General features: G+C 42.4%; 3 protein-coding genes and 1 long non-coding RNA gene across 17 annotated transcripts; 2 read left to right on the forward strand and 2 right to left on the reverse strand.

Annotated features, from left to right (window-relative positions):
* The first annotated feature begins 25476 nt into the window (after window positions 1–25476).
* Window positions 25477–436667, forward strand: ARID1B (AT-rich interaction domain 1B). Of its 12 annotated transcripts, none has more exons than XM_059035978.2 (22): window positions 25477–27438; window positions 75316–75510; window positions 154021–154149; window positions 178300–178410; window positions 268740–268781; window positions 314428–314671; window positions 343631–343720; window positions 363672–363851; window positions 377769–378096; window positions 379917–380045; window positions 396180–396325; window positions 402840–402949; window positions 403668–403826; window positions 409614–409823; window positions 412987–413191; window positions 418694–418832; window positions 419088–419260; window positions 425430–425580; window positions 427985–428081; window positions 429509–430292; window positions 432129–432259; window positions 434764–436667. In XM_059035978.2, exons 1-22 carry the CDS (start codon window positions 25636–25638, stop codon window positions 436486–436488), a joined length of 7281 nt encoding a protein of 2426 aa, XP_058891961.1. In that variant the 5' UTR covers window positions 25477–25635; the 3' UTR covers window positions 436489–436667. The 12 variants fall into 12 exon arrangements, with proteins under 12 accessions (XP_058891961.1, XP_066867175.1, XP_058891964.1 ...); XM_067011074.1 differs by having other exon boundaries at window positions 25621–27438; window positions 402858–402949; XM_059035981.2 differs by lacking the exon at window positions 403668–403826 and having other exon boundaries at window positions 25621–27438.
* An 80089-nt stretch (window positions 436668–516756) lies between these two features.
* On the reverse strand, window positions 516757–563327 carry TMEM242 (transmembrane protein 242). The gene is made up of 4 exons (XM_059035988.2): window positions 563017–563327; window positions 562396–562496; window positions 547937–548074; window positions 516757–517322 (listed from the first exon to the last, which is right to left on the reverse strand). Exons 1-4 carry the CDS (start codon window positions 563102–563104, stop codon window positions 517224–517226), a joined length of 426 nt encoding a protein of 141 aa, XP_058891971.1. The 5' UTR covers window positions 563105–563327; the 3' UTR covers window positions 516757–517223.
* Window positions 517089–546304, forward strand: LOC136792390 (uncharacterized). Of its 3 annotated transcripts, XR_010836103.1 has the most exons (4): window positions 517089–517458; window positions 518019–518162; window positions 533735–533912; window positions 544342–546304. It is a non-coding gene; the product is annotated as an uncharacterized lncRNA (long non-coding RNA). The 3 variants fall into 3 exon arrangements; XR_010836104.1 differs by lacking the exon at window positions 544342–546304 and having other exon boundaries at window positions 533735–538125; XR_010836105.1 differs by lacking the exons at window positions 533735–533912; window positions 544342–546304 and adding an exon at window positions 519567–521013.
* LOC131740261 (L-lactate dehydrogenase A-like 6B) lies at window positions 531317–532521 on the reverse strand. Its single transcript, XM_059035985.2, has one exon. It carries the CDS (start codon window positions 532460–532462, stop codon window positions 531317–531319), a length of 1146 nt encoding a protein of 381 aa, XP_058891968.1. The 5' UTR covers window positions 532463–532521.
* Window positions 563328–576716: the final 13389 nt, after the last annotated feature.

Genomic DNA, 576716 nt, shown 5'->3' on the forward strand with positions numbered 1-576716 from the left:
GTGTATTTACAATAATAAAGTTATAGAGCATTTTATTTCTGATTTATATGGCTTCATGTCAACTCAATGCAGTCTTATTTATCTTTAGTGGAATATGAGCACATTGGAGGCAAAGTCCGCTTTCATGACTTTCTTACTCTTATCAAAATGTCTAACATATACGAGAGGCTTTATAGCCTAATGTCAAGGATCTGATAGCATCTCAGAAAAAGGTCATAGTGACTTCATTTGAAAATAAAAAGAAATATCATATTGATGAGTCAGTAGTAAAAAAAAAGTGTCAAATATTTGCAAATCAATCTAAAACTATAATGAAATTCCAAATAAAGTCCCAGCTGTGGTAGATCTATGGGTTTTTTGTTTTGGTTTTTTGGAATAGATTTTTTAAAGCATTCTAAAATTCATCGTGAGAAATTTTTAAAAATTTATTAGGGAGAATATACCACATCAGTTATTTGCAAATATTTAAAAGCTAGAATGATTAAAGCTATGGCACTGGTAGAGAAATAGATATATAGATCAATAGAACATAACTAAGGGATCAAAATGATCCATGTACATAAGGGGAATTTAGTTTTCCCTGGAGATAATATTTTGTATCAGGGGAAAAAGAATGACTTATTCAACAACTGTTGAAATATTTGGTTATGCTCTTGGAAAAGTAAAAACTTAGATCTCTATCATATAGCAAAATAAGTACCAGATGGATTAACAGTTTCAAAGTAAATTTAAGAAAAACAAAATAACACATAAAAGTATTAGTGGATATTGTAGGCAAATATTTCTATAATATGTAAGAAGAGAGAACTTTCTGAAAAATGATACAAAGAGAAAATAAAAAGAGAAATCCTGATAAAGTTTTAAAATCCAGCATAAAAATACCATAAACAATGTTTAACAGCAGTGAACTGTCTGAAATAAAATGAATGCTATGTAAGACAAAGGGTTAAATACTCAATATATAAAGAGTCTTTTAAAATCAATGTGAAAAAGAATGCCTTAATAGAAAAATGATCAAGGAACTTCAAAAAGCAACATATAAAAGAATAAACACTTCCTACTGTATAGCACAGGAAACTATACTCAATATCCTGAGATAAACCATAATGGAAAAGAATATAAAAAAGAACGTGTGTGTGTATATATATATATATATATATATATATATATATTCAGTTATATATACAGTATATATATATATATATACAACTGAATCATTATGCTGTACAGCAGAAATTAACACATTTTAAATCAACTATACTTCAATTTAAAAAAAGGACACAAATAGCAAACAAATTTTTTTAAATGTTTAACCATCCTAGTAATCAAAAAATGCAATAATATTCTTAGCCTATATGATTGGCAAAGATTGGCAAGAATGATACCTGCTGTTGGAATGGGTATGGAATAATGGAGCACTTTTATTCACTGCTGGTGGAAGAGTAAAGTTGTACAATCTTACAGAGTGAAATCTGGCAATACATCTCAAAAGCCTTTAAAAGGATATATCACATGACTTATATATTCCATTAGAAGTGGGGAAATATATGCATAAAGGAATGCTTACTGCAGCCTATCATTGCAGCAAAATACTTAGGAAAACATGCATTATTCAGGAAAATCCCAAATAATAATAGTTTAAAGAAGGTGGAAATTTGTTTTCCTGCCATGTAAATAAAGTCCTAAGATAAGCAATCTGCAAACAACAGTGACCCAGGTTCCTTCCATCTTGTGTCTACAATCTTTTCTCTATGAGGGTTCTACCTTGTGGTCCAAGATAGTTATTTGATCTCCAAGCATCTCATCCATACACATCAGAAGTCATATATGAAGATACACGAGGAAGAAATGAGGGCAGAAAAGACACCGTTCTTCTCTTTAAGGATACTTCGTGGAAGTTGAACATGACACTTCCATTTGGTCACATGGCCACAACAAACTGAAAAGGAAACTGGGAAATGAGTTTTATTCCAAACAACACCTTCCAGCTAAAAACTAGGAGTCTTGTTACTAAGGAAGAAGGGAAGAAGGGATATTAGGAGATAACCTGCAGTCTCTAACACATAACCAAAATGTTGACTCATAAATGGTTCAACAGCAAATAAAGTATGGTACATTGAGACAAAGAATTATTTATCTACTTATCTCTTATTGATCTATCTGGTTGCCCTTTCATATATGTTTTCTATCTATGTTGAAGTGCTTTTTAGTTTCTAAAATAATAGAATCTTTAAATTATCTTGTTTGTTTTTTAACTTCTGTTTTGCATTGTGATATGTAATGTGCTCTGTATGAAATGAATACTTTGGTATTTGTGTGACTGGATTGTGGTCACTCTGGTAATTATCTGTTTAATTATTGGGAGCAGGATTCTGTATATGTCCATTATAACAAGCTTATTGTGTTGTTCAAGACATTTTATACTTCCTAATTATTTGTGGGCTTTCTCTATCAGTTTCTGAGAGATGTGTGTTAAAAATACCCACCATGACTGGGGAATTTAACAATTATTTTAGTATATATCACTATTTGTCTTTACATATTTTGAGGCTAGGGTTTTGGGTGCATGCAAGTTCAGGATTATTATATTTTCTTGGTAATTGTTTTTTTATCATTAAATAATGGTCCTTTTTAAGCTAATATTATTGCCTTAAATTCTGTTTCATATAATTAATATTGCTTTTCTACTTTTATTTTAGTATTTACATGGACTATTTTTCCCATAATTTTACTTCAGATTTTGAGGTTCATTGTCTTTTATGCTTGCAAAGGGCATACATATAGTATTTGTATTTCAATTCAGATGATTTCTGCTTTTTAACAGGTGAATTTAATATTTACATTTATTAGGATTGCTAATAGTTGGATTTATTTATACATCTCATTTTGTGTTTTCTATTTACCATATCTTTCTTAACTATTTTGGGGTTTTTTCTTCCTATTGGACTGATTAAGTCTGCTCCCTTTTTCCGCCTCTAGTGTTTTGGAAGATATATATTCTATTTCTTTCAGAGGTTATTACCCTTGAATTTTGAATATGTTGCACTTGACTTAAGAAAGACTGAAGTTCATCAATAGCTCTGATCTCTTTTCTCTGTTATTGTTGTCTAGTTTATTAGTTTCACCTGTTTTTAAAAATCTCTGCAAATTAGCATTTATTATTAGGGCCATAGGGTATCCCATACATAGCACTTCTCTTCTCTGGAATTCAGAACCAATATGGAGAAAGAAGGAAGGAGAGAGGCAGGAAGGAGAGAGGCAGGAATAAGAGATGGAAAATCAAAATACAATATTAGCTTTTATTTCTGATAAAGCTGATTGGAGAAAGTTATTTAAGATCTGTGGCCAGATGGGCTTGCTGATACTGTACTTTATTCCTGAATTAGATGGACTGAGGCCCTGATGGCACAGTGAAACACCAGCAGGTTTCCCTAATAAGGCTGGTCATTCACCACCTGGACACAGGCAGCTTTCCTTCAGTGGGGCAGGCAGTTCTGAAGGAGAGAGAACAGCAGGGGCTGAGCCAAGAATCTTGCTTGGGTCTTCCTCCTAAACTCTCCAAACCTCCTGCTTTTGAGGAGGAATGGTTAAGGGAGCAGAGAGAAGTTGAGAGTGTTCTTATATTACTCCTTATGGAGATTGGAGCAGAATTTCTTTTCTATGGATGTATGAGTGGGAAGTAATTGTTCTTGTCAATAGTGTTTTCTATAATCCCTGCTTAAGGCTGATTTCCCATGAAGCTAATGGTTCTGCTTCAGGGCCCTTAACTTGGTAGATGCTCCCGAGGCCCTGATCCCAGGAGGAAGCAGCAGTTCCAAGAAAGTTGAAGAAATGAAGTCCTGCTACCCTGGAGGTCATTCTACTTGCCCTGGTGGTGGTGTTGGAGCTGCAGGAGAGGGGGTGGGCATTGGGCACCATTCCCAGTGACAACCTACACTCTATGGACCCCATGGAGCATCAGCATCTTCCCCAAGGAGAAAAATCTGACTGAGACACTGTTCCACTCTCAGCCTGAGGGCCATGTGACTTGGCTTTGTGGTCACCTTGGCACACGCCACTGCTGAGAACTGCCCTGGCATGGTAGGGGGTGAGAGGGTTGCTGGGCGTGGTGAAACCCAGCCGACCTTGATCAGCATGCTATGACAGTGGGATCAAAGGACAGGACTTATCTGACGACTCTCCGACCACTACTAATGAATGTGAAGCTAAAATAAACTTTTCTAAACTATGACTGATTTTTTTTTTAAAGAACAAGTTTTGACCAACTGTGTTAGCAGACTGGTTTATCTTTCTACTTCTTTGTACAGGTGATATTTAAAGGTAATTATCACATTAAGAGGTGAGCAAGGAGTATGCAGCCAAAAAACAGAAACCAAATTTTACTTCCATAGTGGAAATGAAATTATAATAAAAATAATTAAAGATTATATTACATTCCTGGATTTTTTGAGGTTTTGTAACATTTAGCTACAATTTAAATTTTTATTTTTTGTGATTTATATTTTTATTCCAAGGAAATTTAAACTTCTGTACCTAATTTTCTATTAATACTTTGGTATTCTTTTCTTAAAAAAGTGTTCCTTGAATTATGAAAGCTTTGGTCCCAGGAAACATGGATCCACCCCTGTTTTTTTCAATTTTACAAAAATGTTTGCCAATTTTTTTTCTCCTTGTTTCCCACATCTTTTTTTCTGGTAATTTCCCTTCTTAATCAAGTACATCTTTTAGTAGTTCTTCCAGTGAAGGTCTGTTATGGCCAAACTTTTTGATAAAGTCATTATTTAGCCCTCAGTCTTGAATTAAACTTAGCTGGGTAAAGAATTCTATTCAAGATTTTTTTCCCCTTTCAGTACTTGGAGTTGTTATTTCATTTCTGGAGTTTGTCCTTGTTGCAGAGAAATGTACTTTCTCCTTTGAGAAAAGGCAAGCTGTCTTTTCTCCTCGTGTTTCCTTTCTGTCTTTTGTGCTCTTCAGTGTCACTGTCGTCCATCTAGGTTTGAATTTGTTTTTATTTAACTTGCAAGGGCTGGGGAGTACTGATGTCCTTTTTCAATCCTGGAAAAGTATGACTTTTTAGCATTCTATCTTTTAAATTGTTTTTAACAAATACTGAGCAGATCCAAAACAATATCTTAAGATATGTGTAAAGTATAAAGAATATGGAAAAAAATTTAAAAGAATAATAGTACAACACTTAGGTGCACACCATCCAATGTGTGAAAAGAACAAAAAGAGCATCACCATTATTCTTCAGCTCCCCTGTGCTCCCTCCCCCTGCCACACCACCTTTCCCCTCTCCCTTCAGAGACTGCTATTATCCTAAACTTAATATTTATCATTTCTTTCTTTTCTTTGTAATTCCACAATGAAAATATATTGTGATGCATGTTTTTAAACATTACATCAAGGGACTGATGCTATATGTTTTTCAATTTGTTTTTTCCACTCAAAATTGTGTTCCTGAGATTCTACTATGTCGTTGAATATAACTGTAGTTTATTCCTAATCATTACTGTATATCTCCCATGTTCTATCCATGCTACTGTTAATGGATATTGGCTTGTTTCTAGTTTTTTACTAGTAGGCATAATGCTACTGTAAGCATTTCATAAATGCCTCCTGGAAAAGGATAGTTTCTCTAGAGTTTACACCTAGGAGAGGAATTGCTAGGTCATAAAGTATGGGCATCTTCATAAAGCAAAATTCCTTTCCAAAGTGATTGTATTAATTTACACTCCCATCAGTGCTATATAAGAGATTGCCTTGTTCCACATCCCTGCCAATGCATGATAGTTTCAGACTTTCATATTTGCCAATTTTGTGAATATGTAATGGTACTTCATGGTAGAATTAACTTGTATTTTCCTGACTGGTGATGAGACTGAGTGACACTTCATATGTTTATTCACCATTTATGTTTTCTTTTCCTAAAAAGGCTTGTGTAATTCTTTAGACCCTTTAAAAGTTGGTTTGCCTTTTTCTTATTGATTTGTAATAACTCTTTACATATTCAGGATACTAATACCTTGACAATTATATATTTAGCAACTATTTCCTCCCAGTCTGTGGCTGGTCACTTCATTCTCATTATGGTATCTTTTGATAAACTGATATTATTTTTAATGTAGCTAATTTGTCAATTTTTCCTTTGTGGTTTTCATTTTGATTACTTGCTTAAGAAAATTAGATCATAAAAGTATTCTCCTATATTGAATTCTGAAATTTTTATAGTTTTATATTTCACATGTAGCTCTTTAATTCACCTGGAGCTGATTTTTTTATATGATGTGATAAAGGGATGTAAATTCTAATTATCTTATGTATCTTATCAGTGTTTGTTTGTTTGCGGTACGTGGGACTGTCACTGCCGTGGCCTCTCCCATTGTGGAGCACAGGCTCCGGATGCGCAGGCCCAGCGCCATGGCTCACGGGCCCAGCTGCTTCACAGCATGTGGGATCCTCCCGGGCCGGGGAACGAACCCGTGTCCCCTGCATTGGCAGGTGGACTCTCAACCACTGCGCCACCAGGGAAGCCCCAGTGTTTGTTTTTATATGTATATGTTATTATCTCTCATCTCATTTGTTATGCAGAAGATACATTGTGGGATGCAGGAAAATCTTATTCTGAGAGAAATTCATAGCCTTAATACTTAAAGTTTAAAAATTAGGTATCTGGGGCTTCCCTGGTGGCACAGTGGTTGAGAATCCGCCTGCTGATGCAGGAGACACGGGTTCGTGCCCTGGTCCGGGAAGATCCCACATGCCGCGGAGCAGCTAAGCCCGTGAGCCATGGCCGCTGGGCCTGCGCGTCCGGAGCCTGTGCTCTGCAACGGGAGAGGCCACAACAGTGAGAGGCCCACATAGAGCAAAAAAAAAAAAAAAAAAAAAAATTAGGTATCTGTGTTTCCAAATTTGAATGTCAAGGAAAATATAACAGAAAAAAACACACAGGCAGTGGAATAAAAAACACTATAAAGAGCAGAAACAAATTAAATAACTGTCAAATAAACAATATCAATTAAACAGAAATCATATTAAGTAACAGAGAGGCGCAACAAAGCCAAAATACTGTTTTTTGAAAAGACTAACAAAATAAACTCTGGTGTGACTGCTCAAGAAAAAAAGAAAACGCACAGATAAATGTCATTAGATTCTACAATGAGATATCACCTCACCTTATGCCTGTCAGAATGGTTATCATCAAAAAGATCACAAATAACAAACAAATATCGGTGAGGTTGTGGAGAAAAGGGAATCCTAATGCACTGTTGGTGGGAATGTAAATGTGTGCAGCCACTATGGAAAACAGTATGGAGGTTCCTCAAAAAAACTAAAAATAGAACTACCGTATGATCCAGCAATTCCACTCCTGGGTACATATCCAAAGAAAAAGAAAATACTAATTTGAAAAGATACATGCACCCCAGTATTCATAGCAACATTATTTACAATAGTAAAGAGCTATGGAAGCAACCGAAGTGTCCATCAATAGATGAATGGATAAAGAAGACACAATATATATATACAATGGACTACTCAGTCATAAAAGAGAATAAAATTCTTCCATTTGCAACAATATGGATGGATCTAGAGAGTATTATGCTTAGTGAAATAAGTCAGAGAAAGACAAATACTGCATGTTATCACTTACATGTGAAATCTAAAAAATAAAATGAATGTATATAACAAAACAGAAACAGACTCATAGATATAGAGAACAAGCTAGTGGTTACCAGTGAGGAGAGGGATGGGAGGAGAGGCAAGTTAGGGGTATGACATCAAGAAGTACAAACTATTATGCAGAAAATAGATAAGCAACAAGGATATATCATACAGCACAGAGAAATATAGCTGTTATTTTAAATGGAGTATAATCTATAAAAATATTGAATCTCTATGTTGTACACCTGAAAATAATATAATATTATAAATCAGCTGTACTTCATTAAAAATCATTAAATTGATAACATCATAAATTCAGATGTAACATAAGTTTAAAAGATAAGGAAATGCTTTTAATTAACTTTATGCTAATAAAATTGAAAATTAGAAGAAATCATGCAAATTTCCAGGAAAAAATGTATATTAATTTTGCATCTATATTGCTAAACTCTCTTAGTAATTTTAATAATTTCTGTGTGGATAATTCTGGGTTTTTTACATAAAACAATCATACAACATGTAAATTGTAACAGTATTTTTCTTCTCCCACTATCTCTTTGAATGTCTCTGCAACTTTTTCTCTGGAATGCCTCTTAGAAGTATATTGATACTTCTCATTCTATCTTCCATGTCTCATAACTTCTCTTTATATTTCCATCTTGTTATCTCTGTATTGCATTATGGGTGATTTATTCAGATCTATTTTTCAGTTGACTATTTTACATGATGATTCATTGAGTTTTTAATTTGAATGAATTAATCTTTTATTTCCAGGAGTCCAATTTTGTTCTGTTTCAAATCTGCTTATTCTCTGCTCATATCGTTCTTTTGTTTCATTATTTCAATTCCTTCTTTTACTTGTTTAATCATTTTAAACATAGCAATGTTTATAGTTCCTTTCAGAGTGTTCAATTTTCTGTGGTTCTTTGGGGTACTAATTTTGTTAATTATTGAGAATTTTGATTGATCTTCATTTCCTCATATGGTTTATAATTTTATATTGTGAGCTCATCTTAAGCAGTGATGGTTCTTTTGTGTGAGTCCTACATACCCCAAATTATGGATTTGCCCCCTGTAATGAGGATTTACATTTGGTTCCTGAAGTTTTCATGGACCAAATTTGTGGGGTTTTTCCCAACTTTTTCATTAATCAGCTGAGAATTCTCATGTTGTAAGACCAGAATAAAATTAGATCCGACACTCAGGCTTGGGGTTTTAATTTCTTAGATGTTTCTTTTTCATTCTTACTCACACTTGAATAGTACAAGATTCCTTGCTCTTTTTCATTGCTGGAGTTCTTTTTAGTGCCATTTTTATGGACTAAGCAACTTTGCAAGAGCCTGTCCTTAATTCAGCCTTTTAATTCCAGATATTCATCTTAAGTGGACCCAAGGCCATGTATCTTGTCTCCATGTGAAGTTTATACTCCAACTCCATTCTCTAGGTGCTGGTTCTATCAGTCCAACCTTACAGCTTGAGCTACTAGAGGATTTTCCTTTCTTCCTTCCCAGCCCAATTATCTACTTTTAGAAACGCAATTTATTTATCAGTAATTTATTGTATTGATTATATTTTACCCCAAATATCTATGTGTTTATTACAGGAGTGTGTCTGCATCAGTTCCTCAGGTTGCTGAACCAGAAGTAGAAAAAAAGGCTTGATTTACACCCAAATTTACATCATATTTAAATAAATAGTCTCTGCTGAATGGGATTACAGGTGATTTTGATCTTCTATTAAAGTCTTACTTTTATTGTCTAGACTTCATACAATGACTATGCAATAGTTTTTTGTTTGTTTGTTTTTGCGGTACGCGGGCCTCTCACTGCTGTGGCCTCTCCCGTTGCAGAGCACAGGCTCCGGACGCGCAGGCTCAGCGGCCACGGCTCACGGGCCCAGTCGCTCCGCAGCATGTGGGATCCTCCTGGACCGGGGCACGAACCCGCGTCCCCTGCATCGGCAGGCGGACTCTCAACCACTGCGCCACCAGGGAAGCCCTGCAATAGTTTTATTAGTTGAAAATATTATTAAATGATTTCAATTTGGAAAAGAAAGTTTAATGAAAGCTAGATTAAGGTATCATATTACTGTATAGTTCAGAAATTACTTGCTCTTTATCTATGTGAAGCAGGGAGAGAAGTCACAAAATTCTAAAATTATGTTTGACTTCAGAATACATTACTAATGAAACATCACTATTTCAGGCTAAATGAGGAAAATGAATCTAAGTTAGTCTAAAGCCTAAATATTTTTAATGCTTTTTAAATTTCTTCAAGTAAATGCAATAAATGGAACAAGAAATGGTGTTATTAGGAAAGGTTCTATGTTTTATAACAAACAAATATTAGTAGTTTTATGCTTTTAAGTAGAAAAATATTTCCCACTCCCATCTCTACTCCTCAATCCTTGTATTTACTAGTTACCATTAAAGTCATGTATCCTTGACGTTGTTGGACTGATAATTTTTAACTGCCTATAGTTTCAATTTCCTAATGATATTTTTGTATGTTTGTTTCTGGGTATATCTGGGGATGTGGGATGTGTCCCAGGGTGTGAGGGCATGTACGTATGTTTGAGGGAGACTGTTGGGGGTGTCTGTGCCTGATGATTTTTTGTTTGTTTGTTTTTTGTGGTACGCGGGCCTCTCACGGCTGTGGCCTCTCCCGTTGCGGAGCACAGGCTCCGGACACGCAGGCTCAGCGGCCATGGCTCACGGGCCCAGCCGCTCCGCGGCACGTGGGATCCTCCCGGACCGGGGCACGAACCCGCGTCCCCTGCATCGGCAGGCGGACTCCCAACCACTGCGCCACCAGGGAAGCCCTGCCTGATGATTTTTAATTTCCCCTACTCTTTCAATGAATACACTTGCTTTTAACCTTGTCCCTATTCAAATGATCTCTAATTCTAAATTATTGAGGCTCAAATAATGTTTTTCTCTAAATTATTTTCCAATGTGTATGTACAGAAATTGTCTTAATTCAAGGGTTTTAAAAAAATCTACATCCTAAAGGAGTGGAAAATATAAAATATCCTCCACAAATGGCATATCAAAACATCACACAATACAATATCTGAACATTTTGTTCACGGCCCCTGCTTCCTTCAGAAAGCCTTTACAATGAATTTTATTAAAACAAATTCTGTATAGAACAAAAGATTGCCAGTATAACAAAATGTGTTAGACATTTTCTCACAACAGACTTTCAATGGAATATAAACCTCTAGATGTTATAGCTTTCCTAAGACCTTAGAAAATTTTTAAAGGTTTTCTTAGAGAAGGAAAGAAAAAAGAAAGAAGAGAATGATAAAAACCTAATAAAGCTTTACCAAATATAAATATATTTGTTTATAAATGTAGCATTCCCCATTCCAAATTATTGGTGGTCCTGAGCTAGAAGAAGTGAGGAAAATGGTTCCTATGTTGCGGGTTAGGTGTGCATGGAAGGGCTAACTACGGGAGACTAGAACAGCTAGGCAGTGTCTATTGTGACCCGTCTGTCAAGTTGAATAGAAACTACAGAACCAAATTCAGCCCAGGAAACTGGGAGAGGTGCAGCAGTTCAGGCTTCCCCTAGGTCCGGAGAGCATGGCCACTGGCCACAGGACTTCCCTAATTAGCTAAACTAGCTGAAGACTCCTCCAGTTTAGAGTCAGACATACCTGTGTCCAATCCCAGATTCTCCCTTTACTGGTTTCATGAGTTTAAGCAAGTTATTTTACTTCACCTTTTTTTTCAGGATCCTTATCCACGTACCTACTTCCGAGGATCTTCATGAAGGTCAAACGAGATGATGCCTGTGGAGCCCTTTGCACCACGCCCTGTCACACAGCAAGCACTCAGTGTCAGTGTTTGTACAGTTACTCTAGTACTTCTGGTAAGCAGTAGGTGTCAGGGGAGTGTTCAGTAAGGAGGAAGCTGATATTTGGCAATCCAGGCAGTCAGACAGCATCAGATACAGTTGTTGATGGATACCAAGCCCACAGCCATGAGCCAAGAGTGAAGGGATCAGACTTCAGTGCCAAGGGAGGATGGAAGGATAAAACTGCCACAGTGGTGGGAGCAGAGCAGAGCTCCCAGCTCAGGATAGAATAACGGGCAGGATTCAATGGCTGGGACTCAATCCCAGGAAACAAGACAAGGATGTGGTTAGCAAAACTGATGGACAAAATGAAGACTGATCTCAGCTACAAAGCACAGCATAGCCCTGGAGGACCAGGAGCAAAGGGGAATGGATGTCCAGTCTAAAACTTCTGGCCATAGCTTTTGAAACCTGCCATACCCCTCACCCCGCCCCAGTTAGCTAATGACTGGCCCTTGAGCCAGAGGGGGCTATACCTGCTGGAGAAGATGAATGGAATTTTTTCAGCTTTATTAATTAATTTATTTTTTATCGGCTTGCTTTTGTTTATTTGTTTTTATTGGAGTATAGTTGCTTTACAATGTTGTGTTTCTACTGTACAGCAAAGTGAATCAGCTATACATATACATATAATCCCCTCTGTTTTGGATTTCTTTCCCATTTAGGTCACCACATAGCATTTTTTCAGCTTTAGTTTTACTTATTTGTGAACGTATATTTATGATTTGGAAGCCAAAACTGTATAGAAAGGTACACACAGGAAGTCTCACTTCCACTGTCTTCTCCATTCCATTCTCTTCCACCCCCTACAGATAACCAACCCCTACAGATAGTTATCCTTTCAGTGTTTCTTTTTATAAATATAAACAAATATGTGTACATATTCTTACTCTCCTTGCCTGTTATACAAAAGGTAGCACACTGTATAACCTTGGGTTCTTTTACTTAACAAAATACCTTGTAGACTTCTCCACACTGGAAGATGGAAAACTTCGCTCTATTTTATGGGTGCATATAGTACTCCACTGTGTGGATGCGCCATAGTTATTTTGAACAAATTTCCTATCATTGCTGAGTACTTGGGTTGTTTCTAATCTTTTGCTGTTAGAAACAATGTCACAAGGCATGATCCTGGCTATATGTTATTTTGTACTTTTACAGAGTATCAATAGGATAGATGCTTAGAAGTGCAGTGGCTGCTCAAAGGTAAGTTCATTGATATTTTTGCTCATTCTTACCAAATCGTTCCAAAAGAACCATTTCAGTTTTCACTAATACTAGCAATATATGAGAATTCCTGTTCCTCCACAGCCTCATCAACACATTATGTTGTCAAACTTTTAGACTGTTGCCAAGCTGGTGGGAAGATTGTAATTTTGGAGTCTAATGAAAGGTGAATTGTACTTTCATAAAAGCCACACTAAGTAATGTTTTATTATTTGGAGTGGTCCTTCTTCCTTCCTTCTTTTCCTTTTTCCTTTAAATGCCGTAGACCCAAATATTTTGTGTTTAGTTATGTGGGCTTAGTTATGTATTCCAAAACCTGAAGTGTTCTGTCCATGATGAATTAGACTGGCTGGCATAGGTGAGAAAGATGAAGAATTTAAAACCCTGACTGGGGAATTCCGTGGCGGTCCAGTGGTTGGGACTCTGTGCTTTCACTGCTGAGGGCGTGGGTTCAATCCCTGGTCAGGGAACTAAGGTCCCGAAAGCTGCACAGCACAGAAGAACAAAACAAAACAAAACTCCTGACTGACGTCTGGGTCCTGAACAGCACATGAACTTCTCCCTCCCCTTGGGTCATTCCTGGCTCCTGGCCACCTTCCCGGCCCTGCACACCAGTACAAGCTAGGTCCCCTCAACACTGGGCTGACCTCCCAGCCTTGGCTGGGCGGCATGTCTGCGTGCATTCTCTCACAGCCTGCAGCCCTCTGGCTACTGCCTCACACGTACTAGTACCTGTGGCACGTAGGAGGCAGTGGGAAGGATTCTGGAAGCCTTGCATGCAGAGCAATTAGCAGACTAAGAACAAGAATAACCTTGAGGGTTGTGACACAGAGGCCTCAGCCAGGGTGACAGGTTTGTGGAGGAGCACATTATTTCCAATACGTTTTATTTTCAGTGAGTGTGGGTCTGGAAAGATACATCTTTTTCTACCTTGTATTTTTCTAAGTTGGACTTTAGGCATTAAGAATGGCTTCGAGTAAACTTCTGGAGCAGGGCTAAGGGTCTTTATGGACAAAGGGGACACTCTTGGTGCCCAGGGCTGGAAGAACAGATGCCAGCAGAGAGTCCTGGGTGTGCTGGCACGCCTGCCTTTCCGTCCTGGAGGAGACACCCCGACTTCTGCAAGACCCCTGCCGCCAGATGCGGGGCCACCTTCACTGGGGAATGTTCCTACGGAGGCTGCCAGAAGCCAGATTAACACTCTTCTGAGATTGTGAAATAGATAAATATATTTCCCCCCAAACTCTGGAATGTAAAGCTAGTCAAAACAAAGAAATAAAATCAGATTCTGCCAGAATAATACAAGGGCCAAGACTGCACATCATATCATAGCTAGCATCTTACACTGGGACGAAAAAAAATTAGAAGTTAAACCGAAGTATCTGGAAAAAGTATATCCACTCAGCTGTGATTAGCCTAGTTTTAGATCAGTCATGCTAATAATTTTATTTTTTTGTAGTACAAAGAAATATCTAGTATCCATATCTAATAATTGTAATAATCTTGAGCTCTTTGGAATTATACTGACAGAGATTTTGCAACAGTATATTTTAGTCATAGCACCTTAAAAAAAAATGCTAAGTCTACAGGTGGCCAAAAAGTCTTTTTTCGTGCTACTTAGAAGTCATATGTATGGTCCTCTCCACGAAAATCTTTTTTCCCCGTGTTCTTCCAGATGCTGCCGACTGAAAATTACTGAGACAACCATGATAGCTGTCCCTCAGTCTTTGGCTCTTGTCACAGGGAGTGGGGAATTTTTCTGTCATATTGTCCCAAGGCAAAACTCCCCCTTTGTGAAGTAGGGACCCTGAGGAGGTCATGCTGTGGGAAGTTCTCCAGCTCCAGGAGAGAATGCTGATGCTCTGTCTCGTTGCAGAAGGGAGGTGGTCTCACTTTCTCTTTCCTGCACCAACCACCATCAAGTGCCTCTGGATGAGCAGAGCGGCTGGCTCTTGCTTTGCAATAACATGGTTCTACTGGGTGACCTTCTGAAACTGCCGCCCATATCCTGACACGGGGAGGATTCTGCTTAATTTCCTTAGAATAATGAATTGATTACTAAGGATACATTCTCATGCGTAGGGACTTTGTGACTGTTCAGGAAGTGTCAGAGGAGCTCAGGTATATCAGTCACATTGGTACCATGCTGGGGAGGAGGGGATGTTGCCCGCTTATCACACTGACAGGTTGCAGAGGTCAGTCATTCATTCAACAAACACTAATGGAAGACCAGGTCCTACATTAGGCCCTGGATATTAAAAAAAAATGTGGGGTGCCTTCCTGGAGCACTCAGTCTAGGGGTGGAGATGTAAAAATTCACGAAAACTTACAGTATAATATAATAAGGGCTAAAACAGTGATGTCCACAGTTGGTTTCGTAGCTCCCAGGTGACTGTTCCACTAGGTGTGTGGGAACTGTGATCAGGAAAACTTCACGAGGGGAGTGACATTTGGGCTGAACTTTGGAAGACAAAGCTCTTGAGCAAGCAGCGGGAAAGAGAATAGAAAGTAGCAAATGTAAAGGCAGAGAGGTGTGAGAGAGTCTGGTGGGGCAAGTGATTAGAAATGTAATCCATCAGGGAACAACATCTCAGAGCAGGTGAGCAGTGAGCCAGACTGGAGGAAGTGGCTGGACATTCAGAGGAATTAAGTGCACAGAGAGAGGAATCAGCAAAAGTGCATCAGGGCAGAGAGGGTGCCATCTTGGCCAGGGCAGGGCTGTCCCCAGGTCACCGTTCTCTGAGCTTCTCCCTTCCCTCTGGCTTTGACACCAGTGTTCTTCTGTAGTGGAGCCGGTTCACTGTGCTTCACTATCTCCTCCCCAGTAACAGTGTTCCACATCATCCACTGTCCTCTCTAGCCACAGAAGCATGGAATGCTCTTTGGCCTGGAAACACAGCCCCATCCTGCCTCCCCCTCCTTCTCCCTCTCCCCATCAGTGCCTACGTTGAGCTGCCAGAGGTCAACCGGAACACAGCAATGACAAATCCTGGGATCCCAGCCTTAGGAAATGCTCGAGGATCCGCAAGCCTGAGCTCTTAGGATGGAAAGCAAAACTTCGATTTTTAGATAGGCTTTCCTTTTCATACTTTCAGCCCACTAATAGGTTACACTGTTTCTGAGGGTAACAGAATTCTCCAGTAAACAGAATTTGTCCCTGCCATTGGCCGCAGTCACTCCTCTTCCTCTCACCTTCTCTCTTGTACCCACATCCTGCCTCTCATCCCCTCTTCCGCATCCAAGCAGGCCTTCAGGCATAGATCCGGAGTATATTCACCGTGAGGTGTAAATGACTGATAGAAGCTTAAGGTATTCCTTGTTATAAGCATACTTGTATTTTGACAGGGCTCAAAGCCTTTTAGAGAAAGGATCAAATCCATAAAGATTTAATGGAGAAATTTCAATTAGGCAACAGGAGGAATGTTTGGGGTTGAGTGGACTATACCTGGTTTTCCTGAAATCACATGCCAGACATCCATTCTATTTAGAAATTAAAATACATACACACACACACACATACCCTACTTACCTGTTTAATTCCAGGTAATATGTTAAATGCTTTACAAATACTCTCTCATTTAATTCTTACACCCCAAATCCTGCAAAGCAGACATTTAGCGTTTCACATACATTCTGCTGCACAACAAGGTTGAGTAAACTACCAAACACGCACAGCCCGTAAATGAGGAACTGGGATGTGAATCCAGCTTCTTTCTGCAGATCAGGAAGCCCCTCGAGGTAACACTCTCTTCATGTGGTGGGAAGTAGTCTTCCTGCTTGCCTCCGGGGGGTTGCTGAGTTAACGAACATATAGAGCTTTAAAAATCTTTTCCCATAAGTCATCTTAAAAAGCGCCCTTAATCATCTTTGTGTTTCTCTGAACTCCCCAGACTTTGTGTATGTCATCCTCATAATGATGTGCCCCGAATAAAACACAGTGGCCTGTTCTATTTTCATTTTTCAGCCTGTGCAGGATATAAAAAATAAACAGCATATGGTGAAAAGTTAACGTGATTAAAAAAAATAACTTCACTTAAAATAATCCACGGGCTTTTCTACATGGGTTCTTGGTCTGGTTTCAAAAGCCACAGGAGTTTTACTATGCTTTAGAAAAGGGTGAATATTTGCATTGTTTCTATTGGGGTCAGTGGAAAACCAATCTCATAGAATCGGCACTAATAATCATGTTGTTTATAAACAAGTGCCACGCTAAACTAGTCAGACCAAGACTACTGTGATGTAGTAGCATTAAACACACTCAAAGCAACACTGTAACTCTCTCTCCAGTTATAAATCCCATGCCAACACAATGCTTCTTTAGCCAACAAGAATAATGCAGTCTTACCTAGAGAATAAGATGGGACATCAGACAAATAGGTAGACCTGACCTTTTAAGAAAAACTTCCTATACCTTGAGGCAAATAAAAAATGAATTTAGGCATCTTGTCTTTATTTTAAGAGTGTAACTACATAAAAAGTCATTGTTGCTTAAGCCGCATCAGTTCTCAGCACTGAAAAAAACAAGTAATTTGAAAATGCACATAAATACGTTTATTGGCACATTTGTGTTCAGCCACAAAGTTCTCTCAACAATTAAGTTCAGAGCCCACTGTGGGTCCGGGATTGTTCTGAGCATTGTGGAAGATGGACGAGAAACTGAAGATAGGGACTTTATCCTTCAGGAATCGATGATCCCGCTACAGAGATGTTAGCTCCTTAATAAGATAAAGAATAGTATCAAACACTTCCCTTGCGCCAGGCACTGTGCTCAGGGATCTGCAGGGATTATTTCATCTAATCCTCAGAAGCCCAGAGAAGTAGGTACTGTTATTTTACACAGGAGGAAATCAAGGCTTAAGAGGTTAACTGAACTCTCAAAGAGTTGTGAGAATTATATGAGAAACCATAATGCACTATATCAGTTCGGTGTAGATTTTGTTTCCTACTGAAAAAAAAGAAAAAAGAAAAGAAAAAAACAACCCAAACAAAACAAAGCAAAAAAAAAAAAAAATCAGTAGCTTAAACAGTTAGAGGTTTATTTTTCTCTCTCGTAAACCAAGTCTGGACGTAGATAGTAGCTAAGCCAGCACCACAGCTCTCCTTCAACACAGGGACACACCTACCTCCAAGGCATCTGGGAAATGTGCAGACATTTTTCTCTTACAAGTGGTCATGTGCCCTGTTAAAAATTGGGGCTTCTCTTACTACAGGTGAGGAGAACAGATATTAGGTTAGGCAACTTGCATCTCTGCCACATGTTTGCAGCATGCTGGGCACAGGACAGACACAACAAAGTTTAAGTGATAATAATTATAAAACTCAAAGCAGCCCGGAAGTGGCTTGGTTTATTGATTAAGCACAACTATGTCTGCCCGAGGTTTTCCCTTTTCCAGACTCCTGCCCTGTTCCTGAACAGGCCTGTGGGTGAGAGGAAGGGAGTGTATGCTGCATGCTCCAAACGCTGCCTCCTGGGAGCACCGACTCGCAGGCCCGGCCTCTCCATTTCCTCCTCCAGACGCTAGAGGTGGTTTGCCCCAATGTTTGCACCTGTGGAAAGGTGGCAGAAAGCCAAGTCATGACACAAAATGAGGACAATGCCCAGGCCTGGGCATTTCCCGACCTGGGCTCCTGCTTTCTTCCCATGCCCACTTTCAGGGACTGCAAATGACAGCTCTGGCCTCTCGCAAATGCCGAAGGAGCAGGGCAGTCACACTGCGTTAACTCCAGGGGATAAGAAGCCACACTGGAGAGAGATGTCCTTTGGATCAGTAACAAGCATGGCGCTCCATGGTGCTGTGCAAAACAGGAGGCTCTGGGAAGGGGGCAAATTGTAACTTATGGGTTGAGCGTCAACTCATTTGGTTTATTTGTTTCAAAGAGTTTTCCTTGGATCATCTCAACCTCACAAATTCCTAGGTAAGAGAGAAGGCTCTCACATCGCAGAATATTTGCACCGTGTGGATCTGAGGAGTTTCCCTCAGCTTCTTAAAACTTCTAAGTTGTTTTTAGGTTTAAGATTCTATGACGGACTGAGTTGGCTCATCATAACGGTTGGGGTGTGGTACAAAGAAAACTGGGTAGGATAGGTGGATAGGGTGAAGCGGACAGGATGGTAGGGATAAAAGCTGGAGTTTCCAGCTGTTTCATCATTGGTTTGGACCAGGAAGGGGGGGGGATGGAAAAAGAAGTGAGAGCTAGGAACTTGATCCTTCCATTTGCTCACCCCCATAGCTAATCTATTACCAAGTTCTATGTTATTTCCTTGCCCTCCTTTCCATGGAGGGCCACTGCAAGCATTCACGATGCTTTGTGCAAATTAGAAAAAGACACCCCATCCTCCGGCAGACTCAGTCCTATGCCAGGACTCAATGGACAGCAAGTAAGGCTCTGGCTGAACTGCAACCCCCATTCACATCCTTTGTTGGAAGCCCTTGCTCAGTGAAGAATCTGCAGATTCTTAAGTGGTGGACTCCAGTGGTGGACTCTTCAGTGGTGGAATCAGTTCACTTACCTCCATCCCCATGGCCCCTCCTGCCTCCTCCCGGCTCCATCATCTCTCATCTCTCACGTGGACGATGCTCCGTCATGACAGGTAACTGGGAGAGGGTGTACAAAGGGTCTCAAATTCAGGCTTGGTGTGGTTGCCAAGTAAGGTGATTCATACAAGGACTAGACGAAAAGGTGTTCATCCTATTACTTGTTTTTAGACTTGTGATCGATTTAACAGGCCACCGAGCCTGTGGGGCACGGCACTGTGCATTACTCAAACATAAATGAGTCTTAGAGTTATTCTGTGAAAAAACACACTTGTATCACCTTCTATTTTTGAGGCCGAGTATGTTTTAAAGAAACCCGTGAACATGAAAATAGACTCATCTTACGATGCTCTTTTATTATCCCTCAGTATCGCAGAGTACCGGGAGGCGCCCCGCAGGAGCGCGGCCGGCCGGGGCCGGGCGGCGGGAGCCTGGACTCCCGGGACCGGCCCCACGCTCACGCCCACCCGCCCTGGCCCCGCCTCTCTTCCCAGCAGGCCGTGGGGCCCGTGACCACCCAGGGCCCCGGCTCGGCCCCCGGGCTCGGAGGCTGCAGCTACCTCGCGCGGCTCGCGGAGCGCGAGCGCAGCGCGGGGGCCCCTCCTCAGCGGCCGCGGCGGCGCTCCTGCCCCTCTCCTCCCCCAGCCCTGCTGGCCTCCTGCTGTCTGCGACGCTCTTTCCCTTCCTTCCCGGGTTCATTTCTCCTCACTTCTCGGTTGTCAGTCCCAGCCACGTTTCCTCCGGGAAGCCTTCCCTCGGGCCCCGGTCTACGTCAGCTTCTTCGTTTATTTCCCGCATAGAACTCTGGCATCTTTCCTTCCTGAGCATGTTATCTCTGTGCAATTTGACACTTATTAGTGGGATCACTTGATTAATGTCGAGCTGGTAGACGGTGCAGGAAGTTCCTTCCCCCCTCCCCGCCCCCCTCAGTGTAGTGGCCGCAGAGCCTAGCACAGGGCCGGTGCAGAGTTAGGCAGGGCTCGGCAATGATTGGCTGGCTGGCTGGCCGAATGAATGAATGAATGAATGCGGTTGAGCCAAGAAGCTACCTTCTCAGCAGCTCCTTGTGGGTTATGCTTTGGGAGGGAAACCTATATCCCACATGGTCCCTGAGAAAGCAGGTCACAGCACCACAGAGAGATGTACAGCTTGAGAGGAGACGTCTGAGGGTCAGAGAAGGGGCCAGGTATAGGCCCCTGAATTTTAAGTCCTACAGTAACATACTACAATGTGGAAATTTCCTTTAAGTAAGGGAGAGAGAAAAATATTTATGCTTAACCACTTGGGCATTTCTAGAGGAATGCATTGATAAGCAAATTCCCCAATGAAATTATATCTTTGGTATAACAGCAACATATCACCAAGCCCTTTGGCCCTTAGAACAATCGGATGACTGTCAGTAATTTGCCCTTAAAGATGCCTACTGATTCCCTTAATGAATTAGGGACAAAGCAATCAAAGATAAGGAGGGTGAAATAAATATCACGAATGCACTACGTTGATGCACATGAGGTATTGTTTGGAATTTATTGTGCTTGATAAGTAGTTTTATTTTAGAAGGTTATATGTACTATGAGGCAATTAATCACATAGGACAAAGACTCAGAAGGCCTTCAGATAGGTCGCTAAAATCTTTCCATAAAATTGAGGTATTAACTCTCCAAATGATTTCCCTTATATTCTTATTACAAAATGACCTCAAATATGTTTACTTCCCAAGTATTTATTTATGAGGAACTAGAGTGGTGTTATCAATAAAGTGCCTTTATCCAAGCAGCAGGTTCTCAGTGACAGAAGCCATATAGATGAGTATATGTCACGATGTAATCATAGGTGCTCAATAAGTGATTCTGACGATGGCAAAATGAGGACAATCTTGTGAATCAAGTGAAAGAAATGCCATTGAACACACATTTGTCTAAAAGTTATAGAACATTTCTAAGCTAGGCTGTAATAAAAAAGTTTTATTACACATCATTCAAAATGTGGACAGTCCAGTATAAGATACATAGTACAGTGTTCCAAAATGTATTAAGGAAATAAATGTAGTTTATTTCACTGCTGTTACTATGTTTCTAGGGACTTTGGAGACAAATTGTAGTAGCCTAATGGTAAACCTGACTTAGGGTTCTGGAAGTCTAGCCCCAGCACTGGTGGGTTCCCAGCATCATGTCAAAGCCGTGCCAGACTGAGTATTAGGGTGAGGTGCCTGGCTGATGGCAGCCAACAGGGCAGACCTGCAGGGAATGTTATTAGGTGGGGAAGCCTGAACTTACTTCTTTCCTGGCCAGATCCTCCATGACGTTTCAGGGCAGCCCTAAGTATGTTTCAGGTAATAGTTTATCTCCCCTGTTGAGGACAGGACGAAGGTAATATTTATCTTTTTATTCTCAGGGGATGTCACAAAGTAGATTCTAGATAAGTCTGTTGGGAAAAAAAGGTGTAGTTTATCCCTATCTCCATCGAGGTTTATTATCCCCACTATAATATTCTTAGTAAATATAGTAGCGCTATTGTTAGTCAAAGTCCCCAGATTTATTTAAATTTTTTCTTGCCTAGATTTTTTTTGAAATCCTAATTGTTTTGCATCCTAAACTTATGGGCCACTATTAAATTTGCATAGTTGTTTCAAGCCAAATGCTACATCCCGTATCTTGCATTTACTTAGTTATTCACTGCCAACGTCTAAATCAGAGACGTGAAAAGGACAATTGTTTAGTGCTCTTTAAAGTCGCTGACCAAGATTAGTAGGGAAATCCCATTAGCTCCATTCATTGCATTTCTCATAAATCTAAAAGGAAAGCAAGTATCCAAAGCCTTATTCTTTAATAGTTCTTACTTGTAAAAACCTTGACAGGGCTTTATTCTAAATTGCTTCCAAATGATGTAAAGAATACTGAGAAATATGATGGGTAGTGAATCGTGATAGTTTCAGTTATCGAATAAATAACCAGAACAGTAAAAGGGGACTAATCTTAAAGCAAACAGGATGATGGGCTACAATGAGGCAAAAAGAACAGAACCGTAGCATTCTTAAACTACCATCTGGCTCAATCCTCTTTAAGTGGGCAAGTTTGAAGAGCCTTTCATTCACTGCCCTAAAACTTATTCAAAGGGAACTGTATTTGAATATTAATTTTTCATACAGTTAAAAAAAACCTCACCAAACCCAACCCCATTTTTGTAGCCCAAAAGTAATGTTTAACAAAGTAATGGGTGATCCCCTGGCTAAACATGAAGGCACGGGGCAACCTTGGCTGCAGGCGTGGAGAGGCCACTCTGCAGCTTTTGGGCCTTCACTTTCTGGGCTCTTTCGTGGCTAGAGTAACTTATTAAAGTTGTCACCATGGTTTGAAATTTAGGCAAGAGGTGTAAAAATAAAACAATTCGCTAGGAAGAGTACGCGGTGATTTCTAGTATTTTATTTAACATTAAAAAAAAATACAGTAGAATTGCCATATAGGATAATTGAGGCAACTGACACAGTAAAAACCATAATTTATAGTTCAAGTCGTGCTTTTGTGAAATTGTGAACCTATTTCATCACTTTCTAACAGACCCCTGACAATTGTGATTTCATTTAAAGTCCTGGATTTTTAAATGAAACTGTTAAGAGGCTTTTATTTTGTTTTCCCGAGAAGGTGTGTTTGAGAAGCCTACGTTGAATAAATAGGAGCCCACAACTTATCTTCAGCAAGACGCTTTTAAAAAGGTATTTTAGCATTCTCTGTGGTTTAAGAGACAAAACCAAGTGCTGCTGGCTTTGTGTGTTGTGCTTCTCTTACAGACTGCAGTGCCTTCTGTCTGCTTCAGGGTGTGGCATCTGCCATCGGGGAGGAGAAACTGGCATGTGTCGCCTTTTATAGCAGACTGATTTCATTGTGCTGGGGGCCTCTATTTCATAGCATCTTGGCTCCAATCTTCTAGTTGACTTGCTGAAGCAAAAGTAATTAAAAGAGATTTCGACCTACATACCTATTTTTTTTTTAAGTTTCATGATTTTTCTATATGAAAAAAAAAAATTTTTTTTAAAGGGCCAGAGGTGAACTTGGTGACTCATTTTCCCTTTTTAGGATTAGTTGTGAAAATAAGCCACAAAATACGGCTACCCTTGTACAAACTGACTTTGATGTATTTTATCAGTTTGAAAAAATGCATTTTTATGATTATATGTATATATTTAGTTTGACTATAAATGTTTAAAAGCTTACATATGTAATGGATTTTAGAATATATGTATAAACACGTATACACAAAACAGACATATTTATATTTGCATATGAAAAACTTTAAAAATTCAACTTATGTGGTATAATCATATAATTAGTATGTATTTGAATATATAAAGGAAGAAAATCCAGGACAAAGTGTCAAAGAGGCACACTAACAAAGATGTAGTATTCTCTTGGCAAAGACTGATGAATGATTTGGCATGAATTTACCTTACGGTTCTGTTATTCTCTCTTACATATGATGATCTAACTCTTGTTTTCCAGTTGTTTGCAATTTGTTGAATGCAAATTTGTGGTTTCTACACTCTATAATGACCCTTGGGTGTGCACCTGATTCCCTTTCCCCCAGTCACCAGTTTTTCACATCTATCATTTTCTATTTAGTCATGTAACATATTTACACTCGTTCAAGCAAACAAAAATAACCACTGCAGTTGAAATAAACTAAAATAGCCTTTATGGAAAGCTTAAGAATGAGATGATTTTAGAAAGTTACATTCTACCAAAATCATATATATCATTTCAGCTAGCAGGACTTCTTGAAAGCTCTGGTTTCAAGTGCTTTCTCTCCATGAAAACTGAGTCCACACTAGTACACTAGTACAAATGAGCTATTGTTCAGGTTAAGAAGTCCTGCTTTTGAAGATATTCAAGATGTTACCAGGTGACAAATCCACAATAATAAAAACATTTAAAGCATCAAAAAGTGATAGAATAATGGATAGTATTTTTTTAAAAAAACAAAGTGTGAAACGTTTTTGCTTTAGGATTAGATTTGACGGATTTATATCATTATTGATCTTATGTTTATTAAATATAACATGTATTTCTTTTAGTTTTGTTTCACATCACTTAGAAACGAACCCATATCAAGAGGGTTAATCGTGCACATAACCTCTGAAATAGGGGGAAAGGCATCATACAGATTTATGAAGACAAGAGATAAACCTTAGCTATTATGCCGCCAATAGTTAAATTTCCACGTGCAAGTTGTTGGGAGCGTAAGGCACCACGCTACATATTTGAGGACGTTCCCTTCAGAGAGAAGACAGACAAGTGCATTGCAGGAAAAATGCTCCTTTGGGACTACTTCGTGTTTTCATTGATAAGCCTACGTACACACATAAGATGCCTTAAAAAAAAAGTTATATCAACGTTATCTTTGGGCAGGTGCAGTCAATAATAAGCATATATTGAGTACCTGCTGTGTACAGGGCACAGCGCTCCTGGAATGTGCTAACCTTCACGTAAACTCTCCTAATTCTGCAGTTTGAAGTAGTTGTGGGAAATACGCTGATGGCCCGAAATCAAGGGAGAGAGGCTAACATTCTGAAAAATTACATAACTCTTGGGAGAGGCAGTACTTTTGCACAGATTGCCCAAATATTTTCTTTCTCCGCCGGCTCCTCGTAACCTTTGAGGCCAGCGGACAACTTTGTTCCTCAGCCCTTCTCCCTCTTTTGTCTGCTCGTCAGACTCGTTTTCCACCTTTGTATCGGGCCTTTTAGACGTGAAAACAAACACGCGAACGCCCGGTTGGCAAGGAGACGGAGGCACGAGGGGAAAGTGCAGGCTCCAGTTGCCCCACGCCGCCGCCGCCGCGCTCCGAGCGCCTGCGGCGCCGCCCGAGCCCCCGGCCTGGGGCCGCCGGTGCCCGCGAGGGTGCGCCCGGGCGGGCGCAGGGCCCGGCGGGCGGGCGGCGGCGGCGGCGGCGGCGGCCCGGGCCGAGTCCAGTCCGCGTTTTGCGAGTGCGCACGAGTGATCAGAGAGAAGTGGATAATAGTTGCTCAGGCTCGCTCGGCTCCCTCTCATGCCATGCTGGGCCCGATAGGCTCAGTCAGTCGTGTATTTACCCATATCCGGGTTAGAGAGGAAAAGAGAAAAGTTTCATTTAAACCTGAACTAAAAACTTTCACCATGAAATTACACAGCGAGAACAGGCCCAGACCGTAAGGCGTGACTCCCGGTTCGGCTCCGGCGGGGCCTGTGGAGGGGGAGGGAGCTCGCTCGATTCCCGTCGGGGCGTGTGGATGCGCACAGGAGGGGCTGCTGACTAAAAAGTGGGTTTTATTGTCTCCCCCCCCGCCCCCCGCCCGGCCTCGCCACGCCGCGGCGATCATGGCCGCGCGGGCAGCAGCGGCAGCGGCGGCGGCGGCGCGGGCGCGGGCTGGCAGCGGCGAGCAGCGGGCGCCCCCCGGGCCGCGGCCGGCGCCCGGGGCCCGGGACCTGGAGGCGGGGGCGCGCGGCGCGGCGGCGGCGGCACCGGGACCCATGCCGGGGGGCGGCGGCGACGGCAGCGGCCTGAATAACGTGCACCACCACCCCCCGCACCCCCGTCACGAACTGAACATGGCCCATAACGCGAGCGCGGCGGCCACCGCCGCCGCCGCCGCCGCCGCCGCCGCCAGCGCTAACAGCGCCAAGAGCGGCGGCTCCGAGGCGGCTCTCAAGGAGGGTGGAAGCGCCGCCGCGCTGTCCTCCTCCTCCTCCTCCTCCGCGGCGGCGTCCTCCTCTTCCTCCTCGGCGGGCCTGGGCTCGGCCATGGAGACGGGGCTGCTCCCCAACCACAAACTGAAAACCGTTGGCGAAGCCCCCGCCGCACCGCCCCACCAGCAGCACCACCACCACCACCATGCCCACCACCTGCACCACCATGCCCACCACCTCCACCGCCACCACCACGCACTACAACAGCAGCTAAGCCAGTTCCAGCAGCAGCAGCAGCAGCAGCGGCAGCAGCATCCCATTTCCAACAACAGTCTCAGCGGCGCGGGCAGTGGCACGGCTCAGCCCGGTCCCGACATGGAGCAGCCGCAACATGGAGGGGCCAAGGACAGTGCCGGGGGCAGCCAGGCCGACCCCCCGGGCCAGCCTCTGCTGAGCAAGCCGGGCGACGAGGACGACGCGCCGCCCAAGATGGGGGAGCCGGCGGGCGGCCGCTACGAGCAGCCGGGCCTGGGCGCCCTGGGCGCGCAGCAGCAGCCGGTCGCCGTGCCCGGGGGCGGCGGCGGCGTCGGCGGCGGCGGCGGCGGCGGCGGTGGCGGCTGCGGCCCGGCGGCCGTCTCGGAGTTTAATAATTACTATGGCAGTGCTGCCCCAGCTAGCGGCGGCCCCGGCGGCCGCGCTGGGCCTTGCTTTGATCAACATGGCGGACAACAAAGCCCCGGGATGGGGATGATGCACTCCGCCTCAGCTGCCGCCGGAGCCCCCAACAGCATGGACCCCCTGCAGAACTCCCACGAAGGGTACCCCAACAGCCAGTACAACCATTATCCGGGCTACAGCCGGCCCAGCGCGGGCGGCGGCGGCGGTGGAGGAGGAGGAGGAGGAGGAGGAGGCAGCGGAGGAGGAGGAGGAGGAGGAGGAGGAGCAGGAGCGGGAGCTGTGGCGGCGGCGGCCGCGGCGGCGGCGGCAGCAGCAGCAGGAGGCGGCGGCGGCGGCGGCGGCTATGGGGGCTCGTCCTCGGGGTACGGGGTGCTGAGCTCCCCCCGGCAGCAGGGCGGCGGCATGATGATGGGCCCCGGGGGCGGCGGGGCCGCGAGCCTCAGCAAGGCGGCCGCCGGCGCGGCGGCGGGGGGCTTCCAGCGCTTCGCCGGGCAGAACCAGCACCCGTCGGGGGCCACCCCGACCCTCAACCAGCTGCTCACCTCGCCCAGCCCCATGATGAGGAGCTACGGCGGCAGCTACCCGGACTACAGCAGCCCCAGCGCGCCGCCGCCGCCGCCGTCGCAGCCCCAGTCCCAGGCGGCGGCGGCGGCGGGGGCGGCGGCGGGCGGCCAGCAGGCGGCCGCGGGCATGGGCTTGGGCAAGGACATGGGCGCCCAGTACGCCGCTGCCAGCCCGGCCTGGGCGGCCGCGCAACAAAGGAGCCACCCGGCGATGAGCCCCGGCACCCCCGGCCCGACCATGGGCAGATCCCAGGTAACCCCCGCGCCGGCCGGGCCTGCTTCCGCCGCGGCGGCCTCGCCGCGCGCCGCGAGCCCTAGTTTCTTTCTTTCCGCGTACTTTTTCTGCGTCTTCTGCCGCGGGAGGCGGGGGCGAGGCGCCCAAAGCCATTTTAACTCGCGGCTGCCTCCCTCCGAGGCCGGGCGGCGCACAGGGTCGGACTGCGCGGCGCGGGGGCCGGGGCCTGGGGAGGGGGTCTCTCCGAGGCCCGGGACGCGCGCCGCGATTGCCGGTCGCCGGGCACCCGCCTCGCCACCCCGCCCCGGGCGCCAAGCCGCGCGTGCGGGAGTCGGGGCCCGCGCCGCGGGGAAGCCGTGTGGGCGCTGGGGACCGTTCGGGCAGCTCTTTCAACAAAACAGGCGCTCCCGGCCAGTAGGGTCTGGGGAGGAATATTGACCCCCTCGTCTCGGTTAGCGCCAACAATGAGCGAGAACTGGGAAAAGAATGAGGAACTTTGTCCTCCCTCCGGCCACACTGCGTTGCCTTTTAGCTCACAAGGTAAAGGCAGGAAAAATAGGTTAGCTTTGTGGCAGCCTGGTGTGTGTTTCGTAGTTGTGCCTAGCCATTCGGGGATATTCGATGCGGGCTTGGAGTTTGAGCGTTTAGTAGCAGCAGTAGTACCCACGTTTACAACGATGTGGAGCTTAAAAAATCCAAAAATATATCGATCCATTTCTAAGAATAGTCGGGAAATCCATTATTTGGCTTGCAGGCTCCTTGAAAGGAGTCACCTTCAACAGATAGGCTGTGTTAAAGGAACACTTTCCGGTTGAATTGAACTTATTTTGATCGTGGATTAGGCGTACATTTTATTCAGCGAACCCAGCGAAGTAGCAGACCAGTGCAAATTGATCTTTTTGGATCGGATTTATTTGGATTTTTAATTTCCTGTCACCCAAGTCTTGCAGCGTTGTTAGGAAGTGTCCTGCACTCTTGCTGTTTCTTGCTGGTAGGCTGAGCCTAAAGACTTGACTTGATCTCCTTTGCAAGGTTTGGAATTTGAATTGTGGAGGTAAACTGGCTGTAATAGTCTCCAGACAGCTGCCTCTGAGTTGACATCTAATCTGCCATCTGATTGGCTCCCCTCTCACCATTGGGCATTTAGCACTGCTGATGTAAATAGAAGTGCTGAGCAGTACAGTCACAAAAATTCTTGCCACAAATAATAACTGAGCTCTATTACAAGCAGATGTAAGGTTGAATATTATTTAAAGCTTAAATTATTATACATCATAGTTATTAATAAGAGGATTAAATACATAAAAACATTATGCTGGTGTCCAGGATTGGGCATTTACAAAATTCAGCTCTTTGACAGTCTCAGCATGGCCATTCACTTCAATTGTAGGGTGAGGATATGGCAATTGAAAAATAATTAAACCAAGAATTTTACTATTTTTTGGATTTGTTAGAGCTTTTATAAAAGTACCCTTTATGGATTAAACCTTGGAAAAAAATTTGAATTATGTCATCACATGTGGTTTAATGTAAAATTAAAATTTATAGCATTAAAAATGTCAAGATTCTGATATCCAGCAATATCTTTTAGTAGTATTTAATTAGCTTTATGAGAAGATTAAGTCTGTTTCTAGTAAGTTGTGTTTTAACAATTCTGATCGTTTTAAGCTTTTGGTGGATGAGGAGTTTTAGTTAGAATTGACATTATGTTTAAGAAAACATGAAGTGAGGAAACTATATAATAATTTTTGCAGACAGCAGTTAGTTAAAAGGGAAGAAATGGATGCTCTTGCGAAATTTAAAAAGTCATTTTACATTTGCTTCCGCTTGGGAAGCAAATGCCCCAGGAATCTTTTTTTTCCCCCTTGATTATTTTGCTAGGTTAGGTAATGTGAACCTTATTTGAACTGCTCACACAATGTTTTAGGGAAACTATATTACATGCAAGTTGTGCTGGGTATGTTTCTTCCAAATAAGTTTTCTTTCATAGACATTACAATTTTTTAAACTTTCATAGCATTAAAATATGTTAGAAAGGAATAATGGCGGTTGTAATATATATTTTTACTCAGCTCATTTATTTTAGGAAGGTGTATTTTAATAATAACCGTATCTTAGATGAGAGACTTGTCAGAGTGAATGCAGTACTGAATTTAACAGATAATCATGTGAGTCCCAGGCTGAGGACGTTTGTGTCCACTCCTTTCTAATCTTTAGTTAGTGGAATTTTACTTTTAATAATAATGTTTTCCTACTCTTCATAGAAAACTTGGGATTTCAATTTTTATTTTTTGATTTGTACAGGTACAAACATAGAAAAACCTTGTGTAAATAAACCCATGTAATTTTAAAAAGATTTGCTTTGTCAATTTCCTTTTAAAGGGACAGTTTAGAATTCATATCTCTGTAAACTAGAAACCAGGATGATAGAGGCAGATGTAGGTCGGTGTTGCTTTACGGTATTTTTTCGTAATGGAACCGATCATTTTAAGTATTTTGTTTTCTTGGAATGAGAGTGAATCCATTATGTCCTCAGTATGACCCTTGGGAATAGCTTTTTTATTTTTGAGGGGGAAGAAAAATGATGGGCATGTGACCTAGATTCACAGATTTCTTTTAGGTACCTTCCCGTTTAACATGTGGAATGTGTCTCTGTTTTATATTTTTTCTTCTTGGAAGGCTGGTATTATTGAATATTTGTTGTGACAATTATCCTAAGGAACAGTCGTTTGTCCAGAATATTAAATTACTACATAACTATAGGTTATGAAATACTATTAAATTTTCTTGTGGCTTTTAACACATTTAGTTTCATTTTTGATTTTAGGAATGGTTTACATTGGGTGGCAAATGTTTTTGTAATTGAGAACAAAACATATGCGTATACTGTAACGGGAGGGTCTTTTTAAAAAGTGAAATAAGGCATTTTACGATACAGTTTGTTAGTGGGTTTCTGTGAGGTAAAGTATTCAGATAAAGCAATCTCAAAAGAAATACTGAGGTCTGCTCATGTAACTAAGATTTTATGATGTCCACATTTGTGCTGAATTTCATTAATGCTATTTTAACTTTAGTTTTATATAATACAATACAATGTAATTTTAAAAAAGCTTTGTTTACCATTAAAAGAAAAGTGATTAGCTGGCTTACAAAGCAGGAAGTTACAGGCTGGTTCCTGATTACCTTAGAATTTGTATAAGATACATTATAGCACTCCCCACTTTCCCCGCTCAGTGCAATCTTACCCTATGTGATGTTACATCTTGTAAACAAATATTTGTGGCCTAAATTGATACATTTGCCAAGGTATGGTTGGCCAGCTGCTCCATCGTCAGAAGAGGTGGAATTGACAACTGTGTTTCATAGAAAAGGCCAAAACAAAAGACCATAACAAAAATGTCTATAGTTGTCTGATTTTCTGTATTATTTGGAATGAAATTATGCATAGGTTAAAATTGTTTTCATTGGTGGTCTTGATTTCTGTGTACTTACGTTTGGCAATTTGTTGTTTTTTAATGGCAACTACTCTGTAAGACAGCTATCACTTAAATTTACGTTTATATTAACACAAAATCGATGAGTGTATTCCAGGGAGCAGCATATTCTTACCTTGCATCTATGATGAGAAACCCTATTCCCTCGTTTTCCTTTGGTTTTGTTTTTTATCTATATTTAGGAATGAATTTTTGGCAAAGCTTTTCATACTTGTTCCATTTTTCCTATGCCATGTTGTATCAGAAGTATTAGAATTGTGTTGTGGATATGGAAATATTCCAAATCACACTTAAACAATTGTAGTAATGAACAAGCCTCTAAATATCGTTTTCTTGCATTAGAACTAAGAGAGTAACATCTTCACTCTGGTATAAAAATAGTATTAATTCTGGCTTGAGAACTGGTATAAAAAATGTAAGACAATGTAGAGGAAGTCTCTTAATATAAAACTCACTTTTATTAGACATAGACACATTTTAAAGAAAACAGGTGTAATAGAATGTGGTTGAATTTTCGGTTCTATTTCTTATTAACGGACTTTATTACTTTATAATTTGGAGCAGGGTGTATCTAAAACAATGATTTCTGATGTAATAGTAACTTACTTATTTCCCTAGGATAAATACCAGTGTGACAGGCAAACCAAAAAGATGATCATTTCATTTATTTAACCCCATCCTCTCCTAGGAAGAAAGTAGTTTCGTTTAAAGTTTTTGGGGGTTCTATGAAATTTTGCTACTTATGTTGAAAACTGACTTGGAAATGTAAATTTTGGATGTATTGGCATAGGAAAATATATTAGCTTTTTGCCTAGTGTCCTAAATTGAGAGGTTTTTCTTCCTACTCTACAGGAGACTCTACTGCTCAGTTAATGGCTCTGTGTGCTTTGATCCATATTTGAGGAAAAGGAACTAGAATTTCACTTGTGTCCCTTTCATTTTGGGCTGTGTGTAGGTGTATAAATTTGAGTCTTATATTTGTGTTTGAAAGAACTCTTGTGTGTTACTTAAAACAACAGATTTATGGAGGCTCAAAACGAGTATTAATAAAACTCAAATTCCATTAATATTTTTGCAATATTTAGATTTTCAAAATGGATATTACAAAAATTTATGACATTTTACAATCTTCTTTATACTTAAGGACCATATCCATGTCCTAGGCCTTGTTGGAATTGGGTAGATTTTGACCACATGCCTTTTCAGAGGTGTCCTTTCTTTATCAGGAGATTGGTGCAGGTTCTCTGCGGCTATGTAAAGGAGAGTTGCACAGTTGCTGTGTATGCATGCTTGAGGCTGAGGAATCCCAAGTCCTAGTTCCCTGTGGTGTTGGGGGAAACTACCAGGCGAAACTGCTCATCCACCAAGGGTATATTTATGTAGATGTAGAACTGTTACACAGTATTGCTTTTTCCAGTTTGGAGGCTGTTTATGTAAGAGTTAAGTGGCCCTTTTTGGTTTAATTGAGTGGTTGAGTGAACTAATTTTGATCTAAAATCTTGGTATATGTTAGTGACCTTTTCTCTTAGAAATCTGATGAAAAGAAAATGATTTAGGTATAATTACCTAAGTATCATTTATTGTCCACTTATTTTGCCTTATGCCATTGGAATGAATGGAATTGTTGATACATGTATACAATAGTTTTAACAGTTCATGTTAATTGAGTGACTGAGTGAATTTATCAAAGTAAAATATGTGTTTCCACAGTAAATTTTCAACAAATATGTTCTATTTTCAAAGTCTTTAATTTGGAGTAATTCTAAGAAAACTGTTTCCTTAGATTTACTTAATTGAATAGGAAGGATCCAGTAGCCGGTTTTTTTAAAACCACTTCTGAATGGGTCAATGCCAAGGATATTAGAAGGCTACTGAGTTTGACAGGTGAACTAATGATGAAATTGATTTGTCTCTTGAATGATATGTATTGCTAGGAAAGAGACGAAAACCTTAAAATCTTAAGCATGTCTGATTTACCCATAGACTCTCTTATTTTTGGTAGATGGCAGCAGAACCTGGAGTACATCTATCACAGCAAGGCAGTCCTTTTGAATTGAACTAGATTTGGCCTCTTTAACTCCATTCTGTAGGATGCACTTCTCAGTGTCTCCTTGAGCCTTGATGAAAGATGAAACTTGAGACTCGGACCAGAAGTCATTCCTTATTAGGTGACTGGAAGGGAAGCCATATTTGATGAAATCCAGGAGAAAATTCTAGGCCGTGTTTTTTTTTTTTTCTTCTGTATGGGATGCTAAAAAAGTTATATATATATATGTGTGTGTTTTTTTGATTGTGGCAAAATATACATAACATAAAATTTACCAGTTTAGGTGTAAAGCTCAGTGGCGTTAAGTACCTTCACATTGTGTGCAGCCCCTCCATTTCCAGGACATTTTCATCCTCCCAAATTGAAATTTAAAAAAAAAATGTTTTTCTTCCCTTTCTTCATGTCAGAATTTAAAATAGTTATTAACATGTAAGTAAAATAAGCTTATTTTTATAACCATTAATCTTGCCACTTCATAGTTTATGAGTAAATCCTTAGAGGAACACTAATGGTGTTTTTGGTTTGTTTTTAGTTCATTGCTTCCATTTCTAACTTTGGGGTCATCTTCCCAGGTTTTGTCAATTTGGAAATGTGCATTGTGTAGGTTAGTTGCTTCATTGTCAGTTATGTCATTAACAGCTGAAAAGCAGCTTTTTGAAGGCTTTCTGTTTAAAGGTTTGAGGTACTTTGTTGAGAGAAGTCTGAGACTTTGTTAAATAGTAGGAAATGGAAATGAACTGTTAGCATGATCATTTTCCCCTTATTTCTCATCTTTTGCATTTTTAGCCTCTTTAAAAAATTATTGGTTTTATCTTTCTACTATTAGTGGAAATCAATTGTAATGATAATTTTTTAAAAAAGTGTATTTTAAGTTTTGGGGCATCTCACCCTGCCAACCCAGAGCAAACAACCAATCCGCGTGATGCTGTGTCCTTTTTCATAGTGTTCTGTGCCCCAAATTTATGCTTCCCCCCTCATGTTTTTAATTTGTAGCCCTCTGCAAAAATTCTTTGCAGGTGGAAAAATTCCTAAATTAAGATGATTGGTCTCTTAATTAAATTTTCAAGGCAGCTGCAGAGGGATACTTCTTGGAATCTGGTTAGTCTTTCTTGTGAACAGGCTTTTTGTGTGTAAAATATTGGCATCCTATTTTAGTTACTATTGATGCTGATAGGCAGTCACATCTTTATATGACCAGTTATGTCCTTTAATACCAGATTCCATAGAGGGCACAGAGAAAATGAACTGTGATTTAAGAGCTTGTGCCGGGAAGCAACAATTACTTCTTAAGGTGTAAACCTTTAGCATTTGTGTATGCTGTGAGGTGTATGTTAGGCAAATATCTACTCCAGACTATCAGTTGGCAAATATTTATTGAGCACCCATTTTCTTAATCAGCCGTGTGCCAGACCCAGATGATAGCCAGGGCGTGGGGATCGTTGCTGCTCCCGTGTGCAGTTCAGGCCAGAGACATCCTGCCAAAGGCTACTCTCCCGGTACCTGGGCTTGGTATTTTTGGCATGGTCGTTGACTCAGAGCTGGCTCATTTCAACAAAGTGCAAACAGCAACCATGTGGGTCAGCAGTCTTCTTGGGTAGGGGAGTAGATTTTGGCAAAACAAATAATTGTGGATTGTTGTGATATAGTTGAGGTGAGCTAGTGACTCTCCCGTTGCTACCAATCAATTGCTGGCTTGGTGCCAGAGCAAAATAGAGATCTACTACAGAAAATGATAACTAAAAGAAGGAAAATATGATCTCTCCGAAATTTATGTAGAGTGGTTCTTTTTCTTTTTCTCAGTTTTCTACATTATACAGGCTCTTGGGAAAAAAGTTAAAACAGTCTGCTCAGATTTAGGAAGATACTTAGATTGCTAGAGTATTTTTGGTAACTGTTTAAATAATGTATGCTGGCTGAGGAGTAAATTCAGCTACTGCTTCTGGGTCCTGAAATAAACCTTTCAGAAAGCAAGGCATTGGTGATTAGTGGAGGATGTTCCAGAATTCTTAGTATCTCCTGTTTCTTTTTGTGATGAGTATCTGAGAAATGAAACCACTCACCATACTTCATAGTCTAATTTTGAAATGCTTGGTAATTCTAGAATTTGTCTAGAATTTGGCATATAATTTCTGAAATTTTAAGAAGCAAATTTTAAGATTCAGTGACCACGTATTTATATATACAAGCTGTAAACCCATTTTACTATCCTTCAGCATATCTGCTTCCTGTTTGCATTTTTAATAATAAGTTTACTTTACCGAATGAATTATAACTGACCTTGGGAATAGAAATGTAAAACATTGCTACTGCTGAGTAGGTATCTTTCTGAAGAAGCAGACGAATCCCTAAGGGAGCTGACATGCTCGTTGTATATTAGTTTATTTCTGTGGCTGTGAGGATTTATGAGAGAATATGAGTATATATTGCCAGGTACCCTGATGTAAGGGAAAGACTGGGGGCCTGGAGTCGGGCAGACCTTTTGATTGATTTGTCGGCTTCAGTGCTCTTTTCTCTGAGATCTGGCAGGGGCTCAGCTTTCTTATCTGTACTGTGGCCTGCTGGGCGGGGTTGTCACTGAGGTCGTCTCTGTAAATCCTGTAGCATCCTTACGTGGCACCTCTTTCCCCACCTGTCTATCCACTGGTGCAGTGAAGCGGGCCTGGGTTCTCGTCCTCTGCCTGGCCCTGCTGCGCTCCAGGGTGTGGTTGAGGACCAGTCCCTGCCTCCATCAGAGAGTGACCCCTGCTCCCTCCCAGCTGCAGAATTCTGTGCAGATTTGAACTTAAAAGAAAATATACTGCCTAATCAGTTATGCACCACTGAGTATCTTATTAAACTACACTAGATCCCAGACATGTTCAGAGAATATCAACTGAGACCTGTGCAGATGTATAGATTTTTGTGAATTCCTCTGTAATTTCCCTCAGAAATGTAGTTGTGTACTGATTGGGACTCTTGTAAACAGTTACATGCATTGGTTCTGGTTTACCAATAGAGCCTATGGGGGACTGAGGCCATAGGAGCTAAGCCACGGACCCATTCAATATTCCGTCCTATATATTAGTAAGTTCTGTTCTCGGGCCAAGAGTCATTCCTTTCTTCGGCCTCTTAAACCTTTCCACTTTCATGATCTGCAAAAACTACTGGCCTTTTAGGGGAAGTACTTTTTGCAAAGGAACAAAGTTTCAAAACTTTAAAAATAGGTTCTCTGAGCTTCTGGGTGGTAGACTTTGGTCTCTCATTAGTTAAGTAACTTGCTTCTGTATCTGCTTCAACTTCACTGAATATATGGTTCAGATCTGGTCCTTAGCAAGAGTATAATTTGCATATCATGGAAGTTTAGGCCTGCTCTCAAACCGGCAAAACAGGGAATGTAAAACCTGAGAATGCCAAGGGCTTGTCTCAAATATGTAGAGAAGAACAGTTTTTCTTTTTTATGCTAAGATTTTTAAAAGTATCACGGACAAAATTTAATTCTGTTATGAACAAATACTTACTGAGCACCACTTGGTGCTAAGATACAAAGAGTAAATATAACATATGATCCATAATTTTCCCTGTTGAATTATCATAGACTCCTGGTGTTTTTACAAAGTGGAAATTAAAATGAATGGCTACATTATTCTTCTGCAGTTCTATGCAGAAAAACTGTATCCATCAAAGTGCATCATCTGACAATTTGAAGAGTAGATGATAAATGTATCCAAACTGAAAATTTCCCGATGAGTGTTATTATACATTTCACTGGTTTATGTGGAGGGTCAGGGTACTTGAAGGTTGTTCTTAGGTGCATGTGACATTGATGAGAAAGTGATCTTAATCTGGATTTTATTTTGGGTATCATGCAGTGATTTTTCTCCTAAGGAAATGACTTTGTAATATCAGTATCATGAAGGATTTAAAATTCAGTTCATTTACCTTCACTGTATTGAACAGCCTTCGAAATGTCAGGGCTTTGGGACTATAGATTTATGTCAGTGTCGCGAGACCTGGAGTATCAGGCAGACGTTTGTGGATGGAGAGCCTACTGTGTGCTTGGCCATTTGTTGGATGCTGGATCCCTCGATGAGAAGTCCTGCCCTTTGACTAACTGACGGTGCAGAGACTAAGGACAGGTAGGCATGCTGCACAATACAGTGTAAACAGTTTAGGTGGGACACGTTTAGATGTTAGGGGGACACCTCCCAGAGACTGGCGTGGGGTAGGAGTAGGAAGACTGTGCAGTACAGCAGGTCGAATAAGCTAAGACCGGGCTGAAGAGGCAGAAGTTGACCACGTGAAGAGGCTTGGGGATGAAAGCAAAGGCAAAGGCAAGAGCTGAAGGTGTGCAGGTTAGAGAACCTGAAGGCTGGGCATTTACTGCCTGCGTGACCCTGGGCAAGTCGCTTCCCCTCTCCGAGGTCTGTAGCTTCCTCATTTCAAAGGGATGGGAAAGAATACTTAACTCATGGAATTCTTAGGAGATGCAGATTTGATGAAGTGGTGGTGTACTGCCTGGCAAGGCAAGGGATGTGTGATAAGGAGTTGAAATGAGTTCGGTGTGATCCTGTATTAGTTCATTTAACAAGTGAATTTAACAGCCTGTTCGTCTTTCCTCTCAGAACAAATAGGTTCATAGTCAAAGCTTATTTCGAATCCAGGCAGTGTCAGTTTTTATTGCCTGGTATGTCTTTATCTTGCCAGGTGTTTAGGAAAAGTTAGGGAGCAATTTATCACATTTCTAAAATGTCTCCTGTGTTTTCCAGTCTTTTAAAAGTCATGTTTTTTAACTGGTAAGGAAAAATAAATTCAGAAGATCAATAATTAGAACATTTAATTTCACCACCATCAACGAACATTTAGTGACCTTGGTGTGTAGTGACCTTGGTGTAGTGACCTACAGGGACACTGTATTAGACAAAAAGATATCCAGAGAATATTGGAAAATTGTTAAATAAACATCGTGGTGTTCATTGTTTAGCGTAGAGGAATATTCTTAGATTGCTAAGTGAACATTGGCAATTAAAATAAATATAGACAGTTTGTGGAATATTTTTATTTTACTTACTGTTCCATTTAATTAGAAATATGGATTGAATAACTCTGACCTCATAAGCAATCTAAACTTCGAGCTGAAGGAAATTGGTGGTAGGTAGACAGTTTGCAAGTTGATGAAATGGATCTTTTGCTTCCAGTTAATTTTTGCTGTATACTAAACAAGTAGTTTATGATTGTTAACTGCTGAAAGTTTTTAAAATTGTAGTAATGTTTGTTACGACGTTGCTGGGTCTGAAACCCTTCCTTTTCCCCACTCTTGGTGCCAACTCCCTTTCACTTCATTTGTCTGGATAGAGACAACTCAGGAAATGCCATGCCACCAGCAGGCAGAGAGAGGCGTGCCTCGTGAACGGCTTGGTTTCTCCCCTGGTACCCATTATGTGTGGCAAGGCTGTCCTTTCTCCTCCGTTGAGGTGTTTGTCAGAAGTATGAGCACTTTAAAGCAGGGGTGTTTTACTTTTATTCAACCATTCGTTGGTGAAAATAGGATGTGAAAAGCAATTTTGTGTTTTGTCTTTTACCGTGCATTAAGTTCCTGTAATTTTCCATATTGCTGTATTATTGGTGAAGAGAGAGAGGAGAATGGAGGGAGAAGATGAATTTTATTTAAGACAGTTATACTCAGATAACTTGAAGGAGTGTGCTTTTTTAGGGTAAATACCTTTTCTTGGTGTTCCACGGTTCTTTGAAAAACTAATGCAAAGAAGTCGTAATCAGCTATTAAGATATTTGAGCCAACTGGTTGTCAGTATGTTGAAGTTTTGTTCTCGGTGCATCTGGAAATTTCATATAAACGCATTTTGTGAAGAGGGAGATGTGCTGGCCTGGCTACACGGGTGAAGCTGAAATCTGAATTTGATTTGCATATGTGGTACTTTTTAGGGACTCTCAAAGTTTCGCACATGAAATAAACTAGGTAGTGTGTATGGCATCACATGATCAAAATATTTTTCCCCTTGCTGCTGCCAGAAGCTATCTATTGCTTTGCAACAATCTTACTTGTTGGGCAGCATGCCAAGATGTTTAAGACAACCCCTCACGTGAGCTGTTCCATTCTTAACTTCTTTGACTGAAGTGCCGTGACCTTCACATATGTAGATTAGCCATGTGCTCTGTGAATTGAAACTTGCTGCCTCAGGAAGAAAGGGTTTTTCTTTTTATTCCACTGGGAATTTGACAGCCATTCATCACTGACCTGGGCAGAGGTAATGCAAGGAAATTGGATTCAAATGGAACGTGGACAGATAACACAGAGAGGCAGGCAAGCTTACCTCCTTGTCGAGGATGGAACTATCTGTGGTGTGGAGAATGTGTTGATGTGAGAGATCTGAGAAGCCATAGGTACACGGGGCGGGGGCGACGGGGGTAGGGAGAGAGAAATCAGTGTAGGAGTTCCGGAACAATGTCTTTTTAAAGAAGGAAAGCGTCATCATGGGCATTTCTAATTAGTTTTGACTCCGCTCTTTCTCTCCTAACCTAAATTTTTGAAATCTTTTTTGAATTTTTGTTTATTCCTTAATACTACTCGAGAATTAAATAATTTTAATATTGTGGGCAAGCATGGGCTTAAGTGCATTGAATTTAGACGAGCCTTTCAAAAGTAGAAGTCACTAAAAGGTTGGGGAGATGAATGTATCACCCGTGTCTGGAGGAATCAGCGTGTTTGTCTTTGCCTTACAGAATCTTGAAATGCACTGATAGGCTGTACTCACGTGAGAGTCCTTACTCAGTTTTGTAATGATTAATAAAAGTGATGAACGGTGAATTTGGGGATTTTTATGAGACAAAACTAGATTTAAAGAATGTTTACCTTTGCTCTGTTAGTAAAGATACTTGAAATTAAAGTAAAATTCAGTCTAAATAATAGTTGTGACACTTGATTAGGTTGCTGTGATAGTGATGAGATGGAAAGTTCTTACAAGAATCCTGCAACTGAAGTGGCACTCCAGCCAGTTTCTTAGAAGGAGGGGATGATGAGGGCAGTCTGAAATTTATGAGCGCTTTTGTGTGGCTTTCAGAGCCCAGCCTTTCCTGTGTACATTAGGGCTTGTGAAATATTATGGGTCAGAGCATCTGTTACGGGCTCTGTGGGAGGCCTTGTTGATGCCCAGCTCTCTCTGTGGGGTGCAGAAGAGGACGTCTGTGTGGGGAACATGCTTAATGGGATACAGTAGACTAAGAGGGAAGGAAAATCATCCTTAACTTGAGGAAGACTTGTCTCTTTACCATATGAGGATTAACAAAAAAATTGGAAAACGTACCTGGTCACGATCATGCAGAACAGGGGGCCTCTCCTGGATTTCTGTTAACGTAGCGTACGTTAGGAGGGATGGTCCGTAGGTGGCAGGACTCGCGTCTGACTGACATCTGTACGTGCAGTTGGAAAGATGGAGCAGCGGCTGCACCCGCAGGATCACATTAACGCCAGGGTGGAGGTGAGGAGGAATGGCCCGCCCCCTGAAGACAGGGTAATTCTGCCATTGGCGGAGGAGCAGGGCAGGCACGTGACTGAGGTCCGAGCCGACAGGCGCGAGTGGCCTTCCTGGGGAGCGGCCAGCTGGGTGCAGACGAGGCAGGAAAAATGGCTTGGTGGTGGCGAGTCAGCAACCAAACCTTGAGTGATTTTTCCTTTTTTTAAAGGGTGACCCGTGTTAAAAGACTGTAGTGTGGCCACACGTGAAGCTCTTACAAATAAACTGCTTTCCATCCTCCGCCTCCCAAGTAGAGAAATGCAGATTCAGGGAAAAATTTTTAGAAGAGTCCTACATAATCGTGAGCTACCAAGACCACTGCTCTGACTGAACACCGACTGTGTGTGCCAGGCACACTGCACCGAGTAATTGCAGTCCTCTCAGCAGTCTTGCCAGACAGGTGTCCCCATTTCCTAGACAAGTACACTGGCAGAATTAAGAAAGTTCTCCGGTACCCAGGTCCGTCTGATGCTCAGGCCGACGCCCTCTCCGCTCCGGGAGCGGCTCTCAAACCTGCTTCCCGGTCAGGTTCACCCAGGGAGGTGGGCAGGGTCCCCAGGCCCCTCCCCCGGGGTTCAGATGCTCAGGCTGTGGAATGGCCTGTGTGCCTACCTTTCTGCCACCCGCAGAGGTCGTTGACAAGCCAGAGGTGAAGTTTAAATGAATAGACTCTGTGTAACCTTTAAGACATGCAGAAGTACGGTCTTGTAATTGAGCGTTTGGTGTGTTTCAGCCCCATAGCCATACCAGACAAAGGAGAGGAAAGAATCTGCTCCAAGGGCATGCAGGTGGCTACTGGATTTTTCTGATAGTGTCACTGAACATTAATTTACAGCCGCCTGTTGGGGGAAACTGTCCCATGATCTGGGTCACTGCTTTAAGTTGAGTTGTCAGGGGAGGCTGTGAAACAGTCTGTTGATGTCTCAAGAGGAGCACAGGTTCTCTTCTGTTTGGGGTTATTATTTGCGTGTGGCTGTAACTGAAGTTTCTGGGATGGGGAGGCGAGGGACCAGCGTCTACTAATATGTGCTTAATATTTTTGGATGAGAAAATAGATGTGAACGTACCGGACAACATCTCAAGGTCACTTGGTGTTAGGAGTCCAGAAATCTGTAAGTCCAAGAATGTAGAGGAGAGGACAAGTGACAATCAGGGACCAGAAGATTGGAGAGAAGGGAGGCTACGGGCAACTGGAAGAGAGAATTTCAGAGTGAAAAATCAGCAAAAATGAAAGCGAATGTCATTATATGCCCAGAGTGAACTCCTGTGATGGTAAAAGTTGTAAGACAAACCCCCACACTAGCATGTATCTTAATCAGGGTGTTAAGGTACAGTTAAAGGAACAAATGGAAGGCAGAAAAATCCTCTGATTCTTTGGTGAGGTCATTTCATGACATTATAGTCATGATTATTTCCTCTTTTGCTGTTGCCACGTGGCGCTTCTGGAGTTGAGTCAGTGGCGCTGGGAAGATACGAAGAGCAGCGCTCCGTCTCTGGAACCAGTCACATTCCTCATTTTAATTTGCTGCCCACCTACTCAGCTGAGGAACTTCTAGGCTGGCCAGGCCAAAGGATGTTGGGATAGGTCCTGAGACCCTTTTAGTCTTTTCTCTTGCTAATGATGTCTAGTGGTGAGGTACAGTACTGGGAAATATCCCTTTTATGTCCCCACCTATTTTTCTCTTTTAAAATTTGTCAATCAAACCAAATCTCACAGCTTTGAAAAAAAAATCAATTTGGCTCATAACCTTGTTTTAGACAAGTGATGCAAGTTAAATTCCACTTAACCAATGCTGCAGAAGTGTTTGAGCATTAGGAAAGTTCGCAGTACTGGCTCTGTTCATGTCTATTTCCTGGGTTCTGAGCTTGTGTTTTCCTCACCTTCTGCTTGATCCTAAATTTGAGGCTGAGAATATTTACAAATGACCTGCCTCCACAGTGCTGTTTTTAGCTTAGAATTAAATGAAGGCTTTCCTGTCTCGTTTCCTATTTTCTAATGATATTTGATTCTGTTTTATTCTTTATAATAATATATCACTACTAGAGTAATCATGGACTTACAGTTCTTGAAGTTAATGCTGACTGTACCTAATCCATCTCCAGCAAGAATTAACAGCCTATCTGCAGGAACCCACAGAAGGACAAAAACAAAGCAAAACTGGTCGCCTGTTGTTTAGGCCCGTTGCCATGTGTTACAGGTACGTCCTTTTCTCTAAGACCCGACCTTTAATTTTGTTTGGTTCTTCAGACTTCTGAAGGGATGGGTGCAGCCACATTTTAATCTTGTTTGTTATGATATAAGGTATGTCTTGCCTAGAAAGCTGACACCTGTCTACCTGTGCTAGTCCTTTCAGAGAATTTCTGCAGGAATGTATCATTCACCTAGCGCTGTGGTTTTCAACAGTGCAGCCTTAACATTCTGAAACAGCTGAGAAAGCCCTGAGAAAATACCTGTCAGAATGCTCATGAACTTAACTCTGTCAGAGAAGAATAAAGCCGTTGCCTCCTTTTTCAGGCTTAGATGATAGTTACTTTGTTCCCCGTGGTAACTTTCCTTTTGGCCATATTATAAGTACAAAGTGGAGAAGTTAGTCGAGCAGCTGTGGGGAGCAGGTTCGAAGTGAGGTGCCCGTGGCAGCAGACAGGTGAGATGCCACAAGTTCTGCCAAAACACAGGGGGGAAACAAGCTGTGCCGGCTGGGCCCTTGTGACCTTCTGAGGGAATCGGGGGAGAGGCAGGTCAAGCCTTTACATGCCTTGCATCTTTGAGAGCCTCGGACACCAGTCTGCAGGAGAGACAGTGAGTCGGTGATATGGGGACGTTTTGAGGGGTACTTTCCGTACCCCAAAAGACCCTGCGAAAGAAGAGTGGGAAGCCAGCGTTGGAGCAGGTGGAAGACCTAAGTTGATCGCCAGCTACTGTGCTATGTGCATACTTGACTCATTTGGCAAAGAGCTATTGCTGTCTTATCTAGATACTGATACCCATTTAGCACCTACTGTGGGACAGTAGTGTTGGGTGCTAGGGATAAAACAATGAATAAAACCCAGGCCCTGCTTTCATAGGGTCTACCTTCCAGTGAAATTTAAATTTATCCTAGAGATAGCAGAACCACGTGTCTACAGGGCGGTGGTAGCTTTTATGGTAGGATGCCCAGCAGCACAGGGGAGTGCAGAAGAATCGAACATTTTCATAGGAATGAGGCTATATAAGAGTATATATAAAAATCAGTTTGTAAAGGAGCCATGGTGGTTCCTTCTGTAGTCTCTTACAAACGCTTGGCACGCACCCCTTGTATCACAGGGCAGTGATCAAACGTAGCATTTTCACTGTCAGTGGTTGAAAATGGCCCAGGGCAGCCCCCGTGCTGTCTTCATTCCCTCCAAGCTGGGAGGAAGAGGTGGTGCAAACCCAGAGTTCTGGATCTGACTCCACAGGGAGAAATCACATGGGATGGTCACTTTTTGAAGGTGTTCAGTTGCTTTTGAATCATCCTGTATATTTAGTAACAGGCTGTGGTTTTGGACATGTTGGGTTTGAGATGTGTTCCAAACAGCTAAATGGAGATGCTTGTAGGCAGATAGAAAATAGGGATCTGGAGTAGAGGAGGGTGATCTGGGCCCGGAAAATAAATGTGGGTTCTCAGCGTGGGGTGTCAGTTGGGAGTGGGGTTCATGAGATTGCCCTTGGGAGCACGTGTGTGAAGAGAGGGGTGCTAAGGACTTTTAGGGGGCATTAGCATCGAAGGAATGAAAAGGAGCCAGCCAGAGAGTGTAAAAGGAGGTGGAAGGTGTGGGGCAAGCTCCACAGAAGCCACGGAGGACAGAGGTTTCTGGAAGAAAGACCTGCACAGCTGTGGTAAGCACTGAGGAATGGTTAGCTAAGAGTGGGAGTTGGCATCTGGGTCATTTGGTCATTGGTGACCTTTGGAAGAGCAGTGAGGAAGGGTGGGGGCAAGCAGGAGGCTGAGAGGTGAATAGGAAATGAGAAAGAGGCTTCGAGATGGTTGGGAGACGGGTGGGGTTGTTTTGTTGGTTTAAAAATTGGGAAAAAAATTAACTGGAAGCGAGGTAGAGAAGTCGCGTTTGCTGTGCTGCCTTCTCTGTGCCCAGGAGCTGTGCTGGGTGCTCCCGAAATGTCAGTTGACCTTTTTCCTCTCCCAGTGGACCGGGCGCTGCTCTGCTGGGGACAGGAGGGCCGTCCTCCTCCTCCTTGTACCCCCAGTGCCCGATGCATCCCCACTGGCGGGACTCAATGTTTGCTGATTGAGGGCCACACATGTTGCACAAGGCCTCGGATTTAATCCTTGCAACATGACTACATGACAGGTTTTGCCATCCTCATTTTATAGATTCTAAGGAAACGTAGGATCAGAGGGGCACGTGCACTTTGACCAGGGGCATCAAGTGTTGGCCCAGGAGTTGAACCTGAGTCAAGTTCACGCGAAGCCCATGCTGCTCTGGTCTTTGTTAAGGGTGGAGGGTATTTCATTAAGAGTTGTAGGCTGAGGGGAAGGAGCCACATTTCTATAAAGATTATTTACAGACATTTTCAGAAAATAAGTTCTGTGATGTGTTGAGCTGCCAGTGTATTTTGGGTGTTTCTGCTACCTTTGGTAAGCCGGACTGTGCACATGAAGTAGTGAGTCAGCTGGTGTGATGGAGACGTCTTTGATGTGTGGAGAGACCTCTTAAAACAGAGGTGATTGCCTTTGGGAAATGAGCTGTGGCTTGGGCAGTCATCTTAGGCTAAGGCAGTGGTCAGAAGGAGTGTAAGTTGTTCAACGTTTTCTCGTTATTCCGTGTGAAATCCTGTGTTTGAGGGCTGGCGTTCAGGATTGGCCGCTAAAAATTCTGAAGCAGTTTGCGCTGTGTGTGTAAGTTGTTCTCTGATGTTAAAATTGTTACTGTAAGACAGGTATATGTTTTCTACCACATACTTGTGACGCCGTTCTTTAAATTACAGCTCACATACACATCGCCTTTTGAGTATTACAGACTATAGGTCAGAATCCCGCCTGGTGCCTAAAACCTCAAAGGGAGCCTCATTAGTTTTTCCATTGTACTGAAATATTAAGTATTGAATAATTAGTAATATATGCTTTGTTGAACAGTTACTAGATGTCAAGCACTGTGCTAAGAACCATATATGCCTTATCTGTGGATTTGGTAGTATTGTATACATTTTACAAATGCGTAAACGAAGGCACAATCTAGATACGCTTAAGGCACACATCTAGGAAGTGGCAGAGGCTTAGCGCGAACCCGTACATCTGTCTTCATTGCCTTCTCAGATACTGTGCTCTCTGTATTTGCGCTCAGCAGTTACTGGCATGCGTAGATTTAGGTGAGTGGCCAGAATTTATATTTTGGAAGCTGTCATTATAGTAGCAGTTTTTTTCTTTTTGCATTCACATCGTTTGATATTCTATGAGGATATTGAAAAAGTTGATGAAGAAAGATACCTCCTTTCCATAGATCAGATATTATTTGGTTAGAGAGATAGAGAAAATAGAATCTTCCAGAAAGCCGCACAGTTAGTGGTAGGAGTCCCAGCCACCGGGTGAGACTGGAAGAGTTGTGTCCTTGGTGTCCGAGACTGGGACTCCCTCCTTTCCCTGTGGCAGACGTTTTTCTTATCCGTGTCCCTTCTGCCGCACCAGTACGGAAGCAGATTTGAACTCAAGTGTATTTCTTGTTTGATGAGAATGTGAAGGGGATCTTTATACTTGGTTTAGCTTTCATTACCATTCCCCCTTCCAAAAGAGAAAACTCAGCATCAGGATACATAATACGACTGAAGGATCTGTTTTTCCAGCAGACAGCCTTTTTAGCATTAAAAGTATTCTATAGAACTGCTCTGTCCAGTTTGGTAGCCAGTAGCCACATGTGGCTATTAAAATTAGTTAAAATTAAATAAAATTAAAAATTTAGTTCTGCAGTTGGACTAGTCACAATTTAAGTGCTTAAAAGCAAATACAGCACAGAATAGAACATTCCCATCATTGCAGAAAGCTTTATTGGCCACTGCTGCTCTAGAGACTGGTTGCATCTTGTAATTTTTAAAACAATTTAAACATATGATCACTGTGCAGTGCTCTTAGGAAGTACAAAGCATGAGCTATTTGAATTTTGGATGGCTATAAATAGGGAAGGGTCTGTATAATCATTTTCGAAACTATCTTTGTCATGAACAGTACAGATGTATCGTGATGATCCAAAATTAAAAGGAATAATGAAAAATCCGATGAAACAATATTAGAAGAGATTTCTTTGTTTTGGAGTGTTTCTGCCCAGGCTTCTACCAAGTTTTCTGAGGACCATAGGTACAGGGAGGACATCTGTGTCATCCACTGTTTTTTTTGTGTTTTTTTTTTTTTTTTTTTTTTGCGGTACGCGGGCCTCTCACTGTTGTGGCCTCTCCCGTTGCGGAGCACAGGCTCCGGACGCTCAGGTTCAGCGGCCATGGCTCACGGGCCCAGCCGCTCCGCGGCACGTGGGATCTTCCCGGACCGGGGCACGAACCCACGTCCCCCACATCGGCAGGTGGACTCTCAACCACTGCGCCACCAGGGAAGCCGCCATCCGCTGTTTTTAATAGGAGAGAAGATGTTGCTGCTGTTTGTACCCAAGCATGTGGGAGGCTTTTTAACTTGATTTTGTTTTATATCCACTGCAAATAAATGTAAGACTAGTTAGTGTTTTTTTCTTCTGCAACATTTGAAGGGAAGTACTTGATTTCTGTCTGTGTCGCAGTTTGAACTTTAACCAGTGGCCTGGTAGTTGGAATAGGTTATGCATTTTGCTGTGGAAAAAAATCAAATTGCTTTCTTAAGGTTGACTGAAATGTTTTAACTCTTCATAGCAAATGAGGCGTGAAACAAATTGTCAAAAGGATGGAGACAAAATTCTCAGTACTGAGTGTTTTAACTGGCTGGTGATGCTCCACTGAAGGTGTGAGCTGGGCAGATAAATGTGTAAACGGCAACTTTCTCTTTTTCTCCTACCCGATTTCTTGCAGCTTGTCTTCACTAAAGGACCTAAATCTGTGTCAGAAAAATCACAGCCCTTCTGGGAGTGTTAGATTAGTGTTGCTAGAAGATATAATTAAGAAGTACTATAGGCTATGGATTAGAAGAAATACACTTCCTGTTTGCAAACATTTTACTTCATCATTAGATGAAGCAAAAATAAATTTTTAGTGTCTCTGAAAGCTTGATTATGTGTAAAGTATGTCAGTGGTTCTCTATGCTCATATACTTTGCTGTTCATTTGTAGTGCATTGCTGTACTCAGAATAACACCCTTTTTAGGATTTAGAATTTTAGGATTTAGTTGTTTGAATAATGATGCTTGAACAGAAAGATAATGAAGTGTTTAAATCATGGGCTTTTTAACTTTTAGAATATCAAATGTTAATTTAAGGAATGGCTAGAGGTTTAGTTTACTAGGGGGCACTTTGTATTTTTGGCTACTCCTCCTTCACTTTTCATTTTGAAGCTCCTCTTCAGGTTCTGAGAATTTATTAAGAGATAGCAAATAGAAGGATACAGCTCTCCTAGCCTACTGGGGCTTTTAATTTTGAACACAGATCATAGAATGGCTACAATAGATGTTTCATACAAAGTGTGAGGGGAGAAAGATCATGCATTGGCCTTGGTTTTCTGTGGCTAAGTGTAAGTTATTTTTATATTTTTAAGTATTGTTAGCATCTTATAAGCAAAGGGGTATATGAATATGTGTGTTCATATATGTACTCATGTACATATATGTTCATGTTCATGGGTATGTTATGTATATGTATGTATGTGTGTATTTGATATTGGGTTGGCCAAAAAGTTCGTTCGGTTAAGGAATACGTTGTTCAATAAAGTTCTTGGTGAAAATGAAAAAGTCTCTTATTTTTACTTGAAACCGAATGAACTTTTTGGCCAACCCAGTGTAACTACAAATATGGACAAGAGTGAAAAGTATAATCCTATCGCACTGGCACAGCTGATAGTACTTTGGCATCTTTCCCTCTGCTTGTTACTTCTGATGGATATATATTTGAGTACGACCACTATTTTCATCCTCTTTTTTACTCACTGCTGTAGTAGTACATGTATGTAAGGGGTATTATCAGTTGATTATGCAGCTTCCAAGCAACCGTGTTTCCTTTTTATCAGGCTAACTCCAATATGCAGAGATGATTGAGTTTTTTTTGCGTGTGATTTTGTCCATTTATTAAAAGTCTTTCAGTGAAGATGTAAGAGCCAGCATTTTATTTATGGAATGTAGTCCACCTTTATAAATTTATGTAATAGAAATGCATGTATATTTCCTGTGGGTTTTCACGTATAGAGGAGTAGTAGGTCTTCAAAGATTGTAGTGGATGCAACTTACCTTTTTAAGAGGGAACCAAAATATTTTCCTTTCCCTTCCCTTTGATTGACTTTCATCTTTGAGCTATAACTAGCCATCTGTCCGTCTGTCTATCTGCCTATTTATCTAAATCTACTGTCATCTGGCACCTTCATCCCTCTGTGTCATATCTGTCTCGTATTTACCCAGACTTACCTTTGCTTTTGTTTTTGCATTTCTTTATGACCTGTCCACCTCCCACATCAAGTGAATTCTCCGATTGCTTTCACAGCGTGCTGTTTCTTGCTTTCATTTTGTCTTTTTCTTTTTTTTTCCTTTTCCTTTTCTTGATCCAGTTCTTCCTGTCCCTCCTCAGCTCCTCAGCTTCAAATTCCATATCCTGCCCTGAGTGGGCATTCATGTAAAATTTTTCCTGTGTCTGTTGTTACTTTTTGCCAACATGTATTAAAGATCTGGCCCTTTTTATTTCTTAATGTCCCTGTTTTTTTTTCCTCCTAAAACTGTAAATTTAAGATTAGGCAATATTACTAATTGCCAGTATTTATAAAGAGGCATGCAATTAGAACAAGAGTTTAACAAATGCAAACATCTTGCTAAAGTTCTCTACTCGCTGACCTTTTGACTGTTTAACCAGTAATTGCATGTTATAACAGTATTTGTTTGCTTATGGAGCCAAGATCCCTCAACTTACCCTGAGTCTGGCTACGTCTTAGATGCTTTTTCTGGGGTGTGGTGTTGGCTCCTTGGATTTGAATCTGAAGGCAGATTTAGCATAAACGCTTGACTCTCTCCTGTCTGTTGCTGGGCAGTATGCTTAGTGAGGAAGGGAGTGGATAGAATAGTCGAGCAAGTAAGGGATTCGGTTTGAGCTCTGCCGCTTATTAGGTGATAAAGTACCTAGGTGCTGGGTGGTTAAATGAGGTAGTATACATAAAGCATATAGAAAGTGTCTTTAAGTGTTGGCTGTTCTTATCACCGTTGCCATTATGGAGGAAGCGGGTCTACACTTAATCGAAGATCGGGCGTTGATTTGCCTGTAGGAATACTCTCTGATCTTAGAGCTCTTACCAGAAAACTTTTTATCTATCCAGTGGACACCTTTGCATAGAAAAAGGTTTTTTCTATCCACAGGCCACCTTTGATTTTATTTTCTTTCTTTTCCACAACTGGATGGAAGAATAAAGTAGGAAAAAGAGTTATATACATTTTGCGACTTTGAAACCTTGTGATGCGATTGTTTTCCAGTTGGAAAGCTCGTTCCTAATTTACATAATGGCTACTTTGCCTCTATCACATTCACTAAATTAGGTTTGATGCTGCACCCCAAAATCTTAACCATAAACCTTCTGTGTCCTTATCAGTAAAATGGGGATTATGTGACCCGCCGTGAGGTCCTCGGTAAATGATAAACGCATGTACAGTGTATCTAAATAAACCTTTAAAGCGTTTTTTTTTTGTTGTTTTTGGGTTTTTTTTTTAAAGATTATGGTCTGCAAAAAGTGCTTTTAGTTTCTGAAGTTGAGACACTGTGCCTTAGTATGCCGCTTCGCTGATCAACGGGTCCCGTCTGTGGCTTTCATAATTTCACCAGAGCTGGCTTAGAGGTGTTCCTGCTCTCTATTTGTCCTTTGTTCTAAAAACACATTTCCCATAAAAATATATTTCACAAGTTTTTCTGCATCACGTTTTCAACCAAAGTTTAAATGTGGATTGCTTGATTTTACTTAGTAATAACTTTGCGGGTCACATAATTTCCAAAGTGCTTGTCTTAACCTAGTTCTCACGGTAATCTTGTGAGGTTTGGTTAATATCCCTGTTTTATATTTGCAGAAGCTGAGGCACAGTGACTTGTTTAAGGACACACTTCCATCTCAGCTAGATTTTGTGCCCCAAATGTAGCTTTGGCACTGCACACCATCTCTGTGGCGTGTATGGTATCTGTTCGACTTACGGACACACTAAGCGTTTAGAGCAGGGGTGGGCAGACTTTTCCTATAAAGCTCCAGGTAGTAACTATTTTTGGCTTTATGGGCATGGTCTTTGACTTTCTGCTGAGGTCCCTCTAAAGTAGGCACAGACAGTCTGTGAATGAAGGGGGAGTTTGTGTGTCCACAACAGTATGGACACAGACATTTGAATTTCACGTAATTTTACATGTTGTAAAATGTACTTCTTTTGATTTTTTTCCAACTGTTTAAAAATGTGAAAAGCATTCTTAGCGTACTGGTCCTACAGAAACAGGTGGTGGACCAGATTTGGCCCATGGGCTGTAGTTTGCCAACCTCCGGTTTAGATCATGATAAGGACAGGATACACTTTTCCATTTCAGATTCCATCCAGATCTGTCACCTTCCCCCCAGTTAGCCGTCTTTATTTACACAACTCTCTATTCCCTGGGATTTTGGCTTAAGCAGCAGCGCTTTAGCTGGCATGGAGCTGGGAAGATTTTATGTCTTTCAGATGAGACTGAGGTCCAGAGGGAGTAAAGGGATCACCCAGGGTTGGAAATCCCATTTGCAATAGAGCCTGAGCATATTAAACCAGGGTCCTTGATTCTCCATACAGTGGTTTATTTTGTTTTATTTTTTACTGGCTGTGATTTAATTGTGTTTCTTCATGTTCTAGGCAGTCTGTCAATTCCTTAATTTCCCCCCCAACATTTTGAGTTTTAGTCTGAAGTTGTTTTTTTTTTTAATTACTGAAGTGTAGTGCATGAATACATTCTTATGTAGAAGATTCAGACACTGGCAACATGTACATTGAATATTTAAATTTCCTTTTACTGCTTCTACTTCCCAAAAGTATACGCTCGTGATAAGTTCAATGTATTTTTTCTAATCTATTTTTTCTTTAAAAATACTGCATATGTGAACATATACAATTATATAAACATCCATGTATAAATCGTACTATACATATTCTTGCACTGGCCTTTTGCCCCATTGAAGCCTCTTTCAGACACATCACAGCATGTCTGGGTAATATTTGTGTGTGTGTGTGTGTGTGTGTGTGTGTGTGTGTGTGTGTAGAGGTTCTCTTTTTATTGTCTAAGCAGTCACTGAAAAAAACACAAGATCGTTTCTACTGTGGGCCACTGAGCCGTTTTGGAATGTCACTGTCTGCTGAGGGAGTTGGCCGGGAGAATTTGCCTGGAAGGACCACGAAGGGTCTTTAGGCAGCAGCCCTGCGTCACTTTCTCTTCTGACACCCTCAGATGCTGTCCTAAGCCTCCTGTGTCACTGTGTGCTGTCCATAACAAAAGTTTCGTACAAAGAGTGTGTTATAAAAATGCAACCTCTTCATCTCTGTGTTAACCCTTGATGCTTTAACTCTATTCTATTCTAAAGCTGAGGCAGAGGGAGACAGTTCAAAGTAATAGAATTCAGTAATTGAAATTTCAAAGTAATTGAGAGAAGGGCTTCCCTGCTGGCGCAGTGGTTGAGAGTCCGCCTGCCGAGGCAGGGGACGCGGGTTCGTGCCCCGGTCCGGGAAGATCCCACGTGCCGCGGAGCGGCTGGGCCCGTGAGCCGTGGCCGCTGGGCCTGCGCGTCCGGAGCCTGTGCTCCGCAACGGGAGAGGCCACAGCAGTGAGAGGCCCGCGTACCGCAAAAAAAAAAAAAAAAGTAATTGAGAGAAGATGAGAGCATTATCCTATTTGGAAGGCATCAGCTGGATTTTTTTCCTTGAGTTATTTTCATTGTATCTAGTTAGCTTCAGAAATAAGAGTGGGGAGCACGGGAAGCGGAACGTGGAGTGGTGTGCACTGTGGATTTGGGAACACCTCGAAGTTCTCATTCCTTTTCAGGTACAATACTAAATAGATATCCTACTCAGATGTAGGTCATAACTTTGTAATTAAAATCTCTAGAAAAAAAAAGGGAGCCTTCATTGTGTTCTTGGCAGGCTATCACGTGGTGTTCTGGTGAGTGTGGGCTCTGGCCAGAATCGACTGTGACCCAGAGCATTCCCGGTGCTGAAGTAAATACTTGTAATTCTCTGGAGTCCCTGCACCACAGATTGCTGTGGAGTCATACCTTTTCCCCTTTCATTCTCTTTCATCCTTGATTTGTTTTCAGTTTAGCTGAAATTAAAAAATACACTGAAGTATGCCGAATCTCCGTAGTTAATGAAAATTGAAAATAAAAACATCTGTGTTGTTTATTAATAAAGATTTATTCGTTAGTTGTGCCAATTCTTTATTTGTTGATCTGGTTTTAAGATATAAATGAATATCCCTCTTGTTTTTGCGTGATAAAAGAAACTTGAAAAAATTTAGAGCTACTAAAATCTCTGATTAAAAAAATGTGAATGATTTTAATTTCCTTGGACTTTGGGGAGACTATTTTAAAGTTTGTACACAGAAGTTTGTTTTATCCGTGTGACTCTAATTAAAGTTAATTAAAGTCACATGGCTGAGCGGATCTCTGAACTATTACTTTTTGGAGATTTTTATTCATTGTATCTGATTTACTCAGTTGATTTGCTATCACTCTGTTAAAAGTAAAACACCAGTAACCTAGTGTAAGAAAGCATTGGCCATCTTATTTTGGGGCCCCTTTACGTTGTTTATTCTGTGCACCAAGCTGGTGCATAAAGGCTCAGTGTGTTTTGGCTCTGGACTGCTGAATAGCGTCATGTCATGACTGACCTCCTGACTGTAGAGAAATCAGCACGAGACCCACAGTGAGTCTTTTGGTCTTTGCTTCATATGCTTTGTGAAAGATGTGGTCGTTTTGTACGCAGGATGTTGTAATGGGGTATTGACATTTTATTGACCCAGAAACCTGTGTATAAATTCAGCTGCCTTTCTTTTTAGAAAGAAATTTTACAGTTGTAAAATTTTAGCCCTATTTTAATTTTGAAATCTAGATGACACATAATCCCTGGAGTGCTCTTTCACTGTTGCAGTATAATCTTTTCATATGATACCTGATTTAGTTGGAAACAAATTAGTAACTATGCATGCTTAAAGGAAGCAATTTAATAAACAGGATTTCAGAGAAACCTAATCAGAATTGTACAATGATACTAGCGAATCAGTTGCCTTATACAGAGTTACTAGGTTAGATGCAGCTTTTAGATATAAGTGTGGGCAAATCTGAGGCTTCTGTACCACCGCTGTCAAGAGCATTTAAAAATTTGCCTCTCACTTAAAAAAAGAGGGAGGAGGAGAACTCCCCTTTCCCCTAAATTTATTGGTTCATTCAAAAATGGTTTACAAATCACCATCTCAGATCACTTGGGCTGAGGCCAAGCAGACAATACATCTGGCTACAGCTGTGACACAGTCTCTCAAATTCAGCATGCTGGGCAAGGCTTGCCGTTTGCAGTTGGGCAGGCTGTGTTATGTGGTAAAGGTAACATGAAAAAGATAAAAGAGATACAATCCTAAACCTGAAGATTTAAGCAATCAACTGGGAAACCTGTATGGCTCAAAGCCAAGGAATCGGATTTAGGAGTGAGGTGAAGACTGGCAGGTGCCACAGGCTCTAACCCAGAGACATTTGGCTACCCTTACATATGAGCTAGAGGCAGTGAGGAGTAAACAACTCCCATTTAAAATCATTTACATCCCTTGTCAGCATATAGGTAATACTAGTAATAGTTGCCATTAGTTTTAACCACTTTTTTTTTCTTTTTTTACAAGGCTCTGCTGATGGGTTTTATTAATTAATTTATTTATTTTTGCTGTGCTGGGCCTTCGTTTCTGTGCCAGGGTTTTCTCTAGTTGCGGCGAGCGGGGGCCACTCTTCATCGCGGTGCGCGGGCCTCTCACCATCGCGGCCTCTCTTGTTGCGGAGCACAGGCTCCAGACGCGCAGGCTCAGCGGCCATGGCTCACGGGCCCAGCCGCTCCGCGGCACGTGGGATCTTCCCGGACCGGGGCACGAACCCGTGTCCCCTGCATCGGCAGGCGGATTCTCAACCACTCCGCCACCAGGGAAGCCCCTCACCACTTATTTTTAATTCACAATTTTGTACACATTTTCTTACATTGGTATCACTGCTAGTACTTGCTTTTTGAGTTAGACTTTACGTTGACCTTTCAATCATATTTTATTTGTCTTATTCAGTCTACAGGCATGTATTGTGCTGGGCTCTGGGCATAAATGTTTAGTACCTACTTGCAAACTATTCTGTTTTATAGATGAGGAAATTGAGGCCTAGAGAAATTGAGTGACTTGCCTCATTTTAGGTCCTCTCGCTGGTGAACAAGAATTGGATTCCTGTTCCAGTTCTGTCTAGATTACAATGTGAGGGGTGTTTTCTTTTATCCTTGTAAACTCAAAGTTCTCTTAGACTACAGAAGAGACTAGGGCTCCCCTGGTGGCGCGGTGGTTGAGAGTCTGCCTGACGGTGTAGGGGACGCAGGTTCGAGCCCTGGTCTGGGAAGATCACACATGCCGCGGAGCAGCTGGGCCCGTGAGTCACAACTGCTGAGCCTCCGCATCTGGAGCTAGTGCAACAAGAGAGGCCGCGACAGTGAGAGGCCCGTGCACCGCGATGAAGAGTGGCCCCCGCTGGCCGCAACTAGAGAAAGTCCTCGCACAGAAACGAAGACCCAACACAGCCAGTCAATCAATCAGTCAATCAATAGAAATGCTGTAGAATTATAAAAAAAAAAAGAGAGAGAGAGCTTTTTATTCTTTCTGATGATTTCAAAACAAACTTGATGGGGAAGTTGATCCTTGAATCCAGGTTTGAAGGATGAGTAAGAGTTTGCCCAGAAATCGGGAAAGTGAAGAGCCCCCAATAACTTCTGGGACTGTATGTGTTAGGGCTTCCTGTCAGTGAAAGCATAGAGCACCAACACAGATATTTTGAGCATTAGCAGGTCCTGCCTGGGAGTAGCTTAGGAGCAGCAGTCTGCTTGAACATGGAAGTGAGGAGGAGCTGTGTGGAAAACATTCTTTTCACTAAGCTGTGGGTTAGTTTTCTTTTGCTGCGTAACAAGTTGAATGGCTTAAAACAACACATTTATTATCTCAGAGTTTCTGTGGGTAAGGAGTCCAGGCATGACTTAGCTGTGTCCTCCATTCGGGGTCTCAGGTAGTCAGCTGGGCTGCATTCTCATCTGGAGGCTTGGCTGGGGAAGGCTCCTTCAGACTGTTGGCAGAGTTCATTTCCTCGTGGCTGTGGAATTCAGAGCAGCTGGCTTCCTAGTGCCACCACAGAGAGAGTCTCTGCTCCTGGGAGTCTCTCACTTCTGGGGAGGACTGGACCTTCTTTTAAAGGACCCATATGATCATCATGTCAGGCCCATGGGGATATTCTCAATTCTGATTAACTCAAAGTCAACTGATTAGGGATTTTAATTACCTCTGCAAAATCCCTTCACCTTTGCTATAATCTCTGGCCTAGATGCAGGTCACAGGTCTTGCCCATGCTACAGAGGAGGGGATTTCACAGGAGTATGGATACTGGGCGGGGTGTGGGGGGGGCAGGAATCCCAGGGAACCCTCTCAGAAGTCAGGTTGTATACTAAAAATCAATAAAAGTAGCAGTGGTGTGTCTTAGTCTGCGGTACTAAACTACTGTAGAGTGAGTGGCTTAAACAACAGGAATTTATTTCTCACGGTTCTGGAGTTCTGATGTCTAAGATCAAGGTGCCAGCGAGATAGGTTCCGTTCTGGGGTGTCTTCTCTTTGCTTGTACACCTTGCTGTGTGCTCTCACGACCTCTTTGTGTGTGCCTGGGGACAGAGACAGAATGCCCTGGGCTTTCATCTTGTTAGGAGGACACCAATTCTGTGAGATTGGGACCTACCCTTATGACCTCATTTAACCTTTGTTACCTGCTTATAGGCCCCATCTCCAGATAGTTACACCAGGGGGTTAGAGCTTCAACATAATTTAGGGGGACACAATTCAGGTTAAAAGAGTTTTCTAGTCACAGTTTTATCATATCAAGAAATATTAATCAGAGTAGCTTGGAGGGGCATTTAATGGCTGTTCTACTCTTCTTCCCCAGAGAGCGCCAGTCGGACCTGGGGAAATCCTGACTCCATCATTATTGTAGGGCGATCTTGGGCAAATCACCGAATCTAGGAGTTGGTTTCCTTCAACTAAAATTGGTTTGTAGTATTAACTACTTCGCAGGATGTTCGTTAGGATTGGTCATGTCGTTCGTAAAGCACCTAGCACAGTGCTCAGCTCATAGTAGGCAGTCATTAAATGGTGGCTGTTATTATCATATTTGTGCCTTGATATTTCTGTATTTCTTCTTCATCTTTAATTATCTACCTTAAATGATAAATTTCCCATGAATCCTTCCATTTCTTGCAACTGGAGGTTACTACCCTCAGCTGAACTCTCATAGGACTTTCTTTTTCTGTGTCCTGTGGCATTTACACGTGTATTTATACCTTGCATTATTTATATATGTCTCTTATCTCCTCTGTTATGATGTATGTTTCTTGAAGTCAAGGACTATCTTACACACCTACTTATCTTTTATGGTGCCTTACACATTAAAGTTTGTTCAGTTTAAATAATGTTAAATGAATGAGTGGATATGGTCTCTGACTAACTTCTTGCCTCTTTTATCTAAATCTTTGTTTCTTAACTGCTTCTAACTCATGCCTCCTTTTGATAAGCATAAATTTCCTGACACCTCTTCCAGCATTCAGATATATCCTCTCAAAAGACCAAGTCCCTACTCCCTACCTCCCTTGGAAAGACAGCTAGATTTTTCCTGCAAATCTTCAACGATTAAATTTTTTAATTAATTAATTTATTTATTTTTGGCTGTGTTGGGTCTTCATTTCTGTGCGGGGGCTTTCTCGAGTTGCGGCGAGCGGGGGCCACTCTTCATCGCGGTACGCGGGCCTCTCACTGTCGTGGCTTCTCTTGTTGCGGAGCACGGGCTCCAGACGTGCAGGCTCAGTAGTTGTGGCTCACGGGCCCAGTTGCTGCACGGCATGTGGGATCTTCCCAGACCAGGGCTTGAACCCGTGTCCCCTGCATTGGCAGGCAGATTCTCAACCACTGTGCCACCAGGGAAGCCCCAACGATTAATATTATTTTTATCAAACTTTACTTTTACATAGTATGTTATATAGATAATACTTCCCTCCCTTTCCAAATGGAACATTATAATCCTGAATATACATTTTCAACTGCACCTTCCCGTCAGCTTCATTCTTGTTTATATAGCATTCATCCATTTTCACTTCTGTGAGTTGCTGCTCTAAACCATTTCTGACATACTGTAGAATCCTGTCATAGGTAGTAGTGACGCTAGCATTAAATGTTTAGGTGAAGTCTCCACCCTCTTTGCACAGGCTTAAGAGATTCTCTGTGTCGTCCCCCACCTCCCACCCCATTTCAGTTCTTTTGTAATGAAGGGTGTTAAACTGATGTATTTGAATTTGTGAATCGTATTTTCCAAAACAGTTACATTGTGTGCAGCTTAAGGAGTGATCCTAGGCATCCATTATGCTTTTGCAATGCCTTTCTTTCCAGAATTAAAGCACATTGTAGACATGACCTTGGCAACACTTAGGGCATCCCTAAGAGCTAAGTAAAAATTAGAGACCATTGCTCTTATTCTGCCGGGGAGTAAAATGTAGCCAAGAGGTCAAGGAGGGGCCTGCCCTTCTAAGGCCCCCTGCCCCTCCCCTGGTGTGTGTGCTGGAAAGACTTTGCCTTTACGTTCTCCAGCCGTGAATTTGTTCTTTCAGCCGGCAATGGGGGAGTGGGTACAGTGTGCCAATTTGCTCTCTTTACCGAGCCAGCAAATAAAACACGTCGGTCACAAGATAATAGAGCAAATTTATGAGGTGATCTTCCTTTTGAAAGGAAATCTGTGGCTGTACATAGGAACCAAAATTCACTGTACTGAAAGGAAAAGTAAATTACCTCTGGTCTCCTGAGGAGGCCTCTTTTAAATTCAAGTGACCCTTTTCAAGAGGCCTTATTTGGAATTGGATTGCATTGAATGGGGATTGTTTTAAATGAGTCCCCATCTATACTATGGAAATTATTTTATGCCTTTGGAAACAACTTGGTGCCACGTGGTCCACTTGCTTTTATGGAATGTTGAGGATGTGAGAGATGTACCTGTGAGCTTGGAGGGTGCACAGATTTAGGGTGCTTTTGCAGAGTTGGGCATGCTTTCTGAAAAGAAACGTTAATGGTAAAGAAAAATAGAATCTTTGGCAGATTTCATGCTCACATGGGTCCATTTGAAAATATGACAAAGGTAACGTGGTCTCACTTTTAATGATACTCAATAACTTAAAAATTCCCTCTTTCCTCCCTTGTTCTGTACTTGTCTTTTCCTTTTCTTTTACAGGGAAAGTATTTTTTAGCCTAATTTTTATTAATTAATTGTGATGACAGGTTTTTAGGTGAAGACCCATCAATTACCAATAGACTACTAAATATTAAATCGTGAGCAATAAATTAAATATAAAAAGTGTGTCACAATACTAGATACTGTTTTTGAAAGACCGATGAATGTATGCTTTTGTTTGTTTTGCATATGCTTAAAATATATCTTGGTATTAGTCATAAACTCCTAAAATTTCTGGTCATGCCTTTTTTATTAGAAAGTGTGAGAAAGGCAGAGTGTGGGAAATTGAAATGGTTAGCAGTAGACGAGTGGTCTGCCAGGCTACTTTAGTGCTGCTCTTTATCTGTCTGTCTATATCAAGATACATATTTTATAACATAGGTTAAAATTTAACTCTAGTGGTGAATCTGTGCTTTTACATTCTAGTTATTATTTTAAGATAGTGAAAATCCTTCATGCCCTGAACCCTAGATTTGTATGTTAATTAATTTAGCAGAAGGGTATTGATATAGTGTAATTAGCATGAAACACTTTCAACTTTCTTTCAGGCTGAAGGGGGTAATGTAACTTCTTTGGTTTTCCTCTTTTATCCCTTTCTCCCCTCACCCATTTCTAAAATAGCAGTGCTTTTCACACTGTCAGAATTTCATGTTGTGACACCCTACTCAGAAGTTATGACAGCAGGGTAATGACAGCAACTGCCTCCTGAGAATCAATCAGGCAATTAATTTTGTAAATGAAATGCTGATTATACAAAGCTTCACATGAGAGGCCCAGTGATTAAAATCAATTTAACAAATTGTTTCAGGTGGGGCTTGATTAATCATTTGCCGTAAATGCTAAGGATATATGACCAGCATACCTTGTTGTTACTCTTACTATGCAGCTATATAGAAAAATATCTTGTAGTTGCTCTGACTACCCGACTGTGTATAAATATCTACAGGTAAGCGAAGCACTGTGCTGTCCTCTCACACGTCCCGCGATGGAAGGCTTGCATGCATACACACACTCTCACGCACGATCTTTGGTTGTCTACTTACATAGACCCAGCTAACAACGAAAATGGAATATGCATTATTACATTTTTTATACCATGCTAGTTTATGTTTTCCTGTGTTCTACTTAACAAAACGAAACAAAACAAAACAGAAAACTTGCCCAGACAGCTTTGGGTATGACCAAGTTAAATAGGTTTTTTTTTTTTTTTTTCTGTGTAGGATGTTTTAGACTTTTCTTAATGCTGACGTATATTATGTATCTTAAAGAGTGGTATGTACTTTATAGACATCCTTCACTCTTAATTACAGTAACAGCTATAAACATAGTTTGGGAAATGATGTTCTAAGGATGGTGACAGTGTAGCCTGCCAATAGAAATGCCTGTTTGGAGCATTATAATCTGAATCCAGGGGAAGTTGCACTTGGAATAGGAGATACAGTTGGATGTCTTTCTCACATTCATATACCAAACATTTATTAAGTGCCTGTTACAAGCCAGACTCGGGATCGGGTTTCATAGTTTTTATTACTTGTCATTGACACATCTAGGAAGGCAGTAGTACAGTATTATTTAGGAGAGGATAGCTCAGAGAGGTAAGGGTTAAGGTGCACTTGAATTCTTGTATTTTGGTTTTTTATTAATAAAATAACAGTAACAGTAATTGTTCACCGTGTATAAGTTGGGTCTATGAGGAGAATTAGGATGAGGAAGACACCATTTCTGCCCTTAAGGAGTTTGTTGAGGAGGGAGACTGACATAAGCAAAGAGTTGCAGTTGTTTGTAATAAATGTTGAACATCTATTAAATACGAGAGTCTCAATGGATGGTGGGAGCCCTGAGAAGGCAGAATACTTTATCTGATGGTACTTTGTGGAGTAGGAAGTGTTTCTCCAGTTTACAGGTGGCCAAGATATGTGCGGTGCAAGGGCTTTCTAGATGGGGATGTTCCTTAGTGCATGGGCCTGGAGGTGTGCAAGAGGGCTGACCAGGTTTAGTGTGGGTGAAGACTTGACAGGTGGCACGTGTGTCACCTTAAGGCGAGTGTTGATTGTTTGGATGTTGCACTTCTCGGGTTTGAATTCTTTACACCCCTTTATAGCCCTCTCTCTACCCTTTGACCTTCAGGGCAGTTTATTGATAAGATTTCTGGTCAAAGAATGAGACAGAAAGAAAGGAGAAATATCCCTAACGGTTCACATTCCTTTTGACATTTTACCATGACATTGGAAGTTCTGGTGGATGATTCTAGAACTATAGAATGCGAGTAACGGGAAGAGACTTACTGTAAGAGTTCATTTCTCAATCCCTCACTTTACATGTGAGGAGTCATGAGGCTCAGAGGAGTGAAATTATCCAGTAGTAATCAGCTCTGACCTTATAATTGAGCACTTACTATGTGCCAGCCACTGTTCTGTGTGTTTTGTATCTACTGTGTTATTTAAGACTTAACAATCATGCTCTGAGGTGGGTACTGTTATTATCCTAACTTTTCAGAGGACGAAGCTAAAGTGCAGAGGATTTATGAGATCTGCCTAAGATCACAGAGTAAGTGGTGAGCCAGGGTGTAGGCCAGGCGGCCTTAACTCCAGAATCTCTGTGTACTTGACCTTGCTCCTCGGTACCAAAGCTTCTTAAGGTCCTAAGGCTGGATTGTTGGAGAGTTAGGTCCCTCTGCAGAGCGAGCACTTAAACTGTTAATTAGTTGGCAGAGTCTCTGAACCCTGTTTCCTGCAACTGAAGCCTTTGTCAACCACAGTTTTGGGATATTTCTCTTTTTTATTTATACTAAGATTTAAAAATCCCAGGTATGTTTTCCTTTGGGTCGTTGCTTTCCTTATTTTAAACCTGAGAACTTGATGGAGGCACTGCTAGGGGAGCTGGTCTGCTTATACCCTTTGTAGAGAAGGGGCAGGAGCAGGGTGACATGTGAAAAGTGGTGGTTATAAAAGCACTTTTTGAAACTTATAAAAACAAACAAGGAAGGGTTCTGGGTTAAAAGATGGCACATCTCGCATCTTTCAGGGTTGGGTTGAGATCTTTTAAAAAGTCTTGTAAGAAACCTGAGGGGGCAGAAGCCTCATTACATCTTGAGGATTGAGGCTGATACCCTGCAAAGGTGATTTGTGAGAGAGGGTCTCTACCAGAGCAGGGTTTTAACCTGGGGGATCCTTTTTTTTTTTCTTTAGATTAAGGGTTTTTTTTTGTGTGTGGTATGCGGGCCTCTCACTGCCGTGGCCTCTCCCGTTGCGGAGCACAGTCTCCAGACACGCAGGCTCAGCGGCCACGGCTCACGGGCCCAGCCGCTCTGCGGCACGTGGGATCTTCCCGGACCGGGGCACGAACCCGTGTCCCCTGCACCGGCAGGCGGACTCTCAACCACTGCGCCACCAGGGAAGCCCTCCTAGATTAAGTTTTTTTGTGGAATGGAAGCTTCCTAAGAATTTTTAGAAAAAAGTATTTAAAAGTTTGCATTCATTATGTGTTTTGCCAACTTGAGTACTTTTAGGAATAGTGCAGCAACCTCTGCCCCTTCCCAGCTCCTCCTTATCACGCCCACCCCTTTCTTCCATCCGTCGTGCTCGCTCTCCTAGTTTTTTGACGTTTCCTTTGCCCTGTAGTCCTCCCCACACCGCCCGCCCCTCAGCCTGCCAGAGGCCCCTGACGTCGTGCGGTCATTGGTGCCTCCTGGTTCTGAGCAGCTGCAGACCTCCTTGCCAGACCCCTTGTGAGGGGGAGTGATTATTTTGTTTGGTTTTCAGTTATCCTTGTCTTTCCTTTTTGCCCCCTCTCCTGTTTTAGCTTTTATTTTGAAGCAATTTCAAATTTGTAGGAAAGTTACAAGAATAGTACAGAGAAATCCCATATACCTTTTACTCTTACACATCCCATTTCAACATTTTGCTATTTATCTGTTAATCTGCCCACCTCCCTGTCTGTCTGCAGTGTATTTTCCCAGAATCATTGGAGAGTAGGTTGCGTTACTCCTTAGTGTCTCTGAGCCCTTGTGTAAAATTTCCTAGGAACAAGGGTTTTCTCTTACGTACCCCAGTGCAGCCATCACTGTCCAGATGCTTAACTTTGAAGCAGTGCTTTAACCTACAGTCCCTATTGTAATTTTGTCTACTCTCCTGATAGCATCTGTATAGTAATCTTCTTTCCTTCGTCATAGTACCCTGTCTAGGCCTTATATGTTGTGTTTAGCTGCCTTGTCTTTTTCAGTGTATAATGTTTGACTATATACGAGTCATGTTAACTTTTTTTCTTTGAATAATCACATTAAGAGTCAGTAAGAGTCAGTATATGCTTTCACTTCATTATGGCTCTGATGAAGTAGATTTTAAATGGGGCCACGTCTCTGAAACGCACATTTACACCAAGGGGCTGTAGCCTGTGCATCTGCACAGCAGGCATTCTTTGTCCAGCGGTAGGCAAGTCAGTTGCTAACATTCATCATATTTTAATGCATTTTCTTTAATGCCAGTTTAAAGTTGTTACTTTACAAACATTAATAAAATACTTCGAAAGAGGCACGATGGCAACCATGGAGATATCTGGAGAAATCAGTACCTTGTCTGTCTGTCTTTAGGTTCGCCTCTGACATGTCTGTGGAATTGTTTACCCATGCAAACCACACATCAGATATCTTTAGAATGATTGTCTTGTTGAGGGCAGTATTATCTTCACTTGAAAGATGGGAAAACGAAGGCTTGGGGCACTGGCTAGTTCACCCAGCGTATTTCATGGTCAGTCAGACGCAGGAGAGGGATATGAACTCAGGTCTACCCAATGTCAAACTTGATGTATTTCCATTGTACTACAGAGAGCAAATTGGATTGTTTGCAAAATCTGATAGTTCCTAGTGGCTGCAGGCCACTCCACAGGGTGAAAGATTCTGAGGCTTACTGGACTTTGGGAAAATGAGTGCTGGATTGATAATCAATGCCTGTCTTATGCACATTAGTGGAGCAGTAGAGGGTATCCATGCCTCATAGTGATTATTCTGGAGTTATACCTCCATATAATAATGATGATGATAAAATCTGTCCCTATTAAAAGGCTGTCGTGTCGAAACTTGACTGTATTATCTCTAATTCTCTAACAACTCTATAGTGATAGTGGTAGTATTCTTGGTATGTAGCTGAGTTAACTGAGATGCAGAGAAGTTAAGAGGTGAATTTTTTTAGCATCACACACCTTTAAAGGTGGTGGGGTTGAAATTTGACTTATTCTCACAAAAGCTTCCTTTGTTGATTTAAATCTGTATTTATGTGGGAAATATACCATATTATTTCCATTTCTTAAATAAGAGCCTGCTACTAGGTTGTCAGTAGTGATACATGGATATGAACAATATTGCGTACTTAGAGATGTAAATTTTAGAAATTGTCAACACCATGATAATAGTTTTACAGTTGTTTTGGATGGTGAGAATAACAAATCTGAGGAAAATAAATATATTCAATTACTATTTTGATATTCCTTTTAGATCTGATTTACTCTTGAAACAAAAAAATACATATACACTTTGATTTGTTCATAAAGTTACTATGTTTGCTAAATTACATTTAAAAGTATAGTTTAGTGCTTCCCTGGTGGCGCAGTGGTTGGGAGCTGCCTGCCAATGCAGGGGACGCAGGTTCGAGCCCTGGTCCGGGAAGATTCTACATGCCGTGGAGCAACTAAGTCTGTGTGCCACAACTACTGAGCCTGCACTCTAGAGCCCGCGAGCCACAACTACTGAGCCTGTGAGCCACAGCTACTGAAGCCCATGCACCTAGAGCCCATGCTCCGCGACAAGAGAAGCCACCGCAATGAGAAGCCCGCGGCACCTCAACGAAGAGTAGCCCCCGCTTGCCGCAACTAGAGAAAGCCTGTGCGCAGCAAGGAAGACCCAACAAGGCCCCCCCCCCCCCAAAAAAAGTGTAGTTTAGTCAGGCAGTAATTTACTCATTGAATTGACTTACAAGTTGCTGAGCTTGGGGGATTAGGCAAATAATAGGTTTTGCCAATTTATAAAAATCAGGTAAAAACCAGGAAACCCAAACAGCCTTAGATTCTGTTGTACCTAGACGATAGCTACAAATGGGTTTAATATTTGTCTTCTTCACTTCCTGTTCCTTTTCCTGTGGGACAGTCTAGTTGGGGATATTATTCCAGTAGTCACAAATATTCTTACAGACTTTGATGAGTGCTATGAAGGAAAAGCACAGTGGTTTTGGAGAGGATCCTGCCTTAGTCTGGAGCTCAGGGAGGGTTTCTCTGAAGACAGGGCTGTGGCGCTGAGTTCTGCAGGAGAGCGGAGCTCCTTCTTTGTGGAGGGAACAGTATAGTTGGAGGCCCAGTGGTGGGGAAGTATGTGGATTTTTCTAGAGGCCCACAGAGGCCAATATGGTTGGAGGGGGAGATTTCCTGTGGGCCTCAATGACATGTCCAGCCGACCAGCCTTGGTGAGTGGTTGGCTGTGGTGGAGAGGAGAGAGGGGAGTCAGGAGCAACCCTGGACCCTGTTTTGTACATCTGGATGGGGGTGTCTCTCACTGAGATCGCAAACAGAAGGGAGGATCCTAGGTATCCAGGCAGGAATGTTGGGTGGCAGTTGGAAATAGAATTCTGAAGCTGAGAGAAACCAGCCAAGGGTGACACCTTTGGGGGGCACAGACATGAGGAGGAGGTAATGGAAGCTGTGGCTTATGTGAACTTGGGAAAAGCGAAGCTTTTTCTGCAGTGATGTAGGATTCTTTGCCTCTTGTACCTCTTGGCCATCAGAGGCCTACGGTCTGGTAGAGCCCTGCTGTTTGACCAGCAGTGTGGTGTTGAGGACGTCATTGCTCTTTCTGTTCAGCACACGTTAATCATGCCAGGGCTTCTACTGGGTGCCAGGTATGCAAAGATGAATAAGGCAAAATTTCCACCTTTATTTATTTATTTATTTATTTATTTTATTTTTTTGTGGTATGCGGGCCTCTCACTGCTGTGGCCTCTCCCGTTGCGGAGCGCAGGCTCCGGACGCGCAGGCTCAGCGGCCACGGCTCACGGGCTTAGCTGCTCCGTGGCATGTGGGATCCTCCCGGACCAGGGCACGAACCCGTGACCCCTGCATCGGCAGGCGGATTCTCAACCACTGCGCCACCAGGGAAGCCCCTCCACCTTTAATTAACAGTATGCTGGGGAGACAAGAAAATAAGTGGATTAAATTATTGAGTGATTGTTTGCTCTGACTTCAATTTGCTAATTTGTTGAGAGGAAAAGAAAAAAGATTTAGGAACCTCCCACTGTGTGGTAAATCCTGTGGCACCTCATTTAATCAGTCCCCCAGCAACACGAGAGGTGAACACAGCTGTGCTGTATTAAACGTGAGCTGTATTAACTTTACGTAGCTAATAAGTAGTATAGGCAGGATTCCCACCCAGGTTTGTCCGAGGCTAAGCCGCCTCCCTTTCTGTTGTACCCTTTTGTCTCAGATTCTAAGTGTTTTTCTAAACTTTGGACTGTCTGTTTTATATATTAGGAGAGATGGAGGAATTTGAAGGGGCAGGAGGTGGTCATCCAAAGGCAGATACGGACCCGGGCGTGCAACGTGAGCGTCACGAGTGAGTCGGAAGAGTGCTGTGGATGAGTGGCGTGGAAAGGGTTTTCCGAAGGTTTCTAACGAAGACCTTCTTCCAAGAACTCGGATGCCTGGCTTTATGTCAGGCCTTCTGAATGGCACTAGTAGTTAGCCAAGGCTCCGTCCTCTCCCTTGACCTCTTCAGTGTTGTTATCAGTGCCGTGGAGGGAGGCATGAATGAAATGGCATGCTGATCTAATTGCTGGTTGACGTCAAGATAGGAAATGCAGTTAATATGTTAGATGTCAGGCCAGAATAGTGACCAGAAACAAGCAAAATGAAAATAAGCAGAGATAACCATTTCTGCCGCTTGAGTCAGCTAACCAACTGGATCATAGGAGATGGGGGAGGTGGGGTTCCGTCACAGCTGATGGGGCGGATCAAGGGCATGATGGGTCTGTCAGATAATACAGGTCTGAGGCCAGATTTGTGCTAATGTAGGATTTGTACTAATGTAGGAGAAGAAGCAAAGTCCTCCCCGTGATATGTTTTGTGTTAAGAGGACTAAGAACTGGCATATTTCACTCAGCAAAGGGAAATAGATATAGCGATCTTCAGATATTCTATGAAAGGATCAAAGTAACAAAACCAATGGGTGTAAATTACAAGGAACAGGTTTTTGTTATATAGAAGGAAGAAATTCATAACATTCATGGTTGCAGACACTTTTAGAGGATTCATACATACATCATGTATGGACCAATGAGGGAGGTTCTTTTCAATTCTCAGATTCTGTGTTTCATTGATAAACCCTTTATCAGGGTGCCTTAAGAATTGTGTGGTCAGGCTTCCCTGGTGACGCAGTGGTTGAGAATCCGCCTGCCGATGCAGGGGACACAGGTTCGTGCCCCGGTCCGGGAGGATCCCACATGCTGCAGAGTGTCTGGGCCCGTGAGCCATGGCTGTTGAGCCTGCGCGTCCGGAGCCTGTGCTCCTCAACGGGAGAGACCATGACAGTGAGAGGCCCGTGTACTGCAAAAAAAAAAAAAAAAAACAAAACTGTGTGATCAAATGATAATGTATTAAAGTGCTTTGGAAATGCGTGGTAGATGTTGGTCATTATATGATTATGCAGGAGGGTCTTTGGATGGGTTTCTAGAGGATATTACATGAACCTCTGACGCTATATGCTAAATTTGAGATGTATATACATCCTGCAATTTTTTTTTTTTTTTTTTTTTAAAGAGTGTCCCTAAGAGTTAAGAATCACAGCTTCTGATTGTTACTTTTTATGGGTACTTTATGGAAGTTAGTTTATATACATAGGTAACAACCTATTAACATTTTATTTCTAATTTTAATAATTCTGAAAAGTAAAAATCCAGTGATATTTTAGATTTTTAGATGAGGGATAAAATTTTAAATGTGGTTAGGAAAAAATATTGTGCCTTCTACTCCTGTTTTGTTTCATGATGTATACGTGAAAAACAAACTTCTTTATTTAAAACTGTAAATCAAAACATGTTTATTTCAGATAAAAACTGCTCAAATAAAAGTCGTCTATAATCCCGCCTTTACAAAAAAAATTTTATCATCCCCTTGCCCCCTTCCTTCAGATTTCATTTTGTGGCTCCACAAATATGTATGTTCCCTGTAACTTGCCTTAAGGAAACCAAACGAAAAACAAAAATATTGACCATGGTCCTCTTTGCAAGTCAGTACGTGCGTATTTCGGTTCCTCCGTGCCCCCCTCCTGTCACGTTGTGAAGGGCATCAGAGTTAGAGGGCATCAGTAATTTGCTGGTTCTTAGAGCCAAGAACAAAACAGCCTTTCCTGCCTTGTCTGATGTCTTAGAATTCCAGCTCTCGATCCTTCCTGTACCGTTGTAGAATGTGGCAAATATTCCTGACTGACCAGAGGAGAACCTACAGTGTGTTGATAACCAAAGTTGAAGTTTCAGTGTTTTAGTTCGAGTGTTAATAAACAGGCACTATTTTGCCATTAACAGAAGTTAAAAAAAAAAAAAAGGTGGTTTTAGATGCTGGGTTGCATTTTTTTCCTACCTGGTTCTCATGATCGTACACAGAGGCGTGACACAGCAGAAGGAGATGTGGACCTGAGTCAGGAGACCTGCACTAGCGCTGCAGCCCTGGGCCAGCCCCCGCAGCTCCAAGCCTCCATTACGTCATCTTCGGTAATTGGATTCTGTGGTAGTAGTGACAGTGGTAACTGAGAATCTTGGTATTTTCTGGCTTGAAGGGAATATGAATGAAGTGAGGGGAGAATATTTAGCGCCCCGCGCCTGTTTTTGACTTAAACTGATTTTAATGCCATTAGGAGAAGAACTTGACTACTGTTGTTGCATTATATATTATCATTGACTTTACATGCATCTTCTGCACGTGTGTACAGAAATTGGCTAGTGAGTTTTACTTTTTATTTTCGAGAACACTTTATGTGACCAGTCCTCATTCCCAGGCAGTTATGAGGCACTGTGATTATCCTAAGTCATTTGTGCTGTATGCTGCGGGAGACATGACAAAGTGCAAAGCATGGACACTGCCATTTCAGTCTCCTTGGGAGTTAAGAAGTAACACATAAAAATGAAAAAAACGGTACACGAGTTAAATATCAATATAAGGCAAGCCAGAAGTCGGTTACAGCCTGCATAGGAGAGATTCTAGCAGGTCCCACAGATAGTGTTACTGGGGTGTGGTGAAGGGGAATGCTCTCTGGTCCTTGATCCCGGGCTTGAGTGAGCTTGGGCTTAGACGGGCACAGAGAAGAGCAGGAGTGTGCCATAAGCGAGAGTGTAGGCGCGGGGATGGAGGAGGCCAAGTGTGGGACAGCTGTGTCCTGTCCACCCCCGTCCCCCAGCAAGCCAGCCGTGGTAGTGCTTGCAGGATGCCTGGGGAAAAACAGGCATTTTATAGTTATATTTAGACATCATCACAGAAAAGTCAACATAGATTGCTTCCCGATATGACAGCCGCTACTTACAGGTCACTCTGGCTGGCCCTGATCGTTATCAGCTGAGTTTTCACACAGCTGTAATTCATGCACATCACTCTTAAACATTTGACATTGGTCTATATGTGCTTTTCCATGTCCCTGTCCATTCCACTATGCTGATGTATTATGGCTCCTTCTCATATTCTATAATCGTTGAATAATTGGGTTGTTTCAGGTTTCTTCTTTGAACAACTAGTCGCTCTGAGATCCTTTTAGTTCTCACCAATTCAATTTTCATTATAATTGTGAGGCAGGTATTCTTTCTCACATTTAGTGAGTGAGAAAACTAAGAAATAAGCACCAATGTTCAGAGTCACACAGTGGTATTAAGTGTTGGGATAAGGGTGTGGACCCTCTCTGAGTCCAGAGTCCATGCTTTCCCCACAGGACAGACCGTGCTTTCTCCCTTCAGTATTAGAAATCATGTAGCTGCAGACAAATTTGGATAAATAGCACCCCTGCCCCATTCGAGAGGGTATTATAAATTGGAACAAGATAATAATTTTTGAAGCTTTTGTTTAAAGCTTTTTGTCATAATGGGCTTCCCTGGCGGCACAGTGGTTAAGAATCCGCCTGCCAGTGCAGGGCACACGGGTTCAATCCCTAATCTGGGAAGATCCCACATGCCACGGAGCAACTAAGCCCGTGCGCCACAACTACTGAGCCTGTGCTCTAGAGCCTGTGAGCCACAGCTACTGAGCCTATGTGCCACAACTACTGAGCCTGCGTGCCACAACTGCTGAAGCCCACGCGCCTAGAGCCCGTGCTCCACAACGAGAAGCCACCGCAATGAGAAACCTGCGCACCGCAACGAAGAGTAGCCCCTGCTCGCCACAACTAGAGAAAGCCCACATGCAGCAATGAAGACCCAACAGAGCCAAAAAATAAATTAAAAAAAAAAAAAAAGCTTCTTGTCATATTATCCTTCAGAAAGAGTTTACCACTGCTTTATACATACTAGTTCAAATACTCATTTACTCACATTGGGTTTTATTATTTTTGTCATTTCATATGTAATGGAATATTACTTCAAAAGTTTTCTTTAGTTGCTGGTAAGACAGAACATTTTCCCAAATAACGATTCAAAAGGGGGAGAGTTTTTCTTTCCTTGAGCTCTTGTTTAATCCAGATATATAGATATGATTATAGATCAAGAAGATGTGATAGTTCTTTCTGTGGGTTTTTCAATGCCTTTCTTCAATTTGTGGTTTAAGGAATTTGGCTGAAAAAATTGTGAAATATTATATTCATAAAGAAACTACTAATAAGATATCCCCTTAACTTGATATTTAGGAGTGAATACAGTTACATAGATATCTTTATTATAAATACTTGTGTACGCATACTCTGAAAGAGTGATAATGAGGGAATATCTAAGTATAAAAAGCATCAAGTATATCTAAAGGAAGCTAAAAATGTATAGGGACTTGTTCTGTAACTTGGATAATCTTTAAAGGGTAGGTGGATTTCCAGGCCAGCCTTTGAAAACCTGTTTAACCTATAATACAGCCTAACTGTGCTACCTAATATGTCTAGAATCTATATTCAAATATATATTTTAAAAATATACTTTGTACTCCTTCTTATTTAGTAGTCCCAGGAATGGGAAACCTCCTGAGACTTTGGAGGATGTAGGCAGCAGTGGCAGCTTGCCAGAAGGAGATCCAGGAAAGGGTGTGTGGGGGCGGGGGGAGAGGGGAAGGGAGAGGGGGAGGGAGAGAGTTATAACTCATACATACATAACTACATATCTAAATACATACATATCTAAAAACTTATTTGAATAAGGAAGAGTTACAAGAAAGTCTTATCAAGTAATAAAATTCATTAGAAGCTGAGTTAACTAAACATAGAGTAGTTATGTTAAGACCTCTTTGAAAATGGACTGGACGCATTGTGACTCTAAAAGCACTTGTCTTATTTTATGGAATTGAAGTCCAAATTGCAGCAGTTGTGGAATGGTAACTAGAAAGGAAAAATGTGCTTGGAATAACATATTTAGAGAAATATTTGAGGACTATTCTTAATGTGGTTGTCTCTGATATAGCATAAATTATATGTGAGAATTGAAAATGGTGATACTGTAGAATCAATAGAAGGGTGGATGATAAAAATGCAACGTTGTTTCGGGTTAGATGTGACTATGAGAAGTGAATTGCTTTTTGGAAGTCTTAGATTTGATCTGGGTTTTGTTTTCTTTAAGGAGAGAGTAGTAAAAAGCAGGGGTTGAGATCCTGCAGTGGTACATATCGAGTGTTAAAAATAGCAAGAGTACACAGTGGGATGAATTTGGATTGTGGTTGAATATTGAATAATAGGCCATAAGGAGAGAAGGTTAAAATTAAATAATTTGTACTGTGTAAGTATCTTGTTTTCATATCTGAATCTCGCTGAAAGGCATTTGATGCATTTTGAGAGGTAGAGATAATCTGTGTATTTCCTGCTTTCAATTTTCAGAAATCTCAGGGTTAAGCTAGCATTTTGACATGGGTGCAAATTAACTGCATTCTAAGTAGGGCTGTGAGAGTTTATGGCAGTGAGATGAGAAAGATATTACAAAACAGTCTCAGTCGCTGATAAGATGAATTTTCTGCACTGTTATCTATAGTATTAAAATACAGACGTTCCAATCATTTTCCCATTTTAAATTTCTGCTTTAATTAAGCCAGTTTGGGTCGTGCACTATTTAAAGTCAAGTAAGCAGACCTTTCCTATGCCCTGGCTAATTCAGATTGAATGTGAAGATAGGGCTGCCTCGGGCCCCATATTGGAAATTTAGCCTGAAATCTGATTTACTCTCTGTGGGCCGTTCATTCACTGCGGATTCTAGCATCACCAGCTCAGCCTTGATTTTCACACTTTCATAGAAAGTTTTATTTTATCTTTTGAAAGAAAGTATGGAAAATCATTACATTTTGCTTTTCTTAGGCATCAATTCTAATTTAAATCATTCTGAGAAAACTTAATTCTTAGTTTTCAATTTTAGTTTCCTTACATGAGGTCACCGTGTATGTTTGTATGTTGAATTGTGAAGTCAGCACAGTTTGTGTAACATTAGTATATTGTTTGGGCAATTTCTGACATAGTAAGTAAACTTTTTTCTTGACTGGTGAAAGTAGCACAGTTAAAATTCCATGAGATTGTGAATTTTGAGCAGAACTGTTTGGCCTACACAGATCTTCATTCAGGTGAAATCCGTTCCTGGCAAATCCCTACAGACCCCTCAGGACTAAGCTCAGGTACCTCTGTAGGTCGGCTTTGTTAAAACTCAGACCCCCTGGCACGCTCTCTCCTCACAGTCCCTTCCGATGTCGACTGGGCTGCACTGTCATCTTCGTTCAGCCCGTCCACCTCTCCAGGACGGCCACCGACACTTGTCCACTGTTTGCTTCCAGTGCCCTGCGTAGTGCACGCGGTAGATGCTTAGTAAATGTGTGATGAGTGGATTCCTCAAGTCATTGAAATGAGCGCCAGGCTACCCCTAAGAAGGAGGGAGGGCAGCGGCTGCGGGCGGCCTTGGGGGATGTGTAGGAGGAGGGGGGACTGGGGGTTCTTGCAGCTTTCCCACCTTGGGTTTGGGGTCTACACTCCTGGCTGCCCCCTCACCTCCTGTTCATGCTCAGCTCCCGGTCTTCCAGGAGCTGCCCTCACCTCTGCAACAAGACAGCCCTCGCCCAGCTCAGCAGTTACCGCCCAGTCATGAGGCGTAGCCAGAGCTTTAGCCCTCACCTGTTGGACTCCTGGGCTGCAGTTGGCATGTTGCTACACCTGCTCCCTTCTCCATAGCACCGTGCTCTCTACAACCTCTAACTACATTTTCTGACCATTCTTTTGGCCTCTTTGTGGCCTCCTTTTCCCTTCTTCCTTCTACCCATGGTTCTCTTTTCATATATTCTTCCTGGGTAGAGTCCTTGAGTTTTATGTGCTTCATATTGATTAATTCATCCAGTATTTACTGAGGATTTACTGTGTGCCAGGTGCACTGTTTGACTTGTGTCCTGGAGATATAATGTGAGTGAGTAAAACAGAAATCGCTGCCCTCCAGGAGCATATATTCTCTGTATGCTGACTTTCCTATTTATGATTCTGGGTCAGACCTTACTCCCCAAGCTGGAAACTCATGGTGGCTCTTCCTTCTGGATATTTTCGCCTGGATTCCCTTATAGGAACCTCAGTTTTAACATGCAGAACAGTGAAGGCTCCCGCCCCCTGGGGAGGATTGATCTGCTTCTGCTGCTGCATGATGTCTCACCTGGTGTCTTATCATCTGTTAAGCCACCCGTGACACCTGTCTTCCATCACTCACAAGGTGTGCCGTGTTTCCATTCTCTTACTTGAATCTGGGCTTGCTTTTGCCCAGCACTGCTACCAGCCCAGGACCTCAGCTCACCTGCCTCTGTGGCAGCCCACCCTGGCTCCAGGCAGCTGCCAAGAGAGTGGTCCTTCCGGAAGGCGGATCTGACTCTATAGTTCTCTGTTGAAAGCACCCGGTTGGTTTATCCCCAAGGTGCAATCTGAAGCCTTTACAGTGGCATGTAAGGCTCACCCATCTACTTGGCTTCTGCCTGCTCCAGCTGCAGCTTTGCCCCGTCCGGGTCTAAACTGCCTGTGTCTCCTCTCACGTGCCAGGCAGCTCAGCTCCCTTGAGCCTGTGCTTTACGCAGTTTCTTCCGCTCTCTGGTGCTCTGTGCCCTGGCCCTCGCCACCTTGAATCTGGCTTCTTCCATTTGCCCTGCTGGTCTTCAAGCCTTCCTGAGAGTGCCCGTGTACTCGGTGTGAACATCGAGTCTGGCATGCTGTAGGCATCGGTATATGGCTTTGGAAGGAAGGAAGGAGGGATCTGTGGGCCTTTGTAGCACCGCGGTGAGGGACTTCCGCCACCACCGCTTTGCTCCTTTGAAGCACCCAGGGCATGAAAGCACAGACTGAGGCTCCAGTTCGGCTCTCCTGAATGGCCTTGGCCCTGAGGCCCATGGGCTGACTCACCAAGCCAAAAATAAAACTCAAAGTCTAGCTTTGAACTGGTTATGTTTGGTAAGATGCTTACTTGCATAGAGAAGGTGGCTTGTGACTCATACTCTGGGTGCTTATTCATGTGCACTAGTGATCTTTGAAAATTTTTACCCTAGACATTCTGTGTTATCTAAAATCTATCCTTTCACTTTCTAATGAGCACTCAGATGCATTAATGTTTGATCAGGACTTGCAGACTCAGGTCTAAAATAAAGTAATTGTTCTAAGAATACTTTGAAGTCAGAGAGGGTTCCTAACCACTCGCTGTGCTTTTTGCCTTTGTTACTAGTAAGCTAAAAGGAGCTGGGTGAGGTTAACTCATGCCAGTTTCCTGTATGCATAGTAGAATTTTAGATGAATGCAAAATCTTTCCTTAAATTGTTTGCTCCAGATCCCTCTTAATTATTAAAGCCTTGCTAAAAGTAAAAAAATTAAGTGTCTTGTATCCACCTAGGTCTTTTTCTTAATGTTTCTCTGGGTTTTATTTGTCAGGTCATTGTTCTTAATATTTTCAAAAGAAAGGATAGTTGCGTTTTTAATGTATCTGTTAGCATAGCAAACTTTCTGCCTTTGTAATAATGACTTAATAAGCCTACTTCTCTGTTTCTTTACAGGGCAGCCCAATGGATCCCATGGTGATGAAGAGACCTCAGCTGTACGGGATGGGCAGTAACCCTCATTCTCAGCCACAGCAGAGCAGCCCTTACCCGGCAGGTTCCTACGGCCCCCCAGGCCCACAGCGGTATCCAATCGGCATTCAGGGTCGGACCCCGGGGGCCATGGGAGGAATGCAGTACCCACAGCAGCAGGTTTGTGCTAGTTTTTACTCCACTTCCCCTCACAATTGGTCCTAGTTTTGTCTTTGTCTTTTACTGTCTACCAAAGATTAGTTTTGAGAGTAATCTCAAAACTGAGACTTTGTGGGCATTTCACTGATTTTTCTCTACTTTTTAAAATTTTTCATAGTTTTTTGAAATAATCACAGGTACAATTCTCCCCCCTCTCTTTTAAAGAAAGAAAAGTGACCTTCTTAGAGCAAAATGGACAGAATTCCTGGTTGGTAGAAAGCCTGTATTACCAGCTATATTGGAAAGATTGACTGTGTCGTCATTTTGCAGCAAATTATATAGATCTAAGCCCCAAAGTGAACTTGGCTTTCTAATATTTCTGATGTCAGACAGTGTCAGATTTTGAGCTGTGAATGAACGTCTTAGGGTGAAGTTTTAAGTTATTTAAAGGTCTTTCTTATAAAGATGGCATCAGCTTAAAATTTTTTTAGTCTCTCCAAAAGTTATTTTGCTTTTATTTCTTGACATATTTCTTCTGTATCTTTTAAAAAAAGGTTTCTGTATTTCTTATAAGAGAATTTGATGTGTATCAGTTTTCTTAGGTTTGATGGGTTTTGTGGGTTTTTTGTTGTTGTTGTTGTTGTTTTTTTGCGGTACGCGGGCCTCTCAGTGTTGTGGCCTCTCCCGTTGCGGAGCACAGGCTCCGGACGCTCAGGCTCAGCGGCCACGGCTCACGGGCCCAGCTGCTCCGCGGCACGTGGGATCCTCCCGGACCGGGGCACGAACCCGTGTCCCCTGCATCGGCAGGCGGACTCTTAACCACTGCGCCACCAGGGAAGCCCCAGGTTTTGTGTTTTTACATAAACAAAAAAGAGTTTTTCTGCTTTAAAAAAAAATATTCTTCTCCTCTTTCTCTAGAATCAAATAGTCGGAGTTACCTTAAATGACCATCTACCTTCTGGCAGTAGTAAGACGACAGTCTCTTGGATACTGGAGAGTATATCCTTGTAATGTTGCCATGAGGAGATTCAGACTTGTTTTAGGGTATTTAGTTTCCAGGAGCACCAGAAAGGCTGATTTGTCAATTCCCACACCATGCCTTTAACCTGGTGGTGCATCAGGCTGATGCCCTGCTTGTTTTCCTGCCTCCAGATAGGTTATTCCACAGTGTTGCCAAGCAACCCGTTCCAGAGTTTCACAGTACTTCCTCTCAGGAAATTCTTCCCGATGTTTGACCAAAAATCACTGTGGAAAAAAGATTGGATAGGACTTTTGTTGTCTCTAAAGTGAATGTGGAGAATGATATATCGTACTTTGTATGCTCCATAGCTGTGTCCTAAAAGTTCACAGATAAATGGCACTTGAGCCCTGTCTTTTTAGAGACTGAAAGTTGTCTTTCCTCTTTATCTTAGTTTGTCCTTTGGCGATATTTTTATGTTAAGGCAGTTGTAAGGAAAGAAAGAAGCAGCTCAGCCTTTGAATCCCAGCTGTTGGTTCTTTAAATGGCCTTCGTTATTGTCAGAAGTTCTCACCCCTTGTTTATTAAAGATTGGCCACTCAGAATTTTAGCAGTCAGTTGCATACTTAATTGTATTTAATTTTATTCAACATTACTCCTTTCTTCCAGTAGTACTTTGCTGCCAAGAGTAAAATTCTTTAGTTGAGGCTGCTAATTATGAGAGGGACATAATTTGTAAATGATGGAAAAGTAAGATGAGAGTTGTGATTTTTTTTTTTTTCCCTCTCTCTTTCCCTTTTATTTTATTTTATTTATTTTTAGGTTTTAAAGCTAATTTTCCCTTAGTTGAGGAGAAGAAGGCAGCCAGCTGAATAAAGTCCTGATGCTACTCTACAGCTGATTTCTTTTGGGGGCTGACAGTTCTGTATGATACTCTGGCCACAGGAAGAGAGTAGAGACAGAAGGGCAGTGAGAAATAGCAGGACGAGTGGAGGGAAGTAGACGCCACCACTCCCTGTTCCTGCACCTTCCTTTCCACCATGTTTTCCTGAAGGGAAATTTGAGAGTCATTTCAAAAGGAGCTGTTCATGGCAAGCTACTGGATGAACCTTTACCTTTTTCTCTGAATGAGTTAAAGTCTTCTTCGAAGTTTAAGACGTTGGTTTATTTTGCAATCCCAAAGTGAGAATCTAACAAATGGAGATGTGTGAAGAATGATTACCTAGGAATATTTTTTTCATTATTTTCTTCCCACGTATGTAAGGCTAAAAGTAGAGGACACACACAGTTACAGAGAATAACCTTAGTTTTCTTAGCTTTTTTGTCTTGTTTAATCCTGGTGGATTTCACATACTTTCAAAATCCAGGAACTCTCAGATTTATTTGAAGGGACAAATTGATAAAGGTTACCCACCAAGTATTTTAGCAAATTTTTAATTAAGATTTTAGATTAGGTATTTTACTGCTAACCCCAAAAAATGCCTAATTCTGATTAAGCACAGATCTTTCTGATAATGAAAGAAAAATAAGATATCTGGTAAGAAATTGAATTCCCTGGCTGTCAAACTTCCATATTGAGTTAATCATATTCAGACGTTCTAAGTAATCTTTATTGCTTTTTTACTTTTTCATTTAGTTATAATACGACCTTGAAGTATTGCTTTTTTGTTTTGAAACGTAAAAGGCTAAAAAAAACTGCTAATGCATTTTTGAATGTGTGTAACATTTTAAAGGGGACACGCAGCATAGTACCAAGTTCATGTGATCAGTTAGGTGTAGGCTAATTAATAGCTTTGGAAAGGAAAAAAAATAATGCGGGTTTTGGTAAAGGTTGTTAGAACACATTTATTTTGTTAGCTTTAGTCTGTGTCCTTTGGTGAGGAATTTTCGGTGAGTTGCTTTATTTGCGAATTTTGGATAATTGTAAATTTGGTCCACAAACAAGGTCCTGGGCACAGTGATTGGCTGCCAGTCCTATCCGTCTTCTCTTAGTGATGATGTAATTGGCTAAGCATTGTTGTGGTCATGGCTGCTAATGTTCTTCAGGGAAAAAATTGGAAGATAATGATGACATTGAGTTTTTATTGAGTGGACGTCACCACCTAGGCGTGACTTTACTTTGGACGGCCTCCAAAGCTTTCTGTGCTTGGTTTGTGAACCTCTAATGAGCTGAATCCAGTTCATTTAATATTGCTCATATATTCCTGCAAAGGATTAAAATGTAGGAATTCAAGTTTGTATATTGAGTTGCCCACTTACTAGCTGAGTGTTAAGTTGTCTTTGGCTCAGGGGTCACAGTTTGATTCCTGGCTGGCGTTCTACTCCTGTGACAGGAATTTTAAATGAGTATTCTATTAGAAAGAACCACAGTGCTTATATGAAATTTAACATGCATAGTATCACTGCTTACTTTTTGTCTCGGAGAGTTAGGGGGGAACTGGCCACTGAGTGTTGGGTTTTAGTATTAACCTGGGGATTCTTGATTTGTATGGTGATAATTTTATTTTTGAAATATACTCATGACTGGGTCTTTGAAGCATGATGTGATAATAGTACATCATTTTGGTATTTATTAACTGGAACTAGACTTGTGGTCTTTCACTTGCTGATTCTCTCACATCATCAGGCAAATACATGGTAAACAGATTAGTTTTGCACGGTGTCCTAAAAACTAGTCTACTTGGGTTTTTATTGAGCTGAGAGGGGAAATGAATTTTCTGTGCCTCTGTGGAGAATGTTCTGCCTCTAGGCTCCTGGAATTCAAACCTGGGGATGGTTAACAGAAGTACACTGGTTGATTTCATCTAATACGGAGCTACACAGAGTATGTATAATCTTTAAGGTTACTAGAATCTGACTTTGAGTTTTTTCGATTTTGTTTTTTTAAACTCAGACACCAGTGTATCCTTTGCTTGATCAGGGATGTGGGTGAGCAAATGTTTTATTTCATTTTTCTTATCCTTTGTGATCATAAATGTATACATAGGCCTATGCTGACTTGCTTTAAAAAAGATTTGTCATATAAAAGAAATAACACCGAGAAGAAATAGGTTACAGAAGTGAAGTTATATTTATTTGTGTCAAGCTGATTTCAATTATGTGGTCTGAGATTCTTCTCGAGTTATCAAGGGTTATTGGACTGATATTTTAACTCTCCATATCTGTTGCAGATGTTTGTATAACCTGATACTTGTTGGAATTATAAAACCAGGAAAGGAGAAAAAGGGCAAAGTGAGAGATGTATAAGTTCATGAGTGCTTTTGCAATGGGAAAACGCGACTTTTTAGTTTTTAAAAACATCTGTATTGCGAAGACCTTTACAACAACAAGAATATGGAATATAATTATTGCTTTGAAAGATATCATGGCAAAATTAAATAGAACTTGTTTTTTTTGTTAAGGTGACCCATCTGAACTTATCACTTTCAATCTAAATAACAACAGAATTAAACACTGAGGTTGTTTTGAAAAAGACTTTAAAAATGAATAGGTGTTTTAATTTGTGCCTTTATCTTCTACACCCTTTGGATGTGTCTATTTTGCTGTGTGCTTTTCGAGTAAACTATTTATTTCAGAACATAAGCATTTTATTTGGTACCATCTTAACAGCCAAAACACTTCTTCCAATGCACATATTTATTTTGGCAGCAGATGTTTCTAAAAGGAGACAAACATTACAATTGTTTGGCTAAAATAAATGTTTTCTTTGGGGTTATTAAGGAGCCAAGTGAATTCTAGGATTCCCACCTGTGTTACTTTATGTTGTTAGTCTATTCTGGAAAAGAAAATTGCTTTTTAAAATACAGTTAAAATTATGTTTCGATATAGTTTTAACAGTGTTTCTGAAAAGTAAAGAAGAATGGAGCGAGAAGGACTGATTAAAAGAGTTTTTGACATGAAATGTTCGTTTAGACTTACTCTCTGAATCCTAAGTGTGAACTCAATATCAGGGCTTAATTTTAATTTTCTCTGAAACAGAGCTGAGACTTCCTATTTAAGGAGCATAATAGGGTGTGATAGGATGAGAAAGGAAGGCTGGACTTAGTGAAATAAAGGAAGGCTTAACATAATGGAGAGGAATGGGTGCCTAGTGTCTGTTTTACTTTCAGAGTCTTAATTTTTTATAGTTTATATTCACTCAGAGACACCTACCAGTACTAAATAATATATTAAACATGTACTTTACATGTATATAGATATATATACATATAAACATACAAATCAATAAGATGAAGGTAAACTTTTTGGCCAGTAAAATAGTGAATGCTTTGAGACTTTTTTTTTGCTGTGTTATTCACAGCATTTTTTTTTTTTTTTTTTTTTGCGGTACGCGGGCCTCTCACTGCCGTGGCCTCTCCCGTTGCGGAGCGCAGGCTCAGCGGCCATGGCTCACGGGCCCAGCCGCTCCGCGGCACGTGGGATCTTCCTGGACCGGGGCACGAACCCGCGTCCCCTGCATCGGCAGGCGGACTCTCAACCACTGCGCCACCAGGGAAGCCCTCACAGCATTTTTATATACGCATGTTCTGTTCTAAGAGAGTTGGAGCCAAGCTGCTTTGCTTGTATACCTGAAACGTTTGGAGTATTTTTTAGCGGGTTGCCGATTTGTATAAATAATGGCCTTTTGTTGGACACATTTTGTCTTGATTTCCTTACTTGTTCTTCATCAGTGAATATGAAGGTATATAAGCTTTACACCTCACATTTCTGCTTCCAAATAGATAGCAGATGCTACTGTCTTTGATGCCAGAGTTCCCTGTAGATGGAGTTTTGTACCAAGAAAATATTTTTGAAAAGATCTGTAGATATGGTAATTTTTAGTTGTGCTTTAAATTTTAAATTTCTGGACTATTTAACTGGTTTTATTTGCTTCTTATATTGTAGTTGAATTTCAACATATTTTGAAGCATTCAGTGTGACATTCTTAACAGAGGTGTGTTAAAAGAGATCACATTTTAGGTTAAATATAAAGTTTTGAATCTTTAGCCTTTTTTCTTAAAAATGAGGTAAGACCAGGTTTTATACTTGAAAGTTGAATGAGAAAACGTGAAATGATTTCTCTTGTAGTTTGGAAAGCTACTTTTTAAAAATTTTATTTATTTATTTTATTTTTGGCTGCGTTGGGTCTTCGTTGCTGCGTACGGGCCTTCTCCAGTTGTGGTGAGCGGGGGCTGCTCTTCGTTGTGGTGCGCGGGCTTCTCATTGCAGTGGCTTCTGTTGTTGCGGAGCATGGGCTCTAGGCATGCGGGCTTCAGTAGTTGTGGCACATGGGCTCTAGAGCGCAGGCTCAGTAGTTGTGGCACAGGGACTTAGCTGCTCCACGGCACGTGGGATCTTCCCAGACCAGGGCTTGAACCCGCGTCCCCTACATTGGCAGGCGGATTCTTAACCACTGCGCCACCAGGGAAGTCCTGGAAAGCTACTTTTATATTAGGAAATTTATACTGATGTCTGTGTGTGTGTGTGTGTGTGTGTGTGTGTATTTATTATTATTATTATTATTTAACCTGGACATTTACATTGACCTAGAAATTCTAAAGGTTACATACAGGGTACGGTGCCTATTTGCTGGTAGCTTATTCTATTTTGGCATTTACATATGAGTTCTATGTATTTTACATATTATAGACATTCAACCTAAAATATCTGTTAAGCTTTTCTATTATATTTTAATTTTTGAAATGTAAAACTCCAAGTATATGTTTTATTTTATTTTTAAAATTTTTTTTAAAAAATTATTTTTATTTATTTATTTTTGGCTGTGTTGGGTCTTCGTTTCTGCGTGAGGGCTTTCTCTAGTTGCGGCGAGCAGGGGACACTCTTCATCGCTGTGCGCAGGCCTCACTGTCGCGGCCTTTCTTGTTGCGGAGCACAGGCTCCAGACGCGCAGGCTCAGTAGTTGTGGCTCACGGGCCTAGTCGCTCCGCGGTATGTGGGATCTTCCCAGACCAGGGCTCGAACCCATGTCCCCTGCATTGGCAGGCAGATTCTCAACCACTGCGCCACCAGGGAAGCCCAAGTATATGTTTTAGATAGCATTATAATCACTTGGATATATTTTAAATAAATTTGGTTTATTTGCTTTCATCAAAGAAACATTTAGTGTGATATTTATGTTAAAATTTAAACAGTTCAGTTAAAGCTAACAGTTGATAACAGTAAAATCAACCAACCACATTCCTTCACAGGTCCCTGAAAAACAAACAGTAAAAACAAAAATACCAGGAGATAAATTGAAAGTTAAACTAAGTGGCGTAGGTTAGGCCAGTGGTTCTCAAACTTTGCCGAAGGTTAGACTCTCTGACAGTGCTTTGATACCTCCCATCCGAGTGTAAAAGCCTCCCTCTTTCTGAGCTCCACAGATGACCCTCCTGTGCAGCTGGGGTTAACAGCCAGGTGTCAGAGGTCGGCACAGAAGCAGCTTCCTGACCTGCAGCCGTACGCTCTGGGTGCTGGCTCTCCAGCCCTCCTCCAGTGAGTCAGAAACTCACCACTGCTTAAAGGGAAGAAATGTGGCCAGAACCAGGAGTTCGTACAGTTCAGTCCTTGTCGGTTGATGCTTAATCTATGTGCAGTACTGGAAAAATCTGTACCTCACTCTCCTCATCTGCTAAATGAGTTTGACTGTAAGATCTCCCCGCTTGGATTTTCCCTTTAAGATAATAGTAAGTTAATGTCTTTTTATTTTAGTTTTAGAGTTTAGAGTCTTGTCATTTCAAGTACAGTCTGGTGAAATTTAAGGGTTAACGCTTGACAGGTTGTATTAGTACAGCTACTAACCCAAATTCTTTCTAAAAGGGAAAGAGATTAGCTCAAATATTAGCAAATTGTTGTAATCAGTACAATAAATTATCTTCTAACGTTTTTTTTTCAATAAATTTATTTATTTATTTTTAGCTGCATTGGGTCTTCGTTGCTGAGCGCGGGTTTTCTCTAGTTGCGGCGAGCGGGGGCTGCTCTTCATGGTGGTGTGCGGGCTTCTCATTGCGGTGGCTTCTCTTGTTGTGGAGCACAGGCTCTAGGTGTGCAGGCTCAGTAGTTGTGGCACGTGGGCTCAGTAGTTGTGGTGCATGGGCTTAGTTGATCTGCGGCATGTGGGATCTTCCTGGCCCAGGGCTCGAACGTGTGTCCCCTGCATTGGCAGGTGGATTCTTAGCCATTGGGCCACCAGGGAAGTCCCCTAACTTATTATTTTTAAAGTGAAAATTTTCTCAGAAAACCTCTTTCTCCTGAATACCTGGTGTGTGTTAGATATGTAGAATGTTATTTTATTTTTTTTAATATGTAGAAAATCTTAAGTTTGAGGTACTAACTTTACTTGGAGTCACAAAAAGGATCAAAGAGAGCCAGTAATTACTTACACATTTTACACATTATTACTTTCTAAGTAGTTCTGAAAATAGTATATACTGTACAACATTGGGATAAACTGTGTACAGTGAATTCTTAATGGAAATAATAAGTTTTAAAAGATTTGTCCTGTGCCGTTACTTCAACTCCTCTTTCACCTCCACAAAGAAGAGTTGGATGGCTTTGTTTTTGTATTTTAAAACAGGTTTTTTCCTAAGGGTATAGGAAGTCTCTTCTTTTATGTTAGTGGAAGAAAGTTAAATTCTTTCTGGTAAAAAGTTGTTTATGGCAATTTGATTATTTTTATATGCAACAAACTATTAAGACCATATGCCCTGATAGTTTTGAAAATAGCTATAGAAGTTAAAACTGTAGTTGTGAATGGAATTAGAAAAACACTTTAGTAGAGAGGGAGAAGAGAAAGAAGGGGTGGGTGGGTGCATGAAGGGAAGAGGGGATTACAGGGAGAGAAAGCAGGAAGCCGCAGCAGCCTTGCTTTTCTCAGTGGGGCTGTGTGCCCGCCTCACTGGCACTGGGGACCTAGCTCAGTCCAGGTTCCTCTGACCTCAGGAGGAACTCCCTACAGGGAGCCAGGTATTAGAAAGTTCCTGGAAATTCTGGAGCTGAGACTTACGTGTGGTTAGTGTGTGTGTATAACATGAACATCCCTTGCCTACTAACAAAGTCCGAAACCCAAGGTTAGTAACTGTCTACAGCAGCAGGCATTACGCAGCTTCCCATTTCCTACAAAAAAGTGTGTTTAATCTAGAAAACAGATTGTTCCAAAGATGTAAGCAAACTGGTCTCCCTTTATTGGTATTAAATCATTAAGAGTATACTTTTTTTTTTTTTTTTTTAATAACTACCAAACAGACCAGTGGAATTGGCTCTTCAGGGTTAGTCGAAGGTACTGCCTTTCTTCTAGACACAACATCAAACGTTCAGAAACAAAAAGTAAGATGAGTATCAATAGCAAAGAAAACAAACCCCCAAATACAAACAAACAAACCCAGCAAGTACTGGAATAAAAATGCAAAAAAGTCTATCATTGCTGAGGTAATTAAGTTTTACTTAATGGTCCTGAGACTGAAAAAATCTAGTTCTACCTGGATGGTTGTAGGAGCTGGTCCCAAGGAGGGCTGGGGAGATGTCTGCTGGGAAGGGAACACCAATTTGAGATGTTTCCACAGGAAAGACAGCCAAGCAGGGACGGTTTCCCAACACTAAAAGTAAAAAGTTCCTTTTTAATCAATATCATCACCATCATTGCTGCCAGAGAGAACTGCGGAAGAGGTAAGGGGCAGAATAATTGTAGGTCTGTGGGCTTCAGAATATTTCCTTAAAACAGTCGGCCAGAAAGGAGACTTCCCTTTCCTTTAATTACTATGTTACCTTGAAATTTCCAATAAGATTTGGAGATAGCCCAGTAATCTAGGTATCTAGATTATCTAGATATCTAGGTATCTACGCCTAGGTATCTAGGCGTTTTACATCTTTGGAGGGCCTCCTCAGTGCATTGGGCTTCATACAGAAATACGACTTTCCGTCTCTACTTCCTACCTGTATGTCCCTTGCCACTTGTCAGGGCCTCAGAGATGAGAGGATCTTATTCCCCGGTAGTTGGCCAAATTCTGAGAGTTGGAGAGAAGAGGAGAGACCAGAATTCTCTTCCAAGTGCACTGGGCTGCTGGAGGGAGGGCTCTCTTCCTTGCCCGCCGTTGTCTGCGGCTGAGTTCTCCCCCATCCTTCTTCCTCGTTGGCTTAAAAAATAAAGGGTAGAAGGAGTGATGACGTATGACGTCACTGGCCCTGTGTTCACGACGTCAGGTGTATCACAGCACATGTAGAGAACGTCCCAGAGTGACAGTTAAAGGACATTCTACTACACACATGCAGCAGGTCACAAGAGTGATAAAGTGCAGAGTGAACACCGAAGCAGCGGGATCCGGGGGGATTCCAGTTCTGACCAGTGCTGCTAAAAGCTGCAGAAATGGGGCAACGAGCAACACGCGTCTGTGGTTCCAAGTCAGACTCGGCTATGGTCAGTGTAACTGGAAGAATTGAAGTCACCTGAATGCATCCTAGCTGCAAGGGAGGCTATGAATCTGAGTTCTGAATTCATAACTGGCGGGGGGGGCGGGGCGGGGCGGGGCGCTTTTGGTTGCTAAATCTTTGTAGAGAACACTTGACGGCTCCCAAGTTTCTCCTGTGTAAAAAACACCGGCTCCGTGTCCTCCTACAGTTTTCCTCACTCCGTAGATGGTAGCTTCGTGCTTCTTCTTTGCTCGGGCCCAAACCTCACGGTCATCCTCTCTTTCTCAGCCTTTCAGTCTGTTAAATAATCCCATTTGCCCCTTTTTTCCACAGTAGATCCCGAAACTGAGTACTTCTCACCACCTTGACAGCTACCGCCCTGTGGCCAAGCCCCCATCTCCCACGTGGCTTATCACGGTGGACGCCAGAACGGGCCCTTGCGAGGGCGCACGTCAGGCCCTGGCCTTGCCTCTGGGAGTCCCCCCTTCACTGAGGGTCCCCGGGGCTCCACCACTAACCCTCACCCCTCAGAATACCGTCTTTCTTCCTCCGTGCCTTCGTGTTTGTCCCTCCTGTGCCTCTGAGGCTTTGGCCCGGTCTCCGTGAGTCTTGCTCTCTCACTACCTCTAGCTTTCTGTTCTCAGGAATGTTAACTTGAGGCGCCGTCCCGACTTGCCCGAGCAGCAGCACACGCCCCTCCCGCCGGGCACGCTTCCTTCCTCCGCTGCGCTCACCGCCTGCGTGTGCTGGCTCCTGTTCGGGCAGCAGCTCCGGGCAGCAGGCACTCGGTTTTGCCCCGCTGTAGCCCATCATGTGGAGCAGTACGTGACACTTCACAAACATTTTCAAACAAGCGAAGGAAAGAATTTGCAGAATTGTAGCCTCTGGCCAGTGAGATCCGGGGACCCCCGTGCAGAGGCCCGAGTGTGGTAGCGGCGCGTCTGGCACCTGTGCTCGGCTGCGGGCAGGCTCTTTCCCCGTTGCCTCCTTAGATTCCAGTTGAACTCGGTGCCCAGCGCCTTTGCTGACCTGTAGGAAGCCTGCTGACGTCTCTGAGCTGTACTTTTAACCCTGTTTTTAGACCCCTGAGGAGTTTCTGGTGCCTGACGTGGTTACAGCAGCTGGTTTTCTGTTGTTGCTTATTTCAGTGTGTGCAGTGCAGGGCCCTGTATTCCTTCTGGCTGGGACTAACCCCATTGACTGGGCTGGAGACAGCTCTTCCGTGACTGCCTGGCCAGTGATGTTCCTCTGAGTTTGCAGCGCTCTCAGGAGGGAGAGGAGCTAAGATTCTAGCTCAGAGCTGACTCAGATTTGGTGCCAGGGTGCTGCGAGCTCAGCTCTTTGTCCTAACACGGACCGTCTGACGTTGCTTGCTGTGGACCACCCCTGCCCTCCACCCCCAAATAGTTAGGAGGCCGTTTATAGAAAGACGGTTTTCCGGCAGGGATTTACTGCCGGAGGGAAGAGAATTCCTTCCCCAGTGGAGGCAGAGCTCTGCTGTGTGTGGTGGAAGTTTGGGGGCTGTGAAATGGTGGGGGAACATTTTACATCCACGCTCATACTGGAGTTGTGTGAAAGTCAGTGTTTATTTATGGAGAAAACCGTGAAGTGTGACATTTTAGTTCTCTGTCAGTGGAACTGGTAAGTTGAGCTCACTATTCTGAGTAGACACGCTTTACGGGGCCAGAGCACTTCGCAGAAGCTTAGCTTTTGGAAAGGGTATATTGCGGACAGAGATTTGGAGCTGTAGCCTTTTCACCGCACTGCACTGTAGCTTGTTTCCGGAAGTGGAGGCCGTGGCTACACCTAGGAGTAGAGAAAGGTGATTTAGCTTGAATCTTAAAAAATTACTGCCGTGTGGTTTATTCCCATTGAGGATGTATGGTAGGTAAGTCATTCTCACTCTGCAGGAAGGACAGGAATTACCGGCCCCCTCCTCCCCCTCCAGTGCCCTTGTCTTCTTCCTGGGCCCGTTTTCCCAGTACTCTTATGAGAGGCGGCCACTAGATGACAGAGTACAGTCGTGGTGCCAGGGATTATACGAAGTTACTTTTACAGTACACGCATTTAATTCTTGCCACGCTATTTATCTCCATTTTAAATTATTATTATTATTAATAATAGCTAGTGTTTGTTAGGGCTTATTCTCTGTCAGGCACTGTCTTCCTTGCTTTACGTGGATTAACTCGGTTCTCACGATGGCCTTCTGAGGTAGGTGTTAGGATCCTCAGTTTATAGATGAGGAAAGTGAGGCGAGAGAGGTTAATCAAATTGTTCAGACTTACGTGCTTACCAAGTGGCAGAGCAAGGACTTCAGCTCTTGGCACTTTAACTCTGGGCCCGTGCTAGCACTACATTTTATGATTCTGGTAAAACTGGAACGCTTCTCATCACTGAGACTAGGATTCCTTTGAGTTCTTAAATAATAAGACGGATTATAATTAAGGTAGCCTCATTTTGACATTGCATATTAGTTTCATGGAAAGTCCTCTGTGACTTTTACCAAGTTGAAAACCGAATGTTACCATGTCTATCACATGTAGAGTTTTTTTTTTTTTAATTGAGGTGAAATTCACCTAACATAAAATTAACCGCTTTAAAGTGTACAATTCAGCGACATTTAGTACATTCACAGTACTGCGTAACTATCACCTCTGTCTAGTTCCAAAATTTTTTTGTCACCACCAGATGAGACCCCTGTACCCATTAAGCACTCTCTTCCTAGTTCCTCCTCCCCCTAGGTCCCCTCCCCCTGGCAACCACTAATCTGCTTTCTGTCTCTATAGATTTACCTATTCTGGATATTTCATATCAATGGAATCATATAATACGGGACCTTCTGTGTCTGGCTGCTTTCAGGGTTCATCCCTGGGGTAGCATATATCAGCGCTTCATTCCTGTTTTGGTTTGAACATTATTCCATTATGTGGATAATACCACATTGTACCTATGCGTTCACCTGTTGATGGGCGTTGGGTCATTTCTGCTTTTTAGCTATTGTGATATGGAAATATAGAAAGAAGCGAAGCTTTGAGTAAAAATGTGAACATTGTTCATTTGCCCCTTAAATGAGTTTACTAGTTGACTTTTATGGTTGTCTCTGACCTCTGCTTTTTTTATTTTTATTTTTTGTTTGCGGTACGCGGGCCTCTCACTGTCGTGGCCTCTCCCGTTGCGGAGCACAGGCTCTGGACGCGCAGGCCCAGCGGCCACGGCTCACGGGCCCAGCCGCTCCGCGGCACGTGGGATCCTCCCGGACCGGGGCACGAACCCGCGTCCCCTGAATCGGCAGGCCGACTCTCAACCACTGTGCCACCAGGGAAGCCCTGACCTCTGCTTTTATAAATAGGAATGGTAAAAAACTGCACCTCTCATCAGTTTTTCTGATTCTTGCCAGTTTTATCTGTTACTCTTGCCCCTGATAACATATTTTAGGGCATCTTTTCTTGTTTTTCTTTTTATTAGTATTCATTACATTATTTTTAATATTAATGACAAGATGTAAGCCTGGCATTATATGGTTATTAAAAATTAGTTACGTGGAAATCCAGAGCCACACACGAATTAAGTCAAATGATTTCTTTTCAAGGTAAAGATGTAAGGGATGACTTACCTTGTTTTAAGTTGATTACCTTATTCTTATAATTCTAATATGAGTAAGGAAGGTCACAAATCCTTTGTCACTAGTGGCTCACCTGCCATTTGGAAACCTGAATTTGAACTTATGTTTTGATTGCTTTGCTGAATATGCACACTTTAATCATTCCTACAGATAACATATGGTTGCAGTATCCAGCGAGTTAATTATGAAGATTAGATGAAAAAGGACACCAGTGTCAGTGTCAGTATTCACAAGTTTTCCCTTGTTGCCATTACTGTTACACTTTGCTTAGCTCGGTTCTGGTGCACGGACCACGGGGTCAGTCCGATTGGCTGGGCAATGCAGCTGAGCCCCAACAGTCTCCTCTTAATGAATTACCATATTCATTCTGAGGGATCTTTCCTCTTTGTATTTAAAAAAGAGAGCGTACCTTAAAAAATATCACAGATATTTAATGTTGGTTGGACATCTGGCTACAGATGACCAGTATTAAAGAGGGTCTGCGGTATGCTCCTCACTCAGTATAAAGGACTTGCCATTGAGAGGCTCACAATCTAGTGGAGGAGACATGTAAATTGAAAAGTTAAAAAAGAGTTTCCTCAGCATGTGTATGCAGTTTAAAAAATAGTATTACAAGGCTTCTTGAGAAAAATACCAATTCCTACTCCATCTTTCCTTGCCCATGAGTTCCATTTCCTGGAGGCATCCATTTTCAACATATAATAATTTATTCTGGTACTTAAATCCATTTCTAAATGACATGATTATGTTGCTTTTTTTTTTTTCAAATTTAGACTTTATTAATTCTACTCTGTAAAAGTTAACTCTATTTACACTGTCCTGCCTTACAGTTCCTTTTCCCTTTCTCATCCCATTAAGGCTAAATCAACATTCAGTGTTTACATTAATAGGGCTGTATAAAGTAACTGTCTTTAGTTGAGACATGAGCCATGAATATATTTCTTTAATGTACAACTTTTTGTGATCTTGGTGTTGATGATTACCTCACTGTTTTACTTTTGAAAAATGTAAATATCACCAATTTATCTTCATCCTCTGATAGAACTGTACAGCTCCTCTCAGTAAGGTGGAACGCATCCATTAATCAGCTCTATTCAATGTTTTTCATGTTCTTGGATGCCCACCCTCTGTTGAATAGCTGTTTTATGTCTGGAGAAATGCCCACATTTAAGAGCTCTGCCTCCACAGTTCAGAACTCAAATTCATAGGCTCCCTTGCAGCTAGGATGCATGACTTAAATTCTTCCACTTAGACTGACCACGGCAGATTTTGATCTGGAATGAAGCCTGTTGCATGTTTCCAGATTCCTGTGGCTTTCGGCAAATGCAGTGGTTGGGTCCTCAGAGTCAGAGCTGGGGTCCCTCTTCTCTCTTTCTGCATTCTGAGCTCCGTCACTCTCATGTCTTGCTGCAGATGTGTCGTAGAACTTCCCTGAAGCAGCATTCTTAGAATTACTTCGGCTTCAAACTCAATTTTCTGAATCCATGTCTTCATGTATTCCCTCATTTCAGTGAGGTGTATTCTCCAGTAGCTCTTTAAGAAGGGTGCAGGAGAGGAAAGTTTCCCTGCATGTCAGAAAGATGTCATTTCTACCATTACACTTGATTAGTTGTTTGGTTGAGTATAGAATTCTAGATTGGAAATAATTTTCCTTCGGAAGTGACTGTTCAATTGTTCTCTAAGCTTCTGTTGAGAAATCCAGTGCCTCATCTTTTTTAATGCCACCTATTTTTTCCTCTCTGGTGACTTTAGAGGCTTTTTATTTCTCTCATTCTAAAATATTGATGAACTTTGCAGGTGGTATTTTTCTGTTCATTTTGCTGGGCCAATCCAGTGTGAAACTCAATTCAGGGAATTTTTTGGAAGGGAGGGCTGTCATTTCTTTGATAATTTCCTCATCTTGATTTTTCCCTCTCTTACTACCTGGAACTATTATTAGTCGGATGTTAGAAATTCTGGACTTGTTTGTTTATTATTTAATTCTTTATTTTTTAAACCTTTTGTTCTATCCCTTTTTCATCCCTTTGTCTTTTTTATTCTAATTGCTGGTAGATAGTCTTAGTTTGTTTTCCAGCTCTTCTGGTGAATTTTTTGTTTCTGCTTTCATAGTTTCACTTTCCATGAACTTGCTTTTGTCTAAATCGCCTTTTAAAGAACACTGCCTCATTCTTTCTCTGATGGGTGCGGTAGTCTATCTCGCTGAGGATCATTTTAGGGTCTTTGTTTCTGAAGGTGTGCTCCTCTGTGTTCTCCTTCTGCTTCCTTTGAGTCCTTACTGTCCTCACCCTTTACTGTCTCATGTTGGAGACTTTCTTGAAATGTCTGTTGTAACAGTTTGTTGCACATGGACAGAAAGCTAAGAACTGATAGAAAGCTCTGTGTACGCCGACAGGCATGTCCACTGCTGGGCCTGGTTGATGCGGGGGGATCAGTCCATTTTGGTTGAGACCCCTCACATATTATCTGTGTTCTCCCTTCCCCACAGTTACTCATCCCGAGAGGAAGTCAGGGCATCTGGAAGCTGAATATGTGTGTGTACGTGTATGTGCATATGTGCGCGCGCGCGCACGTGTGTGTGTGTGTGTGCGTGTGCGTGTGTGTTTCCATTTAATGCTCTCTTTTCCAGCCCCTCTCGACTGCCAGCCCCTCCAGATGGTAATCCTCTTGACTTCTGACAGGATTGGGGTGAGGATTAGGAAGGGGGGCTCTGAATGACTACTAACGTATTTCACCCAGCCCCCTGCCACCCTCTGATTCCTGAGTCTTTGGGGTTCTGAGCTTTAATTAGTTTGCTTCTTATCCTCTCACCTAGAACAAATTAAAACTTTAATTATCACTTGTCTATCTGCTTTACTCCTTCCAAAAATTTTTGACGTCTCTTATCTGCTATCATCTCATCTTTGGTTTTCTTTGTCCTTGTGGGTTTATAGCTTAAAACAGTTCCTTTACTTTTATTTTAATGGAGTTCTATGAGGGAGTAGAGATAGACATGATTATTTAATCTGACATGTTTACTGGAAATCTCTACAAAGACATCTTTAATAAAGCAGTTTTTTTTTTCTTACCAATCTGTTGGGAACTTAAGAGGTTTTCACGGTGTGCTACCTGGTAATACCCTAGACTTTCCAGTGGCTCAAGGAATTTGAAGACCAAGAGTCAGCCTGTGAATAAAGGAACTGAACAGCACAACTGGAGTGTCCTCTGGTTGGCAGGGCTCCTGGCCTGAGGAGGCTGTGTGAGGCGGGGGTGGCCTTTGTTTAGAGTAGCCAGGAAAAGCCTCCTGGAATTCAGGAAGTGCTGCTCAGGGGAAAATGACCTCCCCAGCTGTGTTTAGGATGGAGCCAAGGGGAGGTCGGAAGTAGGAAGGCCAGTAAGTCTCTCTCACCAGCCAGAGGAGAGATCAGTGCCCCGTCAGGATAAAAGCTCCCCACTGAAGGGGAACCGGGAGGGAGAGTCTAGTTGAGAGAGCTGATACAACGGGGGAAAAAAAAAAGTTGGAGGTTAATGGCATATGATGAGAGCAGACATTTTAATGACATTTAGGTCGAAGATGATCCTAGTGTTTTCAGTTTTAAGGATGCACTGAATGTGGCTACATTCTGTGATAAAATTATTTAATGCAAATCTACAAGTAGAGAATATTTTTCTGTTTGCCTTTTGCTTTTAAGTGGGGAAAAAAAGGGCAAGTTACATAAAATTTTGTAAGCTTACATTTAAATAGAAAGGAGTTCCTGACTGTAGCTCTGGGCCTGCTGTCCCCCACCTGCACGCACCCTGGGAGCCTCCGGAGGACCCAGTCCATCCAGCAGTCAGAGAGCAGCGGCTGTGCTTCCGGCCGCACTTAGCTGCCTCCGCCTCGTCCTGTCACCGCACACCTCTGCTTTCAAGGGTGACAGTAAGAATCATGACAGAGACGTCCGAGAACCTTCAGTTCTCCAAGAGAGATGAAATGATAGTCATTTACGGCAGAAAATCGTACTAATGCCGACGTTTACATGGAATTTTTAACAGTAAAGGCTGAAACTAAAAGAAAGTTCTGATTAATACTTATTTGTCCAGAAAACTACGATAACCATAGTAGCGTAATCCTTGAGCACTTCAGCACTCAGCTGTGTGTGATCTCGCTGCATTGGAGTTCTGTCTGAGGGAGCAGCTTCACGGTATCTGTATGTGTGGCCCGGTGCCAAGACCAGTGGGAAACGAAGAACAACAACAGCAAACTGTTAGAGTAATTACAACAAAAGTCAAGATTGTAGCCTTACGTGTCAGGAATAAAAAATAAGAGTCCAATTCATTTGGCCAGTGTTCGATGTTCACATTGCCGTGTATGTAACTGTACATATGGTTTTTCAAAGTGATTGTGCTTTTTCACAATGGAGTGTCTGCCCACTTCTATCTGCTTTCACAAATGTTATCTTTTTTATGTCTCCGTCACAATTAAAACACTGCTTGGTAATCAGAACACTTCAGGGAAAAGATGTGATGTATCGACCACCATCCTGGCTGCAGGTGGCTGTTACTCTCCCCTGAACACTTCGCTGCACTGGTGTTGGCCTCATCCTCAGGCCCCCTTAAGTTAAAAATACCTGGTGTGTGGTCTTGCCTGCTGGCCAGCGGCCAGGCTTTTTATAGCCTTGTCTGGCCTGGGACTGGAACTTAGCACTAAGGGGAGGTGCAGGGGTGGCCCGGTGGGTAGGGTCTTCTCTGGCTTGGGGGGCCCTGCTGCCACCCTCTCCTAGCCGTCATCCTAAATAAAACGCAAGAGGAATCTGATGCCAATCCCCCCTCCCCCGTATCTTTTGGTAAGATGTTTGTTAAACTAACCAAGGAGACAACTTGAAGTACATTTTCCCATTATTTTTGAAGCCTGTTGTACCATCTGCTGGGGAGAAACTTTGCTGCCTAAGTACATATACTTGTACTAATTAATTGAGCACCAGGTTCCTAGCGAAACGCGTTTATTAAATGTCAACAACTTGGGGACATTTAGTCTTCATTTTTGGTCTTCTGTGTCCAGAAGCATTTTTCTTGAATTATGTCCAGAATTTCCTTGGGATTATGCATGCTGCTTTTTATTCTAAAGTGTTGCTTTGTTTTTTCTGAAGTTTTCATTTGTTTCCGTGGTTCTTCCCCTTCCAACAATACCTAGAAAATTTTTTTTATCTTCTTTTCCCCCTACCGTCTTTCCTGGGTCCCGTAGGACCATAGGATTTAAACCATAGGATTTAAACCATAGGATTAAAGTAGAAAAATGCCATTCACACTTTGTTTTGTTACTAAATTTGGTGAAGTGAGGTATGATGATACAGAATTTTCATTAGAAATAATTTTCAAGCCACATGCACTTTAGTCAGTCATTACCTGTGACCCGCTGCTAAGACTTCAGTTAACATTCTGCTATTCAATATTTTTAATTCATAGAACCTTCTGTATTTACATAGTTTGGAAGAGTGAAATTTAAACACCTCTTTGCGTAAACTCTTACTTTCTTTGTATGCTCTTCTGTCCTGAAGAGCGGACAGTCACACTACTTCTCTCCCTCCTCTCTTACCGCTGATGGACGGGGGAAAAGAAGAAGACAGACATTTGTGTGGGTGCGGGGAGGGACGAGGTTTTTTGCCTTTTTTTTTTTTTTTTTTTTTTTTTTTAAAGCTCTTAAGGAGCGTGATTGGTAAGCCAATTGTAACAGTTTGTGTGGACCCCGAGGAAGGGAAACCGTGTCATTGGCCCTGACGCTGATGATTGAAGGACAGTTGTTCACTTTCTCTTGCGGATTAAAAATGCATTAGAGTACTTTTTGACGCAGAGTTTGCTAAAACATTACTGCTGTCTTTTCTGTAATACTCCTGTGGATGTTTCTGTATGAAGTGGCATCTGTCAGAACTTGAAGCATCCTTGCAGAGCTGTTTTTGAGCAGGTAGCACTGAGCAGGTTTTAGCACCTACCTCGTTCCTCGACACAGGGCTGCGCGTCGCTGGGAGAGAATGTCTTGCTCGCCTGTCTCTGAGCTGAGGGCCAGAGAACTCTGCCGGTTTACCTACCGCACTGTACATAACGGCCACGTTCCCATTTCGAATCATCTCTTTATTTGAAAACAGAAAAAGTGGGATACAGTGGTGGAGAACCTTCAGAATGCTGGAACAGTTTATGATTAGATTGGAGAGGCTTGTTTTTGCTGGTCAATATGAACTTAGGTATTTTGATTATGACAGTTCTGGTGATTTTGAACTCCAACATTCTTATTCAGGACTGAATTTTCACCACACGACACTGCATAAATATTTTTCTTTTGGAGGAACTGATTCTAAAGTACAAGTGGCTTTTGTAAATTCATATCGTGAATTCTTAATTTTGTGGGATGGGAAATCCATAAAAGCAATCCTATTTTTAATGTCCTTTATATTCATAATTTCAAGAGGTTTAGTAGGCTGAATGAATTAAGATCATTTCCAGTCTTGTTGCTGCATATGGTATCATTTTTCAGTAAATGAGGTACATATAACTACAAACGGATATGTTTTATCCGTCGTTTCCGGGGAAACGATGAACTTCAAATCTGGGGTGAATGGGGCACTAGTTTTAATTTCCTGACTACAAATTACTTTTGTAGAAGATTAAAACATTTTTTGAAATGCTTACTGCAGAAAATAAATGGCTAAAAATCCTCTGAAATCTCACTTCTCGGAGATCAGTCTGGTATATGTACTTCTATTTTCCTTTTAAATTTAATTTCTTAATTTATTTATTTTTGGCTGCTTTGGGTCTTCGTTGCTGCGCACGGGCTTTTCTCTAGTTGCAGCGAGCGGGGGCTACTTTTTGTTGAGGTGCGCGGGCTTCTCATTGCGGTTGGCTCCTCTCGTTGCGGAGCATGGGCTCTAGGCGCGCGGGCTCAGTAGCTGTGGCTCGCGGGCTCTAGAGCGCAGGCTCAGTCGTCCTGGCACGTGGGCTTAGTTGCTCCACGGCACGTGGGATGTTCCCGGACCAGGGCTCGAACCCGTGTCCCCTGCATTGGCAGGCGGATTCTTAACCACTGCGCCACCAGGTAAGTCCCTGGTATATGTACTTCTAAATAAAGCTTTAAAATGGTAAAATATTATACATATTCTTCTACCACTTGCTTGCCTTGCTTAATATATCTTAGACATTTTCTACCTGTTTGCGTTATCCGTATTTAGATAATGCTGCACAGTATTCCTTAGGATAGATATATCTTCATTTATTTAACCAAATTTCTGATTGAGGAATATTTGGATTGATTCTGATATTTAGCTATGACAAATGATGTTGCAAAGAGTGCTCTCTTACAGTTGTATACTTGTGAGATTATTTCTTTAAGATAAATTTCTAGAAGTAAAATTGCAGGGTCAGAGAGTCAGGGTTACTTTTCTTGTAATAGGAGGATAACAGTCAAAACCCAAGAATTCAACTTTGGCTGGTCGTCTGCTTTTTAAAAAAGTATTATTTTACTATATCATCAAAAATTAGGACTCTAGGTAAACTGCATTTTGAAGGGGAAAATCTCTCAGGATTAATTTTTGTTTGGAAATGGAATTTTTGTTATTTAACTTTCTCAGATAGTCTTTGATCTGTAATTCAACAGCCTTTCTTTACAGGAAATGAGTTTTAGAATATTTAAATTTTGCTTGCACTTTATAACATGATTCATAAAATGATACGTATAGTCTGTTTGGTGTGAACATTGTTTCCTCCTGTTTTATGATCTACACCAAATACTGTAATGTTAGGAAACTTCTTTGAGCTTATTCCTTGCCTTTGAGTTTTTTTTTTTTTTTTTTTTTTTGTAGTCAAAATGATAGCTGAAGTCTAGAAAGTGGATAATGTTTATTGGTCAGTAATTTATTGAACACTGTTCTGTGCAAAGTGTTCAACAAAGTGTGAGAAAGTTTCTGTCCTCAGGCAGGTGGGGATTTGATGGGAGTTACAAGACATAAAAGCCTAAAAGGATGAAAACTAATGTGAGGTAGAATAGGCTTGATGGAAACATTATGATAAACCCTTAGACTAAACGTATAAGGTCTTAATGATCACAAAGTGGCTCCGCATCGTAATTAGTGTAATTCTACAGATAAATACTTACCGTACGAGAAGTTTAAGTGATTTTTTTTCTCTCTGAAAATTAAAGTTAGACTTAGTATTTCACAATTCTTCTGTGTAGAAAGAATTGTGTAGTTCAGTTACCCCTTAAGACACATGACAGATAAGTAGTTTTGCTGTTCATTGCAACTGTTCTTTCTTTCTTTCTTTCTTTTTTTTTTTTTTTTTAAGTGAGCTGGGGCTCAATAGACATGTTTGAAAGCCGCTGACCTGGTTGAAGATGTTAAACTTGATTATCATCCCTTCTTTGAAGCCACACTGAATTAAACATTTAAAAAGGAAAATGGTTATTTATTTCTTTTTCTGACAAGAGAAATGATAGGTGTCTTTTGTAAAATGTCCAGGTAATGTGAAAAATATCAAGACATAACAATTCTGCGGTAATCCTTCCACCCACAGATAACGGGTTAAGAAGGCGTTGTATGAATCTCTACCACTTTGCATATTTGTTTAACAAATATTTATTAACAACGCAGGGCACTATTTTGTGCGCATTCTGTGTGGTCATATAGTTTGTTACCGTGTTGGAGTTGGAATGGACAGGCCCTGGTGTTTGAGTGCTCCTGTGACACACGGAAGGAGTCAGTTACTTTGGGCTCTGGGTTTGCCAGAGCCCAACAGTGTAGGGGGCTCTTCCCAGGTCTTCTGAACCTGGAATGGGGATGCAGAAGTTTTGACTCTGAGGAGGGGGAGTTATGCCCTCTTTGTTATTAAGGGTTCAGCTTGTTCTTTGTTATTCTGCAGCTTCTGTTTTCCGGTTTGCTTTTGGCACTCCCATATTTCAATAGTATATATAAGAAATAACAATGACGAGTATTTTTTAAAGAAGCATGTATTTTGGAAGGGATTTTTCTCCTTTGGACAGTGAATTAGACTCCTTCTGAGGCTCTGGATCTAGGTTATTGCAGGGTTTGCTTTCTGTAAGCTGGAACTGTCCAACTGTTATGCTGTTTCAGACCTGGCCCATCTCTCACTTTCGAGCTCCAGAGATAATTTATAGCTGTAGGGTGTCAGGAGTGGGTTTGAATTGGGCCTGCACAGTGTAACATGAAATTTTGCAAAGATTGCTAAAAATTACTATTTCAGCATTCAAATGAACAAGTACAGTAAACGTCTTACACAGTTAATTTATTTGAATATTTATTGATTGAGTGCTTCATGTAGAATACTAAAATAATGAAAAAAAAACCCCAGCACATGTTCAGAGCTGATTTGGCTTTTTAAAAAAAAGTCTGGGCTTGAATGTAGCTACCTGAATGATCTTTAGCAAAATTGTCAGTACCTGGATCCCTGTGGCCTGGGATCAGCTGCTTATTCTTTAAGGGTATTACAGAGGTATTGTTATCTTTTAGTATTAGGTAGGTCTAGAAAAGGGACATTTTCAGTTGTACAGATACCTGTTATTTACGTATTTCCTTTCTAATTGGGGAAAGTTGTATTTCTGCTCTTTATCTCTGGAATAAGCATATAGGGACTTTGAATCAGAATATTTTTTGTTCAGTCTGTAGTAGCTTTCATAAATTTGTTTCTGTGTTTGTCTCTTTTAACTTAAAAAAAAATTAAGAGCCAGTAATTGGACTTCGTTAATATAATGTTTTCATAAAAATTAGTCTCCTAAGACTGTGACTCTTTTCCAACCAGAAGGATGTAATTTTTCCCTCTCAGAACCAAAAATTTTACCATTAGCAGATGTTTTTCCAAAACTGACCACAAGGAAACTTGTCAAGACCAACTCAGGATTATACAGAAGATTACAATGATTTAATTACAACAATTGACTCTCTGGCTCTATTAATAGCTAATGACTTATATTTTCCTGTGCCTGTGAGCTATGCTTTACTGAGTTATAGAGCTTTCAGATATTATCATTAGTGTACCCAGAGACAAGGCTTCCCAGAGATAAGATTCTTCCTGTTCATTTATGATTTAGTTTTTATACTTAATGTTTCTTCCTCCCCATTTAATTGGGGAGCAGAGGAAGAGAAGTTTACCAAACAAATTTAGGCTTGAAAACCCAAACCTCCTTATGCCTTTGTGAGCTTGCTGTAAAATGCAGGGGATCCTGTTACAATGCTGATAGGAGGGATAGTGTCCAGAAACTTTTAGTGTTACCTTGAGGAGTGTCCCATGCACATCATTTGCACGTAGGCAATCTGTTTGACAGGTGGAATTACCAGGACCATGGTATAGAGTGGTACTTTATAAGCTTATAGAGTTTAAGGACTGGATTAGGAATTAGAACTTCAGAATTCCAGGCTTAGCTCTGTGCTTTAAGTCCTAATTAACCCACTAGAATTATAGTCCTTAAATCAGCCTGTGTTGTAATGTGTTGTGAGACTAGATGAAAGTCTATGTGAAAGTGATTTGAAATACTTTGATATATTCTTTAAGACAGTCTTGTCATTTTAAAATTCAGAGTCCTGAGAGTGTCTAAGGATGACCTGTATTTCTGCCCTGGGCATAATAATAGGCCCTGATGGTAGATCCCTAAGTTGGTCAATTTGGGGTCCAAGCTTCCTTTCCAGGGAGGCCTTTGTTTACCTCCAGGTCACCCTGTGGGTTGAGGTAGGGCACAGCTGGAGCCTGTTGGAAGCCTGCTTCTTCTTGTTTCTTCTGATTTGCCAGCACTGTTGTTCTTGTTTTGTATTGTGTTACTTTTGTGACACATAGACTCCTTCCTGTTTGCTTTTGAGCTCTCAAGCTCACCCTCAACCTCTGGGAGATGGTTTCTGCATTTGTAAAACGGGTCTGATAATATTAATCTGCTTCCATAGGTTTTTATGGTTAAATGAGGTGATACTTGTAAAGAATTTACCAGTAGAGCTCACTGAAAAACATTTTTTTTTTTTTTTTGGTGAAAAACGTTGTTATGAATGTTTTCACAAAACATATGGTTCTTCAGTGAGTTTTGAATTGTGACATTAACAGTTTTCTTTTATGAACCATAACTAGTACCCTATTATCCCTCTTTCTTCTTTTCTTTCTTTTTTTTTTCGGCTAAGGATTGAACACGATTGCCATAATGAGCTAAAATGAACTTGAAACGCCTGTTTTCTTTGGGTTTGAGTAATTATTGATTTTTATTGGGGGATTTTCCATGGAATTCAGAAAATTAAGAATCCTTACCACCCATACCTGAAGCAGTTTAAGGCCCCTTTGAGAGGGTAGGAGGCAGGGGTCTGGGGTGATGGAGCAACAGAGCGCGCTGAAGATTTGAGTGTCTGGTTCATTTGTCCAGGCTCATTAAATAGCCGCTGCAGACCCAGGGCAGGTGTCGGGAGAGATGTCAGAATTGACCCGATTGTCTCCGGACTGAGAACCTCCAGGCTACGCTATTCCCATGCTTTAGATCTGACTGATGTAAATGATTGAGGAGTCACTACCCCTCCTCCCCTCGAGCTGGGTAATGTGGAGTGCCGTCCGACTCTGGAAATCAGCTAATGCAGTGCCGCCTGCTCCTTGTGGTGAGTGTGTTGGGCATGGGTGAAATATCGAAAGATTTGGGAAAGTTTTATCATATTGAGAGTTCATTTCCTTTGTGAAAATGTTACCACACATTAACTGCTATCGTTACCATAAATGATTAAAACAAAAGCAGATCACTAGAATAAATGAACAAAATGTGTTAGGTGGTAACATGGGCTTCTGTTTCTTTCATTGCTTTGTCCTGTTAACTTCCAGTTAACCGCTAGACAGTTTTTGTCCATTTGGGCCACTTTGATAAGGCTTTTGTGATAAACTACTAGCTCAGGGCAGGAGGGGGTTGGGTGGATGCTTCTCATATTAAATGGAATTGTGTTAAAGTTGAAATCCATGCTGTAGGGACTTCCCTGGTGGCGCAGTGGTTAGGAGTCCGCCTGCCAATGCAGGGGACACACCAGTTCGAGCCCTGGTCCTGGAAGATCCCACATGCCGCGGAGCAGCTAAGGCCGTGCGCCACAACTGCTAAGTCTGCGCTCTAGGGCCTGCAAGCTATAACTACTGAGCCCAGGTGCCACAACTACTGAAGCCCGTGCGCCTAGAGCCCATGTTCTGCAGCAAGAGAAGCCACCGCCATGAGAAGCCCGCACACTGCAGCGAAGAGTAGCCCCCGCTCACCGCAACTAGAGAGAAAGCTGCGCGCAGCAACAGAGACCCAGTGAACCAAAAATAATAATAAATAAATAAATTTATTTTTAAAAAATCCATGCTGTAATAACACTACCAGTGTCAGCGTAATTTAACACGAAGGGATGAATGAATATAGGTCAGAGAGACTGGGAATAATGTTCAATTTTGGAAGAACAAGTTTATAATATTATCTAAGTTATATTAAGAATCAGCAGTAAGTTTTCAAGCGGAGTGCATGATACTTTAAAAGCAGGTTAATGAGATTGCTCTTTGATTTTCAAAAGCTGGGGATTCAACAGAATTTACACTGAGAGTGAACTTTAGCTACAAAAACATTAATGTATACAAGTGCATCCAAGTTTACCTTCTGTAGAATATAGGCTGTTTCTTTTGTGGAAGTAGAAGCATGAGATTGTAGCACGCAAAGTATAGCAGACCTGTATCTTCACTTCTGTGTGTTTCATTTGTCCTGGTTTAACTGGTATTTACTTCACAAATGAATAATCATTTGATCGAACTACAAGTTTACTTTTATTTTTAGTTTTTCTGTTTTGACAAATATCACATATTTTAGGCAGTTTCTGATAAAAGTTGTAGAATAATCTTTTATAATTATATTAAGATGAAATATTAATAATCAAGCCAAGCAATAGGTTAGCTAGATGAAAACTGATGAAAACAATGAAGCTTTAAGTTCATCAAAACAGTTCATTGTTTTGAATGAAGCCCTAAATCTGGGGTGTGTGTGTGTGTGTGTGTGTATTATTTAAAATACCACAGTTAGAGATGGGAGTATGTAATCCACTGATTTATATCAGAGAAATTAACTTTGACTCTAAAACATAAGAAGTAGCTGACTGCTGTCTTCTTCGTGGGAACCTTAGAAATGCTGTAGTACTCTTAGGAAAAAGAGTTGTTGAAAATACCAGTATGAAAGTAAAGACTATAGTGGTTTGCTCTCTGTTACCAAATTCATAAGGAAAAATTTGGGTTATGTAACCTACTGTTCTCATGTACTGTGATTATAACTGTGTCCATGTAAACGGGTGGCCAGTAGTGGACAAGATAGTGGGTTCAGGGGTCCTTCTGCACCTCAGTTTCCTTGTAGGGCTGTTACGAGGATTAAACATGTTCATGTATTATTGAGTTCTTAGAACAGTGCTCGGCATAGGGTAAACACTCAGTATGTGTTAACCTAATGTTAACCCAAATGAACTCACTGTAGATACCATTTGGAAAGGTGTGTATGTGTAAACAAATCCATTCCGATTCAGTTGACCCTTGAACAACATGGATTTGAAATCCCAGGTCCATGTACATGCGGATTTTTTTTCACTAAATATGTACCGTGGTACCGTGTGCTTCCCGGTTGGTTGAACCCTCGGATGCAGAGCTGCGGATTCAGAGCGCTGACTGTAAGTTACACATGGAGTTTTGCTGCACCAACCCTCATGTTGCTCAAAGGTCACCTGTATCTGAATGCATAGAACCGTATATGCATGTGTATATGATGATCTTATAACGTACGCTTTTCAGGACACACTGAATGATGTTACTATAAGCACTTAACGTCCCCCAGTATATATGCCACATGCTGTTTCTAGCGTTTTATCAATACATAACTCATCAAACTTCACAGCAATTCTATGAGGTATATACTATCTCACTTTACAGTTGTCAAAACTAAGGCACGGAGAGATTAATACGTAACTTTCCCCGGACTTGTAGTGAAGAAGCAGGAATTCATTCTGGTCAGCGCTACTCTAGACTCTCTACCGCTGAGCCATGCTGCCTCCTCAGCATCACACACTGGTTTTGTGTGTAGATTGGATTCTTATATTTGGCTCACTCTCTTATAGCCATAGGTGTGTGTGTGTGTGCGTGTGTGTGTGTGCGTGTGCGTGTGTGTGTGTACATACACACACATATACCATAGCCCTCATATGTACATATATATGTGTTTCTATGTGTGTGTGTGTGTGTGTGTGTGTGTGTGTATTCTCACACACGAAAATAAATGTCAGCTCTTCAAAATGCTTAGGTCTAGTAAACCCCATTGCTTAAAAATGCACTGCTTTGCTTAAATGTAAAATGTATCAATCATTTTATGGAAACTATGGCATAAAATGTAAAGGGAAGACACCTGGGATAAAGCTAGAAAAATGATTGATGCAGTATCTAAACTGAGCAGTTGAGAGACTGAAGTACTGGTGATGTAAGGTTAGGATGGCGTCTCTGACTTCACTCATTCATTGCAAGGTTGTAATGACCCAGAAAGGCCTATGGTTGAATTTATGGGTATCCTGTGGTGACAGCTGTGATTGAGGGAAACTTATATTTCCCACTATGGAAAAGTATTACAACAACTAGAACATCAACTTAGTAAGGTTTGTGCAGCTTGTTAAGTGCTTTTAAACCAGTAATCTCACTTGAACCTCATAATAGCCTTGTTAAGTAGTACCTGGAGTATTACTATTCTCCAGATGAGGAAATAAATGGAGGTTTCGGTTAAGTAACATTCCCAAGGTTATACGGTTTTGAAGTGTCAAAAGGTGAACGTAGGTTTTCTGAAGACAAAAGTATGTTGTTTTCCTGCCACCCACATTTTGGAGAATGTCAGAACCCTGTCCTCCCCGTGTAGAGGCAGTTTGTAGGCCCTCTGAAGCTTAAATAGCAGGCATAAGCCACTTGAAATTAAAGGACAGGTGGCCCAGTGGATAGAAGGAGAGGCCCTGGTGTGGCCATGGCCTGGGTCCAGGTTTCTGGTGTAGGGCTCCGCGAAGCTCTCCTGCTTGCGGGCACTGTTACTTACTTGCGTCCCTGGCCTCAGTGTTAGGGAGGGCTTTTTTCTGAAATTTCTGTTTAACTGGAAATTGAAGGTAGAGCTGGAGATGAGAGAGGGGCTAAAGAGCCACGACCAAGGTGCTGGTCACCTGTTCTGCAACTGCTTTCATTTTCGTTTTTCTTTTTTAGTTTGGCTTGAAGAGAAAAAGAGGCACATAGCTTTCTAATCCTTAATCATTACTGTAGTAGTCAGTTTTGCGTTTGAAATATAAATGAATCAGCAATGTCTCATTTACTCCCTCTCTGTTATCCTTTAAACTTTTGGCCTTAAACCTGATGGGATGCTGTGCGCGAGATCAGTGCTGCTATCGATGCCATTGGCATTGCCACCCGTTGCCTGATTTGTTTTGGCCGTGATGGGAGTCAAAGCGGGAAAGCGCTCTCCTGCCCTTAAGAGTTAGTATTCTTTGGTGACTTAAATAATATTTAGATTTTAGTTTTTCGGTTGTTTTTTCTTAAACATTCCAGTGTTTAACTGGTATGTTGTAGTGCAAATGTGAAAAGGAAACTGTTGAAAATGTATTTTATAATTTATACACCAGCATTTTATATGGAGCCATGCGTATGGCAGCTTTTCTGTTTGTGTTAACTGGGACTAAAGCTTTTCTAGATTAAAAACTGTAGGTTGCAAAACATGTGGTTTTTTCCATGTGCAGTTATTTCTTTATCACTGAGTCGTCCTTCCAAGCCTGGTCTAAATGTGCTTGAAAATTACCATCTGCTCCCTGCAGTTTGGAGAGGGCACAGAGAGACTAAGGTGGAAAGCTGTCACTTCTAATATTTTCATTCAAACTTTCTCACCCTTCTTGTCTAGTTGTATAATTGCATGCAGCAGGAGTTGTTGTTACAACTGTTCGGTGCTATTTTACTTTTTAAAGGGGAGGGGGCGCACAGGGAAAGACTGTTTTTTAACACAGTACTGCAGATTTGAGAATCTGATAAACCGTAAAAGGATTGAGAATTTAACCTCTCTGCTCAGTGAGTTAGTGGCTAAGTGCATTGCATAAATGAGATGAATGTGAATAAAAACACTTATACTTATGGATACATTTTCTTATGCAGAATGTGCTTTCTTACCAATTTTTAATGCTATATTCTCAAATTTCATTTTCTAAAGTTGGTATAGCATAGATTTAATGATTTAATAGTTCTTTATAATCTTATTTAATGCTCAGTTTATTATAGATAATATTGGAAGGATTTTAGATTGCTTGCATAATTTATTTTTTAATGTCCCTTTTTTTAATCTTAAAAATTGATTGATTTTGGTTTTGATTGGGAGGAACAGCCACAACAGGATTTGGAAGTGAAACATGACGGAAGCCTGTTAGTGTAAACTGCCAATAATTTCTAATAGTCAGGAACAAGAAGACCATTAAAAAAATGGGATTTATGCCAATAAAAAGGTAGTGAGATAAAATGATAGTATTTCTGTAGTCCAGAGCTGTAAATTTTGCTCTTCCTGCAAGTTAATTATCTAACATCTATACCAAGATGAAGACAATAGTTTTACCCTTTCATTTTCTTGGGAATTATTGTAAGGTAAAAAAAGAATTTCAGTCTTCAGTTGGCGAAATGATAGTTTTAACTTCCATTTAATGGAGTCTTCAGTCACTCCCACAAAACATTTAGTTAAGATGTCAATAACTGATTTTTGAGGAACAGCATTCTGTATTTCTCATAATTAGAATAGAGAACTTAAAACAGAAATCCTCTTTTTTTCCCCTGCTATTTTGTTTCTAGACTGTGACAGTCTGAGCCTCTTTAGAAAAAAGCCTTTGGTCTATTTAGGGCACCCCCTTTGCGCCAAGGTATTTGCTTTGCGTGCAACCAACATTTTATAATTTCTCTAATGTAACAAAAACTTGGTTTGGAAAAAGATATACATTTTAGGCCCTTAGGGAACACTTGAAGAGCCATAGAGCCGGTATGTCAACAACCTCATATATAGTGTGGTAATTAGTATCATAGAGGTTTATAAAAAGAGCTATGGGAATCAGAGGTGAGGGAGATATTGATTCTATGAAAGCTAGAGTGGGAAGGCTTTACAAGAAAGGAAGGTAACATTTGAAGCAGGTTTAGTGAGAATAACAGGAGGGTGTGTGTGTACGTGTTTCATATTCTTGACAGTGGAGACGTTTTATTATCCTAAACTTGATTGGTCTGTTGATGAAGAGTAATCTGATTCTCACAGGGCTAAAGATATTGGAGAATGTGACAGAAGTTTGGATTGGGAAAGTAGATTAGAGAAAGGCTGTGAATATGAGTGGTATTATACACCATTCCAAGGAATTTGAACTTTAGCATGTTTAAGTAGGAGAGCTTTCTCTTTTCGTAGGAAGTTTTACCTGGGGAGTAAGTATACATCTGTGTCTAGAAAGGTGATTGCTGGTGGTGTGGAGGGTAGACTGGACAGGGAGCCTGGAAGAAGGGTGAATGATAAGGAAGTTACCCTACTTAGGACTTGAGGGGTAGGGGCTGCCTAAGATGTATTTAATAGGTTGAACACATGGATCTTAGTAACTGAGTATCAGGTAAGGCAAGGGAAAGGTTCTCCAGTGTGTAGCTTGGGCGCCTGTGTAGGTGTCAGTTTAGAGATAAAGGAATCCAGGAGGAGGAACAGATCTGAGGGAAGATATCAACTTTGGTTTTATGGAAGGGAATGTGCAGGAAACAGAAGTGTTCAGTGGGCATTTGGAAATATGGGTCAGGGGGTTGTGGATGTTGAAGAAATTTGAGGTTCCATTCTGAAGTTAATGTGTGGCTCAGTGCTTCTGAGCCCTGGCATTCCTTTAGAATCAAGTGGGGAATTTTTTTTTTTTTTTTTTTGCGGTACGCGGGCCTCTCACTGCCATGGCCTCTCCCATTGCGGAGCACAGGCTCCGGACGCACAAGCTCAGTGGCCACGGCTCACGGGCCCAGCCGCTCCGCGGCACATGGGATCCTCCCGGACCGGGGCACGAACCTGTGTCCCCTGCATCGGCAGGCGGACTCCCAACCACTGTGCCACCAGGGAAGCCCAAGTGGGGAATTTTAACAAGTGTCCATCGTGAATACTTCCCCAGAGAGTTTATTTTAGTTAATCTGGAGTGGGTCCTAGACCCTGTGTAACCTGGGTTTAGAATTGCTATGGTAGGTCCATTGTAGAAACCATAGGAAAGAAGGTGCATTGCCAAAGGAATAGAAGAAGGAAGGGGACTGAGGACAAACCAAGGGGAAAACAAGCACTTAAGAGGTGAGTGGCAAAGAGGAGACCAAAGGTACAGTACAGAAGACAAAGTGGTGAGAGGAGTATCAGTGTTATGAAAGAGATGGGTATCTGTTACAGAGTAGTACAGAGTGGCCAGCAATACCACATGCTGCAGAAGGGTCAAGAAGAAACAAGGATTACGAAGTGGCTAGAGATTTTTTCCTGTGATTTAGTAAAAGCCAAATTGTGGTGGTTTGAGGAGTGAATAAAGAAAGGGACAGTGAATGTAGACTGTTCTTTGAGTTGGCATGTTTTGTTTTGTAAGATCCATGAGTGCTTCTGCATTATTGCAGGCCCACTCTGTGTCTCCCTGGGTGCTGGACCCTGGCAGGGTGAAGTTGTGACTAAATTCCCAACCTTGATGAGCTTGTAGTCTTGTAAGGTGATGATTTTAATCAGATCATCAGCCAAGTTTTATAAGATGAATAAGAGTCATTAAAAAAAAAAGAAAGGTAGGACTTGTGTCTCAGGCAGAAAGAATAGCATACGGGTGGGTGGGAAGTGGTGTGTGCTGCCAGCCAGTCTTGCTTGCTATAGGGACCTTTGCTTATTTGCTTGTGGGTAGTTTGCTTGAGATGATACTGGAGGGGTGCTGGGTCATGGAGAACTCTTAATGCCAAGCTGGGAAGCTTGACTTGATCCTTTAGAGCAATATGGAGACTTTCTAGTTCTAAGGAGGAGGAGGGGGTAGCCCTTTGAAGTTAACATTTTAGGTAGGCCATTTTCTTCCTGCTGCTTGGTGGGGAAGAAGGATTTAAAGGAAAAAAACCTGGAGACAGGGAATGATCTGTTCTGAGTTTTGCCACACAAAGACCAAAATAAAGTAAGGTCCCAGTGGATTAGTATAGTGGTGGTAAGGATAAAAAGGAAAGAGGTGGGACTGAGTGTTTTTGTCTCCCCATAATTCATATGTTGAAACCACTGTGATGTTATTAGGAGGTGGGACCTTTGGGAGGTGATTAGGTCATGAGGGCAGAGCCCTCATGAATGGGGTTAGTGCCCTTATAAAAAAAGACCCCAGAAGGGCAGAGTCCAGATGGCCATGTGGGAAGACACCGAGTTAGCGTCTCCCCACAACTAGGGCTCCTGCCAGCCACTGGTAGGGGACCCTGATGCCCAAGGAGACGGGAGGAGCCCCCAAGTGAACCGCCACCCCACGCAGCATGTGGGATCTTGGTTCACGAGCTGGGGGTCGGGCCGAAGCTCCTGTGGTGGGAGCTCCAAGTCCGAACCACTGGACTAAGAGAGAACCTCAGATGCCAGGGAACATTCATTGGAGTGAGGTCTCACAGAGGTCCTCATGTCTACCCAACAGCCTACAAACTCCAGTGTTGGAAGGCTCAGGCCAAACAACCAGTAAGACAGGAACACAATCCCACTCATAAAAAGAAAAAAAAAATTTGAAACAGCAAAACATTATGTCACAGATGAAGGAGAAAGGTAAAAACCTACAAGACCAAATAAATGAAGAGGAAATAGGCAATCTACCTGAAAAAGAATTTGGATTAATGATAGTAAAGATGATTCAGAATCTTAGAAATAGAATAGAGGCATGGAGTGAGAAAATGTAAGAAATGTTTAACAAAGATCTAGAAGAACTAAAAAACAAACAGAGATGAACAACACAATAACTGAAATCAAAAATACACTAGAAGGAATCAATAACAGACTAACTGAGGCAGAAGAATGAATAAGTTAGCTGGAAGACAAAATGGTGGAAATAACTGCTGAGGAGGGGAATAAAGAAAAAAGAATGAAGACAATTGAAGACAATCTCAGAGACCTCTGGGACAACACTAAACACACCAACATTTGAATTATAGGAGTCCCAGAAGGAAAAGAGAAAAAGAAAGGGTCTGAGAAAATATTTGAAGAGATTAGAGTCAAAAGCTTCCCTAATATGGGAAAGGAAATAGTCACCCAAGTCAAGGAAGCACAGAGTCGCACACAGGATAAACCCTAGGAAAATTACACCAAGACACATATTAATCAAATTAACAAAAAAGAATTTCAAAGAAAAAATATTAAAAGCAGCAAGGGAAAGACAAAAAATAGCATACAAGGGAATCCCCATAAGGTTATCAGCTGATTTTTCAACAGAAACTCAGCAGGCCAGAAGGGAGTGGCAGGATATACTTAAAGTGATGAAAGAGAAAAACCTACAACCAAGATTACTCTTCCCAGCAAGGATCTCCTTCAGATTTGATGGAGAAATCAAAAGCTTTTCAGACAAACAAAAGCCAAGAGAGTTCAGTACCACCAAACCAGCTTTGCAACAAATGCTAAAGAAACTTCTCTAGGCGGGAAGCACAATAGAAGAAAAAGACCCACAAAAACAAACCCCAAACCATTAAGAAAATGGTAATAGGAACATACATATTGATAATAACCTTGATTGTAAATGGATTAAATGCCCCAACCAAAAGACGCAGACTGGCTGAATGGATACAAAAGCAAGACCCATATATATGCTGTCTACAAGAGACCCACATCAGACCTAGGGACCCATACAGACTAAAAGTGAAGGGATAGAAAAAGGTATTCCTTGCAAATGGAAATCAAATGAAAGCTGGAGTAGCAATACTTGTATCAGGTAAATTAGACTTTGAAATAAAGACTGTTACAAGAGATAAGGAGGGACACTACATAACAATCAAAGGATCAATCCAAGAAGAAGGTATAACAGTTATAAATGTTTATGCACCCAACATAGGAGCACCTCAATACATAAGGAAAATACTAACAACTATGGAAGGAGAAATCAGCAGTAACACAATAATAGTAGGGGACTTTAACACTCCACTTACACCAATGGACAGATCATCCAAACAGAAAATAAATAAGGAAACACAAGCTTTAAATGACACAATAGACCAGATAGATTTAATATATATTTGTAGAACATTCCACCCAAAAGTGGCAGAATATACTTCTCAAGTGCACATGGAACATCCTCCAGGATGGATCACATCTTGGGTCACAAATCAAGCCTCAGGAAATTTAAGAAAGTTGAAATCATATCAAGCCTCTTCTGACCACAGCGCTATGAGATTGGAAATCAATTACAGGGAAAAAAAATGTAAAAAACACAAATACATGGAGGCTAAACAGTGTGCTACTAAATAACCAAGAGATCACTGAAGAAATCAAAGTAGAAATTAAAAAAATACATAGAAACAACTGAAGTGAAAACACAAAGACCGAAAACCTATGGGATGCAGCAAAAGCAGTTCTAAGAGGGAAGTTTATAGCAATTCAATCTCACCTCAAGAAACAAGAAAAATCTCAAATAGACAATCTAACACTACACTTAAAACAACTAGAGAAAGAAGAACAAAGAAAACCCAAAGTCAGTATAAGGAAAGAAATCATAAAGATCAGAGCAGAAATAAATGAACTAGAAACGAAGAAAACAATAACAAAGGTCAATAAAACTAAAAGCTGGTTCTTTGAGAAGATAAACAAAATAGATAAACCCTTAACCAGACTCATCAAGAAAAAAGGGGAGAGGTCACAAATCAATCAAATTAGAAATGAAAAAGGAGAAATCACAACTGACATTGCAGAAATACAAAGGATTATAAGAGAGTACTACAAACAACTATATGCCAATAAAATGGACAACCACGAAGAAATGGACAAGTTCTTGGAAAAGTACAATTTTCCAAGACTGAACCAGGAAGAATTAGAAAATATAAACAGACCTATCACAAGTAATGAAATTGAAACCGTAATTAAAAATCTTCCAACAGGGCTTCCCTGGTGGCGCAGTGGTTGAGAGTCCGTCTACCTGCTGATGCAGGGGACACGGGTTCGTGCCCCGGTCTGGGAGGATCCCACATGCCGCAGAGCGGCTGGGCCCGTGAGCCATGGCCGCTGAGCCTGCGCGTCCGGAGCCTGTGCTCCGCAACGGGAGAGGCCACAATAGTGAGAGGCCCGCGTACCACAAAAAAAAAAAAAAAATCTTCCACCAAACAAAAGTCTAGGACCAAATGGATTCACAGGTGAATTCTATCAAACATTTAGAGAAGAGCTAACACCGAACCTTCTCAAATTCTTTCAAAAAATTGCAGAGGGAGAAACCCTCCCAAATTCATTCTATGAAGCCACTATCACCCTGATACCAAAACCAGAAAATGATATCACAAAAAAAGAATATTATGGACCTATATCACTGATGAACATAGATGCAAAAATCCTGAACAAAATACTAGCAAACAGAATTCAACAGCACATTAAAAGGATCATACACCATGATCAAGTGGCATTTATCCCAGGGATGTAAGGATTCTTCAGTATATGCAAATCAATCAATGTGATACACCACATTAACAAATTAAGGAATAAGAACCATATGATCATCTCAATAAATGCAGAAAAAGCTTTTGACAGAATTCAACACCCATTTATCATAAAATCACTCTAGATAAGGGGCATAGAGGGAACCTACCTCAACATAATAAATGCCATATATGACAAGCCCACAGCAAGCATCATACTCAGTGGTGAAAAACTGAAAGCATTTCCACTAAGATCAGGAACAAGACAAGGATGTCCACTTTCACCACTCTTTTCAACATAGTTTTAGAAGTCCTAGCCATGGCAATCAGAGAAGAAAAAGAAATAAAAGTAGTACAAGTTGGAAAAGAAGTAAAACTGTCACTGTTTGCAGATGACATGATACTATACATAGAGAATCCTGAAGATGCTACCAGAAAACTACTAGAGCTAATTAATGAATTTGGTAAGGTTGCAGGATACAAAATTAATACACAGAAATCTCTTGCATTCTTATACACTAATGATGAAAAATCTGAAAGAGAAATTAAGGAAACAGTCCCATTTACCATTGCAAAAAAAGAATAAAATGCCTAGGAATAAACCTGCCTGCGGAGACGAAAGACCTGTACTCAGAAAACTATAAAACACTGATGAAAGAAATCAAAGATGACACAAACAGATGGAGAGATATACCATGTTCTTGGATTGGAAGAAACAATATTGTGAAAATGACTATACTACCCAAAGCAATTTACAGATTCAATGCAATCCCTATCAAACTACCAATGGCATTCTTCACAGCATTAGAACAAAAATTTTACAATTCGTATGAAAACACAAAAGACCCCGAATAGCCAAAGCAATCTTGAGAAAGAAAAATGGAGCTGGAGGAATCAGGCTACCTGACTTCAAACTATACCACGAATCTACAGTAGTCGGGACAGTATAGTACTGGCACAAAAGCAGAAATATGGATCAGTGGAACAGGATAGAAAGCCCAGAGATAAACTCACACACATATGTTTACCTAATTTACCACAAAGGAGGCAAGAGCATACAGTGGAGAAAAGACAGCGTCTTCAATAAGTGGTGCTGGGAAAACTGGACAGCTGCATTTAAAAGAATGAAATTAGAACACTCCCTAACACCATATGCAAAAACAAATTCCAAATGGATTAAAGACCTAAATGTAAGACCAGACATTATAAAACTCTTAGAGCAAAGCATAGGAAAAACACTCTTTGACATAAACTACAGTAAGATCTTTTTTGACCCACCTCCTAGAGTAATGGAAATAAAAACCAAAATAAACAGATGGGACCAGCAAAGGAAACCATAAACCAGAGAAAAAGTCAACCCTCAGAATGGGAGAAAATATTTGCAAATGAAATAAGACAAAGGATTAATCTCCAGAATATACAAACAGCTCATGCAGCTCAATATCAAAAAAACCAAATAATCCAGTTAAAAAATGGGTAGAAGACCAAAATAGACATTTTACCAGGGAAGACATACAGATGGCCAAGAGGCACATGAAAAGCTGCTCAACTTCACTAATTATTAGAGAAACGCAAATCAAAACTACAATGAGGTATCACCTCATGTCGGTCAGAATGGCCATTATCAAAAAATCTAGAAACAATAAATTCTGGCAAGGGTGTGGTGAAAAGGGAAGCCTCCAGTACAGTTGGTGGGAATGTAAATTGATACAGCCACTATGGAGTACAGTATGGAGGTTCCTTAAAAAACTAAAAATAGAACTACCATATGACCCAGCAATCCCACTACTGGGCATACACCCTGAGAAAACCACAATTCAAAGAGTCATGTACCACAGTGTTCATTGCAGCACTATTTGCAATACCCAGGACATGGAACCAAACTAAATGTCCATCGACAGATGAATAGATAAAGAAGATGTGGCACATGTATACAATGGAATATTACTCAGCCATAAAAAGAAACGAAATTGAGTTATTTGTAGTGAGGTGGATGGACCTAGAGTCTGTCATACAGAGTGAAGTAAGTCAGAAAGAGAAAAACAAATACCGTATGGTAACACATATATATGGAATCTAAAAAAAAAAGAGGTTCTGAAAAACCTAGAGGCAGGACAGGAATAAAGATGCAGATGTAGAGAATGGACTTGACACGGGGAGGGGGAAGGGTAAGCTGGGACGAAGTGAGAGAGTGGCATGGACATATATACACTACCAAACGTAAAGTAGATAGCTAGTGGGAAGCTGCCGCATAGCACAGGGAGATCACCTCTGTGCTTTGTGACCACCTAGAGGGGTGGGATAGGGAAGGTGGGAGGGAGACGCAAGAGGGAGGAGATATGGGAACATATGTATATGTATAACTGATTCACTTTGTTATAAAGGAGAAACTAACACACCATTGTAAAGCAATTATACTCCAATAAAGATCTATTAAAAAAAAAAAAAAAAAGACCCCAGAGAGCTCCTTTGTCCTTTTTACCATGCGAGGACACAGCGAAAAGGTGGCTGCCTATGAACCAGGAAGTGGGCTCTCACCAGATATCAAATCTACGGGTGCTTTGGCTTGACTGTGAGAAATAACTTACTGTTGTTTATAAGCCACCTGGTTTATGGTATTTCTGTTATAGCTTGAAGAGGTTAAGACAAAATCTATATGGAAGGTAAACTAGGTAGGGCATGGAGGTTGATTATATTGAGGTACGAAGGTGCAGGATGGGAGAGGAGGAGTGTTAGATGATCCAGATTCCCTGGTTTGAGTGGAAGAGAGGATTTTGGGGCCATTAAGCCAGAGCCTGAATACAGAAGGAGAGTCAAGTTTTGAGGAGGAGGAGGAGGAGCCTGATTTTGGATATATGGAGTTTGGGGTGATTGTATTCATTGTATATAGTGAGGTTAGTAGAGAGTATTTTGGATTTCTTTTTTTCCTTTAAGAATCTTAAATGTATTCATTCCACTTTCATAAACTTTCCTCTGAAATATATGTTACAGATGGGAAAGTTGAAGCAATTAAAATATTAAGTGACTTACCAAACGTATGAAACAGGAAGTGGAACCTAGGTTTATGAGTATCCAGTTTTGTGATATAGTAATTACCAAAAATGTGTTTTAAATTGTTAATGGATAAGTGAATCATTTTGACCTCATGATTCTGCACACAGCCCCTGAGCGTTTTCGTTGGTCACTGAACCTCTCTGAGCCCTGGGCTCTTCATCTGCAGAATTGGATGCATGGGGCATGAAGAGGGGAGAAGAGATTCTGTGACCTCTTAGTTCCTTTCAAGCTCAAACATTCTGTGTTTCTAGACTTTCAGTGCCATCATCTTGAATTTTCTTTGACGTAACTAAAAAAATAGTGTTCCACCCCAACAGATGATTTATTTTCTATCCTTTTTTCTTCAAGTAGAGAGTGGAAAAATTATGTCTGTAGAACACAGTAGTCTAGAAATGTCTTGTGAGAACTAGTTCTATATTTTCTTAAAATTAATCTTTTCCGTCATAGCAAAGCCTCATGTACTTAAAGTAATTGAAAGGGCTGCGGGGTATACTGGGAATTGTAGTTTTCCACTTCTTTGTGTTCTGAAGATTAATAATCTTGCAGCCCTCTGAGGGAGATGAGGCGAGGATGGTCTCTGACAAATTGTTATCTTGTCTTTCAGAAGTATGCTCTGAGCAGTGAGTGTACCCTCAACGCCTCCCCTGGGCTTTTAGCTTAATTCTAAGTAATGGTAATACAGAAAGGATAGCTTTTAAATTTGTTTGGCGTATGATACTGTACATCTTTTCCATCTTTTAGCCTAGTTTTTAAAAACTTTTTATTTGTATCAAGGTTATAGATGTAAATGGTTTACAAAGTCAGTGGTTCTACAGTATTTGCCATCAAAAACAGTAGTAGCTGCCTTCCTTCCCGCATTTCCCTTCCCTAGAAGCAGCTACTTTGAACTCTGCTAGCTGATTCTTCCAGGATGCCTCCATATTTTTGAATAATGTACTTGAATTGCTACTTTCAGTTTTAAGATTTATCTGTTTATTTCTCCTGCAAGATGACCATTTAATTCCCTTTTCTTACCGTGTCCTCACCACAAGCACGAATCCTTCAATATCAGCTCATCCTGCCAATATGGATGTGTTATGATTTTGATTTGATCACTGTTCTATTTACTTTATTGAGGCTGGGGAAACTGTTCAGAAATGAGCTGTGTAGTAAACTACTGTTTTCCTTTTCTACACAGTTCTTTGTTTTTCTTAGAGTTAATTGATTTTTCTTTAATTTTCTACGTGTACTTATCACTCCATTTAAAAGTTTTTGTCAGTTACAATTGTCCATTTTTGTTGTAAGATCAGATCCAACAGGTATATTATTAATTTTATCTTCTAGAGATAATCTCTGCTAGAACCTCTACCTTATACCAATCTCTCAGGGTACCCTCTATGTCTAAAGCACACTTGTTATCCAGGGTCTCCCTTTACTTTCATTGTGGAGTTTCCCTCCACCTCTTTGGATCTTTGGCTTCCTAGATTCTGCATCTTTCTCATTTTGGTGAAGCCCATCCTCCAGCAGCTTTCTCGAGATATTTCAGGGAAGTAAAATTTTAAGATCTTGCATTCTGAAAGCATCTTCATTTTACCCTCATACATGACTTAAAGATTGACTGAGCATAGAATTCTGGAAATCATTTTCCTTCAGAATTTTGAAACAGTTGCTCACTTTCCTTCAGAATTTTGAAACAGTTGCTCACTTGTCATTTAGCTCCCAGTGCTGTGGTTCTGAAGTCTGAAGCCATTCTTCTTGCTTCCTGATCCTCTGTAGATACGCTCTCCACTCCGTAATGTCTGTGGGGCCTTCTTTTCCCCCAGTGTCCTTAAGTTTCATCTGGGTCCCTTTTTATCCACTGCCCTATGCATTCTTTCAGTCATGGAAAATTGAATTACTACTTTGATCTCCCTTCCCCTCCTTTTTACTCTTCTCCCTTTCTAGAACTTTTTCATCTGATACTGGACTTATTGGACTTCTTACTTTCTTATCTTTCCTACTATTTTCTATATCATTTTCTTTTTGTTACCATTTCTGGAAGAGTTCTTCATTCCTTTATATTTTTAATTTCCAAGGCTCTTTCTAGTCCTTTCAGAGTCCCTCTCTTCCTCCCTCCCTTTTTCCTCCTGTTTCCTATTTCTTCCTTTTCATTTCCTAATTCTTTTTTGTTTTGTTTTAATAGAATCCTGTTCTTGTTTCATGGTGTTTTCTTTTACCTCTTTGAGATATTAATGATTGTACTCTGTTTTGAAGCATTTCATTGTTTTCTAGTTGATCTTTTTTTCCTTTTTTTTTTTTTTTTTTGGCTTGTTTTGGTCTCTAGTTCATGTTGAAGGTTTTCCTCAGCTATTGGTAATCCTTGGTTGTCTGAATGCCTCGGCAGGGCTTGCTAACCGTAAGTTCTACTGTGGGGTGCCTGGGTGGGCTGTTGAGGGGAATTTGGGACACCCCTTCTCCTACCCCAGTACATAGTTAGATCTTTCCTATTGGTCTAGCCTACAATTTACCAAGGGAAGGGTACTGTTTGGCAGGGTGGTATGAGGGTATCTCAACATTCAGTAGATACTGCTGTAGTACTGCTCCAACAGTGGTTCTGGAACCACTCTTTGTCCTCTTCTGGGAGTGCTCTGGGCTTCTGTTAGGTTGAGGGAAGTGCTGTGCTTATTGGGAGAGGTGCTGCTTCTTAGTCAACTTTTAACTATTCCTACTTGTTTTAGGCACTGGCTCACTCCCCCGCTTGCCCTGCCCCCGTCCCCCCCCCAGCACAGCACCCCTTTGCTCTCAGAGGTGTCTGGTACCACCATTTTCTGAGCCTTGTGAAGATTCTGCCTTGTCAACTGTGTTGGCTAAGTTAGTTACTACTTGTCCATCTGTTTTTGCATTCACAATTTTGTTGCAGTTCCTATTCTTGTGAGTTTGTTTTATAAAAACAAACGAACAAAAAAAACAAATGAAAAGCAAACTGTACTGTTGATTTTGTTTTTAGGAGAGGATGACACTAGATGTTAGCATTGAATCTGCCATGTTTATCCAGAATCTCTCTGTAGGTTATAAATATGTACATTTAATTTGTAGGTCTGACCCAAGTGTGCTACTTTATAAATATCTTTCATTTATGTGAATATGTACATAACTGTGGGTTACAGTCTGTCCAATACATAAACAGAATTGTCATAGACATTAAAATGTAATTAACAGCTACAAGAACTGTCTACACTCTGTGATCTCTTGTGAGTGGTTTATACTATTTGCAAGTTAAATGCAGTTGATTTTGCAAGCATCGTGGAAGTCACTTCATTTAAATGTGGTTTCGTGCATTTTATTTTCTGTACAGACATCTGAAAATGACTTGTGACCATGGTCTTCCCCTGTACAAGAATAGCCAGCCCATTCAGTGTGGCCTGGCACAGTGCTCCCCTGCTATAATGATATTTGTTTCTGATGCACCTGGGTGCTACCATTGTATCCTTATAACATTAGGATAAATATTTAGGGTCTAAACATAATATGATGAAGAAATGACTTAAGAAAACAGAAATGCTGCAAAGCTTTAAGACAAAACTAAACAAAATAATAAATTAAATATTCACACACCAAACCATTCAGGACTGTAAATGATGTCTCTTTAGAAATAGGATCTAGAGACAACTTTTAATTTCACTTTTAAAATATGGTATTTTCTGTTTTATCAGTGTGAAATTGAAAGGTTTTTGAAGAGGAATTCAGCAAAATCATTATAAAAGAGATGACAGACTGGTGAAGACTAGTGACTATTGGAATATCAAATTTTACTCAGGGTATCTAATTTTAACTGGTTGAGGGAGAGACATATGATGGTTTATAAAACTTTTCTGATTTAAACAATAAATTTAGCCTTTTCTCCTTGAATGCATTAAATTATCTATGTTATCAATTGAGATTTTAAATTTCATTTTAATTGATGTACTTTGTATATACTGTGTATGTACTTTTTCAAGAAGAATTTGAAGATTTGGAAATCCATATTCAGATTTGTTTCAGAGTGGCCAAATTCTCAGATTTAATAATTTTAGCTTTTTTTCTGAATGATAGTTCTTACAAAGACAAGAGACTAAAAAAATATCTTTGCGTTTTTCTTATAGGTCATCTTCTTTCTTTGGTATAATTCATTCATCTTCCATTGCTTCAGCATCTGGCTATAAAAAGTGAATAATAGGGCTTCCCTGGTGGCGCAGTGGTTGAGAGTCTGCCTGCCGATGCAGGGGACACGGGTTCGTGCCCCGGTTCGGGAAGATCCCACATGCCGCGGAGCGGCTGGGCCCGTGAGCCATGGCCGCTGAGCCTGTGTGTCCGGAGCCTGTGCTCCACAACGGGAAAGGCCACAACAGTGAGAGGCCCGCGTACTGCAAAAATAAATAAATAAATAAAAAGATACTGCAAGCCATGCAATGCAACCAAAAAAAAAAGTGAATAATTGTATTTATTTGGAATTTGTACCTACAGTTTTGGATGAAAAATCTCTATTATTAGAAGATAAACATTGAGGAGCACAACTGTCCTATAAATATTAATGAAATTTTATACTCAAATTAATTTTTAAGCTGTTACTCTGCACGAATTTGATTTATCTGAAAATAGAAAATTAAAGAAGAAAAGTGATGTATATTAACTACTCCAAGGGGTTGGGGCATATAAAGATCTAATTTTATGCTATTTTTCCTTGCATTAATTTAGTAGGCTTGCAGACATGCCAAGAGTCAGATAATATGTGAAGAGATGGATTTGTCTAGAGTGAACTATAAAGTGAATTTCTTTGTATTGAATTTTATGTGCCCATTGAAATTCTTTAAAAAAAAACACAAAGTGATGCATTCCTATGGGGGCAGATTGGTTCTGAGAACTAGTAGTAAACTCATACTTAAGGACTTTAGACGTCTGTTAAAAATGCATATTTAAATATCTTTTCCAATATTCATTGTACAAGATAGAGCAGTTGATTATTATAGATGTTACCAATTTCCCTGGTGAATGTTCCCTACACAGCAGGGACCAGTGGGAGTGGGACAGACAGCAGGGGAGGGCAGCCAGTCAGGTTGTTGTCTGCTTTTTCCAGTCATCTTGCTGGTCTGGTTGGGTCAGGACTTTGCTTCTCCTGTCACTCCTACTTGCTTTCTTCATTCCAGACAGTCCTAGCTCTGTGACATCCTGAATTACAGTGTCTGAAGAAGTTGAAAAGCCAGTGGCTGAAATGCCTACTCCTGGCCTTGCCTTGTAAATGGAGGTGACCATCCTGCATTCTGTTGGGTGATAATGGGAGAGGCTGGAGAGGGCTCGCGGTTTCACTGGGAATTTCAGTAAATCTCACTTCTTTCTCTCAACTACACGCATTTATCATATGATAGCAAGTCCCCGTTCTGAGCCCCACTCCTGGCTTGCGTTAAGCGACAGGACTCTGGCAGGGAGTTCCAGCTGGCGTTCTGATGGTTGTTTATAGCTAGACCCTGCCTGACCCTGAACGCAGTGCATCCAGCCTGGTGCCAGAGGCCAAGGACACCTGGAAATGTCCTAACGTCAGGGCTTAGGATAACATGGAGTAAATATATTTGCCATTAAACAAATTATCTAGGTTAAATTTCATTCATTGTCATTTATATATCTGTAGTTGAAAAGGTTTCTTGTGCTTTAGTGGCTATGTATTGAAGAGCTTGCTTTGAACTAAATCCTGTCAAAGACTCTGGTAACTTCGAAGTTATGATGGGAAAAGTGTGGATTCTGTGTTTTGCCGGGAAAAATAGAAATACTTGTCAAGCAGTACTTAAAATGGTGGTGTATAACTTCATAAACTGGGAAAAGAGCTGCTGAGTATATTATATTTGAACATTTTACAAATGTTTAAATATTTTTAAAAATTGTGTCACGTTGGACTCTAGACCCAGAGTTAGAATAACATCACTTTCTTGTGACAATATTTAGTGATGATTCTCTATTCAAGAATTCCCTAGTAACATCTCACAAACAACCGTAATAAGTCTGAACCTGTTGTATATTTGTGATTCTCATTCTTGTTTTGTGATACCTAGGACCTTTGGGTTTCCTAGCTTTATATCTGAAAGGGCTTTAGTGCTTATCTCGTTAAGTTTTGTAACTCTAATTTCAGTGTTTTTTTTTTCACTTGTCATTAATCTGGAAAGAAGAAAGACACCCACTGATGAAGATGTATAAGCAGATTTGAAACTAAGCCCGCTTTCATAGTTTCTTCTGTATTGTGCAGTCTTTATTTCTTATAAACACCCATATAAACTGTAGTCTGTGGTGTAGAAAAGTGAAACTTCTGGAGAGCGGGGCTTAGTCATCTCCTGTGTTTATCAGCACCTAGCTGGTGTAGTGCCCGACATGTAGGAGATGATAAATGTTCGTTAAGTGAAGCTGTAACAGAATGTCGAGGGAAGCCCACCGAATGGTCTTCCTTATTACTTATGTAATGGACAGTATAAAAAACGGTCCTCGATAGACTAGAAATCAAATTTCTTGCATAACCCTCTTGCACACTGTAGAAGGCCTGGTAGAGATGGGGAACTAAGATTTTCTTAGAGCGGGTAGGTTGCTCAAGGTCACCTAATTACGGGACAGAGCCACCGTTAGAATCCTGCTCTGACTGACTCCAACCGCAGCATGTCTGTGATCTCCCCTCTGTGGCGTGAGGTTATGGGGGCCTCGCCACGGAGGTGTAGTGTCCTATGTATGAGGATGCCAGTGCCTTCCAGGGCCACTTGGGACTGGCCGGGCTCAGTAGGAGTTACAGGAGCAGTCACTTCTTTTTTCCACTCTTGAGGAATCACTGTGTGCTTTTTTTCTGATGGCTTCTTGGTGTTTGAATGGTTTTATGTATTCTTGAAGGCTTACTTTTTTCTTTCTGTTTTTATTCACGTTTTTAAATTTGAAAAAAATAACGAATGAATTAGTGCTTATATAATATGGTATCAAGACATATATGATCCCAGAGTTGCTGTATTAGGGGGAGGGTGGAGTGGAGTCTGTGGAATAAAATAAACCTGGATTTAAGCAACAGGTGCGTGATCTAGAGCAAGCTGCTTAAATAGTCAGTGCCCTCCGTATTAAAAGAGGGTTGTAATTACTAAATGAGATTTTGTGTGTAAAAGCCGGTAGTCTCGGACCCGGCACTAAGTGCCTAAGAAACGTTCCTTCCTCCATTTCATCCTTTCTTGGAGTCATAGCTGATCTGATTAACCCATCAGTTCTTTGTCTTGTTTCATGGCTTGATAAACACTCCTTGATCATTTTCATTCAGCAAGGTAGAGACTTCTCAGAGACTGGTAAGGGGAAATAGGTATTTAGGAAATAACAAGACCACTTAATGCTTCCTCCCTAACTGTGACGGTCTCCCTGTTGACGTTCCGTGAACCTGCTGCTGTGGTTATCCTCACACATTCTCTTGTTTCTGGGCTCTCTGTTTTTCTACATGCTGTTTCTTGACTGGAGCTCCCACCCATCTACCCAGTTATCCTGTGGCGTGGGTGGGCTCCTCCTGCTCCAAGACTTCTCTGCTCAGCGAGGCCTCTACTTTCCCTTCTTCTACCACTCTTTCCATGACCACAGCCTGAGCTCCAGTGTGGCCGTGGTCACACCTGGCAGTCGGTGGTTCTTTTTTTTTCCATCCTCCCTCTGTGGTACTTTATTCCCCACCCCCAACTTTATTGAGGAATAATCGACAGATAGAATTGTATTTATCTAAAGTGTTCAGCATGATGGTTTGGTATACATATACATTGTGGAATAATTACCAAGATCAAAATAATTAACACATTCATCACCCTCACATGGTTAACTCCCCCCCCCAACCCAGGACATTTAAGATCTATTCTCAGCAGCTTTCAGTGCTACAAAACCATTGTATTATTAACTATAGTCACCATGCTGAACATTAGCTCCTCAGAATTCTTTCTTAAAACTGAAAGTGTGTACGCTTGGTATATTTCCTCATTTCTCCCTACCCTAACCCCTGGCAATCAGCATTCTATTCTGTTTCTGTGAAGTTGGCTTTTTTGTTTTTTCTTTTTTTAAGACCCCACGTAAGTGATATCACATAGTCTTTTTTTAAGGCCCCACATCATATCGTCTTTGTCTCTGTCTTCCAGGTTCATCCACGTTGTCACAAATGGCAGGATTCCCTTCTTTTTTAATGGCCGAATAATATTACTCTGTGTGGGTGTGTGATTTTCTTTATCCATTCATTCATCGAAGGACATTTAGGCTGTTTCCATATCTTGGCTATTGTGAATAAAGCTGCAGTGGACATGGGGGTGCAGATCCTCTTCAAGATCCTGATTTCACTTTCTTCAGATGTGTACCCAGCAGAGGAATTGCTGGATTATATGGTAGTTCTATTTTTAACTTTTTGAGGAAAACTCCATACTGTTTTCCATAATGGCTGTACTAATTTACATTCCTGCCAGCAGTTACCAGGGTTCCCTTTTCTCAATATCCTTGCCAACATTTGATATCTTTTTTTTTTGTTCTTCAAATAATAGCCATCCTAACAATTGTGAGGTGATATTGTGGTTTTGGTTTGCATTTCCCTGATGATTGGTGATGTTGAGCAGCTTTTCACCTACTTATTGGCCATTTGTATGTCTTCTTTGGGAAAATGTCTATTCAGGTCCTTTGCACCTTTTAAAAATTGGATTATTTACTTTTTTTGCTGTTGAGTTGAATGAGACCTTTACATATTTTGGATATTAACCCCTTATCAAATATATGGTTTGCAAATGTTTTCTCTCATTTTGTAGGTTGCCTTTCTAATTTATTGTTTTGTTTTGTTTTTTTTGCTCTGCAGAAGCCCTTTAGTTTGATGGAGTCTCACTTATTTATTTTTGACTTTGTTGCCTTTGCTTTTGGTGTCTTAGCCAAGAAATCATTGTCAAAACCAGTGTCAAGGAGCTTTTCCCCCTTTGTTTTCTTCTAGGAGTTTCATGGTATCGGGTCTCACATTTAAGTCTTTAATCCATTTTGAGTTAATTTTTGTGTTTGGTATAAGGTACGGGTCCACTTTCATCTTTTGCACATGGATATCCAGTTTTCCCAGCACCATTTACGGAAGAAACTGTCCTTTACCCATTGTGTGTTCTTGACATTCTTGTCAAAAATTAATTGACTGTATATGCATGGGTTTATTTCTGGGCTCTATATTCTATTCCACTTGTCTATGTGTCTGTTTTTATGGCAATACCATGCTGTTTTGATTACTACAGCTTTGCAGCATCGTTTGAAATCAGGAAATATGATGCTTCCAGCTTCGTTTTTCTTTCTCAAGATTGCTTTGGCTGTTTGAGGTGTTTTGTGGTTGCATACAGTAAAGTTTAGGGTATTTTTTTCTATTTCTGTGGAAAAGGCCATTGAAATTTTGTTTCCGTCTAACTGCATCAGAAGCCAGGGTCCATGGCTTTTCTTGTTTTTGTTCCTGACACCTCACACAATGCCTTACAAATAGGAGGGCTTCAGGGAAAGTGTGTTGAATAAATGGGGCCAGGGCACAAATTTTGGTATTCATGTAAAATTAACTTGTAGATTAATGATTAGAAAATTCTGGGTTAGGCCACTTGTATAAAATTTTCTATCACTATAATTGTATAATGGTTCAACTCACTATACTGATATATAAGTTCAAAGTAAGTAGTTTCTTTTCTCTTAGAAAACATCCTTCTTGTGAAGAAATTACACTTTGAGGGGAAGGTAACTAATACTAGTCTATTTTTACTGCTTTAAATGTAAATTTAGACATGTATATTTTTGTGAACTTTGGTGTAAAATTTAGAGACTGATTTTTGAAAGAGGGAAACAGTATTTCCCAGGGTAGGTGAAAATATGAATATATGTCATTGAAGATCCAGAACCATTTATTTGAAATCTATAAACCATCTGCTTTGGTAGAGTCTGTGTCTTTACAGTTGGTTTGTGGATTAGAGCTACAATATACAATGCAAATTATTTAGCAGATGAAATGGAATCTTGTACAGTGCTTTTACTGTAATACTTCAAGCATTTTGAGGATTTTTTTTCTCTTTTGAAAAATAAATTTATTTATTTATTTAATTTATTTTGGCTCTGTTGGGTCTTCGTTGCTGCACACGGGCTTTCTCTAGTTGCAGCAAGTGGGGGCTACTCTTTGTTGCAGTGCGTGGGCTTCTCATTGAGGTAGCTTCTCTTGTTGTGGAGCATGGGCTCTACGCCCATGGGCTTCAGTAGTTGTGGCACACAGGCTCAGTAGTTGTGGCTCGCAGGCTCTAGAGCGCAGGCTCAGTAGTTGTGATGCACAGGCTTAGTTGCTCCCCATCATGTGGATCATCCCGGCCCAGGGCTTGAATCCGAGTCCCCTGCATTGGCAGGCGGATTCTTAACCACAGTGCTACCAGGTAAGCCCAAGGATTTTTCTTAATTTAGGTGTGTTTGCTTGATTGTATCCTGAAGGATAAGCCTGGTTTTCCATCATCTTGTCTCTGTACAGCCCCTCTGTTGATAGTCTTAGGCCTCAGTTAGCTTCAGCTACCCCTTGAGGCCATGACTCCTAGCTCTCACCTACTCCCATCTCCAGGCTTGCCTTTTCAACTGCCTGCTAAGAAGTTGCCCAGGTCTCCTCAGAAACAGCTATTCCTCCACCTGTTTATCTATTTCTCTAACAAAACCATGGTATTCTCAGTCCCATGGGGGCAATACCAAAAAGTCATTTCATTTTGCCCTGGATTTCTATATTGGTTAACTTCTCAAGTTGAGTTCATTTTAATGTATTACAGTAGGGGCCCTGGCCCCAGGTATTCTAGATTTCTAGTCTGGCTTATTTATTTATTAGGTGTGTGATGTTCAAATCACTCACCTTGATAGCCTTGGTCTCCTTATCTATAAAGTGAGGATGATGCCCTCTACCTCATTAGGTTGTTGAGAGAGTGAAGCGACATGGCCCAGGGCCCAGCATATAGGTCCAGTGACCAGCATATACTAGACCTCCAGATTGGAATTCCATCTCCCACTCCTGTCACTTGTTGGATAATTCTTTGAGAGTTATTCCAGGAACTCTCTGTGCTAGCCCATCCCCTCATCTTCTTCTGTCCTTGTCTCTCATTCCACTTCTTACACACACCCTGCCTTCTTAAATATGCCCCGCACTTTATTTATTTATTATTTATTTATTTGGCTGCACTGGATCTTAGTTGTGGCCCGTGGGATGTTTAGTTGCAGCATGCAGGATCTAGTTTCCTGACCAGGGATTGAACCTCGGCCCCCTGCATTGGGAGCCTTAACCACTGGACCAACAGGGAAGTCCCTGTCCCATACCTTTTATTGTGCCATTATTGTTTTTTGAATTTCTTTATTTATTTTTTACACAGCAGGTTCTTATTAGTGTATACATGTCAATCCCAATCTCCCAGTTCATCCCACACCCCACCCACCCCATTTTCCCCCCTTGGTGTCCGTACGTTTGTTCTCTACATCTGTGTCTCTATTTTTGCCTTGCAGACCGGTTCATGTGTACAATTTTGCTAGATTCCACATATATGCGTTAAGATACGATATTTGTTTTTCTCTTTCTGACTTACTTCACTCTGTGTGACAGTCTCTGGGTCCATCCACATCTCTACAAATGACCCAATTTCGTTCTTTTTTAATGTCTGACTAATATTCCATTGTGTATATGTACCACATCTTTTTTATCCATTCGTCTGTCGATGGGCATTTAGGTTGCTTCCATGACCTGGCTATTGTAAATAGTGCTGCAATGAACATTGGGGTGCATGTGTCTTTCTGAATTATGGTTTTCTCAGGGTATATGCCCAGTAGTGGGATAGTTGGGTCCTATGGTAATTCTATTTTTAGTTTTTTAAGGAACCTCCATAGTGTTCTCGATAGTGGCTGTATTAATTTACATCCCCACCAACAGTGCAAGATGATTCCCTTTTTTCCACACCCTCTCCAGCATTTGTTGTTTGTAGATTTTCTGATGAAGCTCATTTTAACTGGTGTGAGGTGATACCTCATTGTAGTTTTGATTTGCATTTCTTTAATAATTAGTGATGTTGAGCAGCTTTTCATGTGCCCCTTGGCCATCTGTAGAAATGTCTATTTAGGTCTTCTGCCCATTTCTTGCTTGGGTTGTTTGTTTTTTTAATATTGAGCTGCATGAGCTGTTTATATATTTTGGAGATTAATCCTTTGTCTGCTGATTCGTTTGTGTATATTTTCTCCCATTCTGAGGGTTGTCTTTTTGTCTTGTTTATAGTTTCCTTTGCTGTGCAAAAGCTTTTGAGTTTCATTAAGTCCCATTTGTTTATTTTTGTTTTTCTTTCCATTACTCTAGGAGATGGTTCTGAAAAGATCTTGCTGTGATTTATGTCAGAGTGTTCTTCCTATGTTTTCCTCTACGAGTTTTATAGTGTCTGGCCTTACATTTAGGTCTTAAATCCATTTTGAGTTTATTTTTGTGTATGGTGTTAGGGGGTGTTCTAATTTCATTCTTTTACATGTAGCTGTCCAGTTTTCCCAGCACCACTTATTGAAGAGGCTGTCTTTTCTCCATTGTATATCCTTGCCTCTTCTGTCATAGGTTAGTTGACCCTAGGTGCATGGGTTTATCTCTGGGCTTTCTATCCTGTTCCATTTTTCTATGTTTCTGTTTTTGTGCCAGTACCATATTGTCTTGAATACTGTAGCTTTGTAGTATAGTCTGAAGTCAGGGAGTCTGATTCCTCCAGCTCTGCTTTTTTCCCCTGAAGACTGTTTTGGCTATTAGGGATCTTTTGTGTCTCCATACAAATTTTAAGATTTGTTCTAGTTCTGTAAAAAATGCCATTGGTAATTTGATAGGGATTGCACTGAATCTCTAGATTGCTTTGGGTAGTATAGTCATTTTCACAATATTGATTCATCCAATCCAAGAACATGGTGTATCTCTCCATCTGTTTGTGTCATCTTTGATTTCTTTCATCAGTGTCTTACAGTTCTCTCAGTACAGGTCTTTTACCTCCTTAGGTAGGTTTATTCCTAGGTACTTGATTCTTTTTGTTGCAGTGGTGAATGGGATTGTTTCCTTCACTTCTCTTTCTGATCTTTCATTTTTAGTGTGTAGGAATGCAAGAGATTTCTGTGCGTTAATTTTGTATCCTGCAACTTTACCAAATTCACTGATTAGCTCTAGTAGTTTTCTGGTGGCATCTTTAGGATTCTCTATGTATAGTATCATGTCATCTGCAAACAGTGACAGTTTGACTTCTTCTTTTCCAATCTGTATTCCTTTTATTTCTTTTTCTTCTCTGATTGCCATGGCTAGGACTTCCAAAACTATGTTGAATAATAGTGGTGAGAGTGGACATCCTTGACTTGTTCTTGATCTTAGAGGAGATGCTTTCAGTTTTTCACCATTGAGAATGATGTTTGCTGTGGGTTTGTCATATATGGCCTTTATTATGTTAAGGTAGGTTCCCTCTGTGCCCACTTTTTTTAAATTTTATTTATTTATTTATTTATTTATTTATTTTTGCGGTATGCGGGCCTCTCACTGTTGTGGCCTCTCCCGTTGCGGAGCACAGGCTCCGGACGCGCAGGCCTAGTGGCCATGGCTCACGGGCTTAGTTGCTCCGCGGCATGTGGGATCTTCCCGGACCAGGGCACGAACCCGTGTCTCCTGCATCGGCAGGCGGATTCTCAACCACTGCGCCACCAGGGAAGCCCTGTGCCCACTTTTTGGAGAGTTTTTATCATAACTGGGTGTTGAATTTTGTCAAAAGCTTTTCTGCATCTATTGAGATGATCATATGGTTTTTATTCTTCAGTTTTTAATATGGTGTATCACATTGATTGATTTGCGTATATTGAAGAATCCTTGAATCATTGGGATAAATCCCACTTGATCATGGTGTGTAATCTTTTTAATGTGTCATTGGATTTTGTTTGCTAGTATTTTGTTGAGGATTATTGCATCTTTTTTCATCAGTGATATTGGTCTGTAATTTCCTTTTTTTGTAGTATCTTTGTCTGGTTTTGGTATCAGGGTGATGGTGGCCTCATAGAATGAGTTTGGGAGTGTTCTTTCCTCTGCAGTTTTTGGAAGAGTTTGAGAAGGATGGGTGTTAGCTCGTCTCCAAATGTTTGATAGGATTCACCTGTGAAGCCATCCAGTCCTGGACTTTTGCTTGTTGGAAGGTTTTTAATCAGAGTTTCGATTTCATTACTTGTGATTGGTCTGTTCACATTTTCTACTTCTTCCCGGTTCAGTCTTGGAAAGTTATACCTTTCTAAGAATTTGTTCTTTACTTCCAGGTTGTCCATTTTATTGGCATAGAGTTGCTTGTAGCAGTCTCTTAGGATGCTTTGTATTTCTGCGGTGTCTGTTGTAACTTCTCCTTTTTCATTTCTAATTTTATTGATTTGAGTCCTCTCCCTCTTTTTCTTGATGAGTCTTGCTAAAGGTTTATCAATTTTATGTTCTCAACAAGCCAGCTTTTAGTTTTATTGACCTTTGCTATTGTTTCCTTTGTTTCTATTTCATTTACGTCTGCTCTGATCTTTATGATTTCTTTCCTTCTACTAACTTTGGGTTTTGTTTGTTCTTCTTTCTCTAGTTCCTTTACATGTAAAGTTAGATTGATTATTTGAGGTTTTTCTTGTTTCTTGAGGTAGGATTGAATTGCTATAAACTTCCTTCTTAAAACTGTGTTTGCTGCATCTCATAGGTTTTGGATCGTCATGTTTTCATTGTCTGTGCCATTATTTTTGATTTGGAAGTTCTGATTTCTTTACCTGTTTATCTTTGTTTGCTGAACCTTGGGCCATTCCTCGAAGTTCAGTTCCATTCTCCTTTGTGGAGCACGTCTTTGTTTCCAGAATATGCCGTAAGTGTGTTTCATCATGGTCATAGATACTGACTCTTGACGTACTGTACTTTGAGTACTGGTCCTTTCTTCTTTGGTTCCTTAAGAGGAGGAGCCACATCTTGACTTAATTACTGTGGCATAATGTACAATAGCCTGCGTGTAGTAACTGGTCAATTAAATATTTGAAATTAATTGACATACAACATTTTATTTTACCTGCTAAAATTGACCATGTACTTTGAAAGACCATCCTTAAATTACCTATTTGAGTGTATAGATCAAGTGGTGGTATCCAGTTAATATTTGAGACTGATAAGCATTTACTCATCGTTCCCTCATTCCATCATTGCACTGACATTAAGTACCCTTGCACTTCAGTATGTCATGTAGCAGAAAACGCATTATGTAGAAGGAAAGAATTCTTTAGTCTTTTAGGAAATGATTGTGAGTATGTATATACTGCATGATCAGATTTCAGAACTTGAGAAATTGTTAATTGAGTGCCATAAACTTTCTTCATATCTGTGTCCATCTCTAAGTCCTAGTTAGTGACATCTGTACTTTATGCCCTAGCAAAGTATAGAACCATTTGCCATTTCTTCAAAATTAATTGTGTTTATAATTCTCAATGATAAAAGCTGAGCGAAGTGATAAAGAGAGATATTACCATTCAGAGCTATATTCTGGATTAATGTTTTTGTTATTTCTATTTCATATCCTGCATTTTAGTGTGAGAATAATGGAACCTTTAAAATTATTATAGTTTTTCTCCTGCCAGCTTCTCCTCACAAAGTAGAGATACCGGACTTCGCCCAAATTTCAACAGTATCATGCTTTTGCCAGGAAGCTATTGTTTAAAATGATTTCCTTAGGGGAAAAAAAAATCACAAGGAAAGCTGTATTTATTGGGAATGTTTTCTTTTTCTTAGTAGAAGGATGGCTTACTGCCACGTTTTGTTGTTGTTTAATATTATAGAGGTTTTACTGCAGCTCTGTTGGTGATTACAAGAGTGCTACATTTTGGCTAACAAATAGAGTAAATGTGATGAAAATCCCCTATTTTGTACGTTTCTCCGAATAACATGTTTATATAACATGCTAAATACTTCTGTTGAAAAAATTGCTTTTCTGAAAGGAGGTTGCAAATTACTTTTTAGATTTTTAGTGTTACTGAAGTGTATCGTTGACTATTCCAAATTATATGGATATTTAAAAAGCATCCTTAAAATTTTTATTTGTACGCACTATCCTTTTTGAAGTCAGGGTTCTGAAAAAATTGAGAATTGTATCTCTGGATAATAATGTTGATTTTCCTATTGTACCTATGCGCCACTGAATGGAGTTATTTAAAGGTTTTATATTTTTTTGGAGTAGATAGCACTAATGTGACCATGCAGACAAATCACATGCACAGACTAGAACATCTGTGTTTCTGTTTATAAAATGACATTGTGGTGGCGGCCTGACTCTGAACCGAGGCCCTCCTAGCCTTACCCCTTCTGTGGACTCCATGCTGAGTCCTGCCTTCCCTTTGTGGTCTCCGGCCTGCCTCGTATCCTCCAGACCCTGCCGCGTCTAGCTGTTTCACGTAGCTTCTGCTGTTCCATGCTGGTCCAATGACTCTACCCTGGACTGTGGGCTGCTCAGTTTGAGGCTCTGATTTCTGATTGCCAGGTGGGCATCTCCACCTGGATGTATCCCTGGAAACTCCCTTCTGAGTATCCCATTGGCTTGTCTCTTCCTGAGTCCATTTGTCCCACAAAATCATGGTGCAGCTCATTCATGTAAGCCGGCCCTCTAGAAGTCATGCTTGGCGTTCCTCCCTCACTACCCACATCCAGCTGATCACTCATGCCTGCAAATTACATCACACCTTCTCTGTTCTCTCTCCTCGTGGCCTTCTTCACCTTAGTCGAGTTCTTTGCCGTCACTGGTGCGGGCAGTTGCTCTTGCCTGTCACCCAGTGTCTTTGCCAGTTGTCTCTCTCCTGCTTCTAGGTCATTCTCACTTTGAGGTCCTGGGACCCCTGAGTGTTCACAGATGGACTTCAGAAGGCTGTGGGTTCTTTGAAATTCAATATTAAGATTTCTGTGTATGTGTGTAGGTGCAATTTCTGGTCATTATATTCTCAAAGGATCTATGAATCCGGAATGGTTGAGAACAATTCCTGTGTAATTATTTCTTCATGTGGCATCTTCACAGTAATCTCGCTAAAATAAAATGTAAATCTGATAAGTTGCTCTCTTGCTTACAGTTCTTTAGTGAAATCCTGTTTTATGTAAAATCCAAACTTGTTAGCCTAACGGCGTGGCCCTTCTGAACTTTCCCACCTTATCTTCTACCAGCCCTCCCTCCTGTGTCTGTGCGTCCACCTGCTGAAGTATTTGCAGCTTGAGGGTATACCGTGCTTTGTTTCCCTCTATTCCCCTGTCCGAGATTACCCATTCCCCCTTCCCCCTTCCCTGTTTGCTTTAGGTGTCACTTTCACTGTGAGTGAAGTCTTCCTTGCTCACTGGCCCCCAACTACATTTAGGCAACTTCTGTTTCAATTAAAACATCTCTCTGTATATTAAAGTTATCGGTTTATATTGAACATGTCCACTGCTGAACTTGTGACCTTCATGTAGTACATTAGCACTTCCTGCCTCTGAAGTCGCACTACATGTGACTTGTGAACCTTCTCACGTAACCGTATTTATTTTTGACTTTTGGTTAGTTAGCTACGGTCTTGTGAAGGACTTGGTTCTTTTCTTGTTCTTGACTTAAGCGACTGCCCTTCATGGCGTGTATCATGACAGCTGTGTATCACGTTGTGTCTTCTCTTTTTGCTCTGCTGTGCTACACGTTTTGAAGTTCTCCTTTACCTTCTCTACTTACCTTTTCTGCCATTTCAGAAATTGCTTCTGTCAGCCAGAATTCTTGGTTGTTAGCCGTGAAAACCAAGTTTGGCATATCCACGCAGAAAAGGAAGTATTGACAGGCTAGTGGGAAGCTGCAGAATTGCCAGGAAGGCCGAAGAGCTGGGCCAGCAAGAAGGGAAGGCACCTGGGCCACCACACTGTGAGGACAATGCCAAGGCCAGGTCGTGAGGACAGAGAAGGCATCCACAGTCACTTAGTAGAGGGCACCACAGCGTGTCCTCCACCGTCACCCCCACTGGTATCTTGGAAACATGCACCTGTGACACACACCTGAAATTGAGTATTGCTGTCCGTCTTTGTTTGTGTTACTAGCTGTTGAGCCAAAGAGCAGAGCATGTGCATCTGATTGGCTGATCCTCGGTCACATGCCAGTACCCTAGCTGCCAGTGAGCTTGGTAAAGCAAGTGTCTGGCATTTTCAGCCTCTCTATTAGGAGGCAGAGTCTATCTCTACAATCCTGGCTAATTACAGCGTCTGTTTTTTTCCCACACCACTAAGCAATTCTCAGATACCCCTTGGGTGTAGTACAGTTTAACTCAACTCTGACACTGTCTACCTGGAAATAGCATTAGATCCCACAGATTAAGGGCTCAGTCCTACAATACAGCCCCCAATCCCCACTTCAGATGGCGGTCACAAATCCAGGTTGTCATCTGTGCTTTAAACGGACTGGCTGTAGATCCAGAAGTTCCACCAGCCCTTTCCTCGGGTTCCATTAATTTGCTAGCGCAGCTCACAGAACTCAGAGAAGCATTCCACGTACCAGATTACTGGTTTGTTATAAAAAGATGAGCTCGGGAATAGCCAGATGGAAGAGACGAGTAGGGCAAGGGCGGGGAGCTTCCCTGCTCCCTGAGCGCTCCCCTCTCCGGGCACTTCCACGTGCTCAGCCACCTGGAAGCTCTCTGAACCTGCCCTTTTGAGTTTTATGGAGGCTTCATTACATAAGCACGATTGATTAAATCATTGCTCACTGGCGATTGATTCAACCTCCTAACGCTGTCCCCTCCCCACAAATCGAGGGCTAGGACTGAAAGGTTCGACCCTCTAAATCACTTGGTTGGTCCTCCTGGCAACCAGCCCCCATCCTTAGGTGAGTTTTGAAAGTGTCATTAACATAACAAAAGACAGCTTTTAGGCTCTCAACGTTTAGGGAATTCCAAGGGTTTTTGGAGTTCAGTGCCAGAAATGGGGACAAAGACCAAATATGTATTCCTCACTCTAAATCACCGTATCATAGCCTCCTATCACACTCAGTGAGGAATTATCCAAATACCAGAAGTGTTCGAAGCCTGGGCAACCAAGCGGACGGACAGATGTTTGCCACACGCTGCTTTACCACTCGGACTAGATGCACTTCAGGGAGTTTTTATTGGCGAGAGACGTGTTACTATCTTGTGACTGTTTACAAAGTGGGTGACCACTTAGGAAGTCTTCAGGTCAGCATCTCATTCAGCGAGGTGGGGGGAGCATTGTAGTACGATTACATAAGGAACCTGGTGGGCAAAGAAGTAGTGCTGTCTGACAAAGGACATGGAGCTGTTCAGGGCAGAACTGGAGCTTGACCTCGTGCCTCCGACTTCAGGGTCCGCGCAGCCGGTTCCCACCGCACCAGCCTGCAAGACACAGTGCCCCGGTGCGGTGCCGAGAGGGGCTCAGGAAGGTGTGTTCACAACACGCACGCTCACGCGGAGCCTCTTCCGAGGGCAGCGATGTGCACTAGCAAATCTGGTTCTGCAAGGGCCAGTTTAGCGTTTTGTATTCTCGTTCCGTCTCCTTGTGTTGTTCAGTGTTGTAACATCTCTCTGGTTGACTGAAGCCCATATGTCATTCAGATGGAACCTGGACTTTGGCATTGGCCTGGCAACCCCTTGGCTGTGGAGTACAGCAACAAAAATGATGAAAACTGTATCTGTTCATTAGGCCGGTGGAATTTACAGGCACTTCTGTGGCTGTGCCCCACACCTGTACACTCTGGCAAATGATAGTACAGCAGGTTCAGCCTTCACACTCTTTTTCCTGTCTGTGAATCGTGTATTTGCTTCCCTTTTGTGGATTGTTGTAGAAGCCAGGTAGATGAGCGCTTTAAAGGATTATAACATTGACAAATATATTTGGGGAATGACTACCTCAAAACAAGTAGTATGAGAAGTGTTCAAGTTGATTTTTTTTTCATATCATATTAAATACTTCTGCTTATATCATATTAAACACTTCTTAAGTTCTTAAGAATTTTTAAAATATTAGGTAATTTTTCTATTATAGGGACAGAGGGTTTGTATCTTAGTGTTTTTTATAAGGTAGGACATCAATTCTTGCTGTGAGTTAAGATATTAACTTGATACATGCATGTCTACTCATGCGAGGTGGAGGGTATATATGTTAAGCTTACCGTTCCTGTGTTTTAGACTAGGCAATCTCTCATATCTTGTAGGAAAAGCTGAGTCAACTCTTTCACAATGATGGGAGGAAAAACAAAGCAAAAACAGCAACAACAAAAATCTCAAACCCTCTCTGCATCAGTAGATGGCAAAGTATCACCAGAATGGAAGAACCCTTCCAACATTGGAAGGTCCCCGTTGGTGTATTTGAGGCGTGAGGTGGGGGCCAGGTGGTAAGAGAGTGCAGGTTACTGTCAACCAAGGGGAGAGGAGGCTGAGAGGGCAAGTCTGGGAATTAGAAGAAGTATATTTCCTGGGGCGGGGGACATCATAAAGTGAAGAATAACCCTGTCATTAGTCAGGAGAGTCAGAGGGAAAGAGGGATGTGATTGGAGAGAGAAGAGAGGGGGTAGCGACTGGACTGCTGGTAACGAAGGATAAAGGGAGAAAACCAGGGAGAATGTCATACGATTGTGTTAGAAGCTTACCACCAACTTATCAACTCCCCTGCAAAGGCTCTGGAGTAAGCTTCTAAGTTGGCGTAGTGTTTAAATTGTCAAACATCATGCTTTATATAGAATAAGAAAATTTTGTAATTAATAAATATCTTGTGTAAGATTTGCAGAAGAAAAAATACTGATGGCTTTTGGTGGGTGGTAGTTAGTAAGCTTTTATTATTTTAGGATACTTGTTAATTTTGTTTAGGAAACATATTTTACTTTGACAACAGTATGTGTAGTTGTTTTCTCATATTTCTAATGTAGAGAAAAAGGCCAAAGAGAAGAATTTGGAAGCTTGATAGATAGAGGAGGTCTTGTTGACTTGGTAGAGGTTAGAAGGGATTTAAAATGCAGCAGCCGTGTGTCTGTGCAGCTGCGCTGTTGCAGTGTGTTGCCCTGGGCCTGCCGGACTTTCCACAGCTCTACCAGGTGTCTAACTTGTAACTGGGCCCAAGTGAGCCACCCTTAACCCCCAACGGCTCCCCTCTCGCCTCCCTCCCAACCCTCACCTTGGCTGTGAGGTCCGGAACAGCCTCTCTGTGGGCCCTCCTGTGACCGCAGCAGGCTGATTTCAGTTATTTAGTACCAGGGAAACCCTACAGTTGTTTACCTGGACCCAGATTGAGGTCTGATATGTGGTATTTGAAAATCTGGATATATCAGACTTGAAATTCATGATATGCCAAAAGAAATTGGAAGAAATTAGATAACTTTTAGTAGTTTTATTTTCCAAATAAACAAATATGTATGTCTATAGGTAGTGTCACCTATACCTTATTTAGGCGCTTTCTCGTACTGTGTGCACTTGTGATACACTGTCTTCAGCTCTGTGTCACTCACTTTTCAGGGAGTCTGAGGATTGCATGGGTTTGTGGACCTCAGTATTTGACTACTTTCATCACCCATTTTTGGAATTTTAGTCTAAGTAGTACCCAGTGGGGCGTGCTCAGTGTTTGTTCATGTTGATTAAAGGGGAGCAATTATAGCAATAATTTCCAAATGGTGGGTATTCTTTAAAAATTATTGCATGGTTTTGGAATGCAATATTTGATTTCGGAGAGCAGAAAGTTTACCTCCTTACCAATGGCTTATTTGGGTTACCATGAAAAAGATGTGTTCTTGGCCTGTAATGTAAGGAGGCATCCTGAAGGTGTGTGTGACAAGGGGGAAAGCCTTAATGGGCTTAAAATCTTTCCAAGGACAATTCGCAATTGATATCTGAGAGTTAACTGCAACTCATTATCTTGGGTGGTAACTCATAAGTTTATGTTTTAAAATGAAATGTACTGGGCTTCCCTGGTGGCGCAGTGGTTGAGAGTCCGCCTGCCGATGCAGGGGACACGGGTTCGTGCCCCGGTCTGGGAAGATCCCACATGCCGCGGAGCAGCTGGGCCCGTGAGCCATGGCCGCTGAGCCTGCGCGTCCGGAGCCTGCGTTCCACAACGGGAGAGGCCACAACAGTGAGAGGCCCGCGTACCACAAAAAAAAAAAAAAAAAAAAAAAATGAAATGTACTAATTTATTACAGAGTCAACCATTCATACGGCCAGTGTTGGTTTTTTTTGTTGTTGTTTTCTTTTTTTGGTTGGTTTGTTTGTTTGTTTAAGCATCTGCTGTGTGCATAATGTGGCCTGGGCATCAAAGTTCTTCTCTGTCGTTACCTCACACGGCACTGAGCTGTTTATTCCTCATGCTCTTAACGTGTTCCTGTCTTCCCCACCTGGGTTTCTGTTACCCAACAGGGATTCCTCCTTTTTCTCTTCTCTTCCAGTTGGAGTCAAGTCTTCCCTCCAGGCCTAGGGCCAGTAGTGCTTGTCTGAGCAGCATTTCCTAGTGCTCTGGGACTCGTTTCCGCAGCTCTTCAAATGGCATTTACCTGCTTCCCTCTCTCCTGTCCTTCTGTTACTGCTCTGAATCTTCCTGCTTATTGTGAACTGTAAACGTGTATTCTCTCTCTTTTCTGCTTGTAAGCTGCTGTGTGCAGGGATTTTGTCTTATTCGTGTTTCTGTCTTCTGTAGAGACTAGGATGATTCTTTCGATGCTCTATTGCTTAATAAAATGTTGAATCAGTACATGTGATATAATGGAATGTATAGAGAAGTTCAAAAGCCATTTGTGAAAACAAAGCACGGATACAGATACCGACTTTAAGGGAGCCTTGCCATATCTTTCTCTTTCAATACTGCAGTCTGTTTGAATCAGGAGACCAGCCATCTATCACTGATTCTGTCACCCATTGGCCACATACTCTTAGAACCTTCACAGAGAAGGTTCTCTGTGAAAGGAGACTAACTCTACCCTTTTTCATAGAATTATCACAGAGTTAAATGAGATCATCTGTGTGAAAGAAGTTTAAAGGCGCTCCATACATGTGAAGTATTGATATTGTCATGAATTACGGGGGTCTTTAGCTGATAACAATGAACAGTTTTTAGGATGACATCTTTCTGGTAGTTACTGTAGTAAATTGTTTTGGAGAAAAGAGTCAGAGCTGATTAGTCTTATACTCTAATTTGTGGTATAGGGGATTTCATATTGAGGCCTCGGGGTAGAGGACAAAGTGAGGTTATGGATAAAAGAGTACAAGGGAAATGTGAGAAGAGGGAGAGTTCCATAGCTTAATTTCTGTATTTTCTGAAGGTGCAAACTCAGTGAATACAACTGCCTTCAGTTCCTTTTGTTTTCCAGTGTTGGTTGTTCAGGGAACATTTGTGAGACACCTTCAGGCTCCCTGTTCTTGTGGCGTCTTACCCAGTGCCTTTCTACCTATAATAGTCTTTCTTGTGAGCATTCACTTTTTCGATTATATGTTAACTTTCCTTATTCTTCTCAGGAGCATTACTGCAAATTTCAGGTAGTCATAGTCATAATTTTTTTAAAATTTATTTTATGTTTAATTTATTTATTTTTGTCTGCGTTGGGTCTTGGTTGCTGCGCGCGGGCTTTCTCTAGTTGCAGTGAGCAGGGACTACTCTTCGCTGCGGTGCGCGGGCTTCTCATTGCAGTGGCTTCTCTTGTTGCGGAGCGCGGGCTCTAGGCATGTGGGCTTCAGTAGTTGTGGCACGTGGGCTCAGTAGTTGTGGCACTCGGGCTCTAGAGCGCAGGCTCAGTAGTTGTGGCTGTTGGGCTTAGGGCTCGAACCTGTGTCCCCTGCACTGGCAGGTGGATTCTTAACCACTGCGCCACCAGGGAAGTCCCGTGGTTACAATTTTTTTCCAGGTATTTCTCCCAGAGAGATTATTTGCCTGAGTATTCATATAAACCTGATAAAACGCTTATTGCTTGGGAGCCTCAATTGCCCCAGGGGCGTAGTGGTCGGGATTTCCACAGTTACGGTCCTCCCTGCTCTCCCCACCCCTAGACAGATATATTGCCTTGTCCCTGTGAGGTTTTACTTTTCTTCTTTGGGGATCTATGTGGAAAATCAAAAGAAGTCATAGCCCTTTCTCTTTACTCTTTATATTTAAAAATTTACTCCCATCTCATTTTCCTTGCTTCGCCTCCTCTGGAATTCAGTCCATCCCACGCTTGTAATCTCATTTCTTTGCTCCAGCAGTAATACGTTTTGATATGTACCACCTCTGGCCTGTCGTTCACCATCGCACGCCCTCATTCTCCCGGCTCTCCGCTCAGGACCGTTCCCCGGCTGCCCCGGCCTCCGGTCCCTCCTTCACCCGTTCCTGCTGTGCCTCCTGACTCCTTGCAGGAGCTGCTGTCTCCTCCTCTCTGAGCAGCATGCGCTCTTGGTGGCGTGTCACCCTGCTCTGTTGGAGTCGCCTTCTCTCTCTTTGCTGGTTGTCGCCTGTTGAACTGCTCCAGCTGTTCAGCCTACTCACATCCGCCGTGGCTGTGTTCTCTGGCAGTGGCATTGAGTGTCGATGGCAGCTGCAGGTCAGGGGAAAGGAACGTTAGGAACCCATATCCACGGACCCCGATTGATTCGGATACAGTATCACTCGGAACGGCTTTCCCCGAGATGCTCTGAAAGAAATCGTCCTTGAATGCAGTGTTTTGTTTTTTTTTTTTTTGCGGTATGCGGGCCTCTCACTGTTGTGGCCTCTCCCGTTGCGGAGCACAGGCTCCGGACGCGCAGGCGCAGCGGCCATGGCTCACGGGCCCGGCCGCTCCGCGGCACGTGGGATCTTCCCGGACCGGGGCACGAACCCGTGTCTCCTGCATCGGCAGGCGGACTCTCAACCACTGCGCCACCAGGGAAGCCCGAACGCAGTGTTTTTTAAACTAGTCATTGTCATCTGTTAGTGGGAGCATGAAAGCGGTGTATCAAGCTGCAACCAGAAATTTTTAAAAAGGGAATTTGAATATAAACAAACTATGAGTGCATCACATGTGGTAAGGATGTCATGTGTGTTTAAGGTTGTGGTATAAAACATAATTCTTCTTTTGATTTGGAATCGAAACATTTGAAAGCCATTGTTCTGATTAACCTTCAGTATTCTTATCTCCTTTGATTCCTCACCCCTTTCCTTTCTAATGGAAATTTAAGAATTTTTTTTGGTTTTTTTTTTTTTTTTTTTGTAGTTGAGATAAAGTAGAATTCGAATATGGCCTATGTGCAGGACAACTTGATGGAAAATTGAAAGCACAGTTACTTGATTTACCAGTTGCAGGGCAGGTCACTCACCCTCCGCATCAGCTCCACGTCAGGACGTGGCCAGCGAAGCAGCCTGTGTCCCAGCAGAAGCCCCCCCGAAGAAGCCTGCAGGGAAGGTGCACCACCTGGAGGCTCTTCTGCAGGTGGAGAGTTTCATTCAGGAGGATTAGAACCTGTTCAGGGTGGCACACCCAGACCCTAACACTTGATTTATCTGGGGCGTATGGGGTAATCATAGTCTGCTAAGGGGGTGGCAGGGATTTCTGGGTTTATTAGGTGCCCACCAGTCTGGGGAGTGGAGGATATTGGAAAGAGACGTTAGGAAACACCAAATGGCGAGATACTAGTGTTGTTACTTCTTTTCTGTGGCAGTAAGAAACAGCAATAGGTTTTAAGGCATTGTGATGATTATTGAATGTAATATCTGGTTAGAAAATGAACATTCTTGGGCTTCCCTGGTGGCGCAGTGGTTGAGAATCCGCCTGCCGATGCAGGAGACACGGGTTCGTGCCCTGGTCCGGGAAGATCCCACATGCCGCGGAGCAACTAAGCCCGTGAGCCATGGCCGCTGGGCCTGCGCGTCCGGAGCCTGTGCTCCGCAACGGGAGAGGCCACAACAGTGAGAGGCCCGCATACAGCAAAAAAAAAAAAAAAAAAAAAAAAAGAAAATGAACATTCTTCACTAATTCCTCATACCTGGTCTTGATTCGGGGAGACTTCCTGACCTCAGTGTTGCCTTGCTACTCTGATGGACTTGCACTGGTCTTGTAAAGCAACGTTCTTGAAAGGAAACTAAATATGTCAAATGAATAGTTGGAAATCGCCCCCCTCCCCTGATAATATGTATAATGCATCTTTTAAATTTAAAGGATTTATTAAAATGAAAATTATTTTGGCATACTGTTTGAAGTCTGGCTTTTTCCTTCTAAAGGTAATGAAGAAATTGGTTTTTTTATAGTTAAAGTAGGATTAGAATATGGTCTAATGAGAAACATTTTGACCCAGTTATCTTTATTTGCCATTGGATTGGAGGACTGTATATCTTAGGACAATTATTTTGTACCCCTTCATGTTTTAGCAGAATAGTTAAATGGCTTTTGTATTATCCCAAAGTCTACTGACTTCCCTGCAGAGGTGCTTAGAATGGACAGTGTGAGAACACATCTCTGTTCAAGTATAGTTTTGTGAGGGATAATTATAATTTTGATTATTTGTTGTGTTTCAAAATGATTGGGTTATAGAATGTCTAATTTTAATGATTTAAAATAAATTATTAAATATAAATAGAAGAGACGGTAGAGAAAGAAGTGAAACATTTCATTTGTTGATAGTTCTACGTTAGGTAAAGCTTCCTCTGTCCACCCCCAAGTGTCTTTCTGTTAATGATTTTAAAATGTCAACATCCTATATTTTTTCCTGACCAATCTTTTGGGACTATTTGGCACGTGTGTTCCATCTGATGAAATAAAAAAATATTTGCAGATCTCAAGGGAAATAAGTAAATGATTTTCTCTTCTTATATAAACATTTGCTTTGAAATATATTTATATTTCAAGGGCTTTGATATTTTTATCTAAAGCATCATTTCCTCATACTGTCTCAACCTCAAAATGAAACTCCTCTTTAAACTATTACCCAATATCACAAGTTTATCATATAGATTAAATTTATGTGCCAAATGACTAAAAATGAAGGGCCTCCCCCCCCCTCACTTTTGCCTTGAGTATATGATATCTGTGTTGGTAGAAATTTTATATCCTAATCCTTTCTAATTTCGGTGTTTAAAACTTAAAAAAATGTGTGTACATTTCTCATTTGTAGCCATTGTGTTTTTACTCACCTCGCTCCCTTTTTTCAACCCCTTCCCACTCCAGCTGCTTCCCTTGGGTTCTTTGGGCTCCCCAGTACTCGTGGCTGTTCTTAGACTGCTCTCCGCTAGAACAGAGCAGAGTGTCCCGAGTGTCCTTTGCTCTCCCCGTCCCAGCCTGAGTGTCCTCCATGCTTCGCTTACATGCTATTCCCCAGTCCTTCCGTTCAATGACTGAGCGCCCTGGGAGCGTGGAATGAGCCCTGGGTGGGGAGGGGGTGTGCGCAGAGAGTTGAGGTCCGATGGAGACTCCAGCTGGGTGAAACTGTGCAGGTTTCCTAACCCTTGACCCCACCTTCTTGATCTTAATAAGGACAGGGTTGAACCAGTGATCTCTGAAATCTCTACCAGTTCTAATAGCGCATGATAAAATAATTTACAATAAAGTGTAATTAGGCTTAGCCTTCTGAGGATGGGGGAATGAGTGTATATTTTCAGTTTAAAACAATGGCTTATTGATCCAAATGTGTGACTGTGTGTGTTGCATGTGTTTTTGAGCATTTCCACACGGCCCCCCAACTCAGACTGTGATCCAGGGAATAAAATGCAAGGAGTCAGTTTTTCAGCCACTAATGTGCATATATATTTCCTCTAGTCTTACCTTTGCAGGTGGGGTTCAGGGGAGATATCACTGATTTGTGAGAGAGGGTGGGTTAGTGGTAGGAACACCTCCCAGTGCAAAAGGAGGACTCCTTTATTTTCACTCCTCATTATTTGTTATGAGTTCATTCTGAAAGGGCAAAAAATAAAATGACCAGCTAATTATGGTCATTTGAAGGCTGCTGTGTCCCTGGGTAGCACAGGACAAAGCCTGCAGCTGTCTCCCCACCCTCCGAGTCAGTGTCAGTGCCTCTGCTCAGGGGGGATGCCGGTAAAGGTCCCCATACTGGTTCGTCCCCTGGGACTGTCTGTCCTTAGATTCTTCCGTCTACTGATTCTCAAAGTCTCAGAGGAAGCCAGGTTTGGGTTTTGGCCGTGTTACATGGAGAAGTCTGACCCTTTTGCGTTACCGTCGCTATTATTTTTCTTCATTCATACAGTTTTCACCATATGCATTATTTACGTTTAGGGGTGGATAGATAAATGAGTACACGTTTCTCCTTTAAAAGGTATCTTATAGAACACTTAGACTGTATATTTTTAAAGGGTCACATTTTAACACAATATAGTTTTTGGAATATCCATTTTTGAGGGACTTGGTGGTGTTTTTTACTCACATTTTTATGAACTCAGTTACTAAAATCATTCCCTCCCTTCCTCCCTCCCTCTCTCTTTTTTTTGTGAGCAGGAGAGAGAGTATAGAGAAGCAACTAGCCCCCTAACCCTCAAAGGATGAACTTTAGACTCTTGGAAAAGTGTAATCACATAGTTCCTGCTTTGACTCTTTAATTAAAAAAAGAAAAAAGAAACAACTTCAAAACTGCATTAACAAATCTCCCACACACACTCAAGCGCACGCGCACACGCGCACACGGAATTTAAATGCCTGGTATGAAGTCCCCCAGGTAGGAAGATCCTGCCGTGAATGGTCTCTCTCCTCATGTCCCCCCACCATCAAGTTCCCCTGCACAGAAGATACCAGTTGCTTGTCTCTCCATTGGCTATTTTAAAATTCTAGTCTGATTCTGGTAAATCCCTGTTTTCCCCCACTCCACAGTTATCTGCAGTAGAAGAGCCTTTTCAATCTAGCATTCACTGCACATGTTCCAGTCATGCGGTTACAAAGTTGACCCTGCAGCCTCAGCAAAGGTTATCTCTTTAAAATTCTCTGCAACGCCCTTTTGGCACATCCATTTTGGCAGCTGGGTTTATGTGGGAGAGTGGCAAAGCTCTTGGCCCCTCTTTCTGTGCTTCATGAAATCTGGCCAGAAGGGCAGCTAGGCAAGAAGTTCCCATCAGTTGCACTACTGAGTATTTTCCATTTTTTACGTGTAGTAAACAATAGTGCTCTTACCATGTGTGTATAGACCAAGTGGGTGGTTTTTAAAAACATGAACGTACTGTGTAGCCTCACACTTTTTAAAGTCCTATTAGAAAACTGCTGTTCTAATATGTGTGTGAGATACTGTTGTACTGTTTTGACTTTGTAATCTTTTTATATATTTTTTAAAGAATTGAAACAACTCAAAGATTATATTCACCAGTTAGAACTACCTGTTGCAGTTTGGCCAGTAATATAACAAGAAAGATGGAAACTCCAAGTTGCTTTTCAGTGAGATGTATTCATTACATACAATATCACGTGCCCGTTTCCTTGGTAAAGTGCTTTCTTGAATGGAGACAACTGAGTCCCTGTGAGGCAGCTCAGGCCTTTTCTTCCTCCCTCCCTCCCTTCCTCCTTCCCTTCCTCTCTCCCTCCCTTCCTCCTTCCCTTCCTCCCTCCCTCCCTCCCTCCCTCTTTCCTTCCTTCCTTTTTAAAAAATGTTTTTATTTTTAAGTCGCTTTTTCTAAGAAAATGTTGCTTGTGTTAGCAGAGTTGACCTATTTATTTCTATAGATGGCCTTCAGAGCCCTTCTTTTCTTTCTGTACATACCCTGAGCTCCACAGAAGTAGGGCTTCATGCAAACCACGTTGAAGCATTTCCATAGGTATGATTCTCTAATTTAAAAATGACTGTGTGTGTTTGGTATGGAAAATATTTATTTTTCATTTTGTTTTAAATGTAAATACTAGTAACCTAGATGTCAAAGCTTTTCTGCGTTAGAAATGAGCAAGGCTTCTTTTACTATCAAGTTATTTTCCTGCTTGTATTATTATATTAGTAAGACTTGCAGACTCAGAGGTGAATTTTTCTCTCCATGATGATTTATGAAAGATTTTAGACCCCTTGCTTTGGTATGCTGGTTCTGGTTGCTTCCAGAACAGGTAGTAAGAATTCATCTTTTACTCTTAGGTAGACCCCTCACCCATTCATATGCATTGGAAATATGCTCTTTTTCTAGCTACAATTTTTAGAATGAGATTTATCATCATGTACATTGCATGCATACTTTCCTTCTGAAGCTGCAGGTTTTTTTCTTGTTATGCTTCTATTTTGTCTAAGAAGTGCACTGTAGACCTCATAGATCTGTGATATCAAATGCCTTCGATGGATCCTTGGGAAGAAAGTGTTTTAAAGTGCATAATTAGGGCACTTGAGCATAAAACTACAATTATACACTTGTGTGTTAATTCTGTGTACAGTAAGACTGTAGTTCAACACTGGTTGTAAATGAGAGGAAGCATTTTACTGCCAGTGAACGCCTGCATTTTATGAATACTTAAACAAAATATTCTCTAATTGGCTGACCTGGAAAAAAAGGTGAAAACATCTGTAGTTAAGAGGTAGAGGAGAATACAAAATGTGTACTAGAGGTTTCTTTTTGAAAGTAAGTAGAGGGCTTCCCTGGTGGCGCAGTGGTTGAGAGTCCGCCTGCCGATGCAGGGGACACGCGTTCGAGCCCCGGTCTGGGAAGATCCCACGTGCCGCGGAGCGGCTGGGCCCGTGAGCCGTGGCCGCTGAGCCTGCGCGTCCGGAGCCTGTGCCCCGCAATGGGAGAGGCCACAGCAGTGAGAGGTCCGCGTACCAAAAAAAAAAAAAAAAAAAGTAAGTAGAAAAGTGATTTTACTTTTGTGTACAGCCATGGTTGCTGTGCCTTCGGAATCATTTATGCGATTTTAGCTGCTATTCCACAATAAAAACTAACAGTGAAAGCAGTTTAGATAAGGCAGTGAAAATAATCAAGGGACTGAGGGGGGCAGAAACAGTTGACAAGGAATCTCTGATCTGATGCAGTAAAGGCTTTGGCTGGCATTGATTGACCATGCATTTGTTAATCAAGTTCCATGTACTAGCATTAGGGGGCACTCCTTGAAGTTTGGAGTTAATTTTATGGAAACTAAAGGATGTACCACTTTACAAAATGGATAGTAATGTTCCAGAACTTGTTACCCTCAAGAGACTAGAAATGTAAATTAATTTAAGAAGGGTATAAATAAATTTGTGGGTAATAGAATGACAGTGATTATGAAGAGGAAATAAAGGCTGTTCAGGACATGTTGCCGACTTTTGGAAATTGAGGTCATGAAAGGCACCACCATTCAGTCCCCACAACCATGTAGAGTATTCACTCTGCAGAACATGGGTCTGACATAGTATTCGCTTAAGCTGTGATTTGCTAAATATAGAGCAGTTGGACTTAGAATAAGCAGTGAAATTTTGTAGGCAATTTATAATTATAAAGAAATCCAAGAGAGATTATATGTATATTATTTTCACTGTTTATGATCTTATAAACATAAAGTGTGTACCTGATAAGGAAGTTTTAGAAAGCAAAATTTGTCATGAGAAAAAACTTATTGCTGATGACAAATGAGAACTTTTCAGTTTAATTTCACAAATCAAAAAGTAAAGCTATTTTCTGATATGAATTTTAAAAATATTTTTAAGCTAAGGGAGTGGGCTAAAGTAGCCCAGATATGTTGGTTGTTTTTCAGTCTGTTAAACAACAGCAGTGTTTATGGCCCGGCAGTTATCTGTTAGGTACAAGGGCATACACAAAAATGGAAGTGGGCTCCATAGCAACGAGAGCTGAGTAACTAGCTCGATTGTGTGGTTGGTCGTCAAGCCTGTTCTGGAGTTTAGACACTGCTTGACCCTTGACTTCTTTGCTGACTCCTCCAAGCCCACGTTGTCTTTTTTTCTGTTACTCAAGGGAAGCTGGACAAAATTTGAACGAACTTATGGCTGTAAGTATACAGTGCATACAATAAGCACTCAGTATACATTCCATTCGTTGATTGTTTCTCAGTTTTCAAGCATGAAGGAGTAATTTCAGGAAGTTACAGAGTTTTTTTCCCCCCTTAGACAAGCTTAAGGACAAGATTTATTTTTCTTTTTAAAATAAGAAAGTGAATTTAAAAAGCACCTAAATTGTTTAATAAAAGTCTCAGATGGGAACTTAGCTTAAGGGACTATATAGATTGTGGAGCATTTGTAGGATTTTGACCTTGTAAACTTTATTTATTACCTTCTAACACATTATTTTTGACTGGACATGTTGACATAATAAAATTTCCTCCTGCAGTTGGTTCAGCCACACATCGACTTAGCATCTGAATTCCTTGCTGTGGGGAATTTTCAGTCTGTCTCTTATGCATGAAAAATAGCATTTACTCTTTCTGTAAAATCAGAAGCCAGCAGAATATGCCACCTTAATGACTAAAATGTAGCTGTTGTGAACTCATTTTTCCTATGCTTTTTGCCTTCCTTTTTTTGTAGAATTTATCTGAAAGGACTCAAATTTATGATGAAAAACAAACAGATAAAAATTAAGAAGCTTTCTGCTGTTAAATATAAATTGTTATAATATACTTTTTGATAATTCTTAGAAAGACAGCAGTAATTAATCCAAAATAAATTACATTTAGTTTTAGATTCATGAAAAACTCAGAGTTGGTTTAAGAAATGATACATAACATTTGATGTATATTCTTCTGGGCTATTAATTCTTTGCTCACCACACATACACAGATTTTTGTATTTAAAAATATATATATGGTTTTGTAACCTGCTACCCCTTAAGTCCCACCTCAAAAATTCAGGGACAGACTTTCTTGCTATTCAATACATATTATCTACAATTAGAATCATTCATTTTAATGACTCTGTGATATTTTATTGAATAAAATATCATTACCCTCCCCTTTTAAACCAGTCTCTATGGAGGCACATTTAACCATTTAGGCTGCTTCCCTGTTTTTGAGTAGGGGTGGTATCAGGGGCGTGCAGTGACCTCCTTGCTACACATATCTGTGCACACTTGTTTTATATTTTTCCTTAAGGTAAATTCCCAAAAGCAGAATTCTGCGTTGAAGGGATATTGTTCCTATACATATTGTGACTTGCATTAAATATTTGAATTTACATACTCATTATGATTGTTTCAGTATTAATTGCTGTGTAATATTTTGGAATTATGTAAGTTGAAAGTATGAAAGCTCCCCGTTAAGCACCTAGAAACAGTTACTATTTTATTATCAAATAGGAAACTTACATCTAGGTGTAAGTAAGGCCGGAATGGTTTGACATAAATACGTTAGAAAAAACTGTGAGGTCAAAAGTTTAGATACCTTCTTTGTTATTAAGTGTATATACATACATTTAAAGTTATAATATACATACAATGAAGTGCTCAGATCTTAAGTGTACAGTTCGATGAGTTTTGACAAATAAAGTACACCTATGAACCAACCATCCCCGTTAAGATACAGAATATTTTCATCACCCTAGAAGTTTCCTCACCCCTTTTTCTTGCCAGCCCCCATATCCCACAAGCACTGTTTTGATTACTATCACTATAAAGTAGTTTTGCCTGTTTTTGAACTTCATATAAAAACATATTATACAGTGTGTTGAATGTATGTTGTATTCATTTAATATAGTTCTAGAGGGAAGTGTAGATACCATACCAAACTGTTCTTCTTAGAACAAAAGGATCTGAAGCTGATACGAAAATTATATACTAGAGTAAGAACAGCAGGTCCTTCAAAAGAGGGAAGTTGGACCCTTACCTTACACTGTGTGCAAAAATTAACTCAAAATGGGTCCAATCTAAAAACATAAGAGCTAAAGCTGTAAAGCTCTTAGAAGAAAACCTAGGGGAACGCTTCATGACATTAAATTTGGTGGGATTTATTGGACATGGAAACCAAATGCGCAGACAACAAAAGAAAAGATAAATTGGAGTATATCAAAATTTAAAACTTTTGTGCATCAAAGGACACTATCACAAGAAGAAAAAGGCCACCCACAAAAGAGGAGAAAATATTTGCAAATAATATATAAGGGATTAATACACAGAATATATAAAGCATTCCTACAACTCAACAACAAAAACCTAACAACCCAATTAAAAAATGGGCAAAAGACTTTAATACATTTTTCCAAGTAAGATAAACAAATGACTGATAAGCATGCAGAAGATGCTCAACATCAATAATCATTAGGGAAATGAAAATCAAACCCATGAGTGTGATACCACTTCACACCCACTAGGATGGCTATTACAACAACAAACAGAAAATAGCAGGTGTTGTCAAGGATGTGGAGAAATTAGAACCCTTGTGCACAGCTGGCAGGAATTTTAAAATGGTGTTGTGGCTGTGAAAAACAGTATGGCGGTTTCTCAAAAAATTAAACATAGAACTACCGTATGATCCAGCAGTTCCACTTACGGGCTGGGTATATTTCCAAAAGAAGTGAAAGAAAAGGCTTGAACAGACATTTGTATGCCTGTTTTCCTAGCAGTATTATTCACAGTAACCAAAAGGTAGAAACAACCCACCCATTGCCCACAATGGGACAAAATATTGTATATACTTAAAATAGAAATATTTTTAGCCCTAGAAAGGAATGAAATTCTGATTCATGCTGTAATATGGATGAACCTTGAAGGCATTGGGCTAAGTGAAAAAAGCCCAACACAAAAAGACAAATGCTGCATTATTGTACTTATATGAGGTAACTAGCATAACCAAATTCATGGAGACAGAAAGCAGAATAGTCGTTGCCAGGGGCTGTGGTGGGGGTTAGGGATGGGGAGTTACTGTTTAACGGAAGTAGAATTTCCTTTGGGGTTGGTGAGGTTCTGAAGATGGGTAGTTGTGATGGTCGCACGAGAAGGTGAATCTACTTAATGCCACTAAACTGTACACTTTATGGTTAGAATTCCACGTGTGACTGTAGCAAAATCTGTTTTTCCCATTTACTTACTGTGTTGGAATTAGATTGCTTCCTCTTTCTGGCTCTTGTAAATAGTGTTGGATGGAATATCCTTCCTGGGACACACGTGAGTGTTTCATGGGTATGTATTTACGAGGGGAATTGCTGGGTCATAGGGCAGTGCACCTTGAAACTTAGTGGAGAAACTGCTTTCTCAAACTTCTTTAGATAGGAAAAGGATGAGAATTATAAACCTGATCATTTCTTCAGTTTTGAAGTATGAGCAAAGAGTTCAAGGTAAAGTAAAATGAAAAATGGGGCCTGGAATTCTGCACATTTAACATGACACAGAGATTTGAAAGTTAATACGTCCTTTATCAGACTAGTTTCCTAAAATAAATAACTTAAAGTAAATGAATCATTTTTAGCTATACTTTCCCTCTCCAATAATGTTTGAAAGCATTCGCATTTCTTTGAAACTTGGAACAAAACTTTCTGTTGTTACTGTGTGTGTTCATGTTCCACTTGAAGATCCTCTTTATTTAGAAATGAGAGAAATTTTTGTTTTTCTTATTTTTAAATAACAAATAGAAAATCCCTGATCTTAGGCATTTTCTGGAGATTTCCATTTGGTTTAGTTTAGTGATAAATGTCCAGCGCATTTGACCTCGAAGTTTAGCCAGTAATAGCCGAGGGTACTCTGCTGCTGTCAATGTGAGGTTTGGGGTTTTTGGCTATTGGATGAAGCTGAATCAAAGACTTGGATGGTAGAAGTCATTTCAGGTTTATAATGTGTTCCATCATTAAAGTTTTATATAATAATAACTTGATTTAATAATACATTGAACAACATTCATTATTCATCCAACAAACATTTCAGTGTCAGGCCCTCTTCCAGGAGGCCTACCATGGGTGTAGGAGTGTGTAGTCTAGTGATGAGGGCAAACAGTAAACACATGAACACATAATTAAAGGGTTAACTGACTAAATCTAATAATCTCCCCTGTGGTGAAATCAAATCAGAAATGGCATGAGAATGATGGTGGGTTAGTCCGGTTAGGGAAGGGGTGGTATCTGAGACAGAAGTGCTTTGTATCCTCAATTCTCAGCACTTGGTTCCTGAAACCCAGTAACTCTTGGTTACATTTCAACAGTTTGGTAATCTTATTTACCCTGAATATGGTTAAGAACTAAGAGATAAACAAAAAGACTCTTAGTAGCCAAAATTGATTTCACAAAACTTGAGACAATAAAAGCTCATATGCTTCCCTGATGGCTTAGTCCTTTGGGTCTTCGTAACAGTGTAGTGGGTTTCTCAGTCCTCAGCAGATGCTGTTAAAGATGGAGGTCAGAGGGAGGAACGGAGGCTGAAGGCCTTGATGGCATGTGAGAAGCGGGCAGTGCAAGACCACAGTTTCTCTGGGGTTTGTGCAGACAGCTTCCGGCAGTAGGCTCTGGGGCATTCCATGTATTATGGCTCCACCCTTCCATTTATGTTCCTTAATAATGATTGCTTGGTTTAAGATGTCAAAAAAAATCATATAATAGAACTTTGAAAGCCCTACATCTAAATTGATTAAAGCAAAAACATTATTGACCGTTAAAGAATTGACATTAGTTCCTCACAGCTGAGGTGCATTATATTTAGAAATTGTTTTTTAAAGATAACAGTTAATAATTAATATTTTAGAGGTAGTGCTGCAACTTGGTTTAATAAGTAATAATAGAAAATGCGTAGAATTCCAGGTAAGATTATAATGTTGCTGGTTATTATATTAATAGGAATTAATAGAGGAGGTAGCCCCATTTTGCAGTTGGAGATGTAAGACATATCATTATGTGGGCGATCATATTCCCACAACTGAGGTACAGGAGGGCTTGCATTTAGATTTCATACGTTTCTAGTACAGAGATTCTTCAGGTAGACTAGAATTCAGTAATCTCTGTTTTGTCATGGCTCCCACGTAAGGACAGTAGACCAAATGCAGTTGATTGGCTCTAGGCCCTATCAGTTATCCCAGGGTCTCAGAAGGTTAGTTAGCCAGTTAGTTAGTACCAGATAATGAGGCCATGTATTTAAAAGGATAGCAAGTAGGTTTTTAATTGTGGAAGACAGTGGTGAAAACTCCCAAGCAGATGCTTTTGATGGTTCCCCCTCTGACGTTTGCTCTGTTCTGCAGATTGTTGGCTATGGATCCATTGAAGATTTGCTGACACTCCCACCCATCCTACCTGCCTCCCCTGCATCCGACTTGCTTCCCCACTTTTCGGTGTTGGAATAGATAGTAAAAGAATCTGGTAACTTCATGGCTGCTCTAGTGTTAGGAGACTCCTGCAATATGTCCTCTTGTTGTCTTGCTTAGAAAATAGACACCCCCCCCCCACTTCCATATTGTGTGTAAGGGTTTCTGTAAACCAGAAAGTCAACATATTAAAGTGCAATTCACAGGGGAGTTGCTGGCTGTGTTGACTGAGCTTTACAGTCATTTTAACACTGGCAAAGTGTTATCCTAACTGCTTCAAATCAAACTGCAAAGATGCTTGTGTGAAATGCAGTATTAGATATCAAATCAAACATATGGGTGTTGAACGGAAGGGTATGTGTTGTGGTAGTATATGGTATTCTAGCATGTGGAGTTGTATTTTATGGAAATTCTTTGGCTTGGCTTATGTCAGGGACATACATTCATTATGAGATATCAAGCTGTAAAATAAATAAAAGCAAAGAATTCAACTGTGCTGTTGAATGGTTTTCAATACAAACTTGTCTGTTCTACTAACTTGGGGTCTGCGAAATGAGAGGCATTTGTAAGCCGTTGTGGCCAAATGTTTTGTCAGCGTTGCTAGCAGCTTGAAAATAATCTAGATCGGGTCAAAAGGAATATGAACTTTAGCTTTCTGCATTTTTTTCCTTTTACTTCATTGAACATGTTGCCAATTACTGTGCTAATTGGTCTTAGAGGCAAAGTGTTTAATATTTTCCTCCTCACTTCTTTTCCTCATTCAGTATTCTGTAGTCGATTTGTTTTTTAAGTGTATATCTGGGACTGATGACTGAATTCTTAAGTATGTGTGCTTATGGGGATCGTGTTCTTGGAGTTCTCAAATGGACCATATTGTGGTATTAACAGTGACTTCACCATTCTCATTCCAGGAGTGCTTTTTGCCATCCTGATATCTTGTTTTTCTTTTTCCTCTCCTGTTCTTTCTCTCAGTTGGGGGGGGGGGGAATGTCAATAGACTTCTCATTTGAAAGAACATCAGAAAATATCATCAGTGGTGTATTTACTGAATGAGGAAGGACTTTTGTTTGAACAATGATTTCAAGATTTTTTAGGCTCATGTAAATTAGAAATGGAGAAGACTGATTTTAGGTCGTTTTGTCTGTAACTCGGGTATTTGCAGCACAGTATGCTTTGCTTTATATCAGTAACCGTTTTATCAACTAGGAAAATACTGTCCTTGTATAGCTATGAATGTCTTTGCATCCAGAACTCATATTGATAGTTATATTGTTTGATATACATAGTATTGTTTTCTAAATGGGTTTCATTTTATTATAAAGCAGTGTTGTTTCTTTTTAGCCAAAATAGTATCAGGTAATGGAATTGCTGCTGTAACTGGTATCTGCTAAAATGTAACTGAGGCGTTCTGACCTTAGTTGAAACAAACATGTCCCCAAACCACAAGCATCCTACAGAGTATTAGTGAGCTTGGTCTGGAGTTCATTTTCATCTGAGTGTTGCATGAGAATGGATTAGCATAATGCTGCTTTGACTTTCTAGCAGAAACAATTTTTTGACGTCAGTATTAGAAACTCCCCCCGACCCCGCCACTGGATTTTTGTGAAATTATCAATTTTTGATGTCTGATAATTTAACTCTGCTTCAAAAAATACTTTGTCTTTTGTCTTCATTGATAGTTTGTGAGTAGAAGGCAGTATGCCAGTTTATCTAATGGAGAGAATATTAAAAATATCGAATTCAGTTGCTTAGCAAAGAACCCACTTCCTGTTGCTGAATTGAAACCATATTTGATTTCGCTGAATGGCACGTCTTGACTTTCTCACTTGCCCTGCTTGACTTCGTGACAGGTGCCGCCTCAGTATGGCCAGCCAGGTGTGAGCGGTTACTGCCAGCAGGGCCAGCAGCCTTACTACAGCCAGCAGCCGCAGGCGCAGTACCTGCCGTCCCAGCCCCAGCAGAGGTACCAGCCGCAGCAGGTGAGCGCAGTCCTGGCCCCCAGGCCTCTGTTCTGGGATGTCTTCCTGGCCATCGAAAACATTTCTGTTCTCCGTGGGAAAAATGGAAGTCTTGAGAAAATGCAGAACCATAACCCAAACTCTTTGTTTACGAATGGATGTTTGAGATTGAAGGGTGGGAAGATGACTCGTTTAATAGCTTCTTACATTACTGGTTCATGACAGCAGAAAATGTCAGTCATTTCATGTTCTTTGTCATTTGTGTTCTGCATCTTTCCAGAAAGTACTCTGTCACTCCGTTGAGGCTTATTCAGGAAAATGGTTTTATCGATCATTTAATCTTTCTAGTTGGCACATACACGGTGTTTTTCTGTTGAGCCTTCATTTGATTTGTTTTTGTTTTAATGGTAAGTGCTACTGGGTCAAAACATTGTTGCCTTTGGCAGTGTTATTCTTCCTAAACTAGCTTATAGACAGATAATCACTTCAATTACAATATATTAAAATACTAAAGGGATTCATGTACTTTTAAGTATGTTAAACACTTTCTAGTTTCAATTAGCCTCATTAAATACTCTTTTAGGTTATTGGGCTATGTATTTCAGCTTACATGATGTGTAGAAAAATAGTACATATGTATTTGGTACAGTGAATCAGTTTCATCTTGTTTTAGAGATTGTCGCTGAGTGATATTAAAAGGTATCATGAGCTCAGGACCTGTACTCTGAATTCAAATAGAGCTTTCATAGCACTTTTAGTCATAAGCATAGAAATGTAACTTTGCATTTTATATTTTCCTCTCTTCTTTCGTTTTTGTGGGTTGGGAGTGGTGAAGAGAGGGGAAGACAGTGACATTGACTCTTCCGTTTTTAAAGTGCTACTTACACAGCTTGGAGAGATTGTTGATGCTAAGCACAATATATAAATACAGGAAGCTTAATTTTAATAAATTCAGCTGATTTCTTAAGTATTTTCTCAGGTTCTTTGGAGTCTTTTCCCATGTGACTTTTATTTGAGTTCCAAAAAGAGTTTATGACTTCAAAGAAAACATGTTAAAACAACAGCTGAGATTGAAGATGTGTAGAATCTTGTTTTTTACATATATGTTTTCAAAATTTTGGTATTATATAAAGCAATTTATAGAGGTAGGAATGTACATTATTTCAAAATTATTTAGTCTGGTCTTTTATTTAAATGTGGGAAAATTAAATAACCTTTCAATACCATTTCTTTTTAAGTGAGAGAGACTGGTATCTGGGTTTATGATATATAAAGTTACAGGCTTTTTCATGGGCTTTCAGAGCCTTATTGAACTTCTCTAGACAGAATGTTTTGTCATGTCATCAGAGTTTAAGAAGGACTCAATAGAGAGATTATATTACTCATTTTCCTTCAGTGGAGCTAAAATGAATCTCTGATTGTAAAACCAATTTGATTAAGGATTCTGAGTGCCTGTCATTTCCTTCAAGACCAAGTTCAAAATTTACTTCCTTTATGAAGCATTCACTGATGACTTCTTCCACATGGCAAATTAGTTATTTAATATCCTTCATATTTAAATATTTAAAGCATACTACAGGTAAAATCTTATTTTAATGAATACTATTTTAATGTGCTTAGTTTAGGTCTATTTTATGCTTTGAACGATACTGCTGTTATTTTATTGACTTGAATACAATAAATCATATGTCAGGAAATACTATATAAAAATGATTCCTTAATGTAAATACTGTCATTTTTTTTGTATCTTCTGAGGAAAAACAAATATCTCTCAAAGTCTATTGGAAATTTTTTCCTGTCTTGATACTCCCTAACTATAGAATGTCTAAATATTTTTTAAGTTTTAAGTTTCAGTAAACTCTTCTGGGACAAAGAAGTGGAAATCAGAGACATTTAGGTAGCCTGAGACATTTAGGTAGCCTAATCAGAGGGTCTGGTTTGACAGGAACAGTTTTAGTTTTTAGGGAATTTGATGTTCAGATAGATTTGGAAAGTTTGTCTAGGAAATGAGATCTAGCATTTTAGATATAATTAGCACCTCCCAAACCAGAATAATCCCCCCCAAATCTATCCCCAAACAAAGTAAAAATAACCACTAGAATATTTTCCAAATCAAGCCAAATTTTAATAAGAATTTATAATACTGAATTCACATACATTTAAAAAACAAAGGAGCTCAACTGTATTTAATATAAGAAGCCAGTGTTTCATAACAGACAGAACATTCCTTCCTGTAGACTTTCCTTTTGTTCCCAGATATAGCATACACAGTCTGTTGATTTTTGTATTAGGAGATAATCAGCAAGTGTGACTTTGTGTCTTTTGTTAATGTGATTGATACAAAAGGTAATTTTAGGGTTCCATTAAGATACCTCACTTTGTGTCTTTAACGTTTTTTAATGTGTAATGTTTTGGATAATCAATACATTCATATGTTTCAAAAATTAACAAGTACAAGGAAAGGATACAGATTCCAGTCTCTACCATAGTTCCTCTTGCCTAGTTCACCACCCTCCTCACCCTTTGCTAGATAACCACTTCATTAGTTTATTGTATGTTTCTTTATATAAAGAAGCAAAATACCATATTTTAATTGTTCGCTCTCATATTACACAAGTGTCGGTACACTGTAACGTGCTGTAGACATTCTTCTGTTCTTTGCCATTCCCCCCTCCCTACCCACTTAAATATATTTTCTGTGGTTCTTTCCAAAGGAGTACATAAAGCAATCCTCCGTTCTTTTTTTTAGCTTCATTCCATTTTATGGACGTATCATAATGTATGTGACCAGTTCTCTTTTGATGGGCATTTAGATTATTTTTAGTTATTTGCAATTCAAACAGTACTGCCATGATGCTCTGTATATGTGTCATTTCATAAATGTCCAAGTGTGTCTGTAGGATAAATTCCTGGCTGTGTCAGTGGGTATATGCAGTTGTGATTCTGGTAAATATTGCTAGATTGTTCCTGTTAGGGGTTGTGCCAGTTTATACTCCCACCATCGATGTGTGAGGGTACCTACCATGTGCCAGGAGCATGGTTTTAAGAAGCTTCTGGATGTTTACCAATCTGACAACGTAGTTTTAATTTACATTTTTCTTGTTATGAGTGATTTTTGAACATCTTATATATTTAAAAATGTTTACGTTTCCTTTTTTTCCTGGACCGTCAATTCGTATCTTTTTATCTTGAATTTTTCTATTCAGTTGTCTCTTAAAAATTGATTTATATAATAAAAACTAGGTATATTAGGGAGACTAGACCTCTGTCCATGATTTGAATTACTCCCCCATCTTATCATTTGTCTTTTGACATGAATTGTGGCACCTTTTTTGTCATGCAGAAGGGCTTTTTGAATTAAAAAAAAAAGTTTATGTAGTCAGAATTGGCAGTCTTTGCTTTTATGATATCTGGATTTTATTTTTAGTGAGATTATGAACCTTCCATACTCTGAAGTTACAAAGGATCTGTCCCCTGTTATTTTGTAGTATTTTCATAGAGTAATTTCTACATTTCACTTATCCTAATCTATGGAGAGAGGTATGATCCAACATAAGTTTTTTTTCTCTAGATGACCACTTGGTTAAGGAGCTTTTCTTGTATTAGGTCTCGCCAGAGAACTAGCCTATTGGTTAGGATAAAGATATTTTATTTTAAGGAATTGACTCAGACAGTTATGGAAGCTGGGAAGTCCAAAATCTAGTGTGGACCAGCAGGCTGAGACCCAGGAGAGCTGATGGTGAAGATGAAGCCTGAAGGCAGTCTGCTGGAGAACTCCCTCTTGCTTGGGGGACTGGTCTTTCTGTTCTGTTTAGGCCTTCAACTGATTGGATGAGGCCCACCCACATTATGGAGGGTTATCTACTTTACTCAAGGTCACTGATTTAAATGTTAATTTCATCCCCAAGTACTCTCCAACTTGACACATAAAATTAACAATTACTGTTATCTTTCCTTTTAAACTTTAAAGCTTTTCCTTTAGGTACAGTGTTTGAGGTTATTCTGGGACTTTTATTCTTTTCCATTGGTCCTTCTGTTAGTGTGCCAGTACTGTACCGTTTTTATCATTTTGTTTAATATCTGGAAGGGTTAATACATCCTCATTACTCTTTTCAGAGCTCTCTTGGCAATTTGTGTTTGCTTATTTTTCATATAAACTTTTCATTTCTTACCATGCTTTTTCCTAAGAATTTTGTCTTTTTTGTTGTTATTATAATGGGATTTTTTTTCATTGTACCTTTTTTGTTTTATGTGAAATAGGTGTTACTTGTAAAATAATAAGAGTTTTTTAAAAAGTCCTTCATTTGAACAATTAGCAACACACTTGTAATAAAACGAGCTGGGTTTACTTGGCTTGGGTTGCTGCGGGCCAGGGAGAACACAGAACACGCTCCTGTGGAGCCTCGCGGAAGGTGTGGAGTTTATAGGTTTATAGGTTTATAGGGTTGGGCTGTGTGCTGGATGATTCTAAGAGGTATTAGGGGAGTGAGGGTCAGTCTGGACTGGCTACTTCAAAGAAGCTGCGAGCATTTGGTGATTAGGTGTCTTAATTTTGAGCCGTGAGGCAGGACTTAAGTGTGTCCGGGCTTTGTCATTGGTAAAGAGTCACTTAGAGAAAGACAGTGTTAGTAAGAAGAGGCAGATGTTTAGTCATTTTTGTTGTCAGAAAGCGGCCTTGTCCAAATCTGCTTTCAGCACAGCTTATGTGCTATGGGTGGTGCTCTGGTCTGCTTGTTCTCAGGGCTGATTTTCCTTTTCTTCTCACCTTCCTACCCCACTCTCGCTCCTCTTCCTGAATGACACGCATTTTAGAATAAACCTAGCCTCATGATATATTCTCTTTTTGCACATCCCTGAATTCAGTCTGCTGACATTTATTTAGCTTTCTTGAATCACTGTTCATAAACTGGATTGGACTGTAATTATCCTCGTGCGGTTTTGGTATCTGTATTATGAAGTTTTGCAGAACGAATGAGTTAGACACTAGTCGTGTCCCCCCCCCCCCCCACACACACACACACTATTTTAAATTTTTGGCCACACTGTTGCGTGACTTGTGGGATCTCAGTTCCCCTATCAGGGATTGAACCCAGGCCACGGCAGTGAAAGCCCAGAATCCTAACCACTAGGCCACCAGGGAACTCCCGTACTAGTCCCTTTTTAAACTTACTGGAAGACTTTAAAGTCTGGAGTTACCTGCTTTGGGAGTTTTTGGTAGAAGCATCTGTACAGTCATAAAGGATTGTGTAGCTCTTGATGTTTTAGCTTTTGTCCCGTTCCTGATTTTTGACTTTTGATCTTATTTCTTTTGTGAATATAGGCATATCAAGTTATCAAATTCTTCTTGAGTCAGCTTTTGACTTATATATATATTCCTATATATGTATCCATTTCATCAAGGTTTTCAAGTTTATTAACCTGATGTTCATAATAGTCTTTATTTCTTTAATTTTTATAACATCCAGAGTTAAGCATTTTAATTAATAATGTCATTCCTTCTTTTATTAATCTTGCCAGTGGTTTGTGTTTCCAAAACAAGTTTGGTCACTGTCCTCGTTATTACATGTTCTTTTTTATAAGTTTAATTAAGTTCTGTTCTTACTTTGATTATATCTTGCTTTTTGTCTGATAAAGGCAAATAAATATAAGACTAAAAAATTTCCTCCTAAGTACTACTTTGGTTACATCTCTCAAATTTTGGTATGCATTATTTTTGTTCTCCTTTAGTTCTAAGAATTTTCGTACTTCCCTTCATTCATTTTTTTTGAAAGACAGTTTTATTGAGGCTTGGGTTTGTGTTCTGTTCCCTCAGAAGGATTGGTGTGTGCTTTTGCCAGTTGCTTGTGGGCACTAGTCATCAGGAATCATATTTCATATTTCAGTTTGTAAAGTTTTATTATTTAGAAGGTTCTTAATAGGCTGACAACCAGGATGATAGAATGAGCATTCACTTGCCACCATACGTTCTCTCCATGTACTAACCTAGCCATATTCGCATATCCCCAGTTGTCATCAGAATGCCTTATTTATAGTTCATTTGTTTCAAGCAGAATTCAAACAAGGTTACTGCGTTGATTGGGTCCTGAAGTCTTTTTATCTGGAACGGTTCTCTTTTACCCCACCCCCATTCATGCCTTTGGCATGTTGAAAAAACGGAGTCAGTTGTCCTGTGAAATGGCTGGGTCTGCATGTTTTCCCTCGATGGGGCTTAATTTGTTCATCTAGCCCCTCTATTTCCTGTAAATTGCAAGCGAGATCCAAAGGCTTGAAGTTAAACATTTTTGTTTGTGATTGTTTGTAAATCATGTCCCCGACGCTTAGGTCACTGCTCCTGTTTAGTGGAGGGGTCTGTGACCCTCGCTTTGAGTGAAGAAGCCTCCAAATGGTTCCAGCCCCAGGCCGTCTGGTGACTATCAGCTGTCTTCCAGCTGAGGCTGTAGAGACACTGTGATGAAGATAGGCTTTCCCTTTTGTACTCTGTCCGAATTCCTCACCCACGGAATCTGTGAGCATAATACATGCGGGTGGCTTTAGGCCACTAAGTTTGGGGTGGCTTGTTACACATCATTGCTGACTGACATGGTTTGCATACTTCATAGGGGACTAAGTGAGGGCGTTACGTCAGGATGTTAACATCCTAATATTTAGTTGTCCTACAACAAGTGGTATTAAGATTGATCAGTGGATTCAGGTCATATGGCCTCTGGGACCATTTTAAATAGAATTCTCTTCTTGAGGTTTTACAGAGCACACCATTAAGTGTTAATTTTGACCAGAAACTCTGGTGATGGTTAGCCTGTGGTTGCTAATTGTCAAAAGAGTCATTTCTTAATTCCTCCTACCTCTCAGTATCAAGTTCAAGACGGGTATTTTTCCTTTCTCTTTAGTGAGTTTTCATGCTCTTAAATGATGGGTATAGCCCTTCTTAGTCTCTAATTTATTGGAGAGGTGTGATCTCCTACTTTACTCCCTTTTGGTAGGCGCTGGATTCCTCCTCTCGCCTGCTCCCTGTGTAGTCATCAAAGGGAAAGTTAAAATCCATAACAGAAGTCAGCTTCTGTTGCTCTCTTACTTTCCGTGTTCTTGGTTTGCTTTCTGTGTTCTTCGTTTCAGTCACATTCATGCCAAGTTTGCGATCCATTTAAAAAGGCATGTTATCAAATATTTTAGATATTTCAATTATAGGCACTTAGAGTATCCAATCTGCCATACTCCTGGAACTGGTACTGTCTTCTATTTTCTAGTTGTTTATTTGATATCTTTTATACAGTTTAAAACTATATAAACATGTAATATAATAGATAATTTGGAACATACAGACAGTACATTCCTATTTTATAATGAAACGTTTTAAAAATAAATTTATTTGTTTATGTTTTTGGCTGTGTTGGGTCTTCATTGCTGCGCGCGGGCTTTCTCTCTAGTTGGGGCGAGAGGGGGCTACTCTTCGTTGCAGCGTGTGGGCTTCTCACTGCAGTGGCTTCTCTTTGTTGTGGAGCACGGGCTCTAGGCACACAGGCTTCAGTAACTGTGGCACGCGGGCTCAGTCGTTGTGGCTCATGGTCCGTAGAACACAGGCTCAGTAGTTGTGGTGCACAGGCTTAGTTGCTCCGCGGCATGTGGGATCTTCCCGGACCAGGACTCGAACCCATGTCTCCTGCATTGGCAGGCGGACTCTCAACCACTGCGCCACCAGGGAAGCCCCTATAATGAAACTTTTCTACTGCCTCCTTTATTCTTTTGAAATAAATTCATAGATAATATGTGTTACCTACACAAAATTCATAGGTACTGTATGTTACTACACAAAATTTTAAACAATTCTTAATAATGCACTAACTGTACATGGGAAAGTGGTATATAAGAAAATTTTGTATATTTAACTAAATAAATGTTCAGGCGTGACTGTACTGAAGGCTTGTGAAATGAATGCTTGCGTGTATCTGTGGGGTCAGTGTGGGCCTTACAGCTACACATGAGGCGGAGGCAGGAGTGTGGTATCAGCCCCTCAGACGTCTTAGGCAGGGCTGTCAGTGGAGATGTCATCTTTTAAGATGATGAGCAGCTCTTGGTCAGAGTCCAACCAAAACAAAATATAATCTTCCCTCAGTATTCGTAGTACTTTTATTCCTAGAAAACTCAGTTTATTAATAAAGTTGTTTTCACAATACTTTGTTCTTATATGCAGAATGGAGTTGGGTTCTAGGCTTAGACAAATAGTTAGCTTTGTGTTTGCTTTTAAATCTAAATGAATGCTGGGACTTGTGAAATGAATGTGCGATGTCGTATGATGATCTGTTGGATCAGTCTCTTATATGTCATGGGCCAACCTAGCATTCCTACCGTACACCCTTAAATTTCATTGCATTTCCTTATCCTTGTGACAACTAACTAACTGCCCCCTTGAAATCTTACCAATATGAATAACTTAGGCTTCCTTATTTTTTTCTGAAATAAAATTCGTACATAATGAGTTAGGTATATACGAAGTTTCAAACATCAGTATAATGCCATAAATGTAATGGGAAGGACAGAAAGTTTATAATAAAATACTGCTCAGATGTGTCTACATTAGAAGACCTACGGAATAGTCAGAGGCTTGCATCTATGTGTGTAATAACAATGAACTCCACTAGTACAAATGAGAGTGAGTGATAGAGTTATATTGTATGAACAGCTCAAAATTGTGAACAGGGTTTGAATCCATGCGATTTATTACCATATAACAGCAGTTATATACAATGAAAATATTGAACGTTTTAAATAACATGCTCACGGAATTGTTTAACAGAAAAAGTAAGGTACCCCAAAGTGTGGAGATATCCTAAGTTTGTAAATAAAGTGTATATACACACACACACACACACACACACACACACACACAGAGTAAAAATCAGTAAGTAACAGTAGGCCTGGTTTATTCTTCCTATTGTAGACCAAGAGATTAACTAATACAACAGGGAAATGAACTGTCCAGTCACCAAACCTTTTATTTACTCAACAAGATGACATTTCCTTCTTTTAAAAGGTGTTAATTTTTAAATTCGTTTAAAATTAATTCTTGTTTAAAAAAAAGCGCTATTTGAAGAGGTTGCTTCTATTTGTAAGCATTTTTGTATCCTAGCTTACTCGCTCAAACTCCTTCACCTGAGATTTAATAATTCGGTTCCGTGGAGGAAACCTCCCTTAATGCCGTAAGTTTTCATTGTTTTATTTTTTTGTTTTAAAGTTTTCATCTTGTCATTCTTGGGTCATAAAGTATTATCATGTGTAGGTTTGTTTCCTGGTTCACTGTAATGAGAGCAAACTCTCGTTACCTTCCTCTCTCCTCCTTGTACCTATAGACGCGTCGTCTTTTTCCTTTTACCTCTCAACTCCTGTCCTGCTTCGGTTCCACTCTCGTGAGATGCTGGAGAAGAGATCATGTTTCTCTTGGGGCACAAGTTTCTCCCAGACCTTCTACCCGCTGCTCCTAACGGAAGCAGCTGCTAGGTGTCAAGGGCAGTGTTCCAAGAATCGAGTAACCTGAAGGGAGTTGCCTGGTATGGAAACCAGACTGTCTGTCAATACCCTTTCCTTTGACATTGGTCTTGTGCTGATTCAGCTTCCCTTCCAGGACTGTGACAGTTGGCAGCCTTGCAGAACACTCTGTTTTCATGGCTTTAAACTACACTGTTGTTTCCATAGCTAGAAAATAATCTTTCTTTCCTTAGAGAAAATTTGTAGGAGGTAACTCCATTCAAGTACGTCTCAGTTTAAAGAGGATATATCAGGATCTTAAAACAGCAACAGCAACAACAAAACTCTAGCTTAAAGCAGCGAGAGAATTTCCAAACTTTGCCTTTTTAGGTATAGTTTTTTTCCAGCCGATAGAATTATCTCAGATTCTTGAGAGAAATATTGGGCATTATGAATGTATACTTCTCAAGGTACAACTTTTATCTTTTTAATATAGATTTTTAACCTCAGGCTTATTGGGAAAGTTGCAGAAGACAGGAAAAGCAAAACAAACTATTTATTGAATCCCTTCGTGCTTGGGAATGTTCTGTGTGCTGGGAACCCAGTGATTAATAAGACATTGTGTCTGAAGTGAAGGAATTCCCAGTTGAATGGAAGGGTCAACATGGGCGGATGACAGACAGTACAGTAGGAGAGGTGTGTTTTCGAGCTATGACTAGATACTAGTAAAAGTGTCTCAGAGGAGGTCTTGAAGAATGAGTAAGAGTTTGCTGGTGAGAGAAAAAAATGATCTTGGGGTAGGACTAACTCTTTGTTAGTGAGAACAGAGGTAATGCCCAACCCTGAATGATACTGAACTGGACTCTAAGTTTGGTTCAATAGTGAAGGTCATGTAGAAGGAACATATTAATTATGCTTGGAACTGGTGAATTTCATTGCTTTTCCTCAGTGATTAAGAATGAAGTAAAAGGTTATTTTTCAATAATTTTTTAAAGCAGAAAATAGTTCTAGCTCAGCAGTTCACTCGTAACAGTGGATCGCTCAATAGTTAAGCCAACTGGAAGTTTTAAGTCTGTTTACATGTGCGTCGGGAGAAACGAGTGTTTAAATTATATTTTCTAAAATACCACTTTATTTGGACATCTTTGTGGACAGAATTTTTCAAAAGGAGATGCAGTAAACAAAGTATTTGGAAAATGGGCATCATTTTGAAAAGAAGGTGATAGCATTGGAAATGAGGGTAAAATACTAAAGAATTAATAACTTGCCACTGAAGTCGCTGAAGGAGTTCAGACGTTACATTAAGTGTATTGACGGTGATGCATTGTGGCACAGACATTTCTTTATTGTTATTGTTAATTATTTATTCCAATCTTTGTTTCTTATTATTTATATAACAGAATGTTAATTTATAAGCCACTCGTATCCTGCAGCTTTTGGAGGAAATTAGGCATAGAAGGCCTGTGTTAAATTACTGAAGTGCTCATATCATTTGCTTTATAAGATTTTGTTGTCAGAGCAAAGACAAGGACATTTATAGTTTGCTACCGTTCATTGCCCAGCATTTAGATATTAACACAGGACTCTGTTAATTAACTTGATGATAAAAACTTTCGAGATGTCAGTTGATAAAGGTATTATTCGTTTTAAAGGAGATTGCTAGTGAAGCCTGGCGTTTCCTTTGCATTTGACTCTCTTTCCTTCTTGCTGACCAGGCTTGCGGTTGTCTTAGGCTTTGAACCAGGGCTGGTGATTTCCTTTTATGTTTAAAGAGCTTGTGAGCATCTGAGGAGAAAACTTCTGAGTTGCTTTCAGGTCGGAGCAAGGCCCTAGACTCCTAGACTGATTTCTGCTGGTTCGCTTGGGTAACCAACCACGTAACTGCTTCTAGACTTGGGTTGGAGACGCTCCTGGGAGCTCACTGGTGCTCAGGGCCTGCTGGGCAAGGCTCTTGGCTGGAGGGGAGGGGAGGGGTCAGAGGTTAGGAGGACAGGAATGAGAAAGTGGCAACTTTTCCTCTCTCTCCTACTTTTTTCTCCCTTGGGAGACAGAGCAGTACATTAAAAATGTAGCACAAATTTTGAATATACTATAGATGTAACTTGCTGCCGTAAAAGTTTCAGTTCATGTAGACTGGTCAGTTCCGTGTGTATATTCGTGTGTGTGTTTTGTTTTGGTTCTTGTTATTCCTGAAAGCTTCTTAAATAAGCAAATAGAAAAAACTACTGGAGAATGAAGAAAAACTTTTTGATAATGTTAAAATTTAATATGAATGTTTTGTTTTTAATTGCTATAAAAATCAGGGTGGTCCTATGCAACTACGCCTGCCTGGGTCTTTGCTTTTATTTTATTAAAAGTGGAGAAAAGGAAGAGAAAATTCTCACATCTTGCACAGATTGTTTCCAGTAAGAAAGCGTTTTGGGCTCTCTGATGGAAAACTTTCAATGGTTATTCTTTTTATGTTTTCGATTGTAACAGGGACTCTAACGGCATTGGATTATAATTTGATAATGCTATTCATATTCATGTTCAGAATATTTTAAAAATAATTTTCTTCTTTTCAAGTACCAGAATTAAAGGAAAGCGGAGCCAGGAAGTGAGGAGTTATATAGCAATAACAATATTTTCAGTACTTAATTTACTTTTGGAAAGGTGATGGAAGCTTCCTCCTGAGAAGAGGAAAGCCCCACACAGGCCTGGGGTGTGTGAACAGCCTGGCTCCGGCTTAGGCTCTGCTCCAGCCTGTCCGGCAGGCTGCTCCTCAGAGCATCAGGCTTCCTTAGAATTGTGCAGAAGATCAAATCAGCTGCCTATGACTGCCTGCTGTGGTGATAGAAGAGGAAAACCTTACATTGTTTAAGATATGTTTTATGAAAAGCCAAAGAAGAATCTCAAACACAAGAGCAGGATGTGGTCTAAAAATCATTTAAGCTCCACACCATTCCCTGTTTCGAACGTAGCTGTAAGTTCTTTTCCTCACTTTTTTCTTTCCCCTCTCCCCCATCTCCATCTCCGCCTCCAATAGAGATGGAGCCATGGGATTGAACTGGATTCCCACATACTCGGTACACTCGGGACTTGTTCTCTAGCCCGTTATCCTAGTTGCCTAGGCTCAGCGAGCTGGTGGAGGAGGAAGCCTCTCCTCTGTGGACGGGGATGTCGGGAGCAACTGGCACTCAAACCTGATGTGGCTCTCTTCGTACCCTTCAGCCTTCTCTCTTCTCTGACGCCCCGTTGGGATTGAGGGATGAAGTTGAGGACAGAATAGGTTATGCAGTTAGAAGCATCATCAAGGCTCATTATATTTATTCATACAATTCTCTTCCTTTGATATTTAAATGCTGACACTAGGGAGATTGAGGAATTTTTATTTTTCCTGCATTGTTTTTTGCTACTCTCAGCTGTCTTCATTTGTCTTTAAATGCTCATTTCAATTTGTTGAAGTACAGAAAATAAAGTAAAACATAACTTACATATATAACATTAAAATTCTTCCTTCATCAATTTCTTTGATTTAAAAAAATTTTTAGAGTAACAAGCTCTATGTATATGTATTCCAGAAGATGATTATCTGCAGCTGTTTGAAACATAGGGTTACTTTTAGAATTGCATTGCTAGTGACCACCTTTTTTCCTGGAAGGATAGCCGTACGGGCTCCAGTTCACTGATTGATTTGCTTTAGAGTGCTAGACTTTGGGGAGAGGAGTGGATGCATGTCTCTTTGTATTAGCCTTGGGAGGTGAAGGAAAGATAGAGATCAAAGTAGGGTAAGGCGAAGCCATTGGATAAGTGTACAGCTGTGGTTTCCTAAAAAGAAAAAAAAAAAGATTGTCTGCATCAGAATTACCTGGAGTGTTTGCTCAAGTAAGTCCTCTTACTCCAAAACTGTTTGCGGGGGTGGGGAGTACCTGGGGCTCTGCATTGAACTCCAGCGGGCAATTCTGATGCCTTCCAAAGTTTGAGAGCCACTGGAGAGCAGAAGTACTAACCAGTGCTTTCCAGTCTTGTACTCTAGCATGGCGGATAGATGTTACCTCATATATATGTTAGTAATGACCTTCAGAGGTCATACAGCAAGTTATGCCTGAATGTGCTGGGGCTTGGTTTTGATCCCAACTCTGTTTTATTTTATTTTATTTATTTTTTATTGAAGTATAGTTGAATTACAGTGTGTTAATTACTGCTGTACAGCAAAGTGACTCAGTTATACAAATATATACATTCTTTTTCATATTCTTTTCTATTGTGGCTTATCACAGGATGTTGAATATAGTTCCCTAGGGTTTACTGTCTTCTTTATTGTTGTTTACAGTAGAGATGCATTTTGTGTCAGAGATAGGCTGATATTCAGGCCTTAAGGCCACTGATAACGGGCCTTTGCAATTGTTAACCCAGGGTTTTTCCAATTTTAGTGAACGCTAAAATCTCCTGGGAGGCCTGTTAAAACACACATTGCTGAACTGTACACCCAGAGTTTCTGACTCTGTAGTTTGGACTTTGGGAGAGTTTCTCAACCTCTGTGCCTCAGTTTCTTCATCTGAAAATAGTACTTATTTCGTGGAGTTGATGTCGAGACCATAAGCGTTTATTCAGTGAGTAAAGTACTCTCAAGAGTGCCTGGTGAAGAGTAAATGTTACATAATTATTAGCTGCTGCTGTCAGCAGCATCGTGGTCACAGGATGAAGTGCCAGTGGTTCAGTGAAAATTTTGAGTCGTATTCTTAAATGTGGTTTTAGATAATGTAAATAACAATAGCTGACATTTATTGAACGTCTGAATGTGTCAAGCACAGTGCTCGTTGCTTAGTCCCTCCTTTAATCATTAATATAACTTTTGGAGAAAAGTTCCTGTATCTTGTTTTTATGGATGAGGAAATTCTTTAAGTGATAAGTTACAGAGCTGGCTTTTCTTTTTGCTCTGTGTATTATTATTATTATTAATTACATACACTATTTTTCCCTATAAAAAGCACAGCTGAACATTTGCTGTGGCTCATTTGCTTTGTGAGTTGAATAAAATTAATCTATTAAAAATCTTAATTACTTTAGTCCTTAGCTCTTGAGTATCTTCATATTTCTCTTTAGTGTTTTAGGAGAAGTGAAATTTAGGTAACCATGTAGCTTCCCTTCTCACTCTGGACCCCTTGTTAGTTTAGGAAGAAGTTCTTGCAAAAACCAAAATAAAGGATTTTCTTAAGTCTTCAATGCCGGAGTAATGGCCTCCAGGGTCCTAACTTGATTAACGTAGGAGAGGCAGCTGCTCTTGCTGGCGGTCCTCTCCCTAATCTTCAGTCCTCCCATGGTTCCTCTTTACTGCAGGCGTAGGGGCAGCTGCAGCCTCAGGTATACTGGTAGGTCCCGTGTCATAGTGACATTTTTGTTGATGGCAGGCTACAATGGTAGTGAGGGATCTATTATCAATATTAATGAGACTCATCAGAAAGAAAATAAGATAAGGATAAGCCTTAAGATAAGATAAAAGGATAAGCCTTTTCTTTTTCTAGAATGGTTTTTTTTAATGGAAATAATTATTCCTTTCAGTTAATAGAAAATTAACAATATTCTGAATCTAGCCTTTGGACTCATCAGTATATCTAGTGTATTACAGATAATAAGGCTTTAATATAAGCTTAGAGTCTGCCTATGGAATCAGTAGCAGTAAAAAAACCATATGAGCCTCGGTCCTGTGATTTTTAAATCTAATATAAAAGATTTTTGGAGCAAGGATGAAGGAAGATGCAGGGGAAAGTATTGATATGGACTTAGAATTAAAGTGACTTACCATTATCCTAAAAGATAGCAGTCGTGATATATAAAAAACCCCATTCAGGTGCTTCCCTGGTGGCGCAGTGGTTGAGAGTCCGCCTGCCATTGCAGGGGACGCGGGTTCATGCCCCGGTCCGGGAAGATCCCACATGCCGCGGAGCGGCTGGGCCCGTGAGCCATGGCCGCTGAGCCTGTGCTCCACAGCGGGAGAGGCCACAGCAGCGAGAGGCCCGCGTACCGCAAAAAAACAAAAAAAAAAACCATTCAGCCCCTGTTCTTGAAGTACCATGAGCCTAAGCTACAGAGGCACTGGGAGGGAAGGAGGCACTGTACCCTGAGCCTTCTCAGCACCGCTCAATCTGATATAGTTTCCGGAGCAGGAAACAACTCAGGAAAATTTCTTCAGGGCTGCACAGCTAGTGAATAGTCCAGAAGTTGGAATTTGAGCTTGGGTTGGTTTGACTCAAGTGTTTGTGGTCTCTGGTGAGATCTGTGGCTGGAAAAGGCATCTTAGAGTCAGTGAAATTGGACACTGGGCCTTTAAGAGGCTGAGCCAAAGTAAGAGTGTCAGATTTAGGCAAGGAGGGCATCTTGATCAGGAGATGAGGTCCAGAAAGGGTCAGAGTCAATATAAGGAGGTTTTACCTGGGGATCTAGGGGGAAATGAAACTGGGAAGGTTAATTTGGTTAAGATTATGGAGGGATTTTTTTTTTTAATGCTTTTAAGGGTTTATTTTTATTTATTAATTTTTTAAAATTTATTTATTTAATTTATTTTTGGCTGCGTTGGGTCTTTGTTTCTACACGCAGGCTTTCTCTAGTTGCGGCGAAGGGGGGCTACTCTTCGTCGCGGTGCATGGGCTTCTCATTGCAGTGGCTTCTCTTGTTGCAGAACATGGGTTCTAGGCACACGGGCTTCAGGAGTTGTGGTACACGGGCTCAGTAGCTGTGGCTTGTGGACTCCAGAGCGCAGGCTCAGTAGTTGTGGTGCACGAGCTTAGTTGCTCCACGGCATGTGGGATCTTCCCAGACCAGGGCTCGAACCTGTGTCCTCTGCATTGGCAGGCAGATTCTTAACCACTGCACCACCAGCAAAGTCCGATGATTTTTTTTTTTTTAAAGACAGTTAAGTGTTAGGATTAAATGGTACAGCAAACATGTTAAAGATAAAATGGGGAGAGGTTAAGAAACTGTGAAAGAGTAAATGGTCAATGCATAGTGGGCTTTCTTGGGAGATTGAGGATTGAAGGCATGGGACCAGTTCAGAAGTTTTGTGGTCTTGCAGGTGTAAGCCGGAGTCAGTACCACAGCCTCAGTCCCAGTTCTGGATTCCTGAATTCTTCTTTCATACCATTAACTCCATTTTACTTTAAATGGACTATTTTCAAACAATGAACAGAAGTAGACAAAAATATAATGAGCCCCACCCACCCATCACTCAGCCTTCAACAATTATATGGCCGGTGTTGTTCTGTGTACACTTGCTCTTCCTTCACCCCCCCCCCCATCCATGCCCTCAATATTATTTTGAAGTAAATCCCAGCTATTGTATCATTTAATCTGTCAATATTTCAGTATATAGCTCTAAAAAATAAAGGGCTTAAAAAAAGAAACACAAACATAATACAGTTATCACATTTAAAGAGTATTTTTTAATACCAATTATCCAGTGTTCAAATTTCCAGTAGTTTCATAAATGGATTAAATGTTTCTGTTTAATTTACATTGTGAGGTAGTTTGAGTCAAGATCCAAATAAAATCCACTCTCATAATTGGTTGATATCTTTTCACCTCTGTGGTTTTCCTCTTTCTTCATCTCTCCCTCTCTTCCTCTCTCCTTTCCTTTTTGCTGTTACAACTTATTTGTTGAAGAAACTAGGTCATTTTTCTAGTAGAGGTTCCCACAGTTTGAGATTTGCTGATTGATTTGCTATGGTTTAATGTATTCCTCAGCCCTTTTAAATTTCCTATAAATTGGTAGTTAGATGTACAGGCTTTATCAAACTCATTATCAGATTTTTGTTTCTCTGCAAGAATATCTCAGTGCTGTTCTGATCATTAGGAGGTAAAGGATGTCTTGATTTTTCTCATTTTTGATGGCACCACTGATGTTCACGACAGTCTTTTCCCTCCCTCTTACTTTCCAGTTTTTTTGTTTTTTTTTTTACTGCATTCTTTTATAGTCATCTTTTTGCCGTAAGACTGCCAGTAACAAACAGCAAAATGTGTTTTGTAGCATATTGCTACCAGGCAGTGTAGCTGTTAACATGATAAATATTCTTGGACATGAGCCCAAGTTTTGTTCAGTTTTATGTTTGTCCTCATACATTTATTTTGTATTGCTGTGTCTAATTCTAAGTGTAAGCTCTTGGAAGGCACTCAGTCGGTGATTCACCAGGCTTTTGAGTACCTGTCGGTGCTCAGCGCAGGGAACCCAAGAGGAGGTAAGAGTCCGGAGTTCAGGAGCTATACGAACGAATAGTTTAAGAATTTATAATGCTGTGTTCTAAGAATACATCTGAAGTTGATGTGAGGTAGTTGTTTGGGGGAATGGAGGAGTTAATTTCCAGCAGGATCTTGAAGACAGCGGTGCTTCGCGGACACCGAAGGAAGGGCGTCCACCTGGACTGAGAGAGCTGCACGTGCAGACAGGTGCCCCTGTGGAAGCCTGTGAGCAGCCAAGTGCGTGAAGCTGAGGACTTGCAGCGGGCCCGGGCGGAGGCCGAGATGAAGCCGGGGTGGCAGCCGGAGGTCGTTTGACGAGCTTTTCTGTGCCAGAGCAAGGACTGCGGACCTCATTCTGTAGGCACCGCGGAGGAGGCCTTTCCAGGCAGTTGCGCACCATGGCCGTTTGTAGTTTCGCGAGTCTGCTCTGGTGGCGCGGCGGGCAAGAGGCTGTAGCGTAAAGGAGCCGACAGCTGGAGGGAAGATGGAGGAGGTGGGCTTGACAGTGATGTTCGGTTTGGTCATGTGTCAGATCGACATGGCTGGTGAAAGAGGTAAGGGGTGTGGACTGGCTCTGAGAAGCCCATGTGGGTGGTGATGCCCTTGACCAGGTGGCCCTTGAAGGAAGGGGGTCAGATTTGAGGAGGACAGTTGAGAGAGTCATTTCTTGGCATACAAGGGACTCCTTCATAGTGCAGTTAAAATATATGGGACTTGAAGTAGAGAGATTCGGGAATCATCACCATCCAGGAGTCTGCGTGGAGTCCTCGGAGGGAAAGAGAGGAACCAGCAGAGGATCCTTAAGCGAACAAAATCTGAGGAGGCAAGATGGGTCTCTCTATCTTGTTTTCCATCAGCCTGTGGACCTTAAACAACTATTTGATGATAACGAGTAGTAGGTAGAGTGGCCTTGTACTCAGATTTGTGGGAGTTTGAATACTTTTTTTGCGGAGCGCAGGCTCCGGACGCGCAGGCTCAGCGGTCGTGGCTCACGGGCCCAGCCGCTCCGCGGCACGTGGGATCCTCCCGGACCGGGGCACGAACCCGCGTCCCCTGCATCGGCAGGCGGACTCTCAACCACTGCGCCACCAGGGAAGCCCAATACTTTTTAATTCATAATATTATAATTGAATGTTTTGGAAGTATCCCACGTACAAAATACTTAAGATTCATAATTTTTGAAAAGGGAATTTAGGAGAATAGGTGGAAGCTAGGATAATACCTTAAAAAGTTAAAATTACGTCAAATCCTTATGATAGTGCTTGAAGCTTACAGTTGTCTGTAGAGTACAGTTAGGGTGGAAATGAAGATTTGTCCATCACGTTGAGATGCTAGCAAAGCGCTCAGACACTAGCTGTGCAAATTGCTTAAGATTTTGTTTCCTCGTGGTAAAAAACAAGATGATAGAAAATAGGAGCCATCTCGTGGGGTTATTATAAAGGTGGAGTGTGCACAGCACCTGTCACGGAGCCCTGCCTGCAGTGTCAGCTGTCCTAGTTAGTACTGTTTCCATTAGGGCGCTCCTGAGGAGGCAGGGGGGTGATGGGTCCATTCTCAAAGTGGATACTTTATAGGTTTATATTGTTTTCTTTTTGGAAAGGATATTTTAAATTTATGTATCTACAAACTAAAATAGGTCAGTAGCACGGGAAGTTTCTTGGGCAGAGTGCTGAGTTCATGTGACTGGCAGCCCTGTGTGGCCAGCAGGCATTTTCTCTGTGGAGTTGATTGCACTCTCCTCTCCACTACAGTGTCTTACGTGCCAGGACCCTACCTGTTTCCCATTACTATTTGGGATTGATGATAGGAGTTTCCAAAGCAGGAAGAGAAAAGGAGCGAGAAATGATCCTGACCTAGATATTGTGAGATGTTATGAGGCTACTCAAATCCTCGTCACCTCACTTTACATTATTGCAGTAGTAATAAGTACCATCATCATTCTCTTTCTAGTACATCTGTACTTCATGTGATTATTGGAAAAACCTTTCTTAAATAACATGAGAATCACCACATTCTAGATCTAGAAGCCATAGTGGCTTCCTGTTGCCTTTGTTTCAGATCTGAAGCTCTCTCTGCAGGACTCTAAAGACAACCAGTGTTTGCTTCTTGGCTTATCCTCCCCAGCCTCTTAGTACCACAACTGTTTGTCTGTCTAAATTGTTTTCTTCTGTTAACTATCTACCAGTCCTCCCACCCCTCCCCTGGTCGGAGTTTGCTGCCTTTTGTACCGTGGTTGGGCGTACCCTGATGCTAGGGTAAATGTCTTTAGCCAGGTGATGGACTGTTGAGTGTTAATTGACACTTCTTTTGCTGAGAGCACTTTGCCAGCCTCCATCAAAGTTTTAAATGCACAGACCCTTTGGCAGCAGTTCCCCTTGTGGAGAATTACGCTACAGAAATATTTCAGCTGAAGACGCGTGCACAAGGATGTTTATTGTAGCGCTGTGTGAAGTAGGGGGACACTGGGGACCACCTGAATGTCCATCAGTAGGGACTCTGGTTAAAGAAGTCACAGCACTGACTAATACGATACTGCACAGCAAAAGAAGAGAGAACGAGGTAGATGTTTAGGTGCAGATCTAGAAGGAGATATAATGTATTGTTAAGGGACCACAAAGTAGACTGTGTATAGCAAACACGCTCCACTTGTTTTTAAAGGAAAAGGGATTTAGATTCACATTTTTACTTGGTTGTGCCTTGAATGATTGTGGAAAGATAAATAACCTACTAGCAGTAAGCTTTGTGGAGGGGGGATCCTGGGAAGTAGGAGAGAGTCTTTCTTTTCATTGTTTATCTCTTTGTATCTTTTGAACTCATACCATGGGAATGTTTTTCCTTTTCAGATTTTTTAGAAGTGTCCTTGATGTTACTTACTTACTTATTTATTTACTTTTGGCTGCATTGGGTCTTTGCTGCTGCGCGCGGGCTTTCTCTAGTTGAGGCGAGCGGGGGCTACTCTTCGTCGCGGTGCGCGGGCTTCTCATTGCGGTGGCTTCTCTTGTTGCAGAGCATGGGTTCTAGGCACGCAGGCTTCAGTAGTTGTGGCACACAGGCTCAGTAGTTGTGCCTCGTGGGCTCAGTAGTTGTGACTTGCAGGCTCTAGAGCACAGTCTCAGTAGATGTGGCACGCGGGCTTAGTTGCTCCACGGCATGTGCGATCTTCCCGGACCAGGGATCAAACCCGTGTGCCCTGCATTGGCAGGAGGATTCTTAACCACTGCGCCACCAGGGAGGTCGCTAGACATTTGTTAAAAGTAACATCTAAGTGAAAACTTCTGAAACAAATGTGTACATGGCCCATCTCAAGCTCTTTTCCCACGTTTTTTTTTTTTTTGTTTTGTTTTGTTTTGTTTTGTTTTTTTGTGGTACGCGGGCCTCTCACTGTTGTGGCCTCTCCCATTGCGGAGCGCAGGCTCCGGACGCGCAGGCTCAGCGGCCATGGCTCACGGGCCCAGCCGCTCCGCGGCATGTGGGATCTTCCCGGACCGGGGCACGAACCCGTGTCCCCTGCATCGGCAGGCGGATTCCCAACCACTGCGCCACCAGGGAAGCCCTCCCACGTTTTTTGTTTGGTGAGTCAGTCTCCGTTTTACCTTTGATCTATAACATAAAGATGGTTAAAACCAGAATCAGTCAGTGGTGAAAAGCTTGTGAGTGAGATGAAGAAAAGTAATACTGATAAAGGGCTCTGAAAGGATAAACCACACTTCCCTTGTGTGGCTCCTTTTGCATTGTAGCATTATCACAGTGTGATGCTCTCTTAAATCGTCACAGCTGTGTACTTGTCACCGTGACACTGTGTGTGTGTGAACTAGTGTGCAGGCTAGTGTGCACTGGCTTAAACTTTTGAATATCAGAGACGACAGTGATGTGTTAAACATGAAGGCTGTGCTTAGTTGTCGTTTATAAAATATGGTGCTGAACGTATTTCTTATTTTCTAATACAGACATTGGCCTCTTGTTGTCTGTTAAATTACTTATTCCTACTTACTTTTCCTGAGATGAAAATAAGTACCTACCAGAAAATAAATATAGCTCTGAAGGGGAGAAAGCTCAGGTTTGTTATGATATATAACTTTTATATCTTTATTAAAGCTGCCAAATGTAGACTTTATTAGTCCCAGTGTAAGTTATATATAGATGATGGTTGTTTTAGGTTAAAACTTGGTACCTTTTCTGGATGTTCTCTCAGTTAAATTAATCCTTATGTTCAAACATAAATTGAAGCAGAACAAGTTCCATTTTCAGTAATTCTCACTAAATTTTGTTTTGGTTTTATTTCCAGCTGTATTTAATAACTGAAAGCCTCTTGTGGTTAAGAATAGTGTTTGAGATTTTGGTGGAATCTAATTATTTAAAAATTTTAAGCCTTAAAAGATGAAATGTAAAGTCATAGTAAAATTTCCTGATGGCTTTCGTAGTCTGTTAGTTCAGTGTTGCTTATTTTAGAGGAGACAGTATCCACATTAAAATGTATATTTACTGTAGTTGTAACAGTCTTTTTCAGATGGTTTAAAAATCAGTTCATTTAGTTACAAAGAGAAAACAAAAGGAAATTTAAAAGGCTTATAAGCATAGGGCATGTGAGCCTGTTCCTGTTTCTTAACAGCTTACTAAAACAAGTGTCTAAGCGCTGCCCGTAAACCTTGCGTGCACATGTGTGTTTGAGGCACAGGTGGGGATCTGCTAGTTTGTTTGCCCATTGCAAGGCTGTTCTGCTCCTTCGTGGGGGGCGGGGGGGTTGTAACAGGGTGAAGGTCCCTGAATGGAGGCCTTGTTCCCAGCTTGATTTTGAAGTCCTTGCTGTTAATCTGAAGGAAACTGCAGGACATGCAGCTGGAAGTCCGTGTGACAAGTGAAAGTCTGGGATCCAGAGCAAGTAGAGTGTGTGTGTGTGTGTGTGTGTGTGTGTGTGTGTGTGTGTGTGTGTGTGAGAGAGAGAGAGAGAGAGAGAGAGAGAGAGAGAGATTGATCCCCCCCCACCCCCCAGTCTAATTGTTACCCTCTGCCAGCAGCCAGCTGAGGAGCTACCCTTTTAAATATCCTTGGGCTGCCTGTGCTGGGAGACATCACCTAAATGTTATCAGATAAAAACCTGGACAACTGGGTGTCATTCTCTTACTAAAGTTTAGTACTGACTGGGCATGCTGCACTGCTGTTAGAGGCTAGATATCTTGATTGGTTGTTTGGGGGGTTTATGTAAAAGGAAGCAGAGTTGCTTGGGAAATGCTGGACTGTTGGCATGCTCTTTGCTTCAGAGCCTGTTTAAAGGCAGGTTGCACCAACACTTGGCTAGTTAAGTCTAGTTTGTACAGCTTGTGTACTTTCAGTACCAGCTATTGGTCCAAAGTTTCTTGGCTTAAGAAGCTGTGTCATTTTAAGTGTATACTGTATGAGAAAGGGGTGGGGCAGCAGAAGCTTTTTATAGGGTTTCAACTCATTAACATTAATTTTTAAAGTCATATTTTGAGAACTTAACAGGGAAAGTAGAACTTGTATATTATGTTTCTTTAATTCTAACACATACTTAAAGTGACAGGGAAGAAGGAGAGAATTTTATTTTTAAGTGATATTTTCCATTCTTTTTTTTTTTTTCTTCCCAATCAGAAACTGGTTCTTCAACTTTCAGTGCCAATTAAGACATGCTATAATAAGCATTTGACACTCTGTCCTGCTGTTTGACTTCGGGTGTATGGGGGTAGAATGTTTAGTAACCGAGCCTACATAGTTAAACAGCTAGAGATCTGACATACAGTAAGTTTGGTGTGGTATTTGGTTTATATTTCAGCATAATACTGAAACCATGCAGAATTCCTCCTGGAAAAGTGTTCAACAGGATGCCAGAAAAGCCGTGTTACTGATAAGTTTCTCTACTTCAGTAGGTTTTTTTAGTGTGTTTTGTTCCCCACTCCTGTTTTATTCTTTATTGTGGTTCTTTGGTAACTGTGCCACGTGAACATGAAATTCTATACCTGAGTGTTTATTGGTTTTGTAGAAACCCCAGGATACTGTCAGCTTAATAACTGTGTTGTTTTGTGGGTTGCTGAGAAGGCATATTAAAAGTCAGTTGATAATAAAGTTTTCATTAATTAGTTTAACATTTTCAAGGTAATATTAAAGACGGTTCAACCAAAATCAGAATTAAACAATAACATGAGCTTTTGGTTTGCTCTGATTTAAGAGAGTTTGGTTATAGCTGGCTTTCTTGCCCTTCTTTTACTGACTGTCACCTTCCTGCAGAACTCAAATATGGTCTTTAGGTTGTATGGTTGCATAATAAATTTAATTGTTAATTATATGTATTTTTGCTCTTGATGATTCACTACCTTTTTGTATTTTATTTTTGCTTTTGAGAAAGTGTTGCAGAAATGATAATTATAACATAGATGTCTGCTTAAATGTAAGATGAGTTGATACTTTGTGATAAGCCTTTGCTTCATCTTGATTACCAAAGAAGCTTATAACTCATTGAGATATTTCTTTATATTTGTGTTTGTTTAGGATATGTCTCAGGAAGGCTATGGAACTAGGTCTCAACCTCCTCTGGCTCCTGGAAAACCTAACCATGAAGACTTGAACTTAATACAACAAGAAAGACCATCAAGTTTACCAGTAAGACTATTAACGTACTGATTTGGAAATTCATTGAGTTACAGATTTCTAAAAAGAGCATTTGTTTTTGTTTATTCTACTTTATGTTGAGACTTGGGGGAGAAGCTTATGGATTTCAGATATATTTGTGATTTATTAATTTTTATTTTACAGTTTCCTTCTCAAAGGAGCTGTGTAGTCCTGAATAAGTCTATTTCATTTGTAGGTGTCTCCGAGTCCAGTGTTGTAGGTATCTCTAAGTCCAATTGGAAGCTTTTATTTGGCTGATAGGTTTTGTGTCAGAAAGGTGTTTCTGTTGTACAGTTGTGCTTTGCATAGCCTGTTGCTTTCTGGTAGTGATTCAGAACAGAGGTGTCTGTATAGGAGTTACATGTAAAGGAAATTCCCATTTGGCAAAGAATGAGATAAAGCATCCAGTGGTAGTTTGAATTTCTTCTGGGACTTCATGTAATGAGAAGTCACCCAATCTTTTTTCACCCAAAAGAAAGTATTTTAGTTTAAAGTTGGAAAATACAGCTTATAAGTATTTCCATTAGCAAATTATTGGGTATATATTGACTAGAGTAGTAGCTAAATTATAGGTTACATGTTAATGCCCTTAAATAATTCACCTGTGCTTAATTTTCTTTTTTATCCTGCCATGGGCAGCCTCATTTAAATGAGATATTCCTTATAAATTCAAAGAATATATTTGTGCAAATTTTTATATATATTTTCTTGTTAAAATATTTTGATTTGAAGACATTGTTATTGCTTAATCTCTATTAAGAAGTCATATTTAAGACAGGAACTCAGACTAGCCATGATTTTAATTTGAATCTCAAACATGTTTACATTAAGTAAGATTTATTATGTTACTTCTAAACATTTGAGAACCGGCATTTGTAAAGAATGTTATACATGACATTTGGCGCATACCATACCCATTTTTAAGTTATATATAGCCATAGAGTAGAAGGTAAGTGATGGCTACAGGATGTGTGATATCTTTAAATCTGATGCACATGTATTTGAAACTCTAATTTTTACAGCTTTTATTTCTATGGTGGGAAGTGGGTAAAATTTACTGTGGTCATTTTTTAGTCACATTGGAATATTTATTATCTAGTTATTTGGTTTTTGAAGGAATGAAAAAGGTAATGGACTCTGTTCTAAGCTGTAAGCTTTTTTCTTCAGCAGATAATTCACAGCTTGGTGAACATGGCGTGTGTGTCCGCGCGCGCACGCGCACCTGCATCCTCAAATGCACGTGGATGCTGTTGATAAATGCAACATTTGCTAAACATTTGGAAATTGGCTTGTGGTTTTAGGGAATTTAAATTGACTCATGGGAAGGTGGGCAGTGGCTGACAGTGAATTCTACTTTTTTACCACAGGATTTTTAGTGTTTTAGATAAGCCCAACTTTTTAGGTTTGTCATTGGCTGGTGATGTGTACTGTTTTACAGGTTGGAGAATTTGTCAAAGATTGATACCGATTTTCTACATAGCTATAAGAATAGTTTGCAGCCTACTGCTTTCTTCATATCCATTTGAACTTCTGTGTCACCTACTAGGCTATGCTTCTTTTCATTGCTCTGCTTTGGAATCAATGGTTGACTTTCAGCTAACTGCACAGCATAATTGGGGGGGAATGAAGTATGGTAGTCCCAGAAAACTGAAGAGTTCTGCTTTGGGATGGTGCAAAGTTGATTACTGGAAAAGGAGCTCAGAGTTTTTTAGGAAGTGAACCAATATATTCTTCAACAGTTTAAGTCTTTTGGATTGTTCTATTTGTATACACATAATAGCTAACTTTATTCTTTAATGTTTATCTTACTTCCTTCCCTAGGGGATTTAAGGTTGCTCATAATATAAATTTTCTTACGAAGCTATTAAAAAAAGAAACGCCCTAATTGGTGGTTTCTTTTTGGTTTTGTAACTCACAGATAAATAGCATGCTGATTTTAATTTTGATTTTAATTTGAATTTCAAACATGTTTACCTTAAGTAAGATTTATTATGTTACTTCTAAACATTTGAGAACAGGCATTTGTAAAGAATGTTATACATGACATTTGGTGCATACCATACCCATATACTCAATAACATTTCGATAATCTTTTTTTAGAGAGGAAAGTTTCCAGGTTTTATGCTGAGTACATAGAAGCATCAGTTACTGAATAAAGGACAAACTAGATTGGATGGTTGTACCTGCCTAAACCTCCTGCTCCCAATCTGTTAAGATGAAAATTGGCTTTATTTAAATGAATTTTAGTGCTCCACTTTTCTTTCAACAGGTTTTGTTTGTGTAGAAAGCTTTTCTGTATAGAGTTTACAAATATATTTTTATTGATATAGACACTGCATCAATATGTTATATAAAACAAAGGTAATTACAGTTTTGGGGAGAGATTTGTTGGTATTCTGTATGGCTCTAATATGTATTTTTACTCTAACTTGGATAAATTGATTCTATAAGTACCATGAAACTGTATTTGTTATCACATCTGAATTTATTAGGTCTTTCGTAGATTTCTGCTGTGTTTTTTCCTTTTCAAGTGTTAGTGATACAAATTTTGTCTTTTTACTTAAGGTTAAAGGCAATCCATCATATTTGTAATCTCTCGTTTTGTAATTTTGAACCAAGGAGATTGTGGGTCTTATCTGTATGTTTAAAAATATGTGGTAAAAATGATTCTAATGTATAATCAAGTCTTTATCCATTATGTATGTGACTATGAGAAGGAAGCTTCTTAAGTAGCTGTTTCTTAATTTTTTGCTTAACTTGAGTTAGATTGATAGAGTTTGTACTGTTTTTCTGCATGTGGGGTGTTTTTTGTAGTGTATTTTTGTTACACAGTTAATTTTCCATTACAAGAAATCAAGGCATTTTCTTATGCTAGATCTAGAATTTGATTCTCTCAGCAAGTTGTCCTCTCACCATTGTTTAAATTGGTATTTGTCTATATTTGCATTTCATTAAGTTCTTGATGATCTTCAGTAGCTAATGCAGTTGTGTTTTCCATCTGACCAAGTTCTTCAGGTCACATCCACATAAAGCCAATGACTGATAACTTAATATTTGTCGTCTTGTTGTCTTGGTGCCATGACCAGTAATATTTACTTTTCATTTAATGCACTCAGACCTAAGCTCAGAACAAATCTTCCTTAATAATGTCGACCGCTTTCTATACCTCTTAATCATATAGCCTTCTCCCTGTTGAGGTTCATTAGCTTACATATGCTTGGTGTTACCATTACTAACCAATCTTTTTTTTTTTTTTTTAATTTTTTTTTTTTTTTTTAATTTTTTTTTTTTTTTTTTTTTTTTTTTTTGCGGTATGCGGGCCTCTCACTGTTGTGGCCTCTCCCGTTGCGGAGCACAGGCTCCGGACGCGCAGGCCCAGCGGCCATGGCTCACGGGCCCAGCCGCTCCGCGGCATGTGGGATCCTCCCGGACCAGGGCACGAACCCGCGTCTCCTGCATCGGCAGGCGGACTCCCAACCACTGCGCCACCAGGGAAGCCCTAACCAATCTTAACATATAGCATGTGATATAAAAATTAGCTTGAAGAACTGACTCTATCTCCTTGGAATATTATCACCTAAAAGTTGAGCACATTCTATAGTTTTCTTCTACCTCTAATATCGATATGAAGTGAAGCCATCATTAAGTAAAATATACAGTGGAAGGTCTAAACAAATGCTATAGCTTATCAACTCCCTTTATTTTATAAACATTGAGTATATCTCAATTTGCACTCTGACCCTCAGAATATGATTTAATAACATTTTTTGTTGAGTCTTTTTTAACTTTTTCATCTCTTATGGCATTTACTAGTCATCCTCTTATTGCAGTTACTTTTATACTTGTCTTGCCTCTCCCTCTCACCCTCAACAGACTAGGATCTTTTCACAGTATTTATTATGCTTTATTCAGTAAGTATTTTCCTAATATAATTTATGTAAGAATTTTTAAGTACATTCTTCCCCTAGTTGCAGAATTTTCTTTTAATTGCTTACAGAGTCTTTTCCAAGGTATTGAATTGACATCAGGAGAGCCTATGTTCTCCATATGCTACTGATACTAAAGGATTATATGAATGTGGTATCTGTATTGGCAGGGTGGTTGTATTCTTAAAACGATTTTCTTTTATTATAAAATGATATTTGAGTTTTACTTTGGTAACCTTAAGCTTCAAGAGAAGAAACAGTGGGCACTTTTGTATAATTAATCTAAAAGTAGTGTGAAACATTCTTTTCTTAGCAATGTCTATTTTTTAAGGAAAATATTTATTTATTTAGGCTGCGCTGGGTCTTAGTTGTGGCAGGCAGGATCTTCACTGTGGCATGAGGGATCCTTTAGTTGCGGCATGTGTGCTCATATTTGTGGCACGCGTGCGGGATCTAGTTTCACAACCAGGGGTCGAACCTGGGCCCCCTGTATTGGGAGCACAGAGTCTCATGGGCTGGACCACCATAATGTATTTATTTTATTTATTTATTTATTTTTTTGTGGTACGCGGGCCTCCCACCGCTGCGGCCTCTTCCGCCGTGGAGCACAGGCTCCGGACACGCAGGCTCAGCGGCCGTGGCTCACGGGCCCAGCCTCTCCGCGGCACGTGGGATCCTTCCAGACCGGGGCACGAACCCGCATCCCCTGCATTGGCAGGCGGACTCTCAACCACTGCACCACCAGGGAAGCCCTATATTTTTTTAATTGTAAAACTAAATAAATTGACAAACAGTAATCATGATTTCAGTGCATACAGTAAATACATGTTTATACATATTATAAACATGTATAAAAAAGTAAACCAAAAAAAAGGTTTTGAATTTTTATTTTCCTTGTTCTAAGCAAGTAGTGCTTTCTCCTCTAGGGATCTGAAGAGTTGCTGATACTCCTCAGTTTAGAAATAACTTGTTTTTTTCTTCACAGAGACCTGCCACCAGTTTGTATTTCAGATAGCAGGTCCATTATTCTGTTTACCTAAGATACAGAGTATGGTCAGTCATATTCTAAAGGCCTTTGTGAAGGTCTATCAGGTCATTAAAAACCTCTTTCTGACCCTTTCTTTCTTAAATAGGAAACATTTAAAGAGGTTGACATGAAAAGGGTTTGATCTGTCCAAGTTTAGTAAAAACCCTAAATGTCCTGTGGAATAGTGCTTATGGCACTTTTGTTGAGTTTGCAATTAGAAGGAAGTATTGAGGTTTAGATAAAACGTATTCTTTTTCCCCTTTGTGAAAGGAAGGAGGTATTATTTGCTGGTTGTTCTTTGAAATAGAGGGTGTTAAACAGGATATTGGAAGCCTGAAAGAGAATGGTTGAAAAACTGTTATTACCAAGAATATTCTTTGGGGGTTAGGTATTAGCAACAGAGCATGCAATGATTTCCCTTTACTGAAAAAGAATACTTCTGTGTGTGTGTTTGTTTTATTAATCTTTAATGACACATGTTGGGTTAGGGGTAAATGGTCATGTACTTTGGAAGCATGTATGAAAAATGATACGTTAATAGGGACATTTTACGTGTGTGGATTTGATAATATAGTTCCTATGAACAATTAGAAACTATAGGAAAAGCTGGGTGGAGCAGTTTTTAACTGGGTTTTGCATTTACCGAGTTCTCAATCCATCTAAGAATACAAATTGTTAAGATGATCTTAACCTGTTAGTTGTCGGGTTTTTGCAAAAGTTAAAATCTACCAGGTAAGAATTAGATGTTTGGCTGCTGAATGAACTTTTTCCAAACTTTTTAAAATTTGTATCTTGAGCTTGAATTAAGTGGTTGTCATTAAAAGGTTAAGAGTGTAACTGTCTTCTGTTGATTGATCGTTCTTAAATCATCTTGAACATTTAAAAAATTCTAAGTTAATAAAAGAGAAATTTAATCTGTTGTCCCCTTCTCTCAGTGTTCAAGCAGTGATAATCCCTGTGTGCAGGTGAAGACATCAGCTGTCTGTTATCAGTGTTTCCTAAATGTTATTAGGGTATGTTGAGTCTTGAAGTCATGGAAGTCTTAAAAAGTGGGCACCTGGTGAATGGAGCAGGAGGTTCTCTGAAGGATGTGTCTTGTCAGTGAGAGCATCTGCAGACACAGTTAACCATTTGCATAATTTTGAAACTGAAGGTACAGACACACTTTGATATCTTGGAGAAGTGTTAAATGGAGCGTACAATATTCAGTTTCTTACCTAGGATTTACCGTAATTTGCAAATGTAATTTTAGTCTCTGGTCTATTCTATATGGAGACGACAGTTCTTTTTGGATTCAGTTTGAGAGAAATATGAAAAGACCTTACTTGACAGTCCTAATTTAGGAAAAGTGATAGTGACTCTTGACAGATGTTTATTTTCCAACATGGATTATTTCTTTAAGATGTGATATTCTGTAATTTTATCCCCCAGAGTATTTTTGTGATATTTTGAAAATAGAGGAAATACTTGAACCTTGAACAAGGTAAGAAGTTGTAGGAAGTGGGAAGGTATGTTTCTCTCTCTTTCAAAACAATCTTCCACTTAAATATTTGTTCTGTAAATGAATGTTCAATAAAACCTTAACAGTTTGGATTTCTTCCAGGTTACAGCAGGCTAAATATATGGAAAGCTTGAATAAATGAATATTTAAAAAGAACTGTAGTTTGTTTTTAAATAACTCGAGTGTTTGTGTGCAAAGTGTTTCTAATTTGAGATCTTTCAGTCCTTTTGAAATAAATGGATACTTCTAAATTCATTATAGCTGAGATATTTGCTTAGTGGTGATGCATTATTTTCAAAAATTCATTTAATTTTTAAAAACATTTTAACTAAGCATACCTCCTGTAGACCTTTTTACATAATTTTCTGAAGCTTTCCATTTAAAATATGGGGGAAATGAATTTTAACCCATTTTATGGGACTGTCAGTTCCAAAAAAAAATAATGAAGGAGTACTGTAAAAAATAGACACTAGTCAAAATTGAAGATGAAGAGAGGCTGAAACATAACTGATTTTCAGGATATTGGTTTTGATAATAGAAGGATAACTATGATCTATAGTTGATAAATGAGGCTCATTAAGTAAGCGATGATAAATGCAGATATTCCTGGCTAGTAAGAAAGTCAGCATACAAATTTTGCTGTAATAAATGGGAGACTGGAAGCTTTTGACCAGCCTTTCGGCTCTTCAGATGACCTGTGTGAGGCTATGGAGCCTCCTTCGTAGCCTCACAGGCTTGGGTGCACGGAACTCCCAGGTCTGAATGCAAATAGCTGCAGAACCATACCTGGACATAAACCTCTTTTACCAGAGGGGCCGTCTCTGAGCACAAGGGGGTGAGCAGCAGTGTTGGGCTTGAGTACAAACCCCACAGAGCAGTGTGTGTGTGAGGGATTCTCACATGTGGGCATGGGGGCTCCAGTAGGACAGTTATCAGCAGCGTAGCTCCTTCGAGTTTTAGTTTTTTATGCTAGAACAAAAAAACGAGTGATATTCAAGAGGTACCTTTTCATATTTTAACCTGCCGTTTCTGTTTCTACAAATGGCCGTTCTTGGCATGTTGAGCCAGAAAGCCTCCTCCTTTTCTTCCTAGTGCTTCTGTTCACTGGTGTCTAGAAGGGGTAGCGAGCTTTCTCCAGATTATACAGGCATGGCCATTGTAAGACACTGAGTTGAATGCATTTTACTTTACATTATCCAAGTTAGCTGGGAAGTAAATTTTAGTTTGCAGATATCCACTTTGTTTGTAACTGAAGGCACACATCTGTAGTATGTAACAAGAGATATATAACCAACAGGAGCTCATAGTAGCATTTGTGGACTGGTTAATTGCTTTTATTTTTCTTTTGAACTGGAAGGAACTATTTTGAATACTAACTGTCAGTTTAGGAGAGGAACTAAATACATGTAGAGAAGGTTCTTACCTGAGAGCAAAAATTTCTATTTTTCCTTCACAATGTAAAATTTTAGAGGTATCTCTCTCTTTCTCATCTGTTTTCTTTGCCTTTGCTAAATTGTAAAATAACTGAATGGTCTTGTTTTCCTTTGTTTGGGTCAAGAAATTTTAGCTGAAAATTGTTACTGTGTGAAAGAAGATTATTGACTCAACAAGCCTTCAATTTTCCGTGAATAACACTCCCACCCCCTAGCTTCAGGAACATGCCGTGCATGCATTCTATTTTAAAATACAGACTGTAATTTAAAACAGGCAGTTTGATGCCCCACTGAACTTTGTTTAAGCCTGGAATAAAAGAGGGGAAAAAAGCTTTAAGCCACAAAAAAAGTGACTAAGCTTTCTCAACCACTTTTCTTCATAATGCATTCTATTAAAAAAAAAAAAAAGTTTCCAGGTACTATTGTTGTCTCTTCCCATACGACCTGCATTTTATCCAATGTTAGATTGTCGTGTGTGCGTTTTTTCCCTTTATTTCATTACCGGGCCGTCACTGACTCTCGTAAGTGTCCGGAGTGGTGCTCGTTTGCAGTGGCATCTGCGTGCTGTGTGCCTCTGTGCATGTCCACGCTCAGCGTGTGTGAGAACATTAATTCCAAAATTAAACCCATCGTTTTTAGTATTCACTTACTGATAGCTAATTTTCTAGAGTTCTCTTGTTTTAAATAGTACCTGATTATTAGCCTGGACTGATATAAACAGTTAACTATAACTAGTTAACTAGTTATATAGTTAACTAGTTATATAAATAGTTAACTATAACTATCAGATCATTATAAAAAATGATTCATTAGAAGCATTTTATATCACTTGCCTTTTTCTCCCCCTTCTCACAGAAATGAAAGTGAACAGCTTATAATGGCTTGTATGGAAGGAATGGTGACTTTGTTTTGATAAAATGATATGTATTGACCTGGAGACCTGTTGTAACGATGATGCTGTATGGCAGGCAGGACTGAGTCTCAGCCAAGGTTCTGGTCTTGAGCAAGTCACGTCGCTTCTCAGGACGAGTGTGTCCTTGTCTGAAAAATGAATGTTAGCGCATATTCCGACTCCTAGATTTTACATTAAAGGCTTCCTTTGTTAGTATATAAGAAAAGCGCTGATAAAATGAACTCTTTGCTTTCGGGGAGAAGTTGAATGAGAGAAGTGCAGCCACCTTGAAATCTTCAGTAACGGCTTGTGTATGCCCTTGGTGGCCCCTCTCCCATATTCTTAGGAGCCATTTGCTTTTGAACATATTTAAGGATTTGGGGTTGCCTACTTGAGCGCCTAGCCTTACTCTTTAGGTCATGCGGGATCCGTGGGCCTTCTTGTGGACTCTGTCTCCAGCATCTCAGGGATTGCAGAGGTTCCCCTCTCTCCCCATGTGATCAGTTTGGGGGTCTGATGTATATGAGTCAGGGAAGCCTGGGGGGAAGAAAAGTCCATGTGAGAAGTGAAAAGTACATATTCCAGGTAACTTCATGGCCTACTGCTGAAGTGGGGGGTAGAAAAGACAAATAAGGAAGCTGCAGGACAATGAAATCTTGTCTTCGTAATGCACAGTCTAATGCCTTTTCCTACTGGACCAGTGGGAACCCAGCGGGGACAGTTTTCTGAACCAAGACGATCAGGTGTGAGTGGATTTTAATTTCATGCTGGTGGAAGGCAGGCCCTGATGGTCTATACCTGAGGTCTCTATTTACTTCTGACACTCCAGGTTTACATCTGTATATTGTAAAGTAATTGCGTAATAACTCTTTGCTTTTTAAACTGAAATCTACCACCGGTGGAAATATTAGCAACCCAGGGACATAAAAACCACCATTTCTCTTTAATGAACCTAAACCAGTTTTAACGCCCCCTGCATTTCTACAGTTTGTTGCTGCGTGCCTTTTGTTTCAAGTCTTTGGAGCTCGCCGTCTTGATTTGGGTAGAATGCTATGTGACAAGTCTTACTTTTACTTGTTATTTTACTCTTCTTTCTTTCTTTTTTTTAAAAATTAAGTATTTATTTATTTATTTATCTGGCCGCACTGGATCTTAGTTTTGGCGCTCAGGATCTTCATTGCGGTGTGCGGGATCCTTAGTTGCGGCACGCGCAATCCAGCTCCCTGACCAGGGATCGAACCCCGGCCCCCTGCGTCGGGCGTGGGGCCCCTCAACCACCGGACCGCCGGGGAAGTCCCTACTTCTCTTTCTATCAAAGCACAAAATGGTGTTCGTTGCGGCGGTGGCGTAGACTGTGCCTGATCCACAGGTAAATGTTTTCTCTCAAAGTAGCCAGGATGAGTGAGCCTGGAGGCCACTGAGTGACAGGACAGCACAGCAGTATCTTGCCCCATCTGAAACCTGCCCTGATACCGATACTCTTTCTGCTTTTTCAGAGTTTTCTAGCGCGAGTAGGGATCTTCATTAGTCTTTATTTTTCCCGTGGCTTTGGATGGTTGAGTGCACTGAGCCACGTGGTACCTTCTGACACTGAAAATATGTGGTTGGTCTTCGGTAAGTGTCTGTATCTGGAGAAAATTTGGCTTCAAAATAATAATATATTTATTATATATATAATAATTTATTGGTACCATTATAAAATGTCATGTTTTATATAAATAAAAATTTCAGTTGATGCTGGAAACTGCTAGTAAAAGAAGAATAAATTTGCCCAGAGTACGATTTTTAGTGAATATCCTAGGTAAAGTACATGAACTTTAAAGACAGGGCTTCCTCACATCTGTTTTGCCTGCTCAAAGCCACATCCCACCCCAATTCTTCTATTTTTGAACGTCTGGGACTTTTACGTTACCAAGACAAGTGAATTGTACCATGCCTTTTAGTTATGAAAAGCGTTCATTTTTCAAAATGCCTTTATTGCTGCTGGAGACAGGGAGACAAGTTTAGAGCTATTGTATTATCTCAGTAATGAGGTTGAGTCAGATTATTAAAAAGTGATAGCGGTGAGAACACAGAGGGAGAAAGTTGTGGAAATAAAGGGAGGGCTGAATGGTAGATGCTTTTAAGTTTTTAAACTAAATGGCCAGGAGGTATGGTGGTGTTGGTGACAAACACAGGGAAATGGTGGTGGGGAGTTGGTTTGGGGAAAAAAGAATACCCAGAGATTTTATGAGGTTAATAGGCAAGTCCTGAATAACTGTGCTGGAATTCTAAAACTCCTAAAAGGAAGCAATTCATCTTTGCTACCAAAGCCTGATTTTTTGTATAATTCTTAACATGGGTTAAAATATTGTCATAAATAGGAATTGATGTTAAATGAATGATTGCATTGGCTATAACTTTATATTTCATGTAAATTCTTGGAGATGATTTGAAGAATATCATAGCAGAGTTTGTATAAACAACTCAGCAGACCATTCCAGAGAGTTTCTAGCTCTAACTGGAATAAGACAAGAGTACAGTCTCAAGAAATAGAAGAAACTTTATTATTTTTTTTTTTCAATTGACATTCGTGGCTGGTCTCATCATCTTTGCTTTTATAAGGTAGTGCAGTAAGTTTATATCCTAAATGTTCCTTTCCTTGGGTAGCGACGGGTTACTTTATATTGTGTTGTTTGGTTTACTTTTGAATGATTTAGACTTTGTTCTTGTTGTACCAATTCGTTTTGGAGGAACATTCCTTAGTTATCTCATAACTTCTTCTCTTCTGAAACTTATTTTGAGTATATGGGTTTGTGAGCCTAGTATACAAATTTATGTCTTATGTGTGTGTGTTTTTTTTTTTTTTCCTTCTTTTAGGGTGACTGGGAGGGGGCAGGGAACCTAGTTTTAACATGCTGTTTTTGAAAGATGTTCTCTTTATTTTAGAAATGGTTTACCCCTTTAAGCACCATGAATTTCTGTGATCCATTTGAATCCCAGCAGAGGAAATGGGACCTCAGGGAGATTACGGTGCACTCTGAACGGATACTCTCTTGTTTGTTTGTTTGTTTGTTTGTTTTTAAATCAAGCCCCTCCCCACTTTTTTCTTCCATTTTTAAAGCATAGTCATTTCACTTCCTACATGCAGAGCAAAAGTTTAGTATAAATGAGTTCTTAAAATGTGTGTATTTTTACGTATTTAATTTGATTCAGATTTTTTAAAAATTCTGTTTCCCAGATGTGAAAACAGAGACTCAAAAATGGCAGGAAACTTGCCTCAAAGTTCAACAGCAGTGGAGTTACAGTGAGTCTGTAGCTTATTCCATTATAGCAGCTGCCTGCATATACCTGTTCCTGCATACACCTCGGTGTCCTTGTAAACTTTGGTTGTTAAACCTAAAGTCCTTCTTTTTTTAAGAATAAAACAGTTCTACCAGTTTTGATTAAAATCATGAGTGTCCTTGAATAAATATGAATGTGTGCAAATTTCCCCAAGTCTTCTTACTTTTCATGGTTACTACATTTAGGCTTTTCTGAGCTAGCATGCCTAAATGTTGATATCCTCTATAATGGCACAAGATTTCTCTTTATACAGAAAATTTCAATTACATTTAACAATCATTTATTGATTACCTCCTTTGTTTAAAATTTTATATTAGCTGTAATAAAATAAAAATAAAATTTTAATTATTTCACTAGCTTATTAGTGTTTGTTCTTTCCTATAACAATTCAGCAATAAGAGATCAACAAGAAAAACACGTCTGTGTTCAGGATGCCTGTTATTTAAAATACTTTAACATATTATCTCATTTTACCTTCAGAGAACCATCTATAGAATCTGCAGAATTCATACTTTCAGCACGCGTTATTTCAAGGAAATGATTTGTCATTTTCTGGAAGTCTTACGTATTTGAAAGTATAAGAGCAGTGATGGCTATATCAAAATTATATTCACCTTTTATACAAGACGTTCAAGTGGCTTTTAATCACATATTATCAGTGCTAGTGGTTTTAGAAAAAGGAGAACACTGTTTGCCAGCACTTTTGTGATCACTTGGCTTGATAGAGTAACGATCACGCTGGCTTTCTTGAGTGGCTTCATGAGGAATTTTATTATTTTTACTACTTTTTTCCTGACTTAATTTGCACTTTCTATTTTTATAGGGATGAAGACAAAATAATAAAGTTCTAGTCATCTTTGACTAGACTTTGGCCCTGTTTTGAGATATCAGATTTTGAAAAGTGTACCTAATTATGCATGTTACGGTTGACACAGCACGTTCACACTTACCGTCAATTCAGTGTGACTGCCTGGTACCTCCCTTGACCCCTTTGCATCACCAGAGATATAACACATATAAAACCTCTTGTGTAGTACTTGTGACCTATGTAGGTGCTCAATAAATGTCCATTTATTAGCCTTTGTTTGCCCTCCTCCTGCTTTGAAATTGCGTTTAGGTGCCAAGGCCTATTACGGTTGCTAGTCCACCAAACTTCCCTGAGTTTCAGCATCCTCTCCTGAGGGTGTGCGGAACCGGAACGGGGACACTGGAGAGGCACAGAGGTTGTGGCAGCAGATGCTCGGCTAAAACTTTATCTCATCGACTCCTCTCCTGTCACTCCATTGTTGAACCCCAGTACTACTGGCCTCTTTGGGCAGAGATGTTGGTGTGAACACCACTGGGATTCTTCTGCATTCATTTTGATTGTATATTCTTCGTTTTTATTGACCACACAACAGAAGAACACCAATATGAGAAAACTATATTAACATACACTGTAATTTAAAACAATTTCCCTAACATTGGGCTGTGATTTTGGGTTTCAGTACTGCAGACTGAATTATTGGGGGAGGGCTAGGATGGGGATGAAGAGGCAAAATCCTCTAGGGCTCATCTCATGGCTATAACTGCTTAGGAAAAATTAGAGGTGAATAGTTTTGACAATTGCAATATATTGATAATTCAAAAAGGTAATGGTGGTCACTGGTTTTATACTTTTTTTTTTAGTTAACTGTAACAATATAGTTAACTAAACAGCTGCAGTGATTGGAGTTTACTTTTTCCTTGCTCCTTCCAGCTTGTGGTACTATCAGTGAGAAATAAAATCACCTAAAAGAAGAGAGAGAAAAGAAGAAGAAGGCATAAGCAAGGGCATGGGTAGAAATCTACTTTGCTAGCAGTGAATTCTGCTTTTTAGAACTCCTTAGATTTCACAAAGGATTTTCAGATTTCTGAGAGATAACTGTACGAACCCTAGTAGTCATCCAGGAAAAACCAGGTGTGACTGATGGCACATCTTTAGTGCGTGACTGCAGGTAAAATAACAAGATATCCTTTTAAGTCAAATACATACACACACCCTATCTATCTTTACCTATCTATCTATCTATCTATCTATCTAGACATGCCTAAATAATTACATTGATGTAGGAGATAATACCTTTTTGAATTCTGCCCTTTTTTCATCTCAACTGACTTCAGTGATGTTAAATAAATATATGTTGTTGTGAGTCAGGTGGTATTTTGTAGGGGAGAAACACCCGGTTTTTTAGTGTTGCTCTTTTAGACAGTTGTGTTAATTGATGTTTAAAGTATATATCCTAAATAGGGCACTTCTGCAAATGGTTAATTCATAAGTCAGCTATATTTAGCCAGCAATGGAAGCTAGTGAAAAGGGACCTGGACAAATCATAGAGGAAATGAATATGACTTTACAGTTGTAAATAGATTAGATATTTTCCTTTTTCTAACATTTTATTGACTATCTTGTCATATCCTTTGTGTATTATACTGTCCGTCACCAGTTTTACTTCTGAATTTACCTATAAACATTACAAACATAGTTTCTTATTAAAATATATAGTTTAATGTAATTAATACATTTTTTGGCCTTGGACTGAATTTTTTTATACTGTGGCATTCCAATATAAAATATGACCCAAATACTGTATAAGTTAATGGCCAAATATAAGAATATGGATTTTTTTCATCTACAAAAGTGTTCAAAAAAAGAGCTTGGATGTCTTTCAACATGTGTCCCTATGAATTATAAATAAATTTGTTTACTTTTAAATATACCAATGGCCACTTTTAACTCAACGAGCCCTGTGTGACAGAAGGTTTTCATTTTCCTATGATATTTTTATATAGAATTTATAACCTGGCTGCTTCTAATAAGGGTTTGAGCTGACCTACAGTAAAACATTTGTATAAACTGAGACTACTCAAAGCAGCATACAAATTTTTTTTTAATGTTTTTAAAAGGTAGACACAAGCAAACCATGATAATGCAGTACCAGAAATAATGATTAAATTTAAGGCTGCATTCCTTACTATCAAGATAGGAGGGAGAAATGAGGTTATGTAATTATTAAATAATGCAAAAAACATTTATTAAAGAAGGAATATCACTTTTCCCCTATTATTTTGTAAAAGGAAATATTCTATAAAGGAACATATACTCCTGAGAAAATAATGAATAATGATGCCAAAATATGGGTTTTCTGGGTTTTTTTAATGTTAAAGAAGTTTTTTCATGTTACTTGGGATGATTATCCAGAGCCTAAATCAGGCATCCTGTTACACAAGTGAATGATTGGCTATTTTTTTCTATGACTTGCTCAGATGTCACAATTACAAATTCAGCAGTTTTGTCCAAATGAGTAGCTTATTGAACCATTTTCATTTCACAGTAATTTTTAAAAATAATTGTTTTGTAAGCATATTATATATTGTAGGATGAAAATCATTTAGTAAGCAAATAGTTCAGTTGTAAAGAGAGTATATTTTATCAATTTATGTTTTTGTTTGTTTTGAGGAATAAATGACATTTTGTTTTGTAATTTGGCATTTTCCTGTTGTTTGTTTTTATGGGAGAAGATAGCTAATCTTTGGGTTATAAGATTTGGCCTTAAGGTTAATTGGTGAGATTGATGATGGCCTAAATTTTACAATGCAAACATTACACTAAATGACTTAATAATTATAGCCACTCCAATTTATCTCTTGTGGCAAAATTCATATGATTTGTTTTTCTTGTACCTCTTGGCTTGAGTATATTATAAAATTGGAGATGTGTTTTTCAGGAGAAAAAGGATAAATCCATAATCTGTCTAGTTCCTTCACTGTGTTAGTGGGGAGGAAAGCTAAAGCTGGCGTGATATATCTGTGTATCCCACCCTGAGCTCTCAGGACTAGCCATGGAAAAAACTTAGACTTCAGCTTATATTTTGGTGGTTGTACCTTATGCTTTAGAGAGAGTGGGTGTGGGCCAGTGACCCAGTACGGGGTAAGGATCTTGACACCAGCTCTGATTTGAGTCCTCAGTTATCTTTCCCTTTTGGCCATTCATCAGCCTTTTCAGGGAAGGGGAACCGGGTGTGTCCTTCACATCTGTTGAAAAGGGGCAGCTGTGTTGTGCTCCTGTTGTTGTTAGGGAATGGGACTTTTCTGAGCCCTAAACCGGACAACAGGATTCAACAAAAAGAAAATGTAACATATCTTTATTCTTATAAAACAACAGTAGCATTATAACATAACTACCTCTGTTCATCTGTTGGCCAGTCTAGTCACGTACAACTTCCTTCAAGTAAAAGCAAGTCCTAGTAGTTTGGTACTTCCTCCTTGTAGAGAATCTTCAAAAAGACTTTTAACTCCAGCGTTTGGTATTTCATTACCTGTAGGAAAATTACTCGCTCAGGATTTTGTGGCTCTCCTCAACTATAAGGGCTTGTGCTTTCAAAAACTGTTCGGCTGCAAAATCATGAAACAACACTGTATGTCAGCTTTATTTATGGTATTTTTCTTTTTACGACACAAAAACCTGTAAGTTGGCAAATTGTTTTTCAGGATTTTCCCTTCAGAAGGCTTAAAAAAATATCTTGAGTGTGCTGGGATTAGAATGGGTGGCTGGAAAAAAGCTCCAAGAGTTAGGGTAGCTGTTCTCCAGTAGCTGAAGTGCACAAATCAGTTTTGCTCCCTTAGCTGGCTGCTTGTGCTTAAAACAATTTTTGACAAATGCTGGAGTTTCACAAACGTAGGAGTAGCAGTTATGGAGGTGGTTTTGCAAGTCCCTTGGAGCAGCCATGCACATCTTCACTCTTAATTTGAATGAGAAAGGGGATGGTAGAAGCTATTTTTATTTTCTCATGGGAGCAGGAGAAAAGGAAGGCAGAAGTCTGTACCATGTAATTTTAAAAAAGAAAAAAATCAAATTCCATTGAGATTCTTTCTTGTTTACTTTTTGTTTTACTCTTGCTATCTCCCAGTGTGTTTGACTAATGTAAGTCTTCCCCCGGGAATATGAGAATATATGGTACAGTCCGCCTCATAACCTTCCTGGATATTTTTATAATTTATCATCAGCTGACACCGCCTGGGTAGAATATTCTTACCACTCCCTCTGGCTGCTGGAAGTCTGAAATTACATCTTTGTCTTTGAAGTCAGGCATACTGTTAGCGTTGCTATGGCGACAGGGTGGGTAATGGCGTCCACAGACAGGAGATTGGTATTTAGCGTTTAAATGCTGCTGTACACAAGGCCTTGATTTTTAGAGTGGTTACTGAACTATCCCCTTTTAGTAAATGTTTAAAAATTACATTTTTACATGGTTTTACTAGATTAATAGTCATGGTTTATTTCATTTTAACTGCAAGGATAAAAGCATCATTCCATTAAATGGGTAGCTTTTTTTCTCTTTTGGTTTATGCATTATTAACACAGGCTTTCCTGTTTTGCTTGTAACATTTTATAGGCTTTTTCAAACATGCAGTCAGATTTGCTCTGTTGCTTCTTTATTTTTTGGACTTAACCCATTGTGGGACTGACCTTGCAAGATTTCAGAGGAGACAAAGTTCTAAGAAGGAACTAAGCTTTTAAAATGTTAAAAATGAATGACATATTTTTTTAAACTCTGAATATGACAGTGATAATTGGTCAGTCTTTTCCTGTGAGTTGCAGCAGTAACTTTATTTTTAAATGTTTCTTTTGTTTCAGGTTGCTGTTTAGTCCCTCTCTTATACTATACCCTCACATAGGGATATTAAAGGAGAGTCTCTTCACAGTTGTGGGGAACTGTAGGACATTTTGTAAAGGTTTTAGTGAATGTAACTTTTGATGTTTTAATAAATAACATTCTCTTTCTTCTTAAATGTGTTTGGTCTAAAAGCAGCTACTTACATTTACATATGATTTGTTGATTCTTGATTAGTTTGTCTTTAGAATAATGGTGAATCTTAAAAGTTCACATAATGTATACATGTCCCTCCCTATCTGATATATGAATTGCTTCTAAAATGTGATTTTGAATGCCTTTTGCAGTAGAACTTAGCACTTCATAAAGTATTTTATTTCTGGTAATTTAAATTGTTAGGAAATTCTTCCTTATGTTAACTTCAAATGTTTTCTTGGATTTGTATTCTACTTCTGCGTTCTTAAATCTAAATCTGTCTTCTATATCATGGCTATTCAGATATTTGAAGACAGTTTTTACTTTACCTGAGTTTTCACGAGACTAACTAGTTGCTTTAAGTATTTCACCAATTATGTGGTCTCAAGTCCCTCTACTGCCGTTCTTAACTCTTTGATAAACTTCATTTTTGTGTAAGCACCTTCAAATACGAATCCACAACTAAACTGAATACTCCAAAGTTATGGCCAGTATAGACCCAGCCTGCCACCCGCTTTATCTGGACTGTCATGGAACTAGGGGGCCAGGTTTTATAACAGCTGCATCCCATTCTGGCACTCTGAGGTGAACTGCTTCTAAGGCATATGTCTCATCTATCCTGTACCTGAACCCAAGTAGAGTTTTCGCAGTTACCCTTTCTGAATGTGGTCTTGTTTGGGTCCATTGTTCAAGCCTGCTAATGTGTGTTTGGATCCTGTTTATCATCCATTGTATTTACTGTAATTCCTACTTGTTTTGTCAGCTGTAAATTTTATCTCATGACAGCTCTTAATATAAAAAGTTAAACAGACCAAATGCAGAACTTTTTGACATTCTGGTTTTGCCATTCATCCAAGTATAATAAACCTGGAGCTGCTCTGTGTTCCAGGTCATACCCTACATGTTAAGCACAATACTGTCCTAAGAGACTTGGTCAGTGGCTAGGTGGGTATCCCGAACAATTAGGACTCTACTCCTATTATGTATGCTCTAGTACTATTTTTCAAAACCATTGTGGATTATACATGACTTTTACAATGAAATAATACATATAAAAGCTTTATAATATTGAAAGTTATACATAATTTGCTATTGAGATAATTTAATTTTCATCAAACCTAAGTTTTCTGTATGAGAGAAGAAAATCTATCAATACTTTGTAAACCAGTTAATATTGCTGCGTCCGATTATATGCATTGGCTTCTTCTCTATATCCAGGAGGAATATTCAAGATAAACATGAAGAAAAGGTAGAACAACCTGTGTTCATCCCCAGAAGGGCCTAGAAACAGAGCCCTGAATGTCATGCGTCCAAGGCAGAAGATAGTCCCCCAGGTCTTGGGATCTTAGAAATGAAGCCGTCCCATTTGAGGGGCCTAAGATGTCAGGTAATGAGACACAGAAGCCAGGGCCTATCCCGTCGGGATGGTGACTGGAGAGAGCAGGTAGCGGATGCAAGGGCCTCCTCTACTTCTTCCGTATTTCTTCATATTCACCTGTGTATCTGACACATGCCTCATGCTTTATTTTTCATCAACAGCTGTCCCGGACCGAGGAGGTTCTGGACACTAGGGAAGTTAAGACTGGTGTAGTCTTTTGCAAGCATCCAAACCTTGGGGAAGACATGCACTGATAGCCTGCTATTGGGGAAGAGACCAGGGCACCCACTTGTGTAGTACAGGGGACTTTGCCTCCCTTCTCACCACTGCCTGTGCAAGGGGAGAGGGAAGGGTGAGCCTAGCGGGTGATTAACAAAAAAGACGTTCTTTTCTGAATGTGTCCCAGGCCCTTTCCTGTATCCGAGGAGGCTAGGTACACAGTTTCTGCGTAGACTTGTAGTAAGCCACCCGCTCCCTCCCCAGCTCACAGCCACACCTTCTGTCTCTGCCCAAGCCAGTGCTCAGATTCTAGAGATAGGCACCTGGGAGGCCGACGCTTACAAATGAGAAGTCTGGCAGTAAGTATCATAGGCTGGAACACAAAAGTTGCTCCAGACCAGTGCTGGTTCACTGGTGGGAAGTGATCCTCTAGAGGTGGTCTCTGGGGACAGCATTCTCTCCTTCATCGTTCAGTAGGCACTGTATGACTGGTGACCATTTAAGCTTCTCTAACTGACCGGCAGTTTTGGCTTGAATTTGGGGTGAGGGATAGGCAGATTCTCATTCCACTCAACCTCTTGATTGGATTTTCATTAAGTGAATCTCCCCCAAAAGGAAAAGTATGAGTGAGTTTTGGGTCTGAATATTGCCCTCTTTACAGCATTTGTAGCAGGAAGTTATAAGAACTTTTCGGTATTCGGGATCAGCACTGTCCGGTAGAACTTTCTGCAGTGTTGGAAATATTCCGTATCTGTGCCGTCCGATAGGTTAGCTGCTAGGCATATGTTGCTATGCGGCACTTGAAATACGGCCAGTGTGAGTAATTGAATTTTAAATTTTAATTAAATTTAAATAACCACACGTGGCTAATAGCTCCCATATTAGGCAGGGCAGTTTTAGATTATGGATGCTGCGTAGTCATGTTTTTACTACAAAGTGGATTTTGATGAAAATAACTGTGCTTATTTACATTAAGCCTTTCAGGTTCTTGGCATATAAATCACTGATGTGCAGTGCATTCTGAGCTAGCATGTAAACTTAACTCATTCATACATGTGTATATAGGAGGTCACAGGTACAGATATGTTTTAGATGTAGAGTTTATCTGTTGCATGGTTTTGGCGTATGGTTTGAAAATCAGGATGTCAGGAGTAAGGACAGTCGTACACTAGTGAAGGAGCGCTGTGCACTTGAGTACTGTTTTAGAAGTTAGAAAGCTGAAGTGCCTACATGTCTTTCGACTTGCCTGTTTCTCTGAGTTTTCAATTATCTATATTTACTGGAAATAGTGATTACAGAGGTGGTTACATTAAGGATGTTTTCTGGGTACCCCCTCCTCCCTCCCACACATACACACCAGTGTCAAGGTTAGCTTCGGCTATGAGGAGTCTGGGCCCCCGGGGCACAGACTTTAGGTCGAGCAGGGGTGTGACCCACGGGGAGCAGAGCACATCACGTGGAGTTCCGGGATTCTGGTTGCCCGCACGCACTGCTGTGCAGGTCTGAGCTGGGATGTGGAGTGTAAAATATCTTAAGGCCTGTCGCTTGGCATCTTTCTCATAACTTGGATGTCATGTGTGACAAATAGGTTAGGGTTGAGGCTATGGTGTTGTAAATAATTTCCCTTGACTGTGTACAGATAGTGTCTTCTGATACTTAGGATTGTTTACCTTCTGTTTAATTGCAAAGGGCAATGAGCTGTTGTCTTCCATGCGTCTCGGATAATTTTATATTTAGAGCATGAGAGTAGGTGACAACTTCAGGGCAGGATAGGAAATTTTCAGACTCTTGACTTTTTCAATCGGATTTCCTCATTTGCCAGGTGATGATGGAGATGATCATGCCGGTGAAACCTGTATGTCGAGCCCATATCACAGCCCCTTCCAAGTCCCCCAAACAACTGGATTTTTGTATTCTGTTAGAGAATTTGTATGTAACAGTGCCTTCGCCTTAGATTTAAAAGCAGCTACTTCCTTCACTTTTTTAAGTGCTCTGCATGTTTAGAACTTCCATAAGAACTATATTTCACATTCCAAATAATGTAGTTGAATAGTTTGAATAACATGTTCCAGGATTTCCAATTCACTTGTCACCGCCTTCAGAATTCAACTTTTGCTTGTTGTCTACATTCATTTCACTAAACACTGCATTTTAACAGTCATGGCACTGTCAATGTGATGTGTCTTTTTCCTGATATCAAAGGGTTAAATATCGACTTTTTTTTTTCTCCATGGTTGTTATCTGATACCTGGGAGCATCTTTTTATTTTTAAACTGTTTATCTCCCCCCGCCCTCCACCAAGAGGAGGAAAACACTAGGAATGGATAATAATAATTCTCAATATTTGTTTGATTCTGTGGCGTTCTGTACACTTCAGCATCAAAAGTCGATGGATGGGTTATTATTGCTAGTTGTTCTTACTCATTCAGTCTATAAACCTAATTTGTTTTATTTATGATGGGAGAAGGGGAATTTATGAATTCATTTTACTAAGCAATTCTTGAGTCTTTGTAGTATGCCATTATGATGGATACATTCCTGTTTTGAAGAAAAATGAAGAAATACAGAGTCCCTGAGATTATGAAGCACCTTTCGGCAAGCATGTTTTGTTGTGATATACGTGCATTTACCCATCTTGTTGTGGGGTATTTAAATGTTCTCCAGCTGTCTCCAGTATTTCTTTTGAATAATCAGTATTTTTTCTTACAGTTTGGATTTCTCTTTCCTGTTTTGACAAATAATAGTTCTCTCCCCCCCCCCTCCCTGCCCCCCGCCTTTTGGAAAAGTCAGTAATCTGGGTAATTTCTATTAAGGAAGCTCTATTAAAACCAAGGAGTGATTGCAGTCCAGTTAATGAAGCAAAGCACGAAAGAAATGAGGACAGGAGCGATAGGGAGTTAGTTCACTAATGAAGCAAAGTACTTTGAAAGGTAAGGAAAAATAAAGAAGCCCCCTTGCCTTTCTTTCAGCCTGGTTGTTATCTGGAATTTTTGTTTGTTTGTTTGTTTTTTTCAGTACGCGGGCCACAGGCTCTGGGCGGGCAGGCTCAGTGGCCATGGCTCACGGGCCCAGCCGCTCTGCGGCATGTGGGATCTTCCCGGACCGGGGCACGAACCCACGTCCCCTGCATCGGCAGGCGGACTCTCAACCACTGCGCCACCAGGGAAGTCCTGGAATTTTTACTGAGATAAAATCATAAACTACTTATATGTGCCTCAAACTAAACACAAAACCCCAAACACAGTTCAATTATTAAATTTTTGTTAATAAGATTATGGGAAGGTTATTAAACAAGTCTGTGAGACTTGCATAGGAAAGATGCTCAGCAAAAATGGAATTCCTTCTTCTATTAATAAGAATACTTGGCTTGTGTTCTTTTTTAATGGTTGAGTGTAATATTCTGCTTTTTTAGTCTAGTCTGTGAAGGTTCACCCTTGAAAGCAAGAAAATGACCATTACTTCACTCTACTGGAAAGGTCTTACCTAATTTGAGTTGTCTGTTGTTACAGTGTGTAGGGTTTCATTCTTAAAACCTCTTCAAAGGGTGGATGTATATTATCAAGACATTTTCAATAAAATTTTAGCAATTTACTGAACTTTTACAAGAAGTCTTTCAAAAGAAACTGTAACAGTTGTAGAGTTGAGGTGTTGACTACATTGTCTGAGTCAGTCCTTTTAAATATATCATCAGTTTTAAAAATATGGATCCTTCCTCACGTTCCCCCAGTAAATAAATAATATTTAAAGCTTTAGATTTCTCCTGCTGTAGTTTTCTCTGTATATAGTTTAGTTGGGTGAAATCTGTAAGAGCACTGCTCAAAGTGAGAAGTGATTCAACGGATATATATGAGGCATTTGGCTATTAAGGTTTTGTTTCTGCTGAGAAAGCACCAAGGTATGAGTTTAGAATGGGGGTGGGGAGAGTGTGAATAATGCTTTCTGCTTTGGTTGATCTAAAGGGCCTTCAAAGAGAGCTAGGCCACTCTAGTTGTTAGAAGAGCATTTTGTTTTCTCAAACCAGGATGAAAACACTCTATCTTTTGAATGAGTCGCAATTGCATTGACTTCCTTGCCCCCACCCGGGCCCTTCTTTAATCTGCTACTGGCATGTGAGAAGTCTGCACACAGCGCCTCTTTCTCTGGTTTGCTCTGTGCTTGCCCACGTTTCCTGGTTAAATTTTCATTCAGAATTGTCTGTGAAGATCATCCATTTCTTGATTTAACTGAGAGCATTATGCTCGTCTTACGTTCGTCTTAAACTACTGTTGAGATTTTTTTAAAGGCAGTGTTCCATTTAACTTTACAATTCCTAAACTTCTTTGCTTAAAAAATAAAACAGTAATTTTTGTTTTCTGATGAGGAGTTGGGCCTTCTGCATGTGTGATGTGGCATCTGTTTGTATGACAGATGTCTGTTATTGACTCGCTGTAAGTTCCCTTGTGCATTGATATAATTGAATTGTTCTTAAAATAATTTATCCTAATTTATAGTAAACAAAAATTTTCATTTGGTAATTATATTCAGTCAGCAAGAAATAATATGCATAAACCTTGTTTTATTGACACAATGTTGCCCTTAAAAGTACTATTTTTGTTTATGAGCAACTGTGTTTAGTTTGTGTGGGTTTGGTGTACATTCCTTTGAGTCGGTATCCATACGGCAGCTATTGATTAAAGCCTTAAAAATTAGGGCAACGATTTCACTTCTAATCTTTGCATTTATTTTTATGCACTTCCAGGGCAGAGAACCCCAAATTACTCTCGGGCCAAAAAAAAAAAGCCTGGTAAACTAGGATAGCATTTGGATTTAGCGAGGTTACAGGGTTTTAGAGTTACAGGCACACAACACTTTCCTGTATTTTTTAAGGCTTGAATTTAGAGAGGTGATTCTGTTCAGTTAAAAAGCAGAATTATTCCCTGAGCATTTTATGAAAAAGAGCACCAGGAAGTCTAGAGAGCAGACCTCACTGTGTTTTCTTGTGTATAGTATGGGGTGCCACTCTGAGAAACCATTGCAAAATGGGCCACCTTTTTACTTTGTTAAAGAGAAACAGAGAGTTGTAAAATGGAACATTGATTTCTAAATTTGAAGTTTTCTGTGTTCTCACAGGAAAGGTAAGAAATCGCCCTCCTAGGAGTCACAGAAGGAGGCCCCAAGCCCCTCAGCTCTTGCAGAGATGTCTTGGTCTCTAAGAGAAAACGGAGCCCAGCGCAGGAGGCGTGTGGACCTGTGCACGCTCTATGGCTGGGCAACCCCTGCCTTGGGGCGGCTTCATCGAAACCAAGAACTTTTTACATTCAGTCAACTTTCTTTCACTGTCAGATTTCAAGCCAAACCACATTTTGAAAATGTGATGCTATTCCGTACAGCTGAGGTGTGTATTTTGGAGAGTGAAATGAAAGAAGTGACCAGTAAGGACCTTTGGGAGGTGGTGAACACTGACTTAGAAAGTTGTGACTTTGGCTCTTCCATGTGGAGCTGAGGTGACTTCTTGGCGCAGCATCAGGCCCAGCCCCTCAGCTGCTTGTTGGCTGCTGCCAGTGGGCAAGTACTGCGCCTCCGAGCCTGTGTCCTCAGCTGGGGTAACGGGCGTGGAGCCGTTCCAGGAGCACATGTGCCGGGCCCTTCAGCTGTTCCTGCTCCCTGTCTCAGGGTCACCATTCGAGCGGCCTCTGGATAGAAGCCTGGTGATCAGCAGTGTTACTGGGGATACTTGAAATTAGGCGTGAAGGGCAAGGTCACTGTATGCATAGCTCTTATCTCCTGTTGAATGTGAAATCCATACACAGGTAATATGCGCTGGTTGTTTGTTGAACTAAAAGTAAATGGGCACACGAGCCTGTCTGATCTTATGTGGCTGAGGTTTTGTTTACTGAGGAACACATTTTTGAAAAGAAAATTTATTTTATTTCTATATAGTCCAAAATAAAGTAAGAAACATCATGTGGGGGGAGCAGCCTGCCAGTTTTTATCCTTATAAAAAATAAGTCAACTATTTTTACTAAAAGGAATGGATATACTGATTTATTTCCTAGAGTAATTTTATACACACACACACACACACACACACACACACACACACACGCGTATATATATATATATATACTCTTTTCAAAATACTACAAAAGGGTAAATGACAATTCAGCAATAAATCCAAATTTCCTTTCCCCCCTTAATTAAACAGTTCTTCCTAAAATTTCAAAATAAAGCCAGGGTAAAATGCACCTCAGTGTTTCCTAATTTTGTTTTTATTTTTTACTTTTAGAAGGTAGTGTTTCAGAAATCTGTGTCTGTGTCAGTTTCTTTAGTTTATAGTTGGCATAACTTATTTTGATAGGTTCTGTTTGTCTTAGTGTGTTTAAAAATCACTCTTTGTTTTACTTACAGTTTATTTAACTGTGTTAAATTCTTGCATGAAAAAAGGAATGTAGAGTTAGATTAGAAAATAAGATAGAAGCCTACACTTCAGTGGTGAAAGTTTTCTTTGTTTAAAAATAGCTTTACTGGTTATTTTAATGATGTAGGTAATATATATATTCATTATAAAGTTGAGATTACTATTTTCTGTATCTTAGATGTTTTTTATCTATGTACATTCATGGTAATCATTTTCTTTTAGAAAAACAGGGTCCTATCATCTATGTACTGTTTTATAACCTGCTTAGAAAACTTAACATAATTGCTTGTCAAATATAGTTGTGTACCATCATTTTAAATGATTGCATAGCATCCATATGGAATGATGAATGAGCACATTTAAGAAAATATGAAGCCTAATTCCTATACACTAACGATGAAAAACCTGAAAGTGAAATTAAGAACACACTCCCATTTACCATTGCAACAAAAAGAATAAAATATCTAGGAATAAACCTACCTAAGGAGACAAAAGACCTGTATGCAGAAAATTATAAGACACTGATGAAAGAAATTAAAGGTGATACAAATAGATGGAGAGATATGCCATGTTCTTGGATTGGAAGAATCAACATTGTGAAAATGACTATACTACACAAAGCAATCTACAGGTTCAGTGCAATCCCTATCAAACTACCACTGGCATTTTTCACAGAAGTAGAACAAAAAATTTCACAATTTGTATGGAAACACAAAAGACCCCGAATAGCCAAAGCAATCTTGAGAACGAAAAACGGAGCTGGAGGAATCAGGCTCCTGGATTTCAGACTATACCACAAAGCTACTGTAATCAAGATAGTATGGTACTGGCACAAAAACAGAAATATAGATCAGTGGAACAGGATAGAAAGCCCAGAGATAAACCCACGCACATATGGTCACCTTATCTTTGATAAAGGAGGCAAGAATATACAGTGGAGAAAAGACAGCCTCTTCAATAAGTGGTGCTGGGAAAACTGGACAGCTATCGGTAAAAGAATGAAATTAGAACACTCCCAAACACCATACACAAAAATAAATTCAAAATGGATTAAAGACCTAAATGTAAGGCCAGACACTGTCAAACTCTTAGAGGAAAACATAAGCAGAACACTCTGACATAAATCACAGCAAGATCCTTTTTGACCCACCTCCTAGAGAAATGGAAATAAAAACAAAAATAAACAAATGGGACCTAATGAAACTGAAAAGGTTTTGCACAGCAAAGGAAACCATAAACAAGATGAAAAGACAACCCTCAGAATGGGAGAAAATATTTTCAAATGAAGCAACTGACAAAGGATTAATCTCCAAAATATACAAGCACTCATGCAGCTCAATATCAAAAAAACAAACAACCGAATCCAAAAATGGGCAGAAGACCTAAACAGACATTTCTCCAAAGAAGATATACAGATTGCCAACAAACACATGAAAGAATGCTCAACATCATTAATCATTAGAGAAATGCAAATCAAAACTACCATGAGATATTATCTCACACCAGAATGGTCAGAATGGCCATCATCAAAAAATCTAGAAACAAGAAATGCTGGAGAGGGTGTGGAGAAAAAGGAACCCTCTTGCACTGTTGGTGGGAATATAAATTGATACAGCCACTATGGAGAACAGTATGGAGATTCCTTAAAAAACTAAAAATAGAACTACCATACGACCTAGCAATCCCGCTACTGGGCATATACCCTGAGAAAACCATAATTCTAAAAGAGTCATGTACCACAATGTTCATTGCAGCTCTGTTTACAATAGCCAGGACATGGAAGCAACCTAAGTGCCCATCGACAGATGAATGGATAAAGAAGATGTGGCACATATATGCAATGGAATATTACTCAGCCATAGAAAGAAACGAAATTGAGTTATTTGTAGTGAGGTGGATGGACCTAGAGTGTATCATACAGAGTGAAGTAAGTCAGAAAGAGAAAAACAAATACCGTATGCTAACACATATATATGGAATCTAAGGAAAAAAAAAAAAGGTCCTGAAGAACCTAGGGGTAAGAAGGGAATAAAGACACAGACCTACTAGAGAATGGACTTGAGGATATGGGGAGGGGGAAGGGTAAGCTGGGACAAAGCGAGAGAGTGGCATGGACATATATACACTACCAAACGTAAAGTAGATAGCTAGTGGGAAGCAGCCACATAGCACAGGGAGATCAGCTCGGTGCTTTGTGACCATCTAGAGGGGTGGGATGGAGGGAGACGTAAGAGGGAAGAGATATGGGGACATATGTATATGTATAACTGATTCACTTTGTTATAAAGCAGAAACTAACACACCATTATAAAGCAATTATACTCCAATAAAGATGTTTTTAAAAAAGAAAATATGAAGCCTAAATATGCTGTATAATTAAGCGTTGCATATTTGAGTTGTCTTCCTTGTTATATTGATCTTTAGTGTTTAAAATGATACTTAGACTTTTTTAAAAATTCTGAGCGGTATTTAGTAACGATCAGCTGCTACTTTATTTTTATTTATTTATTTTTTGCGGTACGCGGGCCTCTCACTGTTGTGGCCTCTCCCGTTGCGGAGCACAGGCTCCGGACGCGCAGGCTCAGCGGCCATGGCTCACGGGCCCAGCCGCTCCGCGGCATGTGGGCTCTTCCCGGACCGGGGCACGAACTCGTGTCCCCTGCATCGGCAGGCAGACTCTCAACCACTGCGCCACCAGGGAAGCCCGTAAGCCCCCCCCCTTTTTATGCTACTTTAAATTAAATCAAGACCATGGAAGAGTTTGTTGTATCAACAAACAGAATTCCTCAAAACAGCCTTTTCCTTTCGATATATTTCTTTGAGATTCTCCTTGTTTCTAGGAATTGTATCATGTTTATTTTGAAAAAAGAGAAATTTAATGTGCTTATGAGGGTAGCAGTCTGAAAGGGATGACAGATAATCTATAGCATGAACTATGCATGACGTAAGTCTGGGTTCTGAGACAGTTTTCTGTTCCCTCTGTCTTCAGAATAAACCCGTGCTTGCCAAGTGGCGAAATAAGCTCTCATTGATAACACTTGAATGAGAACTTCTTGCGTACCATGCTTTTGTTGCCATTTCAGAATCTCTTCTGTCTTGGGGAGAAGTCACAGTGATTCTGCATTCTGGCTTACTGTTGTGGGAGCCCCGTATCCCATTGTCTCCCTCCATGCCTGGCCTTGTCTTGGGCCCAGCTGCATGCCTTGTTACTGCATCTTGTGCCCTTTGGCCCCTCAGGGCTAGGAGCTGTCAAGGCTCCCTGTGACATCAGCAGTATGTGACTTGCAGGATGTACTGCATGTGCTGAATCGGCTTTTTTTTTTTTTTGGTCCCTTCCCAATGAGAAAAGCAGGCGCTAAGTCTCATTTTGAGAATTTATTGCTATCTGTTGGGGATACTTTAGAGACCACTCTGCTTATTTGACTAATAGCCAAATGGAAGCTAATAGTCTGTTTTGACCATTGAAGCTTAAAATCCTACTAATTTCTTCCCTGACCAAAAAAAAAAAAAATCTCTTCATGCTTATATGCTGAGACTGCAGACTGGCTCATTTGATACTTTGTGTAGGGAAAATTAGGATAGGATTATTTGTGTGATTTATGGTTTTAAATTCGTCTTTGATAGCATAATCATATGTGTATACTCAGGTCATAGAAGGTTGTGTGTATGTGTTTGTGTGTTTCTGTGCTTGTAAAAACTGTAAATTTGGAGTTAATGATTTTGCAAGAAAGAAGATATGTTTTTAAACAGCTTAACCTCAATTGAAGTATGATTCTCTTATTTGAAAAGGTTTATTTTTCATATTTTAGGAAAACTTACTAAGGTTTATGTGGTCTGTAAATGTTTTGTTTCAGATATTTGGAGGGAATCATTCTTTAGTTCTTTTTTATTTTAGCTTGTAGGAATTGAAAAATATACGAACAATCAAAATATTAACATGGATGAGGTGCTAAATAGTAATAAGCACCAGAGGACATAAGAATGTATTAATCTCAAAGCTGCGTGATGATTTTTGTGTTGTGAAAGGTTAGCTTTTAAATTGCAATACTTAATTACTTTTCAAATGAATATTTCATTACAGTTATTTTTTCATTGAATATACATCTACATACGTATTCTATTCCCCATGTGGTAGACATGGGTTAGCAGCAGTTTGAAATTCAGTTATCCACCACCCTCCGCCTTTTTTTTTTTGCATGGAGCAGCTGTGATTGAGTTTCTTATTTAAAAAAAAAAAATATGGTTCAAAGTAATAAAATTCAGCAGTGCTTTCACACGTTGAATGTGACTGCATGGATTATTTTCTAAATTTTATCTAGGCTTGTCCCTGGTAAGAATATGACACCCACCGGTGTTTTCCACCTTCACACAGGCACTCCTGTTCATCTCGATGAGGCTATCTTTCTTACTCAGTCTCTTTCTACTTTATCTTAGCCGTGTGGAAAGTGTTTGTCATTTAAGAAAAATTACTGTTGATTATTCCCTGTCTGTTTTTCTAGGAATAAACTAAATTTGCACTTCTATTCATGAATATATATTAATAGTTGTAGAAAGCTTAGAATACTTACATTAAGTTTAAAAACTTAGTGGTTTCAATGTAGGGAAAAAGCTTTGTTATATAAATATGGATAATTTTATAGATTGCTAATTATCTTTGGGGGGAATTTGTGAACAGTAAAAAATTTTTTGGTTGTTAGCTTGATTATCCAGAAGTCATATTTAAATGTACATTTGGGGTTTATTGCAAATTATGCAAAAATTCAGTAATCTTTACTAAGGTCTGGGAATTTTCAGATTAGACTTATTTAATTTCGTCTTTAAGATGTAGATGGTATATAGCTTTTGTGTTTTAATTACTGAGATGTATTCTTTGTATATTTACATGCTTTGCCTTTATTTTATTTACTGCTTGTTGATGCAGTACTAGCAGAACTAGATGGTACACTATGACGGACCTCAGCAGAGAGACCACAGCTTCTCATAGTATCTGAGATATTTAGGGTATGCTGTCCATTTTCTGTCCAGTAAATGGAATGAGTCTCCATTTGTATATACTGTTAATATTCAACAAGGTAGACCTACAGCCAAACGAATTGTAGTTAACCATTTCTTGCTTAACTGGAAATTCATGTTAAGACTTTAGAGTGGGCAAATGATACTTTGTTATTTATTGGTATATTGCTGTCCACAATACACCAAGATTTTAAAATCTTGTTAGTCTTCTTATTTTGATAGTGTAAATGCTTAGAAGGAATAGTTTCAACTTGTGGAAAAAGTTATTAGAGCACAAATATAGGTAACTTTTAATAGCCTCTTTTTCTAGCTCTTTTAATAACTTAGTCCATTTCCTTTTTCTCTGTATTTGCTCTTTGTTAATGGTGACGATGTTGTCCTACTTTTAAATTGCCTTGATTAGAGATTTTATCTCACCCATCATTAGAGATATATAAACCTATTTTGCGGGACTTTGAAAGGGTCATAGTATTCTTCTTTTTTCTTTATTTATTTTTAAATTTTTGGCCTCATTAGGTTTGTTGCTGTGTGCGGGCTTTCTCTAGTTGCGGCGAGCGGGGACTGCTCTTCATTGAGGTGCACGGGCTCTAGGCACGCAGGCTTCAGTAACTGTGACATGTGGGCTTAGTAGTTGTGGCTCACAGGCTCAGTAGTTGTGGCGCACGGACTTAGTTGCTCTGTGGCACGTGGGATCTTCCCGGACCAGGGCTCGAACCCGCGTCCCCTGCATTGGCAGGCGGATCCTTAACCACCGCGCCACCAGGGAAGCCCAGGGTCATAGTATTCTTGCGGTTTTTCAAAATATACCTTACATTTGAACATTTGAAGATAAGCGTTACTGAATACAAATTAGTTTTGTACATACATATGTACATGTATATACACATACACTTTTTAGATAAGAATAGTCACAGTATTAAGACAAGAGTCACCATAGGAAATATCATTAAATAGGTATGAAAAAGTCATGAAGATAAATCAGTTGTCATCAGGGAGGTTAATGATTAATTTGGCAATGGGAGTTTCTTTTTCTTCCTCTTGATGCTTCCCTCTTCTGATTGTTTCACTGCTCTCTGAATGATGAATAAGAGAAAGAGAGAGGAGGAGGGAAAGAATGTGTATATTTGTGCAGTTGGTGCATAAAATTTATTTTAATGCTTTAAAATATAGTAATATTAGGGCTTCCCTGGTGGCGCAGTGGTTGAGAATCCGCCTGCCGATGCAGGGGTCACGGGTTCGTGCCCTGGTCCGGGAAGATCCCACATGCCGCGGAGCAACTAAGCCCGTGAGCCATGGCCACTAGGCCTGCGCGTCCGGAGCCTGTGCTCCGCAACGGGAGAGGCCACAGCAGTGAGAGGCCCGCATACCGCAAAAAAATAAATAAATAAAAAAATAAAATATAGTAATATTAATTTACCTTAAGTATTTCATTTGAAATAAAAATTTCTAGTCTGCCGTTATGGGTTAAAGCATATGTTATATTTGTTATTATCATAGTGAAAATCTAAATTTTAGACTTTTCTGAATGTATTTAATATTATTTGAATTGATCAGTGAGTTGAAATTATCTTTTCTAATAACATCAACTTAACAATTGTACCTGAAACACAAATATTGTATGAACCTCATTTTGGGGGACTTGCGGTTATTTTGCCAATGATGGAGGTGAGATTCACAAAGAATTTTGATTCATTCAATAGGGAGCTCAGTTACAACATTTATTTTTCAGTTAAGTAAATCTTTGCAGTAGATATACGCAGAATTCAGATGCATGTAGATTGTTGCGCACTGAATTTGTTTCCTCTTCATTATGTCCTAGGAAAGGATTGTCCCGTCTTTCACCTTAGGTCACCAGTGACCTTTCCCAGTCCCTGTCTGTTCACGCTCTTTGCCCGCTGGGTCGGAGTGCGGGGCTGCCGGTGTGCCACAGAGCCCGTCTTTCCCGTGTTGTTAGCTAAGACGCCCTTAAACACCGTACCTGGATGTTGTCCATAACCTGGAAATGATTCTGTTAAACTGTTGTTATTGGTAATGCTGCTTGGTAGCCAGTATTTTAATTTTAGTTACTGAGTATTATAAGTTGAAACAAACATTTGAATATTTTTGCTCATTTTGCCCTTAGAGTACAAACATTTTACAAAAATGAGAGTAAAATGGGTAATTGAGAATGATAATATTAGTGATGAGAAATGTGTCTGAAAAATATAATGCAAAGATGTGAAACATTTGGAGAGGATAAATGTAGAGAATATTTTGTCCTAACTGATTTTTTCATTGCCCCTGAGCAAAAAAGTAAATCCTCCTTGGAGATTACGTCTTAGAAGGAGAAGTATAAATGAATCCTTTCTTCTCTTCTCCCATGTCATTTTCCTGCCCGGCCTCATCTTCATCACCATAACTCTGCCTGGTGTAGAAGCCCCACTGGGATTACCTTTGCTCTTGGGTTTTGTACATGTTTCTAGAAATCTCCTGTGTGAGTGTAGGATTACCTCTAATCTCAAAATTCCTGTCACCTCCAGTGGTTATAAGAGTAGGGTCTGCTGCGGTTAGTTGGATCTGCATTTGAATCTCACTACCACCACTTCTGGCCCTGTGATCTGAGCAATTTCTTTGACTTTTCACCTGTTTGTCTTGCTGAAAATGGGAATAAAAGTTCTTTTTCACAAGGTTATTGTCAGGATTACTTAAGATCGTGTAAGTACAGCACCTCAGTAAGTGGTAGCTCATTTTTGTTGTTAATGGTTAATTCTGGCTTGAGGTTCTTTGCTGCCTGCTTGGAGTGAAGGAATGGGAACAGATCTCTTACACCTTGTGAGTAGAACCCGGACGCATAGAGCAGGGCTCTCAGCCTGCAGCCAGCTGACTTTTGCTCCAGAGGGAAGCACTGTTGTAAAGAATGGTTAGCTTCTGGTAACACTGGTTCTGTTTGTGAGTTGAAATTTTTCTTGGGCTGAGACTTTTTTTTTTTTTTTCTTTTTTCTTTTTTTTGAGGTACGCGGGCCTCTCACTGCTGTGGCCTCTCCCGTTGCGGAGCACAGGCTCCGGACGCGCAGGCTCAGCCGCTCCACTGCATGTGGGATCTTCCTGGACCGGGGCACGAACCCGTGTCCCCTGCAACGGCAGGCGGGCTCTCAATCACTGTGCCACCAGGGAAGCCCTTGGGCTGAGAAATTTAACTTCAGTTTAGTGTGCTTCTGGAATGCATTCCAGGTTCCAAACAACTTGACTTAGAGATGAACTTCAGTGTAACTTATTTGTATATTATTTCAATAACGGTCACCAAGTAAAAACATACCCTGCTATTAATATCTCAGTTGATTTTATTTGTGTGTGTCAACAAAATTATCCAGAAAATATTCAATATGAATGTAAATCTCCATTCAAAATCAGTTTGTTGGTCTAGGCTAAAACTGTATGCCATTCCAGCCCAAGGGTGGGTGGTGGTTAGATTTGTACTGTTTATGTCTTGCTCAAGCTGCCTGCCTGTCATATGTTGGACCTGGTTCTCTCTCAGCCTTGTGTTGACCGTCCTACCTATTCCTGGATCTCTAGTGGAGAAAGATAATTTTGCCCCAGTGTGTGTCTTGTGTGGAAGTATAGATGGCTGATTTTCTCTGGGTGCTGACTTTTCTCTCTGCTGCTGGTTTCCTTAGCTGGGGAAGCTCTGATGCGAGTCATACATATAAACGACAGACTGCTGTGTCCTCATTCATCCTCATGTATCCTAAAATTCTCTGTGGATGACATTTGTAGAAATTTATTTCTAATTAAGAATTATTATCACAGAGGAAAAGAAATTTGGGGGGGATTTGGGGGCTTAGAATTCAAATAGCTTGAATTCAGACATTCCTGTTTTTGCTTCTACTTTCCTGTTATCTTGAAAAAATTATGACTTTTCTGAAATTGCACTGTCTTCGGTAAAATGAACCTCCTATCCTTATTGATAGATTACACGAGCTACCTAATGCAAAGAGCTAACAGATTCCTTCCTGCATACAGTGGGACTTAGTTTATTCCTATGTCATTTAGCCTCAAGCTCCTTATCTTTATTTTTATTTATTTTTGTTTTTTTTATTTTTTAAACATCTTTATTGGAGTATAATTGCTTTATAATGGTGTGTTAGTTTCTGCTTTATAACGAAGTGAATCAGTTATATATATATACATATGTTCCCATATCTCTTCCCTCTTGCGTCTCCTTCCCTTCCGCCCTCCCTATCCCACCCCTCTAGGTGGTCACAAAGCAGAAAGCTGATCTCCCTGTGCTATGCTGCTGCTTCCCACTAGCTATCTGTTTTACGTTTGGTAGTGTCTATATATGTCCATGCCACTCTCTCACTTTGTCCCAGCTTACCCTTCCCCCTCCCCATATCCTCAAGTCCATTCTCTAGTAGGTCTGTGTCTTTATTCCCGTCTTACCCCTAGGTTCTTCAGGACCTTTTTTTTTTTCCCCTTAGATTCCATATATATGTGTTAGCATTACGGTATTTGTTTTTCTCTTTCTGACTTACTTCACTCGGTATGACAGACTCTAGGTCCATCCACCTCATTACAAATAACTCAATTTCATTTCTTTTTATGGCTGAGTAATATTCCATTGTATATATGTGCCACATCTTCTTTATCCATTCATCTGTCGATGGACACTTAGGTTGCTTCCATGTCCTGGCTATTGTAAATAGAGCTGCAGTGAACATTGTGGTACATGACTCTTTTAGAATTATGGTTTTCTCAGGGTATATGCCCAGTAGCGGGATTGCTAGGTCGTATGGTAGTTCTATTTTTAGTTTTTTAAGGAACCTCCATACTGTTCTCCATAGTGGCTGTATCAATTTACATTCCCACCAACAGTGCAAGAGGGCTCCCTTTTCTCCACACCCTCTCCAGCATTTCTTGTTTCTAGATTTTTTGATGATGGCCATTCTGACTGGTGTGAGATGATATCTCATGGTGGTTTTGATTTGCATTTCTCTAATGATTAATGATGTTGAGCATTCTTTCATGTGTTTGTTGGAAGCTCCTTATCTTTAAAATGGGGATAATAACATGTAGCATAATTTAACAGAGTTAATTGAGAAAAGGGGGTGTGTATTCAGAGAAAATTTCTGGATGAGATATATCAATCAGGAAACAGTAGAAGAGCTTGGGAATGTGTTAGTTTCCTATTACCATGTAATAAATTACCACTAATTTAGAGGCTTAAAACAATGCCATTTATTATGTCATGGTTTCCGTGGGTCAGCAATCTGGGCATGGTGTAGCCAAGTCCTCTTCTCAGGGTGTCAGTTGGGGCCAGGGTATCAGCTAAGGTGTAGGGTTCTCTTCCAAGCTTGTGTGGTTGTTGGCAGCATTTATTTCCTGCAGCTGTAGAACTTAGGGCATCTTGCTTCTTCAAGGCCAGCTGGAGGGAGTCGCTGACCCTATTAAAAGGGCTCTCCTGATTAGGTCAGGCCCACCCAAGATAATCTCCCTTTTGATTAACTCAGAGTCAATCAGTTAGTGACCTTAATTTCATCTGCAAAGTCCCTGACCTTTGCCATATAATGTAACTTAATCATGGGTTTAACATCCCAACATATTCACAGGCCCTTGCTGTGCTCATGGGGAGAGGATTATACAGGGATGTACATCAGGGGCCAGGCATCTTGGGAGCCATCTGAGAATCCCGCCTACCACAGAGCGGGAATGGATTGGGAAAGATTTCCATTCCTTATTTCATAGAGCTCTGAACCTTAAAAATTTTTAAATAGTAACAATTCAAAAGCCCAAGACAATTTTTTAAAATTCACTTGACAGGAGAGTGCCTCCAGAACTTCTAAGTAAGAATTACGAAATTGAAATTCTAGAAGGAGTTTTAGCTCATTTCTATGAAGTCAACAATAGCAGGGCTTCCCTGGCGGCGCAGTGGTTGAGAGTCCGCCTGCCGATGTAGGAGACACGGGTTCGTGCCCCGGTCCGGGAAGATCCCACGTGCCGCGGAGCAACTAAGCCCGTGAGCCATGGCCGCTAGGCCTGCGCGTCCGGAGCCTGTGCTCCGCAACGGGAGAGGCCACAGCAGTGAGAGGCCCGCATACCGCAAAAAAAAAAAAAAAAACAATAGCAGGTCTCAAATTTTATTGAGCACTTGACAGTCTCTGAGGGACTGACAACCAGAAGTAAGAAGTTAATGGTCCAGGGGAGCCCGGTGGTTTTCTCAGCTGCCCGTTTCACCTGGTGCCTCACCTTTGTCTCTCTGAGTATAAAATTATACACATCTCCATTATTAAGAATTTTTCCTTAGTAACCAGTGGAAGATGAACATTTAGTAAGCAGGTAAAGCTAAACTTGAGTACTGAGTTTGAAATCGGTCCCCTAAGCTGAGAGGCTTACCCACTGTTTGTTAAAATAGGAGGCTGTCTCTGCCACATCTTTTCAGGTAGTCCCTTGCTCTCTCCTTAGTAATCCTTTAGGACTCAGGTGAGCAATTGAATTATAGCAGTCTCTTCATGTTCAACTGGATCTAGCCAGAGGAACCTGTAGAAATCAGACATGGAATTGGCTGTGGTTCAGAGATACTTCTCTTTAAAACAGTCTTCTATCAAAGCACTCACCAAAAAGGTTATCCTAGGAGTTCTGGTAAAAATAATTCTGTTTAAAAGACACTTTAAACTTACAGGAGTTTTTTGGTATTTTGATTCTTTTGAAGGAAATAAATAGAAAAATCATGGAAATAAGTCATAGTTTATGTGATTGACATCTCTTCGTATTGCATTGTTGCATTATATTGTGAGAAGTGCTGGTCTAAGGTGTGCTGTGCAGCACAGTAGCCTTTGGATACATGTGGCTGTTGAGCACTTGAAGTGTGGCTAGTACAATAGAGGAGCTGAATTTGAAATTTTATTTAATTTTAATGAATTTAAAGTTAAATAGATACATGTGGTTAGTGGTTGTCATAATGACAGCACAGAATATAGAACGTTTCTCTTGTCATAGCAAGTTCGTTTGAGCAGTGCTGGTGTAAGTGAATGTAGTTTATAAGTTCATGTAATAAAGAGCCAACTAAATGAGTTTTAATATCCATTCTGGTTCTCCAATTCTGTGCTTTATTGTTTCCTATAAATTACTTTAAAATGCATTTTAATAGGATATGTAGGTTTATTTTATTAGTGAGTGTCTAAGTTGCTCATCTTCCTGCATATATATTTTTACTTTTATGCAGTGAAACCAATTTTTATGTTGTTTTAAAAGGAACTTAGTTTTTTTAAGCATCACAGAATTCCCACTATTAAATAAAGAAGCCAGAGGCATATGAAATTCATAAAGAATATTCCATTCGGTTTATATTTTTAACTTTCCAAAACCATTCCTTGAATGAGCCTGCCCCCTGCCCCCATGAACACACTTATTTTTGGTTCAGTTTGATTTACTAACTTATCTCAATAGCTATAACATCAGATTTATTTAAAAATTCCCTCATAACCATTTAGTGACAATTCTTTACTCTGATTATGAATAGAAAACAGGAAAATATTGAGATGTGTATTTGTGGTTATAATGAAAACATGTGTTGTGGTCTGTGTCTTTTTGTTTTATTTCCAACTCCTAAACTTCTTGGCTATTCTGGTTAGTTTTTACATGGCTTAAACAGAGGTTTTCTGTGTATCTCAAAAGTTTTCCTTATGGAACGTTTTTCTACAACATTTTGCTCGATTAATTTAGATGTGATTTCCCAAAGGGCACCTAACTTGAAAAAATTATTTTATTCATTCAGGGATTGACAATGCCCAGATTTTAGGAGAACAAAAAAACCTCAGAGGGTGTGGGGAGGAGTGAAGTAAAAACTGTAGTTTTGAATTTTGAGTTTTCACTGTGGGTATATTTCAAAGCTGTCTATGTACATTTTAACTTTTAATACTCTGGATAAAGATGTGCAATCTAAACTAGTTCAGATTGACTACAGTTCAGGGTTTTAAAGCATGTAAACTCTTCGGGGAGCTTTAGTTTTATAAACCTTGTAATAACAAAGTCATATGAGTCCTATCTTACAAGGGAAGCATTATTGACTCCTCTCTGCAGAGCATACCTCATTTTAAAACACACTGAATTATGGTTATCAAGTAGTGTTATAGTAAATACTCTTGTTGGGTTAATGTACATGAAAGGCTAATTGTGTGGAGATAGAGAACAAAGTGTTGCAATTTTGCCTAAGATTGGAGAGGGTAAAGGTTAAGTTGTTCCTTGACAATGTAAAAACACAGAACAGAAAACAACCCTCAGTACTGTTCTCTGCCGTCTTCTTCACACAAGACATATTATTATGTCAGTGAAATTCAGATAACTAGAAAGCCGAGTGAAAGCAGGTATAAAATCTCCTATCTTTTAGTTTACCTTTTGTTAGATATTGGCAGGTTTGTTACAGCTCAGTGGGTAGCAGCATCACCTGGAACGTAGAATGTATTGGCTGTGATTTGTTGTGTCGTTGTAGCTCTAGCTTCAGGGTTTCAAATATACATTTTTACTTATCACAGCCTGTCTTCAACTTTTATTACACCACTTCACAGGTAGTGTAAGAACCTTACAGCAAGGTACTGTTTGCTCCCCTTGGGCCTTTTTGCTATTATTATCACAGGTTTAATTAGCCGCTTATACATTTTATTTACCCACCATCTGATGGATATTTGGGTTGTTTCACTTTTTGGTTATTATGAATACTTCTGCCAGGAACAGTCATGTGTGAGTCTTTCTGTAGACATAATGTTTTCATTTCTCTTGAGTAGTTAACCCACTAGTGGAATTTTGCTAGGACATGTGGTAAATTTCTGTTTAACAATTTAAGGAACTGCTACGCTGCCTTCCAAAGTGGCTGTACCATTTTACATTCCTGCCAGCAGTGTTCCTCTCCACGTCCTCACCAATATTTATCTTCTCTCTCTTCTTTGTTAGCCATTCTTGTGGATGTGACTGGGGTTTTAATTTGCACACTTCCCCTAATAGCTAATGATACTGAACATCTTTTCATGTGGCATTCACCATTTGTATACCTTCTTTAGGGGAAATGTCTATTCAAATCTTTTGTCCATTTTTAATATGTACTTTTTTTTTTTTTTTTTTTTTTTTTTTTTTTTTTTTTTTTTTTTTTTTTTTTTTGCGGTATGCGGGCCTCTCACTGTTGTGGCCTCTCCCGTTGCGGAGCACAGGCTCCGGACACGCAGGCTCAGCGGCCATGGCTCACGGGCTCAGCCGCCCCGCGGCACGTGGGATCCTCCCGGACCAGGGCACGAACCCGTGTCCCCTGCATCGGCAGGCGGACTCCCAACCACTGCGCCACCAGGGAAGCCCTTGTCCATTTTTAAATTGAATTATTTTCTCTTCTTCTTATTGAGTTTTTAAGGGTTCTTTATCTATCCTGGCTACAACTTCTTTATCAGATGTAATTGGCAGATATTTTCTCACAGTCTGTGGCTCATCTTTTCACTTTCTTAAAGGTATCTTTTGAAGCCTCACTCCCCCAAAGCCTTTAATTTTACTGAAGTTCAGTTTATCATTTTTTAAAACCACATCTGATTTTTGTGTGAAGTGTATGATTGCTTCATTTTTGAAAGATATTTTCACTGAATATAGAATTTTAGTTTGACAGTATTTTTCTTTCAATACTTTAAAGATATTGCTCCGTTGTCTTCTGGTTTTCTGTTTCTGACAAGTCTGTCTTGTTGTTCTTTGTGTAATGTGTTATGTGCACCCACCCCCCTTAAAATTATCACTGGTTTTAGGCAATTTGATCATTACATGCCTGTAGTCATAGCTGTGTGGCTGTAGTTTTCTTTTGTCTTTTTTTTTTTTTTTTTTTTTTTTGCTGTACGCGGGCCTCTCACTGTCGTGGCCTCTCCTGTTGCGGAGCACCGGCTCCGGACGCGCAGGCTCAGCGGCCATGGCTCACGGGCCCAGCCGCTCCGCGGCACGTGGGATCTTCCCAGACCGGGGCACGAGCCCGCGTCCCCTGCATCGGCAGGCGGATTCTCAACCACTGCGCCACCAGGGAAGCCCTCCGTCCCCCCTTTTTTTCTTTGTGTTTTGTTTGGAGTTCATTGACTGTTTTGGATCTGTGTATTTACAGATAATCAAGTGGAAATTTTTCAGCCATTTTTTTCTTCAAAACTGATATTGAGAGAATATTATTTCTCCCATAAATTTTGTAATTGCCTTTGAGTTTTACTGTGTAAACATGTGCTAGACATCATTTTAGTGCTGTTTTGAAAGAAACATGGAAGTCCCAGTATATGGTACAGAATCCATTTCTTCACCATGAAAAATCTTCGTTCTTCTGCAATACAAATTATTAAAGACTGTCGTGTGTCATTATGTAAAAAGTTATTTTCACTGTGCTACTTTATGAGATGGATCTTTACTTAAAAACCTATTTAGTTCCATGGTAGGAGTATCTTCATTAATATAATCCAAAAAAGAATTTAACTTGAGAGTTTTGTTAGTTTAAAAGAGAACTATTTCCTTTGGAGAATCATAAGTTCTACCTTGCAGTAGGATATATTTAAATGTGATATATTACTTTTCCCAGCTACATATTTTTTTCCAGGCTTCCTTATTATAGCAGAATCAAACTGTTATTCTGTTTGTTCCAAATCTCTTTCCATTTTTTATCCAGATGGCAGCTGACTCAAGTGTACATGATAGTACATTTACATTTTTGAGTTAAAAGTAATAAACTTGTTTGTTTTGTTTTTTTGTTGTTTTTTTGGTTTTGTTTTGTTTTTTGCTGTTGAATTGCTTAATGAATGAAAGAAGATTTAAACGTCTTCGGTGCTTATGTCTCAGTTTGTAAAATGAATAATCCTGAAAGTCCTAGTAGTGTTGATAATGCTACATGATTGTGATTTAAGAATTTTACTTAATGTCATTAGTTTGCATATTTTTCTGCTTACAGTATCATTGAAAATTCTCAATTTACAGAGATACCACCTTTGCAAAGATAAGTATATAGTATATCATGTTATAATAAAATACCTATCTAAAGTAACTGCTGAAATGCCTAGTTGGAAACTTTTATCCTTTCTAGGTCAAGTTCCCGTGTTTCCCTTAATACAGAATAAGGCAAACTGACTCAGCTGTAAACTCTCCGTATCCTGCCATTGGGAGAAATTACCCACCCCAGTGACAGGTGTGGGAGGCTGGGAGGACAGGATGCTGCTGCTCATTTTCTTTGCTGCTGAGGGTATTAGAAATTACTGCTTGCTCTACCTGAATGTGCACTTGGTAACGGTCCAGGAACATTACAGATTTGCATGAAATACACACATGAATTATTTTTAGTCAGTTCGTTCTTCCTTTTAAATGCTGAATGCAATGTGGCTTTTCTTTCTTTTTTAAACTACCCAATTTAAAAGACTCTAAAGAAAGTATCCTTAAAAGTTTAGTATTTCTCATTAAACATTCATCAAAATTTCTAATAAGGCTTAGATCCATAATTATAGTGTTATAATTTGATTAGTATATCTGGAAAAGAATTGAGCTCCTTTCCGTGTGCCAGGCAGTGTGCCGACTACCGGGCATACGGAGTTGAAATTCATGGTTCCTTCCCCTGAGGGGGTGTCTGGTCGAGCGGCAGAGGCGCTCAGTGAAGCGGTGCCATGGAATGAACTCTGTGGTGTCAGCTGAGGCCCGGTAGGAGACCCAGCGAGGGTTACTCTGCAGCTGAGGGAGGACCTTTCAGGCTGTGGAGAGGGTCTGTCCTGTGCAGCAGTGTGGAGACTGTGCATTGCAGAGGGGGCAGTAGTTTTCCATGTGCCAGGAGCTGAGATTTCAGCTTGAAGCATTGAAGAGTCTTCGACATACAAAGTAGGGCATAGATCTTGGTGGATGTTTTTGGAGATAACCCCTTTCAATCACCTGCATTCACTGCAAGAAACAATTTCATGGTAAATCTACTCAGTATTTATTTTGATACTTACATTTTGGTATAGATCTCTGTCATCCTGGCAGTTGTGTGAAACCACTGTCCCTTTTTTAAAAAAATACATTTATTTATTTATTTGTTTTTATTTTTGGCTGCACTGGGTCTTCGTTGCTGTGTGTGGGCTTTCTCTAGTTGCAGTGCGCAGGCCTCTCATTGCGATGGCTTCTCTTGTTGTGGAGCACGGGCTCTGGGCACGTGGGCTTCAGTAGTTGTGGCTCGCGGGCTCTAGGTGCGCGCTTTTCAGTAGTTGTGGCGCACGGGCTTAGTTGCTCCACGGCATGTGGGATTTTCCCGGACCAGGGCTCGAACCCGTGAACGCTGCATCGGCAGGCGGATTCTTAACCACTGCGCCACCAGGGAAGCCCTACTGTTCTTGTTTAATTCATGACTTGGCGAGAAAAACAAAAGGTGTCTAATTTCTTGGGATTCTAGCAAGCATCCTCCCTTGTCTACTTCTGCGTGTGATGCCACTGCTGCCCCGACTGTGAGAAGGCACCATGAGTCTCTTTCTCGGAGATTGCCCACACACTCACATTAGCTGTGGACGCACAGGGCGGATGACGTTTGGTTTGGTTTTATTGGGGGGTGGTAGTAAAGCAGGGAATGGGAGGTAATTCATGGCCTAGTTAACTGAAATTGGGAAATGGAGAGTGTCTGCCTTTCTTCATGTCTAGTGTATAGAATCAAACGTGGGAAAACAAAAATGGGTTAAAGGCACCTATGTCCCTTTTTAAGTTCTCAAAACTCGATAAAATTTAGAAAAGTGTAATTCATCGGTGATACTAAAAAATCAAACGAAACTGTCTTTTTTATATAAAATATTGGTATGTCTATATATCCTTAAATGCACATTCATACAATCATTAATATATGTTATTTTTTAAATTCTTCAATTTGGTATTTTTTTGATGACCTTTGAGTAGATGAGGATTATAGCTTGCTTTCCACCCTCTCTTTCCCACTCTTCACCATCCTCCCAATGTAATTATATCTCAACTTTTGGTTAAGCCTATATTACTATTTTCATTATTATATCATTTAAAGTATTGTTCATATTAATGTAAGTAATATACAGTACTATAATTACACTTCCTTTCTTGGGTAACTTTTAGCTTTGCCTGGAGTTAAAATTTGCCTCATTTTTTTCTCATGGTTGGTTTTCTTTGAACATCCAACTAGCTCTTCCCACACCCTTCAACAACTCATCGATAAGACAGTTTTTCATACTATCGTACCTATCAGATACTTGTTTTCAATGCTATTTTTTTCCTCTTAAGAGACATACTTTCTGAATTTCCAGAATCTGCTATCCCAGTTTGGAGTGGCTGTTATTTTTAGCTGTATACAGCTGTATCCTGGGGTGTCCCTTCATTATTTTTCTGACTCTTAGCCTCTTATTTATGGATCTTCTGTTTCCGAAATCACTTATTTGATTGTGCACAATCTTCAGTAGCTTCATGGGAAAGTGTGCTTGGGAAGTAAATTTTTTGACCTTGTATTTTTAAGATACTTTCAGTATATGCTCACATTTAAATAGCTTGGCTAGGCTAGACAGAATAATCTATGATGGAAACAATTTTCTCTAAGAATTAAAAAAATAAAACCTTCCAACTTCTGATATTCTTGCCTTCAAACATCTCATGTGGCTGTTGAGAAATTAGATGCCGTTTTGCCGAGTGGTCCTTTCTTAGTATGTGACCTACTCCCCGGTCCCTTCTAGGAGCTATTAGGATTTTTCACCCATGTTCTAAAGTAATGAAGTGGGTTTCTTTGGATTTTTGTTGTTGTTGTTCTTCAGCAACACAGTTGTTGAATTGTGTGCTGGGCACTAAGTTTATACTAGCCTTCATTTCTGGGCAATTATGAGATTTATTTGATAGTTTCTCTCCCTTTATCTACTCTTAATTCTGAAACTCCTGTTGGTTGGATTTGGAAACTGGATTGATCTTTTCTTTCTTTTCCTCTACTAATTTTTCCATTCCTTTATTATTTTCTAAGTGATAATGTTGACTTTATCTTACAAACTGATTATTACTTTATCTCTCTTTTTACATTTTTTATTTCAAAGTGTTTATACTCTGTTCCTTTTTATAGCATCCTTTATGTGTTTCATGGATGCACAATATCTTCTTTTCCCTTTGAAACAGAATGTTATTGTTAAAAAATGTTTCTTCTATTCCTTGCATCGTCTCTGTTCCTTCTGAGTTATTCTTTTCACTTTTTATAATCTCTCTTGTGCCAGAGGCTTTGCTCAAGAGTGTTCTTATACGAGTGTGAAGCACTGGACTACTGTCGGGAAGCTCTCCATGTGAGCTGGACTTGTGGACTGGCAGGCGTTTCTTTAGGGCCATCGTGTTATCAGCCAGCTTTCTCATTGGGGACTTCGTCAGGTTGCTGTCTGAAAACCTTTTTCTCTGCAGTTCATAGTTTATCTTTTTCCAGAGGAGGTACCTGTAGTCTTCTGCTTGGAGAGATGGTGAGTGGTGTTTACGCTTGGCTGCTGACATTCTGGAGCTGGATTAGGGAAGGGGGGGTTTCAGGTCTCAGTGCTCAGTACTTACCTCATTACATACAGCCTGTTGCCATCTCCTGGGCTGTCTCCTCCCTGGGAGCCCTGAACATTTCTGGTTCCATGTCTACAGAGAATCCCCCTTATCTCATAGGGATGGTAGTGGTCTGATGCTTTGGTTTTACAGACTTTCATTTAATTCCCTTGATTTCAGTCTGGAGATCCCCAGCTCTTGAGCTTTCCAGGTTATGCAGGCTATCTTGGTTTGTTCCTTATTGATATCCTATGTCTTGTGTCCCTCAGACATTTAGGATTGGCCTTCCTTCTCTCTGAGTTGTTCCTCATCCTTCCTTTTCCTTTTACATCTGCATATATTGTTAGTAATATTGTTTCAGTTAACAGATAACCTCAAAACCTCATTTTATTAAAGCAATCATGTTATTATCTCTCCCTGTTTCTTTGGGTCAGGAATTCAGGAAAGGTGAGGTTTCGGCCAGCCATCTCTCACATGGTTGCAGACAAGACATTGGCTGGAGTTGGGAGGAGGGCAGAGAGCAGCTGGAAATTGGCTGGTCATCTCTTCATGATGTATCAGAGCAGAAGCTTAGAGACAGAAAACAGTGTAGCACGGTTTTGCTGCAGCGGTAGTGCAGCCTAGCTCCAGAAATAGGAGTAAGCCATGGGAGATGGACCCATTAGCTTAATAATCACTGGAACTAATTCTCTTTTCAGCTTTCCCTTAGGTCTTTTCAAATTTCTACTTAAATCTTTTCTCAAAATACAATTTTCAGATCCTTATTTTTGTCCCACGGGGCTCTTATTCTGCTGTTTTAAAGGAACCTCAACATGACTGTGGAAGAAAAGGACATTCTGGATACGTGAGGAATGCGCCAAAGCAGTTATTTTCCAAATTGGGATTTGGATCTCCTTGGACCTGTTTGGTGTCTGCTGGCATTTTAGGAATTTTTGAGGGGTGTGTCATAATGATGTGATGTTACTGGAAAGTAAAGTGAGGAAAAGCAGCTCTCTCTGAATGCTTTGGAGAAGGTTCCAGGGAGGGAAGCCGTGGGTGGTGCAGGTGCTAGGTGGAAGTGGCTGTGGCTGAATCTCCAGCACAGATCTGGAAAGAAATCAGAAGATTTCGCTCAGCTAAACAGAGTGTATTTGAGAAACTGTTTTTGCGAGTAAAGACTTTCATTTCTAGATAAACACAGTAGATTATTATTAAACACTGCTTTATTTTTTTAAAAGTTCTTATGGAAAGAAATCTTCAGTGTATTTTAAACATTTTGAGATGCTTTCAGGCTGTGGCTGTTAAGAGCAGCCCATGACATATTTTATTGATAGCAGACTTTGAAAGAAAAAAGAGTAAAGAGTAGTGAGAATATTGAGTTCCGTAAAAATTACTAAAATGATTTTAAATCGATAGTAGTTTTTGGATTGTCCCTTTCTAAAATCAATGTAATAATATCCCCAGCTTTGAGGAACTTAGCTGGCAAAGTCTTATTTAGTGTTTGTGTATAGAGTGTAAAGAAAGGTTTTTAATTCAGAGTAAATGTTCATGTTCAAAAGACAGTACATGAATCTGGAAGAAGGAAATCTTTAAATTTGAATTGTAAGGCTGTCTGCTCATATTTAATTGACCCATGTTTAAACATGGGTTGCAATGGATCATTTGCTATTTAAGGGGCATTAACGAACTCAGGTAACTCCTGTTTTTATATTACATTGGCTGTTTATTTTTTGTTAATTTACTTTAGTATTCAGCTTCCTATAGACAAAGTTTTTCTTTTTATAAGTATAAAAAACTACTGTCTTGAATCTCTTTTTATTAAAACCTTTATACAAATATTGGGTTTAATTGCATATGCTTTTTATATAGTCCGAGAACCATATTGATAATAAAGCTTAAACATCTGCACATTGTTGCAAAACTTAATTCTGCAAGAAAACTCACACCGAAGTGTCATGATACTGTACAGATCATCTTTAGAAAGTTGATTGTGCCCTGCCTTTGTCACCTTGGATGAAAGCCTGCAGGAACTGATATGCTCACTGAAGCAAAGCCAAAACAGAACTTTCACAACTTTCATTTTAAGAGGAGATGTTCCGTTGTGCGAGGTAATTTTCACTAAAATTCTTACCTCCTGCTATTTTTCTGTCAATTTTTATCAATTTTCTACCAAATTTCCTTTGTTTGGAGGCTTTGTCGTTTTAAAAATTAATTAATTAACTTATTTTTGGCTTCACTGGGTCTTGCTGTGCGTGGGCTTTCTCTAGTTGAGGCGACCGGGTGGGGGGGGGGCGCCTCTTGTTGCGGAGCACGGTCTCCAGTAACTGTAGCTCATGGGCTCTGGAGGGCAGGCTCAGTAGTTGTGGCGCACGGGCTTAGCTCTTCTATGGTGTTGTGGGATCTTCCCGGAGCAGGGCTCGAACCTGTGTCCCCTGCATTGGCAGGCGGACTCCCAACCACTGCACCACCAGGGAAGCCCGGAAGGCGTTTGTCTTTGATGTCAAGATTCACGCTAGTGAGGGAGGAGAGCAGGGAGGCTCTCAGCCCTTCATTTCAGAGTTACTTAATTTCCGTTTGAATTACTCGTCTGCCCTCAGGTGTCATGATTTCAGGGTGGATTTTTTTTTTTTTTTCCCCCCCGGTACGGGGGCCTCTCACTGTTGTGGCCTCTTCCGTTGCGGAGCACAGGCTCGGGACGCGCAGGCGCAGCGGCCATGGCTCACGGGCCCAGCCGCTCCGCGGCATGTGGGATCTTCCCGGACCGGGGCACGAACCCGCGTCCCCCGCATCGGCAGGCGGACTCTCCACCACTGCGCCACCGGGGAAGCCCCAGCGTGGATTTTGTTAGCCACCCTCACCTTCCTCTCATCCCCTTAACTAGTTAAGTGAGCAGCACCTCTCAAACAAGTTCATGACTAATGTTCATTAAAGACAGAATTTTGTTTCAATTCTAATTTCCGTTTAATAAAAAGATTTTAAGTTTCCAGGTTTGGTTGACTAATGATTTCTAAGCATTGTTCAAAGTATAGACCTGCTGCCGACTAAACATTACAGACGAGTCAGCCAGGACTGACGGTTAGACTCTTACGTTTGAATTTGGCTCTGCCACTCACTTGTGCAAATTGTCTGATTTCTTTACGCTTTAGTTTCCTTGCCTGTCAAATGGGACAATAATACATTCATCTTAGCCTAAGATTAACATGTAATGCAATTAGAACACTGCCTGGCACATAGCAATTACTCGGTAATTAACTAGCTGTTGCTATTACTGTTGTTGTTAAAGACCCATAGATCCTTTTACACAGACTACAGTCAACTTTTTTTTTTTTAAACTAGTGCTACCATTTTTTAAGGAAACAACTCTTAGCATAACAGTAGTAAAAGTGATTAAACAAGATTAAAACACAAGACTCCTCCCTTTCACTGCTGAGGACCAGGGTTCAATCCCTGGTCAGGGTACAAAGATCCCACAAGCAGCATGGTACAGCCCAAAAAAACCCCCCAAAAACAAAATCCAAAGCAAAACAAAATAAAACCCCACAAACTGTCTACTCATTATAAGTAATTTATAAAACACTAGAAAATATAAAAGGGGTAGTGGATACTTGGCTTTCTTCCATTCCAGAGAGAGAGTTAATTACAGCTAATGTTTTTATCTATTTCCTGAATGTTAATCTTCAGTGACTACAAGTTGTTGGAAGCTATCATAGCTGTACTACACAAAGCCAGTGCATAAATTGAAGAAATTCTAAATTTTTACTGCTAGTGGGTTGTCATTTAGTAAGGACTCTTGGGTCACACACACTTGGGTTTTAATCCCAGTTGGCCCACCTGATGGCTGTGTGACTATGGCCAATTTACTTAACATCTATCTCTAAACATCTCTAAACCTATGTCTCCTTGTCTGTAAAATGGAGATGATGACCCATTCACAGGGCTGCTTTGAGGAGTTGGTGAGATCATGTTTGCCGTTCACTTATTAGTATGCACACAGTTAAGATGCTCAGTCAGGGAGGTGGTGGTCATAGCTGCAGATGTAATAGTATTTCTTGTTATCTTGCATATGTTGAGAACCTCTACTGCTGCTGTGTGGGGTGGTGATAAGAAATAGTGATCTCATATTTAATCAGAGACATCTAAGCTTGTAGTTTATCCCTTTAGTGTAATTCTTGCCAATTAATTTGGTTTTTAACTTTACAGCGAGTAATGTAAAATTTCTTACACAAATAGTATTTACTTAACTTTGATTTAGTGAGCACTTAAGGAGCACGTGCTGTCTTGCCAGGCACTGGGCTTACCATCCTGGGAGTGCAAACGTGAACAGGATGTAGCTTTGGTCCTTCAGGAACTTAAGAGTCTGGTGAATTGTAGAGTCAGTGAACTGGACAGAGAGCCAAGGAGGATTTCCATGACTTTTTGTTTTATTTTATGTTTTTGCTCTACTGTGCTTCACTAACCATAATTAGGTGTCATGAATGGCTTTTCGTGGCTAATAATATTTCATAGTCAAGATGATTAATAATTACAACTGTAGCGGTAACAATAAGTAACATTGATTGGGGGTTAACTTGTGAGCCAGGCACTTTTGCAAGTGTTTTACAAGTATTAACTAATTTAATTTTCACAACACTCCTACGAGGACTCTTATTAGTCCTATTTTATCTTCATGCTCTGAGGAGCAGAGACTTGGCCACGATTGCACAGCTGACATAAATGGCAGGGTTAGAATTGGAAACCTGGGGTGAGGCCCCACAGAGCCTACTGTGCTGGCCTGGAGTGATACTCATTAGAAAATGGGGTCCATCTGTATATTAATCGAGGATTGCTGACAATATTGCACCAATTTAGAATTAGAGAAATCTATATTTCTTGTATCCATCTTGAATTTCAGAAATTTAAAGGACATTTTCATGAATACAATGTCAGGATATTGACTTTCAATTTACTTTAATTAAGAATAATTGGAACTTAATGTGTTCATAAACATAAAAAGTAATTACTCTAAATGTCGTGATTCCCACTCCCATAAACATTTTTGGTACTTCAAAACTTCTATTGAAATTGGATGCAGTAATTGAATTTTTTTTGTAAAAAGTTCAGTTGGATGCAAACTAATTTGCATCTAATTTCAGTTGGATGCAAAAAATTGTAAAAATTGCTCTTTATTTTTACCTTAATTTGCTCCTCATGTATATGTTTGTTCAAGTATAGGTTTTTAAATTCTTAATATTGAAAATTGTCCAAACACGTGTAACAAAATTGTAATCCTAACAAAACAATATCTTAAGAATAGTCAGCAAGGGCTTCCCTGGTGACGCAGTGCTTGAGAGTCCACCTGCCGATGCAGGGGACCACGGGTTCGTGCCCCGGTCCGGGAAGATCCCACGTGCTGCAGAGCGGCTGGCCCGTGAGCCATGGCCTCTGAGCCTGCGCGTCCGGAGCCTGTGCTCCGCAACGGGAAAGGCCACAGAAGTGAGCGGCCCGCGTACCGCAAAAAAAAAAAAAAAAAAGTCAGCAAAGTTACAAAGATACATCTCTTGTTCTGAACAATAACCAAAACACAGTTGCTTACTTTTAATTTTTTCCACCACAGAAATATTTCATATGTAGTGTTTAGTATGGTATGTAATATTTTAACATATAATAATAACTATACAAGATAGCATATAAATGTTAATTGCACTAAAGCTGACATTTTAGCTTTAGGTTTGTGATTTTCAGAGGTAGATAGTTACAGATATAGACACAAGTGTGCTTGTGCGTGTTTGTGCAGGACGTCATTTGGGAAAGCCATTTGGTACAGTGGCAGTTCCTGTTGCCCCCTTCTAAGTTTGCAGGTTCAAGGGAAAAAAATCTGACTAAACAAAATGTTATATATGAACATCTCATCATGTTTTAAATGCTCCTTCCAACTTGTTCAAAATTATTAAAAGATCATAATCATAATTATAAAAAATGAAAATCCAATTACTTTTGTTTCATTTTCACAGCCGTAGAATATAGAATATGCTTAGTTTGTTTTCAGCGATTCTCCGGCTTTGTTCTAAATATATTTTCCATTTTGGTGTGCCTCTTTGTGCTTCCTCTGTTTGTTTTCCGTATCAGAAAACGAGCCCAGTGAACAGAAGGACAGAAGGCCAGCACCAGGGCCTTGCCTTCTGGAGCGGGAGGTTTTCAGCGTGGGCTCCCATCTGTTGGGCCTGTTCACTGATAAAGCTTTTGCAGGAGCTGTCCTGGCTCCCCAGACGGGTCCTGTTCTGCTCACAGGCCACTGGACCTTGGAGAGTCGGCTCAGCTGTAGAGAAGTCCCATCGGGCTTCTAGGCACCACAGTGGTGCGATGGCAAGCAGGTATGGGACCTGAGTGAGCCACCAGCTACAGAAAGGATTGTGGGAACAGCGACGCAGTGTCTTTCTTCTGGGAGCCAAGTTTATGTTTCAGATTTCAAAAGAAAACTAACCATGATTAAGAACACAGTATTCGGTGAACTCAAAGACACACCTTATTAATAGGTCTAAAATTCAAATGCCTCCTGTAGAGGATTGAGATTTACTCAGTGGTGGGTATTCTAACTGTAACAAGGGATAAGGGAAATTTCTTGTCATCAGATTTTTAGCGGAAGTATTCTGTTAGACACACAACGTAGTGACTCTAGCACACAAACATTTCCTATGTTGTGAGATGTTTGTGTTAGTCCGTTTTATATTCGTTTGTAGATAGGCATGTTGCTTGGATATAAAATATTTTAGACCTTTAAGGTCTTAAATATTATATTTTTAAAAATTCTCTAAAATATTTTTTCTTCCAAGTGGCCACCATGAAGTTGTATATCTAATGACAATACCAAGGCTGCTTTTGTACAACTGTCTTAACTTTCAAAATTTTCTGAGTGCGGTAGAAATAATACTTGTTCTGTTGACAAGCATTGATTGGAACCACTGCCGTTTCATAAAGGGTAGAAACAAAAGGTGTTGTGGGTTTTTTCTGAAACAGTCTAGTGACTTGTGATGATTAACTTGAATTTCTGTTGATAAACATATGGACAATACATTCTAAAATTTATAAAAATCAAATGCAAATTTTGAAAGTTATCTCTTTGTTAAATGTTTCCTGTACAAAATCGTTACTGAATAGCTAATGTTATTATTGAATGACACTTATTCAAATTATAAAATCAATATTTATTGAATGTCCCAGGCTGACAAAAGGCCACTGTACCATGATAACAAAGATAACGAAGGAACGTGAAGTTTGTTGTGTAGAAAAGAGATACACATTTCCACTTTGGGGAAATTTTTGTTCATGGGTTTCTGTGTTTGCTTTTTCCAGAAGTATTATTTGATAATATTTGACACAGTGACAGTGGAAGTAGTGACTTATTTTAATTATTTTTTTCCTTTATGAGTCATTCGACTTAAGGGATTGAACGGCTCGTGTGTTTAAAGTAACGTCAGTACTGGCACTCTGCTCATCATGTATGTTGGTCCACGTTCTCTTTTATAGCTATTTATTTATTTATTTATTTATGGCTGTGTTGGGTCTTCGTTGCTGCACGCAGGCTTTCTCTAGTTGCGGTGAGCGGGCTTCTCATTGCGGTGGCTTCTCGTTGCAGAGCACGGCTCTAGGTGTGCGGGCTTCAGTAGTTGTGGTACATGGGCTCGGAAGTTGTGCGTCGTGGGCTCTAGAGTGCAGGCTCAGTAGTTGTGGCGCACGGGCTTAGTTGCTCCGCGGCACGTGGGATCTTCCCGGACCAGGGCTCGAACCCGTGAACCCTGCATTGGCAGGCGGACTCTTAACCACGTTCTCTTTTAATAACAGATCTGACTTACACGTAGGTGATAGGTGGGCTTAATGCGGAATGCTCCAATGGCTTTTAAACATGTGATAATAGCAGTTTGACTCCAAAGAATGCCATTTTATTGCGGGGTACATTTATTGATTTACTCCCTCCAAAGGAGGAAATGATATTTAAACAAACACACAAACAAACAAAAAATATATTAATAAAATGCTTTTCCCAAGTAAAAACTCACACTCATACTTGGATAATCAGAAACAGCTTTTGTTGTTGTTGTCCTTAAAATTTTTTTAAAGTCATTAAGTAAAGATAGCTACATGCCTGTTATTTCTAACAACTACTGTCATTGTTAGCTATTTGGGGTCACCTTACGTGCTCTATCTCTAATCCTCAGAAAAGTCCCTCGCACTTCAGTGAAGTTTAGTGACCTGACCAAGACCATACAGCTGTTGAGAGACAGAAAATTGCTTCCAGGTTTTGTCCTCCACCGTTTCTTCTTGTTACAAGACATTGCTACCCTCTCCTCTCTGTGCCCTGGATTTCTCTCTCCCTGTCTCTGTCTCTGTGTCTCCTTGGAGGGGCTCTTTACCCTGAGCACCAAGTCCCTCCTGGCCAGCCATGTGTGGGGGAACCAAGCGGCAGAGAAGTCAGGGTGCACGGACTTTTCAGTGAGTGCTCCCTGAGACACCCCTCTGCTGTGCAGGATTGTGAACAGGAGGTCGCTGAACTTCTCAGTTGAGTCGCTCTCCAAAGAGAGCCCAGGAAGTACCAGGGGAGGTGGCTGTACCCTGTTCTCCTGGGCTTGGGGCTTCTAAGTGCACCCGTTGTCTACTGAGGTAGTAGGAAGCCAGTGCCTCCCGGGATGGGCTGAGATGTTGTACAAAAAAGTTCCTGCAAAGTTAATTTCATTTTCCTTTCTCCTTTAATTTTTTCTTACCACAAAGAACTCTGGGTGCACCTAAGGTACAAAAAGGGCCAAGAAAAAGGAAGAGGTTGTAAATAGCTAACCTAAACCCTATTCTACTGATGGATTTAGGAACCAGCTGATGAGGTGCTTTACGGACAGAGATTGTCTTAAATTAAGCAGCAGAGTTTTGGTAACTCTTCACACAGGCTGCATTACAAGGGTTAAGTATTTGTTGCTAAGTAGTACATGGTCCTGTAGTGTGGTACATCTGCCTTGTGCTGAGCCTAGGTCACTGTACTAGGAACTGAACAACTTGGGAGTCCCCTTTATAACCTTTCTGAGCCTCGTTTTTCACTTTTGTGGCTAGTACATAGTTCTCGTGACAACGTGCTCCGTGACGGAGTGCTGGAGGGTGAAATTACAGTTAATGCTGCACTGGCTACAATTAAGCTGGACAGCCCGCTTGCAATCCAGTAGTGTGTTAGCCGCGTCACGGATGTGTAAGTAGAGTTGCCAGATAAAACACAGGACAAATTTGAATTTCACATAAGCAATGAATAATTTTTTAGCATAAGTGGGCACTATATATTACGTGGGACACATTACACAGAACATACTATTAAGTCTGGCAGTCCCGTCTGGAAGAAGAATTCACTCTGGCAATGAGAAGAGGCCTCTCCGTGAGTTCAGCTGCTGAAAGCCTCTGGATCTCACATCAGTTGGAATTCTTCATTTTTAGCTCCCCTGCATCTTTAAGCTTTTCAAAAGTCAGGACTAAATCCTTTAACCCTGCATCAAACCCAAGTACTGTACGAATCATAGGAATACCTTCTATCCACAAAAATCTTAGTTTTCATTAATTTTGTCCGGAAGCCTGGTTGATGATGAGTGCTCCAGCCAGGATCTGGATGCCGTTGCTGTTCTCTGCTGGTGGCACAAAACCCAGGAGGAACATCTGCACGGCCGAGCCGTAACCCAGGTGCAGATTTCCTTTTCCTGCGGTGAGAAGCGTCTTGATGAGATTCTGAGACCACCAGAAGGGGCTGAGTGTTCTAAGAATTCCCCAAAGCCTCAGAAAGGTGATCTTACAAACCCATAACCAACGACCCACCACCTTCATGGTACCTGGCTAGAGACAGGATGATAAAATGAAAGAGGGCTGAACTTTAGGAGCCAACGCCCAAGCCTTCACTGTCCGAGCTAGACTTAATTTTTTTATTTCTCTGGCCCTCGGTTTGTTCACTATAACATGGGGTACTATCTGCCCTCCAAGGATTGTTTGGGGAGTCAAAGTAAATGATAAATCAAAATAAAGTATTGAGGGCTTCCCTGGTGGCGCAGTGGTTGAGAGTCCGCCTGCCGATGCAGGGGACGCGGGTTCGTGCCCCGGTCCGGGAAGATCCCACGTACCGCAGAGCGGCTGGGCCCGTGAGCCGTGGCCGCTGAGCCTGTGCTCCGCGACGGGAGAGGCCCGCGTACCACAAAAAAATAAAATAAAAATAAAAAATAAAGTATTGAAAGTGTTTTATAAGTTGTAGTGTATTTTACAGATAGAGGGTATTAAGGCTGTGAGTTTTTTAGCAACTGTGAATTTTAAGCCTTAGCAGTGCTTCATATTGAATTAGTTTTTTTCCTGCATAATTGTTAATAAATTTTGTGAATTGGAATTGTGGTTTCACGGTGGCTTCCTGATGTGTGTGTGTGTGTGTATTTTAATCCACACTTTTACTTGAAGTGGCCATGTTACTATATAACCCTGATAATTTATTATAATGACTTAAAAATCACAGTGAAAATATGATGGCATGTGATGCTGGGGGCAGAAAGCAACGTGTCATGAATGGAGAGCGTGCAGCATGGGAACGTTGGCCCAGCAGACATGGTCATTAGCATTACTTAAGGGAGATAATTTTCAATAATCGCAGTCTCCAGGGAATTTTTAAAAATTAATTAATTAATTTATGGCTGAGTTGGGTCTCTGTTTCTGCACACACGCTTTCTCTAGTTGCGGCGAGCAGGGGCTACTCTTCGTTGTGGTGCACGGGCTTCTCATTGCAGTGGCTTCTCTTGTGGAGCACGGGCTCTAGGCACGCAGGCTTCAGTAGTTGTGGTATGCGGGCTCAGTAGTTGTGACTTGCTGGCTCTAGAGCGCAGGCTCAGTAGTTGTGGAGCACAGGCTTAGTTGCTCCGTGGCATGTGGGATCTTCCCGGACCAGGGCTTGAACCCCTGTCCCCTACATTGGCAGGAGGACTGTAAACCACTGCGTCACCAGGGAAGCCCCCAGGGAATTATTTCTGAATCTGTTGTTTTCACAAGCTCGTGTGAATTGACGTGTGCTGTGGGAAACACGAAAATGGTGTAAAATTGATGTTCTTAAGAGATGTGATTTACTATGTATATTACACCAGTCATTTATATAAACATGATTTTTTTTCCCTTTTTGACAAAGTTTAGGGGTTGAATTTGACAGACACCTCAAAATCGTAAAGGTTCATATTTGTATTACAGCTTCCTCTAATGTTCTGTGTTAAGAATCCTACGATCTATCTTACAGCGCTTTAATCTATTTCGCGTTCTGTATAGTCTGGGGATTGTAATGATACATTCGGCTGCCTTTTACTTTATTATGAAGATACAGTTCTTTATCATCATCGTCACTAACTGTTACCTTTGTATAGCATTTAGAGGTTGTGCCTTGTTATCTGATTAAATATTCACAATTACTAAGAGGTAAATATGGCAAGCATTTTTATCCTTATTCTATGTAAGAGGTAACAGATGTAGAAAATATTTTATTACAAAGTTCAGATGGTAATTGGAAGAGCTGAGATTTAAACACGTGTATTTTAACTTCTTTTTTTACTGTTACTTTCAGTGTACCAACTACTCCCACAAGAACCTCTCCCCCATCATTTCTAGAAATTTACATTTAAGTTTACATTAGTGTAGAGGAATGAGTTTTAATATCTAAAGATTCTGTTATTAAAAATTGATATGAAGTTATTTGATTCTAAATATATTATTTCTGAAAGATTTAGAAGACTGAAATTATACAAAATAAACTGTAAGCCTAAAAAATCATTATTCCAGGAAATCATTTATCTGAAAATGAATACTAGTAAAGTCACCATAATTTTAGTATAATGGGTGTGAATAAATTCATATATGGGAAAACATTTGGGGGTATATTCCTACTTTTTTAGTCTAATGCTTAAAGCGGCCATGGCATCTTGGAAGTTGTTAATTTGGTAATCCTGTGGGCCTCAAAACAGAGAGAGTGTGGATTATAGGTCCATTGTAGTGTAATTGTTACAACTCTGCTTCTCGCTGGGGACAGAAAGCAGCTCTGAATGTGCTTGTGATGTGAGCATGTAGTTTACTGGGTGTAGCTTTTCTCTTTTGACTCCCTCTCCCTATATTTTTCTCCTTTGAAAGAAGATAGGTTTAAAGTTCAGAGAGGTTGAGGGAGTTTGGAAAGATAGGGGTGCAGAGCTGTCCAACCCCAGAGTCAGTACTTATACCCAATTTCCCCTCATCCTGGGCCTAGTGGGTTGCTTTCCCGTTCTCAGTCGTTGAGTCGGCAAACATGGTAGAAGCAACACTGCATGTGAAAATTTGCTCTGTGTGACAGTAAGGTAAAAAAGTAACCACTGCGCTTCCTCTGGTTCTGTGATAAAATGGTTAACTCCAAGCCATATTTAGTCTGCTTGGAAAAGAGCAAAAAGACATTCTTTTCCTTCAACTGTGATTGTCTGTAGCTCTTTAAAGATTTCTGTGCGCTTTCAGCAGGCTTGAGTGTTGTGAGAATACGTTCTAAGTTATTCGGCAGAGCTGTTGGAAGAAATCTGGGGCGGGAGAAGGAAAAACGTGTATATGTCCGGTCTTCGGTGATGCCCCAACCTCGTGTGGCACATCCACAGTGTCCCTGGACCAGCACCTTGCAGCCCAGGAGCCCCCGAGGCAGCACAGAGGCCCCAGAGTACGCGGCTGCGTGGAGACCAAATGCTTGTGAACTCTGCGTGTGCGTGTGCGCGTGCCGCGTGCTGGTCGAACGTAGGAAGCCGCCGTCCTCATCAGTGCACTAGGGTTGCCATCGGGAGCTTCGTTTTATCATTTACCCTTGGGACATGTAATCAGGTAAAGCCCAGCCATGCAACCAACTAGTCATGTGACACTGGAGAGAGAGAGGACTCTTGATTTCTCCAAGTTATAATTTCCTCATCTGTCACGTAGATGTAACCATACCTGTCTACGAGTGCTTTTGTATCAGAGGAGCCCGTGTCTGAGCCTGGCCACCAAGAGCCCAGTAATGCTTGTTACACTGTCATTCTCACCACTGTCATCACCGTCATTCGGGGCTCCGTCACCAACACGACAGAGGGTTGCTCCCTTGTGGAGGTTCAGCACGCTGTCACTCTGTCTTCTGTTGCCGCCACTGGTTTCACATGCTGATGCTGGAAAGCAAAAAGCCGGAGGAGCACACGGGCTCCGGGACATCTGGTGGTGACGTCCGCGTGTTGAGTGCCGTGTTGTCCGAGGTTGTGAGCGTACAGGTGCCCCTGAGCCACATCAGAGGCCTGTCTTTCCAGCAAACATTTATGACCTGCTTTTCAGTGCGGTGCTAGGAACCGAGTCGTGCAAAGACCAGCCCAGTTGCTGTTCTCGGGGAGCCTGTTTTCGCGGAAGATGGTGCTCAGTAAACAAATAGACGTAGAGAAAATGGCGGAGAGTGATGACTGCTGTGCGTAGAATCAGACGTGACCACGTGAAAGTGGGTGTGAGCAGGTGGCTGATTTACCTTGTGTGGTCAGGGAAGACCTCTGAGAGGAAATAAGCCTTTAAGCTAAAAATCCGAAGGACAAGGAGCTAGCCGTGCAAAGCTCTGAAGTGACAGCGTTCCAGGAAGAGGGAGTAAGTAGCTAAGGAAAAGGCTGTGACACTGGGATGGGTGGGACATAACTGGAGACACGTCATAGGGGAATGGAGAGAGAGGCAGGGCCAGAATCACGTGCTCTTAACCAGTTCTTACAGAGTCGGAGTTTGAGATTTTCTATATTATGTTGCTGAATAGGACTCCAGAAAAATCACTGTGAACCAGAATGTTTCAGGCTGCTTTGCCCCTGAAAACTTTGCTTAGTTATCAAATGGAGATATGTGTTGTGTCTATTTGTGATGGCCATATGAGTAAGTGAAAGTGCATGAAAAATGTCCTATATACTGTGAACCCAATACACATGGACAGTTATAGTGCAACGTCATACTTTAGAGTAGTAAAATAATTTTAGAATTTTTGTCCTAATTTTGCTTTTGTGTATGATTATTTTCTTGGTATTTAGCACTCTATATAGATAGGGAATGATGGTCTTAAGTTTTCCCACCATTGTAAACATATTGGGGAGTAGGGTGATTTCTTCAGTAATTATGATGGACTTGCACTCTTTCCAAACACCTGTTTTTAATAAGGCATGCCCGGGCTAGGAATGAGTGTTACGGCACCATTCCGTGGCATTTTAAATTAGGAAGAACACGTTTTTATAGCTCTCTTTGTAGTCCTTCAGAACTTAGTACACATTTAATTTCTAAGGGTATTTTCTTAATGCCATATAATAAGGAAACAGAGTGTAGGGGTTAAAAACTTGGCTGAGCACCTAGTATATTCTAGGTTATTTTAAAAAGATCTCATTGCAGCAGCCTAACAGAGCTGGTTGAAATTGTCTCCTTTTTCAGGTGAAGAAACTGCTGCTCAGAGGCTTAGGGCCCTGTTCATACATCTCCTAGTAGCAGAGCCAGGATTTGAAAGCCGAGTTCAGGGTCCCTCCCAGTCTACATGGATAAATGATAGGTGCTCCAGGTTTCACGTGAACCGTTTTTTAACTAGCTGCAGATGGCTATGAGGTTCTGGATTATTTTGCACATTAAAAAGAATTTTTTTTTTTGTAAAGCAATTATACTCCAATAAAGATGGTACAATTTTTTTTTTTTTTTTTTTTGCACATTTTATCTGAGGTTGCTTATACTTCTCTAGAAAGAACAGGTCTTCTTTCTGTTGTCGAGTGGCCTAAGAGACTGACCATGAGAACCAGCTACCTTATGATCCCTGTTTTAAGTTTTTGAAGGTTATTGAAATTTGTATTCTTGAGTACTTAACAATTTAATAATCTTGAGTATTAAACAAAGCCAGGAAGCCTTGTTTGATATTTTATACAGTACTACATCTAAAGTATATTTGGATTTTTATTTAGATTGACAAAAAAAAAACAAACAGGGAAGGTGGAAGTATTTCTGGGTTTATGAGCACCTAAATGCTAGATGTGAACAGGACACTGCTACTGTCCTTGGCCGGTGGACTCATCATTACGTTAGCACCTCTATTCTAAGAAGGTGGATCCTGCAAAAGGTAGTGACAATTGGGTGAGATGACGCTGGCTCCCGGGGTCCCTCTTGAATTCCTCCTGAAGGGAAAGGACCTTTGGCGCCAGGTAGCAGTACACCTTACCAACAGAGACCTGTCTCCTGGAGTCTTTGAGGATGGGAAGGGTGTCTCTAAGTATACGGGGTGTTCACATGAATGAAAATGTGTCCATAGAATTCCTGCTCTGCTGTATATCAGCTGTGATGGTACAGCAGAAATGTTAGCTTTTATTTATAGCTAGAACTTAGAAAAGCTCCATTTTAGCTTCCTGACTGCCAAGTCAAAATTAGAAATAGATTTCATAATTGTGATACACTTAATACCTGGGGGCAAATGTTTAACTTTGAAAAGTTAGATGTGTAACTTTTTGAAATTTTAGTATTTTATGTTCCTTTTGAAGATCTCTGTACTTCTATTTTTGAAGGAAACTTCAGCCAAAGGCATCTTTACATTCTTTATTCCTTCTACTTAAAAAAAAAAATTGTTCAGAGGCTTCTCCTTTAACCTTAGATTCTGAAACCTCCTAATCTCTAGGAGGGCTAAAAAACTCCATACGTTAAGTTTATTTTACAAAGTTGGCACTTGTAATGAAGAAATTGGCATTTATAAGAAGGATACAGATGTACTCTATTAATCCACCATATTGCTGTCTAACCAGAAGCATTTGCTGGCTCCTGAGGTCTCCTCCTTCTTGATACTTTTTATGGTTGTGTTAAATTTGTCTTTTGGAAATACTTTGAAAAATATTAAACTCATTTGTTAGAATTGTGAAATAGTTGTTGGAGTATTTTAATTTGGTCTGTGTGAAAATGTTCATTTGATCATTCATCTAGTCCACCTGCTACAAGGAGAGAAAACAGTAATGAACAGGAAACAAGTCCGTTACTGTATAATTTAGTGGGGCAGAACAATTTGCAGGTAAAATGCAAATTGATAAAATGTTGCATTAGGAAGAAACATGGGATTACCTAGAAACAGGGTGTTAATCTTTTATTAAATCAGAGAAGGCGTGTATGTAAACGAAGATGTGAAGGACAAGTAGCCAAGCACCAGACTGAGAAGAGGACTCTTCGAAGAGGGAGGATCTAGGAGTTCCAAGGAGTGCAGTGTCCACTGGGGAAGGAAGCTAGGACGTGGAAGGCTGGTACTAAATGTCAAGGCTGGGGAGATAAACTAGGACCACCCCACAAAGGGCTTTGAAATTCATGTTAGTTTAGCCTTGATCCAGAGAGCAGTGGGAAACCATTGACAAGGCATTTTATCTTAATCTGGGACATAACCTGAGTACACCTGAATTTCTGACCGCAGTGTAGAGCATGGGTGAGAGAGGCTGTCTGTGTATGGCCATTGTGGCCTTGCGGGTTACGCAGCATTGAATTTTAGGGAGCGTAATGTTGCCGTCCCATCCTCTGTTTTTAGTGCACAACCCAGGCGATGTCACACAACAGCTCTGGAGAAGTTGTAGACATTCAGAATTGAGACTATGGTGGTCTGGGTTTAGGCAGTGACCTTGGAGTTGAAGAAAAACAGAATTAGGGGTTCTTGAGGAAGAAGAGCCACAGCTCTTAGAATGGATTGGCTGTAAAGGCGAAGGAGGGGGACAAGTTAGGAAGATACCTAGTTTTCAGCCTTGGCTTATCTGAGTGGATAAGGGAAGGAGCACATCCATTTATTGTTTCTACCCCTTTTCACAAAGGAATCGACCATCCTGCAGTAAAGGGATAAGGTCAGCTTCATTAAGTAACCTTGCAGCTTCTTTGGCTCTGCCTTTTATAGTCCAGATTCATCTAAGGGCTGTTGATCAACGTCAGGGCACATCCCATGATGGTTTTCATTGAAATGTCTCAAGGTTGGACAATTAAATATATACCACCCCTCCAAAAAGAGCTTAAAGCTCTATATTGTTTTGTAAACTACGTTTGCTAAGTGTTTATTAGGTGTGATCATTTTACAGCTCCTAGAATGTTAAGTGAAGCCATTTTGTTTCTCTTGTGAGCAAATATTAGAAACAGAGATCTAAGTGATAAAATACCGTAATTTTGCTTGACTTTATGAAGTGTAATTTCTTGACATAAAGGCTCAAAGGAACACTGAGACCAAGTAAGGACTTTGTAATTTTAAAACATAAGTTGTAATTTAAAAGTTAAAAATTGTTTCTTTTATAAACCCACAGATGATTGTTACCTTAAATTTAGAAATGTATTCAGAATAGTTGTAAAGATGAATTTGGCTTTGTGCACTAAGCACCTTTGTATTAATGTTAGAATAATTCTGTGTGGTTGAGTTAGGAGCGGGCTTTGAGAAGGCACATACTTTTGTACTATATTGCATACTAATTTTGTTAATCTTCATCAGTGGATACTAAAAAGAATCTAATTGTTTCTCAGAATAGGAGAGAAATATCTTTAGAACAGTAACATTTTTCCTTACCTATTTTTCCTGTATATTTTTAAAATTCAGGGTCTTTTTTTGTGTGTGTGTGTGTGTGTGGTACGCGGGCCTCTCCCTGTTATGGCCTTTCCCGCTACAGAGCACAGGCTCCAGATGCGCAGGCTCAACGGCCATGGCTCACGGGCCCAGCCGCTCCGCGGCACGTGGGATCCTCCCGGACCGGGGCACGAACCCGCGTCCCCTGCATCGGCAGGCGGACTCTCAACCACTGCGCCACCAGGGAAGCCCCAGGGTCATTTTTGACGCAAGATTCATTTTCGCCAAAAACGGCATTTGAAAAGTCTTGATTCTCAAGGGATTCCACTTTACCAGCTTCCAAGAAGAATTAATAATTAGTTAATTTAACCATAAAGATGAAATCCCAACACCCTACGTTTTATGAGCAGATGACTTTAACATAATGTATTTTGAGTTCATAGACTAACAAAATAATTTCAAATCTTTTAAATTGCTTTTTTAAAGTGTGGCCAGCATTTCAACCTTTTTCCAAATTCTCTCTCCTCTGCTACCTCCTAACTCCCAGAATTGAGCTCTGGGCTTGTTTTTACATTGCTAGCTTTAACTTTGTTTCTTACGCCATGGATCTAAGTGTTATAGCTACACTGTTACTGTAAGAGGCTTACTTACTGAGGTTTCCCTCTCTGGTCCTCCTGTCTCCTCTTCCTTTTCCTTCCATTCTCCCTTCCCCCTTGTGTCCTCCCCCACCATCCCTGCCCCACCCCAAAAGATCCAAACAAAAGAGAGTCCTTTGCCCTTGGCATTCTATAGAAAGTTCACAGATATATCGTGTTACTATTATAGAAATTCATAGCACGTATTAGCTCAAAAAAGGTTCTTACCTCAGACACCTGATTTGAAGACCATTTGGAAAACCATCTCTGCGCTCTACCATTGATATGCAGTTTTACACCATCACTTCATTAATGTTGTGTCAGAAACTCAGTGTATTGGCAGCCACTTTATTAAAACAAGTGCTGGTGGGGAGAGTAGCTCCATGTAATGTGGCTGACGTGGAATATTGTCTAACAGTCTCTCCTCCACCCACACCCCACCTCCACCCCCTGGCGTTAAAGTTGTCATTCTGGACAGAAAAAAATATATTTAAGGAATTGTAGCATAAGGTCAAATTTATGTTATTTTATAAAAATACTACTATAGTATAGAGGTAGTATGTCATTGGAAAGGAGCAGCAGTTTCAGTTCTGATTAAGCGGTCCATTGGCTATGCCTAGATGAGCATTCTTAGAAACTAAAGCTCGTTACCAACGAATACACAGTTTTTATTTATTTCAGTTATTAATTGTTAAGAAATGTCTTCAAGTTTTTTTTTTAACATTGGAAAGATATCAACAAGAAGTGTGTAATCAGAATGACAAATATTTTAATTTGTTCAAAATTCTCAGAGCAGCTATAATGTTTTTAATAGACTAAAGAGAAGCCTGTGCTGTTATCTCTTCCATGAAGAGCCTTTTTAAGCACACAGCCGCAGTTTCTAGATGGAATGTTTTTATTTCAGAAAATGGAAAAAAGATGTTAATATGCATGTTATCAAAGAATTTGTGTTTTATTACAAGTGAATTTAAATGCATCAGTACCCAAAATTTTATTTATTGTCTTTTTCTATTGCCCTGTCTTGATCGATAGCTCTGTTGCATATTTCAAAGGGTATTGTTATTTCTCAGAATTTATGAAAATAAGGAATCCACACATCCAGGAAGCACAGTGTATTTCCAAGTTTAAATAAGAAATATATGCCTGTCTGAACTGTAGAACACCAAAAACAGAGAATGCCTTACAAGCAGCTGGAGAAAAAGAACAGGTCACCTATAAAGAAATAGAATGGGAGCAAATTTCTATAGTTCTGTGGAACCCAGAAGAAGTAGGAAAATGTCCACAAAATGTGAATTTAGCAAAATTATTTTAAGTACTGTTCAAGAATTGCGATTAAAATGGAAATATTTAGAGATAGACAACAACTGAAGGAGTTTATCACTGAAAGACCTTTACAGTTCCTCTAAGGAACTTCTGTAGGATGTAATTCAAAAGAAAGAAAAATTGTCCCAGAAGGAATGCCTGAGACGCAAGATGGAATAATAAACAGATAGAAGGCACAAATATAGAGCCAAATAATAATTGTCTAATTTATGGAATTAAAAGTAAAAGAACTGAAATGTTATTCAACAAGAGAATGTAAGCTGGAAAGAGGGAGATGGCAACTACAGTCCTTTTACTGTCCAGAAAGTAAAGAGATTTTGTGTAGTTAAATATGTGGTAAAATGTTGAGGGAAACCACTGAAAGAATAAAAAGAGTGAAAAATATTACAAAACAGTGCACTGGGGTGGGGGTGGGGAAGATGGGGTCCTACTAGCCTGATAGTAATCTTACAAAAACAAAATAAACTGTTTTCAACTAGAGCAACTCAGGGCTTTTAAAAAGATCATTAGCCCTATTCCTGATTATGAACATCTATAAACAATGCAGTCATGTTTTTAATCTTAAGTAGCTTGAATTTGTTTACAGTATTGATTAGTTTAGGAAACCCATCCAAGTTCATTCCAGATTAATGGAGACTGAAGTTACTGAGGCTTTACTATTCTATATGAGATGTAATTATGAGTCCTAAAGGGATGCTGACATTCATGGGATTGGTAGGTGCTTAGCTTATGAAATGAGTATTTTAGATGAAAATAGGAATGCAGGTAGCTTATACATTATGTCAGTGTTCAGTAATTGTGACGGCAGACGCCACTTACGTTTTTCTGTTTATTCTCTCTGTCTCCTACTTTGAAAATCTAATAATTGCTCTCATTTATTGAGCACCATTTTGGTCTGTGCATTTTGCTACTTGTTTTACTTATTTATCATTTGTAGTCCTTACGGTAGCTCTGCAAGCACAGGTATTATTTTATCCATTTCAGACATTAGAGACTAGATGTTGCAAGCAGTTACCCTGACCAGGGCTCCACAGCTGACCAGCGGCAGGGGCGGAATCCAGACCCAACTTGGCTTCACTTTGAAGTCTTGATACTCTTTATACAGGAGGTCCCCCTAACTCTTCATGTGTTTTTCAATAAATGAAGAACAGTAATGCTTTCTGGTTGTTGTTTTTGTTAACCTGTGGGTGTCTCTCTTTCTGAGAGTCAGTCGTTTTGTTAAAGGGGACAGTAGGGGACGCCTGTATGGAGAGATGTTTTGAGCGCCCTCCTGTGTGCCGTGGTAGAGCCAGATTCCTAGATCTTGCATTTTTATGGCAGAACAACCGAAGAGCTTTGCTCCAGAGACTTGGAAGCCCTGGGTAGCAGAACTGGTAGTAGTTATATTTCCCTGCCACGGAGAAATGTGACCCAGGTGTCTTTCAGTCAACATCACTTGTGTTGAGACCTGAAGCATTCGTGAGATGCACTTTTACTTCTGATCCTTTAAGCTGTACCATCAATGCCCACATGAGATGCCACTGATTGGTTTCCCATCTAGGGGACAAAAATATTGGGTCTGTATAGCCACTGTGTTGCTTTGTTTGCAGGAGGATACTGTTCATCAGGATACTGATTCTCAACGAGCTAGAATTTGGGGTGAAGGGAAGGTAGTGGCATCTGAAACATCAAAAATTCCGGTAATCCGAACCTGCCAAGTCTGAGGACACTGTAGTGTAAGATGCCCGCAGCCTCATGAGACCCGTGGTTGCCCTTGGAGCCACAGCCTCACACTCAGAATGAACTGCTTTCTGTGCCCACTTCTTTCTCTTCACTGCTTTGCGTACAAAGGCAAAGGTTTAATTTTGTAAAAGCTCCCAGTAACCGTAGGTCTGGTGATACCGCATTGGTATGAAAAGAAGAATACAAGATATCTCATAAATACATACTGTTGATATTGATTACAACTTTAAAAAAACTTATTATGGCTACTAGAAAATATAAAATTATCTATGTGGATCATATTTGTGACTCTTCATATTTCTTTTGGATAGTGCAAGTCTGTAACATTGTCCATCTAAATATCTTTATCTTTGGCAGTGATTCTCAAACCTTAGTTGAAAATTAAAATGACCTGGAAGCTCTAAAAACTCATCATACCCAGGTCACCCTCCAGTCAGTTAACAGTGGAATCTCTGGAAATGATATCCAGACATCAGTAAAGGATATCGTGTAACTTTTAAAGGCTCCCATAAGTCCATGGCTCCTAAAAATCCAATTTTTAACACTTTCAGTTAAATTCATTAATTGAACAACCCTTGCTGTTTTTCTCATATTTAACTTTTGCTCACTGTGTTACAATTTAACTTTATTTTTCTTGTTTGTGTATTCTGTGGAGTAAGAAATAATACATTATCTGCAAGAGACAAAGTATTTAATTCTAAGAAGTGAAAGCTGTGAGAGATGCAGGGTTTCAAGTTACTCTGTAGAAAGCAGGTTCTAGGGGAAAGGGTCGTAAGCTCAGATGGGCTGGAAAGAGCCTAGTTAATTTAGTTTAGAGTTGGCCTCCAAAAACATGCGTCCAGAAGTAAACTTTTCAAGAAGTAAGCTTTCAAGAATGTGGGGCGTTCCATGTCGGGTAGTGGTTGTGTACCGGCACCGCCTGACAGAGGTTTTCCTTGTCAGCAGCTCATGGTCATTTCTTGATTCCCAGAAGGAGTTGGTCAAGGTTGAGAAACTCTAGACAGGCAGTTATGGGAACACTGGAGTGGCATAATACAGCAGATTAGGAGGCTCCACTTTGAGCAGACAAGTAGCATAGAAACCAGGAACAAAGTCACTTACATAGAGAATACACGATAGGGACGCCACCTACACTTTGGTAGATAGAAAGGTATTTGGGAGGCTAAGGGCAACCTGTATGGACAAGCTGCTGACACACAACTGGCCTTGGTGGTCACTGGTTGACTCTAACCTAAAGATTCTTCAGTTTGTAGCTGGCTCTCACCTAATATTGAGGCATTATTGGAATGGCATAGTGTAGTGTAGTACAAAGAGCGCTGACAGGGTCAAGAGACCTGGGTTGTAATCTGATTTTCTCAAACGATGATGTTTGTGGCCTTAGACAAGTCATTTAACCTGTCAGGCTTCCACTTTGCCTCATCTATGAAATAAGAAATACTCGCTTAGTATCCAGTATTTCTTTCAGATCTGTGAATATCCCTGCAAAATACCAACGAACGCAATGAATGTGCTCGGGTAATATGTACGGTAGAAAGATTGTGTTTTCAAATAGGTTATGAAGTGTTTGAGCTAGTCATCTCATGGGTCTGACATTGCCTACAGCATACTTTACCTTGTAGAGGCAGTCAGTGCCTCCAAAGCTTGATCTCAGCTTAAGTTACTTGTCTTCTGAGATGATCCCAGGAACTAGCAACTCTAGTCCCTAATGTTTAGATTCCATACTTTCTGCAGTATATTGACTTAGCATCATTCATTTCTTAGGAATGATGGCAGAAAAAGAATTCAGTGTCAGAATTATTGCATCCTGAATTGAGGTCTCAGTTGAGCCTAATGATAGAAAATAAATGCTAGGCGTACTATTAGTGCTTTATGTCTACTTCATTTGGTTGGGCAAAAGGTATTTACCGGATTATGTAACTATCACTGAAGACAGGATCCGTCATGAGCCAAGAATTTCAGTGTGTTTCTTGCTCAAAGTGAGCCTGGTGTCCAACACTCACATTAAATACCATGTGAAGTTTTTGGGTGAGAGTGAATCGAAGGGTGAGGGGCACTCGCATACAATCTCATGAACTTATTTCCTTCTGTGCTTACTGGGAGCTGACTGCACCATAGCAAAATTAGATGTCAGCACAAAGGCAACTCAGAGGCATACCTAAACAGAGTAGAAGTGACAAGCGAAAACCAGTTAAAGGAGCCAGCCACTTGGGCATATTCAGTAACACAGGCCAGCACTGTAGGAATCTTACACTCAACACCTTGCTTGAGATCAGTGCTTTGACTTAGTGCATTGCTAATACACGTACAAAAAAACCTATGGGCATCGTGATATTTTTGATGATATTGAATATTTGAATATTTGCTGGATGTTTTGGTTTGTTTTTATTTTAGTTTTATTTATTTAGTTAGTTATTTTGTGGTACGTGGGCCTCTCACTGTCGTGGCCTCTCCCGTCGCGGAGCACAGGCTCCGGACGCACAGGCTCAGCGGCCACGGCTCACGGGCCCAGCTGCTCCGCAGCATGTGGGATCCTCCCAGACCAGGGCACGAACCCGTGTCCCCTGCATCGGCAGGCGGACTCTCAACCCCTGCGCCACCAGGGAAGCCCTTTTGGTTTGTTTTTGAAGGCTACTTTCTTTGGGGGTCATTCCCCCAAGGATGAGACTCGGTAAAAAAACAACTTTGTTTTTTTCACTACTGAATCCAAAGGAGACCAGATCTTACAAGCTGTTGAGAGAATGTGTGACTAAGCCTTGGCCAGTCATAAGCTCTTGCTTGATTAAACCACACAGAAGTTGAGAGTCCAGCAATATTGGAAGCATTGTGTGTCCATTATTGTAAATGCTGGTGGTGACGTTCTGGGAAAATAATTTCTGTTGACCCGTCTCCCTCATTTCTTACCTCTTTTCCAATCCTGGTCCTCCACAATCAATTTTGTTAACTATCCTAATATTATTTCATGAAATTCTCTCCTGGGATAAATTAGATAAACTCAGTTTCATTTCTTTTTAAGAACTTTGATTAGTATAGTTAGTAAACTAGCTACCGTATAAGTTTTAAACTAAGGGGAGGTATGCTGTGAATCACTGGTAACTTGGGTCCTGCTACATTAAGTGAGAAGAGGTGGTCTTTCTATACTTACATGGATTAAAATTTACTTGTAATTACATTGTTACGGAATATAAGCGTGTGTGTGTATGTGTGTGTGTGTGTGTGTGTGTGTGTGTGTGTGTGTGTGTGTGTGTGTGTGTCTTACCGGTTACAGCTCCTGGGCTTTATAGATGTAAAACTTCATATGAGAGCTTCTAGATTTCTAACAATACAGTATGGGGTGATGTCATCAACTCCACTGAATTAAACAGCTTTTTGATAGACGGGTGATCATCTAGCTTTTAGCCAAATATGAACCTTTAGGTGGTGTCACAAGTGCAACAGTCAAGTCTGCTTTGTAAACTAAAGGGTGATAAACCAAGTGTTTATTTCATTTATTTTTATTCATTAGAATTTATCAGTTACCTTCTGTATACTAAATACTGTGCCGTCTCTTTATTATTCCATGAATAAAAAGATGAATAGCAAAACATGTTATTCTGTATCTTCTAGGGACTTCCGCAGGCTTTAGCCTGCGTAGAAAACAAATAATCAGATACAAACAGATAATTTTAGGAAACAAATAATCAGATGACTGTAATTCAGTATTTTGAGAAGGAGTTGGCTAATCTGACTGAGACACAGGACTGGGAAAGAAGAGGTGACATTTGATACCAAGTACCCCTTATATATCCGGCATATTTCACACAATGCTTGCTACATACATGGGAGGCACTTAGAAAATGTTTGCTGAATGAAGTTTGAGCTGTGCCCTGAAGAATAAAGAGCTGGTGGGAGCCTGAATTAAAGAGAAAGATGACAGTATGATTTCCGATTGGAACAGTCTCAGGAGACATGGATAAATTCCAAAGTTTTGAGCTCAGGCAACCTGGTAGTTTGTCATTAACTGAACAAAGAAAATACAGAAGTTGGTTTGAGATCAGTGGTATGATACGAGAAAATTAGTTCAGCTTTTGACTGGCTAAATTCAAGGTTTTTGAGTGACATTCTCACGAGACTGTTCAGTGTGCAGTTGGAGAGGTCTGGTCAGTCCTGGGGCTCAAGTAGAAAAAATGAAGATAAAGATTTAGGATTCATCAAAGTGTTTGATATTGGAAAAGCCATGGGAGCGAGTGAGATTGCTCAGGGAAAGTGATAAGAATGTCTGTGATCGATGTACGAGGAAGAGAGTATTTTCAAATTGACATTTCTGGAGCTGATTAGATTGATTTTAAAAGGGACCCACCCTTGATAGAAGCAAGCACCTCAACAGCCTCTTTCTAATGGAAGCATTTGGTTCTCTGGATTTAGAATTTAGCAGGTGCTGACTCTCTAACATTGCATTTGCTGTCCTTCTGTCTTCCCTTCACTACTTTCATCCCTGGCATGACAGTAAAATTGTAGGAAATGCTCTACTGTCCTTACTGTGCCAGTCACAGCATTACCGCCATCCTTCCACTACATACGTCCCACCCCTCATTCCTGCATCTTCATTGCCCTTAACACAGCAAAAATGATCTCAGACTGACCCAAGCCTTGATAGAGCTGTAAGAGACATTCACTGGAGACTTCTCACACATGGAAACACTTTTCCAGTTTGGTATAGGGAAGGGGCACTAGAAATGGTTTCTTCATTTCTGTCTCTCAGAAGACATTTGACTAACTTATATACTTGATCACTTGGCTGCTGTTTTTACATTATTAGAAACATTTCCCTGTTAATCTTTATAGATCCTCTTTTAATGTTTTGTACTGTATTGCCATATCGGTAATCACTGAGATGCTTTATGCAGTGATGTCTTTAGTTTTTTTTTTTAAAAAAAAAGTCCACCTCAGTATAAATTTAAACTACATCATCTAATCCCAAATAGTTTTGTTGTTGTTATTTTTCCAAGATAACTAGACCTATCCAGTATGGCTGTTGAGCACTTGAACTGTGGCTAGTCCAAAATGATATGTGCTGCAACTGTAAATTATGCATCAAGTTTTGAAGACAACATAAAAAAGGTAAAATATCTCACTTATTTTTATATTGAGTACAGGTTGAAATGATAATATTTTGGATTTATTAAGTCAGACAAAATATATTATTAAATTACTTTCACCATTTTTCTCTTCTTAATGTGGCTCCTCAAAAATTTTAAATTACATATGTGGTTGCATTATATTTCTACTGGACAGTGTGACTCTAGACTAATCTACACCAAATACAACCTCCACCCCACCCCACCCCCCACGCATACCCCAAAGGAATTGCTCCAGCTTGTGGATTTGTTAGTGATTGATTGCTCTTGTTTCCAATGTCACTGCCCAGTGTGGAAGTTCTATGGTAATCTAGCAACAATTCTAGTGATTTTTAAAACCACATTTGTTGATTACAGAGAATTTTGCAGAGGGCAAATGGGGGAAATAATTTACATTTATTGAGCTACTGAAAAATAATACTTGCAACCAGAAAAACGGTCTCTTGGGGACCACAGGAAGTTTTTTGTTTGTTTGGGCTGAAATTTCTATAACTATTGGATTTTATAAAGTTATGTTTTTACTTTCTTTTTTGTTCCAAAAGGGATTTAGTCAATTTTATAATGTAAGTAATTGGTTAGCACCATTTTAGGAATCCATCAGTAGAAAGATGGTATTTATTTTAGGAATTTCTCATGCTAGCCGAAACTCCAGTAAAATAAAAATTTCCTCTAGGTGATTTCTTCTTACTCCTTTTTTGGTCTCTCTCCTGAAACCAGACCTCATTCATCTGGAAACAAAGCTCTATCAGTCTGATAGAGGACAATCCATAGGTAAAGAGCACCTCACATTTAGGAATGCCTCACCTTCTCAGATTATGCTTTGAAACTGAAGTAAACTGAAAGTAAACATAGCCCCAGCTCCTTCTGTGTGGTGCAAATGTCTATAGCCTAAACTTGTAAAATGGAAACTTACTTTTTTTAGTAGGGAAAAAATGTTCAAAAATTAGCTGTAAATTTTTTAAATGACCCCTTTTTATGATGGTAAAGAAAACTGTCTCCTTCCTGGACATACTTACCCCAATACAGTTATTTAATGATAGCCTGTCTGCATATGAGAAAGAGAACCTTCAGGTCTCAGCCTCACTCCTGTTTACTAATCCGAGGATTTGTATAGCTAGAGGATGAGACTGTCTGATTTCTAGCTTTCATCTCTCTTTTTAAATTTTTGCTTAATTTAGTTACCTAAATGTGTGTAGCACACTTCCTAGGAGTTTTATGGGTAGCACAGTTTCTAGGGGTTTTATGGGTAGTAGAACATACATAGGTACACAGTGGATGGACCTTGCCTTCAGAGAGCTAGAGGAAAATAGACTTGTATGATTACATATAAAATTATATCCATCCAATCCAGTACGGTACAAAGTGCAGTAATTCTGATGAAGGGGATCAATACGGTCTTATTGGAAGAAAGCATGGCGAATTCAAAAGGGCAAGATTGTAGGGAAGGTAAAGGGCTCAGTATGAATACAGGCCTGGAAAAAAAAAAAATACGGTAGGTTCAGCAGGCAGGTCACCAAAGGTGATTAAAGGAAGGAGTACAGGGAGATGCAACTGAATGGCAGATAAACAGATTACCCAGGGCCCGCCCGTATCCCAAGGTAAGGAGTCTAGACCCAATTCTCTTGATATTCTGAAGGGTTTTGAGGGACTTATACAAATCTATGTTTGCTGAAGACAACAGGGGGGCACTGTGAAAGGTGATGGGTAGGAAAGAGCCTGGTGTCAAGGAAACCAGTTTCACTGTATTCTAGGTTTTAAAGGGAGAGATGAGGCACTCAGCTGAGGCAGTGGTAACAGGAATAGAGGCTGGATTTGAAAATCCGGATGTGGGGAGTGATTGGATGATGATCAAAGCGAACTTTTAGTCAGGTGCTATTTAATTCTCCTAACAACTATCTGCTGTCATTATTGCACTCACTTTACACCGGAGGAAGCTGAGGCACAGAGACACTGAGAAAAATGCCTAAGGATACAAAGCCAGTGCTTGGAGGAGTTAAATCAGTCCTGGGTAGTCTTGCCTGAGCCCAAACTCTTAATTTCTATTTCTCCCTGGTTGTGGAGGAAAAAGCAACTCTGAAGTCCTAACATTTCTAGCCTATGGCTGTTAGACTTCATCAGAGGAGGGAGGAACTTGTCTCTTACACGTCGATGCCCATGAAGGTTCTGTTTAGGCTGCTCTGTTCTCATCTTATTCTGCATGCTTTTCTATATGCAATCAGCTCGGTCATCCGCTCCCATGAACTCAGCTATCATCTAATTGCCCATGACTTCAAGTTCTTTAGTCTTCAGTGCAGGTACCCTGACCTGTACTTCCTGCTGCCAGCTGGCTGGCCGTCTCCTCCCGGGGTGTACCACAAGCATGTGAAAATAAACAGCGCCAAACCAGACTCATTAGTTGCTAGTTAATGACATAGCCTTGCTATCATTCAGCCCAGCAAGTTGAAAACTGGGGTGTCATCTTGACTGCCGTCACACATAACCATCATATCTCATTAGAACTCTGAAAATCTCATTAGGTCCCTTTAAGCATTTTTTTTTCCTGCCTTTTCTGATGTGCGTGCAGGCAAGCAGAAATGCCTATATATGTAAATACCTTCCCACCTACCAACCAACTGACATAATTTGGAAAACTAAAAAGCAGCCAGAGACCAAAAAGTAGCTGTGAAAGGGGGACAGGAGGGGAGAGAGAGAAATTTCAGGAAGAAGGGACTAGTGCATGTATAACTAAGGAATTGTCAACTATTTATGGTTTTAAAAAACTTTGAAATAAAATTGAAAACCATTTAGCCAAAGTATGTTTTAGGAAAATGAATAATGTTCAGAAAATAAATGGAATGAATATAAATGCTTTGAACATTCCCTCTCTGATGAGAAATTTACCTAAAATGGGTTTGAGTAGTTCTCAGTATTCTTGTCTTTTATCCTTGTAGATAGCAGTGTTTTATATGTTACTCTTTTACACCCTACTAAAAGTTCAGCACTTCATAAGGGATATAATTTAAAGTTAAAAAATAAAACGTTCATGGGCACATCTTTTTATTGGTAAAATGTTATAACCACGTAATTGTAAATTGAGACCTAAAAAAAGACATGGAATCCAAAATAAATTTAATGAGCATCATTTTTTATTACCCCAAACTTTAAAATTTGAACAAGGGCTTATAAGTGCTTGAAGTGTTAGCCGTGTGCCACCATGCATGTTTTTCTGTTACTGTTTCCGGGTAGGGTTAAATGAGAAATGGTTTCATATAAACAACAATGAAATCTAATTTTAGCCATTTCTCTTACTCAAATTGAAATTCATAATCCTACACAGTAGGGATTTAAAACTCTAAACAGTTTCCTCAAAATTAATCTTGTTCCTCTAATTTTGTTTTCTTTTTTCCTCAAACCAGTTACCTCCCGCCACATAACTCTTGTTTATAGCTCAGGAATTTTCTTCCCACTAATGGTATGTGAGTTTATGCTGTATATATTTTCCTTTAATGATCTACGTGAATCCTTTATTTTCTTCCAAAAAGAATAACATGGCATTTGTGGCTATAAATTATACATAACCTTAATGAGTGACAGAATGCTGCTTACTTGCAGAATTTGATAATTAAATCACATATACATTCGGAAAACTAAAACTTTAAACACTGGCCCTCAAAGGCATCGATGTTTCAGCTGATGTTTCAGACGCTGCGACCACTGGCAACCGCTGAGCGGGAGCCGCTTCCTGCGCGGCCCTTCCTCGACCCCGCTCCTCCCGCGGCGCTCCCGGCTCCGGCCCTACGGTGCCTCCGCCTGCTGCTCCTCGGGCCTTGCCTGGCGGCTTCAGAGTTCATCATTCACCACTCTAATAATCTACCTCTTTTTATTCATTACCAGAGACTGGCTTTGGAGAGTATCAGATACTTGAAGCAGCGAGAACCCCTTTCTAGCCACTAGCCCCAATATTACTGTTTTCATTTTTCTATGCATTAAAAACAACTGCGTTTGTTTCTTTCGCTTTCATAACCAAGATACGTTGACACATCCAGAGGTTTGCTTCGGCCCTCAGAGTAAAAAAAAAAAAAAAACAACAAACGTTTAGGAAGAAAATAAAAAGGAACCCGAAAGGGTGGCGAGGTGGGGGCGGGGGAGATGAGTGATTTAAGCCAGTTCAGAAATTCCCTTGGTGCCTGGAGCCCCAGGAACCCCGAGTCTCCGCTCCGAGGCGCTGCAGCGAGGCTCTGCGGAGGAGCCGGTGAGGGAGCGGCCAGGCCGGCTGGGGCGAGGTTGTGCAACAAAGCTCTCGGAGGCGAGCTCCCAGCAGGCACCGCGCCCCGCCCACCACTCCAGGTTTCCCGGCAGGCAGCCTTCGCCCCGCCCTCCCCGCCACCCCTCCCCCGCACGTAGCCTGTGAGCCTGTGTGTTGGGCGGGGGCGGAGTGGGGGGTGTCTTCCAGCTCGACTAGCCAGGGCCCCTGCCTCTGTGGCCATGTTGCCCGGGACTGCACGGCCCCCGGTCCTTTCTTGGGGGGCGCTGGGAGGGGGAGCCCGTGGCGCCTACTGTGGAGCTTTCTGCAAGCCGGAAAATTGGCACCTAGGCAGGAGGTGCCTAGTGCCCTGTCCAACGTAGTTCTGTAAAGTTTCTGCTGACACAGCTTAACATTTAAACGAAACGCACCGGACTGACGCAGGCAGAAGAGCGTTTTTTCTGTGCCACTTCTAGCCACAGTTCCACACGAAATTGCTTCCTTTGCTCCCTAACCTCCTCTTCCTCCTCCAGTTCGGCTTGCCAAAATCGGTGTGCTTTAATTTTTCCCCTACTGTGGCGCGTCTCTCTTTTCACTTTTCCCTCCCCCGCCCCAAAAGCAACACCACCACCCAACTTCCAGCACTGGAAGAGTTGCAGCTCGTTTTGCATGATTAAAACGAGTGCCTGATGGTGGAAAAGCACCGAAGGCGCTGAGGAGGAAGGTCCGAGCACTGCCAAGGCCTCTAAACGCAGGGTGGGGCCGGTGTTCAAAACCCGCTTGACAAAAACAGGGCGGGGCTGGCAGGCGAGGGGCGGGGTCAGAGCTTGGAGCCCAGGCTGCCGAACGCTGGGCGGGGCCCGTGCCAGAGGACAGCCGCGGGGTGGAGCCTGAAGCCCAGGCCTATGAGAACTCAGCTGGGCCGGCGGGTGAGGGGCGGGGCGGCCGCCGCCGTTGGCTGCTCTCCTGCTGCCCGGAGTCAGGCTGACCCAGGCTGGGGCTTCTTAGACGACACTTGGTTTCCATTTGTGTAATAACGGCTATTTGGGGCCAAGTACATGCTCGTCCACCTTCTTTGGCGGGAAAACCAACTCAATATTTATTTAAAAGCTGGGAGAGGGGTGGGGAGGGATGGACTAGGAGTTTGGGGTTAGTGGATGCAGACTATTATGTATAGAATGGATAAGCAACAAGGTCCTGCTGTAGAGCACAGGGAACTATAACTATATTCAATATCCTGAGACAAACCATAATGGAAAAGAATATAAAAAAGAATGTATGTGTGTAACTGAGTCACTTTGCTGTATAGCAGAAATTAGCACAACTTTGTAAATCAAATATACGTCAATAAAATAATTTTTTTTAAAAGCTGAGGAAACTTGACATATATATATACTAACATGTATAGAATAGATAATAAAAACTTGCTGTATAAAAAATAAAATCAGGGCTTTCCTGGTGGCGCAGTGGTTGAGAGCCCGCCTGCCGATGCGGGGGGCGCGGGTTCGTGCCCCGGTCCGGGAGGATCCCGCGTGCCGCGGAGCGGCTGGGCCCGTGAGCCGTGGCCGCTGGGCCTGCGCGTCCGGAGCCTGTGCTCCGCAGCGGGAGGGGCCACGGCAGTGAGAGGCCCGCGTACCGCAAAAAAAAAACAAAAACAAAAAAATAAAATCGTATTCAAAACAGAAAAGAAAAAGCTGAGAAGACTCTAAGCTTGTTAAGTTTTATCTCCTGCCTGTGTTTTCCTGCTCGTAGGCTTTTTGGAATATTCCCTTTCTGCTGTTTAGCCTTTCTCTGTTGTGAAGACTTAGGGATCATTGAGTGTTCTCATTGGTCATCTTCTCTAGGAGTCTTAAGTAGAATGTTGCAATTTAGACATCTTTGACGTTTTCAAGTAAGCTAAACGACACATAAAACTATAGTACAATAGATTAATTAAGATATGCATTTAATCTAGCTAGTAGTAATCAACTCTGGCCAATTGGTTTTTAAATTTTTTATTCTACTCCATGGACTATGTAATTTCTAAAGTTTATTTACGTTGATACTGTTTACATAAATAGCTTGCTATGTGGTATGTTTCTCCTATCATATTCAAGTCAACTTAATCTTGGAATCCTGGAAATTTGATGATCTATTATGGGAATGTCGTTTTGAGTTAGTTTATCAATACTGATGTAGAGGCAGAATCTAGGAAGTGTGTCATGAAGAATATAAGAGAAATAGCTTTGAATAGGAGTTCTGAATATTAACATTCTTCTATTTGCTTTTATGGGTTATAATGTTGTTATGTTCATTGTGGCAGATGAATATGCACAATATTTTCACTTGTGATGTGTATACAAACAAGAGATTTTGTAGAAAATAATAAGATTCTAGCAGGGACGTTCCTAACCTTGATCATAGTTGCTGGTGTAGGACGCTTGCCAGTTCCCTTTTAAATTAAATTAAATCGAATATTATTTGAGTGTTTTGTTAAAAGGGGAGGGTCACGTACCAGTTTATGGTATTGTACACCTCCTCACATTTTAGTGAGTATGGAGAGCAAATGCAGTGTTAGGATAAGCCTTCAATGATGATCATCAGTGGGCCAAGATAGCAGCTCTTTTTAGATTTTGAGCTACCGTCTTGTGTAATAGTGGTTAAGTTGGTTCTGGTAAGTGAGTTTTGGGTTGACAAGCCTTTTAACTCTCTAACTTTGTGAGTACTGAATTAATGGAAAGGCTTAATTTTCTGCGTATCTGAGAAATGATATATAATTGCAAAACAAAACAGAACAAACTTTTCACAGAAGTTGATGGAATTTGAAAAAAGTATAACATGAATTGAATAAAAAACAATTTCACTTCTTTCACATCCTCCCAGCAGCATATTCCATGGTTACATGAATACCCCCTAATCCCATTGGTGAAAACACATCTGAAATTATAGGTACATCAAACTTTATTTAGGAGTCACTATTCTCTTGTTAATCATAAAGTCTTGGATTCAGAAACCCTAACCCAAGTAAGTGGCAGCACAAAAGACATACCTGTTTGAATAGTCATTTATGCCCACTGTCTCCAAGAGCCGATTCTGTCTGCTCCAGGCATTTGCCCGGTTTACAGCAAATTGTGAAATTATACTTTGCCTACGTAATAGTCCTAGTAAGTATGAGATTCCTACACTCCCCCAAGTTTTTCAGAGGGAGTCTTGAAGTAAATAATAGATTTAAGTGAGATTTCAATCAAATGTCTGATTTGACTAATCTTGCAATGAGGTAATAGATACGGCTAAGATATACACATATGAACATGCATACACCTGCATCTATATATGTTAACAGGCTTTAGCTACCTCAGAGCTTATTTTTACTTTTGGCTTTTCCCCATTCCCCCATTTTGTAAAATAAGTGAATTTGTATTAATTATAATTGGTAACAACTCTCCCTTTTAAAACATAAAATAAAATATGGCATTGAGCTCACATTTTGTACGAGTAGGTTTATCTCCCTGTGCACAGTTGTCACTGAGCTTGAGAGCTTCTTTCTGGAAGAAAAATTTGTCTTACAGCATTTTACTTCAGCAGTACTAAACCACTGCTTTGTGGCACCTTGGTTCTGTAGCCCTTCCACCATGAACATCATGATAATGCAGTGTAGCTGTTTCAGCACCTGAGGCAGCTTTCATTCCAAACACTGTTTTTCTTCCTGTTAATAAAATCAAGATTTGAATCAAGGCTTTTCTTCCTGTGCTTATGCTTTTGAATATCTGTAGCTGGGATTTCTCATGTCTAGACCAGAGTTTCTAACCTTGGTACCATTGACAATTCGGGGCCTGATAAGTCATTGTTGTAAAAAGGCTATACCCTGTGCGTTGTAGTACCCACGAGATACCAGGAGCAAACCCCATCCTAACCCCCAACTGTGATGATTAAAAATGTCACTAGACATTGTCAAATATCCCCTGACTTACTGGAGGCGGGGAGGGGCACAAAATTTTTCCTGGTTGAGAATCACTGGTCTAGACAAAAATTAAATCCATTGGAGATCGTTGGCCAAAATTGTTTATAAACTCTTGGTGAAACATGACATGAATGTTACTGCCAAGTAGCTAGTTTTTTTAAATTTTATTTTAAGTTTGGTTGTACATTTTTAATTTCAGAAAACTCATTTTTGCTTAAAAAGCTGTAAAGAGGGACTTCCCTGGTGGTGCAGTGGTTAAGAATCTGCCTGCCAATGCAGGGGACGCGGGTTCGATTCCTGGTCCGGGGAGATCCCACATGCTGCAGAGCAACTAAGCCCGTGAGCCACAACTACTGAGCCTGTGCTCTAGAGCCCTCAAGCCACAACTACTGAGCCCGCACGCCTAGAGCCCATGCTCTGCAACAAAAGAAGCCACCGCAATGAGAAGCCCACTCACCTCAACGAAGAATAGCCCCCACTCGCTGCAACTAGAGAAAGCCCACGGGCAGCAACAAAGACCCAATGTAGCCAAAAATAAATTTAAAAAAAAAAGGCTGTAAAGACTTTGTATGAACAAAAGTGAGTCTACTTAATATAACAGTATTGAAAGGACCTACTGAGAGTAAATATTTCATACATTAAAAATCAAGTTTTTCAACCTTGAGACTGTATTTCAAGCTTTTTGCTACTTTATATGTAGAAAATAGTTCCACGGTATAAGCTCAGTAACTGAATTTTCTCATACATCTCTTAGAGTTATTACAGCTGGATTACCAAATAAATGTAAATATGTGGTCCTATAACGGGTTTTTTTTTAAAGATTTGACTTTTAAAAACTGAACTTCAAAATTTCTGAGCTATAGCTTATGAAGAGGTAAGTGTCTACTTCATATCTCAAGGTTGTATTGTATTTTCTTTTCTGAACTTGTACATACTACTTTAACTTTAGTGTTGGCTGTAGTTTTTATTTTTAAGTTGATTTTGCTGGTTTTCATGTTGAAATTCAATTTTATGCACAATTGTATTAAATATCAAAGATTTTCACTAGACACGATCCCGTTTTAGTTTCAAAAAAGACCCTAAAGTTGTTTCCTACCTTACCAAAAAATTTCAGAAACCTCAAATACCCCCTACCAGAAGAAAAATCTAGGAATTCCCAAATCATTCAGAAATCTCTAGAAATTATCATCTGAAAATTTCAGTCCTATGATCTAGAACACTTTATCAAAAAAGAAAAAAGGCGCACTCTACAATGAAAATCAAAGGCGTTTTGAGGGTGACAGACTGGAATATTATTTTACTTTAGTTCTTGTCTGTATATTTGGAAATGGTAATATTTGCTGAGTACCAGGGATTACTGTTTGGTGACATGCAAAACCCAACGATATGTGAAGAATAGTACTCCCGTAGAACCTAGAACCTTTTTAATAGAACTTTCCCATCACCCCAAAAGTTTCCTTTGCCCCTTGGTAGTCAGCTCCTCCCTCCACACCCAGCTCCTAGCAACCACTGATCTGTTGTCTTTCCTGACAGTTTTGCCTTTTCTGGAATGTCTTAGAAATGGAGTCATCCAGTCGGTAGCCTTTTGAGTCTGGCTTTAGCTTCTTTTAGTTAGCACAATACATTTGAGATGCATTGTGTTGTTGCTTATATCAGTAGTCAATTCCTTTTTTATTGGTGAGTAGGTTTCCTTTGTATGGATGTAGTCCATTGTTCTGTGTATCTGTTCACCAATTGATAGACATTTGGATTGTTTTCAGTTTTTGACAATTTTGAGTAAAGCCTCTATAAACATTCTCATACAGGTTTTCAGGTGAACATGTTTTCATTTCTCTTGAGTAAATACATAGAAGTGAGATTTCTGGATCATGTGGTAAGGCTACTTTTATTTTATTATCTTGCCACAGTAGATTACTTTAAAAAAATCAGTTCTCGTGTTCGAATCCCATGTTTTTAAACAAATTACTCATGTTTTCTTTTGCCATATGGTACTGCTGTCTGTGGTGGAACCAGAGGGTTCCTCCTTGATAATTTACTCTTCAGGGGAGCCCTGTAATCATCCATCAGCACTATTTCAGAAAGTGGCTCTATTATTTCATGTCAAGGTGTGCCCCTTGACATGAAGTAGCGACGTGAGTGTCACTAACAAGTGTGATGCCTTCCTTCTCCTTTGGGTCAGTCTTTGTTCCGAAGAGGTGCCTTTTCAGGCTTCTGTTAGTTGTTTCCAGTCCGACCTGAGCCTCATGTGTCCTCAGGCATCCAGCTCTTCAGTGAGCAGATGAAGGTTTGTAATTATCTCCCTGACATTTTTCTGTACCGAAATGCCCATGTCCTGAATCACCAGTATTTTTCGATGGTTCACGACTAGAGATTCTTTAGAGACAAAGCCTGTATGGCCCCTTATTATAGAAGATTAATATTGAACAATTTTGAACTCAAAAAGGCATTAAAATAAACTCAGTAGCAAAGCTTTTTCACACAACTAATACCCATTTTGGAAGGCTTCCTCTTTTTCTTGTACAGTTTTTTTTAGACAACGTGCTTATTTGGGAGAGAGGAAGGCTGGGCAGACAGGAATCGTGGTGTGCTGTCAGTTGGTTGCCTTGAAAACTTGAAGACTTTAATATATGCACATTAGGTGGAGCATGTTTTAAAATCTTGTTAGATCTACAGCTGTGACATGGAGCCGTGTCAGATTGTGCTTTATAAACATGTATTCATAGTTTCATTGTGTTACAGTCCCCAACGCACTCATTCATACCTACTTATTTATTTGTTCAACAATTATTCATTGGGCTCCTACTCCACGTCAGGCATTTTTCTAGGTAAGAAACATACAACAGTGAATGACACTTGCAAGGTGCCTACTCCTGTGAAGTTTACATTTTAGTAAAGGGATAAAGAAGCAAATTTCAGGTGGTAATACCAGCAAGGAAGAGGGGCTCCTTGGGGAGGCGACCTTTAAACTGAGGTGTGAGTGACCTGAAGGGACCAGTAAATAGAAAGGTCTGGCAGCAGAGTGTTCCAGGAGGAGGAGACAGCAAGTGCAAAGGCTATGAAGTAAGAGAGGGCCATTTTCAAAAACGGAAAGGAAGCCAGTGTAGCTGGAACATCGTGCATGGAGGGGGAGTGGTGGGGCTCTCTGGGACTGGGGTCAGTGAGGCAGGCAGGGGCCACTCACTTTGGCTTCTTGTGGCCACCGTGAGGAGCTGAGATCGCATTTTATGGTCTGGGGAAGTTTCAAGCAAGGAGTGCAAACGGAGGAGGGACTTGCCCGTGTCGATGCTATAAGTGCTTTCAGAACCGCCTTTAATACCGTGGTGTTCTTGCCTGGAGCTCTGGCAGTGGATGTATGGCACCTAGAGTTCTCTCATTTAGAGCCTTAGTTAGCTTTTCCTATGCAACAGAGCATAAGAGCGGCCCACAGCTCAGTGCTCAGAGCAGCCAGCACTTAACGTGCCTTATGACCCTGCAGTCTGACGGTCTGGCCCGGGTATTTTTCCTGGTTTCTGTCGGGCTCATTCTCCCGTCTTCAGTTAGCCATACTGATCTGCTAAATGGCTCCGCTTCTTGAAGCTGACTGGCTCTTGGCTAGGATGATGTGGTAACAGAGCCATACGTCTCTTACCCTCCGGCAGACTCGTATGGGCTTGTTCACCTGGTGGCCGGTTGACTTTCAAGAGTATGGTTAAAAGGGGGCATTGCCTCTTGAGCCTTAGGCTTGGAAGTAGCACACTGCTTCCTGCTGCTGCGTTCTCTTGGTCCACGCGCTTCACGTGTCCAGCCCAGATTAACGGCTCAGGGAAACAGACTCCACCTGCACAGTGGTGGCTATTTTTGCACACTGTTCTACACTCAAGGTCTGTTTTCTCTGAGCCATGTCATGAGTTGGTGATTGCTTTGTGCATCTTCAATGAAGGTATCCTCACCCAGTCAGAGAACACAATTAGAAAGAGGCGTGTGACCGCAATGCTCCCAACCTTTGTATTGAATTTGACGGCCTAGGATATGAAGATACAGCTACATTCTAGTACAGAAGATAATGTGAGCATAACACTTGCCGTGAAAAGTGTAATTGTAACATATCCATTGTTGGTCTTGAAATTGTATTACACTATGTTAAGTATGACAGAAATGGTTTTTGGTGTATAGATAATAATAATTAATACTTATTAATGTTTATCCGTTCCCTATATAGGTACAAGTTTTTAGTTAATTTTAAATACATTCAGAGAATGGATGTTCTACTCAGAGCACTTAACAGTAGAAGGCATCATTGTGTGTTCTATTACCGGCTAACCAAACACCTAGCCGTTTCTGCAAGCTGTGTCCTTGAGCTGTCATGTGGCCCGTACATGCTAAGAAGAATGAGGAGAATAATAAGTAAGAGAAGAATGCTGCCAGGGTTTTACATGGTTTTTTTAAGTGTTCGTTTTTTAAATGGATTGCAAACAAGTAAATAGTAATGATAGTAGTGGTAATAATAAACAATGGTAATATTAAAAAGACAAAACAGGTTCCCTGCTTGCTAAAATTAAAACTTTGCAACCCAAGGGGAGCTGTCTGTGTGCTTATGTGAGAGGGAGAGGAAGAGAGGTGGGGGACGGAGAGCTTTTCTTCCCACAGTCTACATTTCCTAAATCCTGGAACATGATTTTGGAGAACAGTTTATTTATTAATGTCTGCTTCTCCTTAATGTATAATAGGTAAAAGTATGCATTATCGTTCTAGTTGGTGTATTGGTCATTTCGGACCAACCGAAAAAGAGACACAGCAATCTTTGTAAGTAGAATAGTATCTTTATCCCTTGAACATCAATCTAGGCAAAAATTATTTTTTCTAAAAGCATTGAATTCTTAGTATTTTACTTGTGGACAAATATTGTGATTGCAGATTCCATCAGATTCTTCTCCTCCTCTCACTCCCATCTGCCTTTGGGTTGAATACCTCACAGATAATTTTGCTTTTCCCACCCCTACCTGGAATTGGAGGCAAACTTGATATCATTTTAATGTTTTATTATGGTGAAGACATGGTATGTATGACCACTGGAGAAAATAATGGATCATTTTGCATCACAGTTATTCAAATGGAAAATTAAAACTGCCTGTCCTCCTCCCCTTGTTATTTCAAAATAAATTATAGATGGATCAAATATTTAAATGTAAAAAATAAAAAGTGAAACGTATTAAACGAAAACATGAATGAATATTATAAAATCCAGGAGTGGACAAGACAATTTCCAGCGTGGCACATATTCTAGAAGGCTTGGAGGGAACAAATGGATAGATTTGATTATTTATAATGTCAACTTTCTGTTTTTAATCCTACTTTAAAATTTTAACATGTTAAAAGCATTTCCCTAATTTATAAAATATTTCCTGAAAACTGAGTTTTTCATGATTATGCAATGGTCAATCATATATCATACTTTGTTTAACCATTCCCTATTTTTATACTTTTTTCTAATTTGTCATCATTTCAAATAATGATATAGTATTTCATACTTAATATAGAAGCACTTGATCACAAATCAGATCACGAAGATTTCTCTAGCAAATAGATTGCTGGGTAAATGGGTATGAATATGTTTGAGGCTATTGATGTATAATGGAAAACTGTTTTCTGGGAGGGCTGTTCTTATTTACATACCCATCACAGGTGTTGAGGGGTCTGGTTGTACACACAAGTGCTGACTACTATACTTTTAAGCCTTGCCAACTTGAAAGATAAGACTTTTACTTACATTTCTATGATTATTATTGACATTGAACAATTTATAATGTTATCATTGGCTTATTTTATTAACTAATTACTGTTAATTGAACAAGAAAAACACATGCGTTGGTGAAAAGATTCTTACACTGTGAGACAAAATACAATGAAAAATAAGTCTCTCCCTTGAGGCAATCACTGATGTATTTCTTGCATATCTTTACAGAATAGTCTAAGTGTATCAATCATATTAACCGACTCCCACTTTTATTTTTAACACAGATGTTAGCTTACTATGTACACTATTCTGATTCTTTTCACTTCATGTGATATCATAGAAATTTTTCCTTATCTACACAGATAGACACACCTCCTTTTTAACAGTATTATAATATTCTGCTGCTTAGCTGTGTGAGAACTTATTAAACACCCCCTTGTTGATGGACATTTGGTTGGTGGTTGTTTTCAGCTTTTTAGTGTTGCAAACAACTCTGGTAAACAACTTTGTAAATCTTTATTTTTGCACTTGAATATCAGTGGAGTTGTTGGGTTAACACCTAATCACATGCGTATACATTTTGGTGGATACTGCCAAATTGCATTTTATTCCAATATATGTTCTCATCAGTGCAAGACCATGATTTGAGTGATTTCCCACATCTTTGTCAATATTATAATTATCTAAGTTTTTAATCTTTGGTAATCCATGGTGAGAAAAATAGAATAACGTTGGAAGTTTTGACTTGCATTCCTTTAATTATGAGTAAGACTCTTTGCATGTAATTATAAATCATCATTATTAGTTACTTTATTTCTCTTTGTGACAGTGTAATCCTGATTTTAGAATCTTTATTAAAATGGGACACAGTTTTGTCAATTTTTTTTTTTTTAGTATATGTTTTTATTCTTTTTCAAATTCTTTTCCCATTTAGGTTATTACAGAATACTGAGCAGAGTTCCCTGTGCTATATAGTAGGTCCTTGTTGGTTATCTGTTTTAAATATAGCAGTGTGTACATGAAAATGCTGCTGAATATTTGTGTTTTCTGCTTTAGAGATGAAAGTAAAAAGGGCTTTGAAAGTGATTCAAGAAAGGGGAAGGTACAACCACGGTTCCTTCCAAATTCATGAATTCACATTTTCCCAATTTTCTTAATAGAATGATTGGAAATTAAAGTGTTTTATTTTAATTTTGGCAGAGGGAGGGCTTGTTAGGGTAATTGGGAGAGAGAGAAGCCAATTGAAGGGTTTTTGCTTGATTAGAATGAAAGAACTGTGAATGGTGTAGCTGCTTCTGAACTTGGCGGATTGAATTTCCACAGTGGTTTTAGAAATTCTCTACAAATGGAATCCTTTTAGGCATGTAAAGTGGTGATTGCAGCATCCTTTGAAAGACGCATGGTTTAAGGGTAAGGGCTGGACTTACCCTGGACTTAGGAAGTCTCTGCTTTGTTAGCCCACACAAATCCCTTCACACCTTATACCTCAGGACCCCTTGACAGGTTCTCTCTCCCAGTGATGTCAGGTGCGCGTCTCGTCAGTATGTTCAAAGTCACCTTTGCATTTGTTACAGCATCTGTGTGGAGAAGGAGAACATTGGGTATCGTGTCCTAATTTTAATTTAGATCAACCTGTGACCTTTTTTCTGGATGATTTTATAACATTGCCAGTTTTAAATCGCCCTAAACTGAAGATCAAAAAGAAAAATGACACCGTGAGTAATCTCGTCTATTCATTTCTGGATTGAATTTATTTTTTACATGAATGTTTAAATACATTTTACCCAATTAATAATAATTTCGTGAAACTCACCACTTTTTAATCTCATCCAGTACTGAGCACGTGTCCTACGATGTAGTAAATATCCAGAAAGTCTTTGTTAATGAGTCAGGTAAATGCAGACTGTCAGCCCTTTATCCTCCCACTACATTATTAAATCTTTACGCTGAGAATATACTAATTTTTTCCAGTTGTAAATTCTTGTTTTAACTTAAAATTGAGACTACATCATAGTAGTCTCAATTTGCTGATGATGGCTGTCTGATCACTAAAATCCCATCAGATAAGCACCAATCTACTTTTGCTTATTTATAGGAATTATAGATGTTGGGCTTATGAAATAGAAAATACTTATCCTCCTTCTGTTTTCAAAAGATTCAAATTTATGATAAAAGAACAAAAAAGCTTAGCTGATTTCTGTTGCTAGTTAAGTTTAATGACTACCACCTGAAAATCATGTATGACAGTTGAAATACTCCCTTACTCCCACTAGAGGGGGGATTCCTTCCAACTTAGGTAAAAATGCTATTAGATACAACATGAAAAACCTCTGTGTGACATTGATCTTTCTTTTTTATTAAATTGAAGTTAATCTCATGTTTTAAAAATCAGCTGTCCTTCTGTAGGTATTGCAATCAAAATCTTACGGAAATAGAAATCATAAAGGATATGAAGTAGAGTGCACGTGTATTTAAACCATAGTGCTTTTGAACAAGCCGTAAATTTTTTAAAGTTGCTTTAATTAAACTGGCTAGTGCTTGGGAATTTCAGAACATCACTTGGAGCCCTCCTGGAGATAAAATCTAGGGTCGAAGATGAGGCTGACCTTTTGAGATCCGCCTCCTTACTCCACTCCCCAAGGCCTGTCTTCGTCTTGTCTGCTGACGTACCACACGCAGAGTTCCTAAATTCCACTTGAAAGTTTTGGTTTGCTATCACCTCAAGCTGTCCAATATATTAAAGCCATATCTTTAAATAGATTCCTATTTGCCATTGAATTTTCTTACTACTTTGACTTTTCGTACTGTGTTAAGCAAATGCAGAACTCACTCTGGAGATGATCTTTGCAGGTTTGAACATATAATATGTTTTAAAAACAATTCTATACATATTAAAATATCGTATCAAGGGTGAATGTACCTAACACTGAGGTATGCAGACATGAAGTATGTGTATAATTCAAGAGTAAATGTCATATTGTGTTTATAGTAGCTAAGATTTGGTGAATTTGTTGCTTGTGCCTTTCCTTAACTAAAGTTTCCTGTGTTGATTAGAAGTTTTAATGGAAAAATATTTGAGGTTAGTAACCTAGCGTTGTGAAAGGCAGGACTTAGGAAATTCAAACATATGTAAATTGGAAATAACTGGGTTTTTTTTTTTTTTTTTTTCTTAAAAACTATAAGAAGATCCTGTTTCTAAATCTAACAATTAGCTTTGGAAATCTAAGTGTAAACAGAAATGCTGTCAGTGAATCTTATAATGATCTTGTGCTGTAGTTATCCAACGTTTCAGTCTTTAGCCTAAAATCACATTTGGTATCAGCGACGTATGGTTTTCATCAAAACTAGGCTGCTCGTCCTCTCAATACCAATCATGCGTTTCTCTTGCTTTGTGCACCAATCTCCGTCAGGTACCAGGTGGTGGGTGAGCGTCACTTTCAGTAGAGCAGTTGGAGAGTACAATTTGTTTCCTCATTTCTTCTGTGACCCCTTTGCTTTCATACTGGATGACAGCTTATTGCAGTGATCTTCCTTTCTGTATTTTCTCTCCCCCAAGGGAAAAATCCAGTGTTTTTTTAATAGCAAGATACATTGGCGAGCCTGTATGTTTTCTATTCTACTTAAGTGTCTACCACAAATGCCTGATTTTAAGGTGTTTAAAACCAACAGTGAGGGACTTCCCTGGTGGTCCAGTGATTGGGACTTCGCCTTTCAATGCAGGGGGTGCAGGTTGGATCCCTGGTCAGGGAGCTGGGTTCCCGCATGCCTAGAGGACAAGAAGCCAAGACGTGGAGCCAAGGCAATATTGTAACAAATTCAATAGAGACTTAGAAAATGGTCCACATAAAAAAAAAAAAAAACCACACACACTAACAGTGAAGCCAGGTAGTCTGATATTACTGCCCCACCTCCGCTGTCTTCCCCAGACACTTTAAAAAGATTCTTATTTGTTCTGTTGCTTTCTTTCCTTGCTCTTTTCCATCATATACTGGTACTTTGTAGTAGTCAAACTTAAACGCTTTATACACCAGACTGAATAATTAGATTTAAAAAACAGTAATTATCAATACACATCTTGTTCCACACAGCTTTTAAAATTCATGTTAATGAGCTCTGTCTTCTAATGCATAAGACTGACAGGCAACTTTGAAGTTTTGCCATCATTTCGCAACTTGTTGCTTAGACTCTGCCTGCCCTTTCCTGAGTATTGCTTTCAGGAAGCCTTGCTCTGCAGCATTCCCGAGATTCAGGACTACCCACTCTGATGTGAAGGAGACAAGAAATTACTAGCAGCTTCACAAGCATGATGAAATTGCTTTACGGAGCATAGCTTTCCCCTCGCTGACAGTAAGAGTTCAAAAAGTATACGCAACATCTTGTGATTGAAGTGAGGAGCGTGATTCTCCGAACTTCGCATATCATTTAGAGGAACTCACACCACCACTTCAACGTGATAGCAAATATATTAATTTGATAGGTGCTCACCCTGTTATTAAACTGGAAGCCAGGGCAGTGACCTGGATTGATACCCACTCATGAAGAGACTCACAGATCTCTCTTTCTTGACACCTGACATAAACTGAATGCCAGCTTTCTCAAAATTCTTAGTTCTGGGCCATGCCTGTGCTCTGGTGTCTGCGGTTAGACTCAAAGAAGGTTTTTGATAGTGCCTAAATTATTTTTTTCCTTATGATTTCAGGTTGAAGTCTTGACCTCGGAGGATACTGCCTTTGGACTCAAGGTGTGTAGTCTGACGTAGCTTGTTGAATAGGTTTCATCCGCTCCCCTAAGTGGATTGGAAGGCTCAACAGAGAGGACTTGTGGTTTTTTTTTAATCAAATGGAGAGGTCCTAAAATCTTCCAAAGTTTCAGATTTCCCTGTTATTGGGATTAAGATTAGATTATGGTAGTATTTTCTTTTCCTTCTTTCTTTGTTGTGGAGAATATGAGAAATAGTATAGGAGACCAAGAGTTTTATTTAGTAGTAAATGACTTTTAAATTTGAGTTAGTCATGGAATCGAATTTACTGAAATTCCCATGCCCCCAGGTCGGGGGCTGTGCAGTTCAACCACCGAATGGTATCAGAATGCTGTGTTGAGTTCACAATTCTAACTTCATTCATTCATTTATTTATTATCCCTGCTTCAAATATTTCTTGGACCCTCATGCTCCAGTCACAACTAGATTAAATCTCAGCTCCTGCCCTGGAGCCGCTCACAGTGAGTTTGTAGGTATAGGCCTATAAACAGATAAATTATCCTGTGCTGTGGTTGTCCCCGTGCTGAGTTATGCCAAGGATGTGGAGTTGAGTGGGAAGGCATTCTCGGAGGTTGATCCCTGGGCAGAGCTTGAGGGCTTGGCTTCTATTTAGGCAAGAGAGGACAGGAGAAATGAGAGCTGTTTTCAGGTCAGGAGAACCATGAAAAAACTCAGAGGGAACTAAAAGTAGTTAAATTCTGCCTCTGTGGCAAGCTCTAGGGTTGAAAAGGTTAAAGATTTGAATTTTATCCTACAGAAAATGCGGAGCTATTAAAAGATTTCAAGTCAAGTAGTGGTTAGATTTGCAACCTAGGTAGATGATTTTGGCCACTTTGTGGAGGATGGATTTGCCAGAGACCAGTGAAGGGGTTGACTGGGTCAGGTGAAAGATGATGTAGGCCAGAGCTGGCATAGTGGAAAAGGAAAGAGATCCTTAAGAAGTCAGTCTGCAGGACCTGATGATCAGATATGCAGGGTAAGGAAGGCAGAGGAGCTGAGGGTGAGCTCAAGACATAGATGGGCTACACTGAAATATAGAGAACAGACGGAGGAGTCACAGATTTTTAGCATCATAGTCTTCCACACCTGTAGTTCCTTTTATCAGATTTACTTGCCTTTTGTACATATTTGCTAGTAATTCTTAAACCACTTAACTAAACTGGTGAGAAGTACTTACTAGGGGAGCCTGACTTTACTCTCATATAGCTGTGTACAAGGACAGCCTCGTTGCCATCAATTACTTTGAAAATCACGAGTTTCGGAGGGTAGTTGGTGAAAACTTGAGAGCGTAAGGTACGGGTACTCTTGCCTGACTCCTACTTTCCCTTCTCGATGCTTGGCATTTTGTTAGTACAGTCAGATTAGTTGTGCTGCAAGTACAGGTAGAAGACGTTGTAATACTACCAAACTCAAAACTGTTTAGAGGTTATAAGCTTAGCAAGGTATTACATTATAAATAAATATAAATTAAAAGTAAAAAGACATTAACACTTTATAAATATTTAAATATTTGGTAAACTAACTCAAGTTTTATATCCTTAATTTGTTTTTTTTTTTTTGCCTCTATATCTATCAAAAATAACTAAAAGAAAACTGATTATAAATAGAGCTCATTCGGTATTTGCAGTATTTAACATATGGTCGTCTTCTGAATTTTTCATTGTTTATTAAATACCCAGCATGCATGCAGAATATTCACTGCATATTTAATAAACCTGTAGGGTCAGCCCTGTGAACTCATCTCCACAATCCTTCGTACTTATACTGAGTATGCAGCAGATTGTGGAATATTATTGTACCAGCAGCTCTCATGGCTTGCCCCACTGTGTAAAGGCTTTGCATTTATTTTATGGCTAAGCTAGCAGATTGCTTTTGTAGCCTTAAATTCAATTTGTAGGAACACAATTTGAAATTTTTTCCCCATGATTGAATGATTTTTTTTTAAAATTGGAAATGTTTCATTAAATGAAAACACTGTAATCGTTTTATTTTTCAGGTTCATTTTGAAAGGCAGTATTCGTTAGGGTGTATATTTTGGCAGTTTTTAAGAGGGACTTTTTTAATGTATATTTATTTTTGGCTGTGTTGGGTCTTCGTTTCTGTGCGAGGGCTTTCTCTAGTTGTGGCAAGCAGGGGCCACTCTTCATCGCGGTGCGCGGGCCTCTCACTATCGCGGCCTCTCTTGTTGCGGAGCACAGGCTCCAGACGCGCAGGCTCAGTAGTTGTGGCTCACGGGCCCAGTTGCTCCGTGGCATGTGGGATCTTCCCAGACCAGGGCTCGAACCCGTGTCCCCTGCATTGGCAGGTGGATTCTTAACCACTGCGCCACCAGGGAAGCCCTGAATGATTTCTAAAGAATTAGATGCTTTTCACTTTTGCATATCTACTCAAAAGTGTTCATACATGTAACTATTATCTGTAAGTCAGCCAATATATTTTTATCTTGTTTCTCAAAAGGTCTAGGTATTCGGTATTGGTCAGGTTTTTGAACACTTATTCGCAATTGATCTTTTTTCCTGTTTGTATATACACTGGGAAAAATAACTCAAATCTGACACACTGGTAGCACATTAATGGTATCATCTTGGTGCATGTGGAGTATGTGTCTATCCCATATACGTCTCTGATCCTTCCAGTGATCTTTAATGGGCCTTTGATCTTTCTTTACTTTTTTTTTGGATACTATCTAATTACTCGTTTCTTGTATGCTTCATTTTCTCCCAAGTCGAACTAAAATCTACAAACTTAATATTTCCTCAATATCTACAAGCATGAATTTGTCAGTCTCAGTGGAAAATGACTTAACTGTGTTGGGACCCAGAGGTGCAAACGACCTATGTCTGTTTATGAGTGAGGTGAAACTATAACCCAGGAAAACAATTTTGCGGTCATTCAGAACTGTCATGCCTATTGTGGCTGTTTTAACATTAATTTTTTAAAGATAATCTAATAGGAAGGAAGTATCTATGCTCTTTCTTTTTCTCCACAAATCTTAATTTTGCACAAATACTGATTCATTGTTTTATTAGGCTTACCTCAGTCAAAGGTAACTTAGAATTCGAACATTTCAACTGATTTCTAGTGGTTCTGAGTTTTGTAACTTTGGTGGTTGTTTCTATACAGGTCTAGTAAGATGCTTAATTTAAAATTATGTATACTTCTCACAAACAAGAATTTCAGTGAATAGAAGAGGTGTTTGAAAATTTAAAAATGAGCAAAGATATTTGGAAAGGAAAGTTCTGCAAACTATAGACTGCTGATCTTGACTTCAGCTGTGATCAGGACTGGAATATATTAAAAAGTTTATAATTCTATAGGGTAATAAATCAGGAATCTCCGGGGCAGCCAACATGGGTTGGTTGTTTTTACAAGAGAAGTACGCCTTCTATGTCATTAATATACTAGGTAAAGCTGGTAGTGATAATGAGACGATAAATCAGCTAAGCCAATGTATTCTGTGTTTAACAATTATATTGTTAAACATAGAAGAAGTCTAAAAATTTGACTTCGTTGCTTATGAGTTCTACAAAGAAATTTATAGTAGGGAAGTAAAAGAGAAATGAATGAAATATCTCTGGGTTGTTAAAAAAGAAAAACTATGTAACATAACTTTTCCATAAATTTCTTAAGAGATCTTATCAAAATCTAAATAAATCACCTAAAAATTTCATGACCACAAATCTTTTGCCCTCTCATTTGTTGTATATAGCTAAGTCAACAATTATAAAGAAGCAAGATTTATTTCACTATTAACTTAAATATCTTTGCTAATCTAAGTTCTACAGTTACACTCATTGAATTCATTCTGTCATTCTAATGCATTTCATTTAAACAAATACCTGTGGAGTAAACATACATGTTTATTTATGTGCTGGGAATGCAGTGGTAAGAATAATAAACCATTGCTTCTGTGGACCTTACATCCTTTTTTTTTTTTTTTTTTTTTTAAATTTATTTTAGCAGCGTGGGGTCTTCATTGCTGCGCACAGGCTTTCTCTACTTGCGGCGAGTGGGGACTACTCTTCGTTGAGTTGTGTGGGCTTCTTATTGCGGTGTCTTCTCTTGTTGCCGAGAACAGGCTCTAAGCGCGCGGTCAGGCTTCAGTAGTTGTGGCTCGTGGGCTCTAGAGCACAAGCTCAGTAGTTGTGGCACCACGGGCTCAGTAGTTGTGGCTCGTGGGCTCTAGAGCACAAGTTCAGTAGTTTTAGCACGTGGGCTCAGTAGTTGTGTCTTGCGGGCTCTAGAGCACAGGCTCAGTAGTTGTGGCGCACGGGCTTAGTTGCTCCTCAGCATGTGGGATCTTCCCAGACCAGGGCTCGAACCCGTGTCCCCTGCATTGCAGCAGGCGGATTCTTAACCACTGCGCCAACAGGGAAGTCCCAGACCTATGTTCTTGACACAACTTTTGGAATGATCTTACTCCAGGCAGAAATTCTAGAAGAGATGCAAATTTATATTCTCCTTTTGTATATAATTTTTTGCTACTCTATGGTGTAATTGCTTTAATTGAATCTATTTGTTGTATTCTACAAAATGGAATAGAATTCCAGTTTGACTTATAAAACTTATAAATGACAAAGGGATTAGTCATCTGTAAACAAAATTTCAAAATAAAAGTGAAATTTATTTTGTCTTTTAAAAAATAAGGTACTTTTTTTAATTGTGGAAAATTGTCTAGGTGGAGGGTCATATTTGGCAGTGACTTCAGTTCCCTTTGGACTTATTCCTTTATTTTGACATCTGACCATTATGAAAATCATCTGTGTTTTCCTCCTTTCCTCCTTCATGTAAAAGTAAAAGTTATGTTGCAGTCTGTATCTATCTAAGTGCTTGTCATAAGGTCTAAGAGGGAACTAGAACACAAAATTGGTAGCGCATCTCTGAATGGGCTCCCTTTACTAAATAACCAAAGTGACCTTGGAGAAAAGGTCACTTTGGTTCACTTGCTGTTTTTCTTTTCTGATCAGTTCAACTTGCAGGAGTCAGGCCTAATCAGTTCTCACTGCATATTCTGGTCATCTCAAACTGGGCTGTCTAATAATGGCAGTTACTACCATGTGTGGCTATTTAAATTTAAATTAATTCAAATTAAATTTAAAATTTATTTCTTCAGTTGCGCTAGCTAGCTACATTTCAATAGCTACATGTTGTTAGCAGCTACCATATTGGCATAGTGCATGTACTTGAAGTGCATTTCCAACTTGAAAGAAAGTTTTGTTGGCCAGAGCTGGTCTAGAAAATAAAAGTTCCAAGTATTCATAAGACACAGACATTGTAACATAATACATTTCAAAATTGGAATAGAAATTTTTTTAATTGAGAAAAAATCCTGAGGATTAGAGCAGATTAGTAGAGAACAGAAGGAATTTGCTCTTTTGGTAAAGTAGCATAAAGCAGAGGGGATGTTCTGTTCAGTAAAAAAAAATATATAAAAAATATAATAAAGTTGGCATTTCCCATTGGATTTTTGAGAGTAGAAAGGTTTTAAACGAGGTCATGAAATTAGGCATCCTTCTGGTTCTGACTGTTGTAATGCATCATTAATTCATTGATTTACCTGGGGTTATGCCTGGGGGCTAGGAGTATAGTATTTCAGATTTAGAATGTTTAGCTTCACATAATAAGATATTCTACCTGTTCAAATATCCTTTCTTTATTAATGTAACCACATGAAAGCATACATTAATGTGTTTGTCTTTTTTTTTTCTACTTGTGAAGCCATGTTAACTCCGGTTCTTCTAAACTCCTTCCATCTTCTTACCAGGCTGTGTTTTCCAGTGAATTTACTTGGCTGACTCTATAAGAGGGGTGTGAATATAAGTTAGGTGTAAAAGTATGTTTAGGGTAACAATGTTGTTGAAATGAAACCAGCAAACATTTTCTTTTTGAAGTTCATAATCATATCAACTCATATTACTTTTCATAGTATAAAGGATTTATTTTTGTATTTACAATTTTTTATTTAATGAAAATCTACTAGAAATCCTTAGAGGAGTAAAGGACCAAGCTTATTCTTTACTGTTTCAGCCATTGAATCTAAGTTAAAATGAGAATATATATATTGGTAAAGCAAAAGACTTTTCTGTTTCTCCGTGAAAGAAAGACTGGAGGAGGAAAAACAAAATCCATAGCAATTCTCAAATCTGGATTTGGGAACCCATGTTGAGTCCTTCCCTTCTTTTGTTAGAGAATTTCCCAGCCTCTCAGTCTGCCACCTGCTGGTGGTTCAAACACTTACATGTTTGATTTTTAAATAAATCTGCTTTTTTCTTCTTTAGGAAAGATTTGGGGGAAATGTTCTATTTATACTCACCTGAAATATTTTGGTGCAGTTTTACTTGTCATGTTCAATTATATTTTTCAAAGCTGTTTTAGCTTCTTTTTCAACTCTGTCTTTAGAGGATTATGTGAATATAAAATTTAGAAAAGACAGAACACTATGAAAGCCAAAGCATATACCACTAAGAGATAAAGACAGACTTATGAAGGTCTTGAGTGCCATGAGGTTACTTGACAGTTTTTTGGGGGGTGGCAGGAGGATCTTCCCTAATTTCTGAATTTGGATGAAATATGGAACAGCAGCCCTTCCCTGCTCTTTTGTAATTAAGACTACTTAAGTGGAAGTGAGCAGACCTAGAGTTTAAGTCATAGTATAAGGTTGGAGAATTGATTCCTTGCTCTCACTAAGGTTCTTTTCACCCTAAAATGCCACAAGTCTTCTGTATTCATTAGGTCAAACCTTCAGTTCTGTGCTCATTTATTCTTCTGATTTCTCCCTGCGAGTGCTTACTAGTTTAAGCTGTTCTCATTGTGTTGGGGGAAATATAAATATTTTTTGTCCATAAACAAACATTCCCAATGAAATAAAGCCAGGCAAAGATTTAAGAAAGAGAAACAGGGCTTCCCTGGTGGCGCAGTGGTTGAGAGTCCGCCTGCCGATGCAGGGGACGCGGGTTCGTGCCCCAGTCCGGGAAGATCCTGGGCCCAGTGAGCCATGGCCGCTGAGCCTGCGCGTCCGGAGCCTGTGCTCCGCAATGGGAGAGGCCACAACAGGAGAGGCCCGCATACCACAAAAAAAAAAAAAAAAAAAAAAAAAAAGAGAGAGAGAAACAAAGTTACAGGAATTGTATTTTCTGCCATCTTTAATCTCCTGTCCTAACTTCCTTTGGAGCCTCCTTGACTAATTATAGAGCCTTGGATTCATGGGTCAGTTATTTGTTCGTCATTTTCTCAAAGAGGAAAAGAAAAGTACTGCAAAACATTAATCTCAACTTACTTTCACAATGACTAAGGCTGAGGGAGGTAACATGACTGATTTTAAGCCGTATTTAGTGGCAAAGTAGGAAAAAAAATTCAAGTTTCTGCCTCCCAGGCCTGTGCCCTTTATACAGAATTACAGCAATGCTTATTTTTAGTCTTCCCAGTACTGGAACTGTAGATTAGATTGAATCTTACAGTATTGACATTTTTACAGCTTAAATTGCCAATTTCATATTACTCAATCCAATGTATTAGGGCTCTCCTATATCATTTTAGATCTGCATTCAGTAGTGAAAACACTATTTTTCTTTAAAAGCTGTTTATCCCAGTTGCAGTGTGTATGTGCATACTGGTTGAAATATCAGGTGATCACAGATGTTTGTGGAATTTAATTGGCATGAAAGGACTCTAAGCCACATAGCCCAATGAAGAATGTGTGATGTTTCCAGAATAGGCTCTGACAGTATATAAAAAATCAGAAATGTTCATCATGACCACGTGGGTTCTTAGTGTGGTAGGAGCTCCATTTCTTCTAGACCAAATGCTCTGTCAGGTGATGGTAGAGGGCAGACTCTTTGGATGGACTTCCTGACTGAATGGCGTGGGTCGCCAGATCTGCTAAGCATATTTGTACAAAAATGTTTGCCCTGGTGGTGGTGAATAAAGCAGTGTGAGTGGGGGCTAGCAGAGTTCATGCCTGCTTTTGTCAGACTTACATTGGTTTTTAAGAAAAGATGTTAGGAATTAAGCACGGCCTCAGGTGCTGTGGATCCCAAAAGTGATCTTTTTAAGGGAGGGAGGAGTTATGCTTGAATGAAAGCTTGTTTACTTGCATATTCTGCCATTTGATTGACTCTGTTTTTCTGCTGGGACATTATTTTGGCACTCTTTTTTGAGGACTTAATTTCTAGTAATAATAAAAATGTGCATATATTCTCCTTATTCCCACCCTGAAACACCTGTTCATTGGGATGTGTACAAATAATTAGAGACATGTCTCTGGGCTTGCCTAGAAAATTCCTTAGCATAGAGTTACTGTGACCATATGAATAATCATCAAGCTGCTTAAGATTTTGTTGGGGAAAAGCAAAGAAATTATTCTAGGGGAGATGGGGGATGATTTTGATTGCATGTGTTTTAAGTTCTCTCCTATGCCAAATTTCAAAGCCAGTTTTGTTTCTTCAGATGGTGAAAACCCTCCTCCTCCCTTAAATCTGGCTTTTACCCAAGCCATGTCAATTTTTGCAAGTCAGTTGAGAATGTCAAAGTGACTGGTGTTGAAAGAGCCAATATGTTGGAAGATGTTTAAAGCCAAGTAGAACATTTATATGAATTAAAGAATAGATTAGGATATGATTTTTAAAAATCAGATTTGAAAAAAAAAAACCTGTTGAATTAATACTTGCATACCAGATGTATCACTGATAAATACTTGTAACAGATATTCCCCAATAAGCAATAAAATTACCATTTTACAACTGAAGTAATCTATCCTGTGGGTACATTTGCAAAGATATGCCAACGAAAATACATGCAGAGTTCTTGAAGTAATAATGCAAATAAAACATTTCATATTATAATTTTAAAACAACAGGATTAGGAAACAAAAAGTCTGGGAGACTATTTGTTGTGTCTAAATTCTCCTTTTACTCTGGTCTTTTGACAGTTGGCTTTTTGATATTGTATAATTGCCTTAGTGTCTGTGTGTGTACTGAAGGACTGAATTGGCTGACAGTTGTGGTTGAAAATCGTACACATTCTAAATAATAAAAGTAATAAGTATATCTTGTTTGCTTCATTGCAATAATTGCCTATTTTCATACTTTCCTGAATTCTGCTGGTGTCGTGGCTACCAGTGAATCACAAAGTCGAGGGTTTTGCCCTGTATAATTTATTCATTTGTGCCCAGCCACGGCATCCGTGCAGCATGCAGCGATTGTGTGGCCTGTGCGCCAGGTCACCGAGACTTGCTGCTGTGATTCGCTGCCCAGCGAGTGGGCACTGGCCCCCAGCTGAGCGGGGCCGCCCTCTCTCCAGGCCAGCGCATACCTCAAGTGTGGATTTCCTTTGGTCTTAGATGGAAATGTGAAAAGGAGTGATGAAGGTGAGGAAGGGAAAAGTCCTAGGAATAGTAGGTCTCCTGCTCTATGTGATCAAGATAGAGTACATTAAATCCTACAGAAAATTTCATTTACTTCTAGCTACACATTGCAATTTAAGGCGCTCAATTGGCTGCTTCCTAAGAAGCTACGTACATTTTTATAAGAAATTCCTCTTGACTTCCCTCCACTCTTCCCAAATTAAATTTTCATTTCAGGATGACTTTTTTTTTTTTTTAATGCGGTACGCGGGCCTCTCACTGTTGTGGCCTCTCCCGTTGCGGAGCACAGGCTCCGGACGCGCAGGCTCAGCGGCCACGGCTCACGGGCCCAGCCGCTCCGCGGCATGTGGGATCTTCCCGGACCGGGGCACGAACCCGCGTCCCCTGCATCGGCAGGCGGACCCTCAACCACTGCGCCACCAGGGAGGCCCCCAGGATGACTTTTTTGTCTCACTGAAGTGGGGGGAGAGGAGGTGAAGAATGCAGTAGCAAATGAATACATATTATCTAAAATGAGAATTCAGGACTTCCCTGGTAGCACAGTGGTTAAGAATCCTCCTGCCAACGTAGGGGACACAGGTTCGAGCCCTGGTCCGGGAAGATCCCACATGCCGTGGAGCAACTAAACCCGTGCACCACGACTACTGAGCCTGTGCGCCTAGAGCCCGTGCTCCACAAGAGAAGCCACCACAATGAGAAGCCCACACACCACAATGAAGAGTAGCCCCCGATCTCTGCAACTAGAGAAATCTCGCGCGCAGCAGCGAAGACCCAACGCAGCCAATAAATAAATAAATTAAATAAAAATAGAATAAAACGAGAATAAAATGAGAATTGGGTATAGGCCTAGATTGGATATTACACATTAAATATCATGGTAAAATCAATAAGCTTATAAAAAGTATTCAAACAAATTTCCTGAACATTTGTCAGAATTTTAAATTATGTTTATTTATTGTATCTTAAATTTGTAATTATGTTCTTCTAAGTTTCTCACATTATATTCCTATTTTTGTCTCATTTAATTTTTAATCCCCTTATCAAGATGTAAGCATAGTTTCTTTACTCGTGGTAATGTGTTAACCTGTATTTAATATTGTCATAGTTTTAAAAAAGTTATTATATACAATTTCAGCATAAGAATAACAACAGATATTCAATTAAAAAGTATTTCCTGTGACAATGAGTATTTTGGAAAGAAGCTGGGAAATCCTGATTTTTAGGTTGAAGAAGATATCTTCACCAGGTAGATATTTGAAGGGCTTCAATTTTGATAGTAAATAAAAAATTTATAAAAAATTTAATATTTTGTTTTACCTTATATGAGTCATGAAGTAGAACTAATGACATCATTCATGAAATGACTTTGTTTTTTGATTGACAGTGGAATTTTTCATTTTGTGCTATTTAATAGTATGTGCAAACATCTGGAATCACAAGTATTATAAAGACATGCAGGTGCATGTTGTAAATAGTTCCCGCTTGTGCACATGTATGTGTACATTCTTTTCTTTTACATAGAATGTATGGAGAAGTTGACCTCCCTAAAGGATAAGTTTGAAAAGGAAGGAAATGGAGATCTGCCAGGCTTGTTGGCTAGAGTCATGGACAAGAGCAAGGCCTGTCTGAACTGCCACTCAGTTTTTATTCTGCGAGTTTGCAGGGTTGGTGATTAGAGTGGCTTTCGCCCAATTATGCTGTGATTATTCTGCTGCACTGTAATTGACTGGGGAGATATGCTAATACCTGTCATTTGGGATGATAAAAGATGAGCCGGGGACGCAATGCATTATTTAGCTGGCTGTGTGATAGATGAGGGATGCGCAGGGTGCTTTAATTGCTGAGAAGAGAGGTTAAGCTGAACGAACGGATGAATTAGAAATGAGTTTTTTTATGGCTTGTGGAAAAGTGAAATAAAGGAAAATGTGCCTTAAACTAAAGCAGCAGATAGAAATGAGCACAACGAAACTAGATCCAGGCAGCTTGCTTTATCAATTTAAATATTAACGAAAAATGTTTAGAGTTCAGTAAATAATCATTGGAGAATATACAACAGATTCTCATATTAAGCAAAAAAAATTGTTCAAGGAATTGTTTTTATTTGAGATGACAGTATTTGTGATTTGTAACCTCTTAAATTCATACTGTATGTTAGATTATACTGAAATGTAATATGCAACTATTCTGAATTGCATGCTTTGTGTCTTTTGAATGTTAGCTTGGAGGTATCTAGATTTCTTGTGCCTGTGTATCTTTCAGTAAATGCAGGCAGAGGAAGGCAAGAAAGAAAAAAAAAAAAGAACGTTTATGTATATATCAGGAAGATGTAATGATATAATTGGTGAGAGAGTGTGTATAGCTAATTCTTAAGTGACAGCATTGAAGGCAGCCAGTGGTACAGTTTTTAGATGCTGCACACTTAGGTTATTGGTATTTTTATGGAAAATAAATCCATGAAAGTGTGGTATTTTCCCTTTCGTATTGTTTCCTTTTGTCACACCCATGTCTAATCTTGTATCTGTATTTCACAAAAGTATTTTAAAATACTCCATTGTAATCTGCATGGTTATTTATATGATTTGATGTTAGTGTTTTGCGTTATTTTATTTTTGTGCATCTAGTAAGTAAAGTAATTATTTTGAGAATGCAGTCAGACTAGCAGTTTGTGGAAACGGACTGTTAGAAGCTGAAGGCTGAGGCCTTGCCCACACTGTTGGCTTTCAGGCACGTTCTACTGTACCAGATAATGATGTAGGAGAGTGCTGTTGTCCCCAGCTGTCCTATTTTGTCTTGTAGATGAAGCAATGAGAATACAGGTTGAATCGCAGAAGTTGTGTTTTTTGTAAAATGAAGAAAATGACCCTTATATATTGTTGAATTATCTCCAGACCGTCCAGCTTCTCAGAGCCTGTGTGATTCGGCTAATAGAACAGGATTTATCAGGGAACAGCTTTCAACCAGGTTACGGGATGGTAATGGCTCTGTCTAGAACAAAGCATGCCTATCGGAATGGATGTCAGCTATAGAGAGATGTTGCACTTGCTACTCCAATAAGTTTTGTTGGAGCAGATCGCTCCCCCCCTGTGTAATTGACACCTCTTTTGCACATTCCTTCTGAAACTCAGTGAAGTTTCCTTATGGATGTTTTAAATCAGTGTCCTTCATGGAATTCCCAAGTAGACTCTTGTAACTACCTAACTCTTTCACACAGATACAATATTTAGGGCTGCTTCTATAGAACATCTTGTAAGGCTAAGTGGAAGTTATAAAGGAGAAGTTGCAGTTAGCATCAAAGAACTGAAAATTAAATGGACAAAGGTAGGACAAACAACAGCAACTTATGAACAAACAACAGCAGCGAAGGACAGTTTTTTCGGCCATGGCTCACGGGCCCAGCCGCTCCGCGGCACGTGGGATCTTCCCGAACCGGGGCACGAACCCGCGTCCCCTGCATCGGCAGGCGGACTCTCAACCACTGCGCCACCAGGGAAGCCCGCGAAGGACAGTTTTTACAAGCTTTAGTTACACTAATTTAAAATTTCATGTTTTAGTTAATATCACCTTCAGCTGACTCTGTAATGAACGATAAATAACAGCAGCACTTTGGAGATGTGGCGTCTTGGGTTTTTTTCTTGTCAGTAGTATAAAAGGTAGTATACAAACCTATTTAATTTTGTACATCTTTTAAAAAAGTTACTAGCAGTTTAGTACTTTCCCTTCCTGGTAGGCAGTTACTCAGCCCGGAGACATTGTGCCTGAATCTTGACTATAGTTATCATCACTTGAATGTGAAAATGATTCTTTCTTCAGGGTCCTCGGTTTGAAAGGTTTTGCTTTGTTTAATGTGGTCAGAAAAAAACAAATCATGTTTGTGGCTTTTGCTGTTGCTGTTTACTTGATGTAAAGTGTCTCACTGTAAATTTGATGATAGCACGAAATTGTTCTTTTTTACACAACTGGATGTCTGGGACCTGTGATGTCACCATTCTTTACCTTAGATTTAAGTTCTTCCCCTTGGAAATGCTCTATCTTGAAACAGAACTGTAACATGAGACAGCATAAAACTTTCTTAAATTTCCTTAGCATCCTTTAATACACTTACTGCCCAATAGAAGGTTTTTTTTTTTTTAATGGTGATGAGTTATAATGTTTTTTTAAGTAATGTGGTTATATTATTTTATAAAATTTTAAATATGACTATAAACTTATTGCCACAGGGGACATTATTATACAGTTCATTTCTCTCAAGTTATAAAGGTAGCAAGTGAAGCTCATGCGAGGACAACAGACCCACTAGACCTAGTATCTCCTTGCTCCTAATCTGGGGCTTTTTCTTTTATACCCGTGGAGTTGGTTCCTGCCTAACGAGCAAGGTATGTGGAAAATAGTTGTACATACTGGGCTGTGTAAAGGGAAAAGAGCCACCACATAAGCCTACTTACTAGACGTGACCAGTACAGGTATGGGTGCTTAAGTTGGTTAAAACAAATCACTGGAAAATGATACATACGTTATACATTTTATCGTAACACAAAATGTATTTATATGTAACTCCCGCTCCATCCATCTTACATCTTACAGTTGTCTCAGCCATACCTAATTCTACAGCGAGTTTTTAGCCGTTTATTCAGCTTTAGTAGAGTAGGATTTTTCCACCTCCCTCCTTTTCACATTGATCCATTACTTGGTTCCATTTTTCACTAAGTTTTACAACTAGAGGAGCGTGTAGCGTAAGTATGCTTATAGGAGGAGGCACAGGTAACTGCTGGGAAGCAGGCCCCTCAGCTGCCACGAGTAGGAGGGAAGCAGGAGGGCCTTCTAGAGAGCAGCGTCCTCCTCTCTGACTTGGAGCAGGTGTCAGGAGGAGGGGAAGGCTTTGTTACTGTGCCCAGCGAGAATCTCAAGTTGCTGCTGTGCGGACCTGCAGGCCGTACACTGCTTCCCCTTGGCTGTCTTTTTTGCAACTCCTAGTTCATTTCCTTAAGAAGTAACAAGTAATTACTTTTCCTTCTGCATCCAGCCAGGTCCTTGATAATGTGCCACTAGAAAAGATAGAGGGGCTTCCCTGGTGGCGCAGTGGTTGAGAACCCGCCTGCCGATGCAGGGGACACGGGTTCGTGCCCCGGTCCGGGAAGATCCCACGTGCCGTGGAGCAGCTGGGCTTGTGAGCCAGGGCCGCTGAGCCAGCGCGTCCGGAGCCTGCGCTCCCCAATGGGAGAGGCCACAACAGTGAGAAGCCCGCGTATCGCAAAAAAAAAAAAAAAGAAAAGATAGATGTTATTAATCAATTTACTAGAGAATAATTGTGAGTTTACCTGTCTTATTTTATGGTTTTGATTTTTTTTCTTGCCAGTAAGGTAGTGTTTTTTTGTTTCTGTCTTTGTCATGTAAATTCACCTGCAGAACTTGTGCAAAGTACCCTTGAGAAGAAATGTTCAAAATTTTTGCTTTAAAAAGAAGAAAATATAGGGCTTCCCTGGTGGCGCAGTGGTTGAGAACCCGCCTGCCGATGCAGGGGACGTGGGTTCGTGCCCTGGTCCGGGAAGATCCCACATGCCGGGGAGCGGCTGGGCCCGTGAGCCGTGGCCGCTGAGCCTGCGCGTCCGGAGCCTGTGCTCCGCAACGGGAGAGGCCACAACAGTGAGAAGCCCGCGTATCGCCAAAAAAAAAAAAAAAAAAAAGAAGAAGAAAATATAAATGTGAATAATTACCTTAAGTTTCAAGCCTTTAGTGCTCAATGTAATATCTCCTTGCAATTTTTTGTCTTCCTTAGATTTATCATACTACTCTTGATGAGGATAGAAAACTAACCTTTAAAAAAGGCAAAATTCAAAAATTCTTACATGTGCCCTCCGGTTAGATTGGAAAGGAAAGGAAAATTGCTAATGTATTCCTTTACTAATGCTGAGTAACAAATTAGCACAGATTTAGCAGTTTAAAACAACCACACCCATTAAACTATCTCACAGTTTTCATGGGTCAGCTGTCCAGTTCTGGGGTCCTCCGCTTGGGGTCTCACAAGGTGGAGGTTGAGGTATGGTTGGGGCTGAGGTCTCCTCTGAGGTACAGGTCCTCCTCCAGGCCCACTGGTTGTTGACAGAATTAACTTCCTTGTGGCTCTAGTTCTGAGGTCCCCGCTTTCTTGCTGGACATCAATCATGAGCCATTTCCCCATCACATGGCCCTCTCCGCAACATTTTACTGGCAGGAGAGTTGCTTCAAATCTCTCCCACCTCTCTTAAGGGGTCACCTGATTAAGTCAGGCCCACCAAGGATAATCTTCTGTAGTAATTCAGAGTCAACTGCTTAGGGACCTTAGTTACATCTGCAAAATCCCTTCTGCCCTATAAAGTAACATAGTCACTGGAGTGTTATTTTTCACATTCACAGTCTCACTTGCACTCCAAGGGAGGAAATTATGCAGAGTACGTACACTAGGAGCTAGGAATCTGGGGGGCCGTCCTAGAATTCTGCCTGCCACAGGTACTGATTCACATATGCTGTCAGATTTTAGGGATGAAAAGGTTTTGTCTGCATGTACTCAAAGTATCCTTACCTTGAATTTCAAAAAATGCAGTTCTGAGGAAATGAAAGTGGCGTATCATAGAACATACTTGACTGACAACATTGAAAATAAGTGATAAGCACCTTTAACAGAGTGATCCATCATAACAGCAGTTTTATCTCTTGTATTGTTAGCTCCTGAGGCTTTGCTCTACAGCCAGAGGAGTAATTTCTTACTCTGGACTCTTACTGTGCAGTTGATGTACTTCTGGGGCAGGTGGAGGATGCTCTGCATTGCTGTTTGCAGTGCTTCTCTTGCAAGGTTTTGATTATTTCAATTTCTTCCTCCAGTGAACATGTTTGGTTATGATCTTCAGGATCTTCACAGGTGTGCCAATTACAGAAAACCAAGTCTGGTGATTCTGGTTAGTTTTATAGACTTGCAATGCTAAAAAAACAATTCTCTTACTATTAAAAAAAACATTTTGACATTCCAATTTGACTAATCATTTTTGGAGTATATAAGGAGAAACTTGGCTTATGAAAATCAAGTTTTTTTAATTTTTAAAGAATTACTGTATTTTTTCTTACAAATTCTGTGGATCAGGCCCAGATATAATGTATAAAAAATACAAACTACCTTTTTAAAAAAAAAAAATTCCAGGCTTCCCTGGTGGCGCAGTGGTTGAGAATCCGCCTGCCGATGCAGGGGACACGGGTTCGTGCCCCGGTCTGGGAGGATCCCACGTGCCGTGGAGCGGCTGGGCCCGTGAGCCATGGCCGCTGAGCCTGCGCGTCCGGAGCCTGTGCTCCGCAACGGGAGAGGCCACAACAGTGAGAGGCCCGCAAAAAAAAAAAAAAAAAAAAAAAAAAAAAAAAAAAAAAATTCCATCTCACTTATCCTCTTAAAATTATATGCCCACATAAAGATATTTTGAATTTATCTTTGGCCATACCTGCCTCCTTTTAGAATTACTTTAGAGAAAAATAGTATATTTTAAATAGGAATTCTTTTCATTTGATTAGAGTCCTTTTGATAGAGGAATTTCCTTGAGCCAAAAATTTAAACTGGCAGATGTGAAGCAAATCCAATGATGTTTAAAAGTTACTTTAAAGTTACTTTGAAAGTGTAACAAATACTTTAGTTTTAAAAAGTAACAAATATTTACTGCACTTAATTCTAGAATCAAATAAAAGTTTAGAAGGATTGATTTTAGTTGGGGTTGATATAGTGCCAGCAATGTACTCCATGCCTAGAACAGGATGATTTTCTAATATTACAGAGGCATTACTAATGTTGGCGTAAAAATTACTAATTTTGCTGCTTTTGCAGAACTTTTTGAGGTTTAGTGGAGTATTTTATGGATTCATACCTTTTTGGGAATATGCGTGGCAACAAGATGAGCTATACAGCACTTAAGAAAAGCAGTGGGGCTTCCCTGGTGGCGCAGTGGTTGAGAATCCGCCTGCCGATGCAGGGGACACGGGTTCGTGCCCCGGTCCGGGAAGATCCCACGTGCCGCGGAGCGGCTGGGCCCGTGAGCCGTGGCCGCTGAGCCTGCGCGTCCGGAGCCTGTGCTCCGCAACGGGAGAGGCCGCAACAGTGAGAGGCCCGCGTACCGCAAAAAAAAAAAAAAAAAAAAAAGAAAAGCAATGGCGTAGCGTGACAAGACAGGTACTACTTAAAGATAAGCTAAAGTGGCGAAACCATTGTTCCATCTATTCCCAGGGCTCCCTTTACACCAGCCCCTGTACATCCCCTCCAGTAGGGTTAGGGAGTTAAGATACACTTGATGCCTTCCTGAATCACACCAAGCTTTTCTCTAAAGTTTTGTCCACAACTGTTCCTTGAACTACTTTATGCTGATCCCTGTGCTAGGCTGTTCATTTCCCACCACTGTGAAGGCCACCCATTTTGATGGCATGATATTTAATAGGAGCAGGCCTTGTGATCAGAGAGGAGAAGCTGTGGCACATGGATTCTTATCTCATTCCCTCTTTGTTGGGCATCCAGGATGTGAGAGTTGGTTCCAGCGTTCATTCACTCTCCCGAGCATTTGGGGAAATGGGGCGGTAAAGCACGTGACAAGTGCTAACTGGTTTTGACACAACAGGGCTCCTTTCCTGTGAGTGGGAAAGTACAGTGTGATTGAGGATGCTATGGCCTTGAAGGACATTTGACTTGGTGCCATTGGGGACGCATCACAGACAGACAGGAATGAATAGACAGATTTGGCTGGGGCTGATGACCTTTGTAGGAGAGCAGTTGGAGGGCATTTAGTATCTTGCCTAGATGTTTCAACATGATGAGATAACCAAGGTGCCTCAATTTGGAAATGGGGTTTTGGGGGGTTTTTTTTAAAAAAAAGAGAGAGAGAGAGGTTCATTTGTCAACGGTATCTCTTGGCATAAGAAAGACTGGATTTGGAGAGGATGTATTCATTAATTTTATATCTTTAGCTTTTTAGAATAAAATAAGAAAATATGAAAGTGCTTGGAAAATAGTAAATTGCTGTATAAATGAAAGTTTTACATGATCATTTATAGCAGCTTGTTATATAATACATTTACGTGGTGTCAGGAATAAAAGAAACTGGTAAAATTACTCCATTAGCTAGAAAATGGTTTGGATAGAATAATCAGCCCAGCTAAGTCATTGCTTTTTAAAGAAATAGTTTGAGATACATATTTGTTCTTTGCTTTACTTCCTAAAACCTTCATTACATAGTGAATTTGTTTGCAAATGTTCAGTCGTGTACTATAAAATGTGAGATTTGTTGAAGATAGAGTCTGATTAATGTAATGGAAATTAGTCAATTGGTAAGTGAAAGGAATCTTTATTCTTGAATTTTACAAAAAGTTTTACGTGATTAGAGTGTTGGCAGGCTCTGAGGCTCATTTACTCAACGTTTATGAATTGCTTTCAGTGGACCGGGCCCTGTGGAAAGCCTGGGGTATACTGAAGAGCGAGATACAAGTGACCGTTGATTTCCTTCCACCCCAACTGCTGCCTGGCTGGCAGGGGTAGCCTTGAAATCTGCTTCCCATCTTGGAAAAATTTTATGAGAGAGAGCAACCTCTTTTGAGTATTAGTGATCCTGAATTTGACTATATAGTTCCAAATTCACAAAATGCTTTGTAGGAGTTTAAATGAGATATAATGCATTTGGTTTTAGGGAGAACAGTGAGGGGAGAAATTTATTTCAGTGCTTGTTGCTTAATCAACATCTACACTGCCACTTCACATCAGCGTCTGTCCTTTCCAAGTGAATTAGGTCTTGTGGGCAGCACGTCAAGAGGATGTGTATTATTCCTGGCAGGGCACTTGAATTTCTAATTACCAGATTCCTGACTTAATTGCAATTACCTGGACACCCAGGCAGGGTGAACTTTTGGAAAAGAATGTAATTAGTGAAACAGGAACTTTGCTGCCAACTCCTTGTCTAGATACTAACACTAAACAGAACACTGATAAGTTCACATCTGTAAAGACAACCCATCAGTTGATGAAAACAGTTCTTAAAGTAAATTATGTATAGTACATCTCAGCTTTGGATTCAGAAACAAATGTGATGTTAAAGCAGAGAATATTCAATTTTTGCTTTATATTAGTGTAGAGTATGCATATGTATGTATATCTTTTAAGATTGGGCAAGTAAGCATCTGGAGGAAAAGCATTATTTACCGAAGACTCTATTTCTATAAGAACACAGGCGTTACATGCTTTGATTAATAAATGTAAAACCCCAAGGTCTGTGGTCATTGGAAGAAAAAATCATTTTCCAATATTTAGTGGCTTCAATAGTAATTTTTCTTAATACTTTTCATTAAAAACAAATTTGCACACACAAGAGTTTCAACCTGGTTACAAACACAGATTTAAATTTATTTTTAAAGCACTTTATTATCTTTAAAGCAAAATCTGAAATATTTATTTCTTCCATTTCTCTCATTTTCTCATCACTTTCAGTAGCCCCAACATGCTGCCTTAGCACAGTTCCACAATCTTGAGATGGTAATAAATATCTACTTACTGCATATTGTACACATTTTTGATTCAGTCCTTAACCCCCTGCTTATTTGCTCTTCTCGGCTTCTCTGAGCTACGTCCTTCCTTTCCATCTCAACAAATCCCTTGTCCACCCCAAGGTTAATTTTGTCCGTCTATGGTTAGTTAACTCATAAATGATCTTTCACAGCTTCTTCCCCGTGGAGCTGCTGGGCTTTTTCATTCTTAGCCTTCTTGAACAATGTTACAGGGGGGAGCACCCCTGCCCCTGTGCTGTGGCAGGCGAGGGGTGGGCTGCGTCTCTCCTCCCATGGCTCTTTACTCAGGCTATTCCCCAGCTGAGATCATCGTATTTATTTTTACCATAGTTTAATTCCTTCTAATTATTTAACAATATTAAGAACATCTCCTATTTTGTATCTTTTTGCATACATTTTATCATTTTTATTTTGGCAGCAGTAAATTAAGAGCATAGACTCCAGAGCCTGGCTGCATTTGAATTTACATCGTTAGCTCTTTGAATAATAAGAATATATAATAGTAAAATGTTAAATGGGAATTACAGTAGTAAATACCTCAAAAGATCGAGTGAATTAGTCACGAAAGGCACTTGCAGTACTGCCTGGCACATATAAGCGCTGTGTGTTTGCTGCTGCTATTATTTGAGTCTCACATGGACCCTGCAAGGGAGCTGTGGCAGGTCTCCGTTTCATAGTGAATAACAGGACAGTGCTAAGGGGTTAAGTCACCTGCTTAACATCACACAGCTGGTGGTGGACCTGGGCACTGGGCTCATGTATTTTATCTCCTAGTTATTATGATTTTTTCCATCCGTACTTGGTTTCTGTATCTTATCTGGTGACCCTAATTCATCCATACAGAGTGTCAACTCTGTGCCAGCCCTTAAACGATAGTCTAGAAATTTAAAGGATAGTTGACTAAACCCTTTCTGTACTTTTTCATAACATATAAAATTTGTATTTGGTTTTCACACAGTCCAGTTAAGGACAATTAAATTGAAGTGTCTATGCTGTAGTCCTCCCAAGCCAGCATCATGTTGTGGGTGGAAAAATATTTTTATGAGAGAGACACCATAGTAAATTTTTCCAGCAGCTAATAAACACTGAGTTTGCAGTGGGGAGAGAAAGACAGTAAATATGAAAGGAGCTAAAGATAGTCCCTGTTTACTGTCATTTTCTGGAGATATCCAAAGGTTTGACAAAGCAGTTGTGATAAGCTGAATCTCCTTTTCCAAATACATCACTACAGCATCAGATGGTTGCTTTTGCTTTCCGTTGCTATTGTGCTCACCTCCACTTCTGTTTTCCCTTCTGCTAATTGTTGTGAATTACTGTAGACATGCGTTTGGTTTTCAAGCTTTTAAAGCTTCTCATAAAAAGTATGTGAAGTGAGGGTACCGTAAGAAATTGGTAACAGTGGTCTGGTCAGGACTCTCTCATCCTGTTCCTTCTGTGATGTTTGTGGTTTTATACAAAGCATCTGTTAATCTGATAATGTTTTAAAATACATTTTAAAGAAATAAGTCTCATTTCAGGAGGAGGATGGACGGGACCAACCAGACCATTGTTGCTCTAGGGTTTGAAGGGTAGAGAATTTTCCATATGGCGGCTCTTCCCTTTTTCAGTCTTAACAGATTACACTCAGATGGTCCAAGACAGATTATCTACCATTTACTGAACAACAAGTAAATACGAGATGCTTTGAAAAGTACTTTACATGTATTTCTTCTTTTAATACAGTACCTTAAGAGGCAGGTGGTATAATGCCACTTTTACAAATGAAGAAATAGGCTCAGAGGTGAGGTAGCTGGTACCAGCGGACATGTAATAAAAAGCCAGTACTTTTTCCATGCCACCAAGATGCTTATCTTCAGGGCCATTTTGTTCTCTGTCAGAGATTTTTTAGATGATTGGTCTACACAAACCGGATTTAATTCTGTATTACTACTGTGAGAGTTGAGTCTGTGAAAGAACAATATGTTAACTCATCAGATGTTAGTGAGTTACAATAAAAAGTGTAAAAACTGTAAAACCTTCACTAAGTGTACTTCTAATAAGTCAGGTTTCCTAATTTATAATGGTTGTTTGTGTGTGGAATTAATGCTAGTGGGTAGGCCTGACAATCTCTTCCTTGAAGAACTTTCAAATGACCAGGGTGTGAGCCAGAGAATTGTAGCTCTTCATGATTCATCACAGGGTGACATCACTTTAGCAAATGTGCTGAAGTCCAGGCCTGATTCTCTATTCTGCAAGGCTCAGAAAGCAGTTTTATGAGGAGGACACCAAGAGATGGTTGAACTGTCTCCCTGGAGAAGACACGACCACGCTAGTTGGCAAGGCGGTGGTCCAGCTGGTGGCAGACCTACACAGAAAGATGTCACTCTGCGAGCATGGCATCAGGATGTGGGAAGGTTTTGTAGTATCAGACTAGGATAGCCAGATACATCCATTTCCACAGTAGGCATTCCATGCTGTTTTCCATGCTTCATTATTATATAATAATCTTCGTTATCTGTTGGCCTGGATTCCTTCTCCCCTTGTCAGCTTTTTCTTGTAGAACCTCTGTGATTGTTCTTTTTCTGGGCTTCTACTGCTTGTCAGCCTCTCATTTGATCAGTAAAGTTTTCTTTGAGTTAGATCAGTTTAACTTGTCTGATTAAAGGAAGGCATCTCTAAGCCTAGACGTTTACCTTGCTCTTTACGGTAACTTTATATATATATATATATATATATATATATATATATGCTCAACAGTATTAACTGTTCTTCTTGTATTTATAACACTGAGAATCTAAAGCCCATTTCTTAAGAAAGCTTGTTTAGCAGCGTCCATCTGTAATACTAAAGAGCAAAATAAAACATTTAGAGTCTGTATTGTTTTTCTAATGATGTAGAAATGTTCTTTGTAGCATTTCTTCGGTGTTTTGAATATATTGTTGTTCACAGTGGAGACTTTTGTTTTAATTTTTACTCTTCCAGACCCCTCATTCGTGAGTCCTTGTAACCCAATGCAAAGTTAGTCAAGTGGAAAATGTTCAGTGCCGGCCGGAATCATAGCAGAGTCTTCCAGATACTTCCTTCACTACTGTCGGCCTGAAGAGTGTCAGGCCCCACTGCCCCTACACCCTCGCCTGACTAGTCCCAATGAAGCGTACTGGAGAGATATGACCCTGGCATAATCCAGCCTCTGAGGTCAAGTCCCTGCCTTCTGAGTGCAATCCCCGATCTTTCTTTAGAACCTGCCTTTCTCTTCTTCCCTCTCCTCTTCTTCCTCTTTTATCTTGAGGTCTCACTCTCCTTCTCTCCTCCCTCCCCGCCCATGTTTGGTGTCTTCTCCTTTCCTTCCTGTTCTGTACAAATAAACATTAGAAGGAATTACGTGTCTTGTTTTTTTTTTAGTTGAGAACTGAATTCAATGCTGAATAAGTACTCTATCATCAAGTCCAACTACAGCTTTTGCACCAACTTCAACATATTCTCTACTGACTGCGGTAGTTTGTTTAAACTAGCAAAGAAATTATTATTTGCAAGTAGTTCTGTTTACATGTGTGAAAAGTATAAAGTAGTGTTTAAGCAGAAAGATTTTTAAAGCAGGATTTTGTCATATTTGGGGAAACTTACATCTCTGAGTCACTATCTAATCCATTTTAACCATGCTAGTTAAAGTCATGAGGAGTATAAGTTAAAGGAAATTCAGTTTAATTAAAACTTAAAGGAAAATCTCAGACAAATGGAAAATGCTCTCAAATATACTACTACTAAAAAGGTAATAAAGATAAAACAGTTCTTTTAAGCTAGAACTGCCTTGGCTTTGGGTGTTACTGATTCTGTACCTTAATTGGGATGTATCCTTCCGTACCTGTATACCTGTGAATTGGTTAATGTAAATTGTGGTGATTTGGGGTTTCTACTTCCTTTCATTTAAATTCAGAAACCGTCTTTAATTGATGAAATGTGTCTTTATGGTGCAGTTATTTCCAAATACTTCGAGCATTGCTTGTATCAATCCTTGACTTGTGGGCATGTTGGTCTTTGACCCAGAACTGGTAAATGAACCCTGCAGGGAAGTCAGTAGAGAAGTGGAACAATTGTGGTGATGGGGTCAGGGGTCAAACCATTACCTTCCCATCGGAACTTCCATTTAAATTGGACCCTTGCTTTCCTGAAGGCAGACCATATATTCAGGGAGAATACTGAAAAAAGAGCTCAACCTATCAGAATGAGATAGGACTCCAGAGATGGGTGGTTTGGGTTTGTTTTGGTTTGTTGCTTTTTTCTCCTGTGCCATGAGAAATGACTGTGTGGTTGTTGTGTAGAAGTCAGTTTTTCGATGATGTAAATGTCGTGGAAGTATAAGTACAAGGAAGTACAAAATTACAAGTGTGCAGCTTGATGTGTTTGCTAAGTGAACGCACGCGTTCAATCGATACCCCATGCAAAAAAACCCTGCCAGAACCCTGGAAATGCTCTTCCCTCCCTCAGCCCCTACCCTGTCTGAATGAAAGTCGGTGATATCTCAGAGTCCGTGGCCCTAATGGTAATCCATTCTTTACTTAGTTTCGCTACAGAAAATGATCTTATTTCTCCACTTTAAAATGTTAAAAGTTTAGTGTGAAGAAAACACAAACCTTATTCAAGGAGTTTATATCAACATCAGTTTTTACTTTTTCATATGACTATTAAAGGAAATTTTAGAAATGATGGGTGGGTGTCACGGAAGAGAGTATTCTTTCCTTTGCACTGAAAAATCAGTAGTTCAACAGTTACCCAGTAAGAATGTCAGAGAAAAGGGAAATTATAGTTCAGCTTGTTTCAGTTTTGTTTTTACTATTCTTCCTTATATATTTTTTTGTATATATACATTTTCTGAGGACTATAGATAATCTCAGAATTTTAAATTGTCCCCTGACAAATAATGCATATTAGTTTGAAAGTAGCTTCTATTAAATATCTAAATGAAGAAAGTCTTAATACTAATGACATTTTTAGGCCAGAACACCATCCTGTTTGCATGATGTTATTATGGTCTTTAACAGGGAGCTTATGTCTGGATTCAGGGTCATCTTTTATTCCAAAAAATGAATCACATTTAGTCCACGTGTTAGAACACTGGTGGCGTTTGGCCACTCCTCTAGTCCAGTAGAGGGTCCGAGAGCTCATTGCAGTGGGGAAGATTTTCATTTTCCATCAGAGCAAAACTAAGAGGTTTTTGCTGGGAGAGGGAGAAGATGCACTTGGATTGTTAAATGATTTTCATCCTAGAAACACTGATAAGAGTACGTTTTTTCTTCTACTCTGGCTTTTTTCTTTTCCTTTGTTTGACATAGGAATAGGAATAACCAGGAGGAGGAACGGGGAGAGAAACATGGAAACGTGGGCATAGCTTGGGGCTTTGAAGTGAGAGAGCTGGGCTGGACTCATGGCGCAGGCACCTCACCCTTGGAGCCTATTTCCTCGTGTGTAAAATGCAGTTGGTTGTTCCTGCCTAATTTGACTGCTGTCAGGATTAAATGACAAAAGTGTTTGGATAAAAATATATAATAAAAATAGCTGTAGTTTATCATATTCTCACTTTATGCCAAGCACTATTCTGTGTGCTTTCTTTTGTATCATTATAACCGTAAATTTAACGGCACTTTTACCAGTTTATCAGTGCAGAAATTGAGGCCTCAATCTGAGAGTCTAAGTAATATGTGTAAGGCTGAATGACCAGTAATGAGAAATAGGAAGTGAACCAGGGTCAGACCACAAAGCCCAAGTTCCTAACTGCGCTTCTTCCCAGCTCCTCCTTTACCAGATAAGTAGTGGCCGTCTGTGGTGCCAACCAGGTCGCCGTGGTGGTGCCCCTAGCGCTCACTTCTGGAGGGAAATAATTGGGTTGAAATCGGGCTGATGCACTTTGCTAAGGCAGAGTTTCCCTGCCCCCCCGCCCGAGCCCTGAGAAGGGGCTACGATTTTCTTCCACTAAGGCACCATGGTTCCGTGGGGCTGCATCCGCCCAGAAGGCTACTTTTTCTTTTTGCTTCTCACAAAGGTGCTTCGTGTCCAAATGTATACGTAGAGTTTTCCCTGCTGTTTAGCCTACCAATTTAAGGTTAAAATCTTAAACAGTATTTGTCATTAGCCGGGTCTGCCCAAAGCTTTCTCTACTTTGTTTGCTTTATTTTGCACATGTAGTCCTCGTTTTATTCATTCACTCATCCAGGAACTACTTAAACACTCACTATGCGTATTACACTGTGCTGTATATTTTCCTGCCCTTTGTTACTTTCTCCCATTTTCTTTTGGTCTCTCCTTCGCCCTTTTCTTCCTGTCTTTCTGTTCTACGAGATGTAATTGTGTATCACACGTGGCCAGCTTTTCCGAAAGTTCAGTTGATTCCAGTGTTCTCAGGAACTTAAATTCCGTTTTTGCACTGCACCCCACACGTTTAAGGCCTAAAACAATTATAGATGCTTCAGAACTCAGAAGTCTATAAAATATTTACCGTATCAGATTGCACCGGGGATCCATTGCAGGTTGAGAACTGTGCTAGATCACAGATGGTATATACTTCTTGGATTATGATTTCACAAGACAGTCTGTCTTCACAGTTTGCTTCTCTTCTGTTTCACTCTTGTGAATCCTGTGGGTGTAGTCGCCAGACAGAATGAAAAAATCGGATGCTTTATCAGTTTCAGCGATAAAATACATTTACCTTCTTACCGTTTGGATCCTCTCTGAATGTAGTCTTGAGTCCCTTTGCCGGGTTGGAGGCGGGCATCCTGCCCAGGTCAGGTCACAAGGTCAGAGGATGTGTATATTCTGTCTTTCTGTGGCCATGGGAGGCTCTTGCCCTCTGAGGTGCCACTTTATAGCCTCTTGGTTTATGGGCCCGTGCATGTCAGCTAGTGTGATTCACCCACAAGGAGATGGAGTGGACAAGAAATTAGAGAACGAGAGAAAGCATTCTGTGAGGCTCACCTAAGGGCACAAATTAGAAAATGAAAGATTTGTTTTAAATCTCACCAAAGGATCTATTAAACTGTCCTACTATCGTGCGTCCTGGGACATCTCTGCTACGTGGTTTTGCATGCTGTTCTTCCTTTTATCACTGACAAAGTCATATCCTTATCACTAAGTGAAACAGAGATTTTGAGATGGAGGCAGGTACCTAGATGCATAGTGTGAAATAATAACTTAGAAAGTACGCTTAAGTAGATACACGCGCGCTCTCGTGAGCAGTAACGCGTGCGCGCACGCGCACCCTGTCCTTTGAACTCTTGAGTGAGGGTAACAATGTCAGCAGTAATGTTCTAACGAAGATACCTAGAAACCTGCATTCTAATGTAGTCTGTGTCTATAGAACCTGTGCATAGTTTTGATATAAATAATTTAGCCTCTCTGGACCTCAGGTTCACATTTTAAAAACGCAGGATAGGAGTGAATGTTTACTATGGCTTTGTTTAGTTCTGAAAATTGTGTGCAGTTCATAACAATCCATCTTAAGTGTTTCTCTTGCAAGGGAGTCAAACTTCGCTCTCCCCACGTTTCATTATTTATCTTATAACACATTTGTACCTGAAATACTGGATATGAGCCCTAACAACTCTTAAGAATTGGTGAAGTCTAGTTTGGTTAATATTAGCATGAGTTAGCTGTTGAAGTCTAAAAATAGGTCCTTTTATTTTTTTATATACTATTCATGTCCTAAGTGTGTCAGATTTGGGACTCTTGTTTTTACTATTTATTACTGTTGACAGAATATTCAGTAGTAAGTTCCTGAGAACTCTTTATGGCCTAATATTGTCAACCATGGGCTATGTGGTTATAAAGCTACTAATCGAAAAATGTAATATGATGTTTGCAGTCCACTGCAAGTTTAACACCACAGATTTCTTATACAGGCTACAGTTAATGTCGTAACTTAGCTGCTTCAGAAATATTCTCTAGAAAAGCCCACCTTTCCCCACCAATGTAAAGTAAGGCCTGTTTTGGTTTCTTACCACTGTTGGACATCTAAACTACTCTCTTTTCAGCGTTTATTCATGTTCCTTGTACCAGCGATGTTATGCTAGTCAAGGGCAGTCCTGTGTGAATGCTGAGAACATAGACCAATTGCCAGTATCTAAAGCAAACATGGAGAATTTTCTTTGTGAAGAATTCAACATCAGCTTGACACTAATAATCATGAGTGGTAGGTAATGAGAGGCTGCAAGCCAGTGAAAGGTAATTCTGCAAACATACCTTTCTTTGTAACACACCCGCACGTAATAGCCCAGTTTCTATAACTGACTAAGTAACTGCACAAATTGGTATTCCAGCATCCTAGCGTCTGAGAACAACTTTCTACTCTTGGAAACTTTAATTATTCTCTTAAAGGGGGTGATGTGGGACACTTAGAATTTTTAAAATTTACAATTACATAAAAACTTCACAGATTATAAAACTGAAAATCAGGTGGGGAAAAATGTTCATTTTTTTGATAGAGGATGACAGGTCACTTGGTGCCTTATTTATTTTTGTATACACATTGTGCTTAGAGATATGCTGTTTTGGGGCTTCCCTGGTGGCACAGTGGTTAAGGATCCGCCTGCCAATGCAGGGGACACGGGTTCGAGCCCTGGTCCGGGAAGATCCCACACGCCGCGGAGCACCTAAGACCGTGCGCCACAACTACTGAGCCCAAGTGCTGCAACTACTGAAGCCCGCTCACCTAGAGCCCGTGCTCCACAACAAGGGAAGCCACCGCAATGAGAAGCCGGCGCACCGCAACGAAGAGTAGCCCCCACTCGCCACAACCAGAGAAAGCTCTCGCGCAGCAACAAAGACCCAACACAGCCAAAAATAAATAAATTTAAAAATATATATATGCTCTTTTGCTTTTTTTTTTTTTTTTTGCAATACACGGGCCTCTCACTGTTGTGGCCTCTCCCATTGCGGAGCACAGGCTCCGGATGCACAGGCTCAGCGGCCATGGCTCACGGGCCCAGCCGCTCCGCGGCATGTGGGATCCTCCCGGACCGGGGCACAAACCCGTGTCCCCTGCATCGGCAGGCGGATTCTCAACCACTGCGCCACCAGGGCAGCCCTGTTTTGCTCTTCTTAAGAAAAAAGACTAGAAGGAAATATGGCAAAATGTTAGAATTTGGTTAGCTCTAAATAGTGGCACTACTGAGGATTTTTATTTTCTATTTTGTTTTCTGATATATTTCTCCTTTGTTTATATTACTTAAAGATACTTATTTTATTTTTCCTTTTAAAGAAAATAAATGACACCATGAAATATATTTTTGTTGTTTTTGCTGAAGAAAAATATGTCTTCGTTTTGAGTTAGTAAATGGAATCAAGTTTATCAGATTTTTTTTCTCTGTTGAATTAATGTGTATTGGGATAATTGGAAGTTTGATGTTCTCAGCCCTTCTTAGAATACAAGGACTTAAAATTAAGAAAGAATTGAGGTTTGCATCTCATTTTTTAAATATTACAAAACTAAATCTTCTGTTCTATTAAGAGGCATTGATAAGATCTCCTAAGATGTAGATTTGCCTTATGCAAAAGGTAATGTTTATCTATAGAGACACAGTAATACATTCCTATTTTTTAATTGCTAAAAATCAACATCTCTGTCATTAGTAGATTTGTACCTCCTTTTTTGTTACTAGTTAAAAATCCTCAGTAAAATAAAGTTAACACTAAATGTCATTTCATAATTGCAGTAATGATCACACAGCTGTGCTTCCCTCAGTTTATAACACATGTCAGCATCCGTTTAGGAGCTCAGCTTCACTTCCTGCCCAGGTAGAATTCTGCAGACTGTTACCGCGGTGAGAAAGCAGAGCATCCTGTTGGCCACTGCTGGGCTGCGAAGGTGCTCCAGCTCTCGGAAATGCCTGGCTAAGCTCTGCCATTGGCCGTGCTTCTGTTCTTTCTATATTTATTTACTTGCTTACTTATTTTCTTACTTACCTTTCAAGTATTTTTCTTTGCTGGATTAAGAACCATTTTATTTACGAGTATCTGAATTTTCAAGGAGGAACTCTTACACTTAAATGAACCTGTAAGAAGCCCACAGAAAAGCAAGTGCCTGCCGCGCTAATAATGAGAACTGACAAGGCAATCCTGCTGGGTTTATTATGACCTTCTGCCTTTGTTAGCTCCTGTGAGAAATTCCTTTCTAACCATAACAATATTGTCGGAGTTTGGCACTGTACAGAGAAATCCTACCGAGCCCCGAGCCCTACCAGCTGGCACTCAGTCAGCTCATGACAGATTGCTATGCTTGTTGTAGTTTTACATTTTTCCTTCACTCCTCTTTTATTTAACTCATAAGTAGTTTTCACCAATCTTTACATACATGCTTTAAAAATATATTGCTTGTATTCTCAGAGCCAAAATCCATCTTTTCCTTAATGCGATGTCTTATCTACTTAGCAGTGTTGAAGAAAATTCAGAAGAGAACAGCATACAGAAAGGCAAGAAGAGACAGGTATATTCCACACTAGGACAAATCATAGAAAGTCATATCGCATTCTACAAACTGGTGGACCATGTGGCACTTCTAAACAGTCACATGTGGTTACTCATTCTAGAAGTTAAAGTGAGCTCAGTAGAACAGATTTACCTCTGGTTATAATTTTATACTTGGCTTGAACTCCATTTTGATACTTGAAGACTGTGTTTAGCTTGCTTGCTTTCTTTTACAATTTCCAAATGAAATAGGAGATTTAAAAGCATCAATTCACAAAGAGAATTGTGTTTAAAATTGTAGTTTTCTTTGGAAGTAAAAGGAAATCAATAATTTTGAACATGTAACTCTTACAATGAGACCTTGACGGTAGTGTTCTGTACGGAGTTATTTAGGCCACAGAAGACAGAGAAACCTGAAGCGGTGGTATTCAGTGTTTCCTATTAACTGGTCCTACTTCTTCAGTGTTGCCAACAGTGACAGATTTACAGTTGTATTAGATTCTGTCTAAAGTATTGATAGACATGTGACTTCTGTTTCTTCGGAGACTCCTCGGGTTCAAGATGCTTCTGTGGGGAACCAGCTCTGTGGGACCCATTTAACTAAAAGCGCCTGTGTCTGTGTATTTTGAGTGTTCATCACCTTTAGCGGTTGCGTTGTCAGGCTGGGGCCTGCTGTATCGTAAGGCCATGCTATTAAAATCAATATTTATATTTTTGCTTTGTTCCGTTTGCCTAAAATTTGATTTTTAAAGTTTTCCTCCACCATCTTACTCAAGTATGTACAAGCAGACTTGCTAATGAAGACCATGAGGAAAATTTTATTAAAATACCTTAGCCTGATAAAATGTGAAAAGTATGCATATGAGCATAATATTTATTTGTCCAACTTTGTCTTATTTCATTACCATATACTTTTGCATTATATTTTAACATCTGTTCTGAAACTACTGATATGATTTAATGCTACTACTATTCAGCTATTTCCTTCTGTTAAATGGACTTTTGTTAAAGACTGTTGAAATCTGTAGGTTTGCCTTTTGTTTTATTTCTTTCACAAAAAACTTCAGCATTTATTAAAATAACTGCTCAAGTACGAGGAAGAAAGAGAAAATCCTCCCAGATCCAGTCACATAAAATAACCACTGTTAACATTTTATTGAGCATCAGGGGTTAAAAATATATATGCACACACACATATTTTACATCTATACATAAATGTATATGTTCGTGAAATATTTTCTACTATCTTACATAAATTAGATACTGGTAGTTGTTTTTCTGCTGTTACTACTGATTTTCACTCAACAGTCTTTTCAATAAAGTTTACATTATTTAAAATATATATTTCTAATAATTATTATATATTTTTAGATAGCCCACTAGCAAATTGACATTTAGGTGGTTTCTAGTTTTTTGCCATTTTAACATCTAGTTTTCTAGATGTGAATAAGAAATACTGTGTTAAATTTATCTGAATACTGTGTGACATAATAAAAATCAAACTCATGATGGCTAATATTTATTAAATGGACTCTTGATTAAACTCATTTAGTTCTTTCGGCCTCTTTGAGTCAGATCCATTTTATAGGTGAAGAAACTGAGGCTTTGCAATATTAATTCACTTGCCTAATTCACACCAGTAAGGAACTGATGGCTCAGATTTGAACCAAGACTTCACAACCTGGGCTGATTCTGTTTTCCAGTCAGTGCCCTCTTACTTGTGCAGTGTTTATAATTGGTGACACTACATTTTATAGAAATGCCAAAGGCTTTTTACTTAGTTATGTTAACAATTAATATTATACTATTTTCCTAACACACACATCATTATCTGTTAAGTATTTGTTAAAGAACAGAAGGATACCTTCATGCCACTGCTGTTTACTCATCCATCTTATAAGTGAGGTATTTTTCTAGAAGTCGTTTGTAAATTCTTTATTCTGTATTCAAAATGCATTTTACATTATAGACAGGGCTTTTTAAAAAGCGTACATATTTGAAATGTGTGTATGGTTATGTGTATATATGCATTTATATACATAGCAACTATTTATTGAACATTTACTATATGCTTAATGCTTATTTTTCATAATTATATTTCATCCTCACCATGGCATTACTAATATTTCCCCTCTATTTTAGATGGTGAACCTGAGGCTCAGTGAAGTTAAGTAACTTACCCAGGATGAGGGATGGAGCCGGGACTTGATTTCAAACTGCTCTTACTCCAGAATTTATGCCTTGAACCGCTACGCTATTACTGTATACCTACATTACAGTAAATATTTAATGAGCACTTATCTGGCGCCAGGCAGCATACTTAGTGCTTTATGCAGAGCATTTACCTCATTTAACCCCACCCAGCACTGTGAGGTCATTACTTCTGTTGTCCCTGTGCTGCGTGCGGATGAGAGGTGGCGGCTGATGGGACTCAGTCGCTCGCCTGATTCCTCTGATTCAGTGAGAGAGCAGCCAGCCTTGGGGGCAGCTGTGTGGTTCCAGAGCCCAATGCCTTGCAAGCTCCCACCCCCAATACAATACAAATATTCAAGAGAAAACTAACATCTAGTAAATGCATTTTAAAAGCAAGTCATTGGAGGAGGGGAATAAGATGTAGAGATTCAGAAGGAGGCTTTATAGCACTTTCCAGGGATTTTTAGGTTGATGAAGAGTTTAAGTCCCATTTTATTGCAAAACTTATGATTTCCTGGGATAAAGAGCAATTCAGCAATGTGATGGGCTTGCGGGTCAGGTTATATGAGTGTCTCCCTTGTTCAAAGGTTTTAGAAGGCTAAGGAAATGTGAAGTTTACCCTTCTGCCTTCCAGAATCCTGTGTCTTAATTTGTTTGTGCCTTCTTTGAGACCACTCAAAGTGGTCATCAGAGAAAACTCTATCCTTCCTGTTGGCCTGGGAACATGCTCCAAGCAACAGGATAATTAACCCGTACGTGTGAGGTACAGTAATACCCTCGCCTAGCGTACAAATGGCTCTGTTGGGAGGTAGTGTGGTTGAGTGTGAAACATGCTGGACTTCAAGACCTAAGTCAGGCCCTTCTTTACTGATACCGTCATCGTCATCATCGTTATTATTATTGGTATTAGAAGTTTCTGTCTGAAACCCTGAATAGGTTTATAACCACCGCCTTTCAAGAAGTAGTTTTGAAGTAATATATTATAAAATGGTTGTATGCTCTTAGGAAGATTTGTTATGTAAAACTGTCCTTCAGTGCTAGCACTTGAGGTGTTGAGTGACCAGCTGGCCCTGTACAAAGTTGAAAACTTTCTGAGTCTGTAAATCATAGCTGAAAATGAGAAAAATGCATGTTTTTTAAGTTTGACTTTGGGGGGAGTGTTGCATGTATTGAATTTCACTTTAAAATATAAAAATAGCCTTTACACAGCATTTCCATCTGTAAACTAGTCAGGCTAATCATGTAAAAAAAAATTCTCGAGTCTCTACTTTTTTCTAAAACATTCAGGCATCTTAAAAATGATTCCTATGGAAATATAAAAACACTTTCTGTTATTGAAGCTATTAGACTCTTTCTGTGTTTAACAAGATAATTTAAGACGTCCTTCAAATTTTTAATACTGAAGAAATGAAACAACTCTTGTTTTTACATTTTTTGGCATTAATACAAAGGGTGATAGGAATTTAAGGAAGGAGATTGTGATTTGAATTGATAAGGCCTTGAATTGATATGGCCTTAGTATTTATTTCATCGTTATTGTATTTCTGACTTATTCCTTAAAACGAGTGACTTGAATCTTGTATCTAATCTATAAATTAGCCTCAGGAAATAATATCTTATGTTTTAAAAGTGATATTCTTCACAATGTCCATATCATTTGCTTTATTCATTATATTGACTCATTGAGATAATAAACATTAAAATCCCCATTTTACAACTGAATAAAAGTTCAGATTGTCTTGTTCATGGCTGATCAGTGGTGGTACCAAGCTTTCAACTCCTCTTACAACCAGCACTCTTTCTTCTACAGCATAATGGTCTCTCTGTGGTAATACTTTTGCATTTGTGATTCTTAAATAGTGAGTCATGATGGGAGTTTTTCTTAACCACTTTCCAGTACTCAAATATTTGTTATAACTTCATTGATAGGATTATTGTTGAAAACCTGTGTTCATAAACAGTGCAGGCGGTCTTGGTCTTTGTCTTACTCATTAAAGAGCTTATGAATGATGGAGCGGACACCTGAAAAACAAAAACAAAACAAAAAAACCTACCTCTTCTACACATAATTTCCCTTCTCTTTGGTTGCTACTGTCTGGGTTTCCGTTCTTTTAACCAGATTCCTAACTCTTGCTCGACTTGGTTCCCCTAGGGCCTGCAGAGCCTTCACCGGTTCCCCCTGGGATCAGGAAACACGGGGAGGGCACATTTCCCTGCCTCTTCTTCACTCTTCAGCCACTTCCTTCCGGCATCACTGCTGCCTTGCACTGTATCGCCAGTGACACACGGTTCGGGCTCTCTAACCCACTGCCTCTCCCTTACGGTTAATAATGATAATAGCTTACACTCACGGAGATCCTACTGGGCTAATTCTTTTACGTATAACTTCTCATTTAATTCTCACAACAACACTTTTTGACAGCTACTAGTATTTCCCCCATTTTATAGATGAGGAGAGTGAGGCCCAGAAAGGTAGTATGTTGGGCACGGTCAGGGTCAGTGTCAGAGCAGAGGTTTGACTGTAAGTGGTCCTACTCCAGAGTTCGCATTGTAGCAGATGCTAACGATTCATTAAAACTCAGCACAGGGGCTTCCCTGGTGGCGCAGTGGTTGAGAGTCCGCCTGCCGATGCAGGAGACGCGGGTTCGTGCCCTGGTCCGGGAGGATCCCACATGCCGCGGAGCGGCTGAGCCCGTGAGCCATGGCCGCTGAGCCTGCGCGTCCGGAGCCTGTGCTCCGCAACGGGAGAGGCCACAACAGTGAGAGGCCCGCATACCGCAAAAAAAAAAAAAAAAAAAAAAAAAAACTCAGCACAGGAGGTTCTGTAGTTGATAAATATGATGTGGGATCGTAGAGGAAGGAGCTGTGTAGCTCATTCTGGTGCTGTAGATGTCGGGGGAGACTTTGCCGGGACGGTAATGGACGGCTCTTGGAGGGAAGTAGGGCTTAATTGAGTGGACAGTGCAGAGGTTCGTGTCGTTCTCCCCTCTAGTCCATAGACAGAGCTACTCCCACTCTCGTTACCTCTTCTGAGCTTTGCGTACTGCTGCTGCTCTAGACTTTGAATTTCCACTACCAGGTTAACAGTCCACTACTTTCTTTTTGTTCCATCTCTTCTGTATTAGTTCAGTATTGCTACGTTGAGATTTTTGGTCGGTTTTCTATCAGTATTGTTTGTGAGCTTCCTATTAACATTTTTAGTTCTAGCTCATTCAGTTTCATTGCTGTATGGTATCCCATTTTCTGAATATATCTCTTGATTTTATATTGCTGGAAAATCAGATTGTCTCCATTTTTTTTTTTTTTTTTTTTTACTATTACAATACTGAAACAATGCTACTATGCTTGTATATATGTGCATGTGCCAGTGTATAAACCTAGGAGTGGACATTCTGGGTCATAAGATAAATGCATCTTTAGCTTTACAAGATGCTTATGAATTGTTGTCCGAAGTGATTATACTAAGTTATATTCCACTAGCTGTGTCTGGAAAAGCCAAGAATGCGTATTTTTCTCTCTCCCGTATTTTATGATCATGAAATCTTGATTGGAGGTACTACTACCATTTAGTGTTGATGAGAGTATCACCTAATTAATCATCAGAAAGGGACTTAAGTTGCACCCCAAAAAATGTATAAGACAGTTGTCTTGACCATGTAAAAATGAATGGAGACAGGACATCTCCTCCTACATAAGAATTCCAGATAATAAATGTAAAAGGAATGAAGGAAATAGAAAATCAACACTATTAGAACACTAGAGTAATGCTGCAGATCGACTGATAAATACTAAAATTAGCAGGCAAAACTTTAAGGTGAAACAGATACGTGCATAGTTGCAAATGTATCCCCCCAAATATGTACTAATTACTGTGCGGTTTTAACGTACATGCACTAAGTCTTCGATAAGCCTCCTCCAAGAGGTGGAACTTAATTGCCCTCCCTCGGGTGTGGCTGGGTTCAGTGACTCCCTCCTCATGAACAGAGTGTGGAAAGGGCAAAAGAGCAACTTGACAGTGGAGGAACCTGGCACGCATCACCTTAACCAGGTGATCCAAGTTAACATCACCTGTACTAAGTCGTGTTGATATCACACCCCTGCATGTTGCTTTGCGAAGGAGGTTTCACTTCTGTGGTATTCTTCCCCAAAGTCTATAACCCCAGCCTAACCCTGAGAAAGCACTAAACAGACGCGAATTGAAGGACATTCTACAAAATACCTCGGGAGTGCCCTTCAAATGTGTCGTGGTTGTGAAAAACAAGGAAAGATTTGAGAAATTGTCACAGATTGGAGGAGACTAAGGAGACAAGGTGAATAAATGTGACATGTATCCTGGATTGAGTCCTGGAACAGAAGACGGACATTACTGGCAAGGCTGGTAAAATGCAAATTAAGTCTGTTTCATTAATAGTATTGTACCGATGTCAAGTTCATAGCTTTGATAAACATGCCATGGTTACTATGTAAAATGTTAACTTTAAGGGAAACTGAGTGAAAGAACAGTCAGTACTGTCTGCCACTTTTGGGTGAGTCTAAAGTCACTTCAAAACAAACGGTTTTAAAAATCCAGTGAAGGATGTAGAACAAGTATGTATGTTCATAGGGCTCACGTGACTGCTGAAAATGTCAAAAAACGAAGTTTTAGTATTATTCTATGACAGAACTTCCCTTTATTCCACGTAGACTTGGTAGTTTGTGAGTTGTGTTTTTTTCTGGTTTTGTTTTTTTTTTAAGTTGCTAATTTATTTGCAGTTCCTATACATCTTACTATTTTAAAGTATTTCATTTCTATATACTGAAGAAATAGATGTCTCCTGAGGGTTCATGCCTTTTTGTTTTTAAGTTTTATTTTCAGAATTTCTATGTGCTAAGCATTGTACTTCTAGGTAAACAATAGTGGGTTTTGGGGGGTTTTTTTTTTACCATGAGAGATGCAAAAAAGTTGGTGTTAATTGCTTTTCTGCCATAAAGATTTATGATGTACTTCTAGCAATAAGACCTCATATCAGTAGACAGACTCTAAATCTTACATATTTACGGATCTTGTTAGTTTGTCAATTTGCTTTCGAAGCACGTGGGTCATTCATACTTACAGTTTCCTACCTGGCATTGATATTTGTAAAGCACCAACCCCTAAACCCACGTCCCTGCCCCTGCGTGTCACGAGCGGATTTTCCTCCTTTGTAAACTAAATGTCTTCAGAGCCTCCAGTTTGGAATAGAATATAGAGTTAAAGAACATAATCTGTTAAATTATGTTACTCATAATTAGTTTTTAGACACTGTTGTGCTGTTTTAAGGGTAAAGGCTATTACCCTTCAATTCATTTTATCCGTTAGTTCTTACATATAAATGAAAGGAATAGGATGACTGTAGACTTGTGAAATTATCGCAGTTAGAAAGCACACTAATATTTAACCTGGACTCTAGTTATTTAGGCACTGTTTGTTTTTGTTCATTTACTTGTTAAATTTTATATAGTGCTAAAAATATACAGATTTTTTTTTTAAGTTTTACAAATTTATTTTTGAATGGTACCTGTCATCTTAATCACGTTTAAAGCGTTCATTGTTCATAAACATTTGAAAACAAGGGGGTGTTTTTTTTGGCTTTAAAACGTTTAACGATTCTCATTTGGCACCCACTGTATTTTTCTGTCTGTTTGTTTAATAATATTCAAACTCACCCTTTAGACCTCTGTTGGCCCCCTAGTTCCTAAAACTGTAAGCGGGCATATGAAGTCATTCGCAACTGCCTCTTAAGCCTCATCCCTTCTCGCTCTACTTTTCCGGCCTCCCCGCTCTCCTCACCCTTCCCAAGGGGCGCGGCCGCCCTTAGTTCTCTGTGCCTTCGCACGTTGTTCTCTCTGCCCCCCACTTGTCCACGGGGCGCACCTTCACTGCTAGTCTGGGCCTGTGTCAGACGGCAGCCCCTGGGCGGATGTGCGCGGGCTGAAGACGTACCATTCTTTATTCCACAACACTTGTTAACTCGCTTTTTCTTAGAATTCTGTTTAGCTGTTTGTCTCTTTTCATTGCGACTCCATGAAAGGAGGACATTTACGTGTACAAGGTCACCTGTACAGGCCAACTTGAACATAAACTGTCATCCACCTGTAAAAACTGTCTTCCACCTTCTTTCCCCGACTGCCCCCCACCTACCCACCCCGCAGCTCCATCTGCTCTAACCTTAGAGCGGGCGCGCCTGCCTAAGGGTGTAAGACTCAGTACAAATACCTCTCCCCAGATGATTCAGTCTTCTCACTTTATTGTACGGTTTTAGTTTCCCCCAGCAGTCTGTCATTTGTATTAATTAGTATGTTCTTTAAGATGCCATCGCCCTTAGAATAACAAAGGGCCAGCAGTTATTCGTATGTGAGTCTTCTTTAGTGTTTTCAGCACTGATTTGGGCCTTGACCTGAGGTCGGGAAGGGTCCTGGCTATTTTGGACAATGAAATCCGTTAAAAACCACTTTGCCTGGGAGGGACAATGGACTGGAGCCCGCAAGGTGCTGCGGTCCCCTCGTGAAAGAAAAGGTCCCTGATATCTCTGCTGTGGAGAACGGCGGTCACGGGTGTTGTCGCTAAACATCAAATCCTCGTGATCACCTGAAAGGGCAGGCTGGGACCCTAACCGGGAGGACAGTGTTAACCCCGGATTCCATGCAACCAAAAGATAACTGTGAAATAAAGCTGCTTTTGCCAAATTACGTTTAAGTTCAGGACTGCCCATACTGCGGTTACGGGTGTATGTGTCGTCACTCCTGGTCTGCACGTCTGCTGTTAATAGCTGAAGAGCAGGGACTCTCCCTGGGCAGAGTTCAAAAGCAACAATTTAGGATCCCCCTGAGGGCTGCGCAGTGGAGAAGAATTCCCTTACATGATGCATATTTCATACTTACATTGTTCACCACTTCTAAATTTAGAATGGCAGCACATTTCATATCAGGGGTTCTAACCCAAGGACCTTTGAGGATAGCTTTTATTTTAGGTGTGAATTTTTTAAAAATCAAAGGAAATATAACCATTGTAAAAATTTTTGCTTGTGATAGTATGCTTAACTCTGAGTCCTGCTTTTGTAAAGCATCAGTTTCGCTGATTACCCTTATATATGTCCCTTTAAAATGAGAGTTACCCATAATGGAATCTTTGCTTGAGAAAGAATGCCAATGAATCAGGTGAAAGTAATTTCCCCAAAAAATGGTTCTTGGCTACCTCCCTTAAAGTGAATTCTGACTCATTAATTTTCCTTGTGTTATCCCTGGCTTTGGATATGAATTTGTCATTTGTTGAGCTTGTGACTGTTTTTAAATTAAGATCAAATATTTTTTTTCCAGTTGACCTTATACATATTAAGGCTAAGAATTGTGTATATTGTCACATATAACGAAGAGATAAATATTTGTTATTCGGACATGTTTAAGAAGAAAGTGAGACATATGTAACTTTGTAAGAAGATGCTTTGCAGGCCTAAAAATTAGTGCTTGGAAGGATTTTCTTTGTGGATTCTGTCTTTCTGTGCCTTTGCATTTTTTAATTCATTTAGACAGGAAGTCTAAGCTTTTAACTCATTTGCTGTCTAGACAAATGAAAGCAGCAGGGACTTTGGTGGGCGTCTTTGAAATACACTGTTACAGGGGTTTGTGCTGAAAAGAAGCCTACAAACATCATGGAAATTAAACAGTCACTGTGAGGTTTTTCCTTTTGTGTATATATGTCAGTCAAATTATTGGCTCAATTCTAATATCAACTTCAAGGTGTATTTGTATCCCATGTCTAAAATGATAGTTCTAAAATAAGGTTGGAGGGTATGAAGTGATTTTACAGTGTGTTTCCAAAGAGCTAAGCATCTAATGAGGCTGGATGCTTGGCCTCCAGGATGCTAATTGGAAACAGAGGGCCGGCAGAGAATTCATTGTTAAATTTTAATAGCGATCTCAATTGTTTTCACTAGAGCATTTATGGTAAATATTCAGAAATGTTTGCACGTGCTGGCTTACTTTGTACAGTCTGATTTGCAGCTGTATTTTACTGTAGAGCTTCTAAATTCAGTGACATTCACCAGTGGCCAGTCAAATCCTCCTCTCTAACACCAGACCTGGCACAAGGAGTCACTGCCCTTAAGAAAGTTAGGGTCTAGTTGGAGAGAGAAAGAAAACCCGCCTGCCAGGATTTGATATTCAATATTCTAAAAAGGAGAAGAGACACTATTTCTGCTTTTGAAGATCACTGGGAGACTTTTTTAAAGACCATTGAGCTGGCATTTTAACCTGCGCTTCAAACCCATGGGAAGTCACAATGAGAAATCATTAACTGTATCGTATTATTAAAATCCTTAAACAAGAGACCTGATCTCGTCTCATTGATTGAAATATCTTCTCTGTTTCTAATTCAGTGTGTATCCTCATCCTCTCTTGGGGAACTTCTGAGCAAGAGATGCCCAGTGTGTGTGACGCTTTGCCGTTTTCTACCAGTGGCTGATCTAATACCGTCAACTAATTGTATTGAGAACCATAGCTGAGAGTATTTTGGAGTTGGTTTGCTTTTTTAAAAAAACCCACTTATTTAATTAAACAAGGGAGTAAAATTTTCTAACTTATTCCCAGTTCAAGACAGTAAGACATCACCAGCATTGACTGAATTTATCCTTTAGTAAACTAACTTATTAGATAAATTGATTACCATCAAAACCAAAGATGTCTCTAGATGTAGTAAGTCATAATATATGAACATAAAGTATTTTTAGGGAGGATCATAGATAGTATGCAGACATATTTATGCTTAATGTTGTATGTCTATTTTATATATTTGCAGATCTCCAAAAATTCCTCCTGTGCTCATCCCTGGCATGTTCTTATATACATTCCTCTGTCACTGCCCTCCCCCACCGTATCCCATCATGTCAATCAGGAAGATATTTGTGTTCTATGTTAATTCATAAGTGTTTCTCTTGTCGGAGTCTGATAGGATTGTTATTGCTCCCTGGTGGCATTTCGTTCTAAGCACAGTGAAATCTCTTGTACTTGTCACTTGGGTTAGAATGAAAATTTTACATGGGCGGAGGGTGGAAGGATGATGGTTACAGAGGGGAAAGAAAGTCTGTGCAGGGAACTTGCATTTAAATTAAATTTTAAAGTAAAGCAAGCTTTTCCAAAAAATGGCATTGATTTTCTAAATATAAACTAACCACTCATAGTAGGGGCTGTATTATTTTGGGTGTGCTGGAAAGTATTCAGCATCCTGAGTGATGTCAGATATTGAAAACCCAACTTGATAGCGAGATTTTGCCGAATCAGATTGTCATGGCAAAATATTGAATTTACTATGCATGAGCCCATGAAGTCATTGCCTTACCCGTCATTCCACCAATAAAGAGGCAGGACGTAAGGAATGCTGTGGGGCAGGGGGACTCCAGCCCCTTACAAGAGTCCTCCCTGCAATTACCTTACCTGCCAGCTTTCCAGCAAGATAAATGGAAGCACTGTAGCTTGAAGGTGCCTTGGTTAGAATGAGATGCACTGAGGTCTCTCTGTTCTTCACAGGCATCATAGATCTGATAGTACTTATAAAAGAAGAATAGAGTTGGTGCCCTGCTGACTAAATTGTCCTCTAGAGGGGTATTCGTTACAGAGCTTCTTTGTTAACTAGGCTGAATGTTTAAACCACTGTTGAACTTCTTTTATTAACGTTTTAAGATAGCTCTACATATGGATACCCTAAGTATCTGCAGGGCGGGAATATTTCTCTATAATTTACATATGAAAGTTACGTGTGTGTATAACAGTAATATAGAAATTATATCTTTTTATTACTCATCTGTTACACTGAGGTGTAGTCAGCACTGAAATTCTGATGACTTGTGAACACTAAGAAAGCCACCATTTTTATATTTTTCTCTTGATATTTCTTCGATCAGCTTGTTGAATAACAGAAATGTTTTTCATGCCTTTGCAGCTTGAATGAAGCTCTCTTAACACCCATCCGTGTCACTTTTTCAACCATAACATGGAATTTTAAGGGAGGACAGGGAAGGAATTTATAGGTAGTGTAGAGAATTTTAAAATTTTCAGAGTAACAGGTTTTTTTTTATGAAGAAAAATTTGCATAAAATTATTTAACTTCAAATAGTGATTTTTTTTAAAAATTGAATCTATGTTGTCTTTTCTGTTGAATTCTGTATTGTAGTATAATAGAAGATAATGATTTTGTATCTAGTTATCCACCAATTTTTTTTTCTTTAAAGAAATCATGAAAAGCATATTTCCTCCCAACTGATTCTTATGTGATAGACCCTTATTTATGCATGATACACCTTTGTTAGGTATTAGAGAGTATATCTGTGCACGGAGCCCACCACCCATTCTTAACCAGGGGCTGATACCGTTAAAGTAGAAAATTCTATGTGGCTCCCACTCAGGTGTTCCAGGCGGGTGTAGATGTGGAGTCGGTCCCTGTTCTTGGTGAAGCTTGTATAATTCCTGACAACACGGGTCACCATGCATTTCAGCTGAGACCTGTCCTTCTTTTGTTTCCCCCAAGAGGCAAAGGCATTAGAGGCTATACTAAATACCGCAGGTCGGCACACTTTTTCTGTAAGGGCCAGATAGTAAATATTTTAGGCTTTGAGGGCTACCGTCTCTGTCAAGGTCTCCATTGTGGCCCAAAAGCAGCCACAGACAATACTTAAAAGGAATGGCTGTGGCCGTGTTCTGGTAAGATGTTATGTACACCGAAATTTGAATTTCAGATATTTTTCATCTATCACAAAATATTACTCTTGATTTTTTTTCAGTCATTTAAAAATGTTTGGCTTACAGGTGGAGCCGGAATAGGTAGGGTCTGATTTTAGCCCTCAGGCCATAGCTTGCCATGTCCCCTCACACTTCTGTGAATTGGTTATATCAGGTTAGGAAGGCAATGCCTTAGGGGCAGGTACTTTAAGAATTACCCAGGGCCCAGCCACTCTTCTAGACCCCCGCCCTCCCTGGCTCTGAGACGGTGGGGTGGGGGTCAGACGTCAGGCAACTCAGCATTCAGCCTGGGGTGGGAGGAATGGGTGGGATCCTGTCCTGTTGTCCCTTTCAGCATTCAGCACCTCTGCATGTGTGCATGTGCACACATCTGTTAGCTTAAGTTTTGTTTCCAGGAACTCAGATAATTGCCTTGTTTGCTGAAGTTTGAGTACTTTCTACATTGTATGTAGCATATTACTTGCTTAATAATCTTCCTCTGTTTCTACCTGGCTTCACAAAAAATTCTGAAAGTCTGAATCGAACTATTGTTGAACCCAGTAATCAAGTTGAATACAATGTTTTGCCAGCTGAACATGTGCAAAATCATGCATCTCATGTGCCCTAAGTAGAGATGTTTATATATTTTTTTCTCTGAATTCTGAAAATGTGGTTCAGTTTGCCCCGTTTTATTTTGGAGATGATACTTTTTCTAGGAGGTGATATTTTCAGTCACCTGCTACTATTAATGTTTCTTACTTATAAGCTCAGTTACATGACATTGAAGATTACTCTGTTTTACTTAAATGTTATTCTTCTTAGCATAAGAAATGTTTGTTTAACTGTAACATTCATTTTTTTGTGAGATTTTCATCAGCTCTTCTTTAGAACGTGTTTTTTAATCATTGGCAATTTTGCTGTTAATAAAAGAGAAGTTAATTATATAACAGATGGTTAACAGATACTACACTTTCCAGGAGTCTAGGATCCTGATTCTGAGTTTGCTTTTTGACATTTTGGGGTACCCTGAAGAGCTCTAACCAGCTCTGCTTTACCTGGCCCCCTTTGTACTTCCTGGTCTAGATTCATTCTTCAAATCCGAAACATCTTCCTCCACCAGTTTCCAAAGCCCTAGTTTCAGCAGTCCCAGTAGTAAGCAATGAGGTAAAATTAAACATTAATAAAATTGCATGAGTGGAAGGTGTCAATTAGTGTTGAATATGCTTTGCAGACAGAAGCATAACCTGGTATTTCTGATCCCATTCTGCAGTATTTAGTCCTAGATTATCGAGACAAATATCTTTTATCCTGCCTCTCAGTCTTTAGGGCTCATTCAGCACCTAGCTCCGGGTCTCACCTGGGTTTGCAGACTTAGTGATCTGCGAGCCCAGCCACTGTGGCAGGCAGGCCTGCACTGATGTACTGACTCCTGCTGGTGGGGCCATGGCACATGCCCTAGTGCCACAGCCATGAGGAAGACAGAGTAAAGGCTCTGTCCTCTCACTCTGATGAGGGTGTGGAAGACAGTTTCCTCCTTCCTCTTCTCTCAACCTCCCTTCGTAATCTTTAGCAGATGTCTCCTGTCCTTAGTGGTGTAACTAGTAACAATAACCTTGACTCTCTGATCTTTGGTTTCTATGTCTGTCAAATGGGGGTTTTAATAACTGCCTAGAGGTTGTTATGATAAGATTACAGGACCTTAAAGATTGTTTGTTTAGCTTAAAACTGTATAAAAAGTAAGTTATGACATTAGGACTCATTTCTGCCAACATAACTTCAAAGGGATTTATTGTCACAAGATGAGATTAAACATACACATCACTCTTTTACTGTAAGAGTACTTTTGCACTTACCTAAAATGTAAGAATTTCTCACCACAAGGTTTGGTTACAATTTTGACTATTACATTAGAAGATCATAGTTTGAAAGTCTGACAGTCCTCCAATGCTGATTTCGAAATAGGAGGATCCAAAGCCTATAGTTTTCAGCTTACTGAAGGAATCATTTATGAATCAGGCATTCCATTCAGATGGTACATCACTGCATAGAGTGCTTTTCCTGTGACTCTTTGACAGGCTTTGTTGGACTAAATGCTGACAGCTTAAAGAAAGCTATAGGACAGTTTACTGAAAGGGAGGTACAACTTTACTCACTATTTAGCGATAGATCAGATCCTATGGGTTCAGCTTACAAGCGACCTCCTTAAAGTCTTCTAATAACAAGTGGCCATGCTCTGAATTTGGGGCGTTATCTAGAAAAACTTTGAAGGGGGCATTGTTGCGATTTTCACATAGTATTTTGAACAGGTATTGGTCCAAATATATGTTACTCTATAAATGCATGTGCTATTTCTTTCTTTCTTAGGACCTGTCTGGCTCCATTGATGACCTCCCCACGGGAACAGAAGCAACTTTGAGCTCAGCGGTCAGTGCATCCGGGTCCACGAGCAGCCAAGGGGATCAGAGCAACCCAGCTCAGTCGCCTTTCTCTCCCCACGCATCTCCCCATCTCTCCAGCATCCCTGGGGGCCCGTCACCTTCTCCTGTTGGCTCCCCTGTAGGGAGCAACCAGTCGCGATCCGGCCCGATTTCTCCTGCAAGCATTCCAGGTACTCATTTCTTAATGATTATTATTGTACTCTGTGGTAAGTACAGACCCAGTGTTCATCAATAACAACATGCATATCGTTATCTTTCTTTTTGCTATTTAAAAACCTAATGATGGGACCACGTATTAGGAGCATAACTATGAACTATCACCAAAGCATACCAGCATCCCAGTGCCTAAATATACTTGACTAATGACTGTAAACACCTGATTAATAAAATCACCAATTACTTCGATATTTTCAGTTTGCACATTTGCCTTCGCTTATGCCAGGAAATTATTCTCTTAGCATATGTTTTGTAATGATTCTGTTAAATAAGCTCCTCTGTCGATAAGTGCCACTAAAGTGAGATTATTGGTAGCACTAGCCTTAGTTTATAGGGTTCTCTTTAATTTATACCATGGCAGTTATTTTCTAAATCATTTTTAGTGTTTATACTTACTGTCTGAATTTGCCAACACACATTCAAGGCCTTGTTACTTATACAAATTCTTGCCTTCTAATTTTGATATAAGAAGTGCATGTTCCAGGTACCCTCTTGCATTCAGCTATTTCAGTAGTCAAACCACGTCTGTATCTTTTGCTTCCTTTATTATGGGCTTGGGGTTATGTATTTGTTTATTTGTTTGTCAGTTGCCTCATCCTATCCCAGCTGTCTTTCTTATATCAAACATCATTCATTCAAACCCACCAAGCAACTAGCTTTCCTTTATCTGCAAAGTAGATGTAATTTTTTTCCCTTTGTAAATTTTGCTAGCATGATGCAGGTGGCTGCCAGAGAAGGACTTTTTACTAATCTATCAGAATTGATATTGAATTGCTGATAAATTGCCTGATAGTTTGTTCTATTATCTTAAAAACATGGGTGGCAGTTTTACCCCTTTTTACTATTTTGCTCCTTTTATATTTTAAATACATGTTTTATGTGTATAAACATATATATGAGCATATGAAAAGTGCTAATTATGAAACATAACTCAAATGAGTACTCATGACTCACGATCCAATTTAAGAATTGGAGTATTGCCAGTGTTGTTTCTACCTGTGTGTTCCTTCCTTTTCTTCAAACCTATAACTCTCCCCAGCCTCAGATAGTCTCTGAATGTATTTTAAATCATTCTTTTTGGATTATTTGGAGTTTTTAAAGAATTTTATTACAAACATTCATAGAGTATGTATTGTTAGTTTTATTTAATTTTGAGCTTTATAGAAATGTATCATATTAAAGTGACTAGATAATTTATCAACCAAGCTGAGACACTTTTGAGCATATAAGCGTTGTTATTAATAATTGAAGTAGAACAGGTATAAACCAGGAAGATTCTGGGCAAATCATGAAGTATGGTCACCCCAATAATACAGTATGTGGCCTTCTCCACTTAGCTTTTTTGACTAAATGTTATGTGCCTAGGATACATATTTTATTTTTTTCTTTTTTTTTTCTTTTTTTTGGTACGCGGGCCTCTCACTGTTGTGGCCTCTCCCATTGCGGAGCACAGGCTCCGGACGCGCAGGCTCAGCGGCCATGGCTCACGGGCCCAGCCGCTCCGCGGCACGTGGGATCCTCCCGGACCGGGGCACGAACCCGCGTCCCCTGCATCCGCAGGCAGACTCTCAACCACTGCGCCACCAGGGAAGCCCCGTATTTTAAATTACCTATAATTTTGATACATTTTATTGACGGCATCTTGATGTCACCTTTCTTTCAAAAATATTTGTCCTCATAATGATTGTAATAAAACCTGGATTTACCTGCTTTTAATATTTTTAAAGCTATGACTATGTATTTCAGAATTCCTTAGGCACTTTTTGGTATTGGGATGGTTTTTGAGGTATTACCTACCTAAACATTGGAAAGTTATATGTAAAATACTAAATTTGTCAAAGAACTCACTCCATTTTTCTGAATTGCATCAAAAGGACTTTTCTTAATAACTTAAATGAAAACTTTTCTGAGGCATCAAGATATTTTCGTTTTTCATTTAAAATTCCTAGCACGGGCAGTTCACAGTCTGATGATTTTCATACATGTACTTACCATTCCAGATGGGGATTTTGAAACTTTTTTTTCACTGTTTGGATTTTGGTGCTGTATAGAACACACAAAACCCAACGAAAGAGCTCAGTTTGGGTACGTGATATCACATTAGAGGTAGATGTAATTGGTCTAAGAGTCTGGTACTTCGTTGTGTTTTGCACAGGGTAAGGTTGGTCAGTGAATTACGATTCTGATGACCTCTGTTAGCCCTGTCACAAATGAGACCTGTCCTTCACGGTACCTTCAGGGGAGGACCTGAACGTGATTTTTCTCTGCTGACTTCCTGGGGAAGTGAGGTTTTTTGGTTTGTTTGTTTGTTTGTTTTCCGGTACGTGGACCTCTCACCGTTGCGGCCTCCCCCGCTGCGGAGCACAGGCTCCGGACGCGCAGGCGCAGCGGCCACGGCTCACGGGCCCAGCCGCTCCGCGGCACGTGGGATCTTCCCGGACCGGGGCCCGAACCCGCGTCCCCTGCGTCGGCAGGCGGGCTCTCAACCCCTGCGCCACCAGGGAAGCCCGGGAAGTGAGTTTTTAGTAGAAAGCTTTCAGCTTTCTTGGAAATGATGTTTAATGCTAACAGTTTGTTTTTTAAACTTGTGTCAGAAATTCTAACTGCCCAGGGCCAGGGCCTGCGTTTCATTTCATCATATTGCAGCCTATATTACTCTACACGATGCTTGATAAAACTATTCAGTGAAATTTAGTACCGGGATAAAATTACATAGTAAAAGTTCCACTTGTGTTCAGAGGCACGCTATTCAGATAAATCCAGAATTATCTTTGCTGAGTGTAAAGCTGTAGAGTAATAGAATTATATAAAACGTGGCAAATAGAACATTTCTTTAATGTCAGTGTTATTCTAAGAGGAATAAACTCTTAGAAAATCTGGAGAGCGGGTGTGGCATTTATTCACCTTTCTCCCAGGTGTGGAATGACAAATAACATTTGAGCTGGATGGACTTTCTTAATCATCGGATCCCACCTCCTCGTTTCATTGCCACTTACCGGCTGTGTAACCTTGGACAAGCCCCTGAGCCTCCTTGTGCCTCAGTTTCTGCATCTGTAAAGATAATAACCACATCTCATAGGATGACTGTAAAGATTAAATGTGTTACCATGCATGAAGCAGGCACATGGCAAGCATTCAGCGCATGTTAATGATTGCTGGGATTACGGTCATTGTTGTTGTTCACACTGCGATGTAGGGACTCGTCCACGGTCATTACCGTCCAGAGCAGCACAGGTGGTTTTGGCCACCAGTCTTCTGATTCTTTTTTTTTTTTTTTTTGTGGTATGCGGGCCTCTCACTGTTGTGGCCTCTCCCGTTGCGGAGCACAGGCTCCGGACGTGCAGGCTCAGCGGCCACGGCTCACGGGCCCAGCTGCTCCGCGGCACGTGGGATCTTCCCGGACCGGGGCACGAACCCGTGTCCCCTGCATCGGCAGGCGGATTCTCAACCACTGCGCCACCAGGGAAGCCCCAGTCTTCTGATTCTTAACCCAGTCGTGTTCTTGTGCCGTTCAGAAGACATGTATACAAAGTTTCCAGTGATGATCTGCTGTGTTTACTGAGGTTATTCGATAGGACCGCTAGAACTAGCCGTGGAAGCGCGATGTGTTTCCACAAAGTTGAAGCCATTTTTCTCCTGACCTGAAATAACAGATAGGTCAGCGGTCGTTCTCCTGGGAGGCTGGCTCTGAGAAGGTTAAGAGGGGACAGGAGACAAGCGTTGAAACCCCTGCTTCGCTCAGAGGGCAGGCAGGTAGACTTCTGCGTGAGGTGATAGGCAGGCAGTGTAGCATAAAATTTACCAATAGATGCAGTTCAGAATCCTGGGTTATTTCTCACACTTTCTGCATGCGCTGAGACAACGTGAGTCCCACCCTCTCCGTGTTCCCGGCCAGGGCTGCCACATGCACTTGAGCACATTGCTCACTGGACCAGGGACATGGGCCCGGGGAGTAAATGGCAGTGAAAGGCCGGCTGCTCTCCTGGGGGAAGGGGCACCCTCTGTAGTTCATACAGCGGAGCCGCAGAGCTAGCAGCACTCTTGTCCTGGACCTCTTGGGACTCATCCTCGTGGCTTGAGTACAGATACCACCTGTTTCTCTACTCTGTTCCCCAGCTAAGCTCAGGGACGTTCAAACATACATTTTTGGTAGACGCTTATCAAACATTTTATGTGGTGTTACTTTACGGGGATTTGTTAAAAATCATGCAGGTTTTGTTGAAAAAAAACTTTGGTCTTCTCTTTCCCTCTGTTTAGCCTATATGCCCTTCTTTTGTGTGTATGTGCGGTACGCGGGCCTCCCACCGCCGTGGCCTCTCCCGTTGCGGAGCACAGGCTCCGGACGCGCAGGCGCAGCGGCCACGGCTCACGGGCCCAGCCGCTCCGCGGCACGTGGGATCTTCCCGGACCGGGGCACGAACCCGCGTCCCCTGCATCGGCAGGCGGACCCTCAACCACTGCGCCACCAGGGAAGCCCTGCCCTTCTTTCAAAAAGTTCTTTTAAATACATTTTTGTGAACTTTGTCATAAATAATAAAACCACACTTTAGAGACGATCGTAATGTTGATTATTTGGGGGGTTATTTAACTAAACGCAGACACCCTTCCTTAGAGAATAAATGAGCCGTTAGGCTGATTGAGTAATCTCACCTCCTCCTCTTCCCATCTCTAGCCCTTATGTTAAATTTCGTTGGTCTGTACATTAGAGTCTGAGATCATTTCCGGTCTTCCTACGTTTGCTTCTGAGTCTGAACCAATGAAATACAAATGTCCGGTAAAGATTACATGGTTTCTCACGAAGGGCATGATACTCAGACTGCTTTTTTGGGGGAACATCTGTTTGGAATTTCCCTTTATTTTTCTGTCTGTAGCCTTTTGCGTTCTTTTCTCCCCCTTCCCTCCTCTCTTTCCCAGCACTAACTTGTTTTTCCTGCCCTTACTTCTCTCCCATTAACTCCTGTTATATCTTGCTACTTACTGCCTCTCCTTGCGTCACACGGATCGGCTCGCTCGCTCATTGTCTCTCCAGCGAGGCACTGTTACAATGAGCAGCTGTTGTGTAGCTGACAGCTGGGGTGAGGCAAAGCCAAAGTGTTGTGAGGACTCTTCCTGGTGTTGCTTTCCCAGGGTTTTTTGAAAAAGTGGAAAATCGTCTTTCTCCATCTCTACTCTGGTAAATAAAATTGACAGCTAATGAGAAGTATCCCCGAGGTAGGTGGACAAAAGCCCACTAAAGCATCCCGAACGGCTGAATCTGTTTCTTGCCTGTTAAACATTTTCTCCACCCACTGCAAATTTGCCCTCCTATCATGCTGCCTCACAAACACTGTGAGTATCATGGGAACACCTGCTGTGATACACCGGCACAACATCAGCCCTGGCACATCCCTCCCTAACTCAGTGGGGCTTTTCCTTCCTGCGTTCTTTTGAAAAGCAGGATGGAGATTTTCTGTGGTGAGTAGCCACATGGATTCTCTCCCTTTGTTTGCACATTACTGGGCTCCAGCATTGCAGCTGTCTACGGTTAGAAGGGAAAGGATTCAGCCTGGTTGTTTAATCTAAACAAGCATTTGAGAACAGAAATGTATATGTTGTACGTTCAGTGCCATTATACATTTTCCAGGTTTTTACTTAATGTTTCATTTCTCTCTCCTTTTCACGTTGATATATTTATATTTAGAAGCAGAAATGAAATATCCCCATCTTTCTAATAGTTAGTGTGCATGTATGTACACATTGAAATAAAGCAAATCTAATGTAGGGAGCAGTTGATTCCAACATGTATGATATTAAACATTTTGTTTCCCTTCTATTAAATGATCCCATTGCATTGCTTCCTGGGTTACAGCCTAGAGTTATTGACCTTGATTTAAGGAGAAGAAACTATTGGGTCTTGAATGTATTGTGTAGGTCTTACAGTGGGCCCGATTCGTCCTAACACGTAGTGGAAGCTGACACAGCACAACGGCAGAATGCATTGCTGTTGCCAAAAGATTTAGTGGATGTTAATTTCACTTGTCTTGCCTCCAGAACCAACCACTGCAGTTTACTAACTAAAGCAAAAATGTAAATAAGCCGAACTGTTTTTATTTTTATTTTATTGGCCGAAGGCTTTTGTCAGCTTTTTCCTCCATGTGCTATAAGCAGCAACAGTGTTTAAATATTAAGAAGGGTGAACATCCAGTGGCGGATGCTGGTAGGCAGGCGGGTATTAACTGTTCATAGCCTAATAAACAGTTTTGTTTATAAAAACTTTAAATGTTCAGTGTTGAGGTTGGTTCATCGGATTTATCATCAAAGATCTAAGCATAGAACCTGTAAATTCCTGAATAGATGTTTCCCCACCCTTTTTTTTAGCATCTGGCACTTGTGCCAAATCCAGTTTTAGGTGGAGCTAAGTCACTTTCATCTGACAGCCGAAGGGCTATTGATTGTTGTAGACTAGGACCAAAGATAGAAAATTAGGTATTCACATTAGTGTCATGATGAAGAGACATTTCTTTCCAACCATTCATTTTCTGGCATAGTGTTAGGTGTTTATTATGAGAAGACCAATCAAAGTCAACATTTTCCTAGCTGTCATAGACAGAAACAAAATAACGTGTCATTGAATACGAGAGTAAAACTCCCTCCTTTTGAGTTTTATGTGCTTTGCTGTTGGAGGTGTCTCGCCTCCCAGCTTGCCCCTCCCTGATTGACTGCTGGCCAGAGGAGGGCACGAGGCCGTGGGTCATGGTGTTCCAAGAGCTGAGAGACGTAAAGGAAGAACAAGGGCAAGGGAAAAGTGGTCTTTCATCAGTCTTTTAAGAGCTGCCCTCCTTGCTCCAGTCTTTTTCTATTCATGCCTCCCGCCCCCAGAAGCTCTCCTTTCCCTCCCTCTCCAGCCAGCTGGAGCCTCCCCCCCATGAGCGTCTCTGCGCATGTGCCTCCCGGGGTGGAGCTGCTCCCTCCCTCTTTACTTACATCGACTCATACCTGGCAAATACCACAGGTTTTAAGAGCCTGCAGAAATGGCTTTGCCACTTGCATAAAGCACCAGTTACTTTATGGTTAAGCCTGATTCTCTGAAGCTTTATCATGTCAGTTCCCAGATGGTGAGCGATGCATTCAGCGTACCAACTAACCATAATGAATTTGTGCCCCTCAGGAAAATCTTAGACACTAAAAGAATGAATCCCAAAAAAGGTAGCACATATTAGATTAAATATGGAAAATAACTCTTTGGACAGCGTTGTGGTCTATTTAGAGTTCTTCTGTGTAAGTGCTCACCTGGTTTGCCCTCTGCTTTGAAAGTGAGAGCTAAGTAGATTTCTGTAGGAGCTGATATAGCTGCGGATACAAACAAGAAGATATTCTGGTCAAAAAAGCTAATTTTCTTGCTTAATTTGACATTCAGACAAGCAAATTCTGGAAGGATGCTATAATGGGAAAGAGAAAAATGAATTGCAGTTAGGAGTTAGTCATAGGCTGGAGTGAACAGGAAGGATTTTAGTGAGAGGAAATGATAGTTCCTGGTCTAATTTGTCAAGATTAGTGCCTAAAAAATGAACACCGGAGGGTGTAAATCAGTGTCTCTCTCTTTTTTAATCCATTCCCCTGGGATTTTTAGAACTCTTAGGGCTCAAGCCCAACCCATCCTAAATAAGTAAATTTTTCACTTTTTAATTTATCCTTGCTTAATAAAACTCAGGGTCAACTTATGAGCTAATTTCTCTATGTAAAGGGTTCTAAGCCAGTTTCCTTTCATGATAACAGTAGAATCTCTAAAATTTTTATTGAAAGTCTGCACAGTCACCCTACCTGGTAATCTTATTTTGAAACATCTATCAAGTGTTCTTTTTTTGGCTTCTCTCGCACTAGAAATCCTGCAACAGCTTGTTGCAAGGAAGATGCATGCTGCTTATTGGCAAGCTGTGCTGGGAAAAAAAAAAATTCTTAAACACAAAATGCCATTGATATATTCGTGTTTTTAATCTGTGGCAGCCCAGAAAACATCGATTCAGCAGTTCTACAAACCAAAGAGAACTTCAGCCAGTATTTTTTTTCCCTTACAAAGTAAAATATTTGTGTGTTATACAAAGCAGTAATTTCAGATCCTTTCCAAACGATGCTTAGCAATACTTAAGAAAGCAACAATATATTTTGTCTTTTAGAGAGATGCCGTTGAAGCTCTCTGTGGCTGGGCTACTGGTTATTAGAGCCTCCCCCTTTAAGATACTGATTTAAAATTCAGCCAGGATCCTGGCTGTACCTAGCTCTCCTGCTGTTTCTAAAGGGCAGGTTCCCCACTGCTGACCTGCAGCCAGATCCTTGCATTTGAAGCAGCTGCTCCAGGATTCTCAGCTAACCCTGCCCTTTAGAGGTCCCTCCTGACCCAAGTCAGGTATCCTGATAATTGGGGAATGAGTATGTCTCCTTCTTTTCCAAAAGTAGAAATCGTTCCACTTCTTCCATCCCGACAAATTTCACAGTAAGCCTTCTATCCTCCTCTCACATTCAGAAACGAGGGCGTGGGGACTTTCTCAAAATACACAGCCCCACTTGGTTTTGCTCCCCTTCTTAGTTACAGTTAAATCAGGCAGTTCAGTTTAAACTCTCCTCTCATTCTCCATTCCCTTTCTTTGATCTTCTGCATATGAAAATGGAGGAAAGCCTGTGTCACCAAGGTAATACTTTGAGCCTCATCCTGCTCTGTAAGATCAGCAGTAACAAATGTGCTGACATGCTGGGTCCAGCCGTCCACTCCCACTTCTCCACGATTTTTTTTTTTTGTACGTTATTCACTGAAGAAGCACTTCAAACACCTTGTTCACTGTTTGTTTTCATTTCTTGAGCTAAATGGACTGTCACTGCTCTCGACTTGTGCTTAACTGAGTATTGTTGCTGCTTGAGCCAGCGTTGCGCGGCCACTGTTGGAACGCTATTGGCATCGACCTGCTGTATTTTCTGTCTTCACTGGGAATGCCGAATCGGAAGGGAGGGGCACAAAAGCTTTTAGGGACTAATTTTAGCCTAGAAGTAAAAGTTTCAAAAGTCATTTAGCTACATTTTGGAAAATGGTGATAAAGCAAATCGTTCTTACAGTCAAGATGTTCCTAAAGTTGATTCCACAAACTTTTGATGTGTTACTCGGTTTTTCTAAAGGGAAGAAATAGTACTTGTGAAAGGAACAAAACCACTTTACAAGGAGTGTCATGTTTATTTCCCTATTTTCTGATCATCCTGGAGCCAGGATTATTATGATGTGTTGATTGATTATAGCCGTTATGTCTCCTACTAATCCGTTTCATAACTTATTCTCAGTTCACACACTTGCTCCTTTGATTTCTCTTCCATAACAGGGTGATATGGGTTGTCATTGACTAATGAAGAACAGAATTGGTTTCGGCAAGAGACAAACAGAATGCTGACACCAATCCTAAAGTGCATTAATCTTTAATAATCCACATCTGCATGTTTGTAAATGATAGAACCAGGGACTGGTAATGTTGATACTCTCCCTTCCAAACAGAAAGTGGCACAGGAGTTTGTACTTGCAAGCTACATTTAATGTATATCGCTGAATGCCAAGAATGTGACCTTGCTGAGGATGCCAAATGGATTAATTCATTGATTTTTTTTTTTTTTTTTTTTAAAGTAGCATGTTGCACTTTCACTATTGGGTAATCAGGTGATATCCCGAGGAAAGCCCATTAGCCCAACTGCTCATTTTCTTCTTTCATTCATTAATTCAGCAAAGTGCTGAATGCATCCTATGCCGTGGGCATGTTTCTAGAACTGGAGAAAATACACTGAATATAAATGACAAAGGGACCTGTCCTCATGAAACTTAGGTTCTAATGAGAAAGACAGGAAGTACACAAATAGTATTGGGTTTGCCAAAAGGTTCATTCTCGTTTTTCTGTAAGATGGTTCTAGTAACACTCAATTGTCTTTTAACTTCGTTCGAAACCGTTTTGTTAGATTGTATGTGACGGCTGTCCTATCCGCGTGCATTGAAAAAAAGACATCAAAATTGGTGAATTTTTGTGTAGCCATTTTAACATTGAAGATGGAAGAAAAAAAGCAACATTTTTGGCATATTATGCTTTATTATTTCAAGAAAGGTAAAAATGCAACTGAAACGCAAAAAAAGATTTGTGCGGTGTGCGGAGAAGGAGCTGTGACTGATCGACCGCGTCAAAAGTGGTTTGCGAAGTGTCGTGCTGGAGATTTCTCGCTGGACGATGCTCCACTGTCGGGTAGGCCAGTTGAAGTTGATAGCGATGAAATCGAGACATCAGTTGAGAGCAGTCAACGCTATACCACGCAGGAGATAGCCGACATACTCAAAATACACAAAGGAAGCGTTGAGAACCATTTGCACTAGCTTGGTTATGTTCATTGCTTTGATGTTTGGGTTAAGAGTCAGTTAAGCAAAAAAACCCCTCTTGACTGTATTTCCGCACGCGATTGATTCTCTACTTAAACATAATGAAAACGTTCCATGTTTTTTGTTTTTTGTTTTTGTTTTTTTTGACTTGAAACATCACCCATTTATTATCTCACAGATCCGTAGGTTGTAAGTCTGGCACTGTGTGGTTGGATTCTCCACGGAGGGTCTTACAACATCAAAGTGTTGACAGGGCTGTGTAGCTTTCCAGAAGCTCTGGGGAAGAATCCGCTTCTAAGTTCACTAAGGTTGTCAGAATTCAGTTTCTTGTGGTTATAGGACTGAGGTCCCTGTTTCCTTTGACACGTGGCCCCAGCCGTCTTCTGGCCAGCAGCATTAAATCTCTCTCGCTCTTCAAATTTCTCTGATTTTCCCTGTGCCTTGCTCTTCAGCTTTTAAGGGCTCATGTGACTGTACTTTGTCTCTGCGGAAATTCAGGATAATCTGCCTCTCTTAAGATCTGTTGACTGTTAACCTAATGCAGGAACTGCAGAGCTCCCCTTGCCACGGAAGGTAGTGTATTCACAATCATTCTGGGGATTGAGGCGTGGGACTTTCTGCCGGAGGTTGGGACGTAATTCTCTCCGCCGTAGTGTCTTACAAAGAGCAAAGGATACCGTAATGAAAACATTCCGTTTTTCAAACAAATTGTGACCGGCGATGAAAAGTGGATACTGTACAACAATGTGGAACAGAAGAGATGGTGGGGCACGTGAAGTGAACCACCACCAACCACACCAAAGGCCGGTCTTCATCCAAAGAAGGTGATGTTGTGTACATGGTGGGATTGGAAGGGAGTCCTCTATTGTGAGCTCCTTCCGGAAAACCAAACGATTAATTCCAACAAGTACTGCTCCCAGTTAGACCAACTGAAAGCGGCACGTGATGAAAAGCATCCAGAATTAGTCAACAGAAAACACATAATCTTCTTCCATCAGGATAACGCAAGACCGCATGTTTCTCTGATGACCAGACAAAAACCGTTACAGCTTGGCTGGGAAGTTCTGATTCCTCCACCGTATTCACCAGACATTCATTGTACCTACAGATTTCCATTTATTACAGTCTTTACAAGATTCTCTTAAGAGAAAAAATGTCCATACCCTGGAAGACTGTAAAAGGCACCTGGAAGAGTTCTTTGCTCAAACAGATAAAAAGTTTGGGGAAGATGGAATCATGAAGTTGCCTGAAAAATGGCAGAAGGTAGTGGAACAAAACAGTGAATACTGTGCTCAATAAAGTTTTTGGTGAAAATGAAAAATGTGCCCTTTACTTTTTACTTAAAAACCGAAGACACTTTTTGGCCAATCCAATATATAGCTTATTGTTAGGGGGAAAAAATCAGATTGCTTCTTTAGATGACAATAATTAGGGAATGTATCTCTAAGAAATTAATGTTCAAGGGCTTCCCTGGTGGCGCAGTGGTTAAGAATCCGCCTACCAAGGCAGGGGACATGGGTTCAAGCCCTGATCCGGGAAGATCCCACATGCCACGGAGCAGCTAAGCCCATGTGCGGCAACTACTGAGCCTGCGCTCTAGAACCTGTGAGCCCCAGCTACTGAAGCCCTTGTGCCTAGAGCCCGTGCTCCACAACAAGAGAAGCCACTGCAATGAGAAGCCCGCGCACCGCAACGAAGAGTAGCCCCTGCTCCCGCAACTAGAGAAAGCCCGTGGGCAGCAACGAAGATCCAACGCAGCCAAAAGTAAATAAATAAAATAAATTTTTTTTAAAAATTAATATTCGAACAAGAGGCTCAGTGAATGAAGGTGAAAAGCCTGTGTCAGTAATGTGTTTGGTGTGCTGGGCGGGGGACACAGAAAGGTAGGCAGTTAGATTAGAGAGTGACCCAGGACCAGCTTATATAGGGCTTTGTAGGTTATGATTGGAATTTAGGAATTTAAGTGTGACGGTAGAGGAGGCAGAGGACGGCGTGATCCGTTGGAGGCCGTAAAAGGATCACTGTGGCTGCTGAGTGACCTGTAGAGGGGACGTGTAGAAGCAGTGAGACTGGTTAGGAGGCCACTGCAGTAGCCTAGAGGAAGCTTGGTCATGGCTGGATGTGTGGGTAGCCGTAGCGGGGGCAGAAGCTTTTTGGCCCAAGAGATTGGTAAACGGTGGTTCTGAACGGTGGAAGACAGAGGAAGGAACAAGTGTTTGAAGGGGGAATCTAGAGCCTGTTAGGCATCCAGAGGGAGGTTTTGAATAGGCAGCTGGTTGCACGAAGACTCCGGATTCAGAGTAGAGCTCTAGGCTGGAGAAAACAGTTTGTGAGTCATCGGAGTTCTAGATGAGATCACCTAGGACCACCTGGCCTACATCACAGTCACCTGGAGGACTTGTGAAAGCACAGATGACCCGACCCCACGCCGAGTTTCTGAGTCAGTAGGTTTGGGGTGGAGCTGGAGAATTTGCATTTGCAACAAGTTCCTAACTGAAGCTGAAGTTGCAGTCTGGGAACTGCCGACCTGGGGAATGAGTAAAGGTCAGTGGTTCTCAACTCTGGCTATGCAGGACATCCTGGGAGAGGCTGGTGCTAGGCCGGACCCCAGAGATGCCAACTTAGTTGTTCTAACTGGAATACCCCATGTACTTCTTTTTTAAAGCTCTCCAGGGGATTATTACGTGTAGCCAAGGTTGAGAAATACTGAGAGAAGGATTCTGAGGACTGAATCCTAGGGCACTCCAAAATGTAGAGACCATGAAGAGGAAAAGGAACAGCCAGTGGCGGAACTGGAAAATAGGGAGAGTGTGGTGCTCTAGAAGCAATGCAAAGAAAGAGTTTCTGGAATATGGAAGAGACCAACTGTGTCCATTACAGCCTAACACTCCCCTTGAAGTGTTCCAAAGGCGTGTTTTAAAAGGCAGCCACTATTCCCAGTTATGATCATGTATGTATTGGTCATAGAAAAAGCTTAGGGATAAATAGCTCATCTTTGAGGGCTGCGTATTGCTTTTTTATATGTATATATATAACCAGGGTCTGATTCAGTTGAAATTGTAATGTCATGGGAAAAAAATTATTGTGATAAAATAACTGTTATAGTCTCAGACCTAATTCAGTTAGTAATAGAATCCCGTATTTTCACAATTATTCCCCTAATTCTGTTTTACACAAAATCCAAGAATCATGTCATTTAAATTCTACTTGAAAAAAAGGCAAAAACATGTATTTTTAGAGAGCTGAACCCTAGTGCATACTTTTTTTATGTTGCATCATTGCTTTTTACTAGAAGAGGATAGAGGGAACTAGTTGAGTATTCCCTGTTTCAGTTCTACTAAGAGTGATTTTGTGTCAGATCTTTGTTCCTAGAGTTGAATTCCTTTTGCCTGGAATATCCATCCTGCCTCTTACCAGCTGGCAAACTCCTACTTATCCTTCAAGACCCAACTTCATTGTCTTACCCTTTGCAAAGTCATACCTATCCCTCCATGCCAAAGAGAGTCCTACTGTCCGTCCTACTGTCTAGGGTCCTCCAAATAGCCCCAGAGCCTCTTGAGGGCAGTGATCATTGCTCCCTTATTATCCTCCATGCCAAGAACAGTGCCTGACAAGTAAGAGGCACTCCAAAAATGTTGGCCAAATTAAAGAGCTCACAGTTGTCTTGGAATAAACAGGAATTCAAGAAAAGAAAGTACTAAAATTTATAACTTATCTAACCTTTCCTCCTATAGGCTGGGAACCATCTTTCTGCATCTATGTTTCACAGTTTATGGGGTCATTCTATTTCCCTCCCTCTGCAAAGAGATTCCACTATGATAAGATTATTCTACTTTCTTTCCCCTCAAAAACAGAACATGAATTAGTGGTCCCCAGATTTGTCAGTTTAAACCAGACCTCTACATATGTAGACCCTGCCTGATTCTAATCCATCATACACAGAAATTGTGTCACGTAAGTATTGTAGCAAAATTCTGGGATTGTCTGATATCCAGTTTTTTTTCATTATCTCATTGTTTTTAATAAATATCTATTATTAATAACTAACCGTATCTTCAAAGAAAATGGCCAGTTAGAAGCAGATTGGCTACGGGGAGAGTTTTGTCATTACCCAGATACTATTCCCATTTCCCAAGTAGCCATTATCAGCGTTGACTGGATAAACATGGAGTTCGAAATACTAGCTAGTGACTAGAATTTGGCCTTCAGCAACACATGAATAATAGGTTCCAGATATTTGAAAGTGACAAGTAGAAGAAGATTTTTTAAAAGTCTATTCTTGAAAAAGATACATCTCCAAAGCATATCTGAACATTTACTTAAAATCTGAAATAAAAGAGAGATTAAAAAATACATGAGGGCTTCCCTGGTAGCGCAGTGGTTAAGAATCCACCTGCCAATGCAGGGGAGATGGGTTCAAGCCCTGGTCCGGGAAGATCCCACATGCCGTGGAGCAACTAACCCCGTGCACCACAGCTACTGAAGCCCGCGTGCCTAGAGCCCGTGCTCCGCAGCAAGAGAAGCCCGCGCACCACAATGAAGAGTAGCCCCCGCTCGCCGCAACTAGAGAAAGCCCGCGCACAGCAACGAAGACTCATCGCAGCCAAAAATAAGTAAATTAATAAATTTTTTAAATACTTGAGCATATGATCCAGAACGTCTTCCTTTGTCTCTGTGTTGCCACAAGCGATCGACATCCTGCTGTCTCAGAATGGCCCCTGTATCAGGCTCTGCGTGACCTGGGCTTGCCCACGAGACCCCTTCGCAGTCACCCCTAGAGTGTTGCTTCGCCGGCAGCCCTGGCCATCCTTTGTTCCTAGGAGGCGTAGCCCTGAGCACCTCATTGCTGCCTCCCCCGCTTGGCTACCGCTAGTACCTTTAAATTGAAATAATAAAGTAGTGTAAAGTGTTGGCTGTTCTTCCACAGACGGGGGTGGGGTGGGAGGTGGTTCAGGCGGTAATGAGAGCGAGCGGGGCCCCCTCCCTGCAGGGCGTAAGACACTCCTCGGTGGGTCTCTATGGCAGCTGCACAACAACTCCGCGGGGGTGAGCATCCGTGTGTGGTACTTCCCACAGCTACTTATGTTTACACTTGAGAGTCATCCTGACTTGTTGGGACCCAGGCTGAAAAATTTGTGACAAGAGGGGATGGAGGCAAGTGAAACTGTTATTAAAGGAAAGAAAGTGCCTTGGGCTTTAAAAAGACCTGTCTCTGTCAGGCAGTATAGAGCAGCGATCAAGAGGAGAAAAGGGATCAGGCAGGCGCCTCATCTAATCTTTCTCCTGGGGACCCAGGTGGACAAATTGGCAACCCTGTTCACAGCTTTTTTTCCCTCTCCCCTTTGTACCGTAAGAACTGCTCATCGGATCCATGCTGCTGCAACTGTGGTTAGTTATTAACGAAATAAAAGCAGATTTCTTCAAAAGAACGGGTGGGGGAAACGACTCTACAAAATTGCAAGGTTGTTAGAATCTTAAATGCACAGCAGTCGATTTTTTCCCTTATTCTGAATTATACGATGAATACAAGTCTTTCATCTGTCACTATACCCATTTCTTCAGAAGGCAGCCAAATATTAAGCTTCTCAAACAGAAAAGGAGTCTTAGAAAGAGGAAAAATATTGAGGAGGCATAAGAATGGGTAAGAGTAGGGGGAAATTAAGTTTTGTTTTTATCAATTTGTCCTCATGAAATAGAAACTGCCTGCTCTATGGTTTCCCCTCCCCTGCCTCTTACCTTACGTCAAAGCAAGGATTAGAGAAGATTTAGCTGGTAACTATCCTGCATTTTATGTCTGGTGTTCTGCATGAGTAAAGTTCAGAACCTACCTATTTCTTAACAGATGACAGATTGCTATGGATCTGGACTTCCTGATGGAGGACAGGCCAGCTATGTTATATCCGAACACAAATCTACTTCTCTTTCCTCAAAGATTTTTCTGTACCCAAAGACTTTTGGATTGTATACCTTAGCTTTAAAGCTGTTGAAGAGGATGTATATTTATGAGGATGCCGAACACAGACACCGAGCAGATTTTCAGTATGGGAGTTTTTATATTTTCGTGCATTTCTGACGTTCATAAGGGATACCTCCTGAGATCCTCCAGTTTCCCAAAGATGGAAGTGGCTGCTGCTTTCAACCAAATCACATCTTTGGTCATATTACCTGTTTCCTATACATGTCTTCACACTGAAAGTTAACTAAAGTTGATCAACTTTCTCTAAGGTTTTGTCTTTTATTTAGTGGCTTTTTTTCTTTTCTCACAAAGGAACGGTTGTTTATTCACTTCACCAGAGTTGGTGGGGGAGTAAAGAAGGTCTGAACTGAACGGGGGGGGGGGCACCCAGATTAAGCCACATTGCTGGGGCCCTCGCCAGCTGTCAGACAGGACTGAGAGTCACACCTCGGTAAAATCAGGCACCATACCTTCTCCCACCCCTTCTAGGTCTCTTAGGAACAGTCCAAACTAAGATTGGTATATTTTAATGCTGCACATCTGCTCCTGTAGGTAAGTGTTTTAGGGCTCTGGTTTATCTTGAATCAAAGATTTTAGAGATCCCAAGAGTAAAGTTTAGAAGTCTGTTTTGCCTTGTATTCCCTGACTTGATTGTCGTGCACCTTGTGAGAGAGTTATTAGTTTCTTGCCTCAAGTTCTCTGTAGAAAAGTGTCTACACAAAAGGACTTTAATGAGTGTCAGGTAATGAGGCTATCCGACTGGCTTCCGTGTGAAATACATTAGGTAACTTTAGTACTCAATAACAGAGGGCAATTGGAAAAATTCTGGATTGAATCCAGTCGGCTAGGTGAGATAATAATGTATTATAACAAGTTTACAAAATAAAAACAAGCAAACAAACAAAAACCCCAAAGAGTTTGTAGTACAGCCATGTGAAGGCATAATTCTTACGTAGAATGCATCATATTTGCTTTGTTTTTCACTTGTCAAGTGATAGGCCTTTGCAGCTACTCCAAGTTGGACTTCAGCGGTAAAGTTAACAGGAAGACTCATAACCCTCAGACTACAGTGGGGGAAATAGTTGGAAACTTAATCCAGCTGGTGTTTGTTTGCTTAGAGTGAAGATACGTGGCTCTTACAAGGGTTCTGTCATTTTCGGGGCATCTTGGGAATTTCCTCATTCCCTTAATGCCTTAGAAGTATACAAGTTGAGTATGCCTTCGCAGTACTAATTTATATTTTTAGGACCCAGTGACACATCAACAGTTTGCAGTATCTTGGGTAAGGACCGATGAAAATCTAACCCTATTTTGAATGAACTTTTGAGCCCTAAGACGTAGAAAGGTTTGTCATCCAAGGTTCATGCTAACTCTTTAAAGTTGGGGGACCAGGTTGCCGTGGTTCTGTGCTTCCATTTGGAGGGTACAGGTAGGTGAATCATTACTTTCTGGTTTATACTGCTCTAATTTGAGATTGAGTTGGTTCACAGTAAAGAATTGTGTTGACAGCCTGTTCACAGCTGCCTTCCCACCTTCCGTACCCTGATACAGCACCTCCTGATAAGAGCGAGATCCTATTTAAAACACACCAAACAATAGTAAGTGCTGTGGGTCCGCAATCAAGCCCTTCAGTAAACTCTTCACTATAAGCACTAAGCTGCATCCTGAGCAGATTCCATATTTTTAATGTCTGCTTTGGAGCACGCTGGAGTTGATGGTAGTCAGCTGGCTCTGTGAATCTGAGTAAGGTTTTTTTTCCCTTTATTGAAGCAAATGAAATAGAAGACACTGACAGAGCGATACTATACTCAAAATAATTTGTGGATTTTCTAACTTATCTAAATAAATGCCTAAGACTAGGACATTCGATGAATTTATGGATTATTGAAAACTCATTTTTCACTCACCCCATTGCTCTTAGGCATTATGCAGGTATTTAAGTTTACTAAAGGAATGACCAGTGAAATCCTTGCTCCTTGCATTGCAGAGCTGCACCATCTAATCACACTCTGGTTTGGATACTATCTTAGATAAGATGTTCAGTGATTTCCATAGATATGGAGCCCACCGTGCAATCCACCATTGCCATCTCTTAACAAAATCATGTCTGTCTTTTACCATGGTAGAAGAAAAGATCCTAACCAGTACTTTGTGTTTTAGAAATGAAAGGAATAGCATCCACTATGGAAAGAAATTACAGTGTTCTTACCAGGGACTGGCAGAATATAAGAAATATATCATCCAGGGCTTCCCTGGTGGCGCAGTGGTTAAGAATCTGCCTGCCAACGTAGGGGACACGGGTTCAAGCCCTGGTCCAGGAAGATCCCACGTGCCACGGAGCAACTAAGCCCATGTGCCACAACTACTGAGCCCGTGTGCCACAACTACTGAGCCCACGTGCCACAGCTACTGAAGCCCACATGCCTAGAGCCCGTGCTCTGCAACAGGAGAAGCCACCCCAATGAGAAGCCCATGCACCACAATGAAGAGTAGCCCCCGCTCGCCGCAACTAGAGAAAGCCCGTGCACAGCAACGAAGACCCAATGCAGCTGAAAATAAAAATAAATAAGAATTAGGAAAAAAAAAAAAAGAAAAGAAATATATCATACAGAAAATCTGTAAAGTCAGACTGTGGGAGAGAGTCTCGTGTTCTGCTTGAGAGAGAGCTGACTTCCATAACATGAAGAAAGTATGAGGATATATTAGAAAAAAGCAACCCAGTGTCTTAGTTTGGGATGCGCAGGGCTGAGTAATGGAGGGAAGTGCAAAGTGAAAGTTGGTCAGGGCTGTGATGTCTTGGTGATTGGTAGCAGTAGTTTCTACAATGTGTTGTTTTTTATTTTTAAACTCCTCGCTAAAGTTAGTGACACCACCAAGAATTCTTGAAGAGCAGAAGAATAATTCAGTTGTTAATTGCTAAAAACTATGTAATGTATATTGATTTCTGTAGCAGCATTCCAGGGAAAGAACTTAGTCATAGTAGAATTATTCGCAAAGTGACTGGAAACAGTCCTCATTTCTTCTCAGTATTTGACAATGGCCACAGCTGGCCCTACATTTTATTTTCTAACAAGCCTGTCTTACCCTTGTTAATTTCAAGAAATTTATGAATAGGATCCAAGACTTTGTCACTGAACACCTCATGATCCTCACATACCCTAAAGACCCTTACTGAGGAGGACTGGCCAGCAAAATCCTTCAGGTTTATCTGATTCAATGTGTTGTTTCATGTTAATTTTAAGAAGCCAATCCTCTTGAACTACTAATGGAGGAATATCATTTAGGACATTGCCTTGTATATGGGAAGTACAGAGTGGTTTTTTTATGTCATTTTTTACATTCAAGTAAAACCATCTCCAATTTATATAAGAACTTGTTAAGACAAATAAATATGCATTCCAGATGCTGCTCTGTCTTTATCCACTTTTGCCCAATGTCAGCTAATGTAGTAAAATTGGAGGGGGAGAATGGATTCCTGGGAGTAAATTTGAGATCAACTAGTGTCTGTCATTAAAACTCCAGATTTGCCATGTTGATTAGTTATATCACTATTCCATCTTGGATAACTAAATCCATCTTAGGTTGGTTGATTTTTATTTTTTTTATTTTTTAGCTACAACAGTGTGAAGGGAAGAAATGCTTTTTCTCTGGCCAGTACAACTTTTGAAAAATGGGATTTCTGGGTATTTCTTTGTTTGTTAGTATTATTTAGAGATAGCACAATATTATTTTTAAAAGGGTGGATTATTTGTTTGCTAGAGGCTGTTGTAGTTCAGAGTTAGTGTGTTTGTTCTTATTGAGTTTCTACAGTTGTATGCTGTAGTAATTTAGAAAGGAATTAACCAAGGGAAATTGTAGTCTAAGTAAATGATTAATGTAGAAATCCTACTCATCTCATATTTATTCTCTGCTACCCCAACACAACAGTGGTGGAGTATAACTTAAACATGATTACATCTGATCAATAGTTCTGATTTATTTGTTTTGGTCTGGCCAAAAAAAGTTGGAAGAATAAAACCACAAGGAACCATTTCTCTAAAAATATATCTGCTAAATGCACTTGCCGTTTAAGTCTTAGACCTGCATTTGTGTTAAGTGCTGGGGAATCCAGTGCATCCTATACTAGATCTAATTTGAAGAGGACATAAATCAAATTCTGTTACTGACATTTATTTATGGAGGCCTGTTTACTAAGTATGGAGAGTGTACCAGCTTTTTAAGTCATTGCTGTTGTTAATAAATACCATTCGATATTTACTGACTTTTTGAGCAGGTGTTCCTGAATGGTTTTTTAATGATATTACTGTTTAGCATAGGGGTCAGCAACTACCACCTTTGGGCCAAATCCAGCTCGCCGCCTGTTTTGTAAAGATTTATTTATGCTTCTCTGTTTATATGTTGTCTGTGGCTGCTTTTGTATTACAACAGCTGAGTCGCATAGTTGAGACAGAGAACATATAGCCTACAAAACCTAGAATTTATACTATCTGGCAATCTACAGGAAAAAGTTTGCCTATTCCTGATCTAGAATAATAAGATAAAACTACATGATTACTGATAGCTTATAAAGATCTGATTAACTGTTAGTCTGTACTTGGTTTCTGGAGTAATCAACCACACATTTATTTATTCAACAAATATTTATTGAATGCTTACTGTATGTCTGGTTCAGGGGATATAGTAGGGAAAAAATAGAATTCTCCATACTCGTGGAATTTACATTCTGGTGCCACTGTAAGATACACATTACTAGATGTATGCTAATTTACCAAAAGTATACATATTATCCTGTTCTCCCAATTTGTTACATACTAAAATCATAATGTCTTGTTCATAAAATTGTTTAATTGATGATTATCTTGATTCAGTTCTTAAAAGCTATTTTTAATTAGAAAAATTTCCCTCAAAACCTATCCTAGTGTTAAAATTCTAAGGAAAATATTAGCAAAGAAAATACAGTAGTACATTAGGAAAATAATGCCCCATGACTAAATGCGATTTATTCTAGGAATGCAAGGTCGGTTCAATATTAACAACTCCATTAATATGATATGCCATATAAACAACATAAAGAAAAATATTATTTCCTTTAATAAAATTCAATACCCAATCATGATAAAAAACACTCAAGGAAATAACAACTGAAGGACACTTTCTCAACATGGTAAAATGCACATGCCTTAGTTTTAAAGCCAATATTTTATGTAGTGAGGGGAATCATTAGAGACATTTCCACTAAGATAGAAACAAGGCAGCGATGACCACTGTCTCCACAGCTATTCAACAGTGTTCTAGAGATATTAGCTAGTGCAGTTAGACAAGAGAACTCAAAGGCATAAGAACGAGCATAGAAGAAGTAAAACTGTCCTCTATATAGATGATACAATAGTAAACCTAGAAAACCCCAGAGAATCAATAATAAATTAACTCAAACTACTAAAGAATTCAGTGCAGTAGCAGGATATAAAGTTAACATACAAAAAGCAGTAGCCTATACACAAGCAATAAACAGAAGACCTACTGGTAGGGAAAAAAAAATCCTATTTGTAAAAGAAGGTGAAATGCGCAGGAATAAACTTAACATAAAATGTGCTACAAAATTTCTATGTACCTGAAAGAAACTAAAGAAGACTTGAACAAATGAAAGCCATCTCCTGTTCTTGAATACGATGAACCCAACAGTCACAGTTCTTCTCCTTATGTTAATTTATAATATTGGTGTAATCCCAGTAAACATATCAACAAGTTATTTTATATAGTTAGATAGGTTGATACCAAACTTCAGATAGAAAAAACAAACATGCTAAAAAAAACATTGAAAAAGGAAAAGCAGGGATGGGAGTTGGGGGAGGACCAGCCTCACTAGACATTAAAACATGCTGTAAGAGTAGACTTTAAAAGGTTCTCATCACAAAAGATAAAATTAGATCCATATCTCTTACCACACAAACAAAAAAATCCCCAGTAGATTAAGATGAAAACACATGTGTACGTGAATAAAACTTGAGTTCCTCTTTAACTTTGGTGCAGAGGAAAGCTTTCTCACTATGACTTAGAACCCAAAAGCAATAAAAATTAAAATGGATGAGGCACTTCCCTGGTGGCGCAATGGTTAAGAATCCACCTGCCAATGCAGGGGACATGGGTTTGAGCCCTGGTCTGGGAAGATCCCACATGCCGCGGAGCAGCTAAGCCCGTGAGCCACAACTGCTGAGCCCGCATGCCTAGAGCCCATGCTCCACAACAGAGAAGCTGCCGCAATGAGAAGCCCACGCCCCACAACGAAGAGTAGCCCCCGCTTGCCACAACTAGAGAAAGACCACGTGCAGCAACGAAGACCCAATGCAGCCAAAGTAAATAAATTAATTTTTTTAAAAAAAAGAGGAGGGACATAAATTATTTTTTTTTAAAGAGGATGAGTTTGATTAACTTTTTTAAAATTCCATTATAAAAGATACCATAAATAAAAGACAGCTGATAGACTCAGAGACAATATTCACAACTTATACCACAGATAAAGGGCTAACATCCCTGATGTATAAAGAACTATTAAAAATTTCAGGACAAAGGACTAAAAACCCAGGTAGAAAAATGGGGGGAAGACAGAAACAACAGATTCACAAAAATATATAAATAGCCCCCAAACATGAAAAAGTGGTCAAACTCAGAATTAGAGAAATGCAGATTCAAAAACCTCAGATACCGTATCTCACATAAAGACCGGCAAACATTTTTTAAATGACAGCATATTCTGTTAGCGAAGTTATGGAGAGACAGGCCCTTCAAACATTGCTGGTGAGAATGTAAGTCTTTTTGTACATAGGTACATACATCTTTTTATATAACTGACTCTTCGAACCATAGAAATATTTCACAGACCAACAAATAGCAAAACAAATAAAGCGTCATGGAGGGAAATTTGAAAATACATAACCTCTTGACCCAACGATCCCTCTACAAGGAATTTACCCTAAAGATAGGCCTCCAACAGTACAGAAATGCATGTGCAAAAGATTGGAAGCAACCGAAATGCCTATACATAGGAAAGTGGTTGAGTAAGCGATGGAACACTCACAAAAAGGAGAGCTATATACCTATTTTTTAAATAAGGAAAATGCTATAAATTGATAGGAAGTACTCTCGGGACATGCTGTTAAGTGAACAAGCAAAGCTTGAAAGATAACCCAGGATATGCAACTTTTCACTTAAGGAAGAAGATAATATAAAGGAATATGCAGCTATCTTCTCATTTATTCAAAAATAAATATGTGAAAGATAAAGATAAACCAAAAACTAAAGGGATTGGTTATTTATAGAGGGCAGGTGGGAAAAGGGGTAGGAAGAAGGAGAAATGGGAAGAAGGTAGCAGGGCTGAGGAGGGAGTGACTCCTGAGCCTATGTCTTTTTGTGTAGCTGTGACTCTTAGAACCATAGAAGTATTTCACATACCGCCCCCCCCAAATTTGAAAACAGTTAAAACCAATCAGTATGCGAAGGGAACTCAAAATGAAATACAATCCCTAACAAATGACTCGGTGTTTTTCATAAGGATATAGTCTAGTAATTCTGAAATTAGTTTGTGTATATAACAGAATTGAACAATATATAAATTGATTTAGATAATGAGAACTGCTTTTCTTAATGTTGGAGAAAGAACTTATAAACAAGAGCAGGGAGAAGGGTAAAATGTACCCTCTAGTTTTGGATTGGAGTTAGAGGTATTTGCATAAACTCATGATTGCATACACACACAAATAAATACTAAGATACAGAGTACATATGTATGCATTAGTGTACGTACATATTTCCTACCTCTGTTCACTGAGAGGGCCTAGAAGCAATCAGTCCCCAGGAATAATGCGCAGACCCAATGCCCAGATCTTAGTCTCTGAACACCATCCTCCAATAAAAAGAGATGAGCCTGGAAAATCTTGTGGTTCCAAAAATAAGGATTTGAAAAAAATAAGATAAAATAAGGATTTGGAACAATTTGAACCACAAAATAATGGCAACGTTGGATTTTAATCCACAAGTGTGTGAGTTTTCTGTTCTGTATGACAAATTATCACAAATTTTGCAGCTTAAAACAGCCCACATTTATTATCTCACATTTTCTCTAGCCAGGAGTCCAGTCACAGCCTCACTGGGTCCTGTTCTCTGGGTCACAAGGCTGTAGTCTGAGTGTTGGATGGTCTCGTTTTCATCTGGAGGTTCAACTAGGGAACAGTCTGCTTCCAGTCTCATTCAGATTGTTAGAAGAATTCTTTTCCAGTGGTTGTAGAAGTGAGGCCCTCAGCTTCCAGAGGCTGCCTGTCCCTGCCATGTGGCCCGGTTCACATCATAGAAGCTGCTTCGAGGCCATCAGGAGCATCTCTTAACATCAGGCCTACACAGAGTTATCTCCCTTTTGATTTTTTCAGAGTCAACCGGTTAGGGACCTTAATTATATCTGTAAAATCCCTTTAACTTTGCCATATAAAATAATTTTAGGAATGATAGCCCATCGCGTTTATTATATTCTTTGGCTAGAAGCCAAGTCACAGATTCTGCCCTCAGTGAAGAGGTGGAGATTACAGAAGAGTGTGACTCATTAGAAGTCATTCTGTATTGTGTCTGCCACACTGAGTCTGTATGGATACAGTCTAATAAATACATAAACAAGTAGAGAAGAAGAGATAGTTCTTCCTTGTAATAGATTCCCATTAACAAATGTGGAAGGAAAGAGGAAAATAAAGAATCACCATTAGCAAACACCACTGGAATAAATGTTGCAGACAAGATTCTCTGATGGGTGCTAAAATTAGTGGATGCAAGTTGGAGGAGACACAGGATTTGCATAGTCTCAGATATCTCCTAAGATACTTATCAATTACCAAGGGCAGAATAGTAACTTTTTATTGGAGCTTGGTGGACAACAGCTTTGCCTAATAATCAAGGTAAAGGTTGCCACAAATGAAACATCAATGTCATGAACCCCTTGGTAGAATGAACTGGGAAGGGCATGACACTTTTGTGGTACCAAAATGCATTACCTCGTTTCAATCATGACACAATAACAGACTAAGCCAAACTGAAGAACATTCTACAAAATGACTGATCAGTACTCTTCAAAAGTATCAAGGTCATAAAATATAAGGAAAGACTGATTAGACTGAAGGAGACTAAGGAGAAATAACACCTAAATGCGACATGAGACCCTAGAATGGAAAAAGAGACGTTAAGTGGAAAAATTGGTGAAATTCAAATATCTTTAATTAATAATCTTGTACCATCTTGTTCCTCTTGATAATTATATAAAGGTTCTATAAGATATGAACACTAGGGGAGGTGGATTAAGAAATATAAGGCAGCTCCTTGTATAGCTTTGTAACTTTTCTCTGAGTGTAAAATTCATTAAACATAGAGCTCTTTTGTAAAAAATTATAGTATAGACTTGTGCTTACAATTTTAAGTCAGCAAAAGTAGAAATTCGGGTGACTTACTGATGTTTCATTTCTTAGTTTGCTGCACCAAAATTTAGGACGATATTGTGTACATAGTCACTGAAGAATGCATACATCAGTGTGAAGTGGTGGAATTTATTCGATCTCACAGGATAGTTTTTTTCCAGTTTTTTTCCCTCCATTGTGCTTACATCATTATACACACAGACTAAGGGGAAAATGGGGCTTTCTTTAAAAACTCAGTTTTAATGTTAAAGCCTTCTTGTGAATTTGGTTTATTTACAATATATGGCAACATTCTCTTTTAAAATAATTACCAAAAGGTTTTACTTACGTCAAACATGTGTCATGTAAAAATCCATGGTTTTGGAGGTGTTCAGTCAATTCCGTTGGTTCAAAGGGCTCTACATTTTCTTCTTTACATGGACAGTGGACAGAAATGAGTCTCCGATATTATGTCTCTCAGGCATGTTTTCTGATTCATCATCTGTTGTGACGGTGCCTATACCCGTGCTAATGGTGGATGAAGTTATTTCTTAGTAACTATGCAACTACTGATGGAAAGATAGGGGTTGAAAGCAAATGGAGAATCTTAAACAGTTTGGGCAAGTCTGTCTTTACCATGAAAAGGCTCTTGTTTGTTTCTCTGAAGGGTGGATTTAGTAAATGAGTAGATAGCTCATTGCTTTAGAGATATCTCTCTTAGAATTGCACCAGACAACCAGTAGTGCTGCTTGGATATGGAAGTATTTTATGAATTCATGAGAGGTCTTACAGCCTTTTTTATTTTTACTTGAAATATTGTACATAAGAGCAGTGCCTGGGGCATGCATAGTGTAAGTAGTGGTGTCCTGTATTAACGCAGAATTACTGTTTGTTTTTACTGTCATGAGTCTGTGAATCCAGTCTGTCACGTGCAGAAACATTCATTATAATGTAAGCACTCACTGTCTTACTGCAGCTGATTCCCCAGTGACATTTTAGAAAGTCAGTATTTGGCTGCAGAGTGCTTTAAGTTTCTAAATGGACTGGAGCTTGGGGACCTTCGGGTATTTCATAGAAACCACATGACCCTGAGTGGACACACAGCAACTTTTGTGTATCTGTAGCCAAGCTGATGGCAGTGTTTTCCCTTGAAGTTGTTTTCACCCAAAATGTAAGTGTCTTTTACTTTACATTTAGTTATTTGGTACTCATACTAATTTATTACAGATGTCTAAGAGTAAATGATGAATGGTTAAACAAATTCTTTGCTGTTTGTCTAGGTCTTTTATCATCTAGTTGTGGCTCTAACTCCTGCTAGTTTCACAGCACATTTTTCGGTGTCTATAAATTCAGCTCTTGATTTTCACTTTATCTGAGAATGAAAGTGGCAGTTGTACCCTGCAGCATTCAAACACATTCATAAGTTTTACATTCTTTTCTAAAAGTGAGAAACGAAACTCCCAAGAACAGTTTGAGAACTTGTTATAGTTGTATTTTAACAACTCTTTATACCTATTATCTAGATAGAAAATCATCTTCCTGCCTCTCTGGCTGTCACAGATACAGCTGTTATTAGAGTTAGTAATGAGGGGTGGTCCTCAGAGACCATTCTCTTCCTGGTCTGTACTCAGGCTGCCTGGCCTAATAGAGCGCCATCAGGTACAAACACAGGAAGGGGTTGTTTTCTGTGTAAAACACCAGGCTGTGCACCACGACCTTTGCCGAGGTGAACTGGTGGTAATCTTCAGTACGTTAATTTCCCTCTTTACTCAATAACTGTGATTCCTCTTAGCAACATACAGAGCTATGCAAGAAGTGGGTCCTGTGGTGTCAGAGCAGTTCGCCTGATCTAGCATGATCACAGACTACCATACCAGAGGGCTAGGTAGGGATATATATATATATATATATATGCAGGTATATATGGATATGGATGTGTATGTGGTGTGTGTCTGTGTGTATTTCTGTCTTTCCAATTTATTTTAGCAAAGGGGGAGGTTAGAAGATAAAAATAGCATGGTCCTCATATGCTTTGTGTATCTGTAGCCATGTTGATGGCAGTGTTTACCCTTCAAGTTGTCACCCAGAATGTAGGTGTTTTTTACTTTATTTATTTGGTACTAATACTAATTTACTACAGATGTCCAAGAGTAAATGAATGGTTAAACAGTGCTTTGAGGATTATGCTACATTCAACTGCCATTTTTATTCTATAATACTTTTAGTCTCAGAAATGTATCTAAACTTCTGAGGCAGAAAGTGAGTTGAGATTGTCAAGTGCCTCTGATGACTCTTAAATTTCAAAATCCTGTCTCTAGCCTTCACATGATTCACCGTCTCTCTTTAATTAATAAAATAGTAAATATCTTTTGCTTTAATTCGTATTCTCAGATTAAGGACCATTGAATAACAAAGATTTATTAAATATTTGTTATGCTAATTTAGGGATTAAAGGAGTAAAAGACATGATTGGAGCTTACATTATAATTTGAAAAGACAAACAACAAAAATTAAGTAAATGGAAATCAAATAGATGGTAAATATTGCTTTATTAGCAATAAAGATCAAAAGAGATACAGCATAATATTTCTTCTTTAGTGATAATGAACACTATATTTTATAGTAGTGTGTTTTTTAATTGATATTTTCCTCTAAGTTTTTGTTAAATCTCTGACTTTTTATAAAGATTTTTTAGAAGTCGCTTGATATTACTATATTGAATAAATATTACCAGTGAAAAATTGTTGGCCACTATTGATGCCTTCCCACTGAGAGACTAGTCTAAACTCAGGAGGATGAGTTTAATTCATCAGTCTTGGATTTTGTTAAATGCATTGTCGAAGTGTGTGTCAGGAGATTTCAGCTACAGTTTGATTTGTCTGTGAATTGGGGAACTCATACAGTAAGTATGAGTTCAGGAGGTAATTCGATAAATACATTTTTTCAGGAGGTAATTCGATAAATATGTTTATGCCTGCTTCCTCATTGTTTTACCCAAAAAAGTATAAAAATATCACTCTTTGAGCTATATATTTTTCTTTGTGAAACCATACTTTTGTGAACATGAAGATTAAATTTAACTGTGTCTTGGTTTTGCACAATTGCAACGTTAATGCAGAGGGTTCCCTATCCCCACTTCCCCTCCTGTGTTTTACAGGCAGTCAGATGCCTCCTCAGCCACCTGGGAGCCAGTCAGAATCCAGCTCTCATCCTGCCTTGAGCCAGTCACCAATGCCACAGGAAAGAGGTTGGTCTTCAGTTCATACATCTTACATACCTTCGTGTTTTGAGTATATAAGGCTTATATGAATTTGCTTACCTATGCACCTCCTTCTAAATAATTTTTGAAAGAATATTATGTTTCCTTATCAGATGAAAGTAATAAATAAGAACCTACATGTAACAATAAATATTGAAAAGAAGGATGCTTTCTTGCAGATCGGGTGGTTTTACCAAAGTGCATTTCAAGACCCAAAGAATATATATGTCCACATAGAACCATGAGGTATACTTTATACATGAGTATAGTCTGATATTTGATCTAGCTGTGTAAAAATGACTGTTAATGATTCAACTTGGATATTGGTCCTAATGAGGTAAAAAAGTGTTATGTATGTGTGTCTGTTTAGCTGGTTTGATCAGTTACTTGTCCCATGATATTTAACAGTGAAATGTTAAACACATAGTAAGACCTTGTATTGTAGAATTATAGGATCTTAGAACTGGAGCTGACCCGAAAGACTACAGAGTCTGTTCACCTCAATTTATGCATAAAGAATATGAGGGCCGCAGAGGTTCTGTGTGACCTTCCCATTCTCAGAAGCAAGTTAGTGCCAGAGCCGGAGCAAAGAATGTGGGCTCTTCCTGAAGCCCTTGAACAGCCACGTGGTCCCACATCTGCAAGCTCTTTGACCTTTCACTCAGTTCTGCATGTTGACCCCCATATGTTATTGCCTTGATTGAAGCCTTAGGCCTTCCTTTGTTTGCTTCTGTCTTCTCTCTCCCCTTCAGAAGTAAAGCTGCTTTTGTTGATGGTGGAGGTGGTGATTTTAATACAGATTAGTGTAGACTAGACCTTATAAGCCTGCTGCACCATCTAGTGCTTTGCCAGGTCACTTCCCGCTGCCTGTGGGTCAAGGCTCATCTCTCCACCCCATGGAGGCGCCACTTTCCTTCACTCCCCTTCCTCTTTCACACCCGCCCAGAAGACAGAAGTTGCTGGCTTGGTAGCTGATACTTAAAGACTCCTGACCCCTAATGTTTATAATTATTACTGTATGGGTTGTAAAGACGATGATTTGTTTCTAATTAGAATTATACGTATAAAGTTTCAGCTATTTTACATATTAAAAACTCAGCAATGTGTTATTTGAAAAGTAATACCAGTGAAAAGATGAATTAGCCTTATCTATATATTATTTGTGTTAAAATGAATGTTTAGTAAGAATAAAATGGAATTTTAATTCCGAATACCTTTACATATTTAACTTTTTTATTATAATTTAATGTATAATTAATACTTTAATTCCCTTATCAAAATACTACAATATGTCTTAACAATGGAATAGTTCACGGTTTTTAAACTTCAGGGCACACAGGAATCGTCTGGAGAGCTTGTTACACTCGGTTGCTAGGCCACACGCCCAGGTTTCCGATTCAGTAGGTCTGGGGTGTGGAGAGCTCTCAGTCTGCATTTCTGACAGGTCCCCAGGCATTGCTGATGCTGCTGACCTGAGGACCATACTTGGGCAACCCCTGCCTTATAACGAGGCTGTAATATGTTTTAATAGTTGTGTGATGTGTGTATTTGTTTCTCTAAACTTTCCACTGTGGCCTCCTATAGATCAGTCTTGCATCTCACATCCTCTCTATCAATTGCTTGTTCTGTGTTAACTCCTCATATGGCTCTGGCTGTCTGGAAGACATTACAGACGTTCATGGAGAGAGCACTAAAGCCAAGCCGGGGGGAATTCTCCCCAAGCTCCTTTTCATGGCCGTGGGTTGTACCTACCTTGTGTGGCTCGGTCAAGGAAGTGAAGAAAAAAGCATAAAAGAAATTATCCTACACTGAAAGCCCACTCAGGCCAGACCCAGAGCTAAAATGAAGATTTTTGTTATTTAATCTTCACCATATCCCTGAAACATCATTCCTACTGCGAGAATTCTGCTAATTTTGCAAGGATCAAAAGATAAGAGAGACCTTATTTGGAAGTCCTACAGTTCTAACCTTTCCTGCTAAGAACTAAAAAAGAGAACCCCCCCTCCACATCCTCCAGTGTCTTTCCAACCCCTTCCTCCTGATAAATGTTTAAGGAATTTTAAAATGTAGAAAACCAAATATGAAGGACGAGATGACAGGAAATGTAGTTAAATCAAACTTTTAACTTCGTACATTTGCAAGGCAAAACTGAGGATGTTCCTCTGGTGTCACTGTATGGAAACCACTATGTTGATATGTTTGGGGTTTTTTTTCCCCCCTCTTATGTATAGTGTGGTTTTGGTAGCTAGTAGTGGATGCATAACAATCTGGCTAATATAATGACCATTTCCTTCAAATAGCAAAAATGAGTTTTATGATTTGCTAAATCTGAATTGATTTTTATGACCGTATTCCTCAAGCTTCCCCTGAGACTGTGCTGCATGTACCATGTGCATCCCCTGTGTGCCTTTTGTGGGTTGGACAACCCCTGAGAAGGAAAACTTATTTTTAAATGACTGTTGGGTGATGCTTTGCCATGAGTGAGTTAAATTTCCTCTAAAATTGGGTAGCAAGTACTTTTTTAGAAAATGGCTTTGTTGTTTGTTAAAATCTAGGAAGAAACGTTAGCTCCTACCTAATGACACTTGATCAGATATTTTAATGGCAAATGACACGAATATTTTAATGATTTGATACAATAATGAAAACCTTTTCCTTGTTTTACCATCATTTGGTATGTACGAACAGTATATATAGTGCAAAATAAATCTAAGAAAACCGTTGCTAGAAAATTCCCCAGTGTTGATTCCCATGTATTGAAAAGTAAATTAACTTCATTTATACCTTTACAGTTTGTATATCTGCCCCCCCCCTTATTTAAGGAAGTAATGAAAGAAGCAGAGAGGAAAAAAATGCATTGGTGAGTTAGCATCTTATTTTTAAAAATGTATTATTTCTCAGAAACCGTGGACCTTGATAAACAAGATAAGAACACAGCTTCTGTACTGCTGAGTGCTAAAATAACCAAGTTAAACACTTCCTTTTACACTTACTTTGTTTTAACAGGTAAGATTATAAGAGAGTAAGATTCCACAATTATACACATCTTCTTTAATGTACCCACAGGAGATAGATTTTCTTTAATGGGAGAGAACCTAGAAACACACTTGCCCGGAGACAACTGCAGAAAACAGGAGATGCAGCCTGCTTTCTTTTGGCGGTGCAGTTTTCTGGGTCGTCTCCAAAGCCCTCGTGGGGGCGCAGTGCTGACCAGCTGCCCTAGCCTAGGTTCCTGCAGGCTCAAGAAGCTGATCTCTTGCTCTACTGTCATTCCTTTGTGTTTGGTCTTTGTATCCCCATTCAGGACGAACGTTATTAATAAACTCCATACCCTGTTTAGGAGAATTTTAGGAAATCTGAGGCTGTCCTGGGGTCTGAAGAGCGCCAGTAACAGCAAGGCCATACCGCCTTCCCGAGGTTGAGTGCAGAGCCCGTGCCCCATCCAGATCCCAGGCCCTGCAGTGCCCACCCCCTCTTCAGTTCAGTACCCTCTTCACCTGGCGGTTCTGGTGTCGAGTGTGTCAAAGGACATCAGTCACAAATTCATTTCCCCACATTGTACGTAGGTGAAAATAACTGAGTTTCTGTAGTTTTCTGTTCTCCATCTCTGAAGGTATATGTGGATATGACTATCATAAGTTACAGAAAGGAGGGAGACACTTGGGATGTTTATTGGCCGCTTTATTCTTCTGTAGTATTGTCACTACATTTCATGTACTTTCCAATATAAAACTTGATTTGGTACTCTCCTGTTTGCATATTACATGGTGCTTCTTACTAACTGAATAAAGAAAATTAGTTCAGATTCTTTGGTTTTAACTTCTTCATTACTGATATAAGTTTTGGTTTGCTTTTTTTTTTTTAAAGGTCAAAACTTGAGTTTAGTATTCTGTAACACATTTGCCAGTGGTTTTTATTTTAAACCACATCTTTGCTCTGTAGACCTCATATAACAACATACAGAATTGCTATTACAGCATCTCACGCAGAAAATCAAATACAGTACTGTGAACTACATGAACTAAGGCAATGGAGGAACAGTTAAGATAACCCTAAAATACTGAAATATATTTTACAAGAAAATTGTAGCTAACATGTTTAGATTAGCTTTATCCTTCTTATTCTTTAGCGTATATATCTTAAAATTTGAAAAGAGGAATAGGAAATGGCTTATTAGTGGGTTGTCCTGTTTTCCAAGAGGACTTGGAGGGAGCGTGGAATAGTCATCTGAGTAGATAAATAAGCATAATTATTATTAACATCAAAATGATCACATTTTTAACCCCTATAAAATGTTAAGCTTCATGAAACTAGCAAATGCCCTTCTAGTTTATTGGATTAGCAATTAGATGAAAATGTTTCAAGAAGGCTTATTTATTTGGACAGATGTAGAGAGGTTCAGAATTAATTTTTTGAAAAGCTTTTAATTGAATTCCCTTTTAATTTTCACAGTGGTGTCTAGTTAAATATTCATGTTAATGCTAGTGGTTTTCTGAAGGTCTGAACTAGATCTGGATTCTCAAAATCAACATAGGTTATTTAACCCTTTTCATCTAGTGTGCCAGCAGGGACTTCCTTAGTGTAATCCCATAGTATTTGAATAATTAGAAGGTAGTAATGAGGATTTAATTAGTCCTTGAGATATGCTGAAAGCAGAACCACCAAGAACTTTCCCTTTTGGACATGGATTGCAAGCAGAACTGATGCTGCCACCGGACTGTGATGTGCTAGAAAATGTATTCTATCACTGGAGGCACTTCTTTGGCACCATTCCGTGGCCATCAGATCTGTACGGAGGGCATCCTGGGTGAAATCTTCCAGAATTACTGAGTTCCCCAGCCCCCAACCTTTATTCTTGTCCAGCCACATGACAACCTTTTCTTCCTCTCAACTGGTTAAACAGAGTTTTAGTCAATGTATACAGGCTTCCTGTAGCTAATTGAGAATCAACTGTTACTGTATCAGTGGTGCCCAAATTAGACAAGTTGTGTATTTACTCTATAGTTGCAGGACAAGGAAAAAATAACAAAATTTTGCAGTTTCACATATCTCAAGTATTTAATCCAGCCAGACTTAGTGCTTGACAGCTGTACGTCAAGTGAATCACAAAATTCTTGTCTTTGGAATCTGATATTCACAGTGATATTTATCAGTAGCTCCAGTTTTATAAATACAAACAGTGCCATTATCCAGAAAAAGAGTGTAACAGATGGGGTGAGCTCAGGCATTTAGATGTTCTTTTTGCGTGCTACCATGAGAAGGTGAATCAGAATCTCTGTACTTCAAAAATATAAGGTTTCAAACTTACATATTTTATGTAGATTGATTGAATAGAATATGTCTTCATTATTCTTATATATTTTTATTCTGTTATTAATCCCAAATGTTAACTGCCTTGGCATAATTTTATTCCCTCTTTAATGAGGTACGTTAGCTTCTTTTCAGCATCTGCATAGAATTCCTTATTAAATTTCTAGGCACATTCTATTTGCTGAGGGCAAATCTCTCTCTTACTTTTTAATGCCAAGGGCAAGGAAGAGATCTCTTAAAATAAATCCGGTGTCTTACTGCTGCTTAGACTGAACTCCTGAGGGCAGAACTGAATCTTGTTATGCTCTGCATCCCTGTGTCTACAACAGCACCTCCTATATAATAGACGTTCAGCAAAGGTTGAGCTGGACAACAGAAAGTAATTCAGCCTTCACAGCCATTCAGAAGTGTCACATCTTTTCCGAGCACAGAACAACCAATGAACAAACTATTTCTTGTTCTGAAATTAAGAAAGCTTATCATATTGATATGTCTTCTTTCAGTTTTCCCATTATAGGTCATTTGCTGTAGTGTAGAGTGTTTCTCTCTCTTGCACCAGATTAAAGCTACCACTTCTGTCTTCCATCCTTCCCAGGCATATTTCTACAACCTTGCAGACCCCATGTCAGCCTGAGCTGGGGTGCTGGCACCTGGAGCCTCGCACTAAGAGAATTGTCCAGGGCCCAGCCATGCTCTTTATAACCCAGGAATATTTAGATGGAAATAAGTAAAACTTTAGAAAAAATTTTAATGCTACTAGCTTATTTCCTAGTGATATCTACACCAAAAACCACTTTTGAAATTTTAAAAATTATCTTTGATCATCTTAATTGACCTAACCCAATTGTTGAGAACAGATTAGCCAGTAAGTATAGAAAGGAAGGAGACCACCGAGATAATTGTTAAGGACTTGGAAGTAGGATTTGTTTTTTCCTGTTTCTGCAAACTACAGAAATTATTTTGTTGCTCTTTCTATGAGAGTCTCAGTTTTAAGTACGACAGTCAATCTGCAGATGCTGAGATGTTTCACGGGGTAGTTATACTGGTTGTCCGAAAATGATCTCCTAATCTACCTTTCCAACTGCTCTTGCAAATAAAGGTGTTCTTATCATTTATATTATGAGCATACTAAATAGAAAAAGATGCTGCCTTTCAGGACAAGGGTATTGTCAAAGAGAAAATAGATGTCTTTCCTCAAGCGTTGTCACGTAAACATAGTAGATCAAACGTGTTAAGGCATTAATGATAGTCTGCCCCCACCCCCAGATGCAATTAATTTAGCCTCTGCTCTTAATTGAGGATCCTTTTTTATAATCAGTGACAGATGAAAATAAACTCAAATGGGAGGTACTATACAAGAGAGAATATCTACAAAGCTGTTTCTAATTTCTTCAGCCCCAGAACTCTACCTCTGGGCTGGATTGTGGACCAAGCCAAACTAGTCAGTAATGAAGGGAATAACAGTATAGGAATTGTATTAGGGTTAGTGTTGAATTCCTATTAAGTCTACTATCCAGAGATCTGTTCACCCAAGAGCTCAGAAAACAAGTATCACATACGCTAAAAGTCGATATATATTCATTGAAGAATCATCAGTCTCAATTTTAGAGTATTTTAAAAGAAGCAAAGTTTTGTTACTTTTGTATGTGCAGTAATTTTTTTTTAATGGCCGGTTAAAGCTTGCTTTTAATAGTTAACACTCATTTGTAACTGGCTCGTTATTCTTCAGTGAAAGTATTTGAGAACACCTTAGGGAAATTCAGCATTGTGTATTACGTGCACTTATTTCTAAGAACACGTTTTCTCCTGTGCTTTTTGGGTCTGTTACCTCAGTGAAAGACTGCTGTCTGCCTCGTTTCTCAAGCCAGAAAGCTCGAAGGCACCTTGATGTCTTTTTCTCTCCCATCGGCCCTACTCCATTCTGCGACCTCCACCCCTGGGTTGTTTCTCACAGGTCCCCCTTTCTTGGCTTTCACTGTCACGACCCCTGCCCGGGCCACCGAGGCACCGTCAGCACCTCTCGCAGCCACTCTTCCTGTCTCAGCTTTGCTCCCTCTTCCACGCCACTTCCGTGCTGCATCCAGACTGGCCTTTCCAGAAGCCTGGTGAGATCACGTCATTCCCGTCATAAAGCCTTGAAGAGCTTGCCGTGGCCTTCGGAGAAGGCGTCACTGATGCACTTGGTTACTGGACCCCTTCTCGTCCCCCTCAGCCCCCCTTTCTGGTCTCGCTCTCATCACACCACTGCCTCAGTCTCCGGCTACACTGAGGCCCTTCTGGAATCTTCACGCAAGCTCCTCTCCGACCCTTTGGCCACCCACCCACTCCTCAACCCCCACCCCACCCCACCCCATCCCTTGCCCACTTTTACTAATCCTTCATGTCCTCCGAACAGCCTGGCACCTGTTAGGTGCCTGAGTCCAGTCCGTGTTTACTGAGAGAACAAAGAAGGAAGCCTGACCTGCTCCGGTGCTGCCCTGCAGGCCGGGCACCCTCCCACCCAGGCTGGCGGTACTCAGGACCCCTTGCTGGGGGTTCCCGGTGGAGTTCTCTCCCAGCGAGAGCTCTGGGAGGACCAGGACCGTGTGGCCTCGTTCAGTGTCATAGCTCCAGTGCCGCTTACAGTACATTCTTTTCCTCATCTTAATCTTTAGGCAGTCGGGAACCAAAAAATTTGTGTTTAAGTGCAGACTTACCACTAACTGGTTTGGTGACCTTGGACAGTTAAGTAAATCTCTGCTTCCTCGTTTGTAAAATGGGGATCAGAGAGCATCCTGTGGGTATGTTATATGGATCAAATGCAGCCTCGTATCCAAAAGTTATATATTGCAAAGCACTGTGCAAATATTGATAATAAGCGTAAGCATCAGGCACAGATGACTCAGGTGAGACCTGGGTTGAAAGCCTTAAAAAGGTGGTTTCTTTGCTTCTTCCAGCACATAGTGACACATACAATTGGCTTTGCCCTCGGCACTGAAGCGGACTTTTGCAGCTAAAACGCCAAAGAAATGTACAAGGAAAGGCCGGATATTTTGCCCCCATCTACCATCTGGGTAATTAGTCTGATCTCTCCCCTGACTCTCATTTTCCTGATGATGGATGATGGCAGTAGCCGAGAGGGCTTTGTGGGCGTGGATGGGGAGAACTTAGATGCTGTCGTCTGTGCCTCCGAATACCGGGCGCTGCAGCGGCAGGGAAGGAAGAGGGAACGATTCTGCCCGTTAACCTGGGAGCACAGCTGGGAGAACCCCGGGGGGGCCCGGGTTACAGCCTTCAATGGGTCATTAGTTTCTGTCTTCCTCGGAGCAGGTCATGTTGTGAAGAGAAGCAGGCAGGCAAATAAACACTGAAGATATTAACATGTAACAAGAATATTCTTGAAAATCTATTTTTCTCTCCAAATGGGAACCTGACACCTATTTGTGATGAGAAATCACTCTGTGTTTATAGTCGGAGGCTCCCTGCTAAGGTGGTACAGCGTGTGACCATTATTTCACACATGTGGAGAAACATCTCTTATTGAACTGCCTTGAAGAAACAAGGCAGCTATTCTGTGAATTTTTAACAAATGCCAACAGGACAATAAATTGTCCACGTGCCAGAGGAAGAACGCGCCTTGCGTTTTGGTGGCTTATGGAACCCTGGGTGTTTTGTGGGTGTCCTGACGGCGCTGGAGCTCTGCCAGCCGAAGAGGCACCTCTGACGAAGGAATCACATTTGCGTGTAGCTGGTACTGAGCTCGCTTGCTCTCCTGCAGTAGCCTGAGCACTCTGGCTCTTCCTGTGCTGTGCTCTCTTTCATGGGTGGCGTGAACCGTGATTTGGGCCTTGTGCTTAATAACGTCGCTTTTTCTAACAGGATTTAAGGTCTCCAGTGATGACGTTGCAGAGTTTGCTGTCTTGCACGAAGAGGGAAAGGATATACAGTTGGAGGCTCGGGTCCATGTTAAAATCCCTTCCAGTTTAATTTTCTGAAATTCCCTGTGTTTGCTCCATTATTTATTTGACTTTCTTTCTAAATCAGTTTTGCAACACCCTTCAACTTAGGGGTGCACTTTCACTGGGTCGTCCTTTAACCCATCAGTGACTCTTCTGGAGTTGTGATAACCTGTCATTGCTTATTTGGATTCATGGAGCTTTGCTCTGTATTTTTCTGTGTAGCATCTCCTCCAGATATGCCTTAAGGCCTGAGTATAATTTCATTCTATTTTTGAGAATTTTTAAAGTACTTCTAAAGATGAGCTGTACCTCTGTCTTTCCAGTGAAGAGTTTTTCTTCATTCATACTGCATAAAAACATTCTGTATTCATTTCATCCCTTATATGGAAAATGTGATTTGTTTATAATGACTACATAAATCAGTTGCTTGAAAAAATTTTTTCGATCTGCTAAGGTTTAGATAGTCACAGTGGAGTTTTCTTTTCTCTAAGAATTTTCTTTTTTTCAAATAAGGGAATCATATAGCATTTTTTAAAATATTAAGTGGAAAAATACCCACTTAATAAACCACAAATAGTATGGGTGTTGAAGAAAATCTTGAAAAGGTCTTGAAAACTCACTTATCTGATAATAATATAGAGAGACATTTTAGAAATGCCAATTCTCTGTTAGGCCAGTTTTCTAAGATTTCAAGATAGCAATGTGTTTTCTTAAAAACACATAAAGGAAAAGAAAAGCATCTTTGGCTCAATTAGTCTTTAATACTGGCCTCTGTATAAAGACCGAAGTAGCATTTTCCCTAGACTTGACATGATTTATACTGCCATGCAATATTTAGAATAGGTCGTTTGTCTAGGAATTTTCCATTGATTAATAATATAAATATTTGTAGGAGAAGGACCCTCATGAAAATCATTCTCAACCTGCAGACTGAATGACTCCAGACGAGGTCCTGCCTTCAGCTATTGGATACGTGGAAAATGGCATTCAGAAAATTATCAAACCGCGGGGACTTCCCTGGTGGTCCAGTGGTTAAGACTCCGTGCTTCCCGTGTAGGGAGTGCGGGTTTGATCCCTGGTCAGGGAACTAGGATCCCACATGCTGTGTGGCACAGCCAGAAAGTTTTTTTTTTTAAATTGTCAAGTTGTAATGAAATATCTAAGCGAACCCATGTGCCTTTGGAATAAACTTTAGGACAAGTTGTAAGCCTCTTACTAGGTGGTGGAAACGAGCCTGGCCAAGATGGGGCCTTTATCACATGAGCTCCAGAGCTCCTTGACGAGCCCCCAGCAGAAGAGCAGTACGCCCTGATGCTTGGGCAAGATCTCGGGGGGGGTTCCTTTATAACCAGAAAGAGAATAGTCTTATTTCAGACTCTGGTCTCCCTTCAAACCCCACAAAAAAACCCTAATGGATTGATTCATCCTTGCATAAATGTTTATCAAGCTAGTGATGATCATACGTGCTCGTGATGCAGTAACAAACAAAAATCAAGATCCTTGCTCTTTATATTGCGTCTGTTCAGGCACTTGAAAGGACTCACGTCTGTTTCCGTGTATCTGTCTATCTTCTCTTCCTTCTCCCCCTTCCTGCTGCTCCCGAGTCCCACTCTCCGTCTCTTCATAGGCAAACTCCGGGGACTCTGCAGGATTGGGAAGGATGTACACTGAGCCTTACGCCGCCCAGAGCTAAGCAGTGCTAGAGTTGTTGGTTAAGTGGCCTGAAACTGACAAGCTTCAGTTCTCTGAGCCAAGTAACATGGGCAGCCAGTTATTTCTGGACCTAGCTGTCAGGGAAAGGGCACTGGTTTCTGGATAGTCCGCTGAGTGAGGAAGGCTACCCATCGGCTATAACTGGCTCTGGTGGAGGAGGTGCAGAGCTGGCAGGCCAGCACAGTGACACAGAGCTGTGTGCTGCCTGGGGAAAGGCACCAAGCCATTTGCCAGGAGGCCACAGGGTGTGGCATTTATCACTCGGTGAATTCAGCACGGTCCAGGGATGTACAGCACTTTCTGACTTTGCCGCAGTGAATGGTTGGAAGGGGAGCCTGGCAGGGGAGGCGAGTTTGAAAACTTGGAGTCATTCAGATGGGAAATAAATGGTAGGTTGTATTAAAAATAATGTGGATAATAATACCTGTCACTTACTGAGCCTCTGCCCTGTGCGCAGGCACTGAGCTGTATGCTTTACATAACATCTTCTCGTTTACTCTTATGAGGTGGGCTCCGTTGTCACCCACCTTTCTCAGAGAAGGAATCTGAGGCTTCACTGTTAACTAACTTGCCTGAAGTCACCTAACCATAAGTGGTGAAGCTAAAATTTGAATTTGCCGTGACCGTGGAGACGGCCAGAGCGAATGCACATGGCAGATATTTAGGTGATAGAAGTAACGGTGCTTCTGGCCTACTAGGCCATTAGCTGTCAGTGGTTCATTTTGGAGGAGGGGGAATCTCTCCCCTTATTTTCTTTCTTTTTAAAAAAAAATTATTTATTTTATTTATTTACTTTTGGCTGCACTGGGTCTTTGTTGCTGCGCGCGGGCTTTCTCTAGTTGAGGCGAGCGGGAGCTACTCTTCATTGTGGTGCGCGGGCTTCTCATTGCAGTGGCTTCTCTTGTTGTGGAGCACGGGCTCTAGGCGCATAGGCTTCAGTAGTTGTGGCTTGGGGGCTCAGTAGCTGTGGCTCGCGGACTCTAGAGCGCAGGCTCAGTAGCTGTGGCGCACGGGCTTAGTTGCTCTGCGGCATGTGTGATCTCCCGGAACCAGGGCTCGAGCCCGTGTCCCCGCATTGGCAGGCGGATTCTTAACCACTGCGCCACCAGGGAAGCCCTCAGTTGTTCTTTTTTTGAATAGCTGTCCTCCTTTCCCCAGAAATGATTACTTGAATATACTCACTCTGAAACAAGGAGCCAGACCATCACAGTTATTAAGCTGTTTTCCCAAAGTCACAGTAAATGGGTTCAGAATAAAGATGTTTTTCTTATTCATTAAAAACCTGTACTATTTGGTTCCAGTTCTCTGCCAGCCACTTTGCATGGTTCTGAGGAGGCGGATGCGAAGAGAGTGTGTTTTTTAAAGCCTCAGTGCTCACAATCTGGGGGGAGATAGTCACCCCAGCAGATAATGATGGCAGTGTGACAACTGCTCTGTCTCAGCAAACATACAGCATATGAAAGTGTCTGCTTTTCTGGAAGGCCAGGGGACGCCGTGGAAGCAGCAGGAGACAGAGCCAGGAAGGACAGGAGCACGTCAGTGTCGTGGAAGCAGGCGGCCCTCTGGGCACACTGTGAGCCAGCGTTCAGTAGAGGACTCAATCTAGCATTCTGTTTCCAAACTGTGCGTTTTTTCACTGGAAAAAATATATAAAATATCAGAGAACATTGCACATAATCAGGGTAGAAATTGTTTTGTGAAGGGTACAGTGTGTGTGTGTGAATACTGAATGTGAATATATAAACACATGCACACTCATATATACACATTGAATCATGGTATACAGTATATTTCTTTACTATGGATTGTGGTTTAAAAAAAGGCGGGGGGGGGGAGTGGTTTCAGCAAATTAAACCTCTGTGAGCCTCAGTGTCTTCCTAGTTGTTTGCAAGTTTAAATGGACAAGTAATGAACAAAGCCATTAGCACATAACATCTGCTCATTAAATGTCCACTGTTAGGTCAGTGAATAGCCCCTTACCAGGAACATGAGAGGTAGTCAATAAGTAATTGTTAGGTGAGTGAATGTGTGAAGATTTACAGGTCAAAACAACCTGGTGCCTGCAGGGAGGTAAAAGTGGGAGTGATCGAATCAGAGTGGGGTCGCCATGATGACCATGGGGCTGGAGAAATAGGTCAGGTCACATTTTGAAGAGACTTGGTTGCTGGGCTGGTAAGTTTGGCTTCATTCTGTTGAGGAATCAAGAGTCATTGACTAGTTTTTTTGAACAAACACTGTTGAACGTCCCTGGAGAGATGAGAAAGGTCGGAATTCAGAGCATAAAGTGGAGGCCCTGCCTTGGATGCAAGGAAGAGATTTCCTTCTGAAAGGAGGAAAATCCATAAAGGTGGGACATGGATGTCAGTGTCCGTAGGTGAGAGGGCAGGCCGTTGTAGGGGGGTGATGCTGCCTTTTCCTGTGATTCCTTTACATTTAGCAGCAGAATTAGGGGAAGGCTTCAAGAAGGGGATTGTAAATGCTAAGCTAACCATTCACAAGACCTGACCAAACAAAAGGGTGCCCAGTGACCACTAGGATTCAGCTGAATGCAGGAACTTTGGCTTCCAAGAATATACATTGTGACATCTACTTCACTAGTCAGACATAGTCTTAGTCTTATCCAGATCTACTTTGATTTACCCGCATCCTACCTTCAGCTAAGGTCTCAGCTGAAATAGGACTTCTTTGGGGAGACTTCATTGTCCCTAGTCTAAATTGGGTCCTCCTCTTATACCCTCGGAGTTCCTGTACTTCTGTTTTTTTATACTCATACTTAACTTTTAGTTGTTTATTAGATGGCTGTCTCTGCCACTAGAATGTGAGGTCCACAAGGGCAGACACTGTTTTGCTCATTGTTTACATCCTCAGTACCTAGGACGCTGCCTCGAATCTCCTTAGGTTGCTCTGTGACTTTATCATTTTTCCCTGTTGATAGGTTTTCTTTTCTTTCCTTTTTTTTTTAAGATATTTTTTATGAGGACCATTTTTTTTTTTTTTTTTTGTGGTACGCGGGCCCTCTCACTGTTGCGGAGCACAGGCTCCGGATGCACAGGCTCAGCGGCCATGGCTCACGGGCCCAGCGGCTCCGCGGCATGTGGTATCTTCCCAGACCAGGGCACGAACCCATGTCCCCTGCATTGGCAGGCGGATTCTCAACCACTGCGCCACCAGGGAAGCCCTATGAGGACCATTTTTTAAGTCTTTATTGAATTTGTTACAATATTGCTTCTGTTTTATATTTTGGTTTTTTGGCCACGAGGCATGTGGGATCTTAGCTTCTCAACCAGGGATCGAACCCACACCCCCTGCATTAGAAGGCAAAGTCTTAACCACTGGACTACCAGGGAAGTCCCCAGGTTTTATTTTCTACTCAACTAAATTGTAATTCTTCAAGGACAAGGATCACGTATTTTACTTTTTTTTTTTTTTTAATGCTTTCTTATTCTTACCACAGCTCCATGAATGCCAGAGTAAAATTGGGGCATGCTGATAGAAGATTTGTGTATCATTATTGTGGATTGAGTTCCAGTATGATAGCTTAGGTCAGAACTCACACAGTGAATGAAGAGCTTGTAGCATCACTAAAAAGGCAATAGTAATGCCTTTGTATAGCATTTTCATGGTGTTTTTCAGTTTAGAAAAGCACAGTCACATACGTTTTTCTTATTTGACTCTCAGAATGATCTTGGAAGCCAGGACAGGAAGTGCATTCACTATTTCATACAAGAGAACCCGTGAGTCCACACAGTGGATGGTGGAGGCAGCCTCTAACCTACATGTGATTCCAAACAGATGGGTGTGTGTGTGTGTGTGTGTGTGTGTGTGTGTGTCTGTGTGTGTGTGTGTGTGTGTCCTATTACTACATTACCTTCTCAGAATAGAGCTTGCACCTCTTCATCTGGAGTTTGCTTGTACAAGTGTTCGTGAATGCATACACATGTAATGAAGGACTCAAAAATAGTAAATCCATTTATATAAGCCTTCTATGCATTTCTTTTATGGATGAAGTGTACAAATCATTTTCATATAGTTTCTAAGATTTTTTTTTCAGTAAGTTCTTTTATATAATGTAAATAGTAATTATCTAAATTAGTACTTTTTTCCAAAGTTTGAATTTTCCATGTTAGATTATTTACCTAGGGCATATATTCCATAATACATCTAGAAATTCAACATACTTTTATAATATATGGGAAATTCACTTTATACTTTCTAAATTTTCCTTACTAGATAGTTAGGTTTTCTAAACTCAGATGGTTTATAACTAGAAAAATTTCACAACTTAAAAAAAAAAAAACAGCTTCATTCTCTCAGCTGTCAGTTTTTCTGTTCATAAACTGTGTTACAAGCTGCCATTTTATAATAACTTTCTAAAGGAAGCAAAATACAATCAAATATGTCACCATAAATAGAAAATTATTGTTTGAAATTTGATATTTGGAAACATTTTAGCATTTATTTCATTCAAAATTAAGGTTAAAATAAAACAAAATGAAGAATATCCCCCAAATAAATATACATGCGAATTTTAGACCTGAATTAGATTTTTCACACACAAAAAGTTTAAGCCAGAATCATAGAGAATTAGAACTAGAAGTGCCGCTGCAAATATCGTATGTCCTCCCTCTCACCATTTAACAGGTGTGGAAACTGAGGGCCAAGAGGCTGGGTTAATTGCTGTATTCTGCACAGCAAATGTGGAAGGCCCACAACTGACATCCTAGTCAGTTAGTTCCCTTGCTGTCACAGCATGCTGCCTCTCTTGCTTTTCTTTTTTGAAAATATAATAATAGTAATAGCTAGTGATTATTGAAAGTTCACTGTGTGCCAGGCACTACTATGAATTTTTTACATGTATCATCTCATTTAATCCCCGCAGCAACCCTATGAGGTAGATAAAATTGTCCCTATTATATAGATAAGGAAACAAATAATGCACATGCAGGTCTCTATCTTTAGGATGAAAAGTAGAAATACTTCTTTTTTCATTAACTTCTGTCTTCTAATTTTTCATTAGTTTTTTTAGATTATGATGATATTCAATAACCTCTTTAAAATATGGTTATATCCATAATGGAAGCCTTTTCAGTAGGATTATTGCTGGCATTTCATTGTGATTATATATTATGTATCACTTTACCTACCTCCTAACTGGCCTCCTAACTTTTAGCCTTACTCTCCTTCAGTCCTTTCTTCTTGCTGCGTATTATGGCAGAATTAGCTTTTGAGAATGCAAGTCAGGTCATATTGCTTTCCTGCTAAGTCTGTGTATGGCCTTTGCCAGTGTTAATCACACTGTAGGACCAGATTTTCGTAGGATTGCAGGTGCAAGAGTTTTGGTGAACTGTACAGCTATTTGGTAATAACAGCTGAATCTGCAAGGTGAAATGCTCCCTAGTCAAGACATAGAGGGGCCAACAGAAAAAAGGGCAAATGATATAAATAGTTATAGAAAAGGAGTCAAAACTGCTGTAAAACAAAATGTTCAGCCTTACTCATGATAAAAGGAATACACAATCTAACACAAACCAATTATAAAATATCCCTGAAAGCATACATTAAAAAACCATTTGCCTTTGACCAGGGGAACTCAGTGGTAGGAGATGGGGTATATATTTTTTTAAGCTTTTGAGATTTGTAGACAATTACACAAGTACTGGAGTACTGTGGATCCCACATATTTAAATAAAAAAACAAATGTAGAAATAAAAACCAGCTTGTTCACGCCAGTTGGAAACTATACCTGAATACGTGGGGTATTCAGGAGTTAAAAGACACTCGTGGCAGTTTATAAACCAGAAAGTTACCATCATACTGTCTTCCTTTTGTGTATACATTTCAGATTATAGAACATTTTCATGTGCTGTCTCAGTTGTTCTTGCGGCAACCTCATCTGCATTTTAAGGTGAGGAAACTGAGCCTCAGATAAATTATGATTCACAGATCTAGTTTTGATCAACTCACATATACTGCAGTATATTTATTTACATATCTGTCTACTCTACCGGATTCTGAGCTAGCGACACAAAGCTATAATGTAGGCCTTCTATTCCCAGTTGACTGCCTTTCTATGCTTGTAGTTCAGAAAAGAGTCAGTGAAATTATGTCACCTCCTTTCATTGTCTTGGGGAATACACGGAAAGGGATGAGTCTCACCAAATATATAAAACAAGATTTCAAAAACCTCTTGTAAGTGGTGCCATTGCAAAATCATACAGAGAAAAAAAATAGCTTTCCAATTTTAATTTCTATGGAAGGAGGTGGATTCCATACTCCACAGAACATTGTTGTTGGAATTTGATGTTGCTACACATTCCATTTGGATTAGCTTTAACATTCTACCTCTTTTGGTGCCTTTTGACAAACTTGATCTTCTGCAGAATTCCAGGGATGAGTGAGACAGTTGTTCAAGTGGATCATGGCATATATATACATATTTTTAAGGATTGAATAAAGAGTCAGAAATAAATAACTTGCCCAGATAAGAATTCTTAGAAGTCATTTGAACAAACCTTAAGCTTATAGTAAGTGTCCAAGAGGCAGCAGTAACTTAAGGGTGTGCTGTGTTACCAGCAGTTCTAAATCCTTCAGCGTGGACACTTTCTTGGTTGAAGTGAAATTTAATGCTAAAAAAAGCACATGTATTATTTTCCTTAACTAATGAAGAAGAAAGCAGCCATTCTCGAAAGAAAGAAAGGAAGAAAAACGTATACAATCTGTATGGAATTTAAACACTTTTTTTTTATTAAACAGGACTCTATATGAAACTCTTGAGAATTTTATAGTCAGGCTTAGATAAATATTTCATGTTACATCTTAAGATGCAATCATTTATAGTAATTTTAGCACTTTGATTTCTGTTTGTTTTCAGATTTGAAAAAGCAAACATTTTCTATGATGATTTATATCTGGGAGCCTCCAATCGAGCCCAATTTCACATGACTTTATCTTTATAAATAAATGAAATAGGATAATAAGGAACAGCTCTACTTACTTGTATTTTATGTCTATCTCTTTAGACAGAAGCAGTGTTAGAAGATCTCTTCTTTTTCTCACTGAACTGTAAACCATGGCCTTTGTAAATGCCCTACTCTGTTTAACCCCCTACATTTAAGCTGACCTTGGATCCAGGCGTCATCTTCCCCTCCGGCTGCCTCGGGAGACTCTCTTTCTCAAGCTACTGCTGTCAGTCCTCCTCCGGAGCAGGTGGAAACCTGCCCCCTCTCTGCACTCACCCTGTACTAAAGCCTTCAGCTGACACCTGTGAACTCGCACCAACTCTAACGCCCGGGTTCTGGGAGTTGCGTTTCAAAGTGCCCTTTGTTAGTTTTCTGGTTTGACGGTTTATCTTTTTCTTAGATACATGTCTTGATTTGGGGTATTCCTTGTCTGACTGCATATTCCCAGTTCATGCTCCGTACGTACTTGCTTACATTTGGCTGAACTGCTGATGATGGCGACGTACCTCGACTTCATAGTCCTGCACAGTGGAAAGACGTGTTTTCTTTATCCATTTGTCCAACCGCCTGCGAAGCACCTACTGTGCTGTGCTCAGCGCTCTTTCATACTCAATCTTTCAGCACATAGTTTTTGATACCTACTACGTGCCAGACGCCCTGCTGGGCACTGGGAATGCAGCAGAGAGCACATGCGTGGTCCTTGCCTTCGTGGGGCTTACGTTTTAGTGGGGAAGAGAGAGCTTAAGTGAGTCAGAAATAAAGGAAGATGATTACGTGTTATGAAAAGCGCTGTGAGGAAAGGGTGGCACCGCCACGGCAGTCAGGGAGGTGGACCTGGAGGACAGGAAGGAACCGGCTGTAGGGCGCTCTCAGAAGAGGGGACGGGAAGGGGAAGAGCTTGACGTTATCTTCTGGGAAGCATGAAGGCCAGTGGACTTCAGGGTAGTGAGAAGGGGAGAAAACTACAGGAAGTGGGGTTAAAGTGAGAAAGGCAACCCCAGACCACAAAAGAGCCCACAGACCGTCGTCAGATGCTGGCAATTTTGTTCCAGGTCTAATGAGAAGCCTGGTGGCAGGGTGGTCATACAGAGAAGATACGCTCCGATTTCCTTTTTTATTCCTGAAAAATCACTCTGGCCGCTTTGTGAAAGTGAACCAAAAGGCACAAAAACAGGGGGCAGGGCTGAGACGGGTGAGCCAGACCATGACCATGTCTGGTCGTGGGAGAGAAGATGGTAGCTGGGCGGCTTGGCTTTCGTAGATGAGGAAATGGAGAAGAGGAGTGACCCAAGATACATTTCGGAAGTAGAGGCAACAGGCGTGCCAGTGGATCCATCACGCCGCCGGACGTCAGGGCGGGAGGGGGGAATCGTGGGTGGCACACTGGGGTGAGGGTTGGGGCCGTTGTTGGCAGTGGGGAGGACTTTATGGGAGGAGGTCGGGGTCTGTTTGGAATAGCAGGGTGCACTTCAGACCCTCCACTTGTGTGCAGTTCCCCCCGAGGGGTAGTATGAATCAGGTGGTAAGTCTGCAGGACTATAGGAGTCACGGTGAACAATTGTGGCCCCAGGAGGTCAGAGGGGAGAAAAACGGTTATGTGCAGGGGAGAGCTGGGTGCTGGCCTGGGCTTGCGAGAGGGGTGGGATGTTTGAGTGAGCGGGGACCCGTGGCCCAGAGATGGGGAAGCGAGCCGAGGCTCTGAGGGGCCTGCACGTGTCCAGCCAGGCAAGAATGGAGGTTAGGAGAGGTTAAGGTTATTGGCCTGTTCACCCTCTTCTCCTTTTCCCTAGTTCACGTCCACAGTCCGTTGGGTTCCCAGGAACTCTAGTGAGAGTTCAGAGTGAGGACTGCGGTAGCCCCCTGGGCCCTCTCACACCCTCCACACTGGGTTTGAGATGGGTCTTTAGACGTTCTTTAGGGGAATCCCACAGCACCAGTCTTCTCCCATCTACCTCTGACACAGTTCCATGTTCACTTTTGTCACCTGCATTTATATGTTTCCATTTATTTCTCACTTAGGTTTTATGGCAGGCACACAAAGAAACCCTCAGATGTCTCAATATGGACCTCAACAGACAGGACCATCCATGTCGCCTCATCCTTCTCCTGGAGGCCAGATGCATCCTGGAATCAGTAGCTTTCAGCAGAGTAACTCAAGTGGGACTTACGGTCCACAGATGAGCCAGTATGGACCACAAGGTAAAAAAGTTTCTCCAAAACGCACTGCAGTAGGTTGTAGAAATTTTGTTAATATGTTAGTCCTTCAAGACCTGAACATGATAAACATCTTTTAAGATCCAGTTATTTGTTACCTGGCAGATTTGTGAGGTTAATGCAAACCCACAGTCCTTCAGTTGCCCGTAGTGATGGGAAGAATAATTATAGCAGCTATTCATTAAGCATTCATGCATCAGACACTGCGGTAAGTGCGCTTCATACGTGTGCTGTTAATAATGAAGGAGTAAAGCCTGTTTCTGCAACGTAGCTCTAAATGGCTTGTCCTCAAAAAGTTTCTGATTTAAAACCTAGGTTTCATTATGGTGTATTCTAACTTTGTCCCCTCCCTCTCTGTAATTATGTTTGTAACAATATTCTCACTGCTCAGAAGGATTTCATGTGTCTCCAGATGAAATCTCTCATCTCTCTTCGTCTAATCTGTCTCCAAAGTGCTCTATCAGGTAAATAATAGTTCTGATTTTCACAGTCATTACCAGTTTTACTCTTAGAAGGCAGGACAAAGCCTGAAATGGACATGTCTTTCAAAAAGGAAAGAGGAGAAAAATAAGTGGAACTTGCCCCAGATACACCATTTTCATTCTGCCTTCCTGGACATTGACGTCTGTTTTGTCTTACACGTGCAGAATCCTTTTATCAGGGTTTTTAACCTGATATATATATATTTTTTTCTAAGTCACTTTTGGCAGTAAGGCATTTGAAATGAGCACCTTCTTTATATTTTGTTTCTTTAAGTTAGACATTAATGGATAATTTAGAGAGAATGAGCTAATCTGGCACAATTCCCAGAGCTTCCTCATTTCTGAAAATACCAGAATATCCTGAGTGAAGACAGTGCCCAGTAGGAAGCTGTAGTAAAATGTTCGCTGCCTCCACAACAAAGTCGGATCCCTTGACTTAATAAAGCCTTAATATTTCTGAGAGCTTTTCTGTCCGTCTGGAAAACGTGCTGTGTTGAGGACCTTCGAGCCTCTCCGGCCATCAAATAAGTGCCTGCCAGGCCAGGCGATTCTTTGAGGAGGCCAGGCACCTTCTCGGCTTTTTACCTGGTGTTTCTCAGAAAAGCTTTCCTTGCTTCACGGTTTGAAAATTGTCTTGTTTTCTGAAGATCTCTTTCGGAAGGATTTTAAGCACTTTCAATGCTATCAATGTAGCACCGTCGCCTTGCCTTATGTTGCTCTGTCATTGTACATTCCAGCTATTTCTGTTGTTGGGAAAACTATATCAAAACACCCAAACCAAAATCTCTCCGTGGCCCCTTCCTGCCTCTGCCCACGTGCCTGTAGTCAGAGTGGATGTCGACGTGGGTTTTGCTTGGTCCCCTTCACACCATGTCATGGATGGATTTCTGTGTTGTGAATTCCAGTCAGCTCTAGGAATTTAAGGTCCCGGCTGACAGTAAGTGTCTGCCCAGTTCCCCGTCGGCCCCAGGGAGTCGTGACATGTCACTCAGTTCTGAAAGCGCCTGCTCGCCCGCTGCACCCACTCGGTGGGTATCTTCAAAACTGGGGGACTGTGGCTATCAGGAAAGGAAGAAAACTTTAGTGAAAGTTGGAAAGGCAGTTTATAAGTTGTGATATGCACAGGAAATACGGACTTTTGTTCAAAATGTAACTGGAGAATCCTGGAGGTCAGGACCTTATTCTTAGAATTAGGGGTGGCTGGAGGCCTGGGATTTCACCACTACCACTCACTAGGGCTTCCCGTAATCTTCAAAACTGGTTTCTCTACTCTTAAATAATTCACTCTTGCGGTCTTGTCCTCTGCTGCCCTCACATAAGGGAAAGTGGAGCCTTGGACTCTCTGATGAGTCTTTTGTGAACGGCCGTGAAAGCACTTACGCTCTAGGAGTTAGGTAATAACACAAAAGGTAATTTCTATAGAATGGATTTACTTTCTGAAAGAAACCCTCAGTTTTTTGGAATCGTTGAACGTTAAGATTCTGGGGTTTTTTATTTATTTGGCCGCATTGGGTCTTAGCTGCAGCACACAGGATCTGCGTCGTGGCACGCATGGGCTCTTCATCGCACCGCGCAGGCTTCTCTCTAGTTGTGGCGTGTGGGCTCTAGAGCACGGGCTCGGTAGTTGCAGCGTGCTGGCTTAGTTGCCCCGCGGCATGTGGGATCTTAGTTCCCCAACCAGGGATCGAACCCACCGCTGCCCCTGCTTTAGGGAAGTAGATTCTTTTTTTTTTTTTTTTTTTTTTTTTTTTTTTTTTTTTTTCAGTATGCGGGCCTCTCACTGTTGTGGCCTCTCCCGTTGCGGAGCACAGGCTCCGGACATGCAGGCCTAGTGGCCATGGCTCACGGGCTCAGTTGCTCCGCGGCATGTGGGATCTTCCCGGACCAGGGCACGAACCCGTGTCTCCTGCATCGGCAGGCGGATTCTCAACCACTGCGCCACCAGGGAAGCCCGGGAAGTAGATTCTTAACCAGTGGACCACCAGGGACGTCCCAAGATTCTTGATTTAGGAGCACTGCACCTGTGAGGATTCTCACCCAGATTTGTGTGCCCTTGGAAAGTTACTTACTCTCTGGGATTTACTTTTCCTATAGAAAGTGGGAAAATTAGATGGTGTTACCTTGGGAGTTGCTTCTAATTCTAATGTTCTGAGTCTAAATTTTGCTTCAACTCCAGGGCCTTTTACGTGAATGCGGCCCACTGGATCCACTGCGTAACATTTTGCTCAAGTAGACAAGAAGGTTTTTGTTTGGGTTTTTTTTTTTAAGGCATAAATGCTGAGTTTAGGTTGACATTAGAGACAATTTAAAATGAGGCTGATAATTGCCAAACACAGCACTTTCTAACTTTGAGAAAAAGTGCCTGCGCATTTGTGCTCTCGGCAATATCCTCCTTCCAAGAGGCATCTCTGGCACATTCCACTTTGAGGCGTGTCCCCTCCTGGGTTCCTTGACTGGCTCCCAGTGCTCTGTGTGCAAATCAGAATTGTTTGCTTTCCTCCTTGTATTCTCCTCTCCTCGGCAAACACTAAATGACAGGAAATTACGCTTGTAACCTGTATCACTCAATTCAGTACATGTTCTTACCTTTACATTTCTCTCTTGGTTGATCCTTTTAAACAGAGACCCAAATGAAGTAATTTTTTTTTCTTTCTCTTAATTAGCTACTCAAATTATTAGTAAAACACTCAGCTCACACCTCCGCGTTACACGTTTTGATGTCTGGAGAGAATCGCTTGTGCAGCGACCCACAGGGCCGCCAGTCACATCTTCTATGTCTGTTACTAACTAGATGGCTTTCTTCTGGGCTGGTTTCGCTTTTAAGAGATCGCAGGGGAACATATTTTACAGTCTCTTTTTGCTAACCTTTTTGTTGTCAGGAGCAGCTTCTTCAAAATTATTAGTAACAACCGCCAACGTTTATAAACACTACTGGGTCCTGGTCTTGGTGTTTTTCATATATTAACTCATTTAATCCTCACAGCATGCTGTGTTGTAGATACTGTTATTACTCCACTTGACGCACCAAGAGACTGAGGCGTGCGCCACACACACACCTTTGCCCCGGGCACACAGTGGTCGCGTCAGGATTCAAATTCAGACATACTTTCCCATTTTTATGAATTAACAGGAAGCCCGTGGCGTCATCCCATTTTGCAAAGGAGCAGGTTAAGTAATTTATGCACAGTCCCACAGCTGGTAAGGGCAGAGCCGGGGTTCACACCGAGGGAGACTTCAGAGGCCACTCACAGAGCCACTGGTACTGGTGCGTCGCTTCCCTGGCCTGAGATGTACTCCTTCCCCGCCATTCCTTCAGTGAGCCGAGAGAGAAGGAAGCAAAAGGCAAACCACTGGCCTTCAAGGAGCAAGGAACATTTGGGGAATACAGGGGTGGAAATACATCAGAAATACTAGAGATTAAGGAAGAAAAAAACTATTAAGAAGAAATTTTTTTTTTTAATTTGATGCAGTCCACTCTATTGATTTTTTTTTTTTTCTTTCATAGATTCTAATTTTCTCTTGTTGCAGAGCATGGGCTCTAGGCACGCGGGCTCAGTAGTTTTGGCTCGCGGGCTCTAGAGCACAGGCTCAGTAGTTGTGGCGCACGGGCTTAGTTGCTCCGCAGCATGTGGGATCTTCCCGGACCAGGGCTCGAACCCGTGTCCCCTGCATTGGCAGGCAGATTCTTAAGCACTACGCCACCAGGGAAGCCCCAAGAAGAAATTTTTAGACGTGTATATGAATACTGTAAAATCTGAATTATTAAACGTACTAACGGGGCTTCCCCCTTTGGCTCACGTTTCTCTCTGCACCGCATTTTCTCTATTGAGCTCCTCCGCCGGGCGGGGTGACAAAGGCGCCACCGCCGCCGACGTTTTTCTACCCACGGCTCGGCCACCCGGCCAGCCCCCTCGGCACCCACAGAATCCCCGAGGCCCCAAAGCACCTCCCGAAAGGATGCACCGAAGAGCGGCGGCTTTCCTCGCCTCGAAGGGCGCTGGCTCCTCGACGGTCTCCCAGCAGCTGCTAGGTCATCATGGAGGCCACGATGCCCCCTCCCATACAAAAGGCGACCTTGAGCGCCAGTAACAGGAAACACCCAGTCAGTTTTGGACAAATATCAAAATACCCTAATGGGATAAAGCCAATCTAAATGTGTAAAAATGTTTAACTGAAGTATATTTGATGAAATAGTACTTTTCTACCTTCAAGCAAGCACATGTAAAATAACTACCCTTACAAACTGTTTGCAGTAGAAAGGGCCATAGAGACTTGCTCTAATAAATAGAAAGCAGTTATGTAATTGACATGTTAATTATTAATAAATGAATTTGTATGGAAAAAAGGGAGGGGAAATCAATTTCTTCTTCATAGCCTTTCTATTTCCTAAGGACAGACACTGTCTTGTTTGTGTGTTCTCTAGGACAGTGTCTGTCACAGACTGTCCACAAGTTATTTTTTGCATGTTTGTCACTAATTGCAAAAAGTGAGGGTCTGTCTAGCCTTAGTTTTGCAGGGAATTAGGAGTATTACCTTGGGCAACTAACAGGAATTCTGAGCCTAGATTCCCCTCCAGTTATCACTGCCTTGTATGTTAGTGTCTGGGCCACCACTTGCAGCTACACACGTTGTACACTGACTCAGCCTTGGTTTTATGCCTTAATTTGTATAGTGTGTCTTAGGAAGCAGGGAACTTCTAAGTAGGTGAGTCTGAAGAACGTTTTATTCCTAAATTACTTGGTCAAAGAAGCTTTTCAGAAGGGTTTAACATGTTTTTCTCTAAAATAAATAAGATGCCGTCGGAACTCTTCCTTCTCCTTCATTCATTAAAATGTTTCTCACAAACTCAGCAAAGGCAAACTTTAAATGATACCTAGTTGAAATGAATGCAGTTCCAAAATAGTGAATTGCACGTTAATAATCTTACAGCTGTTTCAGTTCAGAGGAATAACATATAAATGTCACCCGTTGGCAGCCCGCTGGCTGCGTGAAGAGTGCCTTAGAGGCCCATGACAGCCTTGGTGTCACCGTGACCCAAGATTTCAGTCTCTGCTCTTACTCTCAAATTAAACTAAATTCAGCCTCTTCTACAGAAGTGAGATGTGTCTGCCACATGGATTCATTTTTTCTTCCCGTGGGCAGTGTTGCAAATTGGAGATCTTGTTCTTTGGCTTTCCAGAGGCTGGTTTCTGTGCAGATCACTCCCCCTTCGGTTTCACTCATTTTTTTTTTCTTTCTTAAAACAGTTTGTAATATACTTGATATGTTCACGGCTTCCTGTTACCTTTATTTTATGGTTGAATGGACACTGCTAGGCAAAAGTATTAATTCCATATTCTATACGGCTTTGTTAAAAAATTCAAAGTCTTTATCTTGCTCACAGTAGCAGTAGATCATTTTACAGCAAAAGGTGGTTAATGCCATGTTCTTTTGATGCTCAAATTTAGCCTTCAGGTTAAAAGGTTTAAGCATGAATTTCTCTTAGCAGACTGATAATCATCATGATTTTGTCAAGACCTGGGAATTAGGGAAGAAGTAAGGAAAACAAAGTACAAATCAACTTTAAGAAAGAAAAAGAAAAAACATAAAGCAACATTGATTTTGACTGGTGTGAAGCTGATTATTTTACATTGCTTATTAAAATCAACAGCACACAGAGTGCCAGCATCCCCTCCCCTCACTGAATGACTAAGCACCTCATGGGACGTGGTCAGCCGGTGGACTCGTACAGCAGGCCTGGATCATGACAATTGTGGATGGCAGTGTAGAAACGCAGGATGTCGACGTGCAGCTTTACTTTACATCTTAGCAAGGTGCCTTTTCCTGAGGCTCACAGCTCTGCCATTTTTTTCAAATGTCTGTTTGAAAAGAAATGACCGGTTTTCAAATCTTTTAAGAGTTGGTGCCACGGGTCCTTTCAGAAGGCTTCCTACACCTGCCGTCAGGTGAGGCAGATCAGAGCTCTCCCTCCAGGGGGCGCCGTCCCCACGCAGTCTGTGGGTGCGCACAGGGCACAGCAGCTCTGAGCCTAGGGAGGACCCAGGTGCTCAGGCACCTGTGACACCGTTCCTTGCCGCAGGGATTTTACTGTTTTATGCCACATTTGGCTACTGAATTAAGATAATACAATTTTACATTTTGTAGGTTAGTACTTACTTTTTCTTATACTTTGAGAAATAAATTTAACATCTGTGCATCTTGAAAGTAAAATTAGGCATACGATGCAATATATAATAAAAAGAATTTCGCTGACCGAAAAGTTATCTTACATTAATATTGGAACAGTTTCTGTCTATTCCTTGACAGATTCTAACCATTATCAGTGTCCAACAATAGTTACTGTTAATTATTTTTTTCCTCACAGCAATCACACGAGATAGAGAATCTCGTATCACGACCTTTTTGCAGGTGAGGAAACTGAACATTGTGTGTGAAATGGCTTTCTGAAGGCCCCACACACGCAGACGTTTATGCCCCTGCTCCTTGAGGGCCTGTGCTCTCAAGACTCACTGCTCTGAAGTTAGATACTAGCATCGGACTTACCCATATGTCCCCCAAGCCTGCGTGTGACGTCAGCCTTGGCGGCGGTGGTCTCTCCAAAGATCCGCTGCTACACAGAGGCAGCCAGCACGCACCCAGCTCCCTTCCCCGCGGGGCTCTCCTCTGTCACTGGCTCAGGGACCTGCCCTCTCCACTCTGTGTAAGTTCTTCCTGCTTTGTTCTCCTTCAGAGCGCTGGATACCACATGACGTGCTCTAGGTTTATTAGCCTGTCTCCTGCCACCAGAATGTAAGCTCTTGGCCTTTGCTCATTGCTGAATCCCCATCTGTTAGCACAGAGCTGGCATATTAGAGGCTCTTAAGAACTATTTCCTAAGTGGATGAAGACAGAGAGTGTTCCAGAGACACTGGTATGCCTTCTTGACCCTGCGTTGATGCTTGAAGGGTATTGGGTGGACTACTGAATGCTTAAGAATTATCTTTGGGAGATGGCACTAAGGATCACGGTTGTCTGTTTTTCTCTGTGCTTCTATATTTTCTATACTGCGCTTGCATCACTGTATAATTAAATTTTTTAAGGAGTTAAATTTTGTATCATATATGGGAAAGAACTACCAAAAGTAACATATGTGGGAAGAAAACTACCAAAACTACTGAAGTCATACTGTAAGGTAATGGGTCTTTTCTCCTCTTTTACAAGCTTTATGTAATATTATTATTATTTATACATTTTGAAGACTTTTTTAAATGCATGTTGACCTAAGAAAAATACGGTGTCATATATCAGTTCAAAAGATAAATTATCGCTATTCCCACAAATAGTAGGATTTAATGCAACTTGGGGTAAGTTCACTTTCATTTTGAATCTGCATTTGTGGTCTTCTTGACTCAGTCAGTTTCTCTCCAAAAGCAGTGGCTGAAAGTACAGCATTGTGAGATCAGCCTGAGAGAAAGGTAGCGTGGGAAGAAGGTTTTTTAAATGTAACTTTTTTTTTGCACAGCAAGGATCTTACATACATGAAAAATACTCTCAAAATCATTTGTCATTAGAGAAATAAAAATAAAGCCACAACAGTATCCGCTACACACCTACTGGAATGGCTAATATTTTTTTTTAAATTGGCAATATCCAGGATGTACAGTAGAGCGATTAGAACTCTCATATGTATTGTAGTGGAGTTTCTTACAAAGTTAAAAATGCACTTATCATACAACCTAGCACTCTCATCCCTAGAGTTTACCAAGAGAGATGAAACATATATCCACTCAGAGGCCTGTGTGCAAATGTCAACAGCTTTATTCGTGATTGCCGGAAACTGGAAGCAGCCCACATGTTCACAGAATAGAATACCACTCAGCAACAGAAGGGAACAAACTACTGATATGCACAACATTATGGAAGAATTTGGAAAGCATGGCGCTGAGTGAAAGGAGCCAGACACAGTACACTCTGACTCTGTTTATATGGCATCCTGGGGAAGGCAAACTGTAGGAAGAGAAATCAGATCAGCGGTTGCCAGGAGTGGGGATGAGATTGACCACAAAGTGGCCACTTTTTGTCATGATAGAAATATCCCATGTCTTAACTGTGCTGGTGGTTATAGGGCATCTATGGTTGCTAATGCATATAAATTCTACCTCAATAAACGTGACTTAATGTTATGTAGTAGGTGGCTATGTGAAGTAATGATTACTGGCCAAGTTTAGCCCTAATTCACAAATATGTTTATCATAGTATATAGCTAATTATCCATTTATTTTTTTTCCCACTCAGGGTCAGCTGTCTATTCTATGATTTGTGCACCATTTTACCCTCCACAGCAAAGGGGAACAATATAGGACTTTGCGTGCAGCGGTTGTTCATAAGTAATTGTTGTATGGTTGAAACTGAGAAGTAAAATAAATGGAAGCATTTAATTATTCAATAAAAGCAGTAAGCTTGGAATATTAATTATAACTAGCAAATTTGACAATTTAGAGTCAGGTACAGAATTATTTGTGATCCTCTAAAATAATGATGGTGACTTGAATAGAGTCTAGCTCCTGCTTCCTCTATCTGGTGCTTGAATACAACTCCTGGTGGGTTGAAATCTGAATTCATTTGGTGACCAATTTTCCAAAGCTGGTGTGCCAAGATGAACCCACTTGAAAACTGTGGGCTCTCGTACTTGGCTGCAAGACCCGTCCAGCTGAGGTGGGCTGGCCCAGCATCTGCAGCCTTCATTGTGCTTAATGCTGGAACCATCTGTTTTCTGTCAAAGCTAGTGCCAACAAATTACTAATCTATTAGAGAAACATGGAAATAAGATTGCACTTCTCATTCCTGGCTTTTCCTCTCATATTTTGCTTGGCTTACATATTTGGTTTTTGTTTATTTTGGGGAGAAGGACATGTTATCGAGTAGGCAAAGTGGTGGGGGGAAATCATTTTTCACTCCTTCCACACATTCTCAAAAGATGATGGAGAAAAAAATCAGATTAATGCTTATTGATAATAGTATTATTTTTGATGATCATGGTGATAGCTATCATTTTTTAGGTAGTTCTATGCTTGGCACTGAGCTAGTCACTTTCTACCTATTCTCCGTTACTATTGTTACTTTACCTGGCAAAACTGATGTTCCGAGAGGTTAAGTAACTTGTCCAAAGTCATGACCCTAGGAAGTGTCAGACCAGTATTCAAACCCAGTTTCTAGAGCCTGTGCTTTATCCGTAGCTGCCTCTTAAGCCATTTAAAGCCTTTAGAAACCATTTTTATCCAGGCATGTGAGTTTAATGAGGAAAGTCTTGAAAGTTTCAAGGAGAAGAAAAGGGACTTTGTATTTCTTCTACCAAATAGAGGCCTCTGTAATTAGAACATATTCCCTTGACATGTGCTTTTGAGTGCCAGTTCGTGAAGTCAGCCTAACTGATTGAGGAAAAATAAGATTGGGAGCCCAGCTCTCAATGGGCCTTTCTAAGGCCAAGTGCACGCATGCGTGTATGGGTGTGCGCCGTGGTTGTACTCTGACGCATACTCCGCCCGATTACAGAATGCTTCCTGCTGGGCAACGAAGACCAGCTGCTGAATCGAGCAAAGTGATTGAAACCCAGCTCTTGTCTTCTTAGTACATAAAATGAATGAAAAAGCTAGGAGTCAGGTAGAGGGTTACTGAACATCTCCGTTGTTTCTTTCCTTTGTGTTCATTAAAATACAGCCCCTGACTGCCAGTTAACCCCAAGGTGCAGGGACCCAGAGTGACAGTATTTCTCTGTTCCAAGTATGAAGGGCATTCTACTTGAACTATAAGCAGAATTCCACAAAATCAGGGACCTTACTCTCATATAAAACTGCACTGTGGGCATCGTCTGCAACAGCCAGGTAAATGCTTGTTTTGTAAAACAAGATTAAAGTGTCATTTCATTTCCTTCAAGAGCAAAGGGTACATACGTTTTCACTGAATAAAGTTTCTTACCAAATGAGTCCTTATCAGGTGTTGAGGGGGACTGGAAACTAGCTGCAGAGCAATAGCAAGAAAGTGTGAGTTGATTTCATTTGTGTTCAAAGTGTAAATGAGTTTGTTTCTTTTTAATAAAAGCAAGAGCCCGAAAGGCGCTGCGGGATCTCACTGATGTTATCAGATAATCTGGAGGTGAAGGGCTGTGAGGTCAGCGGGGCGGGGCGGGGCGGGGCGGGGCGGGGCGGGGCGGGTGGGAAGCCCTCAACCTGCGGCAGAGAAGAGTTCTCCGGGCTGTGCTCTGAGAAGCCGTGCGAAGTGGCAGGACACAGCATCCTGCCCATTGCTCTGTGTCCCTCCCAACCAGGATGAGCATAAGGTGCCCTTTCCGCGGAGACAGTGTGATGGGAAAACAGACGGGGACCTTCTGTGTGGTCCCGTGGGACGGGAGATTCAGAGCAACCTCAGAACTTTTTATAAAGAACTTTGATAAACAGTGAATGTTTACCTTTTACTTGAAAACACTATCAGTTTGATTACATCTGCAAAGGCAGAGTACCTTCATGCAAAGGCAGTTTAAATTCGTGGCGCGGGCGTGAAAGACTAACGTCACACTGCAGTTCGGAGGCACCGGAGGTGATTTACGTTGAACCTCTCCGGTCCCTTCCTTCCCTTCCCTTTTGTTTTCCTGTCCGTTCCACCTCCTCGGACGGCCAGGGCCTCGCTCCGTTGTTCCTCTCCAGCCTTTCTTTGGCTTCCAGGGATACTCAGGGCAGAGGGGCTGCTGGCTGTGAGAAGTCACTTGCTGTGTCGGCGGAGCACTTTCTTAAGGAGATCGTCCCGAGACCGGTCCGTGGCAGGGCCCAGCGGTTACGGCCACTATGGCCGGCCGGGTGCTTGTAACGCAGGGGCTCCCGTCTGTGTGTGTGTTTGTGTTGCTTCCAGCCACGTCAGGGCTGCAGTGGCAGTTTCGTTTTGACAGACACCACCTAGCCCACAAAGCCTGAAGTATTTAGTCTCCAGCCCTTTACAGAAAGTGCGCCCGGCCCGTGGACTGTGTGAACAGTGACCTTCACACCGTCTCCAGTGAGTAAGACGCTCATAGCCCGCCCCGTGAGAGAGCTCGCGCGAGGCACCTAACAGAGCCGATTACCAGTCAGTGCTGAACAGTCCGGGCTGCTTTGCGGCTTTGTATGTGGTCTGCACTTGAGAAAACCTGCCCTCGCGACTGTGATGATCATGTGATGTAAGTGTGGTTTTTTTCCTTAAGTATTTGAGCCGCCAGTCAAGGGTATGACGGGTGGACAGCCCGGGTGCACACTGTGGCTCTCAGGCGTTTTAGCCACGTGACCTTGGGACAGGCCACTCAACATCCCCCGCACCTCAGGCCCCTCCTCCTTACAGGGAGGATGATGATGTCAGGGGCCTCTTAGGCTTGTTGCAAGCATTAGAGGAGGTAATGCAAAGAACTCGAAACAGAGCTGGGCACACAGTAAATATCAATTGCTGGCTTTTATCGTGGTTACTAATCCAATCCAATCCAATTTCTGCTGGAATACCTGGAGAAGCTCCTTCTCACCTTCCGAATAGGTCCCGGGCTTGGAAGCCTGGTATCTGGGGCCCCTTCCCGCTGTCCCCTTCTCACGGCCACACGAGGCTCAGCAGTGACTTGCTCTTGAGTTTGCCCTTTCGCTGTCTGTGCCGTTCGTTGTCCACGTTCTCTTCCACAGGCACCCCCTGCCCTCTTCTGCCTTCATCACCATCCAGCAGTAACCCCCGACCATGTTTGCACTCACGTTTGAGACGCTTTACACGTTACGTCATTTAATCCTAACAACACCTCTTCAAATAGACAGCATTGAAGAGGTTTATCTCTGTTTTACAGAGAAGAGAAGGAAACAAAGACAGACTAAAACGACTTAGCTAAGGTCACATGGTCAGTGTGTACATGGAGTCTTCCCTCAGCCCCAGTTCTCCCAGATCCCAAAGCCTGCCCCACACGGACGCCTGGGTTGCGACCCAAGGTGGTTTTTCAAAACCTTTGACTCAACCCCCGACCGTGGACAACCCCCCTCATCCCCACGCGACACAGACTTATTCTTCTTTCTCTTACACTTTTCGCAGTGCATTATCTTTTTGTTTTTGTATTTTTTCTCATCTTACCCCTGCTACTCCAACCTTACACACACACACACACACACACACACACACACTTAGGTCGTGAGCTTCTTGAGTACAGGAATTGCATTGTATTTAACTTTATATTCCCTGTGCCTAGAACAGTTATGTTATATAGATGAGGAGATTCTTCCAGAAAGTAGTAAGGACAGGTGGAGAAACACTAATCCATATTCTACAGACACTTATCCTTTTGCATATATTTCATTTCAACAGCCACTTATTGGGAGGCAGCATATTTATTGGTTAATTACATGGGTTCCATAATCATTTTGCTTGAGCTTGAGTCCTCACCTACTAGCTGTTGACTTTCTTCATTTGTAAGTGGAGTCATGGTCGCCTCTACATTTCATACAATTATTGGAGAAAAGAATGAAATCATTGATGCAAAGCACCTAGCCCAATGTCTCACACATAGTATGGTTCAGCAATTGTTATTGAAGGGGCATTATATATATGCCTTCAATTTACTTGAATGTAGGTTATGTGCACGCAATCAAAATAAAAGGTGTGGAAGGAGAGGGAAAACAAAACCACCGAACTAGTCCAGGCCATTCTACTCCGTGAGCACATGCCCCACAAGAGCGGAGATGGGAGGTGAGACTGTGGACGCTTATCTCAGTCTGGGACCCTGCCTGCTTCCATGGTGCCACCATCCCGCTGGGCTGAGTGCCATGCCAGTGCTTGAAACTTACTTCCTAAGATGTGGCATCAAGTGCAAACCAGCCACTTTATCTGGTGCGCAAACAAAACAAGTCTTCCAGACACCGGAGAGAGGCCGACTGTGCTGGATTAATGTCGCACTTCCACATGACACCTCCTGTGGGGTTTTGAAGGGTAATTTTGACCACATGTGCATGTTTTCCTACACCTTCTGAACCCTTTATCATAACTGTCCAGCGTGGCAGTGATGTAGTGGCGCAGTCTCGGATCGGTGTTCACCTGCGGACTGGGGGCTGACATACGTATTTCAGTTACATTTTGGTAAGAGCACGAGGTGCTGGATGTGCTAAAGCACCACTTGGCACTAGCATCCCGTGTCCCTTCATAGATGGTTCAGTGGTCAGCCTGGGTTTCCCTCCGCGTTACAGTGGTCCCGTGTGGCTCTTTGCCTTTGGAACGTGCAGAGAGGGCGTATTTTGAGACTGCCAACGTCACCAGCGCCAATAGGGGAAAAGGGTTGATGAGGATAATGACTGATATTCTGTGCTGATCGCATTGCTGGACACAGAGTGTTCCCAGTGAATGTTTTCACAAGTTCAAATATTAAGTAAAAGGCTTTAATTTGTGTTTGGTTTTTGTTTAGGTAACTACTCCAGACCCCCAACATATAGTGGGGTGCCCAGTGCAAGCTACAGCGGCCCAGGGCCCGGCATGGGCATCAATGCCAACAGCCAGATGCATGGACAAGGGCCAAGCCAGCCGTGTGGTGCTATGCCCCTGGGACGAATGCCATCGGCTGGGATGCAGAACAGACCCTTTCCTGGAAATATGAGCAGCATGACCCCTAGTTCTCCTGGCATGTCTCAGCAGGGAGGGCCAGGAATGGGGCCACCAATGCCAACCGTGAACCGTAAGGCACAGGAGGCAGCTGCCGCAGTGATGCAGGCCGCTGCGAACTCGGCACAAAGCAGGTATGCCGTCGGGCGGGCGGTCTGTGTGTGGATGTGTGCACACATGCAGGGCCCAGAGCTGCACTGTCCCTGGCTCACACGGGGGTGGAGAGCAGCAGAGGGTCCCTCGGCTTGGCCGTTCCTCTTGTGTTAAATATATTCTGTACCATAAAGGTCAGAGAAGTAAATAATAGATCATGTTGTATGAGACACGGAAGAAGGAGTCACTGGTGGGCAAGCCAGCTGTGGGAGGTTATTTGAAACGGCTGTGAATGGTCACTGCACCAAGCGACCTAGCGCCAGTGGCGCGGCGCGTGTCTTCGGTTCCACTTAACACAGTGACGTTTAGGCAGGAAATTCTAGAGCCGAAAAACTGGCTAAAATCTAAAGCATTCAAAAAGAACTTCTCCCCTTTTTTTTTTTTAACCTCACCATAAAAATCTTTATTAAAATAGAAACTTTGTATGTGTACATATGTGCATTATGTGTGTTTGTCTAAATGTATATGTGTGAGATTTATTACTTCATGGTCTTATGTTGTATTTTATTTTTCTGGGCATAGCTCTCTCTCTGTCCAAACCAAAAGGCGGTTAATAAAACAAGGATTTATTTCCGAAACTTTAAGTTGATAGAGCAAAAGGCCCTAGCCTCAACTACTTACTTGTTTTTAATCCTGAATTTTAAAATTAATTCTTGAAGTAAATACTTGACCTGTATAAAAATAACTGAATTAAAAACTTAGGAGGCAAAGTGAATATGTTTGAAAAGACTCACATGTAACAATGTTTGAATTATGTTTAACACATGTCAAGGTATGTTTTAAAACAAAGGACACTGACAGATATTTATGAACATACGGTATCTTCAGAAGAAAAGAGAAGATTCTGAGTTTGTCAAAGGGAAATAAGAGCTGTGTTGTGTGTGTGTGTGTGTGTGTGTGTGTGTGTGTGTGTGTGTTTAAATGTATCCCTTTGTTGCGTTTCCTCTGAAGTTGCTATTCGGGAATGTTAGGGACCCTTCCAGTCTCACTGTTTGCTCCACATAATAAAATTAAAGTCAGTCATATTCTCTCGCCCCCCCCTCCCTCTCCCACCCCCTCCTCTGCATTACAATTACTTAGGATCTTCTGAACCCCAGCGCCATACCTCTGCACTGAACCTATGCAGGCTGTAGAGAGAATGTTCTAATAAACCTGTCCGTGAGGACTGGCTTGGCTGGTCTAGTTGAAGTTCTAAGTTAGGATTAAATGAATTGTCCATTGTCACAACTCAAAAAGCACAAGTTATTTCCTTTTTAAGGAGAAAGTGCTTAATTGCATTTGACATGAAGCCTTGGATAGTGATCTGGGAGGAAGATAACTGTAGAGATTAAGGCATAATTGTTTGATTAAAAAGCCTTGCCGTGCTCCCTCTCTGAATCAGTTTATATATAATTTTATATGTTACTCTATAAGTATACATCCATGCATTTTCATTCTCTATTTCTAATCGGTAGACCATTCCAAAGCCTCACTTTCACGTTCCACCCATCAGAGCTCTCCAGGAGTTTAAATGGAGACTGTTTATTTTTTGGCTTTTACCAAAGTCACAGCTATGCTTCAGAACTGTAAAACTGAGATTGGATCTGAGAATCTTACTTTTCTCTCTCCTTTGCCCTGTCCCCCACCCTTTTTTTGAAGGATTGTTCTCCAGCTCCACTACCAGACAGCTGCATGGTACAGTGTATTTTATGCCACATTCTGTAACCTCCACACCTATGTGTGGAAATAACATAATGGACAGGGGGATTCCTACTTGTCTACAGAACAAATCCAAAGAAGTTGTTCTTCTGTTCTACTTTAGGCCACCATACATTAGGTCGCCTGCTTATCCCAGCCAGTCTGGGGCTGGCGGACGCCCCATGTTTTCTTCCCAGCACCCCAACTATGGCAGCTCTCAGGCTCCCATGATGAACCAGCCTGACCAGTACGGGTAGGTAGCAACATGCCCTGACTTGCTGCGGGTCCTGGGCATTTTTTTAAACTGTTAATGAACATGCCATCTGGCTGCGAAAGGAACACCCAGAGTAAGAGAGTGAAAGACCTGAAAGGAAATCCATCTCAGAGGGGGCTGTCTTCTGTTTATTTTTGTTTGTGTGGGGTTTTTTGTTTGTTTTGTTCTGGTCCGTTTTTTCATCCTCACCAGCAGTCCTGTGGTAGTTTGGTGGAGAGCTGCATGCCGCCCCCCAGACCCTGTCTTTGCATGGCTTCGGCATGGCTTCTTCCCTTCGTGCCTGAGAGGGGTACCAAAACTTTTATCCACGTAAAAGTAATGAAGTCGCCTACTCGGGCGTCATGTCCCCCACTGTTGTCGTTGTGTCGTCTAGGACTTGTGTAGCACCGTTATCATGACTGTGTTATTGTCATTCCTGCCACCACAGGGACCTGCTTCCACACTCGGCCTGAATTCAGAGCGCGGTGGCCCCATGGAGCCCCACTGCAGGAAGCAGGGCTTAGGTTCTTAATAGGACTCGCGAGGGGCCTGGTGCCATCACCACTGAGCAGACATCTGCACCAACGATTTCTAGTGTTTCCTTCTCCCGAGGAGGTTTAGAATATTAAAGTCACCAGGAGCATGCAACCAGATAATGCAACACAGAATTTTTTTTCTAAACACAGTGTTGCCATGTTATTATCAATTTTGACACGGGAATTACATACAGCAACAAAAAGTATCTCTCTTCTTTCCCACTACGAAACTATAATATCAGGCTGTCACTGTCTTTAGGTTAGTAAATACTCTTAAAGTATATTATTATTTTTACCGGTATCATGTAGCATATAGTAGTAATAAGATTATCTCACGCAGATTGAACAGTGATAAGGAGTTAGTTTCAGCAGAAAGATACAACGATTTTGTAAAGTAAAACCGGAGAAACAATCAACTAGCTTTGTTTAAAGACTAAACTTACAGAACTGTGTTTTCACTACTTGTTATGAATGCATGACACAGAGAGCTTTTTTATAGCTTTATATTCAGTATACATTTATTTAGGCAACAAGAGCAAATGATAATTTTGCAGTTGAGAGTTCTAAATCCTGTCAACATGGTCCTAAATGTGGACCAACAAATAAAGAATTCTGTAAACATAATCCTAAAAGTGAAATACGCATAGAATGAGGTAAACATACTTATTTTGGAGAAATGGTCTTTCCTCTTTTTTTCCTTTCTTGTGCTACTTTCAAGGTCACTTCATGAGTTAGTAGGAAGATAACAGTGGGGGGAGAAAAGCATTTATCATCAGCTGCTAATCCATAGGATCTGTCTTTTACCAACTCAGGAGTCCTATTTAGACCCACAAAGCTAGTTTGGCTGTGCCTTGCCAAGCCACATTAAGCAGCTGTGTAAAATGAATTTAAATGGCGTGCATCAGAGTAAAATGTCTTCCACTGGGGCAGAAAATCAATGTTAGCTAACCAGCACGGGAAGATCAAATCTGCACTTCAGCCAGCAGCATCCAGATAGCTTCCTTAGAATACAACACCTCCTCCTTAATTAAAAATAAGGAAAAGGAAGATGTTGGAGTGATTCTTTGTAAATCATATGAAGCACAGTTGGCAAAGGCTCATCTTTGCAGCCCCATCTGTGTCAGCTCTGAATTTTGCCATTTGCGTTTACACTATTCTTTCTAAAAAAGAAAGAAAAAGTTTTATTTCTATTTTAAATCTTCCTTCCTTTGCACTTTGCAATATACGTAACCTGTTGTGCCCTTTTTTTTTTTTTAAGTTGAATGTGAGAAAACATGTATAGTACATGTTTCAGTGCTATGGGTTAGGAAATGTGATTTTCAACATGTTTTTGCTTTACTTAACAGCTCATTGCAGCAAACTGGTGTTTTTGCTTTTGTTCTTGTTTTCTTTCCCCATTGATAGCTCTGTCAGGTTAAAGTTAGGTTGGCAACTTGAAAAGCCAGTCCCCTAAATGGCAGTGTCTCAGGAAGAAGGGGCCCAAGCCTTTCAGAAACAAAATATTCACAGAGTTGGTTATAATGACTTCTTTCTCAAGTCAGAATCCCAAAGGGCCTAGAGCCTAAGAAAGAATCTGAAAAAGACAAATTAGTGATGAAGGGAGGGAGGGAGTGTGTATGTGTGTGTGTGTGTGTGTGTGTGTGTGTGCGCGCGCGCGCACACGCGTGCGCGCAATTAGACACAGACAGAAAGCTAACTGCAGAAATGAAGGATTATGGCAATTATGCTTCAGGCTTTTTCAGCTAGTTGGATGTAAAGTAATATAGAGGAAAAAACACACAGATTAAACTTGTTAGAAGCTGTTTTACTAGTTCCTTTTTTAAGAGTGACATTGTGAGAGTAAAGCTGCTGCAGTGAGTAAGTTAAGGAATGTATGGATGAATTGTTTTTTCTTTGTCACCTTTGGAGTAAAGGACTCCCTCATTTTGATTTTCAGACAATTCACAATAGAATGTGTTGAATCATACTGTTCAGGTACTAGATTAGCTGAGTAATACTATATAATAATTTGAAATTAGCCATTTATATGTAATATCTGTCCAGGACCTCCCCCATACACATTTGATATACTTTTTTACTCAGAAGATACCTTGCTGTGTTCAGTTTTAAAGCATTTCTAGATCATGTTCTATTCTTTTGAAGTAATGAGAAGCAGAGCATGGGAAACACTAGTTGTCTTGCTAAAAGCCTAGTCAGGGCTGGCGGATGACATTCATCTTCAGTCCAGCTCTGATGGCTGTCTGCAGCGTCATGTCGGAAGGACTCTGAGACGCCGTCAAAGTACAGACGAGCCAAGGCTGGCCAGAAGTTTAGGAAAGACTTTGGCCTACTGCTTCTAAAGAAGCATTTCCATGAATCCCAGGCTATAACATCGTCCTTCATATTTTTTGAATGATTGACCTCTATGCTTAACACACACACACATAAAATAAATTTCCCTCGGTCATTTAGTGTGTTTTGCATTCATTCTTTCATTCTAGGTGGCACCCACCTGGTACTGTCCGACAATTGACATCTCTGCCCAGTATAGCTGATCTGTGGATTTAGATATTGCAGCGTTATCCAGATTTTTTTTTTTTTTCTTGGAAATGAGCTCCAAGGATGATGCATGACTTCGGTGAACTTACAGAAGGCCTGGCAAGCCCTAGACCTTTAAGCCATGGTAGATTTTGATTCCTTGAAGTCAGCCATCCCCAGCACCTCCTATATCTCAACTTTAATCAAGTCTTCGGTGACTTGAGATGGTTTGTGTCAAAGTCCTGGCACAGATCTTTAGGATAATAATATTTTCACCAGGATAGGTTCCAAGAGGATATAGAATTTCAGTTGTACAATAATAGAATTTTAGAGCTGGAAAGATTTTAGATGGCATCTAGTCCGTACCCCTCGATTTTATGATGAAGGAAACCAAGATCTACAAAGTTACCTGCCATGGGTTATTTAGTTAGTTACAGGCAGGGCAAAGTCGACCCCAGGGCCCTGTCTCCTAGGCCTATTGCTCTTCCTTCTACATAGTGCTGTCTCTGTAGATTTTCTTTACTTAAAAAATCTCTTAATTTTACTTCTCCCTCATGTCTAAAGGCAAATCTGTTGATGCTAGTAGAAAGCAAACATTAATCAGTGTCTTATTGGAGATCCTATTTCTTGCATGGAAGTCTGGATTGTTTTTCTTTAGCTCAGCCTTTGTTGTATCTGAAAGGAAGGGAGCACTTTGCTGCTTTCCACTCAGATTACCTGCACATCTTGAGTAGTTTGTTTCTGGAACCACACACCTTTTGAAGTGAAGTGACAGTTTGCTTGATGGCACACAGTTGGGTTTGAATTTCTGTCCTTTTCACCCTTCGATTGCCCACCAGTGGCGCCTTAACATGTTGCATTCTTGAGACTGGAGTGTAGCTGTTAAAATAAGGATTCTGAGTCGTGCAAGAGTAGAAACAGAAGTTGGCATTTTTACCCAGATAAATGCATACACCTGTGATGCTGATACAAGCAATATCTGTCATCCTCTTCTGTCCCTTCAAAGACTCCCCCTTGAACCAACTTAATATTAGACAGAGGAAGACTCTCAGACTTCTTAGTTTTTTTTTTTTTTTTAAAAAAAGAAAGAGCAAAAACGAGTCAATTTGAAAAGTCTCATTTCTCCTGCCGAGGAGGGAATTTTTATACTGAATATCACAACCCTGAGTCTGGAGACTTACATCTTAATTCTTAAGTCATACCAAAAGCTAGGATATCTGAAATTAGCTTTTAAATATTTTTGTTTTGAATAAAGTAGGAGATTAGGGATTTTAATTAATATTATTTTCCAATCTTAGCCACTCTTTATTTAACAGGGTGAATAAATTTCATGAAGTCTTAACCATAAGGTAGATTGATCAGTAGCAGCCTAACAATTGATGTTGACGTGGCTGAATTTTTTTTTTTTTTTTTTTTTTTTTTTTTTTGCGGTACGCGGGCCTCTCACTGTTGTGGCCTCTCCCGTTGCGGAGCACAGGCTCCGGACGCGCAGGCTCAGCGGCCACGGCTCACGGGCCCAGGCGCTCCGCGGCATGTGGGATCTTCCCGGACCGGGACACGAACCCGTGTCCCCTGCATTGGCATGCGGACTCTCAACAACTGCGCCACCAGGGAAGCCCTGGCTGAATGTTTTGTGAGAGTCTGAGCCGTGGTTCCTCTGCTTGGGAACAGCTAGCTGCACGTACAGACCCTGGTGGATTGGGCCTACGTAGACGCTTATACCTGTATCTCATGTGCACCATCCTCCCCCACCCCCCAGCTTCCAGCAACTCTTCTTTAGTGCAGTGTATTTATAATTCATTTCCCCTGTTGCTATTTGCCAGCAAGGCACTTTTTCTCTATTTTTTTTTCCCTCTGAAGCCAGTATGACTCAGTCGGCTGATGGGCTAGGAGGCACTGATGTGGAAACACGGTAATGGAGATAGTGCATTAACACATCAAAGAGAAAGAAGGGGCAAAAGCGCATGTGTGTGCAGCCTCATTTATAGTGGGTCCATGGGCTTAAAGAGCTGTGAGTGACCTGTGTTAACTAAGAATTTAGCCCTTTGGATTTTGGACAATTAGGTATTAAAATAATAGCTATGATTTGAAAAATCATGTTATTGAAAGACAAAGCGAAAAGATTTCAAAGGCTTAAATAGAGTTTTAATTTTTACAGTTAAATGTTAGCCTTTGTTTTAACATCTAAACACTATGCTTTAATTTTTAGCTCCTTTTTTGCCTTCAAAATTTAGAATTTGAATGCATATTGCTGTGTTGGTATTTTAAGATTACGATTTCAATCAAATCTTTCAGAGTTCCAGAATTATTATAGCAGCCATAAAGTACATTTATTAGTCTTCAAATCAAAAAGTAGTAAAACACTAATTTTTAAAATACCAAGCGAGGGCTTCCCTGGTGGCGCAGTGGTTGAGAGTCCGCCTGCCGATGCAGGGGACGCGGGTTCGTGCCCCGGTCCGGGAAGATCCCACGTGCCTCGGAGCGGCTGGGCCCGTGAGCCGTGGCCGCTGAGCCTGTGCTCCGCAACGGGAGAGGCCACGACAGTGAGAGGCCCGCGTACCCCCCTGAAAAAAAAAAATCTCTCTTGGTTTTTTTTTGGTTGGTTTGTGGTTTTTTTGCGCGGTACGTGGGCCTCTCACTGTCGTGACCTCCTCTCCCGTTGCGCAGCACAGGCTCCGGACGCGCAGGCTCAGCGGCCATGGCTCACGGGCCCAGCCGCTCCGTGGCACGTGGGATCCTCCCGGACCGGGGCACGAACCCGCGTCCCCTGCATCGGCAGGCGGACTCTCAACCACTGCGCCACCAGGGAAGCCCCCGAGATTTTTTTTTTAAGTTTAATGAGATCCAAGGAATCAGAGTATGAAATGTACAGTGAACCTTTAATGGACTAGAGTCTGTGAAGTTCCTTAAACCACTGGTTGTTATCTAGAGAGATTTTTAAATATACACACACACCGTCACCCCAGCCCCACCCCAGGTGAGGCTCGTGAGCCTGTATTTTTTATAAACCCACTGGGAGATCATGGTGTCGAAGACACGAGCACACATCTGGGGTTTGCATTAGCGATTCCTGCTGCTGAGAAGTAGTGACAAACACAGAAGGAAGAGGCAGGAAAGCCCAAGCTCGGAGAGCCCGTGCTTTGTACTTGACAGATGCTGACTGAAGAAAATACTGCACTAGAGCTGGGGACACTGGACAGAAGTAGAAGGAACTGATGTTTAAACAGACCTGACACCGTGTCTCAGGCTTTGGTGATCTTTTGTCTCACTCTCTACCTCTGAGCATCCTCTCAGATACCAGTATCTTCCTGATACTCTGAGATATTCCAAGTTCCCCTCCATTCCTAGAACTGCCTTCTTTATTCAGAATGTCTTCTGTCCACGTCCCAATCTGCACCTCTCACAGCTGGGTGCTGTCCTTACGTCTAAGAGAGCTCTCAGGGATGTGTGTACCGGGTTGGGGCTCTGATTGACCAGGCGAGGCCTCCGTCCGTGGAGCGTGTGCCCGGGTTTACCCATCCAGGCCACCTGTCTTCCTTTCTAACCTCATGGGCCCACGAACCTCTCTTCCCCCACATACTACATACTCACACCGGACAAACTGGGAATGTCACATCTAGAATCAGCATTACAGTCCACCCGTCACTGGAAAAAAATCAGCAACACAGCCCAGCCAATCCCAGCCCCTCAGAGTTGTCAAAGGTAGGAGTGCCGAGATCACATTTGTCTCAGGTAGTGAGTACCATTGGCCTCAGCACCAACCTGCGAGGCTCTCAGGTTGAAACCGGGTCAAGCTGTCCTCAGTCTGAAATCTCATAACCTCAGCTGAAGGCAACAAGAACAGTTTGCAAGTGATGCAGAAGCTGTGATCCGGGTCTTGGTCTCTCCCATTCTGGGGTTGGGGAGGTGTCATGGGTGACCGTGTGAAGATTGTAGGTGGGGGGCTGCATTGTCCGACTGCCCAGGGGGCCTCTTAGCTGGTAGCATTAAGCCTGTGGGAGCAACTCCGGAAGGCTCTCCTAATCTGGGCCTTCATTCTTATTTTGAACTCCATTTCCATTACAGAGATTAAAAAACAAAACAAAACCCTAGGGTTTTGTCCCTTGCTTTGAAAGTTAACTCTTAGCGGATTGCCTTTGCTTGTTAAATAGCTACCAGTACGAGCTTGCTGGGTCCCGCCCCTCCTGCTTCTCAGGCCAGGGCACCTGGTGTGGACGTAAAGAACTGTAGTTCTGCTCAGCTATCAGGCCTTTCTGCAACATTTTTTACCCTAATTTTGAACGGTGTTTTGCTGAAATAAATTAAGTAACTTTGTGGCCCAAGGCCACCTTTAGCTCAGAAAATCTGTAAGAATTTTAGGAGGATTTTTTTGTAGGTTGGAAATAACCATATTGATATATTTCCTGGCGCTACGGCCCTGGACACGTGCATTCCTTGTTAGAGGGTTTGACAGAATGTTGCTGCGGTCAAGTATGAGGTGCGGATCTCAGGACCCAAATTCCATTTTATTTTTTTAGCTGACAGCCTGGTCCGTTAAGGTACAAGAAGTCTGAAGGCACGTGAGACCTGTGCCCTCTCAGCTGTCCCCTCCTAAAGCAGCACGGGCTCAGCTCGTTGCTGCCTGCTACCTGGCTCCTCAGTAGCTGCCACGCCCACTTGCTGCCTGCGTCCCAGGTGCCCAAACCTCCAAGGAGACCCACTCCCATGTCAGTTCGCTCTCCCTTACGGTTTGTACCCAGGAAGGGAGTGTACTGCTGCAAAGGTGGGAACTCCTATCACGGAGAAGGAATAGCCTTCTTTGTAAATCATTCGAGGTCTTAATGGTATTATGATCTCAAGATAAACTTTCTTAAAGATCTTTGATATAATGCAGTTAGAAAGGGGCACTTTTTTCTTTCTAAGCGGGGGCGTCAGAGGCAACTAGTTTTTCTTTCACAAGGTTCAACAGATCTCATTTTTACCAGACAAGGGAACTGTGCCAGTTATGTCTTGTTAGAGGCCAGTCGGAAGCCACGGGTGCCAGCACCCACCCAACAAAGTGCCGGGCTCACCTCTTGCAGGGAAAAGACAGGTTTGGGGCCCAGTGCTGCCCGTGTGGCTTTCGTAACGCCCCGCCCTTGAAGGAAGTGCTGATGTCAAAACCTCTGAATGTAGCTTCTTCAAAAGGGAGTTTTTTAGTTCATTTTTGTATGACTGCCAGTAAACAGTTCATAAGAACAGAACAATGGGCTTAACAAACCAAAATCAACTTTGAGATGAAGAGAACATTCTTAGTTACCAATTACCAAAATTCAAGGAGCCAGATAGTTTTTGCACTTTCTTCACACTACGACAAGGAAGTCTCTGGCTTCAGAAGCCTAGAGCTCTGTGTGTTCTCCTGGCTGCTTTGAGAGAGAAGGTGAAGATCAGTCAGCTGCTTTAGGAACAACTAAAACAGGTTACCTGCACTGAAGCGAAAAGGAAGTACTGAATCTTGAAATTGCACGACAGGTGCCATGTTAGGGTGACTGCCAGGGGCAGGACGGAGAACAGGTTGGGGCCCTTTGGAAGTCTGCAGGAAATAGTTAGCAAAAAGGGATACAAGGTTTCCGATGTTACGGGGTTTCAGGAAATTCAGGATGGAATATGCAGGATTCCTCCGTGCTCGGTGGAAACAGCGTCACTGAGATGCAGGGGTGAAAATACAGCTCTCTGGAGAAAGGTGGAGACAACCAGAAGGAATGCTTTAGGCACAGAGAGGCCCTGTGGGCTACGCCACGTTATACAGGCCCATGGCAGAGACACGCGTGGGAGAAGTTACGCGCTGAAGAGTTATCCGCAAATATACACTCACTAAAGACCGTTCTGGAGAATTTGCTAACAAAGTCGTTACTCCCCTCTATTGAAAGGGTCTTTTTCATAGAGATGTTGAATGTTATTACATTCCTCTTTGCCCACGCTTAAAGGAAGGAAAAAAAAAAAAACTTAAATGTATCAATTACCAAAGGGTTTGGGGAGTTATTAATTTATAGCTGGGAAGTGACTGATAATTGTTGCTCTAGCTAATTTGTTGCTGTCATCACACCCACTTCGGCTCTCCTTAAGGGAACAGGCTGCCTTGAAAAGAGGTGACATCACGTCAGGGAAGATCTTAGAAAACAGACCAAGAAGTATTGTAAAGGGCGTTCCTGCCTAGGGAGGAAGGCTGACGGAAAGGACTCGCCCTCCGCTTCCCAGACGGGTCTCCAGCCGCCTCCGCGACGTGGCCTCCTGGCAGCCCAGACCCCACGTGTCCAGAGCGCAGCTCACGTCTCTCGCGGGTCTTTCCCTCGCAGCAGCGGCCCCTCACCTGCCCCTTGCGCAGCCGGGCAGCCGGGGGACGTCGGGCCACCTTTTCTTTCCCCACAATGTCTGACTCATCACCGAGTGCTGCCGGTCTACCTCTGAGGGAGCGCTCAGCTCCCCCGTCCCTCCCACCCCGGTTCCGCGCACCACCTGCTCTCATCTGGCCTCGTGACAGCCACACACCTGTTGCCCTGTGTTCCTTCTTCCTGCCTCCGCTGTGTCCTGCCCGCCCCCCCCCCCCCCCCCCCCCAGCCAGAGGACCATGCCTTTGAAATACACATCCCTTTCTGCCATTTCTCCTGCTTAAACCCCTAGTCTCTGCCGGCTCCTCTTAGGTACAGGCGAAACCCCAGGGAACCGTAAGCCTCACGTGACCTGGCCCCGCCCTCTCCCTCTCATCTCTTAATCTCTCCTCTCCTCTCCTCCCCTCCTCACCTGATTGAGTCCCTTTCCATCCCTCAGATCTCACCTGAGGAGGGGTGTCAGAGGGGCCAGCATCCCTTCCTCAGGGAACGTGCTCCGGCCTCCTCATTATAAGCACCCCCAGTGTGTGCACCTCTCCTTTATCCTCACAGCGTGGTTGCAGTTGGACACTCCCTGCGCTGGTTATTTGACTCGTGTTTGCTTTTGTCTGGGCCTGCCAGTGGGCTCCTTCCTCCCTCTCCCCTCCCACACCCATCATGAACACATGACTGTAACTGTCAGCTACACAGAAGGTATTTCTGACTAATTTTGTTGTTATAGCATGCCTTTCTGCGTGAAGGGGGTGCAGTAGTTTTTTTAAAAAGTAGTGTGTGGCTGTGCATATTTCTAGGAATCTACAGATTTTTAAGTCATTGGCACTTGCATTGGCCTTTGTCCTTTGTCTTTGGTTTAATGATATAAGCGCCACTTTGCCTTCACAGGGTTGATTTCTAGCCAAAGCAACTGGCTTGTTGATATTATAACATTATTTCCCCACTAGAACTGCAGTTGCACGTGCTGTCACAGGTGTACTGATGGATTAGCCACACCGAAAATGGGCTGCAATTCGAACAGCTTTCACTTCTGTTTTGATTGTGTTGTTTTGGGAGCAGAGCTAGTGATTTTCATTCTTCAGGTATTAGATTTTAAATAATCTTGACTGAATGTGTCCCTCTTGGTACTGCTTTGGAAGAGCTGCTGTGTAACTTAGGTTGAAAGTCTGTTTGAAAGTCAGTGATCTGGACATGTACGTGCAAATTATTCGTTTATAAAACCGATTATTTGTGTTTACTAAAATAGGACATCCTGTGTAATGTTATGTATACGATTGGAGCTCTCCGAGGTTGAAGTGCTGGAATTGGGCTTTTCAGAGTCTCAAGTTCCTGGTTCTGATAACTACTGGGCTTAAGTGGGAAAGTACCCCAAGTTTTAGTGTTAGTCTCATTTATTTTGTCAGTAAGCAGTCTCTTCTGGCTTCATAACTCAAACTACATCCATAGTGACAGTCCGTATGGAGAAAGATACACATGCTTGGCAGCCATACCGTTTGTCCAATAAAGCATGCACTGCTTTGTGTTCCTTTGAGCGCAATTCAAGAATGATATTTTCAGTGCTAGGGTTCTTCAGAGTGGAGCTTCTCTCCGTGTGTCTTTGCCACTAGGACTTTATATACAGTGGCTTCACTCACCTGGTGTCTATTTCCAAAGCGTTTCTTCTGTCTGTCCCTACCCTCCTCCAAAGAGCTGTATCAGAAATCCATTCATTTTCAAAATAAACATTTCACACTTTCCAGTCTATCCCTGTTGAGAAAAAGTAGTGGTGATTGGTAAAACAATATGGCCTAAATATTCTTTTAAAGCACAAAAATCATATACAGACTTTATTTTACTTTAACTTTTATTGTAGCTGACTTAAAAACACGATATTTAGAAATGTGTGGTTACTCTGTATTGGATTTCATACTGACATTTTGGGGGTTTTTTGTTTTTGGTTTTTGTGGGGTTTTTGTTTTTTTTGTTTGTTTGTTTTTTTGCGGTACGCGGCCTCTCACTGTTGTGGCCTCTCCCGTTGCGGAGCACAGGCTCCGGACGCGCAGGCTCAGCGGCCACGGCTCACGGGCCCAGCCGCTCCGCGGCACGTGGGATCCTCCCGGACCAGGGCACGAACCCGTGTCCCCTGCATCGGCAGGCGGACTCTCAACCACTGCGCCACCAGGGAAGCCCCATGCTGACATTTTTACCTGCTAAATTCAAACTCTGGTGGGAAGCTGTATTCTCCTTTCTGTTTTCACGGTGAACCATTGGAAATGGTCACTTTAAAATTGGTATTTGCTTCTGGGTTTTTTCCCCCAAAGCCAGCCCTTTATTGGCAGATTAATGTGTAATGTTTGAGAAATCTCCAAAGTGAATAAAAGGACGAGCTATGAGAAACCACTCGTGTGTGTGTAGACCGAGGAGTGCTAGAGGGAAGTGCGCTCGCCAGCTCCACTTCTGAATCCTTCTCGTTGCAATAACCTGCTTTCTGTCATGGAATGACAGATCTTAAACACTTAGGTCTAGTCCAAACTGAAGACCAATTCCAGTGCCTCTGGTTACTCTGCAAGTCTGCACGTTTACATAGCAACCGCCTACGTCACACCTCGACACTCCCGAGCCGGGGGAGTCCTGCCGGGCTGTGCCCCGGCCCCCTGGCCCCCCGACCGGCGCAGGGCCGCATGGTAATAAGCGCCTTGTGATTTGCGGCACCGCCCAACACGGTCGGTTCCACAGGGCGCAGTCCAGTAGCTGCCTCAGCAGCATAACAGCAACAAAACGTTATTTTCCAATATTTATCACCCCTCCCCCCAGACATTATTGGGCATTCATTGCCGCAGCCATTGCGGGTTAGGAATCCGTGCCATCAGGAGAGCGGTCATTCATAATAAAAACCATCTGAGCCCATAGACCCGCTAGAAACAACATCCCAGCAGTTCACAGACCCAAAGATCAAGGTAGGGCACTTTGCTCTTCCAGGTATAACTTAACGTTTCGGTAGGGTTTTACGTTGAAAATATTTCCCTCATGTCAGTTTGTATTTTTGCCTGTTTCTGTTTTGTTGCTCTTGTTTCCTTTCGAAAACAAGAAACTGGTGACTTGTTTCTTTGCTCTCCTGATTCCATTTGGAGCATTCCAAATGTTGCTGTGGTCAGAAAGAGAGCTGGTGGTCGGTGAGCACTGCCTCTGGAAAGGGACCAGCATCCTCTGAGGCTGCTGTGGTCCTGGTCCTGGTAGTCGGCCCGACCAAATCAGCTTTCTGTTGTGAGCCCTGGGAGTGCTCTTATGTCAGCGACACCACAGTAAGCTGGAGCGCTCGGCCTAGTCAGAGAGGCAACCATCTGATGTGTCCTTCCAAAAAACAAATTGTCTCGATTTCCAGAATTCAGCAGAGGGCATTGAAAGCTCTTTTTTAGTATCAGGCCCATTTTGCTTGTTCAAAATTACCAATAGTCTTGGCAGTCATTTCCGAAGCAGTAATGAATAGGATTTCTACTGTGATGATGACAGACTGGCTCTCTCCCCCATTTAGACAGGTGGCCAAGTGCTACGCTGGTGGCCGCACGTGCCCTGCTCTCCTGGGAAGGCCCATTTCCCTCTCAGCTCCTTCCTTGCTTGGATACTACCCAAGGGGCCCGCAGTACCCAGGGTAAACTCCCTCCTCAAGGCCGGTGTCCAGGGGGCTGGTCTGTCCACTTCCACGACCTCTCACTGTGTCCACCTCACTGAGTGAGCCCTCCAGGAAGCCCAGAGGAAAGCACCGCTCTGATTTGTCACTTTCTACACCAGAAGAGGAGTATGGTAGACAAAAGGAAGGAACACAACAGGCTGCTTTGTCTCCTCGAGAGTTAGCGTTGTTACAGGGCCCTTAGAGAGGAAGTATATAGCATACTAGGTTGAAAGCAGGCTTGGGGACTTCTGTTTCTGCCACTTACTGTGTGTCTTCAGGCAAGTTATTTAGTCTCTCTGATCCTTATTTTCTTTCTCTCTATGTGAACATAATGCCACCTCCCTTCCTCCAGGAACTTAAAAAATTAAATGGGTCAAGTACCTAGAAATCATGCCACACATATTTGTAAGTACTTGATAAGTTATTGATGGTATTATCATTATCAGTTCCTCCATGTTCAGATGTAAAAACTGAGGCTAAGAGAGCCAAAGTGATTTCCCCCCTGGATCCCAGTGACAGTGGAAGGTGTCACTAGTGACAGAGTCAAGAGCCCTGGCTTTTCAGCCAGACTCTTAAAACTATAGGCATAGTTTAATTGAGGACCATTGTAACCAGCAACTGACATCCACCACATGGACCTTTAAATCTTTAACTTTTTGTTATTTTAAGTATATTTTTTAAAACCTCTGTTACGTGCACTTTCATCATCCTACGGTGATTGAAGATGAACTGTGCAGACTTGGGGGAGAAATAATAGATTAGAGTTGGGCCTTTGAGGTTACTTAATTGAACCATCTGCCTGATGGATTTTATACTCTGATTCTCTTCTGCCACCTTAGTTATAAACAAGTGTGCTTAAGGAGCTGTTAGTTTCATACACACCACATGTGAAACTGAATTTGGTCGAAGTTTGAAAAGGGGGCCATCTTTCAAAATGCCTATTCACAATGATCATGTTCTCTATCAATTCATTTAACAAAGACTTTTTAGTAGCTGTGATGTGCTCATTTGTACTTCTCAGGAGGCATATATGCCTATAAGAGCCAAAACGTGAACACAAATTATTTTAATATACAAAGGAAAATGCAGAAGCTATAAAGCTATAAAAAGCTATATAGGCACAGAGTCTGGAGAAGCCAGAGCTTCCAGGTCGGGGAATAAGGGCAGCCTTCACAGAGGAGGCTGCCCCTAAAACTGGATCTTGAAGGACAGGTCAAAGCAATCACTGACTTGGAAGTAGTCTCCACAAAACACAGCCTGTTCATGAGTTAAGGATGCTCTTTGTGTAATTTATCAGCTAAGAAAGTAAGAGGACAGTCCCAACAGGTGCCACTTGTTTTCCTTGGAAACGGTTACATGAATGCTAAACCGTCTTTTTGAATGAAACACCTCAGAAGAGAACCTAAGATAGTGAAGTCAATGCCAACAGTCTAGATTGTTGATGTTTAAGACCCTAACCATATAGGGGTATATTCGTAGCTGCTGGGCAGTGTATTAGACGTATTTGATGACCTAGGGGTTAATCGGAAGCCATTGGGTGATCTTGGGTGCACCCTAATGAACTGCCGTCTAGTCCCAGCAGCGCTAGTTAGTTATTCGATGGGGCGGGTAGGTGAGCTGCGGTTCAGGGCAGAAGTAAGGCTCCCTCCCTCCCAGAGCTTCACTCACAACAGTAGCCTCTCAGACTTCTGGAACATTCTTTCCAAACCATCATAAGTGTTAGTTTGTACAGAACTTCCCTGAGTGGTTGGTAAAATATTTGAAAGAAAGAAAAGACCACTCAAATCTTTGGTACTTTGAATTTTCAGATAGACCATGTTTGCACTTCTACCAAGCAGAAAGTTAAATCCACTGAAAATAGCTACACAAAAAGAATAGTATTTTTTTAATGACTTGTGTTAATTTCTTAAAGAATCTCTTAAAATTTTTTTTTACTATTATGCATTAAGAGCCACCAAATGACAGTTTAATGGAGGTGGAGGGGTTGTAATTATAATTAGTTTGGAGCAGATAAACAACGTGTCTGGGGATTTTTACCTCTCCTATCAGCTCTACTCCTAAGAGTAAAGGTTAGTCGCCAAAACTTTGATAAGTTTTTTAATGTATGGTATTTACATAAGAAAAGCTTGACTACAACAGTGGAGTCTTTTCAAGATTTTGCCACACTGCCACCATCTTTCTTTTTGCATCGTACTCTTCCTGGGACAGTTAAACCTCTTCTCCCCCCCTTTCCCCGTCTCATTCCAGCCGTTAGAGACATGACATTAGGCGACTGTTGTCTCCTTCAGATCAAAGAATACCCTTTTCCTCTTTGCAAGAGTGAAGAGAAGTTTGTCTTTCCCAGAGCAGAGCGTAGGCACAAAACTAACAAAACTAAGTCACCAGAAAAATGAGTCTGCACAGCAGTGGGTGAGGGGCGCCTGGGAGCCCACTGGGACACGTACCGCCAGTCTAAAGGCTCCCCTTCCCTTCTGTCACAGGAGACGTCCTGCAAAAGAAGTGGAAGTCTGATGTTTACTGTGTAATTTTAATATAGGGAAATGGATGTGTTTTTAACAGTACCTGATCGCAGAATGTTGAAGGGAGCTTTGGAAATGCTTTCTCCAGTATTCGTTATATCAGAAAAGTTAGGTCAAAGAAAAATGTTTTTAAACAACATTTTCACACTGCCCATTCGTTTTTTGTTTCTCGACTTTTGGTTTTCGATGCGAGGTTATTAAGTAGTGTCAATAAAGAGTCAAGTCTTTTTAAATGTTAGAAATGAATTTTGCTTGCTTTTGTAATTCCTGTTCTTATTTCAAGTTCCCCTTTTCCTGCTTATATTCCTCTATATAAGTTATAACCTGGAACACCAGACATGATTATCGGTGGAACTTACATTGTTTGGAATTTTTGCAAAGGGTATTAAATAATTACTTAGCAGTAGAGTTCAGCCTCTCGGTCCAGGAAATAAATTATTTTAAGGGAACAAGAACAATAATGGCCCCACCCCTTGCATAAATGACTGCCATCATGAGAAATGACTGCCGGGGTAAAGTGCTGCTACTCTGCGTGGTCGGGATACGTATGCGTGTGCTTTCTCTTCATATAGGCAAGGCGGCTTTCCCGGCGTGAATCAGAGCGGACTCATGGCTTCCAGCTCTCCCTACAGCCAGCCCATGAGCAACAGCTCCGGGCTGATGAACACCCAGGCGCCCCCCTACAGCATGACGTCCAATATGGTGAACAGCTCAACAGGTAACCTCGGCAGCCCTGTGCTTCTGAGGGCTGCCCTCCCCCTTCCCTCTTCTCCTCTTAGGCTGGTACCACTGAGAGTATAAAAGCAACTCAAGCAGTCGGATCATTTGGTGAAAAGGGGGAAAATACTCCTTCTCTGCTGCTTGGATACTTGCTCTATCTATTAAGACTTGAGGATTACATTACATTTTATGTAAATACTTTTATTCGTTCTGTGTTTGTGTAATACGTGGACACATTGCAAGTGTCATTGGAGATTGCTTGCAAAGCATATACACTAAGCTCTTTTTGTCTCTGGGCATTATTAGGAGTATTGGAAGATTCCATGACAAAGTCTGTAGTCTCCATTTGATAGTGGTAGAGATAAACATTTAAAATTCATATTTCAGAGGAAATGATTGAAGGGCAGGACAAGGGGGTGTTTGAAATAGTTTTTTTTTCATTTAGGAAAACTCACCTTTAAATTTACACATGAAAATAGTTGTTTTTATAGGTGCTATTTATAGACTGTCGCCGTTGAGAAATTATACCTTTTTAAGTGAATTGTTTTAAATTTTTCATGATGTTTAACTTTTTCAACACACTTTATGATCTCAACAGTTGCACTCTCACCAAATCCCATCTGATGAATGGAGTAAGAGTATGCTGTCATTTTGTGGAGATAACAAAAATGTCCGAAACTGTGCAAATGCTCCACGTTCTTAGGCCCCCAAGGTCCTGAACCACCCCTTTACAAGCCCCCTATCTAGTGATGATGAGCACTGCTCTGTAAATGAGAAAACGATGACGTATTTCATCTGACCTGGTAACTTTTTCTGGCACCGACGTTTGGGGTAGGATTCCCTCCTTTCGTTACTACAGAGCTTTGCGTAGCCAGCTGTGCGTCCTGCAGTGCTTTATGATGTGTTCGAAAAACACTGTGGAGTCAGAGGCTGGGCTCCCTCTTGTTACCTTTTTTCATTTCCTCTGCCTTTCGCCGCCTTTCTGACCGCTCCATCTTTGAAAGATGCCCCAGGAGCTGTTGTTTCTTTGTCAGGAAGGATAGACAGCTAGAGGCTGGGCTTGCATCCCATCTGAGCTTATAGGGTTGTTGCTTTCTAGGGTCTAATTCCCTGATTACTTCTCTTTAAAAGTTTATGGAAGAAAAAAATAGATACTACTGGTGAAAATGAATTTTTTTTTTTTTTTTGCGGTACGCGGACCTCTCACTGTTGTGGCCTCTCCCGTTGCGGAGCGCAGGCTCCGGACGCGCAGGCTCAGCGGCCGTGGCTCATGGGCCCAGCCGCTCTGCGTCATGTGGGATCTTCCCGGACCTGGGCTCGAACCCGCGTCCCCTGCATTGGCAGATGGACTCCCAACCATTGCGCCACCAGGGAAGCCCCGAGGTGGATGTTTTTACATTTGAAATGAAAGATAAAAGGCTTGAACTATTAGCTAGAAGCTTCCCCTTCCCTTCCCAGCACTGTCCGAGGTAATGTAATGGTGTATTTGGGTTATGACATTATGTGTTTTGTCTGGCTTGCTGAAATAAAATTACTTCAGAGCATTGAAACTACACAATAAATTTTCACCCACTATTAGCAGTACTCATTTTTCCCTTTTTTCCTTTGGACCCCAGAGCTACAAAAAATAGCCAACAACAAATAGATGCCCTGCCTAAGAAGATTTATGTATTCCTGAGGAATAACCAATTTAATGGAGATTCACAGAGAGGGTTTCTTTTTATTATTATTATTCAGATAATTCAGCTGTTTGTTATTTCATACAGAGGAAATGTTCAGTGAAAGGCCATTTATCCTCACCGTCTTTTGTGGGGGCTACTAGTAGTATATATATATATTTTTTTAATTGCATTGTGCGTTTTGAAGTATTGAATTTTTAATAATTTAAACATTTACCAAATTTTCCTCTACCCATTTATGTGATTTGATTCCAGCTTTATCAAGTCAAACGCTACCTGATAGAAGGTAATCATCCAGCATATCCAAGGAATATTGATGCTTTAGCATTTACTGTGTCTCTATTGATAGATACATGTGAATCTGCTATAACTGGGTCACAATCTCCGAGGGAAACAGGAATGACAAAGGACCCCAGAATGTTACAGTGTGGCCCCTCATAGGAGTCGTGACCTTGACTTTTCTAGAGATGGGCCAGAAATGGCTTGGGTCATCACCACCTCAGATTACTTGGTTGGGGCCCATGGAGATAAACTACCAGTGACAACAGCAAAGCATTTTCTCCAACAAAGGCCGCTTTTGGAGAAAGTGCCGATAACACAAAAGATGGCCAGTGGGGTTTGATGAACCTCAGTTAGCAGCTTTGTGCAGCCGGCATTCCAGCATCCCCTTTGCTGAGTTCAGACGGTTGTACTGTAGACAGTGTGCAGGGCCACAAACAGTCCTCCTGTGTAGTGACAAATTGTTGCAAGCCTCAGTGAGCAGGTAATTATTTAAATGGAGTCAGTGTGACTGTCAAGGTGGCACCTCTTTCTTCACTGCAGATGTGGGGAGGAGTGGGGCGGTGAGCAGTGGGGATTGTCTCCCTCTCAAGAAGCTTTTTAAAAATACGTAGTTGGACTAAAAGATTACAATCATGTATTACTACGGGAAAAATTATAAATTATGTATAACCTTGTTAAATATACCCTTATATAATACGTGTGCTGTTACATTGTACTTTATGTTTCATTTTATAATATTCATTAGTCGTATAATTATCTGCATGTAAACCGTCGCCTCCAAGAAGAAATCTAAATGCTAGAAAATATATCTACTGTCTGTGATTCTAAGTTTGCCTCACCAGAAGTCACTGTACAAAGTATAGGGCATTTCCACCTGAGTAACTTACAGATAGTAAACGAGCAGCCATATGGCACTGGCCCTTGGAGGTGTGTCAGCACAGGGAAATTTCGGGGGCTTCTTTCAAGGCCTTGCTGATCCAGCCAGAGACAAGTGTTTCTCCTAAGCTTTTCTCATACCCTTTGTATGTGTTAAGAGTATTCTTTTTGTATTTGCCACATGTAAAAATAGTCGTGACTATCTACAAACGTACACATGTAGATAGACCCTTTGTGTTTTCAAAAACAAGGAATGAAATATTTTACAGAGTGTGGTATATTATTTACCATGAACAGAAAAGATCTGTTTGTGTGTTTCCGGTCCTATTTTACCATCTTCTGGGAATGATTTTGCAGCCTTGCAGGGAGACCAAGTAAAGGAAGCTGGGAGAGTAGGAATGGATGTTTAAGGTCCGTTTTACTTGCACCATATGTTCTGTGTGTTCTTTTTGAATATATTACATCCAGGTGGAATAACTGCCTTAGGACCTTGACCCACACTTACTCCAAGAAGTCATTCTAGCTCTTAAATTCCAATGGTAAAGCCAGAGGCTACTACTTGAAATGTATTTGCAGTACTCACACAGCACTTTCTGCAGTCAGAGGTTCTTTACTGCCCCTTTTTATGTCTGAACTTTACATGCCGGATGACTGATGTCAAGAGGAGGAAGAACAGTGACTTGATTTAACAAATCCTTATAATATTGGTGGTCTTTCTCTTCTGGGAAAGAAGAAAAAAATAGTGCCCCTGGAGTCACAGTGCCCTGGGAAGCATATGGCTCTTTGCAGTATTCATTGAGAATTCTGGTAAGGAGTCAAAAATAAGCATTTTAACGAAAGGAATAGTAAAAGCCACAGTAAGGAAAGACCTTATGATCCATTTAGTAAAATAAAACTTACATCGTAAGGCAGGAGTACTAAGTAAAGCTATTACTCTATATTCTGTACTTATTTATCTCTCAAAATAATATAGCATTGTAATTTTTAAATTTTATTTATTTATCTGTTTGTTTATTTTTGGCTGTGTTGGTTGCGCGCGCGGGCTTTCTCTAGTTGCAGTGAGCAGGGGCTACTCTTCGTTGCGGTGCGCGGGCTTCTTGTTGCGGAGCATGGGCTCTAGGCGCGCGGGCTTCAGTAGTTGTGGCACTCAGGCTCATAGTTGTGGCGCACGGGCTCTAGAGCGCAGGCTCAGTAGCTGTGGTGCACTGGCTTAGTTGCTCCGCGGCATGTGGGATCTTCCCGCACCAGGGCTTGAACCCGTGTCCCCTGCGTTGGCAGGCGGATTCTTAACCACTGGGCCACCAGGGAAGTCCCAGCAATGTAACTTTCAAAATATGTTTGCTTACCCCGAATGCCCATTTTAAAATATATAATAGGAAATGAAGAAGTTTGGGGAATTTCAAACCAATATACATGCTTATATTCATCTAAGTGTGATTTTTTTTTAATCACTGTAAATTGTCATTAATTATCATAATACAATATTGGCCTAGTTCTTTATGTTAAAAAAACCCGCCTTTTATGTACATTAACACATTTAATGCATGAAGAACGAATTAGAAATTACTATTTTTCAAAAATAATATTCAGGCATAATTTATTATAAGTGCTACCAAACTATCTATTACAACCTTAGGAGGAGCAGAACTTAAGCCGTGTGTCCATGGCTTTGCTACTTTCTCTGGAATTGTGTGGCTGTCGTCCCTTTGAACCAGCTCTGGGAATAACTAGCAAGGACACGTGGACTTTCACAAAGAAGCCCCTCTTTCCGTACTCATCCTGCTTTCTTTCCCCTTTTCTTCTACAAAGGGGGTTTCTTAATGTATAGATTTACTGATTCCTATCTCGCTAGACGCAAGAGGTAAAACTGCACGAAAGCAATCCACTACTTTGCACGAGGCTGTCTTCTTGGTGTAATATCTCTCAGCTGCTTTTTTGAGGTTTCACACGTTCACAAAAATAACAGCATTTTTAGCTGATCCCAATAGATTTTTCTCTGCAGCTGCATCACTTGAAAAAGCTTTTTGTTCCAGTTCTTAAAGTCTAAGTATTGAAAGTAATTTGGAAAAAAAAAAAAAAGAAAAAAAAGAAAAACATCCCAATTATGATTTGTGTGTGTGGTGATGACTTCAAGGGCTGACTGAGCTGCAAATGGGCTTTGAAAAACAAGCCAATGTGCCCGTGGAAAATACAGGCATTTCAGAGCGCATCATTGAGTGTGCTGATGTAAACTCACAGGCACGTGCCTGGGTAGGCTTTTTTGGCAGGACCTCTGGTCTCAACCTGCAGTGATGCTAACGATATTAGCAAATTAGCGCCACAAAGCCTGCCAGCTAATTCGCCAGAGCCCTGCTCACTCTCTCACTGCTGTAATTAAAACTAATTATTTTCTAAAACATAGTAATACATGAATATGTGCAATAATCATTTTGTAGTGGGCAATCTGCGGAGCCTTTTTTTTAAAGCTTTTTTTTTTTTTTTTTTGCACATTATGCTGCATGTGCACTGCCGTGGTTAGGCCAGAACGTTGATTTGCAGAATGTAAAATGGGTCCTGTTCATAAAACCTCAAGGTTTATTTTATTTTGAAATGGGAATGTTTTCGGTTTTTCACTCACTTACAAGGCTCGTGATTCTCTCCCCTCTCCCTTTTCTCCTTCCACCTCTCCTTGCTCTGCCGCCTCACACAGCTGTGTGATGTGACACTCACAGCCCAGTGCCGTGCAGATGGTTTGCACAGTGGGGTTCTGTAGCAATTCAGCTGTTATTCCCCAGATATCTACACTAATTCCCTACTGTAGCCTTGTTCTTCCTTTAAAAGGAAATCTAAACCCATATTTTTGACTTGAAAATATCTAGTGGTATTTGCAATAAATGCGTGTAAATCCGTTGTTCTTTGGTGAACCTTTCATGCGAAAGCCTAAGTGAACTTGATTGAATTTCTGAGCCAGGAGTTAGAAAATGAGTTTTGCCTGGGATCGTAGGGTTGACTTGAGCTGGAGTGGGTGTCTAGCCTGGGCATTTGAGCTGAGGCTGAGGACTGATCCATGTATGCACTGCGCCAGAATGAAAGGAAACCAGCCCCATGGCAAAATAATTAGAAATCCTCTCCTTCAAAAATTAGTTTTGATTATTGTTTTTGAAGTCATCTGCTACAACCATCTTCCATTATTGTAGCCTAGGCCATATGTAATAGATGCGATTTTTCAAATGAAACAATATAAAGTGGTAAATGATTTTACAAACAATGGATTATGTGAATTTAGGAAGTTAAGACGGCAATAAATCCTCTAGTCAACCAGCGAAAATAGACATATCCAGCAGTTGAACCCCTCATGAGCAGTCTAGACATTGGGCATATTTCTACTTGCACCTACTCTATTAAAGCTGTAATAATTTTGAAAAAATAATATTGATAAAAGTTGACTTTCAGTGGCTTAGGTCTTGAGTAAACGATTGCTTTTTTTCCCCGTAAGATAAAAAAGGATTGCCAGCATGTTATGCTCCTTAGATTTCAGAAATGAGTATTCTCTGAGTTACAATTTCTTTTTCTTTTTTTCTTTCCTTCCTTGGAGGGAAATTCGGGTGCCCCACCACTCAGTAGCCTGTGTTAGCGGGAGCACAGCCTGACACGTCACATGTATAATCCCAAACTCTTTCTCCTGTTTTCGATTAGCATCTATGGGTCTTGCAGATATGATGTCTCCTGGTGAATCCAAACTGCCCCTGCCTCTCAAAGCAGATGGTAAAGAAGAAGGCACTGCACAGCCGGAGAGCAAGTCGAAGGTACTCCTCTCTCCTCTGCACGCGGTGTGGGGTCTGCTCGCTGCAGCTGCCGTGTGGCTCTCTCCTCACTTTTTTTCATTTGGTTTCTTCTCTTCCGCATGCCTCCATCTTGTGCGAAACGTTTGCAGTCTTCTTTCCCCGCCCCCCTCATGGTGTGGATCTGAAAGTTACTAGTTCTTATGGCATTTAACTCCTGGCTGAGGGAGAGGGGTGGAGGGACAGGACCCACCCAGAGAAATGCTTCGGGGGTGGGGAAAAGGAAGGGATCTTGCCTGGTTGGTACTTGAAGCCATTTTCTCTGCCTTCAGTTTATAGCTTCGTGTTTTGGCCGCCTTAGCAACAACAACATATTTAATATTTTGCTTTCCTACCTTATTTGATAAATAAGGTGAACAGCTTTTTTTTTTTTTCCTTTCTTTCTTTCATAAGGGGTAACCCATGCTTAGCATTCCATGTAAGCTTGAAGTAAGCATGGTGGCTCAGTGGTCTTATCCAGCATCCAGCAAACTTACCAAGTTATACTAATTAAGAATGTTGTTTTAAAACTTTTATATGTGTGTGGTTTTGTGTGTTTGTTTGTACATGTCTTTATATATATATATATATATATTATATATAAAAATTAGTCTGTTAAACTGGATGTGCTTTTTGTTATTTTAAATAAAGTTTGCCCTACCTTTGTCTTTTTTTTTTTCTTTTTTTTATTCCTCTACCACAGGATAGCTACAGCTCTCAGGGTATTTCTCAGCCCCCAACCCCCGGCAACCTGCCAGTCCCTTCCCCAATGTCCCCCAGCTCTGCTAGCATCTCCTCATTTCATGGAGATGAAAGTGATAGCATTAGCAGCCCAGGCTGGCCAAAGACTCCATCAAGCCCTGTAAGTGGCTCTGGTTTTTTTGTTTTTTTTGTTTTTTTGGGGTTTTTTGATAATTAATTCTATTTTAATGCTTGCTTATTTATTTGTTTTATAAGACTTTTTCTTCATAATTTATCCATGAAAGGGTTTTGTTTATAATAGTAACAGAATAAGTAAAGTTTGTTTGCATCATACATAAGTTGATTGCTGGTAATGAAACCACCGATATAAAGAAGCGTCTCTATACGAAGCATGTGATTGTGTTACTGGGTCCAAACTCCTTCACGCAATGACTTTGTTTAAATGTCTAATCCATTGTGCGCTTATAGAAGATCTTTAAAATGAGTTAACTGTCCATTTACATGGGAACTAATAGCAGCCATGGAGTATATGATAAGTTTGGCCTTTGGCCTAAATCTTTCATTGGCTATTGTGTCTGAAACATCTTATTTCAAGACTGCCTGTCTCGAAAATATAAATATTACACTCTGGGCACAGTTTAGCCTATTATCAGCCACGCTTTGTTTCAATCGACTGGTCAGAAATTAACAGAAAAGTTGTAGAAATGTTAGTGCCTGTGAGCATTTGGAATGCTACTCTTAGATTAATGTGTGCCTACATTAGAATCAGTTGAGGTAGAAAAATTATATCCTGCACAAGCCTGCTCATAATCTTGAAATTAAGTGTTGATTTCATACGATATTTTAAAAAACAAAAATGAAAATGTGCGTATAAGGGAATTTTTTTAGCCTTAATATTCTTCTGTCTGTAGAGCTAGGCCTTTATTTTCCTACTAAAGAAATTAATTCTGTGCCATTAAAAAAGAAGAAGAATGGCACTGTAGTAACCTTTATTTTACATTCATATAAGGAATCAAAAGATCTTTAAAAAAAAAACAATCTTAACATGCAATTACTTGCCAAGCAGGCTTAATTAATGCGCTAATTTTTGCAAGACAATGTATTGAAGAGCACAGCTCAGGAAAAGCAAGTTGGAGGGAAGAAGGCTCTAACTGCAGAATCTGGCAATCTAGTCAAAACCCCAAAAGGAGGCTGCTATTAATTATCCATTCGCTGGTTTAAACAGATAGAGCTGAAGGTTTGAAGACTTGGTAGTTCCAGTAAATGTTTGTAAAATTCATGTGAAGCTCTAGTATAACCAGCATTTTCCTTTTCAGAGGAAGAAAGGGCAATATTCGCTGTTACCTCCTTTGTAGACATATGTTTCGCTTTTTCAACAACCGAGATGAAATGAAAAATGCTTCTAATATGGATTAAGCAGAACTAATGGAAGAGAGAGTGCAGCTCCTTAATTCTGATATCTTTGTGTTATTTGCTTTGAGTCTCAGAAGGCAGCCAACATTGGGGGGGCGGGGGGGGGGCGGTCCCATAATCTACTCTGGTGTTTTATTTTGTTTTAATCATAGAAAAAGTGGTTTTGAATCAGTGATACTCTCAAGTTAACAGGTAGAACCCCAGCTATAACTTTTCAAAAACATTTGTTTATTGGCTCAGAGGGGAAGATTCCAGAGGTTGAAAATATCTTTAAAACCTTAAGATAATAATTAAGAATAAGAATTTATTAAAGACCTCTAATAGACCATATCATAGGTTTAAAATTTCCATCTTGCTGATTTCTGAATTATAAAGAATGATTGAGATATTTATTTTAAGTTACTAGTCACATTATCTCTATCCAATAAGTCCTGTGAAACTATTATCAAAACCCTCCTTTCTACTTAAATATGAGAAAAAAGAAAACTGAATTGTTGATTTCAGTAATATTTCTACATACATTATCTCTCCCTGTACCATAACCATTTTTTTTGTTTAAGAATTTACAAGCAAACTTCCGGCTCCAGTCTTAGAACAAGGAAATAGCAGAAGATGTGGTCTGAGGTAGTGGGAGGTGTTAGAGGTTGCTCTGTGTTTAAAAAACAGCACCACCCTCTAATGAGATGCTCATTCAAGAAAGGAACTAAAGGAGATTGTCATGCGGGACCTAAGATTATCTCTGGTATCAAATCACTGCAGATATGTATTGAAGAGTATTTAACTTCTCTTTCTGAGATACAACTTTAATTTGTACTTAAAATTGCTCCTAACAGTGTTTCTCGTTAAGCCTACCTAATAGCAGGCCTGAAATGGACTAAATAACAAAGATGTTCTATGCTTTGACAGTGTGCCATGGACCAGCACTGTTTTGTTACAAAACATTCTAAAATAAAAATAAACATTTGCACATACACATGCATATACACATATTACCAGGCATATGGTAAAGACTGCTGAAATGTAAATCTGCTTCAAAGACTTGAGGAAAAGTGTACTTATAGACTTAATTAAGTTATATGCAAGGAAAACATTTGTGGCACCATAATAATGTCTTGCTGTAATTTTTCAGCTGTCTCCATTTCTTTTTCTTGCCTCCACGACTGTTACATGCAGCAGGATACGATTTTTACAACACCAGAGCAATCTGAGGTGGTGCTAGTGGCCTGAAAAAGTTAACCAGCTTCCTTCGGGGCTAGTTTTCTTGCCCGTTGTCAATGGGTAGAGTGTAAATGACGTTTATCCAAAGGTCACATCATAATTAATGTCTCTGAACAAAAAAAGTATGTTTTGAGCCTGATCCGTGATGAAGTGTATAGTCTTTATTTCCTAGGGCTTTTGTTTCTCTTGGTGTCCTTTTTCTCTGTTTGGGCACCCAAATACTAACTTCGGGAATGGGCTGGTGTGCAGCCTTGCGAGCTGGGAATGGAGGTGTCACTAGCCCACCAATCGCTTCTCAGCTTTCTGTCTTATTAGATGTGTCCACATTCACTTAGCACTTCACTCACTGAAAACCTCTCTACAGAATATTTTAATCAGCTGTTAATTCTTACTTGGATGGTGCTAGACTTTTCAGACCTTTCTTGTTCATTTTAGTATGGACTCAGAACAAATAATGTACTGAGTACCTTCAGTGTGCTGTCACTGTCAGTGATTCAAGATCAACCCAGTTCCTGCCTTGTGGAACTTAAAGTCTAGTCAGGAGAGTGGAGGGCAGACAGCTAATCCCGCGCAAAACATAGGCCTCTAGGCACTGTGGGGCCAGGTGCCAGCGAGGACAAACAAAGCTTGCGATGATGATTCAGACCAGGGAGCCGGCATCAGAGGAGGCCTTTTCTAGGACCTAACATAAAACTGAGGCTTGACCACTTTCTTTTCATACAGATACATTTTTTTACATTATGGCACCATAAAATGCATTTTTGAAGATCTAAAAACTATGAAAAGTAAAACAATTCTATTAAAAACTGTTATCTTCATTAAGGTTTTCTAATTTTATGAGAACAAACTGAGATATGTAGAAGTTAATTAAACTTAAGTTCACTTAACAAAGAAAGGTAAGAAAAGTTAAAATATGGATAGTCAAACCAAGTAAATCATTACTCCAGGCCGGTTTCAGGTTACGAGAATCCACTCCTTTCATAGATAGGAACAAACACTGCACAGTCTCATTGCTTGGGTCACGATTAACTTTGTGCTGGAGCCCTTGCACAGTCTGGGTTTAGAGAGGGCGTGGCCCGGAACAGCAGCTGGATCTTTTACTCGGGATGTTGGCAGAGCCCCTAGAGTGATTGTAAGCTGAAACGACTGATTTCATATCTCTTATTTTTAAATGGAATCTCAGACTTTTCCTCTCGGTTCTTCACAGATGAAATGCAAGGGGGGGGAGGTTCATGGTGGTGGTTTTAATTGATTTTAGGTGATCATGGTTTTTTCCTCTGGTTCTTCTTTTCAAATGTTTACTTTTTTTAAAAAAAAGATTGGGTCCACTGTTTTCAGTGGACCTCCCAATAAAGACAAAGTTTCAAAACTATGATTTGGAAAAACTCCTGTTCAAAACTACCTCATGAACGATGACAAAGTCTCTGAAACGTTCCCAGTATGAGAACGTGGTGTAAAATGTGTTAGAACAGTTTCTTTTCCGAGTCAGATATTCCTTGGGTGTGAGAATATGGTAAATAAATTTTAAAAACTTATTTGGATATGGAGTATGTTCCATAATCTGCTATGTACATGAGTTTATAGACATATATAGGAACATGTATACATACTTTAAGTTCTTATCTAAAGTAACTTTTAAGTGACTTGCTCTTTAGCTTCAGCATCAGTTTAAATTCTAAAAGATCACATTATTTTTTTGTTTGTTTGTTGTTTGCGGTGCGCGGGCCTCTCGCTGTTGTGGCCTCTCCCGTTGCGGAGCACAGGCTCCGGACGCGCAGGCTCAGCGGCCATGGCTCACGGGCCCAGCCTCTCCGCGGCACGTGGGATCCTCCCCGACCGGGGCACGAACCCGTGTCCCCTGCATCGGCGGGCGGACTCTCAACCACTGCGCCACCAGGGAAGCCCCACATTATTTTTTTTTTATCCTATCACTCTACTTTTTTTATTTACATCAACTGTATTACCCAGTTTTATATATATTATGTAAAGATTTTATGCAAAGATTTTATGCTTCAATAATTCTAAAGCTGAAGGCTTAAAATTTTAGCCAGAACCGCTTGGGAAAATTATGTGTTAATTGGAGGGACCTCTGCTGCTCACCAGCTTGATGAGTTTCATTTTCAAGCATCCTTTCTCAGGCCCTACACCACCACTGCCCCCATTTCAGCAGTATGTTTAAAATTATCTTGAGCTAAATATAATGAAAAAGAGTTAAGAAAAGCTCCATCTAAAATAAGAGCTATACACTGCAAATGACAACCTAGTAAATAAACATGACTAAATGAAGTAGATTCTTATTCCAAGGAAATCTTTATCGAGACTTTACAAGTGGTTTTGCACAATAATCCCAGAGTTGCAGATGTTACAAGTGCACAAGTATTGTTACAAACACAGAGACATAAAAGAAAGGAAAAATATACAATTGGGCTCTTTATGAAACAGCAACCTTTGACATTTTAGAATCAGATACATAGTTAGAAAAATAAAAGACCAAGAATTAGAGCATCAGTATAAACCAAATGGGCACATGAAAGTAAACGTGTGTTTTTATCCATAGATATGCTGCGAGTATGAAATAGCACATGTCTTTGTGGTTAACACATGGTTGCTTAAGAAGTGTATTCAGATATCTAAACAGCCCCTTAACCTTGGCAGAGAAGTTCAAGAAATCTTAGGTCGGGAAAGCAGGTCGTTATGAGCGAATGCCAGAGCTTTAGCTGGCCATTAGTTTACAAAGCTCTCGAGTGTAGAGCCCACCCACCACTGGGTCCTGTGATGTGTGACCTACCTTATATTTTTCAGCGAGTACCACGTGTTTGCTCTTCCTCCATATGATTTAGTTTTAATGAAGACACACATTGGCCGTCCACATTTTGACAAGGAAATGTAGGAGTCCATGTAGTTTTTTAGGGCTCTGTAACATTACGTGTGAAATTTTAAATTCACTGTGATCGTTCAATGAGCGAGCACCCTTTTGTTTTTAAAAATGGCGTGAGGTGTCATTGGAATCTTGCCTTCTGGGATTCAACGCTTATATCGATAAAGTAAACAGGGGTTTTGTTCCTTTCTTTTTGTCTTTCAAGTATATAAAAGGGGGAGTTTGGGCCCTTTATTTAAAGTCAAAGTAAATTCTTAATTAAGACAATGTATACTTTGTGCCTGAACTAGTAGCCTTCATTCCTAATTGTTGTGTGATAGCAGTAGCTTTTAAATTTCTTCTCTTCTTGTATTTGGTAGCTCATTACTTTCTTCTCACCTTCTTCCCTTTCCCTTTGCCACCCGTGCCCCACCCCCAAATGCTCCTTCTGGGCTCTAGAAGTCCAGCTCATCCACCACCACTGGGGAAAAGATCACAAAGGTGTATGAATTGGGGAATGAGCCAGAGAGAAAGCTGTGGGTAGACCGATACCTCACCTTCATGGAGGAGAGAGGCTCCCCGGTCTCAAGTCTGCCTGCGGTGGGCAAGAAGCCCTTGGACCTGTTCCGACTCTATGTCTGCGTTAAAGAGATCGGAGGTTTGGCACAGGTGAGGATGAATGAATGAATGAATGAGGAGATGCTACAGATAAGCTCTTACAGCCGCTTTCTTTGAATATACAGACTCGAATTTTTTTTCTCACAAAGAAAAAGCGAAGCCCCTGGGAAGGTCGCCTTTACTGGGACCCGTGTTCATGTGCTGCAGGAGGAGAGTGCTGGGGCCAGGGACCTGGGTCCACTGCCCCCTAGCAGAGTGACCTCAGTCATTTATATGGATCTCAATCCTCATCTGTAAGATGAGACATTTGGGCTAGATTTTGCTTTCGGGTCCCTAACAGCTCCAGAATTCTACTGAATCTGTCAGAATTTCATAGTAAGTAAAAATGTTCTGCAAATGACTGAATTGTCTAGATTAGATATAAATCAAATTCACTGTTTCCCTCTATCCAGAGCAATTTAGCAAGAAAACTAAGTAATACCTCTAAGACCACGTCCGCTCTACCTGGGCGACAAGAAGAGCAGTGCTGTCCCTTTTTCACGGGGCTGAGACTGGCGTGGGCAGAAGTGGCGCCCAGAGTGCAGACTTCCAGGAGGCGCTCGTTTGGGGGTGTGCAGATGCCTCCCCTGCGCTTCCCCTTTCAATTTTGTGCCCTAGAGGCCACACTTTCCTCGCCAGTCTCAGCCCAGTTTTTAGCATTGGGTCTGGTTTGTGTGTCCATGTCCCGAAGTAGAATGGGGGAGAGTGTGTCCTAAGGGGTGAGTGCCCCCTGCGTTCTGGGCACTGTGCTTTTTCTTGTCACTTTTTTTTCTCAATACCCATGAAATGCAAGGTCATCAGCCCTGAAGAAGAGATGTAACAAGATGAAGTACAGTCGTCCCTTGGGATCCATGGGGTATTGGTTTCAGGACCCCGATGAATACCAAAATCCTCAGAGCTTGAGTCCCTTATTTATATAACCTACACACAACCTCCTGTATACTTTAAATCATCTCTAGATTACTTATAATATCCAATAAAAGGCAATGCTACCTAAATAGTTGCTGGTACAAATGCAAGTTTTGATTTTGGGAACTTTCTGGAATTTTTTTTTTTTTTTACTTTGACTGAAGTTGGCTGAATTCACAAATGCATCACCCAGGGACACGGAAGGCCGACTGTACAATGTTGTGGCCCAGGGATTGTCAGGCTAGGTGGTGAGGCCAGGTCTGTCTGATTGCAAAACACAAGCCCTTTCATCGCCCGTAGTTCTCAGGCCTAGCTGTTCATTAGCATCCCCTGGGAGAACTTAAAACCTGTCAATACGTGGGCTCCCACCCAGATGGATGAAAGTAGCTGCTGGGGCCTCAGGTGGTGCAGGGCCTCACTATCCAAAGGCAGGTCATCTAATCCACAGGTATCCCTGAGGGCCCACCCTGGTCTCGGTGCCACACAGCTCTTGGGGATGCAGGAGAGGCCTTTGTTCTCAGCCCTCCCCGAGGTGCCTCCTCCCACCCGAGACCTGAGGCCTACAACTGAAGCAATCAGAGCTTGACTCCAGACTGTCTGATCAGATGGTAAATCACAGGTTGCAGACCAGGTGCGAGTGGTGCTCAGTGAAGGGAGAGGTCAGGATACACACCTCTCTCCTGCACTTAAACCCTCTGACCTTTCCCCTCTGAGCATAGAACCCCCCAGCCCCGACCTTTCCTCTCTGCACCTACACACCCCTGACGTTTCTCCTACGGGCATAGACTCCCCTGACCGTTCTTACTTTCCACTTAGACCCCCTGACAGATTTTCTTAGGACCCCCAGGACCCTAAACAACTGGGTTGCACCCATCGCAGAAGCGTAGGGACTGTCTAGACCCCTCACTCTGTCAGCAGTGTGCGTTCCGTGTTGGTCTGGCAGCAGGACTCTGCTGGCTTAGCTAGTGAAGCTGCCTGAACGCAGCAGTGATTCACAGTGGTGAGCTCCTTGGCAGGACTGCTGCTCACACCCTGTCTTGGGCTCTACCTGGTGGCCATCAGATGTGGTTGGGAATAGGTGCCGCAGCCACAGATAGATCGGCTCATTCAGGGTGTGTCAGGCAGCGCTCTGCTTACTGTTTGGGAAGCCATTGCAAGCCTGCTTGTTGCAGCCTGGCATTAAGTAACAAAAAGGGCATTAAGCATTCCCAGGGGTATTCCATGGTTTATCATGCACCATTTAGTACTAAGTAAATGGACATAAAGAGCTTTGTGAGAAATTTTGAATCCAAAAATTGAACATTTCATTGAAACTCACTGTCCCCTTAACCTGTGCTACTTAACACAGGAAACATCTAAAGGCAAAATATTTGCCAAGTATTTGCAGGACTTCACGTTTCCTTTGTGTGTCGACGTCATGTAACTTGTGTTCCTGTGTGGGAATCAGAAGGTTAAAGTAATTCCTCAAACCCTTTTATAACATTTGAGGATTTCCTTCCTTTTTTCTCTTCTCGTTTTCCAGTCGTGTTCCCTCCATCCGAAGTGTGGGCGGGAACGCCGGGCGGTCCTGTGCACCCTTCCCAAGCCCACAGGTGCTGCCGTGCCAGCCACCTGGTGGCTCCACAGCTCAGACGAGGCTGATGGCTTCGGCCGGGTTTTTAAGTTGGGGTCATTTGGTTGGGGCCTTATTCACCCAACACCACAAGAAAGCCTCATGAGAGGCTGGGCGCGGACCAAAATTATAGGCTCATCTTTCCGGAAGCTTGCGGCTGTTGGAAGAAGATACTGTTTTTCATATTAAGGCTCAAACACTTAAATTGCAAAATAGTTCTGTTATTGCTTCTTATATTAGTGTTTAGACACCCTTCTTTTTTTTTTTTTTTTTTTTTAAGATAAGAGGTGGTATGGAGATGAGTGTGAGCGAGAGCGTACATTTGCTCAGAGATAAATTGCTGGGCCCGGACAGCACCAGCTCTGGAAGAGTGGGAGGCATTAGAAGATGCACCAGGCAGAAGAATCTCCATGAGCAATGCTTTTCATGTAGCTATCAGCAGGTTCCTTAATGGTTTTATAACTGTAAATGCTGTCTATGCACTACTGAGTGGGAGTAATGAGCATTAGTTAAAAGAGGCAAGTGAAGAAAAAAAAAAAAGTAAACCAAGACATTAAGTGCTTTTTTTTTTGGTCTCCTGGCTTTAAACAAGCCACTTTGCTGCAAACCAGTGATCCTGCCTTTTTTTTTTTTTTTTTTTTTTTTTTTTGCCAGGTTAATAAAAACAAGAAGTGGCGTGAGCTGGCAACCAACCTAAATGTTGGGACGTCAAGCAGTGCAGCGAGCTCCCTGAAAAAGCAGTATATTCAGTACCTGTTTGCCTTTGAGTGCAAGACTGAGCGAGGGGAGGAGCCCCCGCCGGAAGTCTTCAGCACGGGAGACACCAAGAAGCAGCCGAAGCTCCAGCCGCCCTCTCCTGGTAAGTGGTGGTGCTGCAGCTGTAGCGGCGGGCGAGCCGGGGACCCCGGCCCCGTGAAGCTCCTCCCAGGCTCTTAAGAAGGCCGCTCAAGAGTAAAGCAAGCCGAGCAAACTGGGATCTTAGAGAGCCAGGGGTTTTATGTTCCGTCTTGTCGATTTCATTAGACCCCGTTGGCAGTGCTTAAGGGAAGAAAGAATAAAATTTGGGGTATTGTCATTTCTGGTCAGCACTTTGAAGGCACTGTTCCTTTGCTTTACCTTTTTTAGTCAAAGTAGACTTTGGAATTCTGAGTTTTATACCTTTATCCTTTATACAATTATTTTAAAATATTCCATCTAACTGTCAAAATAAGAAACACCACCCTGCAGATTTAACAGCCAGCTTCTACCAGCTCTGCCTGTGTCAGAGACACTCCGATGTGTACGTTAACAAAATGGAATTTGGACTTGGTTTTTAATGTCCCCTGCCAAGCAAGTTTTTGTTTGTAGGGAATTCAGCAAACTGTCACGATAAAGGTCTATATAGCCCTATTTCTGAGAAAGAGTAGTCCAGTTAACTTTGACCCCAAGGTCAGGAATCTTAAAATACTGCTTAGGAATAATGGTGATTCACTTCAGTTCTCATAAGCAAAATCATATTGATGATACCTGCCTTCTCTCCTATCTCTTCACCCAACTGTTGGAGACCCTGCCATTCTTTCAGCTCTCCCGGTAGCTTTCGTTCTGCCTGTTACAGTGTTTCAAATTTGGTATTACTGAATCATTATATTCTGATAAATATGATACTAGAGGTGGGAAGAAACTTGCATCATCCTTAGTTCTGGGTGGTGACCTCGCTCAAGTTAAATTTGATCATGCTGTTGTCTGTTTCTGGCCGTGTCCAAGCCCTGGGATGGTCCACGCTTAGTCACACTGTCCCGCGTACAAGATGGGGCTGATCGTACCCGCCACTTCCCCCAGCAGAGGCTTGCTCTGCAGTCGGATGATCATAGCTCATTGCCAGTGTTTCTCGAGCCAGACGGCGTGCCAGACGCTCTTCTAAGTGCTGTATCATTTAATCTTCATGTTAGCCCTGTGATAAAGATACTGTTCTGAAATCCCTGAGAAAACCGAGGCACACAAAATCCAAGCAGACTGATATACACTAATTTGTATGAAATAGATAACTGATGAGAACTTGCTGTATTAATAAATAAATAAAATAAAATTCAAAAATTCAATAAACAAATAAATAATCTAAGCAGACTGGCCCATTGTTGCTTGTGAGTGGAAAAACGGGGCCTTGATCCCAGACATCTGGCTCTAGCGTTAGAGAGCTAGATGTACCTACTACACCTGTGCTTAAAGTAGCATTGTAATAGGTAAACTGTTTACACATAGGACGTGGTATCTGTGAGCCAAAGAAAGGAGTTGTTTCTCCTTTGATTATTCCCTCTAGCTGATATCTGGATGGCGATGCTAATATCTAAGGCCACTTAGAGATCTCAAATAAATACTTTTTAGGCCCAAGGTGCACTTGTAATGAGCCTACCTAGATATAGATCGGTTGGTTCTAAATACAAATAGAGAAGTCCTCCTCTCTAACCCCACTCTTTAAGATTCACAGCCTTTGCCGGTTACGGTGTACTTTAAAAACTGTGAAATCTAATTTCAAAAATCTCACAACATTAACAAGCTGCCTATGAACAGCTCTGAAACTGTTTTTCCAAAATGAACACCCCGTGGGGTGTAGGGACCAAAGTGGCAATGTCTGCAAAGATCTAAAGGTATATTTTATTTGCCAGGAAAGAACTCCTGTCCCTGAATGGTCTGCACTTCTGTATGGAGAATAGCTCCCCCAGCGTGCGTCAGCTTCAGTGCAAGAAACCCTGCCGAGGTATAGATAGTTCAGAAAGCACAGGGCCTGTTCTCTTAACAGTCAGCTCTTACCTTTCCCCCCTTGTTTTTAAACTACCCGTTTTTATGGCAACATTATCGCTTTAACTGCACAAAAGACCTTGGATTGCAGATGCACTTCTGATAATAACATTCTTCTTAGTGGTCCAAATGGAGCCCAAGTCCTGTGAAACAGGAAGCAGGGGGGGAAAGCTTCCTCTGAGTTTAGCCATTGAGCCATTGCAAGGCCTGGAAGGCGTCGTGCAGGGTGCACAGGGCCAGTCTGCTTGCTCGTGTGTTTTGCACACCGCTCGGCAAGAGAGACGGACACACGGACTGGGCAGTAGGGCAGTGAGTAACATCAGCCTCTCAACCCAAACCAGGCATTTCCTCCAGCATCTGTGAATTGTGGCCTCTTTGATTCCAGACCTATCATTAAGGAAAATGCCTCTGGAACATTTTTATTGTCAGAGAAGGGAAACATTATTCCTGGGTATTTGCCATGCCAGGGCCTCATATACTACCAAATTTTTTTAAACTAATTTTCAACCAAAGTTTGTGTTCTTTGAAGTCGGTTTTTCCCCTAAGAACATAACTGCAGTTTATTCCTTACCAGTACATCCAAGCAAACAACTAAAAGATTCCTAAGAAACATTCTAGATGGTTTTTTCAAATGGTCATAATGAACCAACTTAAATTCTAAGTGCTAATGACTTAGCATTCTAAGTCGTCCCTCTGTATTCCAGTTTTGAGCTGATGCAGCTGATACGGATCTGAAATTCAACCCTGTCAGCCCCTGAGAGGTATCTATCACCCCTTAGCCCTGGGGACTGCACCAGGATCTTCACTGTTGAGTGGCTGTGTGGTTTCTCATGCCAGAGATCCAGGTTGTGTCTTCCAGGGACTAGAGCAAGTCAGCCAAAGGAAGGCTCCTGAATGAAACCTGAGCAAGGACTTGGGGGTATGGTTGCATCTCTGAGGTGCCGGCGGGGCTCTTGTTATAACAGACTAAAAGTTTGTGGAGTTCTAATGAACAGCCACAGGAATCGCCTCCCCAGGTGGCCTGGGCCGCCTGGAAGCTAGAGTGGGGGAGGGGAGGGGAGGGGAGGGGACCCTCCTGGAGGAGTGCCGGGAGGTGGCAGGAAGCTCCACTTTCAGTTAGTAAGTCTGTAACCAAAAACCCATCCATCTTTGCTGGCAGGTGGCTGACTGCATTTCTATTATTAGCTGATGGGTGATGTCACAGAACCTGTCATGGATCCAACTAGGGAATCCTCAGTGAAAGATAAATGAGAAAGGGGCTCGGGTTATAAACAGAGGTGCCCTCTGGGTGACCTCTGGTCGCTGTAGACCTGGGACGTATCAGCTATTGCTCTTCTCCCCACCCTGCTTCCCGTAACCCCAGCCAGAACTGGGGCACCGGGTTCATGCTGTGTAAATTATCTTCCCAGCTAGGAGTCTGGCTGTACAGTCTCAAGTGTGTGGATGCACTTAACCTTCAGTAACCTTTGCATTGTTTACTTTTGAGTATACATCTGTAACTTCTGGCACAAGGTAGGGATATCCTGGAGAGCCAGCCTCCCGGCTGCCTTCGTTGTTTTTTTTTTTTTTTTTTATTCCTAAAAGGAAAAGAAAACACACTGGCAAGAGGGGAGAAATTTTTCCTGTATTTTTTTCTTATTAGCTGTAAATGTGAACACTTGTAAATAAGGGTCATTCTGAGATCACAGCCTTGTGAGCCATGTTGCACGGAAGATGTACAGACCGCTGTACAACCTGCTTCTTGATTTAAGAAACCAGTTATTTCTCCTGCCAACTGTACGGCGCAGTCAGACGTGTAGGGTTATCCTTATACGTTTGTAGAAGACTCTACTCTTTTCTTTTATTATATCTCCTTTTTAAATGTGCATCTCCAGGGTTTTACCAAAATTTGGTTTGTAAGCATGAGTTGGGAAGTTTTTATTTTAAGGTATCTACATCCAAGAAGGTACCGACTTTTGAAGTTAGTCTTCCTGGCGCCCGTGAGGACGTCCCTGAGTCGCTCCAGCCCTAGGCGCCCAGGGCGGATGTTCCGGAACAAGCTCCCCATTGGCTAGCGTAGTTGTCAGTGTTCATTCCCGACACGGCCAGGACCCAGGACCCGGCAGACCTGGACTCGCCAGCGAAGTCTGGGCTCAGCTGAGGCTTCCTGAGGCGAAGCAACAGGCTCAATGCTGTTTCTCACGCCTTTGTAGCGCACTCCGTCGTCTCCAGCGATGTGTTCACCTCCGTGTCCTCTGAAGTGTGGGTGCTGGTAGCTGTGGTGAGCCTTTGGAACTTCATAGGAGAGGAGCCATGGATAATAATATATGCGATGTTATTGTTTACACGCAGCCACTAATTCTGTGTGTTAGGGTTGCCGTTCTGAAAGTAGTCATTGTAAACTGGATAGGGGCAGGAATTCTTGTCCTTTTCCGTCTTTGGTGCACCCAGCTGTAGAAAACAGCCTACGATATAGCAAGCACTTTATCCATTCAATTAGTAGTTGTTTAATTAATACGTGAAACTAGTATCTATTGAACACCTAACATGCTAAAGACTGTGATCGGTGATAAAGCAAGAGCCCTTAAAATACTGTGTTTTCAGGTGGGGTTAATGATCTGCAAGACTCCCACTTACGTTTTTAAAAGATCTGCTCAATTCTGAGCCCTGTTATTATAATGTAATTATAGTTAAAGCCAAGTCTTGTAACTCTGATACTGACATTAAAGAACTCCAGGGCTTCCCTGGTGGCGCAGTGGTTGAGAGTCCGCCTGCCGATGCAGGGGACACGGGTTCGTGCCCCGGTCCGGGAGGATCCCACGTGCCGCGGAGCGGCTGGGCCCGTGAGCCATGGCCGCTGAGCCTGCGCGTCCGGAGCCTGTGCTCCGCAACGGGAGAGGCCACAACAGTGAGAGGCCCGCGTACGGCAAAAAAAAAATAAAAATAAAAATAAAAAAAATAAAGAACTCCAAACCAATACGCCTTGTGTTCTGTAAATAACAAATATGATTTCATAGCTCTAAAGATGACTATTAATGACAGCATAGACATAGCCAGACACTGAGAAGGCATTGAAATGATATAAAGCTCCGTATTAATTTGTATCATTGCTTTACAATATAAACACTTCTCATTGCCTAAGACCCAGATAATTTTTCTAATTTGTTTCTGTAACAGCACAATAGTCCATCAAATTGATATACCAAAATTTTCATACCATTTTTCCTTATTCTCAGATATTCAGATTACCTCCATTATAAACCACACTGAAATAAACATTTTTCTGCCGAAAGCCTTCTTTATATTAGATTACTTTCTTGGGATAAAGCAATTACCCAGTCAAAAGGTATGAATATATTTTATGGCTCACACCTGAAGTGTGTTGCCAAATAGTTTACAAAAAAAAAAGCTCTTACTAATTTTCACTGTAAACAATGTAAGAGCAATTGATTTTACTACATTGTTACCAGTGATGGATATTGTTACTATTTCTACATAAGATGATGTCTTGTTTTCTTTCCTTTTTTTTTTCAATAACTATCAAGGATGAGCTTACTTGATAACCTCTAGCTTTCCCCCCGTTTTCTCTTGGCACTACTACTATCAGCTAACTCAGGATCCTTGCAAGGCCCACAGACTCCCCAGTCAACCGGCAGTAACTCCATGGCAGAGGTTCCAGGTGACCTGAAGCCACCTACTCCGGCCTCCACCCCTCACGGACAGATGACCCCAATGCAAGGTGGAAGGTACGTTGAAACATCTCTGCGAGCCATACAAAATCAGATTTGTCTGTCTTTTCATTTTCCTGGAGCAGACTTTTTATAGAGAGAGGCAATGGTGTTCTCCAGTGAGTTTTTAAATACTACCACTAGCTTTATTCATATGGTTTACTTTGGATGGTTTTTGCAGGTACAGATTTCAAGGTTGGCTTATTTTCTCAGGAAGTGTGTGGAGGTGACTAATGCTCTGTCGTTAAGCTTTCCCGTCTCTCCTCTTATCAGAAGCAGCACAGTCAGTGTCCACGACCCATTCTCAGACGCAAGTGATGCATCGTTCCCAAAACGCAACGCCATGACCCCGAGCGCCCCGTATCAGCAGGGCGTGAGCATGCCGGAAGTGATGGCCAGGATGCCCTACGAGCCCAACAAGGACCCCTTTGGAGGAATGAGAAAAGGTAAATGCCGGGGGGCCTCTGTGCAGCGTTGGTCCAGAGGGTGTTCTTCTGTCTGCCATCCCATGACTGATTCACTGATCCATTCGAGATACATTTGAGTCCCAGCTCCCCAGCCTACTACATTTCTGGCCTTGGGCACAGTACTTAGCGTCCCTGTGCGTCTGTTTCCTCATCTAGAAATTGGGATAATAATGGGCCACAAGGATTAAGTGAGTTAACGCAGCCCTTAGCAGAGCGACTGGTATGTATTGTAAGCAAACGTGCCCCCAGTGCAGCCTGGAGGTGGTGGCGTGGTCGTCATGGCATGACCTGGGCATGGGGCTGAGTGCCAGGTAGGATGCTGGTAAGCCAGACAGTCCCTTGTGGAGTTGACGGTCTACAAACAACACATCAAAAGTAAGTGAAACCACATGTATATGATGAAGGATGGTGGCTGATGGAAGGAAGGAAACAAACAGGCAAGAAAGGACACAAAGAGCCATGATGTTGTGTGCAGGTCATGGAAGGAGGGGCACCTCCTAAGGAGGGTGGGAGGGGGGAGAGGGCTCTGAGGAGCCGTCAGTCGTCTGCTGAGACCCGGGGAACAGGCGTGAGTCGGGGAGGGGCCAGGAGTTGGGGAGGCCGAGGCAGGAGTGGGGCTGGTGTGTTTGAGGAGGGGCAAGGCTCCTGGGGCGCAGAGAGCAGGGGGCAAGCTCAGCACGTCGAGACCGATGGGACGGAGGCTTTGTGCCTTCCTAGGCATGTTGATGAGGCTGGGGTTTTACGCAGGAAGTGAGGTGACTGGGGTTTTTGTTAAAAATAAATAAGTAAATAACTGGACATTTACGGGGAACATATTGGAGAGGGGCGAGGGTGGAGATGGGGAGACCACTGTCATAATCCAGGGAGAGGTGATGGGTTGGAGTCAGACCCCAGCAGGGAGGGAGAAGTGGAACCACCCGGTGTGTATGTTGGGGGTTAGAAACAACAGGATGTGCTGATGGACTGAACGTGGGGAGAAGAACCAAGTGATGGTGACTGAGAGGGTGAAGACGTTACCACCTGAGTGTGGGCAGGTGGGAAAGAGAGGGAAATAAGGCTGGCTGTTACTACCTGTGGTGCGGACATCTGGGAAATGAACAAGCTAGAGAAGGAAATCCCGAGTTGACTTGTGGATGAGTCAGGGTGATAAGCGGGGGAGTGTATGTCCGGAGCTGGGCAGAGCATTGGAATTAGGTATAAGCTTGGAGAATTAAGCAGAGAAGTGGTATCGACAACTGTAGGATGGACGAGGTCGCCGAGAGTTCCTTCCCACTGACATTAGCAAACACCCAGGGCGGGTTTCTCCTTCGTGGGTATCAGCCCCCAGCACTCCCGTAGCCCTGAGACTGTAGCCGTCTAAGCCCGTTTCAGCTCCTCCAGGGGCATCCACGAGCCAAATGTTGGCACCCTTCCAGATGCAGTTGAGTCCTGTGAAACTGAGGCATGATATGAATATTTTCTTGAAAAACGTACAGAAAAATGGTGAATAATATTTTTATGGAAGTACTTATTCTGGGATCCCTTAAATAATAGTACTTTTGCTGTATTTAGATGTTTGGGGTACATGAACTTCTGGATACTGTCTTGAGTAGAGAGAAACATAAAGCCTGAAGCCTTGGCTTTCACAAGTATTACGGAGCAATGCAAAATAAAAATGAATAATCTCAAATTTTTAAATGTTGGGCATATTACCATTTAATTAACAAATGAGATTTATTTCATATGTATTTCAGATATCTGTTATACAAAGCAAGATAATCTATAATTTTTCCTTTCAAAAAGTTTACGAGCGGGCTTCCCTGGTGGCGCGGTGGTTGAGAGTCCGCCTGCCGACGCCGGGGACGCGGGTTCGTGCCCCGGTCCGGGAAGATCCCACGTGCCGCGGAGCGGCTGGGCCCGTGAGCCACGGCCGCTGCGCCTGCGCGTCCCGAGCCCGTGCTCCGCAACGGGAGAGGCCACGGCGGTGAGAGGCTCGCGTACAGCAAAAAAAAAAAAAAAGTTTACGAGCTGCTTATTCCAAGTAAAGATTTTGCAGAACATGCAGTAAATCCATAAGCTCAGGAATTCGAAAGCTCTGTGAACATTGGCGTTAGCTGTCTTCCTTAGTGGTATGAGATGCGAGAAGGAGCATGTTGTTAGTGCTGTTGGTGGATGTATAACATTTTTAGACTCTGAAAATGTGACAATAACATGGAAAAAATAATTAAGTTTTGGAACCTGGTTTCAAAAGTTATTGTGAACTATTCCAGTATCCTATCTATATGCTGTGTTAGACAGCAAGAGTTCTATTTCTTTTGTTTCTGTATGCCGCTAATTTTTTTATAATGAAAATACACGTGGGGGCTTCCCTGGTGGTGCAGTGGTTGAGAATCCGCCTGCCGATGCAGGGGTCACGGGTTCGTGCCCTGGTCCGGGAAGATCCCACATGCCGCGGAGCATCTAAGCCCGTGAGCCGTGGCCGCTAGGCCTGCGCGTCCGGAGCCTGTGCTCCGCAACGGGAGAGGCCACAACAGTGAGAGGCCCGCATACCGCAAAAAAAAAAAAAAAAAAAGAAAATACACGTGGGAGTCGGGAGGTGGCTGTGGATTACCTGGCTAGACACTAGGTAGCTCCACAATGTGTTTTCATCAACTGTGTGAATGGTACAGTGGCTCAGCAGGAAGCTCTGCCTCGCATTTCCCCAGTCTTTTTCAGCTCACCTGCTACCTTACGGTACTGGTATATTTAGTATCAAATTAAAGCAGATGAACAGAAAACCCACAGGAAACATATTTTCTTACAGCCCTCCCCCCTTTATAATAAAGCTTTCCATTCCTCGGTTCACCATACTGCGGCGGCGAGCTTGGTGGCGCTCTGATTTTTCGTTGAACGACCAACATCAGTGGCTGTCACGCTCCCTGTTGATGGTGTTGGTATTGTCACTCCTGCTGCTGACCTGTGGTGTGGTGGTGGAATAGATGAAAGAGCCCAGTCTAAGAATCAGCAGCCCTGAGGAGCCTCGGCCCCGCCTGTCCACCTGCCTGCCTTCCCCACCCACTCACTTAATTCATCACTGATTGAGGGATTGATTGATTAACTGCTTGTAAGTGAACAATAAGTGAATATTTATATATTGTTTAACTTAACAGTGTATTTATGTTTATTTTTATTTCTACTTGGCTGCGTTGGGTCTTCGTTGCTATATGCGGGCTTTCTCTAGTTGCGGAAAGAGGCCAGCGGGGGCTGCTCTTCTTTGCAGTACGCGGGCTTCTCACTGTGGTGGCTTCTTTTGTTGCAGAGCATGGGCTATAGGTGCGTGGGCTTCAGTAGTTGTGGCTCGCGGGCTCAGTAGTTGTGGCTCACGGGCTCTAGAGCACAGGCTCAGTAGTTGTAGCTTGCAGGCTCTGGAGTGCAGGCTCAGTAGTTGAGGCGCACGGGCTTAGTTGCTCCGCAGCATGTGGGATCTTCCCGGACCAGGGCTCGAACCCCGTGTCCCCTGCATTGACAGGCAGATTCTTAACCACTGCGCCACCAGGGAAGCCCAAACAGCGTATGCTGAATATTTATTAGCATCTACACATACAGTCCTACTTATTCTTTTTAATGCTCTAGCAATGGATGGTTTATTTCATAATATTTTGCTATTATAAATAATGATGCAGTGATTATTGAAGTATGGCTGTTTTGTTTTTCTTTGTTTGTTGGTTGGTTTTTTTGCGGTACGTGGGCCTCTCATTGTTGTGGCCTCTCCCATTGCGGAGCACAGGCTCAGCGGCCATGGCTCACGGGCCCAGCCGCTCCGCAGCATGTGGGATCTTCCCAGACCGGGGCACAAACCCGTGTCCCCTGCATCGGCAGGCGGACTCTCAACCACTGCGCCACCAGGGAAGCCCGAAGTATGGCTGTTTTTTCACACTTGTAAGAGTGTTTCTGTGAAATAGATTCCTAGAAGAAGAATAACTGCATCAAAGAATAAGAATTCTTTTTTCATTTACTGAGTATCTTCTACTATTGTGACAAACTGTCCCAAAACTAAGTAGCTTTAGCAACAACACTTGATTCTGTCTCACAGTCCTGTGATGGGTGGGGTGGCCCTGGGCTCCACACGTGCTCAGCTGGGGCTCTGAGGCGGCCGCTGCCCGCTGAAGCCTGACGGAGAGCTCTGTTGAGCTGGGGTGTCATTTGAATGGCTGTGTCACCTGGAGGCTCTACTGGGAGCTCCTGGAGCTGTTGGCGGGGGCCTCTCCGTGGAGCTCCTTGGGCGCCTCGTGACACGGTAGACGGGTTCCAGAAGGAGCACTCCAAGAGTGCAGCCTCACTTGCAGCCGCTCACAACCCTCTGCTGCATCACGTTTGCCGGTACCCAGCCTCCTAGTGAGTGGGACTTCACAAGCTATGAACGGAACACCCAGAGGTGTGCTTCTTTGCGGTGGGGGGGGGGGTCACCAAAATATAGCCTATCATAGCAGGTATTGGCAAGTTATACCAATTTAATACTCTTAACATGAGCATGTGGGTCCTCCCATACTAAGAATGATTATTATCAGTCGTTTTAATATTTGCCAATCAGATCGGGGGGGCGGGGGAAGCCTCACAGTTGTTTTAACTTGGATTTCCTTAATTATAAATGAGGTCATACATCTTTTCATATATTGAGCGGCCATTTGTCCTTTCCTGTGGATGTCCATCGACGTGTTCACCCATTTTTAAATTTGATTGTCTTTTTCTTATTGATTTTTAAGAACTCTTTATGTTAGGGAGTTAAGTTATTTAACTTTAGTTATCCCCCTTATTTCTGTCTCTGTTTTTACATCTGTAAAATGGAAAGTTACCTCAAAACTGGTTCTACTGCAGGTTGATTTAAGATCTTGTAAGATATAAAGTATGTGAAAGCACCTCACAAAGCAAAACACATTCTACCAGTGTCAGGCTTCATTATTTGCACCTCTCTACCATCCAAACAAATTTTATCAGCTCACACAATTTTAATCAGCTTTTATCTCATGGAACATAAAAGTAACCTTCAGGTGGTGGTAGTACTGTATATCAATTAAGATTCACATTAAAATGTTTAATTTGCCTACAGGCTAGTTTCTGGGCTTGACCCAATTTCCTTCAGGCTCGGAGCTAATGCTAATTTGCATATTTGACCTAATTGACACTCTACCCCTTGTTAGAAATAGTTGTATCTCATCCCTTCTTGAGCTGTTCTTAACTCCCTAGTGATTTTCTTCATCCTGATTTTAGAGTGACTCAGCGCATGGGTGGTTATGTTAAGGTTTTCACTTTTTTTTTTTTTTTCCCTAAAAGGGAAGGGAAATAACTCTCTCTGTATATATTTCATCTCTTCCTTACAACCATTCCATGAGATGATATTCCCAACCACATTTTATAGGCAAGCAGTTAAACTTAGAAGTTCAGCAGCTTTTACCCAAATAAGTATGGATCTGGGCCTGTGTTTGTTTCCTATATTACTGCATAACACAAACTTGTGGCTTAAAACAACATAACACCTATGCCCTCGCAGTTTCTATGGGTTCCCAACTCAGGGTCTCACAGCAGAAATCGAGCTGTCAGCCGGGACTCCATTTCTTCTGAGCTTGTTCAGGTTGTTTCCGGAATTTGTTTCCTCGCGGTTGTCGGACTGAGGTCCCGTTTTCTTATCGACCGTCATGCCGTTATCTGGGGCCTTCTCGGCTCCTAGCGGCTTCCGTCGTCCCTAACACACGGGCCTCTCAGGCCAGCGGGAGAGTGTCTCCGACTTGCTCGTCCCTCACCTCTAGATGCTGATTTAAAGGGCCCGCGTAGGTGCGCCCCCTTTCGGTTAGCTCAGCCAGCTGACTAGTGACTTTAATTACGTCTGTGAAATCCCTTTTGCCCTGTGATGTAGCAGAATCCTGGGAGTGACATCCTGTCACATTCGTAGGTTCTACCCACCCTCAGAGGGAGAGGCTCATACAAGGTGTGTACGGGGGTGGGGAAGGGGGTCCTCGGGGTCCATCTTAGAATCCTGCCCCAACAGGGCCCATCTTGACTCCAGACCTTATGCTCTTTCATCGGTATTGTTGTCTGTCATACTAAGGATAACAGCGATGACTAGAAAGGGATGTTTGGGCCCTTTGGCCTTTGAAAGTGCTTAATTTTTTGTGTGTCACTGAAAATATTGCAGTGCCTGGCAGTAGTGAGCCGTTTATGACGCAAGGACAGATACCCACCAGCAGCATGCAGGACATGTATAACCAGAGCCCGTCTGGAGCGATGTCCGGTCTAGGCATGGGGCAGCGGCAGCAGTTTCCCTATGGAGCCAGTTACGATCGGAGGTGAGTGTTTCCTAAGATGAAGATGGGATGACTCGCTAGAAACTGTGCCCTCCTCACACACACACATCTGAGCCCGGGTAGCCGAGGGAGTTTCAAAGGATTGTGCGTGTCAGATGGCTGCCTTCAGCGGACGGCTGTAACGGGACTGGGGAGAAGGACCTTGTCCCCAGGCCACCAAGTACAGCTGTATCTTTATTAGCGAGTGCCCAAAAGCACAAATCAGAAATATGCCAGGGCTGGGCTGGCCAGGGCAAGAGTCTTCTCCCTCGGGATGCAAGAGCCAGGGCTGTCGCCACACCGAGACCGCCGCCTCGAGCTTCCACACCTGGCTCCTCCCGTGACCTCGGCGCCTGCCTTTCTCCCAGAGGCCGAGGTCTGGGCAATGGTGCCGTGCTGGGCTGCCGGCAGGCTCGGTGGTAGTGGGTCTTGGTAAGGTCTTCCAGGTGTTGTTTTTTCAGTTGTTTCCACTGTGCACATTTTAAACCCGGAGGGAATTCTTTGTTCCTTAATAAACATCTCTGAGAAAAGCCAGGGCAGCTTTTTTTTTTTTTTTTTTTCCAGGACAGCATCTTGATATTAAAATGGCAAGTAACGTCGCACTACTGGCCCAGATTATTTTAATAAGATAGAAGGAAAGTCATTGAAATGTCTCTGAGAGGAAGCTGCTTCCTAAAATAGTGGCTTAGGGTGGACTTCTTTTTGTGAAGAAGGCCCCTGACCTCGATCCTTACCACGGAAGCCCCTTCCCTTGGCTGGCATGTTTGTTACCTCCCTAGCGGAGAAGTGCTCAGAAACAAAGCCTTCAATTTCACATTTTTAAAGAAAACCAGTGGAGGTACAATAGAAGGCTCCTTTTCTAGCTGTCGCTGCCCGGGCAGCTCTCAGGACAGGCAATGGTTTCCATCGTTTCCTTGGAATCCCGGGGGGCGAGGCCTCCATCCACACCGCTCTCCTTTCCTCAGTACACATGCTGTAGGTTGAGTAGTGAGGTGTCCCTGGTTTAACACAAAGGAAAAAAGGTTTGAAAAACCACTGTTTTACCAAATAAGGTTTCTTTCTAGCATTCTCTATGAGCCTGGTTCTTGAGTTACACAGCCTCACGTGCTCAAAGCCACGTGGTGCTTTCTAATAGTGACTCAGGAATCTCGGCTTCTCATTCTGACCTCCTAGGGAAGGTTTATTTGTGAAATCTGCCTTAGTCAGTTACCATTGTGTGATGTCTAGTGTACTGGATCTGGGTTTTACTAAGGTTTGTTTTGTTTTTGAGGGTCCAGGAAAAGCTTTTGGTGAGGACAGGGGTGAGGGGTAGGCTGATGAGATTCGACGGAGAACAGTCATCCCGGGACATATGTTCTTAAAGGAACCCAAGCAAATATGCTTTTCTGTTTCTTCTAGAGCGCTTTCTGGAATAGTGCCTGGCCGAGGTTTAATAGTCATTTTGGCTCTCTACCACATTAGGATTTATCTCATTAAGTTTTCTCTTCTGAAAAGTGTTACTTGTTCAGCTGAAATTTTATTCATGTCGATTATATTTTTTTCCTCCTAACTGTAGGCTACCTTCTAGATATCCATGGCATTAGCAAAAACTTCCCATGTATCTGTTTTACATGTGATATTCTAAAAATTCATTTCTTTTCCTTCTTATTCTCACTCCTTGACCAGTTTAGGAGTATATTCAGTCCAAGTATTCTCTTTCTTACAAGATTCAATATACTCACTACACCAGCTTCGTTTTTAAGTTTTCAATTTATTGCTCTTTTAAACATGCTATTTTTATGGCATTTATAATTTCTCAATATGAAATAAATGTATTTGTTCACTCCCATTTTAAGATTTACTAGAAGTACTGAAATCATCCCTGTTATTCTTTTTTGTAGCCTTTTAGGGTCATAGGACTTTGAAATTTTGAGTAGTGTTGAAATTTTGAGTAGTTTTGTCTATACTTAGTATCATTTGGATTGATTTTGAAGTATCCCTTTCAAAACTTGCACATTTTATATTCATGATGAGAAAGTAAGACATAAAACATTTCCCACCATTATATGCCAATGTTCTGGTACTCCTAGAAATACTGCTTTGATTCTTTGGTTCTCCTGTTATTTCTTGCCCTCGTTAATACCTCACATCAGCATGTGCCGTGCCCTCCCCGTCCCTCAGTGGATGGGCGGGGCCTCTCTTCAAAGGCGGAGGGTGTCAGCCGTCCAGTGGGGCTCCTCCCACCCACCGGCCAGGGATTGGCAGCGTCCCCAGAGTGGGTGCTCCCACCCCTTCTGCTGGGAGCTGAACTGCTGCTGCTGCTTACGGTGCCTGCCGGGAGGGTGCAGTTTCCAGAAATGGACTCTTCCTTCCTCCCTTGGCCTGAGGTCCATGGTAAATGAAGTTTTCTTTGAACGCCTCATTCTAGGCATGAACCTTACGGGCAGCAGTACCCAGGCCAAGGCCCTCCCTCAGGACAGCCACCATATGGAGGACACCAGCCGGGCCTGTATCCACAGCAGACGGTGAGTTGGCGAGCGGCGTGCATCTCTGTGCTTTCTGTTTAAAACTCAAACTCGTACTACTTCTGGGCAGTTTTAGGAAGTATAACAAAAATGACATGTAACAATCAGGTTATGTTTGTTTATGCTAAAAAATATTCTTAGGATTTTGAAATCAGCCAATTAGAAAATAGCTCTTGAAAATATAACATGCTGTAGGAAGTTAAGGACATTCGTCCTTGTAAATAATAAGCCCAAGTTCAAGTATGTTTTAGACATTTGTGTGTTCTGGGTACTATTGTGTCAAATGACATTTTAGCACAGAAATTTGTCGATATGTTTTAAAGAGGATATGTAGGGAAAACAACTTAAAATATTACATACTACTAGTGAAAGTTGATTTGTTTTTAAGAGTGAGATATTAATGACTGCATATTTTCACTTTATAGGACAGGTGTTAGGTTCACGCTGTTTACACAGCGCTGCAGCTCAGAGATGGTGAAGTATGTGGGGTAACCTTGCAGTTATCACGACTAATGCAGAGGATCGCACAACATACTGTGGCTTTTCAGACACAGGAATTTGCTGTCTCTAAACGACTTTTCAGGTCTAAGACCTCTTGTAAAATAGAAGGGATTTTAAACATTTATTTAATTTCATTGGAGCATGTTTATACAGTGAATTGTATTATCAAACCAACTGATCTTAAACAGTTTTCAAGTAAAGTGAAAGGACGCCAATCAACCTATGAGCATCTCCCTCCCTCCCTCCCTCCCTCTCATCAGGAGCTTCCCACCCTGATCAAGTGCTGGAACCCCCGGCGTCCCTGGGGAGGAGAGTTAGGAGCAGGGGCTGCGCCAGCCCTGTCCTCATAGGCTTGCATTGAGAATGTGACCCAGACAGGCTGGAAGTCGGGACGGGGCCATGGAATGTCAGGTGTCAGGGGGCACAGGTCCAGTCAGAGGAGCCAGGTTCTGTGTGGAAGTTTTTCTGTAAAGTTAGGCCCAAGGAATCTGTTTAACCCAGGGCTCCTTCAGGCTGGCCCTCAAAGTGCCCAGTCCCTTCCGATGAGGTCTCTCTCCACCTACGGAAGTCACCCTCGTGCATCCCCAAGCCCCTGTTCGGCACTGCCTCTGTGGTGGCCACCAAAACCGTACTCTCCCCAAATCGCAGCCCTGGAAAATACCAGGCGAGAAGGCTTTTTCTTTTTTTTCCGCGTAGAAAATTTGAAGCACGTGAAAACAAACCGTGGAAGCTCCTTCAGTACGTGGCATGGTTTATGTAATACTGAATATAGTGCGTAAACTGTCAGTCCGTAGATGCTGTGGGAGCTTCCCGTATTCATTTTGGAATGAACGTTCCGCCAGGTAATAACTGTTTTGCATAATTTAAGCGTGTGATTATACCTGTAAAAGCACATCAGTATGATTTGTCTTTATGTGGATTTTCAGAATTACAAGCGCCATATGGATGGCATGTATGGGCCTCCAGCCAAACGCCACGAGGGAGACATGTACAACATGCAGTACAGCAACCAGCAGCAGGAGATGTATAACCAGTACGGAAGCTCCTACTCCGGACCCGACCGGAGGCCCATCCAGGGACAGTACCCGTACCCCTACACCAGAGAGAGGATGCAAGGCCCGGGGCAGATGCAGGCGCACGGGATCCCGCCTCAGATGATGGGGGGCCCGATGCAGTCGTCCTCCAGCGAAGGGCCTCAGCAGAGTATGTGGGCGACACGCAACGATATGCCTTATCCCTACCAGAGCAGGCAGGGCCCCGGCGGCCCTGCACAGACACCGCCTTACCCGGGCATGAACCGCACGGACGACATGATGGTACCCGATCAAAGGATAAACCACGAGAGCCAGTGGCCTTCCCACGTCAGCCAGCGTCAGCCTTACATGCCCTCTTCGGCCTCCATGCAGCCCATCACGCGCCCGCCTCAGGCATCCTACCAGACGCCACCGTCGCTGCCAAATCACATCTCCAGGGCGCCCAGCCCCGCCTCCTTCCAGCGCTCCCTGGAGAGCCGCATGTCTCCCAGCAAGTCCCCCTTCCTGCCCTCCATGAAGATGCAGAAGGTCCTGCCCACCGTCCCCGCGGCCCAGGTCACGGGGCCGGCCCCCCAGCCGCCCCCAGTCAGAAGGGAGATCACCTTTCCTCCTGGCTCTGTGGAAGCATCACAGCCCGTCTTGAAACAAAGGCGGAAGATTACCTCAAAAGATATCGGTAAGCACTCCCAAGGCTCCGCGCCTGAAATGAATTCCTGTTGTGATCCAGAATTTTGACTTTAGGTTGGATGTAGTTGCTTAATCTCAAAGGGGGTGCCATTCTGTGACCACAAACTATCGGGACGTGTTTCTGTGCAGGAGCAACAGCTCGAAGCCGCTCACGTGAACTAAGCAGTAGTGCCAGGGGAGAGCGGGAGTTAAAACGGCATTTTTACGTGTGAGTGTTATTTGTGTGAGAGGGTCGAGCTCCAGGTGAGAGACCAGGGATTCCTCGGTGACTGTGGACTGTGTTTGGGGCTTAAAGATTTGGTCTTAACCAAACCCTTAATCTCTGCCATGTGTGCTTAATAGAACAGCTGCCGGGCTGATGGAACACTAGGGCGGCCTGAGATGATTTGATGGCAGGTCACTCTGTAATTTTGGCAACAACGTACAGACAGTGAGTTTCCCCGGGAGCTAAACAGAAAACTGACTGTGCTGCGTAGATAGATACATGACGTGCAATATGGAACTTCACATGGCACGATACATAGAGTTGTTGTAATCCGTGCAGCACTAATGATAGCGGCCGAGGAACTCTTTCCGTTGAATGCTGATGTCACTTATTCATCCTATTCGGAGTGTTCTGCATACTAAATAGAGATTCGGGGTATCTGAGAGTACCCAGAGTTTCTCTGCATTGTTTTGGAAGTCCTTTTGAACACAGGAAAGGAAATAATAGAGTTCAGTTGTCTAAAAACTTTTTTTCCAAAAATCTCAGAATCACTTGGCTTGAAATCATTTGCAGCGATTAGAAAATTAAAGCTATTAAGGAGATTTTCAATCACTGGACATTAAGGATGTGTATGCGGGGTGGGGAGTAAGGAGTTCTACATAGAGAAGGTAGTGGAGGCGAGAGAGATATAGACCCTGAGCACCATGTTACGTATGGAAATACATATGGAAAAATATACGCATGTATTTGTGTGTGTGTGTGTGCGTGTGTGTATAGATGTTTAAATAAATATATATATATTTAAATTTTTAAAAAATGTCTTAGTCCATGTTATACCAACCTAGGGAAACTTATTATGTTCCTTATTTTAAAATGAAAGCTTGCCTTTTCTACTGCAAAAGTATTATGTGCCTATCTTAGAAAATTTGAAAACTAGGTGAAATTAAAATAAAGGTGGAAACCCACGGCCCCACACCGGAGCTTGCTGTTGGCGTCTGGCCTGGCTGCTGCTGGGACCGCGTGCTGCCAGCGGTTTCCTGAGATGGCTTCCCTTGAAATTTCAGACACATGATGGGCCTCTCCTCCCAGCCCCATCTTTTGACAGATCTCACAGATCTTTCCTCTTATCGCTCTGGCTCAAGCCAACCTCCCGAAAAACCTGAACCGTCCAAGCGCTAATACTTGTCAGCAGCATGTTGTGCGGGCAGGACTTCAGACAGAGGACGGCACGGGAGAATGAAGGCTCTGTATCTGAGAAGGTGCTGTTTGGGAATTAAATCCTGCTAATATTCTGCGTATTCACCAGCCTTCGGAAGACGCCACCTTGAGACGTTTGTGAACGGAGCAAAAGAAGACATACAGAAAGGTTCCTTCATGCTTACCTGCTCCCACCTCTGTTTAACCTGCAAAGCAAAGAGCTCTTCAACCACAGAAGTTTCTTAGTGCAGCTGTCACCTCCACCTAAGAATCTGAAATGACCATGTTTAACTGTCCCTCAGAACATTTGTTTAAAATCAGTATTGAACTTAACACTCTGCTTCTTTTTCATTTTGTTATTTTCTATCCTTTCATGCGTAGAGTTAGCATTAATCATATCCTTGTTCTTTCCCCCGTTTTTAGTTACTCCTGAGGCCTGGCGTGTGATGATGTCCCTTAAGTCAGGTCTTCTGGCTGAAAGTACTTGGGCTTTGGACACTATTAATATTCTTCTATATGATGACAGCACTGTCGCTACTTTCAATCTCTCCCAGGTAAGCCAGCACCAATCCAGCTGAGGACCAAATTAGAATAAGAAAGTGAAGTAGTGCATAATGCTTAAGCTAATGCCTAAGGTAAAGAGCACTCACCAGCTAACATTTTTTTTTATCATTGCAGCTGTTATAAACCAACATCAATCAATGTATAGTTGTCTGAGAATTTTGTCTGGAATAATAATTTATTTCAGTCTTTAGTATAAATACACACATACCTATATTTCTCATAAGAAAATAGAGACCATGTGTGTATGTATATGGAATAGACAGTAGTGGTAAAATTAAATTGTTGTTTAGAATGAATATTAGCAGGCCAATGGGAGTTAATCCAAATGTAACATAAAGTTACGGCTGTAGTCAGTGTTGGATGAGACATTACCATGCAGTAGATAGCAGTGAGACATTACCCTATTTTCCAGGGGGACCTAACATCTTTCTTTTATTAAAAAGTAATGTGAAATTTAAAAAGAATTTTTATATTATAGAAAACGTATAGGGCCTCCCCGGTGGTGCAGTGGTTGAGAGTCCGCCTGCCGATGCAGGGGATACGGGTTCGTGCCCCGGTCCGGGAAGATCCCACATGCCGCGGAGCGGCTGGGCCCGTGAGCCGTGGCCGCTGAGCCTGCGCGTCCGGAGCCTGTGCTCCGCAATGGGAGAGGCCACAACAGTGAGAGGCCCTCGTACCGCAAACAAACAAACAAACAAAAACAGAAAAGAAAATATAGTATTGGATTGGCCAGAAAGTTCGTTCGAGTTTTGTTTGTTATGGAAGCCCAAACGGAACTTTTTGGCCAAACCAATATACAGAGAAGTCGAGAAAACAGTTTAAGAAACCCCCTTGTACCCATGATTCTGCTGCAATAGTAATGAGGTCATGGCCAAACTTGTTTCTTGGTCTATTCCCTCCGGTCTCTGCCTCCCTCAAGGCTATTTTGAAGCAGTCATTTACAAGCCTACTACTTTAAAAAAAAAAAAAACCCTCCTTTGTTCTGTTCTAGTCTTCAAGTAGCTTCCAGCATAATAGCTAGAAGAGAGCGAGGGAGCTGAGGATTAGGGAAAAGGCCCAAGAGTCAACTGGACTACAGACTTTTAAAGAAATATTTAGAAACAAAAATCAGAAAAGGTTATTTTCCCTTCTGTGTATGAACGCTGCTTTTGCCGAAAAAAGCCAAAACATCGAATTGCATTGCTTCTACTGAACTAGGACCAGAATCTTCCACTTCCTCTTTCTTCTCTCATTTCAGTCCTCGTTAGAGCCCTGAAAGGCAATTCCTCAGTTGATAGCAAGTATATTAATAAGGTCATAAACATTGCATGAAATCCATTTTAACAGAAAATAAGTATTAAAAGAATATATACTACCTTTGCTAGAGGAATAAATTTTCGCCCTTATGCTAGGTGAACTAACTGCTCTTGAGCACACTTTTTCATTACCGGAATTGCGTCAGCAATTTTCCCTCTTCCCTCGCCCTGGGAAGAAACTAAGCTTTAAGTTGGGGGCGGGGTGGGGGGTGAGGGCGACATCCAAACCTCCACCTGAAAAACTGTGCCTTCGTCCCCCAAAGGCAAGTACTATCTGGTTGGTCCGTGGGTTTCCTCTTACTTCTTAATAATTGTTTCAAACCCACTTTCAGGAAACTTACAGCAGGATATGAGATCATGGTTGATTTCCATAACATCTGTCATTAAGAAATCCTTGTTCACTTACTTACACTTTATCATCCCTAAATGCAGCAGGCATGGGGTTGAGGGAGGGGATCAGGCCAGTTGCTAACCATGGAGTACGTTGGTTTTCTTGATATAAACATTTGTTTAAAGGAAACAAAGATGGTTCTCAGAGTGGCGTTTGTCTTTCAGCTGGAGTTGTGAATAGCTGAAATATAAAAGTGCATTCTGTGAAACATTCTCATTCATTTATCAGGGACTAAACTGATTTGTGTTTGTGAGCTACTACATTGCTGAAATTATCTTCTCCCCCCAATAGATGGAGAATGTAAATTAGAATAACCTGTGGCCCCTAAGACAAAAATAACCATAAAATCCTAAGAATAGTAACCATCAAAATCCAGGCAAGCAAAGGTTCAGGTAAATAAGAGGACAGACTCAGTTTGGGTAAATGAGTCTAGAAAATCCACGTTCCCACTCTTCTCGTCATGATTGCATTGTGTCTAAATCAGAAACAAAGGTAAAGAACAGCCGAGCACTCCCTCACTGATAATATCAGAAATGTGAAAATAACAAGTAAGTTTTCACGTTGATACTGTTAACAAAGTAAACGGCAAATAAGAAAGATGGTAAATGTTGGTTTGATCAATAATGAAAAATTCAGGAAGATAGCTGCTCTAGCTGACATATATGGTTTCTCTTTCCTGGCCTAGCCAGTAAGGAATTAAAACATGAAAATAATCCTAGCGAATGCATTGCTAGCTGTCAGGATTTTCACCCACTCATTCGCACCTGAGGTTATGACATGGAACCTCTTCTCTTTCTCGTCTCTCTAGTTGTCCGGATTTCTCGAACTTTTAGTAGAGTACTTTAGGAAATGCCTGATTGACATTTTTGGGATTCTTACGGACTATGAAGTGGGAGACCCCAGCCAAAAAGCACTTGATCACAATGTGGTAAAGAGAGGTGACAGCCAGTCCTTGGGCGACGGTTCTGGGAAAGAGGAAGAAGATGCCGAATGTATCGATGAGGAGGAGGACGAGGAGGAGGACGAGGAGGAGGACGGTGGGAAGACGGAGATTGAGGACAGGAGCAGCTCGGCTTTGGCCTCCCCCGATGCCACCGCGGATCCAAAGGAGAAGCCCAGGCAAGCCAGTAAGTTCGACAGGCTGCCGATAAAGATAGTCAAAAAGAACAACCTGTTTGTCGTCGACCGTTCTGACAAGCTGGGTCGTGTCCAGGAGTTCAGCAGTGGACTTCTGCACTGGCAGCTCGGTGGGGGGGACACCACCGAGCACATCCAGACTCACTTTGAGAGCAAGATGGAAATTCCCCCTCGCAGGCGTCCACCTCCCCCTTTAAGCTCCACAGGTAGAAAGAAAGAGCAAGAAGGCAAAGGGGATTCTGAAGAGCAGCAAGAGAAGAGCATCATTGCAACCATCGATGATGTCCTGTCTGCTCGGCCAGGGGCTCTTCCTGAAGACACAAACCCTGGTGCCCAAACCGAGAGCAGTAAGTTTCCCTTTGGAATCCATCAAGCCAAAAGTCACCGCAATATCAAGCTGCTGGAGGACGAGCCGAGGACCCGGGACGAGGCCCCGCTCTGCACCGTCGCGCACTGGCAGGACTCGCTGGCTAGGCGCTGCATCTGCGTGTCGAATATCGTCCGGAGCCTGTCTTTTGTGCCTGGGAATGACGCTGAAATGTCCAAACATCCAGGCTTGGTGCTGATCCTGGGGAAGCTGATTCTGCTTCACCACGAGCATCCCGAGAGGAAGCGAGCGCCGCAGACCTATGAGAAGGAGGAAGACGAGGACAAAGGGGTGGCCTGCAGCAAGGACGAGTGGTGGTGGGACTGCCTCGAGGTCTTAAGGGATAACACGTTGGTCACCCTGGCCAACATTTCTGGGCAGCTAGACTTGTCTGCTTACACGGAAAGCATCTGCTTGCCAATACTGGATGGCTTGCTGCACTGGATGGTGTGCCCGTCGGCAGAGGCACAGGACCCCTTTCCCACTGTGGGACCCAACTCTGTCCTGTCGCCTCAGAGACTTGTGCTGGAGACGCTCTGTAAACTCAGCATCCAGGACAACAACGTGGACCTGATCTTGGCTACGCCTCCGTTTAGCCGTCAGGAGAAATTCTATGCCACGTTAGTTAGGTACGTTGGGGACCGCAAAAACCCAGTCTGTCGAGAAATGTCCATGGCGCTCTTATCGAACCTCGCCCAAGGGGACGCGCTGGCTGCAAGGGCAATAGCTGTGCAGAAGGGAAGCATCGGGAACTTGATAAGCTTCCTAGAGGATGGGGTCACGATGGCCCAGTATCAGCAGAGCCAGCATAACCTCATGCACATGCAGCCCCCGCCTCTAGAGCCCCCTAGCGTGGACATGATGTGCAGGGCGGCCAAGGCTCTGCTGGCCATGGCCAGAGTGGACGAGAACCGCTCAGAGTTCCTCCTGCACGAGGGTCGATTGCTGGATATCTCGATATCAGCCGTCCTGAACTCTCTGGTCGCGTCTGTCATCTGTGATGTACTGTTTCAGATTGGGCAGTTATGACATCAGTGAGAAGGCAGCATGTGTGAGTGAAGACTAGAGGCTCCCGTATAACTGGCTGTTTTCTGTTCTTGTTTCTCCAGTGTAGGAAGATGGAAAGAAAATCTTTGCTCCTCTGCCCCATCCACTATTTACCAATTGGGAATTAAAGAGATAATTAATTCGAACAGTTATGAAATTAATATTTGCCGTCTGTGTGTATAAGTACATCCTTTTGGGGTTTTTTTATTTTGTTGTTTTTTTTTTTTTAACCAAAGTTGCTGTCTAGTGCATTCAAAGGTCACTTTTTGTTTTCACCGATTTTCTTTTTAATGTGCTTTTCCATGTCTTACTGCATTTTTTGGGAAGCGAATTGACTTTAAAGAAAAAAGTTATGGTAAAAGATGCTGAGATGGGAAAATTTCACCACACTGAGGCAAAAAGGTGGAAAATTATCAATTTCCTATCTGTGTTATTCTTCAAATAATGAAAAAATAAAAACTGTATCCCATCGCCCAAAGCTCTGTGCAATAGAAACTTCTAGAGATGTAGGTATAGGGGCTCACGGAGGTGTGTCAGTCAGCAGTCAAAGTAGGAAATGATACTGGTTTCTCCACAGGAAAATGGTTACATTAGGCTAGGAGCAAAAACAATGTTTCTTTAAGTTAAGATGGAAAACACATACCTGACAACGATCAACAGAAATTGCTTCCTCACCACTACCGTCATGTCTGCTGTCTGTTGTTTGACCTTCCACATGACAGTTCTTCACAATTCCTTTAATCATTTTTTAAATATTTTTTTTACTGCCTATGGGCTGTGATGTATATAGAAGTTGTACATTAAACATACCCTCATTTTTTTTCTTTTTCTTTTCCTTTTTTTTTTTTTTTTTTTTTTTTTAGTACAGAGTTTTTAGTTTCTTTTTCATGATGTGGTAACTACGAAGTGATGGTAGATTTAAATAATTTTTTATTTTTATTTTATATATTTTTTCATTAGGGCCATATCTCCAAAAAAAAAGAAAAAATACAAAAAACAAAAACAAACAAAAAAAAACAAAAAAAAGAGGGTAATGTACAAGTTTCTGTATGTATAAAGTCATGCTCTATTTCGGGAGAGCAGCTGATCACAATTTGCTTCATGAATCAAGGTGTGGAAATGGTTGCATATGGATTGATTTAGACAATGGTTACCAGTACAGACAAAAAGAAAAAAATACAACTAAAAGGAAGAAACACAACTTCAAAGATTTTTCAGTGAAGAGAATCCACATTTGTATTTCAAGATAATGTAGTTTAAAAAAAAAGAAAAAAACTTGATGTAAATTCCTCCTTTTCCTCTGGCTTAATGAATATCATTTATTCAGTATAAAATCTTTATATGTTCCACATGTTAAGAATAAATGTACATTAAATCTTGTTAAGCACTGTGATGGGTGTTCTTGAATACTGTTCTAGTTTCCTTAAAGTGGTTTCATAGTAACCAAGTAACAAGAAATAGGGGAAAAACAGCCGTGTACTAACACAGCCCCTCATTAAGAAACCCTGAGGTCGGGAGGGACCTTTAAGGGTTACCTACTTGAGAGTGGGGAGCAACAGTTTGATTTTCTCAAAGTATTTAGCTAATCAGTTTGTTTGAAGCAATCAACTCTAACAACACTGGGGTCTGAGAATGTTCGGTGTGCGTGGGAGGTGGCTGCCGGCCCTTAACGTGAGATCCCAGGAGCTCACTGGCCTGCCAGGTTAACACCCTGCCTTCTTCTATCCCCATCTTAATTTCGATCAGAGTTCAATCTATTCCATGTTTCTCTTGTGTGCCTCAAAGTTATTTTGCATTAGTTTACTCCACCGTGTATAATATTTATATTGTGCAATGTTAAAAAGAATATGTTATATTGTATGTGGTGTACATAGTGCAAAGTGATTATTTCTATTTCAGGGCATATTAATATCCTCATATTCCTTCCTACCCGGTGCACAGCAGCTTTTTAATACTTGTCACTTCTAATTTAAACTTTTTCTTCCTGGGTCGTTGACTGCTATTGTGTAACAATCAACTTCTTTGAAACGGCTGCAGAGTTCAGCTGTTAGTGGACACCCTTCTGACTCTACCTCTTCGCACCACCTTACAATCTCAGCAGACTCAGAAATTCCAAGTCCATTCGCCAGACCTCTTACGCGGGCGCACATTACTCATGGTAACACACGGAAGAGTTAGACGAGAGCACTCGGTGATCATCGGAGTGTGAAACAGGACTCCAGTGTTATAAGAAAAAAATTTTCTGCAAGCACTGTCATCATCTGGCAACTCCCACATTACTTAGTCTTCTTACATAATAAGGCAGCCAAATATATGTTGAATTTAAAACCCATTTATAATTCTACTTTAAATACATCTGCTTGCTAAGAACAGATTCTAGTGCTCCAACCTTCAAATATGGAGATTTGTAAGAGGGAATTCGATATTATTCTAATTTCTCTCTTACAGAGTGTGAATAAGAGGTATACACAAACTTCGAAGCTTGTCCATCAAAAGAGTAAAATCATTACAAAAGACTTATTGTCACGGCTGTTATCGATACCTAGATTCTGAGCAACAAGATTTTACATACGATACACAGCATAATCTCTATAATAATCCAGGAAGATTTTAGCATCCTTTCTACATTTTCACCCCAGAATGAAGACTACAGAAGCCCATGAAGAACTTACAGCCTGCCTGAGATCATCTTGCCTACAAACTGAGTTAATGCTTTGTCCTAAAAATGAGTTGGTTTTTTTTTTCCTGAGGCTTTTCAGAAATTTACAGGATGCCCATACTTTAAATGTGTACCAAAAAAAAAAAAAAAAAAAGATTAAAATAAAGGTGCAAAGAAAGTTTAGTATTTTGGAATGGTGCTATAAAGTTGAATCTGTTGGTATTTGAGTGAATTTTTTAATGTCACATAAGATATTACTGGGTGGCATGTGTGCAGAAATAACTATCAAATGTTTTGTTTGAGATTGAGAATGATATAGAATCAGTTTTTATTGGTGAATGTGGCCTATTCAAAAACTAGTTAGGCAGTTTTTTTCAAGTTATAATGGAGAACGATTTTTTTCTAAGGGGGTCTGAGCAGTTCGGTGATGAAGAATGTAAGCTATGAACTACCTCTTTGACAAAAAGAAAATGGCTTTAGCCCTGAAATCATCCATTTAAAACCTGCTGGAAATATTTCATTTCTTATCAAACACCATGTACAGATTCCCGTATCTGTTCACCTTCAAGGAAGCAAAGAAAGTATTATAAATGAGCCAAAGTGACAATTCAAACAGCCCATTTTCTTCTTGCTGAGTTTTGTTTCACTTCTTTATCTGGGGAGCTGAGTGCAGCTGCCTGATATGGCCCTCACTCCACCATCCCGTCAGCTCCCTTGGAGAACCTCAGAGTCAAATGAGCTTTTAAAAATGCCAATACTTGGTTTTGGTGATAGTATATAACCTGCTAAGCTGCCACGTTCTTCATTAATTCAGCGGAAATGCACTGACCACATGCTGCATATGCCAAGCTCTGTTCTAGGTGCTGAAGGGTCATTCATGAGCCAAGACCCTGCTTCAGTTATGTTCTGCTCGTTCTTGTCAGACAATTACATAAATAAACTCATCTTCCAAATACAGCTTTTATGCATTGAGAACACTGAGTACATTTGGTTGACTAAGAAGTGAAGTGAGGATCTAGCTGTGGGAATTGGGGTCTGGTATAAGAAGAGTTCTGGACTAAAATCAGAACTCAGTCAGCTCTCAGCTGGGGCCTGACCCACATGCTTGTGAGCTCTAGGAAACGCAGTGGGACAGCCGGTCTCTGAGGCCCCTGCCAGCCCTACGGTGTGACTCGAAAGTGTCTGGTTCCCTTCCTGATTCTCTGCACACGAGGGTGCTTGTACGTTCCCAAGTGGAGGGGGAAAAAGCCAGAGTCAGTAGCCTGGCACCCAGTGATCCCAGCTTACGTGATCAGCCCTTGGAAGTTCAGGAATTGATGAAAACTATACAAGAAGACCTTATTTAAGGGCTTTTTTGTTCTTAAGTTCCACAAACCCGCCACACATGCCCATGGCCATCTCCAGTCACTGTGTTTCATGCTTCTGTCTGATTTCCAGTCCTACCTTTGTTTTATGATGATCCAAGTCGCGCAATCCCCTCAAAGGCCAAAGTCAAGTTAATTCACTTGGGATTTAAATATATGAAACCCTGAGGGGAAGCTGGGGGAAGAACATCAAATGTGTCCCAAAGTATGAGACTCATTTTTGTTCCTGAATCTGATTTCAAGGACTTTTTCAAGTTTTACCCCAGCTTTTTCTAAAGTATATTCTAAGAAACAGAGGAGATCTAAAACAAAAGACCACTCCTCACATGTTCTCCTCTTGGGCCTCTATAATCCATAGTATCACATTAAAGACTGAGAAATCCTACAAAAAAGAAATCTGTTTATCCCAAGTACTGAATATTTCCTGACTTAATCAACCTTGGAAATTTTTTTTTGTAATCCATATAAACATGCTGCAGAGCTTTGGGAAGTAACTGCATTAGCCGAGGATCATGCTCGGCTTCTAAACATCCATGTTCCTTGCTTATCCTCAGCGTAGTCTTAATTCTTAAACTGAAATTGAGATGTCCTCATTGAAGGAGACGTCACGGAATCTTCTCTTGCCATCTCCGTGACCTTCAGCAAGCTACTTAGATTCTTTGAAACTCACTTCCTCACCGGTAATGTGGGTGTAACACCTACCTCAAGATTGGTGAGGATTAAATTAGATAATTGTATAAAGGTCTTGTAACCTAAGCGATTACTGTATATTAATCCCAAATATACATAAACACTTTCTGTTTGGTGAGTGCCTGAAAGCGTATTTCACATAATTTAAAAATCTGGTCTAAGAGAGAATCTTTCCATTTTCATAGTCACACAGTTTGTGTGACTTGTTTGTTTGGTTTTGGTTTTCCAGTAAAAGCCATAAAAGCTTCGTCTATTGATTGGCTGTGTTTAGTGCCAAGGGTGATTCTGCATAATTTCTCTACTGAATGTCAGTTTTGGCTGGCAGATATCCAGAGGTGGTAGGAGACCTCACCTTTCATTCTGCAGGCCTGGGGGAAGAAGAACGTCTCTGGAATACAGTGCAGTCATGCAGTAAACTTGTCCTGTCCTGTCCTTCTAAAAAAAAAAAAAAAGAAAAGTGGCTCATAACATATTTCGGGTCAAATATCACAGGTGGCCGATCACAGTGTTTTCTTTGCTCTTCCTTTTCATCTGATGTGCACAGCAGAGAGCTTCCCTAGAGAAAAGGGACTACAGTCTTCACACTTAGCTGGAGATGGGCCATATATCTGTGGGATATAGAAGTGGAATTAAGGATGTTCTTCATTTCCGTGTAAGCTTAAGGTCAGGTAAATAAATGAAGCCTGAGCTTTGATCTTCTGCATAAATTTGGTATTTAGCTGCCTGGATCTGTATGTTCAACAAACTAGATTTTCCCAAAGACTTACGGAACCTAAACTTGGATTCAGCTCCTTGAAGATATCCTTGTCCAAACAAAAGCAATTCCTTCAGGCAAGAACCAGCAGCATTTATAACACTGCTTCCTGGTAAGTGGTAATTACTTCACATTTGGATGTTTTTTGCACTTGAAAGAATTTCATAGCTATTAGTTGTTCTTTATAGAAGCCTTAGTATAGAACATTATAACATCCGTTCTCACAGAACAGAATCAGAGGCTGACACACAAAGTAGTTGGAACAAAACCGTTCCAGGAATGTGTATTTGCCTCAAAAATGTTTTCAGCTTTATGCCAAATCCAGAGGAGACACGGACTTTTAAAACAGAAGCCATGAAGTATGTTAGCCACAGATTGAAGCAGGGGGATGGGGGTGTCTTTTGTAAAGTCTCATGACCAAGACACGATGTCATATGCTCACTTTACATCTGTGCCTCTGTTCAAGGGAACACAGTCTAAATTCAAACCCAAATCAGCAACTTCTGGGCAATGCTCTGTCCTTGTATGACAGGTCCTTCCAACAGTCTCTCTGCTGTCATCTTCATAGTCCTCAAGAGCTTCATCTGTATGTGTTGAGATACTAACATAATTATCACCCACTCCCTGGTGTAAGCTACCCATGTTACAGGTCTCAGTCCTCCAAGCCTGCCTTGGGCCTCCCTTCTCACCTCCAAGCTTGTGTGAACTCCTGTGAGAAACTCAGGATTACGTCCCTACTGGACACAAGATACTCTGCCAAGGACAGATTCCCAAGACATGTCAGATTTTCAAATACATCATAACACTTGGAATGTAAATTTCCTCAAAAGTACTGTTGGGCCCGTGGGCTTTTCAAAGATGATACTTCATGAGAAATTAGAATGAACCGAACCCCAGGTGGCTTTAAATCGAAATCCACAGTCATCCGGGGAATGGGCCTGTGTGGTAGGAACTGACACAACATTCAGCTTTGTGGTTTCCTAGGTTGGCTTTTGGGGGCTGTTGGAGTTTTCTACCAAATCAGTGGCCGTTTTGGTGCCCCTGCCAGACAACATTGAGCGACTTAATTTCGTAATATTTTTTTTCTTTCCTGTTTGACTTCTCAGTCACCCGTTGTGACTCAAAAGAGGACACCTGAGGAATGAAAAGTGACAAGGGACATATGGGGAGGACACCAGTTGCTTATGTTTGGATCATAGCTTTAAAAATGCTGGTCTAATACAAGCAGTTATTTGTTCCCAAGGGGAGGGAAAATGACATGACATCTTTTGCACATTTAAGATGAATACACTTTTAGCATGATAAAAAATTTACCCATAAGTGCAATGCTTGTTTTGTGGGTTCAGTGTATTTTTCACCAAATGGTGTGAACATATGGCCAGTACTTGTCTTGGCCATAAGATCTGAAGGGAGAAGACTCCTGATGGCGAGGAGCCATGGTGATTTATCGAGATGAGTTTCAATTCCAAAGGGGAGCTTGGAGTGAAGGCCTCTCTCAACCAACTCTTGATGTGTAATCCTCTCTGCCCACACTTAACATTTGATGTCCGCTTTGGTGGGTAATAGATCGGAATGCATCTGGAAAATGAAGGGTTTTGTTAATTAGTGGAATTGCATCTTGGTGGGCCTGGTTTTTGGAAATTAAATTCGATATTAGTTTGGGGGCTCAGAGTACTGAGCAATCGAACCTTGATACCAACTGGCATCTGCCACCCACCCAGAATCTGTCTTTAAGGGCCGATGTTCAATAGTGAGATTCTTAAGTACCTGTAGGTCGTTTTCGAGTTCTCATGCTTGTCCAGGGAATTGAACTTAACGCTTTTGGAGAACACTCTCCTCAAAGCTTCCTGCCTGGCTTCCTTTATGGAGGTGGAGGTGAGAAGTCTGTTTACTCTGTTCTGAAAAGCATATAGGAAACCGAGCTTTGGTGAAGCCCTGCCACGGGATTTCACAGGGCTCCCATCATCCTCGGGAGAGGCCTGCCTTCCCAGCTCGGCTGCTGATGAGCTCCCCATACCCTCCAGCCCTGCTCACCTCCAGGACGGAGGGCTTCTGACCCTCCCACCATGCAAGGGCACGGGGGTGGACACAAGCCAGCCCAGTACTTGCCACAGGGGAGACAGAGCCAGCCATGTGCTGCCTCAGGCCCGACGGGCTCTTCCCAAAGAGCAGGCTTCCTTGTGTTCTGCCACAACCCGGTCTGGATTTGCCTACATCCATGCCTCTGGCATTCCCTTCAGCATAACGTAGTGGGCAAAGCCTGAGCCTGCCATCTAGCACGTATCAGGCATTTAATAATCATAGCGCCTTCTCATTGCACCACATGCCTAAAGGGGGCCACAAGTTAGCAAGTAAGAACCATTCAGTGTGATGTGTGTTGCAGAGTCATGGGCAGAGGATACAGCGGAGGAACCCAGCCAGGCTTGGAGCCAGCAACCTGAGAAGGCTTCCTGGAGAAAACTGCCTGAGTTGGGAGCAGGGCTAAGAAAAGGAGGTGTTCTTTTCCAGGCGGAGGGCTCATCATATAGGAAAGAGTCATGAAAGATCCCTGGGCATTCTGGGACCTAAAAGAAATCCAAAATTGTTCAACTGCAGGTTTTGAAGAGACCTGAGGGAGAAGAGGGGTGGGAGTGCCAAGGATGAGACTAGGGAGGTAAGCGGGTACAGGACCACGAGAGCCCTGCATCCCCCTTGGAAAGCTGGCCTTACTGGGCTGCAGAAAGACTTAAAACTCGGGAACAGTGTAATGAGAGCCTCAGCTTAGAATCTGAGGAGTGAGACCGGCGGGTGAAAACCATGAGGGGTGTTGCAGTATTCCAGCAAGGAGTGCTGAGGGCTGGGTGAGAGCAGCGCCAGGAAACTAATGCAGGGGCTTCTTGAGTTTGTGGTGCTTATGGAGCATCCTAGGGTAGCTAGTTAGTGGGCAGTTGCACATGGGGTCTGGAAGCCAGCGCCTGAGTAGAGGCTGGAGTGAAGGTGTGTGGGTGTCATCTGCATAGAAGGGGAGAGTGTGCTGACTGGGAAGACGTGAGGGCCGAGCTCAGGATTCAGAACGAGAACGTTGAAGGGAGAAACTGGGGAGGAAGAGGAGATGCCCGGGAGAAGCAGAATCCCGAGGTGGAGGACACCGGGAGGGCGGTGTGAGAGCCAAGGGCAGAGTCCCGGCTGCGGACCACCCGCTAGCGGGAGATGCTCTTCTGTGTCCACTAGCTCCAGCGAGGGGGAGGTCACGGGCATGGGGAGGGTGTTTCACCGTCCGGCAGGAGGATGTGCTGCACCCCTTCAGACCTCCCCCAGTCCCCCAAGGCTGGGCCCGGGCCCCCGTTTAAGATGCTCCTCAGAAGACTGGTGAGGGCGCAGCTCGTCACCGTCGACCAGGGAAGTAAGTCCTGCCTGACCAGCAGTCGGGCCTGTTGGCGGGCAAGCAGAAATAATTCTGCTCGGCTCTGCGAAAATGCTCGGATCCAGGAGGCCAACTGGCCAATGAGCAGTGTTCTCGCCGTGGGAGGTGGCCTCTGGCGTCTGCGTCCGCGCAGTGGAGCCCGCGTGGGGGCCGCACGAGGGGCCGCACGCGCCCCGGAGCGCCGCCCGCTCAGCACGGTCGCCGGCCCAGCGGCGGTGGAAACCGGACCCCGCAGGCTCTGGCATATCGGTCTTGAGTCAGGGGATAGATCTAGAAGCTGGACCACTTAAGCCGGATCCACAGTGGCCTGCGTCCTGGGGCCCCAGAGTCCCCTCAGGCGGCCCCGACGACGGCCGGGATCCGAGGCGAGCGAGGAGGCTACACACGGCGCTCCCCGGCCACGGCCCGCCTTCTCCCGCCGGCCCTGGGCCTCGCCAAGTCCCCAGTCCCGGCCACCAGCGCCTCAGGGCCAGCCTTTCGAAGCCACCGGAACCGGAACATTCCGAGGTGAGCGCCTAGGCTTGCAGCCCCTGCTTCCTCCGCGTGCGGCGCAGCCACCGGGGGAGGGCGCTCCAGATCGGCCTGCGGACGCTGCTCGGCGGGCCCGGCCCGGTGCGCGGCCTGGCGTCCCCCGCCAGGGCCCCGGGAGAGCCCCGGGCCGCCGGCTCGGCCCCGCAGCGTTCACTTCCGCGCCGGAAGCCCCGCGACGGCAGGAGATGGGGCCGCCCTTCGCGTCTCTCCCCGCGCGTCTCCTCCCAGCCCGCGAGGGCCTCCCCTTCCCCGGGCTGCTCGCCTCCTGCCCCGCCTGGCCTCGGGACCTGCAGCCCCCGCCCCTGCCTTACCTCGTGGGCGCCGTCCTGCCCTCCTTCCCGGGCTGCTCGCTCCGCTGTGAATCTCAGCTTCTCGTCCCTTCTTCCCTCTGGGTTGTTTTGTTATTTTCCTACCTTTTCGTTGGAATATTTATCTTCGTTTCTGTCTGATTTTGTAGGACACAATCAAGTTATCCATTTCCATTTTCTCGCGGGAATATTCCTTCAGCCCTGACGGCTGCGTGGTGAGGATTGTTTCTTTTCCTCCCTCCCCCGCGGATGCTCTGGGGCGAGGGGAGCTCTCTTTTCGTTTGAAAGTGGTTTCATTTTTACCCCCCTGTTCTTCTCTTTGCTAGTGATCTTTTTGTTTTCTTGCATTACTGTCAGGGACAATGGCTTATGTAAATTTCTATATCGGAGCATTTTTCTTCTATTATTTCTTCTTCTCTGCTCCATTATTTCCTTCTGGAAGCCCTGTTGTGCAGATCTCCCCAACAGATACTCTGTGATCTTCCTTTTTATCTTCCTTGTTGTTCGTCGTTTTCACCTCTTTATATTTTCTTCTGAGGGCTCAGAGAATTTCTCGAGGTATTAGTTTGGCTTTCTGTAACATCCAGTACACTGTTCACTGCTTCTGTGGAGCTAAGAAACAATGAGTAACTAATGTTTTACTTCTACAAACAGTATTTTAAACATTTCAGATGGTTCTCTTTTCATAGATGCAATTTCCTCCCTAGTCTCTTTGAGGATATAAAGTTTTCTTCTTTCTGGGAGATCAGTTTCACAGGAAAATGCTTGTTCACATAAGCCCCCTTATTGTAGGTTTCTGAACCTTTTTATAAGTTCAACTATTTTTCTCCATAATTTATTGGATTTGAGGTGGATTTTATTAGAAACTGTATTAAAAGATTTCAGTCTCACACAAAGGAGTAAAGAGGAAACTTTATGTTTTCTGTAATTGAATTTTGTTTCACTGGAGGCTCCATGAGCCATAAAGGAGAGGGTTGAAGCCATGTTGGACAGAACACAGCCATAAAAGTCTGCTGTGCTCCGAGTGCAGCACTCAGGGTGCTTCTGGAGGCCATTTGCAGACATTGGCCTTTTGCCAGTAACTTCAGGGCTTGTCCTGCCACCCTACACTAGGGTGAGGGGGTAGGGGGTACGGGGGTCACAAGAAATAGGAAGGGAGCTCCATGGAGGTGGCTGGGCAGTGTGGTAATGTGTGTCTGGGTGCCTGGGTGTTTCTGCACGTGTGTCTGTGTGTATTGGCCGGAGTGCTGCAACCTTCCTCTAACTGCTGCCGCCATCTCCATGAGAGGCCCTTATAGAAATATCCCCGTTTTACTAATCATAGTGTCCCTTGCAGATTGGCCCTGGGGATGGGTGGCAACTCGGGACTCTCCACCAACGTTTCCTAGAGCCCTTCCGTCGGCCCCCATGCCCAGCCCTGGCCAGTTCCTGGGAAACTAGTGGTTCCACTCCAACAGCCTCAGGTAGAAAATCATGTCCCGGCTCTTATTTTTCCCTTTTGGAATTTGTAGGAGCTTACTTCTGTGACCTGACATGGCCGGGTTTTTATTAAGAAAAATTTTATCCCATGTCTTTTTAAATGACTTTTTGTTTCTAAGTAATTACAGATTTATAGGAAGTTGCGCAAACAGTACAGAGAGGTCCCGTGGACCCTTCACCAGTTTCCCCAGTGGTTACATCTTAGATAACCATATTCAGTATCAAAACCAGGAGCTTGACATTGGTACAATGTGTGTGTATAGAGTCATTCCACACGGGGCCTGGTCCCTGGGGATCAAAGGTGAGCTCTCAGAGGAAACAGGCAGGTCCTCCAAGGAAATCCTGTAAAAGGAGAACAGTTAAGAGAGTGGGAAGACCCCAGTTCGTAGCTGTATGTTTTCTCATGAGCTTATTGTTCGTTTATTGAGTTTATTGTTACAGAGGAAAAAAAGCAACATTTCCTCTTTCTTAAAAGGTGTCCTGTGGCCATTGGTAAGCTGGGGTTTCCCTGGCTTTCCCCAGAACAGAGAGCCCTCCTTCCAGTGCCTGGAAGTGAGGAGGATCTGTCTTCTCGAGAAGGACCAATCTCTGGGCCCAGCCCGAGGATGTGGTGGCCACTATGGCCAGGCCCTGCTCAGAGACGGCAGGGCACAAATGCAGACGTGTCACCAGGGGAGGACATCGTGGAGGGCGACGATGACGCAACGAGGTTTCTTTTGAGGGGGATGTTCTGGAGTGACCACAGGTAATGAACCGCTCCAAGCCTCCCCAAGCAGACCCCCGTGAATAAAACTCACTGCTACGTGGAGGGAGGTGATGGGTGCAACTCCGTGCAGGAAACGGAGTCTCATCAGCATTCCAGGACTCGTGAGTCTGCAGTAACCCGAAGGAACCAGAAATGTTAATAATACCAGTAGCAGGAGAACCTCAGTAATGAACCTGGAACTAGGAAGTCTGCCCCAGCACTGGAGAGGGTAGAGATGGGACACCTAACCCTTGGATACTCTTGCCAGCGTTCCGTGCTTCCCCCACCAGGCCGTCGATGCTTCCAGCAGCCCTGGGAGGGAGCTGTGGGCCCAGCCAGGGCCCTTGGTTGCCAGTGGCAGAAACCAACATGGACTAATTCAAGCAGAGATGCAATGTATTAGGATATCAAGTGGCTCACAGAATCAACAGAAAGAAAACCAGGCTCAGGAAAAGGGCAGAGTCCACAGTAGGGTGGCAGCTGAGAACACACCAGCCATGCCCCTGGACCAGTGCCCGCTCAGACCTTCCTGCCGGAATCGTGCCAAGGCAGTGAAGGGGCACCGGCAAGGGGACGGGCTGCGTCACGGCAGAGTGGACTGGGAAAGCTGTGTGCCCCTCCGTGTGGCCCTCTGCCCACGGGGCTCACGTGGTTCGGCGGGTGGGGAGGGGACACGCTGTGCGCCAGGTGGAGCGTGGCCAGAAGGAATTCTTTCTCTGCCGAGCTTCAGACAGCTCCTCGGGTTAACAAGGCTTCTGCGGGCGCGGGTGCTTCACTGGGATGGCGGCGTGGGTGGTGACGGGGGCTCTCGGGCGCTCCTGGATGGGGCTCAGGACTCGAGGTGGGTGCAGAGTGCGTGGATGACAGAACAAATGGGGCCCCCTAATAAGGGGGAGAAAGCAAGTTATCTGGGGAAGACTCAGGGAGTCCTAAAGAATAGAACTCCGACAGCGGGTGAAGACGTGCTCCGAAGGACTCGTGGGGACGGACAGGTGTCGGAGTGTCGTGCGGATGAGGATGTTTTTGACAAAGTGAAGCAAGCAGGCAGTCGTTAGAGCGCGGTGATGGGCCCGTCACTCGCATCCCCTGACAGCTCTGACGGCGTCTAATCGTCCCGCCGCTGCGGTTACCCCTCGGGAGCAAGCTGGTCCTCCAGCCGAGCCTTCCCAGCCAGCACACTAAGTGAGGAAATGAGAGCCACGATGTTCAACGTGCCTCTAAGACTCATCAGAGCAATTAGAAGTTTCCAGAATTGCCTGGAGGAGAGAAGGCCAGCCAGGTGAGGACGGGGACGGAGGTGCCAGGGGTGCAGTCTGTGGTGGCTGTGAGGGACCAGGAAGCAAGGTTGGGGGAGGCGGCGAAAGGCCCGCCCACGGGCGTCCCAGGAGGGGGCCCGCTGCTCAGGAGCCGCCCGGGAGGCTTGGCTATTCAAGTTAAAGGCCAGAGCAGCGTCCCAGCGGGGCCTGAAGCCGGCTGAGTCTGGCGAGGCCTTGAGATTTCCAGGCCCCATCACAGCGTTCACAAGGCCTCTCACCCCCACCGCCCAAGGGGAGCGGCGCCTTTGGGGGGCGGGGCCTCCGTGGGGGCTGGGCTGGGTGGGTGAGGGGGCAGGTGGCGCTGGCCTTCAGCCCTTGTGCCGTCGAGGGGTTAGGACTCGTGCACTTCCTCCCACTGCAGAACAGGGACTGATAAAACCTCATGTATGAAATCAAAGCAAAGAGGAACCTGTTTTTAAAAGACGCGAAAAAGAGCTCAGAGGAGAGGCCAGAGCCCTGCGCACTGGGACATATGGCACTTGTCAATCAAACGCAGAGCAACCGTCAAAGGGCCCCATGCCGGCTGCCCTGTGTGCGCTGCCGGCGCCTCTGTCCCGCAGGCCCCGCAGACGCTCCAATCCGGGGACGAATTAGCCTTCCAGAGGGCAATCAAGGGCCCTCTGCTGGAACTTGGTTAGAAACTGAGCCTTTAGGTGGCTTCACGTGGACGCCGCTAGACGTGGGCAAAAGCCGGGGAGGCGGTGGCTCCCCTCGGGGGCCGGACGAGCTGCCTCTTCCTCCCAGGCGGCTTTCCTCCCCCGCGCGCTGCCCCCTCTCTGACAGCACCCCGCAGGCTTCGCCACGTAGTCCAGGTGTGCGTTTGTGTTAGTGACCGTCTCCGGGGGGGCCAGGGCGGGGACGGTCCCCTCACTGTGAACTTCAGGGCCTGGCGGCCCCTGGCAGGAAGCACACGCAGCTCCAGCGGGCAATGGCACAGGTTTTGTCCCCACTGGACTAACCGGGAGGAGTTCCTTTGAGGAACAAGCTTCCAATAGGGCAAACGGGTTTCTCGCCCTCTGTTTTTGTTTTGTTGGGTTTTTTTAAACTTCTTTATTGGAGTATAATTGCTTTACAATGGTGTGTTAGTTTCTGCTGTATAACAAAGTGAATCAGTTATACGTATACATATGTTCCCATATCTCCTCCCTCTTGCGTCTGCCTCCCTCCCACCCTCCCTATCCCACCCCTCTAGGTGGTGACAAACCACCAAGCTGATCTCCCTGTGCTATGCGGCTGCTTCCCACTAGCTATCCACTACGTTTGGTAGTGTATGTATGTCCCTGCCACTCTCTCACTTCGTCCCAGCTTACCCTTCCCCCTCCCCATATCCTCAAGTCCATGCTCTAGTAGGTCTGTGTTTTACTCCTGCCCTACCCCTAGTCTCTTCGTGATACTTTTTTTTCTTAGATTCCATATATCTGTGTTAGCATACAGTATTTATTTTTCTCCTTCTGACTTACTTCACTGTGTATGACAGACTCCAGGTCCATCCACCTCACTACAAATAACTCAGTTTCATTTCTTTTTATGGCTGAGTAATATTCCATTGTATATATGTGCCACATCTTCTTTATCCATTCATCTGTCGATGGACACTTAGGTTGTTTCCATGTCCTGGCTATTGTAAATAGAGCTGCAATGAACATTTTGGTACATGACTCTTTTTGAATTATGGTTTTCTCAGGGTACATGCCCAGTAGTGGGATTGCTGGGTCGTATGGTAGTTCTATTTGTAGTTTTTAAAGGAACCTCCATACTGTTCTCCATAGTGGCTGTATCAATTTACATTCCCACCAGCAGTGCAAGAGTGTTCCCTTTTCTCCACACCCTGTCCAGCATTTATTGTTTCTAGAGTTTTTGATGATGGCCGATCTGACCGGTGTGAGATGATATCTTATTGTAGTTTTGATTTGCATTTCTCTAATGATTAATGATGTTGAGCATTCTTTCATGTGTTTGTTGGCAATCTGTATATCTTCTTTGGAGAAATGTCTATTTAGTTCTTCTGCCCATTTTTGGATTGGGTTGTTTGTTTTTTTTGTTATTGAGCTGCATGAGTTGCTTATAAATTTTGGAGCTTAATCCTTTGTCAGTTGCTTCATTTGCAACTATTTTCTCCCATTCTGAGGATTGTCTTTTGGTCTTGTTTATGGTATCCTTTGCTGTGCAAAAGCTTTTAAGTTTCATTAGGTCCCATTTGTTTATTGTTGTTTTTATTTCCATTTCTCTAGGAGGTGAGTCAAAAAGGATCTTGCTGTGATTTATGTCATAGAGTGTTCTGCCTATGTTTTGCTCTTAAGAGTTTGATAGTGTCTGGCCTTACATTTAGGTCTTTAACCCATTTTGAGTTTATTTTTGTGTATGGTGTTAGGGAGTGTTCTAATTTCATACTTTCACGTGTACCTATCCAGTTTTCCCAGCACCACTTATTGAAGAGGCTGTCTTTTCTCCACTGTATATTCTTGCGTCCTTTATCAAAGATAAGGTGACCATATGTGTGTGAGTTTATCTCTGGGCTTTCTATCCTGTTCCATTGATCTATATTTCTGTTTTTGTACCAGTACCATACTGTCTTGATTACTGTAGCTTTGTAGTATAGTATGAAGTCAGGGAGCCTAATTCCTCCAGCTCCATTTTTCGTTCTCAAGATTGCTTTGGCTATTCGGGGTCTTTTGTGTTTCCATACAAATTGTGAAATTTTTTTGTTCTAATTCTGTAAAAAAAAAGCCAGTGGTAGTTTGATAGGGATTGCACTGAATCTGTAGATTGCTTTGGGTAGTAGAGTCATTTTCACAATGTTGATTCTTCCAATTCAAGAACATGGTATATCTCTCCATCGATTTGTATCATCTTTAATTTCTTTCATCAGTGTCTTATAATTTTCTGCATACAGGTCTTTTGTCTCCTTAGGTAGGTTTATTCCTAGATATTTTATTCTTTTTGTTGCAGTGGTAAATGGGAGTGTTTTCTTAATTTCACTCTCAGATTTTTCATCATTAGTGTATAAGAATGCCAGAGATGTCTGTGCATTAATTTTATATCCTGCTACTTTACCAAATTCATTGATTAGCCCTAGTAGTTTTCTGGTAGCATCTTTAGGATTCTCTATGTATAGTATCATGTCATCTGCAAACAGTGACAGCTTTACTTCTTCTTTTCCGATTTGGATTCCTTTTATTTCTTTTTCTTCTCTGATTGCTGTGGCTAGAACTTGCAAAACTGTGTTGAATAAGAGTGGTGAGAGTGGGCAGCCTTGTCTTGTTCCTGATCTTAGTGGAAATGGTTTCAGATTTTCACCATTGAGAATGATGTTGGCTGTGGGTTTGTTATATATGGCCTTTATTATGTTGAGGAAAGTTCCCTCTATGCCTACTTTCTGCAGGGTTTTTATCATAAATGGGTGTTGAATTTTGTCAAAAGCTTTCTCTGCATCTGTTGAGATGATCATATGGTTTTTCTCCTTCAGTTGATATGGAGTATCAACAAAGGAGATATCTCCTTTAGTTGATATGGTGTATCACGTTGATGGATTTGCGTATATTGAAGAATCCTTGCATTCCTGGAATAAACCCCACTTGATCATGGTGTATGATCCTTTTAATGTGCTGTTGGATTCTGTTTGCTAGTATTTTGTTGAGGATTTTTGCATCTATGTTCATCAGTGATATTGGCTTGTAGTTTTCTTTCTTTGTGACGTCTCTGTCTGGTTTTGGTATCAGGGTGATGGTGGCCTCATAGAATGAGTTTGGGAGTGTTCCTCCCTCTGCTATCTTTTGGAAGAGTCTGAGAAGGATAGGTGTTAGCGCTTCTCTAAATTTTTGATAGAATTCGCCTGTGAAGCCATCTGGTCCTGGGCTTTTGTTTGTTGGAAGATTTTTAATCACAGTTTCAATTTCAGTGCTTGTGATTGGTCTGTTCATATTTTCTATTTCTTCCTGGTTCAGTCTTGGCAGGTTGTGCATTTCTAAGAATTTGTCCATTTCTTCCAGGTTGTCCATTTTATTGGCATAGAGTTGCTTGTAGTAATCTCTAATAATCTTTTGTATTTCTGCAGTGTCAGTTGTTACATCTCCTTTTTCATTTCTAATTCTATTGATTTGAGTCTTCTCCCTTTTTTTCTTGATGAGTCTGGCTAATGGTTTATCAATTTCGTTTATCTTCTCAAAGAACCAGCTTTTAGTTTTATTGATCTTTGCTATCGTTTCCTTCATTTCTTTTTCATTTATTTCTGATCTGATCTTTATGATTTCTTTCCTTCTGCTAAATTTGGGGTATTTTTGTTCTTATTTCTCTAATTGCTTTAGGTGCAAGGTTAGGTTGTTTATTCTAGATGTTTCCTTTTTCTTAAGGTAGGATTGTATTGCTATAAATTTCCCTCTTAGAACTGCTTTTGATGCATCCCATAGGTTTTGGGTCGTTGTGTCTCCATTGTCATTTGTTTCTAAGTATTTTTTGATTTCCTCTTGATTTCTTCAGTGATCACTTCGTTATTAAGTAGTGTATTGTTTAGCCTCCATGTGTTTTTATTTTTTACAGATCTTTTCCTGTAATTGATATCTAGTCTCATAGTGTTGTGGTTGGAAAAGATACTTGATACGATTTCAATTTTCTTAAATTTACCAAGGCTAGATTTGTGACCCAAGATATGATCTATCCTGGAGAATGTTCCATGAGCACTTGAGAAAAATGTGTATTCTGTTGTTTTTGGATGGAATGTCCTATAAATATCAATTAAGTCTATCGTGTTTAATGTATAATTTAAAACCTGTGTTTCCTTATTTATTTTCATTTTGGATGATCTGTCCAGTGGTGAAAGTGGGGTGTTAAAGTCCCCTGCTCTGATTATGTTACTGTCGATTTCCCCTTTTAAGGCTGTTAGTATTTGCCTTATGTATTGAGGTGCTCCTATGTTGGGTGCATAAATATTTACAATTGTTATATCTTCTTCATGGATCGATGCCTTAATCATTATGTAATGTCCTTCTTTGTGTCTTGTGATAGTCTTTATTTTAAAGTCTATTTTGTCTGATATGAGAATTGCTACTCCAGCTTTCTTCTGATTTCCATTTGCATGGAATATCTTTTTCCATCCCCTCACTTTCAGTCTGTATGTGTCCCTAGGTCTGAAGTGGATCTCTTGTAGACAGCATATATATGGGTCTTGTTTTTATATCCATTCAGCCAGTCTGTGTCTTTTGGTGGGAGCATTTAATCCATTTACATTTAAGGTAATTATCGATATGTATGTTCCTATTACCATTTACTTAATTGTTTCAGGTTTGTTCTTGTAGGTCTCTTCCTTCTCTTGTGTTTCTTGCCTAGAGAAGTTCCTTTAGAGTTTGTTGTAAAGCTGGTTTGGTGGTGCTGAACTCTCTCAGCTTTTGCTTGTCTGTAAAGGTTTTAATTTCTCCATCAAATCTGAATGAGATCCTTGCTGGGTAGAGTAATCTTGGTTGTAGGTTTTTCTCCTTCATCACTTTAAATATGTCCTGCCACTCCCTTCTGGCTTGCAAAGTTTCTGCTGCAAGATCAGCTGTTAACCTTATGGGGATTCCCTTGTGTGTTATTTGTTGTTTTTCCCTTGCTGCTTTTAATATGTTTTCTTTGTACTTAATTTTTGATAGTTTGATTAATATGTGTCTTGGAGTGTTTCTCCTTGGATTTATCCTGTATGGGATTCTCTGTGCTTCCTGGACTTGAGTAACTATTTCCTTTCCCATATGAGGGAAGTTTTCAACTATAATCTCTTCAAATATTTTCTCAGTCCCTTTCTTTTTCTCTTCTTCTTCTGGGACCCCTATAATTCAAATGTTGGTGTGTTTTATGTTGTCCCAGAGGTCTCTGAGACTGTCCTCAGTTCTTTTCATTCTTTTTTCTTTATTCTGCTCTGCAGTAGTTATTTCCATTATTTTATCTTCCAGGTCACTTATCGGTTCTTCTGCCTCAGTTATTCTGCTATTGATCCCATCTAGAGTATTTTAAGTTTCATTTATTGTGTTGTTCATCTTCGCTTGGTTCCTCTTTAGTTCTTCTAGGTCCTTGTTAAATGTTTCTTGAATTTTGTCTATTCTATTTCCAAGATTTTGGATCATCTTTACTATCAAGCCTCCTGTTTTTAACGTGGTTTAGATTTAGGAAGAATTTGGTCCCTGAATGTTCCTTCTCTAACTCTTCTCAGTGTGGTCTTCCTCCACCTGCCAGAGGTCCGCACCACTTGGAGTCACATGGAAGCGCCAACCCCTGCTGCTGCTTTACCTCAAACGCGCCTGGTCTGCACCTGTCTTTGGACCGGTGCCACCTGCTCGGAGAGGGGTGGCCCCGGTTGGCCTGGGGGTGTGTAATGCCATCGCAGGGCTCCCGGGTCCTCTGTGCTGCCGCCTTTGCCCCGTGTCCCCATCCAGTGCCCCATGAGCCCATTCTCCACCCTCGCTCCCGGCTCAGGTCTCCTGCTCGGCTTTTCCACCTAGACTGGTGAGGAGGCCCTGGGAACTGGGAGCTGGCCCTTCAGTGTCAGGAAGGGAGGGTGAGTGTTACCCAGCGCGGGGAGGAGGAAAACACGTGGAAAGTACTTCCCACCCGCTTCTCCCTCATCTGAATCTGGGACAGGGAATTGGGATGTTGGAAAAGTGAAACTCTAGATAGTCCCAGGAACAAGAAGGTGTGCAAACAAGGCAGAGGCACCGGGTGCCAGAAACCACCCGAATTAACCAAAATCCATTTAGGGTCTATTTATTACTTGAACCAGGTACAAACTGAGGCCTGCAGGCTGCCCTTGGCCTTTGAACACCATTGTCTTATTTTGCAGGGTCTGCCAACAGGCTAAATTCCTGGGCGCAGGACCCAGAGCCACTGTGTGGGTGCTGGGCATGGTGGGGCTCCGGGTGTGAAGGAAAACCTTGACTGAGCCGCTGACCCTGCAGCTGCTGGTAAGGGGGAGCAGCAGTTAGCACATAACCTCACAAATACTTCCTTCCTTCACGCCCCGCAGCCTCCCTTCCATAAGCCAACCTTCCTTCTGTGCCCTTTTCTTAAAATAAGAGGTTAAAAAATGTGTCCAGTGTAGAAATTTTGAAAAGTATGGGAGCATAGAGATAAAAATTTTAAATAAAAATTACCTCTAATTGTGGCACTCAGAAATATCTACTTGAATAAAGTGTTGAATTTTATAAGCACATTTTAAAATTTATTATATCATGAGCCTTTTCATGTCAGTAATTTTTCTAAAATTTGAATCTTAGTGGCTGCCTAGGGCTCCATTTATTTCACCAATCCCCTGTTGTTGGACATTTATGTCTTTTTCCAAATTTTCACCACCATAAAAAGTGCTGCAGTGAACATCCTAGAAGATAAATCTTTTTGACTATCTCTAATTAATTCATTAAGATAATTTCCTAGAATAAATTCCTGTAAAAATAATGTATCAAGTGGGATGATGCTATTTAAAGCTATTTGGACACATCACCAAGGTACACTCTGGGGAAATCACATCTTTGAAAATCCCAATGGACATGTACAAAGGGTCCATTTCCTTGAACCCAGCCAGCGCTTTTTTTCCCCCAAAATTTGATAGACAAAAAAGACCTTTTATTGTTTTGTTTTCATTTCTTTGTCAACAAGATTGAATATTTTAAAATATGTTCTTAACTCACTTATATTTTGTCTTTTGGAAAATTTCTATTTGTATCCTTTGTCAGTTTCTCCACAAGATTATTAATCTTTTATAAAATTGTTTCTGACTTCAGTCTCCTTATCTGCAAAAAGAATCACTTGGACCAAATGACCTCAACCGCAAGGTCATTTCAAAGAGCTCAAGTCTTCCTCTCTGTTGCCACCCTCCCCCCATCAGCAGCCTGCCCAGGGCTCTAAACCTATTAGCATAGCTCCAGGAAAACTTGAATTCCAAATGTCTGCCTGGGTTGAGTTTCACAGTTGAATAATCAAGTAAGGTGGCTAATCAGACCCACAGGTGTGAGTGGGAGCCGGTCCCTCCCTGAGGAAAGGACCAGGCTGAGGTCTCTGCCTTTCGCACCAGGAAGCTGGGTGTGGGCAGTTCTATCTTGTGCAGAACTGCCTAATGGGGGCCAACCTCCCCCACTTACTGGTTGAAGAAATGATGATATATCCATGCAAGGGACTTAGATGTAGATGTAAATTTTGTGACATGGAAGAATTTATTTTTAAATAAGAAACGCAGATTCCAGAAGAATGAAAGCCCTTTCATATGTGCTCACGTGCACACTCAGAGAATGTTATCTGGAAGCATATTCTGCAGGATATTAACAATTTCCATCACTAGGAGGTGGGGCTACTAGTTTTTACTTGGCTCTTTTAATTTGTACTTTTCGCCGCAAATGTGCGTATTGCTCAGTGATCAAGGCCACTCCTCTCTCTCTTTTCCTTTCACATGTTGCCTAAAGTGGACGCTGAGGCAGCTGCCCGCTGAAGTCATGTCCCCAGAGCCAGTGTCTCATCAGCTTCAGGTGGTTCTGGGTGGAAGCTCATTACACCGTCTGCCGGGTCCTGTCAGACCTTGTCGGCCCCCGAAAGCTGGCCTTCAGAGGCCCCACTCCTGTACATGGACGGGGGTTTCTTCAGGAAGAATGTTCTCCCACTGGCCTTTTGTGGCTCTCTGGGCCTGGGGCCACAGCCTCCTGAAATAGGGGGTCCTCGGGGGCCATAGGAGCAGAATTCAGTGCCCTGCTCTTCAGCCTGCACTCCCGGGCCAGCAGGAAAACATGATCTGGGAATTTACCACTTACCTGCGTGGCATACTCTCCCCACCCCCTCGCACACGTGTGGGCACATGCATGCTTCTCCAGGCAGACTCGGGCAACCTCTCGGGCCTGGGCTCTCTCGCTGGCTCTCCCAGGCTGGTTTCCCAAGGACCTAAAAGAGCTGTTTTGTTGGGACAGGTGAAGTCAAGGCTGCAGGTGGGTCGAGGAGGGAGTGCTTCTAGTGAAAGAGAAAATTCTAGGCACTCCTGCGATGCTGTCCATCCTCCTGCATGCCCAGAAGTGCAGTGGGCTGGCAAACATGCATTAGCTATAGGCTGCCTTCAGCTGAAGACGTGGGGATCAAGCACCTTTGTAAGTATGCGAGTCAGGGCTCACAAGTGCAGGTCTGCTCAGGGCTGGCCGCCGCTGGCTGGTAGCCACTGCCCTGCGGCCTCGGTTCCCAGACAAGCCTCCTTAATGCAGGACCTGGGGTGGGATGCCTCAGCTCAGGCTCAGGGTCATAGCAGACAAAATGCCCCTTCCAGACACCAAGAGGCAGCTCCCCAAATTCAGAGTGTGGGAAGAGAGCTGCAGGCAGGGGCTGGGGAGCAGGGAGAGCTCGGGCCTCCAGGCTAGAGGCTGACGGGGAATTTTACAAACACACGCCACTATCAAGGTTCAGAACTGTTAACACCTGGGATTCTTGTGATGGCTCAGAGAAAGCCCTTTTTTTTTTTTTAAGCCTTTTAAAATCATTCTTTAAATTTAAGAAAACCCATTTTTCCAGTTCTACATGGATAAATTGCGGGGGGCGGGTGCTGGAGTCAGAAAGACCTTGAGCAAATTAAACCTTCACCTCCCGTGTGCTTGTTTGTGAATGGGAACTCTCATCTGGGTCTCAGATTAATGGGGTGATGTTTGTGGGTCCTTTGCTCAGTGCCTGGAATGGCAAGAGCTCAGTAAACAGTCACTCTCTCTTCCTGTTGCCTGGGAATCAGAACCAGGGAAAACCCAGGGGGGCCCAGTGTCAAGGTCAGGTGGACAGGGCGGGACTGGGCAGTGACAGAGAGTGGACATCAGCCCCTGGTCTAACGGGAGTGTGTTCAATGAGAAATAGGGCAGTTAGTCAAATTATTGATAATTATGACAAAATCAGAGACTAACAGGCAAAGTGATCTGGGAGTCCAAGGAAGGAGAGTCCGTCATTTATTATTTATACATTTATGATATATGTATTATATATTGCATATTACATACATATATGCCTGGAATACGATAGATGATAGAGAGATGAAAGATGTCTGTTGTGAACCAGGAGCTGTGTTTATTTATTTATTTATTTATTATATTTTCTGTGTGTGTGGTACGCGGACCTCTCACTGTTGTGGCCTCTCCCCGTTGCAGAGCACAGGCTCCGGACGCGCAGGCTCAGCGGCCACGGCTCACGGGCCCAGCCGCTCCGCGGCACGTGGGATCTTCCCGGACCGGGGCACGAACCCGCGTCCCCTGCATCGGCAGGCGGACTCTCAACCACTGCGCCACCAGGGAAGCCCAGGAGCTGTGTTTATAGTGTGAACAAACCAACTTAGATACTGCCCTCGGGGCTTCTCAGTGAAGTGGAGGGGAGACAATGAACAAGAGGTAAGTGAAAAAACAATTACACATGGGAGCCCATACTGTAAAGGGAAAATACTGAGGTGACACAACAGAGGATAAACAGGAGGTTCCCATGTCAGTGTATCAGAGAGGGCTTCTCTGAGGAGGTGACATAGTCAAGCCCAGAGGGCACCATGGGGCAAGTGGGGAAGAGCCCCAAGCATGTGGGAAGCAGTTCACCAGTCAGAGACCACAGGGCAAGAGCTGGCCAGGGGCCAGGAGCGAGGCTGGAGAGGCCATGGGCCTGGAAAGAGCATCATCCCCCTCAGGAACCTGCAAGCCTTGGGGGGTCCAGACAAAAGTCTTAGGGCAGAGGGGTCAGAGGTCTGCGCCAGGGAATGCTCACTCATTCGCTGTTTTTATCTGTAGCTGCCCTTTCATCCAGGGCCACTGCAAGCGCAGATCCATGGTACCACGTTTGCTCCACGTCACCACCAGGCGGGTGCTGCCGCCATGCCCTTCGGAGCTGGAGCCCTGCAGGCCGCTGGGCCAGGAGATGCCACCGTCTGGAAGATGTAGCTCAGACGCCACCTGACAAGGATCTCCTCCTTGTCCTCCTTCCCTTAACTCCGCCTACCCTTCGGCTTCACAGCTGCCGGCCTCCTGGTACGCAACCCCTCTCCTTCCCCCATACGCCTCTGCTTTGGGTACGTGGCCAGTTATCTGCAGCCCCTGAGTCTTCGTTCGGGAACTTTACGCATAGTCAGCTCTCTGGCTCTCCTTGAACATCTGTCCCTACAGCCCTCTTTTCCTGCTTCCCTGGGCCTGCTGCCCATCTGTCTGGTTTCCACGGCGAAGGGCACCTCTAATGGATGCACAGCTCCTATGAGGTCAGAGCCCTGCCTCTTGTCACCTCCCTGCCTGCACACACCCCCACCTCACTGGCAGCCTCCTCTTCCCCCAAATCACCCACAGACATCAATGGTCTCGTTTCAGCTCCTAAAATTCCTTTCCCTCCTATTCTCTTGTCTTCTGCCCAGTTTTAAATATCCCTAAGATGGTTTACTAGAACCTTTCCTGATCTGCTCTGGACCCTGGTCTCCCGACAGTGGGGATTGGGGATGAAGGGCGGCCAGGGGTGTGGCTACGCCGGGCGGGGATGCGGGTGTGATGACCTGACTGCAGGGCGAGGCTGCTCTGTGCACCATCAGGAAGGGCTTGGGCTGCAGTGGCGACCTAGTCGGGTTGGAATCTCCAAGCAGCCACTCGTTAGGTGTGTTCAGTAAATAATTCCGAAGCACCTACTGTGATCCAGGTCCTGGGAGTACATTCTTGGATCATATAGTCTCTGTCTTCTTGTAGCCTTTGGGCTGGTGGGAACAGGGTCACCACATTTAGCAAATAAATATACAAAATGGCCAGTTAAATTTGAGTTTCAGACAAATAATGAATTTCTCTTTAGTGTAAAATTCAATATTTGTTGTTTATCTGAAATTTAAATTTAACTGGACATCCCGTATTTTATCTGACAACCCTTAGTAGGATGGAAAGAAAACAAATAAGTAAATACAGAAATAACATAATTCCAGGATTCTGATGGATAACTGGGAAGAAAAAGCCAGTGCTCTGTGAGAGCATCCCAAGGGGCCAACTGGATGGTGAGAGATGGGCTCCAGGAGTTCGGCAGCCTAGGAAGGAGCCTCTATTTGCAAAGCCCAGGGGTGAGCATTCCAGGCAGATGGAATAGCAAATGCAAAGGCCCTGAGGTGGGAAAGAGTTTGACATGCTCCTCTGTCAACAGGCCAGTGTGACTGGATGGAGGGGCTGGTAGGCAGGTGTGTACAACTTGATGACACGATTGACCGGGCCACAGTGAGTAGGAACTCAACAGATTATATCATGAGTTATTAATACTTACGATTTTTAAGTCAGTCAAATATGGATTCCAAACAGAGTGTGGAATACTCTTTCAGTCACCTAACTGCCATACTTAACTTTCTATAAAGAGGCCATTTTAGTGCATATGGTACTGAATACCAGCCAGCCAGCATCATATATTTGCCTTACCTTTAAAAGTTCTCTTAAAATATTAAGCTGCAGAATATTGTCTGAAATCCCTTTTTCCATCATAAGACATTAAAAAGTCAACCAGGACGCTCCCCCGCCCCCAGCCACCAGTGACACTAGGGAAGTCGTAAATCACAGGTGCCAGTCAGCAGAGACCTGGGGCTTCTGCTGGCCCCTTTGTACTCTCCTGACAGCCCACATCTGGTGTGTGACCTGGGGCTTGTCACTTGACCTCTCCGAGAACTGCTCATCTGTAAAACGGGAATAAGGATAACACCTTGACGCAGAGGGTCTTCGTGAGGGTCCAGGAAATAATGTCAGTCAGCTCGTAAGGCATTGAAGGCCACCAGAGAAGCGCGGCCTGACTGCTGTTTCTACCACAGTCGTCCCGAGTATCACCTCCCTCGCCTAAAAGAGAAGGAAAGGCAGTCGGCGTTAAATCACACGCCCAAGGGTTCCGAGCAGTCCAGAAAAGTCATCTTCCTGCTTCATTTTTTGTGCAGGTTACTTTCAGCCTGTGGAGGAGGGGAGAGATGATTGAACAAACTGCTTGTGAGCACTGAGGTAAGATTTAGTGCAGGGACACATGTCTAGGATGGAGCTTAAGCTCTGCAGGTTCGATGTCAGTGGACAGTGCTGACCCTCCTCGCGTCCATCCGTGACTGAAGGCCACAGCAGGAGCCTTCTTCTTTAGCTACGAAGCCAGGTCTATGTCACAAAATCCCACCGACAGTAGGGACTGGAGGTCCGTCTCAGGCAGAACCTGCTCTCAGTGGGACACGGTGGTCAGGGTCCCCGGGCCTGGCTTCAGTTCTTAACTCCACGACCCATTGGCCCCGTGAGGCTCGGTTTTCTCCTCTGCCGCTCAGGGCTGGGGCGGGGCCGTCTCCGTCACAGGGAGGTGGCGTGGGTTCGAGGCGATGGCATGTGGCTAACACGCTTGGCACAGCGTCTGGAACCTGGAAGCATCCAGCAATGGCCAAGGGCAAAGCCAGCGCCACCTGCGAGGTCGCCCAGGTTGCTGGGGGAGGCGCCATGCACAGTATCACCATTGCTGAGCGTGAGTGTGTGCTCGTGTGTGCACATGGCCTGAGCCACAATCGAGCGAGTGCGGCTCAGCTACACCACAGCAGGGCAGGTCCCAGAGGTCCCCAAATCTTTTCCTTCCCCGTTGCTGACGCCTGGCAGGCAGCGTGATCTGCCCATCCGCTCTGACCCTGCACCGAATTCTGTCTTCAGCCCTGTGAATCTTGGTGTGAACATCAGGTCCCCGAATATGGGCTGGGCCTCCGGGGGGGGCGGTGAGGGCCAGGGGCACTGCTGGCTTCTGGTCGCCAGCCGAGGTGCGGCCACCTCATAGCGAAGTGAGCCACACGGGAGGAGAGCGCCACCTTTTATTTTTGCTGCACCTCAAAAGAGAACTTTACATTTTAAATTAACAGCATGTCCGCTGCCAGTATTTGTGGTTACTACCTAGAACATAAATCTCTTTTAGAGATGTGTGAGAACAGCATGCATAATGAAATATCAACATGAAACTTGATTTAAAGTGGCTTTTCATTAATATAACAAATGAAGTGTACCAAAATTTGAAAGTATATTCCTTTGGGCCTAATTAAAACACTGAACAGAATACATGTATATGTATGTTTTAAACGAAGACATTCAGCGGCCAGAATCCGCTACGAAAATTAATTCATATCGAAAAGGGCACTGACTGCGTGGTCGTTACGAACCCAGCCCGTCCTCTTCCCTGAGATGCCTCCGATTTAACACCTGCGTGAGGGGTCGGGGGAGTTTTGCTTTAAAAATATCACCCCCTACGCAGCGGCGCACCTCACGGGGCTGGCTCTTGGTCAGAGAGTTTTCTGTGCGCCTTGGAAGGCTTCTGAGAACTGGATGTCCTCTGACTGAGGAGAATGCCCTTGGCCTACGGTCAGTGGCCTCCGCCTGGGAGGGCGGGGCTCCCTCTAAACGGAGAGGAGCGCTGAGTGGAGGGGCCTGGACCGGCCCCGCTGGCGTCCAGGTATAGGAACCGGAGGGCGGCTAGGGGACGGCGGGGAGACGGGGGTGAGGAGAGCGGCCGTGTGGCCGAGCACTGTGGTGCCACCCCTGGATTGAGGGCGGGGAGTAGGTGTGGCATTTGCCGTGACCCTCACCTCCACCCTTTGACGGCAGTAAACTCGGGGGCGCCCTGGAAACCCAGCGGGGGCCCCAAGAGTCTGTACTCCAAGGCTGGGGTGAGGAAGGGGGGGTGGGGAGGAGAGTGGCTCCCTGGTGACGATTTTGGTCAGAGGCCAGGCCGCCTGACCGACCGAGAGACCTCTCATCCATCCACGTGTCCCCTCAGCCATCTTGGACCAGGCCTTGCTTCCAGGCCGTGGAGCCGGACTTCTTAACACGACCCTCTGGGACAGGATGGGCCTCTGTACTTGCGGGGAAATACCTCTCGGCCCGGTGAGGCCTCGAGGGGCGACAGGGCCCAAGTGGTGAATGAAGTGGGGGCGTGTGTGTGTGTGTGTGTGGACCCACGTGCTGTGTGTAGTGTGAGGATGCAGCCTTGGAAAGATGGGCTCTCTGCCAACAGTGACCGTGTCTGTGCTGGCCAGCTGGTGACCTAGAGCTCCTGTGAGGGGCACGTGGTCAACCCGTCTGTTCCTTATCTGTACGTGGAGACACCAGTGGTACTGTCCCCACAGGATCGTGTGAGGACTGAGTTCAGTCCTTCACGTGAAGTGCTGTTCCTCCAAGCAGTAAGCATTTCATGCTCATTCGTTATTCTTGTTAGTCTGTAAGTTACGGGCTCATATTCCAGTTCCTGGGGACCGTTAGGAAGTGAAGGACCACAGTAACAACTGATACTTGTATAGCGCTTTATAATTTACACATGACTTTCGAAGACCTTATCTCCTTTAAACGTGTGACGAGGTAGGCAAGGTGCTGGGTTATTATTCCTCCCTTCTCGGAGGAAACAGGCTCGAAGGGTCTGGCCTTGCCCTGCATCACACAGCCTCTAAAGGGTGGGATGCGAGTTCTGGTCTGAGTTTCAGCCTTTGAACCATTTGGCCCTCCACCCTGGGGCTGGGAGAGGAGCTCCCATGGGGAACCTCAGAAAGCGCTACAGAACTTGCGGAACTTCACAGGCTGGGGAGGAAGAAAGAGCCAGGTGGGGCGGACCCTGATGGCAGAGTGAGCCCAACCAGGACCGTCGCCTCCGGACACTTGGACCCGGCCAACAACAGGCTCTACCTCCACACAGTGGTGACTGCATCTCCCTGGTGACGGGAGGACCCAAGCCCCCAGGTCAGAGCTCTCCCTTTCTGGGTGATTTATCGGGAAGGCTGGTGGCTGCTACCAAAATCTCTGTATTTAACTGGAAGCGTATTAACAGGCACATGGCGAAGAGTTCTGGGCCACGGGAATCCTTAGATCTCAAGTTGTCCTACGTGGCCTTTGGCGTTGGAAGATACTGTCATTTCCCACAAACACAAGCCTAGGTGAAAGTACAGTGCCGGCCAGGCCTTTTTCCCAGGCTGGGGGCCTTGCCGTGTGTGGTGGGCAGTGTTTATGCACTGGGTGGGGCTGCTGCTGGTCTGTGACGCTAACACGAATGGTCTCCACAAACAGGCGAGCGAGCTCTCCTCTCTGCCGGCGATCATCCTGCCTTTGGTTCAGCAACAGTGAGTAACGCCCCGTTGCTCCATGAGCACAATCTCGAAGGAATCAAGGTTCAGAGATTGGGGTCACGTGGTTGGTGGTGGAGGGGTTGGGAAACCTGCCTGTTTGAGATGTTGAGGAGACGTCAAGGTGCCTCTTCTGTCGTGAAGAGGCAGCGGCCTGATCCCAGCCTTCAAAGGCTGAGGGGACACGGGCATGTGTCACACGAGAGGAGCTAGAGTTTGTTCTGGTGTGTGCACAGGAAGTCCTCCTCACCCCTGGGGAGGCCACTTCAGAAGCTCTTTGCTCCTCAAGAAGTGGTGGAGACAGGAAATGGAACTGGACGCCAAGGGCTCTTGGGCAGACTTAAGAACCGAGAAGAGAGGAGGTTTTTGAAGGGCAGGGGACTAAAAGGGATGTGCTGGCTTCCAAAGCACTGAGACAAAGGTCAGGCGGCCTGGTGAGCTGTCCAGCAGGGAACTCCAAACCGCTGGCCGGCTCCCAACCTGGGGTGCTCTTGCTGCCCCTTGCCTTCACATATGCTGTTCCCTTGTCTGGAACACCCTTCCTCTCACTCTTGGCCTTTGAGACTCAACCTTCATTGAACATCATGTGGATCTGAGTGACACTTCAAGGAGAGAATTGGCAGGATTTGGATCAGATTGGATTTGTGTTGAAAAGAGCAAGGGAGAGAAAGATGTCAACCTAGGTCACATGTATTTGATGCTGGAGTAATTGGGGGTTGAGGCTATTGGAAGTAGTGGGGAAACTGGAAGGGTGGATGGTCTGTGAAGGCAGAGATGCTCTCCTTCCTTTTGGATAGGTGAAGTTCCCCTGTGAGTGATACAGCCATGGAAGACCACCTGGAGCCACCCAGAGAGGACTCTGTGAGGACTCAGGCCTGGGTGTGGTGACCTGGAAGTAACCCAGGTTGCTGGTGGCCAGACCTGGGACGGAGGGGGAAACACACAGGATGGGGAAATCAGGTTGAGGGTGGGTGTGGGATGCAAAAGCAGGCGAGGTGGGCAGGGATCAGGGCCCTCTCGCCTGGCAGTTTTAACCTGGTCACATCAACCTTGCCTTTCTTCACTGCTCTGGAAGGGAACCCGAAGGCCCAGCATTTAAAATCTTAAGCCTTCGCTCAAATAGAACAATTTTTACAAAAGCATTCCTCGGCACCTGGAATTTGCGGGCTGATGGTTTGGGGTGGAGTCCAGGAGCAGAGCTGGGATGGACAGAACCAAGCCAGACGGGCAGCTTCGGGGAGGGTGCTGCACGGCCCCCGCCTTCAGTTACCAGAGGCAAATAGGATTCTGCCGAGGACGGGGGCCAAAGACGGTTACGTGTCACTGGGCTGCTGCCCTCCTTTGCCTTAGGCCCAGGCCACACTGCGGGCCGCACGCCTTCCTCAGATCGTCTCTAACCTGGAGTCCTGGCTTCCTTGGCGGGGGTGGGGCAGGGGCGGGTTACAGGCCGGTCCTGAGCAGAGCAGAAGGTGGGAGAGAAGTAAAACGGCCCTGTGCATAGGTACAATAACGGACTGGGAAGCGATGGGGGTTCCCAGTGCCAGAGAGGAGCGGGAGGCGGAGGGCGGGGCGTCAGGAGCACAGAGGCCCGTGGGAGGCACTGTGGCGTAATGGGGGGGGGGTGGCCTCGGCGGCGTGCGGGGTCCAGAGCGCAGGGGGGCGGGACGCGGGCGGTGGTCCCTGAGGGGGCTGGGCACATCCTCGGAGCGCAGCTCCCCTGCCCCTGCGGTCGGCGGGGTTGGGACGACAGATGCACGTCGCGGCCCCAGCCCAGTGCCCGCTTGCAGGCCTGCGGCCGGTGCATCGCCGCAGGGCGGCAGCGGCCCGCGGTCCAGGGCGCGCCTCCGAGTCGCCTGCGGGCAAGGCGGCGGTGGAGGGAGAAACACACCACGGGCCCACGGGCGCACGGGCTCGGCCCCGCGAGGTCGCCTCCCCTGGGGCCCACCCACGACTCAGACGGCTGCCCCCAGACTGAAGCGTGGGATGGTTCCACCGCCCTAAATCACGCAAACCTAGACAGCGCTGCAGGGCCTGCTTCCCCGCGGCCGCGCCTCCGGAACGCGGGGCGGACCGCGGGCACCTCCCGCCAAGGTCAACACCGGGCGCCCCCGTGCCCGCCCCTCTTCCTCCCGAGCGGTCAGCTCTTTAGGGAGCTGGTCGGGGCGGCAGCGGAAAGCGGGCACGGAGCCTGGTGGGAGCCCAGACACCACCTGTGCCGGGGTCAGGGCGGGGGGCGCCGCTGCCCACGCGCAGATTCCAGGCCGCCCGGGCCAACCTTTCGGCGCCTCTGGGCGAGCGACCCAGGAAACCGCGTTATAAACCAGCCTCGGGCGTGAAATTCGGCGGCCGCTGTTCCGCACACTCGTGCCCTCTCCCGGGCGCTTTGGTGGCGTTAGGAAAGGTGCCCCCTGCGAGGCGCGCCCCCCGCCCCCCAACTCCGGGGGTGGCCTGCGCCCGCGCATGCGGGGTTCGCCGAGCCCTGGGCGCCGCCTCCGCGCGCTGCCGCCGGAGTAAAGACGACGGGGTTCCGCGGGGGCGCTTGGCAGGCCGGTGCGGAGGGGCGCGCAAAGGTGTGAGCGGTCCTTGTCGGCGGCGTGCGGTCCTAATTGGAAGTGGATGTTAAAGATGAGAAATTCGGTTTTGTGAAGTGAAATGTCACGGATTTAGAGTTTCGAACCCATCCCTACTAGCCTTTGGTATTTGACTGTCTCTATCCTTGGCAGTGTGTGATTCCCATGTTTCAAAGAAAGAACTTTAAAGGTTCATAAAGCTCCAGAGATTTCAAATAGCTCTTTTAAAAGCACTTTGATGGTTTAAATGCAAACACATGAATTACATATCTCTTAAATTACACAGGGTTTTAAATCTAAGGGAAAATGTCTTCGGCAAGATGGATTGGGGTTTTGTCTTGTGTGGGTATTTCTTTTTTTTTAAGCGTGTGTAACGTGTGTATTCAGGTTGTTGGTGGGAAGAGAAGAGAAAGGAGGCATCAGGTGAAGGATGCTGAGACTTCCTGCCACCTGGCCCCCCAGTGGCTGTCAGAGCAGAGCAGTGACACACCCGCTGGGCCCTTCGTGTCCCTCCTAGGCAAGGGCGGTGACGTGGCCACATGAGGCTCCTGAGGGGCCACAGGTGAGCTCCTCCAGGGAAAGCCTTGACCTCATCATGACTTCTCCACCCAGATCAGTGGTGAATGAATGATACAAAGACCACATGTAGCTATCACATCTCCACTCCTGCTACACCTGCAGCTTGCCCACGACCTAAACTGATTCATCTTTTCAATCTCCCCAGGTCAGACCTCCAGGATACCAGCATCAACCAGATGCTCTAACCTGGGAAGGGAGCCAGTTTGATATGTGGCGACTCTGGCTTTGGAGTCAGGCCACATGGGCTTGAATTGCTGCTCTGACACTTATTATTTGGGTGACCTCTTTAACCTTCAGTGCCCTCATCTGTAAAATGGGATCATAGTGGTCCCTTAGTCACCTGGGTTGTTGTGAGGATCAATCTAGATACATGTAAAGCCCTTAGCAAAGGCCTGGCCCACAGGCACCTTTAAGAATAAATGGTGGGAATTCCTTGGCGGTCCAGTGGTTAGGACTCTGCGCTTTCACTGCCAAGGGTGAGGTTTTGCTCCCTGGTCGGGGAACTACAACCCCACAAGCCACACAGCACGGCCAAGAAAAAAGAACAAATGGTGATAGTGGTGGCGTTGGTGATGGTGGTGATGGTGCTGCTAGTGATGGCAGTGGTGGAATATACGGGGATAATGATGGTGCTGATGGTGGTGATGGCAGAGCTCCCTCAAGCTCTCTTTGAGCAGTTGGGTCTCAGTGTTATCACCCAGCTCTTCTGGTGACTGTGCCTGTTGTCTGTGCCATGAGCTTCGGTGCACAGCCCGTCTCACCTCATCATCCTATATTGTTGGTGGGTCTCCAGGGCAGGCATCCTGTTCCTCACTGGTGTCAGCCCAATGGGCAGGAGCCAACCCTCACCCAGCCAGCTGTGGCAGCTGGTAGTCTTGCAGGGTAGTGGAATAAACACCATCCCCCCAGCCCCAAGAGCATCCCCTCTAGGGGCCTACGAGAGTCACCTGCTGATGAAGTGGGTATGCCGAGGGGCAGGCTCTCCCACCCTGCTTGCGCACAGTGGACTTTGCTGGAGAGTTTCTAGAGCTGCCCAGGAGTCCCTGAACAGTCTTGGCCTTGAGCATGAGCAAGAGGTGGAAGAAAAGAAAAAAAGATAAACTATTTCTCAGAACAGTAAACGTGGGAATGAGATTTCTCTAGAAGAGAGGGGTTTGGGAAGTCAGATTAAGGGGTCCTGGTTCTTCCGGAGAGGCAGAAAATACTGGTGAGCAGGCTCTGGGGGTGGGCCGGGTCCACCCAGACAACTTCCAGTCACCAGTGCTGCCCTGGAGCCCTTTGCGCAGAAAGAAAAGTCCCGTTGAGCGCACTTCACCCCCTGCCCCAGGAGGTCTCAGTCCCTCTCACCCACCACTGGCTTGACAAGATGCTAGTTCCTCATCTACTTGGGTTGGGAACTTGCTCCGTATTTGCTCATCCTTCCGGTTCCTGTGCCCCAGTTCCGCTGGGATTGTAAGGCTCTGGAGGGCAGGATGCTGGACTTGCTTCCTCAGATGTCTCACAAAGCCCTTAGTAGACAGCAGAGGGGACCCCCGTATTCGGCATCACCCGTGAATCTAGCACCATGCTTTGCTCGTCCTGGATGTTGGCTAATGTCGACTGAAAGGCGGGCGTTGACAGAGGTGAGGGTGCATGTCATCTTCCCCAGGCAGACACCATCCTTGTCCTTCCCAACGCAGATGGCTCCAGATGCCATGTGCTCGGGGCCAGAGTTACATCCAGGTGGGACCACTGGCAGCTAAGCTACTACACGAGGTGCCTCTGGAGATGAGTCACCTGGCCACTGCCGACGCGCACCTCACATTTTAAACCCAGCCTGAGAGCTCCTGGGGGACTTGCCTCCCCCTGCTCACTAGGAAACCCTTTGTGATGTTAGATGTTAAACCATCAGTATTATCAGATTTTTTAAAAACTAATTCCTCATGTGGTCAGTTTTCATTCCAAATTCAGAAATGCTTCAGATCTCAAAACGCTCCACATCAGCATGTCCCGTGAAAAGTGCTAACTCTGGATTTTACCCTGTGATTCATCGTGGACTTGGGGGCTCTGGGGGTGCGGATCAAGCCAGCAATCCCACAAAGCTCGACCATCATCCTAATCTCTCTCTATTATGAAAATGAATGGCAAGACGGGGATTGCTGCACCCATAAATCAGCGTTGTGTTCTGGATAATCGAATACATTTTTCAAGCGTTGTTCTCGCTCTCTGGCGTGCCCGGAGCTGCTCAGTTGGCACAAAGTTTGCAATCAGTCTCTCCTGCCTGCTCCCCCCCCCCCCCGGCCTCGCCACCTCCTGCGAACCCTCCTGATATTTTATACATAAACCAGTTTGGATTCACGGGGCACTCCGGCTACTAAATGCCCTGAAGATCCATCTTTATGGACTAGCAGCCCAGCCTTGTAGCGTCCCAGCTTCTCAAGATGAAAAGGGATTTTATTTGGTGCGTCCATGCTACACGGGGAGTGGCTGCTGGCGGCTTGCTAGGTTCTATTATTACTGCGCGTGCTCTTCTCCAGGGAGGAGAGACAAGGCCAGAGAGCTGGCCTCACGGGTGGGGCCCTCAGAAAAATGAGCCTCCCCTGTTTCCCCTCTTGTTCCAAGGCCCTCCCAGCAGTGTGAGCCCTTCAAGGCTCCCCAAGACCCAAGGGAGCGGGGATGGGGAGTTTACAGCGACCAAGCTCAGGTCTCAGCCGGCCACACTGCATCCCTGGGCCGCGGGGAAGAGGAACCGGGGATCACATAGATTAAGACAGCTTTGGGGGAGGGGCACGGCCCCACCAAAGGAAATGACAATAGCTGCAGTTTCATTTGCTTTAAAGCGCAGCTCTCGTAATAAACGTGCACGGCAAATGTGCTGAGCAAACACCTCGGCCGTCATCAATATGCGGGGGCTGTTTATTGCCTCATAAACTTGGAAGCAAGTGATATCGTCTCTTAAATCAATGGCTGTGCGGACAGCCTTGGTGCTCCAGGAGAACAGGACATCCAGGCTGCGCCGGGCACTTAAATTAATGGCTGGAACAGTGACTGAAAGGTGCTTAGTCACTGCCTGCGGAATTAGGAGCCGTTCCAGAGGACGAGGAGCGTCCTTAGTGCGTATCTGTGTCAGGCTGATGGGCGCGGGCACCCGGGGTGCTGCGGGGCCTCCCCGGCCGTGAGCTGAGCTACCCGAGACCCGCGGGGTGTGGAAGGAGGAGGGGTCTGTCTACAGACTCCGGGTCCGTGAGGGTAGTCCGGGTCCCGCTGCTTCGGATCCCCAGCACCTTGTATCAGGCCCATGCGGGGTAAAAGCTGGAGGAAAAGGGCAGGAGGGAAGGAGGCCAGGCAGCCAGGTTTCAAAAGGTGGTCAGGTGGGTGTTTATGGGGGTGGATTCTGCAGTGGAGGGAATTCCACATACCGATGGGGAATTGGGATGGGGGTAAAGACACCTGCCACTGAGAAGGCTGCAGTGTCCGTGCAGTACCAGCCCAGTCGAGAGACATCCGTCAGGCCATTAACGAAGGGCCGGGGCAAGAGGGCACTTGGAAGCTAGCCCAGGCTGCTCCCCCAGGCTCCTATAGTGTGCTGAGTGCTGGACCCCAAAAGATACGTCCATGCCCTGATCTCCAGAGCCTGTGAATATGACTTTATTTGGGAAAAGGGTCTTTGCAGATGCGGTTAAGGACCTCGAAATGAGATCATTCTGAATTATCTGGGTGGGCCCTAATTCCCAACAAGTGTCCTTGTAAGACAGAGGCAGAGGGGGATTTGAGGCAGAAGGAGGAGGGCACAGAGGAGAGGAGGAGGCCCTGTGACCACAGAGGCAGAGAGTGGCGTGATGTGGCTACAAGCCAAGCAACACCTAGGGTAGCCAGCAGCCTCCAGAGTGAGGAGACAGGCAGGGAACAGATTACCCCCACCCCACCGGCGGCCCCCAACCTTGGCTCCAGACTCTGGCCTCCAAACCAGAAGAGAATACATTTCTGTTGTCTTAAGCCACCAGGGTTGTGGAAATTGGTAACAGCAACCACAGAGACTAATATGCTTCTCTTCCCCAAACTTGGGCTCAGAAAAGTAGGTGCTCCCCACCGGGCCTTCTAGCAACTGCTCCTACATGCTGCAGATAACTGATTCTGGCCGGAAGTGCTCGAGCTGGTGGGGACAGCCCAGCCTGGCAGAACACTGGAGGAGCTCAGCTTCCCTGCTTTCCTTCTCGGGGCCTCAGCCAGTGCCCTCAGAATAGAACCATTCAAAGCGCAGGTGGCTTTGTACACCCCAATTTGTTAACCTGTTCACGCGCTCCACGACTCCTGCCGGGTAAAAGTATCAGCTAAAAAGCAACAGTTGCCACTGGAATTTCACTGAGGTCACATTCGGGCTTGGGGACGTGTAACAGGAACCTATGATACGGGCGTGTGGTTTCCATCCGGCAGCTTACGTCGCCCTTCCTGGACCGCAGCCATCTCAAGCTCAGTGCTGATTCTCGGCTCCCGCCCAGCTAGTGTGTCTTGATGTTTCTCACCTGTTTCCTGCAAGTGCCCACCACCGCTGACACCCCCTCCCCTGAGGAGTGGGCAGCACCCCCTCCCCTGAAGAGCGGGCAGCCTGTGTAGTCGTGATTCAGTCATCCTGCACGTTAGTGACTTCGCTGCCCGACCAACACAGCGCAAATTTATATGGAGGCAGATCCGCTCTGATAAAGACGGTGCCATGGGGGAAAATCTGGTCTTCTTTCCAGAGCCTCCTATGACCTTGATAATTCTGAGTGTGGTTTAAGGTCAAGCTCACTGCCTTAAAGGATCAGACACCCCGAATCGTTCACACCCAGGGTCCTTCCTCTCAAAACGGGCTCACAGGAGACAAGGGCTCCTGAATGACGATTTATTAAACTACAGTGAGAAACAGTTAGCCTCAACTGTGTGAAATCGCCAACATTCTCATGCTCTCTACCTAGAAGCGTGGCAATTTCATGTGGTTTAGCGGTAACATTACTGCACGGATCTGGAATACTCAGGTCCATGTGGCCACAGCTGTCCCCTGCAGTTCCCAAATGTGGGAAACCCAATTATAATCAAAGAGGAGCTTGGTGAGCGATGAACTAGAGCAAGGATTCTGGGGCTGGATGGTGAGAAACAGAAACGCAGGCCCTGGCAGCTGTCAGCTGGGAGCTGGCCTGGCCCTTGTAGCTCGGCCGTGGTGTTCTTTTGTTGAACAAACACAATTTCACTGAACACCAACATCGAACAAGGTCACTCTGTGACCAGGACGGAGAGAAAACAAGGCCACTCCATATTCATGTTTGAACACAGACAAAAAAATAAGCACGCTGTTTAAACCACCAACCGCATGTTCCTCCCTCCCGCCTGGCATGTGACGGCCATTCCTCTACCACTTACAGTCTTACGTACAACGTGATGCCAAGTCATACCCAGTTTCAACGTTCTGGTTTCCAATCCAGAGCGACTGCCCCGAACATCATCTAACACAAGCCCAAATCCTAACGTGAGTTCCCCCCCAGCCCCCCTCGCTCAGATTCTCCGAGGTTCTCCGTGGTAAAGCCGTCTCCCTTGCGGCAACGAGTACCAAGAAACCCAACTTTGTTCAACTGCCCGTATGTTCCGGGTGTGTTTCACCAGTGGGCAGTGCTGACGGCATCAGGCTCCGCCAGCCCATCCTGGCGTCTCCGCATTGAGGCAGGCTCACTGCTCTACCGTCACCATCATCACCCCGACCACTACCCCACCGTGGAAATCAAGTCAACTGTTACCTCAACAGTACCCGCCACCCCTCTGCTAAGTGATTTAGATACATTTACTGTCCTGTCCTTCTTCAGTGCAGTGGGATAAGTACAGTTGTCTGCATTTTCCCACATAAAGCTGTGACGGTTCAGAGAGGTTACGTAACTGCCTCAAGATCCCATAGCTAGTAAACGGCGAAGAAGGGGCTTGAAACCCCAGTCGCCATGTACGCTCTGCTGCTTCCCGCCTAGCAGGATGCCCCAGGGCTTGGCCCAGAGGTGCCCTGCCGCCTCCCCCTCCAGTCTTCCCTTTGCTTGAACGTGAGCTGCCGCAGCTGCTCGTGTGACCGTCGCATGCAACCCTGGCTGACCCGCGTCTGCCTTGTAAACTGTTGTTGTTTCTTGAAGGTGGCTTTGCACACGTCTGCTCTGGTCTTATGCGTGGATTTCATAATTGAACTTTTACAGGAAGATTTTATTTCCTTCCCATCCAAGTTCTCGAGTCTCTCTCCCTGTTGCCTCCATGTGCCAAATGCAGTGAACACATAGTCTTTCCGGAGCCAAGAATAGAAACTAAGGTTTAGGAGTTTCAGTCTATTACCGTAACCAGCAGGATCACTAACTCCCCGTATCTTTTCTTTCATGACCATATTTTTCTCCATAAATGGCACCTTTGTGAAGATGCTTAGCTATTGGGCTAAGAGATCCAATTCAAAGTTTTAATTTCAGATGATTCAGGCTATCTGAGAACAGACTAAGAGTCTGAACTACGGCTGGAAAATACCCTTTTTACATGCTTGAATAAGTCCAAAACAGCTTAAAGGATTTTCTTCAATTTAAAAATAAATAATTCACTTCTGGACTGATGAAAAAAATATGATAAGTTTCTACACAAAGGCAGTGCCCTAAGAGAGAATCGCATATGTGGCTGTGAAAACCAGAGGCTTTGAAGCATATGCAGCCCAGCCTACAAGCAAAGCTTCTTCGGGCTTGTAACGTATACGTCAAGGGTATTTTCCAGGGAACCTGGCTCAGGTGGGTTTGGGTGTTCAGAGTCTGAGATTTCTTCTTCAGATGTGTGTGTGTGTGTGTGTGTGTGTGTGTGTGTGTGTGTGTGTGTGTGTGTGTTAAACACCCACCCGGGACAAGGATTAGAAACTGTAATTGGGCTGGCCATAAAATATTTTGAATTATTTTTGATGTTATCAAATGTGAAAGGGGGACTTCTTCAGTGAGGAAGAGTGGAATGGCCGCTTGACACCATTCACGGGAATTGCCGCGACCCCCCAGATGCTACAGAGACTTTCTCCTCTTCTTTCCTGCAAGGCTGTGCTGTGATCTAGAAGCAGCTTCCAAAAGTCCTCAGAAGACACATCTTGTGTAGTGGCGGCTACTCCCTCACTGGGCTCCTGGGTGCCTAGCACTTGGAGCTGTGAGCACGGAAGTCTGGCATTTTCTGACTGTAGCCCTCGGCCGGGATCTGCCCGCTGCTGTTCCCAGCTCTGGGGCCGGGCACCTGAGAGTGGGCTTCACAAGTCTCCTACACCTGCTTTCCAGGCCTGGGTCCCCTCCAGGCGCACACAGGAGGGATCACTCTGCCTACCTTAACTGGACACCAAGAGAGGCCATGCCATTGTCTGTCTGCCTTCCTTCCTTCCTTTCTTTCTGGGTTCTTTGTTGCTTCTCGCGGGCTTTCTCTAGTTGCGGCGAGCGGGGGCTACTCTTTGTTGCGGTGCGCGGGCTGCTCATCGCGGGGTCTTCTCTTGTTGCGGAGCGCGATCTCTAGGCGCACGGGCTTCAGTAGTTGTGGCTCGCGGGCTCTAGAGCACAGGCTCAGTAGTTGTGGCGCACGGACTTAGTTGCTCCGCGGCACGTGGGATCTTTCCGGACCAGGGCTCGAACCCGTGTCCCCTGCGTTGTAACTGGCGGATTCTTAACCACTGTGCCACCAGGGAAGTCCGCCATTATCTTTCTTGAGAAAAAGCTTCAAACTAGGTCAAGGGTCCCCTCATGGTATGAGTACTCAATTACCTTTCTCTTTCCTCAATGCATCATTTTGAATGAAAAACAAAATTTAAGGCTCCACAGAGCCCTTGTCTCATCTACTTTGCTCATAGACAGTCACCCTCCCCAGCAAAAACAAAAACACAAAACGAAAAACAATGAACGGTGCCATCCTCCCAAAGACCTTGGGCAGCTGCCAGCTGGGAGAAGAGATGCGCTTTTCACCCACGCCCAGGAGGTTGTTTTGTTGTTTTAGTCTTAATGTCTCACAATGGTGATTCCAGCCAGTAACAAAAGCATGGAAAGGCTCCCTGTCTCATCACCTCCTGCTCAGCCCTGTCGTGTGTGGGGGATGCTTGCCACCCCTGATTTAAAGTGGCAGATCCTCGGCAGGGTCTGTTCTGTCCATGAAGCAGCAAACCCTCCAAGCAGAGAGTGTGGGCTGGCCGCTCCACTCAGCCCCTTGGTCCCCGCGCCCTGCACCCAGCTGCACTCACCCGTACCCGCCAAGCCCATCTGATCCGGCAGGGGGAGCCCACGCGGAATGTGCTGCCCAGGCCCGCACAGCCTGTGGGGAGCCTCTCTGCAGGCACGGGCACGTCGCAGGGCCGGGACGGATCAGTGCATCTGCGCATCTGCGTCAGAAATACATTGATTTTTGTTACAGCAACAAGGCCCATCCAATTAAAAATCATCACCCGCGTGTTCCAAGTCTTCACTCTTGCCAAGTGTATCTGCCGCTGGCAGAAAACAATGCTGTTTGTTAAACGTGGCTTCATTTCCACCACCGATCAGAGTTTTGAAGCACCCCCCAATGCTGGAAGGTGTGAGGTTTCCCGAGGTGATATTAATAAACACTTGAGCCTTGAGGGGGCTGGGGCCAGGGCCCCTTTCCTTGTCTGGAGCTGGAGTTGTCACTGTGTTTTAAGTTTCTGTCTAGGGTTAATGACACTGGCCAACCTGCTGAAGAGGGTGGGAGGAGAGAGGATGATTCTGCACTTGTAATTCCTGCCTGGGAAGTAGTATTTATTAACTGCCAGCTGGATGGGGGGAGTCGGGGAAAGACAAGGCAGCCATCTGAAATTACAGAGCAAACCGTACACACATACTTCTTAGCATCACGTAAACAGAAAGCATGAAAGACAAATAGGATAGAGGCAGGACACATACCTGCCCAAGGAGGCCTGTGTATATGTATATCCAAGAGGTCAGTCCCTTGGTGGAAGCAGTAATAGATTGGAAGAGACAGGCACTGATACCAGACAAAGCTGGGTTTCAATCCTGGCTCTGCCTCCTTCCAGCTGTGTGACTTTAGGCAAGTTATTTAATCTCTCTGAAGGCCATCATCTCTATGATCTGGCGAATAATACCTTCCTTTAGAGATTGAATAAAATTGTCACACATTGTCACACATAAAACTTCTATAAGAGTGCCTGGTAAATAGTGATAGATGGACAAAATTTTAATTATACTTTGCAGTTTTCTGCAACTTTCAACGATCTTCCTAATGTCTATTTGCACAAGTCTGGAAGTGTCTCAAGAGTCTATATTTAACTTTTTCCTTTTCTGGTTCAGGGTAGCAAAGAAAGAAGTTAAATTATGCACAGAAAAAGATTCACTGACAAATCCTACTTTTCTTCCTAGAGATACTCCTTATGTTTCCAAACTTCCCAAGGTTTCCTTTTTAACCCAAATTTCTGTACAGTGACCTAGTGAGATGCCGGTTGTATGTGGAGGTGGGGAGTGTCTTCCTCTCCATTCTTGCTGTTGTGGCATTTCTTTTTGTGTGGTCTTTATGGCATTGCTGCTAAGTGAGTGGGAGCTGGGGTGATGCAGGGGTTAAGCCATGGGCTGGGCAATTGACCCGTCTGCCTGGAACCTTTCACATTAACTCACTTTTTTAAAAAGGTTTATTTATTCTATATATTTTTGGCCACGTCGGGTCTTAGTTGCGGCACGCGGGATCTTTGTTGAGGCATGCAGGATCTTTCTCTGCGGCATGCAGGCTTCTCTCAAGTTGCAGCTTGCAGGTTTTCTCTTCTCTAGTTGTGGCTTGCAGGCACCAGGGCGTGTGGGCTCTCTAGTTGTGGCTCACAGGGTCCAGAGCACATGGACTCTAGTTTGTGGAAAGTGGGCTCTCTTGTTGAGGCCTGTGAGCTCAGTAGTTGTGGCATGTGGGCTTAGTTGCCCCGCAGCATGTGGGATCTTAGTTCCCTGACCAGGGATCGAACCCGCGTCCCTTGCTTTATAAGGCAGATTCTTCACCACTGGACCACCAGGGAAGTCGCAACACTAACTCATTTTGTGATCCGGGTTCTCCAGGTCTCAGTACAGTTGTCTGTCAAATGGAGATTAGAAGAATGGTCCCTTCCTCCCGGGACTGTTGACCCAGGACACTGAGCTTTAGGTTCCTGACATCAAATTAACCATTATTTTGCAATATTGCACTCTTCTGAAGTAACTTTTTCTAGAAAGTAACCGAATTATTTCTGACTCAGATTTGATATCTCATTGCTGTCTGCATCCTTGCCAGAATGTGGTATGGTCAGTCTTTTCACTTTAGCCATTCTAATAGGGGTGTAGTGGTATCTCACAGTGGTTTTAATTTGCATTTCCCTAGTAATGAAGTTTTTGAGTATCTTTCATGTGATGATTTGCCATTTGTATGTCTTCTTTGGCGTAATCTGACAATTTGGCAAATTATCTGTTCAAATCTTCTATCTAGGTTTTAGTTGTGTTGTTTATTTTCTTTTTTTATTGAGTTTTGAGAGTTTTCAAAAATTTTTTCTTGGTACAAGGCCTTTATCAAGTAGGTATTTTGCAAATATTTTCTCCCAGTCTATTGCATGTCTTTTCATTCTCTTAGCATCCTGTTTTGAAGAGGTGAAATTTTTAATCTTGATAAAGTCTATATTGTAAATCAACTATGTTCCAATAAAAATTAAAATAATAATAATAAACAAAATTCAGCCATGACCTAAAAAAATATCTTTATAAAGTCCAATTTATCACTTTTTTTTCTTATAAGTCATGTGATTGGTGTTGTAGCTAAGAAATCTTTGCCAAAACCTAGGTCACAAAAATTTTTCCTATGTTGTCTTCCAGAAGTGTTACAGCTTTAGACTTTACATTGAGGTCCATGATCCATTTTGAATTAATTTTTGTATATGGTATGAGATTTGGTTGGAGGTTCATTCTGTTGACTATGAATGTCTATTTGTTCCAGCATCATCAGTGAAAAGATTATCCTTTACCCATTAAATTGCCTTTGCCCTTTTGTTGAAAATTAATTGACCATCTATGTATGGATCTATTCTGGAGAGAGTCTTGATTTTCATTGTATAATCCTGTACTGAAATTCTCTGCTTCCGGCCTTCAGCCCCTGAAACGCTTCTCCATGATACCCAGACAGGCCCCTCTCCCTCCCCACGGACACCACTGGCTGTTGGGTCCCCAGCACAACCAGCATGGACTGCTTTTCTACATTCTTGAAACTCCTTAAGCCTTGTCCTAGTGGGGCTTGGCTACAGATGCATCCACAGACCTCCCAGAGGTGACTGGTCCCCAGACCATGTTTTCCAAGAAGCCTATTATACAAAAGCACACTCCCAACTCTGGACCATAGATCCAGATGCCCAAGAGACTCTGAAACCCTGGCCAAGCTGGAGAGCCCAGAGCTCCCTCACTTCCCCCCACCTGCACCCCAGTACCCAACCTCCCATTCTCACCGCCCCTTAACTCCAGTCAGGCTGGAGAACCTTCAAAAGAAAGATCAATAAGAAGATCCCCTCTGTTTTTTGAAAACACGGAAGGTTAGCCCCTCCGGCAGCCATTGGCTGCCTCTCCTCCTCCAGCTGCCTGCGGAGGGCCACACAGAGAGAAGGGAACGTCGGAAGAATCTCTCGCTTATTTTCCCAGCAGTTAGGAATTAGATGAATCCAGAACTGGCTCTACACTTGGCAAAGCACCTGGACACAACAGTATGCTAATGAAACGATTAAATGTCTCCACAGCGGAACCCCATTTCATTTACTTAACTTTTATTGACCTCTGATGAATGTCTGCCAAAATACTAGCACAGCATGGAAAGGCACAAGCGAAGTGTCTGCCAGCAGGCAAGGTTTAACCTGACCTTGTAGTTTCCTCCTCCTTCCCCAAGTGGAGAACCCACAGCCATCATCTCCTCTCTTTAAGGCACACCCCCCTGTAGATAACTGAATTGGTACTGAACTGGAAAACTAACAATAAAAATGTTTCCTTTTTCAAAGAAAACTGGTCTTGGCTAGGAAGAAGTGCAGGGGGCTGTGTTCCTTCCTCAACGTTTCCACCTCTATCTTCAGGATGAGGTGCTACTAGCTTTAGGACATTCAACTGACTGAAAACTATGTGGTTTGTATCTAGGACAAAACACATGGCCAGAGAGTTCTACCAAGGTGTTCCACAAAAAAATATTTTTAAAGGGGGGAGGTTTTTTTTTATTTTTTCTAAATTTATTTATTTTAATTTTTTTGGCTGCATTGGGTCTACGTTGCTGCTCGCGGGCTTTCTCTAGTTGCGGCGAGCAGGGGCTGCTCTTCATTGCTGTGCGCGGGCTTCTTATTGTGGTGGCTTCTCTTGTTGCGGAGCGCGGGCTCTAGGCGCGTGGGCTCGGTAGTTGTGGCTCGCGGACTCTAGAGCACAGGCTCTGTAGTTGTGGCGCAGGGGCTTAGTTGCATGTTGGATCTTCCCGGACCAGGGCTCGAACCATGTCCCCTGCATTAGCAGGCGGATTCTTAACCACTGCGCCACCAGGGAAGCCCCCAAAGGGGGGAGTTTTGTGTTTTTTTGTGTGCGGTATGCGGGCCTCTCACTGTTGTGGCCTCTCCCGTTGCGGAGCACAGGCTCCGGACGTGCAGGCTCAGCGGCCATGGCTCACAGGCCCAGCCGCTCCGCGGTATGTGGGATCTTCCTGGACCGGGGCACGAACCCGTGTCCCCTGCATCGGCAGGTGGACTCTCAACCACTGTGCCACCAGGGAAGCCCAAGGGGGGGAGTTTTAATAGTAAAATTCATTTGAGAAACCTGTCTACTTTATTCCTCCTGTAAGATTCAACAACACACTTTATCATATTAAAGACTCTGGAAAGTCCTGATGCAGCAAATTCACTTGCTGAGCTAAATTCACCTGCAATTTCCCCAAACTTAAGCTAAGAACACCTTTTTTAAAAAAAAAAAAACCTTGGGCTTCCCTGGTGGCACAGTGGTTGAGAATCCGCCTGCCGATTCAGGGGACGCGGGTTCGTGCCCCGGTCTGGGAAGATCCCACGTGCCGCGGAGCGGCTGGGCCCGTGAGCCGTGGCCGCTGGGCCTGAGCGTCGGGAGCCTGTGCTCCGCAACGGGAGAGGCCACAACAGTGAGAGGCCCGCGTACCATAAAAAAAAAAAAAAAAAAAAAAAACCTAATGCCTATTAACACCAGGGAACTTGGTTGGGAAATGATGTTCCAAAAAATTCTTTAAGATATTCCCACGAAAGCAGTGTCTGTTGTCCTGTTCTATTCAACTAACCTCTTAGAATTAGTGAGTGGTGAAGTAATGAGGAATCGGGGGTCTTCCCGGGCTCCCTGACATTTCCAGCTTGGGATGTAGAAGGAAACAATGAGGTTTCCAGGCACACGGGGCGGGGGTGGGGGTGGGGGTGTGTGTGTGGGCAGAAGCCCCAACCAGAGCTGTGCGATTAGCCAGGTGATTAATTAAGACTGCTCGGGAGCCCCTAGGTCAGAAGTCCACCTCCCTGAATTAGCACAGTAAGTTGCTATCTAGCACATACGTTTTTTTCCTTTCCTCTCATGCCAGTTTTCCGAAGAAATTCATTTTTTTCCAACACTTCCAATCAGTCTCTTAGGAGGCATCAGCCACGAAACAATGGAAACGCTACAACAACAGTGGCTTCCTCCCTTAGTTTAGAGCCTTCTCTGCCACTAACATGCAAAGAGATTAAAGGCTGCTGCCCGGTGGACCAGCTCTGCCGCAGTCAGGAGACGTGCAAAGCCCCGAGTCAGCAGCTCGGCCGTTACCCTCGCCTCGCCCTCTCTCTGCACAGCGCCCTGTGCTGTCATCTGGAGCGCGCGCGCTCATTCTAATTCTTTATGCCTTGTTATTCTGTCAATTTCTTAATCTATTTATGCTGACTTTATTTTTAGTGTGCCTGTTGTGACAGCAGACCCTGAAATTGGTTGTTTCTTGAAAATGGCCGTTACCAAACGTACTGCAGACCCCGAATAAAATAATGTAAGCCCCAGGCTCTTCCTGGGCGTCCGCAGCAGCTGTCTCCTTTTAGAGCTGCGTATCAATTTCCCCCTCGCATGGGCTTGCCCGGGAAAGGCGGAAAGCAACGCAGTCTAAGGTTTAGATGAGCATCTCTGGGTCTCGCTGAGAATGCTCATTTCTTCTCCTTTTGGAGAATTTCTTCAAACATTAATAAATTCCCTCCCCTCTCGCTATTTTTTTGTTGGCAAACTATTAAAAAATGCAAATGATCCAGAAACCAATTAATTTTTAGAAGGTTGCAGCTGTTTTGCTGTATTCACAAGACATGGTGGGCATATTTAGGGGGTGTGTCTGCGAACGCACACCCACACGTGGAAGGCACTGCCCATCACAGACGCATCACATCTCCAGACATGAGCCATCACTCCGCCGTGTCCATGCAAGCAGATCATTTTCAAAATGCTTTCCAGGGCTTCCCTGGTGGCGCAGTGGTTGAGAGTCCGCCTGCCGATGCAGGGGACACGGGTTCGTGCCCCGGTCCAGGAGGATCCCACGTGCCGCGGAGCGGCTGGGCCCGTGAGCCGTGGCCGCTGAGCCTGCGCGTCCGGAGCCTGTGCTCCGCAACGGGAGAGGCCACGGCAGTGAGAGGCCCGCGTACCGCAAAATAAAAAACAAAAACAAAATGCTTTCCACTTCAGAAGCATCGCGAACAGAGGCAAGAAGGCAATACAATGAAGTTTCAGCTTCTCGGGACGAGGAAATGCCCTGTGGGGAGGCGGGTGCCTGCTCGAGCGTTCTTCCAGCAGGCTGTGTCCTGGCCGCCATCCAGGCGAGGGCCCGATGTCCTAAGCCTTGGGGACTTAACGCACTACAGCTGCAGGCCTCACTGGTGGCATTTGGTTAGTTTTAGAGCTCATAATCGCAGGCATCAAAGTCTTTCTTTTCTGGTGGTTCTCAACTTGTCACAATAGTTTTCTTGCAAGAGGACGTGGTAGGTTTTTCTTCCACCTTCCATTATACGTGCCCTGTGCTCTTCACGGCCCACCCAGCAGCCGTTCTCCTTCCCCATTTTTCCCTGCCAGGAGCAGCTGGGTTGGGTTGAGGAGAGGGATCGGGGTCCAGTAGCATCCACCTCACAAGGTGCACTGTGCAGCTCAAAGCGAATCACCGCAGCTCCACAACTGCTGGAGGACTGGGCACGCGACCCAGTTGTGGCCAGCGAGACACGGGGCAAGTCAGCTGACGGGGCTCCTGGCAAAGACTTTTTTTTTTCCCAGTAAAAAAGACGTCAATTAAGGAAAAAGTCTTTTTGTACCTTCTTTTCTTCTGCCCCAAAGAATGCTTTTGTGTGCTCTTGTGTTGCTTGGCTACTGGCTTGGCAGTATCCTGTGACCATTAAGTGGCAGGACTAGGATGGACAGCCCAGTGCTGAGGATAGAGGAGGGGGGCCTAGGAAGCCGTCCAGCACCTGTACCCACACCCATCTCGGACCTGCCGACCTCCAGACTTCCAGCCATGGGAGATAGTCACCTCTCTTTATTCTTAGCGGCTGTTTGTCAGGCATTTTGTTACTTGTGGTCAAAAGCATCCCTGACTGATGCAAGGCTCTCTGGGTTGGAAGAGACCTTACAGTCGTGTCATCTAGAATCACTGCTCTAGGCTGCTTGGACCCCTGCTCTGTCATTTCCACGAACTGATCTTCCAAACTGTGCTTAACTGATCAGAGGAGGAGGAGTTGCTTCCTCCTGGAGCTCCCAGGCTGCCTCGGAGCACTTCTGTTGGACAGTCTTCCTGATGTGAGGAGGGAATTCAGTTTGCTAGCGTGTGAGCTGGAGACCTGGGCCTAGGGCTGAGCCCAGCTGTGAAGGGCAGGGTCAGACGGGAAGGCTGCAGGAGACGCCGAGGGGAAGCTGCTGAGGTATATGCCCTCCTCCCCTAGCTTTGCTCCCTCCTGTGAGCCTGTGAGTTAACTCTTGAGGGTTATTTTTTAAGCAGTTTTATTGAGATATAATTGATATACCATAACAATTCACCCATGTAAAGTGTACAGTCCAAAGTGTATTCACAGATATGTGCCACCATCACCAGAATCAATTGTGGATAATTTTCATCACCCAGAATGAAACCCTGTACCCTTTAGTTATCGCTCCTCTACTCACCATCTCCCCTCCCTCCCCCAGTCCCAAGCAGCCACTAATCTTTCTGTCTATAGATTTCCCTCTTCTGGACATTTTATAAAATGGAATCGTTTAATACATGCTCTTTTGTGAGCATGGCTTCTTTCACTTAGCATAATGTTTTCAAAGTTCATCCACACTGTTTCAGCACCGATTTCTTTTTATGGCCAAAAAATACTCCACTGTGTGGCTATACAGTCAATTCTTGTTTTTTTTGGTAGTTGCTTTCTATAAAGCCGCCATGAACATTGAACTAGCAAATACTGCACCATTGCTCCTGGGCAAGTACGGGGTTGGGTTTCTGTGAGCCTCTGGCCACAACATTTTCATCAATTAATCAATACATCGCCTCGTTCTGTGGTATTTCTGTTTAAAGACACCTTATTTGATATATATATTGTTGACTCATTAACGCTGAGCTCATGGCCAACAGCACAGTAACTCCAATCCGAAAGAGCAGGGGGATGGGGAAGGGAGTGTTGCCCGAGAGGACTCCTAGGACAGACACACCCGTGTCCGCCCAGCGACAGGCTTCCTGGGCCGGGGGTGAGCTGGGCTGGGCTTTCAGCGCCGAACCCCGGCAGTCCGGGATGGCTGTTCACCCTTCCCGCCTCCCTAGAACTTCTGCTCACCCACAGGCCCCGCTTCTGCCCTTTAGAGTGACGCAGAACAAAGACGATCCTCCTCCCTGCCACACAAAGACCCTTCCAGTGCTTGAAGACGCACCTCGGACCCTCCCAAGTCCTCTCAGGCGCAGCGTCCTCAGTTTCGGGGACCTTCCTCGCGTGGCGCCGCGTGGCAGAGGCTGCTGGCTGATCACAGAGCGGGTCCTTCTGGCCTGACGACCCGACTGCACTTGCCAGCCTCTTTGGCAGGTAGGTGTGGCCATGGGGGTTCTAGAATGTGAGCCGAAGGCACGCGGCCGCCTCCAGACCTGGTGCCCACTCGCCTCGCCCTCCCAGCCCCCACCCTGTTTCAGCATCGCCGTTGGAGGGGGCTGGGCCCCTCGCAGGAACACGGTGCCTGTGTTCGTCAGTACTGCAATCGTTTCCTTTATTTGATTGGGGTCTGTCTTTCCCACTTGAATGCAACCTTCCCGAGGACAGGGGAACCCCCTCCCCTGGGGGCCCGGCACCCACGTGAGTGAGTGAGTGAGTGAATCCGGTTCTCACCCGTGCCTCTTGGTGGCCCACGCCCCCTTCTAGTGACAGCGGCAGCACCCCGAACCCAGGCCTAAAACTCACCGGGAGACCCAGTGGGGACCGAAGGGAGAGGCCTGAGCCCACCCCCGGAAAGCCTAGGAGGTCACAGAAGGATGACAGCTTTTCTTTTTCCTTGATATCACCTCAGTATTTGTCAGGTTCTGGCCTCCTGCCAGAAATAAGAAGATGAAAAAGTCCATCATATCAGTTCCTTTTAGTCCACGTTTCTCTGAGTTTCCTTAATTGATGATTATTGATTTTCTATAATAATCTCATTAATTGTTTTTTGAAGCAGTAGCTTGTGTGTTTATCAGCAAAATGCCAGGAGCAGGTAAATACATTAGAGAGAGCCGCTCAGGCCTGGGCCAGCTGCTGTGTAACTGGACTGGGCTAAGGAGGTGCTACTTGCGTTGAAAGCCCGAGGCTCCTTGTAGCACCACGTTCTTTCTGGAAAGCAGTTCTCCTTCTGTGGAGGGGAGTGGGGAGCTCAGGGGTGGCCCCGAGCAGCCAGGGTCCCACCCAGCGCGTCACAGAAGTACCGTCACCCCCAACACGGCCATCGTCGTCTCTGCATTTACCAAGTGTCTGCTCTGTACCAGCTCCTCTAGTCCAGCGGGCCCCAACCTTTTTGGCACCAGGACTGTTTTCGTGGAAGACAGTTTTTCCACAGACGGCAGGGGTGGGGGGATGGTTTCAGGATGATTCGAGTGCGTTACATTTACTGTGCACTTTGTTTCTATTATTGTTACATTGTAATATATAATGAAATAATTATACAAAGCAGTTGATCTATTACGGTCTCTGAGCAGTCAGACCTCCGTGTGCTAATGAAGGTCTGTATTCGCAGCCGCCCCGCAGCGCTAGCACCACCGCCTCAGATCATCAGCCATTAGATTCTCGTAAGGAGCGCACAACCCAGATCCCGCCTACGCTCGGTTCACAGCAGGGTTCGCGCTCCTATGAGAATCTAATGCTGCGCTGATCTGACAGGAGGCGGAGCTCAGGCGGTAACGTGAGTGACGGGGAGCGGCTGTGAATACAGATGCAGCTTCGCTCGCTCCCCCGCCGCTCACGTCCTGTCGTGCGGCCCGGTTCCTATCAGGCCGCAGACCGGTACCGTCCATGGCCCAGGGGTTGGGGACCCGTGCTCTAGTAGGTGCCTTAGCCACAAGGTCTTCTAGAAGCAGCACTCTGAGGCCAAAACACCTTCGTCAAAGATGTGGCAAACCCAGGACAAGTTATGAAAATATAGGTGCAAACAGAGCGCATGTGACCCTCACCCCCCATGCACATAGCCAAGAACCAAGAACTTCAGTGACACATGCTAAGATTTAGCTGGGGCGGTGTCTGCACCTGGCGGGAGTTGCTGCTCTAGGCCGGGCGTGGCTGGGAGCCTCAGCTTCTCCCTTCAGAGCCTGGGGTCAGCTGGATGCCTCTACTCCGGGTGTGCACGCCGGGCCCAGGCTCAAGGGGCAGCAGCTGCTCCAGGGAAGCTTTTTCTCACAGTGATGGCAAAAGTGCAAGAAATCAAGTGGGGACGCACAGGGTCTCCTAGGAACCGTCATGTCACTCTCCCCAGGTGCCTACAGCTGAAGTGAGCCACATGGGCAAGCCTAGAGCCAAAGAGGCAGGGATGCCTAGCTCATTGTCTCGTCATCGAGGACACCTGGTGGTTTGTGACACAGTGAGTGTGGCAACGTGCCTGACACGCCTTCCCCTCCCTTCCTCAAGGTGGAAGCCCCCGAACTCCCGCTCCTCTGCTGTGAAGCCGGGTCAGGGTGAGGGCTTTTGGGGGGGCTGGGAGGGGTGGGTAGGCAGGCAGCCGTGTGGAGCAGCCCGTGTGCAACAGCCCTGTCTACTAAGGGCTCAATTTCTATTTCTGTCAACTGCCAGCTTTGTGACCTTGGACAAGCCACTTAACCTCTCCAAGCTTCAGTGCCAAGTATGTAAAATCAGGATAATAACAGTCCTGGAGAAGAAGATAAGGATTAGCATGTGTAAGCCCTAGCCCACAGTCTGACACAGGGCAGGGTCTCAGGAAATGGCAGCCTCTTGATGCTTCTGGCTCTCCCTAAGTGGTGGGGGGATTTGGGTGGAAGAGTAAACAGCTGTGATTCTCGCTAAAGAGCTGGTCTCTACAGAAGGTCAAGCGAAGAGCATGCAAGTGAGGAAGGAGGGAAATGCCCCAGGTGAGAAGAGGCAAAATCCAAACAGGACTTGATTCCTGGAAATGCCCAGGTGTTTTCAACATTTGTGTAGGGAATCTGGATGCTTCCGGAAGAGGGAACAGAAGAGCAGGACGGAAACTGGCAGAGTCGAGGAGGCAGTGTGTTACTTCACACAGGGCGTTTGAAGGTGGGGTCGCATCCAGGTTTGTCCCATGGGGTCTCTGCGTCCCCCTCGGCTGCACATCCAATCACAGTCTCCGGAGGACGGGGTTCTCTCTCAGGGTCTCTGCATTGGGAGCCGGGAAACCGGCCCAGACTGGATCACGTGCCCATTCCTAACCAATCACTGCCACGGAGATCAGCTTGGCCTTGGGGCCAATCAGGGTGCGGCCCAGCGCTGGGGGGGTCTGTCCGGAGTAGTTTGTGGTGGCAGCCAGAGGGGCGCCCCGGGCCCGCAGGGACTGCAGGCCCAACAGGAGTCGTTCAAAAGGATCCAGAACTGAAGATACCTCCCTTTCACTGGATCCGCGTGGAGCCCAGCCCCGGGCGCGGGTGAGAGTGGGCGGGGCCACAGGGAGGGGGTTCAGGCGGCGGATACCCTGCTGGGGGCCGGTACTCGGTGGAGGGAGGTCTTGGGACCCTGAGTTCCCACGCTGGCTGTACCGCGAGGCGTCCAGCGTGCGCCCCTGGAAGCGCGGCGGAGCTGGGAACTCAGGCGTTTTGCGCCTCCACACACCGGTTCTTCCGTCAGCTTTAGAAAGGAGGCCCGCGGGAGAGCTGGGTTTCCTTGACCCCATCTTCCTGGGTCCGGAGGGTGAGGGGAGGATCTGCACGTGTGGCCGCCGGCCCCGCGGGTTCACGTCACAGCTCACGGGGCCGTGCTGGCGATTGGGTTTCCAGCTCCTGGGGTAGTTTTCAGGATGTGAAGGCGGAAATCGGGAGGGAGACGGAGGGCCCCAATACCCCGATCCCAGAGCTGCGGCCCTTCGTCCCCAGTGGGCGTTGTCCGGGGCGGGGCGCGGAGGTTGGTGATGGAGAGGTTGGGCATCAGAGGTGGAGGCCAAGAAGGGCGGCCCCCAGACCGCGCGGCTCCAGCGGCCCAGCTGACGCCCAAATCCTGGTGGTTGCGTTCATCTGTAAAGCGACCAGGACAACCGCAGTGTGTGCCATTGCCCGGCCACCCACTGTGGTCACCTGCAGGGCTGTGCAGTCCCCCGGAAACGCTGGGGTCAGCAGGTGTGCTCAGGTGCAGGCGACTTTTCCCTGCACCATTCTCAGCGTGTTTGCTCCGAACTTAACACACCATTTCCAGTGTCTCTTGATGAGGGTGACCCCTGGGTCTTTTTAACAGAAGAAAGGCCCTGAATCTCACGCTGGGGTTTTCAGGACACTATAAAAGACTGTCCAAGGCCCCCAGAGACCTCAGGCCTGGGTACTCCAGACGGTCCTTTAAATTATTTTTTTAATTGAGATATATAATTCATATACCATACAATTCACCCATTACACGTATACAGTTTATTGTAGATCCTCTTTTGACTTCATTTCTTCTGTTGGGGTGGTTTGGGCAGTCCTTGCCCTTCAGAGGATCCCACTTTGTGGTGAAGCTCCTGACCAAGAAGCCCACAGAATCACTGTGACCTTAAGTCGCCAGGAAATAGGACAAAAAAACCGGAGCAAGTCATCTCCCCTCTCCTCTACCCTGCATCCCTGGATTGTAAAAAGGGCATAGTAAATAACCCAATTTAAAAATGGGCATAGGAGCTGAATAGACATTTTTCCTAGGAAGACATACAGATGGCCAACAGGCACATGGAAAGATGGTCAACATCACTAATCATTAGGGAAAAGCAAAGCAAAACGACTGAGTTATCACCTCACTCTGGTTAGAATGGCTGTCATCAAAAGGGTAAGAAGTAACAAATGTTGGCAAGGATGTGGAGAATAGGAAACCCTCTTACACTGTTGGTGGGAATGTAAGTTGGTGCAGCCACTATGGCAAACAGTATGGAGGTCCCTCAAAAAATTAAGACTAGAGCTACCGTATGATCCAGCTACCCATGTCTGGATATTTATCCAAAGAATATGAAAACGTATATGCACCCCAACGTTCATAGAAGCATTACTTGCAAGAGCCAAGATACGGAAGCAACCTACGTGCCCATCAGCGGATGAATGGATAAAGAAGATCTGGTATAAGGAAGCAGTTACAGAAGAAAGAGACCTCTACCCCCATTCCCCCATTCCCTAGAAGTATCTCGAGTATGAAGTCTCTCAGCGGGGGAGTTGTTAGGGCACCCACCGACTGAAACCGCCAGCCCTGGCCAGGCATGGTAGTAGCCGCTTGAATGAATTATCTTACAACAGGCGGTCCTGGTAAGGAAGGAGGAACTAACAAGCTACCACCAACCGGAAGAATTAAGGAAAGGTCAAAAGGAGAGAGGAGATGTCAGTCCATATGTCCTACCAACCTCCCAGAATCCTTCTCACTGGAACCCATCTTGGCTGAGCAATGCGCCCACGCCACCAGGAAGGACCCTGAGTCAGAACGATTGGCCAGAGACATCCGGGAAACTAACCCCGTTATCATAAAACCCAAGACTGCAAGCCACATGGCAGAGCAGTTTTCTTGGGTTCCCTTACCCTACTGCTCTCCACCTGGGTGCCCCTTCCCAGTAAAGTCTCTTGCTTTGTCAGAAAGAAAAAAAAAAAGATCTTGTGTGTGTGTGTGTGTGTGTATGTGTGTGTGTGTATATATATACACACACATATATATATACACACATATATATGGAATATTATTCAGCCATAAAAAAGATGAAATTTTGCTATTTGCAGCAACATGAATGGAACTTGAAAATATTATGCTAAGTGAAATAAGTCAGATGGAAAAAGACAGATACCATATGGTTTCTCTCCTGTGTGGAGTATAAAAAAGCAAAATGAATGAACAAAGCAAACCAAACATAAACAAACACAGAGATACAGAGAACAGAGTGGTGGTTACCAGAACAGAAGTGGGGAGAGGGCAAAATGGGTAAAGAGTATGGTGATGAAAGGAAACTAAATTTCTGGTGCTGAGTATGTTGTAGGGTATAAGAAGTAGAAATGTAATGCTGCACACATGATACTTACATAAAAATTAAGTTTTTTGAATTAAAAAAGGGACACAAACGTTTTGTTTCTGAAAAGTTTTTGAAGAACTGGAACAGAACAGTATGTGCATACACAAACACACACACAGGAAACTGACAGGACACGGCAGAGACACTGACAGATGCAGCAAGCTTATTATGAAAATGGAGGGGACCCCCCCTCCCATCAGACAGAACCTTGTGAAATACTGGTTTTGAGGTAAATTGCTCAGACCTGTGGAATCCCTTCCTTCATCCCGTGGCATCTGAGTCCCTTCTGGTTTTCCTCCCTGCCCCCCGAGGCTGTGGCCCTTCCTTTACTCTGGATAGCTCAGCAAAAAAGAGGTTCAGAGAAAGAACCTCTGGTACGAGGTGCAACATGGAACGTTGTCTTTAGGGTTTGGTGTTCCAGTCGGTCCTAAATAGAGCCACCCATGACACATGAGATTATACCCCAGGACTGGTTTAGTGATGGATGAAAACATCATTCATTTGGCAACAAGCAACTGAGTGTTATTTTTTGCCTTGACCCAGACAGATCTTCTAGCTCAGTAAGTGGTATTTTACATTTGAAGCAATTATCGTTGTAATTACAGAGATGGCTGCCATTAGAAAAAAAAGTGATATTCTAGGAAGAGTGTCAGAGGCTCCTGGACACTTTGTTCTAGAATCCACAGTTGTAAGCCAAATCGGAATTTTTAAAATTAATTAATTAATTAATTATGGCTGTGTTGGGTCTTCATTGCTACACGCAGGCTTTCTCTAGTTGTGGCGAGCAAGGGCTACTCTTCGTTGCAGTGCACGGGCTTCTCATTGCGGTGGCTTCTCTTGTGGAGCATGGGCTGTAGGCGCTCGGGCTTCAGTAGTTGTGGCACATGGGCTCAGTAGTTGTGGCTCACGGGATCTAGAGCACAGGCTCAGTAGTTGTGGCGCATGGGCTCAGTTGCTCCACGGCACGTGGGATCTTCCTGGACCATGGCTCAAACCCGTGTCTCCTGCGTTGGCAGGCGGATTCTTAACCACTGCGCCACCAGGGAAGCCCCAAATTGGAATTTTTAATGAGCCCCCTTGCCTCTCTGTTTGCTTTATGGAAGTAACATCATATCAACTTTGGATATCATTTCCTGGTTTGGTTGGAGTCTTCAAAAAACTGGCTTCTATAGTATTTAAGGCTAACTTACTGATTGTTTTGGTGCTTTTGAATCGTTGGCTTAAAGAATGTAGTGGGAAAATATCGCAGTCACAAATCATAGGAGCAAAAAGTGTGACTTTTATCTTTCTACAATTAAACCTAATTTTTATCCTGAATCGCATTTCTGTCTAATGGCCGAAAACCTAATTTAGGTAAATTACAGGTTAACTGGACAGTTTCATGATCTAGCAGCCATTTTGTGCTTCAGATCAGTTAAATCAGTTGGTAGATTGCAAGAGTGGCCCAATCCTTTCCCCCGCCCTGTCAGGAGTGCCCACCCACTCTGACTCTGGCCTTGAATGTGTGATTTGCTTTGACCAATGGGATCTTAGCAAATGAGAAGCAATTAGAGGCTCCAAAAGCACTTGCATGATTAAGACTTTGTCCATCTTTTCCTCTGCCATTAATACTAGGTATGCCTACCCTAGTTTGCTGACCCAGGAGAAGAATGAGACTCTTGGAGCAGAGCTGGCTCTCCCCAGGTGTGACCTAGGCCGTCCTAGATCCGTCGGGCACAGCTACTGCAGGCGCGTGAGAGGCACCTTTCAGGTGAGCTGTACCCCACCCAGGCTTGTGGTGGTTTGTTATGTAGCATTTTAGTGGTAGTAAATGAATGACCACATGAGATGGTGGTACCTAGGGGAAGTGACTGCCCTGCTCGCACTAGCATTCGCGGAGGTATGACGTCTTCCTCTCATGATTCACTATCGACGTCCATTCCTAATGAGATTCCCTGGCCAGAACTGTCCGTTATCGGTGTCCACCAAGGTGGCCAGAGTTCCATGTGGCCTCAGGCTCGCGTTGGTCATGGCGATGCCCGTGGCCTTGCCTTCCAGGGCACCAGGAGGGTTGCCGACCTCCACCACCTCCATGGGGCTGAGAGAGACTCAGGACTATCGACCAGCCTCTCTTCCGCTGCCCCAGGAAAACGCCTCAACTCGCCTGGCCCGGTCCTCGGTGGCGTGGGTTCTGTCTGTGCGCCGGGCGGCCCTCCCAGAGCTCCGGACAGTTAGCAGGCCCGAGCCCTCTGTCCTCAGATTCCAAACTCCTGTCTTAGTGACCTGGTGCCGGCCCCCCACTCCCCTTGAGAAGGCTCTGCGTCTCCTCAAGCCTGTCTCGTGTCCCTGTTGTCCCCCCCGCCCCTTCTCCCTGGACATCAGTCCCCTTCTAAGGGCGTCCCCGCACCCAAGCCCCTTCCCCCTCAACCTAAGCCGTCTTCACGTGGCGTGTGGTCCTCTGACTCGCAGTGCGGTATTTATGGCAACGCTTGTGCCTGGATCCCTTGAGCGCTTAGTCTTTTGACTGCCGAATGCCCAGCACTTGCTTTCAAGACGGTTATCTCTGTGATGGGATTGAAGGAACGATTTTAATCTGAAAAGCCAAGAACTGGACCCCTCTACCCCCCAGTGTCTCTGGGTTCTTTCCATTTTCTGGGCATGGTGTGCTGCTGAGCGCATTGGAACAGGCTGGTAACTTGACTCAACAAGGAAATATGTGTGAAAGAAACCAGAGTTTATCCTGTCACAAGAATATGATTAAATTGACAGTCTCTTCTTGATGTGAGGTGATTGGCCAATGAGAGTTTGGGGCAAAGTTGATGAAGAGTTTGTGTGCTGATCAGCCAGCAGGGTGCTGATTCCCTTCCCAGGGCCGATGCTGCCCTCGGGCCTTGGCGTGAGTCACTTAGCTTCTCACAGCCTCAGCTCCGTCCTCTGGAGCACAGGGTTGGACCAGGTGGTCGTTTCATTCTCTTCCAGCTTGGAAGTCCCGTGATGCTAGGATTCACGCCAAGAACAACCAAGAAGCCAGATTTCTGACCTTGCTGAACTGACCCCCTGACCTTCTTTAGACTGGCAGCTTTCTCTTCAGTTTCTGATCATTTCTGTAATTATTGTGCAGTAGTTTGACACTGGACCTTGGGTGACAACTGGACCCCATGTAAACATCAGAGGGTAATAAGAAAAAGATCATGGGCTTTGAAGTTAGACCAACCCAGGGTTTACGTTAGGAGGTGTTTAACTGAAAATAACTAATAAATTCCTGACTGACAGTGGCTTCGCCCATCTGGACGTTTGCTGCTCACTCAACAGGAGTGTGGAGGTAGGAGGTCCTAAGATTGGTTGGACAGCCCAGCCGTGTCATCCAGGCCCTGGGCACATGCCAGGCTTCCATTGCATCTTCAGTTGGTTGGCTTTATCCTTATTGCCTCATGGATCTAAAAAGGCTGCCACAGGCAGACACCTTACCCTCCCACAACATGTCCACCAGCAGGAAGGAGAGGCAGAGGATGCCAAGGGGACCTGTCCTTGAACTGTTCTCTCCTTTCTATCAGGGAGAAAATCTTTGCCAGAAGTTTCTGTTCCCGCCGCTTTCTCTCCCATCTCGTTGGCCAGAAGGGGGTCCCATGCTTACCCCATACCAACAGTGGCAAAGGAGGACAGGATTCTTGTGACCGGCCAAGACCAATCAGAATGCATCTCTTGGGGCCAGCCAGTTTCCATAAAAATCAGGTGCCATTAGCACAGAAAAGGGGGCATTAGCTCACAGGATCTGCCCCCAGCCCCGGTTTTAAATTTGGGCTTCATTTAATTGTCTTTGTGAGCCTGAACGAATCACTCAGCTTCTCTGGGCCCCATTTTTAGCATCTGAAAATTGACTTCACAGGCTGTGGGAGGGACTGGGTCAATCAACGTGGGGACTGGCCCCAGAACATTTAACCGTCCCCTGCACGTGCCAGGCACTCAAGCAGCGGTAACCTTTGCCCCTCCTAGAAACGCTTTGGGTGACAGCGGTGAGGGCAGCTTTGCTGAGCTGTCTGTGCCCGTTCCCAGTTTCGATAAACTCCATTTCCAGGACAAGACATGCACGAGCATTGCCAGAGCCAACATGTTTGGCTCCAGTGTTTACTGCTGTGACACCTGCTGCTCGAACGGGCTCTGTGCTGTTTTGTACATATTAGTTTTGGACAGTGGCTGCACGTTTTGTCTTCGGATTTCTTAGTGGGGAGATTTAGCATCTGGCAGCGTGGCCTCTGACTGCGAGGCGTCTCGAGCAAGCGCTGTCGCCGGCTGTGAGCTGGGATCGGACTTGTGTGAAGGGAGAGAAGGGCATCCGTTCAGAGAGGTGTGGCCGCCCCAGGGGAGGCCCCGTCGCCCACATTCCCACAGGGCTGGCTAATGGGCCTCTCCAAACACAACCATGAGGCAGAACTCCAGGGCTTCTGTCCCCTCACTGTGCACAGCCGGCCCATCAGCCCTCCCTAAAGGCCACCGTCTTCCCACCATCTCCTTTTGTACAGCCCCAGGCCAGGCCAGCCTCCTGGGCTCCCCATGCAGCGCCGAGTGGTGCTTCAAAGACAGACCCCACGCCGATCCCCCCGGGCCTGGGCCCTTCCTGTAGCCTCCATCACAGGTACAGACCGTCCCCAACTGGTGGTTGGACTTAAGATGTTTCAAGTTTATGGTGGTGGGAAAGCGATACACACTCGGTAGAAACTGTACTTTGAACTTTGAATTTAGATCTCTTCCCAGGTTAGGGATGTGCAGGACCATCTGTCTCACGGTGCTGGGCGGCACCAGCAGCCCCCGGGCAGCCCCGCGGTCAGAGGGTCAACAGCCAATATACCTGCGACCACTCTGTACCGGACACTCTGTTTTTCCCTTTCAGTAGAGTATTCAGAAAAGTCACAATAGCTATGCGGCACTTTATTGTAAGACAGGCTTTGTGCTGGACGAGTTTGCCCCAGCGTAGGCTAGTGTAGGGGTTCTGAGCACGTTTACGGTAGGTGAGGCTAAGCTGTGATGTCCGGTAGGTTTGGTGTATTACATGCATCTCAACTCTTACAGTGTTTTCAATGATGTTACCCCATCGTAAGTCAAGGAAGACCTGTAGAATAAAATCCAGCTCTTTCCTCGGCCCAAGGCCTCATGATCCGGCCCCGTCCACCTCTCAGCCCCTTCCTCACACAGGGCCGGCTTCACAGGCACCACATCTGCCGTCCCTCGGGTCCCACGCTTCCTTCTTCCTCTGCCGTTGCCGTCTGGAATCCTGAATAACTTGTGAACGAGGGCCCGCGTTTTCGTTTTGCACTGGGCCCTGCAGATTATGTCCTGTCCTTGTGTCCTCCTGCCGTTGGCCACACTCCAGCTCTCCTGGGTCCCTGGGACACCCAGGCTTCTCCTCTGGGGCCGTGGCTGTTTCCCCGGCTCTTTGCAGGGCCCCTGCCTTTCCAGCAGGCGGCCTCAGAGGGGACTCCTGCCCACATTCCCCCCCCCGCCCGTGATCCACCCACCGCCACACTCCAGGCTCACCCCGTCCCTGTCACACCAGGGTCCTCACGCTTCAGACGGCGCCCAGCGCAGAGCAGGTACTCGATACACAGGTGCTGCGCGAGTGAAGAACAGAAAGCGGCCGCCAGTTCCAGCACTCAGGCTCTGCTTCCGGCCTGAAGGTAGTAACTGTGGAAGTTAAACAGTGTTGCTCACAGAACGAGTGAACTGCTCTGTGACTTTGATTTGGGACGGGAGTCATCTGAAGGAGAGGGAGGGAGTGCAGCCGCCCCTTCGGTGCGACCAGCACTGGCTTCTGCAGAGATGCGATTAACTGCAGGGAAGAGCTCTGATGATTTAATAAAACTAGGAACTGGAGTAAAGGACAATGCCCAGAAGAAGAGCACCTTACACACACACACACACACACACACACACATCTATACACCTACCTACCTGTACACACACCTGCACACACACCCCTACACATATACACGTATACCTACATGCATACACAGGCACACACCCATATACATGCCACACACACACACCTATACACATACACACACCTACATACACCATGTATACACATTTGCATACACAGATATACATATACACACCTATACACATACAGATACACATGTATACACATTTGCATACACAGATATACATACACCTATACATACCTACACATACCTATACACATACACACACCTACATATACACACATGCATACACAGATACATGCCCATACACATACATGCCATACACACCTATACATGTACACAAACATACATTCACACACACCTACACATATACACCCATACACACACCCATATACAAATTACACACCCCTATATACATATGCATACACATACCCCTACACGCACATGCACATACACCTACACACATACATATACACACACCCATGTATACATATACATACACACACCCACACACACAGTCTAAGGCAGCGTCCATCTCTCTTGGGCCGCTGGGAGATGGACTCAGCCCCAGATTCAGATGGGCTCCCAGGGCAGTGGCGGGCGGTCCTGGACATGGTGCGCACCCTTCCCCAGACCCACAGTCTCTGGACTGAGAGGGAGGAGGCCGGACCCAGGACTCCCCGCTTGCTCCAGGTGGCCTGAGAAGCACCTTGAGGTCCTGAGTGAGCTGCACCGCCCATCTCAGTGCTCCAGTCTCTTCTAGAAAAGGTCTGGAGCAGATTGTAGATGTGAGGACAGAAACTTACCGTCTCCTCTGCGGAGGCCTATCCCTGGCCCCAAGCAAGCTGAGCTGCGAGCGAGCCAGGGCAGGGCTACTCCTCAGCCCGCCTCCCATCCTCAGGGTGCGGCGAGGGTTAAGTGCGGCGACGCCGTGAACTGCCGAGTAGGCTGGAAAACGCAGTCCTGGCAGGAGGTGGGCGCTCCGTAAACTTGCATCGGTGAACGGTGGCTGCCCCTCAGCTGTCCTGGTTGTGAACGACAGTGCACCCAACTAGTTTAGGCCGAAAGGGAACTATTGGTGTGGATCAGGTGTGAACACACAGAAACGTGGCGTGGCTGGAGAAACGGAGCGAGGCTGATCTTCCAGGGTCAGTGCCTCAGATCGTGCCACGCCCTGACGTGGGGAGCACCGCTCGCTCCCCTGATGGCCCTCCTGCCCTGGGAGCTGGGCCTGGTAGCCCCCGGCCCCCCGCAGACACCACCTGAGACCAGGAGCATTTGCCTCCCAAGTGCCAGCAAAACGGAACCTGTCCCCGCACATCACTCACCTCTGAACTGAGGCCTTGCACGGTCCTGTCTGATTGATGGATGCTGCATCCCAGCTGCAGGGGGAGCTGGGAACTGAGTCCTGACTTCTGTGTGGAGCAGTCAAGACTCGCAGCATGGGATTTCCTCAACATAGAAGGTTAGTTGGAAGATGAGGGGTAGCTACAGATGGGACAGCTGTACACAGCAGGGAGCCCTGGCACCGGAATGAATGAATGAGTAAATAAATAAATGGGAGCCTCGAAAAATTCCTCACCTAAGCCAAGGCCTTGGTTTCTCTGTCCAAGGCCCGTCTGGCATCAGTCTTTGTGATGGTGATAACGTGCTCCACAGGGACAGAGAGTGGCGGGCTGTGGGTGCAGGTTACGGGGCGTGTGTGAAACCAGGGACAGCTGCAGCTGGACAGTCTGTGGACCTTGGGGTCTGGGGTGGGGTCATCCAGGACAGATGCCCCGGAACCGGGCTTCTGCAGCTTCTAACAGCCCCACTTCGAACCCCGATCTAATTATACCAGTGGTGCAACTTCCCCAATGGTCTGTTAGGCCAGTGCCTAACTGCTGCCCAGGGGAAATAATAATATATGATCGTTGTTGTAATTTGCATTGTGCCTGGCCCTGAACCAAGCACTTGAAGTCTTTTATCTCTAAATATAGCAACCCCGTGAGGGAGGTTTATTACTATCCCCGCAGGTGAGGATGTTGAGGAAGACAGGCCAAGTCAGCCACCCAGCTAGTGGAGGAGGAGCCCAGACTCGACCCCAGGCAGCCGGGACCCAGGGCCACCACATGGAGCTGGCACTTTACAAGCCGTGACGTGAATTCCCACAGACTCACTCCCAACCCAGCCACATATGCCACCAGATACAGGTCGCAACGGCCAGTGAATCATTCTCAAGTCCAGCATGACGAGACTAGGTTTGTAGGGGAAACGGTTGTCCTCCAGAGGTTGGGGTACCTCTAGGGAGCCCAGATGTGTCCCCCCCCGCAGGCATTGGGAGGAGGCAGGGCTCCTTGCAGCCAGACTGTCTGAGGAAGAGCGTGAACCCCTCACATGTCTGCGAAACTGCAGACGCTGTGTGGACAGAGAGCTCCCTGGAGAGCTTCTGACTCAACAGCCCAGAGGCCTGACATAGAAAGTGCAAGGCCCGTTTAACCACAGGGCAGGTGTCCAGAGAGAGGGCACAACCCAAACTGCAGGTTCTGGAAAAAAAAAAAAAAAAAAAAGCCAGCGGTTGAAGAGTGTTCTAGGTCAACCCAAACCCCAGCTTGCCTAGTGAACTTGGTCAGGTCGCGACAGGAGTTCGGGGTGTAAAGTGCTGCAGGCTCGTGTGTTCGTCTGTTCATTCACACGCAGACTTGTTTTTAGAAAAGAATTGCAGTCGGGTATCAGAAAGCAAACATAAAAATTTCAAATATATCTTTAAAAGACCCAGAAAAATGATTTTTAAAAAATCAAGACAAGGATAAAATTAGAATGTGAATAGGCAAACCGGGGGCCTGCTTAAGGGCCACAGTGGTTCCACAGATGCGGCCCTGAGATTCCTGAGGGGGGAGTGGGAAGAGGTACCAACCTGCGTCCTGACTGCCGTGTGCTTTGCAGGCTCCCTGCTTCGTCCTTCCCGGTCGGCAGGCGTGTTTCCGGTCTGCCCTCGCGGGGAGCCTCCCTCCGGCTCGCTCCCTTCCTGCCCGCGATTCCTTGCCCTCCTCTGGGTTGATTTGCAGCCGCCTTCTCTTTCCGAAGCCGCCGGGGCGGCACAAATAGGCCGGGTGCCAGCCCTCCACGCTCCACCCACCTCAGCCCCAGCCTTGGAGGCCAGCGTGGAAGGAGGCCTGCGCCTCCAAGCAGCCCGCGTGGGGCGGGGCGGAGTGCTGGCCGCTCCCCCAGCGCTCAGGGACTGCTCTGCCCTCCCTCGTTGCTCCTGGCGCGTTTATCATCAGCTCTTCCATTATCTTGCCCCGAAGCCCTCTCAGAATCACAGTAATTGCCTATGACTGCAGCTGGGTGGTTCATTGATTCTTTCTAATTTGGAGGATCCAAATGGTTTAACCCCCGTTTTTATTTTAAAAGCTTTAGGGGTTTTGTAAACTTTGGAGGCACTAAAGCCAAAGTGGCCAGACACATGCTCACACAAGTCCAAGCACACGCACCGTGGGGCACGCCACGGCACCTGCAGGGCAGACTTTTGGGGTGAGGAGTCGGGGACACAGGTAATATGATCTGAGAGACTGGTATGTAACCTGCACCACCCACACCTCCACCGCCAAGGACACCAACATCACCTCCACCTCCATCAACAGCACGGCCATTACCACCGCTTCCATCACTATCACCACCAAAACTAATAACCCCTCACTACCACCATCTTCACCTCCGTTTCCACTGCTATCACCACCGTCACCACCTCCCATCCACTTCCATCACTACCACCATATCTTCACCTCCGTTTCCACTACTAGCACCACCACCCCTCACCCAGGTGCCTAAAATTCCACCATCGCAGCTTTATTTCTTTGGCTTAATCATTTGCTTTCTTCAGCCATTCTCTTTGAATTACATTAGTGTGAAATAGTGAGTCTCAGACCTGCTTTTCTCAATGACTGAATGTCCCCAGGAGTGTGAGCCAAGAGGAGGTCTCTCAAAATAGGAGGGTTGGAAGATGAGTGTGTGTGTGTGTGTGTGTGTGTGTGTGTGTGCGCGCGCGCGTGCATAAGCATGTCTTATCAGTTAAATAATAAATTTGAAAACAAAAGTCTACTGACCCCTCTGCAGTAATGTCAAGCTCTCATCGTTTATGTTTCGATCTTAACAGAGCAAGTCATAAGTTTCTATCTTAGGGAGCAGATTATAAAAAACTGATTTATCCTGAAGATAAGTGGTTCTCAAACCTTATCAAGCAAGAGAATCACCCAGAGGGCTTGTTCAAATGTGGACTCTTGAGTCTCCCAGTCAGCAGGCCTGGGGTGCGGCTCTGTGATCTGCATTTCTCACAGGTTCCCAGCGACGCTGTGGCTACTGCAGTTCTGGAACCACGCTTGAGAATCAGTCCAGTAGGTGAAAACACACCCACACTGTTACGGCACATGCACGCACATACACACACACACCACAAACACAAACTTGCAGAATGCATCAGCCCTTTCTATGTAGATATTCCTGTCCTATGTAGAGCTTGAAGAATGTGAATAAAAGTAAAATGTCATGGAGAGCTAAAGACATATTAAGCTCGTCCAACCAGCTGAGAAAAGTAGTGTCATAATATGATTGGCCCAGAGATGTGGATGGGGGAACTTACATAGAAAATATGAAGTCTTGAGGTAAAAGTAACATAACTGACCCTAGGTTGGGGGCGGCCGACACAGCAATTCAGGAACAGCCGGAACAGGGAGGCCAAAGGTGGCTGAGCTGACCCCAGAGCAGCGAGGGCCTGAGCGGAGTTCCTGCTCCAGCAAAGAGGGGCCGTGAGGGGTGAGGCGCTCCAGGGGCAGCCAGGGAGCAGCGCTGCGATATGCCTGCGGCCTGAGCCTGTTTCCAGACTCAACAAATGCCCCCAGGAAGGAGGCCGCCCGCTGAGGCCATGGGAGGCGAGGCCCCGAGTCAGAAGCCTGTTGCCCACCAGCACCGGCCGAGCCCCCTGAGATTCTGGCAGCTTCGTCTACAAAAATGCCGATAATCATATGCGTTTGGCAGGATGGTCGTGAGGGTTAAATGAGATTCTACGTGCTCACGTGCTCTGTATGGCTTAAAATGCTCTTACCACTAAAAGACGAAAATGCAGATGCTCTATCCAACTCAAGGGAAGAAGAGACGGCTTAAAATTTTAAGTAATGTTTGTTCACTTGTGTCAGACCTGAGACTCGTTTTTTTAAAAAGGGGTGAACAGATAAATTTGGAAAAAGAAGGTGTTGGGGGACTGGGGTCAGGGGTGAAGCACCAGCCGCCACCCCAGGCCCAGTCATCTCCCGTCCTGCCTCTTGGTGTCTGGAATGCCGCCTTCTCCTATGTTGTTAGGAGGAAGGATTTTCCATTTTCCAGAGTCTCTGCTAAAAGTGCAAATATCCCTGGGAGTGGCACCCTTGAAGCTCTTAAACCCCCGGGCAGCAGCTCCCAGGTCTGCTCCCTCCTGGCGCTGGGACGGCGGGTGAACCCCGCCCCTGGACCACAGGAATATATTAAGCTGTTATTTCAATTCTCCAAACATCCAAGGAGGAAGAAGAAGCCAGAAAGTACAGGCCTCAAATTGACCAGGTTTCAGAACCTCAACATTCAGGTGGAAAGGAAGCCCATTTGAAGCCAATCCTAAGGCTTCTAGACCCAAAATATGGGCTTGTTCCCAAGAAGCTATTCAAGGATCTCATGATTTCTTGCAACAGCTCCTCCGCTGCCCCACCTCACACCCCGACATTAACGTCGGTCTTGGGGTGTGGGTCAGAGGGCGTGTGTCCCGAGGGCTCTCTAACTCTGCTGCAGTTGGACACTCCAGGGGAACGTTTGAAAGTCTCAGTGCCCAGACGCCCCCCAAACCAGTTAAATCGGGATCTCTGGGGCGTGACCTGGGCATCAGCATTTTCCAAACGCCCTGGGTGATTCTGTCGAGCACTGAAGTTTGAGAGCCAGCGGCCTGGTCTGGTTTAGGGCGGGAAAAACCTGGGTGGATGTCCTTCTCCCCCTGTTAGCTTTGTGGCTTCAGGGAAATCACCTGGAGTCTGAGAGCCTCAGAGTCCTCACCTGTGAGGTGGGGGGACTCTTCCGTCACAGGCTTGTGAGTGGTGCAGAGGTGCATGAAAGAGCCCCAGGCACAGCTGGCGCCTGACACAGGAAGATGCTGCTCGTTGTAAGTTCAGAAACTGAGGCACGAGGCGTTGAGTGCACCTCAGATGGGGCCCCGTGTCCCACCTGGAAAATGAGGCGGTCAGATTAGAAACGTCTCAGGTTCCCTTGAGCCCTAACACCCTGGGAGTCTGCAGTCAAAAGTGGTGAATTACAGGTGGTCCCGAATAGCTCAGGGAATGTCGGAAACCATGACAATGAGAAAAGCAGGGCTACCAAATTACCTTCCCCTGCACCCAACCCTCCCCCACCTCACTGCTCCGTCCTCTCACTCAGGAGACCGGCCCTCCAAACCTCTTGCCTTCTTTGTCACCAGCGCTTTCATGTCCTGGCTGAATGGACAGGGCCTGGCAGTGACCAGTCAAGGCCATGGCCCCTTGGGTGGGGCTACAGGCCAGCCGAGGCTGCCAGGCTCTTGGGCCCCGAGGAGAGCGTCGAGGGCCTTCCGACGCAGGGGTCCGGAGCTTGGCGCTGTTGACCTTTGGGGTGGCTAATTCTTCACTTCTGGGGGCTGTCCTGTGCTTTGTGGGCTGTTCAGCAGCATCTCTGGCCTCTATCCACTAGGTGCCAGTAGCAGACCCCCAGCTCATGACAAAGACGTCTGCAGACGTTGCCAAACGTCCCCTGGGGTCAGAGTCGTCTCCCCTCACCCCTCACCCCTTGTTGAGAACCACTGATCTGGAGGCCCATCCTTCCCAGCCCGGATGCAGAAAGAAGAATGATGTTCTTTCGTGTGTGGATATGGATTCGTTTTGTGTTTGTCGAATATAGTCACAGGAGAGAGAAGAGGTGCTCTAAAAGTGCAGAATTGTTTCAACTCAAAGGTGGGCGGAGCTGGAGAAAAGGGGCGGCATGGGGGGGGGTGTCTCTTCAAAAGGAGGAGGCAAAACCCCAGGCCGCTGCCTCCCAGCAGAGACCTTACCTACGCAGGGCAGTGCCAGTCTTGGGGACAGGTGCCTGGGATGCTCCCCTCTGCTCCCCAGAGGTCCCCGGAGGGAGCCCTCACGGGCTTCAGGACCCCCGGGTGCATTTTTAGCTGCGGCCTTCGTGGTGAGATGCTCTCGTGGGTCGTTGAGTGGAAGAGCAGGTTACAGAGGTCGCGAGAGGGTGTGATCCCCATTGGGGAAAAATAATACATATCTACACGCAGAGGGCACAATGTGGCCGTACCTACACCAAGATGTTAATGCGGTTACTGACGGAGGCTGGAGTTCGGGGGTTCACTTACTGGCTTATCTGTTTTCTCAGTTTTGTACCTTGAACATTGTAGTTACTGGCAGCAAGGGGGAAAAAAGTCACTCAAAAAAGTAGAGAAGAGGCAAACACTTGGGCAAAGTCACGTCAAACCCACACCGCCAGAAACACTGCTGGGGTCACAAAGAGGCAGTGAGAGGGCAGGTCTGCCGACCTCCAGCCCTGGCTACCGCGATGGGTCGCCCGCAGTGCTGTCGGAGGAGGAGGCCAGAGAGGGAGCATGCAAATAAGGAATAGGAGCGCGCGGGGGTGGACCGGGTCTGGGTGCAGCCGAAGGCCTGGTCCTGGGGACGCAGACCCTGCACGACGTTGAAGACCGTCGCCGTCGTCGGGGTCTGGAAGCCTCGGGGGGCGGGGGCGGGGAGGGGGAAACGCGCGTGACCACGTGGCTGAGGCCACGCCTCTAGGACGCGGGGTCCGAGGTGTACCGCGTGGGCCCCGGAGCCCCGACGGCCCGGGGTCAGGGAGTGGAGGCAGGAGGAGGAAAGGAAGCAGCACTCCGGGACTGAGCGAGCGAGGCTCGGAGACGCTTGCTGGGCTGGGCGCCCGCCGCCCGGATGAGACGAGCCCGAGCCGCGGTCGCCGTGTCCCGAGATGACGGTCGTGGCTCCGCCGCCCCACCCTGCGCGGGCCGTCCCTGGCCACCGGAAGGGCCGAGCCCCGCGCCGTCGCCCGCCGACGGCGCCGGGCTGTCCCCGTGGCCTGTCCTCGCTCCCGGCCCGGCACAGACCGCGACACGCGGCGGCCGCGGGGCCCGGGCTCGGCCGCCCTCTGCTGGGAGAAGCGTGAAGCGCAGCCTCAGGTTGGGCCCCACCGTCCCGTCCAGCCGGAAATCGACGCCGCCGAGTCGTTGAGAACGCGAACGTGGGAAGACTGGGAAAGGGGCACATGGTGGGAGTGTAGACCGATCTCAGAAGGAAAGGCTGTCGTGGTGCATCAGGGGAGAGCGGGAGAGGCTGCCCTCTGCGTCCCACCGGGGCCCCGAGATGGGGACATTTGCCCTGCATCTACCGCGTGACAGTGCTGGCTGCATGGGGGCCGTGGTTGGCAGGGGAGCAGGGCGTGGGCCCAGCTGCTCAGGAGCTGGCACATCAGGAGAGGGACGGCCAGGCAAGCGGTAGGGCCACGTGCAGCCCAGTGGGATGGGGGCTGGCAGTGCAGGTGGCTTCAGAGCAGGCTGCGGGACTCGTGTGAGTGTGGGACACACGGGGGCGTTCTATCGGTGTCCTGGGGTGGCTTTGAACAAAGGAAATTTATTCTCTCAGAGAAATTTATTCTGGAGACCAAAAGTCCAAAATCCAGGTGTCGAGAGGGTCACTCCAGTCCCTCGGAAGGCTCCAAGGGAGCATCTGTCCCTGGCCTTTCTCTCAAGTTCTGGGGTTCCCTGAAATCCTCGGCGGCCCTCGACTTGTAGACACATGACTCCAGTCTCTGCCTCCCATCTGGTCACCTGGCTGTCTTCCTCCGTGTGACTGCGTGCCTTCTCCTCCTCTTATAAGGACACCAGTCGATCTGATGAGGTCTACAGAGTCCCTATTTCCAAATAAAGGCACCTTCTCAGGTACTGGGTTAGGACTCAGGTGTGCCTTGGGGGGCTGTACATGATTCAGCCCGTATCACTCATGTTGGGGTGTGGGCGGGAAAGTCCAGAGGGGAGCTTGGGCTTCACTCCAGAGGCAAAGAGAATGTGGAGAGATCCTGATGACCTAATCTAATCTGAGAGGCGCCAGGCAGGCAGGAGCCAGGATGGAGACAGGCTTCAGGAGGTGGGGCTGTGATTCTGGAGAGGGAGTCGGGGCATTTCTGCTTCCCCTCCTGGGAACTGGACTTGAGGACTGTCTGGGGGTTTAGATCAACCAATATACAGTAGGCAATGTTTTCTTATTCTCAAAATTACTTTTAAAGCTCCGTTTTTTTTCTAGTTCGAAGAGTGATCCATGGTCACTGAAAAAAAATCCATGCAGAAGAGTGTAAAGAAGATTATCAAAATCACAGGAACCTCAGCAGCCAGTGATAACTGCATGTAAATAGATGCATGTGTATGTAAATGATTGTGATAATGCTGTTGTCGGTGAGAATCATGCCACCCGGCCAACCTCTCTGGAGCTGTGACTTTTGCCAGCACTTTATAAATTTAGTTATGTAGGTTCTTTTTAAGAAGGCTATTCTTAGCTCAAAATTTGACCCACAATTAGGATCAGTGTTGCCTCTGCAAGTGGCAGTTGCTTTGCTCATGTGGCCCAGAAGATGAGGAAAGTCCCGTCTGCCCAGGTGAGCCCAGGTGGGCTTGGGGGGAGGCCACAAGGAGAGGCAAGGAGACCCAACCAGGGTGAATAACCAGGGTCATCGCCAGAAGAACCAGACTGTGGCTGAGGGAGGGGTCACACCTCAAGTGCAAAGGGCCCTGAGAAGACGGGGATGTCCTCAGCTAGCGAAAAATAGTCCCCCAATTTTAAGCAATACCTGTTCAGATTTAGGTGAGGTGGCGCAAGCAGTCATTATGCGAAGTAACAACGTTTACAAGCCGATTTCCCTGGAAAAGTTCTCAGTTGTGAGTCCAGGATTATAGCAGCCCAGGGTCTTTCACAGAAATAGAAATTTTAAAATGTCTCCATGCATAAAATGTTTTTTTGTTGAATGTATCACAGACTCCAAGTCAGGACTTTGGATAAGTCCAGAAATAAGAGAGTGACAATGGGAAGATTCCAGTGGTATTAATTTTTATAATTTATACCCTGTCAGCTTCTGAAAAGGGTTTTAGGCTGCTTCTTCCAGTGAAAGACATGTGCACAACAGGGTTGCTAAAATGGGACTAGAAAGTTGGAAACTCATTCAGGAGGAGGAGGATGTGAAGGAGATAAACCTACTGTAACTCAGGGTTAAACTTAGTGTCTAGCATCCTGGCAGCTCAGTGACAAGGGCCTCTGAGGGAAGGTGACAGCAGAGTCCAGCTCTGCAGCCTGAGGGTAGAGGGGCAGGTTCAGTGCACAGCTGCAGGAGGACCTGGCTTGGATGGGGGGACCTGGACTGCAAAAGGGGACCCACCTGGCCCTGGCCTCCTCCCAGGGTCTGTCCTCTCTAGAGAGGCCTGCCCTGCTGGTGTTCACACCCCTGGGCCCGAGGAGAAGCAAGGGGCGGCTAGTGGGGCACTAGGTGTCATTCAGTTGTCCACGTGTGTGTGCAAGCAAGGTCCTGGCAGTGCAGGGTGGGGCCCAGGCTGAGGGAGAGCAAAGGCCACGCTGGGTCAGGCCACGGGCTGTCCCTCCAGTCCATCCTTCACGGTCAAAAGAACCAACCCCCCGCCCCCAGCAAACTGTCAGTGCTTCAAGGAGGGGCTCTCTAATCACCCTCGTGTCCCCCCAGCACCTACCAGGCACTTAATGATTGTGCTTCAAATGAATGAATGATTGAAAGGAAATGCCAGAACATCCCTAGTGGTCCAGTGGTAAAGAATCCGCCTTCCAGTGCAGGGGACACAGGCAGGTTCATTCCCTGGTCAGGGAACAAAGATCCCACACGCCTCGGGGCAACTAAGCCCGCGCATCACAACTACTGAGCTTCTGCGCCTCAACTAGAGAGCCCTCGTGTTGCAAATTACAGCGCCCTCATGCCACAACTAGAGAGTGAAAACCCGCACGCCACAACCAGAGAGAAGCCCGTGCGCCACAAAGAAAGATCCCGCATGCCACAACTGAGACGCAACACAGCCAGAAATAAACTAAATACTAAATAAATCTTGAAAAAAAAAAAAGGATATCGCCTGCCGATGCAGGAGACACGGGTTCGTGCCCTGGTCCGGGAAGATCCCACATGCCGCGGAGCAACTAAGCCCGTGAGCCGTGGCCGCTAGGCCTGTGCGTCCGGAGCCTGTGCTCCACAACGGGAGAGGCCACAACAGTGAGAGGCCCGCATACCGCAAAAAAAAAAAAAAAAAAAAAAGGATATGGCAGTTTCATAATGTCACCGGCTCAGAAAACTCCATGGACTTCCCATTGCTTAGAGGTAAAATCCCACCTTCTCACGGGTCAGCCAAGGCTTTCTACGAACAGACTCCCTTCCCGCTCTGCCAGGCCTCCTAGGAGCCCTGCTTCCCCGGTCCTCTGCACCCGGCTCCGCAGGCTCTCCCCTCCGCCCCTTCCAGGCCGTTCTCTCAGGTCTGCGGGGAAGAACTCTCGTCAAGCTGACGTTTACTGTCACCTTGTCTCCCTGTCCAGGAAACAGCCTGGGGACTGAGCCGGGTCAGACGCGTCCAGTGCTCACTGCTCATTTCTGAACGAACCCCTGTGCGGGGCTCTGTGCGTTTCTGGGGTTCGTGTGGCCCTCCGCGAGGTCAGGGAGTGGAGGTGCGCCTTCCTGCCGGCTGCCTGGACGAGAGTAAGGGTCCTGCCTGGGAAAGTGAAGTGGCGGTGACGAGAGAGGGGAGGGTGGCAAGTGGGCCTTGGAGGGTGGCAGCCCAGGGGACAGGCGTTATTTCTCACTCGGGAGAAAGCAGACTCAGGAAGTGTGGAACCAGATCTGGCTTTCACAGAAGCCTGAGAAGGCTGTTTAACAGAGATGCTGCCCTGTGACACCCGAGCGCCATCATCGGAGGTAGACACGGAGTAGGGCCGCGGTTCTCAGCCTGTGGGCCCCGCACCCGCGGCGTCAGCAACCCGGGGAACTCGGTAGAAAGGCAGATTCTCGGGCCCCGCCCCAGACCGTTGACTCGAAGCCGTGGGCGGGGCCGGGACCTATGTTTTCTCAAGTGATGCGGGTGGTTCTCATTCGGCCTGATTGCGGTTTGAGAACCAGGGTCTCGGCAGAGCACCGAGGTGCAGAAGCGCTCCTTTCCCCACTGGGGTGAACCTATAGGCCCTGTGCGCCCTCACCTGAGCCACCGAGGCTCCCTCTGTCCCCCCCCACTCCTTCGATGCCCAGTGGTCTGAGCTCTGAGGGCTGCGCTGGGGTGGGTGGAAGGGGGCCCGTCCGCGCGGTATCTGGCTCAGCAGCAGGTGTGGCCTCTGAGGCCCAGGCCCGTGGGCCTCCCACCCGCTGGGTGGCGGTAAAAGGTGCGCAGGAGCTGGAGGCCTGGGCCCTGGGAGGAGCCTGCGCGGCGGCGGCGGCGGCTGTAGCGGGGTGCGTAGGGGCGTCGTACGCGCGAGGGGTCAGGGCTCGCTACGTAAGCCCGCTGCGGCCGCAGCACGGGCCGGAGGCCTCGGGAGCTGGATGCCGCGTCCAGCGTTTCGCCCTCCCAACAAAGGACTTGGGCGTTCTTGTGCCCATTTTAGAGGCGGAGACGGCGGGCCTGTGTGGGTCGTTTGCCCAAAGTCGTCCCTGCTGGAAGCGGAGGGGCTCGGTGTGGGGTTGAGGCCGGGAGGCTGGAGGAGCCTGGGGAGCGGGGAGCGGGGGGCGGGTGGGACGGAGCAGGAAGAGAAGGGACTCATCTCCCCTCCCGCCCCCAGCGGCCCCTGCAAACCCCTTCCCAGAGGACAGCCCGCCTACCTGCGCGGCGAAGAAAGCTTTCAAGGTTGATCACGGGGCTTGTCATAAAGGAGTTTTAGCTGCGGAGAAAATGTTTATCGGCGCGTAACGGTGGTGCTGAAAAGACTCTTGGGGACTGACCGGGAACAAGGACGAAGTTTGGGACCTGGTTACCCAGGCCAGGAAGCAGGGGCGCTGGGCGGAGCTCCTGCCCCCCGCCCCGGGGCCCAGAACACAGGCCTCCGAAGAGCAGACTGCCTGTTGAGAACAAATCAGGTCATGTTCAGAGAGAAGAGGGAGGTGGCTGGCCGACTGCTGGCACCACCTGCGAAGAGGTAACGGAACTGAGCGAGACACACGGCGTCGCAGAACCGCTCGTCCACAGGTCCTTGTTCTGAGAGAGAAAAAGTAAAGGCCGGGGCTGGTGCCGATATGCTGCCCGCTTAGTCTCCACGGGAGAGCTCGGGGCAGGTCCAGGAGCAGAGCACCCCGAGAAACGCGGGGAGTCCTCGAAAGCCCCAGGACTGGGACGCGCCGCCTTGACCTTCTGCCAGCCAGGAGATTGGGTGGACCTCCCCCAGGTTGGACTAAGTGTTCCTCTGCTTAGGAACAGGATCTTGCTTCTCCAGGTGTTGGTGGAGGAGGAGGAGGAGGATCTGGAAGACAAGGAGCTGGAGAAAGTGTAGGTGAGTCAGAAGACCGAGGCCAAGAGGGAGGTGTGCCAGCGTCTTCTGGCCACCACGGAATAACGCAGAGAGGGACATGGAGAGGAGGGGGCAGCTCGGGGAGCGCGTGCGCTGGCCCGCAGCAACGGCTGCTACTGGACTGGAGGCGCTTCGTGTTTAGCGGGTGCACCTGAAGTTAGTTGCCAGGTGATGTTAGGAATGCTTTCTGGGGCAGACCAAACACATGCGGCGCTCGGAGCTCCCCACCTCCCGGGACTCCACTTAGCTCAGGGTGCTGCCGTCTAGAGAAAGGCGCTGTCTCTGGCCCGCCCTGTCACTGACCACCGCCGGATGTGACGTGGTTGGCGTAGCTCTTGGGCTGCTGAGCAGCTACAATGAGCGGGTGATTTAGCATAGTCATTGCCCCCGGGCAGGACAGTTCAGGGCCGTAAGACTGTCAGCCTGTCGTGTATTTGAGAGAGCTGATTTTAATTTCAGTTCTTAAAGCCCAGGCACGGGGTGTGGCATTACACATTGATGCCGGAAGGGATGATATTAACCCGCCGGCCGAACTTTTCTAGTAACTGCTGCACCTCCCGGCGCACGCAGCCCAGGAAAACCAGCTGACCCGCGCGTTTGGCATGCTGGGTAATTAACGTGTGCTCAAAACGATGTAGCGACTAGCCAAAAAGTCAGATGTACTGCCGAAGCTTACATCAAAGGCACAAATCGGGTAGATTAGGTAGAATTATTGGGCTTCTTTCCAGGGCATATTAGGTCCACAGGGAAATGGGTGGTGGGTTGGTCTCTGCCTGATTTCTTCAGTGAACGGCGCTGCGCCCGGGTGACCGAGCCCAAGGTGTTCTGTGCCCTTCCTGCTCTCAGCGCTCTGAGAACTTCAACTCGGGGCCTCTGGCTACACAATAAAACTCCACCCCAGCGAGGAGCAAGGAGCCTTATTTCTAGATGGCATTGCCAACAAGTGGGAAGAGAGTGAGGTTTCTAAAGTGAAGTGAGAAGTGGCAGGGATTTATTATTATTATTTTTTGAGATCATTCGTTTTCAGGGAGAATGCTCCCCATTCATACCTCTGCGTGCCTGACCAGGTGCTACACAGTGAGACTTGGCCAGACGTGAGGTCACCCTGAATAATACTTGTTCTTCCAGATCTTCTTCTCTGTTCCTGCTCGGCAACTCAGGGTTGGTGAATGCATTAGGATCTTGCTTTAAATTTTTAATTTTTGGACTATCTAGTCATAGGACTGGGAGTTAGAAACCCCAGCAGAGGCCCAGGGCTCACTTCAGAAACTATTTTTTCATCATTCTGATGTGCTTTTATTCTCCCGTGTGTTGGTGGCTGAGGTAGATGTGGTCCACGTGGATGAGAAGGCAAGTGTCAGTTTCTCCAGGAGCTGGATGTGGTCCTGGACATGTGGACCCTCTTCCCAGTGAGGAAGCCCCTGCTCCCACTTTCTAACCTCCCTTCTTCATCTGGTCCTCTGCCCTCCCTCCCCCTTCCTCCCTCCCTCCCTTCCTTCCTTCTCTCCATCCCTTCCCACTCCCTCCCATCTCCTTCCTTCTTTTCCTTTCTTGCTCTTTCTCCCACTTCCTCCTTCCTTCCTTCCCTATATTTACTAAGGGCTTAATCCTGAACCTGAAGAAACTACGTAAGGATGAATGCCTGCTTCCCCGTCAGGGATGTAGGTGTTTCTCTAAGGTGTCACCTGACCCCGTGTTTTAACCCAGCCCTTCCCTCCTTGCTCCTTCAGTAATATTGAAAAGTTAAAGCAAATGCACTCCTGAGAAGAATCTGGATTCCACCCCCAACTCAGTATTCGTAGACATATCAGAGACGTCAAATTTGGACACCACGGGAATTGAAGAGGCACAGGGAAAACTGGGATTTGTTGGGTCGGAGCCCCATCCTGCAGGTTGAAGGGCCATCCTCCTGCAACTCTGCATGAGCCTGAATAAGGCACGGGGAACCCATCTCCCTGCATTCTTAGCCACCATAGTAGAGCCTGTCTCATCACTTACTATGTCGAAGAAAAGTCTCCCTTTAAACAGGGAGTTGGAAGACTTGATAAAGTGCTGTTTGCAGATATTTTACTACAGTCATTCGTAATAAGAATCTATGAAGCTGGCATAAGAGCAAGCTCAGAGGAAAGGGTTTCCTCAATCGTTATTTTTTAACAAGGTCTTATTTTAGCTTTGCATGAGATTTACCACTAGCATTTTCTTAGTTTTTTAAACTCTGTCCCAGCTGAAGGATCTGTAGCTAGCTGTGGCCACTGTGGACTGCAGGGAAGTGTAAGGATACAGGCACAGGTCGTGGCGGTGACGGGGGCCGTGACAGTCCGCCACTGGTAAGCACCCGGCTCGTCCAGATGAGGATGTCTACCTTTTGGGCTTCGCTCACAGTGGGAAGCAAAGGGAAACAGAGCCTCCAACAGGAGCAGTTGGAGAAGACAACCAGTAGTAATAAAATAAACACCCTCCCATCACCCCGGCTGGCAGAGCCAAGGGACTCTGCCGAGGTTAGCACAGCTCCGTAGAGAACATCAAATCCAAGCTTTTATGCTCAGCTTTGTCCACTTGTTCTTTGCAGACAGCGGGCCCTCGTGCTGGAGTTCCAGCAGCCCCCTGGCTGTGTCCTGTGGAGTTTTCTTCTGTTGGGCTGCAGACCTGCACTCCCACTCGAAGCCCGGGGCGTCAGCGGCAGTGGGAGGAAGAATTTCTGGAGTGTTTTCAGGTAAGCAGGCAGAAGGTGTGCTAGAAATGTGCCAAGCTTCCTTGGTTTGCCTAATTTAGATTCTTAGGAGTCCATTAAGAATGGCTTTTACCCTTCTGTCATTAAGAACGTTTATACGGAATCTTTTTTGTTTTTTACTATGGTTTTGTTTTCTTTTTTAGTAAGTTGATCTTGCCTCACCAAAGGCAAAAGGCCTCACCTAGCTTATGTAAGAAATATAAATTAAGGTCCTGCATCACTCCACTAGTACTTGGGCAGAAAAGTTGAACTCTGTGTGCTTCTCGATAACTGTGCTACTATAACTTTTTCCAAAACTGAGTAATCTGCCATCAGATAAAATCTGCTAACAGCCTCACTCATTGTTACAAGATTAATATCACTGCTTGCGGGATGCTTCCTTTCCTCTTCTAGACGCACAAAAGCACAGCCTTTGATAATTAATCCTGATGACACCAACACAGAAACCCAAATACTTGACATATAACTCAGTGACTCAGCAAAAAAGAAAAACACCTCACTTGCATTTGATATAATTCTATAAAAATATGTATTTTGCTAACTTTCATGAGAAATTTAACTATTTGGAGAAATTTTATATTTTCCCCAGCTGATTTTCATTTGTACTTAAATGTTTTTTTTTTTTTTAAGAAGATACAGAACCAAAGGTAGGAGAGATTAAATTTTGCCCCAGGTGAAACTGCTAAATTCAGTGGATTTTAATTACCTTTGTCCCCATGGGCTTTCCCCACCCCCTTCATTTCTTTCACGTTCCTCTTAGGTTACAAGGATTCATTTGCAAGCCTGAGTCCCACACTATCCGTGAGACTAAGCAGAATGTACGACAGGCGAGGGGATCAGGTGCCCCCTTTTGACCGAGCAGCTGAGGCAGGTTTTTTCCAGCGTCAGCCTGTGTCAGTGCGATGGAGGGAGGGTCACCTGCGGTCACACCTCGGCTCTGCGGGGCCTGGGCAGTGGCTCGCTGTCTCTCCCGTCATTAGGATCCTTGTTTCTTGTAGAGACAGGCCGCCGGGCCTCTTGTGCCCTATTTTTCATTCCCAGTTTGTTCAGAAACTATTTTCTTGACTCTGAAAACAGCGGCTTCCCATGGATACGTCTTTACAGGGCAGCAAGAACCTACCAGAATAGGCGCTTGTTTTTCCCCTTGAATGAGTCCTGAGGCCCTGGAAGTCGCGCCCCGCCCACCGCAGTCTCTGTACACTCCACGCCGCTGTCTCCAACAGCTTGGGGCCGGGTTACACGTTCAACCAGGGTGAGCCGCGTCCTTACGGGAGCTGCCTTAATGGTGGCTTACACATGCAATGGAAATGGCTACCCATCCTTTAAAAAATCTCTAGTGCTCAGCCGCCATGAAATGGATTGCTTATGGCAAGATAGTGTCTGTTCTACTCCTTTTTAAGTCTGTGAAAAATGTCTTCCTGGTTGATAGGGTGATTAAAGCCCTTTATGCTCCAGGAGATAAATGTGATTATGTTTGGCATACTCCACCCAAGATGGAGACAGCGAAGGAGGCAAACTTGAAATTCCATAACATTTCCTCTCTTCCGTATCCAGGAGCATTGAGAACTCAGTTCACAGATGGTACTTCATTCACATAAAGAGTAACATTATCTGTTAAACACTTTTCCTTTCCATTAACCAGTTTAACAATATGCCTCTGGTATAAAAGGAATAGACAAATGACTGCATCTTCTGATATCTGAGTTCTGACTGTAGAAAAAAATCACTTTAGTCAGTCATATTGCTTGTTTTTCTTTTAACGTTCATCTTTGTTACTTCATTTTGGCTTTTAAAATGCAACTGGAGCCTATGCTTGGTACCTGTCCTAGGGAATCTGTCCCCATCGACCTTTCCTCGGCAGGTGATCCACCATCATTCTTATGGGAGCGCCCCCCACCCCCACCCCTCAAGGCCAACGGAGGCATTGGGAAGGGTTTTGTAAACCTTAGGCATGTCACACAAACAGGCGCTCGAACCTCCCTTCCTTTAGGCTTCCAGGTGGGTGGTGGCAGCCACCACCCACCTGGACTCAGACTCATAATAGAGACAAAAACCTGTTCAGTTTTCCTCCCAATTTCCTTCCTTCATTGCATTCAAAGACTAGAGATATTTTGTTAGCAGAGATTTAGCTAAAAATGAAAGGGTGGGTGAAGAGTTTTTCTACTCCACATACCCTGAGATAAATTTCACAATCTTTTTCTTTTAGTCTTGGATTTTAAACAGGTTACATATGAATCCCAGGTGCTGATTACACCTGTTTAATTAACAATACAGCCATTTTAACAGGGTAACACAGTCCAGAGAAAAATGTTACATTAGGCACTTGACATTTCATTTAAAATTTTTTCTTAAAACTAAAAGGTTTCATTTTAACAGATAAATTTCAAATGTGCTTTTCTTAAACTGATGGCTAATTAGAGCCTAAGCAATTATAAAGAATATACACAATGATATTCAACCAGAGGTTAATTTTCTGGTCATACTGACATGTTAAAGTACTTTTCTTAAAATTTTAATTTACCTGAGACTCAGTTCTCAGGTATCTTTTTGGTTAAAGGCATTTGTTAAGATAGGTGATAACTGGACTATTTTTATATTGACAACTGAAATAAAGCTATAAACTGTCAGTGTTTAGGGACCCATAACCAACTTGTCAAAAAAGTACATTTTATACCCATAATATCATTATTTTCACATGATTATCCTTTCAAGTTATCATAATCTGTTACTGGCTTCTTGTCTAAGAATTTACAGGGCCTAAGGTGAGGCTGTCAGGTAAATGACTGGCATATACAAATCCAAGACTGTGTTCAGGACAAGAGAGCCACACCCACTGCCTGATGGACAGGCTTCACCCATTAACCCGTCACTTTGGAGTCTGCCTAACAGGGGCAAGTCCTCCAAGTTCTGACAGCCAAATACGGACAAGAAAGGCTATTGGAACTTATTTAATTGGACATCGAGGTACTACTGCTGTTAGGAGTCTGTTTATAAAGATTTTCCATCATACGTTATAATTTTTTTTCTTTCAGGTAAAAAACTTGGTTTCAGCTGTTAACCGTCATAAAAGTATTTCCCCTGGGATTTCCTCCACATAGACAAGGTATCCATATAATTATTTTTAAATAGTCTTCCTAACTTTGGGAAAACTTTGCCCTCCCTCCAACACACCCACACCGCCCCCCCCCATATGAACATAACCAAATCAGCTGTAAAGTACAGCACACAGAGATGACTGTCGGCCTCCTGTGAGGACACGGAATGCCATCCATCCCATAGGTTCACTCAACAATCGGCATGTGTTCCTGAGGAGAAATCCATCGAGTCCCTTTGCTGTTGTGACATCTCCAAAGCCAGCTTTTCCTGTAACAATCGTTCTGGACTTCACCCACCATGCTCATCTCATTTGGATTTCAATGCTTCCTCCCATTCAACAGCCGATTCAGAGTTCTTGGGAATTGCTGGAAATATTGATTGCATTTTACTTCGAAAGTCTTTTATCTGAAAGATGAAAAAAAATCACTCATCAGATGTTAAAAGATGGGGAAAAGAGCCAAAGCAATTAGAGACATACCCCGTTGCTGACCGACTGATACGTCATTGCTGTGGATACCGGGAAAAGGAAGACCAACAAAAGGTAAAGACTGTTCTTGCTGCCTTGAAAGACAATGAGACATACCTCTAAGTCTGCTGGGCCTTAAATAACATAGAACTCCACTCTAAATCTGGAAGGCAACGTGCTCTAAATCGTCAACCCTCAATGACATTTATTTCCTACCAGAAGAATGGTATGTGTTGTTGGCCTTCATATATAAAGACGCAGCTGAGAATGGGATTTCTATCTAAATAAACATACTGAAGCCATTCAAACTTAAAGAATTTGGGGGCCAGAGGGAAGGAGTGGGGAGAAGTAACCTAGTAGGGGGTAAATAAAGAAGGAATCAATGAATGGCAGATAGAGTAGAATGTTTTTATGTGCCAGACAGTGTTGAAACATCTTTGTAGAGGTTTTCTCAGCAGAGGGTGATTTGGAATCCGAGAGTCGGAGCAGGAGGTTGGAAGAGCTTGACACGCAGTGCCAGCGCCACCTAAGTGCGCACCGCCCTGAGCGAGGGGAACGCTAATTTATGGGAGGTGGATGATCTGTACCTGAGATAAGACTAGATCCACACTCTTGGATTCATTCTTTTCACTCAGATGGTCCTGTTCTGAAGATAGTATTTCAGAAGCAGCACAGCACAGCACTGCAGCGTTCTCACCAGCCATATCCCAACCATTATTTCCCAAGGATACAGATCTCCTCAGTCAGATCTGTGAAGCACCCTGGACTCACAGCAAAATGTAAGTCATTCTTGGAGCTATTTTTGAGAGTCGGCTAGTATTTTTCTTTTTTTTATCTTGATGCTTACTTATTTCAACTTGAAGCTGAATCCTTGTAGTGTTTCCAGATTCAGGTGGTACATCCTGTTGGGACTTGCAAATTCCTAGTCATTTATTCCGGTCATTGTAGCACCATTTTAGCACAGACCCTGGTATCAGATACACCTCTCTGTTCAAAGCCCAACTCCACTGCTTGGGAAATCTGCTTATTCTCTCTAAGGGGTAGTTTCCATGTGTGCAGAATGGAGATAATTACCTGCTTACAGAGTTGTGAGGATTAAGTGAGATGATGTATATAAAGCCCAGCACCTGGTAGTACTCAGTATATATTAGCTATTGTCACTACAGCATCACCAAAATGTACAGTGTTCCAAAAACAAAGTTCATATGGATATAAATATTGTGGTATGTTTGTGAAAAGTATTAATTTATAGTTATATCATTTTGGTTTAACTATTCTGATGCTGGAAGACATATAAGGCTGTCCATCATATGTAGTCCGCAGGAGGTCCATGCCCGCCATCTCTGTGTTTGGGTCTCAGACACCAGTCTTGAAGACACACACACACACACATACACGACATGTGTGTCTCTCCCTAACCCCCTCTTCCATGGAGCTCTCTAGTTTGTAGTGTGATGAAAGGTTTTCAACTAAAGGCAGTACTGTATCCCTGACTGGAAATGTAGTTCTAAATAGCAGTTCTCGAGTAGAGAATCCTGACAATTTGGCTGTCACAATCACAGGGGATTACTGTTTGCACTGGGGTGTGTGGGGACGCGGGGTGGTGCTAAATGTCTAGGGTGGCCAACAAAAAGAACTGCTTTGTCCAAAATCCCAAGAATGCCCCCCCTTGAAGAATCTTGCATGGGCTTTCTCAGTTGAAAGACATCTCTGGCCAGGATCTGCAACATGCTGCTTGGGTCTTTTCCTTCACCTTTCTGGTTGAACACCTGTTACAACTGAGCCTAATGACAGAGTTTTCCAGTGGGGTGTCAGCCAGCCAGGACATGAACAGAATCATTTACCCTCCCACCTTCTCAGGAATCTGGAACAAGGTCAGTCGCTGAGAAGGCAGAGGGTGGGACACTCATATGAGGCCTGGGTAGGAGAGTGTCGAGTGGCTGCTCCACTTCAGCATGGGGGCTTGTGTTCCCATTTCCTCCTCTTGGCCCCATTCTTCTTCTTTCCTCTAATTTCCCAAGTATTATTTACTTGTTTCCCAGGGTCATAAGTGAGTAACTGAACCACTAGAAGGAATCATATCTGAAAAACAGCCAACTAGGAACAGACAGGCTTCAGAGCAAGGTGAAGGAAGGGAGGCAAGTGGGATAAAGAACACCATTTAGTCCTCTTTAACTTTACAGCTGTGGAGGAGTTCAGTCAACATGGCAGAGAAGAAAGGCCTTGAGCTCACCTCCTCTCACGAGCACACCAAAATCACAACTAAGTGCAAAACAGCCATAGACGGAAAGATCAGAACCTACCAGAAAAGATCTTCTACAACAAACGACGTAAAGAAGGAACCACAAGGAGATGGGTAGGAATGGTGGCCTGGTAATACAGTTAAGTCCCATATCCCCAAGTGGGTGACCCACAGACTAGAGAATAATTACATTGCATAGGTTCTCCCATAGAAGTGAGAGTTCTGAGGCCCATGTCGGGCTCCCTAGCCTGGGGGTCCTGCACTGGGAATACAAGCCCCCAGAGAATTTGGCTTTGAATGTCAGTGGGGCTTAATTTCAGGAGTCCCAGAGGACTAGGGAAATAGAGACTTCACTCTTAAAGGGCACACACAAAATCTCACATGTTCTGAGATCCAGGACAAAGGCAGTAATTTGGTAGGAGCCTGGGTCAGACCTACCTGCTGGTCTTGCAGAGTCTTCTGGAGAGGCAGGAGGCAACTGCAGCTCACCGTGGGGACACAGACACTGGTGGCAGCCATTCTTGGGAACTCCTACCACTTGGACACTGGTGCTGGTGGGTGCCATTGTGGACTCCTCCCTCTAGCTCATTAGTGCCAAGACTTGACCCAGTGCTGGGATGCCTCAGGCCAAGCAACTAACTGGGTTGGGGACACAGCCCCACCTATCAGCAGACAGCTGCCTTAAGACCTCGTGAGCCCAGCTGCCTTTAGACATGGCCCTGTCCACCAGAGGGTCCAAGACCTAGCCCCACCTACCAGTGGGAAGGCACCAGCTCCAGAATCTCCTGGGCCTCCCCCAGCCCTCCAGGAAGCCTGCTCTAGCCTCTGGACCAGCCTCCCCACCAGCAGGCCAACACAAGCTTTGGGACAGCCTGGACCCTGTACCCAACTGTGTCAGGAACACCCCCACCCAACCAGCGATCTGACACCAGCTCTAAGACCCTTGGGCCCTGTAACCAGACTCCAGGACCAGGCTCTGCCTGCCAGTAGTCTAGCACTAACACCAGGACCTGGCTTCATCCACCAGTGGGCAGACAACAGCCCCAGAATCTTCTGGACCCTGACGCCATACACCAGTGAGCCAGCACTAGCCCCAGGGCCCCCTGAGGTTCTGCAGTCAGCTGCCTTGTGACCTGGCCCTGTCAGCCAGCAGTTGGCAGCTTTCGCACAAGGCAGGGTCTGGCACCCAACTGGACTGGGGGCCAACCAAACCTACCAGACCACCCACACAGTCAGCCTGTCACAAGAGAAGGACCAACCATAGGGGGAACTCCTAGAGCATATGGCTTGGGTGGTAAGAGGGAATTGTGTTGCTGGGACACAGAGTGTCTCCTACAGAAGGCCACTTCTCCAAGGTCAGGAAACGTAACTAACCTACCATATACATTAAAACAACAAAACAAAACAAAACAACAGGCAAAATGAGGTGACAGAGGAACATGCTCCAGACAAAGGAACAAGGTAAAACCCCAGAAGAAGAATGAAGTGAAGTGGAGACGGGCAGTCTACCCAAGAAAGTGTTCAGGGTAGTGATGGTAAAGATGAACAAAGAACTCGGGAGAAGAATGGATGCATAGAGCAAGAAGTCAGAATTTTTTAACAAAGAGTTAGAAAATAAAGAACCACCAAACAGAGATGAAGAATATACTAGAAGGAATCAACAGTTGACTGAATGATACAGAGGAACATATCAGTGAGCTTGAAGACAGAAAATACATAGTAGAAATGACTGATGCTGAACACAAGAAAGAATGCAAAGAAATGAAGGCAGTTTAGTGCATTACTGACCAGAGACGTTATCAGTATGTTTTTAGAGAGATACAATTAACATCACTGTGCGAAGCTGTTAGAGCTTAAAAGTGATCAAGGGTTCATTATACAACTTACGATTGTTGTTACCATGTTGTTACCATTCACATTTTGCTCCATTAGGTTTCTGTGCCAACCCTGTGTATATTACAAACGTAAAATTTTCAAAAATGATGCATCATGAAATTTTGAGTGAAGAATAATTTTTTGGTGAATTTTATGCAGATACTTTCTCTGACCATCTGAGCAACATATGTTGACTGGTGTCTCAGAAGATGATAGTTCTTCAGAATACAGTTCTGATTCAGATGATGTGAATATAAGACCAAAAAAACCTGAGTGATCGATTCTGATACAGAAAGTGAAAATAAAACTCACAGTGCTGGAGAATGCTCCTTTGCTACTACAAAAGAGTGGATTGAAGACAACATTTCATGAAAATTAGAAGACTTTACAGGTGTGTCAAGTTTACTGAATGTAATAACCTGCAAAGTGTTAGTGAAATAATAAGTTACTTTTTGGCCAGCCAAAATAAAAATTGCTGGCCACAGGCATTAGTTTCTGCAAAAATCCTCTGGTCACACACTAATATTCACATTATAGGGCTCCTTGAAGGAAATGAGAGAGAGAGAAAGGGGCTGAGAACATATCTGAAGACATAATAGCTGAGAACTTCCCTGACCTGGGAAAGTACACAGCCATGGACGTCCAGAGAGTCCCATAAAGGATTAACCCAAAGAGAAACATACCAAGACACAATTAAAATGGCAAAAATTAAAGGTAAAGAGAGAATATTAAAAACAGCAAGGGAAAAGCAACAAATAACATACAAGGGAACTCCCATGAGACTATCAGCTGACTTTTCAGCAGAAACTGCAGGCCAGAAAAGAGTGACACCATATATTTAAAGTGATGAAAGGGAAAAACCTACAACCAAGAATACTCTACCCAGCAAGACTCTTGTGTAGATTTGATAGAGAGATCAAAAGCTTTACAGACAAGCAAAAGCTAAAAGTTCAGCACCACCAAACCAGCTTTACAGGAAATGTTAAAGGAACTTCTCTAAGCAAAAAAGAAAATGCCACAACTAGAAACATGAAAATTACAAACTGAAAAGCTCAATGGTAAAGGCAGACATGCTGTAAAGGTAGGAAGTCATCCACACACAAAGCTAGTAGGAAGGTTAAAAAACAAAAGTAGTAAAATCATCTATATTCACAATAAGCAGTTAAGAGATACACAAAACAATTAGATGTAAAATATGATATCAAAAACTAATTGTGAGGGGGAGGAGAACAGAAATGTAGGGTTATTAAAATGCATTTGAAATTAAGAGATCAGCAACTTAAATATATATGTAATACATATATTATATATATAAAACTATATTATATATATAAAACAACTATGTATATATATGTATCTCACTGTATAAAAACCTCATGGTAACCAGAAACCAAATTATCTATAATAGATATACACATACACAAAATGGAATCCAAACGTAACACTAAAGATGGTCTTTTTTTTCCCCTTCTTTTGTTCTTTTGTGACTTCATGACTTACAAAAGCAACTTCCAAATAAGTGACAAAATGTCAAAAGAACATACATATCAATAATTACCTTAAATGTAAATGGAAGTGTTCCAATTAAAAAACAGAGTGCCTGGGCTTCCCTGGTGGCGCAGTGGTTGAGAATCCGCCTGCCGATGCAGGAGACACGGGTTCGTGCCCTGGCCCGGGAGGATCCCACATGCCGCGGAGCAACTAAGCCCGTGAGCCATGGCCGCTGGGCCTGTGCGTCCGGAGCCTGTGCCCCGCAACGGGAGAGGCCACAACGGTGAGAGGCCCGCATACCGCAAAAAAAAAAAAAAAAAAAAACAAAAAACAGAGTGCCTGAATGGATACAAAACAAGACCCATATACGTGCTGCCTACACGAGATCTGAAGACACACAGACTGAAGGTGAGGGGATGAGAAAAGGTATTCCATGCAAATAGAAATCAAAAGAAAACCAAGGTAGCAATACTTATATCAGACAAAAAAGACTTTGAAATAAAGGCTGTTACAAGAAACAAGAACACTGCATAATGATCAAGGGATCAGTCCAAGAAAAAGATATAACAATTGTAAATATATATGCACCCAGCATAGGAGCACTTAAACACATAAAGCAAATATTAACGGACATAAAGGGAGAAACTGAGAGTAACACAATAATAGTAGGGGACTTTAACACCCCACTTACATCAATGGACAGATCATCTAGACAGAAAATAAGGAAACACTAGCCTTAAATGACATATTAGACCAGATGAACTTAACTGATATACACAGAACATTCCATCCAAAAGCAGCAGAATACACATTCCTTTAAAGTGCACATGGATCAGGATAGATCTATTTCCAGGATAGATCATGTTTCCACAAAACAAGCCCTGGTAAATTTAAGAAAGTTGAAATGATGTCAATCATCTTTTCCGATATGAACACTATGATACTAGAAATCAACTACAAGAAAAAAAACTGCAGAAAACAAAAACACTTGGAGGCTAAATGATATACTACTGATATACTACTAAACAACCAAACACTAAACAACCCATGGATCACTGAAGAACTCAAAAGTAAATTAAAAAATACCTAGACACAAATGAATACTAAAACACAATGATCCAAAACCTATGGGATGCAGCAAATGCAGTTCTAAGAGGGAAGTTTATAGTGATATAGCTTACCTTAGGAAACAAGAAAAATATCAAATAAACAACCTAACCTTACACCAAAAGGAACTAGAGAAAGAAGAACAAACAAAACCCAAAGTTAGTAGAAGGAAATAAATCATGAAGATCAGAGCAGAAATAAATGAAATAGAGCCAAAACAAAAGACAAACAAGAACAAAAAACCCCAGGGGGAAAGCTGAAAGTATTTCCTCTAAGATCAGGAACAAGACAAGGATGTCCACTCTCACCACTTTTTTTTTTTTTTTTTTGGAGGTACACGGGCCTCTCACTGTTGTGGCCTCTCCCATTGCAGAGCACGGGCTCCGGACGCGCAGGTTCAGCGGCCATGGCTCAGGCCCAGCCGCTCCACGGCATGTGGGATCTTCCCAGACCGGGGCACGAATCCGTGTCCCCTGCATTGGCAGGTGGACTCTCAACCACTGCGCCACCAGGGAAGCCCCTCTCACCACTTTTATTCAACATAGTACTGGAAGTCCTAGCCACAGCAATCAGAGAAGAAAATGAAATAAAAAGAATACAAATTGGAAAGGAAGAAGTAAAACTGTCACTGTTTGTAGATGACATCATACTACTATATATTAAAAAAATCCTACAGATGCCACCAGAAAACTACTAGAACTCATCAATGAGTTTGGTAAAGTTGCAGGATACAAAATTAATATACAGAAATCTGTTGCATTTCTGTACACTAACAATGAACTATCAGAAAGAGAAATTGAGGAAACAATCCCATTTACCACTGCATCAAGAAGAATAAAATACCAATGAATAAACCTACCTAAGAAGGTAAAAGACCTATACTTGGAAAACTATGGCAGTGATGAAAGAAACCTAAGACAACACCAACAGACAGAAAGATATACCATGTTCATGGGTTGGAAGAGTTAATATTGTTAAAATGACCATACTACACAAGACAATCTACAGACTCAATGCAATCCCTATCAAGATACCAATGGCATTTTTTCACAGAACTTGAACAAATAACTTTAAAATTTGTATGGAAACACAAAGGATCCCAGATAGCCAAAGCAATCTTGAGAAAGAAGAACAGAGCTGGAGGAATCGCACTCCCTATCTTCAGACTATACTACAAAGCTACAGTAATTAAAACAGTATGGTACTGACACAAAAACAGACTCATAGATCAATGGAACAGAGAGCCCAGAAATAAACCCATGCACCTATGGTCAATTCATCTATAACAAAGGAGGCAAAAATATACAGTGGAGAAAAGACAGCCTCTTCAATAAGTGGTGCTGGGAAAATTGGACAGCTACAAGTAAAAGAATGAAATTAGAACATTCTCTAACACCATACACAAAAATTTAAAATGGATTAAAGACCTAAGTATAAGACCGGAAATTATAAAACTAGAGGCAAACACAGGCAGAACATTCTTTGACATAAATTACAGCAATATATTTTTGGATCTGTCTCCTGAAGCAAAGGAAATGAAAGCCAAAATAAACAAATGAGACCTAGTTAAACTTAAAAGGTTTTGTACAACAAAGGAAACCATCAACAAAACAAAAAGACAACCTACTGAATGGGAGAAGATATTTGCAAATATGACCAATACAGGGTTAATATCCAACAAATATCAACAGCTCATACAACTCAAAATTTTAAAAAAAACCCAATTTAAAAATGGGCAGAAGAACTGAATGGACATTTTTCCAAAAGGACATGCAGATGGCCAACAGGCACATGAAATGATGCTCAACATCCCTAATCATCAAGGAAATGCAAATCAAAACTACAATGAGATATCACTTCACACCTGTCAGAATGGCTATCCTCAAAAAGGACACAAATAACAAATGTTGGCGAGGATGCAGAGAAAAGTGAACCCTTGTACTCTGTTGGTGAGAATGTAAATTGGTGTTGCCACTGTGGAAAAAAGTATGGTGGTTTCTAAAACAACTGAAAATAGAAGAATCATATAACCCAGCAATTCCATTCCTGGGTATATATCTGAAAAAAACAAAAACATTAATTCGAAAAGATACATGCACTCCAATGTTCATAGCAGCATTATTTACAATTGCCAAGATATGAAAGCAACCTAAGTGTCCATCAACAGACGACTGGATAAACACGATGTGGTATATATATATTTATATATATATATACAATGTAATACTAATCAGTCATAAAAAGGAATGAAATTTTGCCATTTGCAACAACATGGATGGACTTGGAGGGTATTATGCTAAGTGAAGTAAGTCTGACAGAGAAAGAGAAATACTGTATGATATCACTTATATGTGGAATCTAAAAAATACAACAAATTAGTGAATATAACAAAAAAGAAAACAGACTCAGATACAGAGAACAAAACAGTGGTTACCACTGGGAGAGGGAAGTGGGGAGGAGCAATATAAAGGTAGGGGATTAAGAGGTGCAAACCATTATGTATAAAATAAGCTACAGAGATATATTCTACAACACAGGGTATATGGCCAATATTTTAGAACTATAAATGGAGTATAACCTTGAAAAATTATGAATCACTATATTGTATACCTGTTACTTATATAATATTGTACATCAACTACACTTCAATGAAAATTTTTTTTTTTAATTTTACAGCTGTGGGAATGGAAACCCAGAGTCTTTACTTATACCCTTATAAACAGGGCCTCAAGTTGGTTTCAACAGTAGGGCTCATAGAAAGTTTTTAAGCTTGTGCTATTTATAGTATATGGATAGTAAACAAAAACCTTCAGTTTTTTCCACCTGTTTCAGTTGCTGATATGCAGAAGTGCTGGTCTTATCAGTGATACTCTAGTACAGGCCAACAGAACATTCCCCTGCTTAAAAATGTGCTTGACAAAAGATTTAGGCATTGAGTACATTTAAGCAAAAATCATTATAAATGTACTGAATTCCACAATAATAATTACAGCTATTGCCACAGAACCATTCCCCTACCCTAAAACCCCAAAAGTCTGGTGAAGATGGGGCATGCTGGGAACTTGAGTCTCCATCTAGCAACTCAGCTTTACTCTGAAGCATTTTCCAAATTCTGGGACCTCTTCCCGGCAGTCCTCCTCTTTCCTCTTTCGTCTCTGACCAGGGAGAATTGTTCCATGATTATGGACCACAAACCTACCCTTCTAAACAGGGCCACTCTGTACTGCACAACTCCAGGGGCTGCTCTCCACAAAGACTAAGACACGAATGGCTCTCCCTAGACAATGAGCCCACTGCTCCAAGAACCGCATCCTTAAGTCCCAATGTTTGTGTCCAACAGTGCTGGGGTGTAATGTTACCTTATCAGAAACTACCACTCTCCAAGGCAGCAGTTCTCAAAGAGTGTTATGACAATTGGAAAATGTATTACAAGTAATTTGTCACTAACATGGACATTCTGATTGACTTCTTAGATATTAAAATAGATTCAAGGGCTTCCCTGGTGGCGCAGTGGTTGAGAGTCCGCCTGCCGACGCAGGGGACACAGTTTCGTGCCCCCGTCCAGGAAGATCCCACATGCTGTGGAGCGGCTGGGCCCATGAGCCATGGCCGCTGAGCCTGCGCGTCCGGAGCCTGTGCTCCGCAACGGGAGAGGCCACAGCAGTGAGAGGCCCAAGTACCACACACACACACACACAAAAAGATTCAAGATCATGTCTCCAATAATGTTTACTACTCTCATTCACACCTCAACAGCTTTTTGAAGGGCGATTTAGCCGGTATGCCAGGAGTGAAACATGGGATATGCTATATACATTTACCATGCATGTCTTGTCAAGGAAAAAAAACAACACGAAAACTTTTGGTCTAATATATAGTGTGCTGAAAAATTACTTAAAAGCTGAGGCTAAGGGCTTCCCTGGTGGCGCAGTGGTTGAGAGTCCGCCTGCCGATGCAGGGGACGCGGGTTCGTGCCCGGGTCCGGGAAGATCCCACGTGCCGCGGAGCGGCTAGGCCCGTGAGCCGTGGCCTCTGGGCCTGCGCGTCCGGAGCCTCCTGTGTTCCGCGACGGGAGGGGCCGCAACAGTGAGAGGCCCGCGTACCGAAAAAAAAAGGCTGAGGCTATGCCCCCAATTTAATTTGAGAAAACCCTTACAGCATTTATTCTAATAAATACAGCTACTGGAATTAAAAGCTTCAAGTTTTAAAATGTCTTTGCCATTGACTAGCTCATTTAGCTTCAGTTTTCTCACTTGCAGGTACAGGACTGCTGCCAGCCTCGGTGCTGAGGTTAGAATAATGAAAGCTTTATAGGACCAACTGATGAGAAAGCCTCTGGATATGTCAATAATTACAGGGCCAATGGTAATTTTGAAGAACCTGGAAATTCGGCTTCTTCATAAAACAGAATAAGACTATAAATGTTCCCTGAACAGGAATAACAATGTCTGCCATTTGAGATCACCTATATGCCAGACACTATACCAAGCAGTAGGCTTTTATTTAGTCTTCACAATTCTGTGTGTCAGAAATGAGGACCACCGCTTTACATATGAGAAACCAGAGGTCAGAGAGGTTAACCCACCCATGGTGATCTGGTTTATGAGTACAATTGCCTGACTGATATCCAGGCTCTTTCCCCACAACCACCCTGGTTCTGTGACCTGGAAAGACAGGGCACCTCTACAACCTCTATTCATGTGTCAGCTTTCAATAAAAATGACTTTAAAAGCCTATAATATGTATCTCTTGCAATGGTGACCGTCTTACTGAGAATGCTGTATGACAGATTATTACCAGTGCTCACTGAGAGCCAGTGCTCAGCTGCTTCTGGATACAGGGGGTTACGCTTCTCTACCCTCTTGAAGTTAGGTACCATCAAACTAATTCTGGCTAATGAAACATGAGGGAGAGAGATGTGTGTCACTTCCAAGGTGGAAGCACATAACTGCAAGTGTTCAGTTCTCCAGGCCTCTCTTCCCTTTCCATAGCAATCATGGAAACCTGTGTCGCTGCACTGGTGCCTCAAGATCAAAGAAACTTGAGGTATGAAGCCAGCCTGTGGAGGGCAGCTTCCCTAGAAAGTTGTGTAAACCCAGTGAATTTTAGGAGAGAAATAAACCTTTGTTATTTTAAGCCACACAGTTGGAGATTATTTTTTTACTATAGTATAACCTAGCCTATCCTCACTGAAGTAGCTAGTGAAGAGAATTACAAAACAGACATAAGGCAGGCTCTGTTCTCCTTCAATATTACATTAAATTTGGCTGAAACATGGCTGAATAAAAATTCAAGGGCAGGACAAAGGGGAAGAGAAACTTGGTGCAATTAAGCTTAAAAAGGTTTTAGAACCACCTGGAACAATCAAACCACTACTCTTCCCACATTCAGGGAGCTCAGCACATCAATTAATCCCATATGACACAGCTTCCTGGGTAATCAGAACATTTTGATATTTTCAGTGAAATAGTATCGTTCAATGAAACAGCAGGGGAGCTCTGATCAGCATGGTTAAGTAAAGGGTCAGTTTTTGGGGGTGGATCACTGTCCTATGTCTACTTGATAAAACTGAACTAAGCAGGACTAGCTTAATTTAGAAAGCAGATGCTAGGGGCTTCCCTGGTGGTGCAGTGGTTAAGAATCTGCCTGCCAATGCAGGGGACATGGGATTGAGCCCTGGTCTGGGAAGATCCCACATGCTGCGGAGCAGCTAAGCCCGTGTGCCACAACTACGGAGCCTGCGCTCTAGAGCCCGCGAGCCACAACTCCTGAGCCCGTGTGCCACAACTACTGAAGGCCGCATACCTAGAGCCCATGCTCCGCACGAGACGCCACCGCAGTAAGAAGCCTGTGCACCACAACGAAGAGTAGCCCCTGCTCGCCGCAACTAGAGAAAAGCCTGTGCACAGCAACAAATAACCAATGCAGCCAAAAAAAAAAAAAAAACACAAAGAAAGCAGATGCTAGTACGCTTCAATTTTGATTAGGCCTATTGATATCCACATCAAACCTGAGATATGTCTGCACATACCATAATATTCAGTTGCATAGGAAGGCTAAGATTCTCATTTCCTAAGTTATTAGTACCATTATTTAGGTAAAGGTCAGATGAGCATCTTTACTTTCTCCTAAACCTTCACTGTATCACATCCATACAGCATAGAATCTGTAGTAAACTCAATTGATCTAGGAATAAAAAGCAAACATGTAACTTTCTGAGAAATACAATCCCTGAAGTACTCATTAAAAAGGCCAAATTTTAAGACAATGATTAACAACAGGGCACAGTTCAAAAGCAAAAGCTTTCTGTTAATGTGAAGTAAACTGAGCAACAGAGATGACCCTGGAGTGTCTTAGGGCCAGGGTACACTCTGCAGGTAAGACTCAGCCCAATAAGAACAATTTATAATGTGCTTCTTGATTTAATGTGCTAACAGGTCAGGTTCTCAGAGGCAGTTCTAAAATTCTTTCAGTCAGACTTTATTTTTAGTAACTGCTACCACCTCTGTCAGGCCTCTTTCTAAAGCTTTATATTTTACTGCCTTAAATACTTTATAATAGCTACCAACTAAATCACTGTTATTTTCATTTTTTACTTAATGATCCTGCTTCACTGGTACATATACATGAGCATACACACACACACACACACACACAAGCACACACAGGACCTGCTTCCAAGCTCCCATTTTACAATGCTTTTTTGAAAGCCTGGCTCATAGGCTGTCATAGGGCAATGAAGACAGCTGATGGCACCATTACAGAAAATGCTTCTGTGTATACGTTTATTTTCACATTGTATAGGAAGTTACAACTTCAAAAAAATAGTATATAAATGAACATAGGTGTAAGTCACCCAGAACAAAAGAATGAACCTGTACTTAATGAAAAGAATCAGAATTTCTGTAACACAAACACCTGCATCCTACATTTTTTTGGACAACTGTCAACTACACACACACACACACACACACACACACACACGGTGAGGACTGGTACAAAAACAACTTAGATGCAGTCACTTTTAAAAAAAGTATAATCCAGCATCTGGATGCTAAATAAAAGAGCTGGGGGGGTGCTAATAAATGGGAGTCACTCTACCCCCCCTTCCCTGTTTCCAACTTTTAGGAATTCAAGTTTTTTCAAAAACTGGACATACACAACTCCATAACTTCTCTCTTTTCTTCAATAACTTCAGAATGGTAGTTTTAAACAACTTTAAAACTTAAGCTCCTTTTGAATTTCCCAGAGTGTTTTTGCACTCTTCTGCATATGGGCCTCTTCTTCAGGGGCCAACTTTACTTTTATAAGGTCGGCAATACCACTCCCTCCCAGGATACAAGGAACACTGAGGAATACTTCTTCATTTATTCCATAGAGACCCTTAATTCTGGTGGAAACTGGATGTATTCTCCTAAGATTCTTCACAATACTTTCTGTTAAGTCAGCTACAGACAGGCCAATGGCCCAGGAAGTATAACCTTTCATTTTAATAATCTCATAGGCACTAGCAACCACATCTTTGTGCACATTTTTCCACTGCTCAGGATCTTGATCAGTTCCTATATCTACGTTCAGATCCTTCAGAGGGACACCAGCGATGTTCACTCCACTCCACACGGGAACACTGGAGTCTCCATGCTCTCCAAGGATCCACCCATGACAGCTTTCAGAATGGATACCAAGCCTCTGCCCGATCAAGAAACGGAAACGGGCAGTGTCCAGATTACAACCACTTCCAATAATACGGTTTTGGGGAAATGCACTCAACTTCCAGGCTACGTAAGTTAAGATATCCACTGGATTGGAAACAACAATCAGTTTGCAGCGAGGACTGTACCGAACAATACTGGGAATCATTAACTGAAACGTGGGCAAATTTCGCTGCACTAAATTAAGGCGTGTTTCTCCTTTTTCCTGGCGTGCACCTGCTGTGATAATCACGAGGTTGGAGTTTGCAGTGACAAGGTAATCTTCGCTGCAAATAATATTGGGCATTCTCACGAAAGGGCTGCCATGCTGAAGATCCATTGTCTCACCCTTCAGTCTGCCTCCATCAACATCCACCAAGGCAAGTTCATCACTCAAGCCTTTTAACAGGATGCTGATAGCACAGGCCATGCCAACCGATCCAGTTCCTACAATGGAGATCTTATTGCAACGAACGGGCTCCTCTGAGGGGAAATTCTTCATAAGCTTACACTTCACCGTAGCCATCTTGGACGCGGGGGCGATGGGCCAGGCGCCCCTGCGGGCGATGCCTGCCGGCTGGCGGGATCTCAGCAGCATTCCCGGGCACAGGCAATTCGCTCTCACATCGCCCACCCTCTGGCTGGCCCGCAGCATTCCCACAGCCCAGCTCATGGCCACTCACTCGAGAGGTGAAGGAAGAGAGACAGGAAGAAAGCAGCAGGCAGCCTTACAAGCTCAAAACCGGAGCGCTGGGACCGTTGGCCGTTTGCTCAGCCCGTTACTGCGGCTGCGCGAGGGCGGGACCTTTGGCCGCGGCCCGTTACTGCGGCTGCGCGAGGCGGGCGCAGCTCTCGCGGCCTCGAACGGGCCTCCGCAACGTACTTCAGGTCTGATCTGATCGTGGGGCGGGGGGCGACGACAACGACGAGGAAGGGCTCCTCTCGCAAATGAAGTCTGGAGTTAAAATATTAAGAACTCGAATTCTCTCCTCTACTTAGCATGTATAATGAACCAACCCAGATCCTTGGGATTACTCATTTTCTGTTTTCACTACATATGCCAAGTAAAAACATTTCCATTAAGTACAGATGAAAATAAAGTTAAATTTTCTTAACTGTATCCCTGCCAGTAATAACCAGGTGCATATCCTTTGTCTCCCAATGGCCTCCTGCACCATTTCCCTGCATCCGTTGGGAAAGTGGGACTCCTGTTTCCCGTTGTATCCAGTTCGAGAACCTTATATCCGGAAAGGCTTCCGCTGCCTTTACGCCAGTGACGACCGTAACTGCGGAAGTCGCAGGATCCTGACGACAAGGGGCAGGAGCCGACTGTGAGCGAGTCAACCAGTCAGGAGGAAGGAAAGCTCCTAATGGAGAGTCCTGATCAAAAACGACTTCTCAAGTAGAAAGATGATGATGATGTAGCCTAATATTAGCATGAAGATATATCTTTTATGTCCTTAAAATGGCAAATTTTGACCAACTGCACAAACCAGATTATTGATTAAAGTAGTAAGACATTAGCTAGTACAATATGGCATCAGTATACCTTACTTTCCTCTGCATTTTTCTGGTCAGTATTATGAATGTCCTTTCAAATTTCTAAGGAAATAAAAACTTTACATCTGATACATACATACATATATATATATACATACACACACACTCTTAAACCCAGCCAACTATAAAAGTCCAAACAAAAATAATAGTACTTTCTCCTCACTTATATAAACAGAATTCTGACCATGTAATGATTCCTCAAAGCTTGTGTCTCATTCCAAGAAAGCAGTATGTTCCCCCCTAATGGAGCTCTTGGTACATGCGGCCTCCTCACAGGCAGAAAAAAAAACTTGTATATGTATATAATGTGTGTGTGTGTGTATGTACCCATATTTATTCCATTTTAGAATACCAAATCTTGACAAAATGAATATTTTATATTCAGGACTTGAAAAGCTATTCTCATTCTTTCTGCCACTGAGCTGCAGTCCAGGAAGAGAGCAAGAATAAGCAAAGGAGTTGGTGAGAGGTGAGAAAAGTGTGGCAGCGGTGGAGATCCTGCAATCCTGTTCCAGTGTGACTTGCTGGCACCCTACAGTACAAGCTCCGTGACACACAAAATGGTAAGAGCACCACATACATGCGTTCTCTTCACTCTGCTGGTCAGATTTACGGTCACCATTTGTCAAATTAAAAAGGAGAATCTTTAAATGATCTTTATTTAATGGTGGCTGACATCTTATTCTTTCCTTTATCCCAGTCATAGCTTGAAATGTTTTAACCTGATGCCTGTTCTCACCTTTTTCCTACAGTGATTCCTTTGACCAGTCAAGTCATTTTTCTTATAAGTGTTCTTGAGGATGAAATTCAAGGACATAAAGACTCTTAGTTAGATGGCTTTTTTCTACAGTAATTTTCTTTCTAGAGTTTGAACCTCTTCAGAAATACCATCACTATGATAGCTGCCTCTTCAGTTTTTCCCCTTAGCCACACTAAATCAATTTTGAGAAAAATAACACTCTCCAAAATAAAAATATCTCAAACAAAGCAGCCTTTTATTACAATAAGTCTTGAGATAAGAAGGAAAGAACTAAAGAAGATGAACAGATGACTCAGGTCTACCCAAAGATGTGGAAAGCCAACCACAGCTAGCCAGCTCCCCAATGACCTTCTATCTTAGGTGGCTCACTATTCCTTTTGGATGGAAAATCTAATTCAAATTATCTATTCAAAATTCAGTATAATATTATAGCCGATGGCAGGATTATGCCATAATACTTTTGGTTACACCACTCAGGAGGGAGGAAGCAAGAAATGAAGATGACTAGCAAGCATCTGGACCAAGAATGGCTGTGCACTCGGTCACTCCATTCCTTCCATCTGGACCCCATCCCCAGCTCCCCCTGCCATTTTTCCATCTAGGAGTCCAGTTCAAATATTCCACACTCTCGTGAGCCTTCTACAATCTCCTAAGGAGAACTGACTTTTTAAAAATCCGCCACCAGTGTACTGTGTACCTCTCTCCATTACAGGATTTATCACACACAGTTAAATGTAATTACTTATGAATTTGTCACTCCAAAGGGATCACCTTTTATTTAACAGCATATCCCTATCCTCCAGAACAGAGCTTGGTATATGAATAGGGATTCAGTAAATGTTTGTGGTAGAAAAGAATGAGGAAATAACTACAGAACTGAGCCAAGTAAGGCTAGAGGGCTAAAAGGTGAGTGAGATGGAAAGGCAGGGCTGGAGGATCCACCTGGTGCTGGAGTTCTGAATAAAGGGGTAAGTAAAATGGTGCCTGTCTGGGGTTTCTTAGCAAGGTTGATGCGTAAATTTCAGATAAAGCTATGAATAAACTACACTATTTCTTAATTACTTTCAAAGCTAATGCCCACCTTTACCACCTTAGAACATACAAATTAAAAAAAATTCTACAGTGCTAGAAACACAGTAAAATAAATATGCAAAGGCAGAAGGAATATTTTTATTCTTTGAAGTTATTTAAAATGTTTTGTTCTACGGAAAACTTTTAAGAAAATAATCCGTGCACAAAACCCTTGATTTGAAAAAAACCAAACAAACAAGATGCAATGAAAGCAGTGTTAATATTGTAAGCTATAAACTCACCAGCATGCAAGTAGAACATTATATAAACACAATTATTTTAAAAGTCTTGTGATTTGAAACTCGTAAAATGCAAATTGTAGTTTTTTTGAAAAATTAGTGGGCTGTGATTCTGTTGCTCATAGATACTAAAATCTACCTCACTCCGTAATCCTCGTGTGGGGCGTCTTTACAAATCGCAGTACCTCAAAGTATTTTCTTTCGTCAGCAATACTGGGACTGCTGGGGGAAGGACAAAAGCAGGACCACAAAGCTTTGTCTCCTGAGTAGAATAAAGGTAGAATGTCCATTCAAAAAGCAACCCTGGCACCAACTTCCTATTTATGGTATTCAAATACTATAACATGAACTGGCATGCTCTTCTGATAAGTTACCCAGATCTCACTTTTGTTCTTTAAAGGCATCATCTTACAAATAATTTTTAATGCCATGTAAAAAAGCTGCTTGTATTAATCATTAAAAAGGAATTATTTTAATGTGGCACAAAACATGAAAAACAAAGAAATTAATACTCATTAGTATGTGTTTAAACATCCTAAATCATATCTAAAAATTGAGAATTAAATTTTATGGCTATAGGCTCTAACTGCAGTTTTACTAATTCAGCTCATTTATTCTCTGCAATTGGCTGAATAGAAATAACACTCTAGTCCTCAGTGACAACAGCTTTACCCATCTAGAAACAATAAATGACACAAAGGATATTTTTGTGTATGGAAGTTACTTTCAATTTGAGGTAACCTTAAGTTACCTATAAACTCCAAACTGCCAAAACAGATTAACTCCACGTTATAAAGTTTAAAAACTAATTTGCCTCCAGACTCCATCTGGGCAACAAAGAGGGTCAGCAGCAGCTGGGAATAGTGAAGAGAGAAAGGGGTGTTCCAGGTGGGGGATGGGCAAGGACAAGGCTCTGAGGCTAGAAAGCACATGGCCTTTCAGCACGGCTAGACCTCTGACCGTGACAGAGGCTTATGAGAGGCCCAGCGAGACTCCCAACCGCTGCACTCCTGACACTCTGGACCACATCATGCTTTGTGGGCCTGTGCTACGCGCTGTGGGATGTTCAGCAGCTCCCCTGGCCTCTACCCATTAGGTGCCAGTGGCTCTCCTATAGTTATGGCGGCCCAGACAGCACCTCCAGACACTGCCAAACCTCCGTGGTGGTGGAAGTGGGCGGGTGGGACACGGCAACTTTGCCACACACACCTCCCCCGCCCTGGTCGAGAAGCAATGAGTTAAAGAAAAAGCAGGGGCCAGGTCACACAGGAACTTACAAACCTCTTCAAGGAACCTGGAATGTATTCTCAAGGCAAAAGGGTGCCACTGAAGTGACAGAAGCTGTGTGACCAGATTCCATCCAACAGAGTTCACTAAGTATCTCCTCCGTGCTAGCAGGCACGGTGCAGGTGCTGAGGGTACAACAACGAACAAGGTAAACTCCACTGTCTTAGAATTTATGTTCTTTTAGAAAAAACAGATTAACATTTTTAAATGGTCAATATAACTTCATTTTGCAACAGATGTCGTGAAGAAAACAAAACAGGATAACATCAGAGAGGAACTGAATGGTGGGAATGAAGAGGCTACTGTATTTTAATTAGATGGTCTGGGGAAGCTTCTCTGAGGCGGTGAAATAAATTTGGGTTGAAACCCTGGATGGCAACACAGAGCCAGCCAGCCCTGCAAAGACCCAGGGAAGGAGTTTCCTGGGCAAAGCTAGAAAGGCCCTACGCAGCCATGAGGCTGGAGTGCTGAAGGAACAAGGAGGCCCAGGGCCTGGCAGGGCGCGGCGGGCGTGGGACGGGAGAGGTGATGGTGGTGGCTCCAGATGAGGTCAGCGAGGTAGGTGGGGCTAATCCTGTGAGACTTCCTCAACAGGAGATGCTGAAGGGTTTTTAAATAAAGGAGTGACATGATTTGACCTACACTGAAAAAATATCTGCGTGGAAAAAAAATTCTAGGGGAAGTAAAGGAGAGGCTGAGACACTAGACAAGAAACTATTTCAATACACCAGGCAAAAGATGAGTGGAGGTGGAGAGGAGATGAAAGAGCCAGGCTCCGTTTAGCAGCTGGGCCAACAAGTAGGACTTGCTCACAGCTTAGGTGAAGGGAATGACGGGAAACGAGAAAATCTACCATGTTCGTCTGCTGGGTTTTCGGCTTGAACGACTGGAGGGATGGGAGCGGCAGGCACTGAAATGGGAGAGACTCAGGGAGGAGCGAGTTGCGGAGGAGGAGAGGGAACCACAGCTTCTGGTCGGGACGCGGGGCTTTGACGTGACTGTGACACGAGATGGACCACGTGCTGTTTCGAGGCAAATCTGAAGGTCAGGCTGGAGCTGTGTAGTTGGACATTATCAGATGGTAGAGACTGTTGTTAATGCCAGGGACTAAGCAAGAGCGCCACGGGCTGAGGACGGACGGGGAGCAGAAGAGCGCAGAGCGCAAGTGTGAAGCCACCGGACACTCCGACACTTCCAGGCCTGCAGGGGAGGGGCCAGAAAGGGAGATGAACAAAAATGGCCAGTGAGGTGGAAGGGGTAGAAGCCAAGAGAGGGGAGAATGCTCACTTGTGTCAAGTGTTGCTGAGAGGCCAAGTAATAGAAGGATGATGACAAGAGCTGGACCTGGCAACGAGGAGGGCACCGGTGACCCACGCCAGCAGTTTTGGGGGTGCTGGCAAAGAAGCCGGACTGAGGAGGAAAAGGAGAGGAAGTGGAGACAGTGATCACAGGCAACTCTTTTCCAGAACTCTCTTCTAGGATGGGAAGCGGGCAAATGGGCTGGTACCTGGAGGAGGACGAGGAACACCAAGAGAAGACGTTTGGAGGTGGGAGAAACTAGAGCACGTCTCTACACGCTGCAGCAGAGGGAAAACTGACGGTCATCAAAGGCTGGGGGCAATCATGGGAGCGCGGCCCTCGGGGAGACGGGCTGGGAGGCGGTTGGATGCCCTCACGCGTGTGGGGCTTTGGCCGCAGCATGGATATTTCGCCTACGGTAGAAAGGCAGAGGTGCGGGGGAGATGAAGGCCAGCGCACCCTTGCAGGAGTGTGGGGAAAGGGCTGTGACGGGGCAAGGCGGCAGGCAGGGAGAAGGGACAGTAGCTGTGATAAGCATCTCGGGGCAGTAAGGTGCCCCAGCTACAGTGGCTGTGAGGGTGGGGGAGGAGCAAGACTTGGTGACTGATCAGATACAGGGGTGAGAGAGAGTGTGGTCAGGATCAAATCCAGCTTTTCAGTCCAGGCAGCACCGCTAGATGATGCATGATACTGACATTCACTGTGGGTGACCCGGCAGTAGGTTGGGGGGTGAGATGGGGCGTGGGGGGTAAATGACAGTTCAAGTGGAAACACACATAACACCGGTAGGACATCCAAGCATCAATGTCCAGTCAAATGGGCCCATGAGCTAGGAGCTCAGGGGTCTGGCTGAAGACGCAGTCCTGGCAGTTGTCTGCATGTGGATGAAGCCACTGGAACGGATAGAACCGTGGAGAAAATACAAGGGCAAAGAAGGAACCTGAAGCAAACAGGATGGTGGGAAGTGAAAAACAAGAGCCAAAGTAGGATCAGGAAGAAGTACAAAAAGAATAAGAACTATGAAAGCCCAGAATCTGTTAGCACGGAAGCAAATAATAACTGATATATCTGAGTCATCAAGAAAAAGTGAAATTATGTTCAACACAATCTGCATTGTGGAAAGATATACAGCACATTAAAAAAAAAGATTTCTTCTTAAAATTGTTAGAAGTATTTCAGTCAGGAAATACTTAAACAAAGCTTAAGGGGAAAGCGTGCACTATCAGGTCTGCACTCCACAACGCTTTGGTTAGAGAGATCTGTTCATGTGAGTCCAATCTTCTATGCTCAGTAAGAAAACCCAAGTGAAATCAAGGCTACCTGCCCTCCAGTGGAGTGAGACTAGGGACATTCTTGAGGTGATTAAGCAGATTTGTGTCAGGCCTGGACCAAGAAGGCTTTTACGGCAGAGCTTATCTTTCCCGGTAAGTGTTGCACATTCTTACTTTATAAGATGCTTGGGGCCCTATTTTACTTGTAAAAGGAAACTGGTAGGTTTTTAAAGAGGAATCTTGGCAATACGCCAAAACAGCTGATTTCCCCCAACCCTTGGCAAAAAAAAAAACAAACAAAAGGGAAGGTACATCAGTCATTCCGTCCCATTTTAAACTGAGCAAGTCCCTTTAATTCGGTCTCTGTCACCAAATTGCTCCTTCACATTCACACAGAGTACCGCTCACCACCGGGATGCCAAGCCCACTAGAGCTGCAATGGAATGGGAAATAAGGAGTATAGAGATGTTCTTGTCACCTCAGACCTGAATTTAACTGACGCACAGTGCCACTTCCAATTAATTTAAAAATGATTCCAGGAAAAATATTCCTCAATGCTTAAGCTGTGTGAAGGCCTGAGGGCTTGACAGATGGAGCTATCTCTGCAAGATCATGACGATTGCGTTCTGGGCGGTCTAGGAAGTACCATCAGGAAGAGGAAGCAAGGCGGCGGCTGCTGACATAAGGCAGTCAGAATAAGAAACTGAAGCTTTCTTCCTGGGGGCGGAGCTGGTTGAAATCTTTGGAAGCACTGAAATTAGATTAGGCGAGGACACTGAGGGAAATGTTTCAGTGGCGTTTCAGACTTCCCCTGCAGACCACTCAGAAGTGGCTACCATTAAACAATTTGCCAGGAGACTCGAATTTGTTTTTAATCTTTGACCTAAACCAATGAAAAGTATATAGCATGAAGTTTATTTCCTTCTTAGATATCTTAGAAGTTAAAAACTTTTAAGCTTTTCCATAGTTTTATTTTACATGTGGGGTTCAAGCATTCACCCTACAATGCTGCTTTCATTTGAAATAAGTAAATACAGTGTAAGAATAAATGTATTTAATATGAGATACACCAGAATGTTGGTAAAACTGAAATTAGCAAAAAGTAAAAGAAATTTGACTGCAATTAGCAAAAGCCCTCAAGCTGGTCATAAGGTAATTAAGAGGTGAGCCTAAATATTAATATAAAAGTATGCCTAGCAACAGCTACAAAAAAGAGGTGGAGAAAATAAATTTTATTAGAGTGCATTCACCACTGTCTCAGAGATAAGGTATAATATTACTTCCTTTAAAAGATCTTTCTTATAATACATACAGATGGCCAATAGGCACATGAAAAGATGTTCAACATTGCTAATTATGAGAGAAATGAAAATCAAAGCTACAATGAGGTATCACCTCACATCGGTCAGAATGGCCTTCATCAAGAAGTCTACAAATAATAAATGCTGGAGAGGATGTGGAGAAAAGGGAACCCTCTTGCACTGTTGGTGGGAATGTAAATTGGTGCAGCCACTATGGAGAACCATATGGAGGTTCCACAAAAAACTAAAAATAGAGTTGGCATATGATCCTGCAATCCCACTCCTGGGAATATATCAGGACAAAACTGTCATTCAAAAAGATATATGCACCCCTATGTTCACAGCAGTACTATTTACAGTAGCCAAGACATGGAAACAACCTAAATGTCCATCAACAGATGAATGGATAAAGAATGTACAAATATATATGTACCATGGTATATTACTCAGCCATAAAGAAGAATGAAATAATGCCATGTGCAGCAACATGGATGGACCTAGAGATGATCATACTAAGCAAAGTCAGAAAGAGAAAGACAAATACCATACGCTATCACTTACATGTGGAATCTAAAATGACACAAATGAACTTATCTACGAAACAGAGAGACTCACAGACATAGAGAACAGCCTTGCGGTTGTCGGGGAGGGAGGGACCGGGAGTTTGGGAGTAGCAAGTGCAAACTATTACATAGAGAATGCATAAGCCACGAGGTCCTGCTGTACAGTACAGGGAGCTCTAGTCAACATCCTGTGACAAACCATAATGGAGAAGAATTTTAAAAAATCTTTCTTTGAAGAGGAAAGTCAAATGACACTTTTTAGAGAAATATTTAAAATATGTATGTTTTAACATGTTTTAGTTTTTTATAGAAAAAGAGTTGTGTCCTTTTGAGAAAAAAGCAACCTATATTAGATGAGGAGGCAGGACTGGGGCTGGAGAGTATCCGTGACTCCAGCCACAAATTATTTCCGTAAAAGCCTTTACAGCAGCAAGGTCTTCAGAGAGACACAATAAAGGAAGAAATTTTCCATGTATCAGATGGGCAAAAATCTCAGAGTAATAAAAGCTACTAATGGCAAGGGTTCTAGGAAACTTGTATACATTGCTGGTATCTTCTAAATTGTATAAACTTTCCTGGAAGGCCATTTAGCAACAAATATCAAAAACATTTTAAAAATACACTTTGATTCAACAATAGCATCTTCTGTCTTTAGAACACATTTCTTGACAAAGAACAGTACAAAATGATGTATGCCTATAGAGGTTCACTATGGTGTTTGATAGTGAAAAATTACAATCTAAATGCTGTTGGCTGGAGACCGATTAAGTAAATTATAACATACAATTGAGTACCATGTAGCCATTAAAAGTGATGGAGATTCATATACTCCACTGTGCAGAGATGTTCTTATGACTATTCAGTGAAAAAAGTTCCATAGTAGTACAGTAAAACAATATTTATATATGATTATATGAGCATGCCTATAGAAGCTCTACAAGGATGTTCCTACTATAATAAGTGATTACAATTCAGGGAGATCTTTGTTTTTGACCTTTTCTACAGTGATTTTTTCTTTTCAAACAATGAGTTCATATATATTTTGTTGTTGTTGTTGTTTTGTTTGCTTTTTACAAAAAACAAAGCCATGGGCTTCCCTGATGGCACAGTGGTTAGGAATCTGCCTACCAATGCAGGGGACACGGGTTCGAGCCCTGGTCTGGGAAGATCCCACATGTCACGGAGGAGCTAAGCCCGTGCGCCACAACTACTGAGCTTGAGCTCTAGAGCCCGCGAGCCACAACCACTGAAGCCCACGAGCCTAGAGCCTCTGCTCTGTAACAAGAGAAGCCACTGCGATGAGAAGCCCGCACACTGCAACAAAGAGTAGCCCCTGCTCGCCACAAGTAGAGAAAGCCCGTGCAGCAACGAAGGCCCAATGCAGCCAACAAACAAATAAATAAACAAATAAATTTATTTAACCCCCCCCCCTTTTTTTAAGAAGATGTTAGGGGTAGGAGTTTATTTATTTATTTATTTATTTTTCCTGTGTTGGGTCTTCGTTTCTGTGCGAGGGCTTTCTCTAATTGTGGCAAGCAGGGGCCACTCTTCATTACAGTGCACGGGCCTCTCATTATCGCGGCCTCTCTTGTTGCAGAGCACAGGCTCCAGACGCGCAGGCTCGGTAGCTGTGGCTCACGGGCCTAGTTGCTCCGCGGCATGTGGGATCCTCCCAGACCAAGATTCGAACCCATGTCCCCTGCATTGGCAGGCAGACTCTCAACCACTGTGCCACCAGGGAAGCCGTAAAAACCCATTTTTGTTTAAAAAAAAGTAGGTCCTAAATATATTTTTCTTTGAAAATAAACACCAATATATGTAAATAAAAAATACCTCTTATCCCATCGTTTAAAAAAAACTCCATTTATAAGAATTAATTTTAAAATTTAAATCTGGACACTTTAAAGTATTTTATAATAACTGAGAATGTTTCCATTCATGGTTTTATTTCTGTCGATGTTTTAGCTCCTGTGAAGACAACTATAAATGACATGCAAATTTAACTACGCCAGGTATCATGAATATATTCTAACACAACCACAGTAAATGTTAGCAGTGGGTGATTCTGACCAGTATTTTGAGGTAACTTCAAACAAATGCAGAACACGGGTCCATTAGGCATTAAAAGCTATAGTGATTCCAATCATATCTATCAGTAATTTTTTATACACCTGTTTTTCCTTCAAAGGGAAGAAAAAAAAAATCAAGACAGCCTAACCATAAATCTGCTCTACCTCTTGCTCCATACCTACTCTAAATAATAAAAGGTAAAAAGGTTTTAACATGTAAATAACTGTAGGTGGCATGGTTTTTTTCTTTTGACAACTGGGGGACCAGTTAGTATCACTAACACCTTTACTGCCTGAAGAGCACTCCACTATTCTCTAAACTTAAAACATCTGCCCTAATAAACAATCTAATCACATCACCATGTTGTGCACTCACATGGCCCGAATGCACCAGGATCATGTGCACAGCTGCATTAGGGAATCATGAACCCATCGGAAACGTTCATTCTTTTCACAGTTCAGTTCCTGTTACAAAGTTAATGCTTCCTCGATCATAACCACATGATAAAATACCATAATTCAAAGTAAGTGATGAACCCATTCTGAGCAATTAGGCCATGCCCGTGGCTGGTCACCAGGGTGGAGCTGGTGTGGCAATGCCAGGCTGGACCTGCACTGATTCCTACACTAAGGCAGGCAGGGTCCCATTTTAAATCCTGGGCAGCCTGATCTGCTACAGTTGGCTGACAAGATAGCTTCCACTAGCTCTCCTTTTTTGGAACCTCTGATTAAATGATCTACCATTGTGTAAATTAAAATTTTTTATTTATATCTGATGTATTAAACATGTTCCATGTGAATGAAATTCTGCACTAATTATGGATGAACAAGAGTAAATCCAAAATATTTCTAATAAACTGAAGAGCTTTGCTTTAAGCCTTTTCAGCCAGCAGATGTAGCTGTGAATTAAAATAGGGAATGCAAGCTGCTCTTAGTCAGCCACTAGATGGCACCCTTTTCTATGGAACTGGTTTACATTGGAGATTTAATACAATTCAACTATTTTGACACTGGAATTGATTCTGATTTACATGCATTTATCTAGAATGATCACCTCAATTACTTACTGAGTGCACAGACCGCAACCATTTTTGCGCAACATTTTTTGACTAAAACTTTTCATTCCTCATAGACACATGACATTTCCTAATGAGAGGAAGTAAACTGATAAAAGTTCATCACTGGAATCAGGGCAACCTCATCAAAACTCTCTACATGCAGGGCTTCCCTGGTGGTGCAGTGGTTAAGAATCCGCTTGCCAACGCAGGGGACACGGGTTCGAGCCCTGGTCCGGGAAAATCCCACATGCTGAGGACCAGCTAAGCCCGTGTGCCACAACTACTGAAGCCCGCGCTCTAGAGCCCGCAAGCCACAACTACTGAGCCCACGTGCCACAACTACTGAAGCCCGCACGCCTAGAGCCCGTGCTCCGCAACAAGAGAAACCACAACAATGATAAGCCCGTGCACTGCAACGAAGAGTAGCCCCCGCTCACTGCAACTAGAGAAAGCCCGCGCGCAGCAACAAAGACCCAACACAGCCAAAAATAAAATAAATAAATAAATTTATTTTTTTAAAAAACTCTAAATGCAGAACCGAAATATACCACATTGCTCTCCACAAGCCTCAGGGCAGGGTCACATAATAAGAATTTCCTTGGAAAGTCACCCATAATGCTTAAAAACCCAAGCCTTACATACTAACAGTTCACTGGGGAGCGCTATCTTAGTTCAGCACCAGGCTCAGGGCAGGCCCACAAATGTCTTTTGAATAAACAAATTAATAAACATGGCTGCTTTTAAAAGATGTGTCCTAAAAAAGTATCAGTGGGTTCATTTTTCTGTGAGACTTCTCAGATGTGGAAATCAAACTGATATGCCCAATGACTTACCAGTAGAGAGAGGATAGCTGCATTCTCTCTTTTCGGTTAAAGACGTGAAGATGCAATATAAAAGGATTCCAAGTCTCCATACATTCAATAGTGCCAATCAGAAAAGAATCCCGCCCCCAAATATTTTACTTAGGTAATAATCCTCTTATCAATGGTATAAAAAGTGGCATAAAACAAAAAATTTCACATTCTAGAAACTAAAATAGCACAGTCTAGCCCATAAAGCCCAAGTTCTCAAGCATATAATTTAATTTAAATAACCTAATTTTGTTGGTCTATGAAAATTTGGATTGATTCATTATGACTCTTCTAAATCAAAGACTGTTCATATTTTCAAATACCTTAAAACTTTCCTACTCAATTTATGACCTACATTACTAAACTCTAGAAACATTACCTATCAATTCCATGCACTCAATGTGAAGTACTAACAGACCGTCATTTTTATAGAAACCAAAAGCTTAATAACGTTATTATTATTTGCATGCCCCTCCCCCAAAGCAGATTTCACATGTAGTCAAGGAAGTTTTGTGTACTCCATGGCAGTTGTGCTTTATAGTCAGCATAAATTAATAAAAATAAAATCTAGGACTATTTTTTAAAAAGCAGTATTACTGTCAAAGCAATACCTATTTAAGGATTACACAGAAAAGTAAAATACAAAACTCACCCACACGCCCATAATTCTTTCACATATTATCACCAGACACATTTCCTCCCAATCTTTTCCATTTGTTTTCAAATAACTGCTCTCATATGAGAAAAGAATGGCTGGTCCTATACCCGACTGAACTCAATTACGATGCTGGAAGGTCCACACTGAAGATTCCCAGTAAAACCTGTCAAATGATCGAGACTGTGTGGATCACTCCACAGCCAAAACCAGATCCACGACCTCCTTCCCCTGCCCCTTCCACCTACTCCTTTATTTCCCACCTTAGCTAAGGGAGGTAAAAATTGGAAACGAACCAGGTTCTGCAGACCATCAGACTGAGCTTCAAATCTTGACTCTGCCAATTACAAGCTGTGTGACTTAACCTGAGTCCCTACTTCATTTGTAGAATGGGGGCTATTAACACCTACTTCACAGTTGTTGTGAGGATTAAATAACCTGCTACGTCTAAAATGTCTGGCACAACGCCTGAAATGGAAGGAGAGATTTTCTATTGGTCAAAGCAAAATTGAGGTAACAATAAAAATCATCAAAAATCTTCAGTCATGGGTTTTCTAACTTTTTTCAAGTAATCCCTACTTTATTGTTACAAACAATGACTAGCAGGCAGTTACTTTAAAAGTAAAGATTACTCAGACTAGGAAAAAAGCAACATCTGTTTGTCTATCAGTATATTTTAAGTGAAAAGTACAATAATGCCTATGTAGTTATGATTAAACTAAATGTGAAAAATTCAATAATAATAATACCTATTACTCCAGCAATTCCCTCTCCCTTGCATCAATTCCCCCCTCCACTGAGTCACTCCTATCAGCACACACACATGCTGTTAATTCTCCCAACTTAAAAAAAAAAACAAACCTCTCTTGATCCCATTCCCCCTTATAGCTATGACCCCATTTCTTTCTTTCTCTTTACAGCAAAACTCAAAACTTGCTCATACATACACTGCCTCCAAGCTCTCTCCTCCATTCTCCTTCGGATCCACTCCACTCAGGCTTTACCCACCAATGACCACCACATCTCAGTGAACTACCAGTTCTCATCTTACATGACTTATACCCAGCATCCTCCTCCTTGAAAGACGTTTTTTCACCTGGCATCCAAGTCACCATTCTCCTGGTTTCCCCTGCTTCTTCAGCAGGGAAACCTTCTCCTCATTCCTCAACTTCTAAACCTTAGGAGCTCCTAAGCCAAGAGCTCCTTCCTCAGACCTCTTCTCTTTTCTCTCTACATTCACTGCCTATGTGAGCTCATCTGATCTCATGATTTAAATACTATCCACATACTGATTTAGATCTTCACCTTGACCTGTCCCCTGAATTCCAAACTTCTATATCTAACTGCTTACTTGACTCTCCACTTGGCTATCTAAAATCTACCTCAAACTCATAAGTCCCAGACTGAGCCCCTGACATGCTCCCCTAATATCTGCTCCTTTCACACTGGTCCCATCCATTTTCCAGTCGTCAGACCAAAAGCCTGGAGACATCCTTGACTTGACTTTTTCTCTCACCTCCCACATTCAATTTATAACAAGTCCTTGTTGCCCCTACCTTCGAAATATATCCAGAACCTCTTTTCATCAACTCTACTTCTGCTACCCATTCTAAACCACCACCAATTCTCACCTGTCACAAAGAGCCTGGTCCACGGAACTTCCTACCAGTAGTTTAAATAAAAAGAAGCCAAATATTCCGAATGTACAGCTTTTTAGCTTGGGGTATAGGTTACACACACACAGGTACTAGGATCTTTTTCCAATAATGTGTAAACACATTAATAATTTAAATAATAATTTTTAAATGCTTTATTTTACACTGATGTTTATATATATGGATGTCAAACAGCATAAAAAGTTGTTCCAAATTATTTTACTGAACAAGTAGCTCCCACAAATTTATACAGAATGAACATTTGCTATGCATCAGTCATTACTTAATTATATTTGAAGTTTCACCACCCTTATATATTTAAATTATTTATATGATTTACTAGTAATGAGAAGCTGCCTAGTTATTAGTAAAAATTTAGTCAATTCCTCTGTCATTACTTCACAAGATAGTGAATAAGCTGTATGTAAATTTGAAAATCTGGAAGATTTAGGCCGCACAAAGTAGAATAAACATTCCAGATAGCAATTACAGGACTGCAGTTACTTACACTGTGAACTCCTAGAGCCTTCCAGACTGCGAAGCTGATCACACCAACCCCACACCAGGCATACAGTGAGCCCCAGCCCAGGGCTCGCAAGGCAAGGGAAGACCCGCTCTCCGGTAAGGCAGCCGTGGCCACACTTCCCTGAAATGAAGACAGAAAGGTTCTGGTAAAAATCATCATTCTGAAAAAATATACTTGTGAAGTGTTTGAAATTAACGACTCTCTGTGTCAGCACCATGATATTAGGAAGCCAGACCAACCCAAGGTAATGCACGTAATAACTGCATGACTTAAGTCACAACTGCTCTGACAAATATTGGAGTGTGCAAGGCACCGTGCCAAGGTCCGTGCTAGGTACACAGAGCAACTTCTTTCTGACAAAACCCTGAAGACCTGGTGAGGGAGGTGGGAAACACAGACAACTAGAAGTAAATTCTGATCAAACTGGAAAGGGCAGTGACAGAACTGGCACTGTGTACCCAGAGAAGGGGAACACCTGATCTACTTGCAAGAGGGGAAAGTTTTAAGGAAGGCTTCCTGGAAGAGGCGTGCTTAAACTAAATTTGAGAAAAGACTTGTGATATAACTCATTGTGAGGACTTTTAAATATTTATGCAAAATGCCCGACATATAGTAGAAATTCAGCTCCTGGCAACTATTAATAAGAAACTAGAAAAAAAAACAGTAACCCTCCTCCCAAGTTTCAAGATATAATATTAAGGTATAAATCTACAATTATACTAATTGAACAACTTTCAGACTATCAGCATAACGAACTTGACTAGAGAAGAATAAGAATGCAATGAGCACTTCAAAAAGGAATAACCGAGGGAGATCCTTGGTGGCCTTAGTGGTTAGAATTCCAGGCTTTCATGGCTGTGGCCTGCGATTATGGAAGTGAGATCCTGCGGGCAAGGCCAAAGGGGGAAAAAAAAAATGAATAACTGCCCCCATTATGAAATGTGCTGAGGTTGGGGGAGGGGTGGGTGCGCTGTAAAAAGAGATACTGGGAGGAATGGAGTACTAATTTCTAAAGTCTCTTCCAATTCCATGACTTAGTAATTTATGAATTTATTTATTTTTATTTATTTATTATTTTTGGCTGTGTTGGGTCTTCATTGCTGCGTGCAGGCTTTCTCTAGTTGTGGCAAGTGGGGATTACTCTTCGTTGAGGTGCATGGGCTTCTCTTGTTGCCGAACACAGGCTCTAGAGCACGCAGGCTTCAGCAGATGTGGTGTGTGGGCTCAGTAGTTGTGACTCGTGGGCTCTAGAGCGCAGGCTCAGTAGCTGTGGTGCATGGGCTTAGTTGCTCCGCGGCATGTGGGATCTTCCCGGAGCAGGGCTTGAACTCGTGTCCCCTGTACTGGCGGGCAGATTCTTAACCACTGCGCCACCAGGGAAGCCCCATGACTTAGTAATTTTAAATGTAAGTTGACAGTGTATTTTTATTTAAAGATTTAAACTCTGAAATAAAAAAGATACTCCTCCACTACACTGGTCAGACACTCATTGGAGGACAATATCTAGGGTTAGTGTCTACTAATTTAGGTTAGGAGCTCATAATAAGAAAACAACAAAACAGTAAACCTCTGACAACATGAAGGGAGCTAATTTAATTTTTTGTAAAGTATGGTGATATTCTATGGATGTGATGAGCTCTTTTTCCATATCTATTGTTTCATGAATAAAACTGCACAAGTGGCATTCACATGCTAAATGTTTCTTTTTACTAATGATACTAACAATTAAATTACATTGATCAGAAGGACCAAAGCCACATTTTTCCTTATACTGTTAAAGGACAATTACTCTTATTTTTAAATGAGATTAATTTTTAAATAAGACTGCAGGACTGCAATCTCCCAGGGATCCTGTATTTGCAAATACTATATCACAGTTAATAATTTTATATATATATATATATATATATGCACGTAATTATATATATATTGCTCCCTTAATATATGACAAGCACTGTTCAAAGCATTTTGCATATAGTAATTCATTAAGCATTTTACTTCACCTTACTCTGTGAGACATGTACTATTATCCTCATTTTACTAAAGACCAACTAAGGTAGAGAGAGATTAAATAACTTGTTCAAGGTTTCATGGCTTATAAGAGCACTTCAGCAGCCTGGCTTTACAGACTAAGTGGAATTTGCCATTCAGTCATTTATCACTTCTGATTCTAAATACAACACAATACAAAATGTAAATGAAAGTATCTTTTTAAGTGGAAATAAATCGTAGTGTAAATTAGAATAAAAACATCATTACTTAGGAAATTCAAATATTTACACTACTGGAAGTAGAGAAAGAAGTGATAATACTTATGGGCCTACTTGAAATGTAACCAAGGGGCATTCACTTATTCCCATAGTTTGACCTGAATATGAAATGTAATTTATCTTTAAAATTTTTTTAAAGGAGACTGTAGAATTTAGGAAATATTAAGAATTTATTATTTTTCCCTGTGAGCCTGTCTGCTAAAACACATTAAACATCAACAAACAAAAATAGTCAAATAATAAAATCTTTAACTTCCTCAAAAGTTGGATCTTATTTTTTTCTCATTATATATCATTGTGGAAAATTTGGTATGTATGTGAAAGCATAAGAGTGAATGAAAAAAACCTCCATTTTACGATCCAGTAAACCATGTTAAACATTTTGACATATTCTCCCTCTTTCTGAGGGAGAATTTATATAAGACTATATTTATAACTTACATTTCTATTGTTACTGAGAATGAGTATTTGTCCAAGTTATTATAAGCCAATGTTCACACCTTTTGAATTACATATTCATGTTATTTGTCCATTTAAAGTTTTCTGATTTGTATATTCTTTCTATATTAATGTTCTTTGAAGCCCTTATACCTATCATATGTGCTATCATATTTCCCTAGTTTGGTTTGCTTTTATCCTTTTATTTTGCTTATTGTTTGTTTGTTTGTTTTTGGTCAAAAATGCATTCTAATGCTTTTAAACTTACTAAAAGTTCCCTCATCTGGAAATTGGTTCAAGATGGCAGAGTAGGGCTTCCCTGGTGACGCAGTGGTTGAGAGTCCGCCTGCCGATGCAGGGGACGTGGGTTCGTGCCCCGGTCCGGGAGGATCCCACGTGCCGCGGAGCGGCTGGGCCCGTGAGCCATGGCCACTGAGCCTGTGCGTCCGGAGCCTGTGCTCCGCAACAGGAGAGGCCACAACAGTGAGAGGCCCGTGTACCGGAAAAAAAAAAAAAAAAAAAAAAAAAGATGGCAGAGTAGAAGGACGTGCATTCACTCCCTCTTGTGAGAGCACCAGAATCACAACTAACTGCTGAATGATCATCAACAGGAAGACACTGGAACTCACCAAAAAAGATACCCCACATCCACAGACAAAGGAGAAGCTGCAATGAGACGGTAGGAGGGGCGCAATCACAATAAAATCAAATCCCATAACTGCTGGGTGGGTGACTCACCAACTGGAGAACATGTATACCACAGAAGTCCACCCACTGGAGTGAAGGTTCTGGGCCCCACATCAGGCTTCCCAAGCTGGGGGTCCAGCAACAGGAGGAGGAATTCCCAGAGAATAAGACTTTGAAGGCTAGCGGGATCTGACTGCAGGACTTCGACAGGACTGGGGGAAACAGAGACTCCACTCTTGGGGGGCACACACAAAGTAGCAAGCACATTGGGACCCAGGGGAAGGAGCAGTCTCCCATAGGAGACTGAACCAGACCCACCTGCTAATGTTGGAGGGTCTCCTGCAGAGGCAGGGGGCTGTTGTGGCTCACCATAGGGACAAGGACACTGCTAGTAGAAGTTCTGGGAGGTACTAATTGGCATGACCCCTTCCAGAGTCCACCACTGGACCCACCAAAGAGTCTGTAGGCTCCAGTGCTGGGTCACCTCAGGCCAAACAACCAACAGAGAGGGAACTCAGCCCCACCCATCAGCAGTTTTAAAGTTTTACTGAGCCCTGCCCACCAGAGCAACACCCAGCTCTACCCACCACCAGTCCCTCCCATCAGGAAACTTTCACAAGCCTCTTAGATAGCCTCATCCACCAGAGGGAAGAGAGCAGAAGCAAAAAGAACTACAATCCTGCACCCTGTGGAATGAAATCACATTCACAGAAAAACAGACAAAATGAGAAGGCAGAGGATTATGTACTGGGTGAAGGAACAAGATAAAACACCAGAAAAACAACTAAATGAAGTGGACATAGGCAACCTTCCAGAAAAAGAATTCAGAATAATGATAGTGAAGATGATCCAGGACTTCAGAAAAAGAATGGAGGCAAAGATCAAGAAGGTGCAAGAAATGTTTAACAAAGACCTAAAAGAATTAAAGAACAGGGCTTCCCTGGTGGCGCAGTGGTTGAAAGTCCACCTGCCGATGCAGGGGATACAGGTTCGTGCCCCGGTCCAGGAGGACCCCACATGCCACAGAGCAGCTGGGCCCGTGAGCCATGGCCACTGAGCCCGTGCATCCGGAGCCTGTGCTCCGCAACAGGAGAGGCCACAACAGTGAGGGGCCCGTGTACAGGAAAAAAAAAAAAAAAGAATTAAAGAACAAACAAACAGAGATGAACAATACAATAACTAAAATGAAAAGTACACTAGAAGGAATCAATAGCAGAATAACCGAGGCAGAAAGGATAACTGACCTGGAAGACAGAATGGTGGAAATCACTGCCATGGAACAGAATAAAGAAAAAAGAATGAAAAGAAATGAAGACAGCCTAAGAGACCTCTGGGACAACTTTAAATGCAACAACATTCGCATTATAGGGGTCCCAGAAGGAGAAGAAAGAGAGAAAGGACCCGAGAAAATATTTGAAGAGATTATAGTTGAAAACTTCCCTAACATGGGAAAGGAAATAGCCACGCAGTCTAGGAAGCACAGAGAGTCCCAGTCAGGATAAACCCAAGGAGAAACATGCCAAGACAAATAGTAATCAAACTGACAAAAATTAAAGACAAAAAGAAAAATTATTTAAAGCCACAAGGAAAAAAATGACAAATAAGATACAAGGGAACTCCCATAAGGTTAACAGCTGATTTCTCAGCAGAAATTCCACAAGCCAGAAGGGAGTGGCACGATATATTTAAAGTGATGAAAGGGAAGAAACTACAACCAAGATTACTCTACCCAGCAAGGATCTCATTCAGATTCAACAGAGATATCAAAAGCTTAACAGACAAGCAAAAGCTTAGAGAAATCAGCACCACCAAACCAGCTCTACAACAAATGCTAAAGGAACTTCTCTAAGTGGGAAACACAAGAGAAGAAAAGGACCTACAAAAACAAACCCAAAACAATTAAGAAAGTGGTCATAGGAACATACATATCGATAATTACCTTAAACATGAATGGATTAAATGCTCCAACCAAAAGACAAAGGCTTGCTGAATGGATACAAAAACAAGACCCATCTATATGCTGTCTACAAGAGATCCACTTCAGACCTAGGGACACATACAGACTAAAAGTGAGGGGATGGAAAAAGATATTCCATGCAAATGGAAATCAAAAGAAAGCTGGCGTAGCAATACTCATATCAGATATAATAGACTTTAAAATAAAGAATGTTACAAGAGACAAGAAAGGACACTACAAAATGATCAAGGGATCAATCCAGAAAGAAAATATAACAACTATAAATATATATGCACCCAACATAGGAGCACCTCAATACATAAGGCAAATGCTAACAGCTATAAAAGAGAACATCGACAGTAACACAATAAAGGTGGGGGACTTTAACACCTCACTTACACCAATGGAAAGATCACCTAGAGAGAAAATTACTAAGGAAACACAAGCTTTAAATCACACAGTAGACCAGATAGATTTTATTGATATTTATAGGACATTCCATCCGAAAACAGCAGATTACACTTTCTTCTCAAGTGCACACAGAACATTCCCCAGGACAGATCACATCCTGGGTCACAAATCAAGCCTCAGTAAATTTAAGAAAACTGAAATCATATCAAGCATCTTTTCCAACCACAATGCTATGAGATTACAAATCAATTACAGGGAAAAAAAACATAAAAAACACAAACACATGGAGGCTAAACAACACGTTACTAAATAGCCAAGAGATCACTGAAGAAATCAGAGGAAATCAAAAAATACCTAGAGACGAATGACAACAAAAACACAACAATCCAAAGCCTACTGGATGCAGCAAAAGCAGTTCTAAAAGGGAAGTTTATAGCAATACAACACTACCTCAAGAAACAAGAAACATCTCAAACAATCTAACCTGACACCTAAAGGAACAAGAGAAAGAAGAACAAACAAAACCCAAAGTTAGTAGAAGGAAAGAAATCATAAAGATCAGAGCAGAAATAAATGAAATAGAAAACAATAGCAAAGATCAATAAAACTAAAAGTGGGTTCTTTGAGAAGATAAACAAAATTGATAAACCTTTAGTCAGACTCATCAAGGGAAAGAGGGAGAGGACTCAAATCAACAAAATTAGAAATGAAAAAGGAGAAGTTACAACAGACACCACAGAAATACAAAGCATCCTAAGAGACTACTACAAGCAACTATATGCCAATAAAATGGACAACCTGGAAGAAATGAACAAATTCTTAGAAAGAGGTAACCTTCTAAGACTGAACCAGGAAAAAATAGAAAATATGAACAGACCAATCACAAGTAATGAAATTGGAACTGTGATTAAAAATCTTCCAGCAAACAAAAGTTCAGGACAAGATGGCTTCACAGGTGAATTCTATCAAACATTTAGACAAGAGCTAACACCCATTCTTCTCAAACTCTTCCAAAAAATTGCAGAGGAAGGAATACTCCTAAACTCATTCTACAAGGCCACAACACTGATACCAAAACCAGACAAAGATACTACAAAAAAGAAAATTACAGACCAATAACACTGATGAATATAGATGTAAAAATCCTCAACAAAATACTAGCAAACGGAATCCAACAGCAAGCACATTAAAAGGATCATACACCATGATCAAGTGGGGTTTATCCCAGGGATGCAAGGATTCTTCAATATACGCAAATCAATGTCATACACCATATTAACAAATTGAAGAATAAAAACCATAAGATCATCTCAACAGATGCAGAAAAAGCTTTTGACAAAATTCAACACCCATGGGCTTCTCTGGTGGCACAGTGGTTGAAAGTCCGCCTGTGGATGCAGGGGACACGGGTTCGTGCCCCAGTCTGGGAAGATCTCACATGCCGCGGAGTGGCTGGGCCCATGAACCATGGCCACTGAGCCTGCACTCCGCAACGGGAGAGGCCACGACAGTGAGAGGCCCGCGTACCACAAAAAAAAAAAAAAAAAAAAAACCCAAAAACACCCATTTATGATAAAAACTCTCCAGAAAGTGGGCACAGAAGGATCCTACCTCAACATAATAAAGGCCATATATGACAAGCCCACAGCAAACATCATTCTCAATGGTGAAAAACTGAAAGCACTTCCTCAAAGATCAGGAACAAGACAAGATGTCCACTCTCACCACTATGATTCAACATAGTTCTGGAAGTCCTAGCCATGGCAGAGAAGAAAAAGAAATAAAAGGAATGCAAATTGGAAAAGAAGTAAAACTGTCACTGTTTGCATATGACATGATACTATACATAGAGAATTCTAAAGATGCCACCAGCAAACTACTAGAGATAATCAATGAATTTGGTAAAGTTGCAGGATACAAAATTAATGCACAGAATCTCTTGCATTCCTATATACTAACAACAAAAGATCAGAAAGAGAAATTAAGGAAACAATCCCATACACCACTGCAACAAAAAGAATAAAATACCTAGGAATAAACCTACCTAAGAAGGTAAAAGACCTGTACTCAGAAAACTATAAGACACTGATGAAAGAAATCAAAGATGACACAAACAGATGGAGAGATATACCATGTTCTTGGATTGGAAGAATCAATAATGTGAACATGACTATACTACCCAAAGCAATCTACAGATTCAGTGCAATCCCTATCAAATTACCAATGGCATTTTTTTTACAGAACTAGAACAAAAAATCTTAAAATTTGTATGGAGACACAAAAGACCCTGAATAGCCAAAGCAATCTTGAGGGAAAAAAATAGAGCTGGAGGAATCAGGCTCCCTGATTCACACTATACTACAAAGCTACAGTAATCAAGACAATATGGTACAGGCACAAAAAGAGAAATATAGATCAATGGAACTGGGTAGAAAGCCTAGAGATAAACCCATGCACCTTTGGTCAACTAATCTATTACAAGGGAGGCAAGGATATACAATGGAGAAAATACTGTCTCTTCAATAAGTGATGCTGGGAAAACTGGAGAGCTACATGTAAAGAATGAAATTAGAACACTCCCTAACACCATACACAAAAATAAACTCAAAATGGATTAAAGACCTAAATGTAAGACCAGACACTATAAAACTTAGAGGAAAACATAGGAAGAACACTCTTTGACATAAATCACAGCAAGATCTTTTTTGACCCACCTCCTAGAGTAATGGAAATAAAAACAAAAATAAACAATGGGACCTAATGAAACTTCAAAGCTTTTGCACAGCAAAGGAAACTAAACAAGATGAAAAGACAACCCTCAGAATGGGAGAAAATATTTGCAAACGAATCAACAAAGGATTAAGCTCCAAAATATATAAACAGCTCATGCAGCTCAATATTAAAAGAACAAAAAAACCCAATCAAAAAATGTGCAGAAGACCTAAATAAACATTTCTCCAAAGAAGACATACAGATGGCCAAGAGGCACATGAAAAGCTGCTCAACATCACTAATTATTAGAGAAATGCAAATCAAAACTACAGTGAGGTATTAGCTCACACCAGTTAGAATGGGCATCATCAGAAAATCTACAAACAACAAATGCTGGAGAGGGTGTGGAGAAAAGGGAACCCTCTTGCACTGTTGGTGGGAATGTAAATTGATACAACCACTATGGAGAACAGTACTGAGGTTCCTTAAAAAACTAAAAATAGAATTACCATATGACCCAGCAATCCCACTACTGGGCTTATACCCAGAGAAAACCATAAGTCAAAAAGACACATGCACCCCAGTGTTCACTGCAGCTCTATTTACAATAGCCAGGTCACTGAAGCAACCTAAATGCCCACTGACAGACAAATGGATAAAGAAGATGTGGTACATATATACAATGGAATATTACTCAGCCATAAAAAAGGAACGAAATTGGGTCATTTGCAGAGACGTGGATGGACCTAGAGACTGTCATACAGAGTGAAGTAAGTCAGAAAGAGAAAAACAAATATCATATATTAACGCATGTATGTGGCACCTAGAAAAATGGTACAGATGAACCAGTCTGCAAGGCAGAAACAGACACAGATGTAGAGAACAAACGTATGGACACCAAGGGGGGAAAGCGGGGAGGGGTGGTGGTGGGATGAATTGAGAGATTGGGATTGACATACATATACTAATACGTATAAAACAGATAACTAATAAAAAAACCTATTTAAGTAATAGAAGACATGAAGAGATTAAAATAAATAAATTAACAATGTACATGACAATTTAGAAAAACATCTTATCGCTACAAAAATAGCTAACCATCATTGGTGCCTTCGGCAAGTCAGTAATCTTTTTATCATAGTCACATCAAAGGTCACTGATCATATAGATCACTGTAACAAATAAAGCAAAGCTTGAAATACTGAGGGAATTACCAAAATGTAACACAGAGAACACAAAGTGAACAACAACAAAAAAAACCTTCCCTCATTCAAGTCACTGTCATTTCTCTTTCCTTCTAGCTGTATTTTTTTAAAAAAAACTTTTACCCCTAACTTTTTAGTTCAGCTGGTATTTACTTTAGTTTTAATGGAAGCTGATAACTAAAGGGAGTTTACTTCCCCGATAGCTTAGCATCTGTCCCAGCATCACTCTACAGATCAATCCTTTTCCTCCCAACTTATTTAGAAAATTAGATAGAGGTTTGTTTCTAAGCTATTTTAGTACTGTGAATTGATTTCTTTAAATAACAGAATCACACAGATTTAATTATAGAATCATTAAAAAGTCTTAATATCCAGAAAGTATATCATACTCATTACTTTTTATCAAACATTTCTTTACCATTTTTATCTATTAACTCTTCCAGAAAAATCCTGAAACGTTTTTTCAAGTTCTCCAACTCCCATTCATTAGCATTTTCATTAGAATGACATCAAACATTAGCTAACTAGAAAGAGAGCAAATTTATAATATCCTGTCTTTCATCGGGAAATATATTTCCATTTACTCAAGTCTTTTTAAGAATAATTTTCTTTATATTGCTCAACCCATTTCTTAATAAAGGTTGTTTTACGCATGCATTTGTGATTGTGAACGTTATTCAAAGTACATAGAAACACTTCATCAGTATCCCCATGCCTAGACCTAGCAGATCTTATCTAATGACATACTTTTTGTAGATATATCCTGGTCCTGACCAGATTTTCAAGAGATTTTTCTTTAGCCATTTTCTATGATGAAAACAATATACTACTCTCTAATCTTATTCCTTTTCCTCATGTTGCTATAATTTCAGCAACAGTTCTCACACAAATGCACTAATTTCTACTTGGCTTGCATTTTCACCCAGAAGCAGTATCATTAACCAAATATAATTACACCAGGATCAGTTTAAGTGCTTTGGCTTAAATTTTATTTTAGAAACTTAAATTAAAAATCTCTTATTTCGGGCTTCCCTGGTGGCGCAGTGGTTGAGAATCTGCCTGCCGATGCAGGGGACACGGGTTCGTGCCCCGGTCCGGGAAGATCCCACATGCCGCGGAGCGGCTGGGCCCGTGAGCCGTGGCCGCTGAGCCTGCGCGTCTGGAGCCAGTGCTCCGCAACGGGAGAGGCCACAACAGTGAGAGGCCCGCGTACTACAAGAAAAAAAAAATCTCTTATTTCCCTAACAAGAAATTATATATGTATTACAGATATACATAAATTTTTAAAAGTCTACACAAACCCACATTTGTTTTGCTAAGTAAAAAAGGTAACTATGTATAAAAATAACCCTTAATAACCGGCAATACTCCAAATAAAATCTTAGGTTTGCCAAAGTTTCAGATTAAAAAAAAAAAAGGTACATGCTGTATTTGTGTATCAGTCTCAAAAATTGTGAAGGAAGTGAGTTATTATCAGTTACTGTCTACATACTTCCAAAAATGAATTTTAGTGGAAATGATGTTAAAAAAAATTGATCTAGGGCTTCCCTGGTGGCGCAGTGGTTGAGAATCCGCCTGCCGATGCAGGGGACGTGGGTTCGTGACCCAGTCCGGGAAGATCCCACATGCCGCAGAGCGGCTGGGCGCGTGAGCCATGGCCGCTGAGCCTGCGCGTCCGGAGCCTGCGTGTCCGGAGCCTGTGCTCCGCAACGGGAGAGGCCACAACAGTGAGAGGCCCACGTACCACACACACACACACACACACACACACAAAAAAAAAATTGATCTGCCCTTATTATTAAGTTTTTTTTTTTTTTGCGGCACGCGGGCCTCTCACTGCCGTGGCCTCTCCCGTTGCGGAGCACAGGCTCCGGACGCGCAGGCGCAGCGGCCATGGCTCACGGGCCCAGCCGCTCCGCGGCACGTGGGATCTTCCCGGACCGGGGCACGAACCCGCGTCCCCTGCATCGGCAGGCGGATTCTCAACCACTGCGGCACCAGGGAAGCCCATAATCTGCGTTTTTGAATGGAACTTTTATCCAGGCATCATGATCATTCAGAAAATAATGATTTGCCAAGATAACAGTTATCTTTCAACTGTTGACATCATTTATTTATTAAATACCAAAGAATTACATCATTCATATCCCTACCAATCTCATTAGAAAAGCCTTTTAGGGACTTCCCTGGTGGTCCAGTGGTAAAGAATCCACCTTATAATGCATGTGATGTGGGTTCGATCCCTGGTCAGGGAACTAAGATCCCACATGTCGTGGGGCAACTAAGCCCACGTGCCGTAACTACTGAGCTCATGCGTCTTAACTAGAGAGCCCACGTGCCACAGCTACAGAGCCCATGCGCCCTGGAGCCTGCACACCACAACTAGAGAGAAGCCCATGCACCACAACGAAGAGCCCATGTGATGCAATGAAGATCCCACGTGCCACAACTAAGACCCAACAGCAGCCAAAAATAAATTAAATAAATAAGTAAGTAAGTAAATCTTAAAAAAAAAAAAGAAAAGCCTTTTAAGGTTTGAGCAGCTGGCAAGCTCACAATGGCAGACACAAGTTTTCTAAAATCTAATTTTTACCTAAAAACTGGAATTTTATCACTGGCAACAAATACTAACAATTGCTTGCTTGAAGAGACAGGTTCCTTTTGTTCATTTTCAAGAAAATGTCTACCAAATACTCACTTCTGAATAACTACAATTTGTCTGTTGCTCTTACAAGTGAAAATAATATGCCATGAAAAAAAGTGGCTAGTTCAGTGTGTATCTCGCACAACTGCTTTTTCTTGAGAAAAACATATTACTTTGGTATAAAACAGAAGTGCTTTATGTGTACTTCCCATTTCTTCACACAGAATATTAAAGAGGTTAAGTTCAAGGGTCAAGATATTAAAAATAAATAATTTTACTTCTTCATCAAGGATACTCTTATGCAATGATGGCTTTAACCTCAGGTGCACAGGACGGAAGAAAACAAAGCCTGCTAGTACAGTTTGGGGCCACTGCCTCGACTATAGCACGGCACCAGCAGTCTTACCCTCTGTTGTTTCTGTGTCATTAGTGCAGGTATCTTAGCAGTATTATGATGAAAATAACAGACTTTACAGACCCCCCAAAGGGTCTCAAGGATCCCCAAGGTTCTGTGGACCACAGTTTGAAAACCACCATGTTAGACCATAAAGCCCACGTGTGATATCAGTTCTCAGAACCACAAAATAGAATGCCAAGTTGTGAACACGTATATGTGCTTATTTTTTCCTGAGAGAGAATCGCTAGCTTTCAACAGATTCTCAAAAAAGATCTGTGACCCAAAGGTTATAATGTTAACTTGGATTTAGAAATCAACCAAAACTTCACTATTAAAGCACCACTATCAGTCAGGTTTCACTGATTTCTTTCACAAAATATATATTTCTGCTCTGAAAATATTCTGTGACATGGGGGGAAAATGGCCATGAAGCTCATAACTGTGATTTGGGAAACTCCGTAGGAACTCTGAGTATTCAGAGGGGAATCCAAATGCACTTTAAATGTGGTCTCTTGCCATTCTTAAGGCTTAAATATGATTATTAGATTATTAAAGATAAAGACAAGTCAAAAAGGAATTCAACTGGTTTATGACTTTTCACATAACACTGTATTCCAAAGCAAATATCAAATTGTCATTACATTGTTATTTGTGTGATTATTTGTTTACCATCTGTCTCCCACATCAGACTTAGCTTTTTGAGGGGTACATGTTTTGTTCCTTTTTGTATCTCTTGCACCTAGCTAGCACAGTGCCTGCACATAAAAGATCCAAAATAAACATTTGTTGAAGCAATTAATTAATGGATAAACCTTATGAGGTGGGTAGGGCAGAAACAGAAGGATACAGAAGAACCACCACAAGGGGAAGAAAATTTCTCAACTGGCAAAATGAAGTACACCTGTCCATGACAGCATGACTGCTCAATCTTGCTCATGGAATAAGGATTTTCTGCCCTCCATAGGTTACAGTCATTCAACCAAAATTTACTGAGCACCTACTATGTGCCAGGCAATTTTCTAGGGAGTGGGGCTGCTGCACTGCATAAGCATGCATGGTTTCTGGGTTCAAGGAGCTGACCTATGTTTTTCATCTATACTAAGATGCACTGTATTTCATCATTTTAACATCTCAGACAGAAACGTCTCTTGCAGTGCTGTCTCAAGAATTTAACTGGGGGCTTCCCTGGTGGCGCAGTGGTTGAGAGTCCGCCTGCCGATGCAGGGGACGCCAGTTCGTGCCCTGGTCCGGGAGGATCCCACATGCCGCGGAGCGGCTGGGCCCGTGAGCCATGGCCGCTGGGCCTGCGCGTCCGGAGCCTGTGCTCCGCAACGGGAGAGGCCAAAAAAAAAAAAGAATTTAACTGGTATTTTTTTTCTTTTTTAGTGGTACATACAATACTGGGGCCTCTTACAACTGAGAATGATTTACCTAGATTTAGATTTAATGTCATGTTGTGAATAGGAAATGTACTGGATGAGCTTTCAAAGTCTTGTTCTGCTAAAAGTTTAAAAAGCGCATAATTAAGTTCTTCTTTTTAAACGAAAATACAGACAGTTGATTAATTTGTGCACTTCCTGAATCTATGAAGTGCACACTGGTTTACTTCTTAAAGTAATGTGAAAGGCCATCAACACTTTCTTTACTTTTCCCAGTCAAAACAGCTGCCATTGATTTGTAAACAACAATAATGCTATGAATGGATTTCGGTGTCACAAACCTTATTGAACCATTCAGGACTTTTCTTTTTAGCCAATGATAGTGTTGTAACAAATCCAGCCAGCATTCCCGCTGCAGCAACAGTACCAAGGAAAATTCCACCTGTCAAGAGTTTTGGGGGTAGGGCATGGAGGGTGGGGAAAGGGAAAAAAAAAACCAAACACGCCTTACGTTAAAAGGATGGACACAAGTAAGTTTCAGATACTACTTAAAAATCACTTTTGAATTTCGAGAAACGATGGCTAAGCAGCTCTTGGCAAAGGTAAATGACAGCGGCTGGGAAATCTGCGTGACCACACGACCTCTGGTTCCTGAGGCCATGCTAAGGTAGAAAATAGGCGCAGGGTCCCTTCCCCTCTTCCCGGGGACAACTGCGTGAAGTTTCTCCAGGGGAGAAAAAAGAGATAGTGCGAGTTAGAAAAGGGAGGAGACGAGAGAAACTGCAGAGGGAATGGGGGAAATGCAGCACATACAGAACAGCTTGCGGGACCAGCCCACGGACTAACTCAGGGCACCCAAGCGAAGGTTTCCCTGGGCGGGGTGTGCGTGGGAATGCCAGCTCCAAAGCAGGCTAGGGCCCAGGGTGAGGTTACCCCGACACCCGCACCTCACCACACCGCACCTTTAACCAGGAAAAGCCGGTCATTAGTGGACGCCGGAGGCCCCAGCCGAGAAGACGACTCTCCAGTCCCAGCGTCCTCTGTCTTCATGCTTATAAGCCTCCACTACTGCGTCCGGCGCCAACTGGGACCGGGTAGGATCGAGAGCTAGGCGGAGGAGAAAGGTTCCGCCGCCCCCTCCATCTGTGCAACCTGAATACTGGTCCGGAGAACGACCTTTGCCCCAAAACTTCTCTCCTCCCACGCGCGCGGGCGGGGAAGCTGCTGTGGCCGCACCCGGGGGCGGTGTCTTCCAAGGCTGTCAACCAGGGAGGATCATTTGCCTGCTCCAAGGTGATGATCGCTGCACTTTAATATTGTGTCTATTTGAAACACTGCTCAGCTCTGACTCTAGGGGGCAGTGAAGGGTCGCAGATTGCGCCAGGAGCCCAGGCCCAGCCTGGTTAGAGACAGCGCAGCTCAGTTTCCCGGTGAGCGGTAAACTACGTCTGGGGATTTGGCCGGCGTTAACATTTCACGATTCTAAAAAGTAGGCCTCAGCCTTTTCTCTGCACTTTGCTGGGAAATTTCGTAACAGTTGTCGCTTTAGGTGTAAGTGACAGGCTTTATCCCTGGAAGACTGCCAGCCTATCAGCTGTGTGGTGATGCGCTCCCTACCCCACGGTTTGGTTGATTGTTCAGCCGAAGGGATCGGATGGCTAGCATGCTGAACTGAAGTGAACGTCACGACCCCAGCCGGGAGAGCAGAGGACCACCCGAAGGAGCTGCCAACACGGAGCTTCAAGGCTGCCCCAGAGCCGCTCAACGCCAGCGGCCAGCAGACAGACCCGGTCTTCACAGACTGGGAGGCTAATTTGCAAAAGGTGGTGCCTTCAGTTAAGTGGCCATTGAGAGGAGGAGGCTGGTAGTCATAGAAAAGCTTTTCAGCCTCTCAAAGACAGACACATGACATCATCTTTTAAAATGAGGCAATCTGTCATTCTTGTTCAGTCTGAACGACAACAGCAAAAGCCATGAACTTCTTGAGATGGGGATGGGGATCTTTATTCATTTTTATATGTCCCGGCTCTCAGGGTGTTACCTGGTCATGTATAATAAATAAATGTTGGGTGAAAGAGTAAATGAATGCATCAGTTAAAATGCAATTAATAGCCCAAACCTGGGCTCTGGTCCTAAACCACTTCTCAGCTCTGTGAACTTGATTAGGTTATTAGGCTCCCTTACCTCAGTTTCCTCACCTGCAAAATACAGAAACTGATAGAACCCGCCTCATAGTATTGCCGTAAGAATTAAATGAAGCAGTGTAGGTAAAGGAGATAGCATAGCGCCTGGCACAAACACTTAGTGCATCTTAGCTCTAGTTATTATCCCCTTCTATTCCAGTAGCTGTTTTGCAGCATTGCCTATAGAGATTTTTTAAAATTATAGATGCCCAGGGCCTACCACTGGAGTTGACGGCTCTGAAGGTCCAGGCAGGGCAGTTTAAAAGCTCCACTGGGCTTCTGATAATGAGCCAGGTTGAGCACTACTGCTCTGTTCAAATTTCTGTGTGGGAGAAATCACAAAGAATTTATTTAACTTTGGATCCTTTGGAAGCACAGTGTCAGAATCTGAAAGAGCCCTTTAAGCTGGCAAATGCTGTGCTAGTTTGTGGAAGGTCCCAGAGACTTAACCTTCCCTCTATACACAATGGTGACCATAGCAGCTAATATTTATTTACGGAGTGTTTTCTGTGTGTCTGGCATTACCCTAAGTGATTCAAATAAATTATCTCATTTAGTCTTCTCCATTGTGGACCAAAACCAAAACAAAACAAAAACAACAAAAAAACTGTTGCCTGCCATCCCAGTAAACAATGAACAGTTGCCCTCCATCAAACCATCAGGCACTGCAGCCAACCCCGTGGCGTTCCCTGAGGGCAATTCAGGCTGCAGAAAAACAGGATACTGGCCCTAGTTAGTTAAGATGCATCTCAAAGGAATAAATTCAATGAGCCCAGACTCTTGCATCCTTCCATACATAGAAAAACACTAAAATCATTAACTTGAGATGTCTGGTTTTTGCGATTAGCAGTAATCTTTTGATGCTCGACTACATTTTTGTTTGCTTTTTTAGCAAAAACTCCTAAATATCCTGGTTCCTTCCTTACCTCTTTGGAACAGTTCCTCAGAGTTATCTGAGAGGCTGATTCCCAGGCTATAGTTCTAAGTAAGGTCTTCAAATAAAGCTTTTAGGTTATGCGTTTTCAGTCAACACCATAAACTCCGACAAACTAACTTGCTCAATGCACACAGCTGTGAAGTAGCAGAGCCAGTATTTAAAAGCAGCTCCATCAAGTCCTTATCCGCCCCCGAGGGGTCCTCAGGCTTGAGCTTGGTAATTGGACTCATCTGGAAGGGCTTGTTGACCACAGATCGCTGGTCTCCAATCCCAGAGTTTTTGATTCGGTAGGGCTAGGGTGGTTTTTGAGAACATGCATGTCTAACAAGTTCCGAGTGAGGTTGATGCTGCAGGTTCCACCTGGAGACCGTCTTCTCTCTGTCTTACTCACAGTTTACACCTTTAAAATCCATACGAACAGGCCAATGAGCAGTACTGAAATAAAATAAATCATTCAAAAGCTCCCAACAAACAAAGTCCAGGACCGTTTTAACATTTGGAATTCTGTTCTCTCAAGACTGTTTACAGAGAAAAAGTGCTGGCTCCTCGACTCTTCCCATTCTTTGCTGTTCCCCCCAAAAAGCACAGAAATTTTTGATTTTAAGGATTATATTACTACTTACTGTTAGAAACAGAAGAGAGATAAAACATCCTTAAATTTAGGAAAGTTACAGTGTCCTGGACTCTGGAGCCTGTCTCCATTTTGAGACACTAACTACAAACACTGTTGGACACCTGTCTGTTTTTATTTCTGAGCATGTGGTTCACAAGCTTCTACTTTCTAACTCCCAAAAGTAAAGGACAGCTTTCCTCCTTCCTACGCCAAAGCTTACTTTCCCAGTAAAAAGAGGGCAGAGAGGCAATTAAAGCAAACCAATGGGTAATCTTTGCCTTAGCAAGCAATTTACATTTTGAGGATCTTGTCAGATACACACCTTGGAGAGGAGGGACTGAGAGCTACTTGGACAAGGCGAGTTTGTGGGGGGATTGCAACACCATCCCCTAGCCTACTGTGCCTTGTTCTCTCCCAGGTCCTGGGGGATGGTGACTTCAAGGCCTGGGAAACATGCCTGGTACAAGGATGGAGAGTCCCTGGCCCAGAGATTAGAACCACATTCCAGGCATCCCAAGCTAGAATGCTTAAAGAAAACATATTTTAAAGACAACGTCACTCGCATTTCTATAGTGCACACAATTAGGTATTTCAGGTGCAATCTGATTAGCTGGTCTGTTCTAGGAACCCTGAAGTCTCACCTAGACTGGTTTTCTATGGAAATGCATGATGCAAGCTCCAAACAGGAGACTTGTAAACCTTTGGAGCACAGTGTCTTTGCAAGACATTGACACTAGTTCTAAAACAGCCAGACAGAGCATTCCAAGTGGAAACCAGTTATCAGTTCCTAAATGGTGCCCCATGCAATGCAAGCAGGACTGCCTTTTCAACGGAAGCATGAGTCCCTTTTAGAAAAATGTAATAGAACTGTCTCACAAGCCAAAGAGCATGCTGGGAAAGCAAGTTCATCTGAGACAGCCTCTGTTGCTCTTTGTTTTAGTCAGCTCAAAGTCCATACCAGTGATGCCTCTGACCACATTTTTTTTTTTTTTTTTTTTTTAATGGTACGCGGGCCTCTCACTGTTGTGACCTCACCCGTTGCGCGGAGCACAGGCTCCAGACGCGCAGGCTCAGCAGCCGTGGCTCACGGGCGCAGCCGCTCCGCGGCATGTGGGATCCTCCCGGACCGGGGCACGAACCCGCGTCCCCTGCATCGGCAGGCGGACTCTGAACCACTGCGCCACCAGGGAAGCCCTGACCACATTCTTATTTCAAACCTTTTGGCCCCTGTAGATTCTATTTCAAATGTTGACAGCTAGAAACCTGTTAGCATTGCAGTTCCCAGAATTTGGGTAGCCCTAGCTCTAGCTAGTTCCAAACACTGATGGGCTTTTTTCCCCAACTATTTTTTAAAAATATTTCTTGAGAGATTCAGTTTCTCCCTGTTTGAAGTATGAGGTTGAATTCTTTTAAAAATCTCATAAGGATCACATAGGATCCTTAGTCGGATCACTCTTCTCAGTACTTCCTGATATAAGACAGCTGTCAAAAATGTAGTGCAGAGATTAAAAATTATTGCCTAATTAAGCGTGTGCATAGAAGAAAAGATCCACTGGATCTTACACTGATTTATTCACGGAGGTTACCTTGAGCCAAGGGGGAGGTGAAGTTTTCTCTTTGTATCTCTTCTACTTTCTACCTTAATAAGTAAAATGATGACCAAAGCAACATTTGTACATATTTCTATAATGTTTGAACCATTTTTAACAAAGGACTTGTTACTTTTATGAAAAGGGAAAAAAAAAGGGAAAGAAAACAATAAAAATACCTTAAAATATATCACCTTATTTAAAAGATAGATTTTTCTGTTTAAGTAGAAATATTATGTAGGTTTCCAGAGTTACTCACCAGACTCTCCAGCAGGATATCCAGGGACAACACTCTTGGAAAGCAAGGAAGCAAGAGTGAGAAGCATGTGTTAGAAGGAGAGACTCCAGGCTGGCTGAGAACCCTGCATGGTATTTGCATCCCCTGGTGGACTACCAGAGGCTCTTGAATGCTTCCCAATATCTGCTCTGGATTCCCAAAGTTACAGCTATTTTGAAGTGCACAACAATCAATATCATGTAATATAAATGGTAAGTATGGTAATAATTCCTCTTCAGTGAGCTGAAACTAGACTTCCACAGCTTAAGTCTCATTACTCACTTCCAGCATCTCATTCCTTATCTCTTAGAACCGCAGTCTGTAACTCCCAGGTTGAATAATATAAGTCTATCTTCATCACAGTAAATGAAATTTGCCATTACAGGTTCCTTCCTTTCATTTTTTCTTTATTAGAGAGAGTATCTTTTTAATTTTTTTCTACATTATCAGTTGAGTTGTTATTGTTAGCGATAGACCGGAAATCTTTTTGAAAGGTGTTATATTTCATCAACCACTAGATATTTTCTTTAAAAAAAGTGATCCACATAATTTCCTTTAACTATGTTCCTCGACTTTCTTGTGAGGATCAAATATGATCACATTTGTTCAAGTATTTTGTAAATTGTCAAGTATTCTGGCAACATAAAGCATGATTATTTTTAGTCCTGTGTGTGTATCCCAGTCGTAGAAAACCCTTTAACACTGCCAAAAGTAAAATTCATGCCAGTATTATCACTTTGCCAGTATTTCATATACAGCCCCATGTTTCACTCACGTTTACTGAGATCCATGATATCAACCACTAGTGTCATTTGTGCTTATTATGTGTATTGTGTTTATTTTTTATTAATTATCCCCTCTTATTCTGATGTATTAAAGATCATAAACTACAAAATGACTAAAAAAAACAGGTTCTATCACATGTATGATAAAAGAGTGACTATATGAACTAGAACAAGAAAACTTTCTCGACTAAATACTATGTTTAGATAGATTTTAGTTTAATTCATTCAGGAAGTATTAACTGATCACCTGTTATGGTCTTGGCCCTGGCTTTACTGTGGTCTTCACCACAATAAACACTTGGTTTACACACTCTTGGTTTTTTGGAGCATATAGTTCCATGGCCCTCAATTTTCTAAGTAAGTAAGAATTTCATCAAGGCATTTTTTTGTTTCAACCTTTGTGGTTGATATTCTTTCTACCTATACGTCTTCTACTTTCTGCCTTAAAAAGTAAAATATGGACAGAAGCAACATTTTTATTTCTTGCTTTTGAAATCTACACTGCTCAAGGTCACCCCTCTGAATATTAACTATTATTGCACATGTGGATATAGAGAGCCTAGGAGATGGGTCAGCACTTGTACTGAATCTTGACTGTGGGATCTTGGAATTCAGAGCGGGGCATGCGAGTAAGTGGCTAGTTCCCAGAAGTAGGCTCAGCAACTGAGACCCCAACAAATGACTCAGAAGCAAGTGGGCTTATTCTGGGGGACGAAGCACATGCCTAAGGGGTCACTGCAAGAGAGGTCTTCACTTCAGTTGGTCTAGTTGTGAGATGAAGTGGGAGGATTTCTAAATCATGAACATGACATCATGAGATCCAGGGCAGGGGAGAGAGTTCAGAACTTCAGGCAGGAAGGCTGGCATTGCCAAGAGATTTGTTCACGGATAATAGGTCCTGACCTTGGGCAGAACCGAAGACCCAGAGATGGTAACTGGTCACTGCCAGGCACAAACCCGGTTAAAATAGCAAGGGCACCAAAAAAGAGACCATGGTCAGGAGCCCAGTTATCAGATCCGGAGCATGGAGAGTCAGCAGGACTCTGTGCTGAGTCAGCAAGATGAGGCGAGAGGCCCAAGGTCCGTAAATAGAGCCTGATCAGGTCTTCAGCCCTACAGGCATGGAGGGCTGGAGGAGAGGGAGGGAAGCAGACAGGACCCCTGCTTCATTTGTGCCACTTGTTCATTTGCACGAGGGCCTCCATCTGGGGGGACAGGTGGGACTGGAATCCAGCCTGCAGTCCGCTCACCAGGACTTGTGCCCTAGTGCAGAGCTGCAAATGCCCCCAGGAAGGGGCACTTTTTCTCATTCACAAAAAGGTATCACATGGGTCAGTACTAGCTTTGGAAACATATTTGGAAACTTGATTTTCAGAAGCTAGAAGCCAATTTAAAATATCCCAGCTGATGGGAGTATATCTCTTACCTTAAGTGTATTCAGGCAGAAAAAAAATCTTGAGAAAGATTTCAAAGTATCCAGGACTAGAGTCTCATAAACAATTGTATGGCTCAAGAAGTGCTAAACCGCATATAGATTCAAAGTGCCTTTGGAATTCAGAGAATAAGTCAGAAAAATGTTACTTCCAAAGAGTGCTAGCATGCTCAAACTACTTGACTTTACACAATTTGAAAAAATATACACGTGGCCTTTGGCCAACTTTTTATAATTTTGACTCACCAACTATTGCACTCTGTGTTTAAAATAAGTGTCTATGGTTACTTCTCACTGGGCCATACACTTTCACCTTAGTGACATATTTTACTGAGATTTGATCCTTTTGATTTACTTTTTCATATAAAAATAATAACCTCTTAGAATGGTATTATATAGCATGATAAAATATTTCACTATATAGTAAATTACATGCAATTTAAAAGAGAGTGTTTTATTTAGGTCAGCTGTACAGGGCCCAATGCCCTTTTAGAAACATTCAGAGTATTTGATGGATTCATTGCTGAGTGAACTATAAATAAATACAACCTCAAATTCCAGACAATGAAAATGTGCTAGGGGATACATCAAAGCTACCGCCATTAATGGCTCTTCTTTCAAGGTGAGAGAAAGAGCCTGGACAAGTTGTCTGGAAGCCAGGGTCAAGTTCCCAGCCCTGCCAGGCATGGGGGGTGATTGTCTCCACATCTCTTAATAGGGGCTTCATTGTCCTCCTCCGTAAAACGAGTGGAGTGAATAGATCAGCGCTCTTCAAAACATGTTTCATGGCACGTCCGTTCCAGAGCTGTTAGGTGCTACTCGGAAAAAAAGGCGGGGCTGGGGTGGTGTGTTCAAAGAAGTTTGGCAAACAAGATACAACAGGTTGCTTTGCTGTAGGGCTTCCCAGAGTCTTCAAGAGGAGGACACAGTAAGCAACGATTCTGCAGGGAATTTGAGCATGGAACCCTTTGTTCGGGAGCATAGTGTATACTTTATAGTTTGAGAAATTCTGAACTAGCTGCTCACTAGGATTGTTTCTACCATCTGTCCCCTCCCCCCCCCCCCCCCCCAACTCTATGATGCTAGCTAAGTCTGGAGAAATGAGGCTATTTCCTTTAGGGGGCAGAGAGCAATGCCTACCCTTCTTACAGCTCAAGGTCAGATCTAAAATATAATGTCTCCACCCAGAAGTTAGTCTGAACCCAAAGGGTGGCTGGATTAGTGAAGACCAGATTTCACTCAGGGGTCGAAGTTCTAATTCTACTTGAGCCAAAAATAACATCTCACTTTCCCATGTCAAATTTAGAGCTATTCTTCACATTCTAAGAGAGAAGAAAGAGAGCTATTTATTGGGGGGTAAAGGGGGGAAGCCAAAAGGGTCATGAATAATCTACTCATTCCAATCAATTAGGAAGAAAAATGCAGTCACCAAAGCACATTCTGAATTGGTAGAGTTGAGAAACCAAAATAGACTGACTTACAGTAGAATTAGATTTACTATTTCAAGCCCTGCTATATATTTATCCTTATTTGGTTGCTTTTAACAGAGTTGCATGACTATGGAAATAGGAGTGACCTTAAGAGGTCACGTAGCAGATCATCTTGTACCCAGGAAGGATTTCACTCAGATTCTCCTAATTACAGATTCAGCAGCAGGTCCATCTTGACTCCTGATTGTAAGGTAACCAGTTAGCTTAGGCACATTCTTCTACTTTATACATAATTTCTCTTAAAGGAATGCCATGTGCTGTGGTTATGAGTGTAGCACATACTGGAGAAACCCAGTGGTGTGAGGTTCTGGGGAAAATGGCCATAGGAGTTCCACTTGCAGAGGCTTCTATGCTCCATGTCACATGATCACGTGACCCAGTTGCCCTGGCCAAAGCAAATCGGACCAGGATCACCACCAGATCCAAAGACTGTCATCTGTAGGTCAGCGACTCTGCCAAATAGGAGCCCCATTTATAGGGATGATGACTGGGACGGAGGGAAATCTTAACCATGTCATCTAAGAAGAAATAGTTCAGAGAAAGTGTTAAAGGAGGAAGTAGAATCTCCCAGAAACACAGGGAGAAGGTAGACTAGGTAGATTTCATCACGATAAATAAGAGCCTCTGACGATTGGAAATGTCCCCCAGATGGAATTAGGAACCTTGAATTATACTGTTTCCTATCCCAAGGACTTTCTGAACAGAAGCTGGATTAATATCTGATGGAGACGAGCTAGAAGAAATTCCTGCCCTCGTGACAGGTTAGAACTTCCAAGAAGGCTTATGTCACAGGACATGGGCCAGCTCAGCTCTGCCATCTCTGAAACTTGGTTTTGTCGGCAGAGCAAGAACCGATTGATCCCTCAGGGGAGAATCACATTAATCAGGCTCATGAGTCTGAATGCCAGTTTAATACCACGTAATGAGAGATATGCTAAGAACCATGACAGGAAGACATAACAATCAGGAGGTGAAGTGTAACACCCCCCTTTTTCAGGCTCTGGCAGATCAAGTACACAAATAGCAAGTAAGGAAAACTTTTAGAATGAGTTGAGGGTTCAGTAGGGAGGCTGGCTGTAAAATAAATCTTATAAAAATCTTTAGCTTTCCTGTATATTAGCTATAACTGATTAAAGTACAAAACAGAGAAAAAAGATCCTACTATGTGTTGATCACAAAACTTTACTGACGTATGAGAGAAGACTGGAATATACCATGTCTCTGGTTCAGAAAATTTACCTGTACAAGTTGTCAATTCTTCTCAATTTATAAATTTAATGTATTTCCTGTTGAAATCCAAATAGGATCATTTAAAAAACTTGACAAGATGATTCAAAATTCATCTGAATAATAAACATTCAAGAAAGGTCAAGAAATTTTTGAAAAAGCAATACCATGAGGGGGGACTTGCCCTGAAATGATAAAATGCATGGTAAATTACATTAATTAAAGTACTAACCATAACAGGAATAGCTAACTAGATCCGTGGAACAGAACAGAAGTGTATCTAATAGCTTAGTAAACAATTAAGATACTTCAAATCAGTGGAGAAAGTCCAAAAATGGTTTTGGGACAACTGGCTGGTTATCTGGAAAAAAAGTTTAATTTCTATCTCATGTTACAATGAAACCATAAAAGTAATGAAAGAAAGTATAGATGACTCCCTACTGGAATACATCCTTGAGCTGAAGAAGAACTTTCTAAGCATGAAACCAAAGAAATAGATATAGACCAATTTGGCTATATACATCTTAAAACTGCTCTATAGTAGACAGTGCAAATTTCTCACTTAATCCCATCTGCCCTTCACCCTTGCCTGCCCCTCACTTGCTGCTGGAAGTAGCCATGTGACCAGTTCTGTCCAATGGGCATAAGTAAGAGTCAGCTGGTATTGTCTCTTCCTCCTCTGCCTAGAACAAAGACCTGATGGCTAGTGCTGCAGCAGCCATTTAGTGCTCTTAAGATGACATGCAGGAGGAGACCAAGAGAGGGCAGAGATGTGAGCCCTCACACTGTCAACTCTTTGAACCAGTTCCAACAACTTCCTCTCTATGAGGTGCTTGTTATATGAAATAATAAGTCCTCTTTGTTTAAGCCAGTGGAGTTGCTTTCTCTGCTACTTAAAATTCATTCCTAACAAGTCTGAGCTTAAGGCAAAATACCATATTTCAATAAAAGGCAAAAAACAAACTGGGAAAAATATTTGCAAAATATGTCATAAAAGTTAATATCCCTACTGATGTAAAGAGCTCTATAATAAATAAGAGATAGATGAATGAAAAATGGAAAAGAATATGAATAGGAACATTAAAAAGTTCAAATGTCTAATAAGTTCATGAAAAAATTTCAGCTTCACTAGTACTCAGAAAAATATGTTAAAATAATAACCTAATGATTTATCACATATAAAAATTGTCAAGCACTGGGACAATTATGATATCTTCTGGAAAGCAATCTGGCAAAATATATCAAATATCTTGGAATGTGCATACTCTTTGGGAATCTGTGCAGAGAAATGGTTAAAGAGGTCCAAAGGTTTGCTACAAGGATGCCTCCTGCGGTTCTGTTGGTAATTGCAAAATGATGCAAATGGCAGAAATGTGTAAAAATACAGCTCTGGTTAAGTAAATTTATAGGATTGCCCACCTTAAAAAATGTATCCATTAACCAGCTGTAGTACAGGTATATTTGTTGACACACAGAGATGTTCCTTATTCATCATTAAGTGAAGAGTAAGTTGTAAAGCACTTTAGCAAGGATGAAAGATTTCTATTTTTGTCAATATGTATGTTTGTGTATTTATGTGTGTGAAAAACAGCATGGAAGAAAATGTATCGAGACATTATCTCTGGGCTTGGCCCACATTTTCTGATTATTTCTATAATAAACATGTATTGCTTTTGAAATAAGAAAATCATTACCGTAAGAATATTCCTTGGTGATAGTAGGGGACTTTAACACCCCACTTTCACCAACGGACAGATCATCCAAAATGAAAATAAATAAGGAAACACAAGCTTTAAATGATACATTACACAAGATGGACTTACTTGATATTTATAGGACATTCCATCCAAAAACAACAGAATACACATTTTTCTCAAGTGCTCATGGAACATTCTCCAGGATAGATCATATATTGGGTCACAAATCTAGCCCTGGCAAATTTAAGAAAATTGAAATCGTATTAAGTATCTTTTCCGACCACAACTGTATGAGACTAGATATCAATTACAGGAAAAGATCTGTAAAAAATACAAACACATGGAGGCTAAACAATACACTACTTAATAACGAAGTGATCACTGAAGAAATCAAAGAGGAAATCAAAAAATACTTAGAAACAAATGAGAATGGAGACACGACGACCCAAAACCTATGGGATACAGCAAAAGCAGTTCTAAGAGGGAAGTTTATAGCAATACAATCATACCTTAAGAAACAGGAAGCATCTCGAATAAACAACCTAACTTTGCACCTAAAGCAATTAGAGAAAGAAGAACAAAAACCCCCCAAATTTAGCAGAAGGAAAGAAATCATAAAGATCAGATCAGAAATAAATGAAAAAGAAATGAAGGAAACGATAGCAAAGATCAATGAAACTAAACGCTGGTTCTTTGAGAAGATAAACAAAATCGATAAACCATTAGCCAGACTCATCAAGAAAAAAAGGGAGAAGACTCAAATCAATAGAATTAGAAATAAAAAAGGAGATGTAACTACTGACACTGCAGAAATACAAAAGATTATTAGAGATTACTACAAGCAACTCTATGCCAATAAAATGGACAACCTGGAAGAAATGGACAAATTCTTAGAAATGCACAACCTGCCAAGACTGAACCAGGAAGAAATAGAAAATATGAACAGGCCAATCACAAGCACTGAAATTGAAACTGTAATTAAAAATCTTCCAACAAATAAAAGCCCAGGACCAGATGGCTTCACAGGCGAATTCTATCAAACATTTAGAGAAGAGCTAACACCTATCCTTCTCAAACTCTTCTAAAAGATAGCAGAGGGAGGAACACTCCCAAACTCATTCTATGAGGCCACCATCACCCTGATACCAAAACCAGACAAAGACATCACAAAGAAAGAAAACTACAGGCCAATATCACTGATGAACATAGATGCAAAAATCCTCAACAAAATACTAGCAAACAGAATCCAACAGCACATTAAAAGGATCATACACCATGATCAAGTGGGGTTTATTCCAGGAATGCAAGGATTCTTCAATATATGCAAATCCATCAACGTGATACACCATATCAACAAAGGAGAAAAACCATATGATCATCTCAAAAGCAGAGAAAGCTTTTGACAAAATTCAACACCCATTTATGATAAAAACCCTGCAGAAAGTAGGCATAGAGGGAACTTTCCTCAACATAATAAAGGCCATATATGACAAACCCACAGCCAGCATTGTTCTCAATGGTGAAAAACTGAAACCATTTCCACTAAGATCAGGAACAAGACAAGGTTGCCCACTCTCACCACTCTTATTCAACCTAGTTTTGGAAGTTCTAGCCACAGCAATCAGAGAAAAAAAAGAAATAAAAGGAATCCAAATAGGAAAAGAAGAAGTAAAGCTGTCAGTTTGCAGATGACATAATACTATACATAGAGAATACTAAGGATGCTACCAGAAAACTACTAGAGCTAATCAATGAATTTGGTAAAGTAGCAGGATACAAAATTAATGCACAGAAATCTCTGGCATTCTTATACACTAATGATGAAAAATCTGCGAGTGAAATTAAGAAAACACTCCCATTTACCACTGCAACAAAAAGAATAAAATATCTAGGAATAAACCTACCTAAGGAGACAAAAGATTTGTATGCAGAAAACTATAAGACACTGATGAAAGAAATTAAAGATGATACAAATAGGTGGAGAAATATACCATGTTCTTGGATTGGAAGAATCAACATTGTGAAAATGACTCTACTACCCAAAGCAATCTACAGATTCAATGCAATCCCTATCAAATTACCACTGGCATTTTTTACAGAACTAGAACAAAAAATTTCACAATTTGTATGGAAACACAAAAGACCCCGAATAGCCAAAGCAATCTTGAGAACGTAAAATGGAGCTGGAGGAATCAGGCTCCCTGACTTCAGACTATACTACAAGGCTACAGTAATCAAGAGAGTATGGTACTGGCACAAAAACAGAAATATAGATCAATGGAACAGGATAGAAAGCCCAGAGAAAAACCCACACACATATGGTCACCTTATCTTTGATAAAGGAGGAAAGGATATACAGTGGAGAAAAGACAGGCTCTTCAATAAGTGGTTCTGGGAAAACTGGACAGCTACCTGTAAAAGTATGAAATTAG

This window comes from Kogia breviceps, chromosome 13, assembly GCF_026419965.1.
Source record: "Kogia breviceps isolate mKogBre1 chromosome 13, mKogBre1 haplotype 1, whole genome shotgun sequence".
NCBI classification, from domain to species: Eukaryota; Metazoa; Chordata; class Mammalia; order Artiodactyla; family Physeteridae; genus Kogia; species Kogia breviceps.

Coding starts and splice junctions, on each gene's coding strand:
- LOC131740261 (XM_059035985.2), bottom strand. CDS start 532,462: ATGAGCTGGGCTGTGGGAATGCTGCGGGCCAGCCAGAGGGTGGGCGAT.
- TMEM242 (XM_059035988.2), bottom strand. CDS start 563,104: ATGAAGACAGAGGACGCTGGGACTGGAGAGTCGTCTTCTCGGCTGGGG. Junction 562,497..563,016: donor CCGGCTTTTCCTGGTTAAAG/GTGCGGTGTGGT, acceptor AACTCTTGACAG/GTGGAATTTTCCTTGGTACT. Junction 517,323..547,936: donor AGGCTCTAGGAGTTCACAGT/GTAAGTAACTGC, acceptor TTCATCTTTCAG/ATAAAAGACTTTCGAAGTAA.
- ARID1B (XM_059035978.2), top strand. CDS start 25,636: ATGGCCGCGCGGGCAGCAGCGGCAGCGGCGGCGGCGGCGCGGGCGCGG. Junction 343,721..363,671: donor ACCAATGCCACAGGAAAGAG/GTTGGTCTTCAG, acceptor TTTCTCACTTAG/GTTTTATGGCAGGCACACAA. Junction 425,581..427,984: donor GGAGCCAGTTACGATCGGAG/GTGAGTGTTTCC, acceptor GCCTCATTCTAG/GCATGAACCTTACGGGCAGC.